Consider the following 482437-nt stretch of genomic DNA (forward strand, 5'->3'; position numbering starts at 1 on the left):
GAAAAGTACATAAATATATAGAGATAGAACCATAGACCTCAACCAAGTGGATTGCAGAATAACAGAGAATCTACAATGCTTTCTACTTCAGCAGCAATCAAAGCCAACCTCTGCAAATTAATCAGCCTGCAAAATAGCAAGAATGGAAAAAAGAGGATATTGATTCCTGGAAAAGTCACCTATATTTTATATCCCCATTAAAAATGATCACAGGATGTTATTTCAAAATATGAACGAACCTTTTCCCCCCAGAAAGTACAGAACAGACCAGTTCCTTTTTTTTAATACATCTAAGATTTTCTCAGAATGACTCCATGAAACACTTTTGTTTTAATTTTCAGCCAGGAAGAGAATTGTTAAATAAACCCTTAAAGCATTATTTGCCATGCATTTTTTTCTCAAAGGTGTTGGAATCTTGGCATTATAGTAATTTACTGATGACTCAGTTGAGTGCTGTTTCTTCTATATGACCATTATTTAATGTCCCTTTCAATTTGCTTTTGTCTCGAGCCTTACTTTCAGATTTATATACTATCTGCAAAGCAACATGGAATAATGAAATACTTTTTTAAAAATAAGGTTTCTGGTTTAACACCTGAATTAAAGATCCCTTCCAACCTACCTTACTCAAAAGTTAAAAAGAAATATTTTCAGTGAGGTAGAACTTTTTACAACAAAAATCGTAATTCTGGAAAACAGAAATTAGATTTTACTTAGTAGTAAAAGCTGTTTTCCATAATGTTTTCTTAATGATCCTATAAAATAATAAAGAATTCTTTCATGTGCTGTACAATCAATTATAGCCTTGTGATTGAAAGGCTTTTTGAATTTCCATCTCCCACCCCAAAATAGTTAGTGTTCCAAGTTTGTGCTTTGGGGGTTGTTATAGTCACAGGTTCTGTTTTAAATTAAACACCTAATTAAAAAGAAGCCATTCATAAATAGCAATGTGCATAAATCAGAATGGAATAATAGGGGCTCTACATATGTTCCCTTTTCCCATAAGGTTCTTAGTGCATTTCTTGTGCCCAGGAAAAAACTAAAAGTTGTCAATTAGCTCAATTGCAACCAGACGTCTGTGCTGAGTATACAAATTGGTCACACTATCACTAGCATGTTTTGGTGTAAGAGAATGGCAGCAATCATCACGTGCCTCCTAGCAATACCCCCTAAAGCAGAATTTCTCATAGGTGATTTTGAGACCGTTACCAACATTACCTTGCTTCCTTCTGGCAAGAACCTAACTCTATCTGGACCAAGAGAGAAAAAAATTCTCAACCTTTGGGTGAAATGTAAGTACTTTCAGGAAATCTCATTAAAAAAAATTACTCAACACATAACGGGGCTTTTAACTGCTCCCCAAACCATTTTTTCATCTTCTTAAGGTTAGAGGTTACAAGGTACTTTTTTAAATAGATTTAACACTTGTCGGTCACTGAGAAGATTAAAGGCATAAACGGCCAAGGCTGGATGGATGACAAGGCTGGGGCCAAAGGCTTCACACCATCACTGTATTAATGCCTTCTTTTCATTTCTCTGCATTCAAAGGCTTACAAACAAAATTTGAAATTTTCAGGATTTATCAAGAGCCAGAGCAGAAGATAGCACATACTGAGCATGCCAGCATTAAGGTAAGGGTTGTTTATAGAGCTGATTGTCCAGTGGCCTTAGGAGAGCTATTTCACATTTCTCTTCCCCATCTGTAAAGTGGGGATAAAAGATAGTTTCGTGGGATAAAACTTGACAAGGGTGAATGAATGAAATTAGTCTTTAAATAGTTTGCAGTCAGGTACAATTGAAGTACAAAAATTTAAGGGCCTTTAACACATTGTGATCTTACATCAAAGCAAAGGCAATGTAATCTGCCATTTTTTTCATCTGAACAAATTCAGTACCAATAGTGCTTATTAAATACTTGTACATAGTTCTGTAATAAAAGTTGTGCTGTCATCCAGGAGCTTATTATCTCAAATGAGAGACTGTATGTGAAAGTACATTGTGAAGTATAAACTACTACACTTGTAATAATAGTAATAGTATTAAGTGCTTACCCTGTACCAGGCAGTATGAAACGAGAGTTGCTACAAGGGTTTATTTAAGCCTCACAGCAACCCTGAGAGATAGATGCTATTATCCCCATTTTATAAATGATAAACCTGAGACTGAGAGACACTGAGTCACTTGATTTTGCTACACAGCAGGGAAAGGAGAGCCCGGGAGGAAGCCCAAACCTGTCTGACTTCCAAACTCATGCACATGATGCTCAGTATTCTAAGGGATTGTTATGATGCCTTTTCCCCCACGTTACACTATGGTGGTTTTATCATGACTGACAATTTATACCTCAAAAAATGTACATATTCTGAATTAGAAAGTTGAAATGGCACGTTTTGTTCATAAAAGCCTTTTTCTAAATTGCTTTTCTTATGTAGTATTCTCTTTTATATAAAGAGTAAATATTGCACCCTAGAAGAAATGGCTTCTGTTCTTATTTTGTAGTACATATGAATGCAGTTTAAGTGTTGTATACAGCAACCAATCACAACATTACTTGGTAACAGGTATGTATACATTTAGTACTGACATCTATGACACCAGAAAATATCGGCAACAGTGACATTATTTTTGTATTCAAATAAATACGTAATTGCCAATTCTACATATAAACTTTCTAATCTGGAAACTTCCTGGTATGGAAATAACAGATATATAAATAAAACACTATTTTATTCAATAACTTTAGTTAAGAATTTATAAGAATCATATTTTTCAGTCATCTTAACACTTTTCATTATATTAGTGATAAATTCCCACTTTACAAAGAGGAAAACTGAGACAAAGAAAGGTCATAATAGATGGTGAAACAAAGTATTTTTATCTCATCTAAAAGCTAAGTAAATGAAAAACTGGTCCAACCATTTAAGGATACTTCTAACTTTAAAAATATTTTACAAGAAAAAATCGATTCCAAATACCCAATTACCATAATTTATATTTTAGAGTATTGTAATTAATTTTGGAACATGCTATATGAAGGGGGAAAGGGCTAAAAATTCAGCTATAGTAATATAAATCTTGTTATTAATAGAATAATGAAGTGTGTTACTTGGGCATCTCATTACAATGCTGGAGAAACACTTTGTTATCAAAATATTTTCCTCATTCTACTATTATAGTTACCCTGTAAAAAGTTTAGAAAAAGATTAAGCTATGTTTTGAAGAAACTTGGTGTGAACTTTGTTAACAATGGCCCAAATAAGTTTTTAGATTACTCTTTTGAGAAATTGCAGTATTTCATGTAAAATGGTACCCACTTTACCACTAAGGTAATTTTTTACTAACCACAAAAAGAAAATCTATATTCTGCTCTTCCTTGCATGTCTCTTTAAAACCTCAAACCAGAGGAATGAGTCACATTTTGTACCGTTTTCTTTTTTAATCTTCTTCACTGTTCTATTCAGCTTCTAAAGGGATACTTAGTTTTAACTAGATTGCAATTTCATTTGAAAAGAATTGAACTGGTTTTCTAGAATGAGTTAAAGATTACCCATTGAGAGTATTTTTTGGCAGATACCTTTAAAGATGCAAGGATCTGTAAAAAAAAATGGTACATCTAGATTTAATACAGATAATATTTGGTTCTTTGAGATAGAAATGATGCAATGTGATATTGGCAGGAAAGATATGTAAGATATGCTTTTCACTTTTCTCTTAGGATAAGCATAGTTTTCTCTGTAGAATTTTATTATATAGAGAATGCTAACACATTAATTTCTTATACAATGACAACAGAAACTTCTAGTTTGGTTTTTACTTAAAATGGATAAATATACACAATACTATTTCATGCTACTTACAATTAGAGTATGAAACTAAAGGCATGTAAAAATTATTAATTATTACATCATTTTTATGAAAAAGACAAGAGGAAGTATCAGGTTCCTAGTTTTGTAACCAGATGCTAAAACTTGTATAGCTCAAGCAAGCCAAGAAAAGCCAAAGATAAGAACTAATAATAACAAAAATTATAAATGACCAAATGTTGTCCATGTGCCAAGTACTATGCTATTTCATAAAATTGTTTAATTAATTACTTATAGCAACCACATGAGGTTAAGTATCTATTTTACAAGTAAGTAAAAAGAAGCTTAAAAAGGTTAAGTAACTTATGCAAGGTCACAGAATTCAAGTCTACTAAAGTCTTTAGAAGGGTAGTCTAGTAACTTTCTCATTGTTCAAAGCTGTGAAAATAATGAAAAGCATAACTTTCTCTTATGCACTCTCTATAAATTATGGTAACAAAATACACATTGGGAGTATAGTTCTATTATACATGGAGAAACTTAGAAATAGGTGTCTCTGATGTATATTAAATATACATGTATTAGCAAATATTTAGTAAGTGGCCTCTATGTTCTAGGCACTGGACCAAATGTACATAATACAATGTGAAAGAGAACGTTGTCTTTGCCCTCCAAATAAGCATAATCTAAAAGAAGATAGATGTTTAAGAGATCATTGCAATAGAGCAAGAGAAGTGCTAAAAAAATAGCTAATTCTTTTTGAGCACTAATAGTGTACCAGCCATTGTTAATCAGTGCTTTACCTATTTACCCAAATAATCCTCACAGCAACATGAGATATGTACTAAAGAGATACATTAATATTAAAGGGTCTGTTAGAACATTTCAGAAGAAAACACTTCATTTTGCCTAGAAAGGTCAGACATTTGAGCTGAGTTCTATAGGGTAAATATGTCAACAAGAGAGGAGTAATGTATCAGCTAGTATAACATAAATTATGCCACAGTAAACAAAAATCCCCAAATCTTGGTGGTTTATGACAACAAAGGTTTATAGCTTGCTCGAAAAACCTGTTAGGTTGGCTTGGGGACTCTCTCAACATCCTCTCAGTCTGAGATCCAGACTGGCAGAGCCTCCAACATCTAGAGCATCACCAGTTGCTACAGCAAGAAAAAGGGCTATCATAAATCACATGCTGGCTCTTCAAGCCCCTGCCTGTAAGACACGTGCCACTGCACTGTTTTCATTTGCCAAAGTGAGTCATGTGGCCACACCTAGTTTTAATGGGGAAGGGCAGTGCCATCCTACAATATAGTCAGAAGAAAGAGGCCCTGATGCCTACCGAGGGTTGGACAGGATGAGTAACCCAAGGATAAAAGATATACACAAAGGTATGTAAATGAAAAAGTGTTTGGTACGTAGTGGTCTCACTTACGAAAACACGGGATGCACATGGGAGAAAAGTGTGAAAAAGAGGAGGTAAAGGTAGGCGAGTGCTAAATCATGAAGACTCTTAACACAGGAAGCTTAGACATCACCTTTTTTTTTTTTTTTTCTTTTTGTGAGACAGAGTTTCGCTCTGTTACCCTGGCTAGAGTGTGGTGGCGTCACCCTAGCTCACAGCAACCTCAAACTCCTGGGCTCAAGTGATCCTCCTGCTTCAGCCTCCAGAGTAGCTGGCATTACAAGTGCATGCACCACCATACCAGGTTAATTTTTTTTTTCTATTTTTAGTTACCCAGCTATTTTTTTTCTATTTTTATTAGGGGGGGGGTCTTACTCTTGCTCAGGCTGGTCTCAAACTCCTGACCTCAAGCAATCCCCCCCCAACCTTGGCCTCCCAGAGTGCTAGGATTACAGGCATGAGCCACCACACCCTGCCAGACTTCATCTTTTAGACCACAGGAACTTATTGCAGGATTTTAAGCACAGGAGAAAACTGAAATTTTCATTAAGAAAGACCATGCTAGCTGAAGCAAGAAAGAAAAGTTAGAACAAAGCGATTAGAGATAAAGGGAACCTATTAGTTTTCTATTGCTGTGGAACAAATTCTCACAGACTTAGCAGCTTAAAACAACACACATTTATTACCTCACAGTTTCTGTAGGTCAAAAGTCTGGGCACAGCTTACCTGAGTTTTCTGCTTCCAGGCCTCACGAAGTTGCAATCAAGGTGTCAGGCAGTCATCAGAGGCTCGACTGGTGAAAGATCTCCGTTCAAGCTCCCTCCTGCTGTTGGCAGAATTCACTTCCTTGCAGCTGAGGACTAAGTTTTAGTATCTTGCCACTCCCAGCTCCTAAAAAGTCACGCACAGTTCTTTGCCACATGGGCTTCTTAAATATAGTCACTTATTTCACGACAGCTTATTTCTTCAAAACCAGCAAGGAAGAGAGTCTCTTGCCTCAGGCAGGGCCCGGTTTCTCTTTTAATGGCTTTCACCTGAGCAAGTCAGGCACACCCAGGATAATCTTTTGATTAATTCACAATCAAGGGGGCAAGATGGCGGACGAGAAAAACCGCCAGCCGGAGTATCTCTACAAGAAAGATTTTAGCAGAAAGTGAAAAAAAAAAAATAAACAGGCAGACAGACACAGGTCAGAAGGAAGGGTGCCTGAAACTACAGGAGACTCCACGGGAAGAAGTTGCGGAGGAGAACTGGAAGGAGAAAGGCGCCCCCCAGAGGCTTGGAGACCAGCGACAAGGGTAGGTGGAGTAGTTAAATTTCCCCTCCCTTGGTTCTTGGACTGCGGGTGGGCTCCCGAGCGGTTGGAGAGACCTGCTGACACCAGCCCAGAACGGCTGCGCCAGTGAGCGGGGAGCCTCTTGCGGACAGGGCACCAGGCTCCCAGCTCCCTCGGGAAACCTCCCAGCCGCAGACCCGAGCGGATGGGCAGACGCCATATTGCTTCATTCGCCCCTCCCCTTCCCAACCTGCAGCTGCTGAGAGAGACAATTTAGTCACCACTCGGAGGCATTTGCAGGGAACAGGACCTTTCCTTTTGCGGACCTACAGCAGACTGAGGGGTACTCAGACTGTGAGCTCCCTACCGGCCGGCCCTCCCAGGTACCGCTTGCCTGGTGACTCCAGGAGAGTGGGGCAAACCCCTGGGCGGGAGAGACATGGATCCAGCTTGGGCACCCATGGGTGACTTGAGACCAGCACTTCTCTCCCTGGTAGGGTCAGGGATTGATCTCCAGGGCCCAGGGACAGGCGTGCAGACCATATCCTGTATACCCAGGTCTCGATCGCATTGCCCTGGGGCACACAAGGGATATTTGTGAATGAGCCTACCGAGGTGTGTGTGCCTTCAGGGACAGATCAGTGTGCTTGAGGGGCAGCCCTCCTCCCACGGGAGGGCCATGCACCCAGCCCAGGCTGTGATCCTGGGCAGGGAACCTCCCGGCTCACATCACAGACAAGGGAGATCTGCTGGCTTGAGGTCCTGCCTGTTAGCAGAGGCCCAGGAGAAGCAGAAGAATAGGGGAGGATGGAAAGGAGCAAGGCCTGCTCCAGACGTCAGGTCTCAGACAGCCCACACGCAGACTTTTTGGCTGAGTGGGGCCATTTCAGCCCCTCCCTGGCAGCTTTGCCCAGAAGCAGAGAACAGACCTTTGACCCCTGCTAACAGCATTTGTGGAGCTTGAGGGCAGGCTCACTCCCTGACCTGCCCCCACTGAGGTGGAGAATAAGGACACACCTAGAAGTCCCAGGGCCCCACCCACCACCTGAGGCACTAGAGTGCCTCTTCAGAGGAACAAGAGCTGGTTACAGGATCCTAAAACAACACTGCAGCCTGCTCCTTCCCACAAGCGCCACCTATTGACAGGGGGGTCATTCTGTACACCGTTTTACTGCATCTACTAACTCATCATAAAGGGTGTGGTCGAATCGCACCTACAAACACCACTTGCTGGCTCAGAGACTAAACAGGGCGTGTCATTATCCAATCGAAAAATCTAAACTAAAGGTAAGAAGCAACAGCTGATCCAGACGGGAAGGAATCAGTGAAAAAACTCTGGAAGTATGAAGACTCAAACGGGACAAAGCACACAGCTTCCAGGTTGGGTGCAGCCTCTGGAGATTTTTCCAGGCTATTTAGAGGGCAGCTGACCTGGTGGCCTGAGCTGATCCTAGTGCCTAAGTGGTTGAGTTAGGACTTCAAGTAGGAAGACCATTTCATCACCATATTTTCTTTTCTTCATTGCATTTTTCACAATATTTTGAAGTAAATGTCCCTTTCTGTTCTGCTGCTAAAAGATTTATGTAAACGCTGATCACAGATGGAAGTGACTCTCTCCTACCAGACTGTGGCAATCTGAAGTTCTCAGATGCCTCTTAATTCCCATGGGGTTCTGCACAGTGCCCGGTTCATAGAAGGCTCTTAATTATGTGCAACAAATAATTCCGAAACATATTACACCTACTGAAGTCTGAGGCTTACTGCAGAGGTCCCCAATTTATGGTGAGTTGTATAATTATTTCATTATATATTACAATGTAATAATAATAGAAATAAAATTCACAATAAATGTAATTCACTTGAATCATCTCAAAACCATCCCCTTCCTGGTCTGTGGAAAAATTGTCTTCCATGAAAATAGTCCCTGGTGCCAAAAAGGTTGGGGATCACTGGCTTAGTGTACATACCTTGAAGCTAAAAAGTCGCCACTAACAGGATGCTGAACTTTTAAAATAACCTAGGCTGTAGGATGTAGATTTAAAAAGGAAAGGAAAAAAGCATTCTTGAATACTTGTGTTCTAACACTTATTTCAATTGTAGATAATAGTTCTGTAATAAAAATGCATTACCTATTTCAAATATATATTTTATTTACTTATTGTAAGTTAAATTTCTTTTTTTCTTTTTTTTTTTTTTGAGACAGAGTCTCACTCCATTGCCCTGAGTAGAGTGCCATGGCGTCATCATAGCTCACAGCAACTTCAAACTCCTGGGCTCAGGCGATCCTCCTGCCTCAGCCTCCCAAGTAGCTGGGACTATAGGCACACACCCTGATGCCCGGCTGATTTTTCTGTTTTAAGTCGAGACAGGGTCTCACTCTTGCTCAGGCTGGTCTTGAACTCCTGACCTCAAGCAATCCTCGTGCCTCAGCCTCCCAGAGTGCTAGAATTACAGGTATGAGCCACCCTGCCCAGCCAAGTTAAATATTTATAAATGCATTATGTTTCTTATTTAGATAAGTGCTTTTCAAAATCGTTTTTTTCACATCAGAGGAACATGCTTTACAAAAGTAAATGTTTATGGAGCACCAAAATATAACAGATAAAAGTGGAGTAACTCAGGGTGAGTTAAAAAACAAACATAAGGCAACCTACAGAACTATAGTTCTAAGAAACAGTTGAAACTATGTATGGTTCAGTGTTACTACCACGTGGAAAGGACAGGTAATGAGTTCTTTAGTTTTCTTAGGAGTAAAATGAAACTGCACTGAAAGCTGTTCCAAATTTGGCCATATCCTTCAGTTTGAGAAATTTCCACTTAAAGCCAAGTGAGGTGGCTTATGCCTGTAAACCCAGCACTTTGGGAGGCTTAGGTGGGAGGATCACTTGAGGACAAGAATTTGAGATCAGCCTGGACAACATAGTGAGATCCATGTCTCTACAAAAAAAAAAAAAAAAGAAAATAGAAAAATCACCCAGGTGTGGTGGTGCACACCTGTAGTCCTAGATATTTGGGAGGCTGATCCAGAGGGATCACTTGAGCCCAGGAGTTTGAGGTTGCAGTGAGCTATGATCATGCCACTGCACTCTAGCCTGGGTGACAGAATGAGAACCTGTATCTAAAATAATGAAATGAAATAATATAAAATAAAAAATTATCACTTAAAAAGACTATTAAATTCATTTCTTCTTTTCTACTTTAGAGCAATAGTTACAGATCTTCACCTTCTTACCAAGAAATAATGGATATTTTTGCTTTTTTTTTTTTTTTCTTTTGAAAAAAATCTCTTCTGTATCATGGAGCAACAGTCACTATTGGAGGAATTTTAAAGTCAGTATCCAAAGCCAGTAAGGCCAGTGAAAGGGGCAGCCTTGCAAAAATAACAGGAAAATACCTAATCCCACAGTAACTTCCCCAGTAACAGTTAATGATCAATCCTATGAGTTCTCTCACTAGCAGGTACCCTGTGGGAGTCCTGTTTTGCACAACTTCTGAAAAGAGCTGAACAGAAGGAAAATTTCTTTCAAAATTGTTTTTCTGAGAAGCTGCTTTTACAGAGTTCTTGAGTAAACACCAGAAGAATGAGCTACAGCCTCAACCATATCTTGAGGGCAGAGTTACATCTGTGATAATCTGTTCTCCAAGGAAAGGCAGGAAACCAAGTCTTGGACTTAGACATCCTTGTGGTTTTTGTTATCTACCTGCTGCTGATTTTGTTATCAATTGACAGCCATCACTATTTTTTTGTCTTTGATTTGTTCCCCTTAAAAGTAGCAAGCCACTTAGCATTGCTCCTGGCACCCTTCTCTCTTTCTTTGGGATGCCATGGTGTCTCTCCCCAGCCTCCATCTTTCCCGTCTTTCTCTCTCTCTCTGGCTCTCTCATTCTCTCTGTCCTTCTAAAAACAAAATACAATTTTTTACTTTAAAAAAAAAAAGAATCAAATAGAAAGCACACCCCCAAAGGGGAACACCAGCTCTCTAGTAATAGACATGAACCAAATTCAGAACACTAAAATGACAGAAGAAGAATTTGCAAGCATGGATTGTAAGAAAACTCAATGATATGCAAGAAAAAATGGATAACCAACACAAAGAAACCACACAAAAAAAATCCAGGACTTAGAAGAAAAATTCACTGAAGAAATTGAAATATTAAAGAAAATCAAACCGAACTCCTGGATGTGAAAAATTTATTCAAGGAATTACAAAACACAGTGGAAAGCCTCAAGAACAGGGTAGATCAAACAGAAGGAAGAATCTCAGAGATTGAAGATAACACCTTTCAATTACATAAGTAAGTCACAGAGTTAGAGCAGAGAAATAAGAGAAAAGAGCAAAGCATACAAGAAATATGGGATTATGTGAAGAGGACTAACATAAGAATCATAAGCATCCCTGGGGGTGAAGAAGAAAATACATTAATAAACTATTTGAGGATATAATAGAGGAAAATTTTCCAGGCCTTGCTCAAAATCTAGGTATCTAGGTACCAGAAGCTCAAAGGACTCCTGGGAGATTCATTGCAAACAGGAAGACACCACAACACACAGTCATCAGACTGACCAAAATAACCACCAAAGAGGCCCTTCTACAAGCTGTAAGGCAAAAGAAGGAGGTAACCTACAAAGGAAAACCCATCTGAATAACAGCAGACTTCTCAACTGAAAACTTACAAGCAAGAAGGGACTGGGGCCCCATTTTCACTCTTCTCAAACAGAATAATGCTCAGCCTAGAATTTTGTATCCTGAAAAACTAAGTTTTGTATACGAAGGAGAAATAAAGACCTTCTCAGATAAACAAAGACTAAGGGAATTCATCAAGACAAGACCTGCCCTCCAGGAAGTACTCAGAACAGTGTTACACATGGATCAGCACCATAAACATTCACCAATGTAAAATCCTAAATAAATGGGACCTGATCAAATTAAAAAGCTTCTGCACAGCCAAGGAAACTATGAGAGCAGACAACCTACAGAATGGGAGAAAATACTCACATGTTACACATCCAATAAAGGACTGATAACTGGAATCTATATAGAACTCAGGAAAATCAGCAAGAAAAAAATCAAGCAACCCTATCAAAAAGTGGGCAAAGGGCATGAATAGAAACTTTTCAAAAGAAGATAGACTAATGGCTAACTAACATATGAAAAAATGCTCAACATCTTTAATCATCAGGGAAATGCAAATCAAAACCACAATGAAATATCACTTATCTCCAGTGAGAATGGCCTTTATCAAAAAGTTCCAAAACAATAAATGTTGGTGTGGTTGCAGAGAGACAGGAACACTCATTCACTGCTGGTGGGACTGCAAACTAGTACAACCTCTGTGGAAAGCAATATGGAGATACCTCAGAGACATAAGAAGAACTATTTGTTCCAGAAATCCCATTACTGCTCATCTACCCAAAGAAACAAAAGACATTCTATAAAAAAGTCATCTGCACTAGAACATTTATAGTAGCACAATTCACAATTGCAAAGATGTGGAAACAACCCAAGTGCCCATCAATACATGAGTGGATTAATAAAATGTGGTATATTTATACCATGATGTTCTGCTCAGCCACAAAAACAATGGTGATCTAGCACTTCTTGTATTATCCTGGATACAGCTGGAACCCATTCTACTAAGTGAAGTATCCCAAGAATGGAAAAACAAGCACCACATGTACTCACCATCAAATTGGTTTTAACTGATCAACACTTAAATGCACATATAGTAATAACATTCATCGGGTATTGGGCAGATAGGAGTGAGGAGGAGGGGCTGGGTATATTCACACCTAGTGGGTGCAGTGCACACCATCTGGGGGATAGACATGCTTGAAGCTCTGACTCGGGTGGGGCAAGAGCAATATACGTAACCTAAATATTTGTACCCTCGTAATATGCTGAAATTTAAAAAGAAATTTAAAAAAAATTAAAAATCAATTGGTTTGGGACCTTAATTACATCCAAAAAAATTCCCTCACCTTTTCCATATTCTATAGGCCAGAAGCAAGTCACAAGTTCAGCACACATTCAAGGGGAGGGGATTACATAGGGCAGACCACGAGGGGGTGGAATGGTTGGAGCCACCTTATAACCCTGTAGTCTGTCCACAACAGGAACCAATTGAAAGCGTATTTCAAGAGTCCTGGTGAAAAGTTATAAGATCCCAGACTAAGATTCACAAATGCTTAGAAGTTATAAAACTTTAGAGAATTATCAGTTGGGTCCTTTATTTTCTCATCTGCAGAACTGATAATACTCAAATATTTTTAAGTGTTTTGACCTTTAAAAGTGCCACAAATATTTCAAATATCTGTCTCAGAGAAAAAATACAACATATAAACATCAGACTCCCAAGCATTGAGTCCTATGTCCCAACTGACACAAAAGTGAGTAATTACTCCATAGTAAACTCACTAGGGCATATATATACAGCACTTTATGATTTGAAAAATAAGGTACAGAATAAATATATATACACAGGCTAGCTTGTTAAACATATTTGTATTGTTTCTAAAGGGTAAAATAATTTAATAAATATCATCCCAGATCTTCACTTATATAATCTGAACTCCAATTCTGGAAAAAATGAAAACCAAACAAATATAGAGATGTTAGTTGAGCCAAGGCACTGCAGTCAGGGCTGAAATGCAGAGGCATTTAATAGCTATCTCAGAGAGTGACAAATCACCTGCCTCAATTGGCTCTAACTAGAACTATCAGCCATGTGTGCTCATTATGAGCCATAAATGACCATAATTGACTAAAAGGGGGAAAAAAGGAAGGTAATGTCCACCGACTTCTATGTATCTATTACCCTGTTCCACCTTTAGAGATCTCCTTAATGCCTGCATTCTTAAATTCAACAAAAAGTGACCAATACAAGTATTTTAGATTTTATGTCAGCCACCACATAAGTTGAGCTGAAATTAGAGGCAAACGGCAATCGAGGGAGACAGATGAAAATGGATGCAGAACACGTTGTGAAAGAGGTTGATTTTACTCTCTTAGGACTGAAATGTACTGTTTAAGAAAGCTGTGGAGCAATCTTTGAGTGAGGACTCAATCCCTGGACTAATCTTTTTAACCCAAGGGTATAAACAGGAGAGATTTAAAAAAAAACAAAAACCCAAACTTTAATTATTTCTCAAAGACAAATTTTATGAAGAATTTCTGCTATCCAGAATTTCCAAGGCTCCCACTCTTCCAGAAACATGTTTTTCATCCTGAGCTTTGCAAAATATGCCATGTTATTTGCATCAAAGAAAAAAATTCTTTAATGATTTCACCGGAAACAAATCTGCAGTTTCTTTCTAGAAGTCTCCTTTGTGTATGTGTAAAAACTTCATGATATTGCCAGGAACCCAGCCAGCCCAGATACCACCTCAATGTGCTTGCTTTTTAGAATTCTGTGACATGCACACTGCCTGCTGAGGATCTGAAAAGAGAGTAGTCAGAGGATAATGAGACAATTTCAGATGTCTTCACATTCTGTCAAAGTGAACATTGGAAAGTGTTTATCACTATTATTTACACAATATTGTAAGAAAAAAGATTTTGAAATTTGTTGTTGGTCTGGAACACTTGGTTAATACTCCCTGGATAATAACCAAAAGATAATTGCATAGTAACACTGCAGCATATCACTCAAAGGGAATCACTGGGGAAAAACTGGTTTCATGACCTTGACCTTTTGTGCCTTCCAAACTAACATTTTACGCAGGAAACGTATTCTGGGAACCTCTCATCCCTATCACAACCCATTACTAGTTGAACAATGAAGAATGAATATAGCATTTTTTTTAAAAAAAAAAAAACCCTTATTGAGGTATAATTGATTCACAATAAACTGATTATATATAGGTGTACAATTTGATAAGTTTTGATATATGTATTTAGCCATGCAATCACCACTACAGTCTTTCCTCATTCTCCTTTGTATTCCTCCTCCTGTCTCTCCCCTGTCCTGCTTCCCCTAACCTCAGGCAACTACCGATCTGCTGATCTGCTTTGTAACACTTTAGATTTGTTTGCATTTTCTAGAATTTTACGTTAAGTGGTCCATTTATACACATAAGCTTTTGTTCTTCTTCAATAAATATCCAGTCGCAAAATGACTGGGCCATGTGTTGAAACTACATTTAACATTTTCAGAAACTGCCAAACTGGTTTCCAAAGTGATTATACCAGTTTATGGTCCCATTTTACATATGAGAATTCTGGTTCTTCCTAATCCTCACCAACTCTTGATATGGTAGTCTTTTAATTTAAAGCATTCTAAAAAGTATGGGGTGGTATCTCATTGTGGTTTTAATTTGTATTTTCTTCATGACTAATAATATTAAGCATCTTTTTATGTGTTTATTTGTTATCTGTATATATTTTCTGGTGACTTCTCTGATAAAATCTTTTGCCTGTTTTTAAATTGGATTGCTTATCCTTTACGGCAGTCCCCAACCATTTTGACACCAGGGACCAGTTTTGCGGAAGACAGTTTTTCCATGGACTGCGTGGGTTCGGGGAGGGCAGGGGGCGTCACTGCCTTGCCTGCAGCTCAGATCTTCAGGCTTTGGATTCCTATCGGGTGCACACAACTTGGATCTCTCGCAAGCGCAATTCGCAGTGGAATTCAGGCTCCTATGAGGGTCTGATGCTGCAGCTGATCTGACATGGGCAGGGCTCGGGCAGTGATGCGAGCAATGGGGAGCGGCTGTCAGTGCAGGTGGGGCTTCGCTTGCTTGCTGCTGGCCTCCGGCTGTGCAGCCCGGTTCCTGGCCTGCCCCAGACCAGTGCCAGTCTGCGGCTGGCGGTTGGGGACCACAGTTTTATTAGACCTATGCTTTGCAAGTATGTTCCCCCAGGCTGTGGCTTGTCTTTTCATTCTCTTACGGTGTCTTTTGAAGAGAAGTTAATAATTTTGATGAATTCCAATTTATCAATTTTTCTTTTATAGATTGTGTTTTTGTTGTATCTAAGAAATCTTTGCCTAACCTCTGGTCACAAAGATTTTCTTGTATTTTTTCCCTTGCAGTCTTATTATTATAGTTTTAGGTTTTACATTAGATCTGTAATCCATCTTTAGTTAATTTTTGTATGTGGTTTAAGATGTTAAAGTGTTTTCTTTTTGCATACAGATATCCAGAACGATTTGTTATAAAGATTTTTTTCCTCCACTGAATTGTTTTTGCACCTTTGTCAAAAAATAGTTGTTTGTATAATTTTGGGTACATTTCTGGACTTTATTATGTTCCGTTGATCTGTTTATCAATCTTTATCCAAGGCCATACTGTCTTGACTATTGCAGCCTTATAGTAAGCCTTGAACAAAGTCATATTAACCCATGAACTTTGTTTTTTTTCAAAATTTTGTTTTGGCTATTCTGTATCCTTTGCATTTCCATATGAACTTTAACTTGTTAATTTCTATTAAATATGGTATGGAGATTTTTTTTGAGATTGTATTGACTCCATAAATCAATTTGGGGATACATAATATCTTAACAATATTGAGTTTTCCTGTCCATATTAGTTATATCTCCCTATTTATCCAGGTCTTTAATTTCTCTTAACAATGTTTTACAATTTCCAGTATATAGGTCTTACACACTTGTTGTTAAATTTAATCCCTAAGTATCTTATATTTTTGATGCTACATCAATAGCATTATTTATTTCAAATTCTAATTGTTAATTTCTAGTGTATAGAAACATAGTCAATTATAACATAATAATATATTATATAATAGATAATACAGTTGACCCTTGAACAAAGCAGCGATTAGGGGCACTGACCACCACACAGTTGAAAAGCCCCATATAACTTTTGACTTCCCAAAAACTTAACTACTAATAGCCTGCTGTTGACCAGAAGTTTTACCAATAACAAACAGTCAATTAAGAGGCCAGGTGCAGTGGCTCACAACCATAATCCCAGCACTTTGGGTGTCTGAGGGAGGAGGGTCCTTTGAGGCCAGGAGTTTGAGACTAGCCTGAGCAACATAGTAATAATTTTTCTCTACAAAAAAATAAAAGTTAGGCCATTAAAAAGTTAGCTGAGCATAGTGGTGCACACCTGTAGTCCCAGCTACTCAGGAGGCTGAGGCAAGAGAACAGCTTAAACCCAGGAGTTTGAGGTTGCAGTGAGCTATGATGATGCCACTGCACTCTAGCCCAAGCAACAGAGTGAAACCCTGTCTCAAAAAAAAGAAAATTACAAGGAAAAAATATATATTTACTATTCCTTAAGTGGAAGGGACTGACCGTAAAGGTTTTCATCCTCATCATCTTCTCATTGAGTAAGCTGAGGAAGAGGAAGGATTGGTCTTGCTGTCTCAGGGTGGCAGAGGTGGGCAAAAATCCGCATATGAGTGGACTCACACAGTTCAAACCTGTATTGTTCAGAAGTCAACTGTATAACGTACAATATATGTAGTATATTATAACATAATACAGTTGAATATCTTACATTCTGCAACCTTGGTAAAATTCACATTTAGTATCATTTTTGTAGAATCCATTAGATTTTCTACATTGGCCAATCATATTATCTGCTAACAAGACTGTTTTAGTTCTCCCTTTCTAATCTGGGTGCCTTTTATATCTTTCTCTTGCCTAATTGTGCTGGCTAGTACCTCCAATACAATGTTGAATAAAAATGGTGAGAATAGGCATCCTTGCTTTATCCCTAAACCTTAGGGGGAGTGCTCTGAGTCTTTGCCCATCAAGTATGATGTTAGCTCTAGAATTTTCGTAGATGCTCTTTATCAGGTTGTGGAAGTTCTTTTATATTCCTAGCTTGCTGAGAGTTTTTATCAGGAATGTATGTTAGGTTTTGTCCTGTGCTCTTTATGCATCTAATGAGATGAACATATGATTTTCCTTTCCTAGTTTGTTAATATATGGATTTTCATTGATTGATTTTCAAATAACATTTGAAATAACATTTCAAATAACCAGTCTTATATCCCTGGTCACAATATATCCTTTGTGTGTATTATTGGATTTGATTTGCTAAAATTTTGTTTAGCACATTTGCATATACATTCCTGAGAGATATGAATCCATACTTTTCTTCTCTGATAATGACTTTGGTATGAAGATAATGCTGATCTCACAGGATGAATTGAGAAGTATTCCTTCCTCTTCAAACTTCTGGAAGTATAATGTAGTATCAGTACTACTTCGTCCTTAAATGTTCAGAAGAATTCATCATGAAGCCACCTGGGTCTGGAGTTTTCTTTTTGGAAAGTTTCTTTATTTTTTTCTTTTTTCTCTTTTTCTTTCCTTCTTTTTAACAGATCCCATGGAGAACTAAGTAGAAAGATTCTTAACTACATTGAATACACATTCAGTTTATTTAATAGGTACAGGAATATTCAGATAATCTATTTCTCTTGAGTGAGCTTTAGTAAGGTATATCTTTCAAGGAATTTTTTCATTTTGTCTAAGTTGTCAGTTTTATTGGCATAAAGTTGTTAATAATAGCCCTTTATTATCCTTTCATTGGCTGGAAAACTTATTGTGATTTTTCTCTCATATCTGATTTTGGTAATTCATGTCTTCTCTTTTTTTTTCTTGATCACCCTGGCTAGATGTTTATCACTTTAATTGATCTATTCAAAGAATCAGATTTTGGTTTCATTGATTTTTCTCTACTCTTTTTGTTTTCTATTTCATTGATTTCTACTTTACTCTTTATTATTACTTTTCTTCTACTTATGTAATGTACCATTTCCTCCTCTTTTTCTAGTTTCCTAAGGCAAAAGCTGAGGTCATTAATTTAAGAATCTTTCTTTTTTCCTAATATAGTGCTATAAATTTCCCATGAAGTACTGTTTTAGCAATGTCCTATAAGTTTTGATTGTTGTATATTCATTTTAATTCCATTCAAAATACTTAAAAATTTTTCTTTTGATTTCTTCTTTGATCTTTGGGTTCCTTAGAGTTTAGAAATGACTTCTTTAGTTTCCAATTATTTGAGGATTTTTCAGAGATCTTTTGGTTATTGGTTCCTCATTTGATTCTATTGTGACCAGAGTACACACATTTTTATGCCTTGAGTAGCTTTAAACTTTTTGAGACATGTTTTATCCTCCCAAAATATAGTCTATCTTGTTCTCTGTGCATATAAAAAGAATGTTTACTCTGCTGTCATTGGGTGGAGTTTTCTAAAACTGTGAATTATTAATAGATTAAGTTGGTTACTAGTATTATTCAAGTCTTATATCCTTGCTTATTTTCTGTTTACTTGTTCTATCAATCATTCAGAGAAAGGTTCTTAAATTCTGATTATAATTGTGGATTTGTCTGCTCCTTGCTTTTCTATCAGTTTATGTTTCAGTTACTTTTAATCTCTCTTATTAGGTATATAAATGTTTTGGATTCTTATATGCTCTTAATGAATTGACTCCTTTATCATTATGAAATCATATTCTTCATCCCTGTTAATAGTCATTGTTCTGAAACCTACTTTGCTTGCTGTCAATGACTACTTTAGATTTTATTTGATTAATACTAGCATGGAATATCTTTTTCCATCCTGTTACTTTTTCCCTATTTCTGTCATTGCATTAAAGTGTGGTTCCTATAAGCAGCATATAATTGGGCGTTGCTTTTTTTATCCACTTTGATTATCTGTGCCTTATAATTAGGGTATTCAGACCATTTGCATTTAATGTCATCACTGATATGGTTAGTTTTAAGTCTATAATATTGCTATTTTTTTCATATGTCCCATCTTTTCCCTTTTCCCACTTTTCCTAACTTCTTTAGGATTCATTGAGTAAGACAGATATATTTTTGCTGGGTTGAGTTATGGATTATAGAATATAGAATTCTAGATTAACAATTTTTTCTTTCATGGCTTGAAAGATGTTCCTCCACTGTTTTCTCACTTACATTGTTTCAGATGAAAAATCTACTATCTCATTATCTTTGTTCTTCTGCATGTAACATGTATATGATAGGCAGAATAATCATCCATACCTGATTTAAATGATGAGATTTGGGACTTTTGAGCTAATGAGGTTTAGTCTAGATTTTTGATTTTGCATTGATGTTATAATGGGATAAGACCTTTGGAGATTGTGTAATGTGGTGAATATATTTTACATGTGAGGCAGATAGGTATGTTTAGGGGCCAGAAGGTAGACTATGCTAGGAAGAATTATGGACTCCCAAAGATGTCCGTGTCCTAATTCCTAGAACCTGTGAATATGCTAGGTTGCATGGCAAAGAGTAATTAAGGTTGCAGATAGATTTAAGGTTGCTATTCAGAAGACCTTAAAATAGGGAGATTATCCCAGATTGTCTTAGTGGGTCCATATAATCACAAATGTCCTTAAAAGTGAAAGAGAGAGGCAAAAGAATCAGAAAAAAGATATGACTATGTAAGCAGGATCAGAAAGCTGTTATATTGAAGTTGGAGGGACTATGAGCCAAGGAATGTGGATGGCCTGTAGAAGCTAGAAAATTCAAGGAAACAGATTCTTTCCTAGAGCTTCCACAAAGCCTTCCACAAAGGCTTCCAAAAGCCTTGCTGCATTCCTTTGTTTTTAGCCCAGTGAGACCCATGTCATACTTCTGACCTGCAGAACTGAGTTAATAAATTTGTGTTGTTTTAAGCCTCTACATTTGAGGTAATTCATGCAGCAATGATAGGAAATTAATTTCTCTTATTTCTTCTCTGGCTGCCTTTAAGATTTTCTTTTTATCACTAATTTTGATACATAGCATTTTTACATGCCATATGCATATTTTTCCCAGAAAAGATACTAATAAAAAATACAATTTTAAAAAATGTTTATACCATTAAAGAAAAAAGCAATAGCTGATAAAAAGAGAAAGTTTAACAATGCATAGTTGGGCCATCTATACAAAACAAACACTTTCTGTTGAAGACAGATCTCAAAAGGACATTTCTCATCTCTTAGTTAAATATACTCAATATCAACAGCATTTTTAGAATTATTACACATTATTACAAAAGACCTGAGACTTCATGATAAAGGGAAAAAAAGTACACATTAAAGCTCCATAGCGGAACAGTGTCACAAACCAATAATATAAATGTTTCTATATGTACCACTGAAGGACATATAGTGGGCTGTTTACCTTAATCTAGTTTAATAATTCATTTCAAGGATAATGCTCTAATAACGCTATTTATTAATCTAGCTAAATTCTATATTCTATCAGGATTATAGAATTACATTGGGCTTTTAAAACTCCTTTCTTCTGAGGAACTCAGAGTAATTTTGTGTGGAATATGGCTTTAAATGTCACAGTGGTCCCAAAAATTTCATCAAATTCTAACTTTGGTTGGAATTTGGAAAACTCTTCAATTTCTAACTAGAGCTGTGTCCCCAACCCCCAGGCTGCAGACTGGTACCAATCCATGGCCTGTTAGGGACCAGGCTGCAGAGCTCCGCCGTTCCCACTTCCTTTCTCCCCCAACCCCGTCTGTCAAAAAATTGTCTTCCATGAAACTTAGGAACAAAGGATGGGGGGTGCACACAGCTGGAGGTGAGCAGCAGATAAGCCGCCAAAGCTTCATCTGTACAGCTGCTCCCCATCACTCACATCACCCCCTGAGCTCCACCTCCTTCATCCCACATTCCCCATGTGGTGGAAAAATTGTCTTCCATGAAACTGGTCCCTGGTGCCAAAAAGGTTGGGGACTGCTGAACTACAGAACCCCTGAGGATATTTTTAACTAAATAAGGATTAAAAGTTAAGAGAGTACATTTAGCTATAAAGAAAAAATAACAACTGAATTTTGGCAAGGCAAGTTCATAATTTTCAGATAATTTGAGGTAAACTGTTTCCATGAAACAAATTTTTTTGTAAAAAAAATTACACAAAAAATTACATGATTTTTTTAAAATTATGTGTTCATTTTCAAAGTAAAAGAAACTAGGGCAAATCTAATGAAATCCCTAATTTCTTTCATAACATTTAAAAGAAAATTATTGTACAGTAACATTCACATAAAAATAAATTGTGAATCCCATGTTGTAGAAGACAATGAAGTCAACTGCTTTTGAAGTACAAGGATGGGTAGGATGTGTCCCTCTCCACTAGGGTCTACTGTCTAATGCTGAGAACAGAAATGCATAGGAGTAACTCTAAAAGATGTCTTAAAAATAGTAGAATTGAAAAATAAATCTAAGAACTGGTTCTCTGAGGAGGAAAAATGAAAACATAACCTAAACAAACTTCTAGATAATCAAGAAAAAAGAGCAAATATACATAGAAAGTAATGAATGAAATGGGGGCTATAATCATAGATGTGGAAGGTTTTTCCTTTACAAAATACTATCTACAACTCTATACTAAAATGTTGAAAATATATATGATTTTATGAGAAAATAAAAATTATAAACACGAATTAAACATACTCATTAAATTAATAACCATGGAAAAAATGGGAAAAGTTTTCAAAGAAGACCATATTGACTACACATTAAAAGCATAGCCTTAAATGCCATTATCCTACTGTCCTTACAACCCTTGATAACACCACTCTCTGCCTCATCCAACCATCCTCTGAGCTCTGCTGGAGAAAAATCACAGTCAAGTAGATGGAATCTAATATAGTTTTATGGTCATCAACCTCAAATGGGCTCTCAGCTCTGAATGACAACTACAGAACTATGTTTTTCTAGTTGTGTTACTTTCCTATTCTCCACATCTCTGTAACATAGATAAAAATCTTCTCTATTCTTCTCAAACTTTTGAATTCTGCCACCTCCTACCCTGACAAATCACTCAGCAGGCAATCTGAGGCAATCAGACTTCTGTTTTCTTGAAGAAACAAAAGCCATCAGAAGGACTCCCTCAAATTCCTGCTACCAGAACAATAATAAAAACCTATCCATATATGAATCTTCTTTTCTTTCTTCCTGTCTCAGAGAAAGAAGTGGCCTACCTCTTATGCATTTCAAGTACCTTAAGCTTTTAATGTCTCCTCTCTTTCCTATATAGTCAAACTGCCTCTCCCTACCGGTTTTTTCCCACCAGCCTTCCAACATCTCCCTTCCCACAGCCTCCCTCCTTTCTTGCTTCCCTTCGTTTCTTCATCTCTCTTTCATTCCACAACCTATCATATTCTGGCTACTGGTCCCAACAAAACTCCCCTTGTCAAATTCATCCCTGACCTTCAAGTTGTTAATCCAATTGACACTTTTCAACTCTTCTCCTGCTTGTCCCCTAGCCAGTATTTAATACCCTTGACAATACTCTCCTCACCTTCCACTTAATTAACAGTGTTTTTACTTTTTACTTAGCTCATATCCCTTTGGATTGAATTTCCACTTCATAATACAATTTGTAATGATGTATTGCTGCATATTTGATTAGCATTATGAGGCAAAAAGACCACAGCCTGCCAAAATAAGTCTCCTTCCCACCCTTGTGCCCCAATTTCCTTATCCAGAGGGCATGTGCTATACGTGCTGCCAAAGTCTGGAGCTGCCGAGTGCTGGCTTTCCCAACTAGAGAAGACTCTGCTTGCCAAAGAGTAAAGGCTGCACAGAAGACATAGAGCCCAGAGATGGAGAAAGGCAGATTCCTGACGACATTGCTTGAATATATGCATCTAATTGACTCTGAAGCCCACTCAATATCTGGACTTTTCTAGGAATGAGGAAGAATAAATTCCCTCTTTTTTTTTTGGCAAACCTGGCTTGAATTGAGTTTCTTTACTTTGCAACTGAAACAGTCCTGCCTAATGCTAAAGAGATGGGTTTTAGAAATTTCTAGGACACAAAATTGACAGGGCTTCATAATAACTGGATATGGCAAATTAAATTTTTCAGATGGAGATTTAGGCTGGGAGAGGTTGGACAGGGTCCTATGTCCAAGCCAGGAAAGGCATTTACGTTTTACAGAATTACAATATGTGATTATGTGTGGAAGGATGAAGATCAGAAACAAATTAAGAGTCTGAAAGCTGGTAATTTGGGTAGATGATCAAGACTAAGCTAAGATTCTAAGAATCAGACACTAGGGAGTCCACACAATCCTGATCTTGAATAAGCCTCAGTTAGGAAACAGATCAGTTTAGCTAGGGAATTTATGAAATTATCAGTTGCCAAGAAAAAATCAAGGATCTAGAAACAAATAGATCAAAGTTACACTGGATAGTTGTAAGGGTAACTGGGCAGGTAAACATACATACGAAATGGAAAAAAGGAAAAAGTGGGTTAGGTGGAACCAGACAATAATACTAGCAACCAAAGCTTTAAAAGTACTTTAGAAGAAGGAGGACAGTTTATTCTTTGGCTTCTTTTGTAGTTACTACTGAGGGAAGGTAGCTCTGGGCACAAATGACTGCATAAAAAGTAGTTGTCACTAGTGCTAGGTGACTGTGATATAATCAATCTCATTAAGGCTAAGATAAAGGTCAGAAAACGAGACATATTCAGATGTTCTTAATTTAAAAGATTAAAAGAATAGAAAGGACAGAAAGATCAAAGAAAATTACAACCAAAAAGATCATCATATTCTGAAAAATAAAGCAGGGAAGAGACATTTACGTTCACATGACTATGGGCAAAAGTCCACAATCCAGTTTAACATCAATATTGTTTTCTTTTGGATGTGAGAAAGAGAGAATCGGGTTAAAATACTGACCTTGAAGAAGTTATGCTCAGCCTGGGTGTCTTTTTAAGTTAAACGGAAGCACTTCTGATTCATTGCACAGTTTGGGTAATGTTTCCTTACACCCAGTGTGAAGCGTTAATAACTGATTCAATTTTGGCTCTGTGCTAATTCAAACATCCTCTCCTATTTGTATAGCATTCAGGGTGGAACTGAAAGACTTTATCTAAACTAAGGAAAGGCTGCCTGTACTATATTGCTGAATTCCCCAAAACCTGCCAGTCATTCATAAGGTGAAGCCGATGTTAAACTTTTCAATTAGGAAACACATTTTATAAGACTTTGGGGATATAATTCAGTGGTAGAAGAAAATTTTGCTAGGTGTAAGGTTCCTAAAAATACCTTGGAAGCCAGAGTAAGACTGATTATGACCCCTCAGACTCTCCCATCTTCTTCTCTCAAACCATCCAAATAAGTGTTGCCTGATTCTAGAATCACAAATAAAGCCAATTGAGGTCTTTAACTAAATTTGGTATAATTTTGTCTTTTGACAGGCCCCTTTAAGCATTTTTTCCTAGAGATTTCTTTGAAAATTGCCAAATATTTAAGAGAGTAAGAAGGTAAAAGCTGGTGTTCTAAGAAATTAATATTAAATAAATGTGAAGTGGGTATTTAGAATTATGCACTTGATTTAATTTCATTTTACTGAAAAGGAAGTTAAAATGGGGGTAGAATTGACAGGTCATAGTGACAGACTTCTATGCACTGTTGTTTCTCTCTGAAACTCTCTATTTTGTGTTCCAGTCCCTGCTCTGCCTCTTGCCAGCTGTGTGAATTTGAGAAAGTTATTTAGGCTCACTGTGTTTGACTTTCTCATTTGTAAAATGAGACTAGTACTAGTATCTATGTTAAAGGTGGTTGTGCAGTCAGTGGGCTAACCCCTGTAAAGACCACAGCACAGTCCACACACAGAGGTAAGCACTCGGCAGTGTTGGCAGTTCAGAACAGGAAATCTTTGCCTCAGTCACTGTGTTTCTATGTGACTTCCTTAAAACAGCCACAGCTTCTCTGAATCTGTGTCTTACTTTATAAAATACCTACCCCAAAGGACTGTTGTGAGACTCAAATGAGCCACTGGTGGGTAGGGGCTTCATAAACTGCAGTCCCGTCAGGTCGGGTGCTCTTGTTGGGAGGGAGCATAGTACGCCAGAAAGAAGACGGCATCCAGAGCCAGATGGATCTGACTTCAAATGCTGGCTCTCTGACTTTCCCAGTGGCTCTTCAGCCTGAGAAATGTCACTTACCTCTTTCACATCTTCCTCATCTGTAGTGTGCAGTGTAAACCCTGACCTTGCTGGAAATTAAGTGAGAGAACTTATTAAAGCACCAAACACCGTGCCTAGCCCATGCAGGTTAAGTTCAGTGAATTTTAGCTTACTACATTTCTTTTGATTTTTCCCTCCAGTGATGATTTTACCTGTTGGTCTGCAGAGTGATACAAAACACAATAGACCACACGCCAAAGCTTCACTGTTTCGTTGCTGTGGATGAGTCTGTTCAGACCATGGAAGACATAGTCAAGGTACAGTGGTTTCATCCCATACTTTGATGACATATCTTAAATAGTTTTGCCTTCTAAAGCATAGTTATGGAGTCAGTTGTGCAAAGAAGACTAGGACTCCTATAATAGAATATCCTTAAAACCCAAACTCACTATCTGCATTTGCAGTATATACTTTCAGAAATTACTACCAAAATGGCCTTTCTCCTTTATATGCACGAAGGGAAACAAGAAAGGCCACTGTTGGGCTCCCGTTGAGAAGATGGGAATCATTCCACCTCAGACACACACCAATGACACACGAGAATACTAAAATGTGTGTGTGGACACTTGCCTCCTCCCCGCCACCAAAAAACAATCAGAAGTAACATGAACCATCCAAAGAGCTAGTTTATTCTTATTTGTTTTAACTGAACAGTAAGAGTTGAGCGAATGAATGAAAATCAAAATGTTCTTTATTGAAACTAAAAAATTCAAACCAAAAAGACAAAAAAGTTTAAAGCTGCACCATAAAAACTCACTTTTCTCTCATGTACTTAAGAGGATGCCCTGGGAATTTCCACTTCCAGGAAGATAAAGTAGATGTAATAATTTTTCCTATTCCTTCCCCTAACTGCAACTGAAAACCCCAGACATTATATACAAAAAAGAGTAAGATGATTCTGAAAGGTAGAAATACAAGGCAGTTAGCCTCCTAGGATCTGAGTAACAACATAGAGGTAAATTCTCTGGGTTTTCTTTTTGCCTCATATATCCCAGACTTGGAGCTGAAGAAGCTGGCAACCCAAAATCACCAATTGGTATGGACAAGAAAAGCCCCAACAAAAGCTTGCTCTCCCTTGCCAACAGACCAGGAAAAAGGCAGCCTAGCAAGACAGAAAACTTTTAAACAGTAGCCACTCTACTAGACCACCCAAACACCACAGAAAAAGCAGTAACCCTACCCCTACCCATGCTAGTAAAGTCTGAGTGGGGAACCTAGACTTCCATCCTCAAGAAAATGTAACAGAGCACCTCAGTACTCCCATAGAGATGGAGTAACAGGAGACCTAATGGAAAGTCAGGCCTTTCGCCATTGCCTTGCAGTAATGAGGCCACCCCTATTGTGGTGTAGTGCAGAGTAGACCTGGTAAGAAGCCAGAACTCCCACCCCTGCCCAGCAGTAATGAGGAGCCTCCACACACTCATGTGTCAACAAAGAGTGACTGAGGAGCCTACACTTCTACCCCTGCCTGACAGTAATGAGGCACTGTCCCCCAATTTCCCTGCCAGAGCAGTACTACCAAAAAAAGAAGTCAGCTAAAATAGAAAGTTTAAATAAGATCCAGAGTGTCATAATATAATATGAAAATGTCCAAGTTTCAATAGAAAAATCACTCATCATATCAATGAAGAGCTCAGACTGAATGAAAAAAGATAATCAATGGATGCCAACACTGAAATGATAGAGATGTTAGAATTATCTGACAAAGATTAAACAGCCATGATTTAAAAAATGGTTCAATGAGCAATTATAAACACACTTGAAACAAATGAAAAAGTAGACAACCTCAGCAAAGAAATGGATGATACAAAAAAAGAAACAAATGGAAATTTTAGAACTGAAAACAACCAAAATAGAAAGCTTAGTAGATGGAGTCCTATTTTATAATTCATTCTGCCAATCTCTTTCTTTTAATTGGTGGATTTTAACCACTTATATTACATATTGTTATTGATTTGTTAGGGCTTAAGTCTGCCATTTTATTTTTGTTTTCTGATTGTTCTCTCTGTTCTTCATTTCTCTGTTTTATTTTTCCTGACTTCCTGTGCATTACTTGTACATTTTTTTAAGAATTCAATTTTGATTCATCTATAATATTTGGAGTGTACCTCTTTGTATAGATTTATACTGGTTGCTTAAGTACTACGTTACATGTACATAACTTAACCAATCTACTGGTGCTGCCATTTAACCTCTTTCAGTGAAGAAAAATCTTACCTCCCTTATGTCTCTTTACCTTTCTCCATTTATAATATAATTGTCTTAAATAGTTTTCCTACATACATTGAGAACCACATTTGACAGTGGTTCAACCATCAAGCATAATTTAGAAGACCAAAAGGAGAACAAAAGCCTTTTTCTCCCTGTATTTTTTTCTTCCATGCTGCTTCTTCTTTCCTGATGTTTCCAGGTCTTTCTTTTCTCATTTTCTTTCTATTTAGAGAAATTTCTTTAGCCATTCTTTTGGGGTAGATCTGCTGGCAACAAATTTTCTTAGCTTTCCTTCATCTGAGAATGTCTTCATTTCTCTTTTATTTAATATTAATTAAAATATTTTCACTGTGTGACAGTTATCCTAGGTTAACAGTTATTTTATTTCAGCCCTTGAAAAATACTGTGGTACTTTCTTCTGGCCTCCATGTTTTCCAATGAGAGATTTGCTGTTATTCTGCTTATTTTTCCCCTTACCCTGATAGTGAAGGTATCATTTTCCTCTGGATGCTTTCAAGATTTTTTATTTGTCTTTAGTTTTCAGAAGTTTAATTATAATGTGTCTAGGCATGAAATTCTCTGGGTTCAATCTGTTTGGGTACCAGCTTCTTGTATGTAGGTTTAGGTCTCTTGCCAATTTGGAGAAGTTTTTAGTCATTATATCATTGAGTACTTGTTCAGCCCAGCCTCTTTTCTTTTCTCTTCTTCTCTCAAGAGTTAAAGGACTCTGTTAAGAGAGTGAAAGAGAAGCAGCAGAGTGGTAGGGAAATATTTGAAAGCCACATATTTCATAAAGGACTAGTAAATATCTAGAATATACAAAGAAATCTGAAGAATCAACAGTAAGAAAATAATTCAATTATAAAATGGACAAAACACATGAAGAGACATTTTATAGATCTTAAATAAGCCCGTGAAAAGATTTTTCAATATCATTAGTCATTAGAAAAATGCAAATTAAAACCACAATTAGGTATCACTACATGCCTATCAAAATGACTAAAATAAAAATAGAGACAACAAGTAGGATGTGGAGAAACTGGATCACTCATGCATTGCCAGCGAGAATATAAAATAGTACAGACACTCCAAAAAAAATTGGCAGTTTCTTAAAAAGCTAAACTACAACCACCATACAACCCAGCAATTGCACTCCTGGGCATGTATCACAGAGAAATGAAGACTTATATTCACACAAAAGCCTGTACACGAATATGTGTAGCAGCTTTATTCACAATAACCAATAAAAGAATGATTTTTAAAAACTGCAGTACACTTAAACCATGAAATACTACTCAGCAATAAAAAAAGAAGCAATGTATTAATACAAACAACAATCTGGATGAATGTCCAGAGAATTATGCTGACTGAATTATGCTGACTCAAAAAGTTACACACTTTATGATTTCATTTACACAACATTCTTGAAATAACAAAATTATAGAAACAGATAACATAATAGTGTTGCCAGAGGCTAAGGAGGATATGGGGTGAAAAGAGAAGAGGGTGTGTCTATAAAAGGACAACCTGAGGGATCCCTGTGGTGATAGAAATATCAATATCCTGGTTGTGATACTCTACTATAGTTTTGCAAGATGTTATCTTTGGGGGAAACCAGGTAAAGGGTACATAGGATTTCTCTGTATCATTTGTTACAATAGCATGTGACCCTCAAAATAAACAGTTTAATTTTTCTAAGTGTCTTTAATCACATTAAAGAACCAACTTGAAGTCCAGAATTAGAATCCTCGGGTGTAGTTTCTTTAGCATAACTCCTCAAATACAGTTGTCACTCTAGAGAGACAAGTTATCTGCCCTGTACACACCTAACACACAATTGTGAGACAGGCATACCAAACGTAATATAGACACATCTGTTCAAAAAAGAAGAAAATGAGAAACACATGGAAATGACTGGTCCATAGCAATTCTGAAATCCAGTAGAACAAATGTTGGAAATTCCTTAATTAGGATTCAGTCCTACTCCTGCCTGGGAATAACTCTCAACTCTTGGCTCCACTCCTGGGATCTTGATTCTGTCTTCTGATTTATCCTTCCTTTTCCATGAAAAACAGCCCTATTGCAGTTTCTTCAGATTGGTTTTTGTCATAGAAGTTGGAGTCCGAAGACCTCTTTTCCTTTTGTACTCTCTCTCTCTCCCTCTCTTTCAGTAAAAGCTGGTGGTGTTTATGCCAATAAAATTTTCTTAAAAATATCTGTGGGTCTCCTGTGAGCCATAGTGGGATTAGTTCCATTAGACAAAAGCCACACCTACACATCTCTGAAGACAAGCCCTCTCTACCTTGAGCTTCTGCTACAACTGCTGAAGTACCAAATCCTTAAGCTCCTTAGAATAGTTCTCTGAAGCATTTCTTTAGATCTTTCTGATATCTTAACAAAGGATTTTATACTCATAGCCATGGCTTTATGTGTACTGCTCTAGATTTGATCTTTGTTCTGAAGCCATTTCTTGATTTTAGTACCATTTGTTTTTGGAAAGGCTGGAGTTTTAAAAACATTGAGTCCTGGCTCCTTACAACTAATATTACTTCCTTTAGCTTATGTCTTTTCTTTCACATTTTATTTTTTTTATATTTTTTGTATTATATTTTTTGTTTGTTCCAATTCAGTGGTGATTCTTTCACATTTTAATATAAGCAACAAGAAGAAGCCAGCAGTACCTTCAACACTGCCTAGAAATCTCCTTAACTTGATCACCCAGTTCATTAGACAAGTTTTCTCCTTTTTATGTTACCACAGACAACAGATTTACTCAATTTTCTGCCATGATATAACAAGTATCCACTTCTTTCCAATTTCTAATAATGTTTTTCTCACTTTCCTTTAATTCCTTACCCTCAGCTTTTCCAAAGGTCACCAGGCAAATACGAACAAGCTTTTCAAGATTCTTCAGGTTTTCACTACAACTGTTTTCACAATCCTTCTAGCTTCTACCCACTGCCTGGTTCAAATATTAATACTACTCCCACATTTTAGGTATTTGGTATAGCAGCACCCCAATTCTGGGTACCAAAAACAGTACTAATTATCTTTCATTGTGTAACAAATCACCCCAAAATTTAGTTTCTTAAAGTAAAAACAAGTATTTATTTTCTCATGCATTTTCTGGGAGTCAGGAATTTTAGAGCAGTTTAGCTCTCCCATGGGTTTGCAGTCATCTGAAGACTTGGCTGATGATGAAGGATCCACTTCCAAGATGACCCACTCACAAGGCTGGTAAGTTGACCTATTGGCAGAAGATCTCAGTTCCTCACAATCTGGACCTCTCCATAGAACTGCATGAGTGTCCTTATGACATAGCAGCCTGCTTCCCTCAGAGTGAGAGATCCAAGAGATAACAAGGCAGAAGCTATAATTTTTTTTATGACCGAACCTCAGCAGTCACACTTGATAATTTATGTAATATCCTATTGGCTATACAAGGTCAGTCCTATTGAATGTGAGAGAGTACTACACGAGTATCTGAATACCAGGGGGCGAAAACCACTTCAGGTCATCCTCAAAGCTGGCCACCACAGTAGAATAGAAAATATCAGAGTGCAAAACAAGAATTCTTAGCAAGAAATGTGCGCATTGCAACAACTGCAGCCAACTACTATGAGTGATCTGAGAGAAACAGTGGAGCAGATGTGATAAGTACACACATTAGCTAAGAAAGAGTCATTCAATATTTTGCTCACTGGCATCTTTTCTGATTTTTTGGAATGTGATGATCAATCTGATCACTGTAATGGGAGATTTAATGTTGAATGTTCTATGGTTTAAGTTTATATTAATAGTTATGAAGAGAACCTATGAAAGTATTGTTCCACCATTAGTAAACATGTAATGATTTTCAAGACTCTCAAGGAAGTTTCATTAAAAATTTCCAGTGTGTTTTGCAGAAGGGATTTTAGGAAACATGACATTTTTCTAGTATGACAATTATAACACTATGACAGAACCGGTACAAATTTTTCTTAAAATAGATAGTTTTATTAGAAGAAAAAAGAATGATAAATTAAAAATACAGAGGCGTTCAAGTTCAAATACCGTATCTAGAGGCGTAAATAGTAATAATATTCAGAGTAACATTCACTCTAATCAGTAATCTTAGACTTCATTTAAAACACTTTATATTAAAAAAGAAAAATATGTGTAAGACTTATTAATAAAGTTTTTAAAATACGATTTTAACAAATGTGCAAAACTCAAATAAACTATCAGACCTAAATTTCTAATAACACAAATGAAAGCTTTAAAACTTCAAAATTTAAAAGTCACTTAGAAATAATTCAAATACTTTCAAAGAAAGAAAAAAAAAGACAATTATGAGCCAAATCCTAATATGTGGCAAAAAAGAGAATAATGCGCAGAGTCTAAATAAATTCTTCTAGAACTGTGGAATATGGTGTATTCAATTATTTATAGTAAATCAACCAATAAATTTGAACTATAGCCTAAGTTTCACAAAAAAACAGGCAATGATTCGGGGACCTGCCCCATCAATGAAGTTATCAGGGGTCCAATGGCCTAGGTCATGCAGAGACATCCTAACCAAAGGAAAGAACAATTTACTGCACCTTGCTCATTCTCCACTAGGAAAGAGGCACATGAGTGGTAGGCCTCTGCAGATTTTGGAGATAATGTGCACATTTGGGAATTCAACTGATTTGTTAGATGACTCCAAAGACAGCCAGTTTTGAACCGCATTCAGAGCAAGAGAGAGCTCTGCAGTAGATTCAGGCTGTGGTACAAGCATCCCTGCCCCATAGGCTACGAGCCAGCAAATTCTGTGGTACTAGAGGTATCTGTGGTAGATAAGGCATGCTATGCCAACTCTGGAAAGCCTCAGTAGGAGAGGTGGACTGCACACCTCCAGCGTTCTATAACAACAGCAGAGAATTACACAGCATTTGAAAAGCGGCTTGCTTTTGGCCCTGACTTGCTATTGGCCCTGAATATAGACTAAGTACCTGATCATAGGACATCAAGGGACTGTGAGACCACAGGAATTGCATACAATAGTATATAAGTTAGGGGTAGAAAGTTGAGTATGTTTGTGCCAGCCAAAAATCAATCTGGAATTAATCATTAAAATTCCTTTTTTAGGGCAGGACATGGTGGTTCATGCCCGTAATCCCAGCACTTTGGAAGCCTGAGGGGGAAAGATTGCTTGAGGCCAGGAGTTCAGGAATAGCCTGGGCAACATAGCAAGACCCCATCTCTACAACAAATAAAAAAATTAGCCAGGTGCAGTGGTATGCACCTGTGGTCCCAGCTACTCGAGAGGCAGAGGCAGGAGGATCACTCAACTTCAGAAGTTTGAGGTTTCAGTGAGCTATGATCATACCACTGCACTCCAGCCTGGGCAACAGAGTGAGACCCTGTCTCTAAATTAAAAAAAAAAAAAAAATCCTTTTATTGTAAGATGGAAAATGATATAAAACAAATGTATAACTCAAATTATTTTTTTATCTTTTTGTTTGATTCTTTCTTTTTCCTTCCTTCGAATCAAGACATTATTATAAGGCAAACCACCCTGATCAAGAAGTAGAATCTTGCCAGCAGCTCCAGAAGCTGCTTCCATGTGTCCCAACCCAAGCACAACCCTTCCCATTCCCACATAAGTATTTACCATCTGGCTTTTATTATAATCACTTCCTTGCTTTTTAAAAATAGTTTTGTCACCCAAATGTGCATCCCTGCACACTATCTGTTTGTTAGTCTTGCTTGGTTAAAAATATGTATGTGTCTTTTAAATGTCTCTTCTATAAGTTCTTCCTCCATCCCTTTAATTTCCTGGTGCTTTTTTAGTTGAAGAACCTAGGCCAGTTTCCCACAAACCGGATTTTGCTGATTGCATATTCTTGGTGCAACCCAAGATATCTACCTGTCCTCTGAATTTCTGAAAATTGGAAGAATTTGGATATTGGATCCAGAGACTGAATCAGACTCAGGTTTCAGACTATGAGGCAGGGCTGGGCACAGTGGCTCATATCTGTAATCCTATCACTCTGGGAGGCTGAGGCAGGAGGCTTGCTTGAGCCCAGGAGTTTGAGGTTGCTGTGAGCTATGGTGACAACACTATACTCTACCTGGGATAACAGAGTGAGACTCTGTCACAACAACAACAACAGCAAAAAGACTATGAGACATACAATTTCCTCTTTTTTTAATGATCTTAGCAGCCACTGATGTTTAATGGTTACAAATATTAACTAGAGATGGTCAAATGGTGGTACTCAAATTCTATCATTTTATTTTCATTTAGTCGTTGGATTACCTTTCAAATGAAACACTTAACCTCATCTACTTGTTTGTAACCAAGTGGTGCAGTTCATATAGGAAAGGCAAGGATAAGTGTTGGATTCCTTCCCTTTATGCACCAGTTTTCAAGATAGTTAATTGTTTCCTTATCATTCTCCAAAGGCTACACACAAACACGCGCGTGCACACACACACACACACACACACACACATATAAACATTATGAATTTTTCAGTTTAAATATTTTAATGTGCCTTAATCTATTGCAATTATTATCATTACTGAAGCACAAATTGTCCCAGCTTTGGCCATTAGGAGCCCTTTAAAGCTGGTGCCCGAATCCTTTTGACATGACTCTCATAGTTTTCTTTCTCATAATATAAGATGTTCCAGGCTTGTCTTGTTCATTTCTTGCCCAAGTCCTGGAATCAACCATTTCTCTAAGAAGCCCTAGTTTCTTTTAATTAGAAATTGTAATGAGAATTGTATTAATAGATTGCACCACAATCCGCACACAAAAGATGCTCATTCCTACTGGGTTGATCATTGTTCTTAGGCCTATACAGTAGGCAGAACTAGGAAATATATATAAAATGCCTGATGCATCCACATTGATAATTCCAATTTCAACTCCAGCTTTTATGTAACCTCTTTTCTATTATTAATATATCTGTATCTCCTTTCTTCCATATATGAATTCTGGTTTTCAAGGATGCAGAGGGTGACAGAATTAGTATATCCCATAATTACTCATTTGTTTTATCTCATGCTATACACACAAGAGTCTCAAAATAATAGTACTAATACTACCACCAATATGACTACTGAAAAAATTTTTTAAATCTATATACTCTCCCTATTCTTAAAATAGTTGTCCTTGGGACTGGGTGTGCTAGTTCACACTTGTAATCCCAGCATTTTGGGAGGCTGCAGGAGGATCACTTGGGGCCAAGAGTTCAAGACTAAACTGGGCAACATAGAGAGAGCCCCATCTCTACAAAATATTTAAAAATTAACCAAGTGTGGTGGTGTACACCGGTAATCCTAGCTGTCCGGGAGGCTAAGGCAGAAAGATTGGCTGAGCCCAGGAGTTTGAGGCTGCAGTGAGCTATGATCCCACCACTGCACTCCAGCCTTGGCAACAGAGCGACAACCTGTCTCAAAAACATACAAACAAATAGTTGTACTATATTTATTTTGTCAGAGCCATCACACACTATATCTCTCTCTTAACCAGTGGTGTGCTGAAGCCAACTCATACCAGCTCAGGAGAGCCAATTGTTAAATTTTCAGGAACTTTGTAAGCTAGTTGTTAAATACATCCATTATTAAAACTAAATTATGTATTATTATATATTACTAGGTAATGGTGTGGTAATGCACATCTCTTCTCAACTCTACATTAAGTGACATCATGTTGATAGCCTGAAATCAGCCATAGTGGAAATATTGACACCACAGAAATTACCAAATGCTACAAATCAGGACTTAATTTATTGTTTCCCATGATTGTTTCAAGAAAGTGATGAAGGAAATATTAATAATGTGTCTATGCCATTACATTTTGAATAGCACCAAAAAATGAGCAAATATTTGACAACCATTATCTAATTCATAAAGAATTTATCATCAAATCATTGACAAATGAGTGAACTTCTGATACACATCTTCATTGTTTCACATCTGTCTTACTCATTAACATAAACAAAAATATCAATCAACATTCACGTCAGAAGGAATCTCATTCATTAACGATGTCACAAATTTCTTTGCTGAATTGGATAATAGTCATGCAATAATCTGATTTTTGTGACACTATTTTTGGAGAGATAATTTTAAAAACTGAGAATGATTTTCTGTTCTGTTCCACTGGTCTGTGTCCCTGCACTTGTGCCAATACCAAGCAGTTTTAATAATCACAGCTTTGTAGTATAGTTTGAAGTCTGGCAAATTAATACCTCCCATTTTGTTTTTGTTGCTTAAAATTGCTTTTGCTAATCGGGGTCTTCTCTGGTTCCATACAAAGCGTAAAATTATTCTTTCTATATCTGTGAAAAATGATGTTGGTAATTTAATAGGGATTGCATTGAATCTGTAGATAACTTTGGGCAGTATAGACATTTTACCAATGTTGATTCTTTCGATCCATGAGCATGGTATGGTTTTCCACCTATTTACATGTTCTGCAATTTCCTTCCTCAGCATTTCGTAGTTCTCCCTATAGAGATCCTTTACCTCCTTAGTTAAATATATTCCTAGATATTTTATTTTCTTTGTTGCTATTTTGAAGGGTATTGAGTCCTTAATTTGGTTCTCCATTTGACTGTTATTGGCATATATGAATGCCTCTGATTTGTGTGTATTGATTTTGTATCCCAAGACTTTACTGAATTCATTGATGAATTCCAGGAGTCTCTTGGTTGAATCCTTGGGGTTTTCTAGATATAACATCATATCATCAGCAAAGAGTGAGAGTTTGATCTCTTCTTTCCCTATTTGTACTCCCTTGATTCTGCTCTCTTGCCTGATAGCTCTCTCAAGGACTTCCAATACTATGTTGAAAAGTAATGGGGACAGTGGGCAGCCTTGTCTGGTTCCAGTTCAAAGTGGGAATGCTTTCAATATTTCCCCATTCAGTATGATGTTGGCTGTGGGTTTGTCATATATGGCTTGTATCATTTTTAGATAGGCCCCATCTATGCCTATTTTGTTAAGTGTTCTTATCATAAAAGGGTGTTGAATTTTGTCAAATGCTTTTTCTGCATCTATTGAGAGGATCATATGATCTTTATTTTTGCTTCTATTTATGTGGTGAATTACATTTATAGATTTTCGTATGTTAAACCATCCCTGCATCTCTGGGATGAAGCCCACTTGGTAGTGATGGATTATTTTTTTGATAAGCACTTGGATTCGATTTGCTAGGATTTTATTGAGAATTTTTGCATCTGTATTCATAAGGGATATTGGTCTGTAGTTTTCTTTTTTTGTTGCATCCTTTCCTGGTTTTGGTATTAAAATTATGTTGGCTTGGTAAAATGTGTTGGGGAGAATTTCATCCTTCTCGATATTGGAGAATAGTTTATGTAGGATGGGCACCAGTTCTTCTTTGTAGGTATGGTAAAATTCAGGTGTGAACCCGTCTGGTCCAGGGCTTTTCTTTTTGGGAAGGGTTTTTATTGCTGATTCGATTTCAGATCTAGATATTGGTCTATTCAGGAATTCTATTTCTTCCTGGTTGAGCCTGGGAAGCCTGTGTGTTTCTAAAAATTTGTCCATTTCCTCCTCATTTTCCAATTTGTGTGCATAAAGATTTTTGTAGAATTCATAGATGATATCATGTATCTCTGTGGCATCAGTCATGATTTCTCCTTTTATGTTCCTGATGGAGGTTATTAGAGTTTTTTGTTTTCTACTCTTGGTTACTCTAGCCAGCAGTGTGTCAATTTTGTTTATTCTATCAAAGAACTAACTTTTTGATTTATTAATTTCCCTTATGGTTTGTTTGTTGTCCTTTTCATTTAGTTCTGATTTGATCTTAACAATTTCTCTCCTTCTGCTGGGTTTGGGGTCGGTCTGTTCTTCCTTCTCCAGCTCTTTGAGTCTATTCATTAGATTGTCTACTTGTAAGTTTTCTGTCTTTTTGATATAGGCACTTATGGAAATAAATTTTCCTCTCAGGACTGCTTTAGCTGTGTCCCACAGATTTTGATAAGTTGTGTCTCCTTTGTCGTTTACTTCAAAGAATCTTTTGATTTCCGTCTTGATTTCTTCATTTATAAAATAATCATTCAGGAGGAGGTTGTTTAGCTTCCATGACTTTGAGTAGGAATGAGAATTTCTGTTAGAGTTCATTATTACCTTTATTCCGCTGTGATCTGAGAAGATGCATGGTATAATTTCTATTTTTTTAAATTTTTTAAGACATGCTTTATGTCCTAGGATATGGTCAATCTTGGAGAATGCCCCATGAGCTGATGAGAAGAAAGTATATTCAGTGGATTTTGGGTAGAATGTCTTGTAGATGTCAGTCAGGCCCATTTGTTCTAGCATTCTATTTAAGTCCATTATTTCTTTGTTTATTTTTTGTTTGGAGGATCTGTCCTGTACTGTCAGTGGCGTGTTAAAGTCTCCGACTATTAAAGTGTTGTTATCTATCATTTTGTTCAAATCAAGTAGGGTTTGCTTTATGAATCTGGGTGCACCTAAGTTGGGTGCATATATATTAAGTATAGTTATGTCTTCTTGTTGAATTGTACCCTTCACCAGTATATAGTAACCATGTTTGTCTTTCATTACTTTTGTTGATTTAAAAACTAAGTTATCGGAGATTAAAACCACCACACTAACTTCCTTTTGGCTTCCATTTCTTTGTTTATCGCAATCCCTATTAAATTACCAACATCATTTTTCACAGATTTAGAAAAAATAATTATACACTTTGTATGGAATCAGAGAAGACCCCATATAGCAAAAGCAATTTTAAGCAACAAAAACAAAATGGGAGGTATTAATTTGCCAGACTTCAAACTATACTACAAAGCTATGATTATTAAAACTGCTTGGTATTGGCACAAGTGCAGGGACACAGACCAGTGGAACAGAACAGAAAATCCAAATATGAAACCATCCTCATATAGCCATCTAATCTTTGACAAAGCAGACAAAAACATACTCTGGGGGAAAGATTCCTTATTTAATAAATGGTGCTGGGAAAACTGGATAGCCACATGTAGAAGACTAAAACAGGACCCATAGCTTTCACCTCTCACAAAAATCAAATCACGGTGGATAACAGACTTAAACGTTAGGTGGGAAACTATTAGAATCCTAGAAGAAAATGTAGGAAAGACTCTTACAGACATTGGCCTAGGCAAAGAATTTATGAAGAAGACCCCTAAGGCAATCACAGCAACAACAAAAATAAATAAATGGGACCTGATCAAATTGAAAAGCTTCTGCACAGCCAAAGAAACAGTCTTGAGAGTAAACAGACAACCTACATAATGGGAAAAAATTTTCACATACTACACATCAGATAAAGGACTGATAACAAGAATATATTTAGAACTCAGGAAAATCAGTAAGAAAAAATAGAACAACCCTATCAAAAAGTGGGCAAAGGACATGAATAGAAATTTTTCAAAAGAAGATATAAAAATGGCTAACAAACATATGAAAAAATGTTCAACATCTCTAATCATCAGGGAAATGCAAATCAAAACCACAATGAGATACCACTTAACCCCAGTGAGAATGGCCTTTATCAAAAGTCCCAAAACAATACATGTTGGCGTGGATGCGGAGAGACAGGAACACTCATACAGTGCTGGTGGGACTGTAAACTAGTGCAACCCCTATGGAAAACAATATAGAGATACCTTAAACAGATTCAAGTAGACCTACCATTCAATCCAGCAATCCCATTATTGGGCATCTACCCAGAAGAACAAAAGTCATTCTATAGAAAAGACACTTGCACCCGCATATTTATAGCAGCACAATTCACAATTGCAAAGATGTGGAGACAACCCAAATGCCCATCAATTCACGAATGGATTAGTAAATTGTAGTATATGTATACCATGGAGTATTACTCAGCTATAAGAAATAACGGTGATACGACATCTCTTTGGTTCTCCTGGAGAGAGTTGGAGCCCATTATATTAAGTGAAGTATCCCAAGAATGGAAAAACAAGCATCACATGTACTCACCAGAAAATTGGTTTCCCTGATCATCACCTAAATGCACATTGGGGAATGATACCAACTGGATATCAGACTGAGGCGGGGGGTGGGGGGAGGGGATGGGTGTATGCCTACATGATGAGTGCGTTGCACACTGTCTGGGGAATGGCCATGTTTGAAGGTGCTGACTCGGGGAGGTGGAGGGTGGGGGGAGGGGATGGAGGTATGACTACATGGTGAGTGCCAGGCGCACTGTCTGGGGAATGGACACGATTGAGGCTCTGACTCAGGGGGATGGGCAGGACATGGGCAATATATATAACCTGAGCTTTTGTACCCCCATAATAAGCTGAAATAAAAAAAATAATAAAATAAAATAAAATAAATAAAAACTGAGAATGAATTTTACAAAAAATATTATCTCACACTAAAATTATAGGTATAGTCTGAAAAACAAGGTATTTTAATTTAAAATGTATGTCATTTCTAAAATAACACAGCCTTGCTCTTATCCCTCAGTTAGTCTTAGTTATATAGTTAATATTTAATGCTCACCAGTCCTTGCTTTGATGTCTCTCTAGTCATCTTGATTGTCTGAAGCTCATTCTTATAGATTTCTTAGGTATTGTTCGTTGAAATAATGTTCTCTGATTTCTTGTTTGTAGACAACAAATTTGTGCCCTTTATCCCTGAAAGTCAGTTTTGCTGAATATAAAAACTTTGGCTCACACTTTCTTTCCTTCAGTATCTTAAATATGTTACTCCATTTCCTTCTGGTAGGAAGCCTTCTGTTGAGAACAATCCAATGATAATCTAATTTTCTTTTCCCTATAAATCACATGCTCTTTTTTTCTAGATGTTCCTCAAATTTTTTCTTTTTCCTTAAAGTTCAGTAATTTTACTAGAATATGTCTTCTTGTCCTTCCAATTTGATATTCTCATTTATGCTTTCAATACATAATTTCAAATTTTTTATTTCACGAAAGTTTTCTATATTATAGTTTTCAGTATTTGCTCTGTACCTTTACTTTGGTTTTCTTCTTCAGGGACCCTATAATTAACGTAATCAATATTCTTTGTCCATCTTCAATATCTATTACTTCCTCTTGAATCCCTTTAAAACCTTATCACATTTATTTTTATTTTTTATTTTCCTCTTTTTCATATTCCATTTATTTTAAGGCAATATGTATTGGGCTTGTTCACTCTTGAGTTCCTTCTAGTTTAGACTTCACTTTTGAAATGATTTTTTCTTTTGTTACTTATTCCTTGCCAAGTTCCGTCACCTTCTTTCTAAGTTTTTTTCTATTTGTTATATTTTTTTTTCTTTCATGTCTTACAGCATTTTCTTAATACCTTTTAGTTATTTTGAAATAGTAGGTCATAGTTTTGATCTGTTTTGTGAACATGTCTTTCTGGCATAAGGATGTTATTCTACTTTTTATTATTTTTCCTATAATAACTTTGCATGAAATTTGACCATGATACTATTTTAATTGCTTGTTTTTATGTTAAAATAATTTTCCTGGACATCTGAAATAAACAGAGTACAGGAAATCTTCTCTACCATTACAGAATTCCCTCTTTATTTGTTTTTGGTTGGTGCTCATTAATATGGTGGCTTGCTTTCTGAGCTTTCTTGATTCTGTTTCCATACCCCACTTCAACATGAACCATCTCTTTCCTTCATCTCTATTGTCTCTATCCTGCTCAATTTTTATTCCATTCCTAGTAGCTTCTCCATGTGGGCACCTGACCCAAAAGGGGCCCCTGACAGGTCAGCTTTTAGAGTTCACTGGAGTTAGAGTTCTCCAGTTGCTTCAGCCCTTGTTACTGCAGAGCCTTTGTACCCACGCAGCATTGGAGAAAGCAAACACCCTCCAAGTTTCGGTTCTTCTTCTCAAACTGGCCCACCTTGCTTTCCAAAGAATACCTGCTGACTACTTTAGGGTTTTGCTCTTGCCTGTTTTTCCTTCTTCCTCCTGCACAGATGCTTGCATGTGTGTGTGAGTGTGTGGGTATGTGTACATACTTTTAAAAAGTAAGAGAATATTAAAATTAGTTGAATGGTTACCTCTTGGAAGAAGGCATGGAGACAGAATGGGAAAGAAAATAAAAGTAGATATGGGATATTAGGAATTTTCTAGTTCTTGTATTGTGTAATAGTTTTTTAAATTTATTATATTATGAATAAGTAAAATTAAAAGGATCGTGTATATACCAGTGGTATTGATAGCACATTCTGAATCTAAGATTTTAGTCCAATTTTATGTAGCTGACTCCTCTTTTTTTAAAAAAAAAAAGGCAAAAAAAAAGGCTCAACAATATAATATGTGTGTATAGATTATCTTTATATGTCCCAGACCCAACTGAAACTCATAATCAGGCAAGCACACATGAACATTAAAATATTTTAAATTTTGTTTTTATAATTTAAATTTATTTTCTGTATTTCATTTAAGTATTTAAAAATTACATAAGCTTTTACCATACATTATAAGGGCAAACATTGTTTCAAGAGACATTTGTTTTAGGTGTGTGCGTGTTTTGTATGTTTTGTGAACATACAAATGTATCAGAATACATGTCCCAGTCAAAAAATGTGAAAAACACTGCCCTGGGTCATCTGGAAGGCTGGATGCCTCTCCTCCCAGCTTCATCTTTTCCATTTAGTGTTGACCTTGTTATTGACTAAATTAGACCATTTTAAAACCACAGGATTTTATTCCTGGGTTACATTCAGATCTCTAGGGGAGGACTGATGACAGCCATGATGGAGTTGAAAAGGGACTGAAAAAAAAAAAAATCCAAGGAGTTTCTCAGATTTCACAGCAAAGGACTGTCTCTCACACCTGTTCATGGTGACAGTTGGGAACTGCTGCTGGGGTTTTTTTAAATGAGTTTATCCCTTCCCAGACAGCCCTGAAGTTTGTAAATTGAGACAGGGAATTACGGATAATCAAGAAATATCAGAAATATCATTACTCTTAGGAAAACAGTTTGAAGACAAATAGTCTAAACTCTTGGGCCACCAACACCATAAAATTCTAACATATAAAAACCTCAAAGTGCCCTCTGCTGGCAGCCAGTGTTAACTACCACTAGTCTGTAATTAACAAAATAATGCCTACTTCACTGATAGGTACTAAGTTTTAAGCTGATGAGCATACATACAGAGTTATATTAACTATTATGTTCTCCAAATGACAAAATGGAAATGATGCTACATAAGTTAAAAAGTGCTAAGTTACACAGAATCTACAGTTAAAAGACATTTTTTACAAATTTTCAAGTATTACAAGCAAAATAAATCTATACACTATTTGAAAATGAAATAGACCAGTCATTTATAATTATTGAGAATAATTGTTATATTAAAAATACATGTTCTGGGGCCAGGTGTGGTGCCACACACCTGTAAACCCATCTACCTGGGAGGCTGAGGCAGGAGGATCACTTTAGCCCAGGAGTATGAGGTTGCTGTGACCTATGATGGTGCCATTGCACTCCAAACTGGACAACAGAGTGAGACTCTGTCTCAAAAAAGAAAAAAGCTTTCAAAATTTTGTATTATAAACATGTAGAGTTCTGTAATAAATATATGTCATATGTCTATGCTTCTAACTTTACATTTTTCTCTGGCCAAAAACAAATCCCATGACTGTCCTCTTTTAGTCATTATGTAAAGTTTCTACCTGCCTAAGACAGATGAACATAAAAAATAAGTAAGTTCTGTGGAATTATTAAAATTAAATTTCCATTTGATATGGTTAATAAAGTAATTCATTACTATTATATACACAGGTTTAAAATAAAGTTAAATAAAATTAAGTGGAAGGATAAAATAACATCTTAAAAATTCAGATCACTTCAGTTAATAATTTCTAAACTGCATTATTTATTCCTGTGTCACCACAGTCATGTGAAGATATTTAAAATACCAGCATCATTTCTTTCTCTAAACAAAATTAACTACTTTAATTTGTGTATTTATACACTAATACGCATAGTACCTATTTAACTTATATCTAGAAAAATTATAGAAGTCTTATGCTTTCTGATTTTCAAAGCTCTAATAATCTTGTGCCCATATATTGAGGTCACTAATACCTCACTATAACTTTGGGTATCAGTGGACCAATGACATTTACCTCCTAAGAGAAGAAACTATGAAACAATCTAGTTCTAGATCTTTACATAAAAGAGCAATGAAGTAATTTATTTTCCAATATGAATTAATATTTATTAATTTGTTGTTCATACATTTTCTATATTAAATTATCAATTAAGCTATTTCCAATTAATAATATTTTAGAGATTGTATTGATTATAAGTAGATGATTGGGTAAAACACACAACCATACAAACGCATATTTTAAGAATTTTGAGGATAAAATTGGTGAAGTGTGGGACAAAAACCTACAAAAGTATTATTGATTTAATAGACAAATATAAACTACATACAGTTGACCTCCCTTATCCCTGGGTTTCGCATGCACCCTGTTCAACCAACCACAGATCGAAAATATTCAGGAAAAGAAAAATGGATGGTTCTGTCTGTAGTTGAACGTGTACAGACGTTTTTCCTTGTCATTACTCCCCAAACAATATAACATACAAACTATTGACATAGCATTTTATTGGGAATTATAAGTAATCTAGAGATGAATTAAAGGAGGATATGCGTTAGTTATATGCCAATTCTATGCCATTTTATGTAAGGGACTTGAGCATCCATGGATTTTGGAAACCCTGGGGGTCCTGGAACAAATCCCCCAAGGATACTGAGAGATGGCTGTATTTACTGCTACCTCCCTTTAGAGCGCTTTGATCTGTATTAAAAGTTCCAATGTTTCCTTTTCTTTCATTAGATGCTTTGTTTCTATAGTAACTGTAAAGCAGCGGGTCCCTAACCTTTTTGGCACCAGGGACCGATTTCATGGAAGACAGTTTTTCCACGGACTGGGCAGGGGACGGGAGGGGACGCGAGCGGGAGGCGGAGCTCGGGCGGTGACTCGAGGCCGGGCCTTAACAGGCCACAGACCGTAATGGGCTGCGACCCGGGTCGGGGACGCAGAAAGCGTATAACCAGCTACAGTGTCCCCAAGCCTTTCACATAGTGAATTTTTTTCAGTTAACAAACAGTAATAAAAATATAATCCTTGTTTAGAACTTTATTTTCTTCCTGAATGTCTTTTAATTAGTATGCAATAGGATTAACTACAACTGTAGTTTCACTGTACAATTTGGCATAATTAGAAGGAAAAATACAAATTCTAACCTAAACACCTAAGTCTTGTAGGAATTTACTGCCACCTTCAGGTTTTAATCAAAATGCACTGGGACTATAGCTTTTACATTTCCAGAAGGCAAACAGTCCCTAGTTAATGTAGTAGAAATATTTTCTGGTTTTGGCAGCAATGTACTATCTGATTTAGATTACAGTACAAATGTCTTCCAGGAAATGTCATTTCACCTGTCCTTCATGATTCTTTCAATAATGCGTATTTGAAAGTGAAAGCCTAAGTGTGTTGTATCAGTTATTATAATTATATACTGAAGGCTCCCAGAACAGTATCCAGAATATACTTAAGTATGTTTAAGCTAAATCTAGTAATTCAAAAAAAAAAAAACTCTTAAACCAAAACTGCTGTTTTAAATGCCCTCCAGCCAAAGGCCACCAGGCACACACTTGTACTTGAACTAGCTGGGTTCCTTGTTCATTGCAATAAGGGAGAAACGCATCATGCGGCACTGTGAGTATTTGAAAGGACTTATAGGAGTAGGCTTGTATTAGGAGATTTCTGGTAGGGTTCAAAGAAGTGGGATTTGCTCTGGATAAAATGCTGTAAGGAAGTGGAGGCAATACTATAATTGAGTATCTTAATAAATCTTATTTATAAAGCAGGAAGAACGAAGTGAAGCTGATGGTATAATTGGTAAAGAAGCAGAAATCATTCACATTAGCCAGAACAGGGAAATGTTTAGTATTTTTGTGGTTTGCAGACTGACCTTGCTTTTATCTATAATTAGACAAGATTGGAGTGGTGTGGAAGGAGTCTTGTTTTTTTGTCCTACTTCCTCATGGTCACAGAGTGGCCTTGTTTGATGTTGGTGTTCCATGAGATTATTTATGTTCAACACAACATCTGTGAGTGCCTGGCAGTCCCTAGTTGTCAGAGACTGCTTTTCTTTTTCTCACGTGTACATTTGCAATTTCATGAATACTTTTATTTTTTTATTCCTTAAATTTGTGGTAACATTATAAAAGTTTATTATGATTTTCAAGATGGAAATCAATAGAATATGAAGCCCGAAGTGTTTATCATAAATGGTATAAGAGTTTGAAAACCAGCTCAAAATAATTTAGAAAAAGGAATTTATTAGAAGACCCATGTAACATGAGAAAGACTGGAGTACAGAAGTATGATGCGTCAGCTAATATCAGGAAGTTAAATCCTAAGAAACTATCTGTTCATCTCTCATCTCTTTAGCTCGCTCCACAGGGCAGGAAACTTAATTGCCTATAATTTCCAAATGTTATTGATCCGGTTTCAAACATCAGAGGGAGACTGACACTCTTTCCACAGTTACAGTTTGAAAGATCCCAGGGAAGGGTTTTAATTGCTGCAGCTTGCATTACATGCCCGCCTGGCCCAACCAACTAGGACCAAGAATGGTGGAGCATTAGAGAAAGTGGTGTTCTCATTGGAACAACATCGTCAGATCAGGGAAGAAGCATTTCCTGGAAAAAGTAGAACTGGAGTTCTGGATAAACAAAAGAATTGAAGTCCAGCTGGGAAAAAAAAAAAAAATCAGTTCTGGGTTTCAGAAATATAACATTTGCTACAAAGAAAGGGCAAGAAACAAGGTGTCAGGTCCGGCCTCTTGGCGGACTGTTGTCCTGGTTCTTTGGGTGCTTGCTTGGAAGATTCACAAGCCGGGCTGGTATGACAGAGTGACCACAGACAGGAAGCAATTCCACACAAACAGCTTTTATTGCAGAAAAGAAGGGAGCTATACAAAGCAAGAATATGTTCCAGAGAGGAACAGGTCAGTCTCTACAAGTGGAGAAAGACGTTGAGGACTCCCAGGTGGTTTCCTTTTATTGGCCTGGTCCGGCGGTGGGCTTACGGGAGGGGTGGGATGTTACCAGATGATTGATATACATGATTGACAGGTGTTCTGATAACAAAGTTGCGGCTCCGCAGGTGTGTGTGCCTCAAACCTCAAGTTCCTGCTCTTTGAAGTTGTTAGCTGTGTTTTCCTGCAGTCCCTTCCCCAGCTTCCCCACCCCTAGGAACCACCCTCCTGGCCTATATCTGCCGCCTGCCAGATGTGGTCCCTGCCTAACCGTTCTGGGTTTTAGAAACATAACATTTGCTACAAAGAAAGGGCAAGAAACAAGGGAACCAGTTGGATCATCAGAATCATTCCAGTAAAATATACCCATGGCTTGAACTAGGGAAGCATCAGTGGGAGTAAAGAGAAGAGAATGATTTCAGAGTTAGAATCTATAGAACTAGATAATTACATAGATGTGAGAAGGAGTCAAAATACATAAATAGCCCTTACATAGAATTTATCACGTAACAAGTACTGTTCTAAGCACTTGACATATATTCACTAAATCCTCACCACAACCCTGTGAAGCATTATTAGTTCCATTTTTAGATGGAAAAATTGAGGCACAAAGAGGTTAAGAAGTTGCTCAAAGTTATACAGCAGATAAGTGGCAGAATTTACACCCAGTTAGTCTGGCTCCAAAATCCATGTGTTTAGCCACCTGCCACAACTTCTCCAAGGTCTGGATTTGGGTAGGTGGGAACACAGATGGAATGCATTTCAGGCTGGAGGAGGAATGCAAGAGAAGATAAGATTTAGGTTTATACATATCAAAAGTGTGAAGAGCATAATAGATGGAAATGCCCAGTGGGAAACCTGAAATATATAACTAGGGTGAAGGTAGAGATTTACATTTGGGATTTATTAGTATACATGTGGTATCTGAAGCCAATGAAGTGAGTAAAGTCTTCTAAAGGGAGTAGAATAAGGGCTTAGCATGCAACCTGCAGACAACAAAGAGAAGGTAAAAGAATGGTCTTGAATGATGACCTCAAAAATTAATTAACCCAGAGTTTCTGATGATTAAGAGAAATAGGCATCCTCATATACTGTTAGTGGGAATGTAAATTGGTACAATTTATTTGCAGGGAAATTTGGCAAATCTAATAAAATACAAAATTCCCCTACCATTTGACACAGCAATTCTGCTTGAAATCTATGCTACAAATATACTTTTTCCCAGGGTTAAAGATGTGTGTACAAGAGTGTTCACTTCAGCCTTGATTGATAAGAAGGAAGACGGGGAAAGAGGGAAGGAAGCAGGAAGGAAGGGAACAACCTAAATGTTCATCAGTATTGTGCCATGTGGTCGTTACAAAGAAGAAGGTAGCTCTTTAGGGTCTGGCATGGAAAGATCACCAACATATGTTATCATAAAAAAGAAAGAAAAAGAGAAGTACAGAAGAGTACATATACTATTCCATTAGTGTAAATATTAACAATAGGCCTACTGTACCTTTTTTTATTTAACTGGCGGAAAAACAACAAACATAAGACATAGAATCTTACAGAGTCTTTTAAAATCTCAGGATGGAAGTCGAAAAGGAGAAAATCCAGAGACCCAGGAGAGGTCACAGAAGGCACCTTGCAGGCAGTGGCCAGAGCAGAAGGCTCGCTCTTGAGTCTCCTCCCCACTTGGCAGCCTTGTACAGAGTGGGCCTGGGCCATGCCTGGTGCCGAGAGTTCCCTTGGGCAGACACGCAGGACTCTGAAGGAAGGGTGAGTGGACACACCCTTGGGCTCCCCTTTCTATGAGAAGCCTGACACGCCCAGCAGAACCTTTGGGCCTAAGAGTGTATGTAGCTCAAGTACGTGCAGGAAAGGCCCAAACCAAGCTGGCCCTTGTATAATGGATAATCTATTATTATATGTACATTATAAATATATTTGTAAAATATAAGTTAATACCATGAAGTGTAAGGTTCAAATCAAAATCTGCTAGAGTCAATGAATAATTTAAACAGTGCCCAAACTCTAAAAATAAATCAGTTTTCCTTAATAAGTGCAATTATGCGTAGTGTACTTAAACATAATATACTGAAATCATACATTTATCTTTAAACAAGTGCAAGCACTTTACTATCTCTGCCATTAACAATGCCATTTTCAAAATCTTTCAATAATAAATGAAATATATTTCTTTCAACATCCCTGTAACAGCAGATGTCATTTATACTCTACTTAAGGGTCTGGTTTTCTCAGCAGTTTAACATAATTTGTAACCTTTACTAGCAGAGATAAAATACTACTATGTGGCCTATTTTTGAACTAGAATTATGGCACTTCTCTCCTGGCAAGGTCACTCACCTCAAACTTATATTAAAAACAGGAAAATAGAAAAGGAAAAAAAAATAGACTTTAAAGGCTATTACTATGTAACTTCTCTTGACTTTCCTTTAGTAAAATGTGTCTTTAAAAAGATTTAGCTTTCTATAGCCAACCATATCCACATTTTTCATAAACATTAGCAACTTCAGATAATCAACTGTTTTAGAACATTCAAAATATAAGTTCTGCCACAGGATTTTGCCTCTCACACCTTGAGAAAAATATCATGGCCAGAAATTTCCAATCTACGGCAAATATATAAAGAGTAGACATACCAGAATTCTTAGATTTATGTTCATTTTGTTTAGAACATGAAAAATATTACATAAGGACTTTCAGTTTATGTATTAACGTGGTTCCTGGCACATGGCAGTCACTCAAATTACAAGTGTTATTATCACTGGCTGCCCATGTGTCAGGGACCACACTGGTCCAATAAACTGGCCAGAGTGATAAAGGTGCTTGGTCTAGAAAAAACTGAGGGGCTGTGGGCAAGGCCTACACAGCACATGTTAACAGAAAAGAGATCTTGTCAGCAGAGCACCAAGAATAATCAAAAGTAAGATTATAGCAACAGGTCCAGCGCAATACCAGGAAGGAGGTAGCCTCACCAGAGGATTGGTGAATCCAAGAAGTGTCACTGACACAAAGAAATCCGATTACAATTTTGCTTTCACGTAGACTTTTCTAGAAGAAAGAAATGTGCTAACTGGTTGAGTTGAGGAGTCAGATCTTCTCCATTATACTTACCAATGTAAATCATTAAACTGACTTGGCTGTACACTTCAATCCACTGTAAATTGCTCAGTCTAACTTCCCCAGAGGTGTCATTTTGGGGCATGTTTTAGTTTGCTAATACATGGGCTGCCATAACAAAATACCACAGACTGGATAGCTTAAATAACAGAAATTTATTTTCTCACAGTTATGGAGGTTAGAAGTCCAAGATCAAGATGTCGGCAGGTTTGGTTTCTTCTGAGGCCCCTCTCTCTGGCTTGCAGATGGCAGCCTTCGCACTGCGTCCTCACATAACCTTTTCTCTCTGCACACACAAATGGTGTCTGTGTCCAAATTTCCTCTTCTTATAAGGACACCAGTGAGATTGCATTAGGACCCATCCTCGTTTGAACTTAATCACCTCTTATCTCCAGATACAGTCACATCATGAGGTACTAGGGATCAGGGCTTCAACATATGAATTTGAGGTGGAAGGATACAATTCAGTCCATAACGGGGCATATAAAGTTCAAGTTCCTGCACCTACGAAGCAGAAGACATGACTCTGGCCCACAATGACCAATGGGGAATTGCCCATTAAATCCTAGCTGACACACCAGCCACACTCCTGTATTTCATCATAAAGACAATATAAGGAACATTGTCTCTAACCCCATTCTGAGCTTTCGTGGTTTTTTAATATTTCATATTACCTCATCTTTAGCAACTAGAATAGTTTGCATTCCAATTTAGCAAGAGACTGTATTCATTCATCCTACATCTGTTTTCTTCTGAGAGAAATTCATTTTAGTTCAATTTTATTGTACTGGATTTACTGGGTCCAAAAACAAAATCTTACAAATAACAGCCAAATTCCCTATTCTTCTTTTTAAATAATTATCAGTGAGGTGTACATGGTTCTGTGAGAGGAGTTCTGAGTAACAACATGAATATCAGAACAACTTTAACATGAAGGCTGCAATGAAAAGTACTTAGTGCCCAGCTCACCAATATGAACAATGAAAAAGGACAGAAGTGTGCCATTAATGTTTGCTAATTATTATTAGTTGATGAATTGGATTAGTGATAACTGGTTACTTTTTTAAATGGGAAACAGCAGGAAGAGGTGGATTGAACGTGAAAAACTGGGAACTGTAATAACAAGGGTGCAGAAACTTATCCTAAGACAGAGGCTGACCATAAATATTGTTGCAGCAGCAACTGCTCCACCACATTTCAGAGTTTCTAACATTTCTCCTAAACTAAACCCCATGACTAGAAGTCTAATGGCAAACTGCCAATAATCAAATATATTTTATAGTATTTTAATCATAGACAAGCATATGTTTACCTGAATCTTAATATTATGGTGGAAGAGTATACATGATATAAAGATTAAAGTTTTGAAAGTAAGTATACTAAATCTTAGTTTTTAAAATAAAGATTTTCTATTTTAGAATTTCAAAAGTTTACAGTAAATTTTTATTAAAGTACAACAGATATGCATACATATACTTTTCTGTTTTTTTAGAGACAGGGTCTCACTGTCAGGCTGGAGTGCCGTGGCGCAATCACAGCTCACTACAGCCTCCAACTCCTGGGCTCAAGTGATCCACCCACCTTGACCTTCCAAAGTGCTAGGATTACAGGTGTGAGCCACTGCATCTGGCCTTTATTTTTAAATTAAATATAACTCAGCTGTCTTGAACATCTAAATAGAGGCTGAATTGTGGTTTAGAGAAACAGACACATTTGTGCAGCACTCCATATCTATTGATATAAACTGACTCAAATCCTTCTTCAAAGTGCACAGGTTATAAATACTAAAAGAACTAAACACACATAAGTAATTCAAGACACTACAAATGACACTCAAACACATCTTTTTATTATATACTAAATTTAAAAATACAAATCTTATTAAAAATGCTTATCAAACATTGTATACATAAGTACTGTGAAATACGATTGGGTTATGACATTATGTACATTTGCTAAGGTTAATTAGAAACAGAACAAAGTAGCATAACTTTGCTGATACTGAATTTCAGAAGTCAAATGTTTTAAAATTTGGCAACTGTGAAGTAGTAATCTGCACAGGAAGATGTTTGCAGAGGTAAAATAGTAAGAAAACAAACGGAATCATGCAGATATTCCTGCTCTAAGTGTTAATAAGTAGATTTCTTCCTCGTCCTCTTAAGTCTTATTGTAACAGAAATTAAAGTGCACAAGACCACCAGGAATACTTGATTTGGTTGTACCCTAAATATATTCTACAGCCAATGTGCTGCCATATTAAGGGTTTCAATTCTTTGTACTGTTCCTGAGGCTTTGGAAGTTAATTTTGAATGTGGCTAAGGGAGGCCAACATTTTCTAAATTGCACCAAATGGCCTTAAGGTATAGAAATACCAAAGATAATAATATTAATTTGGGAATAGATTCAAGGAAATAATCCCTGTCTATTTTGCCCTAGGAATAAAATTAGAATAAGGACCTAGTTTTACCTCTGGAAAATGCTTACTAAGAATCTTTGTCAAAAGATCAGACATGTACAGCAAACACCACAATACTGTCAGTTACTGTTCACCCATTTATATACTGCATCATAAATACCAGGTATAAATACCACCCTCTAAAGGGTCACAAGAAATACAGGTAGAAGCATGTTATCACTTGACACATATTTTACTAATTAAGTATAATTTGTAAAAATAGGTCACCACCATACAATCAAGGAAGAGGGGAAGGAAAGCTGCTATTCTACAAAAGTGCTCCTTTTTAGCTTTCAAACCCAATAGCTTAATTTTGGGTAAAACAAGATTGTAAGGTAAGGCCATCAGTTCTAAATAAGCTGATGACACCATATCATATATACATATTCATATATATGTTTAAATTTCAGTTCTGATTTAACACTAATGTACTAATACAAACCATTTATAGGAAAACATTTTATCAGTCATATTTACAAACACATGATGAATGACAAAGATACACAAAATGTTTTAAATTGCAGATAAATGTAGTCATAGTTCACTAAAGATAAGACAAATTTGTATAACTTTTTTAAAAACTGAAGAAAAATGTTTAGAAAGAAACCCCTACCATATACAGTATAACTATTGGTCATTAGACCTAAGAGGCAAATAAATGTAATGATCATGATTAAACTTTTATTACTGTTTCTTTTAATAACATATCAATATGAGGTCTACTTAGAGTACTACCTACAAATACACATTCTCTCATGATTCAATGAGAATATTAAGTTATTGAATACATTTTTTACTCCCATGACACATCACACTTGGTAACACTAATAAGGTAGATTTAGGTAACACTTAAATCATGATTACGAATGTTTAATTGAATATTTTCCTTTCTGTAGCTGTGAAATGTAAAGCTTAGATTTGCTTCCATCAGGCCTCTTAAACCAAACTTCATCATGGTTAATTGTTGTAATTATGGCACTAAAAGGAAAAAAAAAAGAATGAATGAGTGAATTACAGTATGCCTCCTCAACTCATTTTAGATTACTAGCTATAAAACCAAACTCATTGGGACTACAATAGCAGATTCAGCATTCATTTACCAGAGTGCTGTGTTATTAGCAGGGCATGCTGTCAAAAATATCACATTCAGCAATACTTAATAGATCATCTTTCTTTTCTTAATAGAGTTGGTAAAATTCACTTTCTATTAGAACTATTAAATGTACATCTTTCCTACTCTATTCCCACCCCTCAAAAACAGAGTGGTACTAAATGCACTATATGGTATTACACCCCCAACTCATATCAGCCTTGGCTATAGGAAATCTTTCAAATGTAATACTAATCCTCAATTTCCAGTGTCAACCCATCTATAGTACTTACACGAATTTTTTTTTTGACACTACTAATTTTTACTTAGAAATTTAAAAAAAAATAGATTTGTGTTTTATCCTTCTATGCTATTTCATGTCTTTTTTAACCACTTTTATATTAAGTAGTAGTAAAATGTCTCAAAAGTAATAAAGAATCCAGGAGTATCATATATAACCTAGTAATTAGATCAATGAGGTTCTATGAGAAAAGTTACTGGAATTCTAAAAATTTAAAGATGAAATTATAATCCAATTAAAGCCACTGTATTTAGGGAATGAGTATTCTAGACTAAATTCAAATGTTTTATTTACCACTGATACCTCAAAAAAGATATTTTCTTATGATAGCAGGTCATTACTCTGAAAATTAACTCTTAAACTACTGAAGGAAGGAAAGCTGATTAACAATATTTTCAAAAGGCCACAACCAGATAAAACTTACAAGGCTATGTAAATAATTATATAAAATTTATTTAAGCCTAGACAAATTCTTGAGACTTTTAAAAGGCAGTTTTCAGTTTTCAAGTTATACTTTAATTACTATCACTTTTAAGGTTTTCATTAATTTTCCATTTGTTTTCTACTCTAATTGATACAAATTCTTTTTATCCAAAATACTGTAACACACCCAAAAAGGTTAAGGATTACTAAATCCACCAAAGATTCATAATAGTCTGGTGTGAAGATCATTATATTAAGATCACAATAATTCACTTACTATAAGAATTAACAAACAGGATTAGTTAACTGGCTAAATAATTTCAACATCTTCACTTGTGTTAATGCTTGTATTCATGAACTTAATATGAAGACTGGTGTATAAATATTAACACTGTTGTACACATACAATCAAGTCATATGGCCAGTGAAAAAAAGATCTACAGGCAACTCATGATGTATTTATGAATGCACTACAGAGGGAGCAGATATTTTATTGACATCAATGTTGTAAACTATAATACCGAGCCACACTGAAATAATAAAGGTTTTTTTTACCTTGTAGGACATTCATCTTTTTTATCAATACATATTGTTTGTCCACGTATATACCATTCACCATCATAATATAGTCTTCCCTCTTCAGACCTAGCACTGTGCAGATGTTTTTCCAGTTTCACAGGTGCTAAAGGGATCAGTTCAAAAACTGTTATATTAATAAGACATTGTCAGAAGAACAAAAGGGCCAGAATATTAAGAATTAACACCACTCCATGCACATATATGAAAAAAACACTAAAAATACTTCTTAAATAGCAAACCTAAAATCAAATAAAAAAAGAAGGCCGGGCGCGGTGGCTCACGCCTGTAATCCTAGCCCTCTGGGAGGCCGAGGCGGGTGGATCGCTTGAGGAGTTCGAGACCAGCCTGAGCGAGACCCCGTCTCTACTAAAAATGGAAAGAAATTATCTGGACAACTAAAAATATATATAGAAAAAATTAGCCAGGCATGGTGGCGGCATGCCTGTAGTCCCACCTACCCGGGAGGCTGAGGCAGGAGGATCGCTTAAGCCCAGGAGTTTGAGGTTGCTGTGAGCTAGGCTGACGCCACGGCACTCACTCTAGCCTGGGCAACAGAGTGAGACTCTGTCTCAAAAAAAAAAAAAAAAAAAGAATTTGATTTCTCCCATTCTTTTATATAATTCACTAAGTTTTTAATATAACTACTGAACAAAGCTACACATTGAACAATAAATCATCAGTTAAGAGACAAGTGACAGAAGGGGAAGCAGGTACATTATTGATTTCTAGTGCTAATTTTAAGCAGTAGTTAAAATATCAATCAGCATATTGCCATTGAAAATTACACTTTTTATATTTTCTCCTCTGCAGGCATCTGACACTTCCAAAGCAGCACAGTTTAATATACATTCCAAAGTTCCCCAGGCCTTTAATTCTAAGAAAGGAAATGTCCTAAGTAGAACTTCTATTTCTAAATCCCAGAAATGGTTTGGCATTAGTCAGATAAACTCATACAGGGAAAAAAACATTCTTCATGGAAACATACTGTCAAAAGTATACCATGAAGTAGGCACTTCATCATTCAAATGTCACCTCCTGCAAGAGGTCTTCCCCAACCAGCCTACCCACTCCTCAATTAACTGTCATCACAACTGTATACTTCCTTCATAGCAGTTATCATCTGTAACTATCTCCTTAATTATTTGTTTATATATCTATGATTCCACCTCCCGCAAGGAGGCTCCAGAGGTCAATCTCTCTCACTATTGTATTCTCAGAGCCTAAAATAGAGACTAAAATAGTGCCTGTTATGTAGAAAGAGTTCAATGAGCATTCATTCCTTCATTCAACAAATACTGTCTTGAGTACTTCCTATACACAAGGAAGTGTGTTGGGTGCTGGGAAAAAAAAATTGTGACTAAAAGAGATATGGTTTTAGCCTTTGTGGAGCTTACAATCCATCAGGAGACAGACAAACAAGTAAACAAACTCAAAAGTACAAACTGAGGTAAGTGCTATAAATACAGCTAATAGGAGACAATACTAAAGATAACAAGGGTAGGAGGGAGACCCACTCAAATAGGGCAGTGATATTCTTAAAGGAATCTATGATTCAAAAATGTTAAAAACCACTGCTCTAGAGATTTAGGCAGTTGCCCTGGCAGTTAATTCCCAAGGGCAGTAATTTAGTATAATACTGCTGAGATTGCCTGACAAGATATAAAGTTTAAAGGAATCCTTGGACTAAAGATGAAAATGGAAATTGATCTCTTATAGATTACTTTACCTGTTAGAATGTGACTAGAAATTCCTTTTCTAAGTATTTAGAACATGTTTTTTAAAAAAATCTAGCTTCATTGTTCTTAGAAGGATTAGGAAATCTCATCTACAGTGAAAGAAGGCATAAACGGAGAAAGTTATCCTAGACACTAATGTCCATCACAACTTTGGCAGTGATTTTAAACTTTCAAAAAACATCAAGGAAGGGTAATTTGATGTCAGTTTTACTAAAGCATATCAGAATGTGTAAATGTTGGTGGTGGGTATATTTCTTTGATGGACTCCACTGTCAGCAGTCTAATCTCTCTCCTCAGAAAATGTGCACACAGAAAAAATTTTGTACACGATTTCAGAGGACACAATTTCAGAACCTTTGAAGTCAATCCACGAATTCCAAAAACCTCTGCTACAGAATTACTGAGCCCATATAAAATACAGAATAGGCCAGGTGTGGTGGCTCACACCTGTAATCCTAGCCCTCTGGGAGGCTGAGGCGGGTGGATCGCTCGAGGTCAGGAGTTCGAGACCAGCCTGAGCGAGACCCCGTCTCTACTAAAAATAGAAATAAATTATCTGGACAACTAAAAATATATATAGAAAAAATTAGCCGGGCATGGTGGCGCATGCCTGTAGTCCCAGCTACTCAGGATGCTGAGGCAGGAGGATCGCTTAAGCCCAGGAGTTTGAGGTTGCTGTGAGCTAGGCTGACGCCACGGCACTCACTCTAGCCCAGGCAGCAAAGTGAGACTCTGTCTCAAAAAAAAAAAAGAAAAAGAAAAAAATACACAATAAATACTTTTTGAGTTACTGATCCATTATTAGCAATAGCAATGTAGCTGAATATTAAAAGAAGAATTATACTGCATCCAGAAATTCTGAAACTTTTAAATGAAACAAATGACTCCAGAAGAATTCCTCATAATTACAGGTATGGTATTCACTGATAAAATAAAACCACTGACAGGGGAGCTCTTTAGTATATAGATGATTTAACAACTGATTCAACAAGTCTCTACAGAGAATATTTCTCAATTCAGACAAAATGACTTACGTTCTGTTTTCACTCTATGTGGACCCAGGGTAGCCATTGCCTTAATTTAAAAAAAAGAGGAAGAAAGAAGTTGTCTGAGTTCAGACTGAAAATTTATTTTGGTATCTACTTAATATGCATAACACTACTGATTAGCTCAATAACAAATATAGTAAAATATAATCATTAGCTGCTCTAACAAAATTTTTAATGTCCAAGACCATAAGGAATGTACATAAAGAATAACAATTTCTCCTAGAGGTGTTTTCAATACCTGAAATAATCTCTAACCCTCAACTAAGAAGTTTATAAAAATGGAAAAATTTAATGAGGAAAATAAGCCTCCACTTTCAAATAAACACAGAAAAACGTATAATTCTTGAATATTCAATGACAGAATACATGACATATAATAAGAGTTCAAGTGGTCACTTTTGTTTGTTCAATAAATATTTATTCGAGTGCCTTCTACAAGCCAGGACTGGGCTAAGGACTAGGCACAGGATGGTGATATTATTCTTATTTTGGGGCAAACTAAATCAATGCTTTTCTGTACTTTTACATAAATTATTAATTACATTATTACTTAAAAAATACAATCTGGGCCAGGCACAGTGCTCACGCCTGTAATCCAGCACTTTGGGAGGCCGAGGCAGGAGGATCACATGAGGCCAGGAGTTTGAGACCCCCCCTGGGCAACATAGCAAAAACCTATCTCTACAAAAAATTAAAAAATTAGCTGGGCATGGTGGCACACACCTATAGTTCCAGCTACTTGGGAAGCCAAGGAAGGAGGATCGCTTGAGCCCAAGAGTTTGAGGTTACAGTGAGCTATGATGACACCACTGCACTCTAGCTCAGGGAACAGAGTGAGACTGTCTCAAAAAAATAATAATAATAAAATAAAAAATACAATTAAACTGCTGACATGTCTTTAATTCGTAAAATCTTCTTGCAGTCACTGTTATCTGTAATAGTATTGACTGTCTTACAAAAAAAGTTGCAAAAGCAAAGCATATTTATAATAATCATATTCTATTAGTGAAAAACCACAGAATCTTAAAAAGTAGACTACAAAAATATGCTTGTGTTTCATTCCTTTTTAATCATACCTTCCTAATTGTTGTCCAGTCTTCAAGAATATCAAGATCTTGTAGCATATAAACTATATATGGACGTTGAAAAGTCAAGGTCAATTTAGCTGTAAGAATATCACACTTTGAATTATATTTCCAAAGATCTAGTTTCCAGAGAATAGAACAATGATTTATGGACATAATCCTTTGGTATCCTGAATCCTGGCTTCAGATTATTCTTGAAGTCGCTTAGTACCAGGATAAATACATTCTAGTACTTCTAATGCCATAAGCCCATTCCCTTAATTCTGTGATATCACTGATTGTAAGATATACCACTAACCTAGTTACTGTTTTTAAGGTGGAGGGGGAAATGAGACGGGGCAAGGGCATGGTACCATAGGCAATGCCAAGATTGAGTGCACATATTAGTTCACACTCCAATTTGAGAAACATTAAAAAAATTTTGTTAGGGTATACATGAGAATTAAACAATCATGCTATATACTAAATAGCTGTTTCACATCAAAGCCTTTATGAACTACAAAGCCATAATAATTTTCAAAGTTGAGATCATGACCAAATCTCTTCTCCTACCTCTCTTAATCTAAACTATATCTTCTGCCTTCAATCAGTTTTATAAATCATCTTTTGCTTATTACAAGATCATGTAAATAAAGTCAATGTGTACAAATAAAAGTTATAAAGGTATGCATGATGCAAAAATGTACACGACGGGGAAAAAGCCCAGAAAATTTGGAAAAGGATATCTGAAACAACAACAGGCTTCTTTTTATCAGGACTGAAAGGATCCTTCCTCTTTTTTCTTGACTGAAGCTCATCATTCCACAGCTCTGGCAGGTAAATAAAAATTTAGTATTAGCTGATTTCTGGTGATCAAAGGAGGAAAAAAGACTGTAATCCTATGGTGGCTATTTAGTTACATAGAAAACTGTATAAAACTTCATTGGTGGCTATGTATGTATACCTAAGACTGCATATAATTTCATGAACAGTTATATCTTTATCAATTTTCCTCTGTCTTTATTAAAGCAAAAATTAATTTGGCAGTTAATAAGAATTGATGAGTATATCCCAGGTATTTTGTAAAATATATATTACATGCAATATCTCACCTAATCTTCAAAGCTACCTCTGAGGTAGGTATTATTATTACTCCCCCTTGATAGACAAGGAGACCAATTGAGAAAAGCTAAGTAAATGTCCATGGTCACCCCATTAGTAGTTGAGGGAACACTGGCATTAGAGCTCAGTTTGTCTAACTCTACCATGTCTACTCTATACCAGAAAAATAAAATTTATAACAGATAAAGTGATACTTATTCAAGAACTGTAGGATAACCTAGTAAACTTCCAATCAAATATAGGAAAACTCTAAATAATACCCCTGAAAAAGCCTATTGTACATTGGACTGATCTAATTATTAATGTTTCTCCTTTTTCTGAAACAAAAATCTACCTCCCTATAATGTCTATCAATTTGCCCTAGCTTGTCTGATGCCAAAGAGAAAAGGTTTTTATTCTTTCTTCCACATGACAGTTTTTTAAGACTTAGAGGGAAAAACATATACTATAGCTGTCTTCCAATACTACTCTTACAGTAGATTCCTGTCACACTTCTACTTTGTCCCTTTTCATGTGCTCCATTTTTTACATCTTTCTAAAGTGTGAGTTCAAATTAAAGTAACAATCACAATCATATCAAATTTTTTAGGAGCTTTCCCTTTTCCCCTCTTGTTGGGACACTTCATTTATCTAACATTAATATTAGAAGGCTAAGATATTATGAGACACACTGCAGTGAGCCAAAGGTTTGGTGTCACTTAAACGTCATAATAACATCATTCGCTTACCTGACGTAATATCAATGCTGTGCCTATCCTCTTCAAGCCTTCTTATTTTCTCCTCTAGTTCACTCTGGACTGTATCATACAGCAAAAGCTTTTCACTCTGGAAAAAAGACAGATTATACTGAAGAAGAAAGAAAAAAATTGATCTATCTTAGAGTACCAAATAACTTACTCTTAAAGTACTTCAATATATGGTGTTTTTGTTTGCTTTCTCAGTTCAACTTAAAAATTTTAAAGGAGACATATCTAATACATGAAAGAAATAAAACAAAACATAGAATCTAAATATAGATTTAACTATATGCAATTACATTCTGTATAAGAACATCTAAATTTATGCATGATAAAGAGGTAAATATTTACTTCATAAAAAACTCATTGCAAACTCCCATGTCCCCTTTTAAATATAAGCAGGTCCAACCTGTCACCATAATAAAAAAACTTGTTCTATAAAGTATATTATTATAAAATAGATCACATTTTTTCATAGGAATGATAATTGGGCCATTATTCCTCACTAATATCTCAACATCATATTAAAATATAGACTAATCTAACACAAAAAGTATGATTCAAGTATAAATTTTATAATCATTTAAAATAATTAAATTATAGTCTAAATTATAAAATTACAGACTAATTATATCCAAATCTCTCTGCAAAACTATAGACAGATTGACTGCTAAAACAGATAAGACTGGCAGATCAGACTAGAACCCAGGTCTACTAATCCCAGTCCATCATTTTTTTTTTTTTTTTGAGACAGAGTCTCACTTTGTTGCCCGGCTAGAGTGAGTGCCGTGGTGTCAGCCTAGCTCACAGCAACCTCAGACTCCTGGGCTTAAGCGATCCTCCTGCCTCAGCCTCCCAAGTAGCTGGAACTACAGGCATGCGCCACCATGCCCGGCTAATTTTTTCTATATATATTTTTAGTTGTCCAGATAATTTATTTCTATTTTTAGTAGAGACGAGGTCTCGCTTAGGCTGGTCTCGAACTCCTGACCTCAAGTGATCCACCCGCCTCAGCCTCCCAGAGGACTAGGATTACAGGCATGAGCCACCGCACCCGGCCCATCATTTTTAATTATATAACATTGTAGCCCTTATTTTAAAAACCATAAAATTTATATAATATCTAAAGATTGATCAGATAAAAAGCCTATGACAGATTCCCAACCCACCCACCACATGTTTATTTACTAAGATATACAACTACATAGCCCAGATTTGATTGTCTTGTGGAAGCTCCCGGGACAGAGTTAGATATGACTTCCTATGGAAGACATAGGCCATGCTATATAGGCAGCAACTCCAGCGTCAGTCATGAAGCCCTCTCTATTACAGTTTGAAATTTAGAATCTACAAATGCTTGAAGGGTCTCGACATGGCAGGAAAAAGATGGTTTTTGTCAATTTGAGACAAGCCACGAACTAGAGAGAAAGCAAAGCTAAAGAAGACTGAAACTAGATCTCGTATGAAAAATTGTCTCCATGCATGCTGTTCTCTGTACTTACTTCCTTTTGCTTGTTCTCCTGCCTTTAGTAAAGTCTTATGAAATATTCCAGCCTTATCTACATTGTGCTACAAGAATTGGTAAATGCTTTACAGAGAAAAATTGGGAGAGCAGGCCCCCTCCACAGTCAAGATAGTGTGGTAGCTATAAACAGATCCAATTTCCCCAACCAAAGATGAGTCTTAATGCAGAGCTGGAGTCATAAAGCTTTTGCTTTTAAGAATATGAACATTTAACTAGTGTATTCTTTCCTTCCTATTGATAAATTTTCCCTAGGCCAAGGAAAAATTCTGAAATAAATCCACTTTTTATGATTTTAAAAAAAGTCACAATGAGACTGAAATGTTTGAAACTTGGAAGGCAACTCTAAAGATAGTAAAGGTATACTTTAAAGCTGCAGTCCCCAACCCCTGGGCTGTAGACCAGTACCAGTCTGTGGCCTGTTAGGGACTGGGCCACAGAGCTCCGCCGCTCTCCCTACTCACCCCCCAGGCCATAGAAAAACTGTCTTCCATGAAACTTAGGAACTGGGGGGTGAGTGAGTGAAGCTTCATCTATACGGTCACTCCCCATCGCTCCCATCACCCACATCACCACCTGAGCTCCGTTCTGCCTCCCTGCCCACTCCCCCGCCCTGTGGAAAAAACTGTCTTCCATGAAACCAGTCCCTGGTGCCAAAAAGGTTGAGGACCACTGCTTTAAAGTATACAGATAGAAGGGCTTTGAATATATTTTCATTCTTATTTCTCTTTTTTTAAGAAAGTTCTTTCCCTTTTCTCCAACCTCGTAAGACCCTCAAAAGGCTCCCCTGAAGAGGAAGGCAGTCATAATAGAACAGCTAAAGGATACCTGGAAAAGAAGGGGGCAAACTCCCTTGCCTGGTGCCTGTAGAGGTTTCTGTGTTCAAAAGATAACTTTGGTTTTTAAAAATACTACTTATAAGTACATATTTGGCTTCAAGATCCCACATCCCTCCTATCTCCACACCTAGACTTATTAAACCTGTTCACTAAACCCTTCCCCAGGCTGACAGCTAGGCTGTTTCTTATCAGGGCAGCTTTAAGGAAAGTGGCCCCAAGATACCATTTTTGTATCAATCTCACACTGACCTGTGTTCAGAACCAACTCCCCTTTGGCAGTTCCCTGACTCAGGTACCTCACAGTTCTCAACTTCTATCAGGACTGGAGCCCTGGGAGACTTTGAAGGGCTAACATTATCAGAAAGTGACACATTAAAAAGCTACAATAGTTTTTTTGGTTTTTTTTTTTTTTAAGTATATTGCACTGGAATAAAAAAAAATACACAGAATAAATTTTTTAAAAACTCAGAAACAGACCCTGGTTATGAGAAAATGATAAAAGTGACTTTTCAAATTTCCTGGAAATCTGATGACAATAAATGACAATTAAAAAATGAGTTTATATCCTGAGCATTTTTTGCTTTACATTATAAATAAAAATAGACTAAAGAGTTAAATTTATAAAATGAAATCTGAAAGAATTTTTTAAAATATTAGAAATTTTCCAGAACTGAAGATAGGGAGGAGTTTCCTGATTAAAAGGTTCCTCTGAGTATCCAGCACAACGAATGAAAAAAGAACCAGAGCAAGGCACATTATCTCCCAATTCCACAACACCAAGAATAAAGAGAAGATCCTAAAGGTCTTCAGGAAGAAAATAGGACACATACAAAGTATTGGGAATCAAAATGATAAGACTTCTCAAAAGCAATGCTGGAAGCTAGAAGACAATGGAACAATGCCTTCAAAATTCTGAGAAAACATGACTACTAACTAGAATTCCATACTTTTAAGTATGAGAGTAAAGACGTTTTGGGGCTTGGCACGATGGTTCATACCTGTAATCATAGCACTTTGGGAAGCCAAGGCAGGAGGATCACTTGAGGCCAGGAGTTTGAAACTAGCCTGGGCAATGTAGCTAGACCCTGTCTCTACAAAAAAATTTAAACAAATAAAAATTAGCCAGGCATGGTGACATGTACCTGTAGTCCCATCTACTCAGGAGGCTGAGGCTGGAAGATCTCTTGAGCCCAGAAGTTCAAGGCTGCAGTGAGCTATAATCTCACCACCGCACTCCAGCCTGGGTGACAGAGCAAGACCCTACCTCTTAAAAAAAAAAAAAATAGATGCTTTTAAACGAGAAAGATGTGATGGTTTTAAAACATGTCAAATAATTCTTTGACATATAACTTCAAAAAGTAGAAACTAATTCTTCACTCTTGAATATGGGCAGTACTTAGAGACTCACTTCTAATCAACAGAATGTGGCAGAAATCTAGGTCATAAAAAACACTGTCACACTGTCTTGCTCTTAGATCACTTACTCTAGGAGAACCCAGCCGCTAGGTCATAAGGACACTAATTAGCCAGTGGAGAGACCCATGTGAGGAGAACTAGGGATTACAACCAAGAACTGGCAACAACTTCCTAGCCTTAAAAGTCAGTCACTCTAGAAGCAAATCCTCCAGCCTTAATCAAGCCTTCAGATAACTGCATCCATGGCTGATATCTTCATTGAACCTTCATGTGATTCCCTGAGTCAGAACCACCCAACTAAGTTGCCCCCAAATTTCTGGCCACTGAGATCACAACATAATATGTTTACTGTTTTGTTGAGCCACTACGTTTTGGAGTAATTCATTACAAAGCAACAGACAATGAACATAAGAGGGTTCAAAAAACTAACTTCTATTTACCCTTTCTCAGGATGCCACTTGAAAGATATACTCTACCAAACTGAAAGAGAAAATGAGACATAGTGGAAGAAAGGGGAAGGGAACATCCAGGTAAAGGGTAAAGAGATGCCCCATGAAGACAGAAATGCAGATGGCCTAGAAAATACCTGAAGGATGGAGCAGGAGGACAGATTTGTGGGGTGTGGGTGGTGGGGGTGGAGGGCTTGCTGCCAGGAGGGAGCCCTTCAGAAGAAAATGGGGCTAATGGATTATCTGATACATTTAATCACATAGAAAACAGCATTAGGACTTCAGTATCTGACAGAAGCAAACACAAGGGCCTTTTCTAGGTCATTCTAGAAGTTACCAGAAGACACTGTTTACAATGAACTTTAAAGGGAGAAGCTGTTTTGACCTTTACTGAACATAAGTTTAAATCCTCATATAGTTGAAAACTTATCACAGATCCCATGCTTATTTTGATTTTTCTTGAGTCCATTAGGTAACACGCATTTTATCTTGCTGAATACTCAGGCTTTGTGAAAAATCAATAAAACTGTACATTTTTGGTTTAACTTAAAAAAAAACAACAGCATTAGGATGCTTTTATAGATCTGCTGGAATCTCTGACAAGAATTGATAAACAGAGAAAACTAACAAACAATAAATGAAGCAATTATTAATTCCAAGATTTTAGAAAATGTACAAGAATAGTTTTAAGCACAGTATAACTCTTGGCTCGGTGAACAATAGTTATAATTAAAAGAAAAATAAAAATTTTTACATAATATTAGAAAAATGGGATAGGGAAATCCTCAGCTTCCATAATAGAAAACCAATAGATAATGTCTAAAACTGCTATTATTTAGAAGTATGAGGGTAAATTCCAGAAGCAGTAGGTAAAACTGTTAAATAGATAATTGCTACTGTGATACAGAATTTAGAAGTAGAACAGGAGACTATTGTTTTTCATTATAAGCCTGTGCCTTCAAAACATATATACACATTACCTGCTAAAAGCAAATTTTTAAAAAGAATATTTAGAACCATAGCATCCTCATGAAATACTCACAGTATGCTCATGAAATGCTGCTTGAAAATAAATTAGGATATAAAATAGTAGATATGGAATCATACCAGCTATGTTTAAAAATATATACAAACATACACTTATTAACAGTGATTACCTCTGGTTCGTAGATTGTGCTTGATTTTAGTTCCTTCTTTAGACTTATTTCTCAAGTTTTCTCAATAGATACTTATTAATATTATAATCAAAAAAAATTAATTAAGTAAACAGATAACCAAAAGATCAGAGCCTTGAATAGCTCTCACCTATCTTCTCAAGAACTGGAACCCTAACCCTTGAAGGCCTCTGGCTGAGACCTTGCTACCACCTGCTGTCAGATCTTAATACTCATCTCCAGCCCTGTGGTGAGGTTTAAATGAGGTAACCTAAATAAAGCATCTCCACCTGACTTAGTGTCTGGCACATTGTATTAATAGTATTCAATACATGTGATTTCCTTCCTTAATTTTATACAAACCACTGGCTGCCTCTATTGCCTCTGTGAGTTTTAGGTATACTTTATGTGTGCATACCTATGCGGGCACGTCCAGTCTCTGGTCCTGTCTCCTCCTCTCTATCTGCTGCTAAACAAACATTTATTCTGACAATTGGCAGGGTATCTCCCTTCTTTCCACTTTCCTTGCCTCCCAGAGGAACTTCTATACAAGTCAAATGTAAGAATAAGCAGATAAAAAGCCCTGAATAATGAAATTCAGATTTGTTGGTAAACTGCATTAATGATTAGAAAGATCAAAGAATTTCAATCCTGGTTCTGCTGTTCATTAAGTTGTGTCATCCTGAACAAATTACTCCACTTCTCTTAACTTCAGTTAACCCATTCATAAAAATCAGGATAATTCCTATTCCCTAATGTTGTTGAAAGGATGATAAGACAATGAATATAAAATACATAACACTCTAAATATTAAAGTTCCCTTTCAACCTTTATTTATTTCTTCTGTATAGAATGCCTTTGAACTACTAGTATTTTCAGATTTATTATATAATTATATAGATTATTTATGGCAGATTAATTATATGTTAACCATAAGAAATGTCAAGCCATAACTAAACTAGAAGAAATTTAGGTAAACATTTAGCATCACTATGGAGGAGAAAGGACTTTCAACACTGAAAAATGATGGAAAAGAAGATCAATATATTTGCCTAAGTAAAAAACACTATTTGATGACTTTTGTTTCTGACAAAAAAGTGGACTAAATATCCTGTGAAAAGTAAAAAAACCAACAACTCCCAATAGACCTAGACAGATATCCTGGATAAAATACCACAACCAACCTTTTAAAGGTACAGGTAAGCTCTTAAGAAAGTAAGAGATATCCCCAAGGACCAAAAATAAACAAAGAGCTAGAAACCAGCACGTTAACATGATGTTGAAGCTGTGGCTTCCTTGAGGGAATTTGCTGGTATCAATAACCTAGAAGCATGGTTTTCAGTGGTTACTTCGGAAAAAGAGAAAGGTCTGGGACCTCAGTAGGGTGAGAAACTGAAACTAGGATCCTTGCACAAAGGGTTACACCTTCAATGTAAAGGTAAACTAAATGGATCCACCTGAGGGAAATATATCTGTCTCAGCCTAGGCTCTAAGGGGGGGAAGCAGTTTTCCCTGAAAATATGTCATTTCAGGCCTGACCTCTATATATTTGAGATTCAAACATAGACTATCTGCATCTTCCAAGAAATACCAAGCACAAAAATTAGTTATTGGCTGGTGGCACACCAAGATGCCTAGCTGAAACAATCTAGCAGATATAAAAGTAGATACTATTTAGGTCCTAGGAGCTACATTCTCTGTCCAAGACTCACAGAATTCCTACCAATAAAGTTTGCCATAGTTCAGAATAATGAAATAAGGAAATAAGTTGTGAGATGTGAAAGAAATAAAAAACAGCAGAATTAGAATCCAAAGAACTTCAGATAATGATTTACTGAATAAAAATATGAATTATTAAGAGATATGGAATGCAGAATGAGAACTTACATATGACTAATTAGGGTTCCAGAAGAAAGAAGTAGAGAAAATGGAACAGAGACAATAACAGAAAAGATAATGGCTGAGAAATTTCCAGAACTGATGGAAAACATAAATTCAGAAAGCACTATAAATCCAAGTCAGGAGAGATAAAAATAATCTATATAAAAACACACACTAGAGAAACTAAAGATCGACAAAAAGAAGAGCTTAACTATAGCCAGTAAGGGGGGAAAAACAACTTATCTACAAATGATCGCAGACTTATTCTTAAGCACAGACTTTTGGGGAGAAAATTACTGTCATCCTAGAATGTTATATTCCCCTAAACTGTCCTTCAACAATGATTGCAAATAAAGATTTTTTAGGATAAATAAAAACTGAGTTTACCACTAAGAGACTCTCAGTGAAGGGATGCCTAGGATGTTCTTCAAGAAGCAAAAAACGAACCTGCAAGGAAGAGTTGTAACCCAAAAACAGTGAACAAGAAACTAGTAAAATGTGGACAAACCTAAAAAGAACTAATTCTATGAGACCAAAATAATGTCTCATTTGAAGGGTAAAAAAGCAAGATGGAACTAAAATACTGAACAACTATAACCTGTAATTTGGGAGGGAGTAACTGGAGGTAGAGGGTTCTCAGGTCCCTTATAGTCAGGAGGAGGGCAGAGTTAATAATTAATTTTTAGATCCTACTAATGTGGATATGCATGCTGAAAATTTAAGGCAATCATTAAATGTATAGAAATGGAAGGTACAGGGGTAATCACTAAAATAACAGAAATAGAGGTTATATAACTTTATGATATATTTTTAAAACTCAATAAATCACCCCCAAAAGAATGTTAGGAAAGAATAAAAAAGGACAAATCAGAACAAACAGAAAACTCAATATATGTTGATATTAAATAACAAAATAATCACTACAAATGTAATTGGACTAAATTTACCAGTTAAAAGGTAGAGATAGAATGAATTTTTTTTAAACTCATCAAGACATATGTTATTTAAAAAAGCAACACACATAAAATATAAAATTGGAAAAAAAGTTGGAAAAAAAGATGGGAAAAACTTTTATCAGGCCAAATAAAACTTGGGTGGCTGTTTTCATTATCTGTCAAAATAGACTGTAAGGCAAAATCATTGTTACAGAGAAAGAAGAGCATTAAAAAAGGACAAATATTATATTTATTAGAAAAACACAAAAATTCTAAAATGTATGAGTCTGATAATATAGCCTCAATATATACTCTATATATAAACATAGCAAAAACTGATAGACATACAAGGAGATAATGGAAATTAAGAAAATAAGCCCATTTATAATAGCAACAAGAAGAACAAAATAATTAGGAATAAATTTAACTAAAGAGGTGAAAGACCTATGCTGAAAACTACAAACATTGATAAAAGAATTAAAGAAGACAAATAAATGGAAAGACATCCAAGTTCATGGATTGGAAGACTTCATATTGTTAAAATGTCCATACTACACAAAGTGATATACAGATTCAATGCAATTCCTATCAAAATACCAGTGGCATTTTTTACAGAAATAGAAAAAACAATCTTTTTTTTTTTTTTTTTTTTTGAGACAGAGTCTCACTCTGTTGCCTGGGCTAGAGTGAGTGCCGTGGCATCAGCCTAGCTCACAGCAACCTCAAACTCCTGGGCTTAAGGGATCCTCCTGCCTCAGCTTTCCAAGTAGCTGGGACTACAGGCATACACCACCATGCCCAGCTAATTTTTTCTATATATTTTTAGTTGGCCAGATAATTTCTTTCTATTTTTAGTGGAGACGGGGTCTCGCTCTTGCTCAGGCTGGTCTCGAACTCCTGACCTTGACCGATCCTCCCGCCTCGGCCTCCCAGAGTGCTAGGATTATAGGTGTGAGCCACCGCACCCGGCCTTGAAAAAACAATCTTAAAATTCATAAAGAACCACAAACATAACAGACAGGCTTCACAACACTGATCTTGGCAATGATTTCTTTGATACGACCTTAAAAGTACAGACAACAAAAGCAAAAATAGACAAGTCAGACTACTAAAACTAAAAAGCTTCTGCACAGCAAAGGAAACAATTAACAGAGTGAAAAGGCAACTCAAACGGAAGAAAATATATGCAAACCATATATCTGATATGGCAGTAATATTCAAAACATATAAAGAATTCTTCAATTCAGTAAAAAAAACCAAATAATCAGATTAAAAAATGGGCAAAAGACTTGAATAAATATTTTTCCAAAGACATACAAATAGACAACAGGTATATGTAAAGATGCTCAACAACACTAATCATCAGGGAAATGTTAATCAAAACCACATGATAGATCACCACACACCTCTTAGAATGGCTATTATAAAAAAAAGACAAAAGGTAACAAGTGTGGGCAAGGATGTGGAGAAAAAGGAGCCCTTGTTAACCACTAGTGGGAATGAAAATTAGTTCAGCCATTATGGAAAACAGTATAGAGGTTCCTCAAAAAATTAAACATACAACCACACTACGATTTAGCAACTCCACTTCTGGGAATATAACCAAAGGAAATGAAATCAGTATGTCAAAGAGTTGTATGCACTCCTATGTTCAGAGCACTATTATTCACAATAGCAAAGATATAGAATCAACCTAAGTGTCCATTAACGATTGAATGAATAAGGAAAATGTGGTATATACATACACAATGAAATATTATTTGGCCTTAAAACAGAAGGAAATCTGTCATCTATGACAACATGGATAAACCTATAGGACATTATGCTAAGTGAAAAAAGCCAGGCACAGAAAGATAAGTACTACATGATCTCACTTGCATGTAGGATCTTAAAAAAATTTGAACTCACAGAAGCAGAAAGTAGAATGGTGGTCACCAGGGTCTGGAGAAGGGGTCGGTGGAATGTGGAATGGGAGATGTTGGTCAAAGGGTACAAATTTTTAGTTAGGAGAAATAGGTTCTAGAGATCTATTGTACAGCATGATGACTACAGTCAATAACATATTGTAGGCAGACACAGTGACAGGCAACCTGTGGTACCAGCTATTTGCTCAGGAGGCTGAAGCGTGAGGATCACTTGAGGTCAGGAGTTCAAGACCAGCCTGAGGAATATAGTGAGATCTCATTCTATTTAATTAATGAATTAAATGTATTATATATAAGTAAAAATTGCGAAAAGAGTAGATTTTAAATGTTTGATCACAAAATATGATAAGTATCTGAGGTGATGGATATGTTAAGTAACTTGATTTAACCATTCCACAATGTATATATATAACAAAACATCACATTGTACACCATAAATATATACAATTTTTTCATTTGTCAATTAAGAAATTAAAACAGTATAGAGCTTCCTCAAAAGAAATACCATATAATCCAGCAATCTTACTTCTGGGTGTTTATCCAAAAGTATTGAAAGTAGGATCTCAGAGAGATATTTGCACTACCATGTTCATTGCAGCACTATTCACAATAGCCAAGATGTGGAAACAATCTAAATGTCCACAGACAAATAAATGCATAAAGAAAATGTGGTACACACATACAACAGAATACTTTTCAGCCTTAGAAAAGAAGGAAATCCTCTCATTTGCCACAACATGGATGAACTCTGAAGACATTATGCTAATTGAAATAAGCCAGTCACAGAGGACAAATACTGCACAATACCCCTAATATGATGTACATGAACTAGACAAACACAGAGAAGCAGAGTACCGGATGGTGGTTTCCAGGGACTAGTGGAAGGGGAAAGGAGGAGCTGCCATTCAATTGATATAAAGTTTAAGTTATGCAAGATGATTAAGTTCTAGACAGTTGCTGTACAATGTTGTGCCTATAGTTAACAATACTCGTGTATTGTACACTTAAAAATTTGTTATGAAGGTAGATCTTATGATAAATGTTCTTACCACAAAAGAAGAAGAGGAGGAGGAGGAGGAAAAAGAAATTCCATGGAAGATATTATAAGTTTCAGCAGGGAGCTCTGGAATCACAAGCATTCAAGCATCATCCTTTTTAAGCAAAGGACCTAAGACTATAGATGTGAATTGTGGAGCACCTTATCATTAATGTCTTTTGCCTACAAATCTCAAATGGTGAATGACTTTATTGTTTTGAAGAGAATGGTATGTGGATGTGTTTAGGAAATAAAGAAGAAAACTAACTTAAAAAAAATACAAGGAGATATTAACAGGTCCACCATCACAGAGAGAAATTTTGACACACCTCCCTCAGTAATTGAAAAATTAAGTAGATCAAAAAAATGAGTACGAAAACAATCGCTCCATATTTTTTATAAATAAATAAGTTGAAAGTATTATGAAGAATGAGATATTTGCATAGTTTCAAAGTACTTCTTTTCAAAACATTTATCACAATGGGGGAAAAAGTAAATTTACTTGCGGAAACCTGGAAGACACCCCTTAAATCAAGTGATCAAAGTACACATCACCAATAACAGTACATATCAAAATTGTGCACTGCCTGATAGACTTCACTGAAAAGAAGACAGCATCACTGCTGTGATTTTTCTGCCAAAGACGCAAAAACTCTAATCAATAGCAGACCAACTCAAAACTGAGGAACATTCTATAAAATAACTGGCCTGAAATGATCAAAAATGTAAAGATCATGAAAGTCAAGGAAAGACTGAGGAATTGCTCCACCTAAAAGGAGACTAAAAAGACATAACAACTAATTACAACGACAAAGACAACATGTGGGCCGGGCGCGGTGGCTCACGCCTGTAACCCTAGCTCTGGGAGGCTGAGGCGGGTGGATCGCTCGAGGTCAGGAGTTCGAGACCAGCCTGAGCAAGAGTGAGACCCCCATCTCTACTAAAAATAGAAAGAAATTATCTGGCCAACTAAAAATATATATACAAAAAAAAAAAATTAGCCGGGCATGGTGGCTCATGCCTGTAGTCCCAGCTACTCAGGAGGCTGAGGCAGTAGGATCGCTTAAGCCCAGGAGTCTGAGGTTGCTGTGAGCTAGGCTGATGCCACGGCACTCACTCTAGCCCGGGCAAGAAAGTGAGTCTCAAAAAAAAAAAAAAAAAAAAGACAACATGTGATTTTGAACTAGATGTCTTTAATATAAAGGGTGCTATTGAGATAACAACTAAAATTTGAATGGGGTCTGAGGATTGGATGGTAGCAACATAGCAATGCACATTTCCTAATTTTGATGATTATACTGTGGTTATATAAGAGAATGTTTCTCATTTGTTTTAAATATACATTAAAGATTCAGGGGTGATGGTATATCATGTTGTCAACTCATTCTCAAGTGGTTCACCAAAAAGGGTTCTACATACTTTCTTACAACTTTTCTATGAGTGTGAGACTGTTAAAAAATACATATCACAGCCAGGGGCAGTGTCATAGTCCCAGCTACTCAGGAGTCTGAGATAGGAGGATCACTTGAGGCCAGGAGTTTGAGGCTGTGGTGAGCTATGGCTATGCCTATGAATAGCCATTGTACTCTGGCCTGGGCAATACAGCAAGATCATCTTTAAAATATATACATATATATGTATATATCTTAAAGACAAGATGTATTAAACACTTATGGAACTGAATACTGCGATCTTAAATATATACTTCTATGGAAGAGAAAAATATGGAATATTCCTAACTTATTTTATGAATCTTGAAATCAAAGACAGTATGAGAATTGAAAATTAAATCTCATTTGTAAACACAGAAATGAAACTTCTAAAAAAACATTAACAAACTGACTCTAGCAATGCAAGAAAAAAAGAATCATCCAGAAATCCAAGGATGGTTTAACATTAGGAAATACATAATAACGTAAGTCACCACATTAATATATCAAAAGCAAAAAACCATGTCTAATTCAATAGATGCAGACAAAGCATTTAATAAAACCTAATAATTATTCATGAGAAAAATTCTTAGAAAACAAGAAATAAACAGAAATTTCCTTAACTTGATAAAGAGTATTTACCAAAACCCAAAAGAAAATATCATACTTATTGGAAAACTGTTAGAAGCATTCCCTTAAGATCAAGAACACGACAACGATGTCTGCTTTCTCTGCTTCTATTCCATGTTGTATTGGAGGTCCTATCAGTGCCAGTAAGACAAGTAAAACAAATTAGAGGAAGATCAGAATGAAAGAAACAAACTGCCATTATTCACAAATGACATTATTACCCACATGGAAAATCTAAGAGAATCTGTACTCAAATTATTAGAATTAAGAAGAGAGGTAAGTAAAGTTGCTGGATATAATATCAATACTTATACAAAATTACTTTTCTATACAGTAGGAAAAAATAAAAAATCATTGTTTAAAAGTTGTTACTTTACAAAAAAATTTAAACAATTGTAAGAAGAGCAAGGTAAATGTATCAAGTTATTGAGTTATCAAAACTTGCTAGACTGAAAGCTATAGGAAAGATATCATGATGCTGCTGCAGAAACAGCCGAATAGACCAATGGAACGTATGAAAAAAGCTAGAAACAAGCCAGCACATATTTGGACACTTGCTATACAAGAGACAGAATTGACGATTTGTGGGGAAATGATGGAGTATGTAATAAATAGTGTTAAGATTACCTATCCATATGCAAAAAAATAAAATTAGAACCATACTTTCTACCATACACAAAAATAAATTAAAGGTAATTTGACAATATAAATGTTAAAAGCAAAAGTTCAAATTTTAAAGGAAAATAAATCTTTTTACTTAAAAATGGGACAACATAAAAAGCATATCCCATAAAGGAAAGATGATAAATTCAACTACATTAAAATGCAAAACTGTGCATCAAGTCCTCAAAAAGAGTGAAAAGATCCCACCACCTGGGTAAAAATATGTGCAAAGCATATAACCAGCAAAGCATTTGTATCCAGAATATATAAAGAACTTCTATAGTCAATGAGGAAAAGACTAAGAGCCACAAAGACAAAAAATACAAACAGGTGCTACTAAGGAAAGAAAATCCAGGCAGCTAGTAAACAACAAAAAGATATTTAATCTCAGTTGCAATCAAGAAAATGAAACAAGCCCCATCATTTTTATATCTAACTACTCTTTGTATAAGGTATATTAAAGCGACACAGAATCATTAGAGAACTTGTCCTCTTGCTTCCACCAGTATATTTACAATCTTGTCTAGGTTTTATGGAAAGTTATCTGCAAAATCAGCATTATGTTTTTAAAATGCTATTCAAAATAAACAGAACATACAGAAAAATATACCTATTTTTTCTCATAAATAGAGAATTCTGCCCTAAGATGTAGAAATAGGTCTAAACAGTCAGAAACTAATTCTATAGCTCAACATACATTTTGTGGGTCTAAACATCTATATCATACTAATTATACTATTTCTAATAATGCCAGATGACATAATCATTACAAAGTCTTTTTAAAGTAACAGTTGTAAAACTTCTAAAATTATCTGTTTTTTTCTACAGTCCTTTGTGTTCTCCTTCCAATACAGCATCCAGTGCAACTGTATTTTTTTTAAATCACATACAAGTGATGAGCTAAAATATTATTTAATTCTGTTTTACTTATTTTATTTGCTTTTTTAACTATGATACTCAGAAAAGGCTTGAAGAGATGAAATTATCTTAAAAGTTATGTAAATTGACAGTACCTCACAATGCTGGCGAGAAGCTTGAATTTCACATTCATACTTGTTCTTTACAGACTCTAAGCAGAGCTCTCTATAGATTCCTGCAACCAAACACAATTACTCTGATTATGTTAGCAGTAAGTTTCATTATCACCTCCCTACAGGAATTCTGTTCTCACTATATTTTATAAGATGAATCAAGAAGAAATTGACAAGTGATTCTAACTTTATCTGTAAAAGGCTCATTTAAAATATATATCCAAAAAGACTAGAAAGTAAGAGTTTAAGAGCTAGAAACTACACTGCTAATTTTTGTTTTTACCCCATTCTTCTAAAGAATACTCCTAAATACTTGATAGAGAATGATCAAAATGAAAATAAAACGCTTTTCCTATGAAAAACAATCTCAGGTTTCTCAAAATAGAAACAGAGAGACAATAAACTTTGGTTTCATTAATCACATATACTCAAAGTAACAACTGGACATTATAACCCCATCAAACCACTACTTTTAAACTATTATTTATTTTCAGAATCCAAAGCTTCCAAGAGGATTAAATGTACAAAATTATATAAAACAGTCAATAATATCTGGAATACTCCTGACAGGGCTTTACCTAGAGGACAGATGCCCAAGACAGTTTAACTCAGAGGTAATAAGACAATAGTATAAAATAGACAACACAGCCATGCAAATATGCCACTACAAAAATGGCAAGCAAAGATCTCTAGATGTGTATAGTAAAGGCAAGGGACAATTATCTGGAACTATGCCATCAGCAACACACACTATTCTCTGCAAAATCAAAAAATAAAAGAGGCCACAGAACAGAATAGTGAATAATTTACTCAAGTAGTACTTAGTCTAAAAGAACATAAAGAAAATTAGGGACATTTTTATTTTTAAGAGTATGCTGAGTCAATATGCAAAGACAGCAGGTATCATATTAATATTATCCACATACTTAATATCAAGCACTTAAGAATAAAATTTAGTTTAAGGTGGGTTTAGTACAAAAAGAACTTATTATCAACAATGCCTTAGGTATTATTTAACAGGTACCTGAGGATAAATTAGTGTCCCATAAAACAACAGCATCTCCACTAATTAAAGTTTAGTTTTTAGTTTGACTATGAAAAATCATATATATCCCCCGATCATGAGTGCTAGGACAGAATTCTGAGGCTGGATTCCAGTTACAAACAGAAGACTAAAGTATAGCCACACAGATACAGTACATCTTCATGTATTCATACCCACAAATGAGTAATCAAATTTATCAAAATAAAAAAGAATCACTAAATTATTTGGTTAAAGGCTAATTCCCTGTTCTATAATATCCTGATCAAACATTTGTTAAATGTTTTTATAAATTAAAAAAAAAAACTTATCAGTCTTACAGGTGAAAAATACCAAGGGTACTTAAATTAAACCTTAATTTATCTCAGGGAATTAAATTGTGATACTAACAGTATCTCTTAATGAAAGTATCATAGTTTCTAATTGTTTCACCACATATGGAAGTATTTTCTTAACAACATTGTAAGCAACTTGAAATTTTTTTTTTTTAAATCCTCCACAGCAGCAGAGAAAAACAAGCACCATTTAATAAATAACTGTGGGCTGACTGACAGTAAAATATTCTGGTCAACGTAAATTTATTTGTAATTCCATCAACAACAAACACTTACTTGACAAATACCTTTTAAAGCTACTGCAGAGTTTATATTCTATATATGGAAAAAGTGTTTCACTTTCCTACCTGCTACCTTTGTACGAATTTGCATATTTTCCTGTAAAGTTGCCAGTGGTTCCAAATATTCTGGTGCTTTTCCAGCTATGACTTCTTGTAGTTTTGCATCCACTTGACTTAATCGTTCTTTATAAAGTCTTAATAAAGCAAAAATTAAGATGTTACCTTAAAAATCCCAACAAAGGCTAACAATTTGCCATTTCTATACATTATTTCTTCCTAATGTCATTCTTATTCTAATAACCTATCAAATGTATTTTTGCCTGGATTTCAAGTGGAGAACTCAGTTACATTATTTGACTTAATGCACATAATCACAAAATAGATATCTATCATTTTTTATCATTGTCACTCTTTAATGGTTAATCCACAATACAAAAAATACAATTGAAATAACTACCTTTTGGCACTCTCAATTTTTGTTTTCTTCGTAACTACAGAACAATAAATCAATTCTAAGAGAAAAGGTCATTTAAACACTGAGTTTAAAAGAAACAAAGAAGTCATTTTGAATAGATATAGACATTACTAGTTGTCAAAATAAATAATTCCCTGGCTTTTCTCTATCTTTCCTGAAAAAGAGCATTACAGTATTCAGCCTACTTAATTTTTAAAAAGAACAAAGAGAAGTAGAGTGATGAAGGTCAAACCAATGGCTTTGTGACCTGGCATGCCTAGTTCATTTCAACTTCAAATAAAGAAGCTATAACAAAATGAACTGCTCAATGGATAAGGAATTGAAAAATGAGACAAGTGGTCCCTGTTGCCACCATTTATGAGTCCACTTAAAAATACTCTAATTTGCCAGCTGTCACACCAATACCTTTAGTTTGATTATCAGAGTACAAAACAATGCGTGGTTTTATTTTGGCAATAATCCTGTAGGACAGAACTAATTATTTTTAACAGGAAAATTTTTATACAGGCTGAATATCCTTAACTCAAAATGCTTGGGACCAGAAGTATTTTGGATTTCAGATTTTTTAAGATTTTGGAATATTTGCATTATACTTACCAGTTGAGCATCCCTAACCTGAAAATCCGAAATGCTCCCATGACCATTTCCTTTGAGTGTCAGGTTGGTGCTCAAAACATTTCAGATTTTGGAGCATGAGATTTCAGATTTTTGGATCTGGGATGCTCAACCTGTATTGCCATCCTTTATGAAAAGCACTTAAAAGCATGGTTTTATGACATTTTAAGAATGTCCTTAAAAGTTCAAAGCACATTAATAATTTAAGATCATTTTGTAAATTTTTTTTCCATTTGTTACTTTTAACATAAGCAAAGAAAATATCAAAATATGTCAAAAGTATGTTATGTTATAACTTCCAAAAGAAACCACTGATTATGCTTGCAGGTGTTAGTATAACTACCAGCTGTCCTTTGAAAACATTATGGTACCTAGCTTTCATATAAAATTCTGCTCTTCCCTCTTGTAAATATAAACCAATACAATATTGTCTATAATTGATCATTATAATTAGCATAATAGATTCATATGATGATTCTTAAGGGGCAAAGCAAGCTTGAGTGTTAATACAATAAATATTCTTCTTATTCTAACAAAAAGGGAAAAAATTATCTGAGTTAACTGCCAAAATAATACATGGGTGGGGGAGGGGATGGGTGTATACAGACATAATGAGTGCGCACTATCTAGGGGATGGACACATTTGAATCTCTGACTGGGGGCGAGGGCCAAGGGCAATATACGTAACCTAAACTTTTGTACCCCCACAATATGCTGAAATAATAATAAATAAATAAAAAATAATAATACATCATCATGTCTGGGTTAAAGTTTTCTAAAACTCAAGATACAATGATAAACAAATGTATAAAGTCAGAAAAGTACAACATGATAACTTTTACTTTTTGAAATTATAACCGAACTTTAGGCAAAATGCTAATAATCTGACACAAAAGATAACTATACCTGAAAAACATCAAATATATACAAAATATTAATAAGGTATCCTGAGTTTGAATCAACATCTTAAATGAAGAGGCTATATGAATTAACAATATTCAATTAACTAACCTTTTAAAAGAACAGGTTCTTCAAAATCGATATAATTTTTACAACTTTGGGATTCAAGTATAAATTCATCAAAGGCAAGAAACATGAGGCCTCAGCAGCAACCACAATATTATTTACAAAGTAGATGCTCAATTAATGGTTGTTGGATGTTGAATATTAAAATGAATGGAAACTTGGATGGTATAAATTTCCTCTATCTTTTGAAGGAGGTGGAAGAACTCACTTTCCACCACTATAGAAACTGCAAATGGTGGGTTTTCTGCCTTATGGAAGGGAGTGCTATTGTGCCCTGTGATGCCAAAACAGGAAAAGCAGGATAATTACATTATTATTATTATATTTCCCACCTCTTCTAAAGAGGATTTGAGACAGCTTACAGAGATACACAGTACAACAGAATAAAAATAACAAACAAGGCAATTAGGGCAAGAGGAAAAAATAAGATGATTGTAAATCTGGTACAAAGATTAATTTTTTTCTGAAACATATTTCTGAAAACCAAATCCCATTCATGGATTATTTGTGCTAAAATATAAAATACAAATTTGTTTCCTCTTTTCCACAATGATCCTGGGTGAATTCTCCATATTGTCCAAATAATGGATTCTTTGGGGATCCAAACTAATTTTAATTTAAAATAAGTAATGTAAATCTTTAGAATAAGATTTATACCATGTTTTTCAGAGCCAAGAAAAACCCCTGTGTCTAATAGGCACCCACCACATGCAAGGCAAATGGCTAAGAATTTTACATACTGTTCACTCAATCCTCACAGTAGATAATAAGGAAGCTATCATCCCCTTTTAATCAGTTAAGAAAGCCTGGATTCAGAGCCTATGCTCTTTCTATTCCACCATATGTGTCCAAAGTCAGGTGCCTTAGTGGAAGGAACACAATAGCCCCAGGAGGCAAAACCCTGCCTTAGATTATTACTTTCTGATGAACTAAAGGCAAATGGATTAACCTCTCTGAGCATCAATTTTCTCACAGGTAGAGTAGAGATAAGACTATTTATCTTCCAACCTTACAGAGTTGCTGCAAGAAGCAAACTAAATAATGTACATGAAAACATATAATGTACATACTATCTAATGTAAGATATAAACAAAATCACTTTGCCAGACATAGAATTTTGGGGAACTATTCTACTTTATTCTCAAATTTTAAAAATGCTATCTTTATCCAATAACTTAACAAAGGAATGAATGAAGCGGATTAGGGTACAACAACCCAGGGAAAACATTGTAATCACCAACATCCACACAGAAATATTATACACCAACCCACCGCCCCAAAAAACCTGTCTAAAAACCCTCAGTTTAGTTAATGAGGTCTTCAGCAAACAAACAATAGTGGAAGCCAGTCTCATAAAATACAAAAGAGAAAACAGTTGAGACTGAAAGTAATTGCTCTTGTGCTAGTATAGCAGTTGAGACTGAGTAACAATGACCTTCTAAAGTCACTACTTACTGATCTTTGAGATCGGTAAACTGTTTTTCAAGATTGGACATTTCATCTAAACATTCCATTCTTCTTCTTTCACAGTCTTCATCATCCATTTCTGTTAACAGAAAGGCAAGAATAAAATTAATTTTATGTTTCAAATATATCTGAATGTTGATTCAAACAGAAAAAAACGGAAATATGAATTTAGATGTGCAAGGCCTATATTAAGCCTTAAGAGAAAATAAACTTTTATCCAAAATAATTTCTACTATAGAATTAATCTAAAATACAGATGAGAGTTAAAACTAGAGCTCTTTTAATCCTCTTTTATCCATTTTGAAATCATTTTAAAAGACTGACTATAAGCTATGACTATAAAGTAATTAACCAACTTCTGGTTTGTTTTCCATGAAATCACCAGAATTTAGCACCAAAATGATTGTGTCCTTTAAAGGTTAACATTGCTCAAAACACTTTTAGAATTCTTCTTTTGGAACTGCTCATATAGCTGATTTACCAGTCAATACAAAAAGAAAACTAATCTCATTACTTTTACCACAGAATATCTTGGTCTGCCACTCTTATGCTCTCATTGTTCCCTCTCCCAAAATTACTATCATTCAGTGAAAAAGAGGCAAATGAGGAGAAAAACAAGCAAACTTTTTAAGGAACACAACTGTTAATTACCAGGTCTGTCCTATATTCCACATCTTCTATTTTTACATCATATATTCAACACATCAAAATAGTTGAAGCATAAAATGATCTGCATCTTGATCTTCATCAAATAAAGGTCAAACTATGAGAAAGAGTTAAATTATGTTTGATTATTTTCATATAGCAAGGAAGTATATGATTCATTTTTTAAAATTTTCTAAAACAGATTTAAAATATTTCTGGCTCTTGATATCTTACTCCTTGGCTACTTAAAAGTTGGTCCCTCAAGATAACTCACTCCCCTCTGTATAGCAGAGGTTTCTCTGTAGCCTTAGGATCTGCTCAGTACCACGATTTGAGAAGACAAAAACTGTGGAAGTTTAATATGCAAGACATATGGTAGAATAAAAATACTTTTACAAGAACCAAAACTGCAAAATGTATTTTAAAAATTTCTTTGCACTTAAAAAATTTGACTTGAAGTTCAAATTATTATTATATTCTTCACAAATTAAGTTGTCCATTATTTTCTGGAATGAAATAGAAACAAGTTAAACAGTCAACATAAAAATTACAAGGGAAGAACTTTAACAAATAGATACAATTTTGTGATCCTAGCTCCCATCAAAAAAGCAAGAACACTTGAAAACAATGCTTTACAGATTAGGAAATGTATTCACATACAGTCTAGATGTTCTTTTTTCTCTTTATTGCCCGCTTTTGAAACCTCACCTACTTCTGTGGCTAGACAGCTAACTTCCAAATTATTCTTCACATCCCAGGCATGTTCCAATACCACATGTCCATCTGTCAGTTAGGCATTCTTACTTAACACATTGACTGCCACACTAGAAAAAAAAATTTGTTCCTGGGGCCATGATGTTTTATTAAAACAAAATAATCCTTTCTAATTTGTTATTTTTTATTGTTTTCTGTGCATGAGTTATATGCAACACAATCCACATTTTTAGAATTAAATTGTCAATATTAATTGTAACAATAGGAACATCAACAAGAAAGATTTTGAAGAACCAACTGCAGGGTTTTGCTTCACAAGGCCCTGGGCTCAAAACTAGCCTGAGTTAAATACAACTCACATGGCAGTCAACGTGTTAAATATATCCCCATCACCTCAAAAGCAACATGTCTGAAATATTCTATCTTCTACTTTCTTCCCAAATCTTTTACTTTCTATTTCTGTTAACGTTACCACCATTTTCCTTGTATTTTCTCTTACCTTCACTCCTAAACTTGCATTCAACAATCCTATTTTGTGCTTTCTTTGAAATCCTTCACATCTATACCTTCCAAACCAAACTGGTTTTCTCACTCTTTTGAATAAGGCCTAAGTTCCGGCCTTTGCACTTTGTCTTACATTCCTCTCCCAATAGGAACACCGACCATCCCAATCCAAATTCTACTCATTCTTCAAGATAATTGAGGTAATCTCAACTTCTTCAGCTAACCTTTGCTGATCACTCAGTTCTGAAAAGATTTCCTCTGCCTTTGAATTCCTCCCACAGGACTGTTAAGCATACATTTAGCAATGTAAACAAGTTGTGACTTATGACAGCTCTTTGAGACCACATCATAACTATTTATTTATACCTCATATTGAGTACTGCCCAGTGAGGCACAAAGAAATCACTCATAAATATTTATTTTTGAATGGCTGATTTATTGATTGAAATTGCATCCTTCCATGGAGACTTGCTCTGAAAGGGAAATATGAAAAGATATCTGGTGATACTAGGCTGTCATCAACCTGTCATCAACACTTCCTTTACATGGTCAAAATCAAGCCAAGGCAAATAAATCGGTCTCATCCCCACCATATGGCCAGAAGGAAAACAATCCAGGTAATCACAAATTCCACTCCCTTTTTGAATAATCATTCCTAAAATTTTGCAAAATGTATTTGTGGTATTAATCTGCCCTCCCCCCACCCATAATAAAAAAAATCTAGAACAGCCCAAAGTTGGAAAGGATCGAAGGGAAGAAAAATTGGAGAATTTCAACGCTGCCAAAAGTCAGCCAATTTATAGGCATACGAAGACCTTGATGTTGGTCCCTTCCTCCGTTTTGAAAACTTCAGGGAGCTACTGTATAGGGACAGCTCCCAAGTTAGCCCCCGAAAGAGTACTAATGTAAACTGCGGACTGACAGGCTGGCTTGGAAGTTGAGGTTAATTAGTCCTAAGCCGACAAATACCGACACAAATGTACCCTGGGCCCCGACAACACGCCCGCGCTCAGGTAAGGGTTACAAAGATGAAAATATGGAAAGAAGTCGGTGGTCTAGGGAGAGGAGGCATTTCCTGGACCTCGCAGACAAGCTGCCGGGCGTTCACCGCCTGGGTCCGGATCCCCAAGGCACTGCCGGGAGGTCCCAAAGGCTGGTACCACCGGGAGCAGGATCGCGCCCCGTTCCGGAGCCGGGCGAGCCAGGCCCGCGCCCGCCCCGCCGCGCCGACCGGGACCCGTCTGGAGCCGGGCAGCGCCCCGCGACCGGTCCGGGTGCAGCCAAGGGCCGGGAGCCAGTCTCCGCCCCTTCCTTCTTTCCCCGCCCCGCTCTGCCAGCAGGACGCGGCTGCCTGGCGTGCGGAGAGCGGCCTGTCGCGCACCCGGCGCGGGGACACAGGGTCCCAGCCCCGCGGGGTCGCGCACCTGAACTATCTCCATCCTCAGAGACCGAGGAGCTCTCTGTGTCCTCGTCCTCGGAGCTGCTCCCCTCGTTTTCGGCGTAGTCCACCTCCATCTCATCGTGATGGTTGGTCTCCTTCTTATCCCCTCGGGAATGGACTGGCATTTTCCAGCCGCGCCGTCGCTTCCCACTCCCGGCGCCCAGCCCGGCCACCGCCGCTTCAATGAAGGGCGCGCGGAACGCCCCGACCCACCCAGCGGCCGAGCTTGCTCACCACCTTGGCTCCTCCCCGCCCCCGGCCCGGGCCTCACAACCTAACCCGCAGGCTCTGCGCTGGGAGCTCTGCCATTGGCGGAGGCAGTCCAGGCCTGGGGGGGCGGAGCTTGCCCTGCTGTGCCGCGGTTGGTTGCCCGTAACGACGGCGCGGCCTTCGGGTGTGTGCCGGGAATTGTAGTCCTTAGTGCTTAGACTTGCGGGGGCTGCGGGCTTCCATGCCTCAGCAGCCTTGATCACTTCTTCTTTCTGGACTTCAAGTCCCACAAGGCACGAAAGCTGACACACTCGATCGCAGTTTATAAACTAAACAGAAACAGATTGTGCGAATTTGGTCTGTATTTATCATTTTCCCGCCAAGTGATTGTTTGACCTCCCTGGCTATCCAAGATGTTACTGTCACAGATGAAAAAGTCTTTTTCCTGAAACGGTCTTTGCCTGCTCTTTGAGCCTGGGGAACTGGAGAACCGTCTCTTTTGCCTAAGTACCTTTATTACCACTAATAAACTATTATATTGACTTATTAACTGTAGACGATAACTTGCACTATGTTACACAAAAATCTTTAAATTGTTCTTGAAGCTTTTATAATCAGTAAAATAGAAGGGAAGGAAGTATTATCTTGGCATTTTCAATCTAGTATTTGTGGCATTTGTTTTTTATTAAATACAGCTAGAATGTGACACTAGTCTTGACTTAACTTCAGTTTTCAATGAAAAATACATACTTAATGAGATGTTATACTTCTCAAAGATAGGGTCCATAGACAAGAAATACTCAGGAAGTATCATAATTGTAATAGCTCATATTAATTGATCACTTATACTCTGTATCAAATATCTTGATAAGCTCATTACTGGGTTATACTGAGTTTAATTCTCAGTATAATAGCCCACAGGTAGATGCCATTATTATACCAATTTTACAGATAAGGAAACTTCATCTGCAGACAAATCTTAAAACTATATTTTATTTTTAAAAAAACTATTTTGCCCATTTATAGAGAGAGACAGTTTCTTCGTGAAGTGGCAATTTGCTACTGAAAGATAGTTCATAGCCTATTGCAGATTGTACAGCATTGCTTTCTCAAACAGGAGGTCCAAAGACATTTGCTGGAGGATGGCAAGAGTATCCTGGCATAACTGCATTAAAGTTAGATTTGTAATTTAATGACAGAAAACATTTCGAGAGCTTTCCATCTCCTAGACTAAAATCCAAATTGGGTGGGTGTAGAAGCTCACACTTTATCCCAGCACTATATAAAGCCAAATCGGGAGGATCTTTTGAGCCCAGAAGTTCAAGACCAGCCTGAGCAACATAGCAAGACCCCCATCTCTACAGAAAATTAAAATTAATTAACCAGACATGGTGGCACATGCCTGTAGTTTAGCTACTTGGAAGGCTGAGATAGGAGGATCACTTGAGCCCAGGAGTTTGAAGCTGCAGTGAACTATGATCAATCATGCCACTACCACTGCACTCCAGCCTGGGTGACAGAGAGAGAGAGACCCCATCTCAAAAAAAAAAATCCAAATTAAGGGACTTTTATTATTTAGTGTCAGCCTACTTCTCCCCTTCTCACTATACAGTATTCTTCAAAACTGAACTCTTTATAGTTAGTTGCTAAACACACAAGCTGTTTCCCATTTCAATGTCTTTGCGCATTCTATTCCCTCTGCAACACCCTTCCTCTCCTTTTCTTTTTCTAGGCAACTTTCTGACAACACACATCACCACTGGCACCTCCATCATTCAGTACCTTGCAACCTTGTACTTGTTCCTATCACAATGTATTGTAGATTGTTTGCAAATGAATCTCACCTGTTGGATTATGAGTTCCTTGACAGCAGGGATTGTCTTAGTCTGAGATGCAAATTCAAAGGCATGCAGTAATTAGGAAGGTAAAGTAGAAAGATGGAAATTTTATGTGAGCGGCAAGGCAGCTGCTTTCAGCTCCAGCCAATTGTTACTACCTGAGAATTCTAACCTGAAGATGTCAAACCTTCCCATTTTCAAGAGAAACTGGAAATTCTATGTGAAATACCCAGACTTATAAACATCATCTCAAGTAGTGTTTTTTGTTTTATTTGTTTCTTAAACCCCAGATCAAACAAAAACAGCTATGGATAGAACCCTGGCCTCTGTTAATCTTTGTTATATAGTATCAGCAGCCAGCAGAGTCTGTGCTAAAAAGTAACAATAGCTTAGATTGCTGGTCACTCTATGTGCCAAGCACTGTTATGTGCTTTAAGTATGTTAATTCATTTAATACTCATAATAACCCTATGAGGTAGATAGTATTATGCCTTCCATTTTACAGATGAGAAAACTGATACACAGAGCAGTTAGATTAGTTGGCCAAGGTTGCACAGCTAATAAGTACCAGATCTAAGATTTGAACTTGAGTTATCTGATATAAGACTCTGCACACAACTGCTGGCATAGAGTGCCCCTCTAGCGGGTGCTTTCTATTTCTGCTGTTCCAAGAAAAACAGAAAAAGGTGGAGAGGAGGCATGGGTTCTAGCCCTGGTTCTTGTGGTATCCAGCTGATAAAATTTGGCAAACCACATAATCTCTGGTCAATTGTACAATGAGAATGTTGCATTATGTTATTTTTAAGTTCTCTTCCAGTTCTAAAATTCCTGTCATCATTAAGTTTGTGTTTAAGGTATATAGAATAAGAGGAACTTACGCAGTTAGAATTGCAAGATGGTATTTTGCCTAAGGGGGGAGTTTCTCTTTCCTTTTCCCAAACAAATTTTAGAAAAAATGTGTAGGAGGCCAGGCACAGTGGCTCACGCCTGTAATCCTAACACTCTGGGAAGCCAAGGTGAGAGGATTGTTTGAGCTCAGAAGTTTGAGACCAGTCTGAGCAAGAGCAAGACCCCCTATCTCCATTAAAAATAGAAAAATTAGCTGGGCGTGGTGGCTCACACCTGTAGTCCCAGCTGCTCGAGAGGCTCAGGCAGGAGGATCCCTTGAGCCCAGGAGTTTGAGGTTGCAGTGAGCTATGATGATGCCACTGCACTCTACCTGGGGCAATAGACTGAGAATCTGTCTCAAAAAAAAAAAAAAAAAAAAGATGTTTTGGGAATGTGAGAGGAACTGTAAGGTGGAAAATTTAATAAGGCTAGACAAGAATATTGTCAATGTAGAAAATATAAATTAATATAAAGAAAACCATGAAAGCAGAATGAAGCTTCCTCAATCAAGGCAGTTAAACAGGTAGTAATGATGCCTTACATTTATGTAGCACTTTATGTTTTACATATACAAACATTAGATAAGTCTCACTTTTTATCAATCTATTCATAATAGGCCTTTATTGAGAGCCCTCTGGAACTCATGGTCAGTCATCAGCAAAATCTCTTACATCTCCATCCTCTTTTCTGAACTGTCCCTTCAACTTTCTTATTCTAAAGGAAATATGGCTCTCCCTTAGGACCCTGTTTCCTTTGCACCCTTCCTCCTACTGAGCCTTGTCGTGGAGTAGGTGTGTGCTTTGTACTCTTTGTTCTTTCCAGATGATCCCCCCATCCCTCCTCCTTGAAACCTCCCAGTTTGTCATCAGGATATACCACACATTGTCTCTACTGTGGCTGTCATCTACATACCCCTAGGTTCACTCCCCCTCATTTTTTTAAGATTTTAGCTCCTGGCTCAGTGTCATCCTCTCCAATGGTACACCTATCATAATTCTTGATAGGTAATTCCATACCACTCCATTTCCTACCGGGTTTGCTCTGGTACAAAGTAGACATACAATAATTTTGGAATTTTCCTTCTAGTTTTCCTCTCATATCTTCTTTGGGGAATACTTATTCTAATCTGTCATACTGAATACTTTAATATTACATAATAATTTAAACACAAAGAAAAGTATTCAGAATTTTGTGTCTATAACACAGGATAGATATACTGCCTCTAAGCTTTGTCAAATCTTAGCATCTTACCACATTAGCTTCAGACCCTCCTCAATTCCAGTTCTCTTCTTCCCTTTTCAGAGTAACCATTGTCCTGAATTCAGTGTTTTTGATTACCATGCATGTATACACACTATTTTTGTATATGTATGTATCCGTAAATAATATGAGGTCTGTCTGGAAAGTATCCAGCTATTGTTAATATAACGAGAACAGTTTGCATGATATCGATGTAACCTGGCAGCCAAGAAGACTGTAATACACATGTGTGAACAATGACGACTTCACTGTACTAGTCAGTGGGGCTCTAGACACCATTGAGTGAGTATGTGTACTGTGTGACCATCACATTCAAAATGACTGAGCAAGTAGAGCAATGAATCTACATCAAAATTTGCGTTAAGCTTGAACATTCCTCAGTGCAAACTATTTAGATGATTCAGAAGGCTTTCAGGGACAATACAATGAGTGCAGCACAAGTAAAAGTGTGGCACAAATGCTTCAAAGATGGTCAGTAATCTGTTGAAAGTGATCCACATTTTGGAAGGCCTGCAACAAGCAGAACACCTGAGAATGTTGAACGTGTACGGGCTGCAATCAATAAAGATCAGTGACTGACAGTGAGAGAACTAGAAGCTGATCTGGGGATTCCAAAATCTACTGTGTCCAAGACTTTGATGCAGGATCTTGGCATGAAACCTGTTGTGGCAAAATATGTTCCGCAGCTTCTACTACCAGAGCAGAAGGAACATTGTGCTGCATTTGCTAGTGACTTGCTTCAAACAGCTACCAATGAACTAGATTTCCTGAAGAAGGTCATAACCAGAGATGAATCATGGGTCTACAGCTGTGATCCGGAAACGAAGGCCCAGTCATTCTAATGGCAGTTTCCTGGTTCTCCACACCTGAAGAAGGCGCTGCAAAGTCACAGCAAGATCAAGACCATGTTAACTGTGTTTTTTGATTGGGAAGGTGCTGTCCATCACGAATACATTCCTCCAGGCCAAACAATAAGGAGTACTACCTCAATATTCTTCATTGGTTGAGAGATGCACTGTAACGAAAACAGCCACAGCTATGGGCAACTGGTGTTTGGCAGCTTTATCAAAACAACACACCCACCCATACATCAAGTCTTGTGCAGAGCTTTTTGGCAAAACATCAAATCACCCAGGTGACTCTCAGTCCCCTACAGCCCAGATTTGGCACCGTGCAACTTCTGGCTTTTCCCCAAACTAAAATCACCTGTGAAAGGGAAAAGTTGTTTTGTTTTGTTTTTTTCAGACCATTGATGAGATTCAGGAAAGTACAATGAGGCAGCTGAAGGCTATTCGAACAAAGGATTTTGCAGAGTGTTTTGAGCAGTGGAAGAGACACTAGCAGAACTGAATTCTCCCAAAGTGCCTTCTTTGAAGGGGACTGAGGAATCATTGTCCTATGTACAATGTTTTTTGTATCTTGTATCTTCTTCAATAAATATCTCCTGTTTTCATATTATATGGCTGGATACTTTCTGGACAGACCTTGTATATAGTATTGTTTAGCATACTTAAAGTGTGCATTTTAAAATGGTCTCATATACTACATATCGTATTACAACCTAACTTTTTCCTCAGTGATGTTTTTGAGATTTATCCATTGTGTTACAAGTAGCTCTAATCCAGTTATTTTTTATCTGCTCTAACATATTCAATTTAGTAAATATGTTTCATTGAATGAATATTACAAATTACTCATTCACCTGTTAATGGACATGTAGGTTGCTTCCAGGTTTTTAACTATTAAAAATAGTTGCCTGAGTGAACACCGTTGTATGTGTTTTTTCTTCAAGCATATGTGTGAGAATTTCTCTGTCAGTGGTCTTCAAAGTGGGGTATGTTTTTCCAGGGACTGTATCCTGGGGTGCAGGAATGAAACATTAAAACTTCTATTTATAAAATTTTCAACGTTATCTTTGGAATAAAGTAGATATAGGAAAGCAGCTAAAATTCCATTTTTACTCTGATTTACCCTCACTAAATTCCTCATGCTTACTTAGCAGATGCAAAATGAAGCAAACTTAATCCAAGCTTCACCACATGGTGGGGCTGAGTCATCAGCTACTATAAAAAATTATAAAAATAAAAATAAAAAGAGGCATTACATTAAACAAAGATACATGCATAACAGGAATAGTGGTGGTTAGTGGTTAAAAATTATATTTTGAAGAATATTTGACAACATGGAAAAATATTCATGATGTGTCAGAAGAAACGACTGTTATTTGAAATAGGATCCACTGGATTCCCCAGAGAGTAAAGGTAATATGTTTTTTTTTCTTATATTCTCTAAATTTTGTGTAATATGTATTATATGTTCATAAAAATAAAATAATTAAATTTGCATTTTAAAAAAACCTTGTCACTACCAGTTGACGTAGGCCAGATGCTGGTAGCTAGAAAAATAAAGGCAAGAAATCAGAGGCTGTGACTAATAGCTTGTACTAAAATCAGTGTAAACATTTTCATCATTCAAACTAAAGGGGCTTTAGGGACCTCCACTGACAGCTAGATGAGACCAATTTATAATTATACCAATGATATGACACTGTGATTTCAATTGCTTAAGAATGAAACAACCTAAAGGTGCTTGAAATAGTCTGTTCACTGGTACGGGACCCATTTTATATTATTTCTCTATTTGCAGAAATTAGTTCTGGGATTAGTTCAACTATAAATTTTATAACATTTCTGTAGGCATATTTATTATGTTATTGTTATTATTTCATTATCTCATGGCTAAAATTATTATGTACTTTTCTGGAATCAATATCTCATTTTTTTAAATAGAAAAATTTTTCTTTTTCCTGATTTTTCTCAAGCGTAAATATTTTATATGTCATTTTTTAAAAATATGTATTGTTCTTCAAAGAATTTTTTTGTGAGGCAGGGTGCAGTGTGGCACACGCCTGTAATCTTAGCATTCTGGGAGGCTGAGGTGGGAGGATCGTTTGAGGTCAGGAGTTTGAAACCAGCCTGAGCAAGAGCAAGACCCCATCTCTACTAAAATTAGAAAAAATTAGATGGGCAGGGTGGCACGTGCCTGTAGTCCCAGCTAGTTGGGAGGCTGAGGCAGGAGGAACACTTGAGCCCAGGAGTTGGAAGTTGGTATGAGTTGTGATGATGCCATGGCACTGTAGCCCAGGCAACAGAGTGAGACTCTGTCTCAAAAAAAAAAAAAAAAAATTTTTTTTTTCTGTGTAGCTAGTAGAGTGGATAACATTTGTTTTGGCCTCCCCCACATTCATCCCCTGTTTGAGGTAATACTTCTCTGACTTTCCTTTCAAGAACTGCCTCAGTTCAGCCCATGTGGTTCAGGTGACCAGTCAGAATATTATATTCTCCTGATTCAGGGATGGCCATGTGAACCAACCTGGGCCTAGATGGGCACTGCCAGAACTTTTATTGGAGCTATCAGGAAGGACTTCTCTTTTTGAAATTAAAAATCCTATTAGGCCTGTGAGAGTAGGTTTGCTAGGGCCATTTCTCCTTCCCCATGTAATGGGGACCAGGGGACAAAGGGAAGCAATACAGAGGAAAGGCAAAGCTGAAATAGTGAGAGAAAAATTTCTTTTTTTTTTTTGAGACAGAGTCTCACTTTGTTGCCCGGGCTAGAGTGAGTGCCGTGGCATCAGCCTAGCTCACAGCAACCTCAAACTCCTGGGCTCAAGCGATCCTCCTGCCTCAGCCTCCCGAGTAGCTGGGACTACAGGCATGCGCCACCATGCCCGGCTAATTTTTTCTATATAGATTTTTAGCTGTCCAAATCATTTCTTTCTATTTTTGGTAGAGACGGGGTCTCACTCTTGCTCAGGCTGGTCTCGAACTCCTGAGCTCAAACGATCCGCCCGCCTCGGCCTCCCAGAGTGCTAGGATTACAGGCGTGAGCCACCACGCCCGGCCGAGAAAAATTTCTGATGGCATTATTTAAGCACCTGGATCAATATGTATTCAATGTTAATCCCTAGACTTTCAGTTACATGAACCAATCAATTCATCTTTATTGAAGCTGTTTTGACTGGTTGTTTGTTACTTTCATCTGAAAGAATCGTGACTTATATAGGTAGGTAGGTATTTCTTTAAAATGTTGCATCTTTTTGAATGGAAGCAATGAATAAAATATCTTAAAATATCCCATCACAATTTCTTACCTATTCTTGTTAAAAGTCCCCTCTCATATTCATTTATATATTAACTACTTATTGAGTATATAGTATACATGAATAATACATCAAAAGACAAAATTACAACAAATTTAATTTAAAGATCTCGATTGGCTTTAACTGATATTCTGGAATTGGACAACATTTTATTCCATAAAATGGAATAAGTGTTCCGATGAGCTGAGGCAGAAGAAGTTGGCTTTATAGAAAGGGAAGGATTGAAGAAAGCACAAGCAAAGAATAAAGAGTGTATTAATTACCTTTAGAAAGAACAATATAAAAATAACCGATTATTTAACTAACATCAGGTTAATTCAGACTACCTTTTCTGTGTAAGCATTAGAGCAGAGGGAAACTTCATTATCATGTCAATTGAAGATTTAAATTGGCCTGTTTGGGAAACAGGCTGTTATGAGAAGACTTCAAAAGTTTGTGAAAAAATGGAATTAAAAGATAAAAAGTACAAACTTTTTTTTTTTTTTTTTTTTTGAGAAAGAGTCTTACTCTTTCATGGCCCCAGGTAGAGTGCAGTGGTGTCATCATAGCTCACCACAACCTCAAACTCCTGGGCTCAAGTGATCCTCCTGCCTCAGCCTCCCGGAGTCCTAGGATTACAGGCATGAGGCACCACACCTGACCAAAATATAAACTTTATTTCTCAACATAAGCTCCATCACGTTTAAGACACTTTTATAAGAAATGAAACCAGTCGTTTTGTCCATCCCAAACGAACTAAGGGTCCTAGGAATTTAACCATGTCAATGTAGTCTTTTTTACATTATTAACTGAAGAAAAATGGATACCCTTTGATGATTTTTTAAGATTAGGAAACAAGAAGAAGTCAGAAGCCAAATCAGAACTGTAAGGTGGATGCCTAATGACATCCCATTGAAACTCTCACAAAATTGCTCTTGTTTGATGAGAGGAATGAGCAGGAGCATTGTTGTGGTGAAGGACTCTCTGGTGAAGTTTTCTCAAAACACTCTCAATAAGCAGATGTTATCATTCTTTGGCCCTCCAGAACATCACACAAAATGCCTTGAGCATCCAAAAAAACTGTTGCCATGATCTTTGCTCTTGACCAGTCCACTTTTGTTTTGACTGAACCACTTCTACCTCTTGGTAGCCATTGTTTTGATTGTACTTTGCCTTCAGGATCATACTGGTGAAGCCATGTTTCATCTTCTGTTACAATTCTTCTAAGAAATGCTCCAGGATCTTGGCTGGGCTCAGTGCCTCATGCCTGTAATCCTAGCCCTTTGGGAGGCCTAGGTGGGAGGATCACTTTGAAGCCAGGAATTCGAGACCATCCTGAACAAGAGCAAGACCCCATCTCTACTAAAAAATAGAAAAATTTGCGGGGCATGGTGGTGCATGCCTGTAGTCCTGGCTACTCTGGAGGCTGAAGCAGGAGGATCACTTGAGCCTAGGAGTTTGAGGTTGCAGTGAGCTAAGAGGATGCCACTGCACTCTAGCCTGGGCAACACAGTGACAACCCTGTCTGAAAAAAAAGAAAAGAAAAGAAAAGAAAAGAAAAGAAGTGCTTTGGGATCTTGATCCCACATATTTAAAATTTTTATTGAAAACTCTGCTCTTGTCTGCAGATGATCTGGGTGCAACAGTTTTGGCACCCATTGAGTGAAAAGTTTGCCCAACTTTAAATTTTCAGTCAGAACTATGTAAGCTGAACCAATTGAGATGCCTGTGGTGTTGGCTGTTGTTTCTGCTGCTAATCATCAATCCAGTCCTCTTCAATTAGGGCACAAACAAGATTATTTTTTCCCTCTCAAATTGATGTGGATGGTCTGCCTCTGAGGGCTTCATCTTCAACGTCATCCTTTTTTTTTGTGAGACAAGGTCTCACTCTGTCACCCAGACTGGAGTGCAGTGGCATGATCATAACTTGCTTCAGCTTTGAACTCCTGGACTCAGGGGATCCTCCTGCTTCAGCCTCCGGAGTAGATAGGACTACATGGGCACCCCACCACACTTGGCTGAATTTATTCATTTATTTTTCGGTAGAAGCAGGGCCTCAGTATGTTGCCCAGGCTGGTCTCAAACTACTAGCATCAAGCATTGTCCCTTATTAAAATGAGTTATCCAGTTGTAAACTGCTCATTTCTTTGAGGGTACTGTCCCCATAAACATTACTTAAAGCATGAATAATTTCCCCATTCTTCCACCCAAGCCTCACCATAAATTTGATGTTTGTTCTTGCTACAATTTTAGCAGAATTCATATTGCTCTGATAGGGGCTCTTTTCAAACTGATGTCTTCCTTCTTAGCGCTTCAAACTAGATCCTGTTCAGATATGTTATAACAAGTTAGTTTGAGTTAATTTTGGTGTAAAAGACATTGAAATCCATGCATGGTTTTTTTTTTATAATACATACTGTTTATAAACTTTTTAAATACCCCTCATATCTCTCTCTTCTGATTTCTTGGAAGATCGGATAACAACTTGGTTTAGTTTAGTGATGTGGAACTTTAGCATGGGTGACTCCATTTTGATTTTTAGTCTGGTCTGTTAGGGCCTAGTATAGATGCTTAGTCCAATACAATGGCCTCCTATAATTTTTATTTAACATTAGGTACTGTTCTAGTTTCAAGAGATCCATTGGTGAACAAAAGACACACAGTCTGTGCCTCCACAGAGCTTAAAGGAGAAAGATAAATATTAAACAGCTATACCAGCTCATGTATGTTTTCTGATGGTGTTATGAAAGTATAACACAGAGATCTGATTGAGAATGGGAGTGTCAGGTAAGGCCCCTCTAAAGAAGTAATATTTCAGCTAATACATGAGAGACGGGTAGGAGTTATCACATCTAGAAGTGAGAGGAAGAACATCATAAGCTGAGAGAGTAACATTTGTGAAGGTCCTAAAGTAGGAAAGAGCTTGGCATATTCATGTTTGAGGTATTAAGAGACCACTGTAGATGGTTTTGTTTGTTTCTGAGATGAGGTCTCCCTATATTGCCCATACTGGTCTCAAACTCCTGGCCTCAAGTGATGCTCCTGCCTCAGCCCCCTCAGTAGCTGGGATTATAGGCATGAGCCACCGTGCCCAGCTTTATAAATGGTTATTAATGTTCAAGGGTGAAATGGGGCACAAGGTGATATTGGTGAGATAAGCAAAGGCCTGGTAGAGTATGGTAAGGAAATTTGATTTTTTAAAATCCTAATTGCAATGTGTTGCTATTGAGAAGTTTGTAAGACAGGATGATAAGATTAGATCATTGAAAAAATTACATTAATTTAATACTAGATCTTGTTAAAAGATCACTGGTTGCTTAGTGAAAAATGGATTGGATAGAAACAAGGGCAAGGAGTAAATCAATCAGATGGTGAAATAAGATATATTCACAGCTTGGATGGGGTAGGGGCCGTGTGGTGAAAAGAAATAGACAAATTTGAGATATTTGGGAGGTAAAATTGAAAAACTTAGTAATAGATTAAATTTGGGGCATGAGAGAGAAGATATAGGATATAGTTTACTTGTCTTTGTATTTGACTCATTTCCTTATGCTACTAAATAATGTCAGCAGCCATTGCTTCAATAAATCTCCTCAACATATTTTGCTTAAGAAGTTCTATACTTATTGTATACGATTTTAAGCTGTCTCTGTTCTTAATCATAATATTTCATTTAATGCTTCTTGACCTGTGTGTGAATGTTATGTTTTCTCTAAAAATTAAATATAAAAAGGTAAGTAAGCACAATAAATCATGATCTATGAAATTATAACAGGAAGCTATTACAAAATTTATTGACATTAGAACTGATGTGCAAAAGTACTGCTGGGTAAATTGCTGATCCCTTAGCATGAAGGCAGTGATACCAAACTGCACAGATATATTAATATTCATTGTATTCCTCACTGCCACACACAGTAGGGAAAAAAAAGCTAGTTTCACTTAAGAATGTCCTTGATAAAGTGATTCTTTTTTTTTTTTTTTTTTTTTTTGAGACAGCGTCTCACTCTGTCTCTCAGGCTGAGCTGCAGTAATACAATCAAAGCTCACTGTAACCTCCAACCCTGGGGCTCAAGTGATCCTCCCGCCTTAGCCTCCCTAGTAACTGGGACTACAGGTATGCTCCACCAGACCTGGCTAATTTTTTTATTTTTTGCAGAGACGAGGTCTTGCCATGGTACCCAGGCTGGTCTCGAATTTCTGGGCTCAAGTGACCCTCCCACCTCGGCCTCCCAAAGTGCCAATTCTTTATGAAATTCCAAGCATTGAGTGCATGTCTTTTTAATATTTTCTGTGATACAGTGGGGAGTAGCATGAAGCACTATTGCTGCATACTAAAGTACAATGGTGATCTTAATAAAAAAACACTTGTGCAATTGAGTTGTGAGCTGACCTAACAACTTCATTTTTAAAATGACATTTTTATATGGAAGAACTGACAAACAATAGTTATTCAGATGTGAGTATCTGGCATATATTCACAAAAATAAAGAAAGTGAGGCTGTCACTTTTAGAAAAACAGTTGACAGTATTTGTTAGCATGGATAAAATTCACATTTCCAAATAAAAATTAGAAATTTGGAAAACTTTTATCCACTATGGTTAGCATGACAACCTTCCAATATTTAAAGGATTTTCTGATGTGTTTTTTATGTTGTTTATATAACATCTTAATATTTAAAAGATCTGTATAACTCAGCGAACAATTATTTTGATGAATGCATAATGTTACAAAATTATGCACAGGTAAAAGATCTATTTGAAATGCAAGATTTTAATGTAAAGAGTACAAAAAGCTTACTGATAGGCTTTCATATTCCACACTGCAACTAATCTTTAAGAAACTACTACTTGGTGACTTTTAGTGTAGTGTCTATAATTATCTGAAAAAGCTATTAAAATCCTCCCCTTATCCAATTTAATATATACACATAAAGCCAACTTTTCTTCATATACTTCAATCAAAGGAGCATATTGTATCATAGGAATCCAACTGTCTTTTATTAAGCCAAAATTTAAAGAAATTTGCAGAAAAACATTATTTTTCTCATTATTTTTTGTTTTGAAAAAATAGATATTTTAAAGAATAAAAAGTGTTTAGTTGACATACTCCTATCATTGGGAATTGACACAATTAATTCCAGTCCTAGAATCAGCCATTATTCCAAAGAACCTTTGTTCTTTTTATTGGAAAATGGTATTAAAAACCATCTAGGTGCTAGGTATCCTCGCTGTTACTGGGGTGTCATTGCTTCTAAGCCTCTCAGCTGACAGAGCAAGGAAATACAGTTGTCCCTAGGTATCATAAGGGATTGGTTCCAGGCCCCCCATGGATACCAAAATCCACAGATATTCAAGTTCCTTATATAAAATGACGTAGTATTTGTACATAACCTATGTACATCCTCCCATATATTTAAAATTATCTCTAGAATACTTATAAGACCTAATACATTGTAAACACTATGTAAATAGTTGTTTTTCTGTATCGTTTAGGGAATAATGACAAGGAAAGAAGTTTGTACATGTTCAGTACAGATGCAATCATCCATTTTTTTTCCTGATCCTTGGTTGGTTCAATCCACAGATGCAGAACCCATGGATATAGAGGGCCAACTATACATATGTGTTTACTAACCCATCTACATAACCACAAATATTTCTACATGTAACAATCTGTATCTACATTAAGCTAAACATGAGTTCATACCTGTGTAATATCTCAGCTCTAATCCATTCCCAGATGGAGGTGTTCTACCCTCCTCCCCTTACTTACCTGTAAACTCCCATTCCAACAATAAGAAACTTTGTTCCCACCATATACCAAACATTTACTTATTTAATTCCAGTATATATGTATAGCAGTATCAGAATTATTAACACACACCCCCATGAGAAACAACTTTATTAACTAGAATACAATGCTACTGTACATTTTCTTTTGCTTTTAGTTTTACAAATTAAATTCATTCCCAGATGAGTACCTTTTCTTCCATCTTCTTCAGTAAGGTTGTTTCATACATTGTAATACAGTTAGATTATTTTGTCACATTTTGTGTTCCAACTTGAGATAATTTTTTTAATTTGCATATATTAAGGTTCACTCTATGTGCTATAAAGTTCTATGAGTATTGGCAAATGCACAGAGTCATGTATTCACAATTACAATATCATATAGAATAGTTTCACTACCCTAAAAAATCTCCTGTGCTTCACCCATTCAACCCTCTCTCCCTCCCCTCAAGACCTTGGCAACCACTGATCTTTTTACCATAATATTGCCTTTTCCAGGATGTCATATAATTACAATAATAGAGTATGCAGCCTTTTCAGACTGGCTTCTTTCACTTAACAATATGCTTTTAAGAGTCATCCATGTCTTTTTGTGGCTTGAGAGCTCATTTCTTGTTACAGCCAAATAATATTCCACTATATCGATATACCACGGTTTATTTATTCATTCACCTGTGGAAAGATATCTTGGTTGCTTCCAGTTTCTGGAGTTATGAATAAAGCTACTATAAACATTCATGCGCAGATTTTTGTGAGGACATATTTTCAAATAAGTTGGATATATAACTAGGAGCATAATTGCTGGATTGTATAGTAAGACTATGTTTAATTTTGTAAGAAATTGCCAAACTGTCTTCCAAAGTGACCTGTATAATTTTACATTCCCACCAGCAATGAATAATAGTTCCTGTAGCTCCACATTCCCACTAGCATTTGGTGTTGTCAGTGTTTTGGGTTTTAGCCATTCTAATAAGTGTGCAATAGTATCTCACTGTTGTTTCAATTTGCAGTTCTCTAATAACAAATGAACTTTGTCTTGAGGATCTTTTTATATGCTTATTTGCCATCTGTATATCTTCTTTGGTGAAGTGTCTCTTCAGCTCTTTTGTTCATTTTTTAATTGGTTTGTTTGTTTTCTTACTAAGTTTTTTTGTTTGGCTTGGTTTTTTTTTTTGGTTTTTTTTTTGTTTTTTTTTTTTTTTTGAGGGTCTATGACCCAGGGAGGTTCACCTGGGTGCTAGCCAGCTTCCAGCTTCCTGGCCTTACTGGTAAGTTTTCAGAGATCTTTGTATATTTTGAACAAGTCCTTTATCAGACATGTGTTTTGCAAATATTTTCTTCCAGTCTATGCCCTTGTCCTGTGATTCTCTTAACAGTGTCTTTCACAGGGAAGTTTTAATTTTAATATAGTCCAACATATCATTTTTTTCTTTCCCAAATCATGCTTTTGGTGCTGTATCTAAAAACACATTGTCAAACCAAAGATTACCTAAATTTAATCCTATGTCTTCTTCCAAAAATTTTATAGTTTTGCATTTTACCTTTAGGTATACTTCATTTTGATTAATTTTTGTGAAGGATATAAGGTCTGTATATAGGTTCATTTTTTTGTATGTGGATATCCAGGTGTTCTAGCACCATTTATTGAAAAGATTATCCTTTCTTCGTTGAATTGCCTTTACTCCTTTGTCAAAGATCAGTTGACATTTGTGTTGGTCTACTTCTGGGCTCTCTGTTCTGATCCATTGATTGATTGCTGTGTCTATTCTTTCCCCAGTGCCACTCTGTCTTGATTACTATAGTTGTATAGTAAATCTTGAAATCAAGATGTATGAGTCCTCTAATTTTGTTCTTCTTCCTCTTGTTGTGTTGACTACTTTGTACCTTGTGTCTTTTGCCTTTCCATATAAACTTTACAATCCTTGTGTTGATATCTACAAAATACCTTTTTGGGATTTTTGATTGATATTGTATTGAGTCTACAGACCAAGTTGGGAAGAACTGTCATCTTAAAAAATGTAGGGCTCCATTCTATGAATACAAAATATCTATTTATTTCTTCTTTGATTTCTTTCATCAGAGTTTTGTAGTTTTCTCAAATTTAATTTTCAATAAGGTAATCAATAAGCAAAAGGATCTCATAGAGGTCCTCAATAATTTTGATCCTAAGACCCAAATTTTGAGAACTGCTGGTCTTTATCTTCATCACTTCTTTTGGTTCTTAACTCTCTCACTGCTAATGTCAGATTCTTGCTTTTGTGTTCCATTAGGACTCACCTGGCAAGCATTCTGCTCCTGCTCTTACTGTTGCAAGCAACACTGTTGGAATTTCAACCTCCTCATTCACAAGTGATGAAACTAAAACAGATACAATGGCTAAAGTAATAGAAGTAAATTATAATGACTATACATAGACTTCCCTCCAGAGTACAGCATGGAAAAGGCAAAAAGAAAAAAAACCCAAACAACAAACAAAAAAACCCAACCCCCAAAACCAAAGACCCACAAAAAGGAAAACAAGCAAACAAACAAAAAGCCCCAAACCCCACCTTGGCTAAATCTAACCAACAATACTTCAGCGAAGTGATCAAGGTCAACTTCAACAAGTGCTAAGTTCTGTTGATAGCATGTATCATTGATATAATGTGATGAAAATGGCACTTTACTTCCACAGTCTTCTGCTCAAAAAACCCATAACTTTAGTCTGATCATGAGGAAAATATCAAACACATTTCAGTAGAGGATCATCCTTCAATATGCCTGACCATTACTCCTCCAAACTGTCATGGTTGCCAAAACTAAGGAAAGTCTGAGAAATTGTCACAGCCATGAGGAGCCTAAGAAGACATGACAATTAAATGTAATAAGATCCTAGAACAGAAAAAGGATAATGTCCTTTTATAATAGGACATTTCCTTATAATTATAAGGAAATATAATTATAATATAATATATATAATATAATTATAATATAATTATAAGGAAATATAATAAAAATATAATTATTTCCTTATAATAGAAAATAAGGAAATATGAATAAACTATGGAATTTAGCTAATAATGTATCATTATTGGTTCATTAATTGTAACAAATATATGTTAGTAATGTAAGATGTTAATAATAGGAGAAATTGTGTGGAAAGTGAACATATGGAAAATATCCATAATATCAGTTCAATTTTTTTTGTAAATTTAAAAGTGTTCTAAAAATGTCTATTGATTTTTGGAAAGTCTTGAATCTGAATAAACTTCACTTTACAAAAAATAGTTACGTAGCATGCTTACATTTGGGAGATTAATGGTGAGATATTTTTCTTGAGAGGTTCACAATTTCAAACATAAGTTTAAATTCTAGCTCTCACAAGCAATATTTTAAGATAATTTCCTCAATTTTTCTTTTCATGATAAATATGTCTCAAGTTGGCAAGGCTTACACTTTTTAAGGAATTTTAGTATTTAAATCAATGGGAAAAGAAAACCAAGCAATGGGCTCGTTTTCTAAATCACATTATGCTAGTTTGTTTTACAATGGTGTTGCCATTTTTCCTTAGGTATGCCAGCCATATAATTATTACTAATGGTTTGTTACTTTTTTTTTGGATGTGGGGTCTCAGCTATTGCCCAAGCTAGAGTGCAATGGCTATTCACAGATGTGATCATAGTGCAATGCATCCTTGAACTACTGGACTCAAAAGATCCTCTTGCCTCAGCCTCCTGAGAAGCTGGGATTACAGGTGTGCACCATGTGATCTGGCTTAATGTTACATTTTTATTTTCTAAAATTATTTCACTCATTCACCAAACATTTACTGAGTGCTTGTACAAAGGAAAGGAATGGAAACTGACATTTATTCTTCAATTCAACAAATATTCATTGAGGGTACTTTGCAAAGAGCACTTTGCGAGAAGACTGGGATACGGTTTTAAACAAAATCTATATGGTCTCTGTTCTCAGGGAGTTTACAGTTTAGTGGGAGAGCAAATCTTTAAACAATTACACAAATTATTCTAAAGTCTAGGACGAAAAGGAAAGGAATGTTACGAATGTGTCAGTCATTATAGAAATAACTTTCATTACCTTTTTAAACCTAATTATCACAGTCACTGATGTGGTTTACGTGTAAGGAAAATGAGACTGTAAGAGACCATGTATGCTGAGGGTCCCAGACCAAGTAAGTCTTGAAACAGAATGTCTAATTTAGATCTACGTAATCCTAACGATCATCCTTGAAAACACTGTATTATTGCCTGAGATTTACAAAACCAGGAGGGACAGACCTTTTGATTTTACTGGTAAGAAAACTGATGCTGAGAGGAACTAGAATGCCAATCTCTTAAATAATTTGCTTATTTTCCTACTATATCATAATGCTTCCTCAAAACAAGCTCTGGAACTTTGATAAGACAAACATAGGAACCATACATGTAGGGAGTAAATAAATTTTTTATACTTTAAAAAATAAATTATAGGATTGTTGTGGAAACAAACTACCATTAAGCAAAGTACTGTATTTTAACATAATTTTGGCAAACGTCCTACATCTCTCTTTTTCACTGATTTTGTTTTATGTTCTATGTTTTGTCATATGTTCTATGCTAATCAAATATTTCATTGTTTTGGACAGGTCTATTGCTATGGGTGAGAACATATGAGGAAACAGTTCTTTGAACAATCAGGCTGACTCTTAATCAAATTATTTTATGGAAGAAAGTTTCCAAGAACAATTTTAATTTATATCATTCAGAATTTCACTGATTTTTTTCAGCTATTGCAGATTCTTCGGATGACTCCATCAATGTAATAGAATACCTTGAATTTTTCTTTGCAGAGGAAAAATTGACAACATATCCATCTTTATGTGGGGTGCAGATAGGGCAAAGAATTAAAAAAAACCCACAAGTAATACAAAAGGAAAGCAAGATTACTTTTATAAAAAACCTATATAGGCTGGGCACGGTGGCTCACACCTGTAATCCCCACATTTTGAGAAACGGGAGGATCACTTGACTTGAGCCCAGGAGTTCAAGACCAGCCTGGGCAATAAATACAGTGAGACCCCATCTTTACAAAAAACGAAAAATAAAAATTTTGACCGGCTTGGTGGCCGGCCTGTAGTTCCAACTACTGGAGAGGTTGAGGCGGGAGGATGGCTTGAACCCAGCAGATGGAGATTGCAGTCAGCTATGATCGTGCCACTGCACTACAGCCTAGGCGGCAGAGAGAGACTCTGTCTCTAAACAAACAAACAAACACAAACAAAAAACCCAACACCCACAAAACCTATATAGCTCTGCTTAAAAGTCTTTTTGTTGTCAAGTTGCTTGAGGCAAACAAAAACATGGATATGATATAGCAAGTAGAAAAAAATATGAAAGAAAAACATAAATAGTGTATGAAATATTCTTAGTAATAGATTTAGGACAGAACGAATTTCCCACACTGGAGCTCCAAGTTTATCTTTCTGCTGGAGTCCCTTGATCACAACTTAAGCATATTTTCATAAATAAATCATAGAAATGTTTAATAAAGATGACTTCTCTTTGCTTATTGTCATCCCTGTGCTTACGATGGAGCATGCACTAACTACCTTCGTCGACTTTCTTTGGCTCCTCCCGTGGCTGCTTGGGGGGCGTAGTGCCACGGGTGATATCACGCCGACATGACGTCAGAGCCCTTGACGTCAGAAGGCGGTTGCCACGGGGACCGTTCGCCACCGACGGCAGAGTCGTGAAACCCCATCACCACTACACCGCTCGACTCCGCTTCGGTCTCTGCAGGGTCTACGCTGCTAAAGAAGCTTTAACCTTAAGGGGGCCTCAGGGAGAGAGGAGTTGTGCTTCTGCCGTTGGGCGCTCCACCTCCGTGGTTCTCAGTCCGGGGCCCCGGCCTGTGGCGGCGAGCGGCGGCCGCTGGAGGCAGGCGGCGGCGGCGGCGACGACGACGGCAGGCGGCCCGCCCGGGTCTCCCTCGCTTCGTACAGGACCCGGAGAGGGGAATCCGCCATATTGGAGCCGGAGCCGAAGGTGCCTTGGAGCCGCGGCGCGAGGCGGGTGGAGGTGGCGGCCCCGGCCTGGATCGGGGAGGAGTCGGCTCTGCCCGGGCCCGCAAGGCTGCGGAGTGAATGAGGCGCTGGGGCTAGTCTCCTCCCCGCCCACTCCCTGCACTTTCCGCCGCCGGGATCCGACCGAGAGCTGGCTGTGGCGGCGGCAGCGGCAGGATGTTCTCCAAGAAGCCGCACGGGGACGTGAAGAAGTCTACCCAGAAGGTGCTAGACACCAAGAAGGACGCGCTGACCCGCCTCAAGCACCTGCGCATCGTCATCGGTGAGGAGCGAGGGGTGGTGGCGCTGAGGCCTGTGTGGCTCCCTCCTCTTGGGCTTCCCTGGGGACTCTCCCTCAGGACCTGGGGCGGTGCAGGAGTAGAGGGCAAAGTGTCTCCTCTGCAGGGACGCGGAAGAGCGGATAATTTGGGGAAGGGAAAACTTGGCAGTTGGCAAACACTAATTACCGATAACACAGGGGTATCTAATTTTGAGTTAATAGCCCGAACTCGTTTTTAAACATTAGTATCACTCTTTCGGAGTTTGGGGAGACTTGGTGTTGTGCATAATGGTGTTTGTAGGACATGTTTGCCAGACGACTACTGCCATCTCCACCCAAGTGAAAAGAAAAACAAAATCCTCTCAGACAATATAAACCTTACTCTTTCAAGTTTCTTGGCAGATGAACGCAAGGAGGAAGCAGTTATACCTCTTTGGGAAGTGGGTGGTTCCCAAAAAGCTTGTGGGAAAGAGCCCCGCCCTTCTGTTAACGCACCTTATTCATCCTCACTGTCATTTAGAGGGAGAACTATTACTTATAGAAAACAAGTGTATCGCTTCCTTTGCTTCTCGAGAATTGTGTAGAATTCTATTTTTATTTAATTAAAATTTTTTTACCTCCTGCTGCCTTAAAGTTCTGTTTTGTTGGCAGACCAGTGTTCTGAGCTTTAGGTATAATGTCAAATGAATCTTTTGGATACTTGGGTCATTTAGTAGGCTGATAAGGGCTGTAGTAATATGGAACATCTGGTCCAGTACTTGGATTTTTTTAGATGAGGAAATTTGAGGTGAAAAGGAAAGTTTGCCTGTGTTAATACATACAGTTAATGATAGAACTGGATTTAGATACCAGATACCTGAATCCTTCAGAGTTTATTATCTCAAGCAGTCTTTCTAATTTGTCTTGGAAAGTGACATTTATTTAGTGATATAAATTCTTTATTTGAGGTGCTTCTTTCTTTACTATGTTATTTACCATCAGGATACCCAATGTTTATATGGTGCTTTAATGTTTACAAAGTGATTTCAAATAAATTATCATAATTAATCCTTGCAATAGCTTTAGAGGTAGATATTACTATCCTCCATTTTTTACAAATAAGTTTGGGAATGTTAAAAGTGGCCAGCCAGCTATTAGGAGGCTGGGTCAGAACTGGAGCCCAGATTTCATGTATCCAATTTGTTTTCTTAGTCTTCCTACATTTATGAAAGCTAATCTTTATCACAAGTAAATTATGTTTATTCCTGTGGAATAGTAAAAAAGCAATTCATCCAGTTTAGTGATAGAAAAATAAGCTCAATTTTCAAGAAAATATAGAATATTCTAAATATAGTAGAGATTCTGGTCTTTTTGTTTTTATTCTACTTTAGAGTCAAGTCATTGAAGAAAAGATTTGGCTGAGAGAGTGGAACATAGAAAGTTAAGGTGTGGAATGTAGGAAATGTATCACAGATAATGGCAGTTTGAAATTGAACACTTAGTGGAACTTGACACCTATTAGGGACAAGCTGTTAGTTGGGTAATGACAGAGCTATAAAGTTGAGTTCCAACAGAGTATTGCAATTTCCTAAATTAATGTCATAGTTGTTGTTTTTTGTTTTTTTTTTTTTTTTTTTTGAGACAGAATCTCACTCTGTTGCCCGGGCTAGAGTGCCATGGCGTCAGCCTAGCTCACAGCAACCTCAAACTCCTGGGCTTAAGCGATCCTACTCTTACTGCCTCAGCCTCCCAAGTAGCTGGGACTACAGGCATGCACCACCATGCCCGGCTAATTTTTTCTATATATATTTTAGTTGGTCAGATAATTTCTTTCTATTTTTAGTAGAGACAGGATCTCGCTCTTGCTCAGGCTAGTCTCGAACTCCTGAGCTCAAACAATCCGCCCGCCTCGGCCTCCCAAGAGTGCTAGGATTACAGGCATGAGCCACCGCGCCCAGCCAATGTCATAGTTCTTTAGTTATGGAATGGTTAAGGAATGGTTTGTATATACTTCTTTGGCATAGAGATTTTTTTCCGTCTGGGAGACATGGAAAATTAAAAGGTAAATTGAAAGGTCACACATGTAAGGTATTTTATAGGGCCTAGCCTTCCTCAGTTTGAAAACATAACAATTTTAAAAAAGAAAAAAACCCAACCTTTTTTATTTTAGTAATTTATGGACTTTTAAAAAATGGAGTATATACTGGGCGGAGCACGTATGTATATGCCAACATTTAAAATATCCTTAAGAACCTTCAAATGGTGAACATTCTGCTTTCAGACTCTCTGCCCCTGTGAATGGAGGAGGACCATGCAGAGAGACTACACTTTAGAATTTTGCAATAATGATTCTCAACCAGGGACATTTTGCCCCATAGGAGACAATTGGCAATATCTGGAGGTATTTTTCACAACTGAGGGAAGGTGCGACTGGCATCTAATGGGTAGCAGGAATGCTGCTAAACATTTACAATGCACAGGATAATCCCTCACACTGATATTCTAGCTCTAAATATTATTAATGCTGAGGTTTAGGAACCTCATCTAAACAGAGTAAAAGATGGACCTCCAAGATCCTATACTTGATTTTAATGTATTAATTGAATAAAGTATTTTGTATCTTTAAATGGTTGTAGTTATTTTGCTTGAGATATAGTTAATATAATTTCTAAGAAAATGAGTGGGAAAGTACAATGACAAAAGCTAAACAGTGTCTTAGAGGTCTGCCAGTCAAATATTTGATTTTGCAGATGGAAGAGCCACGTTAAATCCTTTTTGGAAGTAGTTGTGGGTTTCAGATAAGGTAAACTGACAATGAGGAAATTAGTTTGCATAGTAATTGGGCGTTGCCAATTACACGGGATTTTGAATTTTGTTTGGTCCCATATAGTTCATAGGAGACTAAACAAGGCTGCCATTCACTCAGGGTGCTTATGGGAAAATTCATTGTATCCAAATGTATGAGAACATAATCATAATTTAAACATCCAGTGTAAACTTTTTTCCTGGCCTGTTTTCCCCATTGTAGGATAATTCCAGTTAAATTTATAGAACTTGACTCTGAGGATTTAGATTTAAATCTGTTATGTTTATTGATACTGCTGCATGTTCGATTTTTAGAAACTGGAAGTCAGGGCTTTCTTAAAATAGAAAAAAAGCCTTGTCTCTAAAGCTGTTGTCCTTTTTATCTCCCTTAACCCCCATTATACAACTAACAGCCTTAAGATAATGGTAGTAAATTAGCACATGTAAAGTGACTAACATAATGCTTGGCATATAGTAGATATTGACTAAATGTTAGTTTTCTTCTACTTTAAAATAGCAAGCTAACAGTTAAGTCTTCTTGATATAAAAATAAAAAGATAAGTGCTTATTTAGCTAAAAATACATTGATTATATTGTTCTTTCCAACAGCTTTATTGAGGTATAATTGGCATATAATTTGCACATATTTAAAGTATATAATTAAATAATTTTTACATACATATATCTCATGAAACCATCATAACAAGATTAAAAATATCCAATCAAGATAACAAACATAGCCAATCAAGATAATGAACATATCTGTAACCTCCCAGAGTTTCCTCTTGCCCCTTTGCTAATACCTTCTTCCCACCCCTACGTGAACTGTCCTACCTTTTCTTGAGCAACTACTAATCTGCTGTCACTCCAGTTTGTATCATCTAGAGTTTTATATAAATGAAATTATACAGTATGTAAGTGGAATTATGCAGTACAGTTGTTTCTTTCTTTCTTTTTTTTTTCCTAAAAAGAGACAGAGTTTCTCTGTGGCCCAGGCCAGAGTGCAGTGGCATGATCATAGCTCACTTTAACCTCGAATTCCCAGGCTCAAGTGATTCTCGTGCCTCAGCCTCCCCAGTAGCTGGGACTACAGGAGTTCCCTACTACGCCTGGCTGATTTTTTTTTTTTTTTTTTTTTGTAGAGACAAGGGGGTCTTGCTATATTGCCTGTGCTAATTTCGAACTCCTGGCCTCAAGTGATCCTCTCAAAGTGCTGGGATTACAGGCGTGAGCCACCCGGCTACAGTGCAATTTTTTTGTTTGTTTAGTTTCTTTTACGCAGTCTCATTATTTTGAAATTAATCTGTCTAATATATTATGTGTCCTTTGTCAGTAGTTCATTGGTTTTTTTTTGTTTTTGTTTTTTTTTTTTTTGAGACAGTCACACTTTGTTGCCCAGACTAGAGTGAATGCCGTGGTGTTAGCCTACCTCACAGCAGCCTCAAACTCCTGGGCTCAAGTGATCCTCCTGCCTCAGCCTCCCAAGTAGCTGGGATTACAGGCATGTGCCACCATGCCCAGCTAATATTTTCTATATGTTTTTGGCTGTCCAGCTAATTTTTTTCTATTTTTAGTAGAGACGGGGTCTTGCTCTTGCTCAGGCTGGTCTTGAACTCCTGATCTCGAGCGATCCTCCCTCCTCGGCCTCCCAGAGTGCTAGGATTATAGGCGTGAGCCATTGGGCCTGGCCAGTTCAGTGCTTTTTATTGCTCGGTAGAGTTCCATTGTATGCTGTATCACAATTTGTTTATCCATTTACCTGTTGATGGACATGTGGGTTGTTTTGGGCTGTTACAATTAAAGCTGCTGTGAAAGACATATGCTTTCTTTTCTCTTGGATAACTACCTAGGAGGGGATTGGCTAGATCATGTGCCAGTCACATTTAAGAAGCTGCCAAATAGTATCTCACCATTTTACGATCTCACCATCATTCTCGTTCCTCCACATAATGTACCAACACCAGTCAACATACCCAAATTTCTTAATTTCAGCACTATAATAAGTGTATAGTGGTTATTAATTACTGTTTTCCTGACATTTAATAACATTGAATATCCTTTCATTGTGCTTATTTGCTTATAACTTCTTTAAGTTTCTGTTCAAGTCTTTTATCTATTTTTTGATTAAGTCTTTTGCTTTCTTATTCAGTTTTGAAAGTTCTTTATATATTCTGGATACAAATACTTTATCAGATACATAATTTGCAAAGATTTTTTTTTCTCAGTCCTGGGGCTGTGTTTTCATTCTCTTAATATTTTCTTTGAAGGAATAGAAATGCTTGATTTTGATTAAGTCCATAAATCAGTTTTTCTTTTATGCTTCGTGTTTTTTGCTGTTGTATCTAAATTTTTTTGTCTAACCTATACTCACAAAGATTTTCTTCTTTGCCTTCTTCTGAAGGTTTTATAGCTTTAGGATCTATTTAGGTCTGTGATCCATCTTGAGTTGTAAATGTGGTATGAGGTGGATTGAAGTTTATGTTTTTGCATATGGATGTCCAGTTGTTTGAGCACCATTTGTTGTAAAAGACTGTCCTTTCTCTACTGAATGCCTTTGTAATTTTGCCAAAACTTAGTTATCTAAATATGTGTGGGCCTATTTCTGGACTCTCTGTTTTATTCCAGTGATCTATTTATCTGTGTTGGTGCCAATACCACAATGTTTTGATTACTGTAACTTTATAATAAATCTTAAGTCGGGTAATGTCCCTCTAACTTTGTTCTTTTCAAAGTTTGTTTGCGGTGCCAGGTCCTTTGTATTTCCATATGAATTTTAAGATTAGCTGGTCAGTGGGGAAAAAATAAACCTGAGGTTTTGATTGGGATTGTGTTGAATCTATAGATCAATTTAGGAAAAATTGATGATATTGAATACTCTGACTTATGAACAAAGTATGTTTTTCCATTTATTTAGGACTAGCTTAATTTCTCTCAGCAGTGTTTTGTAGTTTTCAATGTGCAGGTTTTACACATCTTTTGTCAGACTTATCCCTAAATATTTTCTGCTTTTAATGCTCTTGTATTAAATAAGTGGTATTTTTATATCTATTTCTGATTATGGCTAGTATAGGGAAATACAGTTGATTTTTGTATTATGTATTGAGCTTGTGTCCTGCAAACTTGTTAAATTCACTTATTCTGTGAGTTCTTAAATAGATTCTTTTGGATTTTTTACATAGAGAATCATGTTGTCTGCACATAAAGACAGTTTTACTTCTTCCTTTCCAATGTGGATGCCTTTTATTGAACTGACTAGAACCTCCAATATGATGTAGAATAGAAACAGTGAGAGTGGACATCCTTGGCTTGCTCTAGATGTTAATGGTAAAGCAGTTGGTTTTTCATCGTGTAGTATGATGTTAACTGTAGATTTTTCGTAGATGCCTTTTATCGGGTTGAGAAAGTTTCTTTCTTCTCCTAGTTTGCCAAGATTTTTCATCGGGAATGGATGTTGGATTTGTCAAATGCTTTTTCTGCTGCTTTTGAGATAAATAGATGGATTTTTAAAAATTTTATTCATGTGATGAATTACATTCATTGATTTTCAAATGTTAAATCAACTCTGCATTCCTGGGATTAAACAAAGTTGGCCATGATGTATTGTCCTTTTAATATATTGTTGAGTTTGAATTGCTAACATTTTGTTTATAATTTTTATATTTATGTTCATGAGAGTTCTTTGTCTGTGGTTTTCTTGTAATGTTTTTTATTTTGATATCAGGTAATGCTGGCCTCATAGTATTGACTGGGAAGTAGTCCTAACCTTTTCAATTTTCTGGAAGTGTTCATGTAGAATTGTTAGTAGTTCTTTGTTAAATGTTTGCTAGAATTTGCCAGTGAAGCCATCTGCACCAGGAATTTTCATTGAGGGAAGGTGTTTTGGTTCTGTTTTGTTTTGTTTTTGAGATAGGGTCTCGCTCTGTTGCCTGGGCTAGAATGCAATGGCATCATCACAGCTCACTACAGCCTCAAATTCCAGGGCTCAGGAGATGCTCCTGCCTCAGCTGAAACTACAGGTGCTCCCACATCCAGCTAAATTTTAAATTTTTTGTAGAGATGGTGTTGCTCAGGCTGGTCTGGAACTCCTGAGCTCAAGCAATCCTCTTGCCTCAGCCTCCCAGAGTGCTAGGATGATAGGTGTGAACCACTGCACCTGACCTTCTTGTTAACTGTAGTCACCCTACTGTGCTGCCAAATGCTAGAACGTATTTTTTCTATCTAACTGTATGTTTGTACTCTTTAACCAACCTGTCTTCATCCCCCACCCACCCCCCCATGGTGGATTCTTCGTGCTATGGTTTGTCCTGAAAAATGTTTACTTTGCCTTCTTTTTTTGAAAGATATTTTCACTCTGTTTAGAATTCTAGGTTGCTGGCTTTTTTCTTTATTCAGTAAAAATTTTACTTCACTGTCTTCTTACATTGTTGCTGATAAAAAGTCGGCTATTGCCTGTGTCTTACTCTATATGTAACATGTCACTTTTTTCTCTAGCTGCTATTAAGACTTTCTCTTCATTACTGGTTTTTAGCAATTTGATTATGATGTGCCTTGGTTAGTATTTTTCATATTTCTTGGCTTGAGGTTCATTGAGCTTCTTGGATTTGTGAGTTTATTTATAGGTTTTATCAAGTTTGGAAAAATTTTGGCTATTATTTTTCATTATTTTTTCACTCTCCTCCCTTCCTTTTGAACTTCATTATTAGCATATGGGGAAGTATTAATATTAAATTAGCATATTAGGAAATATTAATAGTATAGTGGAAAGTCTCATAGCTCACCAGTGTAATTTTCATTTTTTGAATTCTTTTTTCTGTTTTATTTTGAATAGTTTCTATTTCTATGTCTTCAAGTTTATTAGTCTTTTCTTCTGCTACATGTAATCTGCTATTAATCCCATGTGGTTTATTTTTGATCTCAGACGTTATGGTTTTTATCTAGATCATTTGGGTCTTTTTTATATTGTCTTTGTGTCTTTTTAACTTTTTGAACACATGGAATACAGTTACAATAATATGCTTCGCTGCTAATTCTCTTTCAATTCTGGGTTAGTTTTAATTGATTATGTTCCTCATCCTGGGTTTTCTTGCTTCTTTGTGTGCCTGGTAATCTTTGGATATCTGATACTCTGAATTTTACTTTCTTATATTCTGGATATTTTTGTATTCCTATAAATTCTTGAGCTTTTTTCTGGGATGCAGTTAAACTTGAAAACATTTTGATCATTTTGGGTCTTTTATGATTTGTTGGGTGGATCTACTTAGGGTTAATTATTGTCTACTATGAGGCAGTACCTTCCTAAGTATTCTATCCAATGTCCCACGAATTATGAGGTTTTATTTGCAGTCCAGCTTTTGGGAACAGGCACGTTTCCCATCCCTGAATAAGCATCTGGTACTGTTTCCTCTAGCACTTTAGCATGGTTGGTTCTTCTGACTTGGTTAGTTGCCTTAAAAGTATATTATGATCACAGACCAAGTGTGGTGGCTCACTGCTGTAATCAATCACAGCACTGTGGGAGGCTGAGGCGGGAGGATTGCTTGAGGACAGGAGTTCAACACCAGGCTGGGCAACATAGTGAGACCCTATGTCTACCAAAAAAAAAAAAAAAAGATTAGTCAGGCATGGTAACAGATGATTGTAGTCCCAGCTACTTGGTAGGCTGAAGCAGGGGGATTGCTTGAGCCCAGGAGTTTGAGGTTGCATTGAGCTATGATGATGCCACTGCACTGCAGCTGGGGCAACAGAGCAAGACTCTGTCTTACTAACAAAAAACAGTGTTACTGATGAATTTGCTTAATAGAACAAACTTTTTCAAATACTGTAAATGATCTTTGCATTAACGTTTTGTTTATTAAGGATTTTATTGCATGTGAAGGATTTTATGTGTTTTATAGGATTGAATAAAATGTAGACTAGAACAATTAGTGGTAAAATGAACAACACCTGAATAGCCGTCACTTTAAGAAAGGGAACAACATTATCAGGTTCCAGAGATGAGCTGATTACAGCTGTAAGGCATTGCATTTGGTTCTAAGGTTTCCTGGCAGCTAAGGTGAAAAGAGAAACAGGTTACAGGTGTTTGGTGTCTTAGAAAAGAAAGCATCCTTTTTTTGTTTGTTTTGGTTGAAACATTCTTTTCCTTGGTTCTAAATTTATTCACAATTTGTGTGTTTATTTATGTGTGTTCATGTATTTTCTAATGTCTCTTCTTACTGAAGGATTCATGCTAGAGAAATAGACCTTGGAGAAAATAGCAAAATAGGTGATTAGTATAATATGTCTATTTTGGTAAATGGCCTCACCATCCTCCAGGTTGCTAAGACATGAAACTTCCATCTTTGACAAAGTGATAGAAAAAGATAAATTTAGTTTGGGACTCCAGTTTGAAATGTTTGTGGGACAACTTCAGATCTCCCCAGCCAAGACCTGTTCCTTACTGGTTTTATAATAATATTTGAATCTGTTCCATTTTTCTCTGTTCTTATCATTTCGTTAGTTGAAATTTTTGTTGTTTCTTGAACTTTTGCAGCAGCCTACTAGTTGGTTTCCCTATGGGGGTCTTTTTTCCTCTTGAGTCTGTCTTACATGGTGCTGTCACAGTCTTTCTAAAGCATGTTAATGAGCATGTCACTCTAACTGCTTTAAAACCTTTCATGGTTTTCTATTGCTTATAGGATGAAGTTCAAAATCCTTAGCCTGCATTCAAGACAATCTATTATCTGATCCTAACCTGCCTTTTCAACTAAGTGTTATAGTCGAATTAGGTGAAGAAACAAAGAAATATAGTAGTACTTCATTGTAATAAAGGTCCTCAAGATGCTTATTATAGAAATGATCCTTAGATGACACTGTTGCAAATGCATACTTTTTTAACGTAAATATTTTACATGTTGTTTTATGTTAAAGTAAAAAACATGTGTTATATGTACCCTTACCTGAATCATAATTCTACCCTGAAGACACAGATTCCCTTTTATCCTATAATGAGCGACACATTTTCCCATGCCTGAAGAAGTCAGCATTCCTACAGTTGTAATATTACTACTGTTATGCTTATGTTGCTACTAGTGTGCTCCATGCATCTGAAAATCCATCTTGCTTTGGGATACATATTGTTTGATCACACTGTCCTTCAGACTTTGTCACCGATCTTATTTCTCAAACTCCTGGTTACTTTATTAAGTTTATCAAAGACTGTATTTATTTATTTATTTATTTTAATTTTTTTTTTTTATTTATAGACTTCTTGTCCTAAAATGTCAAAGACTTTAATACCTGGCTTATCATCGTAAGACTGCTTCATCCTTTGCTATCATCTTACAGGACTTTAATGGGTAATGAAATGGCTCTTTTTTTTTTTTTGAGACAGAGTCTCACTCTGTTGCCGGGGTTGGAGTGAGTGCCATGGCGTCAGCCTAGCTCACAGCAACCTCAAACTCCTGGGCTTAAGCGATCCTACTGCCTCAGCCTCCCGAGTAGCTGGGACTACAGACATGGCGCCACCATGCCCGGCTAATTTTTTGTATATATATTTTTAGTTGGCCAGATAATTTATTTCTATTTTTAGTAAAGACGGGGTCTCACTCTTGCTCAGGCTGGTCGAGAAGAACTGACCTCGAGCGATCCACCCGCCTTGGCCTCCCAGAGTGCTAGGATTACAGGCGTGAGCCACTGTGCCTGGCCGAAATGGCTCTTTTAACTTCATAATATGTTCACTGTATTTGATATACTTAACTTTTTTTTTAATTTCAGCATATTATGGTGGTACAAAAGTTTAGGTTATGTATATTGCCCTTGTCCGCCCCCCCCCAGAGCTTAAAGCATGTCCATCCTCTAGACAGTGCGTATCACATTTATTTTGTATGTATACACTGATCCCCTCCCTGCCACACTACCTTATACTTAACTTTAATAACCTCACTGCTATTCCATTTAAACAATTACCCACTTTTATAATCCCCCTCCTCCCCGGGGTAACTAGTGGCTTTTATTTTAATTTTTTATTGATTAACTTAAATTTTTCCCCTTTTAAAAAATTTCAATAGATTTAGGGGGCACAAGTGTTTTTTGTTACATGTGTCAACAGAAAAGAAGCCAAACTCTGTGAAATAATTTAAACAGGTTCACCTTTATGTCATAAATGCAAAGAAAGGCAAGCTTCGAGACAATTTCTCTTCTGACACTCACTTAATTCATGTGGAATCCATCTATACAGCTTCTTTATCTTGCTGATTCGTTTCAAATGGTCCAGTATTGTTGGAATAGTAAACTCAAACCTTGCTGCGAATTCATGTGTAGGTTGAGGTGGATTTGCTTCCACTACAGCTTTTAGCTCATCATTTTCCACCATGGTCTCCGGTCACTCATGTGGCTCATTTTCAAGATTAAAATCACCAGACTGGAACTTCTCCATCCACAAACTGTGTGTTCATTAGCCACATACTTCCCAAACACTTTGTTGATATTTCGAGCTGTCTGTGATACACTGGTTTCACGACAGAACTCATGTTCAGAAATAACATGAATTTTTTAATTATCCATGGTTTCACAAAAATTGCTCTAAAAAAACTTGAAAGATAATCACAAGCGAAAACATGCCTCTGAAAGACTGAGGGTGTACCTTCACAATAAAAATAAAACAAGTGTCAAAGTGAAATATCAGAGTTATCAACTGTCAAATTTGATACTTAAGAAAATTGGACATTTCATACTTAATAACCTAAATAGTCTTATGCCAAGAAAGTCTCCATTTGTTTATTTAGCCTTTCTTTAATGTTTGTAAATAAAAATATATTTTTCTTCAAGAAAGGTTTTGCACTTTTTATATTAATATAATCAAGAATAGTTACATTGAAAAGGGATATTAATTGTAAAAGGGATGATTTTCTGTTTGCTATAGGAGCTCGTTTGACCAATGCACGAAGTGCTTATTTAGATAAAGATCAAGAAGAATGAATGCTCATCTTGATAAAAACATGTAGGCTACTACTTTATCTTTTAGAATAAATTCTCAGTAGTTGACATTCTTAAGTATAGGATGTTAAACTCAAAAAGTACTGGAATGAAAAATAAGCAAGTTTTAAAAAATACTAGAGTAGTAAAGACCACCCTTAAAACTTGTAAAATAGCTACAAATCATCAAGGAAATGATAAATTTATGTGAAATGTTTTATATTTTTAACAGTAAAATCCATTAGCAGAGTTAAAAGACAAACAGCAAACTACAAACTAAAAGACATTTACAACATGTTTAAAAGAGTTAATTTCCTTAATTTATGGACTGTTACAAATTTATAAAATTTGGAAAAGATTTTAAATTATGTTCAAGATATGTGAAAACACTCAGACATTGCTGATGGAATGCAAATAGGAGGGCAGTTAAGTATCAAAATTTAAAATGTACATATGTATATCCTTTGAAATTTACATTTCTTAGTATTCTGAGAAAGTAAATGGATAAGTGTGCAGGATCACTGAGCTGTTGTTTAAAATAGTGAAAAATTTGTACTGATCAAAATATTATTTGGGGATTGGCTTCAGAAGTTAGGTATATTTCTACATTTGAATGTTGTGATTCTCAGGAATTGTTAGCATTCTAATAATAACTCAGTAAGTAGGCTGACTTTTTCACATGACTACAAAGTACTTTTCAGATATGGTTGCATTTATAAGCTATCTTTGAGAAGTTTTTAGGAGTGAACATTTTCATAGAAGCAGCTGTAATATATTGGTATAATAGTTACTTTTTTTTTTTAACCACTTATAGGTGGTACTCTACCAAGCGTTTTACATGTGTTACCTTACATAGTAGATAGTAATTTCTCCCCAAGGAAACTTGAATATTAAATATCTAGGAAGTGTACTGGGCTACATGGAGAGAGTCCGAAGATCCTGGTTCTGATCTGAGCTATATTATTAACACTCTGATCTTAGTTTACCTTCCTGTAAAAGTAACATAATAACATCTCAAATATTGCTGGAAGACTACATGAAAAAATGAATTTGAACCTCAGAGTTTATGGAAGAATTTAAACCATTAATTGGATTTTAATTAGAACCTTAAAGGTGATAAAATTGAATCAGATGTGACGTACCCAAAGTCAGGGAATAGAATTTGTTCTTAAAAGATAAACTAAGTAGAAACCTCTGAATAATCTTGATGGTGATACTATACGTTAGTGTCAGATTCTATACTTCAGTCTCAGTGTCTAGTCTGTTAAAAATGGGTAAATTAGAAATTATTAAAAACATATGTTAGAAAACAAGGAAGAATTAAGTGAATGAAAGGAAATAAAATTCATTGTTGGTATTTTATTTCAAATAAATCCAAGGAAGTTACTTAGCAACTATTACTCTATACCTCTCCACCCAAACCTAAAATAGAATAGCTAGGGTAAGAGCTGTGTTTGTGTTACCAAAAATTTGTTGTCATTGTTTGAATTCTTTTAAGTTCAGTGCAGCTTCAGGATTCTCAGTCATCTTCCTTTTTCCATCAATTGTTTTTAGGGCCTTCTTGAGGCAAGTAGGTTGTTAGTATAAGCCACTTCTCTTAGATATACCATTTTTTATAATGTGTTTAAGAAAGATAATCACCCATCTGTGCTTACATCTGTTTCTTTGGAAATCTGAAAATGATGGATCTGAGCCACCATTTGAAGCTAATTGTAGTATTTTGCTAGGTTTTAGGTAACTGCAAAAGAGTAAAGGAGTTGATGGTCTAGTAAAAGAGAACCATATGTCAAATGTGAAAAATAAGTATAAAAGAGAAGAATCATATCTAGATGAGTGGCTTAGAGAAAGATTCATAGAGCTGGGGGCATTTGAGCTGTGCCTTGAAAGATGATTAGAATTTCAATAAATAGAAGTGAAGGAAGAGCAGTTTGGGTGAAGGTAATGATAAGATCACAGACATGAATACAGGAAAGTAGAAGGCAGTGGTCTTCCCAGCTTTTAAAAAGTAAAGATAACCACCTCAACCTTGAAATTGTGATTTAATAGCAAGGTAAATAGAATGGAATGAGTTTTGTGGGTGCTACCGTGGAGAGATAGTAATAATATCTGAGCAGCAGTCCTCAACCTTTTTGGCACCAGGGACTCGTTTCGTGGAAGACGGTTTTACCATGAATGGGGTGGTGGTGGTGGGGGTGGGGGTGGTGGCTGGTATGGGGTGCGGGGGAGCCAGGAGGAGGCAGGTGGGGGCACAAGGGCGAGCTCAGGCAGTGATGCGTGGCCCTGTTTTTCTAGCAGGCCACTGACCGGTAGCAGGCCATGTTCTGGGGGTTGGGGACCACAGCTTTAGAGGATTTGATAACCAAATTTTAAAGAGGATTTAGGAAGTGGAGATGATGCTACTTCTTAATCATTCTACTTTTTGAAATCCTGGTTTTATTGGTGAATCGATAGCAGGAACATATTTCTTTCCTCCAGCACCACTGTTGAGGAACACCACTGCTCAGCCTACACACTGCTCTGCATTATTCCTTTCTATAGTCAGCACTACTGTTACTCAAAGTGTAGTCCACAGATCAGTGCTCGTTTACTGACTTTATTACAGATCTGCCACGATTTAAGTACAGAAATTGAGTGTGTTGAGAAGCTCATCTCAATTTGACAATGCTATGATATCCAAGCATGTAATTAGCAGATCTATCTTATAGGATGGAGTATAGTCCAGTCCAGGTGCTTTTCACTTTATTGTCTAGAAATACATTAATTGTAAAGAATTATTCTCTGATGAATTGGAATTAAAAAGCAAAAAACTGGTCCTTCACAGTTAGTTTGAGAACATGGTTTACATAGTGCATTTAGAATTAATTTCCTCCATTTTAAGTAACTCTGCTTTTATCCTCTGTTGTTTCAAATTATATTTTCTTTTCCCAGAGTAATAGTATTTCTCTTACTCAGTTTAATACATTTTCCAGTACATAAAAATTCTGTTGTTCATTATTTAAAATATTTGTATTGTGCAAAGACTTAATGATTACAAAATGTCTGCCTATGCTGCTTTTAGATTTTAAACTCTCAGCATATGTTTCATTATTTTCGTATCCAAAAAAATGTATTTGAGTGTTAGGGAAATGATTTTATGAATGAGAAATTATCTACTTTGGATGTAAAGAACTGGATACAGTAGTACTGTTTTGATTACTCTCCTGTTGTCTGGTTACTCAATTAAAAATGATATTTTATATTATATAATAATGATATACAAATAGCTAGCCAGTCTTTGACCATGTAAGGGTAAAAGTAGTGTACTTGCTTGAAGTAAACTTCAGTAACTTGATGAATTAGCAGTTTGTAATTTCTAGACTTAGGCAGGGCCCGGTGGCTCATGCTTGTGATCTCAGTGCTTTGGTAGGTGAAGGCGGGTGGATCTCTTTAGGCCATGAGTTCAAGACCAGCCTGGGCAACATAATGAGACTTCGGCTCTACCAAAAAAACAAAAAAATGAGGCTGGCATTGTGGCATCCACCTATAGTCCTAGCTGCTTAGGAAGCTGAGGTGGGAGGATTGCTTGAGCTCAGAAGTTTGAGGTTACAGTGAGCTATGATCATGCCACTGCACTCCAGCCTGGGTGACAGAGTGAGACCTGTCTCCCTACCAAAGAAAAAATAATAATTTTCTGTAAGTGCTATGCTAGCTGAATGCCATACGTTTTGGTGTGTTGTGTTTTCATTTATATTCATCTCAAAGTATTTTCCATTTTCTCTTGTGATTTCTTCTTTGACCAATTGGTTAATTAGTTGTCTGTTACTTAATTTCCACATATTTGTGAATTTTCCCAATTTCCTTCATTGTGGTGAGGTAACATTTTGTCTTCAATCCCTTTAACTTTTTTGAAGCTTGTTTTATGGTCTAGAATATGGTCTGTTCTGTGGAGTGTTGTTCCTAAGGCACTTGAAAAGAACGTGTATTGCTTTGTCATTGGGTGGGTATTCAGTAGATGTCTGTTAGATCTGGTTGCATTACAGTGTTAAATCTATTTCCACTTCTGGCTGGTTGTTCTATTCATTATTGAAAGTGGGGTATTAAAGTCTTCAACTATCACTGTTGAATTGTCTATATCTCTCTGCAGTTGTGTTAGTTTTTATTAATACTTCATTTTTGGGGGGAGGTGGAGGGACTCTGTGGTTAGGTGCATATATGTTCACAGTTCTTATGTCTTTGTTATGGATTAACCCTTTAACTATAATATGATAAAATGTCCTTTTGTTTCTCTTGTAACAATTTTTGTCTTAAAGTCAATTTTGTCAGATACTAGTGTAGCCATTCCTACTTTTTGTTTGATTGATTGTTACTTATATGATATAACCTTTTCCATCCTTTTGCTTTCAGCCTATTTAGTGTCTTTGAATAGAAAGTATGGCTCTTGTAGGCAGCAGATAGTTGGGTTATGGTGTTTTTTTTTTTTTTTTTTTTTATACTGCCAATCTCTGACTTTTGATTGAAATGTTTAGTTCATATACATTTAATAACGATTACTTCTAAGGTAAGATTTACATCTGCCATTTTGCTATTTGTTTTCCATATGTCTTATATGTTTTTTTTTACCTTCTGTTTGTTCATTATTGTCTTCTTTTGTGTTAGATATTTTTTAGTGGGCCATTTTAATTCCCTATTTTTAAAAATTTTATTTTAAACTTTTTGAGTTACTTTTTTAGGGGTGTCCATAGGGATTATATTTAATATCATACTTTGTAACAACCTAGTTTGGATTAGTACCAGTTTAATTTTATCGTATATATAAACCTTGCTTTTGTATAGCTCCATTTCCTTTCTCTCTTTTGTGTTATTGTCATACAAATTGCATCTTTATACGTTGTATTTTTGCCAACATAGATTTATAATTAATGTTTTCTGTAGTTGCCTTTTAAGTCAACATGGAGGAAAAAAAGACTTATAAACAGAAAATACATTTACACTGTCTTTTATGTTTGCCTGTGTACTTCCTTTACTGATGTTCTTTATTTCTTTGTGTGGATTTATTGCTGTCTAGTGTCCTTTATTTTCAGCTTAATGGACTCCCTTTAGTTTTTTTGTTTGTTTGTTTTTTTGAGTTTTTTTAGGGCAGGCCTACAAGCAACAAATTCCTTCAGTTTTTGTATACCTGGGGATGTCTTAATTTCTCCTTAATTTTTAAAGGATAGTTTTGCTAGGTATAGAATTTCTGGTTGCCCGCCTTTTTTTTTTTTTTTTTCTTCCAGCTCTTTGACTATGTTATCTTACTGCCTATGGCCTTCATGTTTTCTAATGAGGAATCAGCTGGGGTTTTCTTTTTTTCCTTCCAGAGGTGTTTTGTTTTGTTTTTTGTATAAACTTATGGGGTACAAGTGCAATTTTGCTGTGTGCACAGATTGCATTATGGTCAAGTCAGGGCTTTTAGGGTATCCATCATCCAGATAACGTATATTGTACCCATTAAGTAATTTCTCATCATCCACCCCTCTCCCACCCCTTCACCCTTCTGAGTCTCCATTGTCCATTATTCTACTCTCTATGTCCATGTGTACACATTTTTTACCACCCACTTGTGAGTGAAAACATATATTATTGGTCTTTCTGTTTCTGCCTTGTTTCACTTGAGATAATGACATCCAGTTCCATCCACATTGGTGCAACTAACAGGATTTCATTCTGTTTTTTAATAGGTGAATAGTATTCCATTTTGTATATATATAACATTTCTTTATCCAGTCATCTGTTGATGGACACTTAGGTTGGTTGTATATCTTTGCTATTGTGAATATTGTAAATAGTGTTTTGATAAACACATGAGTGCAGGTATCTTTTTGATATATAGATTTCTTTTTTGGGGGGATAGATGACCAGTAGTGGGACTGCTGGATCAAAGGGTAGTTCTGTTTTTAATTCTTTGAGAAACCTCCATACTGTTTTCCATAGAGGTTATTCTAATTTACATTCCTACCAACAGTGTGCAAGAGTTCCCTTTTCTCCATATTCTTGCCAACGTCTGTTGTTTTTTGTCTTTTTAATAGCCATTCTTATCATATCTCATTGTGGTTTGGAGTTACATTTCTCTGATTAGTGATGTCAAGCATTTTTTCATGTACCTGTTGGCCATTCATGTGTTTGTATGTCTTCTTTTGAAAAATGTCTATTCATGTCTTTTGCCCACTTTTTAATGGGATTTGTTTTTTAGTTGTTTGAGTTGTTAGTATATTCTGGATATTAGTGCCCTTGTTTTATTTTAAAATTTTCATCTTCATTGATTCAATGATCTCTCAGGATCATGCTGTTTAATTTCCATGTATTTGTGTAGTTTCTAAAGTTCTTCTTGGTTTTGATTTCTAGTTTTATTCCACTGTGGTCTGAGAAGATTGTTGATATGATTTTGATTTTAAAAAATTTAAAAAGACTTGTTTTGTGGTGCAACATATGGGCTATCTTAGAGGATGTTCTATGTTCTGATGAAAGTGTATTCTGGGCCGGGCGCCGTGGCTCACGCCTGTAATCCTAGCACTCTGGGAGGCCGAGGCAGGTGGATCGGTCGAGGTCAGGAGTTTAAGACCAGCCTCAGCAAGAGCGAGACCCTGTCTCTACTAAAAATAGAAAGAAATTATCTGGCCAACTAAAATATATATATATAAAAAAAATTAGCCAGGCATGGTGGTGCATGCCTGTAGTCCCAGCTACTGGGGAGGCTGAGGCAGTAGGATCACTTAAGCCCAGGAGTTTGAGGTTGCTGTGAGCTAGGCTGATGCCACGGCACTCACTCTAGGCTGGGCAACAGAGCGAGACTCTATCAAAAAAAAAAAAAAAAGTGTATTCTGCAGTTCTTGGTAGAATGTCCTGTGAATGTTAGGTCCATGTGGTCTAATGTCCAATTTAAGTACAATGTTTATTGATTTTCTGTTTAGATGATAATGCTGGGAGTGGGGTGTTGAAGTTCTCCATATTATTGTATGCCTCTCTCTCTCTTTAGAGCTAGTATTGTTTGTTTTATGAATCTGGGTATTATGGTGTTGGGTGCATGTATATTTAGAATTGTTACATTCTCCTGCTGAATTCTTTTATCATTATATAATGACTTTCTTTGTCTTTTTTTGCTTTTTTTGTGGGGGGGAGATAGTATCTCACTCTATTGTCTGGATTAGAGTGCAATGATGCAATCACATAGCTCACTGCAACCTTGAACTCTTAGGCTCAAGTGATCCTCCTGCCTCAGCCTTCTAAAGTGCTAGGATTTCGGGTGTGAGCTACCGCACCTAACCTTTTTTACCATTCTTGACTTAAAGTTTGTTGTATTGGATGTAAGAATAGCTACTCCTGCTTGCTTTTGGTTTCCATTCATGCAGATTATCTTTTTTCCACCCCTTTACTTTGAGTCTATCTTGGAGAATGTTCTATGTACTGATGAAAGTATATTCTGCAGTTGTTGAATAGAATGTCCTGTCAATGTTAGGTCCATGTGGTCTAATGTCCAATTTAAGTCCAGTGTTTCTTTGTTGATTTTCTGTTTAGATGATCTGGTAATGGTGTCTTTACATATAAGGTGAGTTTTTTGTAAGCAGCATATAGTTAGATCATGTTTTCTTAATCCATTCAGCCAATTTATATCTTTTAAGTGGAGCATTTAATCCATTTTATGTTCAAGGTTCATATTGATATGAGAGGTTTAGTTCTTATCATATTGTTGTTTTCTATTTGTTTTATACGTTCTTTTTTTTTTTTTACTGTCATTGTGGTTTGCTGTAATTTTGTAATGGTGCCATTTTATTTCTTTCTCTTCCTTTATGTGATTGTTTTATCAGGGAGTTTTATACTTTTGTGTGTTTTTATGATGGTGTTATCCTTTTGCTTCTAAGTTTGGGGCTCCTTTGAGCATTTCTGGTAGGACCGGTAGAGTGGTGACAACTTCCCTCAGCATTTGCTTTTCTGGGAAAGACTTTATTTCTCCTTCATTTGTGAAGATTAATCTTGCTGGACATGGAATTTTTATCTGGCAGTTTTTTTCTTTTAACAATTTGAATATGTCATTCTTTTCTGACCTATAAGGTTTCTGCTGAGAAGTCCACTGTTAGTCTGGTGAATAGATGGTTCAAAAGTGAATAGATGCTTTTCTCCTGCTGATTTTAGAATTCATTCTTTCACTTTGACTTTAGACAGTCTGATTATAATGCGCTGTGGTGAATTCCTTCTTGCATTGTATATTCCTGTGGTTCAGTGGGCCTCCTGTATCTGGATATCTTTTGTTAGACTGGGCAAGTTTTCATCTATTATTTAGTTAAATAAATAATATTTCTTCACCTGTGGGAATACCTATAATTCATAAAAATCAGTCACTTTATGTAGTTCTAAATGTCTTGAAGGCTTTGTTCCTTCTTTTTTCTTTATTTTTGTCTGACTGAGTTATTTCAGAAGACCTGAATGAATTAATACTTTTTTTTTTTTTTTTTGACACAGAGTGTCGCTTTGTTCCCCGGGCTAGAGTGCCGTGGCGTCAGCCTAGCTCACAGCAACCTCAAACTCCTGGGCTCAAGCGATCCTCCTGCCTCAGCCTCCCGAGTAGCTGGGACTACAGGCATGCGCCCCATGCCCGGCTAATTTTTTGTATATGTATTTTAGTTGGCCAGATAATTTCTTTCTATTTTTTTAGTAGATAGAGACAGGGTCTTGCTCTTGCTGAGGCTGGTCTCAAACTCCTGACCTCGAGCGATCCACCCGCCTCGGCCTCCTAGAGTGCTAGGATTACAGGCGTGAGCCACCGCGCCTGGCCGAATTAATACTTTTTGTAACAATCTGGATGAGAGTGGAGACCATTCTCCTTAGTGAAGTACTGCAAGAATGGAAAAACAAACACTGCGTGTACTGACTATTAAATTGGAACTAACCAAACAGCATTCATGTGCACAGATGGAAATTAAACTTAACGGAAATCAAGCAGGTGGGAGGGGGCAGGAGGGAGGAGGGGATGGGTAAAATGGAACCTTATGGGTACAGTGTACACTATCTGGGTGATGGGCACACTTATAACTTTGTCTCAAGCAGTACAAAAGCAATCCATGTAACTGAAACATGTACCCCTGTAATATGCTGAAATGAAAAACAAAATAGATGATTTATAGTATTTATCTAGCAAGTCCAGTGTCTGCTTCCTAAGGGACAATTTTCTTTTGACTGCTCTTCATCCTACATATGGGACTTACTTTCTTGCTTCTTTACGTGTCTTAGAATTTTTTGTTGAAAACTTGACACATGCTACCTGTTATTTTAGGAAAATGCCTTCAGGAAAAAAGTTTGTTATAATGAGCAAGTTCTGAGTTAAATCAAGTAAAGACAAACTTTGCAAGGGGAGGTTTTCCTAGTAACCACTAGGCAAGTCAGATAATGACAGTTCTCTGAGAATGAGGCCTTGAAAGAGCTCAAGTCCTATTACTTCATGAGTAGCTGCTAGGCTGCTAGTTTTCACTGTCATCCTTGGCTGTAGGTTTTTAAGACTGTCATAGAGCTGGGGAGAGGAAGATAGATATAGAATAAGTGAAAGGGCACAGAGCCACTGTTCTTGTTGACATTCACCATTTTTCTTGAATAGATGTCCCTGATTGTTACAAGCCTTTGGTTAATTTCCAGATTTCTGGAAAAGTTGATTTTTGACTGCTTTTGCCTTTGTTCATATACTTTCATGGAGGAGGAGAGTTTTGGAAGTCTCTACTAAATCAAGTCACTGACATTGTCTACTTCTAATCTACATTTTAAACTACGAACACTTAACATTTTTCAGTTTCATTAAAGTGTTCTTTTGTGAATATCTTTGGTGGCTTCATATTCCATTTTATGGATGTAAACATTATTTAGTGCCTTACTATGTAGTGGGGAGTGAACAAGGTACTAAGAAATTAGAGAAGAAATAGGTGGCTTCTGTGTCACATTAAAGAGCTCAGTCTTTATCCTACATGGGAAACCTTGAAGTATTTTAAGCAGGACAGTGATGCAGGTAATTGCACTTAGTTTGGTTAAATCATTCTCGTAACTGTGTGGAAGATGACTAAAAGGGGGGCTAGAATGGTATGAGAGGGATTAGGTAGACTAGAATATAAATCAGGCAAGAGACCATGAGGTACCAAACCAAGTATCAGTGAAAATGGAGAGAAAGAAATACAATGGAGAGCTAATGAGAAAGGTAAACTTGGGCAACAATTATTAGTGATTTGTTGAAGTGTGTGGGATGGGGTAGGGTGGAGGAAAATGAAAGGCGAGGGGGATGAGTCTGAAATAAATCCTTGGCTTAAGAAATAGGTGGTACCACCAATCTCATTAGGAAATGTAGAAACTAGGGAGGAGATGGCGGATTCATTTTGAGGGTAGGTTGAGTTTGAGATACCTGTGGAAAATGTAATTGGATAGGTAGTATAAGCCAGAATCTGAGGGCTTGAAATGGTGGGCATGAAATGGTGGCTATAGATTTGAGAGGTGTTAGTATGTAGATAGAATCAAAGTTGTAGTATTGATAAAGAAGGAGGAGGATGTATTCCTGATAGCAATATTTAAAGGTTTGACACAGAGGAAGAGAAGCTCATAAGGGAGATGGAAAAAGGTAGGGGTAAAAAGAGAAGGGAGCGCTAACACCCTTTTCTGAGCACAATTTCCCAGTATTTTTTTTTTTTTTTGTACTCTTTGCCTTCAACCTTTAATGTCCTTGTTCAGCTCTAAACTCCAATATCAAAACCATATCTGCCTGTCTTGGGAAGTAGCATAGTGTAAAGACATAGAATATTTATTTACCTTATACTTAGACCAGCTTGGTTGTGTTAATTGCTGTTTGAACTGTTGTCATTGTTTCTTTGAAACTTTTTTTTTTTTAACTAAGTGAGAGGTAAAATGAAGATAATAGGACTTATCAAGTTTTCTATGAGAATTGATGAGACTGGAAGGAAAATGTCTAGCGTAGCCCTTAGAAAACTGTTGAGCCTCAGTATATGACGTTACCTTCTTTCCTCTCCATCTTCACACCATTATCAGAATTCCTCTCCTTTGCTATATATTACAAGGAAAGCAGTCTGTACCAATTTGTACTAATATATGAATGGTGCTTAACTCCTTATACTATGTGTTGGAATGGTTTGCTATCACAAATGAATATAAATAGTACAATTTTAGGCATTATGATAAAATGAAGATGTAATCTGCCAATGTAAGGAGAGATACTGTAGGTAGGACAGTATGCATACTACCGGACTAAATCTTCTGAATTCTTCATGTATTTCACTGTCTACCTGTCACAAAACTTCATATTATCTACCCTGCCTCAGCAGTATTGTGTAGCTTTCAAATAATTCTTAAAAGTACCAGTTCTCTCAGAATGACCTTGATAAAAATTGACCACAAGGTTATTTTATGCTCTTTGGCCTACTGCTTAAAGTGTGGCTATTCTGGTGGCATTGATTGAGGGCCCAGAAGAGCTGATGTGGAGCCGTTTAATAGTTTTGTGTGACCTGGGCAAGTCACCTAACTGCTCCTAGGCTTAGTTTCCATATAAAATGGAGATAATACATCCATTTCAAGAACATTTTTGTGAGGAATAAGTACGATCATGTATGTGTAACTGTAAGAGTGCTGTCTACACAAATGTAAAATATTAAGTAAGTGGGATTATTAACTATTTGCCTTTGGCTTATCCTTTCATGATTTGTTAGTAGTGTAGAATTTGATAAAACACAGAATTGACTTTGGTATTAAACATCGTATCATTGCATATAATTAGGTTTTCTTTTTCATTATTTCACTCATTTCTATCCCTGTTGTAAAATCCTTAAAGACAGGTGAATACTTTTATTATATTTTATCTTGTGTGTATAAATTTCAGTGAGGTGCAGTTGCTTTGAGATCATGATAACCTCTTAATGTCTCCTTTAGTGCCTTTTCTTTTGGCTTTTTAGTACTAGGAAATATTGTTTTGCTATCAGTTGTAACTGTAATCATATCTCAGGAGCTTTTCTGTAATTATTTTGAAACATCAGTTTGATGGAAAGATAAGCTACATATCTTAAACTTTTTGCTTGCTTTGAAACTTCAGTAGGTTTTTAGTGTAGTTTCCACCAGGACTTCTGTTATTTGTATCTTTAGCTTGTTTTTCATAATGAAGGACTAATGAATAATATATATTTGAAAAATAAAAACAGATGTCTTAAGTGTTTGTACATAAGGGTTCCTACTTTTATTGTGATGAATTAAAACATTCAGGACAAATATCAGTTGGGACATTGACTTGTCTGCTTGCTTCATTATTAAGTGCAAGAGTGAGTTAGCAATTTACGTTAGTAGTGGCTCATTATATAAAAATAAAATGTAATGATTTTCTGAGTTAATTTTTCTGCTTGAAATTATTTTTTTTATCGTTAGTGGTGGGGCACTAGACTATTTATGTATGTATGTATGTATGAATGAATGAATGAGAGAGAAGGTCTCGCTTTGTCGCCCAGGCTAGAGTGCAGTGGCACCATCGTAGCTCACTGTAGCCCCAAACTCTTGAGCTCCTGGGATCTACCTGCCTCAGCCTCCCGAGTACCTGGCACTACAGGCATATGGCACCATGCCTAGCTAAATTTTTTTGTATTTTTTGTAGAGATGGGGGTCTTGCTTTTGCTTAGGCTGGTCTCGAACTTCTGGCCTCAAGCAGTCCTCCCACCTTGTCCTCCTAAAGTGCTAGGATTATAGGTGTGAGCCACCACACCCAGCCTAGACTTTACACTTGCGAAAGCATTAAGAAAAAAGTGGTCATTATTTGGTTTTGTTTGCTTTGCATTAAGTTCCTTCATAAAATGTAATATGAATGTTTTAAATCAGAGGTTTTCAAGTTCTTTTCTAATGAAGAAGACATTCATATGTGCAACAAACTTCTGTGGGCATAAGTGGGCATAAGTTTAGATATTAAAAAAGTATTCTGTGAATCAATGAAGTTCCTATAATGAATGATACCGGTAACTCCACTTTTGGAATAACGTGGTTCCATTTCTCATCCCTTACTTCAGAAAACATAATGAAATGAAAATCAAATTAATAGTCTTGAATCTATAGTAAGTAGTTAGATTTTTTTATAGCTTTATTGATGCATAGCTGGTATATAGTAAGGTGCATATATTTTAAGTATATAATTTGTATTGTGGGCAACACTATTCAGGGTTTACTTTTATCCGTTCTGACAATCTGCCATTTTATTAGGGACCATTTATATTTAATACGATTATTGATGCAAGAGTCTATCATGTTTTCTGTTTATCCTGTTTGTTGTTTTTCTGCCTTCATTTGGATTGATCAAGTATTTTTTGTGATTCTCTATTACTTTTTCAGTTTATTACCAATAACTTTTTTGTTGTGTTATTTTAGTAGTTGCTTTAGTATTTATAGTTTACATCTTTAACATATCACAGTCTACCTTCATCTGTGGTTATACTATTTCTCATATATTAATAATATAAGAACCTTATAATACTGTATTATAAGGTTCTCCCCTTCTGACATGTATACTTTTACTTTCATGCTTTTTACTTCTACATACGTTGTAAACCCCAAAATAAATTATTATTTTTGTTTTAACAATCAATTATCTTTGCAAATTTTCAAATAATAAGGAAAAAACTTACACATCTATGCTGTTTGTTCTTTTTCAGTGCTCTTCTTTTGTTTAGATTTATATTTCTGTCTGATATCATTTCCTTCTGCCTAAAGGACTTTATTATTTCTGGTAGTATGTGGATCTACCAGATCATACTACCAGCTGATGAATTCTTTCAGCTTTTGTGTGTTTGAAAATGTCCTTTATTTTGCCTTTGTTTTTGAAAAATATTTTTACTGAATATAGGATTCTAGCTTGAAAGTTTTTTTCTTTTAGTACTTTAAAAATATTATTACCCTTTCTTTTGATTTGCATTGTTTCTGATGAGAAATATGATACCATCTTTATCTTAGGTACTCTGTAACATGGATTTTTTTCCCTGCCTCTGGCTGCTTTTAAGATTTTCTCATTGGTTTTGAGCAATTTGATTATAATGTTCCTTGGTGAATTTTTCTTTATATTTCTTGTTCTTGGAGTTTGTTGAGCTTTGTGCTTCTGTGGGTTTGTAATTTTCATCAAGTTTGAAAAATTTTGGCCATTATTTCTCCCAATGTTTTGCCCCTTCACCCCCTGAGGGTTTCGGTTTATTCTTATATTAGGCCACTTGAAATTGTCTCATAGTTCATTTATGTGCTTTTCAATATGGAGAATTCTTTTTTCCCTCTGTGTGGTTTTTTTTTTTTTTTTTTTTTTTTTATGTTTCATAAGGGGGATAGTTTCTGTTGGTATGTCCTTGAGTTCATTTATATCCTCCACATCATCAGTATGCTTTTAATTCTATCAGCGTACTTTTTGCCTCAGACACTGTAGTTTTTAATCTACAGAAGTTTCATTTTGGTTTTCCATTTTTTTTTATAGCTTCTATCTTCCTTAACTTTTTGGACATATAGGGGACAGTTATAATAACTATTTTAGTACCTTTTGATACTCATTCTAACTTCTGTGTCAGTTCTTATTTGAATTTGATTCATTGATTATTCTCTTCATTATAGGTTATGTTTCCCTGCTTTTCTGCATGTCCGGTAATCTTTAATTATGTACCAGACATTGTGAATTTTACCTTGTTGGGTGCTAGATGTTTTGTATATCTATAAATTTTCTTGACTTTGTTCTGGGATGTAGTTGTTAGAAACAGTTTGATGTTCTTTTTGCATCTTGCTCTTATGATACGTTAGGTTCCTCTGAAGTAGTGTTCAGTCTAGGGCTAATAACTTCTACTTCTAGGTAATACCTTCCTTAGTACTTTACCCAATGCTCCATGAATTGTGAGTTTTTCTAGTTTGCCTAGTGGGAATAGGCACTCTTTTTGGCCTGTGTGAATGCCGAGGACTGTTCCCTCTGTTCCTTTCTGGCATTCTGGGTGTTAGCTTTAATTATTGTTTCTTAATTTTATTTCATTTTGGACAGAGTATGGTATGTGCTATGTTATTCTTGAAACTTTGTCTAGTTTGTGTATCTGTTCATATTTTATAAATATCTCACTTTTCCATGAAAAGAGTATCCTCTGTTGGATTTAGAGTTTTATGTGTAAAGTACTATTTGTGTTCAAATCTTCTGTGTACTTACTAGTCTTACCTCTGATAAATCTCAGATTATTAAAGTCTTACCTCTGTTAGATAGGAGACAGATATGTTAAAATCTACCATGCTACTTAGCGTAATTTTTTCTTTTTAGAATTCTTTTGGTTTTTGCTTTTTATGTTTTGAAATTGTACATGCAAATTTGGAATTAAAGCTTTTTGGTAAACAGAGCCTTTTGTCAAAATATGTTAACCTTCTTTAATTGTAGTAATTCTTGCCTTATTGCTTACTTTGTTTCTTATTGATTAATCAACTCTGGTATTTTTCATTAGGGCCTAAATGATACATTTTTATTCATCCCTTTAATCATTTTGGGTTTTAAATTTGTGTTTTAGTCAATACTTTATAGCTTGATTTGTGTATGTGTTTTAAATCCAATATAATAGCCATCTTAATTGGAGAGTTAGTCCATTAACTTTTTTATAATTACTAGTATTTTTATATTTCTATCATTGTATACACTTTGTGCTTCTCTTTACTCATCTCTGTGAAATTGAGAAGCTTTTCTATATTCTTTTTCCCCTCTAATGGTTAGAAGTTATACGTTCTATTATTCTTTTAGTGGTTACTCATAAAATTTCAGTAGCATACTAATTGTAAAGTCTAGAATTCATCAGTACTCTTACCATCCTCTTAACAAAATAATATAGTAAAAAACTGTTTGCAACACTTCTGTTTTATCTTTAATATTATTGTCTATTATTTCACGTCCTCCTTGTTAATAATGCTTTGCATTAGTTTTTTTTTAACAGTGCTTATTTAGATTTACTCATATTTTTTCCACCTTCTTTGCTCATCTTTGCTCCTTGCTTCCTATTTTCCCGTGTGCATTTATTTCTTTTCTTTTAGAAATATCTTTTGTAGTTCTTTGTGAGAGTTTTTGGGTGGTAAACTTTTAAGTGTTAGAAAATGCCTTTTCTTCATGTTTGCTCTTGAACAATAGATTAGCTGAGTATAGAATTTTAGATTGACTGTTACTTCCCCTCAGTTTTTTCAAAATAAAATTGCATTGGGTTTTTTTTTTTTTTTCATCTGTTGTGCTGATGAGAAGCCTGTTGTTAGTTTTGGTACTCTTTTGTAGGTAACTGAGATTTTATCTTTTGTTGATTTTAATATTTTCACTCTGTTATGATGTGTCCGTGTGTGGATTTGTGTTCATCCTGCTTAGGACCCTATATACTTCTTCAGTCCAAAGATTTATATATTCTGCCAATTTTAGATAATTCTCAGACATTATTTCCTTGTATATTGCTTATATTTTCTCTTTGTTCCTGGAACTATTCAGGTAGTTTGATATTCTTTTTGTATTTTCCATCCTGTTATTTCTCTTTTACATTCTGAGTAATAGCTTTAGTTCTGTCTTTCACCTTACTATTTCTCAATTCCCTCCCTTGGTCCTTTCTTCCCTCCCTCCCCTTTCCCAACTTCTCCCTTCCTCATATGTATACCATCTTCTTTTTAGAGCCGGATTATACATTATTTATATTTTATTCAGCATATTTGTATAGTTTTTATAGCCCCCATACTTCTTCCTCTTCCCTTCCTCCCATCTTTTTCTCTTTCCCTTCTACTTTTTTCTGTCCCCTTTCTACTTATTTATGCTTGACTTTGTATTATATTTTATGCTGCATTTCTGTGTTTCTTTCTCTTTACCCATGCCCCTTCCCATCCTTGCTGCCTCATCCCCTCTTCTTCCATATTTCCCGTTCGACCCCATTGCTTCGTTTTCTGTATCCCACTTTCTCACCATCCTCCTTTCACCCTACAACCCCTCTTCCTCCATCCCACTGCTTCCTTCCTATTTTCCTTTCTTTTCTTGATTTCCTCTCCTCCTTTTTCTTTTTTTGAGCTTGGTATTAAACTACTTGTATTATTTATTTTTATCCAGCATTTCTTTGTGTTTGCTGTGAGAAGGTAGTTTATGTTATGACAGTCTACCATGTTGTTTGATCCATCCTCATTATTATTGATTATTTTAAGGCAATAAGGCAATAATTTGCTTCATTTGGTACTTTATTGTTAGAAACAGATAACTTGTGATACACCTCACAGATTAGTGTATTATGTTGGGAAATAGTACTAATAGTGGGTTTTTTTTTTTTTAATGGATGAGGAAGAAGAACAATGATAGTATAAAATTTGTTAAATTTTCAGCTTTCGAGCTTGGGTTATGTGATAACTTTTATAAGGAAATATTAAATATCTGAACTTTAAGGTTAGAAAACTGACTCTTAACTTTTGAAATTCTTTTTTTTTTTTTTTTTTTTTTTTTTTGAGACAGAGTCTTTCTCTGTTGCCCGGGCTAGAGTGCCATGGCATCAGCCTAGCTCACAGCAACCTCAAACTCTTGGGCTCAAGCAATCCTCCTGCCTCAGCCTCCCCAGTAGCTGGACTACAGGCATGCACCACCATGCCCGGCTTATTTTTTCTATATATTTTTAGTTGTCCAGCTAATTTCTTTCTATTTTTTTTTTAGTAGAGATGGGGTCTCGCTCTTACTCAGGCTGGTCTCAAACTCCTGAGCTCAAACGATCCTCCCGCCTCGGCCTCCCAGAGTGCTAGGATTATAGGCGTGAGCCACTGCGCCTAGCCTGAAATTTTTAATTACCTATGTTACAGTGCTTAAATGTCTCAAAAATATGTAGTAGATAGTAAATGTATTATGATCAGGTTTTTAAAGCTTATCATAAAAAGAGCCTAAAGAGACATTTGAGAAACTTTGTTTTTGGATCCTAAATGAAGTCTAGAATTACTTTGCTACTTAAATTTAGTATTCCCAAAGGTCTGCAAAGCATTCCAAGGCTAAGTTGGGTTTTTGATTTTTTTTTTTTTTTTTTGAGACAGAGTCTTTCTTTGTTGCCCTGGCTAGAGTACAGTGGTGTCATCATAGCTCACTGCAAACTCAAACTCTTGGGCTCAAGCCATCCTCTTGCCTCAGCCTCCCAAGTAGCTGGGACTGCAGGCACGCCCCATGATGCCCAACTGGTTTTTCTATTTTTAATAGAGACAGTGTCTCACTCTTGCTCAGGCTGGTTTTGAGCTCCTGGACTCAAGCAGTCCTCCCACCTCAGCCTCCCAGAGTGCTAGGATGACAGGTGTTAGCCACTGTGCCCAGCCTGAGTCGGTTTTTTAAAATCTCAGAGACCTCAGTCTGAATTTATGGTAAAATACTTACTTGGTTTCTTTAAGAACATACTAGTTTACAAACACTTCAAGTCAAACAGAACTATTTCCAAAAATAGGGAAAAATTATGAAGCCTTAAACATTTTTTTAAAAAGCATTGACCATCAGCTCAGCACTATGCAAAGCATTTCCCCTAGATTAAAATTTTGAAAGGTTGTGAAAGAAGTTAAGGCATGCTTGCTGCTCCTAAAGAGCATCCAGTATCTGTAGAATAATACTAGCTCATATGACACAGTTAGGACTCACTGAGTAAAGTAATGGAGACCTTCATAGAAAGAGAGACAGAATGGGTTAAGGGGGACCTTTTTGGAAACGGTGGGACTTGGTATTGAGGTTTAAACTTGGTTGAATTTTTTCCATAATCTCTTTATTTGTGGATTTCCTTCCTTTTCCCTTTTCCTTTCTTCTGGTGTTATTGTTTTGACAAGAGAGTTGTTTTCATGTAAGTGAAATCCTGTTATTATATATTATTTATCTTTTCTGTGTTTCTTCCTCCACTATGTAAATTTGTGAATTGGGGATTTATTGGCAACTTATAAAAAGTATTTTATGAAAGAGATTCTATTTGCTAAAGAGTTCATTACAAATAGATATAGAGTAAAATATAGCCTAATTTTGATCTAACATTTTCAGCATTTTTTATTAGCATTAGCAAATATGTAGTTCCCAGACTTTGTTAGCTAGCATGCCATGTGGGAAGGAAATTAAGAGAGAATATTTTGGCTCCTACTGTGTTGCAAATCTTGAGTTGATTCATGTTTGCTTTTATTTTGTTTTGAGTTTTTGTTTTGCCATGTTGTTGTTCTCATTTTCTCCTTTCTCCTGGGACATTGTGTTTGAAACATTAATTTCAGGAAATTTAGAGGTAATTACAGCAGCCTGTTTCATTCTAATGTATAGTTCTTTAAACTACTCTGTGGGAAAAACATAACACTTTTTCTGTTTATCTCAGTTGTATGTGTTTTTATTTTTATATTCTACAGAATATATTTAATTAGATTTGATGACTATTATTACTATAGGCAGATAATAGATAATTATCTAGTGTTCTTTTCTTACAGATTTATTACATTGAAGGCTGAATGGCATAGAAGTTAAGAGCATGTACACCAGATCTAGGGTGCCTGGTGTTTAAATCCTGACTCTGCTTCTTACTAGCTAAGTTACTTAGACTCTCTGTGCCTAAGTTCCTTCATCTAAAATAGGGATAATAATGGTACTTACTTCATAGTGTTGCTGTGAGGATTATAGAAATTAATTTCTGTAAAGTACTTGGAAGAGTGAAGTGTCTAGTATATAGGAAGCATTTTATATGTGTTAGCCATTATAATTTTTTCCAGTTTTGTGGAAAGTCACACAAGTAGTAAGTAAGTGTTAGGTGTAGAATCTGGAATCTGGAGTGGCATATGGATGTTTTAATTCCAATCAAGATTAAAGCAGTGCTATTAGTCCTGTAGATAGGTTATGCAGTCTTTTCCCAGGTAAAAATTTCCAAGCTATGAAGTGAATATAAAAAGTAAAAATAATTTATTTTATTAATAATAAAACACATCTGAGTACATATTGCTTGCTCAGCACTGTTCTAGGTTTCGGGAATCCTGAGGTAGACACAGCTTCTATTCTAAAGAAGGTAGACTAGTCCTGGAAGAAAGGCAAGAAGACACTTGAAACATTGGTATTTCCATAAGAGAGAAATGTGAAGTGTCCAGGGGAATAGAGGGGAGAGGCATCTATCCATTTCCTTTTGGGAGGGCAGAGCAAAAGAGGAGCAGTCTTGGAAAATTCCAGAGATTAAATGTCACTAAAATATTATTGTGAATATTCATAAGATGAGGTAATACACAAGAGTTTAAAGTGCTGTCTCTATGTTGTTACTATTTTACTTTAAATTCCTGGGTTCAAGCGATTCTCCTGCCTCAGCCTCCCAAATCCCTGGGACTATGGGCACACACCACCATGCCTGGCTAAATTTTCTATTTTTTGTATAGATGGGATCTCGCTTTTGTTCAGGCTGGTCTTGAAACTCTGACCTCAGGCAATCCTGCTTAGGTCTCTCAAAATGCTAGGATTACAGGTGTGAGGCACTGCACCTGTCTCAGTTTTTAAAATTTAAACTAAAATCTGTAAAGACTGAAGTTTTGAGAACAAGGATACAGATGTAAAAATACATATTTGAAAGATTTTAACAGGATAGAATTTTAGGAGCAGTTCTTTGGCTTTGAATGAAACTTGACACTGTGAATATTTGCTAAATATGATTTAACATATATGTAAATAGTAATCACTAAAAACTTTTTATTTTTCAGAGAATGCAGAATCTATCGATCTTAAACAGTTTTTTGACCAACATTTTTCACATATATACTATGTGTTCTTTGAAAATTTTGTGACTATTGAAGCTAGTCTTAAACAGAAAGGTAAGATGTTAATATCTATCCCGGCTTAGGTTAATATTTCCAATAATTGTCATAAATATTACATTAAAAAGAGGCTCTTAGACATTAGAATTTTTGGTATCTTTCATTTCTGTTTGTCAGATAGCTTTTTGATACTCCTCTGAGTATCAAAGGAGTATCAAAGGTCTAATGACATGTATTTGAAAGACAACTAATGACTTAGTATTACTATCCTTATTAGTAATACTTTGTGAAGGCTTTGAAGATTTGCTTTTTCCCTGATCAGGTTTATCTGTTTCCTCATCCTTCTTTGTTCTTCCCTAGGGGCATTTGTCCAATTTTAGCAGTTATTTTCATGTTTCCATTTTCAGAGCTCATTTAAAAATGGTTCTTTACAATATGTCGTGATTTGATTTTAGACATAAATATGTAGAACCTAAATTTAATTACAGTACTCATAACAGAGATGCTGTAATATTGTCTACACAATGAATCGAATCTGCATTAAACATTTTACTAAAGAATCACTGAAAAAAAAACTTCAGTGCTTGAAATATATTTTAAGCTCATTAAATGATTGTTAACAACGAGGACAAAATGATATGTTTAAAATATTTTCCTGTAAAAATGTTTTAGGTCACAAGTCTCAAAGGGAGGAATTGGATGCTATACTTTTTATTTTTGAGGTAAGTTCCCTCTGAATCTTTTTTCTTTCTTTCAAAAATTATTGAAATTACAAAACATACAATGAAACACTGTGAATCTACAAGCCTTTCTGAAAACTAAGTCTAACTTTTTAGCCTAAAAATATGCCACACTGAATTCTGCATTTTTTAAAGTACAATGTATTGTTTTTAGGTACAGATAGAATTATGTTTTTATGCATTTGACAACACAGAATTAGCATGACAGTCAATGTGTTTGCAAACAAAGAAAATTTTAATTTGGGAGATTTACACAAATGGAGAATTTCTTTGTTTTTGTTTTGACTCCAAAACATTCTTATCTGAGAGGGCATATTCATATATAACTGTTATATGCCTAGGGGATTTATCATTTTTGGCTTAACTGCTTTTTATTGCAAACTTATATAAAGTAGTCTTAAATGTTTTAAAAAATATTTTACATTAGTTTGGATTGGCTGGGATAAGTCTTTATAAATAAAAGTTGGAAGAAACATAACTAAAAGGTGGGTGAGCAAAATTTGATGCTCTATTAAAATTTGGTTGGTTTTTTTCCCCATCTTTTTATACTTTTTAAAAATTTCAGAATATTACGGGGGTACAGACACTTTGGTTACGTATATTGCCTTTGCACCACCTGAGTCAGACCTACAAGTGTGCCCAACCCCCAGACATTTGCTCACCAAACCCATTAGGTGTGAATTTACCCATTCTCTCCTCCCTCATCACCTGCCTGACACCCTATGATAAAATTTGTTTTTTATTTTTAGCGTTCTCATAAAAATTAAGACCCTTTCACACTCCCTGCCTTTAAAATTAACTACTTGTTCTTTATTCTGTCTTTCAGAGTAAACAATCATAGGAGTATTCTGATCTTTCCTGAGAATTTAGAGACCCGTAGAAAGCCAAGAGTAGAATTTGTGACTTGAAAGACATAGGAAAGAATTTGGAATCAGTTTCTAAAGATTGAGCTATTCTGTCAGGCATTAATTAAAGATAATTCACTGTTTTATGTTTTGAGTACTTTGATATAGTTTAGAAGTATGTGAACAACCTGATTGATACCTCCCTTAGCTGTTGATTTAGTCATAGGTAAAAAAAGAAATTTTCTTTTTGTGGAGACAGGGTCTTGCTCTGTTGTCCAGGTTAAGGTACAGTGGTGTCATCATACCTCCGTGCAACCTCAAACTCCTGACCTCGAGCACTCCTCCCAGTTCAGCCTCCCAGAGTGCTAGGATTACAGGCATGAGCCATTGCAGCAAGCCAGAAATTTGTTTTTTCTTTTTTTTCTTTGCGTTCCAGACAGCAGTAACTGATGTTGTTATCTATTCTGCATTTAATTTTCCGTAGTCCTGACCCCTGTGGAATTTGCTTGTATATACCTCCCCAAGTGTTTGCATGAACTGTTTACAAGGGAAATATTGAAACATAGATGTTTTGAGAAAGAATAAAAATATCCACAGTAAGGTAATGATTCCTGGAAAGTATTCTTTCAAATGTTCATGCTTGCCTTATGTTCAGGAAACTAAGATGATTGATTAGTTAATAGAAGCCCTTTCAGGATATTCCTTCTATTAAAAAATAATATCTATTTTCCTATATGTAACATATACTGATCATTTTTTTTTTTTTTTTTTTTTTGAGACAGAGTCTCACTTTGTTGCCCAGGCTAGAGTGAGTGCCGTGGCGTCAGCCTAGCTCACAGCAACCTCAAACTCCTAGGCTTAAGCGATCCTACTGCCTCAGCCTCCTGGGTAGCTGGGACTACAGGCATGCACCACCATGCCCGGCTAATTTTTTTCTCTATATACTTTTTAGTTGGCCAGATAATTTTTATTTCTATTTTTAGTAGAGACGGGGTCTCACTCAGGCTGGTCTTGAACTCCTGACCTCAAGCGATCCACCCACCTCGGCCTCCCAGAGGTCTAGGATTACAGGCGTGAGCCACTGCACCCGGCCTATACTGATCATTCTTTACTCTTTAAATAGAAATATGTTTGTCTTTAATGGATCACTAAGTTTTATTAGAAAAAAGATGTTAGATACAGGGTTTTCATCTTTTGAAAAAACTACTTAACCTTTGTGCTGATGTTTTTCTATTTATAAAGGGATAATATATGACCTCTCCCTTCAGAAAACAATGATGAAAAAAATAAATAATAAATAAAGTGATTTCCTCTTTCTGGAATAAAAAGCATTGTTATATAATGTTAATAATATGGAACAGGATTTATCTTCCCTTTTTTCTGTGTATTTAAGGGCACATATAATTTCTTTCATCTTTTACTAACCACATAAAAAAGATATAAGGGCTAAATCTAAAGTTTAATTTAGTGGTCATAATTTAGGAATGCCCATAATTTAGGAAAAGACAAACCTTGTCTTTTCAACTTTTCTATAATTTTATCTCTTTCCGTATCAAAATGAATATAATTATATGATTGTTGACTAATTGTGGGAGACATATGGGGAGGACAAAGTTAAAAAAGTTTGTATTTCTCATGTGGAACCTGCATTTGTCTTTGTAGAACTTTATAATTTCTTCATCATTCTATTACATGGGGTGTACTAGAGAAAATCATACCCAAGGGAAGATAAAGAAGTACAAAACATGCGTATCATCCTTTGATCAGAATAATATTAAGGCAGAGATTTTGCAAATAGGCATATCGAGGTTGCAATCTCTGTTCTTACACTTCATAGCTTTCTAACCTAAGCACACTATTTACCCCATTTTTTGGTATAATTGTAAGGATTAATGAGATACCATTATATATATGTATGTATTATATATATGCATAAGTGTCTCATTTAGACAGTGTCTAGTATCAGCCCTTATGAGCATTCAAGTAATGGTGTTGCTAAATAATAATAAGAGCAGTAGTAACAACAAATACACACAAATGTCATCCACCAAGTAGATGAGTATTGAGAGCATAGTTCATCAGTAAGGTAGTAGTTGATTTACATAATCCACACAGATGCAATAGAAAAGGAAATAAAAGGCAGTTTCGAATATATTATGTAATAAGTGTTTATTCCCAATTAATGGAAATCTGTAGATGTTAGCTTAATTATAGGTCTCCTAAATTTTTAAATTTTGTTTCATATCTGTATCCTTCATAGCATCTAAGTACCTCTGGATTCACATGAATTAACTCAGTATAAATAATTGATATGATTTTCATATCAATCAAAATATTTTCCCTAGGTTTATCAAAATAGAAAGAACCACTGGAAGAAAGGGCAAATGGTACAAATGTCAATATGTGAAAGAATTTAAACTCATCATCGATATCCACAATACAGAATGTCTGTGAATTGCCAGGCATGGTGGCTTGCACCTGTAGTCCCATCTGCTCGGGAGGCTGAGGCAGGAGGATTGCTTGAGCCCAGGAATTCCAGGCTACAGTGTGCTATGATCATGCCTGTGAATAGCCACTGCACTCCAACCTGGGCAACATAGAGAGACCCTGTCTCTAAAGAGAGAGAGACAGGCCGGGCACGGTGGCTCATGCCTGTAATCCTAGCACTCTGGGAGGCCGAGGTGGGTGGATCGCTCGAGGTCAGGAGTTCGAGACCAGCCTGAGCAAGAGCAAGACCCTGTCTCTACTAAAAATAGAAAGAAATTATCTGGCCAACTAAAAATACATATAGAAAAAATCAGCTGGGCTTGGTGGCGCATGCCTGTAGTCCCAGCTACTCAGGAGGCTGAGGCAGTAGGATCGCTTAAGCCCAGGAGATTGAGGTTGCTGTGAGCAAAGCTGACGCCACGGAACTCACTCTAGCCTGGGAAACAGAGCAAGACTCTGTCTCAAAAAAAAAAAAAAAAAAAAGAGAATAGAAAGAAATGATTTGGACAGCTAAAAAAAATATATATATATAGAAAAAATTAGCCAGGCATGGTGGCGCATGCCTGTAGCCCCAGCTACTTGGGAGGCTGAGGCAGGAGGATCGCTTAAGCCCAGGAATTTGAGGTTGCTGTGAGCTAGGCAGACGCCACGGCGCTCTAGCCCAGGCAACAGAGTGAGACTCTGTCTCAAAAAAAAAGAGACAAAAGAAATTCTAGGAATAGTAAATAAACATTCAGAAATATATTAGAATTAGTATTTAATCATTAGGTAGAAATATGCTTATACTTTCTATATTATTGTAAAAGATAAATTTTGTTATTTTCCTGTTCCAAGTCTTTGTTAGTATTACTTGTTGTCTTTTGGGGTTTTTAAATATTGATCAACATGCCAGTGTTGAAATAATGTCAGTACTATCATAAAAGCTCAAAGACTATTTTATAATTACAACACTATCTTTTACATAACGCTTAAGGACTTGGTAAGCCGTTTAATTTTTCACATTTCACAGGATGTGAGCTCATTACTTGATTTTCAATCTTTTCTTTGTTTATATTGATTTTTAGAAAATTTTACAACTTCTTCCAGAAAGAATTCATCAGCGATGGCAGTTTCATAGTATTGGTAAGTAATTTAAATATATTTCATGTTTGAAACAAAGGATAATATATGAAACTGTTGTTTAATTGTTTGGTTGTTCTTTGAAGTGAGTTCATAGTATATGCGTTAGTGAAAACTAAAGAACACAGGGACAGATGACTGGAAAAGTAAGAGAAAATATAGATGAAGGATTTCTAGTCAAAATTGCATAGTAAGTTTTTTCATCTCTGAATACATTAGCAGTGATGATGAAACTATAAAATAACAAAAAAATAATAAAGCAAGCTCAGTATCAAGGTAAGTATCTGTGTGAATCAGAAATGGAAGAGAATACAAAGTGCCAAGTAGAATGGGAAACTATGGGCCCCAGATTTGGAATCAAGCAGTGTGAACTGGCAGTTTGCTCCATGTACAGAAAAGGCAAGGGATGGGGCTAGAGTTAAGCTTACTGCATCAAGGGCCAAAATAGGGCTTCCAGGCTCATAAAATGAAGCCGAAGAAAACAAAACAATAAATAAAACCTTGCTGTGGTTTACTGTCAGAGACCAAGTAGGCAGGAGGTCACAGATCTGTTATCAGAAAGTAAGCCAAAATGCTTGCTGGCTTGGAATCTGGTTCTTCAACAATCACAGTATTACTCACAAGGCTCTTAGTCTCTCATTATAAAGCTTATTTTTTCCCCCTCAGATTAAATAAGAGTCTGCAGGGAGGCAGTTGTTGGCTTTGGTTCAGTGTTTCAATGATGATAGGGTTAATTGGTAGCTATTCTCAAGTATGTGCCTTCTCTCCTGGGGAATATACAGCCACCAGGTCTACATTGTTCAATGTTATATACACCTTACATTCATTTGTAAAATTGTATTTGTTTTTCTCAAAAAGAGTAATAAATTTATTTAGGCTCTACATTGCTTAGTCAGTTCTAGCAAATAAAATCTTCTCTGAGGCTTTGAAACTATAGACTATTCCAGTTAGCAGTTCCAGTAACAGAAGGAATTATGGACAGGTAGGAGAGACATTGATGTAACAGCTAAAGAAGACAAAATCCTAAATAGCAAAGCCTTTTAAATGTTTTGGGTGAGTTTGAGACTAAAAATGATGTATCCTTACACGTAAACAGCTCTTAAAACGCAACATGGCCAGAAGACAAGTCAATTTTTAAAATAGGCAAAAAAATTTGAATAGACATTATATCAGAGAAGACATATGAATTGGTAATAAGCACATGATAATGGTGTTCAAAAGAATAGTGAAATCCTATTTTGTATTTCATGGTCATAAAAATGTCCTTGAAGGTTGTCTATGAAGAAACTTTTTTTTGAGACATCTGAACTTCAAAGATTTATTCTATCTCCTGAGGAATATAGCCGTTAACCTCCAAAGGACCTTTACACTGCCTACTTGTTATGATTAACCATATTCTAAAAAATACCTGTTACTTGAGAAAATACATAAATGCATAAGTGGTCATTTTCCATTTGTCACTCAGAAGAATCCTAGAACTCTTTCATATTGTGTATAAAAGAAAATAATGACTCTAGTTAATTTTTTTTAAAATAGCTTTATTGAGGTATAATTTACATAGATAAAATTTATCCATTTAAGTAAACTATGATTTTTAGTACAAGTTGAGTATCCCATATCTTAAACACATGGTACCAGAACTATTTCAGATTTTGAATTTTTTCAGATTTTGGAATATTGGCATAATACCTAATGAGATATCTTAGGGATGGGACCCAAGTGTAAACACAATTCATTTATGTTTCATATACACCTTACACACATAGCCTAAAGGTACTTTTATACAACATTTTTAATAATCTTGTGCATGAAACAAAGTTTGTATACATTGAACCATCGAAAAAATGTCACTATCTCAGCCACCCATATGGACAGTCTGTGGTTGTTTGGCATTACAAAACAGCATCACTTGCATCACATACAAAACAATGAGTAATGCATGTAGGTCTTGGCCTCATGTGGGGCATTGTGGAGAACCTGCTGTTAGTATGTCTGGCTTGCATATGAGCCATTTTCTTACCTTTTGTGGGCATGCTTGTGCAGGGGAATCTGGGCGTGCACAGAAAATGTGTATTGCAATTGAAGGGGGCTGGGAGGGTGTTTTTTCCCATGGGGGTGCTGAATAAATTGTGTTGTGTGCCTGCATTTTGACTGTGACACATTACGTAAGGTCAGGTGTGGAATTTTCTACTTACGGTGACATATTGGCTCAAAAAGTTTTGGGTTTTAGATTTTCACATTGGGGGTGCTCCACCTATAAATATATAAAAGTCACTACAATCTGGTTTTAGAACGGTCTCATCACTTGTCCAAAATATTCCTGATGGATTTCAGGACCTAGATGTGAAAATCAACACTTTAAAACTTTTTGAAGAGAATATTTGGTTCATCTTTATAACTTAAATGTAGGGGACGATTTCTTTAGACAGAGAAAGTACACATAAGAAAGGAAAACATTGGCAAATTGAGTACATTAAAATTTAAAACTTGTGTACATCAGAAAATACTACTCCACCCTCTTCAACAAAAACATGACTGAGTTTGGGAGAATATATTTCCAATTCATAGAACTGACATAGAATTAGTAGCCAGTACACAGAAAGAACTCCTCATATTTTAAAAAAAAGAAAACCCAATTGAAAAATGTACAAAGGACATGACATGCAAATTGTAAACACTTGAATTGGGCATGAAAAGATGTTCAGTGTCACTAGAAAACACCAAATGAAAACATTAAGATATTTAACACTCATCAGATTATCAAATATCAGAGCATCTGTCAGTATTTCATGCTGCTAACAATGTAGTACCAGAGCACTCCGGCACACTATGCTAATATTACTATTAATTATCACAACTACTTTGGAGAGAATTTTCCAAAACTTGGTAAAGTTGAAAATGAGTAATTTTATTCCTATTTATATACCTTAGGGAAATTCACATGTGTACAGAGAGTCATGAAAAACAACTTTTTTTTTTAGACATAGGGTCTCTCTCTGTAATCCAGGCTGGAGTACAGTGGCACAATCATAGCTCATTACAACCTTCAACTCCTGGGCACAAGTGATTGTCCTGCCTCAGCCTCCTGAGTAGCTGATGCTACAGGCACAAGCCACCATGCACAGCTAATTTTTTTATTTTTTGTAGAGATGGGATCTCGCTGTGTTGCACAGGCTGGTCTTGAACTCCTGGCCTCAAGCGATCCTCCTGCCTCAGCCTCTCAGTGTGCTGGGATTACAGGTGTGAGTCACCACACCTGGCCATAAACAAGAACATTTATAATGGTATTCTTGGTAATAGCAAGAATTTGAAAACAAACCAAATGTCCTAATATAAAGAGGATAAATAAATTGTGGTACATTCATACTACGGAATAGTATACAGCAGTTAAAATGAATTAACTAGAGCTACATAAATCAGTATAGATAAATTTCTGAAACTAAAGTTGGATGTGAAAACTTATAAATGAATTGTTCTGTATGATAATGTTTATATTTATGGATTTATAAAATGAGTAGTAATAATATAAAACTATTTTTAGAAATGATTAATACCAAAATCTGGATACTGGTTTACTCTGGGGAAGAAAGGAATAATATAATTTGGGCTTCAGTGATACCTGTATGGTTAAGTAAAACATTAGAAATAATGTAAATAAATGAAATTTAAAGTTTGTAACAAACATGGAACTATGTGTAGATTTCTTCAAACCAAATTTTCGGTGTCTAGATATTTGTATTTTCATTATTGTTGGTTTGAAATATTTCATAATTTAAAAGAGAACAAAGTAATATTAAAGACTTGTTGAAATTTTAAAAAGAAAATTGGTATAATGGAAATATTTTTTAGGAAATAGAGTTATGGATGTTCATGTGGTTTACTGAATGAAATTTTCCTCAGTGGATTTCTTAGTGATAAAGTTTTTAATTATATTCATAGTCTAAATAAGAGATATATAATAAGTTGTGTATTAAACTTCAGGCCTATGTTTTGTCAGCAAATCATGTTTAATTACAATGAACCATGTGTTGAAAAGGTGATATATATATTTTTTATATATATACCCCTGTGGTCTCAAGTATGGCCAGAAGGATATCAGAGTCACCAGGAATAATTTGGAGGTTGCCAGGGACTTGCTTAAAAGTGTTTTCAGTGTTTTCAGCTCTGACATTTAGAAATAGATAAGATGTGAATATTTAAAGTCATGTTTTCTTTTCAGGATTGATTTTAAAGAAACTACTCCACACAGGAAACTCTTTAAAGGTATAATATAATTATATTTATTTTCTGTGACTTAAAAAACTGAGTAAAACATGCATGCCACCTGTCCTGCTTTTCCTACCTTAACTTTTCCTAAAGATTGTTGAAGTGTCTTTAGTTTACTTAGTTGAAGTGAATTCACTTAACATATAGCAATAATTTCTTTGAAAATACATATACTAGGTTGACTAGGCCATTGAAAAACTGTTGGATTTTGCTATTGCATTGACTCATTCACCAGAAAACTTTCCTCTTTGTGTTCCCCAGAAGAAAAACATTAGTCATTCAACAAATTATTTTTCATTTTACCATAGCCATTCTTAGACATAGAGGAAAGTAGTGCATATATATAAAAATATTGTTTTTTTCTTTTTCGTTATCTGATTGTGCTGTGGTAAGAGAAGCTGCCCACTCTAAAAACATCCTGCTGTAAGTTAGGTAAAATCACATATTATAGGTACTTTTGGCATCGAGGCCTTCCTATATTTTTTTTCCTGTTAATCTGGCTAAAAACTGTGAAAGTGGCAGCAGTTAAATAGCTTTGACAGCAACTATTATCAAAGCTCTAGTGTAATTTTCATTTTGAAGCTTAGAAACAAATAAAAAGCAAATGAGATCATTTCAGAGAGCTTTAAAATTCTTAAGTAAATATTTTGAGGCCGGGGAGTGGTGTCTCATGCCTGTAATCCTAGTACTCTGGGAGGCTGAGGGGGGAAGATTGCTTGAGCTCAACAATCCTGACCAAGAGCAAGACCCCATCTCTACTAAAAACAGAAAAATTAGCTGGGCATCGTGGAGTGGGCCTATAGTCCCAGCTAGTTGGGAGGCTGAGGCAAGAGGATTTGCCTGAGCCCAGGAGTTTGAGGTTGTAGTGAGCTATGATGACACCATTTCACTCTACCCTGGCGACAGAGACTCTGTCTCAAAAATAAATAATAATAACTTTTAATAATTTTCACTTCATTTTAATATTTTCAGAACTTTTTAGGGACAGGAACATTGAGTTAGTGGTGTGCCAGGATCCCCATAACCATTCTTTCTTTTACCAAACTTGTCACTACCACGTATAGTCATTGTCCTCTCTCTTTTTGCTTCTTGGATTAGATTGGTGATATGGAGGGAGGGAGGTAGACAAGAAAATGGTTTTCTGATTTTTCACAAATAATTCCCATTTATAATTTATAATTTCCATAGACTAAAAATTACCTGATGTCTTTAAGTAGAAACAAAGTTCATTCTTTTAAAAAATCCATGAATTCATATTTCTAAATAATGAGAGTTCAATACATGCCATGGGTATAATAATATCTATTTTTCTCCTCCTTCCCCTTCTCTCCCCCCTCCTCCTTTTCCTCCCTTTCTCTTGAAAGTGTCGTTCTGTAATCATTGGAGAACTTTGTTTTTAAAAGGAAGAAAATTTCCATTATGAATATAAATACTATCTGTTTTTCATTTTATTTTAGATTAGGCGGGAAGGTGTTCGTCTTTTTTTATTATGGTTGCAAGCTCTTCAGAATAACTGTAGCAAAGAACAACTCTGGATGTTTTCATGCTTAATCCCTGGATTTTCAGCGCCACAATCTGAGCATGGACCTCGGACTCTAGATAATCTCATTAATCCACCACTCAACCTTCAAGAAAGTAAGATTCATGGGATTTTATCAATCAGTATTTTTAAGTTTTCTGTGTAGTCTGTTAATGTGTTTTTAAAAATATCGGTACATTTATTAACTGGGTTATCCAAGGCAATGTTTTCAAATGTAGGTTTTATTATTATTCAGGTAAGGTAGGGCCAACAGATAAAGAGAGCTGTTGAAAAGATAAGTCTGTTACTCACAGTTCCCAAGAGGAAGGGGCTATGTGGGCAAGCACCAGACTTGATTAGAGGCAGAGGGAATAGGGAGAAACATAGGCAAGAGCGTTTATTATGTTTGTGTAGAAAGAAACAGGCAAGCCAGAGTAAGTAAGTTTAGGATTAGCTGGTTTTGAATAATTTCACTAGGCTCTGGGGCATAAAAGTTGTCCCTAGTTGTCTAGTACCTGGCTCTGGGGTAATTAGGACAGAGGAGTAGTGGCCCTGAGTGTTAGTGTAGGGGAGTTGGTAGGGGTTGGGCTCTGGATTGATTGATTTGATTATGAAAGGCATGTTCACAGGCTAGTCATTTACTATCTTTAGGAATTGGCTAGCCCTGGGAGGGACATTCTCTCCAGAGCCAGCAAGGCCCCAGATGTCTAAGCATGGGGATGGTTAATACAGATCACTTAATTTGTCTTTAATTTCTATTGCTCATGTATCACCTTGTATCCTGGAGTTAATATAAATATAGATTGAAGTACAAATGTGTTTTATTTTGTGCAAAAGATGACTGTAAAGATGTTACATGTAAGTTGAATTTTCATAAAACACCAATAGTATTATTAAATTTCAATTATAATTTCAGAAATGTTAAATTTCTGCTTTCATTAGTTAGTGAATCTTTGTGCTTTTTACTCTAAATTTTTCTAATATTGTAATTTTTTTTTTTACTTCTTCAATTCTCTTCTTCCCGTATTAGTACTGCTATTTAAATGACTTAAAGTGATTTTGCAGCCAGGTGGGGTGGCTTACATCTATAGTAATCTTAGCACTCTGGGAGGATCACTTGAGTGAAAAGTGTTCAAGCAGTTTTCATTATATACATGTTTTGCAGTTAAAATTTATTTGGTCATATTATTGTATTATTAAATTTGTTTTGTAATTATTCTTTTGTCTTTGGATAGCTCAAGTCACTATAGAGGAAATCACTCCTCTTGTTCCCCCACAATCAGGAGATAAAGGACAAGAAGATCTCACAAGCTATTTTCTTGAAGCACTTTTAAAGTATATAGTAATTCAGGTACTTGTTATGTTCTTTGATGTCACCCCCCCATACTATTATATGTGGGTAATTCCTTGCCCCCCTTCCATTGTTCTGTTATAGTAGATATTTGCCTATTTTCTTTGGTTGGGGCAGGGGTGGAACCAAAGAGTCAATGGCTTGATTTTAATTAGTTTTAACCTTTAGCTTTTACAAGTGTATAAACCAGGCAAAGGTGGTAGGGGATATTTCCAACATTTATCATGTAAACTGAAATTTTAGGTTCTTTGGAGTAAAACAGGCTCTTCATTGTTTACAAGGTTATTCCTGAGTTGCAAAAATTCTCTCCATGTTTTTCCCCTCTACCCCTCTATTCACTCTTGGCTGCCACCAATCAGACAGACAGAAAGCTCTAGAACATGTTTTTCTTGCATCTGTAATAGAAACCTTAGTAGCAGACAGTAACTGTTCCAGGGATGTAAAATAGATGCATATATTTGCTTATTTCCTTGAAGGAGGAGTGACAAATTTATTACTATTGAAAATATGTTAGTATCCCCTTTCTGAAATAATCATCGGAAGTATGTATTTATTATGAAACTCTTAACAAAGCTGGAGAGAGAAATTTTTGTAAAGTATATTTTTGTAAAATGTGTATATCTTCTTATATGTGCCAGTTGGGCTTATTTTCTAATCCTTTCATTTGTAATCAGCAGTTGTGGTACTTTAAATGAAAAGCTAATAACTGTTTAATATAGGGATCAATCTGCCAAGATGTAGTAACTAAGGAGGTGGGCTGCAGGATCTGGCTTGGGGAGAAATGTAATTTACACTTAAGTCTGTTTGTACCTTTTGAATTTCTAGGTGCGTATATTTTGTGAGGTAACCTATTCACTTCTATATATTGTTGAGCCTAAGAAATATTGATTTATAGATGCCCCCTATATTTTTAGAGACAGAAATGATTTTAGGAGTCTGGCTAGGCTTTGCCCTGAAGGAAAATGTAAATGTGTTAGTTTGCATATCAAAAGCTGCCTCACCTCAGGAGAGCGTCTCAATGTTAAGTAGCAGCTGCTTTCCAAGGTGATGCTGCAGTCTCAAGCCTGTGGTTCTCACCTGCTTTGAAAGACAAAGCAGGTCTTGCATGGAGCCAAGGGATGGGGAGCTGATCAACAAAGACAGGCCACTGGAGATGAGAGCTGATCAGAGATTAAAGCTGATCAATAAGATACGCTGCCCGAGCTGGGTCCCGGACAGAACCATGCGGTTAAAGTAAATAGCATAAGGGACAGCTCATGCTTAGCTTCTGAAATCTCTGTTGTAATACACAATAACCAGAGCCACAATGTCTCTGTTTTTGCTAAAGTGGTAGCTTTATCTTAAAACTTAGAAGTTTGCCCTAAGAAGATTTTATAACCCTTTGTTCACCTTGATAGAGTTAGTTAAGGGATCTGTAGAAGCCTTTTGGAAAACTTTGAACCTAACCCAAACTATTAAGTAAATCCTGTTACCCCTGGCAACCGAAAAACTGTACCTACACTATAAATATCTGTGTAATACTTCAGTATTGGTTGCTCGTCTGACCTTACCTGTCTTCATAAATCTGTACTTTATAAACTATATTTTTGCCTCCGTGTACTATTTTTATTTCTGTTTCCTACTATTTTTTCATCCTTTGTGATGACCCCTGTCTGAGGGACCTGAACTTTTGCTGAGAGCGTAGCTAACTCCCCGTAATATGTGAAATGTATAATTCCTGATTGACTGGTGAGAACACGCTAGCACATACATATTTCTTGTTAACTGTTCCAAACATAAAAATTCCCTGTACCTCAGAAACAAACATTATAAAGTTAATTTGGGCCTAAACCAGATTGCCAGGATTTGAACACTGATTCCTCATTTTACTAATAGTGTGACCTTTGGAAAATTGCTTAACCATTCTGTGCTTCAGTTTCCTGATTTGTGAAACAGAGATAAAAATAATACCTATCCTATTTTGGTCTTTGAGGCATAAGCAGGGCAAAGTGCTTAGAATAAAAAAGTGCACAGCACACAGTTAAGCTTTCTGTAGTGGGTAAGTAGTTACTGTTATTGTTGTTATTACCAGTTTTTCTTTTTTTAAAAAAAACTTTTGTACTTCATATGGATTTTAAAAATTGCTTTACTGGTGTTTGAGCTATAATTGATATACAGTAAACTGCAACATTTGAAGTTTACAATTTGATGAATTCTGTTACCTGTATACATCCATGAAACCATCCCACAGTTAAGATAATGAACGTATCTATCACTCCTGAAAGTTTTCTCAGCTCTCTTTGTAATCCATCCCCTTGTACTCCCTCACTCCCACTCCATCCCCAGGCAATCATTGATCCGATTTTTGTCACTATTAGTTTGCATTTTCCATATTTTCATATAAATGTAATCATATGGTGATACCTTTTTTGATCTTTTTCTCAGTGTAATTATTTTAAGACTCATCCACCTTATTGTATGTATCAGTAGAGGGTCCTTTTATTGCTTATTCCATTGTATGTATATACCAGTTTATCCAGTCATCTGTTGATGATCATTTGGGTTGTTTCTAGTTTTTGGCTAAGAGTGAAACTGCTGTGAACACTGGTAAACAAATCTCTGTGTGGACATAGGCTTTCTTCTCCCTTGAATAAAAACCTACAAGTGCAATGGCTGAGTCATATCGTAAGTAGGTATATATTGACTATTTACAAAGCTGCCAACCTATTTCCCAAATAGTTGTGTTGTACCTTTGTACTTTCTGCCAGCAGTGTATGAGACTTACACAGTTGCTTCACATCTTCACCAACAGTTGGTATGGTCAGTTTGTAATTTTAGCCGTACTAGTGAGTGAGTAGCGATATCTCATTGTAGTTTTAATGTACGTTTCCCTAATCGCTAATTATGTGTTGAGTATCTTTTTATGTGCTTATTTGTCATCCATGTATCTTGGGTAAGATGTGTGTTCACTTCTTTCGCCCGTTTTTTAATTGGGTTATTTGTCTTATAAACTTGTAACATTTTTACATATTCTAGATACACGTCTTCAGATGAATGTTTTGCAAATATTTTCTCCCAATAGCTTGCCTTCTCATTTTCATAGTAGTCTTTTGGTGACTGCTTTTTTCTTTTGAAGAGTAAAAGTTTATTTTGATGAAGTCCAGTATATCAGTCTGCCAGGCTTTTCCCGTCTATTACTCTTTTTCGTTTTATAATCAGTAAGTATTTTGTGGGAAAGTACTTTGTAACTATGTAAATATCCCCTTCCTTATAGAAATTTCACATGTTTTAGCATCCACTGAAGACTTTTGGCTGAATTATAACTATGATGGTTGCCAATTGGTAATATTTTAAAAACAGCTTTATTGAGATTATACATTCCACACAGTTCACTCACTTAAAAGTACAGTCCTCCTAATAAGAAACCCCATATGCATTAGGAATCAGTCCTCTTATCCTGCAGCCCCTCCCTCCCCAGCCCTAGGCACCCACTAATCTATTTTCTGTTTCTATATATTTGCCTATTCTGGACATTTCATATCAATGGGATCGTATAATATGTAGTCTTTATTGACTGGCTTCTTTTACTTAGCATATAATTGCAAAGTTCATCCTTATTGTAGCATGTATTAACACTTAATTGATTTTTATTGGTGAATAATAATCCATAGTATAGGTATACCATTTTGTTTATCTCTTCATCAATTGGTGAATATTTGAGTAGTTTCCACTTTTGGCCAAGTGCTGATACTTTAATTCAGTCATTACTTCTACATTCAACAGTTTGCAAAATACTGTAGGAAAAAGCTTTCTGTCTTCTTCATTTATTTATTTATCTCAACATGGGCTTATGGATTCCTATGAATCCATTTGTTAGTATTTATTACTGTTCTTTACTTTGATGCTCAGATTGTCCTAGATTTGGCTAGTGGGAGCTCCTTCAAGCTGACTCCTGATTTGTCTCCATTTTTCTTTGATTACTTCCTTACCTCCTGGCACAGCAAGATGTTCCAGTCTCATTTTGTACCTTCCTTGCCCACTGTGGAATCTGCTGTTTCTCCAAGGAGCTATCATTCATCTTAATGGAGAATTATACTTAGAATCCAAGAATCGGGCACTCAGGATGCTCATTGCTGTTGGGGTGTTGCTACTTCTGGACCTTCTCAGTGGCCAGAGCTAGGGGATGTCTACACACACACACACACACACACACACACACACACACACACATTCCTTTGCATATGTATAACTCTGTTGTCTGTCAATGAGAAATGTGGCTCACATTATTCTTGGTATATTTACTTATTTAATCAGTCCCTCTTATAGATAATCAATCTCTCATTACCACCATTGCCCTCCTCTGCAGACATTCTCCTTACCTTGATCAGGCTCCAGTGCCCCACTGTGGACCTTTGCCAACCGCCTGCTTAGATATCTTCCTCACCTTTCTAGAGTTCCCACACAGTATATTATACTTCCCTGTCTTCTGTCTCCCCTTCCCTTGCTTCATGGACACCCTTCTCACCTCTCTCAGGCTGTGAGTCCCCTCTGAGTTACGCCTCTGCTACACCCTCTTCATGGATGTCCTGTTTCCTGGGCCCAGGCTCTGATTATCTGCATTTTACTAGTGCCACTGCTTACACACACATAAACACACACACACACATACACACGCACGCATGAGTGCACACACGTATGTACATGCATGCACACTCACCTGTAGCCACATATGTCTGTGTATTTTGCATTACTTTTAGGCTGAGTTATTCAAGAAGGGAAAAAGGGGAAAGAACATTAGTATCTTTGTCATTAGTAGAACCAAATTTTGAGTCAGTTTTCACAGTTTTTCAGAGCATACTTTAACTTCTTTAATATCTAAGATTTTTGAAATATAATATATTTGTATGACATGAGACCAATTTTAAAGTTTTCTCCTTATTCTGTGTATTATGATCCTCACAGTGTAACAAAGTTTTCTCCTTATTCTGTATATTCTGATCTTCACAGTGTAACAACAGGTCAGTGTATTGCAACCTTTTTAAGCTTGTTTATAACAGCTAATACTTGTATTTAAGAAATTCTGTCTCCTGGAATAATTTTAGTTATATTGTTTATTTTTAGGTAAAAAGCTTAGAATGGAAGAACAAAGAAAACCAAGAAAGGGGATTTTCATTTTTGTTTTCACATTTTAAGAAATATTACTTGCCTTATATTTTTCCAAACATCTGCAAGGAAAACAGTTTATATCATCCTATACTTGGTAAGTGGTGTTTGGAATTTTCTATTAGATGATACATAAGAATAAAATATCTCTCAATTTAAAGTTGCCATTTGTTACCTGCAGAAAACTGATCATATTTAATATTTGTATTGGTTGGTAGAAATACTATAGAGATAATATACCTAGATTCATACTGAAAGTGAATTTATATCAATAGGAAATTTTAATTGAGAATGAAGAGATTTTTTAAAAAGTTATTCTCTGGATCTCATCTATTGGAAAAGTTAGCTCACCAGAAATATTTGTGATTGTAAATTAAACGAAATTCTGATGTTTGATATGATTCTTAGACTATATAATGAATTTTCTTTTTAAGGTCCCCCAAGGGTTAGTGAAGTATTAGTCTTATTCAAATTCTGTAGAATAATTACACTGTCATATGTTTTGATCAAGTTTTGTCCAGTATTTTTGTAGGTAGTGGCTGTGCCAAAATATCTACTGGATCCTTGAAGCTAGAGCTTTGTGGACAAATCTCAGGTTAGAAGCAGACCTCTGCCATGTATAGAAGGCATTGGTAGTCTGTATGTGGAAATGTCTGTTTTGTAGAAAGTTGTCCCTAATGCTAAGTTTAGGTAACTAACAGGCTCAGGTAAAACCTCATACTTTATATAACTTCAAAACATGTTTCAGTCTTAGGTTAACTGAAGTGAGCTGTCATTTTAAATGGTTCTGGAAACTTTAGTACAAACTTAGGCAGAATCATTGAACCTTTTGATGTTATTTTGCAGAAAGACATGTTTCCACATATCAACTGGAATATGTGGTTTATATATACCATGTATAACTCTTCTGGGTTCTATGCTAACATCTAGCAAATTTTAAAATGTCATTTTGGTGCTAAAGCTACTTCTAAAACCAGAGTAGCATCACAATATTTTCTCAAATGTTTAAAAATGTAAGTTTTTCTAAGCATAATTCCTTTCTTATTTTGGTGTTTGTTTTCCTTTTATTTTGCACAGATATCCCACAGATGAGACCAAAGCCACATTATGTCATGATAAAGAAAGACGCTGAAACCAATGAAGCAATCTATTGTATAAAGGAGCCTTTCATTAACGCTCGTGTTATTGTCATTCGTTGGCTAGTTTCTTTCTGGCTGGAGCCAAAACCACATACAGGACCTCATATTCCTGGGATGGAAGGTGAAGTCTTGCCAAAGAATATTCAGGTAATATACAAATGAGGCAAGCTTATTAAAATTAGAAATGGCTTTTGAGATTTAGTCCACTGATTTCAATTGTCTTAGGTGTAGAGGACATTTAAAACAAATAATGGTGATATTTTATTTATATAAATGTATTTTATAAATCCAAATTTTAACAATTACAGAATTAATAATTATCTTAATAAAAAACTTAGAAGGTATAGAAGATAATTTCAGTAGTTTCTCTGTCTCTGCTTCTAATTAATTTATATGTTTCAATTTTATATAACTAAAAATATTCTGAATTATACAAATAAATTCTTATAGGTGGAAAGAACAGCAATCACGTGGGTAGGACCTTGATAGCCCTTTCTAATTTCTTGGCAGATTTAAAGTCCTGTTCCTTCTTTCCCCCTTTTTTCAACAAAGACACCAAATATAGAAATATGATATAAAATTACACAGCAATACAATGTAAGAACTAATATTTAAAATTGTTTTTTTCTGATTACACAGTTTTCATACTTTTCCTTCATTGTACATTTTCCTGAATGTGTCTATATTATAGTATTTTTACTATTTTCATTTTTCTTTTCTCAGATTTCCTTGTTTAGTTTTAAAAATCTCAAACTCTGTTTTTTGTATAACTTCTTAAACTTTTAAAAATAGGAGGATGGAGGTATAAAGTATTTTAGTTCGAGTTCAGAAAATTTAACTTTTAGTCCCCTTAGTCTTTTATTTATCTGTAGCGGACTAGATGGTGTGTTTTCTGCAAAACTTCGTTCCAAGTCCTCTATTAAGAATTATTAAATGCAAAAATTCTCAAGCAGAACTATTTTTCTGATCCTAGAACTTAATGGACTTAAGAGCATAGATGTTTTTCATTGGAAAGACATACTTGAGATCATTTATTTAAACTCTCTTATTTTTTGGGATGACAAAAATGTTATCAAAAATTGAGTAACTTAACGGAAAGTAATTTATCATACCACAGAACAGTGCTATTCCTACTCTATTATGGTAGTAATTTACCTTAAGACCTTTTCCCTAGGATTAGGCTTGATCTTCAGTCTTTGTGAAAATTCTATTATCAGAATAGAGTTTTCTCTTAAGTTTTCTAATATTTTCTTTTAGTTTCATTTGTATTTCTTCTGTCATAAATTTTGTTCCTTTTCTTTGTTTTTTGTTATTTGTTTAAGAAGTTTTTACTTGTGTAAATTTTTGTCTAAGGTAAAATGGAGATGATTTTAAACATGAAGGCTTTATTAAGTAAAAGTCCAGTGTAAGTTGTTTACTTATTCTTGAAGATCTGAGCTGCCTCTGTGTACATTATTCTTTCACTCAGCTTTAATTAGTAACTTGTTTGAACTGCAGACTTACTAAGAAACAAATCTAATTATAGCTGGTTTGATAATTAGTTACCACACATTTTAGAATATCTCTGTATCACTTAGATGTTGAATTATTTGTATTGTCACTTTATTATTTTTAGAATGGATTCTAAATGAAACTCTATGCCTGGATTTTAAACAGTGCTATAAGTTAGTTGTGGAATGCTTTGGATTCTGCCACTATTTGCTGTTAAAAGACAAAATACCAAGTTAAATGATCATGATATTCTTCCCCTTTTGTTTTTATTTTAGAGGGCAGCTGCTAGTTTGGTATCCAGAGAAGAAAACAAAAATGATAATGCTGATAAAGCAGACAGAACTACAGAACCAGAACAGTCTCATTCCAATACAAGCACTCTCACAGAGCGAGAACCTAGCTCATCTAGTCTCTGTAGTATTGATGAAGAACATCTCACAGACATTGAAATAGTTCGTAGAGTTTTTTCTTCTAAAAGAAGTAATGTAAATTTTGTCACAGAGATATTTCGTCAGGTAAAATAGCTCTCAGTATTTTTAATTTATAATGAAGACTTTCGTCTTTAATATTAAATATACTGATTTTTAGCTGGGTGCAGTGGTACACATCTATAGTCCAAGCTACTTAGGAGACTGAGATGGGAGGATTGCTTGAAGCCAGGAGTTCAACTCCAGCCTGGGCAATGTAGTGAGACCCTGGCTCTAAACATATAATAATAAACCCCAATAATGTATTAAAAGATTACAACAATATGACTTATGAAAAGTTGTGTTTACATTGAACTTTGTAAGAGCACAATTACTTCAGTAAATAAAGAATAGTATTCTGAGATATAATCAAAACAAATCTTTGTTATTTCCACTTCAAGTCAGTGTCTTATCTACCACAAACATTTCTGTCTTAGTATACAGATTATTTGGAGACAAGAGACTTTTTCCAACAATGAATTGGTTAACTTTTAAAATTGTTCATATATCACATTTTATAATAAGATAGGAATGTATGTATAGCAGGCCCTTGAATAATATCGTTTCATTAGAACGTTGGTGGGGGGAAAATAGATTCCTGACCTCTGGGGCCACTGTCTGTGTGGAGTATGCACGTTCTCCCCATGTCAGCATTGGTTTTCTCTGGGTACAGTGTATTTTCCTCTCACATTCCACAGGTGTGCGTGTTAGGTGAACTAGTGTGTCTAAATTGTCCCATTCTGAGTGAGTGCAGGGGTATGTGTGTGAATATGCCCTGGGAGATAGAATGGCCTCTTGTCCTGGGTTGGTTCCTGCCTTTTGCCCTGAGGTGCCAGGGTAGGCTTTGGCCATCCACAACCCTGAACTGGAATATTTGGGTAAATAATTATCTTACTTATTTCTGTTAATCTTTCTTAAATATATATATAGTTCACATTTTTTCAGTGTTTAATATTAGAAGTGTTTTGGTCTTTATTTAGAAATTTGGTGATGTTCTTGTGACCTGAAATATCGGGTAGGAACTTCACTCTTGTTTATATCCATTAGCCTGTGGTAAAATTGGTTTCATTATAAGTCATTTTGCTTAAAGTTACACTTTCCAAGAACCTATCAATAACATTAAGTGAAGAATTACTGTATGAGTGTTTTGTAGCAAAGGAAAAGGTATCATTTTCTATATTTTTTTCACTAGGCATTTTTATTACCAATTTGTGAAGCAGCAGCTATGAGAAAAGTGGTAAAAGTATATCAAGAATGGATCCAGCAAGAGGAAAAGCCTTTGTTCATGCAAGAGCCTGAAGAAATTGTAATCACTTCTTCAAACCTCCCTTGTATTGAAAATGTCACAGACCATGATATTTCAATGGAAGAAGGGGAAAAAAGAGAAGAGGTAACATTATAAGATTGATATATTTTTGTTTAACAGATTAGAGTTTCACAAAAGTGTAATAATGTTAACATAAATATTCTTAATAAATGGAAAGGTAAAAATATCAGTATACTTTGGCAATTTAGGTAATATGATAGAATTTAGGTAATATGACAGTTGTCTCAGTACCCTATTACAAAGCCCTGTGATATCATAGTTTTTAAAAATTAATATTGAGATCATATACCTATTCTTAAAGGCATTGTCTAGATCAAAATTAGATGCTATTATAAAGGTATAATATTTAAAACTGTGATACTATGTTAAAATGGGTGTTACAGTATATACTTCGTGGGGTGATTACCAAAGTATAATTCCCCCTTCCCTGGAAGTAGTGTCTGTTTTATTCTAGGACTGGCTACCCAGCACAAAGCACAGTATTCTGAATTCTTCCTTGGAATCTTTTGCACTAGAACTGATTGCAGAATGTGAAACTTTCTGACCTGGTAAAATAAGCTGGTCTGTAATAAGAAAGACTGGAGTTTATTCACAGAGGAGAAAAGATGAGAGAAGAGAGTAGAGGTGGCATTTGAGTCCCTGGTTCCATTTATTTCTTAAGCCTATATGAATTTTCATCCTTTGGTTGTTCAACCTTTGTCATAGGTCAAGTTCTCCAAGAAGCAGGTGCCGAGATGGAGTTAGGAGCGCAAGAGTTTATTGAAAGTGATTTTTCTGTTTTGTCTAACTTGCCTTTTCAGCAGAAAGTTGTCTGAGATTGATATATATCTTGCTAAATCCAGATAGGAATGATTGGGTAATGTTGTATAAGTACCGCGCTAACTGATTGTGCCACTGGAGCTCCAAATTGGGTAATGTTTATTCACTTTGGTGGTTAACATAACCTCACCCATGGAATTTAATTAGGATAGTACTGTATGAATGAATAGGCCAGTTCTACAGGGATTCGGTGAATGTGTGTGTGTTTGTGTGTGTGTATGTAGACAATCCTATCCCCCTTCTAAGAAGGGGAAAAGTAAGTAGTCTAAGTAATTTGTTTTCCCCAGCTTTTTAGTCATGCTATGCCTATGTGTATTGAGCCTATCCTGCATCATTTACTGTTCTTAAGTAAGAATGATAGATAATATAAACTATCTACGTAAATAATTAAAAACAGTGGAAGGAAGGAATAAAGGGAGACAAGGTGGGTAGCTTGATGATGTAGGTGTGTTGTATAGGTTTGTTCTATTGGTTATTCAAATACTACAACCAGCATTGCCATTAAAGGTGTGACTGTTCAAAGTGCCAGAAACGCTTGCTAATGGTGTAAACCGAAACCAAAAGGTATAATGATTCGTTATTTTACGTTTCCAATAAATTCAATATATATTGAAATCATTTAAAATTTTCAGTGTTATAATTATGAAATGGAATTAGGTTATAGGTTCAAATAATTATAAATGGGTTTTTAAATTCTTATAGTATCTGTGAGACATTTAAAGAACATGCAGAATACAAGACAGTTTTGTGTATGTGTATGTTCATGTGCCTTACAGAATGTTTAGCATTCCGTGTCCTATTCCATTAAATAGGATGTGTTATCTTTCAATTCTTGTGACAACAAATCACTCTCACAAATTTCAGAATGCCTTCTGAAGCATTATGTTGCCTACATTGAGAACCAGTGTTGGAGGTATAAACATCAAAGATACTATTTCTGCTTTCAGAGAACTTAAGGTTTAGCCAGAAGACAAACATACAAAGTATTGTAAAACAATGTTACTGCTGTGAAAGGGGGAATACCTACCTCTGCTTGTAGAAATCAGGGAATGCTTCATGAATGTAGCGGTATAATATAAAGATCAGGTAGATAAATGGGAAAGCTGCCACACAGTGTGAATAGCATCTACAAAGGTGTGAGGAACCTTGAAAATATTATTTGGCTGTAGCTAAGAGTAGGTAAGAAAGAATGGTAGGGAATATGAGATTGACAAGGGGTAGATTCTGTGCAGTAACTTGTATGCCATGTTAATGAACTTTATTTACATTCTAGACACTGGAAAGCCTTTGAAGGATTATGAATAGGAGAACAGCGTGAATAGTTATGTATTTCATAAGGATCATACCAGGCCCAGCATGGGTGATAGATGAGAGGTCAGTCTGGAGGCATGAAGACCAGCTAGGAAGAATTAGTAAAGTTCAGAAATGCGATGATAAATAACCTGATAATAGGACATGGGCAGTTGCATTGGGAATATAAGGGAGACACAGGTGTATTAGCTTGTTTGGTGGTAAAACCAATATGCCTTGATGATTAATTGGCTGAGAGAGATGAGGAATGGGGAGGTGTCCCAAGTTTTTGCAGTCAGGGTAGTTGCCATTCACACGTGGACAGGAATTTTAAGCAGTGCAGGTTTGGTGCTGGTGGCTAAGGTGGCTGGAGGGGTTGGGTGGGTAGGAATGGGGAAGGTGTGGTTGGTAAACTTATTTTTAAATGTCTTGAATTTGAGGAGCTTTAGGGTCATTCAGGAAGAACTCTTCAGAAGATACTTGATTATACAGGTATGGAGCTTAAGAGAAAAGGCTAGGCTAGACCATGGTGTGTTGTACTGGCTACTCAGAACTGAGTTCCAGTATTGCTTCTGGTAATGGGAGAGATGTTTGTATCAGACTAAATCTCCTGCATATTACAATTATGAACTCTGTATGCCTATAATAAAACAACTATTTGAAGATACTGGTGAGTGACCAAAAGCAGGAAGAAACTAGAGTGAAATTTTAAAAAGAGAACCACACTGAGTGAAATATATCTGTGATTTTCACTGAGGTAACTCCCTTGTCTGTAAGACTTGTAACAGCTAGAACGCAAGCAGAAAGCTGCAATCTTAGTGGTTTGAACTGTCAGCATAATGAGAATTTTACTACTCTTTTTTTTTTCTTTAAGACTTCACTCTACAGCCAAAAATTTTACTGCTCTTAAGTAGGATAAATAATAAGCTATTTTCTATTTCATTTATTTGGATTCTGGCATTTAATTTAGAACACAATTCATCTTTTACAAAGCTATAAATAGTATAATCCCATTCTTGAATGTGTAACAATATGGGAAGGGAATTTTATACATTAGATCTAGAGAAAAATGTTTGTGTATCTGAAATGATGTAATCTCTGGCAGCTCATATGGATGATGTTTTTCACTTTATCTTTTTGTCAATGAGAATCTTTTTTTTACAGTGAAAAATATATTGCTTTTGTAATCAGATACTTATTTTGAGAGAAAGAAACCTGTTTAACAGTGGGACCTAATGATTTCATTTGCACTTTCAGCTTACTGACTTGTTGCAGCATTCTTATTAATGAAATATTAAAAACTTGATATTTTGCTTCAGGAAAATGGGACTAATATTGCTGATCATGTTCGAAATTCCAGTTGGGCAAAAAATGGCTCCTACCAAGATGCTCTTCATAATGTCTCTGAAGAAACCACAGAACAAAACATACGAGCTGGTACCCAGGCAGTTTTGCAGGTGGATCACTTTATGGCTATTTAAAAAAAAAATCATTACATTCCAAATATTTAATTTCAGATATTTAAATTTAGTATTTTTAATAATATTTTAAATATTTAAGGTCAGTATTTCACTTACAGTATAATTTTCAAATATAATAAATTTTTTTTTTTGAGACAGAGTCTTGCTTTGTTGCCCGGGCTAGAGTGAGTGCCGTGGCATCAGCCTAGCTCACAGCAACCTCAAACTCCTGGGCTTGAGCGATCCTACTGCCTCAGCCTCCCGAGTAGCTGGGACTACAGGCATGCGCCACCATGCCTGGCTATTTTTTTTTTTTTATGTATATATTTTTAGTTGTCCAGATAATTTATTTCTATTTTTATTAGAGACGGGGTCTTGCTCAGGCTGGTCTCGAACTCCTGACCTCGAGCGATCCACCCGCCTCGGCCTCCCAGAGGGGTAGGATTACAGGCGTGAGCCACCGCACCCAGCCCAAATATAATAAATTTACCACCCACATTTATCAATTATTATGCCATATTTTTTCCTTAACTTTCACTTTATAGTATGTATATTAATAAACATGACATGTTCTGGGCAGTTTTAAAACTTATAACTCATATCATGATGTACTGCCATCTGCAGCTGAGTTTTAGCATTAACCATTTTTTTTTTTTTTTTTTTCAGATTTGTTGTTAATATACAGCCATAGTTAATTTAAATTTTGTGGTATTGTACTTTATTTCACATTTTGTTTATTCATTTTGATGGGTAGTCTTTTAAGTTGTTTCCAGTTTCTCACTATTCCAAACAATGCTACAGTGAACATTCTTATACATGTATTTTTATGCACATCTGTAAGAATTTTCCTAGGTTATATGCCCAAAGTGGAATTGCTGAGTTTTGTAGGATTTGTACATTATTAGCTTTACTTTATTATTATTGCCAAATTATTCTCCAACATGTTGCAATAATTTATATTCTCTCTAGTTATGTCTGGGAATTCTCATTTCTATATATCCTCCCTATTACTTGTCAGATTTAAAGTTTTTGGTACTCCTAAATATATAAAACTTTATCTCATTTTTTAAAAAAAAATTGTTTTCCTGTTTGAATTTGCTTTTCCTTCATCAGTGCAGAATTTGAACATCTTTTCTCCTATATGAATTAACTATTCATATGCTTTTTCCATTATTCTATTGTGTGTTTGTCTTTTTCTTACTGATTTGTAGGAGCTCGTTCAGCTTTTTAGAGGGTTTTTTTGTTTTTTTGAGACAGGGTCTTCTGTTGCCTTGGCTACAGTGCAGTGGCATCATCATAGCTCACTGAAACCTCAAACTCCTGGGCTCCAGCTATCCTCCTGCCCCAGCCTCCTGAGTAGCTGGGACCACAGACACGTGTCACCACACCCGGCTAATTTTTTGGTATACAAAATGTATACCAAACTGTATACCGAATCTGTATACAGAATCTGACTACTACTCAGCACTTAAACTACCTCTTGTGTCTAAGCCTCCATAACGTTTTATCTGTATTATTGCAGTAAAGTTCTAATTAGTCTCTCTGCTTCAACTCTTAACCACGTATCACCCTGCTCTGTTCTTAACCCAGTAGCCAGAAGGAGCCCATAAAATGTAAGTCAGATTATGTTATTTCTCTGCTTATAACCGTCCAGTGTCTTTCCATTATCACTAAGCATCAAAGCAAAAGTCTTTATAATGGTCTATAAGGCTTTATATCATTGCTTCTGATTGTTTCTCTGTATGGTCCACAAACTAGTGCTGGCCACAGGATATTTGCAAAATTGAGAGTAAATGTTTAGAAATGAAATCATTTAATATTTCTTGATTCTGATAAAAAGTTTAGGTTTATATTTTTTATGTCTTTTGGTTTTCTCATTTCCTATTTCCTATTAATTCCTTTTGTATTTATTTAATAACAGGATTAGTCAGCAAAAGACTACGGCAGGGGGGGACCTCTTCTATCATTACTGATAGTACGAGAAGCTCTGCTTCATATTCTCTGTTTCTGTTTTTCAACATCATCTCCCACTGCTCTCCCCTGGCTCATTTCACTCTATACTCCTAGCTGTTCCTCAGACATGCTAGGCAGGCTTTCACCTTAGGTCCTTTGAACTTGATTTTCCTTTTGTCTGGAATGTTCTTCTTCCAGACTGCAACATAGCTCAGTTTTGTCTTTTCCTTTTCAATTCATTTATATTTATATTCATTGTGTATCCTCCTCCCTCCCTTTTGTGCTTACTGGCCCCCGCCCAGGACAATGAATGATAGTGAGCACCCTTGTCATCATATTAGTTTTTGGCAGTACTTCTCACAATCTGTTGCTCTGTATACATTTGTTATACTTTTTGGTAAATGCTCTTTTTCAGATTGATGAAGTTTTGCTTTTTTCTTAGTTTGCTAAAAGTTTTTTTTTTTTTTTTTAGTAAACAGTGAATAAGTGCTGAATGCCTTTTCTGCATGCTTTGTGATAATCATAGTTTCTTTTTGCATTTTAATCTTTTGAATACAGTATCTTACTAAATTTTTCTGATGTTAAAGCATCCTTACATTTCTGGAGTAACCACATGGTTATAAAATATTACATTTGCTCAATTTGAACTTTAGCATTTTTTCAAGATTTTCATTTCTATCAAAATCATATCATAAATGATATTGGCCTCTTATTTACTTTTCTTATATAGTCTTCGTTTGCTTTTGATAATGAGATTATATTTTTATAAAATAAATTTGGTGGTTTTTCTTCTTTGTCTTTGAGAGAGCTTATGTAAGTAAGATAGGAATCATCTTCCATGAAGGTATGGCAAAACTTTGCAGGACTGTCTAGGTCTGTTCGGGGATGGGTCAGGGAGGCCTTGATTACCAGTTCAATTTCTTTCATGGTATTCACATATGCATCTTTTCTATTTCTTCTTGAGTCAGTGTTGGCTATTTATGTTTTTTCTATAATCCATTTCATTAAAATTTCAATTTTATTGGCATAAAGTAACTCACTGAGTTAATTAAAAATCCTCTGCTGAACCTATATTTATGTCTTTATTTTATTTCTAATGCTTATGCCTCTCTCTTGCTTTCCTTGGTCAGTGTTGCTAGATTTACAGAATCAGCTCTATTTTAAAAGTTTGCTTAATATTCTTTTCTCATGCCTACAATCCTAGCACTTTGGGAAGCCGAGGCAGGAAGATCACTTGAGGTCAGGAGTTTCAGACCAGTCTGAGCAAGAGCGAGACCCCGTCTCTACAAAAAATAGAAAAGTCAGCCAGACTCAGTGGCACGTGCCTGTAGGTCCAGCTACTTGGGAGGCTACTCTATCCTGGCCAACAGAGCGAGACCCTGTCTCAAAAAAAAAAAAATTCTTTTCTCATATGATTTTACAACCGTAATTTGTTGTGTAGTTTTTCTAAGGGCTTTAAATCAGAATTGAGGATATAGAAGATGTAAATGTCCTAAGTTGACAATAAACAAGTTCTGTTCTCCCAAAGTGTACTTGATAGCCTGTGCAGCTGTTGCCATTATATTAACTTTGTCCTCTATAATGACATATAGTTAATGAATTGATTATAATGAATTTACTTAAGGATACATATTGATGGCTCCTCAGTAGTATTATTCATAATGACATCTGTTTATGCAATCTGTTGTCACCACAACAGATACATACACATAAAAATAAGAAAAAGGATAAAATGTTTTGAACAACTCAGAATATTCTTCCGGATTTAGGTGTCATGATTTATCCTAAACTATTTGTGTTTATTCATTGTCCTTTTCATTTTATGTTAAAGGTGCTCAGTTTAGAAATTCTGTTTTTGCACCTTGCTTATTTTCTTTGGATCCCTTCTAGTAATTTTGTATTTGTCTAGATAAATATAAAGATAGGTGTAATGGGTTTAAGTTTCTTATATTAAGCTGGTGGTAGAAGCAGGGTTAGATAGTGCTTTTAAGTTGGTTATAGGCAATCTAGTGATCAGCATCTAAGTTCATTTCTCTTTGAATAAGAAATTTCCCATTGAAATTACTGATAATTTCTTTTGTTTTAGGTGTTTATTATAAACTCATCAAACATATTTCTTCTTGAACCTGCAAATGAAATAAAAAATCTTCTGGATGAGCACACAGATATGTGTAAACGCATTCTTAACATCTATCGGTACATGGTTGTGCAAGTATCGATGGACAAAAAGACATGGTAATTCTTGGTATTCTTTATATATAGAGTGTTTTTGTTATTGTATTTATACACAAGTGTAGTAATTTTTAGAGGAATGGTGTCTGTGAACAGGGCTCGTTACAATATTATATGGGCTGTTATTATTGAATAAATAATATTTTGTGTAATGATCATGGTGACAATTGTCCTTTTCACTTTATCTCAAACATCTTTGTTCAGACTTCCACACAACCCCTAGACTGTCTTTCTAAAGTGAGTATATGATAGCTTAATATCCCTTTTCCCCAAGGAATAAATGAATGCATGCATGTATATATGAATAAATGAATTTATGCATGTGTAAATGAATAAGTAAATGATTGAATGTGTGAATGCCCCATTCCTTAGTCTGGCATTCAGAGCCATGTACAGTCAGGCTCCTGGCTACTTTAAGTCTTAAGTCTAACTTACCCCTGAAGGGTAGGATCCTGCTTTTCAGGTTTATCAAATTGCTCTTTGGTGAACACATTCGGAACTTTTCTTTAGAAATATCTAGTTCCTGCCATCTTATCCTGTTGTTACCACAACTGTCTTTTAGATTTTACCTTCCTCTTTCTGCATAGCCTTATATAAAATTTTTTCTCAGTTTTTTCATTTTATATTTTTACATCTGTATAGTTCTTGTAAAAATTGTCTTGTCCCTAAGATACTTGTAAAAATGTCAGTTTACCTCACTGAATTAAGAGTCCCTAGTAGATACATACTGGTTGTCTTACTTTTATATTTCCTACATTTCTTACCATAGTACTATTAGTACTATAGTATTATTGTTGGTACTCTATAAATATTTGTTAATGGAATGAAAAATGGACTTGGGAGAGATGAGGAAGTATTTCTACAATTTTTGTAAAAATGATATATGTTTATCATAAAATTCTAACAAAGAAAAGTTTAAAAAAAGAAAAAAAATTGCTCAAAAACTTACTCTCTCAAGGTAATCATTGTTTGCCCTTTGATGAACATCTGGCTCACCAAACCATACATGTAGTTACATAGTATTATATATATGTACTGTAATTTTCTTAACCTGTCATTTATTGATGGACATGTCATTATTTATTTTTGTTTTGGGGGGAAGGGAGAACAATGAATATTCTTGTATATATATAATTTTCCTCTTTTGATTCATTCTTTAAAAATAGGAATACTTGGTCAAAGGATATGCCTAATTTATGTTTTGCTGCGTATGGAAAAATGGCTTTATGTTGAAAAACATTCTTTACTAACAATATTAATAGAATTACATGTAGAGGTACTTATTAACATATTTGGAACACTTTTTTGTGCCAGGTGTCTTTCTAAGCACTTTATGTGCCTTTTCTTAATCCTTGCAGCATCCTATGATGTATAATATCCTTATTTTACATGGGTTAATTTTCAGGCATAAATAAGTAACTTGCTCTTGTTCACGCAGCTAGTGAATGGTGAGCAGAAATTTGAACTCTAGTTTTTCTGATTTCAGAGCCACGTTATTATTAGCCAGAAACTGTACTGCATTGCACCATTCTTTTGTTAGTCCTTTTTCTTTTCTATATTCTTTGAATTATTGAAGAGCCAGGTTATAGTGAGAGACTTGCTATGGAACACAATTTTAGAGTTTTTTCTTAATTTTTTAAGTTCCCTTGAAGAAATAGCGTTTTGGGAGCTTACCCACATATTTATGTTGAATTTATAAGTCTTTTCTTTATAAATTAAAATCGTAATTATTGTATTACAAATACAGTATACAAAAGTGAAAATGTCTTATATATGAGTTATGGTTAGACCACAGTCAGATAAGATTTTTTTGGAAAATTTATACTGTCTATATAGTTGATTTCAATTAACACTTCATTTTCATATAGCTAAGCTATAAGCATAAAGTTACAAATGTGGCACCTTTGGTTTTTATTCTGTGAATGACTGCATACATTTGCCTGCTAGCCTGGCTATACCCCAACTGAAATTCCTGTTAGCCTAATTTTTATATATATATGATTGAATCAGTTTTTGAAATATCAGATGCAAATAAGGTAGCTTTGTGGTTTTAATAATAAGCATCTTGGAGAAGGGCTAGGTAAGGATAATATTAGAATTGGCTTGATATGCAATATACAAAGAGAACAAAAGATTAAAAAATGGCCGAAGTAAAAAGGATGAAAAGAAGCAATAGAGTAATAGTCTTTGATTAGTTATCAGTCTCTTTGTGATCTATTAATCTTAAGATATCATGTAGTTTTTGTAATTGAACCTGGTATGATATGTGGTTCTCCATATCATAAACATGGATCAGATGGACAAGCATCAAGGTAGAACTATATTGTAATAGGTGAGTGTTCTTCAAATAGCTCTCTAAGATGGCTTCTTGATTTGTGGTTGAGATGGGTGCATTCTGCCCCCAATTCATTAGTTTTTGGATAGATTTTTATTTAATGAGAGGGCATTGTGGCTGATAAATAGTTTAAAATGGCTGATATTGATATATAAAATGGAATTTTAAATTTTAATATTTAAAGAACTCTAACAATTCGAAATTGTCTTTCAGAGATGTTTGATATTTTAGTAATTCCAAAAATAACACTACTTACTAGAAATATTAATTTCAAAGTTAACCATTAACCAAAAGCAAACATATGCAATAAGGAAACATTAATTACTCTTTTTACTTTAAGGGAACAGATGCTGCTTGTGTTGCTCAGAGTCACCGAGTCTGTACTGAAGATGCCATCACAAGCTTTTCTACAGTTCCAGGGGAAAAAAAATATGACTTTGGCAGGTCGACTTGCAGGACCACTTTTCCAGGCAATAAAAACTTAAAAAATAGATAAATAGTTGGATAGATATGTATTTTTTTTTTAAGATTCATTGAATCTTGAACTTGTTACCTGGAAAAAAAGCCTTATCTGAGATCATTTTATATTAAAGGATCTTTTGTATAGCTAAATTAAAACTTGCTCTAGATAGGCTATTTGCCATACATACTAACTCACAACTTAGTATAAGAAGAAATATCAGGTCTGTGAAAAAAGTGTTATAACAGAGCGATGATATTTATTTTATGTCTTGTGTGGCGCACAGTTGCAAAAACCTGGCAGAGGGCTTCAGGGGTAATGGCCTGATTGTTTGCTTTGTGAGTTTTCAAATCTCCAGGATTGTTAGGAAAAACTGTCTTTTATGATGTTCTGTAATAATGAAAAAGTAGCGAGTAATCAAGATTCTAAGACTTTATTAACCTCTCTTAATTTGAAGTATCAGTGATAGTTTGATTGTACTGGAATTACATACTATGTTTTACAACCTGAGGACAAAGTGTTGACTTTAAATGTATTATGGATTCTTTGAAAATAGAAAAACAGTTTTCTGAAGATGACACATGAAATGCAAATACATAAAATATTTCTTAATGTCAAAGATAAAAGCTGTCTCAGATCTAATTCTTGGCTGTGTGACTATTTGAAATTCTATTTACAATTTCTAGGTACTAGCCATTTACCTAAAATTCTATGATGGTGGTGAATAATCCCTTAAAACTAACTACATGTATTATCTAAACTCTTAACTTCATTGGCCTTTTTTTTTTCCCTTTTCACATTTCCTCATTGTTAGAACTAACCAAATGGTGGGAGCTACAGAAAGATAAAATTTTATCTTGCTATATGAAATAACTTTGACAGTCTGGACAAAAAATATACCTTTTTTTTTTATAATAGTAAAAGGAATTTTCAAATTATATAGTGATTTCCATCTTTAATTTGAGAATGTAGGTTTTGGTTTTTTAATTTAGTAACTCAACATTTTCAACATTTAATAGTATGGAGACTTTCATCTCTTTTAAAACAGCATTTATTTCATTTAACATTAATATAGTGTAGCATGAAGGATAGGTATAACTTTAGGGAAATTTCTTTTTGGTTTGGATTACTGGAGTGTTGAGGGTTGGCAGTTGAAGTGAAATTTATAATGGATACTAACGATTGCATAAATTAGTTTTACAAGTATTATCTATGAAGACAGCTATTACGTGCTTTACAATTCTGCTTGTTTTTAGGTGATTTTTTTAATTGAATATCTTATTTTGAAGTCACACACTAAATGCATTTTATTTTTATTTCTGATCATTTGTCTTTATAGACACTTATAGTTGCCTGGATTAAAGCAAATCTAAATGTGTACATCTCCCGAGAACTTTGGGATGACTTGCTGTCAGTATTGTCATCGTTGACCTATTGGGAAGAGTTGGCCACTGAGTGGTCACTGACAATGGAGACATTAACTAAAGTTTTAGCTAGGAATTTATATAGTTTGGATCTCAGCGATTTACCGTTGGATAAACTGAGTGAACAGAAGCAAAAAAAGCACAAAGGGAAAGGTAAGAGTTGTTTACAGATATATTTATATTCATATATACATGAAAAAAATTTTACTTAAATGATTGAATCAGGGAAAAACAAGCCAGGAGGAAAGGGGTGAGGATGAAGGTCATCTTTGTTCTTATTTATTTTCTCCTTCATTTACCCTGGAGGTTTAAAATTTCCAAGAATAAAACATGCAGGTACCCTGTAATTTTTCTTAACCTAATATCGGTAGTATTTTTGATAAGAGATAAATTTTTCTGTACATCTCTGAGTAAAGTTAAATTAATTCAGAATCTTAAATATTTTTAATAATTAACTAAAATGGAAGTTATAAAATGTCATTCCTTTTTATCTTAAGCAATTTTTTGTTAGAACTGAGATTTCATGTTACTTTAATAAAAAGTATATAATAAATATTCGAAAAATTCTTTTGAAAGCATTTACTTAGTTTTAACTGAAAGTAGACATTCCCTAGATGTCAAATGTGTACCTGTCTAATGTTAAAAGGGGGTGGGACAGTAGTATAATATCATTAACATATATTTTTATAATCCTTGGTTTATTAGCATTTTGCATTCTTAAAAATTAGTTACTAGCTAGAGATTACATCTGTGTCACATTTCACATGTGTAATCCCTGTACTATTCATCCCTATAATATATACGGGGTATTAAGTATGTGCTCCAACTACTTTTTCCTGGATTATTTATTTCCCAAGTGGCTATATTAGCAGGTAGAGATTTAGTAACCATCACCACAGGATGCCTTTTTGGTTAGCTCATTTCCTGTCTTTTTTTGCTGTCCAAATGTTTCATTTCTATTGTAAAGCAAGTGGGTGGCAGAGAATTTATAATAGTTTATTGTTGATGGTGTAATTTTAAAATTCTGTATCAGTTTTGGAATATGATTTTTACATAAAATGAAGCTCAGAACTTCACAATGCACAACATTTTATCTTGTTACTTTATAATTTATGAGCAAGTGTAAGAATCTGAGGCAGATAGCACACATAATTGGAAGATTTTATTGATCAGGTAACAGCATACTGAGATTGGAAATCTGCATTTCTAGGAGTTGGACATGAATTTCAGAAAGTTTCAGTTGACAAGTCATTTTCTAGAGGATGGAGTCGTGATCAGCCTGGCCAAGCCCCAATGAGACAGAGAAGTGCAACAACCACTGGTTCCCCAGGAACCGAAAAGGCAAGAAGTATAGTACGGCAAAAAACTGTTGGTATGTACTTTTTGAAATCATGAGAGTTATACAGTGCAATATATTTATAGTCCTTAGTAACAGTGTATACAAATACGCAGTTTTCTAATCAGTTGATTTTTATTGTGAAATGAGAAACGTCTATAGCAAAACTTCTTTTTTTCCAGTAGTGCTCAGAGTCCAGTGACATGCTATGTTATCACTTTATGCTATTAAGATTTTTCTTATGTTATTGTTTTTATGTGGTTTATTTTGCTGCAGATAGTCCTAATTTTAAAATGTTATTTTACAGAATTGAAGAAATAGAACTCTGATTCACAGAACTCAAGCATTAACTGGTGTAGTTTCTATTAAAGGAATATACTCACAAACATGGAAAATTAGAGTAGCTAATTTTCAGTGCTACAATTATATTGTAGATTGGCTTCACAGACTTCCAACAAGGAATTCATGCTTTCTACTGGCGGACAGCCGAGTCCAAGGTGGGGTCTATTATTAGGTTCCTTGCTGCTTTTATCAAATACAGAAGAAATTTCTATAATCTATGTAATAGTAACAAAGGAGCAATCATGGAAAGAATTTCTGGGTATAGGGTCACACAGCATACTGTGGACCTAGTTATCATCTTATTCTTTTCCTCTCAGAAATTTATAAACTTCGTGTGAATTGTAGTAGAAAGAGTACTGCAATGAAAAACAAGGAGGGCTTTTCCCTAATCTCTTTTCTTACTCTCTTTCATTACTAAATAGCCAGGTAACCTTGGACAATTTACCAAACCTTTCTAGGCCTTAAGTATTTCATCTGTATAGTGGGAATGATGATACTTCTTAGGCCTGAAACAAAATTGCTTGAAGTTATTTCAAGGTTTACAACCTATTATTTTATGAAAGGAGAATTTTCCATGGGAATATATCTGCATTTATTGGTAATCAGTGAAAAACATTAATTTTAAAGAAATTTAAAACCACTATTGTAAGGATATGTCCTCTATAAAAATACGGGTTCTAAAGTGTTAAGAATTATAGCTTGAGAGGAAGAAACAGAACTAGAAAGAAAATGAGAAATTAAAGATTTTAAAAGAATTAAAAATCATGGTTAATTTAAAATCCTTTAAAAGAATCACATTTTCAGAATTGTCTGTGCTTAAGCATAGAATTGTATCGATTGTATATGCCAATCTGGAAGAATAAGAAAAGATATAAGGAAAAGAATATTGAAGGGTTAAAATTAATATGATACAGAGGAATTTTGTTGTAGAGTTATTTTTTGGAATTCCAAGGAAAATGTTGATTATGTTGACTATGAAATGCCTTTCTTCATTTTCTATTATAATGTCACATTTATAGAAAATATTTATATATTAGGAAGGAATTGTTATTTTAAGTTTAAACTTTTGTTTTGTTATTTTAAGTTTAAACCATGAATTTTTCAAAATGCCTGATTTTTTTTCTGATTATAGAAGTAATTTATGATTAGTGTGGAAGGTAAAGTCTAAGATAGCATAACAACCCATTAGCTGTCTAATGAGAAGTCATCATTAACATGTTGATATATATCTTTCTAGTCATTTAAATAGTATGCAATGAGTAAAATATTTACCTTGACTTCATAGCTGACTATGATTACCTTCTGGTTGTACTTTTGTCAGAACAACCAAAACAACCTTGTCTGACTTGTTTAGTGAACAAGCCTATCAAACAAAAAGTTAAAGTATTAAAAATTTTGTTAAGAAGAAGGGCACCTGCATTAAGTTGGAAAATATAAAAAGGGGCAGCAGATTAAACTAAGATGTTCTTTGGATATATATTTTCTTAAATTTTTAGAATTAATTTTTTATGTTATTAGTGAATGCACATGGTTAAAAATTCAGATGGTGATAAAGTACATACATTGTAGTAAGTCTCCCTCATCACTACGCCCCACCCTCCCAGTTTGCCTCACTGGGGACAGCCATTGTCACCGGTTTCTTGAATATCTTTCTAAAGATACCTTATGAATATACAGGTATATAGCATAATGTATACATGGTTGTGAGCCATGGCTTTTATATATGTGAATGAAAAAAATATCTTTACTCACTGTAGAAGTGCCGTTCTAAGCACTGATAATACAGTTGTGAACAAAGCAAATAAAGTCCATTGGAGCTGACAATTCTAGTGTTGCGGGAGATTTATAATAAATGGATAAACCAGTAAACATGTTAGGAGGTAGTAAGTTATGAAGAAAAGTAAAGCAGGATAAAGGACTAGTGAGTGTTAGGGCTGGGGAAATAGGACTGTTGATAGGGAGGTCAGGGAAGGCCTGTTTTACCATGATAGAAGAACAAAAACCTGAATACAGTGAGAGAATGAGCCAAGCGAATATCTATCTATGGGAAGTACATTTCAGGCAGTGGGAAAATTATAGAAGCCCTGGAGCTGGAAGTGTGCTTGGTGTCTGATGAAGAGTAACAAGGTCAGTGTGGCTGAAGTCGAGTAAGGAAAGAAGAGAGTATTAGGAGTTTAAGTCAAGCCATAATGATATATCTTAAAATTATTACATATTAAAAAATGTTAAACTCCATCATACTTTATTACATGGAAGTACCATAATTTAACCTATGTCCTGAAGATGGATGTATATTTTACAATTTTGTGCTATTAAAAATAGTACAGCCCATTCCAGCAGCTGTAGCTTAAAAAAAGGTATAGAATATACTTATGTATACTTCTATACTTTGTGCATATATGCAGGAATATCTATAGGTTAAATCTGTAGAATTTGAAATTAACTTGTCCTCTAAAGAGACTCTACTAATTTATACTTCCATTCATAATAAAGAGCTGCTGTTTCTTTCACATGCTTGCCAGTGAGGTATATTATCGAAAATTTTGCTCCATGGTAGTAAGGCTTGAAAAGTTATCTGATTTTGGTTTTAATGTTCTTTTTTCTTAATATGAACAAAGAGGAGCATCTTTGAATAACTTTAAAAGCCACTTGCGCCTTGCAACTGGTTAAAGCATCAAAAATTAATTAGTCTGGAATGACACTCAAAAAAAAGTGTGTGTGTTGAGGGGGTGGAGTTAAAGCTCTTCACCAGAAATTTAACATAGAAGGAATGAAGGAATTTTTAAAAATCTCCATTTTGCAACTTTAATAGATTTAAGCAAAGATCACCAGTTGATTCTAAAACCATTAGGTGAAAGATTGCTTTGGAGCAGGATATTCACTTGTTGCCAAGGATCATGTCATAGATTATTTACAATTGCAAAGGACAAATATACCTTTACAGTGGAGGAAACTGGAGGTCACCACCTAATCAAGCCTATATACCTTACTTCCAATTTATAGTACATATAGGAGATAGAAGAATGAATTGAATGACTCTATGAGGAAATAATTACACAAACCAGAATGTAGTATATCTTATGAGACAACTGGCCTAGACTCTTCAAAAAGACACTATCGTCTTAAAAAAAAAGATTGAGGCAGAGGAGTCTGTTTTAGATTAAAGAGACAATAACCAAATGCAATACATGGATCCTATTGGAATCTTGGTTTGAAAAAGGGTTATAAAAATCATTTTAGGGATAATTTGGTAAGTTTGAATATGGCCTGGATATTAGATGATATTATGTAATTTTTGTTAATGTTCGTAGGTGTGATAATGGTATTGGTTATGTAGGAGGATGACCTTAGCTGGAAATGAATCCTGAAATATTTAGGGATGAAGAGTCATGGTGTGAGCAGCTTACTTTCAGATACTTCAGCAAACACACACACACACAAAAATATGGCAAAATATTAACAATTGTCAAATTTAGGCAGAGGGATGCATGTGTACATTGTAATGGTCTTTCAGCTTTTTCTGTGTGTTTGAAAATTTTCTTAATGAAAAATTAGAAACAATTTTTTTTTAAAAAAAAGACGATTTATAGTGCCAGCAATATAGTGAACCTGATATTCTGGAGCTATTAGATATTCTTGCTGCCTTTTTGTTGCACTGCTGGGTTTGCAGAGTCTCTGAGGGAAAGAGACTCTCTACCCTGCCTCCTTGGCTCAAATAAAGAAACAAAACTATGAGCTGAAAATGGAGTGATGAGCAGTAAGCACATTGGAAAAGTGGGATGACCCTAAAGCAGATCGCTGATAATTATTAATACCTCTGGGATACAGACTAAGACCTGGGCAAGCTTCAGGGTTGGAGGACTGAATTAATCCAGAAATTCTGGAGATTAAAATCAACCAAATATGAGCTCACAAAGATTATTCAATAAACAAGAGAACAAACTGTGTAAATGAGTTAGCAAAAAGGAAGGAGATTTAGATCCCTAACAGGGTTTAATTCCTAATATTGGGATATAATTTTTCAGACTATAAAATAACTGTTTGAAATGTTTAAAGAGAAAAATGATAAGCTTATAAAAATGATCAATAAAAGAACCAAATAGAACTTTTAGAAATAAAATATAATTGATAAAAGAGGCCGGGCGTAGTGGCTCATGCCTGTAATCCTAGCACTCTGGGAGGCTGAGACAGGAGGATCACTTGAGCTCAGGAGTTCAAGACAAGCCTGAGCAAGAGTGAGACTCTGTCTCTTTTTTAAAAATTAAAAAAATAAAATATATATAATTGCTAACAGAAAAAAAAAACACCTCAATGCATAGATTAAGCAACACATGAGATATAACTGAAGAGAGAATCAGTGATTTGGAAGAGAAATTTGAAGAAAGTGCCCAGGATAAAGAGATGGAAAATATGAAGGAAAGGTTACGATGTATGTAGAATAATAGGACAAGAGGGTCTCATATGTCTAATTGGAATTTCAAAAGGAGAGAATGAAAGATAGGCAATATTTTGAGAGTAACAGATAACTGATGGAAAATATGAGTCTATAGAGAAAGCAGCACATAGTATACCAAATAGAACATATAAGTAGAAACCCATATCTGAACACATTACAGTGACACTGCAGAATGGAAAGACAGAGAAAAGAGCTTAAAAGCTGCAAAGAGAAAAAATAGATCAACTGTAAGAGAATGACAGTTATGCTGAAAGCAGTGTTCTCAATACCAACAACGGAAAACAGAATAATGGAATCATATCTTGAAAGTGCTAAGGGAAAATAACTGTCATTATAGAATTGTGTACTGGCCAAACTTTTAAGATTGACGGTAACACAGAGACAAAAACTTGAAAGAATTTGCTACTAATGGACCTTCATGAAGGAACTTCTAAAGAATATGTCAGGGAAAAAAAAATTATTCCAGGATTAAAGTCTGAGATACAAGGAAGAATAAATGATCAAATAAATTGGTAAATGTGTAGGTAAATCTAAATATTATCTGAATAAATAATAATCTATCATTTTGGAATTAAAGGACAGAATTAAAATACGAATCATTCATAATATGTAATTCAGGAGCAGTTTAGTAAGTGTTAGAGTTATAAAGTCCTTGTTCAGGGTAGAGTAGGGAGCTGGTGGTATTATGGTATTATGTTAACATTAGACTTTAAAAATACAAAGGAGAAAGACAATCCAATTAAAAAACAGGCAAGGGATTTGAATGGACATTTTTCTAAAGAAGATACACAAATGGCCAATAAGCACATGCTCAATAACACTAGCCATCAGGAAAATGCCAGTGAAAATCGCAGTGAGATACCACTTCACATTCACCCACTAGGATGACTGTTGTCCATCAAAAAGATGAACAAGTGTTGGTGAAGGTGTGGAGAAATTGGAATCCTCATATATTGCTAGTGGTAATGTAAAATGGTATAGCCATTTTGGAAAATAGTTTGTCGGTTCCTCCAAATGTTAAACATAAAGTTATCATATGACCTAGCAATTCCACTTATAGGTGTATATTCAAGAGAACTGAAGAGTAGTTGCTCTCATCAATTTTTTGCACTGTTGTCAGAATAATTTTAATTTAAAGTACAGTTTATTCCCTATCCCCTCAAAAACTTTTGTGACCTTCCCAAACTGACTAATTGGTTTCTGTATGTCTTAATCTAACATTAGGACCAATTCTGATTTATTCTAATGAATTTTTCTGGTATAATATCTCACTGTTCCCTTTTGCTTATTGTTTGTAAAATCCAAGAAAGAACTGTTGGAAACACAAAGAATTTTAGATTTGGTTTTGTCATTGAGCAGAGAAATAACCTGATAAAAACTGTTTTTAGAGATCAATTTGGAAATGTTGTGCACTATGAATTTAAGAGAAAGCAAATGGAACCTTGAAAGCAAATGGAAGCTTCATTAATTTAAAGTCAAGACCAGGAATGAAGGACTAATAGTGAGGATAGAGAGTAACCAAGTTGCCCAAGCTAGAAATCTGGGAGTCAGCTTTAACTCTTTTCTCTCTCCTGTACCCCAGAACTCTGATTGAGTCATCAGATCCTGTTGGTTATATCTTGAGCTAAACATCTCTCACATCTCTTCATTTCTCTACATTTCCACTGCTGCTACCTTGGTCCAGTATACCATCATTCCTATATTGCTGCAAGAGTTTCCTAGCTTGTTTCCCTGCATCATTACTTCACCACCTCCAGATCCATTTTCTACCCTACTGTCACAATGATATTAAGAAAAATTTCAGATTGATGTAACTTCTTTTTTTACATCTTTCATTGTAAGAGCCTTTTATTGCTCTTGGGATTTAACTTGGTTTATAAGTCCCTTTGGTTCCTGCCCACTTTTCCAATCTCATTTTATTCCATTCTCCTTTGTTCTCTACTTTTGAGCCTTACTAGACTTTATTAGTTAAAATGGTAAGAGAAGAAATCCACCAATGCGGAATTCTCTATCCAGCAAAATTATCCTTCAGAAATGAAAGAGAAATAAAGACTTTGTCAGATAAACAAAGATTGAGGGAATTTGTCACCAGTATACTTGCCTTGTAATAAATGTTAAAAGAAGTTATTTGGAAAGAAGGAAAGCAATAGAGGTCAGAAACTCTAAATAAACAAAGGAAGCGTGTTGGAGAGTGAATGAATGAAGGTAAAATAAAATCTTTTTTAAAATGTTGAATTAATCTAACACCTGATGATTTTGTTCACTAAACCAAAATTACAGTGTATTAGGTGATTATAGCTTATGGATGGTGAAATGACTGACAGCAGTATTTTAAGGGATGGAAGGGAGGAATTGATAATACTCAGTTATAAGTACCTCTTCCCAGGAAGTGGTACAGTGCTATTTGAAAAAGAGACCGTGGATTAGTTGTAAATGTGTATTGCAAACTCAAGGGCAACCACTAGAAAAGTTTTTTCCTTTTGCTAAAAGTAGTGTAATTTATATATAAAGAGAAAAAATAGAATCATATAAAATGCTCAATGAGGCTGTGCACAGTGACCCATGTCTGTAATCCAGCACTTCAGGAGGCTGAGGCAGGAGGATCACTTCAGGCCAAGATTTTGAGACCAGCCTGGGCAACATAGCAAGACCTTGTCTCTACAAAATATAAAAATAAAATTAGCCAGGCATGGCAGCACGCACCTGTAGTCCTAGGTACTCAGGAGGCTGAGATGAGAAGGATCGCTTGAGCCCAGGTGTTCAAGGTTACAGTGAGCTATGATTATGCCATTGCACTCCAGCCTGGGCAACAGAGTAAGACCCTGTCCCACAAAAAATACATAAATAAAATAAAATGCTCTATTAAAACTAGAGAGGTCAAGAAAGAGTGGGATACGAGAAAGAACAATGGTGATAAATAGAAAACAGTAACAAATGTGTAGTATTAATTCAACTATATCAGTAATAATTATAAACATTAGTGGTCTAGATATACCAGTTAAAAGAGACTACCTCAGTGGTTAAAAGAACAATACTGAACTGTATGTTGTCTAAAAGAAATCCACTTAAAATATAAAGACACATAGAGAGATTAAAAATAAAGGGATGGAGAAAGTACACTGTGCTAACATTAGTCAAAAGAAAAGGGGGCTACCTATACAGTCATGTATTGCTTAATGACAGGGATACATTCTGAGAAATACATCATTAGGTGATTTTGTCGTTGTGGAAACATAGAGTGTATTTATACAAACTAGATGGTATAGACTACACACCTAGGCTATATGGTATAGCCTGTTGCTGCCAGGCTGTAAATCTGTACTGCATGTTACTGTACTGAATACTGTAGGCAATATAACACAATGGTAAGTGTTGTGTATCTAAACATAGAAAAGGTACAGTAAAAATACAGCATTATAATCTTTTGGGACCACCATTGTATATGCAGTCCATTGTTGACTGAAACATCATTATGCAGCATATGACTGTATTAGTTTCAAGACACAGCAGACTTCAAGGAAAGTTATCAAGGATAAAGAAGGGCATTACATAAAGATAAACGTGTTTAATTCTCCAGTTAACCACCTTAGGCGTTAGTGTGTATGTGCCTAATAACAGAGCATCAAAATATGTGAGATAAAAACTGATAAAACTGCCAGGAGAAATAGATGAATTTGCTATTATAGTTGGAGACCTAGCACCTTTCTATCAGTAATTGACAAATCCAGCAGGCCGAAAATCAGCAAGGACATAGTTGAACTGAAAAGCACCGTCAATCTGATTGTGCCAGCTGTAGATTGCTTCTTCCAAGAACAGCAGATTACACTTTCTCTCAAGCACACACAAAACATTCACCAAGATAGACCACATTCTGGATCATCAAACATGCCTTAACAAATTTAAAGGAATACAAATCATATAGAGTATTTCCCTTGACTACAGTGGATTTAACTAGAAATCAATAACAGAGAGAGTTGGAAAACTCCAAAATATTTAAGAGATAAAACAATACGCTTATCAAAATTTGTGGGATGCTGTGAAAACAATGCTTAAGGAAATTTATAGCATTGAAAGCATATATTATTAAATACAAAAGAAGAAACATCAAAAATCGATAATCTGAGCTTCCACTTTAGGAAACTAGAAAAACAAAAAGAGCAAATTAAAGCAAGCAGAAGAAAGGAAATAATAAGAATTAAAGCAGAAATCTGTAAAGTTGAAAACAGAAAATCACTACAGAAAAATTAACAAAACGAAAAGCTGGTTCTTTGAAAATATCAGTAAAACTGATAAACCTCTAGCTAGGTTAACTAAGAAAGAGAGAAAAGACATTACTAATTTCAGAAATGAAAGAGAAACACTTACTACTGATCCTTTTATTTACTGATTAAAAGGATAAAGGAACTTAATTTGATAACCTGGATGAAATGGACCAATTACTTGAAAGATATAATCTACCAAGACTCATACAACGAGAAATAAATAATCTGAAAAGACGTATCTATTAATGAAATTGAATCAATAACTAGGAACCTTACAAATTAGAAAGCACCAGGCCTAGAGGTGCTCATTGTGAATTCTTCCAAACATTTAAGGAAGAAATTAGCGTCCCAGAAAATTTATGCAAAGAAAATATGTCCTAATCTATGAGGCTGGTGTTAACCTAATGCAATTCACCCTCATCAGCAGGCTAAAGAAGAAAAACCATATGATCACATCAATAGATACAGAAAAAGCATTTGTCCAAGCACCCATTTAGCATAAAAATTCTCAGCAAACTAAGAAAAGGGGGGATCTTTCTCAACTTGATAAATCTATTTAAATAAAAAAACCCTACCTCTGGCATCAGACTTAATGGTGAGAAACTAGATTTTTTTTTTTTTTTTGCTAAGACCTGCAACAAGGCAAGGATGTCTTACTGTTTCTATGAGACAAAAAACTAAAAGATATACAGACTGGGAAGGAATAAATAAACCTATCTTTATAGATGACATAATTATTTATGTAGAAAATCTGAAAGAAACAACCTCCTATAACTAGTAAGCAGCTATAGCAAGGTTGCAGGATACCAAATTAATATACAAAAGTGAGTTGCTTCCTGTATACCAACAGTGAACAATTGGAATTTGAAATTAAAACGCAATACCATTTACCCTAGCAACAAAAATCCCAAAAGAATTAGTTAGAAATCTAACAAAATATTTACAAGATCTATATGAGGAAAACTATAAAACTTTGATGAAAGAAATCAAAGAAGTTGTAAGTAAATGGAGAGAGAGTTCATGTACATGGATAGACAAACTCAGTATTGGCAAGATGTCAGTTCTTACCAACTTAATCTATAGATTCAACACATTCCTAATTGATTGTGTTCTTAACAAGTCATTTTGTAGATATTGACAAACTCATCCTAAAGTTTATATGGAAAGGCAAAAGACCACGAATAGTCAACAAAATACTGAAGGAAAACAAGGAATTCAGAGGAATGATAGAACCGGACTTCAAAACTTACTCTAATACTACAGTAATCAAGAAAATGTGGTGTAGATGAGAGAATAGACACATATAGATCAATGTTACAAACTAGAGTCCACTGATCTTTGACAAAGAAGCAAAGGCAATTCAATGGAGAAAGGATGGTCTTTTCAACAAATGATACTGCAATAACTGAACACGCACACACACACACACACACACACACACACACACACACATACATATGCAAAAGCACAGGCCTATACCTTTCATAAAAATTAACTATTAAAACGGATCATAGACTTTAAAATACAAAAGTATAAAACCCCTTGAAGACAACATAGGAGAAAGTCTAGGACACCTTGGGTTTGGCAATGAGTTTTAAGATACAACACCAAAAATACAATCCATGAAAGAAAAAATTGCAAAGTGGGACTTTATTAAAATTAAAACATTTGTGTTCTGTGAAAAATATTTTTCAGAGAATGAAATGCTAAGCCACAGACTGGGAGAAAATCTTTGCAAAACACATATCTGTTAAAGGACCGGTTCTAAAATATACAAAGAATTCTTAAAATTCAACAGGAAGAAAACGGTGATTGAAAAATGGGCAAAAGATGTGAACAAACACCTCAACAAAGAAGTTATACAAATAAGCACATGAAAAAATGCTCAACATCATATGTCATTAGGGAATTGCAAATTAAAATGAGATTCGGCTACACACCTACAAGAATGGCTAAAATCCGGCCGAGCGCGGTGGCTCACGCCTGTAATCCTAGCACTCTGGGAGGCCGAGGTGGGTGGATCGCTCGAGGTCAGGAGTTCGAGACCAGCCTGAGCAAGACCCCGTCTCTACTAAAAATAGAAATAAATTATCTGGACAACTAAAAATATATATAGAAAAAATCAGCCGGGCATGGTGGTGCATGCCTGTAGTCCCAGCTACTCGGGAGGCTGAGGCAGTAGGATCGCTTAAGCCCAGGAGTTTGAGGTTGCTGTGAGCTAGGCTGACGCCACGGCACTCACTCTAGCCTGGGCAACAGAGTGAGACTCTGTCTCAAAAAAAAAAAAAAAAAAAAAAGAATGGCTAAAATCCAAAACACTGACTACACCAAATGCTAGTGAGGATGTATAGCAACAGGACCTCTCTCATTGGTAGTAGAAATGTAAAATGGTACAGTCACTTTGAAAGACAGGAAGTTTCTTTCAAAACTAAACATACTCTTACTGTGGGATCCAGCCATAGCACTCCTTAGTAATTACCTATTTGAGTTGAAAGCATGTCCACACAAACATCTGCTTATAAATATTTATAGCTGCTTTAGTCATAATTGCCCAAGATGTCCTTCAGTATGTGAATGTACAAACTGGGGTACATCCACACAATGGAATATTATTCAGTGATAAAAATAAATGCGCTGTCAGGCCATGAAAAACCATGAATTCTGAATGCAAATTGCTGAGTAAAAGAAGCAAATCTCTTCAAAAAGATTACATACTTTGTGATTTCAACTCTGACATTATGGAAAAGATAAAACTATGTTGTCAATAAATAGATTACTGGTTGCCAGGGTTTAGGGATTAGGGATTGAGGCAAGGAGGAGGGAAGAATAGGTGGAGCACAGAGCATAGAGACATGAAACCATTCTGTATTATACTGTAATGGTGTATATGTGTTATTGTACACTTGTCAAAACCCATAGGATGTTCTACATAGTGATCCCTATTGTGAGTTAGGAACTGTGGTTAACAATACTTATCAATATTGATGCATTAATTGTAGCAAATGTAACGCTGTAACAAATGTTAATAATAAGGGAAACTGGTGGGAGAGGGAAGAGGATACATGGATACCCTTTGTACTTATCACTTAATTTATATTCTGTAAACCCAAAATTGGTTTTCAAAAATGTGTATTCTTGGCCGGGTGTGGTGGATCGTATCTGTAGTCCTAGCACTCTGGGAGGCCAAGGCAGGAGGATTGCTTGAGGTCAGAAGTTCAAGACCAGCCTGAGCAAGAGTGATACCCCAGTCTCTACTAAAAATAGAAAAATTAGCCAGACATAGTGGCACCGGCCTGTAGTCCCAGCTACTCAGGAGGGTGAGGCAGGAGGATCACTTGAGCCCAGGAGTTTGAGGTTGCAGTGAGCTACGATGATACCACTGTACTCTACCTAGGGTGACAGAGTGAGACTCTGTCTCAGAAAGAAAAAATTAAAATTAAGATTTAAAACAAGTGTATATTCTTGGCCGGGCGTGGTGGCTTACGCCTGTAATCCAAGCACTCTGGGAGGCCGAGGTGGGTGGATCGCTCGAGGTCAGGAGTTTGAGTCCAGCCTGAGCAAGAGCGAGACCCCGTCTCTACTAAAAATAGAAAGAAATAATTTGGACAGCTAAAAATGTATATAGAAAAAAATTAGCTAGGCATGGTGGTGCATGCCTGTAGTCCCAGCTACTCGGGAGGCTGAGACAGAAGGATTGCTTAAGCCCAGGAGTTTGAGGTTGCTGTGAGTTAGGCTGACGCCACGGCACTCATTCTAGCCCGGGCAACAGAGTGAGACTCTGTCTCAAAAAAAAAAAAAAACAAACAAGTGTGTATTCTTTAAAAATATATATTTTGGAGGAACAGAAAATAGTTTAGATATTTAGAATAATCACAGATATATCTGTAAAAATTTTAATTTATTTTTACAAGTTTTTGTTATTCTCCACTTCTTATTTTATGACTTGATTGAGGGAAGTAAATCATACTGATAATATTTCTGACTTTAATTCACATTTCTTTCTTTTTTTTGAGATGGGCCGTCTCGCTATGTTGCCCAGGCTGGTCTCATCCTGGCCCAGCCTTCTGAGTAGCTGGGCTTTCAGGCATGTGCTCCTGCACCTGGCTTACATTTCTCTTTTGTGTAGTGTACTCTTTAATAAAAAATCTGATTATTCTCTTTTTAAACTATAATATTCTTTCCCAGAACTTGAATTGTCTGATAGAGTGATAGAGTGTGTAACTTTTTGAGACTAATTTAACTTAAACAGCTTTGTTTATACTGGTGGTCTAAACTGATATAAGTAAGCACATTATGTCCTTACGATTCCTGAGAACACTGGTATAGTCTGTGGTGAAATTTGCAAAGTAGTAATTTTGTCAGATATTCAAAGACTTATTGTACTGATTGTTTTCTAGAATTTTCAGATAGAAGTTCTAAGAGAATTTCTTCATTTTTTTTCACTTAATAAAGATAAAGGCAACTTGCCTGTGTTTTAAAAATACTAAACATGGCCGGGCACGGTGGCTCATGCTTGTAATCCTAGCAGTCTGGGAGGCTGAGGTGGGAGGATCACTTGAGCCCAGGAGTTCGAGACCAACTTTAGCAAGAATGCAACCCTGTCTCTACTAAAAATAGAAATAAATTAGCTGGGTATGGTGGCACACGCTTGTAGTCCCAGCTACTGGGGAGACTGAGGCAGGAGGATTGCTTCAGCCCAGGAGTTTGAGGTTGCTGTGAGCTAGGTTGATGCCACAGCACTCTACCCAGGGCTACAGAGCAAGACTCTGTCTCAAAAAAAACAACAAAAGAAATTAAAGATCATGTAATCCTTTCATCCCAGGATATTTGGGATGGCCTTATTAAGAGAAATTTTGTTATTAACATTTAACTTAAGTTTAAAATTTTAAAAAAATTGTTAGGAGAGCGTATCTAAGGTTTTGCTTATGCCAAGACATATTTATAGAGGTTGCAATGAATTTAGAAATTATTTTAGAATATATTCATGAGAAGCAATGTAACTTGTTTATGATTTAGCACCTGGTATTCAACTTTTGAAGCAAATATATCACTGTTTTTGTTTTCAGATTTTGCTCTTAGTTTATGTTTATCATAATCATGTGCCTAAATTTGGAACCTTTAAAGGGTATTTTTGCCAGTGGAGAGAAATATATATGAATGTTACTTAATAAATAGGGAGGAATGTGTATTTTTTTGGAAATAATAAAATGCTAGAGTTGACTTCCTCATGTTTATTTTGTATATTTGTGTGCTTTTAGTAATCCGTCACATTTCCTGTCTACAAGTTTCTTGTTTTTCCAGAGACATGGTATCTTGTTCTGTCGCCCAGGCTGCAGTGCAGTGGTGCCATCACAGTTAACTGCTGCCTCAAAAACTCCTGGGCTCAAGCAGTCCTTCTGCCTCATCCTACTGGGCATACACCTGGCTAATTTTTTAATTTTTCTGTAGAGATGAGGTCTTGTTATGTTGCCCAAGTTGGTCTTGAATTTCTGGGCTCATGTGATCCTCCTGCCTTGGCCTTTTAAAGTGCTGGAATTACAGACATGAGTCATTGCACCTGACTCGTTGGATTTCTTATGCTATATGGGAACTCTGGAGTGGAGATTACACTTTCTGATATAATCTGTATGGTCTAAGGTGAATTTATGTGGAGTGCATTTTTCCTTTTTTGAAGGGAGCGGAAAGATAGGAAGCCTTCAGAAATTGCCACATTCATAGTTTGATGTTATATTTTTCATTGCTGTTAAAGCATATGACAGATTTAAGATCATTGATGCGTGTGGTTTAGGAATGTCTGCAGTAGTAAGAATGTCAGTAGTTATATAAAGATTCTCTGACATAAGCCTTTAGTAAGTCCTGAAAGATTTCAATAGCTAATTCATTGTGAGTAATTTTCTGTAGGGAAGGTTGCACAACTGTGAGGCACTTAATGGACTTCCAGGAATGCATAGGGAACCCACCGTTTAGTAACAAAAGGAGGAGTACATTTTTGAAGAATTCATTCAGGATCATTACACAAATTTATACCACTACAAATATGGAAAAAGTTCCAAGGGAAATGCCCAAGCTTTTCCTTCAAGATGGTGCTGGCAAAGCAGGAATAGAAGGAGTTGTTATCTCCAAAAAAATTATCCCTGAGGAAGAATTAAAAGTTTTAATTGATCTGTGGTATCTAAAACTTGTTTCAATTAAGTTTTTATAAAAATATCCCTAAAAATCACATGTAGTTATAACCGTAGGTAGTACTTTACCTTCTGTGTAAGCAGCACTTAAAGTTTTTCCTATGTGTTTGTATCTTTGCTCTAACAAGTTTTAATGAATGATTATCTTGAAGTCAACATACATTTGTGCCAAATTAAATTATAAAATAGTTGGTTACTTTCACAAAGGAGAAGAAGCTAGCGGGAAAACTCTAATAGAGCCAGGTTCTGACATTTTGTATCTGGGCTCAATTTTAAAATATACTTATCTTTAATATATTACATGGTAAGCCATACAGTGAAAACAAAGTGTTATTATTTTAGCATATTCCAACCTTCCAACATTTTGCTGCACGTAGATTTACCTAAAAAGTATTCTTAAAGAAGCCTTTATTTTGCGAGCATTCATAAAAATTTTTGAAAAAAATCTCTGGCTGTCTGTTTCCAGTTATAAACTATGAAATACATTCAGTTTTGAGTTAATGATTGTTTTGTTTTCTCTGTATCTTCACAGTCTGATACTCGCTTTTCAGATGGTTATGCTGGACTCCTACTCAAATACATTCAATAAAGATTTATTGAGCTTACATGTACAAGGCACTAGAGATTCAAAGATAAGAGGATGGTTCTTGCATTTGAAAAGTTGGGGAAGCTGATGTAAAAACATACAGTTTGCTAAAAATAGATTGTAAGCTTTGCAGAAAGAGGAATTCTTGTTTGTTTTTGTTTATTGCTGTTATTGCCTGTAAGTTAAGTAAATAATTATATGGAAGAGTCAGAAAAGCTGCTCAGATGAGGTGATATTTCAAATGTAAAGGAGTTTTTCAGAAAGAAAAGGAGACCAAGGACATTAGCAACATACAAAGACATGCTATGATGATGAAAGAGCATAAAAATTTTAGAGAATAGCATAATTCTGAATGACAGCATAGGAGGACAGTAGAAGGAAATGAAGCTTCAGTGAGTGGTGTGGTAGTCAACTCAACTGTTAAAGGTCTCGTGTGACAAGCTAAGGAATTTAGGCACCAGGGAACCCAGTGTTTTCAGTAATCAGGGAAATGCAGGATTTTGAATTGATGTTAATATACTTTTTTGCCACCATTAATATTACAGTGGAGATGATGCAGTATTGTTTCTTTTAGATCCTCTATTCATACATAACAATACCTATAACTTCATTTAATCACAAATCCCTAAAAAGTTGAAAAAAATCTCTGTGAAGTTTAAACTTGATTATTTATTTCAAAGTGAACTAAAAATTTGTCTTTAGTTTTGTGAACATAGTGACTCTTTTTAAAAAATTAAGTGCAACTACAAATGCAATTTAAAAGAAAAACACCAAAGTTCATCTTTAAAAACATCTTTTATGTTTTTCTATGTTTATAATTTGAATAAGCACAAAATTCTGTTTTTCTCAAGAACTTAATTCTTCATGCTGATCACAAATTCTGTTTTCTATAAATGTTTCTACCTAAAAATTTCAATTATACTATCATATTTACTGTAAGTAAGAAATACTAATTTCATTAGCATTCTTCTACCAGAAACAAATACTAACCATGAAACTAAATCCTTTTGATTATGAATTACATAAAAATTTCTAAGAAAGACCTGTGAGTGATTTGGAAACTTTATTTGGTGAAGAGTATGAAAATAGGAATGATTTATTCTTAGAATTCAGCCTTATTAAGAAGAATGGCTCAGAATTGCCTGGAGAAATACCTAAATATGGTCCCCAAAGTTTCTTTGAACCAATAATACTGAGTTCTTTTCAATGTTTCCATTCAATGAATTTCTCAACCCTTGATTTTGAGAACATAATGCTAAGTAAAGTGTCTGCTGGGTTTTTTTTAATGCTATTCCATTGTAACTGCTAATAATAAAGAGCATTTTCCTGCTTTATACCAAAAAATTTACATTCAGAATGTGGTGTGTGTTCTCTGATTTCTTTTCTTACAGCTTGCCAGTATTTGCCGTGCTGAAATGTTTTAATTTAAAATTTCCTTCCTTTGTATCTTTTAGTTTTCTCTGTTGCTGCTTTTTCTGTGACACAAGCCTTTCATTATAGTCACTCTTCTTTTTTCCTTCCCCACTTCTTTCTTTTCCTTTTTTAAAGCCATGAGAAGCCGATCCATTGGTGAATGTGCTCTGCCATCGGCCTATATACGCAGTGCTAAAAGTGCTCCTGTTCTGATCCATACTTCCAAACCCTTCTTGCCTGATATTGTTCTCACTCCCCTTTCTGATGAGCTTTCAGGTAGTGCCACCTCTGCTAATTTCTGCACCACCTTTTCACTTTTTAATCCTCTGCTTTCAAATTTTGCTTAATCAAATAAACTCTTTAAAGTTAATTTCTTTGGGGGAGGTGCGGGAAACTGGGAAAGTGATTGAGAAATCAACATTTTGAGTTATTTGAACTCTAATGCTATCTTTGCAGTTCATTCTGGAAGTGCTAAGTTTAGTGCTGTGCCAATGTCCAATATTTTTGGTTGTAAATGGCCAATTTCACATTTTTTTTTCTTCCTCAGGTGGTTAAAAGTAGTAGTAATGTATACTTATAGATCTCACAAGAGGTAACTTGGAAGATAATCAGAGCCTTGACTTTTAATTACCCATTGTTTTGACTAACGATATGGTAAATCTTGTATAATTTATTCTCTATCACCCATAGTAATGGAACTAAAGACAGTCAATAATTGAGGAAAGTATGTAATCTAAAAGCTTCATTGGAATAAATCTTTGTATATGTAGAATTCTAAGGATTCACTTGTTTTTAAACCATTCTTTGAAGCCCCGACTTCCAAGGAGCTTCAAAACCTGCTCAGCTTTCTGATTCTGCATCAGCTCCTTCATCCTCGGTACTGGGATGGTCTACTCTTTTATTAAGGTTTAATTAACATATAATAAAATGCATAGATCCATAGATTCATTCAGTTCAATGAGTTTTGACACTTGTACACACTGCTGCAAACCATAACCCCAAACAAAATAATTTCCATTACCTCAAAAGTTCCCTAGTAACTCTTTTGAATCAGTAACCTTACTCCCCCCTCCACACACATAACCACATTTTAATTTCCACCACCATAGATCAGTCTTGTTTTTTGAAAATTATTTTGTATAAATAAAATCATACAGTGTCTTGTCTTTTAGACAGACACAAACTTGTGTTGAGTATAGTCACTGTGGAAAATGTGCTAGATCAAAGAAATTTACTTGTACATTCTTAGGTACTTTGCTATCACTTTTCTTAAAGAATGTTTCCCTGACATTGCCACTTTTGGTGAGGCTGCTGTTTTGTTGTTGTTGTTTTCCTAAACCTATGTCCATACCCTTCAGTTTCTAATGGATTGTAGGCTTATATGAGGAAGGTGCATTTTTATTAATAATAATATTGTAGATGAAGTCCCTTCTACCATCCCTAATCCCTTTGATCAGAGACTTCTTCCAAACCAAGGGAGCAACATAATTGAGATTGCATATATGTAGATACAGACACATATCTATATATGTCTTGTGTTTGTTATTCTTTAGGAATATAGTTAATGAAAAAAGTGTTTGCCTTTCTAAAAATGAAAAAATAAAACATTTAATTATTGGATGTGATATGTTTGTGTTTTCTGGTTCAGGATACCTTGACTAGGAAACATTTACTTCAGGAATATTCTTTATGTTATTTTTGAGAGAGATTCAAGTATTACTTTGAAACCATGATACAGTTAATATAAATAAATTAGAAATAGTTAATAATGAAGTTGGTAGTTGATTTTGCAGTTTAATTGATAATAATAAAATAGAAAATGTGGCCTCGGGCTAAACTTGGATACTCAGTAATATTTGATATATAAATGAATATATTTTATACCAGTAAAATTAGACAACCTGAGTATTTTAAGCTATCAGTATAAAAAAAACTAGTAAGATTAGAAAATATATAGATGGAATGAGATAAATTTTTAATAGATGGGAGAAAAATGACACTTTTTTTTTTTTAACATAATATGGGTATCTACCAATAAAGTATTAGGCTACTATGTCTCTTTAGTGCACCATTTAGGTACTGTACTTTCTTATGTAAGTAGCACAGATTTTGGTTGCTCACATCCGAAAATTTAGTTACTTAAATTGGCAAACAATGTTTCTGTTCTTATTAATTAAGATAGATACAGCTAAAAGAAACTTCCAGTTGTAAACTTCTCTTAGATACATTTTGTACTCCAAGCTTTAAAAAAAGGATATGTGCTCTTAAAGCATTTAATGCAAACCATTTTTGACATGTTTAGAAAAAGTAAAATGAGTTTTGGCCATTAATTCTTAAAAGTTTGGTTGGACGAGATACTGCTGTCTTAAAATACTGTCAGGAAGATTTATTTTTTCTCAGAATCTTAAGGGATTTACAAAATTTCCTGTCTACAGCTTAAATAATATTTTGGCAAATACTCATATTTAGTGCTAAAATATTTTTAAAACGCAAAAATAAACAAAGATAAGGTTGTTCCCTTTAAAATGTTCTAAAGTAGTACCTTAGCCAGAGTGAAAAGTTGCTTTGCTGTAAATACATAATTCAGAAAGATTACCTTTTTAAATGATTTTATGATTTAAACATTTATAAAGAATGTTTAAAGGATTTTCTGAATGGCAGTTTTATTTTCATTTTTTCTGTTTGAGATAAAATGCCTTTTATGATAAATTTAAAGATTTAGATAATATTGAGACACCAGTCAGTAAAACAAAACAAACTTTTATCTAATAATCAAAATAATAAATATTCATTTTAGAAAATGGGGGTTATATGTAAAAGTATATTAAAAAATATACATAATTCTCCAAAACCAGTTGCTGCCAGTTTTTTATGCATGCATACATTTAAAATATAAAAGCATAGAGTTAGTTATTTTGAATTAAAAATTGTTTTCCTCTTAGGTCTTAAAAGGGGCAAGGAGCAATATAATTTTAAAATAGCAAAACCCCTCGTTTCCTAGAATGGACTTGTGAATGAAGTCGGCATTTTTCAAGCTGATGTATAAATGTAGAATACTTTCCAGGAAATGTAAATAAGTGTATAAAGGAAAAGATTAAAGATTCATAGTGCACATCAATATAACATATACAAGGCCCCTGGAAATCCTGTTTAAAAAACTCAGAACTGTTTATAATCTAATATTTCATAAACTTATTTAAGCATAGAGCACCTTTCCAGGCACACATATTAATATCCTATACCATTAAAGTTGCAGAGACAACAGATTTGGAAAACATTGAACTAACATCATAATTTCAAAAATAAGTACTATACTTACCTCATAATTTCAAAAATAAATACTATGAAAATTGGGCACAATTATTCTTATGCAAGTTTACATTGTAAAAATCTAAATTATTGGATTGGAATTGCTCCTGTGATTCTTGGAGGCAAATTTAAAGCCTGGATTTTGCTTCTTCTTAAGTGTCAGGTATAGAGAGAAGAAGAAAAGAGGAAAAGGAGTCATGAATAGAGGTTTGTAAAAATAGTGATAAATTAAAAAACAAAAATCACCAAATCTTAGATCCTCAACCAAATTATTTAATTGCTTTTGTTTCTTCCAAGGTTTAGGTAAATTTTACCTTAGAATAGTTTGATGTACAGAGGGAATTAATAAGGAAAGTAAACTAATGAAGGGGTAAAATAAATGTTTTTTGTGGTTTTATGTCTCCTCCTCATGTGTGCAGGTGTAAATGAACTCATAATAAAATATTTCTTGAGTGTATCTCCAAGATCAGGAGTTCTATAACTGCTTCACACGCACACACAAAAACCCACTGGAACTACTTGTAGATAATCACTCTAGCTTATGGTTAGAAGTAGAATTTGTCAGCAAAATATTTTCTTGATACTCTTGAATAATTTGGGGGTAAAAAGAAAGTCCTTTTAGTTCTTTTTTTTAAAAAACATACTAAAACCTTTAAGAATGGGGGACCATCAGTTTTCAGAGTAGTGCATTTATATCCAGCCCTTTTTTCTGCTCCAGTATTCTTGGTTGGATGTCTGTGCTACTACCTACATTGTTGTGAGTGTGATGCTGTGTAATACAGCTTTATATACAGCTCTAGACTAAACTAGTTGAATATCCTTGGAGTGTTTTTCTTAAGCTCTGGGGACCAGTTTGAGGACATTAGCACTATGTTAGTGACACTTATTTCTTAATGTCAGACTCATGTATAGTGTTGCACAAACACCTAACATCATTTTTTACAGCTCTGTTAATTCATATGTCTGGGCAAGCACACTCTTCCTTGTCTCTCTCCCATTTGCCTTTAAGAAGTACTGCACTAGACTGTACTTTTTACACATTTGGTAACCCATCCTAGTAGTCATTATTTTCCTGATAAATGAATTACAAGCCAGAAACCTCAATGAAGCATATTAACTTTTACTGCCAAGAATTATACCTTAATGAAAGAAGGGATATAAAAGTGTGTAAGCATAGTAGGCAACTTTGTGTATACTTCTGCAACTGTTTCTTATTATTTTCTAATTGAATACTGTAGGTTTCTCACCCTGAAATTAAGCTTACAGACCCACTTTCTTCCAGCCAGTTCTCAAAACTGGTGATTTGTTTGTCATTTTTGTTGCTGTTACACTCTATCTAGGCCATTGTATGTAGGCTGCTAGATCTCTTTTTATTAACAATGCTTTATTATTTGAATTGAATGCTGTAGAGCAAAATATTTTGGTCTTTGTACTTCTGTTTTCTGACTATCAGGAGAAAGAAAATGGTATCTGTCATCCCCCTATCCTATTCCTAAATTCTGCCTGATTAGGAGGAGAATTTTCCATGTCTAATCATACAAGTAGACCCTTCTTTATACAATCAAGGAATAATTTTCTTCCTGTCATTAATATGCAATAGGATATTAATCTTTTACAGCTTTTTCATCTGTAATCTGCTTGTTATACCATAATTCCAAACTAAAATTTTTTGCTAAAATAATTTGTTAATTTTTTAAAAGAACATCTCAAGAATTTGAAGCTAACTTAAACATCGCATTATTACATGTTTATAAACAAAACACTATAATTTTCTTAACATAAAAAATGTATTGGTCACCTGTCCATGTTCAGAATTTAAAAGTCAGGAAAACGTTATTAGAAGATAGTTTCATGGACTAAATTTTATACGTTTAAAATTACATTTATTTGAGCTTGGTTTGTTGATTTTAAGTCTTTTTGTATGATTTCAATAATGTAGATACTGCTTCAAATTGCTTACAAATTGAACATCTAGTTTTAAAAGGAGATAGTTTTTACTAGCCTCTGTTAATAAGAAAATTTCAAACATAGATGCTCTGTAGTTCTTACTTACCTTATGGGTACATTGCCATTGTTGCTCAACTAGGCAAAAATTTAGGATATTAGCAGAAAAAACTTGAGTTTCAAAAATGACATCAATTTCTATAAACTAGTATAAAATGATTTTTTATATTCAGGAGCCATAAAAATATTACTGACAGCTAACATTTGTGCTTGACCAAGAAAAGAATTTAATTTTGATAGAAAGGATTTTGGCACTTGATTCTGTAAACCATTTCAGAAATCTCTAGTGATATGTTAGTCCTCTAACTTAAGAGGTTTTTTTCCTCAGGAACTAACTTGATTTTTACCCATTAGCAGCTACTACTATTTTATGTAAAAGAGATGCTTTCCTTCTACCAGTATATATTAAGCGCATACTATGTAACAAGTACTCTTTCAAGCAATGGGGATATTATGATAAACAAGACAAAAATTCTTGAGAAACTTAAATTCTAGTGGGAAGGAGTATTTTTTTCTTACATTTTACAAGCTAATAGTATACTTTAATGTACAGCTTACCTTTCAAACCAGCAAAGGAAACTTTCCTTTGAAGCAGAATATTCAGGGAAAAAGCAATTCTTTAATTTAGAAATAATTTGCATGTATTAATGCTAAACATTATTAAGGAAACTCAAAGATAAAATGATATTTCTGTAACTTTGTAGGCTCTACAGGAAGCATTTTCTCAGTGTTTAAGGGTTTTTTTTTAATTTGTTAAAAACCTTTTTATTGTTTTGCTTATTAAATGGTTTCTAATACTTTAGATTAAAATCTAATTTAAAGACTTCTATTTCTCAAGTTTAACCATAAGCAGCATAATTGGATTGTTTTGAAAGGCATTTTTATTTAAACCTGATGCCAACATTATTTTTAGCAATCAAGTGGAAAGCTTTTCAGTTGTTTCCCTTTGTATAATTTACTAACATTTGTTTTGGTTAGGTTTTGATTTCTAAGATTCTTATCTTTATAGAGATAAATGCTACTTTATAATTTCTTAATATATATTTGTAATATATAATAATTGTAATTTTTACCAAATTTTTATTTTAAAAAGGTAATGAATTATTTCATGAATACAAAACATATATATTATTCAAGAGATTAAGAGTATGGAGTAATTTCTATCTATTTCAAATCATAGCTTCTCACTTTGTAGCTGTATAATTTCAGGCAAATCAGTTTCTTCATCTATGAAATAGGGATGATAACAGCCATTTCTTGGAGTTGTAAGGATTAAATGAGTTACATGTAAGGTGCTTAGAGCAATGCCTGGCATGTAGAAAAATTATGTATTTTAGCTATTATTTACTCTTTTTTCCCTAAATAAAGTTCAGATATATGGTATTTGCTTAGTAAATGTAAGGCTTGTTAGAGTCAATCATGCTTGATTCAAGTGCTAATGTTGGTTTCCTGTCAGCAATTTTATACAATTAATGTTGTTATCTACCCACAAAAGAGCTATATTTAACACTTAAGACTTAAAACAATTGTTTGAATTCTCCAATACTACATTATTGGTGGAAAAATATCCAGTTACATTTTTTAAAAGCTCTTGCTTGCCCTCTAAAACCTGCATGAAAGTTTTAGGTATTCATATGTAGCAATAAAATTTTAGGAAAAAAACACTTAGGCTGAAAGAATGGTAAAGTTTTCTAATAGTAAAGTGAGGGCTGAGTTTGGGAAGAAATTCCTAAACACAGAACTTCACAGTAATCTTGCCTGGCTTCTTTAGAATGGAAAAATTATGAAATATCAATAAAGGAAGCTAAAAATTAATATTCTAGTTTTCTGAAGTTCATATATTTGCTAGACTTATAACATTAGATTTTAACGTTTGAAATCTTGATTTTGAACTTTGGTAAAATAAAATCCCAACTATAAAATTCTTCTTATTTTCAGAGGAAAGTTATATAATCCTTATCCTTTAGAATATTGTGTGGAAAGAAACTTGGCGTGCATGTTGAATATAATCTGTCCTCAAGGCAGAAGTTTCTGTGATCTCTGATAATATGGGAGATATAAAAAACCAAAATAATTCCACTCATCAAGATGCACAAATAGGCATTAGTTTTCTGCTGCAGTAACAAATACTTAACGAGTATAAATGCAGAGTTTATAAGGAAATGTTTTGCTTTTTTTTTTTTGAGACAGAGGAGACAGAGTCTTGCTCTGTGGCCCCAGGTAGAGTGCAATGGCGTGATCATAGCTGACTGCAACCTCAAAGTCCTGGGCTCAAGCGATCCTCCTTTCTCAGCCTCCCCAGTAGCTGGGACTACAGGCATGCACCATCACACCCATCTAATTTTTTCTATTTTTGGTAGAGACAGGGTCTCGCTCTTGTTCAGGCTGGTCTCAAACTACTGACCTCAAGCAATCCTCCCACCTCAGCCTCCCAGAGTGCTAGAATTACAGGCATGAGCCACAGTGCCTGGCCTGTATTTTGCCTTTCATTTAGAAACATTTCTAAGTGGAATGCATGAGGAAGAAAGCCAATGTCATTTTTTAAAGTTTTATATTCCCCTCAGTTTTATGGCAAAAAAAAATTTAATTGTTTCAACTTCGGGAGATACTATGTATGACCTATGTATAGCCTAAAGTATATCTTCAGGAATATACTGGAATCTTGGCATAATACAAACCTCTGTTGATCTGAATTTAAAATAAAGTAGATCATTTTAGACTTCATGCAAAGAGGGTTATATTAATGAAATAGCAGAAGGATCAGCCTTCTTTTATCCATAGCATGGATCTTGAAAATACTTTGAATAACTGTCTTCATTTTATCAATGAGGAAACTGGTCTTAGAATCTAGAGGATGAAAATTTAAGTTTTAGACCTAGCACCATCAATAGATTCTTTTGTGATCTTGAACAAGTCACTGCTTTACTCTGGATCTAAATTTTCTCATTTTAATTGTTCAGTTATATTTTTGTTGCATTTAATTTTGGGGTTAGAGGCCTTATAAGTAGCAGTAGCTGACTTTTTGATTTTTTTATCCTTTTTCATTATATTTTACTGGCTTCTGAAAGCAAATTTTTTGTTATTTCTGGGTAACTTAAAGACCATGATGGATTCATAGACATTGTATTTTACTTCTAAAATTTCTGTTTGAGGATTTGTATATATCTGAACAGTTAAATGATATTTCATCTTATGATTTTCAATTTCATAAATATTTTTGAGGATTTAACAAATACTTAACACTTAAGGCAATGGGAATAATACAGTGGTATGGAACTCTAAACCTGTTTCTCAAACTTTATTTTCTCTCTCTCTCTCTCTCTCTCTCTCTTTCTCTCTTTTCCATTGGACTCTGCTTGATAATGTTGCTCAAACTTTATGATTATAAATTTGAGAAAGTAACTTAACCTCTCTGGACCTCAATTTTCTCATCAGTAAGAGAGTTAAATTAGATAATCTCTGAATGTCCATTTAAACTCTAAAATTTGTGATTCTTAAAAAGAGACCTAAGAAGCCATAGATACAGTTTTTAGAGTTTGATAGTTATTAATGGAAAGGGCCTATCATAGGCAGGTAAGAGTTTCTTCTTCCTAGCAGACTCAAATGGTGTTTTTATCAGAAACAAAAAAGTACAATTAATTTTTTAGAGTAACATATTGACTTTATTTGATGTCAGTTAATAAATTTTAATACTATAATAAAATAAAGGAAAACACCTCAGTAGAATAGATAGTTTTCTGACAAAGAACTTCAGGAAGAAGGTAGTGATTTCTACTAATGGGTGATCTAACAGATAAGCAAAATTTGAAGAAAAGATGAAGCAGGAGAATTTATGAGACCCTATAAGAGTCTACAGAGGGACAGTTAGATCAGCTTTATGTGTTAAGATCAATTTTTTCCACTTGGAACTTAAGTAGGAAAAATTGAATAACAAGTTTGAATTGATTTATTGGCACAGCTCTATCTTAAACTGCACTTCCAAATGTTTCATCACCTCGCTGTCTGTTTCTATGCATGTTAACATTTTTAAATGTATTTTGGTAGTTTTCTAATGCATTGACACTACATGCTCTATTGGCTTGTGCCCATCATTTTTTTAAAAACAAATTTGCATTTTTAATTGATTTTTTTCATTGAGCTTATAAAAAATATCTCAGAATTTTCATTTTAAAGCATATGCTTTAGGGTATTAAATTAATACCTATTTTTTATATTCATGTAGTTCCTACTCTATATAATTTTTCTCTTTTGCAGATATTGATGATGCTCAAATACTTCCCCGCTCAACTAGAGTCAGACATTTTTCACAAAGTGAAGACACTGGAAATGAAGTTTTTGGTGCTTTGAGTGAGGAGCAGCCATTGCCTCGAAGTAGCAGCACTTCTGACATCTTGGAACCATTCACTGTTGAACGAGCCAAAGGTGCAGTTCCTGTCATTGACAGTTCATCCCGTCATGCACCAAGCTTGCAGAGTTCCACAGAGGCTTCTTCAATAACTAGATCCACTGAAAGCCACATCAGTGATACTCATAGTAGAGAGTCTTCTCTGGAAGTTGGTGATAGCATATATGACCATCTTTGTCATTTAATAGGTCCAGTAGAACTTGCAGATTCAGCTTTTGAACAAATCCAGTACATTGACCTTGAAGGAGATGACGATCTTCTTTCTTCTCTGAAAGAATATTTTAAGGAAAACCAGGAAAATAATAGTAAAAATGAAATAAGTAAAGATTCAGCTTCTGAGGAAGTGATTATTGCAGTAAATAGGGATGAAAGATTATCCTTAGATAAACTAGAATACATAGATCAGGAAATTAAATCAGAAAATAGGACCTCTTTTGTTGGGACTCCTGAAAACATGCAGGATCAAAAAGAACCAAACTCAGCTGTCTTCATGAGTAATATTGCACCTAACCAGTCAGACAATTTTATTAGAACACAAACTTCTGAAAAATCTAAGCAACTAAACAGTGACAAACAGTCATCGGAGCCTAGTTCAGATAGCTCTTGTGATAAAGAAAAAAGGAAAAATCTGCATAGACAAACAGCTACAGAATTAGATGCTTGTGTAGATATAACACTAGTTGAAAAGCTTAAGGGTATGCAAATGAATGAAAAAATCACTGTTCCACATGTTATGCGTGCCAAGAAAACAACATTAAAAGCACCCGTTAACCGCAGAATGCCTCATGTTATAAACACTAGCAAACTTTCTCCAACTAAAAGGAGCTTGTCTGAAACAGTAACTCATAGAGCTAAAATTATGAAAATTGCTACTAAAAAACGAAATAGTGTTCATGTTACTTTTAGACCATCCACTGAGTCAGTTCAGTTTTATAATCCACTGGAAAACAAAGAGGCTCCTTGGAAGATGAGACTACGGAAACTCAGTGGCTTTAGTGGTAGTAGCAACAGTAGCACCAGCAACACCCATACCAGCTCAGATAGTGGTACAGAGCTAGTAAAACCTGGTGTGTATAGGCCTCTAGATACAATTAGTACAGCATCAGTAAGTAGTAAAACAATGAAGGAATCCACTGAGATTCCCACCACCGTATTACAAAAAGAAGGACTTGCAAGTAATCAGTTAGGTAGTCGTAGTACTTTTAGGTCATCAAGTCATGAGGCAGGACTACAGCAGGGCTCCCTGGGTGGCGTTTATAAAACTGTTGTACATGCTCTTTCGAAGCCGAAGGCAAATGTTTCCCCACAGAGGCAGAACAGAATGCCACCAGAGGCTCCACTGAGGGATCTGTACAGTCATGTAATGGGCTATTTTGGAAGGAAAGCTGCAGGTGAGCACTAACAGTGTGCAGAGCGCAAAAGGAGAAAGGCAGCACCAGTTTGGCTTAATGCAACTGAAGCAAGCTATAAGCAATCAAAAAGCTTTGGGATGGTCACTGCTTTCTCTCTGTTTGGTTATGCATGCGCCTTTTCCCAGCTGTATTTTTCCCAGCATAAAATGTTTATTTAAGTTACTAATTTCCCTTATAAGGCATTTAGTTAAACCTCTTTGCTGCTGAACAACAACATAGGAAAGAGGAAGATATAGGAAAATTTTAATGACCTTTCAAGGGCTACCAAAATCAAATATATTTCTGAATATGTACCACATGAGTCTAGAAATTAAGTTTACTGAGGAGTAGTTACTCTTTCTTCCCTGCCCCACTATAGTTTATCCTTAAAAGGGCACCATCTATATTTAATTGAGTTCATTTATTTTTATTGCTGATCTATTTGGTCATAGATTTTTTCTTAGTAGAAAATTACTTCGACATCTAACATAATAGAAATCAAGGTCCTACAACCAGCACCAACGTTATAGTTAACTTGAAAAGGAAATTATTCCTTAAATCTCCCAGTGGATTTAATCACTTTTCATTTAAGCCATTTCCAAACATGCCATAGACTTTTTAGTTTTGCATTCATTTGTATAGAATGCAAGTTATGTCCTTGAAACACTTATCATTACTTTCTTTTTTCTGAGATTTTAGATGTACATAAAGGTTTCATGATAACTAATCATGATTTAAATATGGAACCTCTATGGACAGATTACAGAAAGAAAGCAAGATTATGGTAACTGTTTTATCTTGATTGAAGTTAAAATAACTTTACAGATATAGAAAACTAACTTTCAGCAGTAAGGTAGGTTTTGATTTTGTTTTAACATGGTTTTGTTAGCATGATTAACAGCGCTGTATAATGCATCTTGCATTGAACCATTAATGCCACCTGAGGGCAGTATTTGACAGCTTATCAAAGCCTGGCCAGTAATATAAAGATAATGGTATTTCACAATGAGGTTCTGACTAGTGTATTTTTTTAGCCTGAAATGCTTTGTAATTCATTAGGAATATAGACAGTGCTGACTTTCTTTTCATTACAGAGAAATCAACTTTTCAGTAGCATAGTAATGATATAAGTAATATTATTTTCTATAAGTTAGTTTCCCAAGTTTAAAACTTTAATGTTAATGTAAATCATAATGTCAAAAATCAAAATAACTCTTGGTTTATTTTTTAAAGGAAAATTTTTATGAAAATAAGCCTCTTTTTTTCTTAAAACACTAAAATTAGATTTTATAGTGAATAGAAACAACATTATATAAACATCATAGCATTTTTATTTATAAATATCCAAACCTAAATGCACTTGTGTCCCACTGAGATTTGCATAGACTCAAGGGATATATTCCCTGAAAATATTTTTTGGGGAAAAATGGAATTATAAATTATTAAGGCTCTAAATGTTAATAGAAGCATAGAGGCAGGAAGAAAGATAAATATACCAGTTTCTTTATAGGCAATATTAACCTAACTTCAACTAGTGCTTATCTATAAGCTTTCTTGCTGTTTAAGGTTACACTGAAGATTGACTAACATCTGCATAGTTAAATAAAGTAAATATCAATTTACTAATTCTTAAAAGGAGAGAAATTATTCATGTATGCATGTTTGGCAAATAATTGATATGGCATAGGTACTTTGTTTTTGGTTGTTTTTGTTTCATATTTAGAAAATGCAGTTAAATTTTTCCTCACTATATGTAGTTATTTATTTATTTTTAGTCAATAAAGAGGACATGAGCCCAAAACTGCCTCCTCTTAATAGTGATATTGGCAGCAGCAGTGCTAATGTTCCTGATCTGATGGATGAGTTTATAGCAGAACGACTTCGAAGTGGAAATGCCTCAGTAAGTTTTATTTTATTTATTTGGTTTTGTAAGGGAGGGTAGAGAAACTAAAAGATACATAATGTACATGTGACAATTTTTATTCAAAAGAGCCTTTCCCCCATTTTTTTTTTTCCTAAGGGACAGGATCTTGCTCAGTTGTTCAGGCTTGAGTGCAGTGGCCTGATTGTAGCTCACTGTAACCTCAAATTCCTGGGCTTAAGCTATCCTCTTGCCTCAGCCTCCCAAGTAGCTGGGACTGGAGGTGCATGTCACCACACCTAATTGTTTTGTTTTGTTTATTTTCTGTAAAGATGAGGTCTGACTGTGTTACCCAGGCTGGTCTTGAACTCCTGGGCTCAAGCAGTCCTCCCCCTCGACCTCCCAAGTGCTGGGGTTATAGGCATGGGCCCTTCTCCCAAAATTTAATTTTTTTGAATTAAGATTTTTTAAATTATATTTGTATAATATTTTTAAATCTAAAGACATTAAAACAAGTAGGCTTGTAATTTTCACCGTGGTGAAAGACTGCAATACCTGTTTGATCAAACACGCAAGTATAAACTACTACCTTCCTAATCCCACACCCCCACTCCCACTTTTTTAATCTTTGCTCACAGGTTACCCTGCTGCCAGCTGCCAGCCCTCAAATAGGAAAAACAACAAAGGAGGTGTTCTGGCCCAGTTCCCATAGTTTTGATAGTACAGTGTTGCTTAATAATTTTAGATAACTTTGGGACAGATTTAAAAGTTATCTTTATCTTGAATGTTAGGGATTGTGGCAAAATAAAAATAGAAGCTATTTTATTCCTCAATGCTTTTTAGGGAAGGATACATATATATGGAATTGCTTCTTTTAAATGGTCATATTTGGTATGGGTTTTTATTTCTCTTTAGCTCTATTATATTCCCTTTTTTTAAAGTTTAGTTTTTTTCTTAAATGGGTAAAAATCATTGTAGAATCATTGTAGAATGACATCTTTGCCATCATTCTTCCTTCTCTCCCACTATCTCTTCTGTTTGCTGCTGCTTTTTCTACTTAAATACTTTGCTCTTTCTGTTATTTTAACTTATATCCACTGCGTGGATCCTACTGAGGCTTAGGATTCTTATGCCCAGCACCATCTAATATTTGGGTCTTTGCTTTAGACAGACTAACAATAATAGTTCAGGGTCCAGCTCTGTATAGTTATTATATGGATTGTTTAGTAAGTATGTTTTCTCCCCTCCTTCTTTAGGCCCTACATCTCAGCATTTATTGTTATGATTATCTTATAAATTAAAGGTTTCACATGCTTAATAAGAATTTTAAAAAATTTTAATGGTAAACTACTTCTTGAATTTTTAGACTATGACAAGAAGAGGAAGTAGTCCAGGCAGCCTCGAAATTCCCAAAGACCTCCCTGATATTCTAAACAAGCAGAACCAGATGCGCCCTATTGATGACCCAGGTGTGCCCTCGGAATGGACTTCTCCTGCCAGTGCAGGAAGCAGTGATCTTATCAGCTCAGATAGTCATTCGGATTCTTTCAGCGCTTTCCAATATGATGGCCGAAAATTTGACAGCAAGTATCTTTTTCTGTTTGAGTAGTATGTTTTATGTTGATTGTTTTCTGTTTGAAACCAACTTATGGACTATATAGCCATCACTTTCCCCTCCAATGCTACTTAGACAGTGGTTCTGACATATTTTTATTTGATTTCACTTTTCAGGAAAATTCCAAAGGAGGTTTTGGGGAATTGCCTCAGATTGAAACCACTTTATTTTGCCAAACTGAGATCATTTAGAAAACAATAAAACATTATTCTTTCATAAAACAAATGATATTTATAAGATAGAAAATGTAGAAAGGAAAATAATTTAGGATAGACTTGATAATAAAATAAAGGACAGTCATAGGTATAAGTTGCCACTGTTTTGTGCTCTCATATTTGAGAGCCAGATATTTGGATTATAGTCAGTGCTACATTTCCTAGAACCTTTCGTGAATAATTGCTCCATGTTAAAATAACATCAGTGATATTATTTGATGACATATTGTTATCACATAGTTATTCTGCTGTAATTCTTCATTATACTTGGCAATAAGTGAAGGGCAACAAAATTTTATTAATAAGAAAGTCAAAACCTTGGGAACCAAGTTTGTGAAGAGCTGAGAGATGCATTTGAGACTTACATGTTTCCTCACCTCATTGTTATTATACTACTCTGATGTAATTATAATCTTCAAAGTATTAACATTATTTTTACTTGCCTAAGTGATATGTAAATAGAATAGATTTAGGGGAAATGTTAATGATTGACCATTTTGCTGATTTAGCTGTGTCTTTTTGCTAATTATTTTTGTTTTGTAATTGGGATTTATGTACTAGCATTTATTGTTTCTATAGATTTTGGCTTTGGAGCTGACACTGGGATTGTATCCTCTACTGATGTGGATTCCAGTTCTGGCCATCACCAGAGTGCTGAAGAGCAGGAAGTGGCTAGTCTAACCACTCTTCATATAGATTCTGAAACAAGCAGTCTTAATCAACAGGCTTTCTCTGCTGAAGTTGCAACAGTTACTGGTAAAGTTACTTGAGGGAATGTATTCCTTAAATATATTTTTAAAACTTCCAAAGAAAGAATCCAGTTAGAATTTTATTTGAGAGGTTTTAAATGCTGCTTATTAGTATTTTAAGTATTATTTTTTTCCACTCATCTTTGTGTAACAGTAGAGTGGAAAAAAACATTAAAATAGTTTCTCGACCTGGAGTCTGTATCTTTTTGCTGCCTTACAGAAAATGAATTGGGAGGAAGGAGTAGGGATGGGGGTGAGACTGAAGGCTGGGACCAGTGTATACCAGGCTAGCAGTGATACTTGCATATAGAGCAGTATTGAACAAGTACCTCAACTCTTGAATTGCCCCAAGTAAGTGAAATAGAATGGCAGTGGGTACTGGAGTTTCTCAGAAATGGGGGTAGATATTCTTTTTTTTTTTTTTTTAATTTTTTCTTTAGCATATTACGGGGGTACAAATGTTTAGGTTACATGTAATGTCTTTGCCCCGCCTGAGTCAGAGCTTCAAGCTTGTCCATCCCCCAGGCGGTGTGTACCGCACCCATTAGGTGTGAATACACCTATCCCCTCCCCCCCCACCTGCCCAGCAGCCCATGAATGTTACTACTGTATGTGCACATAAGCCTTGATTAATACCAATTTGAGGGTGAGGGCACATGGTGCTTGTTTTTCCATTCTTGGGATACTTCACTTTAGTAGAATGGACTCCAGCTCTATCTGGGGTAATACAAGAGGTAATAGATCACCATTGTTTTTCGTGGCTGAATAGAACTCCATGGTATACATATACCACATTTTATTAATCCACTCATGTATTGATGGGCACTTGAATTGTTTCCACATCTTTGCAATTGTGAATTGTGCTGCTATAAACATTCTAGTGCAGATGCCTTTTTTATAGAATGTCTTTTGTTTCTTTGGGTAGATGCCCAGTAATGGGATTGCTGGATCAAATGGTAGTTTTACTTTTAACTCTTTGAGGTATCTCCATGTTACTTTCCATAGAGGTTGCACTAGTTTGCAGTCCCACCAGCAGTGTACAAGTGTTCCTATCTCTCCGCATCCACACCAACATTTATTGTTTTGGGACTTTTTGATAAAAGCCGTTCTCACTGGAGTTAAATGATATCTCATTGTGGTTTTGATTTGCATTTCCTTGGTGATTAGAGATGTTGAACATTTTTTCACATGTTTTTTGGCCATTTGTCATCTTTTGAAAAGTTTCTGTTTGAGGGTAGATATTCTTGCTCTCACTGATGGCTCCTGTTACCTGGTACATACAGTTCTGATTCAGTGCTATTAATAGTTCCATGGTAGATATGAGATGAGACTCCTAGATATAAAAGCTTGTACAATATTATGATTTTTATTGACCTCCTTGGCCAATTTATAACTGGTTTTATCTTTTAAAAGTTAAAATTCATATTTTATTTGAGTTTTAAGCATTACATCTTAGGTAGGGTGTTGAATTGACTCTCATGTGGTAATTATATGAAATTATATTTACAGGTTCAGAAAGTGCTTCCACAGTGCAGTCGCCTCTGGGATCCAGGTCACAGACACCTTCCCCTTCTACACTGAACATAGATCACATGGAACAGAAGGATCTACAGCTTGATGAGAAGCTTCACCACTCTGTTCTTCAGACACCAGATGATCTAGGCAATATTTAGAAATTAGATATTTGCCATTTTTTTTTAGGGTGTTAAGTGTCAGGAGTTCATAAATAAAGCACCTTAAACTTGAATATATATGATTATTATAAATCTTTTGGATTCTTCTAAGTCTTTTGGAAATTTGTTAATGTATCTTTTTGTTCCTAAAGATAATTATAGTTTTATTTGTGTTCATTTTATTATAGTTGGTAACAGTCTTAGAATTAGTGATTGCTTTATTTTGGGGTTTTGTGTTATTTATTGATATTGTTCTATTTCCTAAAACATACATAATTTGGCATCATTCTTAATATTATAGCTGCAGTGTACCTGCTGATTCACAGGAGAAAGTGGTAGCATTATCATTTATTAATCTTTCAGTGAAACACTTTATCAGATCTATAATTTTTATTGATTTTGATTCTGCAAATATGTCAACTAAATTTAATTAAAAGGTTTATGTTCCAAAGGAAGTATTTTTAAGTAAATTTTAAAAATTGGCTTGAGAAACCTTAGAAAATGCACGTTAAAAGTTATTTTTGCTAAAGCCTGCATGATGTAACAGGCATCTCAAATATGCCAAAAACTTTGATCAAAGACATAGTTGATGAGATATTTACAATGAATAAAATAAAAAGTCAGTTTTCACTCATGAGGCAGCATGTTTACTCTCTGACCAAAGGGAGAAATTTAAAGTTGTTTAACTTCTGGAATTTTTTTTAAAGGGGCTCAATCCTTAATATGCAATTACTTTGTAGTTACATGGCCCTAATTTTCTATTTTGTGAATTATTTCTGACCTTATCTTTTCTTCCTTTTTGGCCTGTAATTTTTGTTTGTTTACAGTTATTTTCCCAATATTTGGAAAAAGGTTTCAAACTTACAGAAAAGTTGCAAGGCTAGTAAAATGAATAGCTATAACCTTCACATAAATTCACCAGTTAGTATTTTACTACTTTGTCTATATTACACACATGCACATATATGCACAAAACCCCCTGCCCCTCCCCTCTTTTTGCCAAGCTTATAAGAGGGAATTGCAAATATCAGATTCTTCAGAGCTAAACACTTCAGTGGGTATATCCTAAGAATAAATGTATGTTTCCTGTATAACCACAATATAATGGCCGTATTCAGGATATTTAGCATAGATACATTACTGTTATTTAAATCCATAGTCGAATGTCCTCAATTGTCCAGTAATGTCCTAGATAGCTACCTCACACCATCACCAACCCAATACAGAATTTAATCCAGGACCACACATTATTGCTTGCTTTTTAATAATTTAAAATTGTATTAGCTTTACTTTGAGAAAGATAAGTTAGAGCCAAATCAGTTGATTTATCACTATATTATCAAAGTGCTCTAGAGTAGGGAGGCATTAACAGTAATGTTAAAATGTCAGTGGCTTTTTGTTTTATTTTGTTTTAGTGGCTTTAAACAGAAGCCTTTTTAAAAACATTATGGAGAAAGGGTAATTATTTGGTACCTTCTCAATAATACAATGCACAGTTATTATCCATTATATACTTTACATGCAAAGAGAAAAAAAGTTAAGCATTAGAAGTAAAAGATGTACATATATTAATACTAAGAATGAACTTATCAATATATTGGGATATTATCAAGCATGAAATATCGTAAGCTTATAATTCTTTCAATCTACAAAATTTTCCTTCCCAAAGTTCTTTAAGATACATGGATATCTTTATTAACTTTTGAATAATTTTCTGTAGCCTTTTCCGTTATATAATGGAAACTAAGTAGAATAATGGATTTTTTTTAAAACTGGAGGAGACCTATAATGATATCTAGCTAAACCATCTGTTTCACAGATGAGGAAATGTAGCCTTAGATTATTAAATAACTTATGTAACACATAATTATGGCAGAATTATGAGACTAAAGCCAAGGTTACCTATATTTATTACTTATAATCTTGCCAATATTAACAGGCAAAATATAATTATGGTAATTTTTGATTATGTTTAAATTTTAGTAAAAATGTCTATTTTTCATGCCATTGTGATACCTCTTTTAATGAGAGGTCTGGCTTATGAAATATGTAAATATATTTCTTTGGCAGCTTTATAAAGAAACAAGCTTATGAAGACTTCCTGCAGGATCTGCCTTTAGCCTGAGATTTTCTATAAATTTGAGGATATAACCTTAAGTAGCTATTAGGGAAAAGTGAGAGTATGTGCTTATAAATTTGATGTTTATATCAAACATAAATTTTCCTGTCTGGCATATGCCCAGTGAGTGGTATTGCATTATTTCCTCCTTAAGTAAATCGAGATAGAAGTGTTATTGAATAAGTAATTATTTTTATAATATGGAATTATGAACTAGTGCGTTTTTTACCTTGTTTGGAAAAAAATAACAGTAATGTACATTGACCTTTTTAAAATTCACTTATGTAGTTATTTAAGATTATTAATTTAACTTGGCTATTTTGGATTTTGTGGTCAATTTTCTGAAAAATTACTGACACTATTGTATGTTTTTTTTAATAGAAATCAGTGAATTTCCATCTGAATGTTGTAGTGTGATGGCAGGGGGTACTCTTACTGGATGGCATGCTGATGTTGCTACTGTAATGTGGCGAAGAATGCTAGGCATTTTGGGAGATGTCAATGCAATTATGGATCCTGAAATACATGCTCAAGTTTTTGATTACCTCTGTGAACTTTGGCAGAATCTAGCTAAGGTAAAAAAGAAAATAAAGGATTTAAAGGGTGAAGAAAAACTATTGAGAAATAGAAGAGGCCTTAGAGAACATTGTATACTGCTGCCCTCCCCTCCCTTTTACTGTAGATAAACTGGTGCCTGGCATGGTAAAGTAACTAATAATTAATTAAACATTTCCTTAGTGGTAGAAGCTGAATTTGAACTTCAGTTTAAGTTAAAGTAAACTGGAAAAGAGAATAGTTTTCGTGGGTTTATTGCCTTTTATTTAAAAATTACAGATTAGAGATAACCTCGGCATTTCAACCGATAACCTGACCTCCCCCTCTCCACCAGTTTTGATTCCTCCACTGAGAATTCTTACACCTTGGCTTTTTAAGGTAAGCGTAATATATAAAATATTAGTTTAAAATCTTCATTTAGTAAATCTTAAAACATTTGATTGAAATTGTAGCTATTATGTAGTCTTCTAAAGTGCTTAGCTTAGGAAGTCTTTAGGCATTATATAGAGAGCAGAGTGAACATGGCAAAATTATACAGAATAATTTTTATTTATTCAGTAAAACCAAAGTGAATATAGAAAAGCATGTCTTTATTATAGTTAAGTGAAATGTAAACCTTGAGTTGACACAGAATACACTGTGCTTTTGAAGATATAATACTTTTAAGTATTATTTGATATGTTTGGTTCATTTTCCTAAGTGAAACAGTTTACGATTATTCATACCTACATTGTATCATTTTGAACAACAATAGTTTCAGTTATCCTAATTTTTAATTTATTAAAGAAATTGGGCCAACTTAGAAATAAATGAGAACAAATATACTGCTTGCTATATTCAATTGTTTAAGTATTTAACAAACAGTATTTCTTTTTGAGTATTAAAAACTAATCTTTTAATTTTAGGCAACCAGGTTGACTGATAAATATAAACAAGGTAAATTACATGCTTATAAACTTATTTGTAATACAATGAAAAGAAGACAAGATGTATCTCCAAATAGAGATTTTCTAACACATTTCTACAATATAATGCATTGTGGATTACTTCATATTGATCAGGTAACTATATATACTTTCTAAGAAGTTATTTTATCAGTTTAACTTTGATTCTTGATTCTGTTTGGTTTGTGATTTTTAAGGTGTAGAATTAAAACTGTCTCCCTTATGCAGTAATTTATATACAGTTTACTTCCATTTTATGACCTTATTTATTCTTGAAACATGGTTGAAAAGCAACCTATTATTGTAATTAGGGGATTGGTTTGAGTATTCTTCCAACTTTAAATACCAACCAGTTCACTCTTTGAAGAGATTAAACCATCCTTTGCTTATGTTGACTTCTTCTTTAGTGTTCCAGTATACTTGTTCTTAGGCGTTTTGTAATTGATAGTTGAAGCATGTGGATTTGCTCATCTAATCATGCAGTAGTCAGATTTTTTCCACTCTAAGAATCAGCACATCATACTTTCTTACTACCACCAATTATATTGGCATAGTGACAATTACATTGATTTGGTAATAATATCAGTTACAATCATTGAATAGTCACAAATAGGACTCTAGGACATTACTTCAGGGGTCTTGATCTTGGCCATAAAACTAAAAAGGATGGGAAATTGCAAGTCAAAGTATTTATAAGTATTGTAAATATTTTTATCCTAATATGGTTAAATTTCACTTATAGGTCATTTAGAGAGCATTAAATTAATATTAAAAGATGATAATTATATCTCCTCCTGAAAAATGAAAATACTTCTTTCATTAATTTAAAATAAGTATAGTGTTCTACATTATAAGCATGTCTCAAAACAGCGCTGTTAATTACTAGAAAAGAGAGCTTTTGTTTAAGATAAGTTAGACTGAGTAATACAAGCTAATGTACCATGTCCTCATGGTAAATTCCAAAGGCAAAGTGAATGAATAAGCCAGATTAGGAATATTCCCTTAAAAGTGCCTGGTTCTAGATGTCTGAAGCTAGATATCTGTCATTAAAGGACATATCTAAAAAAGAGACTCCTCCCAGTTGCCACATACCAGGTCATTTGTGTTCCAAGATGAGAGTTGTCACATAGAAGCAACTAGGTGGCAGGAGAAACTACTTTGTAATTTAGTTTTACAGTGTGTGAGCCTTATATTTTTAACCCTCTGAAGCAAAGAGCCTTTTTTCTCTAGTGTGACAAAAAATTCTGTTATTTGTGTAAGTTAAACAAATGTGTTCCTAAGTTTACTTTTCCTATATCAGAATACAATGTTAAGTATGGATTATTTGCAAGAATTAAAATTAGCCTTTCCAGTTAGCCAATGTACACTAATTACCTTTTTAAATTATTTTCATATATCTATTTTTAAGAATATTGATTAGCTGACAGCCAAAATAACATACGTGATATTATTTTCCCCTTCTTTTCTTATTCTAAGGATATTGTCAATACGATCATCAAACACTGCTCACCTCAGTTTTTTTCACTTGGTTTGCCTGGAGCCACAATGCTTATTATGGATTTTATTGTAGCAGCTGGTAGAGTGGCTTCTTCAGCTTTTCTCAATGTAAGTTATTTTCTGTTCTTCATAACATAACAAACTTTAGATAGCTAGAACTCAACTAAAAAAGCAACAAAGGGAGAGCTGTTGTTGACAAAATCCAGCAAGGGGATTTTGAGGAAAATTTACAGTTTAATTGGAATTGATTGCTTCTCTTACATTAGAAAAATGTAAACAAGAAATACTGAAATATAAGAAAGCACTGAAATTTGTTAGCACTAAAATCAGTAGACTCTGATAAGAAAAACAGGATTTCAAGTTGAGATAATCAAGGAAACAGGATGGGAAAAAGCAAAGAAAGGGCAGTGGGCTATAGCAAAGAAGAAAGAAACAGTGGTAAGTAATCATTGCACAATGTATATGTATATCAAGTCACACTGTACACCTTAAATATATTCAGTATTTTTAAAATTAAATAGCGATGAGATAACCACCCTAGAAGGAAATACTCCCTAGGTGTAAACTCTGAACTCCCAAAACTACATGTGAGGATTTTTCATACTGTCATGGAACTGTGAGGCAATATCAAGTAAATCAGTATACCTGGAATATATTCATATATAAGTGGCAGAGGTGAGCTAGAGAGGAAGGCAGTAGCTGTGTTCACAGTGCCAAAAAGCTTAGATAAAATCCTAAGAAAGGAATGAGTAACACTGAAGGATTTTAAAAAGGAGTAACATGATCAAATTTGTATTAACATTTTGGAAAGATCACTCTGGAGTAAGTTATAAATGGGAAACAATTAACTGAAAATCTGTTGGAAAAAAGTAAGTATATTTGGGAGAGAAAAAATACTTGTCTAGTACTTTGTAACTTGGAAAGCAGTTTAACATACATTTTTTGTTTATAAGCTGCAAAAGTGAAAAATCAACAGTGAAATAGAGAAGGAGTTCTATTCGGGGCATTGTAAGATGTATATTAGATATCAATGAAGAGATGTCAGGAGAATAATTGCATATTACAATTCAGGAGCTCAAGGGGGATGTCAGGACTGAAAATATAAAGTTTAGAGACATTAGCTTATAGATGGTATTTAAAGCCATGAAACTGGATACAGTCACCTAAAGAGAATGTACAAATAAATAAGAAAAGCAGCAGGCCAGGCATGGTGGCTCATACCTGTAGTCCCAGCTCTTTTGAGAGGCTGAGGCAAGAGGATCACTAAAGCCCAGGAGTTCAAGAACAGCCTGGGTAATATAGTGAGACCGCATCTCCTTAAAAAAAAAAAAAAAAGAAGGCCAGGCATGGTGGTGCATTCCTGTAGTCCTTGAGCCTGGGAGTTGGAGTTTGCAATGAGCTGTGATCATGCTACTACTACACTCCAGTTGGCAACAGAGCAAGACCCTGTCTCAAACAAACAACAAAGGAGCAGTATTTATAGCTAGTTATATAACCATTTCTCCAGTTCCCTTAGCAATGATCGTGTTTTATTTATCTTGGTGTCTCTAGGGCCTAGGATAGCACCATGCTTAGTTGGTGTTTATTTATTGAATGTATGTGTTAATTCAGGGCCTAAATGGCACCTAGTATGTACTCCACATTGTGCTGAGCCCTTTTGTGGTTATTAAACTTTCTCTCCTTTGTTTACAGTGTTACTTTGGGTGGAATACAGAGGGATATAGAATAAATTAGATGTGCTTTGTGCTCAGTAAACGTATCGTCTGTTTCTGGGGAAATAGGGAACTAAATTAACAACTAAAGAATGTAGGGCATCAAAGAAATACCAACAGGAGGAGCATAGCATAGTGGTTAAAAGCATGGACTCTAGAGCCAGTCTGCCTGGGATCAAGTCTCAGCTCTGCCACTTATTAGCTGTGTGGCCTTCGGCAAGTTACTTAACTTTTCTGTGTCTCTGTTTCTTCATCTGTAAAATAGAGATAACTGCCTCATAGGATTATTTTATAAGGGTTTGTAACATGGTTGGAATATTATATGACACATTGTATGTGCAATATAAGAATTTTTTAAATAAAATTATTTCATAATTCAGAAAAAGGAGAGATTTTATTTGTTTGGGGATATCATAAAACTTTCATGAAAAATACAGATGAATAGATTCCTGAATAGATCATTTTGTGTAAGTGAAAATAGAAGATAGGGAAGGTATTCCAGGCAGAGTTAAACAGGCATGAGTAAGATGTTTTCAAGGAATGACAAACAATCCATCTTGTTTAGAGGCTAGTTAATCTATGATAGCGGAGTGGACAGAAAGAACAGAATGGTACTTTAGGTCTTCCTTCCCAAAGTGTGGTCTGTACACGAGAAACATTTGGCATGATATCTGGGTACTTGTGAGAAATGTAGAATCTCAGACCCCATCCCAGACCTACTTACTGAATCAGAATCTGCATTTTAACTAGATCACAAATGATTGGTAAAATCATTGGGTAAAGATTGAGTAGCACTGCTTTAGATTACATCTTGGAAAGGTCTTGAATGTCAGGGATGTCAGATTATAATGCTATATTAGATAAATAGTTAAATTTTTTTTAAAGTGGAGAGAGATTGTTGATCTGCCCTTTGGGAATATTAAATAAGCATTAATCTAGGAGTGTATTTAAGACAAACTAGAGATAGTAAACAAATTACAAAATACTATAGTATAATCAGTGTATGTATTAGATTATCAGTCTCTTGAATACTGGCAAAAATTGATAGAAATCAGAAGATACTAATATATAAACCAATATTTTTTATTAATTTACTATGAAAACTATTAGTGTTTTATTAATTTACTCTGGAAATTATTACTGTTCAGCGAGCCAGGTATTCCAGATGACTAGTCAGCTTTTTTCAAAGTTCTATAGAAGAATTAAGCCCTAATGTACTAAAGCATCAATTTTATGTGACACATCCATTTTATATGACTAATTAACTTCTGTCTTATGCACCTAATACTATGCATTATGTAACATCCTTGGAAAATTCAGAAAATAGTTATTTTCTGAGTTCTCTGGATCATGTGAGGAATACCTGTTGGGAAAGGCTGCATAAAAAAGCAAATTACTGCAGGAATTACGCTGACACATCTCTACTAGAAAAGCTTTTTCTTCTGGGATGGTGTTGGAAATACCCAGTCTAAATCTTGTTCTTTGTATTCCCATTTTAGATCCCATGCATATCATTTTCCTCCTGTTAATGTTATTCTCCCACTTAGGCAGATTATAAGATAATTGATTCAGTTTTGCCTTTCTTAATTACAATCACATTCCAGGTCTGCTCCCATGATATCCACATACCTGAACATTCCCAGTTACCTTATCAACCTTTAAAGAAAAACTCTTAGGTAATCTTTCATTAAATACTGGTTTTTTAAATCAGTCATTTTTATAGGATAACTTTTATTTTATATCGAAATGGTGGATATGAGCTTACTCTGTCCCCTTATACTGCTGCCTTATGTCTAGATTGTTTTTTAATCTGGAAATGAGTTGTTTTGTTAAAAATCATATAATAGGGTACTACATTATTGCCTCTGTTATAATATTTATTAAGATGAGGAAATCCTTTTGGAGATTGGGTTTTGATTTATGTGAATAGAAGTATTATATTTCTAATAGATTTGTAGTTAGCATTTTTGTTAGGTATTAAACGTACAAATCAATTTGCAGGTATTTTAGTAAATAAAACAATATATTAGTAGGTAGATGTTGATATTTGGTGGACATGCAAGAAGGCAGAAGAGGAAAAAGAAACATTCAGTGTTGATACTTCAGAAATACCTTAATATAGCTAAAGATAAAAAGTTACCTTCATCTATAGTCCAGGCATACATTCTAATGTTTTTAGTAAGTAACATAGGCAATGTTTTTCTTATGTGCATAATGTTATAAAAACCATCTAGACTGGTGCCTTTCATATAGTTAACATTTTCATTCTTATATTTATTACTAACTAAGGATGAATAAATAATATAGTGAAATTGAGTCATCAGCTTATTAGACCAATATGTCATGATGTTGCATTACCTTTAAAATTAAAGTATTTATATTTTTCCTTATAATTAGAGTAAATTGATGCTGGTAACTTAGTTATATTCCTATTTACAGTCTCATTAACCATAGCCAATTTGAGGAAAGCTCTGATATCTGTTTATTACATTTATTGAGAATAACAGGAGTTTATGTGGAAAGTGTAGATGGGAACCTAAATCTTTTTATGTCCCCTTTCCTTTTGAAACTTTGTTTTATACTCTCGCATCCTTGTCTATTGTAGCTTTGTAGTAAAGTAATTTTTCTGATAATTTTAATGACATAATTGAATATATTTTAAAGCGTTTTAAAATCTGATACATAGGCACCGAGAGTGGAAGCACAAGTTCTTCTGGGATCTTTGGTTTGCTTCCCCAACTTATATTGTGAACTGCCTGCTCTCCATCCCAACGTTCCTGATATTGCTGTATCTCAATTTACAGATGTTAAGGTAAGAAATCAAACCCATGTAACAAAAACCACTGTACCCCCTAAATCTATTTAAATTTTTAAAAGAGAAAGAAAAATCAGATGCTAATTTTTAGCATTTAAGTGATTTTATAATCATAAATTATATGTAATAAAATTTGTATTCTTTCTTTTCTTTTTGAAATACATATAGTTGTTAAAAAGCATTGACCAGCCATGTCCTTCAGACACAAAGGGTGGAATTTTCATTAGAAATATAGACTTTTTTGTGTTTAATACTGCTTTGGGACCTTTTTCTTGTTATTGAACCTACTCATATGTCTACTTCATGGGATTCATTCATTCACTCACTGAACATTTATCGAAACATCCTGTGAGCTAGATACTATGCTGCTAATGTAAGGCTTCTAAGGTTGAGATGGCAAACTGAACTGCACATATTTTATGACTCTACCTACCCAGTTTCTCAGTGTGATGAGTCAAACAAAGTAATGGAAATTTTATACTGCTATAGGAAACTATGGAGTTGGCATAGAGATCTCATGTACCTGAAGCGTTAAAGGACTTGAATAGTAGATGGTGCGAAATTAAGAGCGACTATAAAGTTGTCGATGAAACCTACCCCAGATAGTAATCCTTAAACAAACAAAATTATAATTGGGTTCAGTTAGGAGCAGACATGCCCAAATGTCACTTGTTATTTATAAGATTTTTTAAAAATTTCAGGTAGAAAAGTGGCCAGAACTTGTTGTTTGCCTCTGTAAAGGTCAGCCTGTGTTTGAAAGGAATATGCGACATGTTTGGCACAATTATTCTTCTGGACTCAATAATTCTTAGACCAAGGTAGAGGAGGGTGGTGTGAAAATTTCTCCTAGTTAGGATAAAGGCATTCAGTGCTCTGGGCCCAGCAATGTCCTGGTAGTAAATAATTTCATCACTAAGTTAAGACCTGTCTCTAACTGAATGCCTCTGTATTGTAAATTTACAAGGGTTTAACAGTCCTGAGATGTGGCGTCTATCACAGTGATTGCCAGATGGTCTTTGTTTGACCTGAATTGGTCCCTAGAGTTAGACAAAGGGTTGAGAGAGAGAGACATTATAGCTCCTTGGGAACTATGCTGATTTTTTTTTTTAAACTTGATTTTTCTGACGTTTTTAAATTTAATTTGTTACGAGTGCTACATACACTCTCTACAGCATCCATATTTCTCTTTAAAACATTTGTCATACTTGAAATTACTTGTTCAATGTCTGACTTCTACTTTAGACAGATAAACACCATGAAGCCTTATTTTTTGCTATATCATCATAGCGTAACACACTGCTTGGCACATAGTATATACTCAGAAATCATTTGTTAAATAAGTGAACTTGACTTATACATAAAATCATATGGTTTGATGCTAATTTTCAATGACATTTAATAAAAACTATACAAATTGACCTTTGTTCTTTAGAGACGTAATAGTTATAGTTTCTTTTATTTTCAGAAGATCTTGAAGGCCAAGGATGAATCTTCATTTTAATTTACTTAGACAGTTTTGAGTTAGTTAAGAGTTAGCCTAGCCTACTTCATACTATCTACATTTCAGGGTGGCCTTGTTCTCTATTGGCTGTTGCATAGGCAGTAAGGCTGAAGTGATTTTAAAAACAAAAACAACACTTTTTTGTGTGGAAAAAAAATCTCCAAAGTAAAAGCCAATTTTAATAATAATGGAGAAAGCAAAAAGCCTAACAAAGTGATCGTTGTTCTTAGTAAATGAAGATTTAAGGGTAAAGTTACGTGCCATTGTAGTTATATTTACTTTTCACTGAAACCAACATCTATGCATGTACTGTAAACCACAACCACATGGAACTACCATGTTGTTTCTTGGTTCTGTGCTGTTGAAAAACTGTTTCCTTCTACTTAAACTGTTGTTATATAGTCCTGTTGTCTTCTTGCCACTCACTTCAAACACATGTAATCATGGTACCTAATGTTAATTATCTGTCAAAATCCTTTTTATCTAAGATTTCTTTGTGAAGTCATTTATGACTTCCCAGATGAGCTGTTTGCTTACCTAGAACTTTGTATACGTTGTCTTGTTTGTTTGATTTTTTGTTTGTTTTTACAATTCATTTAAATTTTTTAGTATAGTCAGAGAATTGTGAAACTGTCATTACAGTCAATATTAGAACATTTTCATCACCCCCAAGAAACCCTGTACCCGTTAGCAGTCATTCCCCATTCTCTCTACTTCAGGCTCCAGGCAATTACAGATTTATGTTGTGTCTCTGTGGATTTGCCTGGATATTTTATATTACATGATCTTGAATTTTAATTACTTGTTTATAAATCTGCCTCTGTCCCTGAACTGTAAACTTCTTAAGGATAAATACATTGTCTTAACTATCTTCTTATTTCCAGCAACTAAGACAGGGTCTGTTGCATAGAAAGCTCTTGAGCTTAAACAGTAGACATTTTCCAAGTACCTATTAATTGCTAGCCATTGGGCTAGGTGCTAAGTTTACAAAGATAAGTATAATAGAAGGTTGCCCCTCTTGAGGAGCTTATATTCTATGTAGCCGATAAATGCTTATGGAATGAGTGTATTAATGATTTTTTAAAAGTCAATGAACAAATTCTTAGTTACCAAATCTAGTGTCATTCTTGTTCTCCTGATCCACTATAGTATTGATGCCGTTGATGTTTTTATCCTTCCTAAATGTCTCTTCGTCTTTTGTTACACAGATCTCTCTTGATTTACTTCTTGCCCAAGTATTCTGACTCCTTAACAAACTAGTTTTCTTTTCTCTGCTTGCTAAACATACAATCACCTCAATGTTCTACCGTTGTTTTTCTTCTCTATTTTCTCCCTCTTGAATATTTTATTCATTTACATGACTTTAACTAGTATCTAAAACTTATTGCAAAACTCACACATTATCATACTTTACAAATTAATAAGGAAGAAGAAGCTGGCTTTTTCTGACCAGTTTTATTGAGGTAAAATTAACAAATAAAAATTGTATATATTTAAGTTGTACAACTTGATGTTTTGACATACTTATACATTGTGGCAAACATCAAGGTAAATATATATCCCTCACCTCATATAGTTACCTTTTTTGGTTGGCAGGGGAGCAAGTGAGAAGAACTAAGATCCACTCTCTTAGCAGATTGTTAACTGTAGTTACCATGCTGTACATTGAATCTCCAGAATTTATTCATCCTGCATGTCTGAAACTTTGTACTCTTTAACCAACATTTTCCCATTTCTCCTACTGTCTGCTTCTGAGAGTTCAACATTTTAGATTCCACATGTAAATGAGATCACACAGTATTTGTCTTTCTGTGTCTGGCTTATTTCACTTAGCCCAGTGTCCTCTAGGTCCATTCATGTTGTCACAAATGACAAGATTTCCCTCTTTTTAAAGGCTGAATAATATTCCATTGTGTATGTATTTATGTGTGTGTGAGTGACATTTTATCCATTAGTCCTCCAGTGGACACTTAGGCTTTTTCCACATATTGGCTATTGTGAATAATTCTGCAGTAGACACGGGAGTGCAGATATCTCTTTGACATACTAATTTCATGGGATTCCCAAAAGTGGGATTATTTTGGGTTATAGGGATATTTTAACAATATTAATTCTTCCAATCCATGAACACCGTTTGTCTTTTTTTTTTTTTTTTAAACATCTTTTTTTTATTTATTTATTTATTTTTTGAGGCAGAGTCTCGCTCTGTTACCCGGGCTAGAGTGCCGTGGCCTCAGCCTGGCTCACAGTAACCTCAAACTCCTGGGCTCAAGCAATCCTACTGCCTCAGCCTCCCAAGTACTGGGACTACAGGCATGTGCCACCATGCCCGGCTCATTTTTTTTATATATTTTTAGTTGTCCAGCTAATTTCTTTCTATTTTTTAGTAGAGATGGGGTCTCGCTCTTGCTCAGGCTGGTCTCGAACTCCTGAGCTCAAACGATCCGCCCACTTCAGCCTCCCAGAGTGCTAGGATTATAGGCGTGAGGTACTGCACCCGGCCTATTTCTGTCTTTGTCAGTTTCTTTAATCAGTGTTCTATAGTTTCAGCGTACAGATCTTTCAACTCTTTGGTTTAAATTTATTCATAAGTATTTTATTGTTTTTGATGCTATTTTTAAGTGGAATTGTTCTTTTAATTTCTTTTTTGAATAGTTCATTGTTAGTGTATAGAAACACAACTGATTTTTGTATGTTGATTTTGTATCCTGCAACTCTACTGACTTTGTTAGTTTCTAACAGTTTTTTGGTGGAGTCTTTAGGATTTTCTATATATTAGATCACGTTATCTGCAAAGACAGTTCTAATTCTTTCTTTTCAGTATAGATGCTTTTTTTTATATTTCATTTTTCTGCCTAATTACTCTGGCCAGGAATCCCAATATTATGTTGAATAGAAGTGGTGAGAATGGGCATCCTTGTCTTGTTCCTGGTCTTAAAGGAAAAGCTTTTAGCTTTTCACTGTTGCATATGATGTTAGCTACAGACTTACTATATATGGCCTTACTTATGTTGAGGTACATTCCTTCTGTACCTAATTTGTTGAGTTTTAATCGTGAAAGGATATTGTATTTTGTCAAATGCTTTTTCTCTACCTATTGAGATGATCACATGATTTTTATCCTTCGTTCTCCTAATGTGATGTATCACTTTTATTAATGTACATATATTGTACCATCCTTGCATCCCAGGAATAAATTCTGCTTGATCATGGTATGTGATCCTTTTAATGTGATGTTGAATTTAGTTTGCTAGTATTTCTTTGAGGATATTTGTATCTGTACTCATCAGGGATATTGGCCTGTAATTTTTTTTTTCTTGTAGTACCCTTGTCTAATTTTGGTATCTGGGTAGTACTGGCCTCATAAAATGAGTTTTGAAGTTTTCCCTCCTTTTCAATTTTTTGGAAGAGTTTGAGAAGGAATTGTGTTAATTCTTCTTTAAATGTTTGGTAGAATTTACCAGTGAAGCCATCCAGTTCTGGCTTTTAAATGGTATTTCTCAAAGTTTTAAAAAGATGTTTATTCTACTTTAGTTATCTTCCTTTATTACTCTTCTAATCAGGATAAAGAGTATTTTTTAACATATACTTTTGGTTATAAATTTCAGAAATATCTTTAGCTACTTTTATGAATAATATTGGATTCTTTACTTAACTATTATATTCCCAGTACCTGGCACAGTGCCTGGTCCATAGTGGCCACTTAATAAATATTTGTAGAATGAATGAATGAAAACTTAGTCATTGCTATTAACTATTTCCTCCTTATTTTAGGAACTTATAATCAAGACTGTGTTAAGCTCAGCAAGAGATGAGCCCTCTGGTCCTGCACGGTAGGTCATATATTCTTAGAGTTAACTAGTCTGTGTTTGGAATCTTATTTTAGGAGTTGATTGAATTATTAAAGTAGTCCAGATTATTTCAGGCACATAAAAGCCATTCTGAATTACAAATTTAAATGATTTGAATAGATAAATACTCTGACTTTTATTCAAGATTTAAATACTAACCTTCCTTCATTAAAAAAAAATCCTAGTCACCTTTTTTAGTAACTTCACCCTCTTTTTAAAGTAATTTGTTATAATTTAATTATTTAAGTACATTTTGCTTTCTCTTCACATAATATTTATCATTGTCTTTTATGCAATACTTTGAAACACATTAGTAAATACCCAATGAATGTTTATTAAATTGAATTAAAACAAGACATTTTTATTGTGGAACGTGACGTATCTAAGAAAATAGATTCCAATTTTGTTAGCCAGAAACTGATGCTTGGAAAGCCAACATTTATTAGATCCAAAGCTAATGTTTATTAAGCCTGTTCTATGTGTTAGGCACTATCCTAACACTTCCTGTTTATTTGCTTGTTGAGGTTTTTTAATAACTCTACGAGATAGGTATAATTTTTTTCCTCCTGTTAATTGGTAAAGAAACTGGATCCCAGAGAATTTAAATAACCTGCCCTATTACTCAGATATGACAGAGCCATGATTAATACCCCAGCAGTTTGTCTTATTAGATGGATAAGTAATAAGTGACAGAACCAAGTTTGAACCTAGAGCTTTAGACTCTGGATCTTCTGCCTTTTTAAAAAAACTGTGTTGCCTCTCAAGTGAAAGAATGTGAAAGCCTAAAACATAGCTACCCAAAGATAGACCTGGGAGTCATTAACATAACAGCTTGTGTTTTTGAGTGTGTGGAAAAACTCCAGAAGTTGAACATAAGCGTTGTCTCAACTTGTTTTCCTATACCATTTTAGTGTGTGTGTGTGTGTGTGTGTGTGTGTGTGTGTGTGTGTGTATTTTTAAAAAGCTTATAACCCCAAATCTGAACAGAAGCAGATTTGAACTATACTGAGAATAATCTAGATTATTTTGACATAGTGGGGGAATGTGGAAAAGTCTATACACACAAAAACAAAAACATGCTGTTCTTACCCCCTCTGGTTACAACAAAAACTGTTGAGCATTTGGACTCCCAGTCTCTACCTTTAGTTAGCTGCATCCATGGACAGCTTTGCTTTACTTCAGAGTTTATTGTTGCTTTAGGATTATGGATGTTTCCATTGCTAAAACTGAAACTTGGTTATTTAGCTCTATAAATAACCTGGGATTTATGGGTGGACAACAATAAGGAAGAAATAAAGCAGTAAACTTCACTTAAAAGATTTTTAGGTAGTTTTGATAACTTAGTAGCTTTAACACTCTAGACTGAAAGATGGGACTTAAGACCTTCTGATCTGCTATATTAAGGAAGAAAAATCTTTCCATGTTGAATTGTTCTGGAATTTAGCATTCCACTGAATTTAAGTTAAGAACATGAATATCTGGACATGCCATGTATAACAGGATACTGGAAGGAGTTGACTGTTTTTATATTTAGAACCATTATACACTTTGTCAGAAGCCTAGACTTGAACATAGTAATAGAATTCTTGTAGATTATAATCATTAAATAAGTCTCTTTAAGCTGAAACTCAGCTGAAGTTACGTTGCTAGGGAAATGAAGCCCTAAAAGGCATTAGGGAATAGAAAAAAAAATTCTATAAGTTGTATTCGTGTTGGAATTTTTTTTTTAATTTCAAAATATTAAGGAGGGGTACACATGTTTTTGTTACACGGATAGCTTTTGTAATGCTTGAGTCAGGGCTATAAGTATGCCCATCACCCAAATAGTGTTCATTGTACCCATTACGGAGGGTTTTGTCCCTCCCGTCCTCCCCTCTCCCTCTGCTTAATTTCCAATGACTTTTACTTCCCTCTGTGCACATATGTGCCTGTCGGTTAGTTCCAACTTATTAGAGAATACATGTGGTGTTTGTTTTTCCATTCTTGAGGTACTTCACTTAGGGTAATGGTCTCTAGTTCTATCCAAATTGCTGCAAAAGGCATTAATTTATCCTTTTTATGGCTGAGTAGTACTCCATGGTATATGTATACCACATTTTGTTAATCCAGTCATGAATTGATGGACACTTGAGTCAATTTATTGACATGGGCTTGTTGAAAAGATGCTGTGTGTTATCCCAGCCTATGAGCTTGGTAATAAATTGTAATAGAAAATTAGGTTTACAGTTTTGGGAATGTGCTTTCTTCCCATTTATCTTCTTTAGTTACCAGCTAATGTGTAGAGTAACATTTATTCATTTACTTAGATAGTGTATATTCATCTGTGTCAGTTGATCATGGGTGTTGTTTGTGGTGGTGGGTTTCATTTTATTTAATCATTGTTGGTTGCCTTTTTTGCAGATGTGTAGCACTTTGCAGTTTAGGTATTTGGATTTGTGAAGAACTAGTCCATGAGTCTCATCATCCTCAAATTAAGGAAGCTCTGAATGTAATTTGTGTTTCCTTAAAGGTAAAAAAAACTGTTCAGTGAAATATATTAAGATAGTATAGAATGCATGTGGGTTTTATTTTTCTTCAATTGTGAATTATATCTTGTACCCTTATAGAATAAGATATTTAATAAGTGTTTTCATTAGTTTACTATTTTTAATATTTCTTTGATTCTGACTCTTTCCTTAAGAATGCTCCTATTCTTGAATTTAAGGTATCTTTGTGATGACCTGTTTTATCTCAACTTCTTGTTTGTTTTGGCTTTGACCCTATAATACATATGAATGACTCCTAGAAAAGGAAACTGGTCATTTAAAACATATATATTTTGTTTGTTTTTTTAACTAGTATTTTTGTAACTTCCTACTCTTTGATCTTTACCACTTTTTATAACAATGATTTTTTTGTTATTATTGCAGTTTACTAATAAAACAGTAGCTCACGTAGCTTGTAACATGCTTCACATGCTGGTTCATTATGTACCTAGACTTCAGATTTACCAGCCTGATTCTCCCTTAAAAATTATTCAAGTAAGTAATTTCTCATTTTTAACAAAGTTATAACCTTGTTAAAGATTCCTAGATTTGGATACCTTGAAATATAAAAATTACCTAATAGTTTTAAAAAAAATTTTTGCATAGCTAAATAATGGCTACCCATTATGCAATTTTTGTAATATCAAAGTTCATGACAGTTCCTTTATATTTTATGTTAGAAAATTGTGTTTCTGGTTTTGAGTAAAGTAAAAACATTAAAATATATATATACATATAATATTTTAAGACAGGGTCTCACTCTGTGTCTCATGCTAGAGTATAGTGATGTCATCATAGTTCACTGCAACCTCAAACTCCTGGGCTCAAGCGATCCTCCCACCCCAGCCTCCTAAGTAGCTGGGACTACAGGGACATGCCACCATGCCCAGCCAATCTTTTTTATTTTTTTGTAGAGACAGGGTCTCACTATATTGCTCACACTGGTCTTGAACTCATGGTCCCACGCAGTTCTCCTGCCTTAGCCCCCCAAAGTTCTTGAATTATAGGCATGAGCCACTGCACCCAGCTAAAAGATAATTTATTAGTTGTAGTGGTCTTTATAAATATATTATGCTTCATTCCCTCTCTTAAGTAAGGAAAACATACCATCCTGCCAGTTATCCTGGACATTATTCCTTTCCTTTTCTCTTTAGCCAATCATTTATTAATTTTTTAAAAATTCCAATCCAATGTCTCCTATGCTTCCTTCAACACCTGACATATTTCAGCCCTTCATTATTTCTTTCTTGAGATATTACTATAGCCTTCTAATTGTTCTCCTGGCTTGTACAGTCTTCCCCTTCCAGTCATCATTCACATTCACATGACTCTGTTACTTACTTGAAAAACAATCATCTCTGATTTTCCTTTGACTGTAAAATAAAGCTCAAATTCTTTAGCTGAGAAATCAAGGCCTCCAGATGAGAACCCAACCTGTTTTTCCAGAATCATGAACGGATTCCTTTGAAATACCGTGTTGTCCAGACAGCTGAGTCTGCTCTCCTCACCTTGCCTTCTTCCTCCTACCTGAAATGCTTTACTGCTCTACTCTACCCCCTTCATCTTTCAGTGATTGACTTAAATACTACCTCCTCAGAAATGAAAATCTTGGCCAGGCATGGTGGCTTATGCCTATAATCCCAGCACTTTAGGAGGCCAGGGCAGGAGGATCACTTGAGCCCAGGAGTTCAAGACTATCCTTGGCAACATAGTGAGACTTCATCTCTACAAAAAAATGAAAAAATTAGCTGAGTGTGGTGGCACATACCAATAGTCCCAGGTACTTGGGAGGCTGAGGCACAAGGATCTCTTGCATTGAACTGATCGCACCAGTGCACTCCAGCCTGGGTGACAGAGCGAAGACCCTGTCCCTGCAAAAACAAAAAAGTCCCTGTCTGCTCTCCACAACCAAAATTTATCTTTGTTGTCATTATATTCTTATAACATTTTTAGGAAAGTTAAGAACTAATATTTATTAAGCACCTACCATGTACCAGCCACTTTTTCATATAATATCTCATTTAATTCTTGAAAGTTTTTTTAAGATAGATTATTCTCTTCCCCACCACCCCTTGTTAAAGATGAAAGAACTGAGGATTTAATAAAGTCACAAGCTAACAGGGTAGAAGCAGGATTCCAATCTAAATTTGTAAGATTCCAAAGTCCAGGTTTTTCCCACTCAACCATGTTGCTAGCCTCTATTATAGCACTAAATATAGTGAGTACGTCTAGCACTAGCAAGTAAAGCCCTTTTCTATATAAAGTATATTTAGAGGAAGTTTTCTACTTAATGCATGAAAGCAATCATTTTTTAAAATATGGTGGCATATAATAAAAGTACAATAAAAATATAATAAACTCACACATTTTTAACATGCACATAAAGAAATTGAATGAGACAAATTAATATCCAGGGTAAATGATAACAGTGTATATTTTGCCTTCTTTTAATAATGCCTTTTTATTGGCATTCTGTTTGATATTCATATAATAGTCAGTATATAATATATGTTAATTGAAAAGCCATATTTTTTTTTAAACAAAAAGGCTTATATTTGCATATATACAGAAAAAGACATGGAAAGACAGTAGATTTCTTCAGGTGATAAGAGTATATAAATCTTTTTGGTTATCTGTATCTTCTAATTCTTCTATAGTGAACATATAATATCTGTGTGTTTATACATATTGATTTACCCTCATGAATTGAATTAGAAAGGAATCTATTTAGAGTTGACAGAATATATATAATTTTGGTTAAGTGTGCTTGAAAAGCTTACCTAAAAATATTACTTTGAAATAACAATATTAATGTATTCAGGATAAATTTGCAGCAATAGGTTTTATATCACTTTAGCACTTAATAGTTAAGTTTTAGGATTATCATTAATTTGACATATTTTGAGCTCTTTTATTTTTTAATTTTTTTGCCTACAGATCCTAATAGCCACTATCACCCATCTTTTGCCAAGTACAGAAGCATCATCTTATGAAATGGACAAGAGGGTAATTTAAATTTTGTTTAGTGTTTAGCATGTGGTTATCTAGTAAAATATTTATATTTCTAATTTTCAAAGGTATGTATATTTACATAGTAAAAATTAATTCATATAATTCAAAATCAACTATAGTGTGAAACATGTTTTTCTGTTATTTAAGTATAGGTAATTATATTTGGTTCAAATTTCATGGCCATTTGGTAAAATCTTTGAATCTCAGGATGGTAAGGAGCCTTGGAGGACATTCTGTCCACTTTTAATTATTTCACTATATTCTGCCAAATTATGGTCTTATCTATGACTGAAATTTATTAATTCTGAGGAATTCATCACCTCTGAAGCAGCCACTTGTTTTGTATAGCTGTTACTGGTAGAAAGTAAAGATATTTTCAGTAATCCTAGTATATGTACTGCAGAGATGTGTCACTTAGGAGAAGACATTCCTTCTCTCCACCAAAAAGTTCTACAAAGTGACATTTACCTCATAGATTCATTATGAAGGTCCTTTACTTATTCCAGATATTGTATTTATCAAGTTCTAGAATTTCTTTCTTTTTTTTTTTTTTTTTTTTTAGTTTCTGTATCTTACCTGAAATTATGCATTTCTTCGTCAATTATATATACCTTCTCATCGATTCTTTAACATATTGATCATAATAAAATTAAAGTCCTCATCTGCTAGATCCACTGAGTCATAACTAAGTCTGTTCTATAGAATTTTTTTCCTCTTTACTATGAGTTCCATTATCCTGTTTGTTATTGTATCTGTTAATTTTTTTATTATATATCAGACATTATGCATAACATGTTCTAGAGACTCCAGATCTGTGCTGCCCAGTGTGGTAGCTACCAATCACATATTGTTTTCACTTTAAATTAAATTTAAAGTTAACATTAAAAATTCAGGTCCCCACTTGCACATTGTAAGTGCATGATAGCCATGGGACAAATGTAGACCATTTTCATTATCGTACAAAGTTCTGTTAGGTAAGGCTGCTCTGGATTCTGTTCATTTCCTCTGAAAATTATTCTCTTCTTTTTCCTTGTCACATCCCAATCTTGAGTTCTATTCTCCAGGTCTCAGAGTTACGATCCTTTATTCAGATTGCATTGAAATCTAAAGTGTGTTTTATTTACTGTTCATGTTCTCGTTAATTTGCAGATCTCCAAAGCTGTAATTATGTTTCTGGACCTATTCCCAGTTATTTATTTTTTTTTATTCCCATTTATTTTCATGTGTGGCTTACATATCTTTTTACACATTTGGTCTTTTAATGTTATTCCTATTGTCTGCCATATGATTTCTGACTGACTTCATGAGTTTGCCTTAGAATTTTTTATTCTTTCCTTTTGTGTTCATTTTAAATGCTATTTGAACAGGTTATATGTAGCTCTTGATAAATACATTCTTCTTCATCCTTAAAAGAGACATATACCCCATTGTTAACCAAGAGTTCTTCATTTTAATGTCTCAGGCTATGGTCTAGAATTCCACATGCAGTTTGTGAATAATACCTGGATAACTAATCGCCCATCGTCTATATCATCTTGGTCTTCCAAAGGCTTAGCTATTAATACGAAAAATCTATACTACCAAGTTCTTATTTCTTGTGCCCTTAATTTACTAAATATTTATTGATCCCAAAATGTGCATTCTGCTGGACACTACTAGTTAAACAGAGATAAATAAGATAGTTCTGTTCTCATGGAATTTAAAGATTAGAGAGTCAAGTGAGACAAAGTGTAATAAATACTTATTATAAAAAGTAGAAAAATGTATATTATACAGGGTAGGATAGAGGAGGAAGTAATTAATTATTGAGGGGAGGAGAGGGCTTGTTGAGAGAAAACTTCCTTAAAGATGAATAGGGTTTTCTACATAAATAGAGACAAAAGGTAGATTCAGAGAGTTATTCCAAGTAGAGGAAATAATGTATACAAATCGTGGCGATATAAAATAGTATGATGTATTTGGGGGAAACACTTGGCAGTTCTGTATTATAGACCATGAAGCACACAGTTGAGAGTAGGGAAAAATGAAGCTTCAGAGATAGGAAGGGGCCAGGTTATGAAGGGCCTTAGATGCCACACTATGAGTCTTGGACTTTTGTGAAAGTCTTTTTTGAAAGGATTTTAGGGCATAATTAAATATGACCATATTTTTGGAAAATCACTTAAGAAAATGTGAAAATTGACTTAAAGGGAAAAATATGATTATTGTTATTAAAATTATCTAAGAATTGATGAGGCTGGGTGCAGTGGCTCATACTTATAATCCCAGCACTTTGGGAGGCTGAGGCAGGAGGATTGTTTGAGCCCAGGAGTTTGAGACCAGCTTAGGCAATATAATGAGACCATTTCTAAAAAACAAGAAAGAAAGAAAGAAAAATTAGCCGAGTGTGGTGATGCACATCTGTAGTCTCAGCTACCTGGGAGCCTGAGGCAGGAGGATCCCTTGAACCCAGGAATTCGAGATTACAGAGAGCTGATCAGGCCACTGCACTCCATCCTAGGTGGATAGAGCAAGACCTTGTCTCTAAAAAAAAAAAAAAAAGAATTGATGTTCTGAACTTCTGAACTAAGCTAAGGGAATAAAGAATAGATAGTCACAAAGTGAAATCCACAACCAAGATAAGGAATACATGAAAAAACAGGACTGTTGAAGGAAGATGAATTTCAGTTTTCAGTGTGTTGCATGTGAGGAGTAAAAACCAGATGGAGACCACCAGCAAAACAATTACATACTTGATTAGAAAATTATAGGCTGGAAATAAAATTATTGTCATTGTCAGCACATGAGTAGTATTAAAATTGGGGGAATGGATGAGATCACTTAAGGAGAGAATAGTGTATGATACCACTCAACAGGGAATCATCATTTAGCATGATATGCCCCATCTTCCTTGGGCCAGTAGCAGTTATCTCTGTTCCTCAAATATGCTTTGTTACTATCCTAGGTATCTTTAGAATGTACGACTTTCCTTTTTGTGGGATGAACATCAGAATATTATTTAAATTCACTGATTCTTCTCTACTATGTTGCATTCCAATACTTTTTATTCTCGTAAATCAGGTTTTGAATATCTTTTGTCTTATTAGAAGCTTGCATGTTACATATAGACAAATAGATATGTTAAATTATTTTAATTATTATGTTATTCTTTCTGTAAGAACTCTTAATTTTCTCATGTAAGCCACAGTATAAGGAGACATTTCTCATGCATGGCGTTCAGATTGCTTATAGTACAAACATAGCCGGTCCTTACAACTTTCCTTAACCTCAGATTTTTAAGAATATGAATAGACTTTGTATGAACTAGGAGCCTTTAGATTTCTCAAATGGTTTGTCATCATTGGTAAATATGGCCTTCCAATTTTTAAAAGATAAATACAGTAAAAATAAAATAAAAAGAACATTTATATACTGATTTTTTAAAAATCATGTGCTGGCAGTATGTACTTTATGTACATTATTTGAACTTCAAAACAACTTTATAATTTTGGTAGATATTTTTAATTTCCATTTTACAGAGAGAATTGAGGCTCAGAGAGGTTAAGTTGCCCAAGCTCACACTATTGTTACTAAATAGTAGTAGACCCACGACTAGAACCTGTGATTGGCAAATAGATGCAAAAGTCCATATTCTTTTTATTTAGAAACATTAATTCAGAACTTCCATTGAGTTTTGTGTTGGAATTTTTTTAAACATAATTTCAAGTTTAGAGAAGAATTGAAAGAATAGTACAAATAATTCTTTGTATTATTTATTTACCACATTTGTTTTATCCCTCTGTATGTATGTATGAAATATATATATACAGAGAGAGAAATGTATATGCCACCAGCTACGTTATTGTGTTTTTTGCTCAAATCAAGCAATTGTCTAACAGTGTAATTATCAACATTAGGAAATTAATATTGATACATTAGTATTGTATAATCTATAGATATTATTCAGATTTCACCAGTTGTCTCAGTAATGACCTGTATGGCAAAAGACAATCCCAAATCATGTGTTGCATTCAGTTATAATGTCCCTTTAGCCGTCTATAATCTAGAACAGGTCCTTAATCTTTCTATATTTCTTGACCTTGAATATTTTTTAAGTATACAGTCTTGTTACTGTATAGAATATCCCGCATTTTGTATATGTGTTTCATCATGACTAGATCAGTAATGTTTTGTCATTATTAGATTAAATTAGACATATTTGGCAGTAATACCTCAGTAGATTTTGTGCCCCTCTTAGTACATCATATCAGGTGGCACAGATGTGAGTTTGTCCCATTCTTGATTGGTGCTAACTTTAATCATCTGATTAAGGTGTTGTCTGCCAGGTTTTTCCACTGTAAAGCTATTAACCCATTTCAATTAATAGGTATTTGTGAGAAGATATTTTGAGGCTATACTGTATAAATATCATACTACTTAAGCTTTTGCTAACTGGTTTTGCTAACCATTGATGACTCTGACAGAATCAGTTATTGTTATGATAGTTGCCAAATGGTGATTTTCCTAATTCCATCATTTCTTCTGCATTAGTTGGCTTTCTACTGTAAGGGAGAGCTTTCCCTAATCATCTTATTTCAGTGTGGGCTTGAGATTCTCATTTCATGCAATGGTTTGTAATCCTTAACCTTTTGCTATTATTATTTATCTTGTTGCTCAAAATGTCTCAGATTTAGCCAATGGGAGCCCCTTTAAAGTGGCTTCTTTTCCTTTTGATAAATACCCATTATTATTTGGGCATCTTAATTTCTGTCATCACAAGATTTTCCAAACTCATCTTTTACTTTCTCTGCCCCGGCCCTGGAATTGGCCATTACACCAAAGAATTCTGGTTCCAGTGAGTGGAAACTGGAATTTAGAAATCAAGATCTGAGAACTAGTTGTGCACTTTACTGTTGGGGTATCATATTTTTAAGACCCTCTCAGGAGATAGAGCTATTAATAGGAAATAGATAACATGTGTACACAGACACACACACACCCCCACACACACACCTCTGTATTTTTATATATATATGCTGTGGACTAAATGTTTGTGCCCCTCCCAAAGTTTGTATGTTGAAGTCCTAATCCCCAATATGGTATTTGAACATGGAGCCTTTGAGAGGTAATCAGATCATGAAGATAGAGTCTTAATGAATGGAATTAGTCCCTTTACTTAAGAAAGATGAACTCTCTCCCAGCTAGAAGGCAGGAATCTGTAAGCCAGGAAGTGGGCCTTCAACAGACACCAAATGGGCTGGCACCTTGATCTTGGATTTCCCATCCTTCAGGACTTCGAGAGGTAAATTTCTGCTGTTTAAGTGATGCAGTTTGTGGTATTTGTTATGGCAGTCCAAGCAGACTAAGACAGTATCTAACTATATTTATTAAAAACTTCTGAGTTTACTTTGACACCTCCAATTCTGATCCAGCACCACAGGGACATTCAGTCTATCCTTCCCCCTTCTTCTAATTTGTAACTCCCTGCTCCAACAATCGGAAACTTAGCTCCCATATCCATTATTTATCTATAATGTATTTACTTCTTTGTGCATTTCTAAAAAAAAAAAAAAAACAGTTTCAGAATTAACTTATTCCTCTATATAGCTTTGGAGTTCTTTTTGTCTTTACCAAGAGAAGATAAAGTTAAAAAAAATGTTTTTATAAGTTACTTGAGTTACCTCTCCCTTTCCTGCTTCAGGATGGTTATATAATTTATTTGAAATACAGTTCAGTTCACTTTTTTCTGTTCGTATGCAGTTTTAGGGTCTTCCCTCCATCTCTGTTGTTCTTATTTATTTTTTTAACTATGATTCATCTATCCTAGGCTTTATTTTTGCACAAAAAGCAGATACATGTATATTTATTTTCTTCTTTCTCATTTGTTACACAAACATATTCTATATAGTCTAGATATTCTTTGGTACTTTAGACTTTTCACCTGACCTGGAATGCCACAATCTATAAATTCATAGAAATCTTCTTCATTCATTTTTTATAGCTGTGTAGTATTAGTACTCCATTGTATGGTTATATCACAGCTCATTCAACCACTCTGCTCTATATGGCATAAAGGTTGTTTTCAGAATTTTGCTATTACAGATAGTGCTGCAGTGACGTACTTTGTGGATATGTATTTTTATATTGTTGGAGTGGTGTATTCCTAGATGTGGAATTGATGGGTCAAAGGACAAACAGATACATAATTTTGTAAATTACTGTACTTTCTACTATGAGTGTTTCCCCAGAGCCCCCTCACAGAACTTGTCATATATTTTAATTTTTGCTAGTTTGATAGGCAAACAGTGGTATCTCTGTGTAGTTTTCATTTATCTCCCTTATAAGTGAGGTTGAATATCTCGTATTTAGTAATGGCCTAATTTTTTACTTCTAAAAATTTTTTTTGAATTATTTTTTTTATATCTTTCTACATTTTTTATTAGGTTTTTCTGTCTGTTTCTCTTAATAGCTGTATTAGGGATACTAGCACTTTAGCTAGGATATATGTTGCAGATATTTTCTCCCTTTTTTAAATTTGCCTTTTGACTTTGTTTATGGTGGTTTTTTGTTTCCTTTTGGGGAGAGTCATAGAAAAGTATTTTTATGTACTTATTTATCAATCTTTTTTTTTTGTTGTGTTTGGATTTTGAGTCATAGTTAGAAAGCCTTTCACTGTACCCTGGGATAAAGAAAAATTCACAAATGTTTTTTTCTAGCACTTACATGGTTTCGTTTTTTACATTTTTATCCCTGATCCATTTGGAGTTTATTCTGTATGTTTTGAGGTATGGATCTAATTTTTGTTGTTTTTCCAACTCTGTAACCAGATTTCTGAGCACACTTTATTAGGTTCATCTTTGCCCTTTAGCAAACAATCAAGTTCCACATGTATTTGTGTCTGTTTCTTGAGTTTCTATACCAGAAGTTTCAAACTTTTTGGTGACAAGATTCCTTTAATATTGTTAAACTTTATTCAAGACCTCAAATAACTTGTTCAAGTTGGTTATTTTTTGTCTGTTTGATCTGTCTTGCACTGAGAATGGTGTGTTAAAGTTTCCTGCTACTAGTGTTTCAGTATTTTCTTGCATCTCTTGTAATTTTTGCTTTATATAGATAGTTACTGTGTTATTTGATACACAGATATTCATAAATGTTTCATCCTCATTTTGAATCACAGCTTTATATGTACGCCTTTTTAAATGTCTTTATATTCCCTTACTTTCTTCCTTAACCTTTTACTTTCTTATTATTTAATGATATCCTTTATATCATGTCTTGCCTCTACATTAACAGATGAGCTAGTTTTACTTTTCCCTTTCTTTCTCTGTTTGCCTCCATTTTTAGTTATTTTATTTCTACACATAACCATACAGCATGTATCTTATAACAAATTAGTCTTCTACAGTCGTGTCCACCTCTCTTTTTTTAAAATCTTAAATCTGTAACTAAGAACTGTAACTTGATCTTTCTGCTGAAGTTTCCCCAGTCAACTTTAGATGAAGTTTGTCTTTATTCTTCAAGACACGCTCATGAGTACAGAATTCTCTGAGCTCTTGTATATTGTATTGTTTTCTTGTATATTATATTGTTTTTCTATAACCTTGAAAAACAGCTTAGCTAGACATGAAATCTTTAGTTCACACTGCTTTCCTCGAGGGTGTGGGTGTGTCTGTGTGTGTGTTTTGTTTTGTTAATGCTACCTTGCTTTGTATGTTTCTGAGAAGTCTGATGCCAGTCTTATTCTCTTGTCCGTGGAAGTTATTGTATCTCTTTGCCTGGAAGCTATGAAGATTTTTTTTTTTTTTTAAGTCTTACTTTTGACGTTTTACCAAGATGTGTGTTAAGAGTTGACCATGGCAGCTCAATTTGTCCTGGGATATGTTAAGCCTTTTCAACATTCAACAGATCTTCTTTGATTTCTTTAAGTTTTTTCTGTTAAATTGTTTTCTTCATCTTCAGGACTCCAACTACATATAAATTGGGTATTTTTTCCTGTCCTCCAATTCAACCACTTTCTCTCTGACACTTTTTACCTTTTTATCTCATTTTTGTTCTCATAGTTGTTTCACTGACCCTTGCTAAGTTTTTTCAAGTTTTTTCTTCCTTAAGTACCTTGTAATTCAGTCTTCATTTCTAATATGATTTTGTTTTTTTCTTGTAGTTATTTTCCTGGCTTGAATCAATTCTATCCTTCTTGGTCTATTTCTTTTGTTAGTTTTTAGATTTTTGATTTAAGGTGTCCCCCTCCCCCCAATATCTCTAAATGCTTGTTCTAAAATATTTAATTCAGAGTAATTAGAATGTTGTGTTAGACTTTTCTTGTGCTTCACAGTTGGTTTGGGGGGAGAAATTTCCATCAGTTGAATTGCTTAGATTCTCATTTTCTGGTTGCTTTTTTTGTGTGTGTTAGAGAGACAGTCTCACTCTGTTGCCCAGGTTGGTCTCAAATTCCTGGCCTGAAATAAGCCTCCCACCTTGGCCTCCCAAAGTGCTAGGATTACGGGCATGATCCACTGTGCTTGGCCTCTGTTTTGGTTTCATAGAAGTTTTGTATAGATGAAGACCGTGCCTAGGCATTTCTGTGGCTTGGGGTGGTTTACAATATTCCTATTTCAAGAGCTCCCTCCTCTGGCCATTTAATAGAGTATTGTGGTTTTATCGAATATGTATTTTAAGGAACAGAGGAGTTGTAGGTCTATCAATTACAAAAAAAAAAAAAAATTAAGTCTTGCAGGATCCAAAATTTCTCTTTTGCTTTTTCCTTTTACTATGTGTTTCCAAAGGATGTCTCTCCATTCCCTTTTAACATTCTTCTCCCTCTAAGCATGACATTTCCTATGTATACTTTTAAGTCCCTTTCTTTCTACTCGGTAGTCTGGTCTTTTAGAGCACTTACTCAGTATACTCACACTTAGGGTGGATTTTTTCTTTCTGTGTTGGTTTTAGGTCAATCTTAGGTTTGCAGCTAGTTGCTATCTTTTCTTTTTGTCATAGTTTTTCCCAAACTGCCCTTGTTCCTCCTCATAAAAGCCTGCAATGGAAGAATGAGAAAAAGCTTGCTGGAATTTGCTGTATATTTTTCTGCTTAGAGATAATTTGGATATTCTCTATCTTATGGTTATATGGAGAGAGTGAGTTTTGTGAGATTGTATTGGTTTTTTTTTTCTTTTGGAGGATGTGTTGGGAAATTTAGACCAAAATTGCTCCTTGAGTTGGAGAGTTTTTAAATTCTGAAGATCAGCAGATCTCTTGTTGCTACTCAATTATCACTTTAATCGCACTCATAAAGAATCACATGGTGATTCTTTATCCAATAAAATGGGTACTGCTATTTTACTCCATATTTTGGATAAAAGTGTTCTGTTTGTAGCATCCATTAGTTCAAAAGTGTCCAGTAAAAAGATTTAACTAGTAAAATAAGTGACAATTTCAAAAAGTACTTAAGGTAGGTAGTCTTTCTGGCAGGATATTCAGTGAAGTGGTGTTAAATTAGAAAAGAAAAGTAGAAGTGATTGTAATACATATGGACTAAAACCTTTCTTTTGTGTTACTTTCCTTGTGCAACCAAATAAGTATAATTAATTGATATGTGTTGTCTTTTAAGCTTGGTGTTTTCATATTAATATAAAATAATTTTAACATTTCTGTTTTATTGTGCTGAAGTTTTCATTATGCTTGCCCTGAAATATAAGGGAAACCCACAATAGTATAGTGTTCTTATCCAACATCTTAAAATCAGTTAGGTCTAGGTAAATATTAATAGTGGAACTTTGGGTTGATGGTTCCTGAAATAAATTTTGGAAACTCAAGAATAAGAAGGTGCTCTGTTATGTATTAAAAAGCTCTTCTATAAATGAGTTTACAATTGTAATGATTTTTTGTTGTTGTTACAGTTAGTAGTATCTTTACTTCTCTGCCTTTTGGACTGGATCATGGCCTTACCTCTGAAGACACTGCTCCAACCAGTTCATGCTACAGGGGCAGAAAATGATAAAACAGAAAAATCTGTCCTCAATTGCATCTATAAGGTAAACTTTCTTGCTATACTATTCATTTGGTAAACAAAGGTTTTTAAAACCTAAAGAAATAACATTTTTTAGTATAATATTTTCATTGTTTTAGAGCTAGATATTTTCTAAGAATGTAGATTTAGCTTAGAGTACCTAAAGGTAATTTAAAACTACTTCCTACAAGACACTGTAGTTTCATTGCAGAATTTTGAGAGGAGGCAGATCTTTGTTGAATATGAGAATGATTAGTTTAATTTTGCTAATTCTTCCTTTTAAAAGGTCTTAAATTTTACCTTGACTGAAGAGCTAAGTTTTAAGATATTTAAAATTTTTGCCAAGCTCTTATAGTACCAGTTGACATTTTTTTCCTTTTACCTTTATTTACTTATTTTTATTTAAAAGTTAAACTTGGTATTTTCTTTTTCCTGTATTTTCAGGTTTTACATGGGTGTGTTTATGGAGCTCAGTGTTTTAGCAACCCAAGGTATTTCCCAATGAGCCTCTCTGATTTGGCCTCTGTAGACTATGATCCTTTTATGCATTTGGAAAGTTTGAAAGAGCCTGAACCTCTGCACTCTCCTGATTCAGAACGATCTTCTAAACTCCAGCCAGTAACAGAAGGTAAAATGAATTCTCTTCAGGATAATATTGTTGCTTGGGGTTCTCTCTGAAGGTATGATTTGAGGGCATGAGTGGAAATAATGGAGAAGAGGAATATGTCTTACTTTGTAGTTGTTTACCTAACCATGTGTATTGTAGCACAAGTTCATTTTTAGTTTGGGAAATAACTTCATATACACAATTACTAATATTCTATGTGATGACATTGCCTTTGGACACATTGACTATTTGTTATCCAGAATACCTTGGACCAGAAATGTTTCAGATTTTGGATTTTTTCAGATTTTGGAATATTTGCATCATACTTACCAGTTGAATATCCCTAATCCAGAAATCTGAAATGCTCCAGTGAGCATTTCCTTTGAGCATCATGTAAGCATTCAAAAAGTTCCAGTTTTGGAGCATTTTGGATTTCAGATTTTTGGATTAGGGATGCTCAACGTGTACTTCTGGCTAAGTTATTCTTAGAAGTTCCTTTGATATTTTATTTTGTACATCATAGGATTTCTATAGAATAAGAAATTTAGCTTTGGAGTCTGACAGACCTGGTATTGAATTTTGACTCTTGGCCGGGCACAGTGGCTCACGCCTGTAATCCTAGCACTCTGGGAGCTGAGGCGGGAGGATCACTTGAGCTCAGGAGTTTGAGACCAGCCTGAGCAAGAGCCAGACCCTGTCTCTACTAAAAGTAGAAAAAATTAGCTGGACATGGTGGTGCAGGCCTGTAGTCCCAGCTACTTGGGAGGCTGAGGCAGGGAGGATCACTTGAGCCAGGAGTTTGAGGTTGCTGTGAGCTTGGCTGATGCCACAACACTTAGGGCAACAGAGTAAGACTCTGTCTCAAAAAAAAAAAAGAATTTTGACTCTTAATTGTTGAGTGACTGTTGTCTTATTTGTAAAATGCAGGTAATGATACTAGTACCCTCATAGAATTGTTTTGAGTACTAAGTAAAATAACATATGTAAAACCCTTTGCACAGTCTTTAATACATAGTAAACTCAGTAACATTTTTTTAAGCCACATTGTTTCTACATTCAGAGAGTTCATTCTCTGACATAAGAGAAAGATACAAGCAACATTATAACATGAGTATAAAAATAGAAGTATAAACAGGATAAGAAGGGATCCCAGAGGAACCCAGCAATTACTGAAAGGTTTTAAGAAGGAGAGATACATGATAAAATTAGTATTAAAAGCACTTTTGACAATAGTACTTTATAGGAGTTGGCAAATTATGCCCCATGCCTGCTAGCTGTTTTTATTAATAGTTCTATTGGGATACATCCTTATTGTAGCATTATGGCTGCTTTTGTGTAATAACAGCAATGTTGAGTAGCAGTAAAGGTCACGTGGCCCACAAAACCAAAAATATGTATTATCTGGCCCTTTATAGAAAAGTTTGCTGATTCCTGGTATATTAGATTGATTTGAGCAATTAACCCAAAAGCAGAGAGACCAATCCTGAGGCTGTTGCAATAGGCCAAGCAAGAGTTGCTGAAGGCTTAAACTAAACTTTTTAGTTACTGAAGAATGGTAGTAGGAATGAAAAGGAAAAATGGAGTTGAGAAATATTTAGGAAGTCAAGTCAAAAGGCTTGTGTTGTAACAAGTAAAGGGAGGAATCTAAAGTAGGTTTCTGACTGGTTAGATTCTGATTTGGGATAGGTTAGATTTTCTCCAAACTAGAGTAAGAATATTAGAGAAAGTACAGATTTGGGACAGAAAATGAGTAGGGCAGTTGGAAATGGTTTAGTATGGGGGGGGGGCTTTTGCATATTTGTGTGAAGACATATAGTGAATAATTAGGTGTATATACAGATCTAGATCTTAGCAGAGATATCTTTGTTAGGAATATATATTTACACATGTGGGTTCTGAAAAGAAAAAGTTGGAAAGGAAGGAATACCGAGAGAGTAATTTCTCAGAAACCAAGAGAGGAGAAAACTTTTAAAAAAGGCTGGCCAACAGTGTTAAATGATAGAGAGATTAAGTACAAAGGGACTGACAAATATGTCTGCTTTAGTTTCAGCAGAGTAGTAGCAGGCAGAAGCAGATGACTGTGGGTTGAGAAACAAGCAGAAAATAAGGGAGTAAAGCCATTCCACGGGCAATACTCTTTAAAGAAGCTTGACTGTGTAAAAAAAAAAGAAAGAAAGAAAAAAATGAATAAAATGGTAGGTAAGCTAAAGGAGGATTCACAGTTAAAGGATTTTTAAGGATGAAGAGAACGTAACTTATTTATAAGCTGAGAAGGAAGTAAGTGGGAAGCATATCGTTAAAAGAATGAAGTCCTTGAGAGGATGAACTGGAAAGTAGAGGTGCTAGGATTAGCCTTTCTTCTGAAACAAGAAAGAAGAGGAAGATGCAAGTAATTAAGTAATTAAGAGATTTGGCATAAGTTATTGAGGGCCCAAAAGAAAACAGAACCCACAAAGTTTTGTTTGCACCAATCAACAATTAGTAAGATGGATGTGGCATAAATACAAGGGAACTATAGATTTCAGGATATTGCTTTAGCCATGGAACCTAGGCTTGGTAAGGATTGAACTGCTGCCAGGAAGTAACTAATAAATTGGGAGAAAATAGATTGATCTGAGAGTCAGAAGGTAGATGTGGTTGGTAATAAGAAGTTAAAGCAGTGGTTCTCAGCCTTGGCTGGATATTAGAATACTGATACTCTGGTCCTGTCTGTAGAGATTTTGATATATTAATTCAGGATTACTGCGGTTTTTAAAAGCTCTGCATGTGACTAATATGCAGCCATAGTTGAGAAACACTGAAAGCATCAGTGTATTAGGACAGTGGTTTTTAGAACAAATTTTTAGGTGGCAGAACCTCTTCCAGTAAATTTTCAAGGAAGCCTAAGTTGTAAAACTTTAAAGTAGAGCTGCAGCAGGATAGAGGCCTGGGATCCTACAGACTTCTTTCCTGTTTGTTTCCAAGGGCCCTCCAATGACTTTACAAATCACAATTGGGAAATTACTACACACTCGGAGGTTATGGTCAAGGAGTAGACTATTGAGGAAGAGTTTGATTTTTGCAGGTGAAATAGTTACAAATAAATAAAACATCTAGGATGTTACCATGATAATGGATTGATGGTATACAGTGAAAATGAAGATATGACATTAGAGGTCAAGAAAGTGGGGCTGGGGTTTTAGGTTGAACATAAGGTACAAATAGTTTGTCTAGAACACAAATACATAAGTAAAATAGAAATATCAGATTTAAATTGTTGCTCAGATATAGAAGAGGTATACTAAGTATAATATGGCAAAAAAATTAGATAATTCATACAGGCAACTTAAAATTATGTTTAGATTTGGCATAGTAAAATAGAGTGCTTATTTTACTTAACACAGTTGCATGAAATTATTGTTCTTTGCATGTCTGAGGTATAAAATGATAAAGTTTTGATTCAAGATAATACCATATTTCTTGAACAGAGCAATATGTAGAGTTTACTTATGTAAAAGAAAGTTTTAATTTTGTATTTTATGCAAAATTTACTGTACCAGTATCAAACAGTCACTATAAAAGAAGCAAAGGAAAAGATGTAAATAGATAGGCTTAATATTGATACCAAATACTGTGTAATACTATTCTCTAAATGTATTAAGTTATTCCCTTTGTACTTCCTCAAAGATATTAAGGACCAGATAAATGCAGAATCTTTTAGGAATAGCCATGAGCTAACAGTATGCGATTCTTTGGTATGTAGTGACTACATGCTATGAGAGTTTTTTTAATGTCGTGAAAATGACTGATCATTGTGCCCTTGTCTAAGGTATGCTTCATCATCTTCAAGTACTTTTTTGGCCAAAGAATTCTAAACATAGAGTGCCTGTAATAAGCTCAGTATTGGACTGAACAAGTCTGATTTGAGAACTATTGGCAGGAGTAGTTGTAATTATTAAATTTACTAAAGAATAAAGCAAGGTAGTGAAGTTGGCTTTTAGTCAAATGGCAGTAGTCTTATTAGCAAAAAGTCATCATTTGCAGGATCAGAGTAAAAGGAGGCTCCAAAGAATTCATTCTGTCCTAATTACAGTTTCATATATACATATTATGCAAAGCTAATATTTAAAGCATTTGCCAAAATTAACTTTCTCTGCATGTTCTATTACAGTACAGTGAATTGCAGCAGCTTTTTATGTCTTGCTGCTTTTGTATGCCATAATAATCTGTAATTATGGGTTTGCTGCAAATGCTGTAGGGTTTGTTTAATCTGACAGTCTGAAAAGACAACCCTGAATAGACTTATTTAAATGACTGCTGGTTACACAAAGCCTGAGAAGCATCGATATCTTCATTTTGCATTTTCTCACAAGGCTAGTTACTTTAGAATTTCATTTTGGTTTTCTAAATTAAAGAATTTCATGTCTTTATATTTTTTGTAGATAAGTATAAGAGAGATATGTATATATCTATAGTTTATAGCTCACAAATAAGTCTAAATAAATCTAATTTCCCAGTTAACAATTTGAAACATTTGTATACTTTTATATATAGACATATACCCTGAATTTAAAGAAGCAAGTTAAGAAGATGTTTTTACCTACATCTGAAATCATAATTTATTCTTCATGTCTTCAGTGTTAATTATGACAGATTTATGATCAAACTCATTTAAACTGCATTTCCGCTGTGTCTTCCTTTGGGAAGAGGATGTATGAGAGGGACTGGTACCAGGGCTTGAATTTTTATGTTTTACGGAAAGAGCTGGTTCATTCTTAGAGTTTGTTTATAAGCAGATTTGAAAAACGAACTCATAAGACCTGTTACTTATAGTGCTGTCAAAATTCAGTGATGTGTATCATCTGTTATATCCAGCTTTGTATATAAGAGTTTTTAATTCACCTTTACAAATAAGTATATTTATTCTTACAGAAAAAAATGGGATTCAAGGAGTTTTATATGATTTTTCAATGATCACAGAGCAAGCCAAAGTCAGGGATTGCTGTCTTTTTTGTGATTGTTTCTCTTTAATCATAGTTTTCCCCTGCCTCAGAAGATAAACATTTATGTTCTGCAAAGAACATTAACCACTTAGACTAAGTCACCTATTTAAGTATATCATTAAAAGGAAGAAAGGGAGAGTAAAGAGCAGAAAAACTTTTTCCTACATCAAAAATGTAAAAATCATTAATTGTAATTTTTTCATTACCATTTAATATGTGTTGTAAACTTATTTAGATGAGCATTTTCAATTGATCTTTGTCTTTTATTTAGTAATTTATGCTAAGTAATACTTTTTTGAAGTTCTTATACACAGAAAAAAAATTATAAAATCATTGTTTCCATATGTCACAAAGAAAAAGACAGTTTAACAAAAGGAGCTGGGAAGTGAAAGACCAGCCCTGATGTGAGCAATCTTCCTGTGTCAGGCAAATCACTTCACTTTGTGAACCCATTTATCCTCGTGTGCAAAATGAGGAATACTAACTAGATTATCCCCTTGTAATGTGAACATTCATTATGCTCTAAGTTAAAATTAGAGAAGGAAAGCAGACACTAGATTCTAGCTACCTCTCTGCTTCTCATTATCCAGTGACACATACCTTTTTACTTTGCTTACATTCTTGAAATGGAGGATTAAGGTTAATGATTTAGTGTTATTTCCTAGTGTGAAATGGCTGGTTTTCAGAACTAGCCATAAACATAATTTAAAAACATGTCAGTATATTTGGAACTTTTTAAGTAAACAAAGAAATGTTTATATTTACATGTATGTGGTTATAACTTAATTGATACTGGAAGATTAAAATTCTGATACTCAGTAACATTTTAAAATGAACCAAAACCCAAAGAAAACTGTTCTATTAAGAATTGAAGATGTTTTTGGTATTTACAGCATAACAGAGGTTGCTTACTCTCTTCCTGTACCCAGTGGTATTGGTTCTGAATCTTGAGGGCAATAGCCTTGAAAATACAACACTGTTTTTCCCTCTTGCCTCTATTTAAATAGTCATAACAGCAGTGCACAAACTAGTCTTTTTTTTTTAAAGTTAAGTTTATTGAGGTGTAGTTTATATAAAATTATCCTTTTTGTATGAAGGAATTTTTCTATATCGCTTATGTTGGTGGTTATGCAATTGTATCCCATTACCAAAATTCATCAAACTAAACATTGAAAATTGGAGAAGTTATTATATATAAATCAAGGCATTCTTAAATCTGTATTTATTCTTACAAATCCATATTTATGCTGGCATCTAGGCTCTAGTGTTCCCAACTGATTAACTTTCAGAGAATATAAACAATACTCAGAAGATTACTCTATGACTCTGGTAGAATAATGCAGAAACATGATCACTGTGTCATTATATCTAAAATAACTAGACAAGAGCACTGTAACTACACATTCTCTCTCTCTCTCTCTCTCTCTCTCTCTCTCTCTCTCTCTGTCTCTCACTCACTCACTGTCTCTCTCTCACACACACACACACACACAAACATCCTTCTAACATGAATGACTAATGCGTCTTTACCAATGACAACGCTCCTCCTACTTCTTAGATGAAAAGTATCAAGATAACCCATCAACCACTGGTCCCCACTTCTCAATCCAGAGCCAGCTTTCACATCAACCCTCCTTAAAATCATATACTGGCAGTCTTTAACTAGTTGGCTTTGACAAGTTATTGGCCTCTCTTCTCCTTCCCCCCCTTTACTCTCTTTCTGTGTGCTGTGTCTTCATTTTCCCTTTTCCTCCTCCTTCAGATTCTGATGTTAGGCATCTTGCCTTTCCAGGCCTCTTAAACTACTGTATTCTGGTTTTCTCTTTTGAATGTTTCTTATGATTTTTTTAAGTTGCTCATACGAATATGCTTTTTACCCGTTTGCTTTCCTTAATGTGCTTAAGGATAAAAAAAAAAATGCTTCCTATATACAACTAAGTGCTAGACTAGACCACATTGACCCTGAAGAATACTTTAGAAAAATACAGTGTATAAGCTGCCCCATCAAATATTTTTGCCTTTAAAATAAATTTGCTTGGCATATACAGGTAATGGCCAAACTGACTTGCTGTTTAAACTGGTTGATTCCTAAAGTTAAGTTAAAATATCACTTTTTTTTTCTGGAATACTTTTATATCATTAGTAAAAGCCAGAATTAAATGACATTTAAAGCATGCTACAAACTATGTCTCTGAATCTGGAATCTTTTTATGAGATAAGAAACTTATTGTTGGATAGATTTCATTGGTGTTTTAAACTGTGTGTTTAGGGATTTCATGTGATTGATTTGTAATACTTTTGATCCTTCAAAAGTGATCTACATTTAAAGGCTTTGGTTGAAATTGTGGATCCATTAGCAAAAATTTCAAAAAGGGCTTCTAAAATAAAACTTAAAGAACAGTTTTTTTCTCTTTTTTGTCGTCATTCCTATAATAGAGAATCTAAATTGGAAATGTTAATATTTACTCAAATGTTTGATTATAATTTTAACAGTGTGATGAAATCCCTATTTGTTGTCTAATGTTTCATTGTTACATGACTTCCTAGGAAGCAGCCGTATTCCTACTCATTTGTGTTTTTTATTTTCAGTGAAAACTCAAATGCAACAAGGATTAATCTCTATAGCAGCCCGCACTGTTATTACACATCTGGTAAATCACTTGGGCCATTATCCAATGAGTGGTGGTCCTGCTATGTTAACAAGTCAGGTGTGTGAAAATCATGACAATCATTACAGTGAAAGTACTGAACTTTCTCCTGAACTCTTTGAGAGTCCAAATATCCAGTTCTTTGTGTTAAACAATACAACCTTAGTGTCCTGTATCCAGATCAGATCAGAAGAGAATATGCCTGGAGGAGGTTTATCTGCTGGCCTTGCATCAGCCAATTCAAATGTCAGAATCATAGTACGTGATCTCTCTGGAAAATATTCATGGGATTCTGCCATACTGTATGGACCACCTCCTGTAAGTGGCTTGTCAGAACCTGTATCTTTCATACTTTCATTGTCTCACCAAGAAAAGCCAGAAGAGCCTCCTACATCTAATGAATGCTTAGAAGATATAACAGCAAAAGATGGACTTTCCCTCCAGTTTAAAAGATTTAGAGAAACTGTACCAACCTGGGATACAATAAGAGATGAAGAAGATGTTCTTGATGAGCTCTTGCAGTATTTGGGTGTTACTAGTCCTGAATGCTTACAGAGAACTGGAATCTCACTTAATATTCCTGCTCCGCAACCTGTGTGCATTTCTGAAAAACAGGAAAATGATGTTATTAATGCTATCCTTAAGCAACACACAGAGGAAAAAGAATTTGTCGAGAAGCACTTTAATGACTTAAACATGAAAGCTGTTGAACAAGATGAACCAACACCTCAAAAACCTCAGTCAGCATTTTATTATTGCAGATTGCTTCTTAGTATATTGGGAATGAATTCCTGGGACAAACGGTAAGCATAAAGGAGAATCGTTTCCTTTTTTTTTTTTTTTATGTTAGTCTTACTCATCTTCTGATCAAACATTTTAGTCTCTGTTCTTCTCACTAAATTTCTTTTTTCTTTTTCTTTTTTGAGACAGGATCTCACTCTGTTGCCCAGGCTGGAGTCAGTGGCACAATTTACAGCTTACTGCAGCCTCCACCTCCTGGGCTCCAGTGATCCTCCTGTCTTACTTAGCCTCCCAAGTAGCTGGGGCTACAGGCATGCACCACCACACCTGGCTAATCTTTCTTATTTTTTGTAGAGACAGGGTCTCACTATGTTGCTCAGGCTGGTCTTGAACTCCTGGCCTCAAGCAATCCTCCTGCCTTGGCCTCCCAAAGTGCTGGGATTATAGGCATGAGCTACCACGCCTGGCCTCCTCACTAAATTTTATCTACCAATTAGTTCTTCGACTAGCAGGCAGATTTCTTTCTTTCCTTTTTTTTTTTTTTTTTTAACTGAGTTATGTTGGGATTCAGAGGAATAAAAAAATAACCCAGTAAATTATTAACATTTCTGTAATGAGTACTAGAACTGTCTGACTTAGAAATTATAGCTTATGTGATTGAAAAAAATTTTTTTTCCACCTTCATGTAAGCTTAACAGCTTTAGACCAGCCACAATATGATCATTTCTGGTTTGAGGCAGGGAAATTAACTCAAGATTTAGATAAGTCAAAAAAAGAATCTGGATTTTTTTTTTTTTTACTGTTTTGTTTTCTTATGCATATTATAAAACTTTCTCAAAAACTTTATACAGTAAACACACAAAGTATTCAAGAAAGTTAGATAGGAGTTAAATGAAAAGAGCAATGGACTTAAATCAGTGACCTAGATTAGAGTCACTTAACCTATGAACAACAGTCTACACATTGAGAGTAATTCTCACCTCACATAGTGGCAAGAATTAGATAATGTACATAAAACACTAAAATTCCACACTAATGTAAAGCATTAATATATAGTTTTTAATTTCGTGATATGAAAAGCTATAGAAAAAAAGAGTGTTATTTATTGTTTCTGTTGCATTTATAATAGGAGGGGAAGCTGGAAGATATCACTGGATAAATAAATCTTAAAGTAATTCAGATGCATGAGAACCACTGAAATGAACTTATACTTGCTTGCTTAGTATTTATAATCTTACTGATTTAAACCCTTCTATTTATTATAAGGGAGTATCCTCTGCCTCACGGGAATGCCATGTTGTATCAGGAACACAGTTTGCTATATTGTATGTCCAAATATAGGTAATTGCCACTCAGTTATAGTATAAATGCATTCTACTTTCTTTTGCTGTAGAATGGTCTATATGTTGTCTCTTGGGGAAAATAAAGTTGGGAATCTGTATTTTATCACAGCAAGCATTTATTTCATGAAAATAATGTGTACATATTTAGCACCCACAGAACAGATTTGGTAAAATTTATACATTGCTTTGTAGTATAAAAAATACATACAATGTAAAACAAGAAAGAAAGCGAATTCCATCTGGATTACACTTGCTTACTTGGTAATGATTTAGATTTTGTGAATATTTTATTCCTGATGAGGTACAGCTTTATCACATGTTCTTATGAAACTCTTGAGAAGGAACCTGCAGGTACTTTTATCCATTTTTCTGCATATGAGTTTGGGAAGCCCACAGCATCTGCAATGAAGAAGGATTGAAGTGGCCAATAGATATATGATCCCTAGCAGAAATACATAAGGGCTGGTAGAAATAATGACACATATTCTTTACGTCTTTTTTAGGGTCTGTTCTCCTTTGTGTTAGAAGTATGAAAAGGCAAGAAAAGTTTAAAAGTTGCATGAGTAGAGTGGAAAGTATGTCCGGAACTGTCATGTCATTCACTGCAAAGGTGATGAAAATGTTTATAAATCTCTCTATTTAGGAGGAGCTTTCATCTCCTGAAGAAAAATGAAAAGCTACTTAGAGAACTTAGAAACTTGGATTCAAGGCAGTGGTAAGTTTTTGGAAGACTTTCACATAATTAGCAGCTTGCTGCTATTTCTCTGTTTAGAATAATACTGTGAATAATGTTCTAAATAGTGAATAACACTATACTATTTAGTTATAACTTTCTGAACAGAAACCGTTTCATTTACCAAAATGAAATAGCAATAATAAAATTTTTTAGAAAAATTTATGGTGCATTAAAATGTTTGGTATCTTTGGATTGCTTACACCTTTTTTATACATTTCAGAATCACCTTTTGAATTGCAGGAAATTCATGAATCTGTAAAATGTCCTTTGGTTTTTCTTATACTTAGACAAACATTAGTCATATCTCTCATTAATTAAATCCAGTGATTCTGATGGCTTGAGAAACTAGTTTGAAACAAGCTACCCACCGTAACATTATTATTCTATAGGACTGCAAAGTAAATAAGATGATTCAGGCCTTTCCCACATCTAACAACTACCTCTTCCTCTCTTCTTTAAAATTTCTTTATTGAGCCATCTTGTCTTTGTTCACCTTCAGTTTTACAAAAGTCATTTTTTCCCCTATATGTACTTCTGCTTTCTACCTTCTCTGCCTGTTTTAGGATCTTCTTCAAAAAGTTACCTCCTGGCCGGGCGTGGTGGCTCACGCCTGTAATCCTAGCACTCTGGGAGGCCGAGGCGGGTGGATCGCTCAAGGTCAGGAGTTCATAGACCAGCCTCAGCAAGAGCAAGACCCCGTCTCTACTAAAAATAGAAAGAAATGATCTGGCCAATTAAAATGTATATAGAAAAAATTAGCCGGGCATGGTGGCGCATGCCTGTAGTCCCAGCTACTCGGGAGGCTGAGGCAGTAGGATCGCTTAAGCCCAGGAGTTTGAGGTTGCTGTGAGCTAGGCTTACACCACGGCACTCACTCTAGCCCAGGCAACAAAGCAAGACTCTGTCTAAAAAAAAAAAAAGTTACCTCCTCTTACCCTGTATTTCTTCTTATTCCTCTTTCCATAAACATGTTTATTTGCCTTTAAACAAAACAAAGCATAAAACAAAACTCTACTTAGTTACTATTCTTTCAAGCTGTAGTCCCATTATTAAATTTATGGAAAAATATAATCTTTACTCACTACCTATGTGATTCCTAACTGGTTTTCATTGTTGTTTTTAGCTTTTTTCAGAGTGACCTTTTTAAAAATAATTTTTAATTTACTTGGTCATTACAGAAAATATAAAACAAAAATAATTCATATATATATATATGTATATATATATATATATAACACTTGTTAACATTTGTTTATTTTCATTATTTCTTTTTGGATGGACATGCTTTTTTATATAAAACTGGAATCATAGGATATATCCTAAGTTTTTAAAATTTTTATATTGTGGGCATTTCATCAGACATTTAGATATTTCTCCAAAAATAAAAAACCATAAATGTGCCAAGTTCTGTGGTTGTTGGATGTTTAAGTTATTTTTAATTTCTTGCCATAGCATAGATTCCTAGAAATAGAATTATTAGGCCAAAGCATAAAAGCATATTTCAGTCCATTTATGTTGCAAAATTGCTTTCCATTCAGTAATAATTTGTAGTCCCACCAGCATCACGTAAGAACACCTGTGTAACTTCAACCTTGCCAACATAAGATATTAATTGCCTTTTCTTAATCTTTATAGCTTGAGGGGCAGATCATGGTTATTTCTTTAACTTACTAGAGAAGTTAATATTTTTCAAATATTTGTATGAAATCTTAATGTGTTTCAAATTCTCTTGGTGTCCTTCTTCTATTTTTCTGCTTAGGACTTTTTCTTAATTGTAAGAAGTCTCCGAATATATTTATATGTGGGGTAAGGATTAAATTTTGTATTAATACTAATTGTGGGAGTTTTCCCAGTTGTTTTTAGCTTTCAGTTTTCAACAACTTCAGATCTTTTAGCATACAGCGTTTTCATTTTTATGTAGTGATACCTCTCAGTATTTTTCTTTGGATTTCCTCTGTTGTTTGTTGTGCTTACAGAGTTCTATCCTGAAATGAGTTAAACATTCTCCTATATTTCCTTCTAGATCTTTATTTGGTTGAGGTGGTAATTATTTGACATTTAATTCTTTATTTCTTCTGGAATACATTTTAATTTATGGAATGATAACTGAAACTAGTTTGAATGTTGGAAAATAGTCAATTTCTATAATTTATTGACTAAACCATACCTTTCCCATTGATTTGATGTTTCCATTATCAAATGTTAAACTGTCTGCTTCAAAGCTGTTTATTTCTATTGATTTGTCTTAGCATTTTTGTGCAAATGTTACATTGTTTCATTATAGCTTTGTAATATACTTTAATATCTGATAGGCACAGTTTTCTTCCTCACCTTACCTACTACATTATTCTTTTCTTCGATATTCTGACCTATTCATTCTTCCAGATACATGTTAGAATTATATGTTCTTGCTATTTCAGGAAAAAGAAAACCCATTGGCATTTTGACTGGATTTTCAATGCAACTCTCATATGGAAAGAATAGACACCATTATAATCATCATTCTTCCCATTCATAATTATAGTATCTTTTTCATTTGTTTATTTTTTTTTTTAAGAGGCAGGGTCTTACTCTGTTGCAACAGGCTGGAGTGCAGTGTTGCAACAATAGCTCACTGTAACCTCAAACTCCTAGGCTCAAATGATCCTCCTGCCTCAGCTTTCCAAGTAGCGAGGACTTACAGGTGTGTACTACTACCTACTCCCAGCTATTTTTTTTTTTAATTTTTTGTAAAGATAGGATCTTGCTATGTTGTCCAAGTTGGTCTCGAAACCCTAGCCTCAGGCAATCCTCCTGCCTTAGCCTCCCACCACTGAGATTGCAGGTATGAGCCACCATGCCTAGCTTGTTTTTCATTTATTCTGAGATCCAGACATTACTTGTGTGTCCTAGGCATACTATTGCTAGGCATATTATAATATTGTTTTGTTGCTATTCTGGATAAGATTTTCCCCCCATTATATCTTCTGGGTTTTTCTATTTTTAATATTTATCTTGTATCCAAATACTTTAGTGAATTCTCTTATTGATTTTAAACATTTATTATCCTTTCTTAGGTTTGTTGATATATAATCATTATCTGCAGATAATCACCTTTCTCTCAGTTATGCTTGGTTTTGCTTATATCTTACTGTACTGACCAGAACTTGCAGGATAGTGTTAAATAGAATAGTAACAGTGGACATCTTGTCTTTCCTGATTTTAATGGAAACAACTCTTCTCTTTCATCATTAAGGAATATATTATTTATTGGTTTAAATGGATAAATTTTATCATGCTGAGAAAATAAGCTGTTTTCTAGTTTTTATAAGGAAAGGATATTAATGTTATCAAAATTCTTTTCAACATCTATTCAGATTTTTGTATAGTTTTGATTTCTTAACTAATTGGCATTTATCATATTTTAATATCACTAGATTGCTAATATTAAATAATCTTTGCATTTTGGGGATAAGCCCTGCCTGATCTTTTGACTTCCTCCTGTGTTAGATTTACTAGAATTTCATTTTGAGTTAGGGTGTAGTCCACCTATTAGCAGGTTCTGTAGTTATTTTTGTCCTGTTTCTGTTATGGTTTTGGAACCAAGGTTATATCTAGCCCCATAAAATGAGTATTATCTGTTGCTTCAAATTTTGGAAAAATTAGTAAAATTGTTAATTTTTCTTTCAATTTGTTTTATTCTTATTAGTCTTGTCATATTTTCTTTTAGCTTTTGAGTCAGTGTCATTGCTTTTGGTTTTTATTTTACAAAAGTCCATTTCATTGAGGTTTTCAAATAGAGTCATAGCAGTTGGGGAGAAGAGATTCATGCATGGTGTCATAATTCTCTGTTCATTCCCTTTCTCATTTTAGTTTTGTGGGTTTTTAAAAATTTTCTTGATACAGATAATCTTTTATACTTAGCCTTTTCAAAGAAACAGTTCCTAATTATATTCTATTATGCTCTGTTTCTAACTCATTAATTTCTGTTTTGTTATTTCCTTTTTATAACCTTTGTTTCCTTTTTCTTATGCCTAGAATTGAATTCTTTTTGTCTTAGTTTTATTCTTTATTATTTAACAATGAAATAATCTTAGGCTGCATATTTTTTTCCTCAGAGTATAGTTCCTAGTCATCCTTTAAGTCTCAGCTTAAACATCATTTTTCTGGAAAGCCTTTCCCTAAACTACCTGCCCTTCACCTTCCTTCCCAGACTGTGTTTGGATTTCCTTCCATGTGCCTTCCCAGAATCCTGTTAACACTTCCTTGTCATTGCATTTATCACATTGCATTATTATAATTACTACTATTGTTTAGTTACTCCATTACTTCTTTCCAAAACATTTATAAGAACTCTCTAAGTAGTCTGTAGGTTCTCAATTCTGACTCTTCCCCCAAATAATTTATGTTTGGTACTAAATGGTCAAGTCCTCAGGGGCAGGAATCATCTCTCTTTTGCTGTCTTGCTCACCTCAGACCTGCTAGCTTCTACGTCTGCTTATCAACTGAAACTGTTTTTCTGAAGGTTAGTATTCTGACCATCAAGTCTAAACTTATTTTAGTTCTCACCAGCTTCATTAATTTATCTAATTAATTAAACTAAATTTAATCTAATAAGCATGTTTTAAAATTAGACCAGTTTTATTTTAAGTTTACAAAAAAATTAATAGAAAGTACAGAGTTTGCACATAACCCCACTCCCCCTACGCATAGTTTCCCCTATTATTTACATCTTGTATTAGTGTAGTACATTTGTTAAAATTGGTGAACCAATATTGATACATTATTATTCACTAAAGTCCATGGTTTACATTGGGTCTCACTCTTTGTGTTGTACATTCTGTGGGTTTTGATAAATGTGTAATGACATGTATCTATCATTAATAGTATCATACAGAATAGTTTCACTGGCCTAAAAATCCTGTATATAAAATTTCCTAAAAATTTAATACTATTGTCTATTTTCTCTATAAAATATTCTTCTCCCGCAACTTCTATGACACTAAAATTACCTAGTTCAACTCCTAATTCTCTAATTATTCCAAGTCTGTCTTCACTGGCTCATCTGCTTCCTGCCCTCATAGCATGGGTATCCCCTCATTGTTCCCTTCTCAGCCCCATTCTTTTTTGTCCTCCTACTTTTATCTCTCAGTTTTCACTCATGAATTTGCAGCTGCCTGTTACAAATTTTTACCAGCCTCCTTACTATCATTTCCAGGTCACCATTTCTTTCCCAAATCAGATCTTCCTCCTAATCTTCCCATTTATGTTTAGAAGAACCATTTCAGAATGACCCAAATTTGACCATTTCCTTTCCCTTGCCCTTAGGTTTTCATAATCAGGTCAGTTCTTCCTTACTATTATATCTCACCTCTGTGTCTTCATGCTTTTCCTGCTCCCAGCTCCTTGATTCATGTCTTTATTCTTTCCAAGATAGTTACAACACCTAAGTACTCTGTGTGCTCTCATCTCCTGACTGTTCCCCATTTAGACAATCCTCACCACCAAAATCATCTTTCTAAAGTAAAAATTTAATGCCTGACCAGACTCTTTAGAACTCAGGCCATACCAGCCATCTTGGCTACTCACAGTTTCTTTAATTTACCTTATGCTTTTCTGTTTCTTGGCTCCTGCTAACCTACCTCCATTCTCATACATACCTTGAATATAGGGGGAACATCTTCCTTGAGGCAGCATAGTTTTGGGGTTTTGTTTTTTTTTTTGATACACAACATCAAGTGAATGCATGACATTTATTTTTTTTTTTTGCTTTTTTTTTAAGAATTAATTTTAAACAAAGAAAACAACATATTAATAGTTTTTTTCTGTAATACAATGGGCTCAAATAAAAATTTATTCTAATTTCATGACAATAAGACAACTTTTGAGCTTCTTTCTGAAGCCAGGAAACCTGTAAACAAACCTGATTATTTGTCTGGAAGACTAGGGAGGAAGAAAAATGAAAGATTACTTTGTTTATAGACTTACCTCATTAGACCATTTAATAGATCCTTCATTTTCTTTGACTAGACTAATTGATTCCTGTTCCTCATGGTTGAACCACCAGATTTTTAGATTTCAAATCTCAAAAGATAAGTATTATTAAGTTATTGCAAAGTATATACAGGGATTCAGAAGTACTTATAACTTGACAGATATCACTGTATTTTCCAGTAGTAACTTCATATTTTGCTGTACTGTACATACGCTTATAGAATATGTGTAGTTGCGAGTTCACTAACTTTAATTATTTGTTCTAATAGATTTGCCTCATTATTCACTTTTGTGGTAGATATTAACCTAATGGCAATATAACAAACATTTTAGCAGCTGTAGTTAGTAGAAAAATAAGAAGGAATGGTGAAAGATTAAAATTTGGCATAAAAGGCAGCTGAACTCTGCTTCTCTTTTTTACATTTTAAAAATTTATGTTCTGTCTTTTTCCTATATGACACATACACTTCTCTCAACTTTTAGGTTTATGTAGTGTTAGGTGAACATTTCTATCCAACTTTTCCCAGTTTTATAAATTGTGATTTTAATTTCTGATTGGTAACCCTTGACCTAGAAAAGTGAGAATACTGAGAAGTTCCCTTTCTTCTAGGATTAGAATTTACACATTATAGATTATGCTTTCAAGCTAAATTTTTAATAGTTTTACTGAGACATAATTCACATAAAATAAAATTCACTCATTTAAAGTGTACATATTTTCAATATATTCACAAGGTTATACAACTGTCACTACAGTCTAAGAGTATTTTAGTCACTTTAGAAGGAAACCCAGTACTCATTACCTGTTACTCCTCATTCTCCCCAGACACCACTCCCTACCCCTCAGCCCTAGACAACATGAATCTATTTCCTGTCTCTGTAGATTTGCCTATTCTAGACATTTTATATAAATAGAATCAAACAATATGTGGTCTTTTGTGGAGGCTTCTTTCACTTAGCATAGTGATTTCAGAGTTTGTTCATGTTGCAGCATGTCTTTACTTCATTTCTTTTATTATCAAATAACATTCCATTATATGGATATACTACATTTTGTTTATCGATTCATCAGTTGATGGGCATTTGGGTTGGTTTCACTTTTTGGCTATCATGAATAATGCTGCTATGAACATTCATATACAGTTTTTTGTGTGGACATGTTTTCAGTTCCCTGATCATATACCTAGGATTGGAATTGCTTGATGATATGATAACTCTCTGTTTAACATTTGGAGGAACTGCCAAACTGTTTTATACAGCAGCTGCACCATTTTACATTCCCACCAACAACGTATGAGTGTACCAAATTCTCCATATCCTAGCCTACACTTACTATTGTTGTTGGTCTTTTTTATTATATTCATCTTGGTAGATGTGAAGTGGTATGTCATTGTGATTTTGACTTTTATTTCCTAATAACATGATGTTGAGCATTTTTCAGTGCTAATTGGCCATTTGTTGATCTTCTTTGGAAAAATGTCTATTTAAATCTTTATTGGTTAAATAGTATTCCCCTTAAAATTTCATGTTCACCCAGAACCTCAATGTAATTTTGAAATGGGTTTGCAAATAAAATTAGTCAAGAGGAGGGCATACTGGATTAGATTCAACCCTAAATCTGATGATTGATCTCCTTAAAAGAAGGCCATGTGAAGACACACAGACATAGGCACACAGAGGGAAGATGGCCATGTGACTATGTAAGCAAAACTTGTAGTGATAGGGCTATAAGCCAAGGAATGCTTAAGACTGTTGGCAACCACTAAAGCTAGGAAAAGATGAGGGAAGGATTCTCCCCTAGAGCCTTTGGAGGGAGCGTGGCCCTGTCAGCACCTTGATGTCTGACTTTTAACATCCAGCACCCATGAGAGAATAAATTTTTGTTGTTGAAAGCCACCTAGTTTGTGTAATTTGTTGCAGAAACCCTAGGAAACTAATACAAAATTCTTTGCCCATTTTAAAAATTGGGTTATCTTTTTACTATTAAGTTGTAAGAGTTTTTTTATACATTCTGGATACAAGTTCGATATGTATGATTTGCAAATATTTTTTCTTCTGTAGATTTTCATTTTACTTTCTTGACGGTATCATCTGTAGCACAAAAATTTTTAATTTTGATAAAGTCCAGTTTACCTATTTTTTCTTTTGTCACTTAGGCTTTTTGTGCTGTCTTTAAGAAGACCTTGCCTAATGCAAGGCCTATTTTTTTCTAAGACTTTTATAGTTTTAGTGCTTATGTTTTAGATTTGTGATTCATTTGTATATGTATATGTATATTGTATAAGAGTCCAGACTTCCTTTGCTTGTAGCTATCTAGTTGTCCCAGCACCATTTGTTGAAGAAGCTATTCTTTTCCCCCATTGAGTTGTCTTGGTGCCATTATCAAAAAGCAATTGACCATAAACATAAGAGTTTATTTCTGAAAGCATGATTCTGTTCCACTGACGTATTTGTCTGTTCTTTTGCCAGTACTACAGTGCCTTGATTACCTTTGCATAGCAGGTTTTAAAATTGAGAAGTATAAGTCCTCCAACTCTATTCTTCTTTTTCAGGATTGTTTTGGCCATTTTGAGTCTGCTGCATTTTCCTATGAATTTTAGGATCAGCTTGTCAATTTCTACAAAAAAACAGCTGGGATTTTGATAGGGATTCTATTAATTCTGTAGATCAATTTAGGGAATACTGTCATCTTAACAATATTAAGTCTTTCAGTCCACGAACAAGAGGGTTTTTTTGGTTTTTTGTTTTGTTTGTTTCAGGCTTTAATTTCTTTCCACAGTATTTTGTAGTTTTCAGGGTATAAGTTTTATGCTTCTTGGTAAATTTATACCCAAGTATTATTATTTTTATTGCTATTATAAAAGGAATTGTTTTACATTTTGTTTTTGGATTATTACTAGTGTAGAGAAATACAATTAATTTTTGTATATTGATCTTGTATCCTGCTGAATAATAACCTTCCTGAACTTGTTTCTTAGCTCTAATAGCTTTTTAGTGGATTCCTTTGGATTTTCTATATACAAAATCATCTCATGTATAAGTGGGATATTTTTACTTCTTCTTTTCCAATCATATTACTAATTCAAAATCTTTACTTATAGATCTATTCAGATATTCTACTTCTTAAGGTTAGTTTTAGAAATTTGTGTCTTTCTAGGAATTTGTTCGTTTAACCTAATTTATCTAATTTGTTGGCATATAATTGTTCATAGCATTCCTTTATAATCCTTTTTATGTCTGTAAGGTATGTAGTGATGTCCCTTCTTCCATTCCTAATTTTAGTAATTTGAGTCTTTTTTTTTCTTGCTCAGTCTAGCAAAGGTTGTCAATTTTGTTGATCATCTTAAAGAAGCAACTTTTGGTTTCATTGATTTTTCTCTACGCTCTACTTCATTTATTTCCACTCTGGTCTTTATTATTTCCTTCCTTATGCTTGCCTTTTTTTATTTTTTTAAGAGACAGGGTCTTACTCTGTGCCCAGGCTAGAGTGCAGTGGTACAATCATAGCTCACTGCAGCACCTCAAACTCCTGGGCTCAAGCAATCCTCCTGCCTCAGCCTCCCAAGTAGCTGACACTACAGGCGTGAACCACCATGCCTGGCTTCTTTTGCTTGCTCTGAGTTTAGTTGCTCTTCTTTTTCTATTTTCCTAAAGTGGAAGGTTTGGTTATTGGTATGAAAGCTTTTCTTTCTTAAAATAGGCATTTAGATCTGTAAATTTCCTAATGAGCACTGCTTACCTGCATGCCATCAGTTTTGGTATATTGTATTTTTATTTTCATTCATCTCTATGTATTTTCTATTTTCCATTGAGATTTATTCTTTGACCCATTGGTTATTTGGGAGTGTGTTGTTTCATTTACATACATTTGTGAATTTCCCAAATTTTCTCTTGTTGATTTCTACTTTCATTCCATTGTGGATAGAAAATATACCTTGCATGATTTCAATCCTTTTAATTTTTTAAGGATTATTTTATAGCCTCCATATAGTCTGTCCTGAAAGAGATGTCATATATGCTTAAGAAGAATGAATTTTCTGCTACTATAGGTTAGAATGTTCTAAAGATGTCTGTTAAGTCTAGTTGGCTTATACTGTTGTTCAAGTCTTCCATTTCCTTTAATATTTTCTAGATATTCTGTCGATTATTGAAAATGGGATATTAAAGTCTCCAGCTATTATTGTGGAAATGTCTATTTCTGCCTTCAATTCTATCTTGGTTTTGTATCATGTATTTTGGGGCTCTGTTGTTAGATGCATATACATGTGTTTGTAATTTTTATATCTTCCTGTTAGATTGAGCTTTTGTGATGAATTGTATCTCTTTATCGCTAACTTTTTTTGTTTTAAAGTCTAATATTACTCTCGTTCTCTTAGATTTTGTTTGTATGGTATTGTTTTCCATTCATTTGACTTTCAACTTTGCATCTTTGAATCAAAAATACATTGATGGTGGTTGTTGTGGGTTTAGTCATTTGTTATTTTCTAGCTTCCCCACAGTATGTAGCCTCTAATCTCCCTGCTCAGATTTTTAAAAAATGTTTTTCAGCCTGGTTATTTAGGGTTCTTCCTTGATTTGATGTCACCTACTTACTGACCAAAGTTTGTGCTTTAGTCCCCTTAGCCAGTTAGATTTATATTGTTTACTATTGGATGTGTGTGCCTTTTAGGCTGTTCAGAGTGTTTCTGTTTTTATCTCCTACATTTACCCATATATTAATAGCTTGAAATTTCACTCTCTGACCGCCACAAAGAGGGTACAGTCTTAGGCATGCACAGGTTTTCATACTACCAGAAATTACTAGATGTTATTTTTAAGTCTTGGCTTCCTAGGAGTTGATCCTGAGTTCAAATAGGGTATTATTCAGTGCCAATGAGGCTTTACCTTGTGTTGATGGTAGGTCTCTATGTGACTTTGGGGATGCTTTCATGTCTGTCCTACATCTTATTCTAATTGTTCCTGACAGGTTGTAGCCTAGTGCATGTACACAGGCTATGTGACCTCCACAATTGACTGTGATCCCAAGAAGGGCTCTTCTTTGCTGTCCCTTTTCCTGATTCTCTCTAGTAAACTTCTGGCTGCTTTGCTCTTTTGGTTGTGCCAGCTTCTCTTAGCTGCTTACCTCCCAGCTCTGTTCCACATAAAGGTAGTCCCCTGAGGTAGAACTGCTGCAGAGTTCTTTGTCCTTATTACCTGCCTTTCACCCTGGGCAGAACCGGTCTGTTACTATACCTGAGATGGGGTCAGGGACCAGCTTTTCCTGGAGTGACACCTTCACTCTGTAAGTGGACGCTCGGGAGGGGTTGGTAGTCCCTGGTCTTCTCAGCTTGTTCTTCCTAGTAGAATCTCCACACCGTGAGCAAGTTGGAATGGGGAAGATTGGGACCATCCAGCCTTTCATGCTTGGAGATTCTTCTGTAAGAGAGGGGCTAAATGAGGGAAGGGAGATCTGGTCTTCTCAGCCACACTTACCTAGAATAGAGCTTCTGTAATACAGGGTTGGGGAAGAATGAGAAATATCTACGGTAACCTGCCTCTTCCAAGGTGAAACCACAGCCCTAGACTGGGAACTGGAAGAGAAAGGGAGCCTCTGTCTTCTAGGCCTGAGTAGAATGCCCTGGGTCGAACTTTGGCAACATAGTGCTGATGGGGTAGGGTAAGGGAGCAGTTTGCCACTCATATGTTGAAAACTCTATTCCTACCAAGATTCAGTAAATTTTCTTGAATGAATGTTTCCCCATTTGCTGTATGACTTTAGGACAATATCCAGAGACTTTAAATGACATTCATTTTCAACAGTCAAGTCACATTTTACTTAGGAGAAAGGCCACATAGATCTTTATTCTGTAATTCCAGAAGTCTCCCTCACCCCCAAATTCTATTTTACTACTTACTAGATTATCCTAATGACACATTGGGCATGCTGAAAGTCTGTGTATGTGTTTACCACCTAAAGTAAAATATTCCCATTATTGAAAAAGCAGCTAAAACACCCTTCTCAGTGATACCGAAACCCACAGTCATGATTTGGCAATTTCTTCAAGATATACTGGAAAATACAGTCGTCAGACTAAATTTTTTTAAATAACTTTAGTTCTTATTTACTTGTTGGTTGTGGTTTGTTTTTTTAATCCCTACATGGTGTAGCAGTGAAAACTTTACTTCTGTTCATAAAGTTTGTTAACCCATGCTTTGTTAAATCAACCTACACCAAACGTAGTATGTTCTAGTTAACTTGGAAAGCCAAATTTCAAACTAGAAATTTGCTTTTATGAACTTTTAAATTTATAAAAAACTAAAAATGTCTAAGAACTTGGCAATTACTCCTTACAGTTTTATGTTTGTATACCATCATTTGCTACATAATGATGTTTCTGTCAGGAACCGGACCACATATATGATGGTGATCCTGTAAGATTATAATACCTTATTTTTACCATAACTTTTGTGTGTTTAGCTACATAAATACTTACTATATCATTTTTTACAGTTGCCTACAGTATTCAGCACGGTAACGTGCTACACAGTAACGTGTAGCCTAGGATACAGTAGCCTATGCCATGTAGGTTTGTGTAGGTACGCTCTATGATGTTCACACAATAGAATGCCTAACATGTTTCTCAGAACATATCCTTGTTCTTAAGTGACACATAACTGTATACATTTCTTTTTCTGTGTTGTAAGTACTCTGAAGGAATGCATCATTTCTTGCTCATCTCTGTACTCCCATTTATTTAACCCTGGGATTCAGTCACATCGTGCAACACACAACTCTTCAGATGTTTTATGCATTCACACCTATGTGTCTGTCCTTCTTCATACTCTTTTTCTTCATTTACTAAATCTTTCTTACCTTCACCTAACTCAATATTATCTTATTTTTTAAGTTTCTTTTTGTTTCTACAGTCAGAATTATATCTTTCTTTTGTTCCAATGGCAATTTTGTAACTTTTATAATTTTTTACTTGTATTTATTTGTCTCCTGTAGATGATAAGATTTTAAGTCTTTTTATCTTTTTATTGCCACATACTTTGTACATAGAACTTAATTATTGGGTGAATGAATGTATAAATTAATGATTAAATGAATGGTGTAATCTTGTTTTACAGCCGAGAGACACACAAGATTGCAGTATTTTATGTTGCTGAAGGACAAGAGGACAAACACTCCATTCTCACCAATACAGGAGGAAGTCAAGCTTATGAGGATTTTGTAGCTGGTCTTGGTTGGGAGGTATTGTTTTTAAATATTTGAAATATCATTTTATTTCTCTTTGGAAGCAGAGGGTTTTTTTTTCCTTTCTAGTTTATTTTAGGAACATTATTTTAGGAGATACAACAACTTAACAATGGGTTTGTTATTGTTTCTGCATTACATCTCATCTACAAATATAGCAACAGTTGGTACTTCGAAAGGAAAGATGTTTCATAAGACAATATATTGTCAAAGAGTACTAAACTCATAGGTTTACTAGATCTAGATTTTCCTTACAGCTGTGACCACTAGACTGGTGTTCTTTAAACTGAGACCTTAGGGCTAAACTAAAGGTTTCCAGGGTCACATAGGCACACTTAGTTTGGATAAAATTAGCCTCCAGGTCCTCAACTTTACTAAATGCCAGTGAACCCTTCTACAGTCTCTTGCCTCCCCTTTTCTGTTCTTTACTTTGTAAAAGAAAGGCTACTTACCCACCCCAAATCCCACATTGTCCCAGAGGGGTTTCGCACCAATAAAAGAAATAATCCAAGAGGGTTTACTTTTAAGAGCAAAGCAAGAAATATTAAAAGATATTGTACTTTATATGTCCTGTCAGCCAACTCATGTCAAGGTTCCTGTACCATATCTGTATTTCTTAGAATTATAACTCAGAAGCTAGGTATTTGTCATAGGAGTTTGTAGTAATATGTTTATTTGAATTGAGAAATGAAGTTATAGACATGTTCTAACAAAGTCAATCTGAAGGCCAGGCATGGTGGCTCACACCTACAGTCCTTGCACTCTGAGAGGCTGAGGCAGGAGGAACCCTTGAGGGCAGGAGTTTGAGACCAGCCTGAGCAAGAGTGAAAGCCCGTCTCTACTAATAATACAAAAAATTAGTTGGATAGGCAGGCATGTACCTGTAGTCCCAGCTACTTAGGAGGTTGAGGCAGGAGGATTGCCTGAGCCTAGGGGTTTGAGATTGCTGTGAGCTATGATGATACCACTGCACTCTGGCCTGGGCAACAGAGCAAGACTATCTCAAAGAAAAAGAAAGAAAGAAAGTGAATCTGATGTGGCTGATTGGTTTATCCTTAAGTTAATACCAGATATTTTATGTATATTGAATCTGTAGCTCCAAGATTTTGATGAAAATATATTTAAAAGACATATAGATAACTTATAGTACACAGGAAATTTAAATTTTTATCGATACGTAATATACGTATTTATGAGGTACATCTGATATTTTGAGAGCTTGTTTGGAGATTCTAGCAGGGGAGCACAGCTACTCATATACCCTTGACCGAAGAACAGTCCTCCTCTATTGGGGAAGGTCGTCCTCTTCAACCGAGCACGCAGCTTCAGGAGGGATGCACATGGAGCAGTGAGGGAGGAAGGGGACACCCGCCTAGCCAGCCAGATCAGCCAAAGCAACCCTGGCGATCAATGGGGTGACAGATGTTGCAGCCAGATCGCCCTCACATCCATATCTGATATTTTGATACATGCATACAGTGTGTAATGATGATCACTTCAGGGTATTTAGGATATCCATCACTTCAAACATTTATCATTTATTTGTGCTGGGAACATTTAAGATCTTCTAGCTGTTTTGAAATATATGATATATTGTTAAATATAGTCACCCCACTGTGCTATCAAGCACTAGAACTTATTCCTTCTATCTGTTTTTGTACCCATTAACCAACCTCTCTTTATCCCTCCCACTTACCAGCCTCTGATAACTATCATTCTACTCTTTACCTCCATGAAATCAACTTTTTTACCTCCCACATTTGAGTGGGAACATGCACTATTTGTCTTTCTCTGCCTGGCTTATTTTGCTTAACATAATGACTGCCATTTTCATCCATGTTGCTGCAAATGACAAGATTTCATTCTTTGTTATGGGTTAATAATATTCCATTGTGTATATATACCACATTTTCTTTATCCATTCATCTGTTGATGGACACTTAGGTTGATTCTATATCTTTGCTATTGTGACTGATGCTGCAGTAAACATGGGGTTACAGATATCCCTTTTTTGATATATTGATTTCCTTTCCTTTGAATAAATGTCCAGTAGTGGGATTATTGGATTGTGTTAACCTGCTGTTTTGAGTTACTTAAGCTATCTGGCCTCTTTGCTTATTTGTCAAAGGTAATATACTTTTTTACCCAACAGAGATGATATGAAGTTCAGTTGAGATTATGTATGTCAAAATGCTTTGATAAGTATAAAAAAATCCTAAATAGATTTTCTGTTTAAAAAATTCATAAAAGTATTAGTAAAAGTGAGGGAGACATGAAAAAGAAGAACAAACTGAGATGGCTCACACTTCCCTGATTTCAAAACTTACTACAGAGCAATGCTAATTGAGATGATGTAGTAGTGCTGGCATAAGAATAGAGTTGTAAATCAATGGCATAGAATTGAGAGTCCAGAAATAAACCCACACATCTATAGTCAACTGGTTTTGAGAAGGGTGCCAAGACCATCCAATGGAGAAAAGATAATCTTTTCAACAAATGGTGCTGACACAACTAGAAAGCCATATGCAAAAGAATGAAGTCAGACCCTTATCTCATACCATATACAAAAATTAACTCAAGTGGGTCAAAGATCTAAATGTAAGACTTAAAATTATAAAACTTTAGAAGAAAATATAGGGGTAGATCTTTGTGATTTTGGATATTGCAAAGGATTTTCAGATAAGACACAAAGCATGAGCAAGAAAGGAAAAATAGATAATTGTACTTCATCAAAATTAAAACGTTTGTGCTTCAAGGGACACCATCAACAAAGTGAAAAGATATCCCACAGAATTGGAGAAAATAATGGTAAATGATATATCTAATATATCATTTACAGCAACAGTATCTAGAATATACAAAGAACTCATACAAATCAATGATTAGAAGACACCTAATTTTTTAAAATGACCAGAGGACCTAACTAGACAATTCTACAGAGAAGATATATAAATGGCCCATAAGCACACAAAAAGATGTGAAACATCATTAGCTATCAGGGGAATGCAAATCAAAACCATAGTGAAATATCATTTCACACCCAGTAGGATGGGTAGAATCAAAAAGTCAGGTAACATACAACTATAAGGTAGGATTTGGAGCAATCTGAACCCTCATGCACTGCCAGTGGGAATGTAAAATGGTGCATTCACTGTGGAAAACAGTCTGGCAGTAGAGTTGCCATATGACCAAACAGTTCCACTCCTAGGTATATACCTAAGAGAAATGAAACTGTATGTCCACACAAAAACCTATAGTGAATGTTTATAGCAACATTATTCATAATAGCAAAATGGTTGAAACAACCCAGATGTCTATCAGTGAATGAGTGGATAAACAAAATATGGTATATCCATACAATGAAGTATTATTCAGCCATATAAAGGAATGAAGTGATGATACATGCTTTAAGACTGAGGAATGACATGTTAGTGAGTTTTCTGGGTTTTCTTTTTGCCTCATATATCCCAAACTTGGAGCTGAAGAAGCCAGCAACCTAGAAACACCAACAGGCACAGACAAAAAAAAAAAAAACAAACAAACACCCCAACAAAAGCTTGTTCTTTCTAGCCAAAGGATCAAGAAAGGAGTCCCCTAAAAAGATTCCCCCCCCAAAAAAAAATTAGACAATAACCACTGTACTTTAGCCAAACACAGAAAATACTTTGACCCTATCCCCACCCCTGACAGCAAAGTTCAAGTAGGAAGCCTAGACTTCCATCTTCATGAGGCTGTAATAAGGTGTCCCCAACACCACACTGGGATAGTATCAGATAGTGTCAGAGAAGGCCACGTAGGTAGAAAGCCAAGACTTCCATGTCCACTGGTTGATAATGAGTCTTCCATCCACACCACAAACCCAGTGTCATTGGAGACTACATGGGAATCCTAGAATTCTGTCCCCACTCAACAGTAATGAGATAACCCTCCCCATCTCCACTGGGGTAGTTCAGAAGAGGCTTTGTGGAGAATTAGGACTTTTACAATTACCCAGTAATAATGAGGCCACCCTTACCAATGTGTCAGTGGTCACCATATAGGAAGCCAGAACTCCTGTCTCCACTTAGCAGTAATAAGGATTTTCCCCATGTCCCAGGTGTCAAGTTGAGTAGGGAACCTGTACTTCTACCTCCACTTGGCAGTAATGAGGCAGTACTTTCTTCCCATCACCCTCCCCCACCCTTTTCCCTGTTAGAGCAGTATCTTAAAACAACCAGCTAAAATAAAAATTTTAAATAAGATCCAGAGTTTCATGAAAATGTCCGAGTTTCAGTCAAAACTCATCATACCCAAAACAAGGAAAAGCTCAAACTGAAAAAAAAATAAAAAATAAAAAAGCAGATCCCAGTGACAAAGGTGTTTAAGCAATAGTGATAGAAATAGCACATTGAGCAATTAGGAACACAGTTGAAACAAATGAAAAACAGAAAATCTCAGCAAAGAAATAGAAAATATAAAGAACAACCAAATGGAAATTTTAGAACTGAAAATACAGTAACTGAAATAAAAAGCTCAATAGCTAGGCCTAACAGCAGAACAGAGTGGGGATGGAGGTATAGAAGAGAAAGAATCAGCAAACTGAAAGATAAAACAGTAGAAATTAGTCTGAACATCAGAGAAAATAAACTTAAAAACAATGAACAGAGCGTCAGGGACTATATATAACAAAAGATCTAACATTCCTGTTATCTGAGTCCAAGAAAAAGAGAAAGAAGCTGAGTCTGAAAAAATACTTGAAGAAACAATGGCTGAAAAGCTCCCAAATTTGGCAAAACATAAAGCTCTATAAAGCTTATGATTGTATGTTCAAAAAGCTGTGTGAAACCCAAGCAGGATAAATCAAAAAAAGTCTATTTTACACACATTATAGTTTAATTTTTTAAAACTAAAGACCAAAATGTCTTGAAAGCCTCCAGAGAAAAAAATGTACCTTATTTGGAGGGGGAAAACAATTATTAGGTTATTAAGTATGAAATGTCTGATTTCCTTAAATACTAAGTTTAACAGTTAATATCTCTGACATTTCACTTTGACACTTCTTGTTTTATTTTTATTGTGAAGGTGCATTCTCATTCTTTCAAATGCATGGTTTGTGATTATCTTTCAAATTTTTTTAGAGCAGTTTTTGTAAAACCATGGATAAGTCAAAAATTCATGTTATTTTCAAATATAAGTTCCATCATGAAACCAATGCAGTGCAAACAGCTCAAAATATCAATGAAGTGTTTGGGAAGGATGTGGCTAATGAACACACAGTACTCAATGGTTTGAGAAGTTCCATTCTGGTGATTTTAGTCTTGAAAATGAGCCACGTGAGCAACCTGAGACCAAGGTGGATAATGATGAGCTGAAAGCTATAGTGGAAATGTATCCGTCTCAACCTACACATGAATTAGCAACAAGGTTTGACGTTACTATTCCAACAGTGTTGGACTATTTGAAACAAATGGGCAAGGTAAAAAAAGCTGGATAGATGGGTACCACATGAATTAAATGAGTGTCGGAAGAGAAATTGTCTCGAAGCTTGCCTTTCTTTGCATTTATGACATAAAGGTGAACCATTTCTACACTGTATTGTTAAATATGATGAAAAATGGATTCTTTTTGACAATCCCAAGCATTCGGCACAATGGTTGGATAAAAATGAAGTGCCAAAACACAGCCCAAAACCGAATATTCATCAAAGAAAGTTAATGGTGTCTGTTTAGTGGGTCAGCACTAGTATTATCCACTACAGTTTCATGAAGCCTGGTCAGTCAATTACAGCAGATGTCTGCTGCAACCAGTTGAACAAAATGATGAGGATATTTACCATCAAGCAGCAAAGACTGGTCAATAGAGGCAGGCCAATTCTCTTGCAAGACAATGCCTGACCACATTAACGCTGCTCAAACTACAGAGGCTGGACTTAGAAACTCTCTGTCATCCACCGTATTCACCAGACCTTGCACCAACTGACTACCACTTCTTCCAGGCTTTGGACCACTTCTTGCACGGAAAAATACTCAGTTCTCAACAAGCTGTGGAAACTACCTTTCTTGATTTTATCACCACTCACTCTCCAGGCTTCTTCACTGCTAGAATAAACAAGCTGCCATTAAGATGGCAAAACTGTGTCAATAGTTTAGGCACGTACTTTGATTATTTGTACTGCTTCTTGTTTGAGATATAATAAACTAAACTTTTTATTTGAAATTGGACATGTCATATTTAATGACCTAGTAGAATGATAGCACATTTCTCATCAGAAGCTGCGGGAGGGGGTGCTCAGAGGAAGTGGCATTAGTATTTTTCAAGTGCTGAAAGAAAGGAACTGTCAATCCACAATTGAAGAGCTAGCAAAAATATCCTTCAGGAATGAAGGGAAGGTCAGAACATTCTCAAATAAAGGAAAACTTAGAGAACTTGTTATCAGCAGACCTATCCTAAAAGAATCACTGACAGAAGTTCTTTTCACAGAAAGGAAATAATAAGGAGGAACTTTGAAACATCAGGGAGGAAGAGTGAGCATGGCAAGAAAAAAATGGGTAAATACAGTAGACTTTCCTTCTCATCTTAAGTTTTCTTAATTATGTTTGACAGTTGAAGCAAAAATTATAACAGAATTTCATGTGTGTCTGAATACAGTAGAGGAAATATTTATAACAATTATGTTACAAATGAGAAAGTAAAGAAACATACAGTAAGGTAGGGTGACTATATCAAACAAGTAAAATGACAGCACTAGTAGACTGTAAGTTACATATATATAGTGTAATACCTAGAGCAACCACTAAAAAGTATACAAAAAGGTACACTCAAAAAAATGATGGGCTGAGCACAGTGGCTCACACCTGTATTTCCAGCTACTCAGGAGGCTGAGGTGGGGAGATAGGTTGAACCCAGGAGTTCAAGACCAGCTTGGGCAATATAGCAGGATCCCATCTCAAAAAAAAAAAAAAAAGGTCAATAGAAATAGAATTCTGTGGGCACAGTAGTATACCCCTGTAGTCCCAGCTACTTAGGAGGCTAAGGCCGGAGGATCTCTTGAACCCAGGAATTTGAGGCCAGCCTGGAAAACATAGCGAGACCTTGTGTCAACAAAATAAATTTTTAAAGAGGAAAAGAAAAAAAAAAATAAAAAACAAATTCTAGAAAATGTTCAGAGTGGATTAAAAACCATGACTCACCTATGCGTTATCTAAAAGATACTAAAAGAAACTACCTTCAGATATATCCGTGTAAGCTAGTAGAAAGTAAAAGAATGGAAAAAATTATTTTGTGCAAACATTAGTCAAAGGAAAGCGAGAATGGTTACATTAATATTAGATAAAGTAGACTTCAGAGCAAAGAAAATGACCAGAGACAGAGGGACATTATATAATTATAAAAGAATCAGTTCACTAAAAAGACACAGCAATCATAAATTTATGTGTGTGCACCAAGCAAAAGAGCTGCAAAATAATGGAAACAACAGCTGATAGACCTGAAAGAAGAAATAGACAAATCTACAACTATAGTTAGAAATTTCAACACTTCTCAACAATTGAGAGAACTGGACAGAAAATCAGCCAACATATAGAAGAATTCAACAACAGTAACAACCAACGGGAACTAATCTACATTTATAGAATACTCCACCCAACAATTGCAAGATACACATTCTTTTCAAATGCCCACAAAACACCAAGGTATATCATATACTGGGTCATAAACCTCAACAAATTTAAAAGCATTGAGGTCATACAGTATGTTCTTCAACCGCAGTGGGATCAAACTTAAAATCATTAACAAAAAGAAAATAGGAAAATTTTCAAACACTTGGAAAGGTTTCTGATTCCATTTATATAGAATAACATTCCAGAAATATCAGTATCAAAGTGGAGAACAGATGAGTAATTGCCATGGGTTAAGGAGGGGATGGGTCAGGAGGGAAGTGGGCAACATGTGAGGGATCCTTGTGGTTGAAAATGTTTTGTTTCTTACTGTATCAATATCAGTATCCTGGTTGTGGTATAGTTTTACTTTGGGGGATTCTGGGTAAAGGGTACATGGGATTTTTTAAATTACTATTTCATGTTTTCCTGTGACTCTCCAGATGTTTAATTTTTTAAAAAGTAGAGATCAACACATTACAAAAAGTGTTTACAGCAAAGAAATACTAAATTGAGACTTTTCTCCTTTACATAATCAGACACTTGAAAGAGAATTGACTTGAAAGTAAATCAGGCTGGGCACGGTGGCTCACGCCTGTAATCCTAGCATTCTGGGAGGCCGAGGCGGGTGGATCATTTGAGCTCAGTAGTTGGAAACCAGCCTGAGCAAGAACAAGTCCCCATCTCTACTAAAAATAGAAAGAAAATTAGCTGGACAACTAAAAAATATATAGAAAAAATTAGCCAGGCATGGTGGCGCATGCCTGTAGTCCCAACTACTCAGGAGGCTGAGGCAGGAGGATTGCTTGAGCCCAGGAGTTTGAGGTCGCTGTGAGCTAGGCTGACGCCACAGCACTCTAGCCCAGGCAACAGAGTGAGACTTTGTCTCAAAAAAAAAAAAAAGAAAGAAAGTAAATCATTTTATTACTAAAACAAAATAAAACAAAAATTTTACACTAAGATACCGTTTGTCACCTATCAGATTAGTAAAGATCATAAAGTTTGATAATATATTTGAAAGGACATAAGAGAAACAGGCACTCTCATACATAGTTGGTACTGGCTATGGAGGGCAATTTGGTAGTGTATTTCAAAATTAGAAGTGCATGTGCCCTTTGACTGAAAATTTCATGTTTAACTATTGTCCACAGATTTCCTTTCACAAGTGGAACATGATATGTTCAGTGTTATTCACTGTAGCATTGACTGTAATAGCAAAAAATTGAAAAGAATCTAAATATCCTTCAAGTAGAGAACAAATTAAATTATTGTACCTCAATAAAATGAATGTATGTGAAGCCATGGAAACAAAAAAATGAGGAAGCTTGGTACTGAATATTTTTCAAGATATATTAATTACAAAAAGCAGTGTAGAATGCTACATATACATGTACTGTGGCACACAAACATACAAGAATTTGAGTATAGAGCCGGGCACAGTGGCTCACACCTATAATCCCAGCTACTCCGGAGGCTGAGGCAGAAGGAACACTTGAGGCCAGGAGTTCGAAACCAGCCTGGGCAACATAGCAAGACCCCCACCTCTAAAATAATAAAAAATAATTAGCCAGGTATAGTGGTACGCATCTGTAGTTGCAGCTAAAAAAGAAAAAAGAAAAGAATTGTATATGCAGAGAAAACTTTGGAAAGATACTTGAATTGCTTTCTGTGAGGAGAACTGAGTAGCTGCAGGTGAGAAATATAGAAGGAAGAATTTTAGTATACCTTTTTATACTTTTGAATTTCTAAATATGTAAATTTATTAGTGAGTCAAAAAAATAAATTAAAAAAACTAAGAGATGAGGCAATCTTATAATGCACAAAAACTAATGTGTCGATCACATTCAACCATTAGTAACTGATACTGATATTTGTTCCATTTACATGGTGCAGGGATTTGTTTTTGTAATTCTCAATTTTATCAGATATTCAGCTTTTATTATAGTAAAGTATATGCATAAATTGTCTTCTCTAAGTGGAGAGATACAGATGATTTTCAATTTTTCTTTTTTCTTTCCTATGTATCCCTCATTTTCTACAGTGAACACAAGTTTTTGGCTTCTATGCATCACGCAAGTCAGGGAATATAATCCAATGCAGTGACCCTGATATTATTGTGTGTTATATTTATAATCAGGAAGTAATGGTTTCAAAATCTTTGTACAGCTTAATTTGTTTTTTAAATGTAATTATAGTTAAGTTCTGTGTGTTTTCTTTTTGTTCCGAGTTATGTACAAACAAGGAAGCCAACTTTATGAGTAAATACAACACACCTAAATTTGATTATTTTATCAAATTAACGTTACTATTTTAACTTTTCTCCAAATCATTTCCAGATTTGATGTTTGCTCTCTGGCCTGGGGGTCCCCTTGTAATATACCATTAACACCTAGTAGCCTAACAAAAGATGCATAGGACACAGCAGTTGATTTCTTTCCTAATTAACTCCTACTAATTAGGGATCCTCAAATACTTTAGAAAAATGCAAGTGGGAACAGATCAGCTCTAACTAATAATTCTAGATTAAGTATTGGTTAATAACGTGCAAAAGACTTTATTTCCAATGTTTTTGTAAAGTGAGAAGTTTGAGTCTTTTCAATAGCATTTTTGAGTTTTGTTTAGTTGATTAATTTTATATGGCTCTTCATTGCTTCTAGATAAATCTTACAAACCATTGTGGTTTTATGGGAGGACTACAAAAAAACAAAAGCACTGGATTGACCACTCCATATTTTGCTACCTCTACAGTAGAAGTAATATTTCACGTATCAACAAGAATGCCTTCTGATTCTGATGATTCTTTGACCAAAAAAGTAAGTTCTGAGAAAAAAAGTACTTTAGAGTTAAAATCTTAGTAATTAAGAAAATTAATACATACATATGTAAGTAATCTATTAATAATTGATCAAGCACTATTTCTGGTTGTAGGGCTCTACTCTTCACCTAATACTGTTTTCAAAAACAAGATTGTTGTACAGCAAACTGTTTTCTTAAAGAACAAAGATGTAACTGAAAGTTACAGTCTTTTTATTTTTAATTTTATTGTATATATTCAAGTTTTACAACACCATGTTCTGGTATGCATATAGATAGTAAAATCGTTACTACAGTGAAGCAAAATTATGTATCTGTCCCATTACATACTTACTTTCTGTGTGTGACAAAAGCAGCTAAAATCAACTTATTTAACAAAAATCCCAAATACCATACCATTTTCGTAACTATAGTTCTCGTACATTAGATCCCACATATCTGCTACTTTGTATCCTCTGGCCTACTGGTCCCCCCGTTTCCTCCCTCTCCCCGCTACTCTACCCTTGGTAACCACTGTTTTATTATCTATCTCTGTATATTTGATCTTTTTTTAATGACTCTGTGTATAAGTGATGTCACACAATATTTTTCTTTTTGTGTCTGGCTTATTTCACTTAGCATAATGTCTTCTAGGTCATCCATGTTGTGGCAAATGGCAGGATCTCCTTTTTAAGGTTGTATAATATTCCATTGTGTATGTATACTACATTTTCTATATCCATTTGTCTATCAGTAGACAGTTTATTTCCATATCTTGGCTATTGTGAGTAATGCTACAGTGAACATAGGAGTGCAGGTATCTTTAGGAGCTGGTGATTTCATCTGCTTTGGGTATATCCCCAGAAGAAGGATTGATGGGTCAATTGGTAGTTCTATTTCTAATTTCTTTAAAAACCTCCATACTTTTTTCCATAATTGCTATGCCAGTCTATATTCCCACCAACAGTGTTCTGGGGTTCACTTTTCTCCACACCCTCAACATTTTTATGTTTTGTCTTTTTGGTAATAGCATCCTAACAGGTGTGAACATATATCTCACACCTGGTTTTAATCTGCACTTTTGTGATTAATGTGATGTTGGGCATCTTTTCATATACCAGTTGGCCATTTTTATGTCTTCTTTGAAGAAATGTCTATTCAGGTCCTTAGCGTATCCTTTAATCCGGTTATTTGTTTTTCTGTCATTGAGTTGTAAGATTGTTAAGCTTTAGATAATTAACCCCTTATCAGATAGGTAGTTTGCAATTTATATATATATAATTTATAAAGGATATGGTAGAATATATCAATTGATGGCCCACAGGTATTAAAACTTACACCACCATTTTGCTATAGCACACACAGGTATTTAGAAATCATTGTGGTGACTACAGAGATACCTCAGAGTATCAGTTGTATATGTTCAATCTGTATTTGGTTTTGTTAGTGAAAAACATTTTAAAAAGCAAAACCTTGTCCAACATTTCTTTCCTTTACCTTCTCTTCCTCCAATTTCTTCTCCTCAGTTTACAAAACTACTGCTAAATGTAACCCTAAGTCATTTTACTTAGTACTCTGTTGTCTGGTATCAAAGCTCTTCACATTTCATTAATAAGCTATGAAACAGTGTTATTCTCATACCCTTTTAAAAAGGAACTTCAGAACTCCTCTCAAATATTTTATAAGATTGGTAGACTACGCTTGATGCCTTTTGTTTACATTTTAGAATATTGGTGGAAATTGCTACTAAATAGGTAATGGCTGGAAAAACTGATGAGTGCTAATTAAATTGGAATGAGTAGTAGGGAGGGACGTAATTGATAAGCATAGGAAAGTATATTCAATAAAAAGTTTGCTACAGAACTTCTTGCCATATACTTCTTAGAAGTACAAGATGAACCATGAATACTGACAAGTAGATAATGATAATAAGATTGGAGTCAAGTAAAGCTTCATTAAACTTCAGTTTAAACCCTTTCTTCCATCAAGTCATTTTAAATCTGTATGAAAATAAGCCATATGCAAATTATAGACAGTTATAAGTATAGTATAAAAATAAGTAATTGTAATCATTGAGAATTTGGCAGTGACTCATATTTGCCATTATCATTTTCATGACTATGGATACAATTTTTAAACCCCAGAGAGAGTCTAAAATTAATTCTATATTACTATTCTACTATCCCACAATAGTGACTGTATTAGTAGTCAGTACTCTTTTTTTCCTTACATGTTTCTTTTTAAAATCTATTTTTAGATTGATAAATCTATTTTTAGATTGACAATTGATAAATTGTATATATAGTATACAACATGGTTTTATATATATATATATATATATACACACACACACACACACATGTGGAATGGCTAAATCAAGCTAATTAACATGCGTTACTTCACATACTTATTATTTGTTCCTGGTGAGAACACTTAAAATCTATTCTCTTAGCAATTTTCAAGTATACAATACATGGTTATAAACTATAGTCGCCATGTTGTACAACAGATCTCTTGAACTTATTCTTCCTGTCTAACTGAAATTTTGTATCCTTAGACCAACTGTTCTTCAATTCCAAACTCTCCCTTTTTGTCCCCCTCACATTTCCTAATAAGTCCTCCATAACCATAGATAGGTTCATGGAAACTGCAATGTATAATGAAACCAATTTTTTTTGTCATCAACAATAACAAAACCATCAAGGAAACAACATTGTTTGAGGGCCTGCTGTGTCTGGTTTTGCTTAAAATTTCAGTCTCTGAGAACCTATTAATGATGTTTAGGGAAAAGTTAACTGTACTTTCTACTTTTGTGAGTTCAACTTTTTTAGATTCCACATGTAGGTGAGATCACACATTCTTTATCTGTTTGTGCCTGGCTTACTTCACCAAGCATAATGTCCTCCAGGTTCATCCATGTTTTTGCAAATGGTAGAATTTTCTTTCTTTCTTTTTTTTTTTTAAGGTTGAATAGTATTTTATTTTGTATTTGTACTGCATTTTCTTTATCCATTCATCCATTCATGGACACTTAGATTGATTCCATATCTTGGTTACTATGAATAAGGCTGCAGTGAACATGGGCATGCAGATAACCTCTTTAACATACTGATTTTATTTCCTTGGGACATATACCCAGTAGTGGGATTTCTGGATTATGTAGTAGTTATAATTTTAATTTTTCAAAGAACCTCCATACTATTTTCTGTAATAGCTGTACTAATTTACATTCCCACCAACTGTGTACCAAAGTCCCCCTTTCTCCACATTTTTATCAATACATTACATTTTGTCTTTTTAATAATAGCTATTCTAATAAATGTGAGATGATATCTTACTGTGGTTTTAATTTATAGAAATTATTGGTATCTTAGATTTCAAACCTAAGAGCAGAACAAAGTAGATTATTTTTTTATTAAATGCTTTTTTAAATTAAAACTACATCAGGATATTTTTACTTCACTGTATTAAACCTGGTAATTATATGGTACTTGATACTTTATTCCTGTGACCTTTGTAGAAATGTCAAATAAATAAGATGTCTTATTTCCCTCAAAATAATTATGAGGTTTTGTTTTTAATTATTTACAAAGAAGTCTCTGAAGTGGATGTTTAAAAATCCCTTATAACAAATAGTACAAATTTTGGAGATGGTAACAACCTGTAAGAGTTGTTAAATGATTGAGGTCTAATTGAAGTTATACTCTGAAATGGTGAAATTTTTACAAACTAGATATATTGGAAAATTTTGAGAGATGAAACCTTGAATACCAATATTTTGTTTTATCTATAAGTATAGAAAGACTTTTTGTGGTAAAATGTATACAACATAAAATTTATCATTTTAACCATTTAAACCACTTTTTTAAAACTATTTTAACTACTTTATTGGCTTTAAGTACACTCACAGTTTTTTGCAACTATTACCACCATCCCTTTCCAGAACTGTTCAATTTCATTTGGTCCAAAATATTTTTAAATTTCTCTGGAAGTTTTTTCCTTTGACCTATGTGTTATTACAAGTGTGATGTTTTTTTGTTTTTGAGACAGAGTCTCGCTGTGTTGCCCGGGCTAGAGTGAGTGCCGTGGCGTCAGCCTAGCTCACAGCAACCTCAAACTCCTGGGCTTAAGCAATCCTACTGCCTCAGCCTCCCCAGTAGCTGGGACTACAGGCATGCGCCACGATGCCTGGCTAATTTTTTCTATATATATATTTTAGTTGTCCAGATAATTTCTTTCTATTTTTAGTAGAGACAGGGTCTTGCTCTTGCTCAGGCTGGTCTCGAACTCCTGACCTCGAGCGATCCACCCGCCTGGGCCTCCCAGAGTGCTAGGATCACAGGCGTGAGCCACCACGCCCGGCCACAAGTGTGATGTTTAATCTCCAAGTGTTTCAGGGTTTTCCAGCTGTCTTTGTGTTATTGATTTCTAGTTTAATTCCATTAGGGTCTGAGACCAGATATTGTATGATTTCTGTTCTTTTAAATTTGCTGTGGTGTGTGTGATAGCCCAGAATATGGTCTCTCTTGGTGAATGTTCCATGTGAGATTGAAAAGAATGTATAATATGTTGTTGCATGAAGTAGTCTATAGATGTCAATTAAACCTAGTTGATTGATGGTGGTATTGAGTTCAACTATTCCTAACTGAATTTCTGCCACTGAATCTGTCTGTTTTTGATAGAGGGGTGTTAAAGTCGCCAACTATAGTAGTGGATTTGTATATTTCTCCTTCAAGTCTGTCAGTTTTTGCCTCACATATTTTGATGGTCTGTTATTAGGCACATACACATTAAAGATTGTTACATCTTTTTGGAGTATTGTCTCCTTTATCACTGTGTAATGCCCCTTTTTATCCTTGATATCTTTCTTCGCTCTGATGTGTCTTCTGCCAGAAATTAATGTAGCTACTCCCACTTTCTTTTGATTGGAGTTAGCATGGTACATCTTTCTTTATCCCTTTACTTTTAATCTCTGTGTGTCTTTATTTACAGTGGGTTTCTTGTAGATAGTATTTTAGTCGTGTTTTGTTTTTAGCTCCACTCTGACAATCTCTTCTAATTGGTGTATTTAGAACGTTGACATTTAAAGTGATTATTGATATAGTTGATTAATATCTACCATATTTTTTAGTGTTTTCTATTTGTTGCCCTTGTTCTTCATTACTCTTTTTGTCTTTCTCACTTTGTATGCCTTTTCTGGGTTTTGTTTTGTTTTTCCTGAGACAGAGTATTGGCTCTGTAACCCCAGGTAGAGTGCAGTGGCGTCATTGTAGCTCACTGCAAACCTCTAACTCCTGGGCTCAAGTGATCCTCCTGCCTCAGCCTTCTGAGTAGCTGGGGAGTACAGGCACATGCCACCACACCCAGCTAATTTTTCTGTTTTTGGTAGAGACGGGGTCTTGCTCTTGCTCAGGCTGGTTTCCTCAGCTAGAACTCCTGAGCTCAAGCAGTCCTCCCACCTCAGCCTTCTAGAGTGCTAGGATTACAGGCTTGAGCCACCCCGCCCAGCCCCTTTTCTGGTTTCAATTGAGCGGTTTTATACAGTTAAATTTTCTCTCCTTTTTTAGCATATCATTTACACTTTTTTTTTAATGGTTGCCCAAGTTTTCATTTACCTTCACTTATTCATTCTCTGATGTTCTTCCTTTTATTACGTAGATCCAAGTATATGACCTATATTATTTTCCTTCTCTCTGAAGAACTTCTTTTAACACTTCTTGGAAAACAGGTCTACAAGCAACAAATTCCCTCAGTGTTTGTTCGTCTGAGAAAGTCTTTATTTTTCATTCACTTTTGAAGAATAATTTCGCAGGTACAGAATTCTGCATTGGCACATTGGCGGGTGTGGGGTGTTCTCTGAACACTTTCAATATTTCACTCTACTGTCTTCTTGCTTGCATGGTTTCTGGGGAGAAGTCAGAAGTAATTTGTGTCTTTGCTACTCTGTAGATATTTTTTTCCCTCTGGCTTCTTTCAAGAATTATTCTTTATCTTTGATTTGCTGAAGTTTGAATATGATATATGCCTAGTTATAGTTTTTTGGCATTTATCCTGCTTGATTGTTTTCTGAGCTTTCTGAATCTGGGTTTGGTGTTGGACATTAATTTTGGGAAATTCTCTGTCATTATTGCTTCAAATATTGAATTTGTTCCTTTCTCTCTTCTCCTTCTGGTATTCTTATTATGTGTATTTACATCTTTTGTAGTAGTCCTACAATTCTTACATATTCCGTTTTCTTTTTTTCAGCCTTTTTTCTCTTTGCTTTCTAGTTTTGGAGGTTTCTATTGAGATGCTCTCACACTCAGAGATTCTTTTCCTCCACTGCGTTCAGTCTACTGGTGAGCCATGAAAGACATTTTTCATTTCTGTCCCAGTGTTTTTTATCCCTAGCATTTCTTTTTAATTCTTTCCTAGAATTTTCATCACTGATTACATTATCTATCTGTTCTTCCATGTTGTCTTCTTTTTCCATTAGAGCCCTTAGCATATTAATCATAGTTGTTTTAAATTCCCAGTCTACTAATCCTTGGCACATCTGACTCTGGTTTTGATGCTTGTTCAGTTTCTTCGGACTATGTTTTTTCCCACTTAGTATGCCTTGTAATTTTTTGCTGAAATCCAGACATAGATATATTGGGTGAAAGGAACACTGTTAGGCCTGTAGTGGTATGGGGATAAGGTATGAGAGGAGGGGAAGCATTCTGTTGTCCCTTAATTAGGATTCAGTCTTTTGGTGAACATGTGCCCCTGGATTGTGGATTTCACCAGTGTTTTCCAGTTCCTCCCCACCCCTTAGGTGGGACAGGATGACTAGAGGGAGCTGGAGTTGGGTATTTTTTTTCTCCCAGGTAGGTTAGGCTCTAGTAAATTAGTTTCTCCTGAGGGCAGGCCTTTTTAAGAAGAGGTGCTTTAGTGTATTTTTAATAATTGCTTTTCCCTTCCCCCTCCCTGAAGCCTCACTGGGAAGACCTGGTAGAGCACCTAGAAATAAAACTTACAAAAGTTGGGGTGGTCCCCGTATGACTAGTTCCTTGGAGTTTCCTTTTTTTTGGTTTTAATTTTTTTTTATTTCAGCATATTACAGGGGTACAAATGTTTAGGTTATGTATATTGCCCTTGCCCCACCTGAGTCAGAGCTTCAAGCATGTACCGCACCCATTAGGTGTGTAAATACCCATCCTCTCCTCCCCACTCCCATCTGCCCAACACTCGATGAATTTTATTACTATATGTGCACTTAAGTGTTGATCAATTAATACCAATTTGATGGTGAGTACATGTGGTGCTTGTTTTTCTATTCTTGGGATACTTCACTTAGTAGAATGGGTTCCAACTCTATCCAGGATAATACAAGAGGTGCTAGATCACCATTGTTTTTTGTGGCTGAGTAGAACTCCATGGTATACATATACCACATTTTATTAATCCACTCATGTATTGATGAGCACTTGGGTTGTTTCCACATCTTTGCAATTGTGAATTGTGCTGCTATAAATGTTCTAGTGCAGATGTCTTTTTTATAGAATGTCTTTTTTTCGTTTGGGTAGAAGATGCCCAGTAATGGGATTGCTGGATTAAATGGTAGTTTTGCTTGTATCTCTTTGAGGTATATCTCCATATTGCTTTCCACAGAAGTTACACTAGTTTGCAGTCCCACCAGCAGCGTATGAGTGTTTCTATCTCTCTGCATCCACACCAGCGTTTATTATTGTTTTGGGACTTTTTGATAAAGGCCATTCTCAGTGGGGATAAGTGATATCTCGTGGTTTTGATTTGCATTTTCCTGATGATTAGAGATGTTGAGCATTTTTTCATATGTTACCCATTAGTCTATCTTCTTTTGAAAAGTTTCTATTCATGTCCTTTGCCCATTCCTTGGAGTTTTTAACTCTCAGATTTGTCTACACTGAACCTCCAGCAGTTCAGTTACAGTTCAGGTTTTCCTATACTGGCATTGGATTCCATGAAAGTTTCTGCTCATGAGTGTCTACTCCGATAAGCTGTGATTCTCCTCTCTCCAATTGAGTGGGGGCTGGGGAGAGCAGTTTTCCCTTTGACCTCACTTCTCTGATGGATCTAAGAATTGTTGATTTTTCAGTTGGTTTGGCTTTTTACTTGTTAGGACAAAGTGGTGACTTCTAAGCTCTTTATATGCTAGACTAGAAACTGGAAGACCCAGAATTTTTTTATTGTTCCAAACAGAAACTCTGTACACATTAAACAGTAATTCCACATTCCTCCCTCCACTTAGGCCCTGGTAACCTTTAATCTACTTTCTCTATGAATTTGCCAATTCTAGGCACCTCATATAAGTGAAATCATACAATATTTGTACTTTTGTGCCTCTCTTATTTTACTTAGCATGATGTTTTCAAGGTTCATTCATGTTGTAGCATGTGTCAGAATTTTATTACCTTTTATGACCAATAATCTAGTGTGTGTGTGTATCACATTTTGTTTATCCATTCATTTATTGAAGGACCCTGGGTTGTTTCTACCATTTGGCTATTATGAATAATACTGCAATGAATATTGATGTACAAGTATCTGTTTGAATCACTGTTTTCAAATTATTTGGGGTATATCTAGTAATTTTACTCCTAAGTTTATACGCAAAATATACCCAAAATTGTATGTTTAGCTTTCTGAAGGATTGTCAAACTGTTTTCCACAATAGCTGCACTATTTTACACTTCTGCCAGCAATGTATAAGGAGGGTTCCAGTTGTTCTCCATCCTTGCCAACGCTTATTATTTTCCATTTTTTAGGAAAATTATAGCCATCCTAGTAGGTGTGAAATGGTATTTTGTTGTGATTGTGATTTGCATTTCTCTACTAACTAATGATGTTGATCATCGTTTCATGTACTTACTGGCCATTTGTATATTTCTTTGCAGAAATGTCTTATTTTCTCAAGTAGTAATTTAAATCAATTTAAGTCTACTCTGTCAGTGTCAGACTAAGTTGAAACGTGTTTTAATTAATTCGATGTGTATGAATAATGTAGTCATGTAATAGCTCCTAATACTATCATTGTTCTTTAAGAAATGACAATCAACTTTTAAGTCCAGCAGAAAGGGAATATTTACCTGATCTCATAATTCAGTATAACTAGTCTAAACCTTCTCTTCGTAGACATTAAAAAAAAAACTTATAAGCATTGATTTCTCTATATACTGATTTTCCCTTTTCCCTATTTTCTGTGATTCCTGCCCTTAATCTGCTCCTTAGAGTCCTACTATATAAAATTTTTCTAAATAACAGGCTTATATTTTAGCTCTATTATAGAATCACTTTATTTTTAATAGGTTAAATGTTTAAACTTAATCATAGAAGCCAGTTGTCTTATAGCAGTTCTCCTTAATAAAAAAAATCACTTTCTGTATTGGTATTTTTTCTCCTGAATTTAATAAATTCCACATTAGTGGTAATAAGTTGAAGCCTAGAACATGTGTCCTATTACAAATGAACAATTGGATATCATTAGGTTGTCCCCCCTGTCCTTTGTACATATATCTTTAGGTGTGTTAATCCATTCAGTAGACACATTAATGAGCACTGGTTGAAGTGTAATATTGGAGGAAGTAAGGCTTGTTGACCTCGGCATGAAGTTTAATACCTCTAATTAAATTAGATAGTCGACAGTCAGTATAAAGAAATAGCCCTGCCTCTGGCAAGCAGAATTATTTATGACTCTGGTTCTTTGTTTTAAACTTGGTAGGAGAAAGTCATTTATATCCATTTTATAGAAACTAATTTTAGTTCTGACTTTTTATTTAAAATATTATTTGGTGATTTGTAAATTGTTTTTAAACATTTTATTTTCTCAGAATGGAAAGTAAATGTCCTTGGACCTATTGAAGTATAGCATTTTTATTTCTTGTGAAGAGAACTCTTTTCAAGGCTCAAGACAGTAGCAGCAGAATTTTTACAACATAGACTGTACTTTTTGAACAAATTAACCAAATAGTCTAGCAAAGTTTCTCTTAGAAATATTATACCACCATATCAAAAATCCTGATATAACCCCAGTCCAAGCCATGTGTTCTATAAATTATCTCTACCTGAGGAAGATTGATGGAAAATGGTTAAAAATAATTTCCACTTAACTGAGTGTATTCACCCCTAAAAATCAAAAGTGCTCCAGGCATTGGTATAAAGTGTTCACAGGAGCCTCTCTCATTTCCTCTATCTCCTTGTTCTAGCCACTTGCTGATACTTTGCTTCATAGATAGCTGAATCATCCTTTTAGAAGTTTGATGAAGATCAAGTTGAGATAATTGTAACATACTTAGTTGGACTCTCTAGTCTATCTTTCATTTCCTGGACCCCCCAAAAGAGGGGAAAGAAGCACTTTATTTAAGTCAGTTTCCTCTGAAATACTATTAGTGTAACAGACAGCATTTCATTTTCTGTCTTGAAATTTGGTCACAGTGGTTTCGCAAATAAATGAAACTTGTAGACCTGCTTGGTCTGATTTTAATTTTAAATAGAAATGAAATATAGGGTACTGTCCAAAGAACTGTATGTATGCTAAATGTAGTCTGGAAAATGAATTAAAAAAACAAATTTAAAGGATAATAAAATTGTTTTCATTATTTTAATAAAAGTCAAGTTCATAAACCTGTGAAATTATACCCATGGTTTCAGTCCCAAATATAACAATCAACCTTATAGAAGATAATTCTATTTTTTTATTGTAGGCTATGCCTTTAACCCCAATTTTTACAGATATACTCCTGATGACAAGAATAGAGGATAGAGAAACCAGAAAATATAAATGGTTCAGCACAAATTTATCTCACCACTATAAATGGTATAATTTGAATGGGATAGCAGTGACTTCTCATTGGGTGTACAATAAAATTCTAATTCTTACTATGGCCTTCAGTGCCCTACATGATTTGGCCACCTGCCTGCCTATCTTTCTGATCTCCTCTTCTGTCACTTTCCTGCCACAATTGGCCTCACTGGCTATCATTCTAACCTTCCAACATGTCAAGTTCATTTACATCTCAGAGATTGTATACACTTCATATTCTGTGTTTGAAATGTTTTTTTCCCACATCATCAGGCTTCCTCATTCTCATTGTTCTACTCTCAAATTCACATGACAGTTTCTCAGACCTTTCCAGACTATCCTAGCTAAAAAAGCAGCCTTCTACTATGGAACTTTATCATATTACCCTAGATTATTTTCTTTATAGCACTTATCACCATGTAAAGTTATCCTATTTGTTTATTTTTACATGTTTATCTGACTCCTCCCACTAAAATATCAATGTCATGAGGACAAGGGCCCTGTCTCTCTGTTTTGCTTGCTACTATATCCTCAGCACCTAGAACCAGGCCTGTTGATGTTTGATAAGTGTTTGTTGAGTAGATTACCCTATGGTAGCAAGCTACCATAGCCACAAACCAAAAGAACTATCTATAGAGACACCTTTGTCATTAAAGTGGTGTATTTAAATAAGTGCCATAATTGCAGATAATTCTATTTTTATGCTATGCACTATCTAATGATAGAAAATGTTTGCCAAGATAAGGAATGTTATATTATCTTTTTAATAGCAGTGTTTATTGAATACCCGCTCTGCTAAGGCATGGTACTAGATGTCATGTCTATTGCTCTTAAGAAGATTTTCTTTCTTTTTTAATATTTTGGATTTTTTCTTAAGAGACAGGGTCTTTCTCTGTTGCCTGGGCTGGAGTGTAGTGGCATCATCATAGCTCACTGCAACCTCAAAGTCCTGGGCTTAAGTGATCCTCCTGCCTCACCGTCCTATGTAGCTGGGACTACAGGCATGCACCACCATGTCCAGCTAATTTTTTTATTTTTTGTAGAGACAAGGTTTCACTATGTTGCTCAGGCTGGTCTTGAATTCCTAGCCTCCAAGTGATCTTCCTGCCTCAGCCTCCCAAAGTAAAGAAGCTTTTCTTAATTGCTAAAAATAATGATCCAGACAGCAAGTGAATATATGAAAATATGTATGTCTATTACAGTGTATATGAAAGTATGTTTTTTCACATGATTGAGAGGTATATGGTAGTGTATGTTTTGCTAAGTATAAGTGTCTGGAAGGTGGGGGAAAGAATGGGGACTTGGGGCAGTGAGAATACTAAATTTCAATTTCTACATATATCCCACTATCTCCTGAAGTAACTGCCTATCCTAGGTAATTTCTATGTGTTCTTCGGCGTTTATTCTAGTGCTGTTACAAATCCATGTTCAGAGAAGTATATGTAGAGCACTGTTTATATTTTCATTATTCATTTATTGTATGGTTATTTTACTCTGTCTCTTCCACTGGACTCAAAGCTTTGAGAGCAGAGACCCTGTCTATTTTTACCCATCACTGCATTTGCAAAAGTGGATAGGAAGGAGGGAGGGGGAGAGAGAAGGCCTTTTAATAACTCTTGAACTAGTCCAGGTATATAGGATGACTACCATCTGATCTAAGACAACAATAGAGGAAATAGGAAGGAAAGTACAAAAAGGGAATATAATACTTTAAAAAAAAAAATGAGCTATGGCTGGGCGTGGTGGCTCACACCTGTAATCCTAGCACTCTGGGAGGCCGAGGCGGGTGGGTCGCTCGAGGTCAGGAGTTCACAAGACCAGCCTCACCGAGAGCAAGACCCCGTCTCTACTAAAAACAGAAAGAAATTATCTGGCCAACTAAAAATACATATAGAAAAAATTAGCCAGGCATCGTGGCGCATGCTTGTAGTCCCAGCTACTTGGGAGGCTGAGGCAGTAGGATTGCTTAAGCCCAGGAGTTTGAGGTTGCTGTGAGCTAGGCTGATGCCACGGCACTCACTCTAGCCTGGGCAACAAAGTGAGACTCTGTCTCAAAAAAAAAAAAGAGCTTGTAAGAGACATAATAAGGAAAACAAAGGAATCAAAAAACACTATCAGGCTTTGCTCCTGAGTGATTATAATTAGTTGTTAGGTGCTTTTTTACAGAAATGGGGAGGTCAGGAGAGTAAGGTGATTTTGTGAGAGAGGTAATATAGTTAATTTACATGAATTCTAGTCTCCAGCACCAGGTGAATGATATTTTATGACACTGAGGAAATCTAGAATTGACTCTGGAATTCATGCTGGTAGTCATGGAAAATGAGAGCACTGTTACAAGATGGATGTCTTGGCCTATTTGGGTTGCTATAACAAAGGTACCGTAGACTAGGCAGCTTATAAACCACAGAAATTTATTTCTCTCAGTTCTGGAAGCAGGGAAGTCCAAGATCAAGGTGCTGGCAGATTGAGTATCTGGTGAGGGACCACCAGATACCCAACCATCTTCTTGCTATAACCTTACATGGCAGACAGGGCAAGTGAACTCTCTGGGGTCTCTTCTAAGGGCATTCATCCCTTATAAAGGAACCCTCATGACCTAATCACCACCCAAAGTCCCCACCTCCCAATACCATCATATTGGGGATTAGGATTTCAATATATGACTTTTGGGAGGACACAAACATTCAGTCTACAGCAAAGGGCAAACGTGATTTTCACAAAATGAAATGGAGCAGGCCACAGACTGTTGAAATTACCAACATTCATGAGCTCCATGTCAATGCCTGGCAAAATAGGATTATTTTAAACAGATGGTTTATGAGCCCTTAGATTATGAAGTAGTGATCACTAGGAGCCACTGTGAGTTCACCATAACAAATCACATCAAAATAACTTAATTTGTTTTAATAGGATTACTAGGTCAGGAAAGACAATAGACTGTATAAAGCATTTAACTAAGTTTTGGACAAGTTGAAGACGTGGTTTTAATAGTAGTATGGTAAGTATATTCATGACTGTATAATCATATTCAAAATACATAAATTAGTTATTTAACAAGAAGCAATATAGGGAGATGGTTAAAGTATGGGTTCTGGAGCCAGGTTACCTGGGCTTAGAATCTTGGCTCTTATTAGTTGTACGACCTGAGGTAAGTTACTTCATCCTTTTACGCTTCAATTCCTCACCTGTAAAAATAGTGGTAATAATAATTACACTTACTGGCTGGCTGTGGTAGCTCATGCCTGTAATCTCAGCACTCTGGGAGGCCAATATGGGAGGATCACTTGAGGTCAGGAGTTCGAGACCAGTCCCAGCAAGAGCAAGACCCCGTTTCTACTAAAATAGAAAGAAATTAGCCAGGCAACTAAAAATAGAAAAAATTAGCCGGGCATAGTGGCCAGTGCCTATAGTCCCAGCTACTCGGGGGGCTGAGGCAGGAGGATCTCTTGAGCCCAGGAATTTGAAGCTGCTGTGAACTAGGCTGATGCTATGGACTGTAGCCCAGGCAACAGAGTAAGACTCTGTCTCAAAGAAAATAAATTAAAATAAATAAAAGTAAATAAGAATAAATAATAATAATTATACTTACCTTGTAGCATTGTTGTAAACATCATAAATAGTAAGCACTTAATAAATAAATACCTTAATAAATGTTGGGTATTTTTTTTTTTAACCAGAGGAAACTTTCTAATGACTTGCTTTAAGGCTCTTACCCTAAACCTGTCCCATTTGACATTTTTGTCCAAAACCTAAATGAACACACAAGAATTTGAATTTAAGGATAGCTCAAATCTGGGAAAGAGTGAACCAACACATTGACTATCAGAATCAGGCTAACAATAGACCTTCATAAAGTTAAAGATAATCTGAACCTGGCAAGGGAAAATGTAGTAGGAATAAATATGAAATCCTCTCTTTAGTTCTAGCACTCAGTTGTACCTGCTTAAAAGAACTTTGTAAGAAAAAGACTTAGGGGTTTGAATTGACTATAAGTTCTGTTTGAGCCAACATTATAAAAATGCAAAAAATAATTTAGTGAATAGAACAAAGGAAGAAACACAGTTTACTGTATTAGAGCATATGTTGACATTATTCTATTCTGTACACTGCAATTTAATAGAAACATCAGCAAACTGAGATAATAATCCAGGATAATAAATATGTTTTTAAAGTATAAGAAGAGGAACTAATAACACTTTTAACCTGGAAAAGAAAAAATTGGATATCTGATAAGGCTCATTTTAGAAGAACTAGCTTCAGGAAAGCAGGTTTTAGTGTAGTATAAAGAATGTTTCAGTGACTGTAGCTCCTTGAAATAGACTGATTTGTGAATTGGTAAACTCTCCAAACTTAGAAGTATTCAAGCAGAAGTAGGATATCTATTTCTCAGGGATATCATAGCACTCTATATTGAGTGGGAAATGAGAACTTTAAGGTCATTGCCCATATAAACGTTCTATAGTGTATTAAGAATTTCAGTTGTATACATATTGAATTTCATTTAGCTGCTTTATCTTCATAAATAATGATAATCTGTAGCCTATATTATTAATATATACCAAAATGACTTCAACAGCAGTTGAAGTGAATTTAGAAGAGTAGTGTCATTGCCAGTCATTTTAACACACCTATCCCATGTACAGAAGTCTTGTACTGTCAAATAAATGAATTTGCATCTGGGTCAAAAAAACATAGGGAGGTTTGAGAGTTTTCAGAGTGTAGGAAAACCTGCTGAGTATTCATGGAACACAATCTTGTAAGTTCGTAAGAGATCAGGAATAAATAAAATAAATATAAAATAGTATATAAAGTATGTCAAATATACATAGACCTGAAATTTCTGTTAACTTTTTTTTTTTTTTTTTTTTGAGACAGAGTCTCGCTGTGTTGCCCAGGCTAGAGTGAGTGCTGTGGCATCAGCCTAGCTCACAGCAACCTCAAACTCCTGGGCTTAAGCAATCCTACTGCCTCAGCCTCCCCAGTAGCTGGGACTACAGGCATGTGCCACCATGCCCAGCTAATTTTTTTTTTTCTGTATATATTTTAGTTGGCCAGATAATTTCTTTCTATTTTTTAGTAGAGACGAGGTCTCGCTCTTGCTGAGGCTGGTCTCGGACTCCTGACCTCAAGCAATCCACCTGCCTCGGCCTCCCAGAGTGCTAGGATTACAGGCATGAGCCACCACACCCAGCCCCTATTAACTCTTAACCATTAAAAATTCATTCTTGGCCAGGTGTGGTGGCTCATGCCTGAAATCCTAGCACTTTGAGAGGCCGAAGCAGGAGGATCACTTGAGCCTAGGAGTTTGAGGTTGCAGTGAGCTATGATTGCACCACTGCATTCTAGCCCAGGCAACAGAGTGAGACTCTTGTCTCAAAAAAAAAAAAAAAAAAAAATTCATTGTTTCAATTGTCTTTCAGAAATTTCTAAGATTCATAGCAATGATTAGCAATTTCTCAATTTGTGTTTAATTACTGTATAATAGGTTTTAAAGATATAAAAATGTGCCTCATCATGACAACCTAAAATAATTACCTTTTTAGCTTTTGGATATAAATGATAAGGGATTTTAATGAAGTTTTCCCTTAAAATGTTTGAACATGTTTAGAATGACTTTGTTATATGCATGGTTCTGTGCCAAAAATCTTCATTACAACATCTTGGCAAACATGTTGTTCTTTTCCATTAAACTTCTTTAACAGACTTTTAATATCGTATGGAAGATATTTCAATACAAGCTTTGGCTGTAAGATAAAAGTATAGTTGCCCCTTTCTCTTGTTTCTTTAGATAAGTGGGCACTAGAAATTATAGGTAGTTTTGGCAAGAGTTCAAGGGTTAATGTAGCAGATAAATAAAAGGAATTTTCTGTAAATTGAGACCTGCATTATTTCAGTTGTCTTGTCTTTCCTAACCTAACTCATTTAATTTTAAAAAGTAAATACTTAAATTCTTCCTGACAGTGTGCTCAGCTTTTACTATCGTTTATTACTTCAATTATACTTGATATCACTTAGAACAATCTGCCATTTGGAAATCTCAGTATAGCCTGGAGCTTAGTATTAGATCTGGCTGCTATTGTAACATGTACAGCATATGACATTAATGTATCAAAATTAGATTGGATCATCCCTCCTGGTTAAATTTATTTCACATTTCTTTTGTATTCAGTTAACATAAACCTATTAGGGAAGCTGACACATGGGCATGGCTGTATAGGAAGGATATTTTTAAAGTATTTTGATTAAAAAATGAAATTATAGAGCCATGGCTTTTCTGAGTTGTGTAATCTTTTTTGCTTTTTAAAAATGTCACAAAGCCCAAGTCCCACATTTATATCCTTCAAGTTGGGTGTGTATGTGTATACACACACAGGTAAGAGTTACTCCAGGGTTAAGAAGTGACAGAAGAGAGCCTTTCACTAATTAGACTTAATTCTTTTCTTTGTTTAAATCACACGGGAATTTTTTCCTGCCTTATGGTCTTTAAGCCAAAATAAATGACATATTTCAAAAACAGAAATTGCCAGTACATTAGTTTATAGTGTAAATGGTGATGACACTTATCCCTAGTTTTCTCTTTCAAACGTTCCCAACTGCAGTGTATTCGGTTATCTAAAAGTAATGGAAAAGCCCATGTAAGATATGTACCAAAAGTGGGCTCAAGTGTTTGCAGTGACAGAATCAATAAATGGACTAGGGTAATAAAATTCATGATTATATATTAGTCTTTATGAAGAAAACTCAAGAGTAATGGGCATTAAGTTAATTTTCCAGTAACTTACTAGAAATCCAACTTTTGAATGCTTCGCTTTTTTTGCTATTTAAATTATCATAATGTTAACTCTGATTGCCAGAAACACCTTGGTAAGCACCACAAATGTTTAAATAACATCTTGAGGGTCTAACAGATCTCAAGACATCTATTTGGAAGAATTTTTAAGTTTCATGAGCAAAGAAAACCTAGAAATAAATTTCTTAAACCAAACATAATCAACTTTATCTTAATAGATGATTGCCCAATGTATGAATTACTTGTTTCTTTTACTTCTCTTCCTGTTGTCTTCTCAGGCAATCTCACTGCTCAGTAGCACTTCCGGAGAGTAATCAGGATAAAAGAAGAATCTCAAATTAGTCACTCTTTCAAACCATCTATTAAAGGGTTTGGTAGTGGAAAATTGGTAGAGTTGCTAGTTAAGGGGAGTATTTGGGCTGTATGTGAATCTTTTTTATCTAAGTTCTCTGTTTCCCATTGATTATGGGCAATTGAAATTATCTGGGCTTCTGCAGTCTCTCCTAATGTCTTTGAGTGTTCACTTTTCACATATTGTGAAAATTATCAAATGAGATTTAACAATTTTTTCGCTTCTTTATCTTTTCTGTTTTTATAGCTTGTTGTCCATAGCTATATGACTATACTCAACAGAGCTTTTATAAAGCACTATAAATTATTTTCTTGGTTTTCCAGTTGAGACATTTAGGAAACGATGAAGTTCACATTGTTTGGTCTGAGCATACTAGAGACTACAGGAGAGGAATTATTCCTACAGAATTTGGTGATGTCCTTATTGTAATATATCCAATGAAAAATCACATGTTCAGTATCCAGATAATGAAAAAACCAGAGGTAAGAACTCCTTATCTTCCATTTTAGTAATTGATTTTGAGTTCTGGAGGGGTTTGTGAGTTTCCATCTCACAGAAGAAAAATCAGACTAGGCATTAAGTTGTGAAAATGAGGAGAAATGTAACACAGACTCCGGTAGCTATGTGGATTGTCTAAGCCTGGTTCAAAAGGAGCTGAAACAGGATAAATAGCAAGAAACTGTGTTCAGATGGGAGGTGTCTAGGTAGTGCCAGAGCAAGTACCAAGCTCACAGAAGAACTTACCTTTTATTAAGAGAATGATTCAGTTTCCTATAAAACCACAGTAAGAAATAATTATTCCCTTTAGAATAGGAATGTATGATTCCTATATTTTTAGTTGATACATTTTACTAAGATTACATAATTATTTAGTCATGTCACTTAATAAATGAGGATTCTACAAATTTAAAAAACCGGCCTATTGCCTCTATAAAACCAGCTTATTACCTATATTCTATAATTGAATGTCTTACAGATACCATAGAGTCCAAACACTATTGCAGACATATTTTCTTTCAGGATAATAAAAGCTTGATAGTATTTTGGTGTGTTCCTTTCTCTTGTTTTTTTAACTGAATTAATTAACTACTTTTTGACAGTTGATCACGAATCTTCAGAATTCCTTGAATTGGGTTGTTTCCCATGTGTGAATTTTGCTTTTAGGCCGGTCTTTTGAGGGTTTATTTAAACCAGAGGTCAGTAAACTAATATGGCCTAGAGCCTAGTTTTATAAACCCCACAAGCTAATAATGTTTTTTTTTTTAATTTTTAAACAGTTTTTCTTTCTTAAAAGTTGAAGAATATACAACAGAGACAATACGTCACCGCAAAATTTAAAATGTTTACCATGTTATCTGCAGCTCATGTCCTTGCCTTTACCTGTCATTTGTGCTAAGCATTTTGAAATAGAGTAACTGTTTTGAAACTTTCAGTCACCTGACAAAAATGACATTTAATTATCAAAACATAGATTTTTTTCTAATAAACCATGTAATAAGTATTTTAGGTTCCGTAGTAAAGCTGGTATCACACAAAAATAATGAAAAACTAACTGTTTGCCTTTAGGAATATATATCTTTTCTGTGTTTGCTCAAGGGAGAAAAAGAAATTTACTGCTAGTGTTAGACATTTGTTTATAATTGAAACTACTAAAATTTGAAAATCAGAGTATTTAAACTAGTTAATTACATGAAGCACATAGTTCTTTGGAATGGACACCCTGTATACTTGATATTTTTTGTTTATTATCTTAGTATGAGTGACCCATCATGGAAAATAAATTGAATTTGAGTAGTAGTTTTACTGAAGGAAGAACTAAAGAGGAAGCATAAACACTTTTGTATGCAAAGTGTCTTGATTGCTCTTATTTACAGTCTTTCATAATTTGAGTATAACACTATGTTCTAATTTTTCAATCAGGTTCCCTTCTTTGGTCCACTTTTTGATGGTGCAATTGTGAATGGAAAGGTTCTACCCCTTATGGTTAGAGCAACAGCTATAAATGCAAGCCGTGCTCTGAAATCACTGATTCCATTGTATCAAAACTTGTATCCTTTTTCTAACAATATGGTTTCTACTCTAATGTATGTCTACTTTCCAAGGTAAGTATGTCTTATATATTGTTAAGAACTTTATTTTCTATTTGGTTATATATATAGATGGTAGAGTTCCTCCGCAATACTGGAAGTTATGATATTTGAATGATGTATTTTCTTTTATATACTTTTAATCAGTACTAATCTTTTGGTTAATTAATTAGAGTCCCGTTATTTGCTAGGCACCCTGCTACTGTTGGGTGCAGAAATAACCAAATAGTCATTGCAAAGAACTCAGTCTAGTTGGGAAAACAGACTGTTTTCCATATACATGCTTTAACAGGTGTATGCATGGGTATTCCAAAAGTATAATAACAAAGGACCTTTCACTGAGCTGGAAGGGGTGGTGGTACCAGAAGACACTTCTGAGAAATGTAAGTGTTGAACCAATCTCAAGGGACAGATAAGAGTTGAATGAAGAAATGAATAAAGTTAAGAAGAGCCTTCCAAGCAGAGGGAACAACACAGAGACATAGAAGTATGAGAGGACATGGAGTACTTAAGAACATAGCTTCTGGAGCCATATTGCCTACACTCATGCTGGCCACCACTTCCTTAGCTTTGTAGCCTTGGGAAAGTTATTTAACCCCTTGAGCTTCAATTTTCTTGTCTATAAAAGAGAAATAATAATATATAGCTCGTGGTGTTATGAGAACTAATAATCAGTCTGTGTAAAGCGCTTTAAACAGTGCCTGGCACACAACATGCACAAAATTTTAAATTTTAAATATTTTTCTGATATTCCTTTCTAAAATAAATTTGTACTTTCAATACACGTGTTCTACATGATTAAAAACATTTTTATTTTACATAATAAACTATAAATGTTGTTCAGCTTCAAAAGGAAGGCTTTTTAAAAAAAATCTTAGGTTCCATTCCACAGGAAGTGGATTTATTGTCATAACTTGGTAGTCTAACATGTATACATTCTTCTTTTAATGAAAACTGACTTAAGCAATCTGATTCCTATGTAATTTCTTATGTACTCTGATGCTGTGAAACGGACTTACAGATGGATCATGGCGTGTTACTTTGATTAAGCTTAATAACATTTATATAGTATTTCACTTTTAGTTGTTGTTATTGTTGAGACAGAGTCTCACTCTGTTGCCCTGAGTAGAGTGCAGTGTGTCATTGTAGCTCACTGCAACCTCCAGCTCCTGGGCTCAAGCAATCCTCCTGCTCAGCCTCCTGAGTAGCTGGGACCACAGGTGCATGCCACGATGCCTGGCTGGTTTTTTTCTTTTTGGTAGAGACAGGGTCTCACTCTTGCTCAGGCTGGTCTCGAACTCCTGAGCTCAAGCAATCCTCCCTCCTCAGCCTCCCAGAATGCTAGGATTACAGGCGTGAGCCACTGTACCCGGCCTATATAGTATTTCTTATTTGTGGCATTTATGTCTTCACTTTAAATTGAAAACTCAAATTTGAGGTAGTCATTTTAGTGAAATGATAAGGATTGAAACAAGCTTTGAATTGTTTGTTAACAAAAATAAAATTTGGAGAAATCCATTAAATAGAGATCTACCAATTGAAAAGAAATTTTAGTGGACAAATTCAGTGAGTAGAATAGACATGGAGAAAGTTTATTTTCTAAATCACTTATTTTTGACTATACAGTCCATTGATTGTTTTTGAAGATAGTTTTGAAAACTAGATAGTCTGTTATTGTTTTGAAGCATTAGGAGGAACTATTCAAGAAGACCCTTCTGAGTTTTTGTGTACCCTGCTGAACTCACGCAGAAATCAGGGTCATTTTCTGGTTCACGTATTTGGGGCCTGGAATCTTGAGTTGCTTCACCCAGATGGGAATAAGCTATGAGGAAGTTCATGAATTGCATAAAACCTATACTCACAGTTTACCATTTTTAAGGTCCATACACCATATGCCTTTGTAGGAATTCCAGCCCCACTCACTCCTCAGATACAGTATCTTTTTCATTTGTATAAAACAAGGTATTTATTGACAGATTCTCCCTTTCCTAATCTTCTACTTCTAAATCCTAATTCCTTTGATTTCCATCTCATTTTAATACAGGTTGAGTAACCCTTCTCCAAAATGTTTGGGACTAGAAGTGTTTTGGATTTCAGATTTTTTCAGGTTTTGGAATATTTGCATTGTACTTATTGGTTGAGCATCCCTAATCTGAAAATCTGAAATCCAAAATGCTCCAGTGAGTGTTTTCTCTGAATGTCATGTTGGAGCTCAAAAAGTTTTGGATTTTGAAGCATTTCAGATTTCAGATTTTCAGATTAGGGATACTCATCCTATACTTTCATAAAAACTTTGAGGTTTTAATCTATTTCTTGGAGTATACTTTTCAGTTAATATATTGTCTCCTGAATACCTCTAGAACAGTAACCAATCTTACATAGAATATACAGATTATTATCCATAAAATAATTTCATCCACATTGTTTAGCTTCACCAAGGATGTCTACTTTCTGACCTTTGCCTGTTTCACGGTTCACCTGATTTCTAATGTTCATCCTGAGGGTTAGTGTCCTCCAGCATTTCATTTAGGACACAACTGCAAGTTGAACACAGAGGTAGATATGGAAAAGTTTATACTTTCTTGTGGTAAAAGCAAAAAAAGATGCCTTCAGTCTTTTTGGAAAGTGATGTGATAGATTAGATCATATTGTAATGCAAAATTCTGTTTGCCTCATGTGTCATAAAACAGAAACTCAAAAAAAAAAAAAACCACTCAGAAACTCAGTTTATTGAACAAACACAAACTTTCTGACCCGAGGTACAGATACATACCTTACCAAGTAGTTAAAAAGTGCAAAAATCAAGAATGTTGAGGATATGGCTTAATTATTTTTTCTACATCCAAATTCATAGTCTTCTATTTCAGATTTCATGTTACACTAGAGGTATGAAAGCTGGATTTGCACTTAGAAAACATTAATTTTTAACTCAAGCCCTGCCTTGGTTAAGTCACAGAATCTCTGAACTTCACTTTCTTCATCTGCAAAAAAGACTAATACCCGTGTCAGAATTGTTGTAAAGATGAGTGAGATCATGAATTTGGGTGTGCTTAGTAAATGTAATAATGTTACATTATTTTGTGCAATGATTAATTCTATTATGTGTGAAGATTATAGTCGGTATAAAACAACTCTACCTAACACCAAGGAATTGCCTAATTGGGTTTTTATGTTTGATTGATTGGTAGGTTGATTGACTGGGTTGGATTTTCAGGCCTATTTCATGACATTTCTAATAGTTAATCTCACTGAGATGTTAATAAATAACCACATTAGAGAAAATTCTAGGGTAAAGAGATGATTTCAGTTGAAAATAATGTGAACGCTTTATTTAAACAGCAAATCTGAACAGTTTCTACCAGCAAAATTGCTTCTGGAACACAGATTAAAAACATTAAATCAGATAGACCAAACAAATTTTTCTTGAGTTGGAATCTTGAATTTATAAACTATAGGAAATTGTTTTCCCATGCTGTAAATTATAGTAGAGATACCCCTAGCCTTTGCTAATCTAAAGAACATATAATCATCTTTCACAAAAATGCACAAAGTTCTGTATTCTAAATGTTGGGGGAAAATTACTTCGTACATGTAGGTCATTTGATTTTTAAATGAAAGTTTATATAATAAATTACAACTAGACATTTTAAGATATTGAAGTATATGTATGTCCATTTTAATTTTAAATACTTATTTCAGAAATATGTATTAAACTTAAAAATATATGTTTTTGTCATATCCAGATTAAGTTCTCATTAAGGAAAAAAACCAAGCATTCTGAAATAGGTCAGTTATTTTATGCCCAATTAAAGTACCCACTAAGATTCCACAGCATAAATTGTGCTATTTATGATCATTAAATACTGTTTAAATTTTATCCTAGGAACATCTTCTGTAACTATGAAGCTAATGTTGTTCACTGATTGAGGACAATATTGATTGTCATATGCTACCCAAATCGATCATGCTGGCAGCCAGAATTACAGTAATCTGTCAGTATTGATGACTGCCTTTCAAGCTTTGAAACATCTCCTTCACTTCACTTGTTTCTTGCATTACTTGTACTTGAAAAGTATTTTCTTGTAACCTCTGATTTTTTTCAGCTAGGTACTTTTTTTATTTGTCTCTTGGGCTCAGTTTGTTGGTTTGATCATGCTGTTAGAATTGAAATGCAACACTGGTGAGGAAGACCAGACAGATTCTGGGTAACCGTTGGACCACAGAGGTATTTCAGGTTTAATCTTAGCCATCATTATTTGTTTTAATCCTAAGCATATTTTGACTATGACTTCTGAATATATGAATGTTAAATATGACACTATCATGTATATACTATTTCTTTTTTTTTTCTTTTTTGGGGACAGGGGGGTAGGAACAGGGTCTCACTCTGCCACCCAGGCTGGAGTGCAATGGCCACCTCATAGTTCACTGCAACCCCAAACTCCTGGGCTCAAGCAATTCTTCTGCCTCAGCCTCCAAAGTAACTGGGACTACAAGCACATACCACCATGCCCAGCTAATTTTTCTATTTCTTTGTAGAGACGGTGTCTCACTGTTGCTCAGGCTGGTCTTGAACTCCTAGACTCAAGCCATTGTCCTGACTCAGCCTCCCAAAATGCTAAGATTACAGGCGTGAGCTACTTGCCTGGCTTCTTTTTTCTTTTTTAATGTGAGATTTATTATACATAGAAATTTTCAGAAGTTATAGTATATAATCATGTTGTATTATTCAGGGTTCTCAGAGAAACAGAACCAATATGGTATGTATTAATAGAAAAAAGAGATTTGTTTTAAGGAATTGGTTCACACAGTTGTGGGGGCTGGCAAATCCAAAATCCGCAGGAGACCCAAGGAACAGTTGGTGCAGTCTGAGTCTGAAGGCAGAACTCCCTGCTTCCTCAGGGGACCTCAGTTTTTTCTCTTAAAGTCTTTAACTGATTGGATGGGGCCCATGGCATTATGGAGGGTAATCTGCTTTACCCAAACTCTAATGGTAATCACATCTAAAATATAACTTGAGAGCAACATCTAGACTGGTGTTTGACCAAAACCTGGGTCCCATGACCCAGCTAAGTTTCCAGAAAATTAACCAACATATCTTGTTTTAAGTTTTCTTTTTATCCATTCTTATTACAAAATATAATTTGAGAAAAGTACATAAATTATAAATGTACTATATGATGAACAATTATATTAATAGTTTAACCACCACCAGGTCAAGAAATAGAAGTGTGCTTTCTTCTTTCAGAAATATTTATTGATCAGTTACACAGTAATAATAAGAATTTTAGAGGGATACAAGACAAAATCAGACAGTAATCCTGTCCTCATAAAGCTTATAATTTAATAGGGAAAGAATAACATGTACATTAATAATTATAAGATATATATTTGTACAGGATGAAGTGAACGTATCCTAGTAGGGTTATAAATAAAATGGTGTGAGAGTTCCAATGAAAAAGAAATTACTTTGGAGTAAGAAGATCAGGAAAGAATGTATAGAAAATACGGGCCTCAAAGGGTGAGTGGATGGAATGCAACATGTCTCTTAACAATTCTTATAAGTTACAGTTTGGGGCTTTGTATCCATATATTAAATATGTATATTATATAAATTTAATATTCTGAAATATTAATATACAGCATGGGGGATATTATACAATTAAATGGCATCTTTAGAAAATACTTTATTCCTAGGTTTAAAATATTGTTGGCTACCACAACCAATATTATTTGATTTCTTCTAATCTGTTTAGATTTGACTTTTTCTTAAATGCCAGAATTGGGTTTCTGTTTAACTTTATCAGACAGATTACCAGAAGTCAATGATTATTTTTCAATTAGTCACAGTTTGTTATCCCTGCAGTTCTGCTATCAAATGTAAAGAACCTGTTGCAAAAGTATGAGAGCCAAAACTAAATGAAATGTAATTGATTGGGTCCACTAATGCAGTTGCCTTTCATTATGATAGAACATTATAAAACCTCTTAGGGGGCCCCGTCAATATTATTGCCATTTCATGTTAGAAGAAAATGAGTTTATTGAGAAACTACACAATTTTATACATCTACTGTCTTTTGTAGATCATTTCCTCAGAAGGTAACATCAATAAGTGTGGGCTATCCTTAATTTAATCTATAAAAAGAGGATAATAACATACCAAACTCAGAATTGTTGTAAGAATAAAATGAAACTATCCACGTGAAGCACTAAGCAGCCTGTCTGTCATGTAGCAAGAGCTCAGAATATGATAGCTACATGGTAGTTAATGATGTTATTACTGTCTACACTGACACTGGAAATATTCTTTTAAAATACAAACCTAAATACAGACAGTCCTCAATTTAGGGTGGTTCAACTTAAACAATTTTTCAACTTTATGATGGTACAAAAGCAATATGCCATTCAGTAGAAACTGTACTTCAAATTTTGGATTTTGATTCAAAATACTTTATAATAATTTTATTATAGAATAGGCTTTGTGTTACGGGTTTTGCCAAACTGGAGGCTAATGTCAGTGTAGGCTAGGTTAAGCTATGTTGTTCCATAAGTTAGGTATATTAAATGAATTTTCAACTTATGAAATTTTTAACTTATGATGGGTTTATCAGGATGTGACTCCACTGTAAGTCAAGGAGCATCAGTATACTAAAATACTTAATGGCTCTTAACTGCTTACTGAAACAAGTCTAAATTCTTAGACCACCTGCAAGCAATTCTTTTTATCTTACCTTTCCAGCCTCGCATTTCTCACTGTGGTTTTATCAGACACCTGTACTCCTCCCCAGCTTCATCCCCCATCCTTAACTGTCAGCTCCTGCCACACTGACACCTGAGACACTGTGTGTTCCTAAGTGAACCATAGTCATTATTCCTGAATCCCCTTCTCTTTCAGGCCCATATTCTTACCCCAAGAATGTCCATCTCTACTCTTTTTTACCTAATATACTCATTATTCATGACCCAAATATCCTTTGTAAAAAAAAAAAAAAACCGGCTTCACTACACAAAATTGTTTACAGTGCCTCAAAATATTTTATTATAGTACTTACTATGTATGTGCCCATATTAACAAGCCTTATACTCTTTGTTTCACTAACTTCCAACATAGTGCCTGACCCCATGATAGTAGGTAGTGCTTTACTGTAATAAAACAGGATGGATGGATTTATTATCTATGTTTTTGAAGTTTATAATTAACATAGGTTTTTTTTTTTTTTTTAAGAATGGAAAACTCCCCAGTTTGGGGGGTAGTAATTTATAGTTTGTGGTTTGTATCAAACTATGGTACAACTCTTAAGAGCTTACTAGGTAGGTAAGAAGAGGAAACCTAGGACCAATCGGTAGTATGTTTTTATTAGAGGGCATTATATTAATAATTTAGTGAAGATAATTTTCAGAGGTCATTAGGGTTTTCACTTCATGGGGGGGAAGTGGAATCTGTTAGGGAGAAAAGTCAGCTAAGACACCTTTGACTTGAAGACAGTGACAGATGTTGTCTTGGGGAAATACAACTTGGTATCCCCTCCAAAGAGGAGGTAGTATGTAGCTGTAGCTCTGAAGGCTCACACTTTGTTACCATAAGGCAAGGAAAGTGGTAGCCACTGGAGAGCAGTAGGGGGCAGCCGTGAGAGTCTAGATGCTGCTGAAGTCTTCAATTTTGCTGCTTGAACATTTGCATTACCTACATTAGTGATTCCACTGGGAGCTCTCAATAACTTGTAAGTGCCATTTGTTCTTCATACTTTCTAAATGAAGGCCTTAAACTTCATGGACAAATCTGTTAGTTAAATACTGTAAGATCTATGGTTATGATCATTCATGCTTCAAAAGAGAAAATAATTCTTTAAATAAAATGTCTCACCAGCTAAGTAATCCAGGTTTTGTGGTCTTTGAAATGCTTGCAGCCATTATGCCATTGCTAATAACCATTATAGTAGGACCTCTCTAAGAGTAGATAAACATTTACCTAACAATCTGCTCTGTAATTGGAACATTTAAGTCGCCAGTGTTAAAGACATGGCATTGCTATTAAAAATTTTTTTCCCGTGCTTAAACATACCCTTGGCTTGGATTTTTGCTGCCAAACCTTCCAATCTGTGCAAAAAGTAGTTATTTAAACAGGGGCCCTGGATGTGTGTAACACTTTCTGCAGTGACTCCAATGTATTTTTTGCTACATCAGTTTTAATTTGTTCAGCTGATCTTTTCAAGGAACGTGAATTTATGCCTGTTGATGATACTGGTATTTATTTTGAGGAGCTTCCTTACAAATATTAGGGGAATATTTTTATTGCATACCTTTAAGGATGTTAGTTTTGGTCTAGCAAATCTGTCCTTTCAAAAAGATATAAAAGCAATAAATGATAATTTTCTCTGATCTATAATAACTTTGTGATAATAAAGTTTCATTCTGTGGAATTGAACCAGTATGTACAAAAATAGCATTGTCTCTTAATGTTCTGTAGAGACAATCTTTAAGGTTTTACTAATATGAACCAATAATGCTCTTGTTAAACTGTGGGAGCTCACAAAAATGACATCAGTATATGGCCCCAACTTCTATTAACATTGTTTTAATTCTAGAGATTTTTAAATTTTTATCTTCTACAAAGAACTTAATGCACTAATGACAAACTTAAGTATTAGCAAAATTGCTAAGCAAATTAATTTTGGATCATTCATTTACTCACCAAATATTTATTGAGTGCCTTCTGTGTGGGAGGCACTGTGAGAGAAAAGCTAGGAATAGAAAGAGTCACAACTTCCAAGAGTGTACTACAGTCCGGTTTGGAGAAAAGGAGAGCTCTGTGAATGTATGAATGAAGTGCACTCTGAGAGTCCAGCATTAGTGTTATATACAAAGTATGACAATAAAGGTGTTTAATTTTAAGTGGGAGATGATAGTAGGGTGGGGAAGAGGAAATAAGGGAAGCAGGTTCTGGTAATTACTTCAAAGACATATGGGCCTTTACCTGGCAGATAAGATCAGGGAAGAGTTTTTCAGGAGTGGAAAATAGTCATGGAGGCATAAAAGTGTGATGTGGTCAAGAAGTACAAGGAGTTCAGCACTACTTGATGCTATAAGGCAAATGAAAGAGTAGTGGCAGATGAGGATCGAGAAGTAGGTCAAAACCAGATAATGTAATCAAGCAAAAAAATCAAAATAGACGTGGTTTTCTGATGTTACAGTAATATGACAGCCAGTGTCTAAGGTAACAATTCCTTCTGCTTTTGTATACTTTTTACCTGTTGAATACCAAAACAGTTACAGTGTGAATTTATTTTTTTTTTCATTTTCTAGTGAAGCCTTTTGAAAATATGCTTAATAATTAGTTGAGCAATAATTGCCAGGCTAATAGCAGTAATAGTGTTTTTTTTTCTTAATGAGTCTAGGAAGGTCTCTAAACATTTGATACTATTTACACATACTTATCATTTATAAAAGAAAATATGAAATATTTTTATATTTCTTATAAACTCATGATAGACTCTTCATTCTTGCATAATCTTTACACTTTTTCTTTAAAAAATACTTTATGCAATTATTGTGCTTTTATATACTATTATGCTTTTACATGTTACTGATAAATTAAGTACTTTTATCCTCTTCTTACATTACCCTTGGCTTCCTGGCAAAAATATAGCAAAAGAAAAGAAAGCACTACAACAGTCTTATCTGTGTAACAGTATGGTAATCTAGACAGTCAGGTCATAACACAGTACACCAGAGAAAGACCGAGAACTACATCAGGGTATGGGCAAACCTATAGTGTTTCCTAAAAACAACCATACTTGAAGTTTGTCTACTTCCATCTTTATTGACTTCTCACCTGTGCTAGAATAGGGATTTTTTTTTCCTGTGTTTAAAATCCTGTGTTGTTAGTGGTAAGTATATACTAGTATTCTCACATTATTGTTCACACCTACTACATAATGTGCAAGTTTTATTCTAGTCTTTGTTTGAATGTGAAAACCACTGTAGATTCAGATGCTATTTGGGGATTTCAGAGCAAAGAAAAAAGGATGTAAAGCTGAAATTAATCTTTAAACTTATTTGACATAAGAATTGAAGTGCTTTAATCCATTTTTTTCATTATGCCTTTTGATATTTTTAATAACTCAATAATGGAATTAAAATTAAACTATGGGTCACAAATCTCCATTTTCTTCTAACTGCTTTTCCTCTCAAACACTAGAATACAGCCTATTTAAATCTTAACTTTTGCTTGCCAAACCACTGTTACCGTCCATCTGTTCATGCCAATTGTAAAGAAGGTTCAGTTTTTAGTGAAGCTTTGCATTTCACATAAGGTATGTGAAGTGAAATTTCACAAGGGACATGATGGATCCTGATTCTTAGTGATAAACCTTTGGGGCCATCAGGGTTGGCATATGGTCCAGTATGATATGAAGGCTTGGGTTCCCTGGCTTCACTTCTTTGGCGTGAAGCTGATAAAACCTGGCTCTTGAGTATTATTTCACTGGACACCAATCATGGGCAGCAGGAACTGCCCATTTAACTCTCTGTGGGAAGGAAGCCCAGAGAGCATTCACAATGGTACCATTGTCGAGTTGCAAACTGCTCTGAACAGCTTGACAGCACTAGGGAGGAGGGGAAGGGGTTGCTTTACTAATTGCTGTTCAGAAAAGAGAAGAAGCAAAAATAGCTGTTGTAGAATCTGATATTTCTGCATTTACTTACTCTCTTGATAGGAGTGTTGACTTTTATTTAGCACATAACTACCATCAAAATGAAGTAAATGAATATATGTAAGCAACCACCTGTAGTAATTCCTTGTTAACATGCCATTATCTATTTTTAGCCCACTAGACTTTAGCAGAGCAAAAGTCGGTTTTGCCTTATTTTTTTGTTTAGATAAAAATAATATTTTTTTTATCTTCAGAAAAAAGTAAGTGATGAAAAGTAGGTTAAAACCACCACAATTCACATATCAGATAAGGTCATAAATTTGGTTTAATTTGCAGTTTGCTTTTTAGGATTCCCAAATAGTATCTGAATACGTATAAGCCATATGAATATAGAAATGTAAATTAACTTTCTGTATAACAGTTGCAAGTGCTAAAATAATCCACTGAAGATAAATTAGTCAGCACATCTTAAGGTTAAATTCCAGATTTATCATTTAAATGAGTAGCTGATAACAGTTTCAGTCATGCATGGTTACCTCGTTGAATTCTGTCTAGTTTGGATATTTTTTAAATGTTAGGGTTGTTTCCCTTTTTATGAAACATGGATATTTGCATAAACTCTCCCCTTCCATTTTTTTCTGGTCTTATCAACAAGCAGTTGATAGGTCTGTTGCAAACAAACAGTGATCTACAACCTTACAAAAAATTAAAACTTGTATTCAGCCTCCAGGGATCCTAACCCCACAGTATATTTCCATAGATGATTCTCTTTTTCCAGCTGAAATTAAGTTGACTAAATTATGTTGCAATATTGTAACGTATGCAACATGTTCCTAAGTAGGATCACAGAGAGAGATTTTAACAAAACTTTTTTAAATCTGTAATTTTTTAAATGGCATGCTCTTGCAAAATTTGGAGAAAATCAAATGCATGTTTTGTAAAATTAGTGAATCTGTAAAATTTACTAGTGTTCCATCTCCTTATGTTCCCTTAAGTGATTTTAGTAATTGGGCACCAGTGCAGTATTTCAAAAACAGTAATTCATTGAATGCCCATTCTTCCTTTTACTGCAGAATAGATTATATTTAAGTCAAGATTAATGGATAGATTTTGATGTTAAAGTCCAGTGTCTAAGCCTATCATTCCCTGGGGGCATATAGTGCATTAGTTTAAGCCAATATACTGCTTATCATAGATTCTATGACACTGTCTTAAATGACGGTTTGCTGTACTTTGTTACTACTTACTATGATAATAAAATCACTTCTTTTTGTATTCCCAATAATTATAGCACTTAAACAAAATTTTAATTAAATTAGTGCACATTTAGGTAGAGATAACACTTAAGTAATTGACAACTGTAAAATTTTACTTATTTGGTTATTTTTTTCCTTTTTGCAATCTTCTGACAGGGTTCAACTTTAGTATTTAGTTCAAACACATACATTTATTTCCCCAACTTTAATGCACTGAAATTTTTGTTCTCAAAAGGAACATAAAATTATTTCTATTATCCCCCAATGTTTTTTAAGCTCTTACTATAATACTAATGATTTTGAAGCAGTTCTGTACAATGAAAGTCTCATTATTACTAAATTAATATTTTCAAGTAGATCTTACCAAGAATGAGAGTACAAAATTTTAATTTCACTAAATTTGGAATCCACATAACTTAGTTTTTCTTTTAGATGTTTTGCTTCATACAACTTTCATAAAAGTGAAATATATATATATACACATACATATTGGATAATCATGTCAGTGATTTTTGGAACCCACCAATGATTATTAGATTATTAAATGAGGAAAGATTTTCAGAGCCTTTAGGTAGGTTTAAAATTTTAAGCCTATTTAAGGTTAATCTTTTTAAATGTATTTACATGAACTTTGGTAGAATTGGGCTTATCAACTTTTTACTTAATGTTTTCATTTAGTAATTGACTGATTATGAGCAATTATATGTAGTCCAAATTTTATTCAACCCCAGCTTTCAATAATAGGGCTATCCTCACACTGCCTTAGCACCTGTTATGGATTTTGAGTCATCTGGCAGCCCATGGGAGTTAGATAAAGAAGTACCAGGTGTCCTGCCTGTCTCCTAATTGAGACGCAGTGAAAACAATATAGACTTGGCAATATGGTTAAAAGGATGGATTAAAGCCCAGCTTTGTCTGCTCTGACAAATCACAGCTTTTCCTTCATAGTGTAGATAGTATCAACTACTAAAGAATTTCATTAATATAAGCCATCATAAAAATAGACAATAATTTGTCATAACCTGAAGACTGAGAAGAATTTCTGTTAACATGGTATAAACAAACAATATTAATACCAAGATTCATGCTATTTGTTTAGGGGAATTTTATTTTTACTGCATATGAATTAGACTGCATGTTTCTTGAAGGAATTAGCTACAGTAGGAAAGAAATGGAATATCCCTCCCCCTGCCACATCTTAAATTTACCAGATCTTGCTTTATGCATCAAGCAGTTCCTTCATCTTATAAATGAACAGTGCCTATTAGTCTATGGGATACTTCATTACCCTGTATATTTCAAGAAAATATACTACTTTACTACTGCTAATCACCATGAAATTCTTGAGATGTACTTATAAAATATATCTACCCATATACCATATCTCAATAGAATTCTTTTTTTTCCAATAAAATTCTTATTTTTCATTATGTTTTCAAGGCCCTGAGTGATATTGCCTCAGAATGTTTAAGATATTTCAAGGCCTTTTAAAACTAAAGTGCCAAATGTGGTTTTTCTCATTTTTATTTGAGAACATATAAGGATTTTACTATAGTATAATAATTATAGTAAATTATAGTAAAATTGTATTTTACTAGTAAATAGATATCTTTCAGAAATTACCAGTCTTAGAATTTAAGCTAGTATTCATTGTTTTGGCTGTCTTTGAGATAACTAACATACCTTTGTTTTTTCATACCACAACACCTAGATCATTGAGATTAGATGTAGAAAGAAAACTGGACTATTAATTAAAACACAGATTCAAATCCCAGCTCTACCCATCAGCAGCTTTGTTTATCTGAGCAAATCTCTGTACTCTCCATTGAGGCAAGGCTTATTGCTGAATAAACATTTTTCTGATTTTGCTAAGTTTCCTGAAAGTAATGTTGGTGGATGTATCCTTCTTATAGTTCAAACTGTCCTAAATATTCTCAATAAATGTCTTATGATAATCCCTCCCAAAATGGCCTTTTTAAAAACCTCAATATTCAAAATTTTTAGAGGGTATCATCACCTCTGTTCTTGTGGTGTACAGTGCAGTTTTGGAAACCTGCTGTGGTTTGAAATTACCCTTCATTTATCTATAGAGATTTTCTCAGAGATTGTTTCCTTTTTTCCCCCTTCTCTACAGATGACCACTTAAGCAAATAGAATTAGGTTAACTGAAGTCATTGCCTTATACCATTGTAGAATTTGTTAAAAAATTTTAAATTTTTTAAAATTGTCACTCCATTAGGCAAAAATTATTATTTCAGTGCTAAATTATGAGTTGTAATTGCCTTCAACGTTTCTAGCATTTTTTCTTTAGGAAATTATTATAGTATAAGTAATTATCAGCTTTCTTTTCTCTTAATGTTATACCTTACGTATTTATACATTGTGCTTTTTTCACTTTTTTTGTTCCAAAGAGGTCAGCAAGATCAAGGGGCCTGGTGGAACCAAACTCTTTCTCACAAGTAAGATTCAAACTATAAATCTATTCCTAGGAAAGTTCCAACTATATTTGCCCCAAAGATGTTTGCCTCCAGGGAGCCAAATTGGGATTAGAGGAAAGGGGCTGTCAGCATAACAGACATCTCCTAATCCACTATCAAAACAACCTTATTCATTTTCTGTAATTTATAAACAGTCATTAAGTACTACTGGGCCCTGTGTTAGGTGCTGAAGATATAAAAATAAAGTCATGGTCTCTGTCCCCATGATTTTAGTCTCCCCACTAGTCTGTAACCACAGAATGGACAATTAAAATTTAAATAACATAAATAGAATTGCTGGATTACTGGTCTCTAAAGTGAAGGCGTGACATTGAAGGACCACCAAAATCTGCCCCCAAGAATCAGGGCCCAGACAGTGTTTCTTAAGAAAGCATAGTTTATTAGGACAAGCCCAAGAAAAAAGGATGGGGAGGTGGGAGTGGGGATGGGGAGTTTGGTATGTGACAGTCACTGAGGTTCATGATGTGGAAACTATCACCATAGCCAATTTCAAGCTACCAACCTTACAAACTTTGTGAATATTGAATAGTTGGCTCTAATCTGCTCAACTAAAATAGTGCTCCCCCCAAAAAATGTTTTAAGTCAGTAGGCAAAATTTGTAAGTAATTTTTACTATTGGAACTCTCCCTCTTCCTACGTTCTTAGAATCTTCTATATAGAGAAGGGAGGTGAAATTCCTAAGTGCTAAAACTGTATAGAAGCCATAGAAATATATGAGTGTAGGCAAGAGCTTACTAAATTAAGAATTTAAGTATAGGCCTTAAATCCCGGAAACTACACCATTGAACACAGATATAAACACTTCATGCTTGCCTTTACTTTAAAAGGAGCCAAGAGCTTTTTCTTGTTTAGGGTATAAAATATTAAACCTGAATTTAAGAGGAAAAAAAATTAAGCAATAATACAAATATTTGATATTTGCTTATAATTATAATTTTCATAATTCATTTTTATAAAAATTATACTTTATATTCATTCTCACATACAACATATTACAACACAAAAAAATTTCCATTTAAGATTGGTCACAAGGCCGGGTGCAGTGGCTCACTATTATAATCCTAGCACTCTGGGAGGCCCCAGCAGGCGGATTGTTTGAGCGCAGGAGTTCGAGACCAGCCTGAGCAAGAGTGAGACCCCATCTCTACTAAAAAAAAAAAAATAGAAAGAAATTAGCTGGACAACTAAAATATATATATATATATATATATATATATAAATTAGCCAAGCATGGTGGTGCATCCCTGTAGTCCCAGCTACTCGGGTGGCTGAGGCAGTAGGATTGCTTGAGCCCAGGAGTTTGAGGTTGCTGTGAGCTAGGCTGACGCCACGGCACTCTAGCCCGGGCAACAGCGTGGGACTCTGTCTCAAAAGAAAAAGAATGGTCACAAATTACATTTGAGCTAAATGTTTATACAATTTACTGGGTGTGCCATGGAATCACAAAACTGACAGTTTTTCCTTTTCTAACAGTAAAAGCAGTTCAGAAATACCAGAGTAATAAAATTATTGTGGAGATTTAATACCAAATCAACCTTTTATCCATTCCCCCTATTTGTTAAAGGTAAAATCCTTGATACTACTCAACCTTCTGCAGTATCCTTTCTTCATATTACATCTTTTCCCCATAAGAACTCAGAGTTCCGTTTTATCAGAATAAATCAAAAGTCACTCTGCACATAACACAAACAAGAAATATTAGCAGTCTTATCAAGAAGTTCTTGCACATGAATACCAGGTATACTTCATAAACTGACAAAAAAAATTGTCCTCCTAGAGATAAGCACCTGCTATTTACAAAGATGTGAGCCAAAGGTCAAATAAACTATTTTCAGCACAGATCTATGGGCACTTTTGGGTTACCGTGTATTTATATCCTTTATCTTCAAGACCTCTATGAAGTAAATAGGAGCAAGTGATGGTATCACCATTTAACATACAGATAAACTGTTTGACAGAGAAATCATGCATATCTTTTCGGGACCAGGTTGAAATTGAACCCCACTTTCTTTACAGCTGATCTTGAAGTTTAATATCAAGAGTAGCTATTTAAAATGCATAATAATGTTGGCTGGGTGTGGGGGCTTGCACATGTAATCCCAGCACTTTGGGAGGCCAATGAGGAAGATTGGTAGAGTGCCAGGAGTCTGAGACCAGCCTAGGCAACATTGCAAGGCCCCAAGTCTACAAAAAAAAAAAATTAAATTTAAAAATTAGCCAAGCATGGTGGCACGCACCTGTAGTCCTAGCTACTCAGGAGGCTGAGGCAGGAGATGGAGCCCAGGAGGTCGAGGCTGCAGTGAGCTATGTTTGTGCCACTGCACTCCAGCCTGGGCAATAGAGTAACCTTGTCTCTAAAACAACAATAACAACATCAAAATACAATGATGTTAACTTAATGAAGTACAGATTAGAATTAAATGATTTCTGTTACAGAAAATGTTTTATTTTTAGAATAACAATATTCCTTCCCTCTTCAGCTTCTTTCTTCTACTTTCTGCAGAAAGTAGAACGAAGGATTAGTGGATAATTATATTGCTGTGATTGCAGCACCTGTGTGTTATTTCTTTTGATTGGCTAGTTCTGTATTAAAGATTCTTACCAGCTCAAAGTCTCCTTCATCAAATGGTTTTTATTAGCTAATTTTGGCTTGAGTTGTTTTTAAAATTACAACAAAAACCTTAACTTAGACTTGTACTTTAATTTTTGTTCTAAATTTTTTTTTATTAGTTTACCTTTACCTTTTTATCATCCTACCCATTTCAGTTTTTTAATTTCAATGGCAACACACACAGTGGGAATATAGCTTGAGTTGTCCTATTGTTGCTAGCTATCAAGTTTGTGTATGCCACTCAATGTACAGGTACTAATAACTCTTCCCTAGAGAGCTGCCTTTTAAGGAATAAGTGTCTAACCTCTTATAAGGAGATACAGGAATTAACTCCTGGATTATGGCTACGATTGCAGATGCTAATGGCACTGTTTGGAACTTTATCATCTAGATTACAAAAAGCACCTTGTTGTGGACTAAGAACCATAGGTAATTAGAGTTTATTATTTTATATCCCCTTAATATATGTTTTCCAAAGTAAAAAAGGGAAAAGATGTAAGTCTTATAGGTTGAGTTGGTTTGTTTTCATGTTGTTATTTTGTTTGGCTACATCACACTTGGAAATTATAAAGAGCATTTAGCTGTTAGAAGGTGAGTTACCTTATACTATAATTATTTACCAAACTAACAATGTTTTCTGAAGATAAGCCCCCCAAAAAGGAAACTTCAGACATTAGCCTGCCCTAATAAGCGATGAGTGTTGTAGTTTTTCATTTAAAATCAATCGTTAAGGATTAATATTTCCCTTCACTCTACCACCTACACTTGAACTTTTAAAAAATCATTTTAGAAAGCATTATTTTCACTAATGAAGATTTATTGTAATTTTATTAAATACATGTGTTTTTATACAAAATGAATGTTATATCTGAATAATTTTAGTTTTGTCCAGCTAGGTATTAGGGTTTCTTCAGAGTTTTTAAAACTACCTTTTGTATAGCAAAGTAGAATTACCCTCCAAAAATGTGTTTTATCTAGAAAATCATTTTCTTCAATGAATTTACTACATTAAAAATATCTTCCTTTCTTTAGAAATATTAACATTTGCTTTCTTTCTGCCTGATTTTTGTATAAGCTCTAAATATAATAAGATAAAGTAAAATATTTCATTTATAGGCCCTCTGAAAATAGAGCATTTTAAAAGCAGGTAGGTGTCTCCACCCTACTTTTCATGAAGCGTTTTACCCATTCAAGGAGACTTTTAAAAACAGCTTGTTTTGATAGCAGACTGTTCTCCTGTGGGCCTTCAGCCTTTGCTTCCTGGCAGCACCTTTGGTGCGAAAAGAGAGTGATCAATTGGGAGACTATCAGTGCCAGCATGCATAGAGTGATAAGTTAACACACCACTGGGAATTTCTAGGGCCCACCAAGATACTTCACTTCTAATGTGCTAACAAGCTCATTTTTCTACCTCTTGCCTCTTCAGTTATTTTTTTTCTCAGAAGAGCTTAGAAGTTGAGTGCATCAGGCATAATGAAAAGCTCTGTAGGAGGGAGAAGCAATAACCCCATTTTTCCCTTTTCAGCCAAATAGAAAATTAGTTTCTGGTAATACACAAAGGCCAGTATTTTTTGTACAAGGGGCACTGCTGTGAATCAAAGGACTCTATTAACTGCAGAAAATTCGGCAGCTGTGAATCTCCCCCGATGAAAAAAGTACTTTCCAACAAGTTGTGAGATATGTGGTATTATTTAGATTGAACCATCAGTTTCATCTTCTTCCGTTTATAACCATATACCCTCTTTAAAAGTGTGCTGTATTACTTTTCTGTGTTGACTCCAAAATGTCTATATTATCCTCCCATAAAATCCTTACCGTTGACCATTTTAATATAGCATGTTGTCCTGTTACTATCCATTTCAGAAGTAAAATTCTTTTGAAGTTCAACCCCAGTGTAAAGAATTGAAAATAATGAGTTGCCAGGAATTGGAATTCAGGCTTATTTCAATATTTGATGCATAAAATAGATTGTAACACACGAAGAGAATACACAGGCCATTTAGAGGGCAAAAGGTGTCACAAAGTCAGGTGCATAATGAATATCATCTTACTTTTAATTCTTATGCTTTTGTTTCTCTTCAAAATAAACTTTTGTAAATATAATTGGCCATGATATCTCCCACTGAATCCTCATTTTAAATGATCTTTGTTTCATTTTTTTGTTTTTGGTCTTTGTTGTAGACTTGGTCTACAATTTCTAGAATTGTAGAACTAGAATAATTGAATTGCAATTTAAAAAAAAGAAGGAATTTTGAGGAGAAAATATTAAAAAGGGTTTTAGAAAAAATGCGGTGAAAAAAGAATAGGCAAATTTTTATTATCCTTATTTAAATGTCTTATGTAAAGCCTGTCAACATACCACACTACATACAGCAGGAAAACTTTTAAAAGTTGTAGAAGAAAGGTTAACTGATTTCTCAGTTCAGGAACTATACGACATGAAGTCAGCATGTGAGTTTTTCCTGATAATTGTATGTTGCTGCCTGCTGCTCTACATTTTGACAGCCATTTCCATAGTTGCTTTCGTGAACAACAGAAATATTCTCTCTCTTTCTCGCCCTCTCTGTGCTAACAGCACAATCAGGCCTGCTGAAACAGGAAGCCTGGAGTGGGTTGTTCAAAAGCAACAACACTTCAAGGTACTGGTTGCTTGTCAATAATATCAGAGGAGAAAATGTGGTGAAAGGAAAGTACAGTATTTTTCTGTCAGTGTCAGTGCCCTGTAGATGCTTTGTTAGACAGTATTTAGGAGTCCTGTGGACTCTTTGCAAATATTCCTGCATGTTTCAGTGTTATAATTGACTAGGTATTTTTTCCTGACATACAGATTCAGCTATGTATTTATCTTAACCGCATGGAGTTATTCAAGGATTACAGCAACAGTAGTCTTCCATTCAAGATGAGAACAATTGCTGAGAAAATGCAGGGATTCTAGAAAAAGAAGAAGATATATAGGAATTTTTTATAATAAATCTTTACAAATGAAAAACATACAATTTTGGGCATAGTATTTTAAGCAGCATTATAATATTTATTGTGTAGCTTTTCAGAGTAAATCTGCAGATGGAAGCTGATTAACAAGATAAGAAGAGCCTAGGCTGACCTGATAGTTGAATCCTTTCTTAAGTAAACTGTTAAACTTCCTTTATTTCAACAGTTTGGTATTGTAATTATTTTTTAATAAATATCTCCTGGTTAAGTTGTCATGTATAGTGGGTTTGTAAAGAGTAAACTTATGTTAAAAACTATACTTTTACAATTTAAAAAGCCATACTGTTAATGATATGCAAAAAAATTAGTGAATAATTATATTAAGAAGTAGTGGCTTAGCAATCATAGTAGTCCTTTTTGGTGAGATCTGTTCTTTTCCAGTATAAGCTGGATTTAAATTTATCCTTAACTGAAGGAAATCAGCTATGAGGAGAGAGCACGGTACCTGCAAACAATTGTCCAGCACCATTTAGAGCCAACAACCTTTGAAGATTTTGCAGCACAGGTTTTTTCTCCAGCTCCCTACCATCATTTACCATCTGATGCCGGTAAGATTAAAAACAAGTTTTAGTTACTTGTTACTGGAACTTGAAATGCAATACCCTTTTGTTCTAAAAACCTGCTTGAATAAAATTCTAATCATTGAAATATGAATATTTTTATCACTATTTAACATTTGAATTTGGCCTGCAAATTTGACTTATACTTTTTTTTACCTAAATGCAGTTCCTTAGAACACCAACAGTCTTCATAAAAGTACATGCGTGACATTTTATCTGAGTCAGTGACTCTTGTATCTCATGAGATCATTACTAAAGTATCTACAAAAGAAACACAAGTTGAGCATGCAGTCTCAACTTTAGAGGATCATATTTTATTTCCAAGAATATTGCCTCATCATCTCTGATTTTATAAATAAAGTTAAAATACCTGGTCTAGATTGAGAAGTGCTTAATAGAGTACATTATGTTACAATAATTAACGATTGTAAGAGGGTACTGCATTTTTACAATTAACTAATTTTGAAGAAATCAGTAAGAAAATAAATGACTCGTGGCCTTCCTATTCTGTAATATCTTGCACTCCTTATGATTGTTTCATTTATTTTATTTTCCCTCTTTAGATCATTAAATATCAGTTCTGTTTATCTGAAGGTAAGACAAAGTGTCAACCAAAACACCCTCTGTTCTTCTCCCATTTCCTTTTTTCAAAATTAGCAAGCTCTAAGCTTGTAACTCAAACAGTAAGCAAATTTAACACTGTCCTGGTTCATACTAAACATTTCAGAAATTGTCACTAAATTTTTTTCCAGAATTATATTGACTAACCCAGGTCTGCATGAAACACTAACATGGTTTGGGGATTAAAAAAATAACTAATAATAGAACCCTTTGGTTGAAATTAGTTACACCTTGTTATATTGACCTTTTTTGTTTGTTTGTTTCTCAGCATGAAAAAGTAGTACTATTGAACTGAAGTGTAGTGTGTCTTTGTATTTTGTAATGTGTTGCATTGTTACTGGATATCTGAACTCATCAAATGGTTATTCTCTGTGTGCCTTGCACTGTACTAGGCACCAGAAATACAAAGATGACTATTGTAATGGTGTTCAAGGGAAGCAGGAAAAGAGAACATAATATATTTGAAGATCATCATTATGAACCTTCAAATTCTCTTTGTTAAATAAGTTTTGTTTATGTTAAGTAAGTTTAAAAAGCATAGGACTCCTTTTCTAGCCTATTTGAAAAAAAGTTACTGTAATTCTCAGTTGAGGTTTAGTTAATGAAGTTAAAGCTTCCATTCCTGTCATCATTAAATTACCATTAGAAAATAATTGTGCCAAAAAACTTTGATCCCCCTTCAATTAATATAAAAGACCTAGCAAAAAGAAAATCATATTAGACTAGCTTGAATTTTTTGAAAAAGATAAAAGTCTAATATTTGCTTTAATCGATTAACACTATCTAAAATTACTCAGTTTGGCATTAAAAAAGATGGTAGAAGAAAGATACTAAAAGTAAATTAGTGAACAGCAAAATAAAAACTAAGTATACCTGGCAATTTCATTGTTTAATAATAGATAATATCAGATAAAGTATTAGACCATATTAAAATAGATATGAATAATACTTCTGTGTATCATATAGGTAAGCCGTAAATTTCACAACTGAAAAATATTGATAATAGAACCACATTTGGACTAACTTATCCCCTTAAATTTACAAAGGCTGTTTCATGTTGTAGTTGTTTACCAGCTGGAGTTGCTTCATATTCGTCATTTCCCATTTTGCATTTATCCTGTACATTCAGGTATATAATACGGGAAGTAAGTAGTATTCCCACTTTCTGAGATATTAGGTAAAGGATGCTCCAGCAGCCAGGTGAAGGTTCTGTTGGCTTCATTTTTACTGTATCATACTAAATTATTCTATAAGTTGTTTAGAATAGCACTTATGATTATCTAAATAACACAAATGTGAATTTGAACATATTATTGTGCTACAAATTTTTTTTCAGTTAATCTTTTTAAATTGCCTTTAGGCACCATTAGACACATGGACTCTAATTTTCAAAAAGATGCTTTTACTTGTAAATAACTTGTCCCACTATTGCTGAATACATTTTTATATAGGTTTTTTGCAGACTTTAATAGTTATAACAGAAGCTTTTATCATAGTGGTTCTCAGTTCAACACGATAAAATGAAAATGAAATATGTACTACTATGGTAGCAAAAACATTATGGAATCTGAAGAATAATTTTCTTCCAATTATCTCAAATCTTTATTTTTCTGTCATAAACCACCCCATACACACAGAGCTCCCCTTAAAGTTAAAAGTCAAAGTGGGACAGAGGAGACATAAAATAAGCCATGTAATAACAGTTTAGACCTGACTTCTGGTTTGCAAAAATGATATAATAGTGTCATTTTTTTAGGTGCATTTTTATTTTTTTAAACAATGGTAAAATTTGTTTACCACATTGAGGAAATGGATGCATAATTGCAATTGAGAATCAGTTTTTGATATCCTACGCATACCCTGTATATATAAAATAATACTAATAATACTAATGTAATAATGTCAAAATTAGGTTTTAAAGAATGACAGTAGGCAGGGCACTGTGGCTCACACCTGTAATCCTAGCACTTTGGGAGGCCAAGGCAGGAGGATCGCCTGAGGCCAGGAGTTCTAGAGCAGTCTGAGCAACATAGCAAGACCCTGTCTCTACAAAAACTAGAAAACTTAGCCTGCTGTGGTGGTACATGCCTATAGTCCCAGCTACTTGGGAGGCTGAGGCAGGAAGAGCGCTTTAGCCCAGGAGTTTGAGGTTGCAGTGAGTTGTCATGATGCTACGGCACTCTAGCCCAGACAACAGAGCAAGACCCTGTCTCAAAAAGAAAAAAAAATGCCAATACGATGATTATATTCTTTCTTACCACCTTCTATTCAGTGGAATAGTATAGAAAAATACTGTTTTTTAAAGGTTACTTAATTTGGTTCAAGATTATTTGAAAGCCACTTTCTGGTTAACCGTAGTGTACCAACTTACGACATTTCAATTTCAATCCAAGAAAGGATTTTTTTATATAACTTCAGTATTATTTAGATGGATATGAAAGATTTTGGTATATCATAGTTGTTCCATAAATTTCATAACTGTATTTTCTCAAAATGTACTGTCTGTGGCAGTAGAGTGATACTTAAGGGAAATTATTTTTATCCCTAAGGTCATTGAGGGAAATATCGTGATGTCACATTTTGTTGATCTTCCATAACTACATTAAAATATTATTAGATTTTTCTTGTCTTTTATTTTTAAAAAATTACAGGAAAAAAATCCCTTTATCTTTGTCAGGCTTGTGTGTGGAAAATATCAAAAGTTTTACAGTGACTTTCTTTTTTAACTTTTTTTTATATTTACAAACACCTCTCCTCTAACCATAAACTTCAAAGTGAAATTACTCTTTTTCTTGGCCAAATTATAGGGGTCATTCAAAATGTACAGATTTTTCCCTAATGTTAAATTACGTTTTTACATTTTGTGATAAATTCTAGAAAGCCAACAAGAAACAGGATATTTCTATCTATTTTGTTGAAAGTGTACAGCAAATATTAATGGGTTTGTCTTTCTCAGTTTCAACGTTAAAAATACATCATAATTTTTACCAGTATTATTTTTTTACTATCATCACCCAGAAATATTTTTGAATGCCTTTTGTGTGGTATATCTAGAATTTAAGTTAGAGATTTTAGTTCTTTAACAATTACAGGATTGTTGCTTGCCACCCCCACCGTGTGTGTGTGTGTGTGTGTGTGTGTGTGTGTGTATACATACATAAATACCACTTTTGATAATTACCTTTAGGAAACATAGTTCTTATTTAAAGGAATATTATAAACATTAGTAAGATTGAAATATAATTTCTGTGCCATCAAAATCAGGGATAATCTAGAATGATTATGAAGACCTAGAGAGTAGCATCTAATCTAACTTCAGTTTTGCTATTACTTCACAAAATGTGTATTGTCATATACAGATAGGATAGGATTTATGATGGACAGATCTCTCTCTCAATCTTTGAATGTGATGGACAGTCAAAATTTAGCCATCACGTCAGGTAACCTTTTTTAGCTCAATATCCTTCTGTAAAAGTTATTTTAAAACTTACCAAGCTTTGAAATGATGAAAGAAAATATTGTAGCCCCTTAGAGGATAGTTATTTTATACATATTCTGAATATTATTGTGCATGCCCATAGGAAGATTAGTTTCCTGCAATATATAACAGAAGCTATAAATTTGTTCATTTAATGTTTTTAAAAATAGGTTCCTACTCGTTTTTTTATCACCAGGTTAGCCTGAAATATAGGCAGCCAAATACGTTCTGATTAGTACTTTAAACTTGGAAATTTGGCTTATATGTTTTTGATTAAGAGGCAAATAATATCAATCTTAAATAACATCCACTAACCTTTGTGACAGTAACTACTAGGTTTCAGTTTCCACATAGAACATTCATCCAGATACGAAATTTTTGTAATGAAAATAGCATAATAATTGAGCAATTGCTGAGTGCCAGGCACTATTCTAGGTACTGTACAAACATTTTTTCATTTAAGCTTCATGGTAGTTCTATGAAATGTAAAAGGAAAAAAGCTTAACCAGAGTCACCTGGTACTTGGTAAAGCCAGTATTCCAACATAGTCCTGACTTTAGAGTGAATGATCTTAACTATTGCAACACCCATTTAGTCGAAATATTTTCATCCATTTCTTGCTGTTGATAGAGGGGACAAAGAAAGAGAGATTGCCTAATAACTTGTCATATTTACAAATTAGAATTGTTAAAAATTTTTATTTTGAGGGTTCTACTTTTGCCACCCATTAATAAAATCTTTTTTTGTTTGTTTGTTTGTTTGTTTTAATAGCTTTAAGGTTGCCAGGGGAGAAGTACAGGCTTTGGAATCAGACCAATCTGGATTCAATCCTAGTTCTGTCATTTATTATTTATATGAACTCTTATCTATCCTACACCCAGTTTTCTCATTTGTAAGAAGGAGGCATAATAAGACAAGCTTAGCCTGATTTGTTCTAAGTCTGTAATAGTACTTGAGTATCTTAGAATGAAACCACTTGTTTGCCTGTATTTCTGAACGATTTTAAATTGTGTTATTATTTTCCTTATGACAGTGCTATACCCATGCTAATCTTAATCACTTATCAACTACTTTCACAATATTAAACAGTAAGGTTATTGGGTACTCTGTAACCCTTAATATAAAGTTAAGTTTTATAGGACTGTCAACATAAGAAAGGATAAATTCTTTTATTTCCCCCAAACCAAACTTAATGGTATGTTGTACTCTCTACATTTGAACAATCATATTTTGTAGGTGGTCATTTTCTTCAAAAATATAATTTATTTCCCTTCCTGTCTTCATCTGTTCTGACTAAAAGTCTGTTAACTTTTCTCTGTATGATAGCTTTATTATATAGCTACACTTATTGTGCACCTGCTATGTGCCAGGATCTTTGCATCTGTAGTCATTAATCCCCACAACAGCTTTGCAAAATAATTGTCTCCATTTTACAAATAAGAAAATGTCTCATGGCCGGGTGCAGTTGCTCACGCCTGTAATCCTAGCACTCTGGGAGGCCGAGGCGGGTGGATCGCTCGAGGTCAGGAGTTTGAGACCAGCCTGAGCAAGAGCGAGACCCCGTCTCTACTAAAAATAGACAGAAATTAGCTGGCCAACTAAAAAATATATATAGAAAAAATTAGCCAGGCATGGCAGCACATGCCTGCACATGCCTGTAGTCCCAGCTACTGGGGAGGCTGAGGCAGTAGGATTGCTTAAGTCCAGGAGTTTGAGGTTGCTGTGAGCTAGGCTGACGCCATGGCACTCACTCTAGCCCTGGCAACAGAGTGAAACTCTGTCTCAAAAAAAAAAAAAAAAGAAAATGTCTCAAGTTAGTTTAGTTTGCCCGAGATCAGATAGCTAGTAAAGTGACAGACTTGGAACTTAGTCCAGGATTGTCTAACCCATGCCCATGTTCTAACACATCACATTAGCTCTTATTCAATATTAATTTGAAATTGCTTTCAAAGTTACAGTATCTTAAAAGGCTATTTTACCCAATAACTGGAAATTTTAAACTGGTCATGACTCTCACCAAACAGTACAAACAAAATCATCCTAACAATCCTTTGAGTTCCCTTTTATAATCTATTTAGATCCCCAAAGTCATATTCATCATGTTATTTATAACAGTTCATTATAATCAGTATGCAATATATCAATTTATTATACCATCAAGATATATACACAGTCTGTGTGAGCACTTTAAGAGTGCTAGTAGCAGATACAGTATACACAAACATATTCTCCCCCAGATACTTTTAAAACTTTATCCTTGAGGATATATTAATAATGGAAATAAATAAATCAGCATTCTTTATAACTCTAGTCTAAATCAATAATTAGGCAGAATAGGATATAAAGTGAAATGTAGCTATTGTTATATTCTTTACATCTAAAATTGAGGTCTGTACACTGTAAATTATTTATAGAGTTTGGGTATGTTAAGTATAAATGATACACCACACACACTAAAAAGCCTAATTTGAGTCTCAGTTGGCTGAAGGGGGATTTCACTTTGAAGGCATTAAGGTACATGGAGGAATTGTTGTTTTTGAGGAAAATATTCTTTTGAGTTTGGCATACTCAAACAGTGCTCTCCCATAAAACTTTCTGTGATGATGGAAATGTTCTGTATCTGCACTGTCTAGTATAGTAGCTACTAATCACATGTGGCCGTTAAATGAAATGTGGCTAGTATACCAAGGATCTGAATTTTTACTTAATTTAATTTTAATGTGGCTATGGCTACCATATTGGACAAAGCAACACTGGAGATTTTATGACTGAGTGGTTAGGATAATATGGTAGCAGTACAGTGAACACTTTGAAAGGTAGATATTTATAGAATCTCTCATAGAATTTTTTTCTTCTTTTCTTTTTTCCTATTTGAACTTGTTTTGTTAGTTGGTAAGTATAACCTTTGAATTTATAAAGCATTGTCTGTTGTGAAACATCATCACTCTAACTCATTGCATGCTGAATTATATTTCACAATAAAAACCTGATTACTTTCTTCTCTGCTCCTCAGTTAACATCTGTAAAATTCTGCACTGTGTCTCTCATATCTGTTATCTATCTTCTCTTTTGTTTTCTCACTTCTGCTCGCTACTCCATTTCTTCATTCACAACAAAGAAAGAAATGCAGTCATAGTTCTCTTCCTCCCAAAACCTCCGCTAGAAAACATTGGCCATCTCAAGGTAAACAGCCATGGGAAAGCCTCACATGATGGCCGGGAATAATATGCATTACCAGAAAAGCATGAGCTATTGCTCTTCACCTTCATTCTGCCATCCATCTGCAGTGCTTCCCTAAAAGGGGCCATGGATTCATATTCGCCTCTAGATTTTCCAGTATGTGTCCACTATGATGAACCAATTCAGATCTTCAGGAAGAGTAAAGGTGAACAGAAATATCTTTCCTTCTCCTTACGTTTTGAAGGTCAATCTCATTTTCCATTAGAAAAGAAAGAATGTTGGAGAAGTTACCTTGAAAAGGAGGACAATTGACCATGATTATGAATGACAGAGTATTTTTCCTTGGCAATGTATATTTGTTCTCAAGTGTAATATTTTCCCTTAAAAACACTTGAAATGTTCTACAGACACATTCTTAATTGTTTAAGACATCTGAATAGGATCTGTACACCTTACTGAAAGTCTTTATTTCTCCTTACAAATATTCATAACTTCAATTTAACCACAAATCTTTTCTTATATGGAAGGGCTAGCATACTTATTTCCAAATTTGAAATGTCAGTGGGCAGCTGCATTGGCTAACAAATATGCTAAAAGTCTCCCTAAAATAAGAAAATTTATAAATTTAAGCCTGAAACCTATGTACTGTTTTTGTTTGTTTGCGACACACATAAAGAAAATTTTCATGTGTTTAGACCCAGAAAATCTGGATTAAAGTGCCTTAAAATATACAGAGTTTTTATTTTGTTATTCTGTTTGCAGTTTTTTTGTTTTTTTATGAAGGGCTTTTATTTTTAATGTAATGTCTTATTCGTTCAGAAAATATTTGAGAGCCTATAATGTGCAAGGTTCTGAAGTATTGGTGTATATTAGAGAATCATAATTCATAGAAATAAAGTACAGAGATAAAGAAAACTTTGTAAATGACATGCAGAATTTTCCTATTTTCTTTTGCTTCTAAAATTTTACATCTACTAATTCTACTGGTTACCTCCTTTCTATGACTGAATAATATAACTGCAAAGGTGTAAGTTAATGAAAACAAAAGCATTGTTTCTCTCTCGTACATTAAGACATTTTGTGGAGCCAGTCTGCCTTTTTTGACTGACTTTCACATAAAGAATTCTTGTCCTTCCCCTGCCCTAGGAATTTATCTTATTCCTTCTTAAAACCATACTTAAATGCCTAGCATGTATAATGGTCTCATCTCATAGTGCTGAGTTCCTTTTTGGAATTTTTGGTTCTAAAACTGGTGCCATTTTTCAAGTTTAAGTAGCAAAGGCCCTTTTCATGGTTATACCCTGAGTCCTAGAGATAGGAATTGGTACCTCTCACCTGCTTTTAGAGCCCTTCCCTGCATGCTAATGGTGCTTTGCATCCCTGTTCTTTCTGGCCCAAAGATTTTCCTTCCCACTGCTTTTTCCAGGGTTCTGGGTCTGGGGATGATGATTGGCACTTTCTTGCTAGTATGATGACATGAGCCACCAGATCCCTGAGTTTTAAATACATTAGTAGGCTGTTGTAACAAGCAAGTTTGGGGCCGCCTTTTTCCTCGCAAAAGATCTCATTAAGAGATGGGATCCTTGCTACAGATTAGTAGCAGAAAGGTTATTTATTAGGGGTGAGAGGCTGGATGACTGTAGTAATTCTTTTGCTGTTTCCTACAGGCTCCTACCCAGAGATTCTACCCAGTGAAACTCCCACAGCAACGCAGGTAGATGGGGCTGACCTGGCCTCTCCAATGTCTCCTCGAACTAGCAAAAGCCGCATGTCCATGAAGCTGCGTCGTTCCTCTGGCTCAGCCAATAAGTCCTAAGGAGACAAGCAGCCCAACAACAGTGATCAGCAGTAGCCACCTTAGCACAGATCATAGGGTTAACCCTTTCAGGCCTTCATGTCTGCCATAACATGCATGTTTCTTCTTGTACATTTGAGAAAACACTGGATTTAAATAATTTGTAGCTTAATATTTTAGATTTTGGTTATTTATTCAGTTTGTTTTTATCCCCACACTCCAAGCTGCCATGTTTTGAGGGGGTAGAGTTTTATTGTATACCCTTTACCTTTCTAGATAATTATGTCTAAGTAGTTTTACCTTTAATCTCATGATTAACTAGCCAAAAAATAATTGAACAAATATTCTCATTATTTTATTTATTGTGCCTAATTGCAACTTTATGGCTCAATAAATAACTATAATTTTTTTACAAATATTAAATTTTAAATTTAAGCATTTGTAAAGTTATAGCAAAAGTTGCAAATCTGTTCATACACAGGATGTGTACAGACTATTTATGTTATGAAAATAAAACACACAAATGGTCTTTTAGCATCTCAGATTCCAACTGAAATAATTTTAGCATTAACTTTTTCTTCCCAAAGCAATGTCTCATCTCTTGGCTGTGCAGGTGATGCCATGGTATATCCAGTAACTAGAAAAATCACTGTGCTGAACTTTATGTTTAGCTTCCATATATTTTTCTAATATTTTGTTTTTTAAGTGGTATCACTGTAAATGCCATTTCTGTTTTGAGATCGTGGCCCTTTATTATTGGCTGCTAGATCCTGGTGTATCTGTGTTCTTTCTTGAGTACCAAAAAGAAGGAGGGAGAAGGGAAAAAAAACTTTTCTGATATAAATATGTTGCTCAAATTATGTATATTATTGAAAAAGAAAAGGAAACATGACCCAGGAGTCTTATGTTAAATCTAATATTGTTAATACTGAACTTGCAGGTGCAGGTTGGTATACATTCCGCACTCCAAAAATATTTTCTTACAGTAGATAAGCTACTCACATTTTGTTTTGAATGGGCATCTCCTAAGGAAATGTAGCATGACGTCGGTACTAACTGCATGTGTAATATATCATACTGGCAAACCATAAATTATGTATCATCATTCACATAGCATCTACAAATTTGTAACAATGGGAAAAAAGATGACACGGTATTTAATAATACAATAAAAATATTCTTACCACTTCCTGTTCATGAGTGTTGATTGATTTGTTCTCTATAGTTTATATTTTCAGACTCAATAAGCAGGGCTGTATGATTAATGGGGAGATGTAAAGCATGAACCTAGGTTATCTTAGCTAATCATGAAAAATTAATTTGAATTCCTTTTTCAGGGTACACTCCAACTTATTTCTCAAAGCTCCTACAACAATCATTAAAAACACAGGAAATTTTATACCTTCATAAAGGCTGGCCAGAAACTTCACCCAGTGCACTTGGTTAAAGCATCAATTTATCTCAGCTTCATGTTTCTTTGATTTCTTAAATTTCACTTTGTTTTATAATATACTTTGAGGAATAATACTTTCTACTTACAGGTTTTTCTAAAACAACCTTTCAGAGCCTCTGTGACTCAATTCTTTGTTTTCTTATAAATAAAAACTAAAATTTCTATGAAAGCTTATGTAGAAGATAAATAAATGGATAGGGAGTCCCTAGGAACAAGATTAAACAATATAGACAGTTTCCCACAGCGAAGGTGAAAAATTACAAAAAGGAAAATCAAAGTAATGCTTACATGTTTCTAAACTGCTTTCATTTTTTTTAAAGTAAACATCTAATGGATATGTAACAAAATGAAGTGAAAATACCCACCCAAAATAGTGAAACTAGCACCATTAATATAATTTTTTCATCTTCAGATAACACTATTCTCTAGCTTCTAAAAAAGAAAATATTTAAAATATATTCTGTTGACATTTGTTGCGGGGAAGTGTCATTTTAGATTTAAAGAATGGTACATATTCGTTGCCTGTTGGAGCTCAGTCAGTGCAGCCATACTTCAAAGGAAAAATTTCCATTCCATTTCTGTACCATTACATTCATTTGCAAAATATACTATCTCCTGTCTTTGTGTTCTGTCTAAATGGGTCACTAAGATTCTAAAATAGGATGCTGACATTGGGGAGATAAGAAATGTGGCTTTGAAAATAGGCTGTGTTCAACAGGATTCTTAAGACAAACACAGAACACAACAACAAAGCACAATCTATGTACATTTATTTGGTGGTAAGCATCTTACAAATATGGGCTGTCAAGCAGTGCTCAGCCAGTGTCCCCGACTCTGGCTTTTAGGGCATGGGTACAGAATGTACACTGAAATGGTTTACAAAAAATTCAAAAACAAGTTGCTGCTGAAAAGAAAATACTGAATATTGAATGAATTGCCATTCAGTTCCTTAGTGGATTATAGGTATTAACATCTTCCTTAAGCTGAGCATAGTTGTATATATAACACACAGTATGAGATTTACAGCAGAAGCATTAAAACAATTTGGATGAAACCGCATTAAAACAGTCAAACTTAAGGAAACAATTTCTGTATTTCCAAAGGGCTATTTAAAGAAAGGTTTAAAGTAGCTCTTCCTGAGTACTGCACACAAAATAGCTAAAGATGAGAATTTGGGGGTTAGGGGTGTCTCAACTCTTTCTAGTAAAGCAGCACCCTCCCCACCCCTCCAAACCTTAACTTAAGAATGAACTAGTACATACAATTGGGGAAAGGAAAGGTTACAGTGTTAGACACCCTCCCAAAAGCAGCAAACATTCTCTTGCATTTCCTGCCCACAGACACAAGTCTTGAATCTTTTCCCCCCCTTAAGTTTGGCACCAATCACATAACTTTTAATTCACAGAATATACAATACAAGATATCTGACCCTATTGAGACAGAAACTACATAGATAGGTGCCTGTGATGGCAAGAGAAAAAAATTGGTTACTACCACTTTGGGTAGCCAGAACCCTTTGTAGACGTTGAGACATGCACGCATTCACTGCGACTTTCCATAGGAATTACAAAATCATACAGGATTCGTTAGGGTCTCCAGAGTTTTGAGGCCAAAAAAAAAAAAAATCCTATTTCAGTGGGGAAAGTGAGAAGGATTTAAAGCTGACAGTCTTTGACTGCGAGGGTTTATACCATATACATACCTGCTCTAGAGAGGGATTTTACATTTCATTGTCTGCTCCTCTGGCGGAACATAGACTACGGGGAGAATTTTAGGAGACAAAACATAGGAAGGAAAGAAAGTAAACTTGAAAGTTGAAGAAAGCCCCACAGAAATTCCCATGATCTGTTTGCTCCAAGGTCAACCTTGAAATCTTCCTGGTCTCTTGGCCCTCAGCAGCCGGGCCTCAGTGGCATTTGCAGCAACAATACCTGCCGACTTTCTGAGGGGTGGTACTTATTGATGTGCCGGGTCAGCCCCGGGGAGCTAAAAAAAGTGGACGGGCAGTGCTTGCATGAGAAAATTTGCTGAGCACTCCCATCAGATGCCCCTCCTGGGCCGGGCGTTTCGGAAGGAGCCCCTGCCAGAGCGGGCAGAAGCAGCTCCTCGCGGACAGCATGCCACAGCCGATGTTTCTCCCTGATATCTGCGGATGGGAAGTGCGCCCCACACAACGGGCAAGCGAAGGCAAGTGGGGCGCCGCGTTCGGAGCCAAAACCCGAGGCTAGCGTACGGGCCGAGCCTGCCTCATGAGTGCCCAAGTGCTTACGCAGATAGGCTTGGCGACGGAACTTTTTGTGGCAATATGGGCACACGAAGATCTCGGGTCCCCCTCCACCACTGGCACTGCCTGGCACAGGCACCCGGCGCCCAAACACCCCCTCCATATAGGGACCCTGTGGCAGCGGGGGCTCTGGGTGCATCAGCACCTGGAGGCCCGGGCGCGGGGCGCTGTCCTGGTGCTGATCTGCCCCGGAGCTGTCCCTGGCTTGCGGGTGCTGATTCGCAGTTCGCTCTATCCGGCTGTTCTCCTTCCCCTCCGCCAGAAAAGATGCAATGGCACCGGATTCCGGGCAGGACGAAGACGACGACGGAGGCGGCTTCCCGTCGGTGGAGGAGACTGTGGCAGCGTTTGCAGCTGCAGGACGCGGCTTGTGCCAGCGGCGATGGGAAGCAAGGTTCGCAGGACAGCTGAAGACCTTGTCGCACTCAGGGCAGCGGTACTCGACGCGAACGATGCGGGAGCATCGATGCTGGGCCAGTGCAAAGGGGTCTGCATACTGTTCCTTGCACAACTGGCAGATGAACTCTCCCAGCGGCGTGCGGCTGCCCCCCAAGCCCCGGGACGGCGCCCCGGGCTCCTCTTCCTTGATCTTCAGGCCCAGAACAGGGGACGTGGTCACCTCATCAGCAAAGCTCAACTTCCTCATAGCCTTTGGCTTCTTGATTCCCGTGGCCGCAGTTCCAGAAGTGCAGCCCGGAGGTATCTTGGCACGGCGCTCGCTACCGGCGACCCGCTTCAGGCCATGCAGGGTGGCCGAAAGGGGCGCGGGGTCCGGCTGAAGCGCGGGCTCTGGGAACGGTGCCCGGAGCGGCAACAGGAACTGCTCCCCTGAGGTCGGTGCGGCTGCTGGCGCCACCGAGCAGGAGAAAGCGGCCACCGCGGCGGCACCCCCGGGAAAGGACTCGGCAGAGACGGGCGAGCTGAGGCAGCGCTCCAGGAACGCCCGACGCAGCTCCGTGCCCACTGGCTTCGTGGGACTCCGGCTGGGCCCGGACCCGGGCCCAGGACCCTCCCTGCCATCCGCCCTCCTCTCTGCACCTTCCCGCCCTCCAGCCGCTGGGCTCACCCCGGCCACCCGACAGGGCGACCCCAATTCCCGGGCCGCCTCCGCCGTCAGCCCCTTTCCGGGCTCCTCCTGGGTCGGGGGCTCCACATCTGGCAAGGAGGAGGTAGGAGCCTCCTCCAGGAAGGGCGGCACCACCTGGGGCCCCAGCAGAGGGAAGACCCGCTCGGCTAGGCGCACTCGGTACGAGCCGCCTGTCCGTTTAGTTCGCTTCACCAGGAAGCCCCTTGGCATGGTCTAGTCGGGAGCGCTCGGGTGCAAGAGAAATCGGGGCGCACGGGGGCCGAGAGCGGGCAAGCACAGTAACTACCCGAGCCTCGCCGCGGCGGTCATGCCGGGACCGTCTTTATAGCTGAGACGCGGCCAGGGCCGCGCCGGCCGCCCCCGGGCCGGCCCAGCCAATCGCGAGTGGGAGCGGGCGCCGGGGGCGGGGCTTTCTGCGGGCGGGGCTCTCGGGAACCGGCGAACCTGGCGGCGGCGCCAGCCTCAGCCCCGCCCCACAGCGCCCCCGAGGGGCCCCAGAGATCTGCTGGGGCCACCGCCCCCTGTCGCCCCGCCGAAGGCGCAACAAGGTAAGTCCTGAGTGTGAGCGAGCCCGGCACTCCCCGCCGCCTCCAGGGACCGTCCCACTGGGGAGCTGGGCAGAAAGGCCACCTCAAGACGCCCACCGCGGGCTGGGGCTCGGCCGCCCCCCACGAGCGGGCGTCGGACTGAAAAGCTCCCACCCTGCGGAAGACAGGCAACGGGAAGGGGCAGTGGACAGGACGGGCCGGGGGCCGCGGTGCAGGGATCCGTCAGGAAACGGGTTAACGTCCTCAGCCTGTATTGAGCTGATGAGAAGCTGCGACAGAGCTGCAGGGCGGCTGCATCCACCGCCCTGTGCCTACACTTGACGGCGGGAGCACGTCTGCCATCCAGTATCGATCGAGGCTGCGCGCGTCTGTGACACTATGAGAATTCATCTGGGAAGAAGAGCTCTCAGTGCGGGGGATCGTGCGTGCTGGCAAGCCTCTGGGGCTCAGGACGCCTGCACGTTTCTGGACCCCGGTCCTCCGGGCTTTAAGTACCCCCTCCCCCATGGGCACAGGAGTGGGGAAAGGAAAGTAGGATCTAATTTTCTACCATCCTCACGTAAAGTGGTTTCTCTGTTCACACTTTCCACTTGTACTACCTAGAGACATGCCTTAATGCCTAACTGACCTGTTTAGCATGGAGTAGGAGTGAAAAATGCTGGTGGAATCAGCATTACATATGCTTCCCTGTGAATGAACAAGTGATACTTTGCAAAAGGTGTACCAACTCAACAGATTTTCATCCAGCACCCTGCAACGTCCCCAGCGCTGTCATAAGAATGAGACAAGATTTGAAAGTTTTTAATGATAGCTGAACTGTGAAATAATTAGCCAATATATGACCGATTTAAAGTGCCAAAATCCATAATATAGATATGTACAATGTGAAAACAGAAAGGGGGAAACTATGTGTTCAAGTCTCCTTACTAAACCAAATTAGAGAAAAAGACTGAGGGAGGTGCTTTAAAAGTAGACTAAAACAACAGATCTAGTCATCAGTAAAACATTGTCTTCCTTCTAGCAAATGAAGTATTTTTACAAGGAGAACATTATTTGGGGGAAGATTTGGAAGTATTTATATATTAATCATTGACTCTGTTTTAGGCATTCTGCTTAAGTAATCTCTGATCGTCACACACACACACACACACACACCAGGAAGGAGATATTATTACTCTTTTTTTTTGGTGAGGGGATTAAGCCATAGAGAAGTTAAATAACTGGCAAAAGTCATGCAGAGCCCAGATTCAAATGCCGTCTGGCTAATCCCAAAACCCATACTTTCCACTACTACACCAATGGCTTCAAACTATATTTTCCTTGATTACATCCCACAATAATAAATATGTTTTAATGTGTACACTGAAACAAAAGTTTCACAAAATAATACTTTCCTTAAATAGGTACAGTGCATTCTTATTTTCTATTTAATTCTATTGTATTTTTTAAAAATACTGGTCATAGCAAACAAATTGATTTCATAACTCACTAATGGATTAGGACCCACAGTATGGAAAACACTCTGTTATTTCCCATTAAATAGCATGAAATCATACAAAATTAGTATTCTGAATCACTATTTAAAATATCTGTCTCCTTTAATAGTGTTGATAAACTTAGTTTCCCAAATTGATCATTTAAGACATGTCAGCTTATGTCTCACTTCTAACTCAAATTCTCAATTCTCCTTTCCTTTTTCCTCGTAACCCAGACATATTGTATGGTATGGACAATCTGATGTAAGAATTTTAGTGCTTTAAGAAAGCCCATTTTCCAGAGGGGCTTTTCCCCAGGGGCATAGTACTTTGTAAGGATTGCTGTCAAATATTTTCTACCAGATCCAATAGCTCTCCCTTTCCCTTCCCCCCAAGTGTAATTTGATAATAACCTTTCTAGAAATTGGCGTAACAATGTATATCAGGAGCTTTAAAAAAATGTGTATACACGTAATGCACCAATTCTTCCTTTAGTAAATCATCCAAAAGAAGGCCAAAGATTTATGCACAAAGCTGTTTATCACAGTGTTATTTGTAATTGTAAATAATCGGAAACTGCCTTGAGTAAATTATGATGTAGCTATACTACAGATGATTATATAGCCATAAAGATGTAATGATATGGACAAATATGTACACCATAATGTTAAAAACAGCAAGATGCAAAATTGCCTGTACAATGAAGAGCTCAGTTATGAAAGAACTAAATGTGTAAAACACTGGAAGGAAATATGCCAAAATGTTGTTACCTCTAAAAAGCCCAGGCTAGAGTAAGTGCCGTGGTGTCAGCCTAGCTCACAGCAACCTCAAACTCCTGGGCTCAAGCGATCCTCCTGCCTCAGCCTCCTGAGTAGCTGGGATTACAGGCATGTGCCACCATGCCTGGCTAATTTTTTTTTCTATATAATTTTTTAGTTGTCCAGCTAATTTCTTTCTATTTTTAGTAGAGACGGGGTCTTGCTCTTGCTCTTGCTCAGGCTGGTCTCGAACTCCTGAGTTCAAACAATCCACCAGCCTCAGCCTCCCAGAGTGCTAGGATTACAGGCGTGAGCCACTGCGCCCGGCCTAAAAAGCAGGAATTTAAATAGTCTTTTGGTGTTTTGGTTTTTTAACTTTTTTGTTAAAATATTCTGCAATAAGAATGTATTACTCTGATAATCAGGGGGAAAAAAAACATAATGTTCAGCTACTCAGGAAGCTGAGACGGGAGGCTAAAATGGGAGGATCACTCGAGCTCAGTCAGGAGTTCAAGGCTGCAGTGAACTATGATCATGCCTCTGCAGTCCAGCCTGGGTGACAGAGCGAGACTGCATCTCAAAAAGAAAAAAAAAAACATAATAAAAAAGCTGCCTTACATCCTTTCTGGTGTTAAATGTGGTACTCTTTCCCTAGGACACTGTGTCATCAAACGGAGATTGTACAGACAAGTAGCATTCTTCAGGGCTATCTGTTTGAAGTTTGTCCCTGGAAAAGACGTAACAAGCCTCTATCATGCCACAGGCCTTCTAGTTAAAAAACACTTTTGGGGAGTGACTAAGGGATAAAAGGTAGAAGAGTTAAAAAGATGAGGAAGAGAAAAAAATTAAATGCATACTTCCCACGTGGGTATAAACCTAGATGATCCTTCAAAATAAAAACACTTCTTTCTCTGTTTTCTCACTTAGAAATTGTAATAGGGCAGTGCCTGGCCTGATTATGAAATCTTTGTTTTATTGACATCCTTTCTCTTGACAATGACATTTTCTTCCTTTTAAACACTCAGGACCTTCATCTGTGCTCGGTTATAATTTGATAAAACCTTATACACATTGGATTACCTCTCAAACTATTTACATTTTATGCTTTCTATCTCTAATTGTGGAATAAACTTGATTTAAGTTCAGAAATTTTGAGACAAAAGAAATCAGGACATTTTTTGAAGAGAGAAGAAATTACTTCTTGCCCTGAAATCGTAGTGTATATAAGACAGGCTGGGTTGACTAACCTACTTTTTATCACTTGAATATCTGGAGAATTACTGAGAAGGAACTTTATTTCTTCTGTTTCTCTGCCCCCTCACCTCCAGTTAGACATTTCCCTGTAAAAGGTTAACACCAGCTGCAGCTACTAGAGGCCTATTGTTCCCAAGAACTTGAAAGTCTAACTCTCACAAATCTACAACCAAACTCTTGATTTCCTCTCCTAAATTTAATCCCCATCTCAGTTTTCCTCATCCCAGTAAATGGCACCTTCATTCAATTAGCTGCCTCAGCCAAAACCCAAAGACTTTTGGCTCAAGCTAAACACCTCATATTCAATCCATTAGCAATTCTTATCAGCTCTATCTTCAAAGCATTTCCTGAATCTGAATACTTCTCAAATTCTCTACCACTGTACTCTGGTCTCTTGCTTCCACCCTTGCCCCCTATCATGTATTCTTTATTCAGCAGCAAGAGGGATCCTATTAGAATATAAATCTGACCATTTCACTCTTTTGCTCAAAATCTTCAAATCCTCTCACCGCATCAGAATACAAATCTAAAGCTCCAATTGGTCCCTGGCTATTCTTAAATGACATCTCCCCCCACTGTCTTCCTTATTCAGTCTGTTCCATCTATTAATACATTGGTCTCCTTATCTTCCTTAAATATGACAAGCACACTTCCACCTCAAGGCTGTTTCTTCTGTCAGAATGCTCACATCATGTCTTTGCTCAAAGAATAACACCTCAGAAAGATCTTTCCTGATCACCCTAACTAAAATAGCAGCCCTACACCCACCATCGCCCTTCATTTTCTAATCCTTTACTATAATTTCTTTTTCCTCATAGCTTTTATCACTGTCACTATATTATATATTTGTTTATTTGTTAATTGTCTTTTGTCTCCCAGAAAGCTGTAAGGTCCATGAAAGCAGGTACTTTGTTTCGTTCACACCTGTATATCCAGTATCTTGAACAATGCCTAGCATATATGCAAATGAATTGATGTCTAAAATAATGAGCCTTCCAAAAGTCATCCCAATTTTTTATTGTTGCAATCTACAGACCTGAAGCCCAGCCTACCTGAGCACAGAGGAGGAAAACAAAGTCATAAGGAGTTCTAGATCCTAGGTATTTGGAAATCTTGGTGCAAAGGGATGAAAGGAATAGAAAAGTCTTTCTTGCATCATGTGACCTTTGAAGTCTTTTCTTTCCACCTCAGCCACGTCACCCATTTCCTTCCTCTGAAGCCATTCCCTATAGGAGGAAATAAACTCTAGCTCATAACTACAGTTTCTGCTATTTAAAGCTGTTTAGTACCCGAGATACTAGGAGAACAGGAGCAGAAAGAAACTGGTCAGCTACTCTGTGGGAAAGATAAGACTGGCAGAAGACTACATGTGTGGAAAACAAGGAATTGCAGGCAGAGGGCACAGACAGTAGGACTCAGTTTATTGAGAAGTTCAATCTAGGAGCTTTAAAGGGAGATCTCATAATGTTGTAATCGAGGGCACAGGCTTTAAAGTAAGGCAGTCTTGAGTTCAAGTCCAGCCCCACTACCAGCTGTTTAATCTTGAACAATTTACTTAGACTTTCTTTTTAGCTTCAGTTTTCTCATCACAAAATGGAAATAGAAGTAATTATTTCACAGGGTGGCTTTGGTCATTACATGTTATTACGTATGTAAAATACTCAGCACAATGCATGGCACATAGTGAGCCCTAAATGACTGGAAGGTATTATTATCATCAATAAGTGTCTGAGGTGAAGGAAAACTATTGATACTAATGGCAACTGTAAGTTCTACAGAAACAACAGAATCATTTATTGTATGACTGGCTTATGTTTTACACCCAATTATGTTGCAAGATAGCAACAATTATGCATAGCATTTAATATGCTAAAAATTAATTTTGTTTCACATGGTTAAAACAAAATTCACAAAACATGTAAAGGACAGAAGAAGGCCATGTAGTTTACTGGGTTAAGCCCATGATTTGAATCCTGAGTTTGAATCCTGGCTCTGCCATTTACTTATTGTGTGGCTTGGGCTTAAATTTAACCTCTCTGGCCCCAGTTTCTTATCACATAAGCACAGCAGCAGAGTACAGTATTCTTCATAAATGAGATATCAGTCTTTTGTTTCTTATGGGAAGAGGATACAGTTAGGGAGTGGAGAAGCCGACACTGGAAAGATAAATTGGGGGCAGATTGCAAAGAACATTATAACGACACTAAATTGAGTATGGATATTTTTCAGTGAAAGTCACTGATTTTTTTAAAAGCATTTAAATGATATAATCGAATCTTTATTGTGAAAAGATAACTCTAATGGCTGTACTGGAGCAAAGCTGTGGGATTAAGGGCAAGATGTGAAGAAGGTAAAAGAGTGGGATGAGACTTGAGGCAGGGAAATCAGCCAGAAGAATATTAAAATAGTTGCTAGATGATGATATGGGCCTAATTACTCAAATATTGAAGAGATTTAAATAATTGATTGATACACTGTATAATTATACTTATCTCTATGAGTGTTTTCCTCCCTGTGTTAAACAGCAAAATAGCACATTCTAAAAACTTCAAAGTAGAGGAAATTTTTAACGACTTTCATTTGGTCATGAAAAACCGCCTGTTGAAATTGGGATTCATTTCAGGAACCATAAGCAATAGCAAAATAGTGAATTTGAACTAGAAGAAAAGGATTTTCAATGGCATAAGATGCCATAGAGAAGAGGCTTTTTAATTTCTGTTGTGCTGGGTACATGATAGTTCTTTACACCCTCAGCCATTCTCACATTCCAAATCACTAATACTACCTCTATCTTCTAAAATAGCTCTCTTAAACTATTTTAGCCACTTCTTTGGCTCAATATGTAACACTCCTATATTATAGGCACTTAAACCTTTGTCAATGTTGCACAAAGATAGCTTCCTAAAGTTATTAGAGATCCTTCTGTAAGAATGCTTACCTCCTTACTTTGAGTTTGAAAGGAATAAGTATTTTCTGGAGCTGGTTCATTGCTCATAAAAAGAATAGATTTGGATCCTAGCACTGTCATTTACTGAAGAGATAATCTTAGAAAATATACTTAATCTGAGTCTTAGTTCTTTATCTCTAAATTAGGAATAATAATACCTACATAGTAGAATGATCATTAAATGAAATAAACTAGTATCCTCTACAGCGCTGGCATGTACTAGTGCTCAATTTTGGTGTATATGCATTTAGTGTTGCTTGTAAACTCGTAAAAGTGGACCCTATCTAACCTGCTTTTAAGTATACAAATAATGTGTATTCGTGTTCCAAATAAACATTTTGGAATAATGATGAAAATCATCTACTTGGCTAGGAGGGGGGAAAGCTTTGTCTATCTTTATCTGTATATTTCAATTCCATTCATATGCTTGAAAAGAATGTGTATTTTGCCATTGTACATACCAAGTTTTATATACTATGCCCTCCCTCCACATGTATATAACTTCTGTTATTCCTCTTTGTAGTCTCTCAACTTCTGCTCTGTATAATATCTTGAGACTGTAATAGTCTCAAGATTCATATGAATTAAAGGCAATATCTATTTGGTTAACTGAACCTGTCATAAGTAAAGTATCCCTCTTTATCTGTAGTAATGCTTTCTGCCTTAAAGTGTGTTCTGTCTGATGTTTTCATTTAGACATATCAGCTTTCTTTTGATTAGTGTTTACAGGGTATGTATTTTCCTTTTAATTTCAGACCTTATCATTATGCTTTAAATGTGTCTCCTATTAATAGCAGCTGGATTTTTTAACCAATCTTTAACTTTTAACTGGAGCATTTAGTCCTTTTACATTTCTGTAATTGCTACTATATTTAGAATTAAATCTGCCATCTTTAAAAGTGCTCTCATTTGTCTGATCAGTTACATTTCTTTCTCTTTTTTCTCCTTTAGATTGATACTTGATTTTTATGTATGAAATTTTCTTTACCAGTTTAAAATTATACCCTTTTGCTTGCATTCTTTTATCAATTGCTTTAAAAATTACACACACATTTTTGTCAACATTTATCTTTGATAATATAAGGAAGTTAAAACACTTGAACTCCACATACTCTCTCCTGACTTATATGCTATTGTTATTTTGTATTTTAATTTTGTGTCTTAAAAAGTCCACAAGACAATGATTATTGTTTTACACAGCTAATATTCATTAGATTCACTCACATATTTTCCACTTTCCTTGCTCTTAATTTCTTGTCTCTCAGAATTTCCATGTGTAATCATTTTCTTCCTACCTGAAATACATGCTTTAAAATTTCCTTCACTATGGATCTGCAAGTGGCAAAATATGTCCACTCTAATGTATCTGAAATGTCTTTATTTTATCTACCTATAGAATTTTAGGTTGGTAACTATTTTCTTTAAGCACATTGAAAATAATATTCCACTATCTCCTCTTTCCCATTTTTACTAGTCAAAAGTTGGTTGTTAGTATAGTGTTGCTTTTTTGAAAGTATCTTCATCTCTGGCTCCTTTTAATATCTGTTTTTAGTCTTTAGTTTTAAGAAGTTTTGCTTCAGTGTGCTTAGGTATGGATTTCTGTTCAATTTATTATGCTTTCAGTTCATAAGACTTCTTAAAGTCTTAAAGTCTTGTCAGTTTGAAAAATCCTTAACAGTTAACTCTTCAAATAATTGCTTCCATTTCATTTTATCTCCTCCTTCCAGAACTCTGGCTAAACCTATGTTAGACAGTCTCACTGTATCTTCTGTGTCTTTTACATTATTATTATTTTTATTTTTATAAATTTTTTGCCTCTCTATGCTGCATTCTGGATTATTTTTTCTGATATTCTTCAGGTTCACTAAGTCTTAAGTTATGTCTAATCAATACATGAAATCTTGTTGGATTTTAAAGTTTTATTTATAAATTTTACTTATAAAATTTATTTTTATTTACAAACTATAAATATATTTACAAATTTTATTAAAATAATACCACAATATTTAAAACATTTAAAAACACAATATGGCAGGCGTGGTGGCTCACGCCTGTAATCCTAGCACTCTGGGAGGCTGAGGCGGGCGGATCCTTTGAGCTCAGGAGTTCGAGACCAGCCTGAGCAAGAGTGAGACCCCGTCTCTACTAAAAATAGGAAAGAAGTTATATGGATAACTAAAAATATATACAGAAAAAATTAGCCGGGCATGGTGGCACATGACTATAGTCCCAGCTACTCGAGAGGCTGAGGCAGGAGGATTTCTTGAACCCAGGAGTTTAAGGTTGCTGTGAGCTAGGCTGACACCATGGCACTCTAGCCTGAGCAACAGAGTAAGACTCTGTCTCAAAAAAAATAAAGAAATAATAAAATCACAATATAATTCTATTTGGTTCTTTTTTAAACTCAAACTTGCTGTGTTACTCTTTGTGGTTTCCTGTTCTCTGTAGATATCATCAAGCTGGTATTTTGTCTTTAAACATACTCTTCATAATTGATTTATAATCTTGTTTTGTGGTCTGAGCCTAATAAGTTCAACATCCAAAGTCTTTATGAGTCTGTTTTTATTGTCTATTGTCTCTGCTGATTCTTGCTCACTTAATCTATTAATAGTTTCCTTGTATACGTGATTTCTTTGATTATATGCTGAACACTGTATTTGAAGAATTATTTTTAGAAATGATTTTAGGCCTATGATGAAGTTATCTTACTTCAGAGAAGATTTATATTTGCTTCTGCCAGGTACTACTAATCCAGAATTACTTTAACCCAAGTTCAAGGCTTAAGATTCACTGACCCAGGCAATTTAATACAAGCAGTAAATACTCAAAGGCATTGGAGTCCCAATATCTTATGGGGGATGATCTATTAGACTTCCTATCTAATCTTATACAGGTCTTGGGTTTTTCTTTGTGTCTCCCATGTTCTGCAGGTCTATCAGGATGAAGATTCTAATTGTCACAAATCAGAAAATCCCCTGAGAGCAGGATAGCCTCCATATTTGGGTTCCCATTTTGCCTTCACCTTTAGGCTGGTAATTTCTTACTATCTTTTCATATCCTTTTAGGCTTTAAGAATGTTTTTAAAATCCAGCTTTTAGATATTTTCACTGGAAGGAATGGTATGTCTAACTTAGCCTAAAACTACCAGAACCATTAAAACTACCAGAATCAGACCAACATTCTAAAAGTTTTTGATAAATGTTGCAAAACTGTCCTTCAGAATTATTGTGCCTATTTATACTTCTATCAGTATGCGTAAGAGTGCCACTTTCCCTATTCCTTGACTATGTTCTGTCACTTATAAGAAAAAATATTTGCCAATTGTGTAAGTGAAAAGTGTTGTTTTGTTAAAATAAAACTTGTATTTGGTTATTAATAAAGTTTAACATCTTATAATCTATCTGCTCACTGAAATTTTACTTTTTATAATATAACTTATTCAAATTTTCTGTTACTTATTTTTTTTAGAGTCATTTGGCTATTGTACAGCTAGTACCCACCAGAAAAACTATATTAGTTGTTGAAACATAAAACACTTTCATTTCAATTAGCAAAAACCCACTACCTTTCCAAATGCTCTACCCTTATTTCCTTCAGTTGCTCCAGCCTCTCCCAAGTACTACCTACTTTCCTATTAGCCACCAACTAACGAGCTAATGTCCAACATACCAAGGGGTCTTCAGAGCCCCTGTTCCAGCTCTATGGCCATTATCACTTCTGATTGGTTAGTAGCCACTTCATAGATATTATTAAATATTTTAATATGATTCCTGTGGATATATATTTTTCCCACTTGTCAATAAGACCATAAAACACATCATACTATATTCCTTTTTCCTTCCATATCCCCTTTTCTTAATTTTTATTTAAACTTAGTTGCTGTTTCTCCCAAAATTATTGCTATTACTGTATAGCTATTTTTCTTTAAATGATCCCTCAGCTCTTAAAAAATCTCCAGAGGAATTTATTCATAAGCCTACAAAAGATTTTCATTGAATTTCACTATGCTTTAGAAACTTATCAAACTTATAGTTACCTATTTTAATGCTTTTGGCAGATACCACAGATTCCAAATTTTATAAATATCAGTAAAGGCCAAAATAAAGTAATAGTTCATTTTGGGCAAGTAGCAAAACATTTTGAATTAATTTTTATTTATCATGTGAACCTCCTGAAAGAAGAATAAACTGATTTTTGTGGACTAAATCATTTTCACACATTTACAATATTGATCTATAAAGATTCTAGCTCTTTTACAGTCTTCTGCCAAACATATCTGTGAGATACTATGATCTATTTTTATGATTATTCTATTTTAAATCTGATAACCACACCATTGCATTGTTATCCAAGCAACATCTTCCCAGCATTTCAATTATCTTCATCTCATGCAGACCCACATCAAAGGCTTTTACAAACATTTAGATATACTGTTTGTCCATGGAGTTTTCTTTATCCACAAACTTGTTGAGTAATTTTATAAGACCAAATAAATCAGATTTGTCTGGCATGATTTGTCTTCATAAACAAATGCTGTCCACTGCCCATCACATTGTTATCTAAATGATTTCAGATCAATTTGGTTCACTCTAACTTGGGCAATTGCATTCTGCCAGCCCCAAACTCCCTCTGTTTTTCAACTAGAGACATTATTCTTCCTTTCACTTAACAAAGTGTTCTGTGAAGCAAGCAGGCAAGTATCTGAACCAATAAAACCTGGTTTCCTGAAGATTTGTATCTGATAGGCTAATTGAAACTATGTATTATTGTATCCATGTCATAGCTTTAATTAGTGATATTATTATCTAAATCACTGTACTAAATGTCATAAGTAGGGTTTTGTTACATCAATAGGAAAAACAAAGAATATCTTCCTTTCATATGTACTTATAGTACATACTAACACTAGATTCCCTGCTATGTAATTAGATTTGGTTGAAATTGAGTTTTATGTCGGAGGTTAGTAATAAGATACACTCGATGTGAAATGATTTCATTGAAAATTTTGTTATATATTATACTAACATAGAATAATTATTGTGCTTCATCCAACAAAAATTATAGATGTTCTATATTTCAAGATAAATGAACAAATTCTATTCATTACTTGCCATATCATTACATAAAATGGATAAATTTGTTGATACTGTTTCTCTCACATTTATATGATGGCCTTTGAAGTCTGTGGTTTACCTCTGTAAGGGACATTTGCCTAAACTATACGTTAATTTTGGGACAATCAAAAGAGGCACTAGACTAGCTAACAAATTTGATTGAATTGCAAAGTATGTTTCCAAAAAAGGGAGAGAGAAACAAACTTCTACTTCCCTTTGGTGTTCCTATATCTTAATATCAACCAGGCTCAGCTTGAACTGACATGTATAGTTCTCCTAATGCTCTAATTTTATTGTTAGAAATATTTAAAACAATCAAACCAATTGAGATTTTTAAATTCAGTCACAACTCCCAGGGAATAATTCACCCACTGGGAGAATGTATGTGTAATTTTTTTGCTTGGGAGCCATTTTGACCAGCATTTATAGTACCAAATCCACACGGCCCACACAAAACAGTAATTTGGGAGAAGGATACTATAAGGCAGCATAGATAGAATAGGTAGAAAAACTGTCATTATTTACTCACTAAAAGTATCTCCTTTACTAATAAAGTTAAAATTTCTCTATCCAATAATGAATTAATCAAAACCCAGGAGAAACATGAGCAAAAACTAGAGGAAATATGTATAACATTAAATCATTGTATCCTCTAATCTTCATTGTTCTTGCTGGTAAACTTTTTTTAATTAAGGACATGATAACTCATAGGAGCAATTATAATAACATCTTTCTTGGTTTGATTTTTTATTGCTTAAATATCAACTGCACAAATTTAGTGGAAGACATTAAATACTGTGTGTATGTGTTGGAAATGGTTATTAAAGAGGATAGTATTATTGTGAGAGAACAGGATAGAAAGTCTCAGCTACATTTCCTTTACTTCCTTTATATTTCTCTGGGGACCCTACATAGGAGTAATTAGAATATTGGCCTGGCTGCTGTTGTCTAAGAGAGTTGCCTCTCACTAATAGAACCTTTACCTGCCTTGGTACATTGAAACTACAGTGCTTGTATAATATGTAAGGAATGTTATGCTTTCCAATAAAGCAGGTTTCCCCAAAGGTTTATTTGTTGTTAATGTTTTACTGGGTAGGGGAGATTGTTAAGAGACGATAGGAAAACAAAGAAAACTAAACCAAGAGAACTTTAACATTTTCAACCAAGATTCCTCATTTGAACTACAGAACACAGAAAACTTCTTAACTATTTTCTCACTTCTCCCAAGGATGGTGCATAACTAGGGCCATTCTAGATGCACAGGAGAGAAGTTAATTTGTTACACACAATGAATTCCTCATGGCACTAGGGCTTAATTCTCTCCCAAACCAGTCAGAAAGACTTACAGCTATATTTAAATATAATTCCTTAAATAAAGTAGCATAACTTCAAAATATAGTTGAAATTCAGATGTAAGCAGCTTTGATAATTTTTATTATTATAAAATCTATTATGAATAAAGAGACTGATTTGCTTCCCAAAAAGGTTAAGTGTGATTAACCTTTGAAACTTGTTTAACAACGAAAGCAGCATAGTTACCTCAAATCTTTTACAGAACACAAATTAGGGTGCTATTTAATTAAAACAAGAGCCACAGAGTATATTCATTAGCATTCAATTCACTTTTAATACTTAAAGAGCCCTAACTTGGTGTCAAGATCAATAGGTTTTATTCCTAGTTTGGTTAGCAATCTAACGATAGACAACCTAACCTTCTAAATGTTTCAACTTCAAACACTCTGTTGAAAAATATAAAAATAAAGAACTATAAGTGCTACCTTTCTCACAGGGAATTTTGGGACTTAAAGTGTTTACTTAAAGGAAATCAATACGTATTTATGTTTTATAGATTTTTTCAATATAAGAACATAGGACTGCAATATTTCTTCTTATTGAGCTATTGCATCTATCTCCCCTGGGCAGAACCCCTTAAAGAAAGTTCCAAAATGAAAGAAAACACAGAAAGAAAAAGAAATATATAAAAAATAACACAGTGCAACTGAAACATATTAGATATCCATTAGTGTATTTCAGGAGTCTACATAATGCCCCGTAAATATTTAGTATTTCAACTGAGGAAGCCTGTGTGTGTGTGTGTGTGTGTGTGTGTGTGTGTGTGTGTGTAGGGTACAACTATGAACATATATTGGACAATTTTGTGAGCAATCCTCATCATGACCATTTTCACTGAACAACTTGACTATGAGTAGAGGATTTTCTGAAACTGAAATTGCTGTTTGCACGATGTGGTGCATTGAAGCAATTCAAGGCTTTCTTTCCACTTCACTGGAAATGAAGATTCACTATATTAACATTCTCTAGACACTTATGTGGTGTGAAATTATGCCCCTCAATTACAAATTCTTCCAGCCTTCCTTCTCTTTGCTTCTCTATTTTCAAGTCTCATTTCAAATACTCCACAAAATATCTGGCTTCATTTGGCATAAAAGCAAACCTCTGTGCCTTCTTTTCCCCACTTTTATATGGAGATAATAACACTTGCCTCACTCATAAAGATACTGTGAGGCATAATGTTTTGTAAAGCACTTTAGAAACCTTAGATGTGAGAGCTAATGGAAACAGAAACTGTATTGGCTTCTATTCTTTCAGTTCCTTTCAAGTTGGCTGTTTTCTTTTTTGTTTACTTTTTTGCTGTTTGGATGTCAGGAAATATTGTTTTGCTATTGAATGTTGAAGCTTAGTTTTATTTCCTTCAATTTCTTTCCACTTTTATTTCTTTGTGACCTCTTCTGGTTTCACTACTATAGAATCACAGATTGTTTCCACAAACTGACTTAATCAAGTATGATCTGTTTTATAGCTCACACACCTGGATATGGTCTAATATTACAATCAAGGAGCATCCCAAATACTCATTAGGGCTTCACTAGGGCATTGTTGGACACTGTTGCCACTACATGCCACTCTATGACCTTATATTTATGTTCTCTATTGACCAGTCCTATATTTGTATTAATCGAACATGTTATCTCTCATTAAATTTTGAACAACCTTGAGGGAAGTGACTGGGTCTATTCATAAAGTACCTAACACTATGTTTCAACTCAGTAAGTATTCAATAAATGATTTAAAGTAATTAAAACTAAATTTTATGCTTCCCAAGATAGCTGTACTCCAGAAACCTTTGGAGCCAAATTAGATCGAACCCAGTGGTACTGCTGCCCATTATATTTCTAAATGTAAAGTAATCCCAGTGTTGATAACTGCTTGACAAGGCCCTAGGAATTAATCTGGATCATCTTTATGTATCTGCAAGCCAAATCCTGACTGAACTCTTCTCTCTGGAGCTGCTAATAGAGGATTCCATTATAAAAGTTAAAGATGTGAACCCCTGCAGGGAGCAGTGGCACACGCCTATAGTTCCAGCTACTCAGGAGGCTGAGGTGGGAGGATCACTTAAGCCCAGAGTTTGAGGCCAGCCTGAACAATATAGTGAGACTTGTCTCAAAAACAACAACAACAAAAATATCAGCCCCTTTTCTATCTATTATACAAACTTTTCTTCAGAAAGGTACTCTTAGAGTGCATCAAAGTACATAATGAAAGTATACAATTTAAAGTGAATAGAGGAATACAGAAAGTACACAATGAAAGGATGATGTTGTGTAAATTAGTTAGCTAGAGAGGCCTTGAATCTAGACAGAGCCACCTGGCTGGGCAATTTGCTACTGGTGTTACATTAAGTGACTGACTGAACCTCTCTGAACCTGTTTCCTCATTCTTTAAAAAAACTCCCCTTGGAAAGTTGTGAAGATCATTTACTGTTAATAATACTATCATATATCTGACCCAATGTAGAAGTTCAATAAAAGGTATTATTATTATTATTAGAAAACATAGCATGGAAGTTTTTGAAAATGAACAGCTGAAGATTTACCTTAACCAAAATAAAAATGAAACACTACTGAAAATAGCCCTAGGGAAAGCTTAATAGACTGAACAACAGGGAGTTTTTTCATTGACCAGGCAGGAAATGACAACTTTCTCTCTGTACTATCTTGCTCTTAGTTGAGTTCAGAGGGTGAAACCTTTGGTAAAAGAATTACAAATCGAGAATAATAAAACCACTGAATCTGAATAAAATGGCTTCCAGTTTTCTCATAGGGTTAACTCCCTGGGAAGGAGAAAATTTAGATATCACAAGTCCTTCTATTATCTAGCCAGGTCAAATAAAATAAGAAGGAGTGCAATGACACAAATATTTGATCTGATTATAAAAGTCCACATCTTATTCTTGTAGGTTCTATGTAGGAATTAGGACTACTATGTAATACACTCTATACTGAAGTATATATTTTCTTTCAAAAATCTAGGAAAAGGCACAGTTCCCAGACATAGATATTTTTAAAATGCATAGTTACTCTGCCCCTCCACCCTGAGGTTCTCTTTAAGAAAATAAATTGGAGGAATATAAAGACTATATTTTAGATGGAAACAGTCTTTCAAGCATCTCAAAAACGTATGCTCACAAATGTCCGGAAAAGTATGATCAAAATCACAATGGCAGGAGATCACGTGGCTACTTTTTTCCTCTAAACTTCCTAAAGAACAAAGTTATAGAAGACGTCGTAGAAAAATTAAAGATACAGACGGGTAGCTAGCTAGACTAATAGACTGACAGACAGTAATTATTATTAGTGAAATCCCATCATAGGGTTCTCCAGGGTGAATGATGTCAAACTTAATGCTTCAAAAGAGATTAAAAACATATTTGAAGTGACAGTTCCTGATCAGAGAAATAGGTGAAGTTTTGCCAGTGGAGAGAAATATAACAAAGTCTTTTAGTGTGTCTCAACCTACCAGAATTAATACAAATAATTATTACATTTCCAAACAGAGGCATTGACAACTTGAAACTCTAAGATTAGAGCATATAACCCTTTATAATAAGAAATTGGACAAATTAATGGGGCATAGCAGATAGTGCAGAACAGCAATGCCATTTCTTACTCTAGTTATGCATCACTTAATGATGGGGATACGTTCTGAGAAATGCATCATTATTATGCGAACATCGCAGAGTGTACTCACACAAACCTAGATGGTAGCACCTACTACACATCTAGACTATATGGTGTAGCCTATTGCTCCTAGGCTACAAACCTGTTCAGCATGTTACCGTATGGAATACTGTAGGCAATTAGAATAATTATAATGGTAAGTATCTGTGTATCTAAGCTTAGAAAAGGTACAGTTAAAATACAGTATTGTATATGTGGTCAGTCATTGACCAAAACATCATATGGTGCATGACAGTATATAGGTTAAGTAACAGTGTGGACATTTTGAAGTAACTGAGCTAAATGTTTTAGAAAGGCTTAAGTAGCATTGCTTGAGGCTTTCCTTCTAGTTAGTTATATTCTTAGTATGTTTCAAGAGGTCACAGGTAGAAAAAGAATTATTGGGTGGATAGACTATAAGTAATAGTTATATTCTGAGTCAGCTCATTTTTCTTTCCCTTTTTGTGAATGTGTGTATAATGAGAGGAAACTAAGAGAAGAACGTCTAGCCTGATATAAAAACAATCAATTCATTTAGGCTAAAAATGTGTTGTACAATTGGATGTTTGAAAAGTGCTTGGAGATGCACTCAATTTTTTAAGTCTCTGTAGAAAAAACAGTATTGATAGATTTTTCTGTAATGCTTTGCTATGTATAGTCTGTGGTATCCCCAAGGTGATGATATTAGGAAGTGGGGCAGTTGAGGAGGTGATTAGGTCATGAGGGTGGAGCTCTCATGAATGAGATTAGTGCCCTTACAAAATAGGCCCCAGGGAACTTGTTCATTCCTTCCACCACGTGAAAGCACAACTAGCAGGCACCATCTGTGAACCGGAAAGTGGGGCCTCAGCAGCTACCACATCTGTTGGAGCCTTCATCTCAGACTTCCCAGCTTCCAGACTGTGAGAAATAACTTTTTGTTCTTTATAACTTACCCAGTTCATGGTATTTCGTTATAACAACCCAAACAGATTAAGAAATGCTTAATTCTGGGATAATGAAATTTTAATTCTTTTAAATTATATCTTACCAGGTGAATTAAGCAGCTCAAATACAAGCTTCTTTTTTATTTTAGCTCTTCTTTGATTTTCTACAAAATTTATGAATCTGTACTTTACCTTCTACTGCTTGAATATATCTGGATTGTGTTGTTCTCTTGTTTGTTTTGCCATTGCTTTTTTATTTGTGTTGTTTTGGTGGATAGAGTATTATAAACTTCTATGTCTATGACCCATATCTTTCACATCTTGATATCACCCATAGTATCTAAAACAATTGAGTACTTACTACATATTCATTTGCTTGAGTTGAAGAAAATGTCTAAAAAGGACTTAAAATGTCCTATGTCCATTTCTCTGTTTTCAGAATCATACATCAATCTACACAGGTAAAAATCAGTCCTTCTGTTAAACCCCAGGAAACAGTGGTTTCAACCACCCCAAAGGCAGTCCTGTCTATTCTTAAAAGTACTTACAGAAAAGAAATTTTATATATATGTAAAATTATATAAAATATAAGTTTTACTTTCATAACCTTATTATAAAAATTATAAAATAATGTATTAAATATACTATTAAAGGATATATATATATATCCTTTATCTTTGTTTTACCCAAAAAAGCTGTGAATAGCATTTGCTTTATTATAAAACTTAAAATACCATTAACATTATGTAGGAAATGTACTTTATTAGGCTTCTTTCTACAGAATATTAGGGAAAAAAAAATCAATGAGATAATTAATGAAGAGAAAGCAGAAAATATTCATGAATCTAGAAGGCAGGAATAATTATTAAGAATAGTATTTTAATTCCTGGCATGAGATTTTAAAGCCCAACTTACAAATTTAATTCCTCTTTTAATAAACTGTTTTTAGTATAGCAACACCTTTTGACTCAAGAACTGTATCTCAGGCCAGGCGTGGTGGCTCACGCCTGTAATCCTAGCACTCTGGGAGACCGAGGCAGGCGGATCCTTTGAGCTCAGGAGTTCGAGACCAGCCTGAGCAAGAGTGAGACCCCATCTCTACTAAAAATAGAAAAGAAATTATACGGACAGCTAAAAACATATATATATATATATATACACACAAAAAAAAAAAAATTAGCCGGGCATGGTGGCACATGCCTGTAGTCCCAGCTACTCGGGAGGCTGAGGCAGGAGGATCGCTTAAGCCCAGGAGTTTGAGGTTGCTGTGAGCTAGGCTGACGCCATGGCACTCACTCTAGCCCGGGCAACAGAGCGAGACTCTGTCTCAAAAAAAAAAAAAGAACTGTTTCTCAAAATAAATGAAATTGGGGTTCAAAGAGATTTTAAGCCACTCAAAACATGAAGTTGCCCAGTGACTATAAATTACTAAACTTCTGGCAGTCTGTCTCTTTTCCTGACATTTAAGTTTTATCATATACAGGTATTAATTATTGTTTTGAGCACAGGCGCCAAATTTCACTCAGTTCACAGGCTCTAGACACTTACAAATATGTTTTGCTATAAATTATTGGCACTGTTTCTGTTGATATTCAGCATAATCAAACATTTGTAAGCATGCTGTCTTTTCAATCTGTTCAGCTGATGCACTTTACCTGATCTTTCATTAAAGTAATCAAAACACTTGCTGTGTCGCATCTAATGAATGTTGCATGTATGATTAAGTGCTTTCATTCATATTGCAAGTTTGATTTAATGTAATCTGCCTTTCAGACAGCCATTAGCCTAGCTCCTACATGAATTCGATTAATTGGCTGAATTCTTCCAGATGTCCATTAAGCATTACAGGAATTTCTATGTAGAAACAGCAGGGACTGTCTAGCACAGACCCAAACAATGAAATGTTATATTGCTGCCATGACTTACAAAAAGCTGGATTCATTTTCATTAATAAAACATCTGTACTCCTGCACAGCTATGCATTGAGATGCATTTATTTTATATGTTTATTTCTCTTATGACTGTAAAAAGATAGTTAAACAGAAGCACATTTACTGACATGTAGACCCAGGGTTTAGCAGATACTGATTGACAGAACACCTCAACTTTTAAAGTTTACTATAGGTTCTAAACAGAAGAAAACATACTAACAGACACCTGTTTGAAACAGAATTAAAGAATATCTGAGATTACAGCAATAGAAATAAAAGTATTAAAATGATATTAGAGGCCAGTGGCTCACGCCTGTAATCTTAGCACTTTGGGAGGCCTAGGTGGGAGGATTGCATGAGGCCAGGAGTTCAAGACCAGCCTGAGCAACATAGCGAGACCCTGTCTCTCCAAAAAAAAAAAGACATTAGAGACTTATTTTGAAATTGATTTGATTGTCCTACCCACTCCCAAACCATTGGATCTCTTTAAGAGAAAAGGGCAAATGTGGCTCTTGCTGGGATGTTTTGTTCTGTTGTATCAAATAGCTCTGTGTGTCTTTCTACTTGATACGTTTGGTTTTAGTCGATTAGCTCTTAAAGAGCAGGAAGAGATTTAGCCTTGTGCAGATCCTAAGCTGAATGCATTTTACCACTTAACAAATGCTACTTACCAATCATTTGGGAGATTTACCACAACTCATAATTGAAACAAAAGGTTAAGTTTGAAAAGAAGCCAGTATTAGGGACAACTACATATTCTCCAACACCAAATTTTCATCTTAAAATTAAGAGTACTATAAAAATAACTTTCTATGTCTCTTTTACAAGGATCTACAAATTGGTGTTACCAATTAAAACTGAAAATATTTTTCTGGGGTTTTTTTTTGTGGGGGGGGGGGAAGATATCACCCAGGCTGGTATGTAGTGGCCTGATCATAGCTTACTGTAACCTTGTACTCCTGGTCTCAAGTGAGCCTCTCACCTTGGCTTTGCAAAGTGCTGGGATTTTAGACATGACAGCGCCTGGCCTAAAAATCTTTTCTTATGCCTATAACTTTATGAGATAACTCTATTTCATAACTATATATAATCCTTGCTATAAAGACATATAGTGGTAAACTTTAAGACTAAAATGACTTTTATTTTTTCTTTACACAATTAGAGAAAATATATGAATGTGGAGAGGAGAAAAATAATCTTCTGATAATAAAGTATACATGCAAATCATTAATCATAATAGAAGTTTATAATTGAAATTTGGGAAATTTTAAGTTTTTTCTATTAGTAGTTTCTACTTCATTGGGGCATTTTTTAAAAATGTGATTCATTCCTTTTTTTTTTTTTTTTTTTTGAGACAGAGTCTCTCTCTGTTGCCTGGGGCTAGAGTGAGTGCCGTGGCGTCAGCCTAGCTCACAGCAACCTCTGACTCCTGGGCTCAAGCGATCCTCCTGCCTCAGCCTCCCGAGTAGCTGGGACTACAGGCATGCGCCACCATGCCTGGCTAATTTTTTCTATATATGTTTTTAGTTGTCCAGCTAATTTCTTTCGATTTTTAGTAGAGACGGGGTCTCAGTCTTGCTCAGGGTGGTCTCGAACTCCTGAGCTCAAACAATCCACCAGCTTTGGCCTCCCAGAGTGTTAGGATTACAGGTGTGAGCCACCGCGCCCTGCCAAAATGTGATTCTTTATTACCTAGTAATTTATTCTAATTTTTTTGAGACAAGGTCCCACTCTGTTGCCCAGGCTGGAGTGTAGTAGTGTGATCATAGCTCACAGCAGCCTCAAATTCCTGGGCTCCTTGTTGGGGGAAGGTAGGAGGCACATTAATAAAGAGGAAACCACCAAGCTGGAAAAAAAAAAATTCCTGGGCTCAAGCGATCCTCCTGGCTCAGCCTCTCAAATAGCTAGGACTACAGGCATGTACCACCATACCCACCTAATTTTTTTTTAATTTTATTTTTAGTAGACATGGGTTTCAGTATGTTGCCCAGTCTGGTCTTGAACTCCTGGCCTCAAGTAGTCCTCCTGCCTGGGCCTTCCAAAGTGCTGGGAGTACAGGCAGGAGCCACCACACCCAGCCAGTTTATTCTAATTTTGAGTAGGTGAAATACTAACTGGAAGAAGGCATTTTTTAGGATCAAATCATCAGTCATATATACCATGTTAATAAGATGATGCCAACTGGATTTTTATGATGGGACTTAAATAGGCAGTATCTACCTTGACCTTAAGTTTGTTACCCAATTTTTGGAAAACAGACAATCCTATAAAGAAAGATAATTAATAGTCCTCTTGTTGGTCTTGGTACTAAAACGTAGACTTAAAAATACTAAGCTTTTTCACAGTCATTCAGCGAAATATTTACTATGGAAATATAAAGACATATAAGCCACTGTCCCTGCACTCATAACAAAAAGAAAACATATAAGTACATTACATGACAAGCACCATGATAAAAGTTGTTTAAAGTCCTATGACAGGCCAGGCACAATGGCTCACACCTGTAATCCTAGCACTCTGGGAGGCCGAGGCAAGAGGATCGCTCGAGGTGAGGAGTTCAAGACCAAACTGAGCAACAGTGAGACCCCATCTCTAATAAAAATAGAAAGAAATCATCTGGACAACTAAAAATATATAGAAAAAATTAGCCAGGCATAGTGGTGCATGCCTGTAGTCCCAGCTACTTGGGAGGCTGAGGCAGAAGGATCACTTGAGCCCAGGAGTTTGAGGTTGCTGTGAGCTAAGCTGATGCCATGGCACTTGAGACTGGGCAACAGAGTGAGACTCTGTCTCAAAAAAAAAAAAAAAAGTCCTATGACAGCATAAAGGTAATGGTGCTCCCCTCAGTTCCCTCAGGCTCCCAGAGGAGTGAATATTTGAGCTGCATCTTGAAAGCTCAATAGGATTAACGCAGTCAACATAAAAGAAGGAACAAGGCGTAGTAGCTCATGCCTATAATCCTAGCACTTTGGGAGGCCAAGGCAGGAGGATTACTTGAGCCCAGGAGTTCAAGACCAGCCTGGGCAACATAGCAAGACCCCATCTCTAAAAAAAAAAAAATTAGCTGGGCATGGTGGCCTATACCCGTAGTCCTAGCTACTCAGGAGGCTGAGCCAGGAATATCACTTGAGCCCAGGACTTTGAGGTTACAGTGAGTTATGATCATACCATTGTACTCCAGCCTGAATGACAGAGCAAGACCCTGTCTCTTAAAAAAAAAAAAAAAAGAAAGAAAGAAAGAAAAAAAAGAAAAGAAAAAGAAGAGGAGGGATTGTGTAGTATAATGATAGCATATCTCAGGCACCAAGAATAGGGCATGCTGTCATGAGGGAGCATTATTCTCCACTCCTGCTGTTTCCTTTTATGTCAAGGGACATCCATTACAGTGACAGTCTTGGGCTCTTTCCATCCCCTCCCTCATCTTTCTTCCCCAGTGGTAGAGGAATGACTTGTTTTGATTAGTGAGTTAGGGACTAAGAACTTGGTACGCTTTGCCCAGCTACTTCCTTCCTCCTTCCTCTTTCTGATCTGGTCTGTTCTTGACCTTATATCAGCTTAGAAGTAACTGGTTGCCCAGAAAGATGAGGTCAGTACTTATCCAATTCTTCCTAAGGCAGGATGGGTAAATGTCTCTAATTCTGGGGTTCAGGATTAAGCCCCTTGTTTTCCACATCTAAACCACATTCTCCAATCTAGCCATCAACAGTAATGATAGTGATATTTTGCTCTCGAACTGCCTCCTTCACTTGGTTTGGAACTCAGGCATGGAATTGGGATACTAGTCATTATATCCTCCCTTAAAAAAAAGGAAAACCCTCAAGAAATATAGAGGCATTGAGTCACAAAAGTCATATATTCAGTGCTGAAGCATACAGTGATTGAGAGGTGAGAAAGGAGACTGGAAAAAGAGGCCAGATTACAAAAGCCACAAATCCTTGATAAGAATTTGCTGAAATACTTTGTTGCAATTATAAAGATGGAGATGTTATCTAGGAAACTGGCTAAATGCCCAAACAGAGCTTCACTGTATGTGATCCCTTGCTTCTCAGGCTGTGACTTTCAAGCTTTATTATAGATTAGAATCATTTGGAAACCTTGGTAAAAATGCAGATCTTGAGCTCCATCCTCAAAGATGCTGATTTAGTGTGGATACAGTGTGAGACTCAGGAATTTGTATGTTTAACAAACTCCCTGGGTGATTCTCATGCCAGAAATTTTAAAACCACCCTTTGAGAAACACTATTCAAGGGTCTGAGCTAAAGCTTTAGAGTTCTAGAAATTCAATTTTGACAAAATACCCGGAGATGTTCAGATTCATGATCAAACTCCTAAGATACTTAAATAAAAACTAGAATGCTGACTTACTTATAGCGAGAATTACAACTTTAAAAGGACAGTACATTCTCTCTCTGCAGGAAAATCCATATGGGAAGCCACATTACAACTGAAGATTGCTTGATCACCTTGGAATCATAGCAGTGGGAGTTAGTTGGAGTTAGTTGGATTACCTTTATTAATACTAATGGCATCAAGCTAGTCTGATGTATCCATCTTCACTAAGGATAGACTTGCAGAGGGGACTGGAAGCTACAAAGGGGACGGGAATTTGTCCCCTCTGCCCAAGGCCATGCTGAAGACATATTGACAATTCCTACTCTTGGCCTCTCCTTTTTCTAGGCCTCTTTTAAACACATATTTCAGGTGAGATTTAATACAAATGATAAGGTTACAGATTTAGATATACAGTCACATTTTCTTTAAAATACCCTCTTGTCACCTTAAATAGACTTCAAGTGCTCCCAGAACTCATCTACCCATTTACAGAGTATTGTTTAAGGCCAAATATTTCTAAAAATAAATGTAAGCTTCATGATGTCAGGGACCTTGACTTCTTGTTTACCACTTTATCCTAAGTGCTTAAATAGAGCCTGACATAAAAGAACAGTCAATAAAATATGCATTTTTTGAAAGACCGATTGACCTCGTATCACCATTTTCATTTTTATTCTCAGAGGGAAACCTTAATTCCAAAATCTGGGGCCACATTGCCGTTGCCTCCTGTGGATTAACCACACACCTCAACAAAATGCCTAAAGCAAAATCAGTTGCTTTTGTTACACCTTTGTGATCAGGGTGTTACATGTCAGAATCTGTTTTGATTTTTAGCATCAATCTTTAAGTTTATGTTTTATGAGTTCCCGACTAGCTAAAAAGAATAGGCAATCTCTCCTTGCTCAAGAATAAAAGAGAAGAGGAATGGAGATGACTAAACACCATTTCTTTTCATATTTGTGATGGACAGCTAAGTCTAAGAGCTTTTTCCTTGGTGTGTAAGTGAATGTCACCAAATAATTCCCTATACCCTCTTCATAACACACATGAGAGGAGGTTCTTTAGCGTTTGAGCTTAAGAAATGTTGATAAATATTTGAAAATTCAACTAATTAAAAATGAAATGCAGCCAGCTAAGCTCCAGTCATTTTTAATTTACAATATTGCTTTACTTCCGAGGCAAATGTCTACTAGTCACAACTTCTTTTGATGCCTGAGGGATTGAAAAAATTAAATCAGCAGGATTGGCTATTGATGTTTTCTAGCAAATGTTTTGAAATCTCTGCCTTTCATCCATCTTGTAGGAAAATAGGATTGCTTTGTGAGGCTTCAAAGATATTAATTCCTTTAATAAATCCCTACTTGTATGTTGAAAACTTCCAACGGTTAGGTTTCTGTAGCAATCTCTACATCAGGGGTAAATGTTGCCCGCAGGCAGACTCCCAATTTTTTTTCCAAGGATCATCATCACTCTTGGTCTCAAACTGGGGCTAACCAACATTACAACAGATTAAACACACCTTCTGTTCAGCCTCTTTTCATAAGATTTCTTTATTATATTTCTTTGCAAGGCAAATTTCATGACAGGCTGTTTGCCTTCCTGGTGATCAGCACTTAATGAGATAAAGCACAAACATAAGCAGTGACTGTCCCAGTTCTGTACTTTGATCCCTGCCCCCCTAACCAATGTGAAAAAAGATGGAGAGCTACTTGAGAGTCTTAAAATACAGCGAATATTTGTGATACAGCAAGCCAATCAGAGCTTCATTCAATAAAAAGAAAATCAAATATAGGAAGTTAATGTATAGAGATAATACCACATGTGCATGTATGAAAGGAGGGCTTGAGAGAGGACAGAAGTTGACCGTATCGTGAAGATTCTGAATAGAGCATCTATTTCTCTAGTACTTTTCACCACGATGATTACACAAAGATAGCAGAAATGAGAAGATAGTACCAAAACTATCAGATGACCCCTTCTTGAGGACAGCATTCTTTCAGAAGGTTTATTTTATTAAAAGGAAGCATTTGTGACATTGGTTTAAAATGTTGTTCTCGGCGGGGTGCGTGGTGGCTCACGCCTGTAATCCTAGCACTCTGGGAGGCCCAGGCGGGTGGATCGCTTGAGGTCAGGAGTTCGAGACCAGCCTGAGCAAGAGTGAGACCCCGTCTCTACTAAAAATCGAAAGAAATTAGCTGGACAACTAAAAATATATACAGAAAAAATTAGCCGGGCATGGTGGCGCATGGCTGTAGTCCCAGCTACTTGGGAGGCTGAGGCAGGAGGATCGCTTGAGCCCAGGAGTTTGAGGTTGCTGTGAGCTAGGCTGACGCCACGGCACTCTAGCCCAGGCAACAGAGCGAGACTATCTCAAAAATAAAATAAAATAGAATAAAATAAATAAAATAAAATGTTTTCAGACATATTCTGCAAAATTCCTGCTTCAGGGAATAAATATTAATGTGCCTCTGCTGAAAAAAAGTTTTCTCTTTTTTGTCAAAGCCATTAAAAAAATGATAAATAGACTGGCTTTTGTGGGAAAGAAAGAAGTTCAATAATGATAAGTAAATAAGCTAACACCTTTTCCATGACTAACCTATAGAAGGAGTGTCTTGACGACAACGAAAAAAAAATTAGTGAAGAGAGCAGACTTAGGATCATTGTGAGGGACAGTTTGAGAGCCTGCAACCCCAGCAGGGTCCAGGGTCTCTTTTCCATGAATAATCTTTTTTGTTTTTTTGAAACAGAGTTTCGCTCTATTGCCCAAGCTAGAGTACAGTGGCATTATCACAGCTCACTGCAACCTCAAACTCCTAGGCTCAAGTAGTTCTCCTGCCTCCTGAGTAGACATGTGCCATGGTGCCTGGCTAAATTTTTTATTTTTTTTATTTTTTGCAGCTTGGGTCTCACTATGTTGCCCAAGTTGGTCTCACACTCCTGGCCTCAAGCAATCTTTCAGCCTCAGCCTCCCAAAGTGTTGGCATTACAGGGATGAGCCACTGCCTCCAGCTTCCACGAATAATCTTTATCACTCTTGAATTAATGATTTACTTTAGACTAATATTTCCTGAAAGTTAAAAGTCCTAAGCAGATTAACCCTAACAAATAAAATATTGTTACACTACTACTACTGACCATGGAACATATATTTAGAGATATATTTTATTGTTCCATCTTTCCTATTAAGGCATAATAATGAAAAATTAAACATTAAACACTTTAAAGATTCTATTTTTTTAGAATAACTACCTACCTAGTTATATATATGTATAAATAGAACTAGATATACTTACATATATGTAATAAGTATAATACATAATTAGAAAAACTAATTCAGGTGTGTACATTACTATTATCAAATTTTATCATGTTAGCTTCAGAATAGCATAGTCTGCCTTTACTGAAGCAAAATAATTACAAATGAGAATCTTAGACTTTCCATAAGTAAATTATAATTTCATTAATCAAGAAAGATATAAGTTTGTATTTTACTATAATGCCATCCATAATCATTTACTCAATGTCAAAAAATATATAATCTTTCATAAGTGAACTCTAAAGAGAAGTCTAGGGCAGGGCATGGTGGCTCATACCTGTACTCCTAGCACTCTGGAGGCCAGCAGGAGGATCGCTTGAAGTTAGGAGTTCAAGACCACCCTAAGCAAGAGCAAGACCCCGTCTCTACTAAAAACAGAAAAATTAGCCGGGTGTGGTGGTGCATGCCTGTAGTCCCAGCTACTCGGGAGGCTGAGGCAGGAGGATTGCTTGAGCCCAGGAGTTTGAGGTTGCTGTGAGCTAGGCTGACGCCACAGCACTCACTCTAGCCCAGCCAACAGAGTGAGACTCTGTCTTAAAAAAAAAAAGAAAATTCTAGTTGCTTTTGTTCCTTTTGCTACTCACTCTCAAGGTTTCTGGTTCTCTAACTCTGACAAGGATTCTGAGCATCTCTATTTTTTAAAAACGCCCTAGGTGAATCTAATATGCAGCCAAGATTGAGAACTACTGACTTAGAGGAACCTAAATATAAAAGTTATAGTCATCACTAGAAACAACATCCGTAATTAAGAGTAGAACTAAACTGGACAATACGTAGGTCTCAGACTACTCCAGAAACTCTGAGTCACTACAGAAATTCAAGGTGTTTCGTAAACCAAAAGAGCTATTGAACGCTAAAAGCCAATGGCAATGATGTCAGCAAAATGTTGGTATAGGCAGCTCCAAGCTCTCTTGTCCCTTCCTCCCCCCTATAGTAATACTGAAAAATAATCATAAACTCTAAAAACCGACTTTGTCAGAACTCTGGAAAACAGTCAAAGGTTTACAGTAACCAAGTGAATGATAAATCAAGAAAAAGACAACTTGAAAACAGAAGGAAGGTTTTGTGACATTTTTACTTGCCCTTGCTCCGCCTCCACCCTAGGTAGTGGCAGTGTTGAAGCAGCAGCAGCCTGTGTTCCTAGCGTGGACCCTGGCCCCTGGTTCCAGAGGGAGCGAAGACCTTATTTGTAAAGTGTTGTGTATATCTATTCCAACCTCTCTGGGGCTACCTGAATGACTGACTCAAGGCATGTCTCTGTTTCACCTAACTCAGAACTCAGGCCAGAAAAGCTACACATTGTTCAAAAAACTTCAAGGCAAACTAACAACGCACAGATGCCAGGGGTAAAAGATAAAGGATACAATAGACTATTTAAGGTCTAGGAGGAAAAACTGAAGAAGAATCTTTAGGAAATTAGGACTTTTAAAAGCACCTGTATACATGAGAAACATACAGGAATATATAGAAACTCACACACATGGCAGGACAAGACATATGCTCAAAAAAAAAAAAAGACCTGAGAAGATCCTATAAACTTTCACCTCAGGCTGCTCCCTGATCCCTAGGGCTCAGTGCAAGCCTATATAATTACTGGCATGCCCCAAACACACAGAGCCAATCCACAAAGACTGGGAGAGTTCTTAAGAGGTTTTTCTGTATCCTGTTTTTGTTTTTGTTTTCTGTTTTGTTTTGTTTTGGGGGGGGGGCGGTTTGCTGCCCAACCAGGTTCATTTGCCTGCTGCCCAAGAAGCTAATACGCTGAGTCAGCAGAGTTTACAGCAGAAAAAGAGTCTTTACTCCATCCACATAGCGCCAGGCGGGAAGATAGGAGAACTTAGGAGATAGGGTTTTTTAGGATAGTTTGGCAGGCAAGGGATTAGGCAATTAGGTTTATTAATTGGGGCAAAATTATAGGGATATAAAAATCATCTTCTTGTGTTGCTCCAGTCCTTGGGGTCACAATTGTAGTTGAGTTGGTTTCTCACTATGTGTAGCTGGTCTAGGTGGGTCAATTAATCCACTGGAATTCAGGGCCTGGAAGATATCTTACAAACTACCTTTAGGTTTCAAAAAGTTGATATTATCTATGGAGAAAGTTAAGAATCTTTATGACCACCAGCTGCATGGCTTGGAAATGGCAATTACAGGGTGACAGTTACTAATTATTATTATTTTTAGCGAGACCTGTGCATTATTTTTAGCTAGGCCCTTACCACAGTTCTCGCCTTACACCCCGTTATAGAAGGGTGGTTTGGGGAGGTATTTATATTATTTTAGTTCATGTTATGTCTTAGCTTCTGACTTTCAAGAAAATCTCTGGAAGAATGGAGACTTCCATGACCATACATGACAAGGAATGGAGTTATCTCTGCAAAAATAGTTTGGAAAAAAAAAAATCACTAAACAATTAGACTACTATAGCCTTCAATAATTAAAAAGAAAAACTCAACCTCAAACACTGAAGGGAAGAATCAGATTTTCAGAGTTACCACATTAAAATATTCAAATGTCCAATTTTCAATTAAAATTACAAGACATACAAAAAAAAAAAAGAAAGAAAGATGGTTCATTCAAAGGAACAAAATAAATTGACTGAAACCATCCTGAGAAAGCTCAGAAATTGGACTTACTAGACAAAGACTTTTGAAACAACTGTCTTAAATATGCTCAAATTGCTAAAGGAAAACATGGACAAAGAACTAAAAGAGATCAGGAAAATGGTATACAAATGAAATAAGAAAATCAACAAAGAGATATTAATTACAAAAGGAACCAAACAAATTCTGGAACTGTAAGGTACAATAACTGAAATGAAAAATTCACTAGAGGGGTACAATAGCAGATTTGAGCAGAGAGAAGAAAGAAATCAGTGAACTTGAATATAGAATAATTCAAATTATCAAGTTTGAGGAACAGGAAGAAAAAAAGAGTGAAGAAAACTGAACAGGGCCTAAGAGACTTGTGGGATATCATCAAGCAGACATTATAGGAGAGTTCCAGAGGGAGAAGAAAAGAGCAGAAAGATTATCTGACAAAATAATGGCCGAAAACTTCCCAAATATGATGAAAGACAAAAGAAAGTCTAGGACCAGATGGTTTTAGTGAATTCTACCAAACATTTAAAGAAGAATCGGCCAGGCGCGGTGGCTCACACCTGTAATCCTAGCCCTCTGGGAGGCTGAGGCGGGTGGATCGCTCGAGGTCAGGAGTTCGAGACCAGCCTGAGTGAAACCCCGTCTCTACTAAAAATAGAAATAAAAATTATCTGGACAACTAAAAATATATATAGAAAAAATTAGCCGGGCATGGTGGTGCATGCCTGTAGTCCCAGCTACTCGGGAGGCTGAGGCAGTAGGATCGCTTAAGCCCAGGAGTTTGAGGTTGCTGTGAGCTAGGCTGACGCCACGGCACTCACTCTAGCCAGGGCAACAAAGCAACACTCTATCTCAAAAAAAAATAATAATAATACAAGAAAATTAGAGGCCAAAAGACTTTATGAATATAGTGCAAAAATCCTCAACAGAACATTAACAAACCTAACCCAACAGTATATTAAAATGTTTATACACCATGACCAAGTAGATTTACCCTAGGAAATGCAAGAGTGGTTCATCATAAGAAAATCCATGTAATATACCATATTAACAGAATGAAGGGAAAAACCCACATGATTATCTCGATGCATAAAAGGCATTTAACAAAATCCAACATCTTTTCATAATTATAAACAAAAAACTCTGAAAACTAGGAATAGTAGGAAACTTCCTCAACATGATCCAGGGCATTTATGAAAAACCTATGGTTACCATTATACTCAATGATAAAAGACTGAAAGTTTTTCCTCTAAAATCAAAAACAAGATAGGAAACTGACTTGCAGATTAAAAAAAAAAAAGATTAGGTTGTTCAGTTTCACCACTGCTATTCATCACTGTACTGAAAGTTATAGCCAAAGCAATTAGACAAGAAAAAAGAAAAGGCTTCCAGATTGGAAAGGAAGACGTAAAGCTATATCTATTTGCAGATGGCAAGTTTCTATGTGTAGAAAATCCTCCAAGCATCCACAAGAAAGCTTCTAGAGCTGATAAAGGAACTCAGCAGAGCTGCAGAATACAAGATCAACAAAAATCACAGATGTTTCTATATACCTATAATGAACAATCCAAAAAGGAAATTAATAAAGTGATTCCATTTATAATAGTATCTATAAGAATAAAATACTTAAGAATAAGTTTAAACAACAAGGTAAAATACTGATACACTGAAAACTCTAAGACATTGCTGAAGAAAATTAAAGAAGACCTAAATAAATGGAAATATGGCCCATGTTCTTGGGCAAAAAACTTGTTGTTAAGATGTCAGTATTACACAAAGTAATCTAGAGTCAACACAACCACTATCAAAATTATAATATCTTTTTTTATAGAAATGGAAAAATGGATCCTTAAATTTATATGGAATTGCAAAGGACTCAGAATAGCCAAAATAAAATCTTACAAATTAAAAACAAGAATTGGAGAACTCACACATCCCCATTTCAAAATTTACTACAATGCAATAATAATCAAAAGAGTGTGGTACTGGCACAAGGATAGCTATCTAGATGAATGGAATAGAATAGAGACTCCAGAAATAAACCCTTACATTGATGGTCAATTGATTTTCAACAAGGATACCAAGACAACTCAATGGGGAAAAAAATAGTCTCTTCAACAAATGATGCTGGGACAAATGGACATTCATGTACAGAAGAATGAGGTAGCTCCCTACCTCACACCATCTACAAAAACTAACTCAAAATGGATCAGTGACCTAGAGTAAATATAAGAGATAAAACCATAAAACTCTTACAAGAAAACATAGGAATAAATCTTCATGACATGGGTTTTGGCAATGGATTCTTAGATATGACACAAGTTTATATGTTGTATTTTACCGTAATAGAAAAAGAAAGAAAGCTAAGAGCTATCATGAGGATAATACTTTCCCCTCTGTAGGGAAGTAAATACAATTGGGGAGCAGTTCATAGGTTTCATTGGTAATATTCTATTTACTAACTGTATGAGGGGTATATGGACATTTTTAACATATTTTTATACTTTTTATTATATCAATATTTATAATAAAGGCAAGGTGTTATAGAAGCATAGAGAAGGTATACTTAGGCCCAAACAGATGATCAGATAAGGTTTTCCAGAGAAGCCTAGACATAACACACAGCCCTAGACAATAAGTTCCAAGAGGTTAAAGAGTATTACAATTTACCCACTATTCTATCCCTAATATCTGGCACACAGTTGGTGCTCAATATTTGCTGAATTTTAAAAACTAATACTATTACTGTAAGAAAATTTAATGTCTAAGAAAATCTGGATTCAGACTGATAAATTTGGGAGGTATTATTTGCTTTATAAAAGATTTCATAGAATAATTCCTGTACAAAACAAGTTATTTGGTGAACTGAACTTATATATGGTATATAAAAATATGATTTATTTACAACTTTTAATAAATCTACATAGAATAAAATAGTATAATAGTTAAAGGTCTGGACTTTGGAGTCCCCCAGCCCTAAAGTTTATTTCCAGTATTGCTACTTAGAAGCTGCTGGGACCTTGGGCAAATTACTTGATTTCTCTTGGTTTGCTTGTATGTAAAATAGGGATGATAATAGTACATATCTCAGTGGGTTGTTATGAGCATTAAATGAAAGGAAACCAAAGAAATATAAGGGATAAAATCTATGATATGGGACTCAGTGTCCCTGAGCTTTTTTCATCCCAGTGCATAGGGAAAGGGAGTGAACTGGGAGAGTAGAGGTTTGCATTATTAAATAAATATATATAGAATATCTACTGAGTACTGGGGATAGAAATGGGACATATTCAGGGAGTTTACAGTCTAATTAAATCTTATGAAGCTATTAAAATTAAAACTTTGAAGTATATCATAGGAAAAAACACTTCATCAAGACAGCAGTGCATAATGAAAAGAGCACAAGTTTGGAGTCAGTTTGACTATTGGCTCTATCTCAGAAAGTTACTTAATTTCTACATAAACAAGGGAATAATATACATACCTTACAGTATTGTTCTGAGAAATAAAAGATATAAAATATGTTAATGAGCCTGAAATAGTGCCTGACCCTTATTAGGTCCTCAATAAATGTTAATTTCCTTTCTTCCCTGGGAGGGGAAAAAATCATATTATAAAATTGTATCTATGTTGTGGCCTCAACTACATAGAATTATGTATGCTTTAAGTCCAGTACAGAAATGAACATAGAAATGTGAACTAACCCTATTGATTTGGTATGAGATGAGATTATAAAATATTTTAATCTATTACTGTAATATTCATGCAAGAAATAAAAATTATCTTTAAAAAATCATTGTTTATTGTGAGACATACAAAAGATAGAATAAAATAATTTTAAATTTTAGGGGATAGTCATGGCTAGTTGTTAAGGGGCCTCAGATAAACATATTTTCTTTAATGATAATTTAATTTTGTATTTATCATGTAAATATTGTATAATAACCTAAACACACATTCAAAGATCCTATAAAAGTAACAGTATGTCTGTGTGGGCTTCCTCCAAATTTTGGATCACTCCTCTGCTTCTTGCTTCAGTGAATAAGATTGCTCCATGACTTGGAGAGTTTATCAGGCCCTGCTCTCAAGTCTTTTGGAGTTAAGAGTAAGCAAGATCCAGGTCTCAGAAATGAGACTGAATAGCCCTAAAATCCTATAGTTTCCAACACCTATACTGTTTCCAAGAAACCATACTTTTGTGTTTTTGTTTTATTTTTTCCTAACCTTAACCCACCAGAGTTTTGAAAAAAATTTCCAGAGGAGGAACTCTGTTGGCGTGTCAATGTAACAGGACAGTTGTGAGCCAATTTGGATCACAGATACAACCTTAGATACATTTCACTCATTTTGTTTAAAGGCCTAAAAGGCAAAACTTTTAAATGGAGAAATAAACCTGAGACACTAAAAGAAATCACTTATAGCACACAAAAGTATAGTAGAATAGCAGGTAGTCAGATTTCTCAGTCCAGGGATTTTCCTAGTGCTTTCTATAATTGGCCTATTGAGAATTCCCTCAGTCTTCCCAATTGAAAAAATGAGGATCATAATGCATCAGGATTGTAAGAACTAACAAAATGCTATATTTGATAATTTGACTCCTGGGAAGCAAAATAGGCTAGAAAATATCATTAGTAAGTAACATTGGGGTGAGAGAAGATGTAACAAACCACATAGTCCTAGTTAGAATGTAGGAATGAAGTTTTGCCTCTTTTTCCCTACTGTCTGGTATTATATTCCCATAAGAAAATTAATTGTTTTATTATAATAGTAGTTACAGCCACAGGAAAAACATATAATTGAATAATGGGCATTTTGATAACCTTTGTATTGGAGAAAGGGCAGCAGCCTCTTCTAAAGGAGTTGCCATTCAGGAACAAGGCAGTTGGGAGGAGACAGTCTTATCTCTCCAGGACACACCAACTATCAAGATAATCTAAGGGTTACTGCTGTTTACAGCTGAGTGCTTGTGAAGTTGACAAATAGGTTGTGTGGCAATGCTTGTGTGAATAAAAAGACACAGGCAGTAAAGTCATAAGAGCAAAGGGTGACCCTTCCCAAGAGACTGATTATTATGCAAGTCCATCATCAGCCCAGTGATTTCCACACATACGATAAAATTCACTATTTTATTAACACAGTGGTATTTTATTAAATCCCAACAGAATAGTAAGAAAAGTAGATTTCCTTTTGCTTTCCTCTTGGACCTGTCATCATCTTGGCAAAATAACCGTTCCTGCCAGTTGTGACTGTAGGGCCAATGGAACACCTGCAAACACTAATCATGCCCTTTTTGGAAATGGAAGCAGTTGCTATATTAATGCAGAATAAGTGGAAGCCTGTCTGAAAAGAGCACTTAGAATAGGTTTTTACTTTCCTTGCTGAGGACTAAAATAATAATGGTAATGATAGTTGAAATTTGTATAGCATTTGACAATTTTCAAAGCACTTTCTCAAAGATTTCATCTGATCTTCAAAATATTCCTCTTCTGTCTAACCTGTGCCATGTTATTAATACTCAATCTCCCGGAAGTTCAGTCCTACCGTCTGTTAAAAAAGGGTCAGTGGGGTATAATATCATTTACTTAACAGAAATGTTTTAAGTATAAAACGAAAGCATGTGTATAAAGTGTTTAGCACCATGCCTAGAGTGAGGGATCAATAAATGCTAGTTCTCAGCCTTTTGCTATACCAGCCTTCAACACCAGGTCACTCAGCTCCTAAGGACCAGATCTGGGTCCAGAAGCTAGGCCTTCTGACTATACTATTGTACAAAGGAAAGCAAGAAAGAAGGAGAGTATTCTACTTTACACGTGTCATGTCCATATGCTTGATCTCATTATCATGCCTCAACAGATTAAACTATTCAAAAGATAACGAGAATTAACACAATTTAAAGGAAAAGAGGCTCACTTCAGTTCACCTCTCTTATGCTCCCAACCTTCCCAGAGTTTGTCTTTAAGTTTCCTTTCTTCTGGTTTTGTTTCCGAGATATATGAAATGAAAAATAGTTCCACATTAAATCCTCAACTACAGAGAAATTCTCTTTGAAGCACTCACATAAAGAAAGGGACTATGAAATAGCCAATCTCATAATTGAAACTAGAACAAGTCTCAGTAAAACAAAAATTATTATTATTGATTAGGTTTTATTCTTAACACCAGTTAAGTAACTATGTGCAAAGTGTAAAGCCTTCACTTGTTGATTTCTAAGATTAAAATCAATAAAACTGTCCATGATCTATACCTCTCAGCTTTACCTCTCCATAGTAGATCAGACAAGAATAATTAGATTTCTGCCTGACTAGCAGGGGGAAAAAAACTGTTTCATTTTGGATCAAAATCTTCCTAGTGGATTGAATTGCACTTTCTTTTCCTTTACCTATCAACACTTAGCAATTGCTTCTGTGTTTTATTTGGTTCAAACTATCAAAATGTTATCTTATAATTTTCAGTAGGAAGAATGCCAGGATTCAAAGTTTGATTCTAATTCTAGATTTAAGGATTCTTCTTCCCATTTCACTTTCTTCCAAAGTCCTCTGCTTGATATCATTTTTAATGTGATACCTGTCTTCCTCATCCCCGCTAAAGAAAAATCAACCTGTAATCTGAAGCCTTAGTTCACTGAAAGTCAAATAATAATTAATTTAGAATACAAAATTAGTACCAGACAAGCATTCATCTGACCTTGCCTTACCTGTGTTCTGTATTCAAATGAGACTGACACTGTTGAATATACTTTTATCTGATGACAATAATTTCACCAGTTGCTATTTCTGAAACAAGATCGCAGTTCTGCACAGACTTACTTGTCCTTATGTTAAACTAGGAATCTTACATTAACTGCCATGAGAGTTGTATTTAACTCACTCTAGTTTTGCCCCCGAGGCCACATGAAGTATATATAAAATCTTACTTGTTGATGTTCTTATTTAATTACAATTGACAATTTAATTCTAAAAACATGGATTAAATGAATAGAAGTCAATACATTTCTTTTTTCTATTTATGTTTACCTTCAAATTACACTTGAAGTTTTTATTCTATTTTCATCATAAAACACTTTGGCCCCAAGGAAAAGTTTCTGTTTCTTTGAGTGTGGCAGTCAATGTGTTAAACCAGCTCCCATGAAATGTCATTTGATAATTCATCTACATAGGTTACTATTGTCACCCATATCAGCCCTACCACCTATTTACTTCAGCAGAAGATACGTGGTAGGAAGGATAGCTATAGGCCGTAGTTACGTTAAGATCAGTTCATTCACTTTTGGATCTGTAGTTCTTACAAATGAGAATACAAAATTATAACATTAAAAACAAATCATGGTTCTGGCAATGACTTTACCAAGCAGAGATAAATCAACTGGAGAAACAACGCAGGGGTTTCAGTTCTCATTCTGTGTTGTGACATTGATATAGTCGTGTGTCACTTAACACCACAGATACTGAGAAATGCATCATTAGGCTATTTCATCATTGTGTGAACATCATAGAGTGCACTTACACAAACCGAGATGGTATAATCTACTACATATCTAGGCTTTACAGTATAGCCTATTGCTCCCAGGCTACAAACCTGTACAGCATGTTACTGTACTGAACACTGTAGGCAACTGTAACACAATGGTAAGTATTTATGTATCTAAAGGTATCTAAACATAGAAAAGGTACAGTATGAAAAGGTTTATAGAAAAGGTATGGTATAAAAGATTTTTTTAAAAGGCACTCCTGTATAGGGCACTTCCAATGAATGGAGTTGGCAGGACTGGAAGTTGCTCTAGGTAAGTCAGTGAGTGGTGGGTGAGTGAACGTGAAGAAGGCCTAGAACATTACTGTACTCCACTCTATATAAATACTGTACATTTAGGCTACACTAAATTTGTTTTAAAATCTTTCTTTCTTTAGTAATAAATTAACCTTAGCTTATTGTAACTTTTTAACCTTATAAACTTAACTTTGACTTTGTAATAACATTTAGCTTAAAGCACATATTGTACAGCTGTACAAAAATATTTTCTTTCTTTATATCTTTATTCTAAGTTTTTTCTATTTTAAAATGTTTTAATTTTGTTTTTTTACTTTTGAAACATTTTTATTAAAAGCTAAGACAAAAACACATACATTAGCCTAGACCTACGCAGGATCAGGATCGTCAATATCACTATCTTTCACCTTCATATCTTGTCCCACTGAAAGGTCTTCAGGGGCAACAACACACATGGAGCTGTCATCTTCCATAACAATGCCTTCTTCTGGAATACTTCTTTAAGGACCTGACTGAGGCTGTTTTATTTATTTATTTATTTATTTTTATTTTATTATTCTGAGGTTGTTTTACAATTAACTTTTTTTTTTTTTTTTTTTTTGAGACAGAGTCTCACCTCTATTGCCCAGACTAGAGTGCCGTGGCGTCAGCCTCGCTCACCGCAACCTTAAACTCCTGGGCTCAAGCAATCTTCCTGCCTCAGCCTCCCGAGTAGCTGAGACTACAGGCGTGTGCCACTATGCCCTGCTAATTTTTTTCTATGTATTTTTAGCTGTCCAGATCATTTCTTTCTATTTTTAGTAGAGATGGGGTCTCGCTCTTGCTCAGGCTGGTCTTGAACTCCTGACCTTGAGTGATCCTCCCACCTCGGCTTCCCAGAGTACTAGGATTACAGGCATAAGCCACCGTGCCCGGACTACTTTTTTTAATATATAACTAGAAAGGGTACACTCTAAAATAACAATAAAAAGTATAGCAAATACAGGCCAGACACAGTGGCTCACCCCTGTAATCCTAGCATTCTGGGAGAGTGAGATGGGACGATGGCTTGAGATCAGGATTTGGAGACCAGCCTGAGCAAGAGCAAGACCCTGTCTCTACTAAAAATAGAAAACTTAGCTGGACATGGTGGCGCGCACCTGTAGTTCCAGCTACTCAGGAGGCTGAGGCAGGAGGATCTCTTGAGCCCAGGAGTGTGAGGTTGCAGTGAGTTATGAGGACACCACAGCACTCTACTGGGGGCAACAGAGCAAGACTCTGTCTTTAAAAAAAAAAAAAAAAGTATAGTAAATACATAAACTGGTAACAGTCATTTATTATCATTATCAAGTATTATGTACTGTACATAGTTGTATGTACTATACTTTTATATGACTGGCAGTACAGTCATTTTGGTTACACCAGCATCACCACAAACACGTGAGTAATGCATTGTGCTAGATGTTAAGACAGCTGCAACGTCACTAGGAGATAGGAATTTCTTTTCATCTCCATTATAGTCTTATGGGACAACTGTTGTATACACAGTCAATCATTAACTGAAACAACATTATGCAGCACATGACTGTATATTGATATATTGCACTTAGAGACCTGAACATTTGAGCACTGCTAGGAACTGATAGAAAAAAAGAAAAAGAACTTCTGGAATTTTTGAAAAGAGAAAAATTTGATGCTGCTGTAGAAAAGTAACATTATTTGTTAGAGGAACTGCTGGTTTATTATTAATAGTATACTGGCTGTGATTTCTTAAAAACAAGAAACAAGAGCTGTCACTTTAGGACATTTCAGCCTGTCATGCTATGTAAGCCTGTTTGTTTTTTGGTTTGGGGGGTTTTTTGAGACAAAGTCTCGCTCTGCTGCCCGGGCTAGAGTGCCGTGGCGTCAGCCTAGCTCACAGCAACCTCAAACTCCTGGGCTGAAGTGATCCTCCTGCCTCAGCCTCCCAAGTAGCAGGGACTACAGGCATGTCCTACTGTGCCCAGCTAATTTTTTCTGGTTTCAGTTGCCTGACTAATTTTTTCTATTTTTTTGTAGAGATGGGGTCTCACTCTTGCTCAGGCTGGTCTCAAACTCCTGACCTCCAGTGATCCTCCCACCTTAGCCTCCAGAGTACTAGAATTACAGGCATGAGCCACTATGCCCGGCCAAAGTCTATTTGTTTAATCACATCAAGGGAAAGATGCTCACAGCCACATAGCTCATTTGTGTATGTTAGACCCATTTTAGAGTATATTTCATACCTGTGCAGCCTCAATTGTTAATGGTAGTTTTCCTTATTTTAATAAACATGATGATAACAATGCCCCTGCACTTTAGAGTTTAGAGATATTTTCACACAAACCCCATTTGATTCTTATAACTCTGTGAAATAGGTAGTCCAGATATTATTTTTATAAATAAAGATGCTAAGATTCAGAGAGGCTAAGTAACTTGATTAAGATTTCCCAGCCAGACAGACCCAGAACTGACTCTACACCATATCATGTCATTTCATGATAATAAAATTCTTCAGTGGGGTACTGCAGGCAGGGCAAGACATTCTATATTAATCAGGCATGAAATTATAGTAACCCAAGAAGTAGTGTCAAACATGCACAAAATTTGCTTATGCACCATTTAGGTGACCAAAGATGGCATTGATTGTTATCTTTCAAGTTATCTTTCATCTGCATTTATGCAATTTGTATATTGAAGAATATTCTATGAACAATCTTTGAGATTTTCCTTATAGGTATGGCTGTAATTAAATTTTTAATGAAAATAGCTTTTTTCTGATTGAAAAAAATGATACATATTTTTTCCATTCTAATAAGACAAAAAAATAGAAAGAACTAAGTATAATATACTGGAAATCCCAGGACCTAGTGTAAACCACAGCTCCTCTCAGAATCTCTCAAAGTATATACACGTGTACACACACACACAGCTTCACATAAGTAACATCATTTTAAAAAGCTATCTGGCATTTTTTATGAAACATCTTAAATATTTTTCCATGTCAATAGATGATATCTACTTAACCATTTTTAATTGTTGAGAGTATACAATATATAGATGTACTTTTCTCCCTCCCATCTAACCCTCTACTGATGGACATTTAAGATATTTCCATTTTTTCTTTTGCTTTATAAATTATGATAAAAATTTAGGATACATTCCTGATAGTATTACAGAATCAGAGTGGGTATTCCAATTTTAAATTGTGATAAATATTGCCATAGTACCCTCCAGAAATGTTAGAATTTGTACTTACTGACAGTGACTAAGGGCAAATTTTCCCACACTTTCAATGATGTCAGGTTTCATCAAATAATTTTGATCTTTTCCAATCTGAATAATTGAAATGGGGACATATAAGACCCTGATGAAGCTGGGAACACTGAACCCCTAAATTCTGAGTCTTCTTTGCCAGTAGAAGATCCCTTCTACCCCTGTCTGAATCTGAGGAGGTTAACCCTGCTTTGACTGAAGAATCTGTATTGGCCTCCTCTAAAGTAGTAGTCTTTCAAGACACCTCCAAGTCTCCTCAGAACCTACCCCCGCTCCCCGTCTTTGCTTCTAAGCCCATAACTAGATTCACATTCCAGTAGACCCCGAAGGAGGAGGTACAAAGTGTGACCCATGAGGAAGTGTGCAATATGCCAAAAGAACTACATAATTTTTCTAATTTACATAGACAGAAATCTGGAGAATATGTGTGAGAATAGATACTATGTGTTTGAGATAATGGTAGAAGGAACATAAAATTTGATGAGGCCAAATTTATTGATATGAGCCCCCTAAGCAAAGATTCTGAGTTCAATATTTTAGCTCCAGGGTCTTGAAAGGGCTATAACAGTTTATTTGGTTGATTGGATGAAACATGGAACATTACATATACTAAGTGAAATAAAAATTCCAAGCTGGGCGCGGTGGCTCACACCTGTAATCCTAGCACTCTGGGAGGCTGAGGTGGGTGGATCATTTGAGCTCAGGAGTTTGAGACCACCCTGAGCAAGAGCGAGACCCCGTCTCTACTAAAAAAAAATAGAAATTAGCTGGACCACTAAAAATATATAGAAAAAAATTAGCCAGGCATGGTGGCACATGCCTGTAGTCCCAGCCACTTGGGAAGCTGAGGCAGAAGGATTGCTTGAGCCCAGGAGTTTGAGGTTGCTGTGAGCTAGGCTGATGCCACAGCACTCTAGCCCGGGGAACAGAGTGAGACTCTGTCTCAAAAAAAAAAAAAAAAAAAATTCCAGAAATGCCTGGTACTGCAGAGGAAGTTATCCAAAGGCTTAGAGAGATAGGAATGTTAAAGTGGAGTTATCATGTAAGACCTGCTTACTCACCCCAGGAGCATCCAGTGGACACACCTTTCACCATGACTATGAGAAAGAAATTTGGGAGAGGAACCCCAACATCCTTTAAATGCTGTAAGTTGAATCATCAGAAAAGACAGTCACAGTTCCTCAGTCAATCCCCAGACATGAGCCAGTTTATAAGCCCAGAACTCCTTGAATGAAGGAGAAGATGAGTCCCTTAAGGAAGAACCCTGGTATAGTGCCAAAATTTTATACTGTTAATCTTTCTCCCAGGTTTCCCCAAAGAGAAATAATACTTATTCCAGAAGACCCAAAATATCACTAAAATCCACCAGATACCAAGAAGAAAGCATTTATCATATCAGTAGCTATATACCAGGTACCAGAGTATATGTCCATTTGCTCAAGCAATGAAACCACATCTGAAACAATAGCCACAATGACAGTCACCACCTGGTTAAGCTTACAGTAAACCACTGTCATTCTCTAAGACCCCTCTGTTTACTGTGATCAAGTTACCATGCAAACTGAGCTACCCGTCATAAACCAGGTGTTTTCTGATTCACCAAGTCATAAATTTGGTTGTACACAGCAGTACTCCACCATCAAATGGAAATGATATATGAGACTGAGCTCAAGCAAGCCCTAAATGCACAAGTTACACGACAAAGTGGCCCAAATACCCATGGCTCCACTCATGCTGCTATACCTTCTCTCTCTCTCAGCCAGCACCTGTAGCCTCATGGGGTGTTCCTTACAGTGGATTGAGGAAGAGAAAACTTAGGTCAGATTTACAAATGATTCTGCAGAATATGTGACACAACCCATCAGGGGACAACTGCACAATACAGTTCCTTTCTGGGACATCCCTGGAAAGGAAACCCCCCCAAGAAGGTAGACCTTTGAGCAGTGTACACGGTTATTCATTTTGCTTGAAAGGAGAAACTGCCAATGCTATGAGTCTATATGGATTCATGGGCTACAGCCAATGGTTGGGTAGATGGTCAGGGACTTGGAAGGAACATGACTGCAAAAATTAGTGACATGGAAGCCTGGAGAAGAGGTATGTGGACAGATCTTTACATATGGGCAAAGAATGTGAAGGTATTTGTGTCCTATGTGAATGTTCACCAAAGGGTGACCTCAGAATTTGATGGAAGATTGAATGTGGAAAGCTAAGGAAAAAGATGAGTCAAAAGCAATTACAAGACTATGCTCATAGGAAGCTAGGAGAATGGTGAGAGTAGGAGGGCTCTCGGAGTGCAAGTCATGGAAAAGAGTCCAGTTTTTGACAAATATTTTAGTACTGGCATTATATAAGTAGACATACCATATAGATGGCTAGTTGTCTATAGATGTATATCTGTAAGGCACAAAAATGGCATTTGAAGCTATGAGAGTACATAACCTTTCCTAGAAAGTAGCTTCCCTGTGAGGACCAAGGTCTGAGTGTTAGAGAACCACTGATGCAGGCCAGGTAGCATAAGAGCTAAAGAAGAACAATATTTGACAAACATAAGCATCCAAATGAGAGTTTTGTTTTGTATAAGAAGAGGATAGTCAATGACGTGAAAGCAGAGAGAAGTTCAAGATTTCAAAAGACTATTTATCTGTACATAAAAGTTCATAGTAGCTTTCTTCACAATAGCCAAAAACCGGAAACAACCCAAATGTCTTTCAAATGGTGAATAGTTAAACAAACCATGGAATATTACTTAGCAATCAAAAGGAATAAACTAGTATTATATGAGTAACTTGGATGGATCTCAATAGAATTATGCTGAAAGACTAAAGCCAATCTCAGAAGTTTACATATTTATATTATTCCATTCATATAACAGTCTCAAAATGATAAAATTGTGGATATGGAGAACATATTAGTGGTTCCCAGGGGGTGTGGAAGGGAAGGTGGTGGGTATAACTATCAAGGAGTAGCATAAGGTATCTTTGTGGTAATGGAACAGTTCTGTATCTTGATTGTGGTAGTGCTAACACAAACCTACACCCATGATAAAATTGCAGAGAACTACCTACACACACACTCACACACACAAATAACTGCATATAAAACTCCATCAATTTCATGATATAAGATCATAGAGATTTCATTATATAAGATGTTACTATTGGGGGAAACTGGGGGAGGATATACAAGACCTCTCTACTATTTTTCACAACTTCCTGTGAATCTATAATCATTTCTAAATAAAAAGGAAAAAAAATGCTGCGCCAAAAAAGACTATTAGGTTTAGCCAGGAACAGTTAATTTTAGAATATTTTCTGCAGACAAGAGCCAAAACCCAAGAGATTAAAGAAGGAAATGGATGGCGTATAGTCTCTTCTTCCAACTAAACCCAAATAATCCACAGTATTTTCTTAACATTATAATCCATACCAACCAAAATGGAAAAGGCTTTTGAAATAAAGGAAGGATTCCTTTTTAGGTTGTAGCAAACAAAACCAAACACAGTTTGAGGAGATTTTGGAGGTGTTATTATACCTTAATGTCTGAACTCGAGTACAAGGGGAATATAAATAAAAGACTCTCTGCCTTTCTCTGACTCACTTCCTCCAGGAGAATTAGTTTTTCCAACCAATAATCAACATCCTGAAGGGCCAGGGTTGTGAGCTATTAAGGATTTACTACCAACCAGATTATTGTCAATGAGCAGAGCCTATAATTATTATACTGTTAACAAAGAGTTTCATTTTTGCTCTCTGATCCCTTCACGTGGTACTCAGGGTTAGAATTATAGGAAGGTTGGAGAATACTTTGAAGAATAACTTAAGTGATAAAAAGTCACTAGGGAGTATATTTGCAGCTCAGCATGTGGAACCAAAGAAGTTCAACTCATGTCCTGATCTAAAAATAATCACCCCTGATGAAGAATCCTGTTAGGTTCAGCAATTTAATATAAAAGACAAAAAGTCTCTACCTGTCGGAGTCCCTATTATAAAAACTTATATCTGCAGATCTCATTGTCTAAAATCTGATTCACCCTCTTCAGCTCTCTTCAGGTAGTTCTTGAAGAAATATATATATTCTCCAAATCTCTAGATCTCCTTCTCCAAACCTATTAATAATAACGACCAATTAGCTATTTCTTCTAGCTCCCCTCAAGAGTTTGCTTCCAACTTCATGAAAGAAGGCTTTTCTTTGCCTTTTGATAACTATAATATCTCATGAATAAATGTATTTTTATTATGAACTAGAGAGAAAATCTTAGAAAATCTTGCTCATATAAATTGGGATTAGTGTTTCAGGGGAAAAAAATAGAATCTTAAAATTTTAGAACTGGAAGGAACCTTAGAAGATTCTCTATCCAACCACACACACACACACACACACACACACACATACACACTTTTCTTTTTAACAGATAAACTGAGGCCAAAGAAATTAAAGTAACTTCTCAAGTTCACGGAAGCAATAATGTTAAAGAGACAAGAAGTCTAATGATTTTAGCACTGTTCTTAGAAGATAGAAACCAAAACCACTACACTACTGCTGTTACTACTGCTGCTGCCACCACTACTTTTTTCTGTCTATATCTGAAGAGACATTTAAAAGTCAACTATATTTTTCATTTCAACCATTCTATACCAAAAGAATCTGGTCATATATCTTAAAGAGCGTGTGTGTGTGTGTGTGTGTGTGTGTGTGTGTGTGTGTGTGTGTGTGTGTGAGAGACAGAGAGAGAGAGAGAGAAAGATTATCTATATCTACACACAGCACTTTGTGGCCATATTATAACCCTTATGAAACTATAATATAGCTACTTGTGAATTGTCTATTCACCTGCCACAATAGGAACACCTGGAAACTAGAAAGCATGTATTCTTTTTCCCCTTTTTAAAATTATGAACGATTTAGAACATTCTGGAAAATATACAGAATAATATTACAAGCACTTATCACTCAGTATTGCCAAATCTTAACATTTTGTTATATTTATTGTAGGTCTTTACAAAAAAAAAAAGGAACAGGCCGGGCGTGGTGGCTCACGCCTGTAATCCTAGCACTCTGGGAAGCCGAGGCGGGAGGATAGCTAGAGGTCAGGAGTTCGAGACCAGCCTGAGCAAGAGCAAGACCCTGTCTCTACTAAAAGTAGAAAGAAATTAGCTGGATAACTAAACACATATACAGAAAAAATTAGCCGGGCATGGTGGCGCATGCCTGTAGTCCCAGCTACTCGGGAGGCTGAGGCAGTAGGATTGCTTAAGCCCAGGAGTTTGAGGTTCCTGTGAGCTAGGCTGATGCCACAGCACTCTAGCCCAGGCAACAGAGCAAGACTCTGTCAAAAAAAAAAAAAAGGCAAAAAAAAAAAAAGGAACAAACAAACAAATACTAGAAATACTATTGAAAGATCCCAAATTCATTCCCCTCCTCGCTTCTCAGAGGTAACCACTATCCTGGATTTGGTGTTATGTCATTCCCGTGCATGTTTTTACAGTCTTACCACATAAGTATGTGTCCATGTATATGCATTTTATTGTTTTACATTTTTTAAAAAAATGTATTTTAATAGTAGCATACCCTAAGTATCCTTCTTAAACTTGCTATATTTTTTTCCACTTACTCTAATGGTTTTAAGACTTATTCACGTTAATAATAATCATTGATTCATTCATTCAAATGGCTGTATAGTTTTCTATAACATGAATATCTCACTGGTGAATATGTCGGTAGTTTTTACTTTTTCACTATTATAAACAATGCTGCGATGAATATTCTTACAGATATCTCTTTGTGCACATGTATAAGGGTTTCTTTGGGGTATAGTTCAAGAAGTAATATTACTATAAATATTGACAAACTGAAGTTGAATTACTAGATATTGACAAATTGCTCTCTAAAATGATTATCTGATTTTTACTCCCACCAAACTTTGAGTCCCCATTTGGTCTAGTCAACTTTTTAATTTCGACCAATTTGATGGATGTGGATGGAATCTCATTGTTTTACTTAAATTTTCCTGATTATTAGTTATATTGAGCATCTATTCATATGTTCATTGCTCATATTGGATTTCCTCTTCTGTCAATTGCCTATTTTTAATCATTGCCAATTTCTCTCTAAAGTTGATCAGTAGTAGTTCTTTATATACTCTGCATGCTGGTTAAATGTGTAGAAAGCTTTTAAAGATAAAAAGAGAGAGAGAAAGAGGAAACAACTTCAACCATTCTGACCAAGGTATAGGCATTTGAAGAAGGCTCTACAACAGAGTTGACGAGACTAATCATCAAATCACTTTAGTTCAAAATATCTGATTTATTGGATTAATAAAATTTTTACCATCATAACATCAGGGCATTCTACGCTGGTGGTGCTGGTGGTGATGATGATACCGGCTTTTTATTTTATATGCTGCTGTTTTGGTCCATATGGGCAAGTATTTTTTTAACCAGAAGTAGATTTTTTTCTTTTGCCCACTTTTTTAGCAAGTCATTACAGTTGAAAAATCCTCATAACTAGGTTAATAAGTGTTACCTCATATCTCTTAAGATTATTTTATTGCTTTTTTTTCTTTATCCCTATCTCCACCTTTTTTTCTATGGAAGCCACAATTAATTACATAAAAGATACAGAGAGTCTGCATTTGCTTTCTTTAGGCATAGGAATTACAGTGGCTATTTCCACAGAGGCAGTATTCTCGTAGACCTTCTCTAAAGATGCCAATTAGAAGATTAGCGTCTTTTTTCTCTCCCTCTTTGCTATTAAATAGTCACACAAAAGCTGAGCTGACAAATTACTGCCTCCATGGTGCTCAACAAAGACAGACAATAGATCATCATCATTTACCATACTCAAATCCTATTAATCACAGATTAATGAGAACATGTCTAGTGGGGAAGAAATTACCAGAATATGGGCCTATTGGCTTGTTACTCATGTAACATCTGCTCAGGCTTTACCTTTAGTGTCATGTCATCTTTTATCACATTGAAATAATGTTTGCTCCAGAAACATAATTAAGATAATGGAGCAGATTCAGAGCCCTTCCCTTAATAATTAAAGAACCGGGTTATATTTCTTAGTCCAGTGGCTTTTAAAAAACTAATTTCCCTCCGTTCTTGATTATTTCCTTTTTCTTTTGCTCTCATAATGAACCATCAAATCTTGGGTTGTTTTTTTCCTCTCTCTCTGTAAACTATGTGATTAATCCCCACACCAAAAACTAGGACAAAGTCAGAGTGTGAGTTCCTTTTTCTACTGAGATAAAATTAATATAAAATTCACCACTGTAACCACATTAAAATGTACAATTCAGTGGAGCTCCTTTTGCAATTTGAGATATTCTAAATCCAGATTAATTCCTAGAATACCATATAAGGTTTGTAAGGAACATCAAGTACTATATTTACTTTCCTTAACCCTTGTCTATAATGTGCTGTTTTTTTCTTTAATAGTTAAATAGCTTTATTTTTAAATATGGAATTTCACCAAAGTTTTAGTCTTTTATACTTAAGCTAATTTTCTTTAATTTAAAAGCATTGAAGCTGAAATTTGGGTTCAAATATTTAATTTTCTTGGAGGTCTCATATTGTTCTCTTGTCCCAACAAGGGGTAGAATTAGGGGAACAGATATAAAGTTAAGTTAAAAAAAAAAAAAGCAATGGCACCTATAATTGGCTGATAGGGAAGAGAAATCATAATTCATGATTATAAAATTGAAGAAAGTAATTGCTGATATTATTAAAACCTAGAATATGTACTTGCCACTGTTAGAAAGCAGTGGTGACTAGGACCCAGGGTTGGATAAGCTGTGATCCAAGGCTTCGTGATTAAGCCGTGATTCAGCACCACAGGAATAAAAACAGCTCCACAACCAAGAGCTGGCAAGCACCAGTACAGGGAGGGGGGAGGAGGATTGCAAAGAGCTTCTTAATTAAATTTTAATTATTGCTAATTAGAACTACTGTTTTTTATATCCCCAACAAGGAAGACAAGAGTTGATCTTGCTTTTTTATTATTCTGCTAATTAGTTTCCCAAGGAGAGGTTTGAAAGGACAGACTCTGCTTTGACAGTATCCAAGTTGTTAGCTGATCTCAGACCTGCAAGTAGATCCCAGCCTAAAGCTTGAACTTTAATATTTATAGGTAGTTCTTTTCTGGTTCTAAGGTTTTATTACATATATTTCAGCGAATGAATTGTCCCTATCCACTATTTAAAGAAATCCATGAATTATTTTTTGTTTATAACTATGTACTTCTTCTTCATACAAGTATCAAAGATTTTGCTTAATTATTAAAATAGATAGTGAATCCTCTACACAGTGTGCTCATTTAACTTTATGTTTTTTTGAATTGTTAAATGTTAGAGATGATCTGTACCAGATTAAAAATGACCAGATGTACATAAAATGTGACTGCTAGTTTTCTCTAGCAGTGAATTTAGTGCTTTGCAGTAGGTAACAACAACAAAAATCTAAGTCCCTGCTCTGAAGTGCTCCCCAGTTCTATTAAATACCATTTAAGATGAAATGCAAAATGCTCCAGGTAAACCACACTTGAGATTGCAAAGCAGAAACCCTAATCCCAGAAGGTTCTGAAGACCCATCAGCATTATAAACCCTCTGCAAAATATGAATTCTATTTTATAAGTGCACACATTTCATAAATCTTCTCCCAAGATAATAAAGCTAAGAGTTCTGAGTTGGTGCAACTCCCTGTGTTAATTACAATAAAATCCATCAAATGAAATTACATTTTTGGAATCAATAGCTTTTGGCCAGGCAAACCCACATGCCTTGACAGCCTTCCTTTGCAGTGGGAGTTACATTAACGCATGTGTTTGTTTCCTCACCTTTTACAGACACAAGAGCACTGTGATATGTTAATTCACACCAAATTCCAATCCTTTCCCTTGTCTTTATCTTCCCAACTCAATGATATGATATGTCAACACCTTTCATATTGGGAAGAAAAAATGCTTAGGCAAGATTTTGTTTTTACTCACTTTAATTAAAATTACAGAAACTAGAAAACAAAGAATAAATAAATTAAATCTGCCTTTCAGTACCATTCACCATCTGCCCTGTCAATATCCACTCTGATCTGAATTATTCTAAAAAGTCATCTGGGTCCTTCTTAGTCTGATTAGTCAATTAGCCACATCTCACACTGGTTTAAAATGTGTTTTTTCAGGTCAGTCAGTTACCCTCACAACCTTAGAGTAGTTGACATACCAATAAATAAAGACTTCTGAGACTCTCCATTAATATTCAAAGATTTCTACTGCTTCTTTAGCTTATTCCATATTTTAAAACTATCTAATACTTATATAATTTTTCTCTTTAAAATCATAAATATCACAAAGTCATATTTTTCTTTATTGTATATTTTTATGTTAGATATGGAACAGGTTATTATTAACTCCATTTTTACAGGTAAAGAAAGTCCACTAGCAGCCCCCTCCCCCTCCTTGCCTCCCTCCCTCTTTAAAAAAAAAAAAAAAGGTCCACTAGAAAATTATCCAACTCCAGTTGTACTCCTTTTGTAACTTATTTATTCCTCTTGTTGCTTGTTCCACAAACACCTATATTAGCCAACAGCAATGGGTTTTTTAAGAGAGACTTAGATTGTTTCAGCCTCTAAGAGTGACCATGGGAAAAGCTTCTAGACTTTGAAGAGAACAAGAGTGAGACAGGGAGTGAAGGGGGAAGATAACAGAACAGGAGAGCAACCTTGCACAGAACAATGTGCCAAGGACTGAGGAGTCTGATTAATTCAGCTCTGTGTACCTGATCTTTCTTCCACCCACCCACCTTCCACCCCCACCCCCAGAAAAAAAACAAAAACGAACCTGTAGCTCAGTAGTATTCAAGGACACCTTGGTACACGAGGTTCCGCAAGACTAGAACTAAGTTCATGACTTCTCAAGAGTTGGAATTTTCTAATCTTTTATTTTAAATTTTGGCAGCTTTAGTGAGTTATGAGGTAGCAATTTAATCACAAATAGTGCATAGCTAAATTAAAGCATATATGCTATGCTCTGAATGTTTATAGATCACCAAAATTCGTATGTTGAAATCCTACCACCAAGATGATAGTATTAGGAGGTGGGGCCTTTGGGAGGTGATTAGGCCATGAGGACAGAGCCCTCAGGAATGGAATCACTGCTCTTATAAGGGGCAGAAGAGACCAGAGTTCTTCCCTTCCACCATGAGAGGGCGCAGCTAGAGGGTACCATCTATAAACCAGAAAGCATACTCCCCACCAGATACCAAATCTGCCAGTACCTTAATCTTGGACTTCCCAGCCTCCAGAAACAAATTCATGTTGTTTAGAAGCCACCTAGTTTGTGGTACTTTGTTACAGTGGCTGAAACGGACCAAGACAATATGTAGTAGGTATGATCAGGTATGTAAGAAATATCACTTTATGTAAAAACCTAATTTCCGACTTCAGCCTTCCTATTCTCCTGGACTAGCAGAAAAATTAAGGTTAGTTTTTGCATTGTGGGGTAGAGCAAACTGAGGCAGGGCTGGTTCTAGCAATCAATCACCTCTGTGCACAGGTTACCTCTGAGTCTTCCAAGGTCTTGTCTAAACAGCACCTTTAACATCTGCAGTCCTACTTCACAGACATGTCTGGGACTTGAGAATCTTCCTTGAACCTGACTACATCCCATATGCCTGGAGGCAACACATCCTACTCCTCTCCCCCAGTGCTGCCAAGAACCCAGAACTGGGACACTGATCCTCTTGAATTTACAGACTTTTCTCTTCTTTTCTCTCTCCGGGGGGATATCTTTCATGTGTGGGGGGCGGGGCGGGGGAGTGTTGGACAGAAGGAGTGGAGCGTGGGGGACAGACGAAGCTTCACTTTGTACCCCTCACTCCTCCAGGACATTCTTCCTCTACCTGAAAACCTTTTTCCTTTTTCTTTTTCCACAGACTCTCTAAATCTTCCCAAGGGCTTAGCTTTTGGAAACAAAAACCAAAAAGACTTGCATAATACCTCTGCTTTCTGTTCTATAGAGACCCTGAGACCCTGACCCTTACTTAAAAGGGGAGAAGTAAAAAAAAAAAACAACAACAAAAACAAAAATGGATATAAAAACAAGTTATACCTTACACCATACAATAGGGATATCTGAAATAGATGAAAGAAAGAAGGAATGAAAGAACCAACCATAAAAGTACTAAAAGAAAGGAGAATTCTTTTATAACTGTAGAATAGGGAAGGGCCCTTCTAACAATGATGTGAAATCCAAAAGTCATTAAAGAAAATATTGATACACTTAAGTACATAAAAATATTTTTTAATTCTACATGGCAAAAAAATATATATGCGATATCAAAAGACAATTACAAATTGGAGGGAAATGTTTGTAATTCTTTCCAAAGACAAAAGGCAAATCTCCTTTATCTAGGAGGGGCTCCTATATGTAGAAATAGGAAAAAGACTGTCAACCTCATTCAACAGTAAAATGAGCTAAAAACAAGAGGAACAGCTCACAGAAAAGAAGATAAAAACACGTTTTGGACACGGGAAAATATACCTAATGTCACTCATAATATGAGAAATGTAAATTGAAGCTACACTGAGATATCATTTTCAGGTATTAGATTGGCAAAAATCCAAAAGTTTGAAATGCACACTGTTGGTAAAGCAGTGGGGAAACAGCCACTCTCGATAGAAGTATAAGTCAGTACTACCCCTATGGACGGCAATTTACAGTATCTATCCAAATTACAAATGTGTAAGTCTTTTGACTTAGCAAATCCACTTCTGGGAACGTATCCTATAGATATACTTGCAGACATCATTATTCACTTTAAGTAAAAGACTGGAAAACAATCTAAATGTCCATTAATAGTGAATTAAATTATGCTGCATTTATATAATAGAATATTTTATAGATAGTCAAAAACAATGAGAAAGCTCTATATTCTGATATGGAAAATCTCCAAAATAAAGTTTGTTTTTTTAAGTGTAGAGTAATGCTATCTTTTGTATAAAAAAGAGGGGAGGGTAATATATATTCATACCTATTTGTATATGTAGAAACTCTGGAAAGATCCAGAGAAAACTGATAACAGTGATTATGGTGGGGAGTGGGCACCTGGCCAATAGGGCCAGATATGAGAGGGTGATTCCCACCCCCCCTTACAGAAAGGGTCTTGCTCTATTGTCCAAGCTGGAGTTTGGAGTCGTGATCATAGCTCACTGCAGCCTCCATCTCCTGGGCTCAAGAAGGCTCCTGCCTCATCCTCCTGAGTAGCTAGGGCCACAGGTGCCACGCCACTGTGCCTGGCTAATTTTTTTATGCTTTATGGAGATGGGGTCTTATAATGTTGCCCAGGATGGTCTTGAATTCCTGGCCTCAAGTGATCCTCCCACCTCAGCCTCCCAAAGTGTTGGGATTACAGGCATGAGTTACCGTGCCCAGCCTATTGTCAACCTTTTAATCTTCAGCCACAGGTACATATGTTCTCTGTGATCTTTTTTACCACTTACCTGTGATAAATTCTGAATGATTATTTTAACCATTTATAAAATTTTATCAACTCAATGTTTAAATCCAAAATAATTGTCCACTTTTAAAATTTTTAAGGTTTCTAGGCATAAATAATTGTGTTTTAAAAATCCCATTAGAGGCCAGGCGCGGTGGCTCACGCCTGTAATCCTAGCACTCTGGGAGGCCGAGGGGGGAGGATTGCTTGAGTTCAGGAGTTCGAGACCAGCCGGAGCAAGAGCGAGACCCCGTCTGTACTATAAATAGAAAGAAATTAGCCAAACAACTAAAAACAGAAAAAAAAAATTAGCCAGGCACAGTGGCACGTGCCTGTACTCCCAGCTACCTGGAAGGCTGAGGCAGGAGGATCGCTTGAGCCCAGGAGTTTGAGGTTGCTGTGAGCTAGGCTGATGCCACAGCACTCTAGCCTAGGCAAGAGGGTGAGACTCTGTCTAAAAAAAAAAAAAAAAAAAAAAGTCCTATTAGAGTGATCATAATGCTGAACAGTTTAATTTTTTAAGTAAAAAAAGAATACAGGGAATTTTACTATAATCAGATCTTTTTAAAAAGTTCATAAGAATACAGGTAAGCTTTTTTGGTAAATATGATTGCAGTATAATGTATAATGTACATTGCAAAATTCCACTATAAGAAATTTTAAGAGACTTGCAACCATTTTATTAGATTATCTGTATAAGGAATGTGTGTAATTAAATACTGCTTGAAATATATTAGCCAACATTAAATACTGCTTGAAATATATTAGCCAACAAGTGAAGCTTGAAATATTTGGTCAGAAAGAAATTTTGTTTTGATGTTATTTATGCTACTGAATTTGATCCAAATTATTAGTGTCAGCACAATGTATTTTTCCCCAGTCTTAGACCACACAGCATAGCAGAGAGGTCAAAAGCATGGGCTCTAAGGTCAGACTATCTGGGTTCATGTCCCAATTCCACCACTTACTAATTGTGCAACCTTAGGGAAGTGACTTCTCTTCTGAGTGCCTGTTTCTTCATCCTAAAATAGGGAGAATAATAATACCTACTTCTTAGGACAGTTCTGAGAAGTAAATCATTCAATGTCCACACATATAAAGTGCTCAATAAGCTTTAAATATTGTCATTTTATATATACTAATACCACCTCTGGCATAGACTCTAAGGTAGACTATAAAAACAGAAACTTTGTCTATATGCCATACAAACACACAAACACTCAAGAACAAAAGAAAAAATTTCTTCAGGATAGTATTTTCCTGAGAAGTATCTATCATCTTAGAAGGCTAGCAAAGAAGACAAACATATACAGTTTGAAAAAGCATTTGAAAAACAATAGTATAATCTTATATCTGGAAGAAAACAACCTATTGTTCACATAATGCAAAGAAAATAAATCTCAAGAAAATAATTCTGGCCGTGGTGATACATAAAAGATACAGGGCTTCCCAGCAGGGGCATGCCACTCGGAAGAATCCTAACAGAATCGGGGGTGGGCAGCAGGACAGATAAGAGCAACCTTTACCAAAGGGGCTTGAGATGGACAGGGAGTAGGGAAACACTGCTTCAAAACAAAGCAAAACTGACCAAACTATCAAAGGAAGTAGATCACTTATCTAAAAAAAAAAAAAAAAAAAGGAAGTTTCAATTTTAAAAACAAGCCATCATTGCCTTGCATCTCCATCACCTTGTCCCCTTCTCATACGTATGGATTCCCTTTGGCTGTCTGTTTTGGGCGTAGGGAATAATGAATGATTAATCAGAAGGGTAGGTATTTATTTTTCTTTCCCCAGGGAACAAATTGGGACCCAATCCCCCATCTTCTCAGGCTTCCTATTGCAATCATGAAATTCCATTACATTGAAAATGATGTAATTCCCCCATGAGGTTAGTTGTAATCAGACTTGACCTCTATGGATATCGTGGTGATGAGAACTAAAGAATAGGGAATTTCACAGAAAGAAAAGGACAGCATTTAGATTTGCTTTGCTTGCTTGTTTTGCCTTAATTCAGTTGTACAATATTAAAAACTTGCTTCATTTCTTTTTTGGAGTCCAGTGCTGAACCGAGAGGAAACCTGCTTCATTTCTGATGAGAAAAGATAAGGCAAAATAATAGAAATAAATTGCCAAACAGCTTCAGAATTCAGTGTTCTCTGAACGGTGATCAGGGTTTTATCTTCTTTCTCCCTCCTCCTCCACCCCTACCACAACTATTGATCAATTCTCATTATTAGCTCTTAGAAAAGCAGACAATCTCTGGGACAAGCCTGGCTTCGGATCAGAGAGTCAATATTCTACTGTAACAATCTGCCAAAAAACGCGATTCAGGCACATTTAAAGTGTGTCTCCCCAGAGGAAGGCAAGAAACAGAAGCCATTGAGAGGGGCCTCGCTATTTAGATTGATTCAACCACAGCTGCCTCTGACATATCTAAGCCAGGCAGGGTCATCATCATAAATGCAAGTGAGCAAATGCAGAGTGACAGCAGACCACCGCACAAAGGCTGCCCGGTTATGGAAGTTCACCCAACTCCCTTCACTGTTCTCCTCTCTCTCTGCCCACCCCCACCTCATATGAAGAGCTGAATTCATGATGATGAAGACTCACAGACAGGCAACGTGTGAAAGCAGGTATAGCATCACTTAAATAATTTATGAGGACAGTGACGTCAGCAAGATGGCTGACTAGAAGCTCTTAGCTCTCTTCCCACTACACAACAAAATCCAAACAAATTAATAACCATGTACATTTTGATCAAAAGAACAAAAGGAGAGCTCCAGAGAACAGAAAAGAAGCAACAGAAGTCCTGTAGGGAACAGAAACCCAGGATGGCCCCACAGGGAAGGGAAGGAAACACCCTGCCTCTGCCACCCAACAGCCCCAGTCAGAATCAGCTCAGAACCAGGAGGGGCATCTCCCTGCAGGGAAAAGGGAAGCAAGAGGACTCCAGCAGCCTCTATCAGCACTGCAAACACCTGCAGTTTTCACTACTGAAGATTCCAGCAGTCCTCACAGGATCAGTGCCCAGCTGAGGGAGCTCCCAGAGTCCAGACACTGAACTACCCCCACAGAAGGGGCCAACACTGGGCCCTGCCCCCACTGTGGCATGTGCTGCTATTAATACTATGATGCATCACCTTGAACTGCAGCCATTGCTACATTGCATCCTAAGTGGGGATGAGTAACCATTGCACCCGTCCACCCCTGAGGCTTTGCTGCCATTGCAGTACACCCACCCAGTAGCAACACCATCCCCAAACCAGGGTCTTGGGGAACTACTGTGGCACCTGTTCACTTTCCAAGGCCCAAGTGGATGCAGTTCTTCCACTAAGCTGGAATCTGTTACTCTGAGGCACACCCCAGCCACTTGGGCCCAAGGGGCTGGCGTGTTGCTGTGGTTCTGAGCTGAAGGCAGGGTGCGGCACTGGTATGACTCTGAGGGAGAAGGGTGCTCCAGAGGCTCAGGATCAAGAAGGGAACGGATGCAAATTGAGACCTGGAACCAACAGGGCACAGCGGCACCTCAGGCTCTGAGGGATGAGGTGGTAACTCTAAACCCTGGGGGGTAGGACACAGCAGTAGCCCAGGCTCAGAAAGGCCAGATACAGTAGCACAAGGATCCAGGAATGACAGGTCAAGAGAGAATGAGATGATATAGTCAAAGTGCTGAAAGAAAAAAAAAAAACTGGCAGTCAAGATTACCATACCCAGTAAATCTATCCTTCAAAAATGAAGGAGAGCTAAAGTCTTTCTCAGACAAGCAAAAACTAAAGGAATTTATCACCACTATACCTGCCCCACAAAATAACGCTTAAGGAAGCTCTTCAAATGGAAACGGAAGGATGATAATTACTATCATGAATACATATGAAAGTAAAAACAAGCATCACATGTACTCACCAGAAAATTGGTTTCCCTGATCATCACCACATTGGGGAATGATACCAACTGGATATCAGACTGAGGCGGGGGGTGGGGGGAGGGGATGGGTGTATGCCTACATGATGAGTGCGTTGCGCACCGTCTGGGGAATGGTCATGCTTGAAGGTGCTGACTCGGGGAGGTGGGGGGTGGGGGGAGGGGATGGAGGTATGACTACATGGTGAGTGCCAGGCGCACTGTCTGGGAAATGGACACGCTTGAGGCTCTGACTCAGGGGGATGGGCGGGACATGGGCAATATATATAACCTGAGCTTTTGTACCCCCATAATAAGCTGAAATTAAAAAAAGAAAAAAAAAAAAGAATACATATGAAAGTAAAACTCACTGGTAGAGGTAAATACATAGCCAAATCCAAAATACTCCAATACTGTTAACAGTTGTGTGTAAATCATACATATCTCCAGTATGAAGGTTAAGAGGCAAAATAGTCAAAAATAATTAAAACTACAATAAGTTATTAGGGAATAAATATAAAAAGATGTAAATTGTGACATCAAAAATATCAAATTATGGCCAGGCGAGGTGGTTCATGCCTGTGATCCTAGCACTCTGGGAGGCCAAGGTGGGCAGATCCTTTGAGCTCAGGAGTTCAAAATCAGCCTGAGCAAGAGTGAGCCCCTGTCTCTACTAAAAAATAGAAAGAAATTAGCTGGACAACTAAAAATATACAGAAAACATTAGCTGGGCATGGTGGCGCATGCCTGTAGTCCCAGCTACTTGGGAGGTTAAGGCAGGAGGATCGCTTGAGCCCAGGAGTTTGAGGTTGCTGTGAGCTAGGCTGACGCCACGGCACTCTAGCCAGGATGACAGAGCAGGACTCTGCCTCAAAAAGAAAAAAATATACATATATATAAAATTATAGGTGGGGAGGGTAAAAGTCTAGAGTTTTGTTTATGATAGAAATTAAGTTGTTATTAGCTTAAAATAGCTGATTATAATTATAAGATGTTTTATGTAAGCATCATGGTAACCACAAAACAAAAAACTACAACAGATATACAAATCATAGAAAGGAATAAAAGCTAGCACTACAAAAAATTATCAAACCACAAAACGTAGACAACAGAAGAAGAAAGGACTGAAGGGCTATAAAACAACCAGAAAACAGATTTTAAAAATGGCAGTAGTAATCCCTTACCTATCAATAATAACCTTGAATGCAAATGGATTAAATTCTCCAATTAAAAGATAAAGTGGCTGAAGAGATTAAAAAAAAGATCCAACTATGTACCCACCTATAAGAAACCTACTTTAATGACACAGATAGGCAGAAAGTGAAGTGATGGAGGAAGGTATTCCATGCAAATGGTAACCAAAAGAAAGCAGGGGTGACTATACCTATCTGACAAAATGGACTTCAAGTCAAAAACTGTCATAAGAGACAAGCTCATTATTTCATGATAAAGGGGTCAATTCATCAAGAGGACATAACCATTGTAAATATATATGCTGCTCGCATTAGAGCACCTAAATACATAAAATAGGTATTAATGGACATGAAGGGAGAAACAGATAGCAATACAATAATGGTATGGGACGTCAATAACCCACTTTCAATAACAGATAGATCAGACAGAAAATTATTAATAAAGAAATACTGGACTTGAATTACACTTTTGACCAAGTGGACCTAACAGACATAGACGGAACTTTCTACCCAATGTAACAGAATACACATTTTTCTCTAGTGCACATGGAACATTCTCCAGGATAGACCCTGTATTAGCCCACAAAACAAGTCTTCACAAATTTAAGAATATAATGTTATCTAGTATTGTTTCAGATCACAGTGACATGAAACTAGATATCAAGTAACAGGGGGAATCTTAGAAAATTCACAAATATGTGGAAATTAAACAACATGCTCCTGAACAACCAATGGGTCAAAAAAGAAATCAAAAGGGAAATTTGAAAATATATTGAGACAAACAACAATAGAAATACAACAAACCAAGACCTATGGGATGTAGCAAAAGCTGTTCTGAGAAGTTTATAGCAATAAATGCCTACATTAAAAAAACAAGAAATTGCAAATTGACCAAGGGGTTGAAAAATAAATGAAAAAAAGAAGAATACCACAAATAAGTAGTTTAACATTAGGCCTCAAGGAAGAACAAACTAAACCCCAAATTAGCAGAAGGAAAAACATAATAAAATTCAGACAGAAATAAATGAAAGAACAGAAAAACCACAGAAAGAATCAATAAAACTAAGAGTTGTTTTTTTAAAAGATAAAATTGACAAAGTCTTGTCTAATTTACGAAAAAAAGAGAGGAGACCTAAATAAATAAAATCAAAAATGAAAGTGAAGGAATTACAACAGACACCTTGGAAATAAAAAAGATTATAAGGGACTATTATGAACAATTATATCCCAACAAATTGGATAATACAGAGGAAATGGATAAATTCCTAGAAAAAAAAAGAAAAAGAAAAAAAACAGCCTACCAAGATTGAGTCAGGAAGAAGTAGAAAGCCTGAACAGACAATAACAAAGAGATTAAAGAGGTAATCAAAAACCTCCCAAGAAAAGCCCAGGACCAGATGGCTTCACAGATGAATTCTACCAAACATTCAAAGAATAATTACTACCAATACTTCTTAAAGTCTTCAAAAAAAATAGAGATAGAAGGAATACTTCCAAACACATTTTACAAGACCAGCATCACCTTAATACCTACACACCAGACAAAGATATCATAATAGAAGAAAGTTACAGGCCAATCTCTCTGATGAACATTGATGCAAAAATCCTCAATAAACTATTAAAAACCTGAATCTGACAACACATCAAAAAGATTATACATCATTACCAAATGGGATTTATACCTGGCAAGCAAGGCTAGTTTAACATATGTAAATCGAATCAATGGGATATACCACATTAACAGAATGAAAGCTGAAAACCACTCTTGATTGATGCAGAAAAAGCATTTGACAAAGTCCAACATCCCTTCCTGATAAAAACTCTCAACAGGAATATTCCTCAGCATAATAGAGCCGTTTATGAAAAACCCACAGCTAACATAATTAATGAGGAAAAACTGAAAGCTTTTCCACTGACACCTAGTACAAGGCAAGGATGCCCAGTTTCACCACTTCTATTCACCATAGTACTGGATAGTCTGGCAAGAGCAACCAGACAAAAAAGATATTAAAAAGAAGTTATCCAAACTGGATAGGAAGAGGTCATCTCTATTTGCAGATGATATTCTACATATAAAAAAAAAAACACCCTAAGATTCCACTAAAAAAAACTGTTAGAATAAATGAATTAAGTAATATTGCAGTATACAAAAATCAACATATAAAGATCAGTAGCATTTCTATACACAAATAATGACATAATTGAAAAGAAATCAAGAAAACAATCTTACCTATTGTAGAATTAAAAAAACCTTAGAAATAAATTTAACCAAGGACATGAAAGATCTGTACACTGAAAATTGATGAAAGAAATTGAAGATGACACAAATAATTGGAAATATATCCCATGTTTATGGAGCAGAATTATTAAAATTTCCATACTACCCAAGGCAATATACATATTAAAAACATAATCCCCATCAAAATCCCAATGACATTCACAGAAATAGAAAAAAACAAGCCTAAAATTTGTATGGAAACATAAACGACCCTGAATAGCCAAAACAATTCTGAGAAATAAAAACAAAGTTGGAGGCATCACATGTCCTGATTTTAAATTACATTACAAAGCTATAGTAATCAAAACAGTATGGTACTGGCATAAAAAAACATAGACCAATGGAATAGAATAGAGAGCCCAGAAATAAGTTCTAACACATACAGTCAACTAATTTTGGACAAGGGCACCAAGAGGACCAATGGGAAAAGGACAGTCTCTTAAATAAATGGTGCTGGGAAAACTGGATTGCCACATGCAAATGAATGAAATTGGACCCTTATCTTACACCATACACAAAGCAACTCAAAATGGATAAAAGACCTAAATGTAAGACATGAAACCATAGAACTCCTAGAAGAGAACATAGGAAAAAGCTCTTTGACATCAGCCTTGGCAGTGATTTTTTGCATATCACACTGAAAGCCCAGTGTACAAATGCAAAAATAAATGGGACTACATCAAACTAAAAAGCTTCTGCACAGCAAAGGAAACAATCAATAAAATGGAAAAGGCAATGTACAGACTGGGGGAAAAATTGCAAACTACCTATCTGACAAGGGGTTAATATCTAAAGCTTATCGACCATCTTACAACTCAATTGCAGAAAAACAAATAATGAAAGATGGGCTAAGGACCTGAACAGACATTTCTTCAAAGAAGACATAAAAATGGCCAACAAGTATATGAAAACAGCCCAACATTACATTAATCATCACAAAAATGCAAATTAAAACCAGATGTGAGATAGCAGTTCATACCTGTTAGGATGCTATTACCAAAAAGACAAGACATAAAATATGTTGGTGAGGCTGTGGGGAAAAGGGAACCCCAGAACACTGGTGGGACTGTAGTCTGCATTCCCGTGTTCATTGCAGCGTTACTCACAGTGGCCAACATACAGAAACAACCTAAGTGTCTGTCAACGGACAACTGGATAAAGAAACTGAGATTACATATGCGTGTATTTATATGTACATGTGTGTATATATGTGTGTTAGTATATATATATTTAAAGAGAGAGAAACGAATTCAACCCTGAAAAGAACAAAATCTTGTGCTCGCTTTGGCAGCACATATACTAAAATTGGAACGATACAGAGAAGATTAGCATGGCTCCTGTGATTTAAAAAAGTATTAAAAATTTTAAAATAAAAAATAAAATTTTTTAAAACTTAAAACAAAGAACAAGGTCTTGCCATTTGCCACATCATGAATGACCTTGGAGGACACCATACTAAGTGAAATAAGCCAGACACAGAAGTAAAAATATTGCATGATCTCACTTATATGCACAATCTTAAAAAAATTCAAACATACAGACAGAGAACAAAACAGTGGTTAGGGGGAAAGGAAACAGGAAAATATAGGTCAGAAGATACAAAGTAGCAGACACGTAGGATGAACAAATCTAGAGATCTATTGTACAACACGAGGACCACAGGTAACAAAATGGTACTGTATTTGGTATTCATGCTAAATAAGTAGATCTTAGCTGTTCTTGCCACAAAAACAAACCAAAACCATGGGTAATTTTGTGAAATGATAGATATATTACTTTGCTTCACTACAATCACCTTTTTACTATCTATAGTATCCCATAATATCATATTGTATACCTTAAATGTACACAATAAAATTTTTTAAATAATAATTCATGAGGCCCAGAAAGAGTAACAAATGAAGACTACTTCTCTGTGACCTTGAGGAATCTTTGGAGTTGAAAGACACAGGATAAACACTGCACACATCTGTGTGTGTTTATATGCATTTTGTGTGTGTGTGTGTGTGTGTGTGTATGAAATTGCTGTTTTTATAGACAAAAAATGGTAAAGCATCTGTAATTTCATATCATTCAGCCATATATACTTACCTTTGACAAACATAATACATACGGTTAGTCCTCAATGTCATTCATAGGTTTTTTGGAAACTGACTTTAAGCAAAACGACATATAACAAAAACCAATTTTACCACAGGCCAATTGATATAAACAAGAGTTAAGTTCTAATGACGTATTTCTAGTCTCAGAAACATCGCCAAACTTCTAAATAAAGACCCAAAACACTTTTAATACTAAACATTGAAATAAATGTGAGCCATACATATATTTACGAAAGAGTAATAAAAACAAGCAAGATAATTAGTTACCCAATTTTGGGGGAATCAGTGAGTCACGGTGTTCATAGTGGTGGCAGGTTTAATCAAGGAATAAATGTTTGCAAAGCAAAAATTGTAACAAACACCCCCAACCACCAGGTAGTTCAAAAACAATAACAAATATGGCAAATTTGCTGAGCGCTGTAGTACCACATTGTTATTTTTTAGCACTCGCATGATTATCATATATTTTATGAATTTTTATTTTATAATAATTTGTATTCATTCATTTTCCAACCAGCTTATTCCAATTCAGAGTCACAGGTGACCAGCTCCCACCCCAGCAGCTCAGGGCACAAGGCAGGAGCCAGCCCTGGACAGGATGCCATCCCATCACGGGGCGCACTCATACATACAGCACAGTCACTCCAGAAGGGGACAATTTAGATGTGCCAATTCACCTGCAGCGCACATGTGTGGGACGCGGGAGGAAGCCGAGGAGGCTGAGAAAACCCACACAGACATGGGGAGAACGTGCAAACTCCACACAGACGCAGACAGCGGCCCGGGACGGGAATCAGTTTTTTTCTCATCCACATTATAACCAAATGATGTTGAACGAAACGAGGTTATTTGAGGACTTGCCATACTGATCAAAAATAAAAAGGGATAGAAATGATCTTGGAGAGATCAACTGGTAAGGAGCCAAGAGGTGAGTAGAGAACGTGGAGAATAAACGACTTATTCAGATATTGTTGCTTTGGCTGTGAGAGAAAAAAAGAAAAAAAAAACAGATATTGTTAAATTGTTAAAAATCTATCACTGATTAATATAATTTGATTATGTTTAGTACTTAATTTAAATGATATAATATATAGCTATGTAAATTACTTTTTTTTTTTTTGAGACAGGGTCTCACTCTATCACCCAGGCTAGAGTGCAGCGGTGCAATCACAGCTCACTGTAGCCTCCAATTCCTGGCCTCAAGCAATCCGCCCACCTCAGCCTCCCAAGTAGTTGGGACTACTTGCATGTGCCACCATGCCTAGATAATTTTTCTAACTTTTTTTCTTTAAGAGATGGGGTCTTGCTATGTTACCCAGCTTGTGAATCTTTTTATACAAACACATGCCTGTATTGTCTCCCATGGATGACAAATTTACTCCCCATACCTGACCTTATTCAAGCCCCCAGTTGACATCATTCAGTGTGTTCACTCTGGAAACACACACTATAAGAAATGGTTATTGGAGCTGGTTGAGATCAAGTTCTTAGGGCATATTGTCTCTTAACACAAGTTCAGATGATTTATCCCAACAGAGATCTCCACAGTCCCAAAGTGGTATCCCTTTCCCCAAATCATCAAGGATATTCCTTGGATTCATCCCACATTTCAGTGTGACCACCCTGCCAATGAAACTATTCAAAAAGATCACATCTCTACTAATAGTAGAAATAATTAGCTGGGCATGGGGGCTTGCGCCTGTAGTCCCAGCTATTCAGGAGGCTAAGGCAGGAGGATCCCTAGAGCCCAGGAGTTTGAGGTTGCAGTGAGCTATGATGACGCCACTGTACTCTACCCAGGGTGACAGAGTGAGACCCTATCTCAAAAAAAAAAAAAAAAAAGTTCCTGGATGAATAAAATAGAGCGATTCAGCAAACTAAAACTTTTCACCTATGCTAGAACACTAATCTCCTTCAATCCACAATGCCTACTCATGGAAGAGGCCAGCATTTCCAATCTCAGGGCTATTTTTTCACAAACCAACCCTAGGCCAATGCTTCCCAAGACTCTGTGAAATAAATCTCAGATTCCTATGCCCAAACCTAAATCTACAATCACAATTTCCAGGGACAAGTTCTGGTAATCTGCACTGGACAAATGCTCTCATAGCCTAAACATGCTTCTTCTGTAAATGTATCTCTTTGTTTAACTCCTAACCCCAGCTCATGTGGTTGAAAGAGCTCCTACAGTGATGGCAGACTTCAACACTGCCTGGGAGAGGCCTGGCACCCGTAACATCTAAAACATCTTGGCCGGACGCAGTGGCTTATGCCTGTAATCCTAGCACTCCGGGAGGCCGAGATGGGAGGATTGCTCAAGGTCAGGAGTTCGAGACCACCCTGAGCAAGAGCGAGGCCCCATCTCTACTAAAAATAGAAAGAAATTAGCTGGACAACTAAAAATATACATAGAAAAAATTAGCCAGGCATGGTGGCATATGCCTGTAGTCCCAGCTACCCAGGAGGCTGAGGCAGTAGGATTGCTTGAGCCCAGGAGTTTGAGGTTGCTGTGAGCTAGGCTGACGCCACGGCACTCACTCTACCCCGGGCAATAGAGTGAGACTCTGTCTCAAAAAAAAAAAAGTCTTCACCGACTGTAGGCTTCTTGAAAGTTGAGTCAGAAACAGACACCATGGACTCTGTTCTTCCAGCAACCCATGTCTAATGCAGTCCCAAATCTTTTTCTGAAGGAAGCAGGGATTAGAAAGACAATCAAGCAAGTGGTTCTTCATCCGTAAGTGGATTATATTAACAGATCAGAATATCAGGGATCCTAGACCCACATCACCCCAGTGGAGATTTCACAGCAATATGGGCCCACCTGGTCCTGTTGGCATTGATGGGGTTCAGAACATGCCCCTCCAAAATGTGGCACCTTGGTATATTGAATATTTTAAACTGAAGGAATTTGAGAAATGGCAGGTGCAGGAAGGACTCTGACCTCCTCTTTCTTCCCTAAAGCAGGTCACCCGCAAATGAGAGGTGCCCTCCTTGGACCTGGAGGAAAGGACCATCCTTATCTCTGAAGATGAAGGGATACTGAAAAGAATTTAAATAAATGGGACTTGCTAAGTTTCCTCCAGTTTATTACCCGTAGCTCATACCTACTGTCCCATCACATTTTCCCACAACTCTGTACTCGTCATCAAACCTAGCATAAAAAGACGCAGGCTTACACCATTCTTTGGGTCTTCATTTGCCTATGAAGGCTCTTGTGTCACGTAAAACTAATATTAAATAAATTTGTCTGCTCTTCTCCTCTTAATCTGTCTTTGTTGGTTAGTTTTCAGACCCGGCCAGAAACCCTAAGAGGGTTAAGGAAAAGTTTTCCTCCCCTACAGCATTCATCCCGTATCCTTCCTCCAGCCACTGATAGGGCTGGTATGGTTCTGTGAGCCAGCAAGGCCTCCTGTGGCAGCAACACTGTTTATTATGTCCCAGCCATTAAAGCCCAGACTCCAGTCTGGATTGCGGGTTATGAGGGCATACTTGGTTCACTAGTTTTCCAGTATTTCTATGTATTTTACAACAGTCCACCTACTGCAGGGTCCTATAGAGGTGTACCCGGGTAAAATATAGATAGACAGGAATGGGTCACTCTCTGAGGTTAATGCCTGTGAGACCTCCAGCTGCCTCACACATTTCCCTAATCTTCTTCCTAACCCTAATTCCTTTAAAAGAACTTGGAGAAACCCAGAGTCCACCCCAGTTCACAGTGCAGACTATGAGAGCAGGAGGGAAGCCACTAGAAGCAACGGCCAAACTGAAAGGCATGCTATAATTAGAACCCGGCACCCCTTACACACAGCCCTGTTATCACAGATCACACACTTCTCAGCCTGCGTGAAGCCCGTCCACCATGTGATGCTCTCTGCCATGCTGTGCCACAGCAAGAAGGCCCATGCTGTGCCATGTTTTTGGACTTCCCAGTCTCCAGAACTCATGAGCTAAATAAATTTTTTTTCTTTATAAATTACCTAGGTCTCAGGTATTCAGTTATAGCCGCAGAAAGCAGACTTAGACAGCATCTTTCCCTTGGGAGTCGATTCCATCAGTAAATCAAGTGGGCAGGTCTCAACACACTCAGGTCTTCACGTCTGACCCCAGGGGTTCCCCTGTGTAATAAGAGAAACTAAAGAGAATTGTGGGAGATTTTGAGCAAGAAAGTGGTACAATGAAATCAGTGCGTTAAGAAGGTTCAGCTGGCATTTGCAGGATAGTTTTGAGGGTAGAAGTTACTGGATTCATGGAAAGACTAGTATAGTAATCAAATGTGGATTCTAAAAGTCTGAATTTGCAAGGTGGTAATATAAAGGAAAATCCATATGTTAGAGACATTGGAAAAGAAAAATCAACTAAATTCAGCAAGTAAAAGTTTTGTTCAGAGAAAAAAGCTTATGACAGATTGAGGGTAGGATTAACATGACTTAAAAATAGAGCCTGGATATGAGAAAATTAGATAATGGAGAAAGCTGGTATTCCTGATGGGGTGAGCAATTTTAGAGATTATTTAGACAAAGCAAACTCTGACTATATATTATTAGAAAGCACCAAGCTCCATGGGCCAATGGGGAAATAAAATTTGATTTCTTTTGTGTATATGTGAATGTGCTTACTGTTTTCTAAATTCAAGAACAGCTCAGCCAAGAAAAAGAACATGAATAGACAATTCACAGAGGAAGAAATCAAATGGCCAATAAGCATTTAAAAATATGTTTAATAGTGGAATTGCAGCTGATAAGGATTGGTTTCTAAAAATAGAATGTAAGGCAAGAGAAAATCAAGTATAGCATAGCCAATTACCTTTGAAAACCTCTTAAACTTCCAATAAAATACAGCATATGTGCTTTGCTGCACAGAATCCTACATGTATGTATAAATATGTAATAGACTGAGTTGGGGAGAGGTCCCGAAGAGCACATTCAGCTTCATTGATTCATAAGAACTCATAGAACTCAGAAAAGCTGTTATATTCATGGTTATGGTTTATTACAGCAAAAAGATAGACATTAAAAGCAGCAAAGGAAGAAGGTGCATTAAGCAGAGTCCTGGAGAAACCAAGTGCAAGCTTAATTCTCCCAGCGCTTAATCTCCCAGCTATAATGTGAAACTATACTTACAAAATATTGTTAACCAGGGAAACTCAGCTGAGCTTTGATGTCCAAGGTTTTTATTGGGGGAGGGTGGTCAGTCATATAGACCTGGAACACATATGTGACTGATCTTAGCTACTCAGTCTTCAGCCCCCGCAGATGTTCAACTGATACAGTGTAGCCCATGGCCTCAGGTGAATAAGAACAGATATTTACTATACTTGTATTCACATTGTTAACATAAATTATCTGGCATGGCCTATGATAACTATACAAAGACACCTGTATTGGGCAGGGTATTCCAAGGGCTTAGAGGTTATCTCCCAGGTGTTGGTCAGTGGCCAGTCTTGAAGACCTTTGGGGCTTTTTTTTTTTTGAGACAGAATGTCGCTTTGCTGCCCTGGCTAGAGTGAGTGCCGTGGCATCAGCCTAGCTCACAGCAACCTCAAACTCCTGGGCTTAAGCAATCCTTCTGCCTCAGCCTCCCGAGTAGCTGGGACTACAGGCATGCGCCACCATACCCGGCTAATTTTTTCTATATATATTTTAGTTGGCCAGATAATTTGTTTCTATTTTTAGTAGAGACAGGGTCTTGCTCTTGCTCAGGCTGGTCTCGAACTCCTGACCTCAAGTGATCCACCCGCCTCAGCCTCCCAGAGTGCTAGGATTACAGGTGTGAGCCACCGCGCCCGGCCAAAGAAGACCTTTGGAATATACAGGATTTAGGTGCCTACATCTTCTGAGTTAACTCTTCAGTGCACATGCACATAAAAAGAAGGACTACATATAATTTATGCAAAACATAGCTGTATAACACTATCTTTGAAGACTAGGATCACCATTCCTTTTCCAGGTAAATACCCAAGTAAATAACATGTATGAACACAGATCTACATTCAAGGATGAGAATAAAAGAGCGAAAATTTGAAAACAAACAATATTCAAGATTAGGAACATGGTTAAATAAATCACAGTTCATTCATATCTTGAACTACTATGTAGCCATTAAAATTCATATATTGGTAAGTGAAAAAATGTTACAATGTAGTTGATTCCCATTATTCACAGATTCTGTATTTGTGAATTCACCTATTCACTAAAACCTGTGACCCCAAAAATCAATACTGGCAGCACATTTGTGGTCATTTGCCAACTTGCACAGAGTGCTAAAAATTCAGTCACCTGATGTGCACATGCTCAGCTGAAGTTGAACTAGGCAATACTCTGCCTTCTTTCAGCTCTCATGTTATAAACAAGTATCCTTTTCATGGTTTATTTACTGCTGTGTATTTCACATTTTTGTGCTTTTTGTTGGTGATTTTGCTGTTTAAAATCTCCCCCAAACCTAGTGCTGAAGTACTGTCTAATGTGTCTAAGTACAAGAGGCTGTAATGTGCTTTACAGACAAAATACTTGCGTTAATCAGTTTTTTTATTTTGGGTTTTGTTTTTGTTTTTGTTTGAGACAGGGTCTCACACTTTGTTGCCCAGGCTAGAGCACAGTGGCAGCATCATAGCTCACTGCACCCTCAAACTCCTGGGCTCAAACAATCCTCCTGCCTCAGTCTCTTGAGTAACTAGGATGACAGGCACTTGCCACCACATCTGGCTAATTTATTTATCTTGTAGAGATGGGGTCTTGCTATATTTCCCAGGTTGGTCTTGAACTCCTGGGCTCAAGCGATCCTCCCATCTTGGCCTCCCAAAGTGCTAGGATTACAAGCATGGGCCACTGTGGCTGGCCAAGATAAGTTTCATTCAGGCATGAATTATAGTTATGTTAGCCATGAGTTTAATGTTAATGAATCAACAATAATGGTGTCTTTAAACAGAAACACACATAAATCAAGATATATATATATATATTAATAGATCAGTTGATGAAAATGTTGTGACCAGAGCCTCAAGAAACGTAACCTTAGATATCTCCCCTAGAAGCAATGGTTCAGTATTTGCTAATTCATTGTTCCCAATGCTTTTATAGAACAAAACTACCAAAGTAATGAGAATTGACTGTATATGTATATACAACATGGAAGGATATATATCAAGATATTAATAGAGGTAGTCTTTGATAATAAGAATGTGATTGCTTTTCATTTTTATACTGTTCCATATTTTCTAGATTTTTCTATTGCCAACATATGTAATACATATAATTGAGGAAAAGTTAGTTATATAATTAATAAGTGTAAGGCTCTGAGAAATAGATTATGACAGTTAAAGACCTCTAACATTCAGGAAGCCATAAAGAGTTTCTAAAGGTACCAGTGGCAGAACTAACTGTACAAAGGAACCAACTAAGTGAGTACTTGGGCTCTCCCTTTGGAATGGTGAGTGGGGGTGAGTACAGAAGGTGGCTGAGTAATATTGTGCTCACTCTTAAAACAAAACAAAATTTCATTTGATTCATTGTCAAAAGCATGGAAGAGAAAATTCTTGTTGGCTTATATTTCGTCCCATCTCCAAGTGAAGCTTGTTGACCAGCTGGGAGATGAAAAGAACCTAGAATGCCTGATTTGTTCCCACGCTGATGCTTGGTGGTAGAAACAATGATGCTGCTACGGGCCTTGCATAACCACCCCATCCCACACCACAGAGTGGTCAGGTTAGACTTCAAGTGAATGTGTTATTTGAAAATCAGTGCTAAGACCACGAAAAAAGCATTGCAGTATTCTGACTATCTCACCCCCAAGCTCCCCCTGGGGAATCTGTGTGTTGTCAACACTTCACCCTCACATTATTCACAGTCTGTGGCAGCTGTGGCAGCATTTTTTCATCGTTGGTTTGTTTTCACCTCCCTTGAGAACCATACAGAACACACCTCCCATTTATGCCAATTCTTCTTTTGCGAAGGATCCCACAGGGCTTCATTAATTTCTCAATCTAGCCCCAGAGGTCACCGCTTCTGTTTCTGGGGCAAAGCACTACCTGATAGCACATACTTGGATAGCCCTTTGAATTAAGAAGCAGAAAAGGGTTCCCACTATTGGCAGCTCAGGAAAATTGCATATGACCACCTAACCTGGAATTTAGGCTGTTATTCTCACCCTGACAAAGATATGGTTGTCATTGGTTTTGAGGTAGGATCACCCTGGGAGTCCAAAAAACATTTAGAACAGATGGACTCCAAAGAATAAAGTTTAAATCAAAGTACTCTTTGGTTGAGTCAAAAATTAGACAAATCTTGAAAGAAAGACTAATGCAATGGGGTCTCCTTATACAATGTATCCAAAAGCCAAAGGAATTAATTTTCCTCTGATATAATAGAACTAGATACAGCAAGAAAGCACTACAGGAAAAACCTAAGGTCAAATGCATCAAGTAGGGAAAACACAAAGCAATTAATGTGAAAGAAAAAGAGGATGGTAGCTCTAAAGGAAAGGGAAATAGGGTGTTATTATCCTTTTGATGATCACAGGCCAAGCCCTCTTCAGCAGGAAAAGGTTTCATTAACTAAATGGCCTGGAAGCTCTTAACACAGATGAATCAGAAAGTTTTTTTCTGGGCAGGGAAGAAAAAGGTTGATTTAAAAATGAGAACCAAAAAGATTTTTCAAAACAAAAATTTCTTATGAACTAAAATTCAATTAAAAATAAAACTCAATCAAAGTTATGGGGAAAGAGTACGAACAGGCAAGTCACACATAGACAAAAAATACAAATTGCTAAGAAACATTAATTATAAGAGAAGTTGAAGATCTCTTAATCAAATAAAAATTAAAACAATGTGATTATTTCTGTAAGATTGGCAAAGATTTAAAAATTGATGACAGGCTGGTCCGAAGGTAGTGAGTTCTCACTTGATTATTCACGGTCAGTTACAGATTGAACTCCTTGTTCTACCACATTCCCCCCTCCTCACTACCACACTTGCTTAGTCTAAAAAAATAAAAATAATAAAATAATAAAATAAAAATTGATGATATTGAGGGTTGACAAAAGAAAATATGAATGTGAATACTCTTGCTGGGATTATTAATTAGTACAACTTTTTTAGAGGGAAACGTAACAGTTTTGATTACATTTTTAATGTTCATCTCCTTTGACTCACATTTTTATTTCTAATAATTTTAATTCTAGTAATTTTTCTCACGAAAGTGTATAAGTGTTCACAAATGTTCAGTATAGCATGTTTATAATATTTAAAAACCCTAGAAGAATCCAACTGTTCATTAATTGAGGTTGTTTAACTATGGTACTTAGAATGCCATAGAGCCATTAAAAGGCATGTGACAATATGTCACATCGCATAGTAGGATGCATTAAGTGAAAAAGATGCAAAGCTGTATGAATAGAGCATGGTATTTCTCTATGGGGCGGCAAAAACATTCCAGAATTAGATAGTGGTGTTGGTTGCACAACATTGTGAATGTACTAAAAGCCACTGAGTTGTACAATTTTAAAATGGCTAAAATGGTAAGTTTTGTTACATGTAAATTGTACTTCAATTTTTTTTTTTTTTCCTGAGGCAGGATCTCACTGTTGCCCAGGCTAGAGTGCCATGGCATCAGCCTAGCTCACAGCAACTTCAAACTCCAGAGCTCAAGCAGTTCTCCCACCTTAGCCTCCCGAGTAGCTAGGACTACAGGAATGCACCACCACACCCAGCTAATTTGTTTTTATTGTTTTGTTTTGTTTTTGAGACAGAGTCTCACTCTGTTGCCCGGGCTAGAGTGAGTGCCATGGCGTCAGCCTAGCTCACAGCAACCTCAAACTCTTGGGCTCAAGCAATCCTTCTGCCTCAGCCTCCCGAGTAGCTGGGACTACAGGCATGCACCACCATGCCCGGCTAATTTTTTCTATATATATTTTTAGCTGTCCATATAATTTCTTTCTATTTTTAGTAGAGACAGGGTCTTGCTCTTGCTCAGGCTGGTCTCAAACACCTGAGCTCAAACAATCCACCTGCCTCGGCCTCCCAGAGTGCTAGGATTACAGGCGTGTGCCACAGCACCCGGCCTGTTTTTATTGTTTGTAGAGGCTCAGGTTGGTCTTGAACTCCTGGACTCAAATGATCCTCCTGCCTCGATCTCCCAAAGTGCTGGGATTACAAGCATGAGCCACCATACACAGCCTAAATTTTACTTCAATTTAAAAAGAAGGTGGGAGGGTGGGTGGGAGCAAGGGATAAAAACTTACCTATCAGGTACAATGAACACTATTCCGGTGACGGGCACACTGAAAGCCCTGACTTAAGCATTATACAAGGTATCCATGTAACAAAAACATTTGTACCCTCTTAATATTTTGAAATTTAAAAAAACAGTAGAAATAACATGATCCCAATTTTTGTGGGAAAACGAGTTATATTCATTAGTATGTGCATAGAAAAAAATCTGGAGAGAAATACATGCAATAATTGATAGCGATTATCTCTAAGAGTGATAGACATGGTATATTGTCAGTATCCATGTTGCATATGTCTCCAATGTTTGAATTTTTAATAAAAGAACACTTTGAACTTCCTATTCAGAAGAAAAGATTAAATCACTTGAGAAGTAGAGAACAAAGGTCTAATTATTTAGTAATAATTGAACCAGTAAAAAAAGTCTTTTCAAATATATATCAATGTATCTATTTCAGTGGGAATTGCATTATTTCAGAATCATGAAATTGTGAAGTTTTTGTGTGCATTTCCTTACTCAATAAAGAAAAAAGGAGAGCATGTATAAACCCTTCTTCAATGTAATCAGATGCTAAAATTTAACCTTCATTGAAAACGAAAATGTAAACACTCATTTGTCTAGGAGGAATTGGTTACTGAAGTCTATGTACCCTGAATTATTCTTTTGTTCCCAACCAAAGCGTCTGCTGGGTCCTGACCTTCAGATGATAAAAGTAATTATAAGACTCAGGGTCAGAAGACTGGGAATCTGGTTCCAGCTCAACCAATAATTTGCTGTGTGAATAGGGGCAACCTCTTTATCCTTTCTACACCTCCATTTCTTCATCTCTAAAAGTGGGGGAAATGGTACTACATGAGATCAGGATATGCCATCCCAAAACGTCACTTTGGCATAAGGATTATTTTGAGCTGAAGGCAATTGAGAAACAACAGATGTGCAGTAAAAGGTCTCTGCCTTCCCCTTATCTGCCTAAGAGCATGGCATATATTTTCTTTTGAGGAAGGTGCCTCTCTGTACTAGGAAGAGGAAAATGACTCATTACTAGAGATGCCACACTAAGATGAGTCTGCATAAACAAACCTTACTAAAATAGCCCTTATCTGCCATTAGTTTCCTTCATGTATTTCCTAATCACTTCAAATAATGTATTGTCCACTGAAGCCCAAATGCCTCCTCCTTTGTTAAAAAGGGTATGTCAGCTCCTGAGCCTAAGCATTTCTTTTGGGTTTTCACTTCATTTCTGTGAAGCTCCTACGCATTTAAAAATATTATCAATAAAAATCATACCTTTCCTCCTGTTAATCTGTCTTCAGTCAGTTAAATTTGCAAGCCTCACTGAAACTAAGAGGTAGACAAAAACTTTCCTCCCTAGCAGCACTAAATGATTAGAGTTATAACCTTAGGTGATCACATAAGTAATTAAGAAGCCAAGCAAAATACTACACTCAGAAAATTCCATTTAGGGCAGTGTGCATTATTTTATATAATCTTGAGAGAGTCTGTTATGGCAATTAAGCACAAAGCTATGGCCAAATATACATGTTTGTGAGGATGGACACTAGACAGTATGCATAGGTGATATTTTGAAAACCAGGAAGTGAAGCAATTATAAGAGTGAAAAGCAGGGTCAGGCTTAGGACCCAGAAAATCTCCCTCCACCACTTCCTTTCAAATGTTGGCCTGTCAAAGGTCTGAACAGACATTTCTCAAAAGAAGACATTAGAATGGCCAACAGGCGTATGAGCAAATGCTCAACATCATTATGTAACAGAGGTAAAGGTCTGAAAAAGGGCAATGAAATGTTTCACGAATTATCTCTTTAAAACTTCTCCCTTTGGGAATTAAAACTCCCATTCCTTCCCGAAGCCAGTGATCAAAGTGGCAGAAAAATGTTCTTTGCTATTCGTTTTCTATTATCTTAAACCATAAGAGATGGCTCAACAGAATTGTTCAAACAAGGGCCACAAGATCATCATCACCAGAGACAAGATTACGATAACCCAATACTGAAACCACCGATTATAGTTAAGCAACAACAGCCCAGAGCCATTGTTGGGAGCGGTCTCTGATTACGGGTGAGCACATAGCCAATAGAATCATTGCTGGGAGCCTTGTCAGGGCCCTCTACCAATCACTTCCCGCCACGACTACCTGCAATGGTATATAAGCCCACTGTCCTTCCTGTTCGGGGTCTCTCGCCATGTAACTAGACTAGATGCCTCATTAAACTGCTGTTGGAAGAACTCCAGTTTGTTGCGTCGTGCTTGCAGGCGAGTGCGGCGCGACAAGCCATGACATGTGACATCAGTTGCGTAGACCCGACCCCAACTGCGGAAAACCTCTTTTTAAAAAGCCCTGTTTTTCGACTTAAAGGCAAAATGGTGGTCTTTTGAGATGCTAGTCTGCCACCCTCCTCATTTGCCAGCAAATTAATAAATTTCTTTCCTTTTTCCTCAAACCACTTGTCCTCATTCTTCATACTCATTGATTCCATTCAGCCTCAGGGACAAGTACCAAGCTTTCGGTAACAATTAGTCATCTGAGAAATGCAAATCAAATCTCCAATATGATATCATCTCACACCAGTTAAAATGGCTTTTATCAAAAAGGCAGGCAATAACAAATGCTGGCAAGGATGTGGAGAAAGGTGGGAATATAAATTAGTGTAACCACTATAGAGAACAGTATGGAACTTCCTCAAAAAACTAAAAATAGAACTACCATATGACCCAGCAATCCCACTGCTAGGTATTTATCCAAAAGAAGAAAACTCAGTATATTGAAAAGATATCTGAACTCCCATGTTTATTGTAGCACTATTCACAATAGCCAAGATTTGGAATCAACCTAAATGTCCATCAATGGATAACTGGATAAACAAATTATGGTACATACACACAGTAGAATACTATATAGCCATAAAAAAGAATGAAATCCTGCCATTTGCAAAAACATGGATGGAACTGGAGAACATTACATTAAGTGAAATAAGCCAAGCACAGAAAGACAAATCTCACATGATCTCACTCATATGTGGGAGCTAAATATTAAAACAATTGATCTCATGGATACAGAGAGTAGAATGATGGTTACCAGAAGCTGGAAAGGGTAACAGGGAGGGGGAGATAAAGTGGGGATGGCTAATGGGTACAAAAATATAGTTAGATAGAATGAACAATGTTTGATAGCACAACAAAGTGGCTATAATCAACAATAAGTTAGGATATACTTTAACTAAAAGAATAGAATTAGAATGTTCCAACACAAAGAAATGATAAATGCTTGAGGTGACAGATACTTCAATTATCCTGATTAGTACACATTGTATACCTGTATCTAAACATCACATGTACCCTGTAAATATATACAATTATTATATACCCATAATAAACTTTTTTAATTTTTAAAAAATGTTGGCCTGTGATACCCAGTACCTTAACAACTTCTCTTCAAGACCTAGATATAAATCTTGTTCAATAAAAACAATTAGCAGAAAGAAGAACATCCAACAGTTGCAATTACCTAAATGTCCCTTCATTAACCATTTGAATCACTAAATCCTCTACATTGATTGTTTCAGTGAATGACAATTAAAACCAAATAACCTCTAGACTCATTTGATTTCTACAATGACAAACTAAACCTCTAGGCATTATATTGCAAAGCCCTGAATTGAGGTAGGCAAAGCAAAACAAAAGTACAAAGAGAACTGGGTGGCGAGGGAAGGGTGCTGGAGCACAACTGAGTGGAAAAAAGGCAGGAGACCACCCTCACGAACACATTCCAATTACCAGTGGATGGGAACCCCTGCAACACCACTCCCTAGTCAGGAAAACTCTCATTCCAGACTTTGTAATGTGCAATGGTTTGGTTAGAGTACTAATTGCTTCCCACTATTTCTTCCATGTTCCACAAACCAACATGCATCTCACTCCCACCCTCTGAAACACTGCTTCCCCTACTGTTGAATCCTTTACCCAATTCCATAAGGTCTACTAGGAATAGTATGTGTTTTCAGCTTAGACATATGATTGAAGATTTTGTATTCTTTTTAGATCTAAGATAAGAATTTTGCAAGACATTTCTGCCAACCCCAAAAAATATCAGCAATGGACTAAGATTAGATATACATGGTTTGCCACATTTATAATACAGAAAAAAAAAATCTGTCGGGTCACAGTCTGAAATGTTGGTTCTTGGTGCGCCCTTGGCCAAAGAATGACCAGACACATTGAAAGCAAGGCAAGCGGGAAAATGAGGTTTATTGAGAAGAGAAAGATAGGATTACAGAGCAAGAACAAGATATAGATTTACAGAGTGAGAGCAAGATACATTTCCACAGACAAAAACAAACCCCTTGTTGTGACAAAAAAGCCTTGGTTATGGTCTGGGTCTTGTTTTACAGTGTCAGGAGTGGACCCTCCTCGTGGCTCAGACATCACCATGGAACCACTTTGATTGGACAGTTGGGAGTTATATGACCTAAGTCTTACTACACATGCGGATCTCCCATGAGCCTCTCTGAAAGCTGGTTGTTCTAGGTCACTTTTCCCAACTCTATTGTACCTGTGTTGCTGGGCCCATGGGCTAGAGGGTCCCCTGTATTCTTTTGCAGTTGGTGCACTAAGTTCTGGCTGACAGATTCATGGGGTGTTCCCTCCTCCCCCACGTGTGGTACTCCCCAGCCTTGTCCCCAGGAGGGGCCAAAAGTCCCTAGCTGTCTACCTAACACATCATCTTGATTAAACAGGGACTGTATCATACTCATCATTGCACCCTTAGAGGTTAGTGAGCACAAGTTCACAAAAATATTTTTTGAACTGAACTTAACACAAAGTAGATTAAATTAAAATCTAAGCCTAATATTGATGTACAAATTGTACACTAATAAATCTTCCCAAATCACCATGTTTGTTGAAATTTTTAAATAGTTAAAACAACAGACAGGATTGATAAATTGTTGCTCTGTTGGTATATCTAACTACCAAGATCTCAGCTTTTCTTCTGCAGGACTAGCACTTCTAGGTAAAAGTCAGAGAGTCAGAAAGTTTGGGTAGTTCAGCACCTTCTATAATCAATCAGTGAATCAACACTTAAAACACTATAGCTAGGCATTGTTCCACACTCTGGGATTGTCTGGGGTCAGCTAAAAGTATTAGAAGGCTTTTTCCCAATAAACTGCAAATTACCACCAAATCAAATCCTATTTTCTTGGAATCTGTACTAAGAATCACTTATCTCCAAGCAATGTATTTTAAAGTAGAACAATTCTCATAGGCTTTGTGTGGGTTTAATAGGACCCATGTGCAATGACATATATGATGCACTGAAATAAATAAGCTCACAAAATCCACAGCACTATAAATAAAACAATTGTAGAAAACAGTGCCAACCTCTCCCCTATTAATATTAAATTAAAATAAACCTGTGTTTTTCATCATTGTAAACCCTTTGGCTTCATTTATTTATTTATTTAAAATGAGACAAGACTTCACTGGTGGTTATTCAAAGGCTCAAATTCCTGGGCTCAAATGATCCTCCTGCCTTGGCCTCCTGTGTAGCTGAGACAACAGGCATTTGCCACCACACCAGGCTTGAAATTTTTTTTTTAATCATTCACATGTATTACCTATTACCATCCGCCCACAGCCCCGCTCACAAATCTGTGCCCACAATGACACCGTTAGCAGGTTTTTTAAACTTGGCAAGAGCCTGATCTCTTCAGCAAGAGCAGATCAGAAAAAAGCACTACTATATTTGAATTAACTTTAGAAGTTCAAAGACCTAAATCAGAAAAATGAACATTTAAAGTAATTAGAAGATGTGAACTAAAATGAAATCCTAAGCACCCCCAAAATTGAGTGGACCCCGCTCTTGGTCAAAAGGACCCCAGAAAAACCTTAAAACTGAGTTCCTGGCCACCAAAAGGAAAGGAGTTCAGATACAACTCAGACAATAAGATAACTAAATTATTATTATTAAGGCTGTGCAGGGTAAAGGTTAAAATTACCTGCGGGCCATCAATTTACGTAACTGATCACTTGACTCCTGTCCAGTGGCTTGTCTTTGATTAACAGACTTCCTTATCTTAAAATAGTCCAAGGCTTTAGGCAAAGCTTTATTTCTTTAACCAACATCAAAGAATCTTTGAGCCCACCTATAACCTGTAAGCCCCCACTCCTTGGTTTGGTCTGAAAAGTCAGGACACCTCAATGTACACCTTCCATGTATTGATATATCATTTTATGTGTAATTCCTACACTTGATCTTAGCCAAAAGGCTGAGAAGCGATCATTTTATGTGTAATTCCTGTCTCCATGAATGTATAAAACCAAATTGTAACTCAACTGCCTGGGGCACATTTTCTAAGGGCCTTTTGAGACCATGTGCTCTGGACTAGGGTCATACATATTTGGTTCAAAATAAGCCTCTTTAAATTATTTTACAAAGTTCAGGGTTTTTTTCCATTAACAAAGACAATTTAAGAGATTATGACTTCTGGACACAAATAAGACCAAAAGCACAAGACAAAGAAAATATTAAATTAAACCACATTAGAATGTAAAGCTTTTCTATGATAACAGTTACCATTTTAAAAAAGTTAAGTTATAGACTGAGAAATGATACTTATGAGTGTAAATTAACACAATCATTTTCAAGACAATTTGTTTAAATCTCAAATTTCCAAATACACATATCCTATAACCCAGCAATTTTATTGCAAAATGTATATTACTAGAGCAGTAATTCTCCAGCTTTAATACACATCACAATCACTGGAGAGCTTGTTAAAATAGTTTGTTGCACCCACCCCCAGTTTCTGATTTAGTAAGCCTGAGTTAAGGCCCAAAAATTTGCATTTCCGGCTGGGCACAGTGGCTCACGCCTGCAATCCTAGCACTCTGGGAGGCCACGGTGGGAGGATCTCTTGAGCTCAGGAGTTTGAGACCAGCCTGAGCAAGAGCGAGATCCTGTCTCTACTAAAAACAGAAAAAATTAGCCAGGCGTGCTGGCACATGCCTGTAGTCCCAGCTTCTCAGGAGGATGAGGCAGGAGAATTGCTTGAGTCCAGGAGTTTGAAGTTGCTGTGAGCTAGGCTGATGCCACAGCACTATATCCTGGGCAACAGAGTGAGACTCTGTCTCAAAAAAAAAAAAAAAAAGAATTTGCATTTCTAACGAGTTCCAGGTGATACTGCTGCTGGTGGCTCAGGCACCACACTTTTGAGAATCACTGCCCTGGAGAAACCATCACACACGTGCCTAAGTGAACACGTACAAAAATCTTTACCATAGTCTTGTCTGCAATTGTGAAAAATTAGAAACTGGCAATAAGGAAAGTATGAATAAATATAGAATATAGCAATGAAGTTATGAATGAACAACATGTATCAATATGAGTAAATCTCAAATCATAATGGCGAGTGAAAAAGCAAGTTCCAAATGATACATTCAATATACCATTTATGTAAGTCTTAAACAACAATAGTGTCTATTATTTATGGATACATTTGTATGTACCAAAAGTACGAAAACATGGTTAGGAAGATACATACCGGTGAGAGAGTAAGGGAACTGAGATTGAGAAGGGGTTCAGAAGGAGCTTCAATGGTATCTATAATATTTTGTTTCTGTAAAACGAACCTAAAATTCACCCCTTTTCAATACCCCACCCTCCTACCCTGGAAAAGAGAGGGTCAGTGAAAAAGTGCAGTCATCCATCCTGTCTAGAGAAAAGCTACAAAGGATTGTACAATGGGAACAGCAAATGATGGATAGAATAAGATTTATTTCACTATTTTTCATTTGTTTTTTCCTGGTCTTCCGAGCACACTTGAACATCAGTACCTGTCTATATGGACCAAAAAAACCAAACAAACAAAAACCATCAGCATTTATTAGTATAATGCCTCTATTTAATGAATGGGTACATTATATCATCATGGTATGTATGAGAGATGTAATAGGAGCCACGAAATCATTAATAACAACACCCACTGTACAAGAATATAAACTTCATGATCAGGGACTTTGTCTAGTATGTTCACTGGTGTATCTGGGGCCAAGAACAATGCATGGCAAACAGTAGGGGTCCAATAAATATTTGTTGGATAAATGAATGAATCTGCCTGTCTTTGTTCATCTTTCTTTTTATTAATATTCTCTCCACTAATTGTGTATATCCTCCAGAGGCTAGTGCACGGCCAACATACCAAGATATTTCAATCTTTTATTTCTAATTCAATCTCACATTCCCACTCTATGAAAGGCTGGCCCTGACTCTCATACATTCTATTACCTAACAAATGGCATTTTATTTTCTCCAAAGGAAAAAACTCAAAACTGGGTCCCCTCTGCCATCAACTCTTATCACTTCTTCTCCTATAATTTTTCAGCCCTTTGTCACTCTTTATCATTCTTAACATAACTTGGAGTAATCTACCTTAATCTATCCTAAATTTGAATTGAGCATCACCACTTACAAACCATTTTAACATTAAAGATCTTAACCCTTAATACCTTACAAAACTGGGTATTTATCTTAGAGAAATAAAGCTTATGTTTACACAAAAACCTGTACATGAATGTTTACAGCAGTTTTATTTGTAAGAGCTAAAAACTGGAAACAAATATCCTACAACAGGCGAAGGGACAAACTGTGATACCCCCATATGATACTTGATACTACTTATTAATAAGAAAGAGCAAACTATTAACACACACAACTGCAACAACTTGGGTGGATTTCAAGGGCATTACACCGAGTGAAAAAAGCCAATCTCAAAAATTTACAGCGTAATTCCATTTATGTAACATACAGCTCAGTCATTGCCAGGGCTTAGGGACAGGGGAGGGTATGACCATGGAGGGTAGTACAAGGCAGTTTCTTTGTGGTGATAGCACAAATCTACCCTGATCATAGTAGAGGCTACACAAATCCATACATTTGATAAAATTTTAAAGCACTGTATAGTGAAAAACAAAAAGCACATGTAAGAACTGCGAAATCTGCATAAGATCCATAATTATTGTTAACATTACACCAATGTCAGTTTGCTGGTTTACACCCAGAAAGAAGCCCAGTGAAGGATGAGGGGGAATTCTCCATACCATTTTGCACCTTCTTATGAATATAAAAGCTTAAATGATGTGTAATCATAGGAATTGTATCTATAATACAAAAATGACTGTTAATTGGAAGGACAATCAAGTAAAACATTTACACTGGGGAAATCCTCAACTGCAAACAGTAGCACCATATTTAACAGTTCTGCATATTCTGAATCATTCCTAAAACTTTAACAAAAGAGTGACACTCTAAACTGGTACCTGATAATCATCATTAATAAGAGGTAAATTTAATTGGAGAACTACAGTTGCCAGTCAAGATTTCAAGAATACTACTTACACCAAAATGGTCCGTTTTCCTCTCTGGGAGGCAAGGTCCATCTTCTACCGTGCAGGAAACACCAACCCTGAAATATGATTACAGGGGGTAGGTTTAATTGAAAGTTCTCGTAAACAAAACCTTGTTTTATACAAAATTCTAATGTAACTTTAATCTGTAATACTTTCCAATTGAATTTTGGCTAAGTATATATATGTTGTACAGATAATTTTGTAAATAAACAATCACTTAAAAAAAAACAACCATAAAGCCTGTGGCAGTGGTAGTGATAGCAAGTTATCCACAGCAACGGCTCACGTTAGGGCTTCCAAAGGCACTGTGCTAAGCGCTTACAGAGATTGCCTCATTTCTTCCTCACAACAGCCATCTGAGGACATACTAGTGGCATCTCTGTACAGGCCGAGATATGCAACACAAGGAGGCTAAGTGACTTGATCTGGGTTACAAGGGTAGTAACTGGCAGAGCCTGGTCTTCTGATTCCGTATCTACTGCCCTGCATAATGATGCCTTGACCTCTACTGGCCTCTTCACCTTTGGCTTTTCTCCTGTCAATCCATGTATTAGTTTTCCTATTGCTGCCATTACAAATGTACTGGCTTAAGCAATACAAATGTATTTTCTAACAGTTCAGAAGTCCAAAATGAGTCTCACTGTGCTAAAATCAAGGTGTCAGCAGGGCTGTGCTCCTTCTAGGGGCTCTAGAAGAGGATTCATTTCCCCCCCTCCCCTTTTTTTTTTGAGACAGAGTCTCACTGTGTTGCCCGGGCTAGAGTGAGTGCCATGGCGTCAGCCTAGCTCACAGCAACCTCAGACTCCTGGGCTTAAGGGATCCTACTGCCTCAGCCTCCCGAGTAGCTGGGACTACAGAATGCGCCACCATGCCCCGCTAATTTTTTCTATATATATTTTTAGTTGGCCAGATAATTTATTTCTACCTTTAGTAGAGACGGGGGGGTCTCACTCTTGCTCAGGCTGGTCTCGAACTCCTGACCTCGAGTGATCCACCCGCCTCGGCCTCCCAGAGTGCTAGGATTACAGGCGTGAGCCACCGCGCCCGGCCCATTTCCTCACCTTTTTACAGCTTCTAGAGGCCACCTGCACTCCTTGGTTTGTGGCCTCAGGACTCCACCTTCAAAGCCAGCAGTATCAGGCCAAATCCCGTACACACTGCCATCTCTCCGGTTCTCTCTCTCTCTCTCTCTCTCTCTCTCTCTCCCCTGCCTCCCTCTCCTATTTCTAAGATCGCTTGTGATTACATTGGGGTCACCTGGAGAGGCCAGGCTATTCTGCCCATGGCAAGGTCACCTGATTAGCAATCTCAATTGCATCTGCAGCTTTAATTTCCTTTTGCTGTGTAACCTAACATACTCACAAGTTCTGGAAACTAGGACTCAGACATCTGTGGTGTGCAGGGGCGTGGCCCTGTTCTGCCTATCACCAGGCATAATGCTGGCATTGAAATCAGCCTTTTATCCTTCAAATGTATTAGAACCCTTTTTTTTTTTTTTTTTTTTTTTGAGACAGAGTCTCACTTTGTTGCCCGGGCTAGAGTGCTGTGATATCAGCCTAGCTCACAGCAACCTCAAACTCCTGGGCTTAAGCCATCCTACTGCCTCAGCCTCCCGAGTAGCTGGGACTACAGGCATGCGCCACCATGCCTAGCTAATTTTTTTCCTCTATATATTTTTAGTTGTCCAGATAATTTCTTTCTATTTTTAGTAGAGACGGGGGTCTCGCTCTTGCTCAGGCTGGCCTCGAACTCCTGACCTCGAGCGATCCACTCGCCTTGGCCTCCCAGAGTGCTAGGATTACAGGCATGAGCCACCGCGTCCGGCCTAGAACACTTTTTAAACATTTCAGATGACCTCTCTTTGCCTTTCCTAGCAATTCTATTCAAACTTTTTCATTTATATGCTTATATTCTTGCCTTGTTCACTAACAATTCAGTGTGGTTTAGGAATACATGTTACAGTATAGAAAATTACAATTTAAAAAATCTGGGCTAATTCAGGACAAATTCAGTATGCAGATACATAGACAAGTTACTATGTAGATAGTAAAATTAGGCAACAGATTTGACTTACCATCCCTCCACTACTGCTCACATTCAAGGGCCATATATTTTATAATCATACTTCCCTATGCATTTGACAAGCAAGAAAAAATTATAATTTAGCCAAACTTCTTAAGCACGAGAGTAGAATAAAGGCATTGTCAACCAGACACAGTGGCTCATGTCTACAATCCCAGCATTTGGGAGGCCAAGGCAAGAGGATCACTTGAGGTCAGGAGTTCAAGACCAGCCTGGGCAACATACTGAGACCATGTCTCTACAAAAAAAAAAAAAAGAAGAAGAAGAAGAAAAAATAGCCAGCTACGGAGTCCTAGCTAACTCAGGAAGCTGAGGCGGGACATTGCTTGGACATAGGAGTTCGAGGTTATGATGGCACTATCGCACTCCAGCCTGGAAGACAGAGCAAGACCTTGTCTCCTAAAAAAAAAATCTATTGTCATACATTTGAAGCTTCAGAAAATTTACGCTTCAAACATTCTTTCTTAGGAGACTACCATATGACAAAATCAGTCCTTAATTACCAGTATAAACTGTCACATATTTTCCTCTATTCTCCCCACTGAACTGATTATAAACTCTCTGAAGAGGGACATTTTATACTTCTTATTTTACTCACCTGGAGACTGTGTTCACACATAGTAGAGATTCAATAAGTGTTATTTATTCTAGAGGTATTACAAACAGAAAGTGACTCTTCCATTAGCAGAAACTAGGGAAGGAACATAGTCACCTGGAACGTGGGGAGTCATTAAGGGTCATTTCTCTAGCTATTCACTCAGAATCACTCCATAATCTGGATCCACTGAGTTCATTCGTAACTTCACCTGTGGTCTTCACCGAAGCTTCCAGCCCAGGGATATTTTGAACTTTGCCCCCTTTGTTTTCTGAAGTCAATGAATATGAATTTCTCTGTAATCATCTTGGCTGCTTTTTCCAGAAGTGAGCATTATTAATATTTTCCCATGATAATTAGTCATATTGAGCCACAGAATTACAAATTTGGGCAGTTTCTCTTGCTTGTCAAGAAACTACTTGGGTTAGAAAAACAGTCGTGCCCAGCCCAAAGGAAAGATTGTCTCTGCAGTCCCACTAAGCCCCAGTAGGTGGCGGTAACACCGTACAAACTCGTTCCAGTTTGATTTGTTTATTGAAAGAATCCATCTTCTTTGGCCATTGAGGTTACAATATTTATTTTTAGTGTGACTTGATGGGCCCTGTCTGTAATTTAACAATATTGGAATCAAATTCTGATACCTAATCACACGGATGTAAGCTCTATTAGATTTCAATTAGCATTCACTCTCATTTGATTATAAGGCTTTAGCCATTCAAATGGCTAATAGGGAGACATTTAGATAATTGCGCTGTCTGGGATTATTACATTTACTATCATTTTCACAGAGTGATTCATGTAAAGACTGGGCCATAAAATTTTTTTATGTTGGTGGAGACAGCAAATGATGGCTTGCTGAGGTGGGGAGCACTATTAAGCATTTTGCTACCGTGGTCTGGCATTTGGCATTGTTTTTTATTAGGATGGAAAATAGGAGTAGAGGGTGTTTACCATTTAGCTGTGTTCCAAAGAGATAGTCTTGATTATCTAGCCACAATATTGTTTCATTTGGCAAAAGAAAAGAGGCATTAGCCAAGTTTCCTTTTCCTCTTTCTTAATTGAATTGAATTACAATTAAATTGAACACATTAACCAGGCCAGAACTTACCTCCTGCACAAAGACCTTCCTCAGTAAATGGAATCAGGGTCTTTCTTCTCACCTAATACTATTCTTAAGTGCAAACACTAGAGGTGTTTGACCAAAGTTGCCAGACAACTTGGCAAGGGTGTTGAAGACATGCTTTAAGCATCAAAGGAATTTAGCTGTGGACTAAATGATCTTAAAGGTGACTTCTAGCTCCCACAGTCTAAGATTCTAGGGATCAACCAAAAAAAAAAAGTCCCTGCCCCAAAGAGCCATCAGACTCTAGGAGCAGAAGCAGCTAGGATCTTGAAGTAACCCACATGTGATGTGTTTTTCTGGGTGGAACAGAGGAGTCTGCTACAGAGAGGAGGGCAACTTCACCTACAGAAAGTCACCTTCTATTCTGTGTGGGCCACCCAGAGCTAATTCAAGTCTGGAAAGAAAAAAAGTCATCGATGAAAACTCCTGTGTTTTTAAATCCAATATGTTATAATTTTCACCCACAGATAACTTGATAATTTGCTAATATGACTTCCAAATTATATTCTGTTCAAGGAAACAAATGTGGTCTCTGAAGGCTTAAAATCAAAATGTGAGGGAGCTTACATTTCTCTTTTGTTCTGCTAGAAAATACTTCTCCTGTACCAATGTGAAAACACTAATCTTCATAAATACGCCTACATTGTCAGAGGTCTAGGACATTTTTATTTGACTATAACCTCTTAGAATCCAGGACCGCATTTTTTCAGGCCTGTGTTTTTGCAGGACCTAGCCCGAGGCTCCAAGACAACACAGCCAAGCACTTCACTGTACCATAGATCTAGTTCTATTCCAGGTCATATTGTCTATATGCAAAAATACAAAATGCAAAACTTTCTTACAACAATGATCCATCCAGCCTAGTAGTCTGCCTTTGACTGTGGCAACTATTATACCTTTAAGATTCTATGTGTTTGAATATAATTTCATTCATGGCAATATGGGCTTAAAGGGAAAAAAATGAATATAATTTCATAATCCTCCAGAAAAATGAATATCCTAGTCTGTCCTTTCAAGTGTGGGTTTTGGCCAGGCAAGGTGGCTCACGCCTGTAATCCCAGCACTCTGGAGGCCAAGGCGGGAGGATCATTTGAGCTCAGAAGTTTGAGACCAGCCTGAGCAAGTGCAAGATCCTATTTCTACTAAAAATAGAAAAATTAGCTGGGCCTCATGCACCTGTAGTCCCAGCTACTCAGGAGGCTGAGGCAGGAGGATCACTTGAGCCCAGGAGTTGGAGGTTGCTGTGAGCTAGGCTGGTGCCACTGCCAGACCCTGTCAAAAAAAAAAAATAAAGCGCCGAGTCTTTTCATTTTCCATTACAGGTGGTTGTAGGATGGGCCAGGACCCAGAACTTGACCATAAAAAGAACTGAAGGTCTGAGCCACAGCTCACGACTCATAAGGGTGGGGTCAATTTTTCCCAGAAGTGTAGATAATGTAATTTGTAATTCAGAAAAAATGTGGCAGACATTGCCAGGGCAATTCTCTTGGCAATTGGTGAAGGGGCTGAGGTTGGGAGTTGGGGTGGGTCAGGGGAGGACGGGCTAGTGCCCACGTACATAGAAAAGGTGGCTGAAGAAACATATTTCCTTCCATATCTGTCTCCTTAGTTGTTTTGGGAAGACAAGCAGCTGAGCAAACTCAGCCACTGTGTGGAGGGAACTTGTATGACCCTTCAGTACAGGGACAGCCAGAGCTTCAGGAGCTCCCGGGGCCCACGCAAGGCTGGGACCTAATGTGCCCTCAAAAGTAACCAGTACGTTTTAATGCAAGAGAAAAGGAGTGACATGACATTTCATGGGGGAATTTACTAAATATCATCAAAATCAGTTCCTAAGATCCCAACATTTATCTGGCTTTCTGTTACCTCTGACTTCATTTCCTATTACTGTTCCCCCTGACTCATCCTCATCACCCACACTGGCTCCTGCTGTTCCTCCCAGGGCTCCCACCTCAGGGCCTCTGCACTCTGAGCACCTCCTGGACCGTTCCTGCCTGACACAGCCACGCCGTCTCCTTCGAGCCTTCCCTTCCACGTGGCCTTATCCCCTCTAGCTGCCTGTGCCCATCTGCCCTGCATTGCCACACTCCCCGGGATTTATCGCTTTCTCCTTAGCACTCTCCTTAATGTATTATATATTTTACTTCTTTATCTTGCATATTTGTATCTCTGAGGGCAGATATTTTACTGTATCTTTAATGCCCAGAACAGTGTCTAAAATAGCGTGAGTGCTCAAAACAGAGTTTTCGATGAGCAAAGTTCAGATCCACACTCATACTTTCCCATAAGTAGACTCTGGTTGGCATGAAGAACCTATTCTTTTAAGCAAATTAATAATATAAGGGGTTTCTGAGAAAATGATTAAGCAACTTGAAAGACATAAGTGCTTTCCAGAATCCTCGAGTACTTTAAGAGTTAGAGATAAAGAGGCTTATAGAGCAGTGGTTCTCAACACGCAGTCCTGGGCCAGGAGCAAGAGATGGCCCGGAACCTGTGAGAAACCATTCTCAAGCCACACCCAGATTTACGGAATAAAAATCCCTGGGTGTGGGGCCCAGCAATCAGGGTTTTAACAGACCCTCCAGGTGACTCTAGTGCAAGCTGAAGTTTGAGAACCAACCACTGACACAGAGGGGAGGGCAGCGGGCTAACTATCTGGAGATCTGGATGTCAGTCCTGATCTGTTTAATCGTGTGACCTGGGGCACATCACTGAACCTCATCAACCTCCATCTCTTTAATGATAAAACAAAAGAGATGCCAGATTTTCATTACATGCTTTTAATGTAGTAATTGTAAATCTTTGAATCACAGCCCCAAAGGACCCCTTTATTTAGTCTTGTAATTGTATACTTGAAAGTAATTAAGCGTCATGTCTTAACTAAAACTTTCTTTAATTTCAGTCTGGCCTTTTTCTTCTGAAGTTAGCCCGCATCAGTGAGCTTTACCAGATCTGTACAACTTCACACAGACACACAATCTTGCCATACTTGACACATTTACAAAGACCATTGTACCTGTCACCTTTTTCAGCTTCTGGGACAGCTCTTCTGCCTTCCCTCCAACCTCTTTGGATGTTGTTTCTCAGTTTCCATCGCTGGCTTCTCGACTCAGCTCACCCCTTATAGGTGTTCCCAGTCTTGGTCTTTGGACCTCTACACACAATTACTGGGTGGTTCTGTCCACTTCTCAAATAAACTGATGACTTCCAACTCTCCATACTAAATCCCTTGTTATATGTCTTCCAGACCCTTGAAATTCATGTGTCCAAGATGGAACCCATCATCTTCCCCTCAACCTTCTCTTCCTCCTGTTTTCCCACTAAGGAGCCAAAGTCAGAAACAGAGCTGCTAGACTCTTCCCTCTCTCCCCCACCCTCATCCAGTCAGTTACCACCACCTGTAGATCCTTGTTCTTAGACCCCTCTGTAGCCATCTTGCTTTCCAGTTACTGTCTTTAACTGGCCACCAGCCTCATGCCTAACCCACTCTGGTCCACTGGCCACATTGTCCTCCACAACACACACCTGATCATAGCCACCATTTACAACACCTCAGTGGCTGTCCATGGCTTTCAGGGTGCTGCTCCAGATTTTCTGCCCAGTCACATGGCTGTGTACCATGTCTTTCCTGCCCAATACTCTCACTCATTCCTTCTACCACACATGAGCCCTGTGGAACTGCTTGTTTGACCCCTCCATGCTCAACAGGCTCAACATTCTGCCTGGCACGTCCTTCTTCCCGCTCCTGACTCCTACTCGTGCTTTAAAAGCCACCCTGCTGTGGCTCACGCCTATAATCCTAGCACTCTGGGAGGCCGAGGCAGGAGAATCACTTGAAGGCAGGAGTTTGAGACCAGCCTGGGCCCGTCTCCACAAAAAATAGAAAAATTGCCAGACATGGTAGCACACGCCTGTAGTCCCAGCTACTCGGAAGGCTGAGGCAGGAGGATCACTGGAGCCCAGGAGTTTGAGGTTGCAGTGAGCTATGACAACACCACTGTACTCTAGCCTGGGCGACAGAGCTAGACGCTGTCTCAGGAAAAAAAGAAAGCCACCCTTGATCACCCCTCTCAGACTGACTTAACTTCCCGTTCCATGCTTCCAAAGCAATTTGTTCTTACTTGGCCATATCCCTTATCACGCCTTACTAGATTGACTAATTTACCCAATTATCTCCCCACCAGCCTAGAAGCTCCTTGAATATAGGAAACATACATATATTTTTTTTTTTTCATACCTCCATACCCCAGCACAGTGTCTGGCACAAAATAAGTACTTAATAAATGCTTGACAATTTAATGTTTATTTTTTCTTTATCCACATTCCTTTTTTTCTTTAGAGTTTCTTTTTTTTTTTCTGTTTTTCTGTGTTAGTCCCGTAGTGTCAATATTTCACATTCCCTTTATCTTAATCAGTCTTTTGACAAAATGTAGCTACAGGCAGTCAGGGACAAACCTTTGTGCTTAAACTAAGAAAGCAGAAACTAAGAAAGAAGGCCTCTGAGCAGAGGCCCGGGGGTGGGAAGGAGTGAGAGTTTGCTGTGGGAGCCCTGACATTTTGAAAGCACCAAATTCATTGTCACCCCGAGCTTTTCCTGTAGGGCAAAAGGGGTGACAGGGGTGGGGGCTTTTGCCCTCTCTGTGGGCAGGGCTCAAAGACAGATTTCCCTGCTGAGCTTTCCTTTTGTGGTACCTGTGGCCACAAAGGAGGCTGCCCCAGGAACCCCCACCTATTTTTAGCCCCAGTTCAATGCCCCACGGAGAGCAGCCCTCCCGTATGCCTCTGCGTTCATTCTCAGTCTTGTCGCTGGTATGAATCACCCACAGCTGGCCTGACAAATCGCTAGACCTGAAGTTGAGAATAAAAAGAAAAGACTTGAAAAGATAAGGTTAAGGCCTTTAACAGTGGAAAGTTGTAGTGATGCCCTGACATCGACTACGTATAATATCCTCCTATACTACTTTTATAAAACAATTTAATATGTGTTCATGTGCAACAGTATTTGAATGAAGTTCCGTGTGATCAGAATCCAAGCTATGGAGTCTACACTGGACAATCTAAACTTCTCCCTGGGATTTCCTCTTCAAGGGAAAATTATCTGGGAAACAAATTGTTTTAGATGTTGCCTGAGTCAGACTACAAACCCTACATCATTCTTTGGACACCAACGGGCTTTTCATTTTAAGTACTGATTAGCTTACATATACTCTGTTAAACTAGGTCAAGTTCTTGAGGTTATGATATTTGGCATCGGAAATACCCCTGCTTCTGAAAGCCGTCAAAAAGCACCCTGGAAGGGGAGCTGGTGGCCCTTAGCAGCCGCACCCCTACCTGGGCTGGCTACTTGCACGTCCACGTCCACGGGGATTCAGCCTTGCAGTCCTTTTTTTTTTTGAGACAGAGTCTCACTCTGTTGCCCAGGCTAGAGTGCCGTGGCGTCAGCCTAGCTCACAGCAACCTCAAACTCCTGGGCTCAAGGGATCCTCTTCTTCAGCCTCCTGAGTAGTTGGGACTATAGGCGTGTGCCACCACACCCGGCTAATTTTTTCTATTCTTAGTAGAGACAGGGTCTCACTCTTGCTCAGGCTGGTCTTGAACTTCGGAGCTCAAGCAGTCCTCCTGCCTCGGCCTCCCAGAGTGCCAGGATTACAGGCGTGAGCCACCGTGCCGGCCCCTTGCAGCCCATTGATGGCAGGTCTGATTACGCATCCCCCTGCGGGACAACTGCCCACCCAACCAGACTCCCTCCCATTCTGCCTCCTTCCCACCATGCTATGTCCTCAAAGGACTTCTAACGCAGGGGATACTCCAGACAAATGCATGTGTATTCCTCTAAACTTGAGCCTCTATTTGATCTCCTATTTGATCTTTTGCCCTGGGGAGCTGGACCAAGCAAGCCTCCAGGACCTCACAACTATCTCCTTAGTTGAGCGTTTTGAAGAGAAGGAATCTGCCTCTTTACCCTTCCCGCCCCAGAGATCACTCTCAGGACACAGAAGAGGACATGAGAGAAGGTGGGCACCATCTAGGTCTGTTTATAATCTCTTCACTTCTCCTGCCAACACTCCAATCCCCGTCTCTCTAGGACAGGACGGGCTATGTGCTACCGTGGCTCTGGTTGGCCCCACACACCCTGCCGTCCTCGTAGTAGCCTTTACTCCAGAGCACCCCTCCCTTTGTAAAATGGGAGTGATGACAGTCTGCTCACCTGAAGGCAGAAGTTGGACCTCTTGAGGTAATTTCCGGATAGAGAAGGAAAGTTGATTGGATGAAAAGTGAGGTATGAACAGAGAAAGAGGCAAAGAACGACTATGACAGATAGGAAGAAAAGGGGAAACTCATGCCTTAAACACGACTGGGCAAGGGGGATGAGAAAGAAATGAACGTCTTCCCCGCCCAGAAGGCTCTGTTCCACCCAACACCCAGGTTTCTAACTAGAGGTCAAAATGTGACACAAACAGCTGAGCACAGTGGCTCACACCTGGAGTGCTGAGGCCAGGAGGTCAAGACCAGCCTGGGCAACACAGTGAGACCCTGTCTCTACAAAAATAAGAAAGAAAAAAAAATTAGCTGGGCGTGGTGGCACACACCTGTAGTCTCAGCTACTCATGAGGCTGTGGCAGGAGGATTGCTTGAGCCCAGGATTTGGAGGCCACAGTGAGATATGATCACACCATTGCACTCCAACCTACTCAAGGAAAAAAAAAAGTGACACCAGCAATAACTAAGCAGGATAAGGCAACGTGTGGCCCAAAGTTTAAGACAGGGAGTAAGAACGAAAAGGATTCAGAAGAGGGCAGAGCACTCTAAGAAGAGGAAGACAGAGAAGGAGTGTTGGAAAGGGTGGGTCCTGGCAAGGAAGCTGAAGGAAGTTGGTCCTTGGCCAGGGAGGGCGGAGAGGGTAGTCACACACTCCCGTGTGCTGGCCAGAGCAGAGGGACAGCGTCGGTGCTGGCCGGAAACGGAGATGAGGAGGGGCTATGCTGGCTGGAGTCTGACCTGGAGGGCTTTAAATGCAGCTGAGGAATTCGGTCAGACTCTTTCCTGCAGGACGTGGTATGTGGCTAGAGGTTCTGTTACAGGAAATGATGGGATGAAAATGTGTGCTAGAAACGGCAGTGAAAGGAGATTTAGTTGTATAACTGTCACACTTTTAGACTGCTTTGTTTTTTAACCCATGCAGGTATGTTTCAACTTAAAAACTAATTCATTTTTAAAGCAATTGAAAATATCACAAAGAATTTATGCCAATACCTTTGAAAACTTAAAAAATAGGAACAGCCAAGCAACACTGTAGAATATGGAGGGAAACCACGGAGGGACAGCCTGGGGGGGGGCGGATGTGAACTGGCTTTGACGTTTCCTAGCTGCAGCCTTCTCAGTAAGTTACTTCACCTTTGTGAGGCTCAGTTTCCTTTATAATGAAGCTATGGTACCCACCTAATAGAATGGTTGTGAAGATTAAATAAGATAATGATATCAAATGCCCTAGTGTTCAATGAATGTATAAATAACAAATCAAGAAGCTGCTCTGGGCCAGGCATGGAGGCTCACACCTGTAATCCTAGCACTCTGGGAGGCCAAAGTGGGAGGATCACTTGAGCTCAGGAGTTCAAGACCGGCCTGAGCAAGAGCGAGACCCCATCTCTACCAAAAATAGAAAAAATTATCTGAGCAACTAAAAATAGAAACAAAAACTTAGCTGGGTGTGGTGACGGAGCACCTGTAGTCCCAGCTACTCAGGAGGGGAATCGCTCAAGCCCAGGAGTTTGAGGTTGCTGTGAGCTAGGCTGACGCCACAGCACTCTAGCCCAGGTGACAGAGCGAGACTCTGTCTCAAAGAAAGAAAAAAAAAAAAAAACAGAAAAGAAGCTGCTCTGGTACGACAGGGCCTGCACTACGGTGGGGACAGTAGAAACAGAGGGAAGGGGACAGTCTGGGCATCATTTGAAAAGCAGGACAAGCTGAACTGCTTGGCTGTAGGGACTGCAGGAGAAGAACACCCACAGATAAAGTGGGGGTCTCTCCCTCGGGACCACGGTGACACACTATAATCACAACGAAACTTCATGTCTCCAAGCACATCCTCAGCCATGCTTTCCTGAAATCCCTTCCTCACAAAACTGCGCAGAGAAAACTTCTTCCACAAATGGCCAGAAGATGTCACTGCAGACAGTACCATCCACACTGCCTTCCTCATCTTGCCATCTGTGAAAGGAAAGGTCCATTGTGGCTTTCTATTAAATACCTAGCTCCCCTTATCCCAGGCTCCTGCTCTGCATGTGGCCTCTTCTCTGTCTCCTGGGACTGCCCATCCTCCCGGCCCTGCAACCAGCCTGGTGCTTTCCCGGCGCCCCAGCAACCTGGGGGTGGGCCTGAGCCTTCAAGGCAGCAGGCCCAGCACTGTGTCTGGGTTCTCCGCATGCTTCCTGCTCTCTCTTCATCACCATGTTCATTTAGATTATTTACCAAGACCCATACCCACGCTGTCAACCCACCCAGATTCCCCCGAGCCTCTCGAGTTTCACTGAGTGTAGGGACACCCTATTCCGTCTCTCACACTCTTTGAAATTGGCGCAATTTTCAAATATTCTCACTTTCTGAAAATATCAGTGTTTATGATAAAATAATCTCTAAACTTGCCTGTAAACAGTCCTAGTGCATAGGAAGTGATGACCATTCCCGAGCCATGCTAAGTGACTTATGCAGAGGGAATATGTCACAGTCATGGGACTGGACTCTGACAGCTGAGACCTGTAACAAAGAAAAAATGTTCCAGGCCAATTTCCCCCTTTCTTCCTACTCATGGCTTCGGTTTGCAACCCTTCTATTCTGTCTCTCATTTGCTTTCTTTCTTTCTTTTTTTTTTTTTTTTTTGAGACAGAGTCTCACTCTGTTGCCCGGGCTAGAGTGCCGTGGCATCAGCCTAGCTCACAGCAACCTCAAACTCCTGGGTTCAAGCAATCCTCCTGCCTCAGCCTCCTGAGTAGCTGGGACTACAGGCATGCGCCACCATGCCCAGCTAATTTTTTCTATATATATTTTTAGCTGTCCATATAATTTTTCTTTTTTTTTTTGTAGAGATGGGATCTCGCTCTTGCTCAGGCTGGACTCGAACTCCTGAGCTCAAATGATCCACCCGCCTCGGTCTCCCAGAGTGCTAGGATTACAGGCATGAGCCACCGAACCTGGCCCCTCTCATTTGCTTTCAATGTTTAAAAATCAACCTAAGAATAATGTTCAGAACCAATATTTCTACAGGCATCCTTCCCCATGAATAGCCTCAGAGACAAATCTCAGTTTCTAATACTTATCCAAGTAATCTAGGTTCTACTCCCGAGAATAGGGGCCCTAAAAGGAGGTTTGGGAAAGGCATTATTTTAGTGCTTAAAAGAAAAGGCTAAGGATCAAGTTTCCCAAATCTTTATTCTTTTTGTAATCTGAAGTGATCTCTTAGCAGTTCTGATTCTGTTTACTTTTGTCCTAAGCCATTACCAAGACCTCAGACCACAGATGGGGAGAAGTTTCCACTTCTCCCTGTAGTTTCTGGTGGTGGATTTGGCAAAGCCCCTGAGGTTGAAAAGGATCATGAGCCCCTCACCTAATTATGGTGCCCAAGAATGGGGACCTCATATCATGTCTCACATCCTGCCAAGTACCAGGCACTTGTGTGGAACTCGCCCTAGTTCTAAGGTCTCCTCATACCCTGACTAAACTCAGAATAAATTTGCACCCAAGACAAAAGAGCAAACACACTGGCATGCAGGGGAAGCAATGTGTGTTAAGCCTCCACCATCTTCCTGATCCAACTACTCCTCCCTAAGCACAGCAGAACATAAACAATCCTACACACCTACAAATATTACTAGGTTACTGCCAACAAACCATGAAAAGGGAGAGCCAGGAATTTTGGCCAAGGGTGACACGTGCAGGCCGCCTCCTTCCCTCGCAACAGGTTACCCAATCGGCAGACTGGGCATGTGGTTAGGGCACCAGCAAAGCTGGAACACCTCCGAAGACGTTTACTGAACTAATTTGACTTAAAAAAAATATATATGATAAGTAGCCATTGTGAGAAAAATCAGAACTTTGTTGAGCTTGTTATGTTTATTTTACAGCATAGTGTTTAAAAATTGCCCTGGGGGAGGAAAAACTCTCTTCTCTGGGCTCAGAGCCCCTAATGCCAACCCTGTCTGCCAGGGGCAGCCCTGCGCATCTTGGATGAACACATCCCACCCCGGCCTCCTGTTACACAGGAGCAGAGACCCGTATGCTAAGGGGCTAAGGGAGCAGAAGGTGGGGGCCTTCCCCCAAAGCACCATTAAAACATCATATCACCAGGCGTGGTGGCCCAGCTACTCTGGAGGCTAAGGTGGGAGGATCACTTGAGCCCAGGAGTAAGAGACCAGCCTGGGCAACATAGGGAGACCCTGTCTCACTTTTTAAAAAAATGACAACAAAAAATCATAATGCCTCAGCTGAAACAGAGGTTGCAAACTCGGAGCCTGTGAGCTCTATTTAGCCAAAAGATGCAATGCAAAGTGCATTTTGTTTGGTTTTCATAATGCTTTAAAATGTGAAAATATTAATATTAAAATCCACTTTCTGTTTTGGAGGGTTTTTTCTTTAACAATGGAAGATCAGTACTCAAAGTGCTGCACGGCAAACGTTGTCTGAGCTGAGCAGGAGGGAAGTGCTCTCCGGGCCCAGCTGCTGGAGCACCACCATTACTTCTAGCCGCCCACAGCCTGCTTCGCTCATCTGTGAAACCTGCCTGGCCTGTATGGTAGGTATTTGAGTTTGAGATTTAAAGCTTTGATCCCCATAAAATTGCAGAGTTTGTAGCAATGGAAACATAGGAAGGCTTTGACAATCTATTTTCACTTGACTACAAATGAAGGTCCTGACAGCTGTTTTTCCATGGGAAAAGGTCCATAGCGTGGCGGCTCCAGGTTCTGTGGGGGATATAGACAATTGCTAACCGCGGCAGGGGGAAAGAAGACTGAGCCTGAGCTTGAAGCAGAATGTGAACTCAGAATTTCACAGCAGGGCCGTCCCTCGGGATTGTGCCTGCCTTGCCTGCCCTTTAGACACTCTGTCCTGCTCCTCTCTCTTCCAGCCTGGCTGTGTTGAGCAATAGGTAGCCTGATTCAGGAGTGCATTTAAACAATTTAGGTTTAATTGGTCAAGCCAATTGGCACAGGCCACCAACCCATAATGTTAAGAAAAGCTGAGGATGTGGGACCACTTGGCTGAACTTGCAGAAAGTCTCCATGCTGCCAGACCACCAGGCACCTGAGGCAGGAAGTCTAGTCCACACTGCGCATTTCCCACCCAGGAAGAGTGCAGAAGGGCCTGCAGAGCCACCATGCCTCGTCGGTGCTCCCTTCCTGTGGGGGTGCTCCTGCCCACAGGGGAACTCAGGAGCACCACTGGCCATCCTGCCATTCCGAGTGGCTGCATCCTGGACCCAAACATTGTACAAGCAGCTTTGAGGTATTATATAACTTATTCTTTTGCCTTCTGAATTAAAAAGAAAAAAAGCCAAATAACATTAAAAATGAGTTTTCTAAGATTGTAACATTTTTTTAAATGGATATGTTTAGCTAAAATGTTTGACAATGAGAGAAATCTAAGTGCCAAAGTGTCCATGAACGTCTTTCTAAATTTTCTTCTCCCCAATCCTGCTCACGATTCTGATTTCCAAGTATATCATATTTCTTTTTACCCACGTTGTAATGTTTGTTGACTTAAACCACATAGAGCTATAGACGATGGGGAGAAAACCTGTTGGATCACATTATTCAAAACTATCTCTTAGGGTTGCAGGAAAACAAAAGGTACCTCCTTGGGAATTCCCACTGGAGGGACAAGTCATCAAGGCTCAGCACCTCCCAGGTTGTTCAAAAGGCACTATGACAATCAAGGAACTCCTGGGCCTGACTCTTACCACTAGGTGTCACACTAAACAATCAGGAATAAAGGCCACTAGGTCCGGAAGGCTATCAGGAATATAAAACCATAATAGAAGGTGCAAAGAAACTTATTCCTAAGAGAATTTTTACTTACTGTTTACTTAAGAATCATTTTTATACCTACGATCAAAAATACTCTTCTGAGCATTTAGAGTTTGACATTTCTGTACATTTTAAAAAGAAGTGAATATCCCCAGACAAGGGAACACCTACCAGCTATTTTACCTAATAGAGTGGAACATACTTTTAAGGATATTCCAGATTATAGTGCATTCAGTGTCATTTTCATGATGTGTTTTCAAAAGTGTTAATACTAAGACTGTCTTGGACAAATGATTAATATATTGGGATAGAAATTACCTAAACTGCCAATGGAAGTACCTGGGTAAATGTCTATGCATTTCAGTTTCTTTTCAGCAAAGTAGGAACCATACCTATCTTACAAGATTAGTTCTGAGAACTAATAATGTGATGTGTAACATGCTGGAGTTCTTCCAAAAATTTATACTGTGACATTCCCAAGAGCCATGGTCTTTACAAAGCAGAATTAGACATGCATTTGCAGACAAGTAATATAATTTTTAAGCTGGAAAAGATCTTAAATAGCATTAAATCCAACCTTATTACAAAAGCAAGTATACCACAAAAAAAGTTAACTGACCTCTCCAACTAGTATGCAGTTAAGTAAAGGTAGAACCTAGAATTGAGATCTCCTACTTACAGTAGCTGTTTCACCTTGCCTCGAGAGTTGTATATCATAAGCCTGCAGAGACAATGGAGTTGTCTGGGAAGCTTTCATTGTAACATGGGATCATCGCTACCCTGAAATTTTATTTCTTTATTTTACTTTTTCACCCCCTTCATATTTTGTCTCTCCCTATTGACTCAGATTCCCTACATTCACATATGGGAGAAGGGGATGGAGATTGAAGAGTTGGTTAGTGTGTGGCCAGTCAAGGTAAAGACGATTGCAATAATCACCAGAAATCTCTGCAGAACTACAGAGGCCTCCTGGGGCTAATGCTGAAGAACTCTGACCACAGTTGCTTTATTTTGCCTGGACCACTTCTAGAGGTAGATGAATTCAATCCATGGCTTGCAGGCGGGGAGGTGGGGGAGGGGCAGGGAGCGTAAACTCTGTTTCTGGAGGTGAAACCAGAGGATGGTGAGCCCAAGTCCCTTTCTCCCCAGAGGGGCTACCCACATTGCACGGATAGGTCCAGCTGCTGCCTTCCCCCTGAGCAAGGGAGCCAGGAGGAGCCAGCAGGGGCAGGAAGGGGGCAATTATTAAGGCTGCCTTGAGCCTCTGGCTGGGTGCCCAGCAACTACTTTCTTAGCCATCCTCAAGGTCCAATCTTGGATAAGGCACTAACTATTCAACTCACTCTTTAGCCTCCTTCTTCAAATGCTCCTGGAAAATCGCTCAGCTGGGCATCCAGCTCAGGATCTACGCTCTGCAGCAGCACAGTGTCAATCAGAGAGCATGCACTCAATAGTTACTTTGTCATTGCAAGGCATCTACAACCTCTCCTACAAAGATTAACACCTTGCTTTACTTAAAACAAACAAACAAACAAACAAAACATGGTTCTATTTGGCACTTTTCCCCATGCAGTGCTAGAGAGTTGCCCTTCCCCCAGTCCACAGGATTGTTAATCCCTAGGAAATGATTCGAAGGTTCTCCAAGCATTTGGGCTTTAACGCCAAAGCTTTCACAACTTCTACCTGAGAGAGAAGGGGCGGGGGAGCTAAATGTCTCTGCATTGCAGAAGGCCTGGTATCGACAGAAATACAGAGGTGGCCTGCGACCTTCTACCTACCAGTGCGTCCTTCCCCTCAGAGAGAAGTCTGGGGAAACCAAATCCTCAAACCCAGCCATCATTTCCACTTTTGCGTTTTCAAAAGATCAAAAAACGGAAAGGACCGGCAGGTTGGCAAACCCCAAAGAGGAACCGCCCATCAGGTCTGAGTTCCCGGGATCTCAGCAGCCGGGGACCCCAAATCAAATCGACCGTGGGAATCCCCAGGGAAAGAAGGTTTCTTGCGGAGGGATAGGATTACTGAGCGCAGGCTGCAGGGAAGTACCCGGGGGGAGGGCGCCTCGTCGGAAGGACTTTCCAGCCACTCCGCGCTCATCAAAAAGTTCCCTGTACATGACCCCAGTGGCTCATCGCAGGGAGTTTCTCTGATGAACCCCAGCTCAGGGTTTAGGCTTCTTTTTCCCCCTAGCAGAGGACGAGGCAAGTTCTCTTTTCTGGTCTGACTGGCTTGGAAATTCCCCACGCCTGACCCCGCCCCAGAGAAATCCCCCGCCAGCGTTTATAGGGCGCCGCGGCGGCGCTGCCGAGCCCACAACAGCGCGAGTCCGCCGCCCGCCCGTCCGCGCCACCGCCAGCGCCAGCGCCAGCGCGAGCAGCAGCGGCCGAGCGCACCCGGGAGCAGCGCCCGCAGCTTTCTCTGCGCCATGTTCCAGCCGGCCGAGCACGCCCCGCAGTGGGCCATGGAGGTGCCCCGGGATGGGCTGAAGAAGGAGCGGCTGCTGGACGACCGCCACGACAGCGGCCTGGACTCCATGAAGGATGAGGAATACGAGCAGATGGTGAAAGAGCTCCGGGAGATCCGCCTGGAGCCGCAGGAGGTGCCGCGCGGCGCCGAGCCCTGGAAGCAGCAGCTCACTGAGGACGGAGACTCGTAAGTGTCGCGGGCCCGCGTGGCGGGAGTCTGGGGGAGGGGGGCCGGGCGCGCGAGCCAGGTAGGGGCGCCGGGCCTGCAGCCGGAGCCGGGGGACTGGCGCTGCAGCTGGGCCACCGCCGGAGCGCCCCGGGCTCATGCACCGCCCTGGGCCCCTGCAGAGTCGCAGGGCTGCGCGGGCGCTGGGGGCCTGGGACCCCGGGGGGTCGCGGCCGGGCACCTCTCCGTTACTGCCGAGGTGCCACGCACACCCCACCCCACCCCCCGGCCGGGGGCGGGGCGGCGGCGGGGGACGCGAAGTCCCGGGTTGCATAAGGGAGGGCGGGAGTTTCTGGGCCGCTGGCTGGCGCCGAGCGGCCGGGAGGGGAAGTACAGGGCGTTCCGGCCCGGCGGGAGGGCGGGGCGGTCTGGCCGGCGCCCGCCGAGAGCGGAGGGGGGGGGGGCCCGGAAAGTCCCTGGGCGCCTGCCAGGAACACTCAGCTCATAATAACCTCGCGGAAAACACCGCGGCCTCGGCCTCCAGAAACCCCGGCCTTGCGCAATCCCCCGCAGCCCGCGCCTCCCTGGGCCCCAGCCAGTGCACTCACCACCCCTGGGGGTTTTTCCCTCTCTTCCCCACAGGTTCCTGCACTTGGCCATCATCCATGAAGAAAAGGCACTCACCATGGAAGTGATCCGCCAGGTGAAGGGAGACCTGGCCTTCCTCAACTTCCAAAACAACCTGCAGCAGGTGCGCCGCTTGCCTAGCCCTGTGTTCTCTACACCCGTGATGGGGCTGGATGTAGCACAGTCGCCCCCAGACTCTTTCTAAGTGAACCATCACTGGTCATTATCTGCCCTGGCCTTTTACACTCAAATCAGCCAACAGCCTAGAGAGTGAAGAAAATTCCACTGATTTGGTGAGGTCTTTATGACCCAGCTGGAGCCCGCATATCTGCCAACCGCTTGTACCTGTGTGGGAGGAGCGGGACCCACTACCAGGACATGTCTGGGGGTCACGGGAACTCGGATTGTGGGTTTGGTCCATGGCTTATTCTCTTTCTGTTCTTTCTTCCATTTATAGACTCCACTCCACTTGGCTGTGATCACCAACCAGCCAGAAATTGCTGAGGCACTTCTGGAAGCTGGCTGTGATCCTGAGCTGCGAGACTTTCGAGGAAATACCCCCCTACACCTTGCATGTGAGCAAGGCTGCCTGGCCAGCGTGGGAGTCCTCACGCAGACCTGCACCACCCAGCACCTCCACTCCATCCTGCAGGCCACCAACTACAATGGTATGTGTGCCTGCCCCACCCGTCAGAGGGCAGGTGACATGGAGAAGGGGAGGGATGACTTAAGGAATCCAGGCAAGAGCTTAAACTCCCAGTGTGTGAGAAAGGTTGACAAAATACGTATGCAAAATGCTTATCTGTTGCCTTCATAAAGTTCATTCAGAACCCAGATTTTGGGTTCTTAAAATTCAGTAGACATGACTATTTGTCCTATGAAAGGATGGGTGAAAGGTTTTGCTTCGGGTGTGAGGGTTGAAACAGGTGGTTATACTTTTTTCTTTTTGTTCTTCTAGGCCACACGTGTCTGCATTTAGCCTCTATCCATGGCTACCTGGGCATCGTGGAGCTTTTGGTGTCTTTGGGTGCTGATGTCAATGCGCAGGTGAGTGCTTCCTGTCTCCAGAGGGAGTGAGTCAAGTTCCTCCTCAATAATACTTCACATGCACCTCCTGCAAGCAGAAATTCCAAACTCAGCCTGAGCATCTCAAATTCTGTTTGGTTTCAGGAGCCCTGTAACGGCCGGACTGCCCTCCACCTCGCAGTGGACCTGCAGAATCCTGACCTGGTGTCACTCCTGTTGAAGTGTGGGGCTGATGTCAACAGAGTTACCTACCAGGGCTACTCCCCATACCAGCTCACCTGGGGCCGCCCAAGCACCCGGATACAGCAGCAGCTGGGCCAGCTGACCCTGGAAAACCTTCAGATGCTGCCAGAGAGTGAGGATGAGGAGAGCTATGATACGGAGTCTGAGTTCACAGAGGATGAGGTGAGTTTCTCTTAACTTCAACACTCTACAAAAAATGAGTGGCCCTTCTCCCTCCACCCTCCCAGGCCTCTAGAGCTACTCCTTATATCCAAGGGGTGTTGACATAATGAAGCTCTCAAACTTCAGTGTGTATAACCAGTATCCCAAGGGTTTGTTTTTTAATAGCTTACCCTTTCCTAAGGAGAGGAGCACTAAAGGAAAACTCCCTCATCCTGTAAAGTCCATTCTATTTGGGTTATGGAGAATGGAGTCCAAGAATACTTGGCATTATTTCCAGTAGCAGCTTCCCCATCATCCCAACGACCTTGGCAAAGCTCTGGAAATCTAACATGTCTTTTTTTCCTCTTGTTTTTAGCTGCCCTACGATGACTGTGTGTTTGGAGGCCAGCGCCTGACGTTATGAGCGGAAAGGGTCTAAAAGAACATGGACTTGTATAATTTGTACAAAAAGAGTTTTATTTTTCTAAAAAAAGAAAAAAGAAAAAAATTCAAAGGGTGTACTTACAACCACACTGCACACTGCCTGGCCTGAGACATTTTACTGTGGTGGATCAGCCTTCATTTTGTTATTTTTGTGAACTTTGGGGGACAAGAAGGATCATTGGAATTCAAAGAAAACCTCTTTTAAACTTTTAGGGGGGGTTTGAAGAAGGTTATCCATATTTGGTGAAAGGACCACATTTTATTTATTGTGCTTTTGATTGAACCACCATGGATTTGGTGGCTGCCCCCAGTTGTATCCTGTGGCATGTAACAGCCAGGTGTGTTGTCAAACCTGTGGATGGTGTGGGTTAGAAGTGGCTGCCTATCAAGGTGCGCGTTACCCTCCTGTAAATGGTGTACATAGTGTATTTTGTCGGTAATTATTTTGGTACTTCTAAGATGTATATTTATTAAACAAGTTTTTATGAAAAGTTACTCTGATCATTTTCTTCCACCTAAAGTGGGACTCCTGTTCTGAGAGTCCGTGGAGGTGGAGAGTCGTGGGGGAGGCCTTTACCACAGCTGGTAGGGAACTCTTTTGAGAGCAGCTTCTCACACAGTGTACCCAGCCGCCAATGAAACTCTGCAGGCAGCCCCTGGGCCTGGTGTGTGGGAGGAAGGCTGTTCTCAGCCTGATAGGAAATACCAGTTTTTAGGCTTGGGGTGGCAAAAGCTGCTTGGCCTGTGGCTGGAAGGCTCTCCATTGTCATTCCCAGTCATCCCTTTGATCTAAGCTATTCCAGGACCCTAACCTTCTCTTTAGGAAATTACTTTGGCCAAGTGAAATAAGTTGAATTCATATCTTACAGAGCTAGGAAAGATCTCACCTATAATACTGAACATTCCTAATGCCTTGGGCTCAGAAATGGGATTGCACTAACATTTGGTAGCAGGTGTTCACCTCAGCCCTAGTTTTCTCATTTATTACCTGGCTGTGAATATTGGGTAAGACAATCCACGTAAAAAGTATAGCAGAGTGCCAGGCAAATAAAAATACAAGCTACACAGCAGCCCATATTTCCCATGGGGAGAAACCAAGTCCAGAGAGAATGTCCTGTCCAGGGTCACCTTGCAGGAGAGCTAAGTGGTTGACTTATTTAATATACTCCTGGTTTCAGGTGCTTAAACATTTTTTAAATGCATCCCATCCTTAAATCTACCTATTTTGTTAATGGCTGTAGTATCAAAATGATATTAAAGGCTTAAAGAGTCTTCATTAATTCAATCAGTTTGCTGATTGTACTGAATGATTCTACAGAAGCAGATTTCACAGGAAATCAGTAACTTGTGAAATTTGGGTTTACATACATGTATCTTGATGTTTTCATCCCTAAAACACATCTCTAGCCCAGGTAGAAAGAGGAGTAGGGTAAGGGCATTCTAGGAAATGCAGAGTGGTGTAGAAATGCAATTCATGTGCTTGGCTTCTACATAGGAAAGCATTTCACTGTTACCTTATGTTATCCCTTTCCTGGTCCACAATGATGTCAAATGAAAATGATGGTCACCTTTGTCTTAGACCAAAAAGAAGCCAACACTGAGTGAGTCTTCCATATACAAAGAGCATTAACTGCAGACTGGCCAAAGCCAGCTCTGCCCCACTCCTGCAGCCTCAGTGCATCTGGAACCAAGCACTGGTGGCCACTCTAGCAGCCTTGTTCTCTGCCAAAGTGTTGAGCACCTCAACACAGGTGTTAAATGATCCAACACATGAATTAGGTCCAGCTCCAGCTCTTGGCTGATAAGGGGAAGAGGTAAGGTGGGAGTGGGGGAGATAGCGCTCCCCAATTTTGGCCTGATGCCTTTAGAGCTTCCTGCTTGGTCAGACATGGTACTTCCTCCCTCTGTAAAGGTGTTACATCTGTGCCAGTTCACCCACATACACTGTCTAGTTCTGTGGCCCACCCCTCCTCGGCCTCCTTAGCAGGCGGTCTTTTTTGGCACCAGGGATGGGTTTCGTGGAAGACAATTTGCAATTTTTCCTTGGGGGTGGGGGAGGGCGGAGTTCTGCAGCTGGTCCCTAACAGGCCGCCTTTGGGGATCGCAGTCCTTAGCACGACCAGCTCTTGTGTAGGGGCATTGCCCCCACACAGTCACGGCAGGGAAGGGCCTCTTCTCGCCCCGGTGGGCCCAGGCTCCCACCTTTCTAGGCTTCAGCTTTTCTTTTCAGGATCTTGACTCTCAGGGTAGGCTCTGTCATCTGCATGAATCTGGGGGTAGCAGGGCCCAGGTAAGGACTGAAATCTGCCCCAGTTCCTTGCTCTCCAGTTCTCCCCATTTCTCATCTCCTTTCTTTTCTTTTTAATCTACTTTCTTTCTTTCTGCCAGTGGTTGGGTGGCTGGAGCCTGGAGTTCCCTCAAGGAAATTTTTAGAACAGAAACATTCTAATCTGTAGAATGTCTTCTGCAAATTTCCAAGCAAACAAGAAGAAAAGTTTTCAAAGAAAGCAGTTCAGCAAACCGAGAGCCTTCTTTTACACACTTCAATGTTCTCCAAGAGCTAGAGGCCCTGTCGGGACAGGTAGAAGTGCAGGAGCCTTGGGAAAGAGGGAAGTGATCTCCGCAGGGGAAATAAAAGTCACGCCAGCAACTTCCTTGAATTTAGTTCCTGGATTCCTTCTGCCTGCATCGTCCATCAGGATAAATGTCCCTTATAGGTCACGTGTACCAAGTCCCCCCAGAAAGAAGGGTTTTTCTTTAAAGAGGGAACAAACTCTGGTCTGAGCAATTTGAAGACCTTCCTCTGAGGCCTGGAAATGCCAGGGCCGGGTCCTTGGGGGGATTTGCATTGACACGTCAACCGCTCCTGGAAGTGATTAAGTGGTGACAGTTGAACTGAGTCCTGAGTCTGTGAGATGGGTCTTCCTTCCAGCTCCACCCTCTTCCCTCAGATTTTCACATACTTGCCTTAGGTGTAGCTGAAGTTCATTTGGCAAGAAAGGTCTGAGTTGTCGAACTGCAGTCAGAAACGTGCAGTCAGAAACGTGCCCAAGAAGCATTTCCCTCCTCCCTCGGGGACCTGCACAAGACTATCCCAGGTCTTTTCCCCATTTAAAGGGAGCATTAGAGAAACTGAAACTGGATATTTATATGTGTTTCCCTAAGTGGGACTCAGTCCCATTCATTCATTAGAAACAACTATTGTTCTCCAGGCCCCTTGCCAAGGGCTGGAGACACTAAGGAATAAGTCATGGCCTCTGCCTCAAAGAGCTCCTTGCTTAGGTGGAGAGGCGGACAGAGGAGCATGCGAGCATGAGTAAGACAGTATGGAAAGATGAATGCCCAGGGAATGGAGGGAGCACAGGGAACAGGCACCCAGGGCAGAATGCGGGGTGGATAAATAGCAGATACCCAGGTAGCTACTTACCCTGACATCCCAGCTGGGATTAAATGAACAACAGGCTACACCATTCATTTTCTTCTTTATTTTTTTTTTATAGAACACTTCACGAATTTCCGTGTCATCCTTGCGCAGGGGCCATGCTAATCTTCTCTGTAACGTTCTAATTTTAGTATATATGCTGCCGAAGCGAGCACTATACCATTCATTTTTGCGTCTGTGTGTGATCCTAGATTCCAGAACTGAGCCTGAAAGAAGTTTGCCACCAATCTTTGAATTAATGACAAACAATGTGGTTACTTTAGTCCAGAACTTGTCAAATTCAACGTGCGCACCCGAATCGCCTAGAGATCTTGTTGAAATGCGTATTCTGCTTCAATCCATTTGAGGCTGGCCTGAGATTCTGCATGTCTAACTTGTTCCCAGAGTGCTGTTGGTTTGGGATCACACTTGGAGGAACTAGGCCTTAGACAATGCTCTCTGTGTCCCCCTGGGAACCGCTGCAACCTGGGACAAGCACATCAGGTAACGCAAGTCTTTTGGAAAGTAGGGCTGGATCCTGAGCACTGATGCTAACATAGGGGCAAGGTCAACAAACCCGCTCCCAAATCAGGTAAGTGAAACAGGGGAGGTAGCTGATGCCAAAGGCATAATCACCTGGACTCCGAGAGACGAACAAATGCATTTGAGAGGGTAGTCTGCCCATTAAGATAAAAAATTGGTTTAAATAGGAGCTTATTTATACCTTTGCATGGGGTTGCAGAGGCACAGCCTGCAGGACAGGCCCTGACCAGACTTCAGAACTGGGAGTAAAGACGCAGCTGCTTCCCTTCCTACGACAAAGTCCCTACTGTCCTTACTGGAACATGAGAAGTCTTCACAAGCAGTTGACCAAAATGCATCAGGGAAAACTTAAGAATAACTTCCCAGGGGGCTGAGCGCGGTGGCTCACGCCTGTAATCCTAGCACTCTGGGAGGCCGAGGCGGGTGGATCGCTCGAGGTCAGGAGTTCGAGACCAGCCTGAGCAAGAGCGAGGCCCCATCTCTACTAAAAATAGAAAGAAATTACCTGGACAACTAAAAATATATATAGAAAAAATTAGCCGGCGTGGTGGCGCATGCCTGTAGTCCCAGCTACTTGGAAGGCTGAGGCTGAAGGATTGCTTAAGCCCTGGAGTTTGAGGTTGCTATGAGCTAGGCTGACACCACAGCACTCTAGCCTGGGCAGTAGAGTGAGACTCTGTCTCAAAAAAAGAATAACTTCCCAGGCTGGGCACAGGGGCTCACACCTGTAATCTTAGCACTCTGGGAGGCCAAGGTAGCATTATCACATGAGCTCAGGAGTTTGAGACCAGCCTGACCAAGAGTGAGACCCTATCTCTACAAAAAATAGAGAAATTAGCACGGAGTGGTGGTTCGGGCCTGTAGTCCCAGCTACCTGGGAAGCTAAGAAGGAGGATGGCTTGCGTCCAGGAGTCTGAGGTTGCAGTGAGCTATGATGCTGCTGCTGCACTCTACCCAGGGTGACAGAGCAAGACTCTTTCTCAAAAAAAAAAAAAAACTTCCCCCTTAATGTTGCCCTCATTTCATATATTTTAAAATTTTATTGAGTATAGCTTATGTGCAAAATATTCAGCTACTTAAAGGTTAGTTTTTAAAAAACTTTTAATGCCACATTTTCATTTGATTCACAATGTTATTCAACTGATCTATAACAATCCATATCATGGAATAAATGGGATAATTTTACTTTTTGTTTACATAACACATATATAGTGTTTACTATGTACCAGACACTATTCTAAGTGGTCTACAAGTCCTTTAATCCTCAAACCACTCTATGAGGTAGGTACTATTATTATTTTCATATTTTTTAATAAGGAAATGGAAGCATAGCCAAGGTAAGAAAGTCGGCCCAGGTCACTCAGCCAGTAAATGGCAGGGTCAGGCTTGGGTGGCCTCCAGGCCCAAGTTCCTAACCTGTGGCATAAAGCAGCTTCCAAGCATCCGTGGGAATTCCCACTAACAGAAGTGATTTCAGGTGTGGGGGTGAGGGCACCTTCCCCTTCACCTGGAAGCTGAAAGATCAACTCACAATTAAGGCAGATTAATTTACCCTGGGCACAGGGAGAATCGCAGAGTGATCACCCGCTAACCCAGTGGGGTCCAGAAGTTTATATACCCTCATTTTAAAGGGGAGGGGAGATGAAGGATATAGGTAATTTTGTTTAGGGGCAATAAATGGTTCCTAGGGAGGATGAGTGGATGAGGGGAAACAGATTGACTTGTATGAATAAGTGATTCTTTGCAAATTAAATTAACCTGAGAGACAGGTATTATATTTACAATGATTTGGGCCAGGCCTGGTTGCATTCTTGATCTTCCTTCGTGTAATATATTTGAGATAACAGGGAAGGGAAGAGATGTCCAATTGTTACTTTGATGGGTCTGATCTGGTTTTATGTAGATAGAGGGAAAGCCCCTTCCAATGTCTTTAGCTTTCTAAAGGCCTTTAATTCAAAGTATTCTTTATACCAAGAAGTCATATTTTGGGGGTGAAATTTCCTGAGCTTCTTCACAGGTCACCAATTATGAATATATTTCTCATGCATTTGTTGCTGACATCCTACCAAAACTGGGTAAATATTACAAAGGATAGTTTGAATTTCTGATATGTTAATGGAAATGTCTCATAGAAACTATACCATAATGCAGAAAATGCAAGATCTGAGATCTTAGAAGACCACAGTAAACTGAACAATAGTATGGGGTTTGGGTGGATATGGACCCAAATCCTGATTCATGTCCCCTGAAATTTTTAGTATTGTTTCACAAAGTGCTAAATAAAGGAAGTGAGGCCTGTCTCTTCCAGGAGTTTCCAGTTGTGCGGTCTGTGTTTGCGTCTCACTGAGGCTCGGGTCTACCCAAAATCACCACATTAACCATTCTGGTCAGACTTTTAAAAACTTCACAGTATTTTAATATTCATCTCTGGGGATGCCCAAAGGAAACAAGCAAATGCAACTTTTTTTTTTTTTTTTTTTGAGACAGAGTCTCCCTTTGTTGCCCGGGCTAGAGTGAGTGCCCTGGTGTCAGCCTAGCTCACAGCAACCTCAAACTCCTGGGCTTAAGCGATCCTACTGCCTCAGCCTCCCGAGTAGCTGGGACTACGGGCATGCGCCACCATGTCCAGCTAATTTTTTTTCTATATATATTTGTAATTGTCCAGATAATTTTTATTTCTATTTTTAGTAGAGACAAGGTCTCGCTCAGGCTGGTCTCGAACTCCTGACCTTGAGCGATCCACCCGCCTCGGCCTCCCAGAGGGCTAGGATTACAGGCGTGAGCCACTGCGCCCAGCCAAGCAAATGCAACTTTTTAAGGACCAGTGAATAAACTTCTCTTAGGTGAAATGTTCCAGTACTGATTCAGTTTTAAACTGATTTTTAACCTCTCCTTTGAAGACCTTCCCACCTCTATCTCTGGGAGGCAAATTCCCAGGGCAGGACCTTGCTGCTGGCCCACCGTGCATGGCCTAGCTAAGGGGCAGCTGGCTCTCCAGGTCTTTACAGTGTACATAAATTCTTGTTCTCCCTAGAACACAAAGGAAACCTCCGGTTTCAAGGGGGGACCTAAGCCATAGATACTTAAACATCCCGCCATCTGCAAGTCAAATGACAGCTGAAAGTTTCCCCTCTTAGAGGCTACACCCCCTGGCTGCCCAACCGTGAAACACTCAGTCTGGGGCAAGTGCAGGACTTCCAGGCCCGAAGTGTGTGCAGCTATGAAGGGGAGGTTGTGAGGGGCTCTGTGCACGTGGCCCTCCACCCATTATCCCCACGGCACCCCAAGAGCCAGCTCCACACACACAGAGGCATGTAAAGGACACGAAGAGCCAGCCTGGCCCAGACGCTTCCCATCCTGCCTCTCAATGGGGCTTCAGATTGGGTCAGTCACACCAAAGGGGCTTTCTGGAAGGAGTGCACTAGAATTTCTGTCCTAGGGAAGAGAGACTGGCAGCCATGCGGTCATTTATCTAGCTGAATGCCAGCTCCCTAAACAGCAGTACCCAACCTGTTGTAAAACAGAGCTGAGTTCTTTCCTTGGTGAGGAGAGAGAGCAGCGTCTCTGTCACGGAGCCTCCGCTGTGGCTGCAGGGGAAGGGGAGACGCAGGATCTCACTGAGAGTGTCAAGTTTGGTTTAAGGAGGGTCTTTCAGGCAGGGGCTTGACTGGGGTTGCGGAAAGATCATGACAGAGCAGTTTCAGATGGGTGCAAACAGCAAGGCCCAGGGTCTGAAGTGCCTAGGTGTGCAACGTCTGTGGATGCTTCCTGTTAAAAAGTTGATGGTTTTTTTGGGAAATTCCTATAACAATCAAGTGATATGCCTGGGCAAGAGTTTCTTGGAATAGTAAAGCTACTGTACTGAAGACAATGGAAGAAAATAGTCACATTACTATGGACAGCGAACCGGGGGGCAGGGCGGATGGTTTCTCCCTCTGTCTGATTAGGCATTAGGCCTAAAGTCTGAGGAATAGGGCACATGCCAGGCAGACCTGAGAGATTACAAAGGTTAAAAATTTAGGACATGAGCCCATGACATTGGGGGGCGGGGCATGGAGGGGAGTCAGAAAACAAGCTGCACCCGGTGTTGACCCTCACCTGTAATTGATGATAATGAGCCTCAATCCCACCACAGTATAATCCATGCTGCAAAGCACTCAGGTAATCCAGCTACCAGGGCAGAATTATAATGGCAGGTGTCATTTATCAAACTGTGACCCTATGCCAGGCACAGGTGGTTGTCATGGGAGGATCATTGGGGAAACTGAGGTTCAGAGGGGTTTATTATACTAACTGGTCTGAGGTGAGGCAGCCTAGAACAGCAGCCGTGCTGGGACTCAAACCTGCACCCTCTGCCTCCATAGCTCTTCTTCTCCAGACTGGTCAGAGTGAGCTGCCTTGTTTGCTGAAGACGTGCAAAGCTCCCTCCACAGCTGCTATTGTTAACCTGAAGTAGCTCTGGCTGCTGCAGAAACTCATTGTACTCTGAGAAGCCATTTGCTCCTACTTCTATTGAATAAAGTTTCCTTATAGGAGAAACTGGAAACATTCCTTACAGAGTGTTTGCAAAGTAAGGGACAGAGTTGCTGTAAGTGCACAAGAAATGGGATGAGCACAGCTGCCTAGACTGTTCAGGCTGCTTAACCAAATACCATAGGCTGGGTGGCTTATAACCGATAGAAATGTATTTCTCACAGTTTTGGAGGCCGGGAAGTCCAAGATCAAGATGCCAGCAGATGCGGTGTCTGTTGAGGGCCTGCTTTCTGTTCACAGATGGTGGCTTCTTGCCGTGTCCGCACATGGTGGAAGGGGCTGGTTGAATCCCATTCATGAGGGCTCCACCCTCATGAGGTAATCACCTCCCAAAGGCTCCACCTCCTGATACCATCACCTTGGGGGGTAGGATTTCAACATATGAATTAGGGGGGGACACAGACATTCAGTCCACTGTAGCAGCTATGGGTACAGTCCTAGCACACCAGGCTTCAGTGGGAGAGAGGCCTCCTGGCCAGCGACAAGGAGGCTCCCACCAGCTCTGGCCCCAGCTCCTCCCAGGTAGTACTGGGAGGGCTTGTGAGAGCAGAAACCCCCCAGCAAAGGAGAGAGAAAACTCTGCTTCCTTGGATCCTGCTGGGAAGCCCTGGCTGAGGTGATTGTGTGGTTAAGTTTCGAGCCCATTTCCAGCTGACCCACTAGAGATGGATACAGTGAGCAGACACCTGCGGGCCGGGGGCCTACGGTGGCCAAGCAGCAGGGACCACCCCTGCTGGTTCTCATGACAGGCAGCCTCCAGAGTGATTACCTATCCCTCTGAGGTTCAGACCAACCCTGGCCCCACTCCAGACCCTACTCTGTACCATACTGTCACCCTGGGCTAGTTGCTTAGCTTCTCTTTGTCTCAGTTCCTCATCTCCAAGGCAGGCGATCACAGCTGCCTTGCAGAGTTGCTGTGGTGCTTAACTATCAACATCACCAGTGGTGTCTGTAAAGCTCTGGCAAAGTGCCCAACACATAGTAGGTGCTCAGCAGATGACAGCTTCTGCTCTTCGGATTAGTAATATAATTAATGTTCAAAGCGTCTGACAGCCCTCCCCACAGGCACGTTGTTCCCTGTAAGCCAGCACGCCTTGTTCATCTACTTGGGGTAGCCCAGGACCTGAGGAACCAGATCGTCTGAGGACAGACTAGGACGGCTAGTCTTCCCTCTTGGCCCTCCCTGACCCTGTCCCTCTGGCCCGGCCCCACCTTCACCAGCCCTTCTCAGCATCCCAACACCCGTTCAGTGCAGACATGACCCATGGGAGCCGCTGTGGTGCTGGGAGTCACGAACGGCTGGGGGGCTGTTGGAAGGTGTGAACTGAGGGTGTCCCGGGCCCACACCGGGTGTGAGCCCCTGACCTCTGAAAGTCTCAGGAAGCCGCGGGAGGCTCTGTGGTGAGCAGGGGCCAGGCCACAGGGGCCTGCAGGGATGTCCCTTTGGAGCAGCACAGCCTAGCTACAGAGAGCCACAAGCTTCCGCTCCCCTTCCCTGGGCCTTGCCTGGAGCCTCTGCTGGGGACAGCAAATCGGGCAGACCCTCGGGCCCCCCAGATCCTCCCCCTCCGTGTCCTGCCTCAGTGATGCAAACAGTGTACTTTTATTGTGGAGGCCTGTCCTTTCCTTCTACCACTTGTGGGAAAGGCAAGGAAGGAGAGAGCTGAGCCCTTGGGGCAGCACTGGCTGCACTTGAGAGACAGGGAAGGAGGAGCTCTGTAGACCTACAAACACATCCTCCACGTGGAGGGAAAAAAGCATGTTACAGAGCAGTTTGAATAGTATATCCTATCTATGAATAAAAAACTACACTAGCCGGGCGTGGCGGTGCACACCTGTAGTCCCAGCTACTCCAGAGGCAGAGGCAGAAGGATGGCTTGAGCCCAGGAGTTCAAGGCTACAGTGAGCTTAGATTGAGCCACTGTACTCCAGCCTGGGCAACAGAGTGAGACCCCAACTCTAAAAAAAAAAAAAAACTACACCAAAATGTTCTACCCACTATTAATTAATGAAGGTCAGCATTTGTTCCCCAGGTCACATCAGAAGAACAAAGACAAGTGGTTTGAGGAGAAGGAAAGAGAAGCTTATTAATTTGCTGGCAAATGAGGAGGATGGCAGACTCCTGTCTCAAAGTACCAACATCCTGCTTCTGAGCAGAAGTACAGAGCTTTTAAAGGTTCTGATCAATCCCATCTTTTTTTTTTTTTTTTTTTTTGAGACAGAGTCTCACTCTGTTGCCCGGGCTAGAGTGAGTGCCGTGGCGTCAGCCTAGCTCACAGCAACCTCAAACTCCTGGGCTTAAGCGATCCTACTGCCTCAGCCTCCCGAGTAGCTGGGACTACAGGCATGCGCCACCATGCCCAGCTAATGTTTTCTATATGTATTTTTTTAGCTGTCCACATAATTTCTTTCTATTTTTAGTAGAGACGGGGTCTCACTCTTGCTCAGGCTGGTCTCGAACTCCTGAGCTCAAACAATCCGCCCACCTCGGCCTCCCAGAGGGCTAGGATTACAGGTGTGAGCCACCGCGCCCGGCCAATCTCATCTTTAGCTAAAAAAAAAAATGTCATAACCTCCGCTCAGGTTCATCCCATCTTGGGTTAAGACAATCTAGTGACCTTTGCCAGGGTTAATCCCATTGTTGGCTAAAATGATCTTGTGACCTGCACCCAGACAATTCCCTTGAGCAATCTCCTGTGGCACAAAGAACAAAAGACACTCCCCTGCCTCTCCCAACCACTGGCCTGAGACAGGGATGCAGGTCCTAGTTCTCCATAAGGAGTGGAGGATATTTTAAAGAGACATAGAACCTTTCTGCCATTTTTTTCTTTTTTGTGTGCATGTGAGACAGAGTCTTGCTTTGTCACCCGGGCTAGAGTGCAACCTCAAACTCTTAGGCTGAAGAGATCCTCCTGCCTCAGCCTCCTGAGTAACTGGAACTATAGGCTCGTGCCACCACACCTGGCTAATTTTTCCTAGTTTTAGTAGACACAGGATCTAGCTCTTGCTCAGGCTGCTCTCCAACTCCTGAGCTCAAGTGATCCTCCTGCCTCAGCCTTCCATAGTGCTAGGATGACAGGCATGAGCCACTGTGCCCAGCCCATTTTTGCCATTTTTTCAAGCCATTTCTTCTGTTCCATATTCTCCCCTGTCGATATTATCCTTCCATATCTATCGGAGGAGGAGTGACTACTCTATTCCACCACCAAGATTCTTGGTTATAAGCAAAAGAAACTAGTTCTGGATAATTTCAGCAGAAAAGAAATTTGTGAAAAGGATTTTGGGAAGCCCTAAGAATCTCCAAGTGGCCTGGAGATCCACAGAGATTGGATGAGCTGGCCCTGCAGCCAGCCTCCCCAACACCCCTTGTGCCACTGGCCTTGGTTGGCCCTCTGTGCCCAGATGGGTGCCACGAATTCCCTCCCTTTTTTTTTTCTTAGTCCTTCCCTTTATTAGTGCCTGATTCAAGGTCTGAGTAGAGGGTGGATTGCTGGAGCCTCAGTCAGGTGCCATGCAGCAGAGGCTGGGAAAGTGAGTGTCTGGCATTCTTGCTTCAAGTAGTGCATCCTCCAAACATAGGAAATGGGTTCAGGTGACAGAATTGAGTGACAAACGTCCCAAGATGTCAACAGTGGTGATCCACTGGTTGGCTGTATTCTAGGCTTTTTTTTATTATTATTATTATTATGGAGAACTTCAAATATACACAAGAATAGACAGAATATTAAAATATACCCCATCTCCAGTTATCAGCAGTTGTGATATTGTGAAATAGACATTAATATTTTGTCTTCATCCTGCTTCCTGGCATACAACTCCTAAAATCCTTGGAATCGCCAAAGTGGTAAATGTCTTTTGGTTGCTAATGAGTTGACCAGGCAGCTTCAGGTCTGGGCTGGTCACTGAAAGTTGGAGGCAGCATTGGAGGGGTGGGACTTTCAGCCTCACCCCCAACCTCTGGGAGCAGAGAGGGGTTAGGGGTTGAGTTTATCAATAATGGCCAATGGTTTAATCAATCATGAAGCTTCCAAAAACCAAACCAAAAAGCAGGGTTCTGGGAGCTTCCAGATAGCTGAACATGTGGAGGTTCCTGGAGGGTGGTGCACACCAGGGTGGGCATGGAAGCTCCCAGCCCCTTCCCCATACCTTGCCCTACGCACTTCTTCATCTGTATCCTTTGTAATGTCCTTCATAATAAACCAGTAAGTGAAAAGTGAAGTGTTTTCCTGAGTTCTGTGAGCCACTCTAGCAAATTAATTGAACCCAAGAAGAGGGGTGGGGACCCGGATATGGGTCAGAAGCACAGGTAAAACAGCCTGGGACTTGCAACTGGCATTGAAGTGAGGGGCAGTCTCATGGGACTGAGCCCTCAGCCCATGGGATCTTTCCCAGGTAGACAGTGTCAGAACTGAATTGAATTAGAGGACACCCCGCTGGTGTTGCAGAATTGGTTGACTGCTTGGTGTGGGGGGAATCCCCCCTCACATCTGGTCTCAGAAGTGTTCTGTCTGGATTGGCCAGTGAGACAGTAGGAAAAGCACTTTGGTTGGTTTTTCCCTCATATCCTCGGAGCAATTTGTTTCATTTACATTTCCATCCACCCCCTGCCCCATTTCAAAGTAAACACCAGTCATCATGTAAAGTCATCCCTAAATATTCTGGCACTTATCCCTAAAAGATAACGATTATATTTGAAAAGTATAACTTTAATACCATTGTCACACTTTTCAAAACTAATAATAAATCAGGGAGATTTACTCTCTTCTGTGCTTTTCTCTATGATGTTGATTATCAGATAAAAACAATAAAGCTATTCCAATTTTTAATTTGTTCTCAAAAACTTAATCCACAGTTGAGCATGTCCCACATATCCTGTCCCAAGGAAGGCCAGTCAGGGCACACAGCATAACCCAGGGTGACAGTGGGAATGGTTTGTGTCACAAGTAGCAGAAGCCTCTGGATAAGGGCTCTGGAGGCTCGTTAGAGTCCAGGACAGCGAAGGGAAGGGTGAGGCCGGGAAGATTATCAGGAGTCACCTGCACCCTCTGCCTGGCTCCTCTCAGAGGAGGAGCTTTGTCTGTGTTCTCTCTGCTGGAAACTTCCCCGTGAGCCCTGCCAACCGGCAGGAGAGTGCGGCTGTGCTGCCAAGCTGCTCACAGGAGACAGGCCCGAACCCGAGACTGGCCCTCAGTCAGTGACTCTCTCTCTCTCTCTCTCTCTGTCACACACACACACACACACACACACACACACACACACACTCCCAGGGAGAAGACCCGGACTGCTGTAATTATATCCTGGGAAATGGGGCATGTCTCCAACATGTTTAACTCCTGAGAGCCCCGTGCTAAAACCCTAGATGAGTCTAGACAGAGCAAGGCAATGACCAGAAGCAGGGACATTCTAAGCTGCACAGACAGCCCACCAGTGCCCACCTCACACGGGGTCTGTGCTGACAGAGAGCTTGGTCACCAGACTACAATGGTTAGAAAGTCACCGGAAGCGGCACAGCACAACGCAGGGTGAGGGTGGCCACTGAGCAGCAGCTCACACAGAGGGAGGCCCCGAGGCCTGGCGCATCACAGAATCCCAGACTGCTCACCGGCCAGGCCTTTGTCCATGCAGCAGGTGCCAAGGAAGAGCTCGGTGCCTTTGTGGGCCTGGGGTCAATGTCTGTCTCCTTTTTCCTGAGGTTGCACAGTGCAAGCCCACGGGTGCCCAGCTGGCTCACAGGATCGTAACGATGCAGGCAGGAGGCAGAGAAAGGAGGGTCTTTGGATGTACTTTCCATGGCCTCTGCCAGGGTGGGGCCTCAGGAAGGAAAGGGATGAACAAAAAGCAGGAGGGCCTTTGCACAGAATTGGTTCAATTCAGAACTCTGAGTAATGACAAGTGACCACCTGACCTAACCCTTCCATAGATGGCAGCAGCCCCCAGGAAGGGTCAGTAACTGCCCCAAATCAGGGCAAGTTGCTGGAGCTCTGAGGCAGATCCAGAGAGCCACCCCCCAACCCCAAATCCTACCAGGTATTGGACACACAAGGAGGGACCAGCATTGTATCGGGGGAAAGCACCAAGGCAGTTCATCTGGATAACAGGGTTTCTCCAGTTCGATGGCAGAGGCAGGACCAGATTACAGAAGGCTGTGAATGCCTGGACTTGACCTAGGGATGATAGGGAGCCACACTACGTTCTTGAGCATAGAAGTCACAGGATAAAAGTCCAACAGTGACACAAGAGTTTAGGATGCAGAGAGAGCTGGGAGGGAGCCCAGGTAGGAAGCAGCTGCAGCTGCCCAGGAATGAGAGCATGAAGGTCGGGAAAGAGGTCACGAGGGATGAATTAGGTGTAAGATGCATTGTGAAGAGTAAACCGCGGGATATGTCAGCTGCCTCTCTGCAGCCAACTCGCCAGACGAGCGGCTGACTCAGGCCTGACGCTTGTGTCCATGAGCAGTCACTGGTTCTAGCCAATTTAAACAAAGAGGGATTTAATGGAAGCCCACAGGAGGTGGGGAGCTCACAGAGTGGACAAGGGATGGCGGAGACAGGCGTGGGAAAGTCAGGAAGTGAGGGCTCTGGGGGCCAGAAGCTAGTCATGGCTGGGATGCCAAGGCTGCAGCCACCTCTGCTGCACCTGTTTTGTAAATGACCTCTAGCCACCAGCGTCCTCAGCTAGCTCACTCAGGATCCAAAGCCCTAGGCACGAATGTCCAACTGGCCGGGCAGAGGCCACATTCCTGTCCCTACTGGCTGGGGTGGGGGTGGGGTGGGAAGAATTTGACCCCGTTGGCTTTCTTTGAGGGAAGGGGGAACAAGGCAATGTCCCCCCAGGTGGTCTGGGTGCTCTTAGGATTGGGCTCTGGACAACTAAAGATGCAGCCAGCCTCCACCTGGCTCTGTCTCCATCAGCTGACCCCTCGGCTTGCTGAGAACTCTCACCACCCCATTCCTCTCCTGAGACTGCTCTCCAAGGTCACCGTCACTGGAAGGGCCTCCCCGGATCTCTGCTCCACGCCTTCCTGATGCATTTAGTGCAGGCTGCGGGCAGGTGGGCCGGCTGCTGGGCTTCCAGGGCACCTCAGGATGGTCCCTGGCTCCTTAGGTCGCTCCCTCTCCCAGACCACCCTTCACGTTGCCCCAGAGCAAGCCTCCTCTCTCCCTCAAGAGGAAGCTTGACGTCTTTCGGAGTGCCTGAAGCCCTTGACGCGCCTGCCATATCCCCAGGCAGGCGTGACCTTGTTTCTGCAGGCACTTCTGCCCAGAAGGCCTCTGTGCCCCAGGGCCCCCAGCCCTCGTGTCCTGCTGGGCTGGTGGACCCCTCTTCAGCCTGCACGTCCCCTCCCCACCCTCCTCAGGGCTCCTAAGCACTCCTCCCTGGTCCCACCACATTTGTACATATCTCAACCAATGCACTTATTCCCCCCAGAAATATTACATTTTGTGATATTTACTTGCAATCTTTTTTTTTTTTTCACTGAGAAGTCGGACTTTAGGCATAAAAGAAAAGTTCCCATTAACTATCACCCCTGGCTCCATTCCTTCCCACCTCCTGTCTCTGCAGGTAGCACTTTCCTTCCAGTCCATTCTGGCTACTTTCACACACTTACGTATGTGTCCATAACCAGGGCTTGGCGGGGCCTTTGGCAGTGCTGGGTTTCTTCCCGTTGACATGAATGTCACCAGGCTCCGGGCATCCTTCCAGGCCTTCATTTTTCCTGCATGGCGCCATCCTGGCCATCAGCAGGCTGTGTTGTCATCACTTCTCTCTCACGCTTTGGCCTCCCCGCTTGGAGGGCAGAGCCTGTGTCTTTTCTGCTCTGTGTTCCCAATGAGGTGCTTGACAAATATGTTTGAATGAATATGTCACGTGCGTGCATGGCTCGAGACTTACTTTCAGTATTCCTATTGGGAACGTTTCCGCAGTGTCTTCCTTCCCACTTCCCCCGTCTCCACCATGAGCTGCTAAATCCACATCCACCCGCTCCTTCACCCTCCCTGCCATCCCTGTGCCCCATCCAACCTCTTCAGTTCTACTGACCTTTTCGAGAACATTTGAACCTAAGTTTGAAAAATATAAAACGAGGTGGTTATAAATGCCCCTTTTTGACCTGCAGGAATAAATCAAATGACCAAATCTCAGGTAACAGAGCCATTACCTGGTGTCACTGCAAACATTTTCTTCTTATTCAGTTAGTTCTTTTCCAGTATAAAGGAAATGTGTGTTTCTTAAAGAAAATACAAAAAAAAAGAAAATTAGGAAAAACTCAACTAGACTTCTCTTACCAAATTGCAAAACTCAGCTACAGGGTAGTTCTCAAAATGACTATTTTGAGTGACTTCTTTACTGACTTTATGCAGTTTTGTTCTTCATACAGTTGTGTGAATAACTTTGTACAAATAATTTTATAACCTATTTTTTAAGTGTAATGTTATAAGTGGTTTCCGTATTGTAAAAGTTATTTAAGCGTGAGTCTTAATGGCTGCATAATGTCTAGCAAGTGAATATTGTCATTTACCTGATCACTTCTCTAACATTAGGTATTTTGTTTATTTCTATTTCAATTTTTAAAGTCGGAAATAATGTTGAATATAGAGCTTCTTATGTATTTAAGTTTATATCCTTAAAAGGAGTTTTACAAAAGCACTTACTTATGGGGCCAAAGGGCACAGCTTAAACACACATTGCGAAATCAGTTCACTTTCTGCAAGCATGCAAATCCTCCTCTGCCCAGAAGTGGATTGGGAAGGATCCTCATCCTACAACAGCACATTTTGTAACCCTGGATGTCATAACATTTTGAAAGTCAGCTAATCTTATAGATGGAAAATATATCTTAAGTGTGCATTTCTTTGATTATTATTCTTTTTCAATTGTTTCATAATAATTGTGCTCTTTTGTGGTTTACTGCTCATATCCCTTATGTATCTCAGAGTAATATTATTTTTCTTTTCCATTTAATGATACAGTAAGAATTTCAACTCTTTGTCACTTTGTCTATCAATCTTTCACCAGAAAGATTTTCTTTTAATTTTTAGAAACTTTATAATCACAATATTTGACTTAATTGAAACATTTAGTCATGATAGTACATCTCAGGCATCTCATGCTATTTTCCAAGCAGAGTACATTTTGTTCTGTATAGCACACTACTTTTGTGATATTCCTGAGAAGGGACTTCATTGCCTACACTTTAAAGCAATGCAGAGGCCAGATGCCTTTGCTTAGGAATCTATTTCCCTCACTCCCATAGGATACAGTCTTTACTTAGCTCAGCATGGCTTAAAATGTTTTTAAGTGAAATCTATCAATCTTTTTTATATGATTATTTCTCTTTAAACTAACAAAGTCTCCTCATCTCCAATGATTGTATTGTTTATTTTCTTTCATTTGCCTTTAGATTTTTATGAATTTTTGTTTATTTTTTACTACGTAAATCTAATCCATCTGGGATTTATTTTAGTGGCATAGATCTAGAAACTGCTTGGAAATTTGCAACAAGAACTATATTTATGCTCCCTGGCCCACTTTAGAGGCTATCCCTTCAAGGAAATAATCCAAAATAAAAGATTTGCAAAGCTATTCATGGCAGCAGCAACAGTGTAGAAAACCCATATACCCACCAATAAGGGAAGAGTTAAGCAAACTGCAACACAGAATAGGAAAAGGAAGAGTGTGTATGATGATTTTTTATAAAATGTACCTATTCTATACTTACACTTACATGAAATCATGCAGGAATGTGGCCACAGAACTGGGACAAAGACACAAGTGGCAGCTTCGTGAGAAAATTACTGACCGCCGCTGGGCAGGTGGGTGGTCTCTGCTGTGTCTCTTGAGGTATTCAGAGAGGGAATCTGGAGCCCTGAGGGGTGCCCCTGGGCAAATTATTTTCCCTTTATATTTAAATTCTATTAATATCAGTAAAATACTTGTTATATTAATACAGTAGCCACCTGACATTTACAAGAATGTTTCAAGACCTTCGCTAATCTCCAAATTTGCACATAAGGAAATGTTCCTCCAGCTCCTCATCCTCCGAATCATGGCTTCAATGGCACCCTGTGCATCTTGTGCGTATTCCTGGATCTCTCAGCCATCGCTAGTTTTATCTCTCACAAATATGCTTTTTTTCCCCCCAAGTATTGATTTTTCTCTCTACTTTTCCAGAGCTACCCTGTAGCCAAGAGAGATAGACCGACCGAGCCTTGCCAAGAGTCGGGGGGCGGGGAGACAGCCACGCTCATCCACCACCGGGTGATTCTCACTTCCACACACCGGCCTGGAGTTGCACAATTCAAAACTTGTCCTTGCAAAATCACAATTCTAACATCAGATTTACTGTGAAATAGTTGAGCCTGAAAATGTCAAATCCACAGTTAGTAACAGTCCTCCGGAATAAGAATGGAATTTGTAGCAGGCTACTACATTGGAAAAAAAGCGTATCATGTGAGTGAGAAAACTAGCAATGGCTGAAAGACAGCGATGGCTGTATTAACGTAACATTAATGCCCTAGGAGGAAGCACATCTCCTGGTATCCATGCCCCTTTGTTCCCTTCCACATCAACACTGGCCTTGGCCATGTATGTGGCTGCTTTGGCCGATGGGACTTTATGGAGGCATGACACAAGATGAGTCTTGAGCGTTTGCACTGTAGGTCTGTCCTCCTGGAGCACTCTCGCTTCGAAACCAGCTGCCGTGCTTTAAGGAAGTCCTGGCTAGTGAGCTGGAGTGAGGAGAAGCCTGGGAGAATGCAGCAGCTCATGGAGAAGAACAGAGGTGCCCAGCTGAGGTCCCAGCTGAAAGGTGCCACATGAGTAATGCCATGTGACGCAGAAGAACCTCCCTGCCAACCCATGGGCTCATGAGAATAAAGCAAGGTTGTTTCAAACCACCGTGTTTTGGGGTAGTTTTTTACACAGCACTAGATAACTGAAGCATATGGGAATGCAGATGCAGTATCTACCATAGAATGCAAAGACAGTAAAATACAAAGGAAAATGTACAAAGTCATAGAGACTATTAGAAGCCACTTTAAAATTATATAAAATGTTTGCTGCTCATTAGGTTACTTTTTAAGTACAGATTTCTTTAAAAGTGCTATAAAGAATTTCAAAAAGCCTTTTATAGCTTCTGTTGTTAAGAACTTCCTTCCAGTCCTTGGGAAAAGTAGTACCAGGAAGTTCTTAGGAACAATGCTAGTGACTCCCAGCCCAGAGAGGGATTGTCAGATGGAAAAGTTCTGGCGCTAACAGAAGAACAGCACAGCTTCCAGGAGAAGCAACCCACATCCTCTTTTTATGGAAAGGTGTCTCTTTGGCCAGGCACAGTGGCTCAGGCCTGTAATCCTAGCACTCTGGGAGGCCGAGGCAGGAGGATTGCTTGAGCTCAGGAGTTTGAGACCAGCCTGAGCAAGAGCGTCTCTATTAAAGGTAGAAAAAAAATTAGCTGGGCAACTAAAAATAGAAAAAAATTAACTGGGCGTGGTGGCTCACACCTGTAGTCCCAGCTATTCAGGAGGCTGAGGCAGGAGGATTGCCTGAGCCCAGGAGTTTGAGGTTGCTGTGAGCTAGGCTGATGCCACGGCACTCTAGCCGGGCAATAGAGTGAGACTCTGTCTCAAAATAAATAAATAAATAAAAATCTCTCAGTATCTCTCAGTAAGGCAGGAACTCTACCATCAAACAAAATAATTGTGTGTGTGTATGTGTGTGTGCATGTGTGTGTGTGTTTGTGAATCTGTCCTCAGAAAGCCCTGCAGCCCTGAGCGCTGGGTTCAGCCCCCAGGCTGAGGGACCTTTTGGAGACTCACTGACAAATCTTGAACACTCAACCCTTCAAGTCAGCCTCAGACCAAACCATGCTGTGCTTGCCCTCAGCAAGCAGTGACCTGATGGGACATGTACAGCTGGGATGTTCTGCAGTCGACTGAGCTCTTGTTGGATGAAATACACCATATGTGAGGTGTGTGCAAAGTTAAGAAAACTACAGCATTGGTAAGGAGGGCATGACATCTGGGAAAGTACTTTTTTTAAAAATAAACTACTTAAGTGATTTGGCAAAACAAGCTACTATAAGAACATAAAACTTTATTTCCATCCTTTCAATCCCTTGACTAATTATAGTTAATGTTTATATACATTTTACATAATGCACTTAGAAGAGCAAATAGATATAAATGAAAAAACTAGCAAATCATTGATCATGATGTGTGAAAGTTTGGCTGGGATTTCATGTCCTATTTTTAAGTGGATTTTCTGTTAGTACTATTGCTTCTGGTTCCTGAGATGAATTAATATTAATAGTTGAGCATTTTTGGTGTTCCTGAAGAATACCCTGGCTACCAGGCCCAAACCAATCTGCGATCCTCTTAGAGAAGCACATCATGTCACTCAGCTATTGCGGACCCAATCAATTCTGGAACAGTGAGTACACTATTCCTGCCACCCCAGAGTCTTTTGTACCTGAACCCGGGGCTTTCACAGAGTTTAGGAGTCAGGATCCTGGTTCAATCCATTTATTTACCAGGAAAAACATTGTGTTTGCAACACTTCTGGTGCCCTTTGTGAAATGAAGTGCTGAGTCATCTCTGTGAGGCATTCCTGTAATGAGCTTCCTAGATTTCCCAAGACTCTTGATATTTCATTTTTCCTTGATTAAGAAATGAGCACAATGAGTAGCCCAGTAAATGTCACAGAAGTTAGCCGGGCGTGGTGGCGTGTGCCTGTAGTCCCGGTTACTCAGGAGGCTGAGGCAGGAGGATGGCTTGAGCCCAGGAGTTTGAGATTGCTGTGAGCTATGATGCCACTGCACTCTAGCCTGGTAGCCTGGGAGACAGAGTGAGATCCTGTCTCCAAAAAAAAAAGTCACAGAAGCCAGGAAGACACTGGTATTAACAGAACTGCTTCAGGTTCAGGGGGCTCTTAAACAGAACCTGCCTTTTCTGTTTGCTAAGGTCTCAGCCCACAGATGCAAGAAAGGCTGCCTGCTCCCTTACCCGGCAAAGGGGTGGCCAGCTGCACATGCAGAGTGGACTGTCCTCCCACATGGTCTCCTTCAGTGGCTACTTTGAGTCTTAATTGGAACTTGTTGATCCAGCGGCTCAGTGTACCAGGTCTCTGTGACCTTGTGCCTTTCCTATTATTTCTGGCCTGCTAGTCCTGCACGTGGGCTCGCTCACCTTCCAGCCTCATTATTTGCAGTCTGTCTGAATAACCAAGCTCCTGGTGAGGAATCCATGACAGCTACAGGGGTGGGGTAGGGTCTGGCTGAATGCACTCCTCACCGTCCCCTCTTAACTCCCACTTTTGCCCCAGAGACCCACTGAGCATCCAAGGATCCAGTCTGGGCAAGGCTTTCTCACAATTTGGGGCCATGGAACTGTTGGAGTAGTTCCTCTGTCCCCCCAAAAAGTTTGCTGAAAGATCAACTTGCAATCAAGACAGATTAATAAGAGGAAGAGGTTTATTTATCCTGTGCACAAGGGAAATCACAGAGTGATTACCCAATATCACAATGGGATCCAGATATTTTTATATCTTCCTTTTTTAGGTTGGGGGAGATGAGGAATATAGGTAATTCTGTTTAGGGGCAATAATTGTTTGCTAGGGAGGACCTGGGAGAATGAATGAATTGGGGAGATAGATTGACCTGTAAATTAACCTCAGAGACAGGTATGATGTTTCAAATGATTTGAGCCAGGTCTGGTTGCATTCTTGATCTTCTTTCCTGCCACCACCCCCCCAAATATAGTGAGATACTGGGGAAAGTCAATTGTTCTTTTGATGGTCTGCTTATGCAGACAGAGGGAAAGCCCCTTCCAAGGGCCTGTTAATCTCCAAGGGCCTTTAATTCAAAATACTCTTTATACCAAGGAGTCATATTTTGGGGTGAAATTTCCTAAGCTCCTTCATAAGTGACAAAGAAAAAGCTCCTCTATCTTGGAACCAGGTTTGCTTGGGCAGCCTTTGTGAGTCCCTGCTCAGAGGACCCCTAGATACCCCATCAAGGGCAGGAAGGCCACCATGTAGTCACATCTGGGGGGCAATAGAGCATAGTGGTTAATGGTGGCCTCCTGGCTTCACTGCCTCCCAACTGAGAGCCCTTGAGCACATCTCTTACCTTTCTATGCCACAGTTTACTTATCTTTAAATTGAGGGGTTTGGTAGTTCCTACCTATTGTGTGGAAAGAAGTCATCCAAACGCCTAACCCATGGTAAGCTCGCAATAATACAACCATTAATATCAGTTGTTGGGTAGCAGGAAGAATATGAAGCCTTTTTACCTGGTCCATTTTGAAAACAATCCCTGTGGGTCCCTGTTAATCTGGACCAACCCCCACCTGGGCTGCAAAAGGCCTTGTCCCAGCCAGACAGCCCAGGGATGCAGCACACATGAGGCAGGGGATTAGGATGGGGAGCACAGGTGACACAGAAAGAACTCAGGTAGCATGAAACAAGAGGAACAAAATTAGGGTTATGGATCAATGAAAACTAAAGCAGTAGTCAGGCTGCGATTGTACCCGTGGTAGGTACACCTTGCTTTCTCCGGTTTGGGAAAGTGCCCAGGAGACGCCTGCGCAGATGGAGGGAAAGAGTGTCCTCAAGTGACTCTGACTTCATTCTCCATGATTACCATAAATTAGCATTGACCCCGCCCCTGTGGGTTTTGGAAGCCCCGACAATCCGGATCTGAACAAATAAAGTGAAAAACTCCCCTGCCCGAGGGGTGGGAGGAGATAACACTCTCACTGGCCAGGGGGAGGGCAACACAAGAAAGAGGAAGTCAGAAGAAAGAAAAGACCCAGGGCCACTGTCCATTGTGACAGGTGCCTGCTCCTGCCCCCTTCTGTAGTGTACTATCTCTCATTAATCTTTCTTGATACCCCTCTCCATGTCTGGAGATATACTTGCTCAGTAAACTTTCACTTTGCTTTACTGCTTTGGTGTTCATTTTCAATTCTTTGTATCTGAGCACAAGGATGATCACTCACCGGCAACACTCGGAACATCTTCACTCCCAGTCCTTGGATTTCTGTGGCTCTGTCCATCCAAATTCAACACATACTTCTTAGGTCGGGCATGCATGGGGACGTGGAAATTGCTCAGGAGTCTGTGTACTGTGCAGGAAGAAGGAACACTGAGAGTACGTGGAAAATGTGGATTGATATACATGAATATCTGTATTTACGGCCTACTTTGGAAGATCCTGAGAGAGGAGAAGGAAACAATCACTCCCACAGGGGCCATCAGGGAGGGCTTCAGGGGACTTTCCTTAATAATGCCCCAGGATCATCCCTCCCCAGCTTCTGAGCAACCAGTTTTCAAAAAAGCCTTTGGCAAATGGTTTAGAAAAGCTGCTCAGAGAACAGCTCAGTGCCAGAGGAGGGCAGGTTTAGTGGGCAGCGTGCTGCACCAAGCTGGGGTACCTGGGTTCTAGTCCAGCTCTGCAACTTATGAGCAAGTTCCAACTCCCAGGCCCCTTCCTGGTCTGTGAAATTAGGGTGATTAGGCAATTGGTCAGAGGCTCCCCAACCTCTTCGCTAGCTTGCAAACTCTAGGATCCAGCCCCCACCCCATCCCAGGCTGTAAGTCTGTGCACCTGGGGAAGAAGCCACAACACGATCCATCTGACTCATGTTATGGTAACAGGATGCGTTTCATGCTGCTCTCTGGACCTGGAAAGAGCCAGGAGCGCCAAGCGTGGACCAGCCTGCGAGCGTTTCCTGTTTCTCCGAAAGCTGACAGGCTGTCAGCATCCTGGTGCGGTGCGTGCCAAAATAAGACAGCATCTCCTGGTGTACCCCCACCTCTCGCTCACCTGCTCCTCGCAGGACGGGGCGTGGCCCGGGTGGCTCACTGGAGGCTGCCCCGGAGTGGGGCGGGTCATCCCTGCCATCCCATTGGCGGAGCTGGTGCGGGAGGCGGGGCCGGTCCTCAGCAGGGACTCCCGAATGGCTGGTGCGCCTGGGTGCCCACCCGGCCTGGCACAGCGCCCGTCTCGGTCCGATCCATCGAGGCACACACCAATGCCCAGTGCCTCCTGAGGCCCCACCTCGGGAGGAACATGCAGGGGAGTTTGCTACGGGGCCCGCTCCGAGAATGCAGTCACACTGCCCGACTCCAGGCCCACCAGCTCCTGCAAATCCTCCGAGCTGGGAGGTGGGACCCCGGTGTGGACGGTGGCGTTTGTGGAGGCCTTTTTGAATGGATCAGGTGGGGTGAGGAGAGGGTCTGAGATGTTTGCTGTGCACAGCACTGGCGTAACAAGCCGGCATCGGCTGTCACACGCACACACAGTGGGTAATTTGGAGAAAGTTTAATAAAGGGACTGTTTACAAAGGCCATGGCCAGGGTGGGGGGAGGCCACGAGGATGCGTGCTAGACCTGACCCTGCTGCCTGAACCCGGAGACAACCCAGCCAGAGAAAAAAGCGGGAGGAGAGCGTGAGCAGGTGTGCGGGCCCGCAGGTGACCCGCAGGGCCCAAGAAGACCCACAGGCGCAGCGGGTCGAGGGAGTAAACCCCGACCTCCCTCTCCCTGGCCCGCGTTCCCCTGGGCTGAGCCCAGCTAGGACCCCGCGGGCCTGGAGTCGCAGCGCCGCTGTCCTCGGGGCATGGCCAGAGGGACAAATGTGCTACACAGCTAGCTGATATTTAAGCGATTTTAATTTGTCTTTGCAGTTTAGAGATAACCATATAAAAAATAGCTGTTTCCAAATATTTCTTGTGTCAAAAATTGTCACCCCAAAACGCCCTGCCTCCCTCTGGTTTTGCATCCTTAGGCCCATCCCTGGAGCGTGGGCTTCCCTCTGGCATGGTCTGGCCAGGCCGTCCCCAGGGATGCTCTTCTGCCCCGCGCAGTCCCCAGGCCTCGCCCGGAAAGCCCCTGGAGTGGGCTCAGGCTGAGAATCACAGGCTGCACCCTGACACCGCTTAGAAACTTGAGCTGCTCTGTGACTCAGCCGTCTCCAGGCCATTTTCTTACAAAGAGCCCCAGCTGAAGGAAAGCACCAATGGCTGCATATCACTTAAAAATGAGAATAAACATACTTTTTATCCTAATGACATAAAATATTAAAAGGAGTTTTGCTTTTACAAAAATCAAATAAGCCACCCCCAGTTGTAACTACAAGCAAAAGTGCACCTGTGTTTGTAGGCAGAGGGATGAGGAAACAGAGGGGACACCTGAGCTCATTTCCAGAGCCCAGCGTGAGGGACCAGTCTCATTTTCTACCCACAAGGAGTTAATGGTCTAAAAGGAGTTGAAGAGGTCAGCATATTGGATACTCCCTTAGTTATGTGATACTGGACAAGTTTCTTAACCCCTCTGTGCCACTGTCTTCTTATCTGCAAGATGGACGTAATTATACTGTCTCTTAGGGTTTGGTGAGGATTAAATGAGCCCATCTCTGGAAAGCACTGGAGCTGTGCCTGGTGCACAGGAAGATGGTATTTAAGTGTTACCTCAGTATCAGCTATTACTCCGAGCCAGCCCCGACAGGGAGGTACACAGACTTTTCTACCCAAGGAGACTGAGGCTGTGACTCTTCCTAAGTGTTTGGGGCCAGCCAGCCATTAAGTGGAGCCATGGGTCTCCTGGTGTTTGTTTCCTGAGGAGAGATGTCCCTGGAACTCTCTCTGAGCCATGCCCCCTCCAGCCAGCATGGCAGGCACCCGGACCCGCCTGTGTGGCACTTGGTGGTGGAAAGTGGCTCTGAATTGAGATTCAGAAGACACTTCGTAGCAGCTGAGTGACCTCAATCAGTGTACTTAACCTCTCTGAGCCTTACAGATCCTATCTGCAAATTAGAGATAATAATTGCACTCTGCTCCTACCTACATGCAAGGTGGTTGTGAAGATCACATGCTGACTATCTACATGGCCTTCCTAGATGTAAAGTCACAATTTGGAGCCCCCACTGCACCTCCAACCCCAAACTGCACTCTCTAGTGCTCAGCTGGGAGTGGAGTGGGTTAAAATAAATCAACCTCAAATGGGTGCATGGGCCCACGGGGTGCTCCTGAGCCATTTGGAGTCCTGGTCTGCCCCCATGCCAGGCTGCTACAGGGAGGGGCCAAGTCCAAGTGAACCCGTGAGCTGCTGGGGGTAGGGGGTAAAGGGAAGAGATGTCCCACCCTGGGTGGTTCCTAGGTTCCAGGAAGAAGCACAAATCCCATCCCTACGCAGCCCAGGAGGGAAGGAGGAGGGTCTTCTGGAACAGGTGGCCTAGGCCCCACTCTGGGCTCGGAGGGAGGGGTTGAGGTGGCTGGTGTGAAGCAGCAAGTTCCCTTTGTAAACCTAAAGCTTCTGGTTGCAGCCGGATGTAGGGGAAAGTGCCAGGGGAGATAAGGGGCCCCTGTGAGCAGAGCACCCCACCATGGGAAGATAAAAATAGAAATAGAGCTCTTCCCACGCCCACCCCAGCTGAAGAATGTATGCATGAAAAGCCACTCTGGAATGACACAGAAGCAACCATGCAAATGACACTCATTAAATGAAAGACTGCAAGTGCAGGGCCCAGTGCTGCCCTGACACATAGTAAGTGCACAATGAATGCTGCTCCCCTTGTACATACACACACACACACACACACACACACACATACAGAGCTGTGTTCAGCCACGCCACAAGCTGAAATGCAGACACCGAGCACCTACTATGTGTCAGGCACTGTACAAGGCTCAAGGGACCAGGCCTTCCCAGAGCTGGCCTATGCCCCTGGGAGCTTCCAGTCTGGTGATTGAGACAATCAGAGCCCTGTTTACAGGAGCCCTGGGGAGGAGCTCCAGAGCTGAGGGGGCTGGGTATATGGCCCTCCAGGCTGAGGGACCAGGAGGCAGGACCAGGAGCTTCAGGATGACGGTGGAGTGTGGGTTAGGGAGGGAGGGTCATCAGGTGGCATTTTCCGTTACATACCACTCGATCTGCTCATTTGGCACCTACTGGAGAGGCAGGACCTTGTCTGCCCTCCCTTGCAGGCCTCCCCACACCTGGCACTCGGTAATCCCCGCATGGAGCCCCTGGTGCCTAAGGGGCATGGCAGTGTAGCCTTTGTCCCAGGTGTCCACACGGGGGACTGGAAGAACCTATAGTCCTACCCTCTGGGTTCCAGGCAAACATTCTACCCCATCACAACGTGCTCATAGGGGTGAAGGTCCCAGAGGCGGCCACTTTAATTCCAGGTGCTGGGCCTAGGGTACCTCCATCACTTTTCCCTCCTGCCCTCCACTCCCCCTTCTCCCCCACACAGGGGGACAGGCAGCCAATCCCCTCTACCTTGGGCTCCCTGCATGTTGGCCCTGGGGTCCCATATGTGGGGTAGGCAAGGGGAGGGTGGAAGAGTCCTTTGGGTGTGGTGTCTCTGCTAGGACGGCCCTTCACACTGCCCAGATGAGTCAGCTCCTCCATTCTGATGGTGGGGCTTCAGTCTCCTCTGGCCACACATTTGCACAAAGAGTTGGGAGACTGGGTATGGGGGAAGAAAAGGGATAACTGCGAGGGCTGAGCCCTAGGGGGTGGTGCCAACCTGGATAGTGCATCAGAGCTGGCTAAGAACAAGGGAGGTGGCTCACCCTGTAATCCTAGCACTCTGGAAGGCCGAGGTGGGAGGATCGCTTGAGGTCAGAATTTCGAGACCAGCCTGAGCAAGAGAGAGACCCCAATCTCTACTAAAAATAGAAAAAATTAGCCGAGTGTGGTGGTGTGCACCTGTAGTCCCAGTTATTCGGGAGGCTGAGACAGGAGGATTGCTTGAGCCCAGGAGTTCGAGGTTGCTGTGAGCTAGGCTGACGCCACCACACTCTAGCCCAGGCGACAGAGCATTGTCTCAAAAACAAAAACAAAAGAACAAGGAACATGTACAGAGCACCCACTATGTGCCCAGCTCTGGGCCAGGCCCTTTGCATATATTCCTCATTTTATCCTCACCCCAGCTTTGTGAGGTAGGTGTTCAAGACCCATTGTACAGATGAGGAAACTGAGGCACAGAGAGTTTAATTTAGTTGCCCAGAGTCACACAGCTATCTGAGAGGAGTAGCTTCTGGTTCCACTCAGTGTCCCCAGTCTCAGTCATCTTTCCTGACTGAAGGTCCCTCAGCGAGCTCCCGGGGCCAGGGCAGATTCTAGGTGAACGGCTGAGGATGGACTAGGGGCTGCCGCCTGAGGCACTGTGCGGGGCAAGGCTGGCTTGGTGAGCATGAGCCTCTGTCACAGATGGGTTGGGGCTGCGGAGGCCCTGCTGGCCAATGGAGGGCTGTGGAAGGGGTTTGCACAGGCCACCCCATTCCTAAATAGTCACAAGGCCATCTTCCCTGCAACAAGTGGGAGTTCCCAAGCCTTAAATTCCAGCGTGGGTGAGACCGCTTCTGCCTTCCCATCTGATCCCCTTGGAAAAGCCCCTGCCCCCACCATGGCCTCAGAGTGCTCTGTAATTTCCTCTGTGGGTCAGTCCTCCACCGGGGGCCGTGACGAAGCCATGACTCAGGCCTTGGTCTGCCACCGAAAAGCCACCAGCTGCTTGGCTTCCAGGTGACTCAGTGGACACCAAGTGGCTGCCCACTACCTTCCCCCACTTCTGCTCTGTCTGGCGTTAAGAGAGGTGAGGCCACTGCAGGGATGGGCCAGGCAGACATCCGTCCACTGTGGGTCACAGAGCACATTGGGAGCCAGGAGCAGCGCTGGGATGCGGCTGGGCAGAACCATGACCGAGACAGCCCTCAGCCAGCTGGAGAGCAAGAAAGCCAGGACCCTCCAGGGTCAGGAGTCAAGGTGCTGGGGGAGCAGGGCCTGAGCCCACTCCACTCCCAAGCAGGAACATTCTTCACCTTCCCACTGGCTCAGGAGAACTGCAGGGGAATTTGTGCCTCTTAGAAAAGATGCTTTATGGCTGAGAGTGGTGGCTCACACCTGTAATCCTAACACTCTGGGAGGCCGAGGTGGGAGGATGGCTTGAGCCCAGGAGTTTGAGGTTGCAGTGAGCTATGATGACGCCACTGCACTCTAGCCTGGGTGACAGAGTGAGACTCTGTCCCTAAAAAAATAAAGAAAAAAAAGGTGCTTTTCTTAGGTGATTAAAATAAACAAAACCATGAGGTAGTTGCTTCCAGCTGCCTTCAAGGAATTCACCGTGTATGGACAGGGCCTCCAAACACGGAGATTGCAGGCTTTCAGGAAGCTGGAGAGGGAATCTTCGGATTCGCAGCTCTGAGCCGACAGTGGTTCGCCCAGTGCCCCGGGGTGAGAAAGCATGGGCTGGGGCCCAGCCATTCTTCTGGGCAATGTGAAGTCACATGTTCTGTGTCACCAAGGCCCTGACTGACTCACCCTGTACTTGTCAAAGCACATTCACAAAGGGGCGAAACTGCTCCATAGGCACTTTTCAACGTGAGGGCTCTCCACCTCCTGGAGGGAAAGCGAGCTAGGCAGGAGCTGGGCCTTCCCAGTTCAGTTCAGTGTCCCCAGGCTCCAGGATTTCTTTTTTTTTTTTTTTTTTTCTTTTTTGAGACAGGGTCTCATTCCATCACCCAGGCTGAAGTGCAGTGAGGCAATCGCAGCTCCCTGTAACCTTGAACTCCTGGGCTCAAGTGATCTTTCTGCCTTGGCCTTCAGAGTAGCTGGGACTACAGGCATGCGCCACCACACTCGGCTAATTTTTCTATTTTTTGTAGCAACAGTTGCCCAGGCTGGTCCTGAACTCCTGGCCTCGAGTGATCCTCCCACCTCGGCCTCCCAAAGTGCTGGGATTATAGGCGTGAGCCACCGTGCCCAGCCCAGGATTTCAATAAATGTCTGTTAGATGACTGAATGAACAGCAGGAAAAAAATGAAATGAAATGATATAAAACCCTCTTTGTATCATTTTTCATACTTTTCCATGTGGGGATTCTCTGCTGTCTTGCCCCTCAGGGAAGAGGAGGTCCCAGGGAGGGAGCCAGGACCTGTACAGAGTAAGCTCATGTCAGCTGCGATCCGCGTGCCCCGGGGCTGCTCTCCCTCTACCTCCCTCCAAGCAGGTGGGAGTTGTCCTGGGACCCTTTGAGGGAATTATAATAGCTCTTGTTGGTTGAGACCCTGAAAAGAGGTGGTTTTTAAAAATTATTATTATTACTGTGCTCCTTGACAGATGCTAGAGCCCAGGCTAGACCAGCAGGGCCAGTCTGGGAGGAAGGAGCAGCCATTGTGGGCCTCGGTCAGGCTGTCCTCGGTTAGGCTGTCCCGACAGAGTAGGCGGAGGCAGCTATCCACACTGCAGACTCCGTCACCCTACGGTGTCTCCTCCGTGGCTGGAAATCCCCACCTTTAGTTGCCCCCGTGGGCTGGACAACCATGGTGGGGCAGCTGTCACCATAGCTATTCTCCACCACAGAGAGGGACCCAGGCATCTTCACTTGGTGGGCTTTTTTTTTTCCCCTCTCTTCTTTTCTTTCCTTTTCTTTTCCCTTTTGATTCTTTATAACTCGAACTGCCTAATTGTCAACAGAGCAGATGAGGATTGGAACCCAGAGATGACATGGGGACTTCCAATGACTGCAAGAGCTTGGCCACAAGGACTGGGAAGTGAGTGACTCCTTGGCCCACCCACATGGTGGGCACATCTGCTCATCTTCTGAATATTGTGTCTGAGCTTCGACCTGGGAACAGGAGGAAGACACCAAGGGTCGGGTCCCTAAGAGAAAAGGGCAAAAGAAGGACATGAACAGTTTTATTAGGCTGATCACATTAATGGCCACAACTGAAGCTGAGTGGGTCAGAAATACAGCAGGCATAGGTGCCCCTCTGAGAATTCAAGTTTCCTCAGCACTTAGAGCTGGGGTGTCCCTGTGGCTGGATTTCTCACTCCCGGGGCCTTCCACAGATGTACGTTTTTACCATTCTCTGACCATAAACAAACAAAAACTCTCGTGGCATACAGCTTTCAAAGATTGCTGTCTCTAAAAGGAAATTGGGACTGCACTTTCCCACAAGAAGTTCAAGGAATTGTGATTACTCAGAACTCCCTCTCGACGTTCTTGTGAACATTTGAGAAATTCCCAGTGCCTCCTGTTGCCCTCTGTACGGGAAGCCCGGGATGTGGGGACTCAGACAAGCGCTTTTGGGGTCATAGCAACTGCAGAAGCCATTGCATAACTCTGTGCGTGCGTGCGTGCGTTCGTGTGCGTGTGTGTGTATGTGTGTGTGTGTGTGTGTGTGTGTGTGTGTGTATGTGTGTGTGTTTTACTTTGCTTGATAATGAAAGGAAATGCAAATAAAGAAGTAATGACTTCTGGTAAATTTATGCCTAAAAGATGATTTACTTCCTACTCTGGACCCCTCCCATCTCCTCAAACTGCGAGAGCAGTTTTCCAGGATTGTTGCAGGACATGTGACAATGTATGTAATTAAGTCTGTAAGCCCCCCTTCTTCGGGGCTCAAAGTCACCCTCAAGCCCAGAGATGGACGCAGGGACTCTCCAAGTGAGAAGGGCCCTCTGGCCACCAGCCAACTTCCCCTGCAGACTGAAACTCCAGTCACGGAAAAGACCTGGGGGTCTTGGCGACCGAAGCTGGGAAAGAACAAGGGGCCCGTGTGGGCTGTGCCCATCTCTCCGTGGAGAGAGACAGAGGCCGCTCACCTTGGTTACCCACGGCCAGCGGGGATGAGTCCGGGGTTCTGAACGTGTCCAGGGCAGTCCTTTGTGTCCTGCCAGAAGCCCAAAGAAGGTGCCTCCTCACCGTTGTGCTGTAATGAGCCAGGAGGGAGCAGCGACAGGAAAGCCCACAATTCTGGAAAGTGAGGCTTCCCAGGATTCTCTGTCTAGGTGGATGTTGTTGGCAGGTACACATCTGTCTCCGTTTCTAAAGAAAGATCTGTTTTTCGAAAAAACAGGAAGGAGGGAAGGGAGAAAGTGTTAGGGTGGAGGGGGAGGAAGGAGGGAAAAAGAAAAGGAAAAGAAGAAAGAAAAGGAGATATAACAGAAGTTCTAAATGTTGCTGTTCCCTGCCCACCTGCCACTGCTGAGCATGCCAGGTGTGGGTGGTGTGAAATGAGGTGAGCTGTCAGCGTGAAACAGACACTGGATTTCAAAGACCTGGTAAGAAAAAAGGAATGTAAAAGATAAATAACAAGTAATTTTCATCAATTACCTGCTGAAATGATAGTATTTTAGAGATTTTTGATTAAATGGATTACAAGTCATTTCGCCTATTTTTAAAATGTGGCGGTTTCGAAGGCGGTGCTGCCCCAGGCAGTGGCCTTGGTGGCCGGTGCGGCCCTGGCCCTGGTGCTGGCCCCAGCCCGGCTTCTATTTCCACCAAATGGTAGAGCTCTTTTCTCAGCCCCCTTTCCCTGAACGGGACTGCAAGTAAAACTAGCGCAGGTGTGTGGGCGTCTTGCTTCTTGGGTTCACCAGATAAGATCCAAGCATCTTCCTGAAAAACCCTTTTGCTTTTTAAGCAGCTATTTTCTGAATGCTGCTTGACCTTTTAAAATCCTGCACTTCATATGAAGGCACACGGGGCTTTCTTGCACTCATCTGAGATAGCCGGTAGGTGACTGTGCGATAGCATGGGAAACTTTGAATAGGACGTGTGAGTCATGCGAGGGTTTTGGTGAGGCATCAGTGGAGACCAAGGCCTGGACAGACATTCCAGTTTGAATCCAGGTATGCTGGTCCTTAGGAGAACTGTTTAAAGTGGTACTACAGAACATCACAGCCACAGCCGTAGACCATTTCTTCCAATAACATGTATCGAGCACCCTCTCTGTGCCTAGGAGTGCACTAGGTGATGAATTCAGCTCACTGCTGTCGGACTCTGGTGGAGGGAGGACCAGCTAGGTGTGTGATATGGAGACAGGAGGGTCCCTGTGCCAGCAGTGCAGCCTGGAGCCTGCATATGCATACTTTTATATGGTTGTAATTATGGTACAGGTACAGGTGTTGCTTTACGCCTCTTTCTCATAAGCAGTTCCCAAGTTCCTGTATAGTCCTCATATCATCCTCTTTAATAATTAAGCAATATTGCACCAAGTGATTGAATCATTTTGTAACCTTCCGTAGAACATTTAGTTTCCAGTTTTGCACATTTAAATAAGAGAGCAGGAAGAATGGAATTTGCTTTTCTTTCCTTTCGTTTTGGGTTTATATTTTCCTTATGATAAATTCTCAGAAAAGAAACTACTGTGCTAAAGGGTAAGAATGTTTTTTTAGTTCTTGATAGGTGCTGCCAGTGTGCTGTCCAAAAGGCATGTATGGACTTACATTGCTCATAGCAATGGACGGATGGACCAAGTTTCTTGCAGCTTTGCCAAGATCAAGCTTGTAGAGCATATTGTGTGTGTGTGTGTGTGTGTGTGTGTGTGCCCAAATAAATGCTATACAAATAGTACCTGTCTGAGATTTCTGAAGCTCTTCTAAGCCAAATATTTATGGACAAGTAACAGAAATATATTTTTTTACTGAAAATGTCAGGACATTGTCTTAAGCATGTCTGGATTTTGCACACATTTCTGTTTTTCAGTTGTTCTGCACAGAAGATATGTCTCTTCTACTCCATTTATTAATTTATTGAATCATTTATTTATAACATTATAGACTCATTTTATGCTTTGGGTTATAATCCAATACTACTTTATTTTGTTGCTCAGATTTTTCCAGCTTAGGCCATTTGAGCTCTTGAATTGACTCCTGTGTCCCTTTGTTATACCCTCATCCATGTGTATATTTGTTGAGCACGTCCTTACTTTCTGGCACTATAAGACACACTAGACTCATCTTGTATACTTTCTTCCCCAGTCCTTGAGTCAGCCAGTTCTCAAAGGAGCCCTGGTTCCTTTTACTGGAAAATGGTATTAGAAACCAGTGTAATCCTAGCACTTTCGGAAGCCAAGGCGGGAAGATCGCTTGAGCCTTGGAGTTTGAGGTTGCAATGAGTTTGATGATGCCACTGTACTCTAGCCCAAGTGACAGAGTGAGACCCTGTCTCTGAAAAAAAAAAAAGAAACCATGATCTGAGTGCTAGGTGTGCTCGTTGCAATAAGGGTGGTCATTTCTCAGGCTCTCAGGTGACAGAGCAAAGAAATACATATGCATTTACTCACCTGTGTACATACACATATCTAGAAATATTTCTATTAATATATGTAACCATCTGTGTCAACACTGGGTAAAACATGAGTTCTTGCCAATGTCTCCAACTCTAATCCATTACTGCATGGATCATTCTAGTCTCCTCCCTTGCTTATCTTCTTATATTCCCACTCCAGCTCTACATGCGTGTTTTTTTTTTCTTTTTCTTTCTTTCTCTTTTTTTTTGGAGAGTGAGTCTTGCTCTGTTGCTCCAGGTAGAGTGCAGTGGCATCATCATAGCTCACTGCAACCTCAGACTCCTGGGTTCCAGTGATCTTCCTGCCTCAGCCTCCCCAGTAGCTGGGACTACAGGTGTGCACCACCATGCCCGGCAATCTGCATGCATTTTTAAGTCCTCATTCCAGGGAAGGCTGATCACCCCTACTAAAGAATTTTCTTTCCAGAGGTATGTTATTTATAAGGGAGAAAATAAGTTGTACCTAATTTTACCAATGGAGAAGGAAAATTTTGCAAACAACTAAAAATGTCCTTAAAGGTATCAGTGGAATCTGTTGATGGAACACAGCAGTCTGCATGGGTCATCAAAGTGCAAGGATTATATAGTGAATTTCCTGGTCCAAGGCCCAGCTGTCTTTGCTCCCAGCATCTCCCTCCTGGTGCTGAGCACCAGAGGCTCCAGACCAGCACCCACAGGAGGGTCCTGAGCACAGCTCTCCACTCTCTGAAGCCACATGCCCCTTGGTGCCTTCCTAGAAGAGCTTGCGTCTGAGACCAGACGGGCTCCACCTGTTGGGGTCAGTGACTCTGGCCACTTCAGACAGCATTGGCAAAGCTCAATGGGAACTCAAGTCAGCATGATGATGTCCCAATACTGCCCAGGGAGTGCTGCTTCTGTGCCTTCCTGGCCTGGCTTCCACCCTCCAGGAGGATGTGAATCTCCTCTGATGCAGACATGGTCAACGAGCATCTCCCTCCCTTCTCGTGCGAGCTTGGCCTTACTAGTGTGGGATTCTCCATGCAAGCCGACACAGCCTATTTGTGAAACAAAGCCTATGTTTAATTACACAAGTAATAATAATTCGAGCGCTTACTATGTGCTGGGCTCTATTCTGAGCATTTTGCTTCTATCAACTTACTTAATCTGCACAAGTGTATTATTTTAATAGAAGAAGAGTAAGGCACATTGAGGATTAGTTTTTTGCCTCTTACATACCTCATAAGTAATGAAGCCAGGGCCTACCCTGACCACCATGACCACAATACTGCTGCTAAGTAATACATTCATGTGTGCTCATTGTTTAAAAAAAAAGATAACGTTAAAAATCCACCATAGAAATGTATGTAGTAAAACTTGGCTGGGCTAGGTGGCTCATACCTGTGATCCCAGCACTTTAGGAGGATGGCTTGAGACTGGCAGTTCCAGACCAGCCTGGGCAATACAGCAAGATCCCCGTCTCTACAACAAATTTAAAAATTAGTCGAGTGTGATGGTGCACGCCTATAGTCCCAGCTACTCAAGAGGCTGAGGCAGGAGGATCACTTGAACTCAGGAGTTTGAGGTTACAGTGAGCTATGATTACACCACTGTACTCCGGCCTGAGCAACAGAGCAAGACCCATCTCTACAAAAAGCAGAAAAAAAAATTTAAAAATTAGCTGGGCACAGCGGCTCATTCCTGTAGTATGTATGTATGTATGCAGTAAAACTTAGAATCCCACTTATCACCACCTTCCAGTTGCCCTTTCCTTCTCAGAGGCAACCACACTTTACTGTGTGTGCGCATCCTTCCAGACCTGTTTCTGTGAATGATATAGTCCTAGGATTTGGGAGGGACTTTAAGTCTCTCTTTATATATATCTATACAATTATACTATATGTGTCATACTTTTGACTTGTTAATTTCCCTTGTCAGTATGTCTTAGACATATTTCCATGCCAGTGCATATAAATCTACCTCAGGCTTTTAAAGATCCCACAATATGAACATACCGTAAGTTATTTATTTGGTCTTCCAGTGGTAGCCATTTAAGTTGTTTGCAACATTTTGCTAGATAAACAATGCTGTGGTAAACATCTCTGCACATGCCTGTGTGAGAACATCAAAGGGTGGGTTCCCAGAAGTGCCATTTCTGGATCAGAGTGAATCCATATTTAACATGTTATTACTGCCTAATCATTCCCCAAAAAGATTGGGCTGATTTTTAATCTCCCCACTAGGGCTTGAGAGTGCCTGTTTTCCCACACCCTCACCAACATGGAATAGTAACAATTCTTAACATTTTTGCTTATCTAATAAGTGGAAAATGGGATCTCCTCATTTGAATTCATTTTGTTTGAATTTGTGTTTTTAATTCCCTTATTACTCATATGTTACTGGACTTTGAATTTCTTCTTTTGTCTCATGCAAGCATTTGCATCCTTCTTAATAATCTAAAATGACCTTTAAAACTCTTTGTTGATCTCACCTTTGGGCTTAGGTAGATTTTGTTGAGAAATAGGAGTTTCTGTTTCCAGAGCAGGTGCAGGTCTATCTACAGTCATTGTCATGGTCCCCATGGGACCTGGCAGGGTGACAACAGGCCCACCAGGGACAGGAGAGCTGATCCTCTGCCTCTCCCTGCAGACACCTCCTGACACGGAGGCTCTCCAGTGCTCCTTCCTCAACGATAAACAGTTCTAGAACACGTCAGCCTTTAGACGGTTGTGGACTTTTGTCACAGCCTCTAGGGTGGCTGTGACTCAGCCCCTGATGTCTAAGGCTGTCCATGTGGAAAGCACCAATTCTGGCACAAACTCGCCCACTAGCCCCGGCTCTAGGCCAGCAGAAGTGCTTGCTCTGCTTTCCCCACGCTGTTCCTCTGCTCCTGGTCACTCCTGTGCCTTATCCACCATTATAAACAGAAAACACCCACGGATGCTAAGCCATTCCAATAATACTAAATTATTCTATGAGAAGATAAAGATTTTTTTAACTTCTGTGCTCTTTTAGAAATGTCCATCCATAAATATGCATGTGTTTATATATAGATTCTTTTTTAAAAATGCAAATGGAAGACAACTATATGTAGTTGCTTTTTAAACAACTAATGTTTCTGGCTGACAAAGGTAAATAAAATGTAAAACGCAGGACAATTAAAAATGTCAAAACTACAGAAATGAAGCAGAAGGAACACAGGAATCAATAGTATCTTGCACCTGACATAGTTTACGGAGTTGGACAACAAATCTAGCTCTGTGTTTCTTAGTAGCTAAATGAAACCAAGGGAACATTGCCCTGGTAATCAGCAGTAGTGCCTCCAAGGAAACACACATACTCATTGGTTGGTAAGGAAGTAAATGCTCTGTGTGTGACATATGGTTGATCATGCCAGTCATTATGTCACTACAGAGGAAACGCTGATAACCTTGGGCAGCATCTTCATCTGTGGTTTGGTCATTTACAGAGAACTGAAAAAACTCAAAGATGGAGAAAAGCTTTAAAAATTTTTTTTAAATAAAAAATTGTTTCTCAGAGATCTGTCCACATCAGCATACGCAGATCTACTTCACTTCGAATGGCCACATGTATTCCATCAACATTATTATGGTCGGCCCTCCGTAACTGCGGGTTCTGCGTCCAGAGATTCAACCAACCATGAGACTGAAAATATTTGGGAAAAATAAATAAATAGCAATACAACAATTAAAAAATAATATAAACAAAAAATATAGTATAACAACTACATAGCATTTACATTGTATTAGGTATTATAAGTAATCTAGAAATGACTTAAAGTATGGGGAAGGATGTGTGTAGATTATGTGCAAATACTACACCATTTTATATCAAGGACTTGAACATCTGTGGGTTTTAATATCTGTGCGGCTGGAGGCTATGTCCTGGAACCAGTCCCCTGTGGATATCCAGGGATGACTGCATTTATTTATAATCCAGTCCCCTATTAATAGATATTCTGAGTTCTTTTCTCTTTTTTTTGCCATTTCAAGCAATGCTGCTTGAATCCTTGTGGACATGTGGGGATGTACCTGCAGGGTAAATTCCTAGACCTGGAATGGCAGGGTCAAAGGAAATGTGTACTTTAATTCTGAAAGATATTGCCAAATTGCTCTCCAATGTGGCCATGCCAGTTTATTCTCCCATGCTCCCTGCCCTCTCCCCTGCATCAGACTTTAATAAACTTGTAAGCCTTTGCTCTTTTTTTTTTTTTTTTTTTTTTGAGACAGAGTCTCACTCTGTTGCCCGGGCTAGAGTGCTGTGGCGTCAGCCTAGCTCACAGCAACCTCAAACTCCTCGGGTCAAGTGTTCCTTCTGCCTCAGCCTCCCAAGTGGCTGGGACTACAGGCATGCGCCACCATGCCCAGCTAATTTTTTCTATATATTTTTTAGTTGTCCAGATAATTTCTTTCTATTTTTTTAGTAGAGACGGGGTCTCATTCTTGCTCAGGCTGGTCTCGAACTCCTGAGCTCAAACCATCCTCCTACCTTGGCCTCCCAGAGTGCTAGGATTACAGGTGTGAGCCACCGTGCCCAGCTGCCTTTGCCTTTCTGATCAGTGAAAAATGGTATCTCACTGTAGTCTTAATTTGTATTTCTCAAATTATGGTTGAGAAATGTGTTTCAAATGCTAAGAAGTCATTTGTATTTCCTTTACTGTAAACTATCCGTTTATATCCTTTATGAACTGTCTTATTTGTTGTAAGTCTTTATCATTGATTTATGAGTTCTTCATATATGAAGAAAGTCAGTATTTTTCTTATGCGTGATATAATAATTTCCACCAGTTTATTGTTTGTCATTTGTAGGCCTTTTTCTTTTCTTTTTCAGAGAGGGTCTTGTTCTGTCACCCAGGCTGGAGTGCTGTGGCATGATTGTAGCTCACTGCAGCCTTGATTTCCTGGGCTCAGGGGATCCTCCTGCCTCAGCCTCCTGAGTAGCTGGGACTACCGGCACGTGCCACCCAGCTCAACTAATTTTAAAATTTTTTGTAGAGATGGGGGTCTTGTGCTGTTGCCCAGGCTGGTCTTGAACTCTTGGCCTCAGGGATCCTCCTGCTTTGGCCTCCCAAAGTGCTGGGATTACAGGTTTAAGTCACTTTGCCTGGCCATGTAGGCTGTTATTACATAAATGTTCTTACAGATTCTGGGCTTTCTGTCTTATAACAGCTTAGAATTTCAATGCATATATTTGGGTGTAGAAGAATTAATTTTTGTACCACAACCTAATTTCTTTGTTTTAGTCCCTGTTCCCCTAAGGTAGCAGGCACTTCAGTTCAGTTAATCCAGGGATTGGCTGTTCCAGCACCCCCACACTCCCCGAGTTCCTGGTTGTCCTGAGCCCAGATGCGCCTACACAGCACATGTAGGAGGCCAGAGCTCATTTGATCCCAGGCCAGCTGTCCACTTGACATCCTCTGGAGCTCCCTGTCTGGTCACCTTTGGGCAGTCCCTTCTTGTCCACAAGGTCCCTCCACAGCTGTTCTTTCCTCCATACTGTGCACTCTCCAGGACACGGGCCTCTTTCTGCAGCCTGCAGTGATGCAGAGGTCCGTCTTCCTGGACACACCACCTGGCCACTTCTAACCTAGACCTTTGCCACCTCCCCTAGACTTGTCCCGGGAAACTCGGACAGGGCCGCTTTCTCAGAAATCTCACGACACCCCCCAGCTCTGCCCTCTTCCCAAGCCCAAGGACGCTCTGGGAGACCTCACTATTTCTCATCAAGCAGCTTCCCAAACCTATTCTTCTGTCTTTTAAGCTCCTCTAAGGAGTCAGAATGCAGACACTCAGAGGGCCTGGAGAGTTTCTTTCTGCTCCCACATCCCTTTCCTGAGGCAGTGAATGGCCAGAAAAAGAGAGAGAGAGAGAGAGAGAGAGAGAGAGAGAGAGAGAGAGAGAGAGAGAGAGAGAGAGAGAGAGGTGTTCCTGGGGAGGCGGAGGGTGGTGGGAGGAGAGGATCCCAGCTAGGCTGAGGCCCATGTTAGAGCTCTGGCTGCCCAGAGCCTCCCAGCGCCTCTCAGCGGCCCCTCGCTGCTCCCTGCTTGCACTTTTCTCTGCTCCCTGCTTGCACTTTTCTTGGGCCTTCACCTGACGCTAACACCAGGCCGCTGTGGGCTGCGCGCTTGCTGGTGCCCCTTCCCTGGAAGGCCTTGTGGGCGGGGGTGGCCCACCTCGCTCTCCGTGGCACCGCATGCCTGCACACCCGGGCTGCAGTCGGGCTGTGCGGCGTCCAAGTGCCACTGGCTTTAGGGAGCCAGGCTGTGCTTGTCCTTAGTGCTCTCTGCGAAGGCCTGGAAGGGGGCGTCCAGAGTGTTCCCCAAATGGCCTCCTAGGCCTCTGCTTCTTCCCAAAGGCTTCTCCTCACTGGCCCTCAAGGAGCAGAGGATAAAAAGGTTTTCTCCAGAGAGCACTCTCTGCGGATGAGGCCTCCCCGCCCCAGGCGCATTGCCCCCCAGCCTCCGTCCCTGCTTTGCGGGGGTTTCCTCAGGCCAGGAGGCTGGACGGTAAAACAGCCTCCCCACCAGCAGCAGCCTCAGACCCCGGGGGTCCCCAGGGAGGAAGCTGTAGGGGAGGCGCTCAGCCCCGCTCTTCTTGTGGACACAACTGGATTCTTTCCTTACAGCGGATTTGTCCCTCCCTGCTGCACTCTCTGGCTCCATCCTCACTGTGCCTCCTGCCGAATCAAAGCTCCACCTCTAAGGCTTTTTTTGGTCCTGAGGGACTAGTTCCTTTCTGTGAGGTCTCACGTTTCCTGGAAGTGGAGATTGCCATGGAACCCAGACACCCGCACCAAGCCAGGCGTGAGAGGACCGTGTTCCCAGGAGCTGCTCTCCCTGGCCCCTTTCTCTTTCCTGGGCAGGGCCAGCTCCCAGGACAGCCACCTCTTTAGCTGGTCTCTGGCCCTCCAGCCACTTCTTATTGTCCTCTCTAGCATCCCCTGTGAGCTCATCCTGCAACCTGACCTAGTTTTTCTGCCCCTGATCTGCAATCTGCGTCTACATCTGGTTACTCCCAGGCCCTGCTGCCACTAGCTCTGTTATGTTAATTCTCTCCTCTCAGAGGCATCTCTGAGCTCCAGCAGCAGGCTGGGCTTCGGGGCCTCTGTCTGAAATATACGCATCAGTGGAGACCTGGGCTCAGGACCAGATCCAGTCCTACCTCTAGCACTGACTGGCTGGTGCTTTGACTTCCCTGAGCTCCTTCTTCCTCAGCAAACTGGTGAAAAAACAGTATGAACTTCCCAGGTGGTGAGGGCTCCGTGGTGATCATGACTGTATTTATAAAACATAAGTGCTGTCAATTATTGTTAAAATTACATGAAAAGCATTTTTCATTGTAGCTGATACTGCCCCATCTAGCATAAATCTGAGTTTTACATGGGGAGGGAGGGGTTCTCTACATTTTTCTTTTTTTTCTACAATTCTTTTAATTAGAAGGTGGAGATAGTGGTGGCAATGTTAGAGAGGAAAAACACATAGGGTGTGGATGGAAAGATAAATAGACTATCAGCAGCCTCACCTGCCAGGGTAGGTGCCAACAAATTCAGCTGTAAATGAATCAAGTTTGGAAACCTAGTGCCGGACTCCTCACCTCTGTGGCCAGGACCCCGGCCCTCGTCCCTGCAGGTGCAGTGTGGCCGCTCCCCGGGAGCTCGCATTAGGAAGGCAACCCCGCCCATGGATGCATGGGGCCATCGATGTCCTCTTCTCTTCCTCCTGTCACTGTGGTTTGTCACATTGGAACGTTGGCCACCAGCCCAGGAGACGGGCCCCAAGGAGACATGTGCTGGGCCCCTTGCAGAGCCAAGAGTGGAGGGCAGGACATCTCCTGAGAGGGGGCAGTGAGTCTGGCACCCAGAGAGTCAGGAAAGCCTGGGGGCTGAGGGCCCTGAGTCAGGGGGTGGTTGGTCTGGCTTGGAGGGAGGCAGAGCCAGAGAGGGAGTCTCGGGACCAGAGAGGAAACAGGAGGTTAGAAGCAAAGCAGATTCCCCACGGGGCTTTCTGTGCAGCCAAAGATTGCAAACACCTGAGTTTCCACCAGTGTGTGGGGGGCTAATCACACAGGGAGTACCCACACAAGGGGAGGCTGAGCACAAAGGGGAGAAATTGCATTATGAATTGATGCGAAATGATATCCAAGATATAGTATTAAATAAAATTTGTGTGTTTTTAAAAGAAGAAGAATATATATATTTGTTTGAATATAGATAAAATGCCTGTGAAGGATTCACAAAAACCCATTTCATGGAGTTAGTGTTTAACGGGTGCAGTCTCAGCTGGGGAAGATGAGAAAGTTCTGGAGATGGATGGTGGAGATGGCTACACAACAATGTGAGTGTATTTAATGCCACTGGACTGTGCACTTAAAAACGGTGAAAATGGTAAAGTTTATGTCATATATGTATATTTAACCAGAATAAAAAAACAGAAAACAAAACAAAAAGCATTTCAATGGTTTTCTGTAGGGAGAACTGGATATACCTCTTTTTGTACCCATTGAAATCTTTTCAAAAAACAAATAAATGAAATTAAAACTATAAGAAGTAGTAAGCTGATAAGGCCCAAGGACAAGCTAGGCCTCCCTCCATCTATAGCTGAGAGGCAGCTGCCTTAGGAGCCGACTCATTTACAAGAGTCTATTTACAGAGCTGCGAGGGCCTAGAAGCACACGGGATGGTGCAGCAGCCTGGGGGCGAGGGGTCGGGTCGATAGGAACGGAATGAACCGTACTCACTGGAAGCCAACAAGAGAAAGGCTGCCCGAGGAGGCTGTGACCTTCCTCCCAGGGTCCGGGCCAAGCCTGGGTGACCGTGACGGAGGGCGGTAGGGGAAGGAACGCAGACTTCTCTCCCTTCCCTCCCCATCTCCGCCGGGCTCCCCGCTGGCCAACACCCGCAGGCAGCCTGGGTGTTAGGCAGACAGTGGGGGGTTCTGGCTCTCCAGGGACAAAGGGGGCTGCGGCCTCTTGGCGCTGCCCACCTTAACCCTGCCCCGAGCAAGTGCCACACCCGGGAAGGAGGGAACGCCCTGCCCGTCTGCCAATCGGAACTTAGCAGGCCAACTGCAAAAGAATGCAGAGGATTTCCCAGCCCGCAGGCCAAGCAGCAAAAGCACAATGGGCTCTGGAAGGTGACCTAGAACAGCCTAAGGCCACTCATCAGGTCCTCAGCTTAAATCCTCATCGTGGTTCCCCCTCCCAGATGGGCTTTCAAAGAGGCCCATGGGAGGTGCGCATGCGCAGTAAGGCTCAGGTTATATAATTCCCGACCATCTACCAAAGTGGTTCAGTGGTGACATTTGAACCACGAGAAGGGCCCAGCCTAGGCAATGTAAACCAGGACCCCAGATCATAACGGGGCCCTCCTGTTACACAGGGGGTCCGTTTGTTGTCCGTGGCAAACGTATTTTACTCAGTAAACGTCACCTTGTGCTTGCCTGACTCTGGTGTGTCTGGTCATTCTTCAGCCAAGAGCACACCAAGAACGGAGAGCAAACAACTACCAGGGACAAGAGGGCGCCGTCCACGCAGCGCACACTGGCCTTCTCGAGGGCACAGAGCCGTGTGGACACGGCGAGGAGAGGACCTGGAGAGTCAGGAGACAATCTCTGATAGGGCAAGCCCTGTGGGCCCAGGGGCCAGTCTGCCTGGGTGTGCGGCCCAGCTCCCTCACTGACCTCCCGGGTCCGCAGGCATCATGATATGCAACACCGGGTAATAACCACACTCATCCCAGGAGGCTGTTATGAGAATGAAATTCATTAATCCATGTAAAGTGCTTAGAGCAGTGCTGGCCCATGGCAGACACTAGACGCGTGAATTATAACTATTAACACTATAGCTTGCTGCGTGAGACCTAAAAGCTTTCTATGGCTTCTACCAAAGCAAAATTCAAGCAGACAGGCCCATTCTGAGAGGCAGGAGGAGGAAATAGCAGTGGGTGCAAGGTCAGGCCGCACGTGGGAACATTAATAACACCTAGTAACTGAGCACCTGTAAGTGTCGGGACTGTGCTGGGCCCACTGTGTCATCATTATTTTGTTTGTGGTTTTGACATTTTTCTTTTCCTTCACCTTTCATAGAGCTCCTCTTACATCCATTGTTTTAAACCCTCCCCATACTGCCGGGCTGGGCAGACCCCTCCCTGGCTAACAGGAGGGGCTGACACTCAGAGCATGAAGCTCCCTGTCCGAGGCCACACAGCTACCACAAGGCTCACTCCAAGCCTGGCACTGTCTGCTACACACTTCCCAGCCCCTAAGTGCTCTTTTAGCAACTCCAGAGCCAATGAAAGATTTCTAAATCACAGTATAAAAAATCAGAATTGAGAATATCTTCTGTTTAGCAGAATTTTCTTCTGAGTTTACCAGATACCTCAGCACTTACCCAAAGTGTAAACTCATTTCAGGACAGTATGCGTTATGGAGAAGGGTCCATTAAGTGTCAAAAATGTCAAATTTATTAACTTTAAAATGCAACTTTTAAGAGGATTACAGTTTTGTAAAAAAATAAAAATAATAAATCCATGTTGAAAAGTAATGCATTTCTTCAGAACAATACCAGTGACATGGCATTTAGAGTCAGCTATGGTTAAGAAAGTGATTAAAGCACAGGAATATGTACCAAGAATAATGTTTTCCTTTTTTCTTTTTAAATATTGAGATAACCAATATAAATACATTTTTATTTACTCTAATGCACATGTTATCTTCTAAAATTATTTTTGAAAATAGTTTTTGACTGCATTATTTTATAAGCCCACCAATATAAAAAATCAATTTCTTTTCTTTTTCTTTTTCTTTTCTTTCTTTCTTTCTTTTTTTTTTTAGAGACAGGGTCTTGATCTGTTGCCCAGGTTGGAGTGCAGTGGCTATTCACAGGTGCGATCACTGCAGTCTTGAACTCTTGGGTTAAAGCAATCCTCCCACCTCAGCCTCCTGGGTAGCTGGGACTAAAGGCATAAGCCACCATGCCCAGCTTTAAAATTAATTTCTTAATACTTAAAAATGTTTTAAAGTCCAAGGCCACTCCCATGTCAGCATCTGTCAGTAGCTATGTGGGTCACCTCCGTGTTCCCTGTCCTTGTCCCTTCACAAATGGAAAGATGATTTTCAATACTATCAGCCTTGGTTCATGATAAATATAAATGAACAAGTGGATGGACAAGTGGTATATTTCAAGGACAAACTGACCACTGTAGAAAGGAGCAGAGGAGATTGGAAAGACAGTTTGGGCTACATGAGAAAGGCTTTGACATAAGACTGGAGAGCTGAGATTTTCCCCCACAAGGCAGTACAGTGCCCACTGGGTTTTTTGTTTTTGTTTTTTTAAAGACAGGATCTGGCTCTATCTCTCATGCTGGAACTTCTGGGTTCTGGGCTCAAGTGATCCTCCCACCTCAGCCTCCCAAGCAGCTAGGACTACAGGTGTGCACCACTGATGGGCTTATTTTTTTCTTTTTTCTAAAGATGGGGTCTCGCTATATTGCCCAGGCTGGTCTCAAACTCCTAGGCTCAAGTGATCCTCCTGTCTTGGCCTCCCAAAGCACTGGGATTACAGGCGTGAGCCACTGCACCCAGCCTCCCATTGGGGTTTTGGACAAGAGAATAATGTGACATAGAGTGGGCTTTATAGATTTATCTCACCAAGGGCTGAGGAGAGGTTAGAGGAGAAGGGATTGGTGTCAAGGTCACTATTCAGGGGTTGAAGGTTACAGCGTCTTTGAGAGGGGCAAAAGCAGGGAGGACGCCTGAGATGTGGCAGGATCAGCAGGAGCCTGGGTTGGTTGGGGGTTAACCAGCCCCTTGGAAGTAACAGGGAAGTCTGGCCCCAGGGAGAAAGCTCATGATTGGAAAGCCTTTTCTTTCCACATCATGCTGCCTTCCTCCAGTGGTGGGGTGAAATTCACTCTCAGGTCAGGACCTGTGTCTCAGGCTGGGCATCTCCCCAATGCCAGACGGAAGACAACACCAGGGCCATGGCACCACCACCTCCTCTGATTTTGGCTGTTTCCAGTGTGAGATTCTGTCCCCCAAGAGGGGAGGGATTGGGTCCTCCCTTATAGTCCCCAATTTCTCCTCCAAGTGGGCAGACCCTGCCAGAACATTCTTCCAGACATGCTTTTGTATCCCTTAGTGTATTACATTTCCAGGACACCCCGTGGATAACTTCTCAACCACCTGATACCACCCTGCTGTGCTAAACTCTGAGGGGTGAGATAGCACGACGAGAACGGAAGATTCTGGATCAGCCCTCCCTTACTCTCTCCAGTTCCTCCGTGAATGCCAAAGTTCAAGTTGAACTGGACCTAAAGGAGAAGACAAACCATAAAGGAAGTGGCTGCCCCTCCCATTCACACACACAAGAAGGCACACTGGGAAAGGGCCGCAGACAGGAGGCCGCTGATTCTCATTTGCAAGGCCAGCGCTGGGCAAATGGGGTCTGCATCAGCAGGAGCAGAGGCTGCGCGGTCAGCAGCCTCTTCCAGCGTCCTGCGGCTGATATATGACATCTGTGAACCCCAGACTGCTCCTTCCTAACATTACACCTCTGTAAGAAAAAGGAAGGTAAGCCCCTCACCAGAAGCAGTCTCAGTGGTGAGAAGACCCCCTCTGAATCTAGCAGCCATTTTCCACTGAATCTCCTGAGTGATCAAGTGATCCAAACCAGCTTTTGACAGGCAGGATGGGGATAGGCCACAGGCTCAACAACACACTGGCATTCCATTCATTCAACAAATGTTTATTGAGCACCTACTATGTACCATGCACTGTGCTGGGTTAGGGGAAATAATAGTGAACAAAACAGAAAACAACGTCCTGCTGAGGTCAAGGTGCTCACAGAGTGTCCACAGCTCAGACCTTTACTTTCAGGCTAGAAGGGCGGGTTGGCTTGTGAGCCCACAGAAGAGAGAGGACGGTGGTGGCTCCTCCCACCTCAGGGGTTTGAAAATTCGGTCTGGACGGTTTGTGGTGCCCTGGATATGTGAGGTGAGAACCCGTCTGGAACAGAGATGGACCCCCAAACCAGCTGCCTCAACAGTGAGAAGGGTTTGCTCCTCTTCTCTTCTGCATAGTTGCTGAAGTCACAAGCCATGGGCCATCATTTGTCTTAGTAGGGCAGGGGCCTTGGGGCGACGTACGAGGAGATGTTGCACACTGGGGGACTTTGGAGGTCACGGCTCGTTGCTGGGGAATGACAGGCTGGAGGCTTGGGCCTCAGAGCAAGCCCTGGCTCTGTCCGCCTTCCAGAGTCTCAGCAGCGCCTGGAATCCCTCCAGGGGCAAAGGAAGTTCATCTGCCAAAGTCTGCCCGGCCCTCCTTGGCCACAGGAGCCCAGGACCAGCAACAAGTGGGCAGGAGCCAGGGGGCGTGTGGGGAAGGCAGCTGTGGCCAGTGGAGACCCTTGAAGTCCCGGGCAGGCAGGTTCCTCAAAAGCAAAACCACTTGAAACATGCTGTGTGGGACAGCTGAGGCCCTGTGGCCAGCCCCTGACGGCCCCAGAGGCTTCTGTTACGGAGACTCCCGGCCAGCGGGCGCGGCTGCCGGCTGGAGATGCCCGAGACGCCGAGGGCAGGAGCTGAAGGGCTGAGAGCGAGGCGCTGCCTCTGGGAAGGCCCGGCCCGCGCTCAGGCTGCTCCATCTGGGCTCTTTCCCCTCTTCTCCTTTTGTTCCCACTCTCGCTTCTCCCCAGTGAGGGGAGGGAGGGAGGCCAGGAGGTTCCACCGCCCCGAGGAGCTGCCAGCAAGCGGTAGCAGGCGGGGCCTTGGCAAGCCCACGGTGTCGCCTCTGTGGCAGCAGGCGGAGTTAATTACCCTCAGCTGGCAGCCACCATGGCGGCGGGAGTTTCCCAGCTCGCTGGCCTTGCCTCTTCTGTGTGGTAGACGCTGTGGGGAGGTGTGGGGACAGAGGGGCGGGCGCCGGGGTATGGAGACAAGCCGGGCCTTGAGGAGGAGCCAGGAGTCAGGAGCTTGAGCTAGAATCCCAGGCGAGGGGCAAGGCCAGCCGCTCCAGGATCCAGAGTCTCACTAAGGGGAGCCAGTGGCCCACAGTTCACCCTGTTATGGTGCAGCCAGAAAGGGATGGAATGCTCTGGAAAGGCCCCGGAGAAGGGGCCTGGTGGAGAATGTACTGCGTCTGCCTTTCCTTTTTCCTACAAATCTTGGGGACTTTCCTGGGGTCGGGGCTGCTGTGTGCAGCCGTGCAGGTGTGGGCTGAGGCGTGAGTGTTGCGCTGTGTCCATCTGGACAGCAGGCTGCCTTTTTCCAAATCACACCCACACCCCGTGCAGGCCAGTACCGGGTGCCAGGAGGGCAGCTCGTGAGAGACGAACCCTGCGCGTGGGGCAGCTGCCGGCCTGCGGGCCCCTCCCCAGAGGAGGGGGTCGAGGAAGAGGGCATGAGCTCCACTCTCAGCCCTGCACATCTGACCTGTGTCAGGTTCCCGGGCTGAGCAGGTTGCAGAGTGTGCTGAGCCCCTGGCTGAGACAGGCCTCGTCCCCGTGCCCAGGCCGTTTGCCTCCACACGTCCTTCCCTGCCTGGGTACTGATGTCTGCCACTGGGCCAGGGGCACCTCCTAGAACCCATCAGATTTCGTTCCGAGTGGCTTGCGCCATGCAGAGTTGGAATGAGGCGTGGGCACGGGCAGGTCGAGGCCAGGAGTCAGTGTGGTGCCTGCAGTTCACCAGAAAATATAGACCATGAGGCCGAACTACCTGCCAAATGAGTGTTGGGGCAGGACCAGTTATTTAATTTCATACCTGCCCTAATATAATTCACAAGGATTTTAGATTTACAAAAATGCATCTCAAAGCCCTGTTCACTCAGTCAGCAAACACTTATGGACACCTCCTGGCCCCACTCAGCATCATCTCTGAAGATGCTAAATGCTAGTGGCCAAGACAGACTAAAAGAAAAGGAAATAAGTAAACAAAAGAATAGCAGGTTGCAATGAGCATTAGGGAGAACATTTCATGCCAAAGCAGAGAGTAATGGGCCTCCTTTAAGTGCTGAAGGTGTGACTGAGCTTGTCTCACTCTACTCGCTTCTGAAATAAGATAATAGAAAACCCACCCCAATCTTATATGTCAAAGGAAAATAAGCCTTGAACTACCTCCACACCACAGAGCTAAAATAAGAACCAACTTCCCTGCACACCTACTCCGAGCTGCAGCTGCTCACAGAGAGGCCTGCAGGGGGGCTTTGCCTGCCACAGGAGGGCCCAGGCTGACAGCTGACGTGACAGTGACAGAGGGCGGAGGGGGCGCTGGCTTCCAGGCACCACTGGAGGGAGGGAGGGACCAATTTGCTCTCTGGGTGGCAGGAGGAATTCATGGAAAAGGTGAAAGAGCTGAGGTTGGTTTTGAAAGATGAAACCAAACGTGCAGCCTGGCAAGGGGAAGCCTGGCACAGAGGGAACAGGTTGATCTGGGGACAAGGAGGAAGGGGGTACCGCTGGCACCCTGAGAGGTCTGAGACTGCGCTGAGGAGTGGGCCCAGGGATTCTCCTGGGGGATGGGGGCAGCCAGACAGCACCCAAGGGGACAGCAGCCTTCTCTGGCCCCTCCCCCTCCCACCACCTCTTCTGCGGCTCCCTGGGGCTTTCCCACACTGTCAACCTGGCCAGAGTCCGCAGGGCAAGGTCCAACAGGCCGGGGTTACTGGGGAGGAGGCCTCTGGAAAGGGGCCCCTGGGAGGAGGCTGCTTCTCCTCAGGCTTTGCTGGCTCATTCCTCTGTGGAAATCACCAGGATACTGAGAGAAGCTGCTGTTGCTGCTGAATTTCTGGCCATTGACAGAGAAGCTCAGGGGTGAGGGAGCTGTCTAGGGAAGAGGAAATAGGCATTTTGCACAGTGCTGCCCCTAGTCTGGGTGTGGCTGACGACGCAGGGCGATGGTTCTCAAAGTCAGGCTACAAGAGTTACCTGGAGGCAGGAGGCCTGTTAGCATGAAGATTTCCTGGTCCTTCCTCTCCTCTGAGATCAGAATGTCTAGGGTACAACCCAGGAATGTGCAATTTTAATAAGCACCTGGGTGATTCTGATGCAGGTGGCAGGTGGGCCCAGAGCCCTGGAAATTGGGCCACGTGGCTCAGAGCCACCAGGGAGGCTGGGAACTGGTGGCCCACTGAGGGGCGTGGTAGCTCCGGAGATCCCAGAACTGGTCCTGTGGTTAGTATCAGTCCCCCCAACCTCCCCTGCCATAAAATCTCAGAAGGGGTCTTCCCCCTGGCATCTCCACCCACTCTAATAGCTGAAGCAAAGGCTACACTAGGCCAAGTTCGGTGGCTCACGCCTGTAATCCTAGCACTTTGGGAGGCCGAGATAGGAGGATTGCTTGAGGTCAGGAGTTTGAGACCAGCCTGAGCAAGTGCAAGACGCTATCTCTACAAAAAAAATAGAAAAATTAGCCAGGCATGGTGGCGTGTGCCTGTAATCCCAGCTACTCGGGAGGCTGAGGCAGGAGGATGGCTTGAGCACAGGAGTTTGAGAGTTTGAGGCTTCACTGAACTATGATGACACCACTGCTCTCATGTCCAAGCAACAGAGCAAGACCTTGTCTCAAAAATCCCCCCAAAAAACTATACTAGAGGCTCGAGGGCCCCTTCCCCAAATTAGCAATACTATTTTTCTACCAGAAAAGCAGCCTGAACAAAGCAACGTGAGGATTTGTGGTAGCCTTGGGTTTGGGACTCCATGGTTGGAATGCATTTTGCCTACGCATAAGTCCTTGGCCTCTCAGCACTTACAGCTTATGGTGATGCAGTCCACAGACAAAGATGAATATTCCAGAAGAAAGACGAAGCCACCAGGCAACAGAGAGAACTTACAGCTGCTAAGAACCTGGAGGTAGTAAGGTATAAATTCCTTGCCCACCCCACAGCCATTAGGCTGTAGATGCCGCAGGAAGGGTGAGCACTGTGGTTGGTGAGGGAGGTGAGAATGGATGCAGGGCCCAAGGAGGACCTCAGGCAGGTCAAGGATGCTGTCCTCAACCAGGCACCCTCTCCAGGATCAGCGGCCACATGGTGCTCATTGCACAAGCTTGTGGGCCTCAATTAAGAGACTTAGTCGGCCAGGCGCGGTGGCTCACGCCTGTAATCCTAGCACTCTGGGAGGCTGAGGCGGGCGGATCGCTCCAGGTCAGGAGTTCGAGACCAGCCTGAGCAAGAGCGAGACCCCATCTCTACTAAAAATAGAAACAAATTATCTAGCCAACTAAAAATATATATAGAAAAAATTAGCCGGGCATGGTGGCGCATGCCTGTAGTCCCAGCTACTCGGGAGGCTGAGGCAGTAGGATCGCTTGAGCCCAGGAGTTTGAGGTTGCTGTGAGCTAGGCTGACGCCACGGCACTCACTCTAGCCCGGGCAACAGAGCAAGACTCTGTCTCAAAAAAAAAAAAAAAAAGGCTTAGTCACCTGCCACCTGCTGTCTCCTGGATCCTGAACTGCAGCCCGGGGGGGGGGGGGGCGTGCGGGGGGAGCGTGCCAGTGCCCCGTCTCTGGGGCTGTCCCAAGGCCCTCACTGAGGGGTTGGGCACAACGAGGCCTGCGTTAGGACTTGCCAAACTGCGCCAGCACCGTCTCGGTATCCTTTGTGGGAGGCAGAGATTTTGCCCTGATAATCCTCTCCCCTGCCCAGCCCCAACCCTAGCTCTGGCCTGTGGCCTTTCATCCCGCAAGGGTTGCCATGTGAAGGGGTGAGGAGGGGCTGCCCTGCCTGAGTGGGAGACGGGCCACGGGCCCAGCCCCGGAGCCTTAAACCCCTCGCTGGGGAGACCCACGGCTTAGCTGACCATAATGGATACATTTAGCTGGATAACGCCACGCAGCAGGAGGTAGATTCTGCTTTTAAATCATACTTTGGCTCGCTTCTTACTAAGTCCTGTGCCTCATTTGGTCTCCATCCCGATTGGGGGGGTTCAGTATGTGACAATGGGAAAGCTTCCCCTGCTCTACTATTGCCCGGCATCATCCCTTCCCACTAGGCAGTCCCAGGC

The 482437-nt window shown here is 37.6% G+C and overlaps 4 protein-coding genes, 2 long non-coding RNA genes, 1 other non-coding gene and 1 pseudogene across 11 annotated transcripts; 4 read left to right on the forward strand and 4 right to left on the reverse strand.

Annotated features, from left to right (window-relative positions):
- Positions 1–51614: 51614 nt before the first annotated feature.
- On the reverse strand, positions 51615–84121 carry BRMS1L (BRMS1 like transcriptional repressor). Of its 2 annotated transcripts, XM_045568551.1 has the most exons (11): positions 83781–83870; positions 81145–81256; positions 80482–80572; positions 76977–77104; positions 75235–75314; positions 60333–60429; positions 59229–59312; positions 58495–58559; positions 57404–57443; positions 54610–54736; positions 51615–53218 (listed from the first exon to the last, which is right to left on the reverse strand). In XM_045568551.1, exons 3-11 carry the CDS (start codon positions 80568–80570, stop codon positions 53101–53103), a joined length of 828 nt encoding a protein of 275 aa, XP_045424507.1. In that variant the 5' UTR covers positions 80571–80572; positions 81145–81256; positions 83781–83870; the 3' UTR covers positions 51615–53100. The 2 variants fall into 2 exon arrangements, with proteins under 2 accessions (XP_045424507.1, XP_045424498.1); XM_045568542.1 differs by lacking the exon at positions 81145–81256 and having other exon boundaries at positions 83781–84121.
- A 19555-nt stretch (positions 84122–103676) lies between these two features.
- On the forward strand, positions 103677–322461 carry RALGAPA1 (Ral GTPase activating protein catalytic subunit alpha 1). Of its 4 annotated transcripts, XM_045568574.1 has the most exons (42): positions 103853–104247; positions 136672–136782; positions 137398–137447; positions 141862–141919; positions 146136–146179; positions 147640–147817; positions 148937–149052; positions 154153–154291; positions 155272–155480; positions 157100–157339; positions 158484–158681; positions 162047–162184; positions 166227–166375; positions 169048–169177; positions 170507–170744; positions 171802–171963; positions 198736–200277; positions 202053–202177; positions 203505–203721; positions 204548–204724; positions 206227–206379; positions 208891–209084; positions 209344–209442; positions 209970–210125; positions 211485–211613; positions 215904–216029; positions 221308–221366; positions 223785–223893; positions 224294–224404; positions 226847–226915; positions 236794–236928; positions 237348–237531; positions 245082–245943; positions 247868–247939; positions 261044–261167; positions 271462–271617; positions 289864–290022; positions 291461–291588; positions 312059–312183; positions 312759–312789; positions 319184–319186; positions 321142–321229. In XM_045568574.1, the coding sequence occupies exons 1-40, from the start codon at positions 104142–104144 to the stop codon at positions 312764–312766; spliced, it is 7485 nt and encodes a 2494-aa protein (XP_045424530.1). In that variant the 5' UTR covers positions 103853–104141; the 3' UTR covers positions 312767–312789; positions 319184–319186; positions 321142–321229. The 4 variants fall into 4 exon arrangements, with proteins under 4 accessions (XP_045424539.1, XP_045424530.1, XP_045424548.1 ...); XM_045568592.1 differs by lacking the exons at positions 312759–312789; positions 319184–319186 and adding an exon at positions 189304–189444 and having other exon boundaries at positions 321142–322461; XM_045568583.1 differs by lacking the exons at positions 312759–312789; positions 319184–319186 and having other exon boundaries at positions 103677–104247; positions 198736–198903; positions 321142–322461.
- LOC123650114 lies at positions 296962–311752 on the forward strand. The gene is made up of 4 exons (XR_006739265.1): positions 296962–297148; positions 305947–305994; positions 309001–309073; positions 311687–311752. It is a non-coding gene; the product is annotated as an uncharacterized LOC123650114 (long non-coding RNA).
- Positions 322462–323475: 1014 nt separating the features above from the next.
- On the reverse strand, positions 323476–326502 carry INSM2 (INSM transcriptional repressor 2). The gene has a single exon (XM_045568610.1). It carries the CDS (start codon positions 326301–326303, stop codon positions 324615–324617), a length of 1689 nt encoding a protein of 562 aa, XP_045424566.1. The 5' UTR covers positions 326304–326502; the 3' UTR covers positions 323476–324614.
- A 61990-nt stretch (positions 326503–388492) lies between these two features.
- Positions 388493–388584, forward strand: LOC123631202 (annotated as a pseudogene).
- Positions 388585–426638: 38054 nt separating this feature from the next.
- Positions 426639–430375, forward strand: NFKBIA (NFKB inhibitor alpha). The gene is made up of 6 exons (XM_045568623.1): positions 426639–427424; positions 428046–428154; positions 428488–428698; positions 428989–429077; positions 429201–429461; positions 429817–430375. The coding sequence occupies exons 1-6, from the start codon at positions 427198–427200 to the stop codon at positions 429862–429864; spliced, it is 945 nt and encodes a 314-aa protein (XP_045424579.1). The 5' UTR covers positions 426639–427197; the 3' UTR covers positions 429865–430375.
- A 2999-nt stretch (positions 430376–433374) lies between these two features.
- On the reverse strand, positions 433375–433481 carry LOC123631123. Its single transcript, XR_006732997.1, has one exon. It is a non-coding gene; the product is annotated as a U6 spliceosomal RNA (small nuclear RNA).
- Positions 433482–446018: 12537 nt separating this feature from the next.
- LOC123650131 lies at positions 446019–453497 on the reverse strand. Its single transcript, XR_006739272.1, has 4 exons — positions 453375–453497; positions 446540–446608; positions 446422–446441; positions 446019–446219 (listed from the first exon to the last, which is right to left on the reverse strand). It is a non-coding gene; the product is annotated as an uncharacterized LOC123650131 (long non-coding RNA).
- Between the last annotated feature and the right edge of the window lie 28940 nt (positions 453498–482437).

Source organism: Lemur catta, chromosome 1 (assembly GCF_020740605.2).
Source record: "Lemur catta isolate mLemCat1 chromosome 1, mLemCat1.pri, whole genome shotgun sequence".
Lineage (NCBI taxonomy): Eukaryota > Metazoa > Chordata > Mammalia > Primates > Lemuridae > Lemur > Lemur catta.

What these genes read in the sequence shown, in the direction of transcription:
- RALGAPA1 (XM_045568592.1), top strand. Translation starts at nt 104,142, where the DNA reads ATGTTCTCCAAGAAGCCGCACGGGGACGTGAAGAAGTCTACCCAGAAG. An exon ending in AGCTAGTCTTAAACAGAAAG is followed by an intron (nt 136,783 to 137,397) that starts GTAAGATGTTAA and finishes AAAATGTTTTAG; the next exon opens with GTCACAAGTCTCAAAGGGAG. An exon ending in TTTTGGAAGGAAAGCTGCAG is followed by an intron (nt 200,278 to 202,052) that starts GTGAGCACTAAC and finishes ATTTATTTTTAG; the next exon opens with TCAATAAAGAGGACATGAGC.
- BRMS1L (XM_045568542.1), bottom strand. Translation starts at nt 83,922, where the DNA reads ATGCCAGTCCATTCCCGAGGGGATAAGAAGGAGACCAACCATCACGAT. An exon ending in TGAGGATGGAGATAGTTCAG is followed by an intron (nt 80,573 to 83,780) that starts GTGCGCGACCCC and finishes TTCTGTTAACAG; the next exon opens with AAATGGATGATGAAGACTGT. An exon ending in TTTACCGATCTCAAAGATCA is followed by an intron (nt 77,105 to 80,481) that starts GTAAGTAGTGAC and finishes TGCTTTATTAAG; the next exon opens with ACTTTATAAAGAACGATTAA.
- INSM2 (XM_045568610.1), bottom strand. Translation starts at nt 326,303, where the DNA reads ATGCCAAGGGGCTTCCTGGTGAAGCGAACTAAACGGACAGGCGGCTCG.
- NFKBIA (XM_045568623.1), top strand. Translation starts at nt 427,198, where the DNA reads ATGTTCCAGCCGGCCGAGCACGCCCCGCAGTGGGCCATGGAGGTGCCC. An exon ending in CTCACTGAGGACGGAGACTC is followed by an intron (nt 427,425 to 428,045) that starts GTAAGTGTCGCG and finishes TCTTCCCCACAG; the next exon opens with GTTCCTGCACTTGGCCATCA. An exon ending in CTGAGTTCACAGAGGATGAG is followed by an intron (nt 429,462 to 429,816) that starts GTGAGTTTCTCT and finishes TCTTGTTTTTAG; the next exon opens with CTGCCCTACGATGACTGTGT.